This window comes from Rousettus aegyptiacus, unplaced genomic scaffold (assembly GCF_014176215.1).
Source record: "Rousettus aegyptiacus isolate mRouAeg1 unplaced genomic scaffold, mRouAeg1.p scaffold_m13_p_6, whole genome shotgun sequence".
Lineage (NCBI taxonomy): Eukaryota > Metazoa > Chordata > Mammalia > Chiroptera > Pteropodidae > Rousettus > Rousettus aegyptiacus.
Window position 1 is genome coordinate 38,991,665 of NW_023416309.1, and position 576,716 is coordinate 39,568,380.

At 39.8% G+C, this 576,716-nt stretch overlaps 13 protein-coding genes, 2 long non-coding RNA genes, 1 other non-coding gene and 6 pseudogenes across 40 annotated transcripts; 7 read left to right on the forward strand and 15 right to left on the reverse strand.

Moving 5' to 3' along the window:
* The first annotated feature begins 13,060 nt into the window (after positions 1 to 13,060).
* On the forward strand, positions 13,061 to 65,299 carry ABCC2 (ATP binding cassette subfamily C member 2). Of its 3 annotated transcripts, XM_016124245.2 has the most exons (32): positions 13,062 to 13,207; positions 14,807 to 14,980; positions 25,279 to 25,404; positions 26,964 to 27,098; positions 27,335 to 27,442; positions 27,845 to 27,900; positions 29,027 to 29,261; positions 29,730 to 29,893; positions 30,559 to 30,736; positions 33,487 to 33,741; positions 34,478 to 34,543; positions 34,792 to 34,929; positions 35,475 to 35,621; positions 37,152 to 37,236; positions 37,961 to 38,027; positions 39,499 to 39,625; positions 41,102 to 41,278; positions 42,771 to 42,938; positions 43,458 to 43,638; positions 48,242 to 48,362; positions 48,646 to 48,781; positions 49,455 to 49,674; positions 49,830 to 49,984; positions 52,493 to 52,648; positions 53,563 to 53,762; positions 55,327 to 55,453; positions 57,004 to 57,105; positions 57,644 to 57,787; positions 58,652 to 58,810; positions 59,835 to 60,001; positions 62,578 to 62,772; positions 63,469 to 65,298. In XM_016124245.2, exons 1-32 carry the CDS (start codon positions 13,178 to 13,180, stop codon positions 63,596 to 63,598), a joined length of 4,629 nt encoding a protein of 1,542 aa, XP_015979731.2. In that variant the 5' UTR covers positions 13,062 to 13,177; the 3' UTR covers positions 63,599 to 65,298. The 3 variants fall into 3 exon arrangements, with proteins under 3 accessions (XP_015979732.2, XP_015979731.2, XP_015979733.2); XM_016124246.2 differs by lacking the exon at positions 14,807 to 14,980 and having other exon boundaries at positions 13,061 to 13,207; positions 63,469 to 65,299; XM_016124247.2 differs by lacking the exons at positions 13,062 to 13,207; positions 14,807 to 14,980; positions 25,279 to 25,404; positions 27,845 to 27,900 and having other exon boundaries at positions 26,982 to 27,098; positions 63,469 to 65,299.
* A 5,324-nt stretch (positions 65,300 to 70,623) lies between these two features.
* On the reverse strand, positions 70,624 to 161,925 carry LOC107499760 (dynamin binding protein). 4 transcript variants are annotated; one of them, XM_016124243.2, is made up of 17 exons: positions 161,803 to 161,925; positions 132,804 to 132,958; positions 130,952 to 131,074; positions 122,352 to 124,361; positions 90,255 to 90,442; positions 89,332 to 89,431; positions 87,464 to 87,611; positions 86,849 to 86,866; positions 86,289 to 86,488; positions 84,732 to 84,862; positions 83,715 to 83,819; positions 79,685 to 79,813; positions 78,057 to 78,389; positions 77,451 to 77,630; positions 76,233 to 76,431; positions 73,620 to 74,149; positions 70,624 to 72,262 (listed from the first exon to the last, which is right to left on the reverse strand). In XM_016124243.2, exons 2-17 carry the CDS (start codon positions 132,946 to 132,948, stop codon positions 72,077 to 72,079), a joined length of 4,725 nt encoding a protein of 1,574 aa, XP_015979729.2. In that variant the 5' UTR covers positions 132,949 to 132,958; positions 161,803 to 161,925; the 3' UTR covers positions 70,624 to 72,076. The 4 variants fall into 4 exon arrangements, with proteins under 4 accessions (XP_015979729.2, XP_015979727.2, XP_015979728.2 ...); XM_016124241.2 differs by having other exon boundaries at positions 90,249 to 90,442; XM_016124242.2 differs by lacking the exon at positions 161,803 to 161,925 and adding an exon at positions 134,537 to 136,707 and having other exon boundaries at positions 90,249 to 90,442.
* On the reverse strand, positions 79,994 to 80,112 carry LOC118604707 (annotated as a pseudogene).
* Positions 161,926 to 172,886: 10,961 nt separating the features above from the next.
* CPN1 (carboxypeptidase N subunit 1) lies at positions 172,887 to 197,380 on the reverse strand. Its single transcript, XM_016124267.2, has 9 exons — positions 196,865 to 197,380; positions 192,652 to 192,848; positions 188,065 to 188,220; positions 185,604 to 185,786; positions 183,968 to 184,079; positions 181,702 to 181,841; positions 179,998 to 180,097; positions 177,676 to 177,794; positions 172,887 to 174,637 (listed from the first exon to the last, which is right to left on the reverse strand). Exons 1-9 carry the CDS (start codon positions 197,082 to 197,084, stop codon positions 174,521 to 174,523), a joined length of 1,344 nt encoding a protein of 447 aa, XP_015979753.2. The 5' UTR covers positions 197,085 to 197,380; the 3' UTR covers positions 172,887 to 174,520.
* A 12,031-nt stretch (positions 197,381 to 209,411) lies between these two features.
* Positions 209,412 to 221,931, reverse strand: LOC107499752 (annotated as a pseudogene).
* LOC118604179 lies at positions 213,211 to 213,329 on the forward strand (annotated as a pseudogene).
* A 4,991-nt stretch (positions 221,932 to 226,922) lies between the features above and the next one.
* On the reverse strand, positions 226,923 to 260,251 carry ERLIN1 (ER lipid raft associated 1). Of its 5 annotated transcripts, none has more exons than XM_016124237.2 (12): positions 259,217 to 260,251; positions 258,593 to 258,716; positions 256,756 to 256,837; positions 253,427 to 253,473; positions 251,649 to 251,710; positions 249,278 to 249,403; positions 247,579 to 247,652; positions 241,255 to 241,313; positions 239,326 to 239,417; positions 232,284 to 232,445; positions 231,369 to 231,448; positions 226,923 to 229,159 (listed from the first exon to the last, which is right to left on the reverse strand). In XM_016124237.2, the coding sequence occupies exons 2-12, from the start codon at positions 258,703 to 258,705 to the stop codon at positions 228,935 to 228,937; spliced, it is 1,122 nt and encodes a 373-aa protein (XP_015979723.2). In that variant the 5' UTR covers positions 258,706 to 258,716; positions 259,217 to 260,251; the 3' UTR covers positions 226,923 to 228,934. The 5 variants fall into 5 exon arrangements, with proteins under 5 accessions (XP_015979723.2, XP_015979725.1, XP_015979721.2 ...); XM_016124239.2 differs by lacking the exon at positions 259,217 to 260,251 and adding an exon at positions 259,030 to 259,118 and having other exon boundaries at positions 232,356 to 232,445; XM_016124235.2 differs by lacking the exon at positions 259,217 to 260,251 and adding an exon at positions 259,030 to 259,115.
* LOC118604007 lies at positions 259,144 to 273,507 on the forward strand. The gene is made up of 2 exons (XR_004951605.1): positions 259,144 to 259,235; positions 273,297 to 273,507. It is a non-coding gene; the product is annotated as an uncharacterized LOC118604007 (long non-coding RNA).
* Positions 261,452 to 294,170, reverse strand: CHUK (component of inhibitor of nuclear factor kappa B kinase complex). 5 transcript variants are annotated; one of them, XM_016124225.2, is made up of 21 exons: positions 293,973 to 294,170; positions 290,006 to 290,100; positions 288,019 to 288,133; positions 287,286 to 287,355; positions 286,399 to 286,487; positions 285,157 to 285,246; positions 284,899 to 285,023; positions 284,608 to 284,715; positions 283,869 to 284,004; positions 280,321 to 280,515; positions 279,248 to 279,350; positions 276,583 to 276,706; positions 276,029 to 276,180; positions 274,003 to 274,064; positions 272,969 to 273,078; positions 272,262 to 272,311; positions 266,620 to 266,716; positions 266,177 to 266,324; positions 265,482 to 265,618; positions 263,381 to 263,480; positions 261,452 to 262,637 (listed from the first exon to the last, which is right to left on the reverse strand). In XM_016124225.2, exons 1-21 carry the CDS (start codon positions 294,075 to 294,077, stop codon positions 262,608 to 262,610), a joined length of 2,241 nt encoding a protein of 746 aa, XP_015979711.2. In that variant the 5' UTR covers positions 294,078 to 294,170; the 3' UTR covers positions 261,452 to 262,607. The 5 variants fall into 5 exon arrangements, 3 of the variants coding, with proteins under 3 accessions (XP_015979711.2, XP_015979712.2, XP_015979713.2); XM_016124226.2 differs by having other exon boundaries at positions 265,499 to 265,618; positions 293,973 to 294,163; XM_016124227.2 differs by lacking the exon at positions 293,973 to 294,170 and adding an exon at positions 293,945 to 293,968.
* LOC118604796 lies at positions 275,632 to 275,750 on the reverse strand (annotated as a pseudogene).
* Positions 294,171 to 296,129: 1,959 nt separating the features above from the next.
* CWF19L1 (CWF19 like cell cycle control factor 1) lies at positions 296,130 to 321,587 on the reverse strand. 5 transcript variants are annotated; one of them, XM_016124228.2, is made up of 14 exons: positions 319,926 to 321,587; positions 317,164 to 317,248; positions 316,265 to 316,343; positions 315,680 to 315,781; positions 313,223 to 313,437; positions 311,225 to 311,343; positions 307,658 to 307,742; positions 305,794 to 305,934; positions 304,837 to 304,951; positions 304,025 to 304,104; positions 300,140 to 300,349; positions 299,215 to 299,334; positions 298,710 to 298,807; positions 296,130 to 296,800 (listed from the first exon to the last, which is right to left on the reverse strand). In XM_016124228.2, exons 1-14 carry the CDS (start codon positions 319,946 to 319,948, stop codon positions 296,656 to 296,658), a joined length of 1,617 nt encoding a protein of 538 aa, XP_015979714.2. In that variant the 5' UTR covers positions 319,949 to 321,587; the 3' UTR covers positions 296,130 to 296,655. The 5 variants fall into 5 exon arrangements, with proteins under 5 accessions (XP_015979714.2, XP_015979719.2, XP_036079554.1 ...); XM_016124233.2 differs by having other exon boundaries at positions 316,265 to 316,327; positions 319,926 to 321,586; XM_036223661.1 differs by having other exon boundaries at positions 316,265 to 316,327; positions 319,908 to 319,926.
* Positions 299,533 to 299,680, reverse strand: LOC118604459. The gene has a single exon (XR_004951762.1). It is a non-coding gene; the product is annotated as a small nucleolar RNA SNORA12 (small nucleolar RNA).
* On the reverse strand, positions 306,471 to 306,588 carry LOC118604836 (annotated as a pseudogene).
* Positions 321,588 to 321,871: 284 nt separating the features above from the next.
* Positions 321,872 to 329,051, reverse strand: BLOC1S2 (biogenesis of lysosomal organelles complex 1 subunit 2). The gene is made up of 4 exons (XM_016124266.2): positions 328,669 to 329,051; positions 325,426 to 325,545; positions 324,632 to 324,736; positions 321,872 to 323,308 (listed from the first exon to the last, which is right to left on the reverse strand). The coding sequence occupies exons 1-4, from the start codon at positions 328,910 to 328,912 to the stop codon at positions 323,277 to 323,279; spliced, it is 501 nt and encodes a 166-aa protein (XP_015979752.2). The 5' UTR covers positions 328,913 to 329,051; the 3' UTR covers positions 321,872 to 323,276.
* A 1,208-nt stretch (positions 329,052 to 330,259) lies between these two features.
* PKD2L1 (polycystin 2 like 1, transient receptor potential cation channel) lies at positions 330,260 to 361,164 on the reverse strand. Of its 3 annotated transcripts, XM_016124263.2 has the most exons (15): positions 360,534 to 361,164; positions 359,913 to 360,026; positions 338,940 to 339,067; positions 338,248 to 338,501; positions 337,075 to 337,299; positions 336,686 to 336,914; positions 335,862 to 336,032; positions 335,550 to 335,731; positions 335,124 to 335,244; positions 334,169 to 334,267; positions 333,838 to 333,959; positions 332,849 to 332,975; positions 331,946 to 332,064; positions 331,598 to 331,721; positions 330,260 to 331,288 (listed from the first exon to the last, which is right to left on the reverse strand). In XM_016124263.2, the coding sequence occupies exons 1-15, from the start codon at positions 360,766 to 360,768 to the stop codon at positions 331,115 to 331,117; spliced, it is 2,424 nt and encodes an 807-aa protein (XP_015979749.2). In that variant the 5' UTR covers positions 360,769 to 361,164; the 3' UTR covers positions 330,260 to 331,114. The 3 variants fall into 3 exon arrangements, with proteins under 3 accessions (XP_015979749.2, XP_015979751.2, XP_015979750.2); XM_016124265.2 differs by lacking the exons at positions 359,913 to 360,026; positions 360,534 to 361,164 and adding an exon at positions 351,913 to 352,009 and having other exon boundaries at positions 335,124 to 335,194; positions 335,491 to 335,731; positions 335,862 to 335,912; XM_016124264.2 differs by lacking the exons at positions 359,913 to 360,026; positions 360,534 to 361,164 and adding an exon at positions 351,913 to 352,009 and having other exon boundaries at positions 335,124 to 335,194; positions 335,491 to 335,731.
* LOC118604008 lies at positions 345,995 to 347,283 on the reverse strand (annotated as a pseudogene).
* A 20,949-nt stretch (positions 361,165 to 382,113) lies between the features above and the next one.
* SCD (stearoyl-CoA desaturase) lies at positions 382,114 to 396,473 on the forward strand. Its single transcript, XM_016124258.2, has 6 exons — positions 382,114 to 382,551; positions 383,057 to 383,339; positions 387,106 to 387,236; positions 388,344 to 388,549; positions 389,975 to 390,207; positions 392,683 to 396,473. Exons 1-6 carry the CDS (start codon positions 382,525 to 382,527, stop codon positions 392,880 to 392,882), a joined length of 1,080 nt encoding a protein of 359 aa, XP_015979744.2. The 5' UTR covers positions 382,114 to 382,524; the 3' UTR covers positions 392,883 to 396,473.
* A 33,295-nt stretch (positions 396,474 to 429,768) lies between these two features.
* Positions 429,769 to 445,077, forward strand: LOC107499778. Of its 2 annotated transcripts, none has more exons than XR_001594351.2 (3): positions 429,769 to 429,999; positions 443,390 to 443,479; positions 445,028 to 445,077. It is a non-coding gene; the product is annotated as an uncharacterized LOC107499778 (long non-coding RNA). The 2 variants fall into 2 exon arrangements; XR_001594350.2 differs by having other exon boundaries at positions 429,769 to 429,991.
* A 25,766-nt stretch (positions 445,078 to 470,843) lies between these two features.
* Positions 470,844 to 475,283, forward strand: WNT8B (Wnt family member 8B). Its single transcript, XM_016124260.2, has 5 exons — positions 470,844 to 470,873; positions 471,528 to 471,666; positions 472,517 to 472,642; positions 473,402 to 473,544; positions 473,754 to 475,283. The coding sequence occupies exons 1-5, from the start codon at positions 470,859 to 470,861 to the stop codon at positions 474,297 to 474,299; spliced, it is 969 nt and encodes a 322-aa protein (XP_015979746.2). The 5' UTR covers positions 470,844 to 470,858; the 3' UTR covers positions 474,300 to 475,283.
* Positions 475,284 to 475,448: 165 nt separating this feature from the next.
* On the reverse strand, positions 475,449 to 506,757 carry SEC31B (SEC31 homolog B, COPII coat complex component). 3 transcript variants are annotated; one of them, XM_036223302.1, is made up of 27 exons: positions 506,382 to 506,757; positions 504,165 to 504,251; positions 503,693 to 503,816; positions 497,597 to 497,792; positions 497,302 to 497,397; positions 496,203 to 496,346; positions 495,762 to 495,904; positions 495,085 to 495,184; positions 494,794 to 494,955; positions 494,133 to 494,267; positions 491,581 to 491,811; positions 489,597 to 489,671; positions 489,256 to 489,354; positions 488,810 to 488,909; positions 488,106 to 488,284; positions 487,713 to 487,839; positions 487,203 to 487,348; positions 486,333 to 486,506; positions 485,674 to 485,835; positions 482,148 to 482,328; positions 481,400 to 481,714; positions 481,083 to 481,141; positions 480,645 to 480,791; positions 480,272 to 480,382; positions 479,720 to 479,791; positions 479,411 to 479,586; positions 475,449 to 477,575 (listed from the first exon to the last, which is right to left on the reverse strand). In XM_036223302.1, the coding sequence occupies exons 1-27, from the start codon at positions 506,464 to 506,466 to the stop codon at positions 477,512 to 477,514; spliced, it is 3,690 nt and encodes a 1,229-aa protein (XP_036079195.1). In that variant the 5' UTR covers positions 506,467 to 506,757; the 3' UTR covers positions 475,449 to 477,511. The 3 variants fall into 3 exon arrangements, with proteins under 3 accessions (XP_036079195.1, XP_036079197.1, XP_036079196.1); XM_036223303.1 differs by lacking the exon at positions 475,449 to 477,575 and adding an exon at positions 477,582 to 478,954 and having other exon boundaries at positions 488,771 to 488,909; XM_036223304.1 differs by lacking the exon at positions 479,411 to 479,586 and having other exon boundaries at positions 488,771 to 488,909.
* A 2,663-nt stretch (positions 506,758 to 509,420) lies between these two features.
* On the reverse strand, positions 509,421 to 514,065 carry NDUFB8 (NADH:ubiquinone oxidoreductase subunit B8). Its single transcript, XM_016124257.2, has 5 exons — positions 513,932 to 514,065; positions 513,548 to 513,674; positions 512,181 to 512,280; positions 511,609 to 511,764; positions 509,421 to 509,603 (listed from the first exon to the last, which is right to left on the reverse strand). Exons 1-5 carry the CDS (start codon positions 514,014 to 514,016, stop codon positions 509,511 to 509,513), a joined length of 561 nt encoding a protein of 186 aa, XP_015979743.2. The 5' UTR covers positions 514,017 to 514,065; the 3' UTR covers positions 509,421 to 509,510.
* A 112-nt stretch (positions 514,066 to 514,177) lies between these two features.
* Positions 514,178 to 529,141, forward strand: HIF1AN (hypoxia inducible factor 1 subunit alpha inhibitor). 3 transcript variants are annotated; one of them, XM_016124254.2, is made up of 11 exons: positions 514,178 to 514,366; positions 517,595 to 517,657; positions 517,746 to 517,794; positions 517,985 to 518,203; positions 518,492 to 518,742; positions 520,658 to 520,806; positions 522,550 to 522,695; positions 523,477 to 523,583; positions 523,993 to 524,056; positions 524,292 to 524,402; positions 525,255 to 529,141. In XM_016124254.2, exons 4-11 carry the CDS (start codon positions 518,027 to 518,029, stop codon positions 525,297 to 525,299), a joined length of 1,050 nt encoding a protein of 349 aa, XP_015979740.1. In that variant the 5' UTR covers positions 514,178 to 514,366; positions 517,595 to 517,657; positions 517,746 to 517,794; positions 517,985 to 518,026; the 3' UTR covers positions 525,300 to 529,141. The 3 variants fall into 3 exon arrangements, with proteins under 3 accessions (XP_015979740.1, XP_015979741.1, XP_015979742.1); XM_016124255.2 differs by lacking the exon at positions 517,595 to 517,657; XM_016124256.2 differs by lacking the exons at positions 517,595 to 517,657; positions 517,746 to 517,794.
* The last annotated feature ends 47,575 nt before the right edge of the window (positions 529,142 to 576,716 follow it).

The window sequence follows — 576,716 nt, forward strand, 5'->3', positions numbered from 1 at the left end:
ATGATTCAGTATAATTTTCTTCCTAAATCATCGTAATCAAACATTCCTTCCTTCCTTCCTGGATGAAGTCCAGGTTAGTAGGAAAAACAGTCACAGGAACATAGAGTACAACATAGAAAACATAGTCAATATTACTGTGATGGCTGTGTGTAGAGCCAGATGGGTGCTAAAGTAATTCATAAATTATATAAATGTCTAGCTATTGTGCTGTATATCTGACACTGATATAAAATAAAAAATTTTTAAAAATTCTTCCTACTGAATTATTTCTATGCAATCAGTTATTTTTAGTACACACACATTGAGCCATTAAAAAGAGATTTTTGGAGACCTGCAGAACTAAGCCCAGAATCCAGTTTTCCTGACTTCTTTACATCTTGCATTCTTTCTTAGTGCACTTTTAAATATCAATGATAACACTTAAAGAGAATTCACAGAACACCTCATGTGATAGAATGAAGCATCTCTGAAAACTTGCATATATTCGACATATTCAGATCACAATTTCAGGGCACTAGAAGAGCTGTGACTTCAGGATATCCTATGGTGTATCCTTAGGTAAAGGGAATCATCACTCTCTTTTCTCTTTTGTATAAATATTATATATAATAAATCATAACAACTTCAAAGTCTTCTAATTAGACCCTCTCCCCAGAGCATATATTCTTTATCCAGTTTTCCCAACCATATAAGGGGTAAGAGAACATCTGTTGATGTTTCTGCCATACAGATATGGAGATTTATTCTTTGTAAATTGTTAGATTTAGGAAATTTTCTTAACCTTTCTGAACCAGTTTTCTTATTGGCAAAATTGGAATAAGAATACTTACCTCATAGGATTGTTGTGAGGATTAAGTGAGACAAAATTTTTAGAGCGCCTAACACGGAAATGTTTTCATTATTTAATAAACCTTATGATAGTACATGTAATAGATATCCATTAACCGTGAGTTCCCGTGATGCCTTTAAGTCATTGATAAAAACATTGAAAAAGCTGGAGCCATTACTGACCCTTTTGGAATGCCGTTAGAGATCTTCTTCATGCTACGTCATTCTTTTAATTTCTTTAGATATATAGAGTTGTTCAAACAACTGAAGGCCTTGCTGAGTTCAGGATATACTATACTAATATAATAATCATATCAAAAAAGAACAAACCAGGCAACCTAATTTAATTTCTGAGTTTTGGCGATTATGAATAAAGCTGCTATAAACATTCGTGTGCAGTTTTTTTTGCGTGAACCTAAGTTTTCAACTCCTCTAGGTAAACACCAAGAAGTGTGCTTTATCATTCATGTGGTAAGAATATGTTTAGTTTCTTAAGAAAGTGCCAAACTTTCTTCCAAAGTGTCTGTACCATTTTGCATTCCCATCAGCAATCAATGAGCATTTCTGTCATTCCACATCCTCACTGACATTTGGTGTTGTCAGTGTTGTGGATTTTGGCTATTCTAATAGGTGTGTAGTGGTATCTCCTTGTTTTAATTTGCATTGCCCTAATGACATATGAAGTGGAACAGCTTTTCATTTGCTTATTTGCCTTCTGTGTACTTTCTCTAGTGAGGTGTCCATTAAGGTCTTTGGCCCACTTTTTAATTGAGTAGTTCTTTTTCTTGTTGTTGGGTTTTAAGAGTCCTTTAACAGATATGTCTTTTGCAAATATTTTCTTCCCTTATGTAGTTTGAGTTTTCATTCTCTTGACAGAGTCTTTTGCAGAGCAGAAATTTTTAATTTTAATGAAGTCCAGCTTATCACTTCTTTTTTTCTTTCATAGATTGTGCCTTTGGTGTTATATCTAAAATGTCATTGCTAATCCTGAGTCCACTAAATTTTCTCCTTTGCTATCTTCTAGGAGTTGTATAGTTTTGTGTTTTACATTCAGGTCTATGATCCATTTTGAATTAATATTTGTGAAGGGTATAAGGTCTGTGTCTACATTCATTTTTTCACACATGAACATCCAGTTGTTCCAACACCATGTATTAAAAAGACTATATTTCCTCCATCATATTGCCTTTGTTCTTTTGTTAAAGATCAGTTAACTCTATTTATGTGCATCTATTTCCGGGTTCTCTGTTCTGTTCTATTGATCTGTTTGTCTATTCTTCCACCAATATCACACTATCTTAATTATTGTAGCTTTATAGTAAGTCTCAAAGTTAGGTAGTGTTAGTCATTCAAATGGATTCTTCTCCTTCAATAGTGTTAGCTATTCTGTGTCTTCTAGTCTCTCTGTATAAGTTTAGAATTTGTTGATATCCATAAAATAACATTTGGATTTTTATTGAGATTGCACTAAATCTATAGATCAAGTTGGGAAGAACTGACATTTGGACAATATTGAGTTTTCATGAACATGGACTACCTTTCCATTTATTTAATTCTTTGATTTCTTTCATGAGAGTTTGTAGTTTTCCTCATATAGATCATGTACATATGTTGTTTTGTCAAATATTCCTAAGTATTTCATTTTTGGGTGCTAATGTAAATGATATTGTGTTTTTAATTTCAAATTCACCTTGTTCATTGCTGATACAGGAAAGTGATTGACTTTCGTTTGTTAACTTTGGATCCTGATACTTTGCTATAATTGCTTATTAGTTCCAGGGTTGTTTTTTGTTTTGTTTTGTCTCGTTTTGTTTTGTCAATTCTTTTGAATTTTTTACATAGATAATTATGTCATCTGAGAACTAAGATGGTTTTATATCTTTCTTCCCAATCAGCATACCTTTTATTTCCTTTTCTTATCTTTTCGCATTATCTATGACTTTCGGTATGATTCAGAAAAGGAGTGGTGAGAGGGTACATCTTTGCCTTGTTCCCGATCTTAGAGGGAAAGCTTCTAGTTTCTCACCATAAGTTTAATGTCAACTACAGGCTTTTTGTAGATATATTCTTTATCAAGTGAGGAAGTTCCCCCTCTGTTCCTAGTTTACTGAGGGTTTTTATCATGAATGCATGTTGGATTTCGTCAAATGCTTTTTCTGCATCTGTTGATATAGTTATGCGACCTTTTTTCTTCTTTAGCCTGTTTCATTAATTGATTTTCAAATATTGAACCAGGCTTGCATACCTACGATAAATCCCACCTGGTTGTGATGTGTAATTCTTTTTATACATTGTTGGATTTGATTTGCTAATATTTTATTGAGAATTTCTGCATCTATGTTCATGAGAGATGTTGTTCTGTAGTTTCCTTGTAATGTCTGTCTGGTTTTCATATTAGGGTAATGCTAACTTCATAGAATGAGGAGAGACTATTCCTTCTGCTCCTATCTTCCAAAAGAGACTGTAGAAAATTGATATACTTTCTTCTTTAAATGTTTGGTAGAACACATTTTGGTGTGGTACTTTCTGTTTTGGAAAATTATTAATTATTGATTCAATTTCTTTAATATAGGCCTATGTATATTGTCTATTTATTCTTGCATGTTTCAGCAGGTTATGTCTTTCAAGGAATTGGTTTATTTCATCTAGGTTATCAAATTTATGGGCATAGAGTTATTCATATTATTCTTTTTATTATCCTTTTAATGTCCATGAGATCTCTAATAATGTCCCTGCTTTCATTTCTGATATTAGTAATTTATTTTTTAAATGTATTTATTTTAATTAGTTTCAAGTATACAGTACATTGGTTAGACATCTATATAGTTCATACAAAGATATCCCCAATTGCTCCCTCTCTCCCCTGACCTTCCACCTAGCCAACATATTAATGCTAACTGCATTCCCTATGCCATGCTCCCCATCCCTGTGACCATCCATCGGCTACTAATTTGTACTTCTTTAACCCTTCACCCCATTCTCCCCTCACCGTCCATTACCAAATTGTCCACTATATTTGTGAGTCTATTTTTAATTAGTCTGTATTTTATTCCTTAGATTCCTCATGTAAGTGAAATCATATTATGTCTATCTTTCTCTGTGTAACTTAAATACCTTCTAGGTCCATCAGAGCAATATCTTTTTCCATTCTCTTTCTTTTAGTCTGTGTGTGTCTTTTAATCTGAAGTGAATCTTTTGTAGGCAGCATGTGTAGGGGTCTTGTTTTCTTACCCTTTTAGCCATTCTATCTTTTGGTTGGAGCACTTAATTATTTTCCATTTAAGGTACTTATTGGTAGGAATGTAGTTGTTACCATTCTTTATTCCTGTTTTTGATACAAGTTTTTTCTTCCTAAAGAAGTCCCTCCAACATTTCCTGCAATTCTGGCTTGGTGGTGATAAATTTCTTTAGCTTATTTTTGTCTAAAAAGCTCTTTATCTGTCCTTCAACTCTAAAAGATAGCTTTGCTGGATAAATTATTCTTGGTTGAAGATTCTGGATCTTAATCCTGTCAAATATTTTTTTGCCAAACCCTTCTGTCCTGCATAGTTTCTTTTGAGAAATCAGCTGCCAGTCTTATGGATGTTCCCTTATATGTAATTATTTGTTTTTCTCTTGTTGCTTTTAATATTCTTTCTTTGTATTTAAACTTTGGCATTTTAATTATGAGGTGTCTTGGTGTGGGCCTCTTTGGATCTTTGATTTTTGGAATTCTCTGAGCTTCCTGGGGTTTTATGTCCATTTCCTTTACCAGGTTAGGGAAGTTTTCTCATTATTTTTTCGAACAGCTGTTTGACATCTTGATTTTCTTCAGTTACGCCAATGAGACAGATATTTGGACCCTTAGTGTGGCCCATATTCTCCTTAAATTATTTTTATAGTCTTGGCATCTTATCTCTTGCCATTCTGATCGCGTGTCTTTGGCTTTCCCGTCCTCTAGATAGGGCATTTGATCCTTTTTTAAATTCACTTTGCTTATTCTTTTGTTTATTCCATTTAATATATTTCTCATCTCAGATAATGTGTTCTTCATTTCAGACTGGTTCCCTTTTATAATTTCCATTTCCATTTTTATGGTTTTTTTTTATCTCTTTGCTGAATTTATGTATACTTCCCAAAAGTTCACCAAGCATCTTTATAATCAGTGTTTTGAACTCTGCATCTGTTTGATTACTGACTCCATTATATCTGGATTTATATTCTGTTCTCTCATATGGTTTCTGCTTCTTTGTCTTCCCATTCTGATCCTGCCTTTCCATGTCTGTTTCTATGTATTAAGCAAAGCTCCTAAGTTTCTCAGTCTTATTAGTGTGGATTTGTGAAGCAGGTGTCCAGTGGCACAGTCCTGCAAGAGGTTCAGCTTCAGGCCAAACTTAGTGCATGCCTCTTCCCCTCTGGGGCCACTTGTTAAGATTCAGCAAGCGATCCACAGATGCTGTGTTTATAGTTGCCTCAAAAGGCCACAGCAGAAACCGAGGCCAATTGCCTCCAGTGTGAGTCCAGGCTCTGCTCAGCAAGGAGCACCTGACTCTCACCAAGGATACATGTGGATGCGGCTTCGGTGGGGCCATGAGTTGGGGGAGGCGGGGTTTCAGGGAATCCTCTGATTCCCTGAGGAGCGACCTCTGTTATCCAGTTTGATGATGTCACAGCTATGGCGGTTCTGTGTCCAGCCCACTGGTATGGGAGAAGACTCCACAAGGAACAATGGATACCGTCTGTACTTCTGTACCCAGCGAGTCTCACCTTGGCCCTCACTCTGACAATGCCTCCCTGTAAGTGCCCGCTGGGTGCAGCCGAATCAGCACTGGTGCTCAGAGTGAGGAGGTCTGTCACTGCGGATGCGGCCCCTTTAAGTGGTGTCTGCTGCTGCCACAGCCTCCCTCTCACTCAGCCACTAGAGACCAGGCAGCCCTGCATCCTCCCCCCATCCCACCTTCTGCCATCACAGGGTGATTTCTTGTGTTTCTCCCTATTTGTATGGCTTGTTCCTCTAGATCTCAGGTGATTTTTCCTTGCTGTTCTTCCTTGTTTCTGTCACAACTTTGATTTGGTCACCAGAGGGATGGACAGAGCCTCTATCATCAACGTCATTTTTCCCCCTCTCTCTGATATTAGTAATTTTTGTTCTCTCTCATTTTTTCTTAATTAATGTGGTTGGAGGCTTGCTGATTTTAATATATATATATAAATAATATATATATATTAAAAGAACTAGCTTCAGTTTCATTGATTTTCTTATTGATTTTCTGATTTTTATTTCATTGACTTCTGCTCTAATATTTATTATTTATTTTTTCTACTTACTTTGGATTTAATTTGCTCTTCTTTATTCTAGTTTCCTAAGAGAGTAACTTAAGATGATTGATTTTAGATATTTCTTCCTTTTTAATATGCACATTCAATGATCTAAGCACTGTTTTTGAAAATTTCCATAAATTTTGTAATTTGTGATTTCATTTTCATTCATTTAAAAATATTTAAATATTTCTTTTGAGATTTCTTTTTTGACCCATATGTTATTTACAATTATATTGTTTAATATTTAAGTATCTGGGAATTTTCCAGCTATTTTTTTGTTATTGATTTCTGGTTTAATTCCATTGCCGCCTGAGAGCAGACATTGTGTGATTCCCATTCTTTTAGATTTGTTACGGTGTGTTTTATTACTCAGAATGTGATCTATCTTGGTGAATGTTCCTTGTGAGCTTGAGAAGAATCTGTTGTTGAATGAAGTAGTCTATAGATATCCATTATTTCTGGTTGTTGAGTTCGACTATGTCTTTACTGATTTTCTGTCTGCTGGATCTGTCCATTTCTGACAGGGGTATCAAAGTCTACAGCTATATAAGAGTGGATTCCTCTATTTCTCCTTGCAGTTCTATCGCTTTTTGCCTCATGTATTTTGATGTTCTATTATTAAGTACTTACATATTAAGGATTGTTATGTCTTCATGACCCTTTATCATTGTGTAATGTCCTCTTTATCTCTGATAACTTTCCTTAATCTGCTCTGTCTGAAATTAATACAACTATTTAAAAATCTTTTCTTTTCATAAATGTTAGCAGATCTATATCCAATCATTTACTCTTAATCTATATGTGTCTTTATATTTAAAATATAATCTGTATGTATCTTTATATTTAAAATGTGTCTTTATATTTAAAAATAAAATGAGTTTGTAGACATCATACAGTTGGGTCTCATTTTTTATCCACTCTGACAGTCTTTGTCTTTTACTGGTATGTTTAGACCACTGATGTTTAAAGTAATTATTGATATAATTGGATTGGTATCTACAATGTTTGGTACCATTTTACATTTGTTGCCCTTGTTCTTTGTTTCTACTATTGTATTCCACTCTTTTTTTCTGTTGTTGGTTTTTTTTTGTGGTTTTAATTAAGTATTTTATATGATTCCATTTTCACTCCTTTCTTAGCGTATCAATTATACTTTTTTTCACTTTTTTTAGTCGTTGCCCTAGAGTTTGCAATATACATTTACAACTAATTCAAGCCCACTTTCAAATAACACTCTAGTGCTTCACAGGTAGCGTGAGTACCTTATAATAACAAAAGAATCCTAATTTCTCCCTCCCATTCCTTGTATCTTTGCTGTCATTCATTTCACTTATGTATAAGTGATGCTGTTATTCCTTTGAACAAATTTTTTTAGCTCAATTAAGAATAAGAAAAAAGATTTTTATTTTACCTTCACTCTTTCCTTCTCCAGTGCTTTTCTTTATTTATGTAGATCCAAGTGTCCAGCATTTATAACTTTCCTGCTCTTTAAGGAACTTTTTAAAAACAATTATTACATGGCAAGTCTACTGGCAACAAATTCTTTCAATTTTTTTTTTTGTTGGAGAAGGTCTTTATTTTGCCCTCATGTTTCGAAGGAAAATTTTGCAGGATACTAAATTCTAAGTTTGTTTTTTTCTCTCTCTCTCTTAACAGCTTAAATATTTTACTCCACTTTCTTCTTGCTTGCATGGTCTCTGAGGAGAAATCAGATGTAATTCTTATCTTTGCTCTTGTATAGGTAAGACATTTTTCCCTCTGATTTCCTTCATAAATTTTTGATTTTCTGCAATTTAGATATGATATGTTTAGGTGTAAATATGATTTGATGTTTTGTTTTTGCATCTATCCTGCCTGGTGTTCTCTGAAGTTCCTGGAGCTGTGCTGTGGTGTCTGACATTAATCTAGGAAAGTTCTTAGTTGTTATCCATGTTGGTAAATATTCTATAACCCCAAACTTGTCTTGATGACTATTTACATCTTTTACCTGTTCCTTTTAAAGCTATTCAGAATGTTTTAAGCATAAACAAGTACAAACCTTGCTCATTTGAAAACATAATTATAATATCTCTCCATCACTTTTTGTTCTTCTTATTTGCAATAGACACCAGAGGGGGCTTATATCTTATTTTTAGAAAATGATCCCACTCACACCATGTCACTCTCAAGGTCCTTTTGTTAATCTCAGTGAACATTTCAAGCATAGCCAACTTGCTCTTACAGGTACTTACTTGATAGACAAGCCCAGTAGGTAGATCCTCTTCCATCTGCAACTAGAAAGGTAGAGGACCCACATCATTGCCAAAGAACAGCTCAGATATTTAGTTAGGTATCTGTATGTAAGTTCTTTCACACGTGAGGGAGATTGTCATTGCACCATTTTCAACAAACAAAGGTAAAGCCAGGATTTATAGAAGGGAGGAAAACATAGTTTAAGGAAAGTAAGGGTTTTTCTTGATTAAGCTGATTATCTGGAGGGCATTAAAGAGACAAGTATGGGAAGGCCAATGTAGAGTAGGCTGGCTGGGGCATCAGGGGAAACAATTCCAGATATTTGTGAAATTTCTAAAAAGTCTTTGGAATTTGGCTGTGAAGCGTGCATGACAAACTGTCTAATGTCTGCCAGTGTACCATGAGCATCACCAGGTAAGCCAGGTTTGTGCCATTAATTTCTCTCATCAGAATTTCTCATTTCCCCAATTTGGTCAAAATTAGCTCTTAAAGAAATGGATTCAGACATGAGGATTTCATTTTCCTTTGAGACAATATCATCAGTTGGATGTTGACTTGGGGTAATGGCCATATAAAATTTAATCATTCAAATATTTAACAGTGGAAGAAGGTAATAAGTACGAGAACAATCATAAATCCTTAATGAACGTTTGGCGCCCTGTTTTTATTCAGGTTTTATTTATGCATTTATACATTTATGTGGTAAGTATGGGAAGGTCATTTGATTACATAATAGTAGTTTAGAATGTGCATATTGAGAAACTAGGAAAAGTTGTTTATGGTAAACATAATGAATTTCTGTCCAAATTCAGTTGGCCTAGTTATGGAAAACAAATACCCTGAGTGTATCTAGACAAATCATAAAACATAATCACATAAAAAATAATTAGACCACTGCTTGCATCACGTTCCTGTTTTTATGTTCCTTGGGTTTATTTAAGACTTTAGTATGCTAATCAAAAAAAGTTAACCCCCGTATGTTAAAGATTTTTTTCCTGTCTGTTTTAAGGATCCCCTAAGATATTGTCCCTTATTAATGTCAAAAGTTCCTACAGAGATCTACTGTATATTTTTATCATCCTTGGTATAGAAATTCCTTTTTCTTGAATATTGACAGCTAATGTGTAAACATGAAAACAAATCTAGAGGTTTAGAGAGAGGAAGAAGGCTCTAATCCCTAGAATTACAGACACCTGTATCCGTGCACAAGCATAGCAAATATACACATTGCATCATATCTCTGATCAGAAGCATATGATATTAACATCTCAAACTTACAGTTATAATTTCCAGAAAATACCAAGATTGTCATGACAAACAAAAGCAAACAAATAAGACTAATAAACTTGTTTTCCCTGTTATCTACCACCTGCCACAGAATAGCTTGTAAGAGCTGAAAAGCTCAATCACCATCTGTACCACTCACCAGACAAGCCAGGAAAGGTGAGCTGTGGACTTAAAGGTGAGCATGGGATGTAAATGGGGACAAGGTGCATCTTCAGGGTGTGTACTTCTCTTGGTTCTGATGGTAGGACTCAGGTGAGAAAATCTTGGTAAAATTCTCTGGATTGTTGTGGAGATCTTTGTTGTCGGTACTGTCCCGTGCTTTCTATTTTCTTGGTAGATTTCATTCAGCCCTTCTGCCTGTTGCTTCCCTTGGCCATCCCAAGAATTATTAGGGCTTCCTTACTCTCTGTGGAAATGGAATTGCATTAGAGCGGTTTCTGTCAGCTCTTTTTAGTCTTCCACAGGTGAAAGCTTGGAGTATCTAGTGGTTTTCTCTCAGCTCTCCCAACTGCTCCCTCTCATTTTGTTGTACTAATCTCAGCAGGTGGTAAAGACCAGTGTGACAAAGAGTTGGGAGTAATGTAGTCTGATTGTTTCTCAGACTCTTCTAGATTCCAATCTATTATGCCAATTCCACACATGGCCTGAAAAAATTTGTTAGAAGTTAGGCTAGTTTCTCCTGAACCTTATCTATGGTAGATATCCCTCTCTGCTTTGTTTCAGGCAGAGATGAAAACTGCTTTGGCTCTCTTTTATCTTACAAGGGTCTTGTAGTTTCTGGAGTTTAGTTCAGAGGTGGGCAAACTTTTTCTTTAAAAGGTCAAATAGTAAATATTTGGGACTTTGTGTGCTGAGGCAAAATTTAATAATTCTTACAAGACCCTTACATATGCTTCCTGCGAAAGACTCACTTCAGATTGAAAGACACACACAAACTGAAAATAAAGGGATGGAAATGATGTTTCATGAAAATAGAAACAAATCAACAAAAGACTGGGGTAGCAATACTTATGCCAGATAAAATATACTTTAAAACAAAGGCTATAACAAGAGACAAAGAACCCAGTACTCTCACTTCTGAGTATTTATTCAAACAAACCAAAAATACTACGGACATGTGAATCCATATGTTCATTGTAGCATTATTCACAATAGCCAAGATATGGAGGCAACCTGGTTGTCTATCAATGGATAAATAAAGTTACACACACACACACACACACACACACACACACACACACTAATCTCAGCAGGTGGTAAAGACCAGGGTGACAGAGTTGGGAGTAGTGTAGTCTGATTGTTTCTGAGACTCCTCTAGATTCTAACCTATTATGCCAGTTCCACACATGGCTTGAAAAAGTTTGTTAGAAGTTAGGCTAAAATGAAATATTACTTAGCCATGAAAAGAAAAAAAATGAAATTTTGCCGTCTGCAACAACATGGACGGACATAGAGGGTGTTGTGCTGAGTGGAATAAGTCAGACAAAGAAAGACAAATGCCATATGATTTCACTCACATGTGGAATCTAAAGAACACAATAAACAAAACAGAAACAAATTCACGGATACAGAAAACATTTTGATGGTTGCCAGTTGGGAGGGGTTTAGGGGGTAGGTAAAAAAGGGGAAGGGATTGAGAATACAAATTGGTATTTTGAAATAGTTATGAGAATATAAAGTGTAGCATAAGGAATATAATAAAAAATGTTGTAATAATTATGTACAATGTCAGATGGGTGCTAGATTTATTAGTGTGATCCCTTTGTTGGTTATACAAATGTCTAATAACTATGTTGAATACCTGAAACTAATATAAGATCATATGCCAATCATAATTTAAAAATAAAAAATTATTTTTTTAAAATTGAACAGTTTTTATTGAAAGACTGTTCATGCTGACTAGTCTTTTTACACTTTATGGTTAAACCGGGGTCACACAAAAACAAGGTTCAGCTGGGTTTCGCCCACTGGTGAAACCAACCCCTGGTTTTGTTCCTTTAGGGTTCTCTGTGTCTTCACTAACAGATTTTTAAAAATCTATAATTATGTGGTCGTTTCAGCTTCTTTCTGTCAGTGTGGTCAGAGATCTGTACCAAAGCCAGAACACTGATATCACACTTTTTTATGACCCTGGGTCGATCTCTTCCCAAGGCCTAAATCATTTTAATACTGATACAGGCACGCAGAAAAGTGTGGAAGACCATCTAATGGTCATCTTCTCATAAGAGGTTAACTGAATGAATGTCCTAATAAAATTTATACATCTTTCAGATGCTGCTAATGCAGCACATATCCACTGGTACTTGTGGTAAATAGTCTTATTATTTGTGGTTTTAAGGTAACCAAAGTATAGTTAACCTTAGGCCAGGCATTAAAGTATACATTAGAATATATATGTATGTATATATTAAAATATACATTACTTTCTTGTTAATTTGTCTCAGTAGATACAGTCCATGTATGCTCACAGAACAAAGAAGTGGGTTTTTTTCTGTTTTGACAACCAAAATGGTTCCACGTGATCCTCTAAATGATGGTGTTTGCTCTTTAATATGTTGACAAGCGTGTCTGGCTGCTATTAATTTAGGGTGCCCTGGTTTTAAAAGAACATTTGCTTTACTAGGTGAAGGAATTACTGAGGAGTTGTTGTCTAATGGATATAGAGTTTTAGTTTTGCAAGATGACAAAGTCCCGGGGATTGGTTGCATAACAATGTGAATACACTTAGCACTACTGAACTGCACACTTAGGAATGGTTAGGATGATAAATTTTATAACACACATTTTTTTTTTTTTACCACAACACACAAAAATTTGCTTTAAAAATACTATTACATAAATAACACCTGATAATTATGGAGAAATCAGAAAATACATACAAGTAAAAAGGAAAATAAAAATTACCCAAAATCCTACAGCTAACATTTTGTTACACAAATGCTTAAATTATATATGTGTGGGTTCACATTAAATATACTATTTTAAAACCTGGGTTTTTCAAAGTTTACACTATTTTTAATCACATTTTTTAAGTTCTATGTTCTTATTAAAAATGCAGAGGAGTAGGATATTTCACATTTCTATGAACTGGAAGGCTTTAAACAGAGGTGAAATGTCACATTTAGGGGTGCCTGCCCCTGCACTAATGCTTTTTTCTTTAGGTCGTGGGTCCCCAGAAAGAAAGGCTCCTCCACTCAGCTGTCAGCCAGCTCTGCTGACATCTTTCAGTGGTTTCTTTTATGCTTACACCTACAAAGTCTTTGATATTTGTGAAAACTAACGAGTCTATTTGTCTCTAGGTTTTCTTAGTCACTTGTGTATCCACGAGGATCATAAAAATATGTATTCGAGCAAGGTTAACTATTAAATTGTTGGGATGAAAGGTCAGGATACTCGCCTTTAATTGGAACATCAGAATGGGAGACAACTCATTGCTAATGCTACTCACCTTCCACCTTCTCTGATGAAAAGAGTAAATAAAAAGTAACAGTCATACGAGAGTCTTCATTCCAGAAGCGCTCCGGGCATCATGGAGACGTTCTGCAACTCCACTTTTTGGGTGAGAAATAATACTTATTCTGTTCTCAAACTCAGAACAAGCAGTATATTAGCCTAGAATGGCCACCAGTAAGAACCAGAAAAGTTAGATGTGTAGTTGGTTGAAAGCTCAGGGTGTTTTGTTTTGTTTTGTTTTGCTTTGCTTTGCTTTGCTTGTTTTAGAAAAGAAAATCATAATATCTTCAGAAGATATTCTATGTGGGAGAGTAATAACTCTCTTTTATCACATGTTTATTGTATCTCAGACTCTTTTCTTGAACAAGGTAGGTACGAAATTGTCTCTCTAAAGAGGAATAGAAAAAGGCTTCCAATTTCAGTACTGTTAGGAGAGGGAATTGCAGTTTGTGGGGTGGGAGGAAGAAGCAAAGGTCTTGCTGAGTCTTGCTGAGATATGTTAATGTTGAAATGATAAGCTATGTTCTAGAGGAATTGGAAGTTAGTGATATGGACTGGAAGTTGAGGCCAGGGATACAAATCTGGGCATCTGAGCACTGAGACAGTGCACCACTGAGCAGAGAATTTCAAGATAAACAGGGTAAGTAACAAATAGTTTAGTGGAATAGAGAATGAGAAGGGACCTTGGATTTAGTGTTTTTGAGAAAGGGTGGTCTGCAAACTCCTAGCATCCTTATTGGAATCACCCAGAGCAATTGTTAAAGTAGTTTAACTATCTTAGATAAGTCTTCTTAATTCTAAAGTTAGATAACTTTATGGAGAGATAAGAAGAGCAAGAATGAGATAGCAGAGCACGTAAGCAGCATTTCCCATCTTAGAAAGCATCTGGGCCCCAGGACCCTAAAGGATAGGACAAGGATACCCCAAGAAGGTGGGGCTTAATAGGCCTACCTTGAGAATTCTCTCCGAGGATTATCTGACAGATCATCTCAGTCAGGCACCTCAACCTTTTCTTTAAAGAGTCTGTGCAAACAGCTACAAAACAATATAACAATATTTTTTGGGAGAGAAAAATTTGCTCTCACGTGACTCAGATATAAGAACTGGTACCTTCCACCCTCATCTGACAAGGACACTTTTTATTATTGCAGAGCGTAAAGACTAGTACAAATAAGCCCTCTGCCTGATAGTGTCATTGCCGCTCCCAGGCTGAAGGTCCACTCGGGTTCCCACATAAGCCTTTGGACTATAAAAGTCTAAATCATAGTGTGAGTAAGCATTCTGCCTGCCTGCCGCCTGCATGTTTGAATGTCTGCCAATGAGTCCAACAAATGCTAAAAGCTAGGATAAGAAGTTTTTATATCCCAGGGAACTATTCTCTTCTTCGAATTGGAGAATGGTCCCTTTTTTGTCCACAACTTGACAGATATAGTGATGAAATTTACTCAGATTAACTGGTGGATAAACTCTCTTAAAGTCACAGGAAGAAAAACTTTTAGAGGTTGAGTTGGCCAGAAAAGTCATTAAATGTCATTAATGGGGTTGAATAGAAAAATACAGCTAGTTAAAGGATCAGGATGAATGTAGATATAGAACTGAGTTAAAATTTTGGAAACAGGGGTTGGGGTGGAGGGTGCGAGCTAGGGCTGGGCTTCTGTCTTCAAAAATGCATGTAGCTAACAATCTTTGCATTTTGGTCCCCCAGAACTCCTCATTGCTAGATAGCCCGGAGGCAGACCTGCCACTTTGTTTTGAGCAAACTGTTCTGGTATGGATTCCTTTGGGCTTCCTTTGGCTTTTGGCCCCTTGGCAGCTTCTCCACATATATAGATCCAGAACCAAGAGATCTTCTATAACCAAACTCTACCTTGCTAAGCAGGTATGGAAATCCCACTATTTTCCAACTAATTCCTTGGCACACCATAGAGACATTTTCTTGGTGGTTAAAATGTCTTCTTCCCTGTCTTTAACCAGCTTTCCCAGGTGCTGCTGTCTCAGGTAGAGCCAGTGTCCCTCTCTCTGCCTGCCCTATGCCTCACTGGTCCCTTGCTGTATTTCTTAGTTCATGTGACTTTGATTTCTACAAAAGAATAATGACTCAAATCTTACGGATAGTAGACTTCCTAAATACCAATGATGGGTCCTCGGTCAGTCAAACACGTAGTTATCGTCTTTTCAGTATTTGAGAAGTGAACACTGGATTTCCTATAAGTTGTTCTAATAAATCAGGAGACTGTAATTCAGTTGGCACCTACTGTGAGGTGAAAAATGTACTATATAACATGTCCTCTGCACCATTCAAGCAGTCTAGCCGCCATTGCTCATCTCTCCAAACTTGGATCTGAAATAGGGCTTTCATTCTCCCAAAGTTTTCCAGAGGTCTAGATGATCATTTGCAGTACAGGAAAGAATGGGGAGTGCTTGCAGTGACTTGCCTGAGTAGAGAAATAATGGAAAGGACAAGAGCTGCAAGAAACTGCCCAGAAGGAATGAAAGGAGGAAGGAGTTCCTTAGCTGGCTGGAGTGGTTAATGCAGAAAAGACCTTGTGGGAAATGAAAGACCCTCAATTGAAGCTGTAAAGCTACTTTATAAAATCCACCATCTGCTTCTTTTCACTAGGTTTTCTCCCTACCCCCATCTGTCCTGATCTTTAAACAAGGTTTTGGAAAGGCAAATTAAACATGACATTCTATGAGCACACACTCCAATAACCTCAGGTTACTTGCACTCTAAAAAGTAGAAAGAACTTGGCCAAAGGAAGTGGTATTTACACTGACACTAGGAGGTAGGGGCCGGGGCTCGGTTTTGTCAGGCCCTGGATAGGAAAAGAACAGCCTCTGGGAGTCAAAGGCAGGATCACTCTCTCCCCTGTTGACCTAAGTGGCCAGGGCAGAGCCTACTACTCAGCAGGCATTTGTCAAATGTTAATATTAAATGTACTCTAAGAATAGGAGTTGAGTCAAGAGTGTGTAGGACTGTGAACATCAAGCAACATGCTTCATTACCCTTGGGGATGAGTCAGAGCCTTTGGTTAGAGTCAGTTAGTAGGCGGATTCTGCCATTTTCTGGAGTGTCCAAGAAAAGCCTGGGTAAATGAGAAATCATCATCCCATCCTAATCAGAGCTATTAATTAGCTTTTTTTTAAAAAAAAAAAAAAAAAAAAAAAAAAGATTTCTTGAGATATAATTCATGTACCATATAATTCTCTCATTTAAACACAATTCTATTTTTAGTATATTCACAGATATGAGTAACCATGATCACGATCAACTTTAAAACATTTTCATTCCCTCAAAAAAAAAAAGCTATCTCCCTGTTCCCCTTAGGTCTAAGCAAAGACTAATCTTTCTGTCTCTATTCTAAACATTTCTCTATTCTAAACATTTTATATGAATGGAATCATATAGTAATTTGTAGTCTTCTATAATTGGGTTATTTCATTTAGCATTAGGTTTCAAGTTTCATCTATGTTGTAGCATATATCAGAACTTCAATTATTTTTATGGATGAATAATATTTCACTCTTTGGATATATCACATTTTTTTAACCTTTATAAACACCAAGCTCTATGGAGAAAAAGAAAGGGAATGTATTAGATTTTCTTTTCTCTATAGTGAATAATTCATTCACCCTTGCTCATAGTCTCAGGAGCTCCATTTATAATTTATACTTCATTTGTTGTTCTCTATCCTGGGAGTGAGAGACACAGATTAGCTTCCTTTTAAAAATTTCAAAATAATTAGTCTCTTCTCTGAAAAAGTTGGAAGTATCATTCCTCACAAACTAAAACTTCACTTCTTCTATGATAACCTTCTTCTTAGCTCACTCCTCAACTTGATTTTCTTTCTCTGATTCCTCTTCTACTTGCCTTGGGATCGTTGGTTCCTCTCTGGCTCTCCTGAACTGTTGTTATTACTGTTCTTGTTTGGTCGCTAGTGTAGTGTTTACCTCATCTGAACTAAGTCGACTTGCTCAAGCAAGCTAGTGAGAGACTCTACAAGTTGTTAGTTTAGATGTGTATCCTTAACTGAAAGGACCTAATCCACAACAGGTAAATGAATAAATTAAATTGCACAATGATGAATGAATAAATGAGCTCACAGTCAGTCCTGGGGGAACAAAGAGAAATTTGATTCTGAAGGTTGTGGAAGTGCTGCAGTATAAGCAAGATACACAGCAAAAATGAATTTGGTGTTGAGCCAGTGAGATGTGGGAATCATCTTCAAGTATTTGCAGAAGTATGACATAGAAGATTGCCTAGCTTGTTCTGAAAAGTTTCAGGGAGCAAGATCAAGGTAAGTAGGTGGAGGTTGTTCCAGGGAAGTTGACTTTGGCTAAATATATAGAAGAGTTTTTTAATAATAACTGTCTGATAAGAGAATCGATTGTTGGGGGTTATGGTCTCTGAAAATATTGAAACTTAAGTTAGATATGTGTCTGCCATGGAAGTGGTGGAAGTGAACACTCTCTGCAACAGGTAGAAGATTCAACCAGAGTGACTTGACATTCAGAAATTGCTGGGAAAAGGAGGACTGTACAGAGATGGATAAATATTAAATGTGGCCAAACCACTCTCCTTTCTTTTTTTTAATATCAATGAGATTGTATCTCCTCAGGAAGTTGAGTTTAGTCAACTCTTAATGACTTGAAGCTCCTCCAATAAATCAGAGATCAAGGGCAATCACTATTAAGGACTTGGTAATCATTAAACAACAACAAGATTTCCCTGATCCTAGATAAGAAAACCTGTGTATGCTCCTGATTACCAAAATAATTCATGGTTATTACAGAAAGTTTGGAGGGCTCTAGAGAAATAGGAATAAAATTAAATCCATTGATAATTGTATCACTCTGATATACTCCTGTTAACATTTGCTGTGTTTCTTTCCACTCTCTTAAGAAAAAAAAAAAAGCAAAAAGAAAAAAAGTCTTTCTCACCTCCCTACCTTCCAGTCCCATTGTCCAGGCTTCCATTTAAAATTATTTTGATGGCTACTTTCATGCCTGCAAACAATATGTTTAAACCTATATTTCTTGATCAATCAACTTCAAAAAAAATCTATTTCTGCCCTCTCTAAAAGAAGAAATTTAGTTCATGACCTCCCAACTTCCTTTTCCTCTCCTCTTTTTCTCAGCCTTTTAATTTTGTATGAGTATTTTCATTTCTCCAGTTGGTTACCTTTAAACCTAAAAATAATCTGCCATCAATTGTAGACTCTACATCTTGATGCCTCTTTAAGATGAGAGAATTAGCGCCCCCAAATTTCTTGGATCTGGAGAATATCCTCAAACAAAGTTTTCAGAAAGAGCAACACTAAATAAACTGTCTGTCCTTATTTTCTGAAAATGTTCATCTAAATATGGGATGCTATGTTCAGAAATCATCTTTTTTTAAAACTCTGAAGATAACACGATATCGTTCTCCCACATCCTATCCTACCGAATTAGGATTTTTCTCACGCCTTATCCTCTCTAGAAGCTTTTTTCCTTTATTCTTGATGTCCTGAAATTTCATGAGATTCTATTTATGTGGATCTTTTTTCATTTAATGAGTTCAATACTTTCAACCTAAGAACTCATGTCTTTCTTATCTCTGAGAAATTTTTATATATTACTCCTTTCATTTTTTTCCTCCCATTTTGAAATTTCATTTCTCCAGAACTTCTTATAGATGAATGTTGGACTCTCTGAATTGACCCTCCTTCTCAACTTCTTTTAAAATTTCTTTTCCTCTGTGTTCTGAAAGATGTCCCAGTTTTATTTCCAGTTGTCCTAAAGAGCCTTTCTTTTAGCAATCATGAGTTTGAGTTTTAAGAATTCTTTTTAATGTCTAAATATACTTTTTTTTTAATAGCACCTATTTTCATATCTCTCTTAGGATATGAATTTTAAAATAATTTAAAATTCTCTCCTATACACTTAATAATGTCTGTTTGTTTCATCCCAGAAGCGATTATTGTGTTTAATTATCTTGGCTGTCTTCTTTGCTAGTATTGGTTTTTCTCAACTTTCTGGTGGCTATTAGTCTTCTCTTCGTTAATATATTAATGAACATATGTGGCTGAAATAGGTCCCTTTTCTACTATATGTCTGTTTCTCCAGCTGGCCTCTTGGTGGGAGGACTGCCTGTGAGCTATGAGTCCTGGGTGACTCTCTGGACTTACCAGCCTCTCCCAGGAGCAGGCACCTGGGCTGTACCTCTCCACCCATACTGTGTGCCAAATGTGCTTACTCCAGATGAAGTTACTCTGGGGCACCAAATGCCCACACTATCCACTGGGGCCTCTTCAGGGAAAGGATTCAATTTCTTTGGAGAATACTTCTGCTTTAGCCTGTTTGGGGGTAGTGGTGGCAAATATCATTACTGCCAGTGGATTTGCAATGATAAGTTGTCAGTGGGGGAGAGAAGAAAGTGACTGGCAGAACTGTACCAGTTCTGGACACAGAACTTCAATTAAGACTGATTTCTGTCCTGTTTCCCATTCTGATTCACTTCCAGGGCTGACTACAAAAAATAGATTTATATCAGTTAAGACTCTCTTACCTCCAAGTCATATCTGTTAGTCTGAACAATAAAGAGTTTATTATCTTACATAGCAAGAAGTTCAGAAGTAGTGCAGTTCCAGCATTTGTTAGTGCAGCAGCTCAACAACATCGACAGGTAGCTGAGTACTTTAATCTTTTTTCTGATACCTCAGCATATCAAGCCAGTTATCAAGCTAGCACATAATTACAGGATAGCTGCAGCAGCTCCAGGCATCACACCCTCAGGTCGGTGTCCAGAGACAGATTAAGAGACCATATGCCCTCATGTATCACTTTAAAAAATAGCTTTATTGTGATATAATCCACATGCCATAAAAGCCACTTGTTTAAAGTATATAATTTAGTGGTTTTTAGCATATTCACAGAATTGTCTGATCCCAGAATATTTTTATCACTCTAAAAAGAAACCTCGTGCCTTAAGCCGTAACACCCTATTCCACAGTCTTCAGCAGTACCCCCGACCCTGACGACTACTAATCTACTTTCTGCCTCTATGAATTTACCTGTTCAGGACATTTCACATATGGAATTATGCAATATGTAGCCTTTAGTGTCTGATTTATTTCATTTAGCATAAGATTTTCAAGGTTTGTAGGTGTCGTAGCATGAATCGGTACTTAATTTTTTTGAAAGTTTTTTTTTAATTGTAGTAAAATGCACATAAGATAAAATGTATTGTTTTAACTATTTTAAGGTATACAAGACAGTGGCATTAAATACATTCATCATGTTGTGGAATCATCACCACTATCAAGTTCCAGAACTTTTTCATCGCCCTAAATGGAGACCTTGTACCCCCCTTTAAATAGCCCTTCCCAGTCCCTCCTCCGCTATCCCCTGGCAACCACAGATCTGTTTTCCGTCTCTATATATGCCTAGTCTGGATATTTCACATACAAATGGAATCCTAAAATCAGTGGTCTGTGTGTCTGGCTCTTTTCATTTAGCACTATGTTTTCCAGGTTCTTCTATGTCGTAGCACATATTAATATTTCATTCCTTTTTATGGCTGAGTAACATACCATTGTGTGGATATCTCATATTTTGTTTATCCGCTCCTCATCAATCGATGGACATTTGGGTTGTTTCTTTTTTTTTTTTTTTTCTATTTTAAGTAATGATATTAGGAACATTTGTTTACAGGTTTTTGGGTGAACATTGGTTTTCTGTTTTCTTGGATATATACTTCAGAGTGGAACTGCTGAGTCAGAATGGTAACTCTATTGTAACTCTGTGTTTTGAGGAAGCGATAAACTATTTTCCAAAGTGGCGGCACCCTTTTATAATTATGCCAGCAATGTATGAGTTTCTAACATAGTAATTTGCCCTTATCTGTGGTTTCATTTTCCACAGTTTCCGTTACCTGCAGTCCACCATGGTCTGAAAATATTAAATGAAAATTTCAGAAGTAAACAATTTATAAGTTTTAAACTACATGCTGTTCTGAGTGACTAACATAGCATAATAAAATAACGTAGCATAATAAAATCCCTAGTCATCCAGCTCCGTCTCCATCCAGTATGTGAATCATCCCTTTGGCCAGCTATATCCACACTGTATAGGCTACCCACTCCGTTAGTCACTTAATAGCTACCTGGATTACTAGATTGAACTATGCTTCTGTAGAGTCACCCTTATTTTATTTAATAATGGCCCCAAAGTACAAGAGTAGTGATACTGGCAATTCAGGTATGACAAAGAGAAGCCATAAAGTTTATGAATGTATACCAAAAAAAGCAGTATATAAAGGTTTTAGTAGTATCTGCAGTTTTAAACATCCACTGGGGGTCTTGAAATATATCCCCCTGAGGATAAGTGGGGACTGCTGTACTCATCCTTGCCAATACTTGTTATTGTCCCTCTTTTGATTGTAGTTATCCCAGTAGGTGTGAAATAGTATCTTATTGTGGTTTTGATTTTCACTTCCCTAATGACTAATGGTGTCTAGCATCTTTTTGTTTACTTTTGGCCATTTGTATACCTTCTTTGAATGAATCCTTTACCCATTTTTAAATTGAGTTGTGTCCTTTTATTATTGACTTAAAAAGAGTTCTTTATCTTCTGGATCTATGTATCACTTTGATCAGGGAATTAAACTTCTCCCAGAAGGCCCCACAAGCTAGTTCCCACAAGCTGTCCCCCATTTCTCTTTGGTCAGAATTGTGTCACATGGCCATGGCTAAAGCAGTCACAGCTCAGGGGAATGGGACCATCATGACTGGTTTTAACTCACCTCATGGGGTTGCAGGTAGGTCCAGATTCCAACCAAGCATGTAGCTGAGCTGACTAGGGTAAATATTTTATGAAAGGAGGTTTGTTAGGAAGAAAAGACCGGTTTTGAGGAGGCAATTCTATCAGTCAGAGTTCCAATAGGAAACAGGCAAAACAGGATAGTGTAAAGAGGTTGTATTTACAAAGGGATCTGGGGCTTAGCAGCAAAGTGTTAGCACTGTAGGTCTGAAGGGACAAGAGTGAAGAGTGAACCTGGTGGGCAGACAGAAGATACCAGCACAGCAACCAGTAACCTCAGGCCCCTTTCACTGTCGCCTTTTCTTGTGTGTGTTTTGGGCCACGGTTTTCTCTGCTTTTGCCCATCACTGTTGGCACATTTGGCTTTTGTCTTCTAAAACTTATCTGGTCTACCGAGCTCACCCTTCTTCATTCATATTCTCAGTGCTATCATGGCTTTATTTCTCGGGTACTTTATCATCATTTCAATGGAATGGGGAAGGATGGGAGATAAACAAGTATATGAAACCTCACATCTTGGACTGAAAACACCTGTTCTTTTCTATGAATATTTTAAAAACATAATTGAACTTATTATGCATGCAATTTTGTATGCTACTTTTTTTTTTTACATGAACTGATATAAAAAGCATTTTCAGGGGTTAACATTATTTTTCAACATAATTTTTTATGACTAACAAAATTGTTCATCACATGAGTATACCATACTTATTTAAACAACTCTTGCAACATGAACTTCTCTCTACACCCTTCTACCACGTTTTGGATTATTTTAGGTTTTATAAATTCTCCAGTATTAAAAATGAGACTCCAGTTAACATTATTGTGCACAAATATTTGTCTGCAATTCAGATTATGTCCTCAGAATAGATTCCTAAAAGTTGAATTACTATATCAAGTATATGAGCAGTTTAAGGTTTTTGAAATGCAGTGGAAATTTTTTATAATTTAGCAAGGCTTTTGCCAACATATAGTCTCACCAAAAGTGTGTTAAACTGCATTTATCTGCACTCTTGCTAGCATTACATAATATTATGTTTCTTTAATTTTATATGCAAAAATAGCATCTTATTTTTTACTTTGCATTTCTACAAGTACTAAATGCAATTGATTTTTTAAAATTTGTTAAGAATATTTCTTCTTTGTGAATTGTCTGTTCACATTACTTCCTCATTTTTTTAAGTGGAGGTGTTTATCTTCTGAATAGATGATTGACAGAGGGCTGAAATTTTAAAAGGTACAAAAGGGTACATGCTAACCCTAGTTACTCGTTCTGTTGGAGTTGGCAGCCATCAATACGAGTTCTAGAGATAAACAACTCACATTTGTACAAATTCCTATTTACATATTTTTTTTCACACAAATGCTGGTGTCTCATTCTCTGTGTCTTAGAGATCTTCTATTTTTAGCATATAAAGATCTGCTTCTTTCTTTTTACTGACTTCTTAAGATGCTGTTATTTGGATGTGCCATAATTTATGTGCCCTAAACGATAGAAATTTAGGTAGTTTTTAACCTTCCGCCATCATAAGCCATGCTGCAATAAATAGCTTTGTATATATGAGTGTATCTGTAGGATAAATTTCTAAAAATGGAATTACTGGGATAAGAGTATGTGGACTTGAAATTTTTATAGATAGTATGCATTTCCCTCCATCAAGGAAATTTCCTCAGTCTCACCAAATTTTTATTATAAAACTTTTTGATATTTGCTAATCAATTAAATGAAAAACAGTAGATTATAATTTGAAATTGCACTCTCTTATTATTAGTGAGGTTAAACATCTTTTACAGTTTAGAAGCCCTTTGTGTTTCTTTTTCTTTAAATTATCTGTTTATATTCTATTTTTTGCATTGGTTGTTAGTTTGTTTTTTAAATATTGTTTTGTAGGAATTCTTTATAGCATAAATTGGTCCTTTTTGATATGGATTGCTCCATGTATTTCTAATCAATTTGTACAGAGTTTGGCCTGGGGAGTGGTCTGCTGGTTGGTATTCTCTTTATTTAGTCATCTTCAAGGATGCTTGCTCTATTTTATCTCTTAATTCGCCTAAAGGCTAACACAACTTACCACTTCAAAAGTCATTATTTATTTCCAAAAAAAAAAAAAAAATGCAGTCTCATGTGCGGTAAGCATAGTACTGTGTAGTATATTATATACTTGAGAAAAAAATGCATTCCCCTTATTAACATGTCTTTGACTCTATGCCTTGCTAAATAACAGCACTGATCCTATTGGTTAAGGGTGCAGTCATCTCTCTCCTTGGCTTGTTTTCATTATGAAGGGCCCAGTATCTTAGCAATTCTGGATGAATGAGACATGAGAATGAGTAAGGTTAGATGGATGGCAGTAGAAAGAGATGAGGATAGGTGGGATACTAAAAATCTTCATTTTCAGGGCTAAGATACTGGTGGACCTCCTCAGTGGAAGTAGTAATTTTCCATCTTAATGAGTGGAGATGATACTTTAGAATGATACAATATGTATTATGACTCATGAGCTTATAGGACAAATACTGATTGGCTTGGAGTCATTTTAGGATGACATAGTTGCAATCATTTGCAATATTTTCAAAGGTTATATAGTGAAAAGGCTGGGACTAATGACTAAAGACAGGTAATAGTGTCATTCCAGTTGGGGTGGGAGATCCTACTTTTAAAACTATTGTATTAATTATCTATTGCTGTGTAACAAATTGCGTCAAAATTTAGCAGCTTAAAAATAAACAGTTTTTATCTCATTGTTTCCTCACATCAAGAATTTGGGGGCAGCGTATCTGGGTTTTTTTTTTTTTCAAGATCTCTAATGAGGTTATAGTTAATATGCTGGGACTAAGGTCATCTGAAGTTTTGATTGTGACTAGAAGATCTGATTCTACAGTGACTCATTCAAATGGCCTTTGGCAGGAGGTCTCAGTGCCTTACCAAGTGGCCTCTCTGTAGAGCTGCTTGAGTGCCCTCACAATGGGGCTAGTAGCGTTCCTTGCAGTGAGTGATCTAAGAGAGCGAACAAGGAGGAAGCCACTTTGTTTTCCATCTTGGAAGTCACATATTCTCACTTTCACCATATTCTGTTCATTAGAAGCAAGTCACTAAGTTCAGTCCGCACTCAAGGGAATGGGAATAAAGTTCTGCTTTTTGAAAGGAGGAATGTCGAAAAATTTGTGGGCACGTTTAAAAATGATCACATTCAACATTCCTCAAAAACACTTAAACAGCATACTTTGACTTTCATTACATCATTTGAGTTACATGTATCCATTCATGCCAGAAATATTTATTGAGTTATCTGAATCATGAATACCATTTTTACCATCTATTACTGGGAACCATTTTATTGTGACATCCTCCTAACAGCGGTCTTTTTTCCTTCTCAGGTGCTTGTTGTGTTTCTTCTTATTCTAGCAGCCATAGAACTGGCTCTTGTATTGACAGAAGACTCTGGACAAGCCTCAGTCCCTGCCATTAGATATACCAATCCAAGCCTCTACCTGGGCACATGGGTAAGGGCTATGGCCACTTCTGCCTTGTCTATCTTCTCTCTGCTCATAGTCATCTCGCTGAAATGTACTCTTTTGGAATGAAATTAAGTCCAATTTTGGCTACCTTTTTCAAGGGACCTATGATGAAGCAAAGCTTGATTGTAATGGGGTCAAACAAAGTTTAGCTTTTCATCTTCTTTTGAACATTAATTCAGAGAGCCTTCTCTCTAGAGTAAGTTCTAACTTTAATGACTAAGATATATAGCTTATGCCCTCATATCTTGCCATCTAAGGACCATTTGTAGAATCCAAATTTCTTAACGTAAAATAATTTTCTTAAATGCTGTAAATATTGTTTTTTAAATTGATTGACTGTAGACTCTAATCAGTGGATCACTGAGTCTGGAGTTATTTGCATAAACTTGATGACAAAAGCTAATGTTCCTTCAACAAACATTTTTTTGAGGGGGATACTATATAGTTTTTTAAATTAAATTTATTGAGGTGACTTTGGTTAGTAAAATTATATCAGTTTCAAGTGTACAATTCAATAATACACTATATGTATAGAACATACTATATTGTGTGTTCACCACCCAAAGTTAAATTTCTTTCCGAGATGCCATCATTTCAAAAGAGGAAGATGCCTCATAATTATTTGGATTTCTAGTCTTTCTCAAAAAAATCAGAATATCTGACAACTATGGTCCCACGTTCCCAAAGGCCAATGGTCAGCTAGGGTTGAGTAGCAGTTGCCCCCATCCTGAGACGAGGTATGCGCTCACTACAGTCCCCCAGACTCACTGCACTCAGTACCATGGACTGCCTGACTCCCGTAGGCATTTTTGTTTTAACACTGTTATAACACAAAGGAAGGTGGCGGTGGCGCGGTGTGCTGCAGCCATGTCACAGAGCCGATTGTGCGCATCGCTTCCCAGCCCCGCATCTAGTGACATCATGTGGAATCCACCACGGTGGGAGTCTTGCTGCCACAGAAGTTGGCAAATGCTACAAATTATAGCTTCCCCCTCTCTTCCAGAATGCTGGTTTACTAATTAATTAATTAGTTAATTAATTTGCATTTAATTAATTACATATAGGCGAACTATTACAGGCAAGCTGTTTTTATTAATTGCTTTGTCTGCTCTTACTAGAAAATCATGATACAGACACCTTGCACCTATTCAGCAGAATCCGCCTCCTCCAGCAGACGATTGTAGGGCCAGAGATTAATTTCCTTGGGTCTTGGAAAGATTTTTCTGGCTCTCAAAACGACTCCATTAAAATGCAGATGGTAACCCTCTGTGTCCTTGGCTAACTCCCCACTCAAGTGTGGTAAATAGAGATGGAGTCAGTAAGAGGGTCCAAGGGGGAGCACGGAGGCCCTGAAAGAGAGAGTTGGATGGCATCAGGGAGGACATCTGCAGTCTGGCACTTCTGTTCTTTCTGCCTGGCCAGATTAGGTATAACAACCTCCTCCTTCAGCTCTCCTTTCTTCCTTTGTTTTCTGACATCCTTTTTGCCCCTTGTCCTTGACCAGTGACAACATTTATCAGAGCCTGATGTGAATTTCTCTCTAGCTCCTGGTTTTGCTGATCCAACACAGCAGGCGATGGTGTGTGCAGAAGGACTCTTGGTTCCTGTCCTTATTCTGGATTCTCTCAATACTCTGTGATACTTTCCAATTCCAGACTCTGATCCGGATGCTGTTACAGGTAAGGAGGAAAGAGAGGGTGATGTGAGGAGAAACTGCCAGGCAACTTCTGAGTCAGAGCGATTTGCATAAAGTAAGTTGAGCTGCAGGACAGAACTGTATTTAGGGGGTTCGATATAAGACTTAATCACAAGTATTGACATCTGTGGGCTATTTAGACTTAATCTGAATGAAAGGCTCATTTTCTCTGTTTTTTTTTTTTTTCTTTTTTCTGTTTTGTTTTTTGTTTTCCCATAGGGCGACAATTCCAATCTGGCCTACTCCTGCCTGTTCTTCATTTCTTATGCATTCCAGATCCTGATCTTGATCCTTTCAGCATTTTCAGAAAAAGATGAGCTATCAGATGTAAGACTCTATATATACCTACCTCGTAGATTATTTGATTGCATGGCACCTTGACAAATGAAACTTTGAGATGTGTAGGTCTCTTGGAAGTTCCCTGAGCCCAGAATACAATGGTATAGATCATTTTGTGACATAAGGAAACAGAAAGGGACTAGTGTGGAAATACTCACCTTTACATTGACCCGCTGATCTTCGGCACAGATAATTCATATATCTATGACAGAAGGTTTGATTACCCCTCTACTAGTAACTTTGGGGTCTCCAAATAAATATATGGTGACCAGCCTACTTCAGTATCATATCTAGTTTCTAACACAAAATTATATCAGTTTCTGATTTTAGAGTCCCATAAAATTCCTGTTTCCAATTGATTTACTTTCTCATTCTTTGTATGTCTTGCAGAATCCATCACTCACGGCTTCTTTTCTGAGTAACATTACCTTTAGTTGGTATGACAGGTAGGAAATACCTGGAGAGTGGGTTGTCACTATCCCTTCCCCCTCAGTCTTCTGAAAGTGATGGAAACCTTAATTTTTAAAAATGCCTTGTGCGGCCTCCATTTCTCCTCTACTTAGAGTCAGAGAATGTTAAAACTTACAGATCGATTTAGTTGAATCCCTTCATTGGAAGATTGGGGCTCTTGGTAACCTGGAGGTTCCAAGGAGAAAAGGTAGGGGAGTAAGAAAAGGAAGCAGTACAACAGGAAAAGGGAAATGTGAGGGCAGGCAGTGTGGCGCAGATTCGGAGGGTAAGGGATGAAATACCTGGCCCGGGCTCCCAGAGGATCTGGAGTATATGTTCTTGTCCTTTGTAGTTCCATGGACTCTTTTGATTATTAGCACCCATGAATCCCTTTTCAGATCGTGTTTTAAATGCATAAAAGACATATGATTATTAAGAAAAACAAATATATTGAAGTATAGCTACTTAAATCTATTTTTTAAAACCAAAATACAAGTGTTTCTGTATTAATGCATTAAATAACAAGATCTAGTCACGGGTCTAATAATGACCATAGTTTCAAAGTAGCGATGCATGTAAATAAGCCATGAAAACATCGTGATTTCTCCTGGTGACAAAGGCATAGGTATTCCTTTTTACAACTCTGGTTGGTTGCCTACACTTATATTAGAAGGAAAGGCCAAATATCAGTTAAAAGCTATTAAAAATCAAGATGTAATTTATTTTCCATCCGTGTTCTCAAATCCCAGGTTGAGGGGCTCTGACCTAGAGAGACAGTGCCGAGGTGTCCTCCAGATCTGCTCAGTTCTTTCAGGGTGTTCATCCCCTCAGGGAGATGCCAGAGCAGCAGAGAGGCAGCCAGTGTTTGAGGAGGAAAGAGCAGGGGGGAGGTGATGCTCTTCCCTTTCCCTTGTCGTCTACCACCTTCTGCCACCCCCACAATATCTCTTTCTTGCTCTCCTCCACTCTTCCATCAAGTTCAGAGGGTCAGGAGAGATGGGGTGGTGTGGCAAGGGAGAAGTCTGTTTCTTCTGTCCTCCATCCCGGAACTGGGAGGCAGGTTTTGATAGAGACACCAAGTAGACAGCCTCTGACTCAGCCTGTGGGTCCCTCTTGTCCTAGCATCATTCTGAAAGGCTATAAGCAACCTCTGACCCTGGAAGATGTCTGGGATGTTAACGAAGAGATTAAAACCAAGACGCTAGTCAGCAGATTTGAAAAGGTCATGGCGGAGGAGCTGCCAAAGGCTAGGCGGGCATTCCAGAGACGGCAGCAGAAGAAATCCCAGGGGAACTCTGGAGGCAACCTGAACGGCCTGAACAAGAACCTGAGCCAAACTCAAGAGTTTCTGGTCCTGGTAACTGTCCATGAGGGTCATGAGGGTCTGCATAAATGTTCTTTATGGCTCGGACAAGGGGACATTAGTGTCATGGTGATTTTGTCCTCATATTTTTATTGCACTTTATCCTTTGCAGTGCATATTTTATCATTAACAGTATTCACAATCCTAACGGTCCCTTAGTGATGAATACGTGGGGGCGGGGGTGTAACGTACTCTTCGCTCTCCTTTTGTGTATATTTGAAATTTTCTATAATAAAATGTTCTCAAAAATAGAAAAATAAAATAATACCTTAACATTACTAGAATTTGTACCTTGGTGGGAGTTAGCATTAGCAGCTAAATAATTCACTATTTCACTCGAAAATATGTATTGTGTGCCACTGTGAGTCACCAAACTCTGGACAAAGAAGGCACCAGGGTTCAGTGCAGGACGTGGTCTTATATTCCTCAGCTCTGGACACTGTCCTTTGGTTTTGTACCTAGGAAGAAGCTGAAAAGAAACAAAAGAAATCCGAGACCACAGATGACTTTCCCAAGTCCTGGTTGGTCAAGACCCTCTTCAAAACTTTCCAAGTCATAATCCTGCAATCATTCCTACTGAAGCTGGTGAACGACATCTTAACGTTTCTGAGTCCTCAGCTGCTGAAGTGAGTCCCTGGGCCTGAGGGTGTCTCAGGGCCTCCTCTGCCACTCTCCTTCTTGACCCTCTGTATGCAGGCAGGAGCTTATTATTAAATTCCCATTTTCAAAAAATGCTCACAATTTTCTCTCACCTTACAGCATTGTGTTCTTGAAAAGCCTATGGCAGCTTTTGAAATCTAAGATGATATGTCCTTTAGCCTCCTCTTTTCCACGCCCCTCTGCTCCCCCACCATAGGAAGCCAGACACTTGGTAGGGGCTCTTGTTTGTTAAACAGGACTATCATGGCCTGAGCCACATCCAAGAGGTGGGTAGCATACCCCAGGAGGGCCTTGTACCTGGTGTCGCTACCTCCTGGCTCCCGGTCACGGTCTTCAGTGAGCAGTTCAGGATAACCATGACAGGACATCTGTCTGCTGAGGTCTATGGAATGAACTATGCTCCAGTGGAAGCCCTATTAACACGTGCTGGACACATGTCCTAAGCTCTTGCCGCTCGTCTCCACACCAAAGCAAAAGTGCTAGCACACTGTGGCACTCGGCCTTCCAAAAACACCAGACAGATCTGGCCACTTTTGTTACTCACAGGGTGGGGTAGGGGCGCGGGCCATGCAAGAGGAGGTTGAGGACCCTGTAAAGGCTTGATGAGAATCACTTGGTTTTGCTCTGGCAGACTTCTGATCTCCTTCGCAAATGACCGTAACAGCTATGTGTGGATTGGATATGTCTATTCCATCCTCTTGTTCGCCGTGGCCTTTATCCAGTCTGTCTCCCTTCAGTACTATTTTCAACTGTGCTTTATGCTGGGCGTAAATGTACGGACGACCATTATCGCATCTGTATATAAAAAGGTAAGTGGACTATCAGGTATCGCCAAAGAAAATCCCCTTAGTAAACGTGAGCATTTATTTCAAGATTGAAGAAAATTTGATGGAAATGATCATCGACCTCAACACTTAGTTTTGGCTAACCATACAGCCTTCTTTAGATGTTTCTTTGGAAATTAAAATACAAAAAGTGTGTATGTAGACATAAGGTGTGGGGGTGGGGTAGGAGGGAGCATGCACTCCAGGGAAAAGCTAGCAAATCGATCTCCCCCCAGGGTTTGCCTTTTAGCCTCAAAAGCTTGCATATTTGTCCTCCTCTTCTACCTCTCTTGGCAAGGTGAAAAATGCCTTGGGAAAGAATGTGAAGTCAGAAAAGAAGCTGGCTAAGGGCAGATTCTTAAAACTGCCAACATTTAAACTAGATACTACATGAAACTGCGTTCGTAAGATCTGGTGCATTCATCTCAAATTACTATTTTGCCATAGTCTAGAATGCTCTATGGGCCCAGGGCTCCATCTCCCCAGACTCAATTCTTCCTAGAGACTTCTTTTCCTAAATCTTTAGTGGCTGACCGACCCCTCTTCTGCCTGACTCCTTTTTTGTTTTGTAAATATATTCACTCTGCTTACTGAGTTCTGCAGAGATGATTTTCTTCAGATGATTTTGCTCAGATTCCCTCTGATATGTTGCATAAATGTTTAACTTTCTCAGGGCATCTGTATTTTCTGTATCTCTTAGATACCAAGATGAAGTTTCATTTTGTGCCTTAAGAAATGAAAATAGAGTCAATTACATTTCAATTTAAAGGAAAGAAAGAAAGAGAGAGAGAGAGAGAGAGAGAGAGAGAGAGAGAGAGAGAGAGAGAGAGAGAGAGAGAGAGAGAGAGAGAAATGAAAATAGATTAGTTAGGATCAGTGACTACAAGCCTGAGGAGAAGTTTCATACATGAGGAGATAAGAGTTTTTATAGGTCAGAACATCAAGCGGTTGCCCTTTCTTCTTTTTCTTCTGCCACTAGAGAGTTCCATCACAGCGATTTCTCCACTACAGTTTCTGGTTTTCTCTTTTGCTTTCCTCTCTTAAAACAGTGATGTGTCTGTCTTCCCCGCATAGATGTTGACTCATCAAGAGACCAGACAGGTAACCCAAATGTATTCAGGTCAGAAATCTGGTCAAATCCTTTAAACTGTCAGAAACCCTTACACTGAAATTTGTCTTTCCTCAAATTAATTTTTTAATTACCTTATTTCTTTTGGAGACATTGAGTTTCTGTTGGTTTGCAGGATATGAGGTCACTAACCAGGCTGTCTCAGTCATTTCTAAAGAATGTACACTTTTTTAAATGTGATGTTTCGTTCCCACTATTTTGATACTTAACAGATTTTGCAACTGTTGCATATATAAGGAATTCGTAAAATGGAACCCTTAATGAGACCTTCATTTAAATAAATATTGCTACTAAAATAGAATCTAAAACTAATTCCATATGTTTAGACAATGCTGCATATATGAAATATTATTAAACATGTTCACACCTATTATCAATCCATAGCACTGTAAAGTTACTGCATTATCCCCATTTTACAGAGAAATAAGGCTTAGCTAGTTTTAGTGCCTACAATTACACAGCCAAGAGCTGCCCCTAGACGAAGCCTATTGGGACTAGATCAATTACTTTTCCACTTTACTGAGATTTATTAAGAAAAGAAAACTATAGCAATCACCTTGAAGATGTTACTTTGTTGTGTTTTGTTTTTCTACACCAAAAGGGAGGCAGAGAGGTGGACTGATTTTTCTAGAGTCTTAATGGCCTAACATTTTAGGAAATTTCTCTTTTTACTGTATGACCAAGAATCCTGGTATGTTCCAAAGAAAAAAATATATATCAGTTGATTACACCACACCAACAGTGCTTTGGTGAGCATAGTGCAAGCCAGTTTCAGTGGCCCCCCAACCCAAGTCCCTTAGTGGGGTGCTTTATTGCAAGGCACTGTTGATCAGCCTTCTGATCTTTTAAAAATGAGAATAGGAGGCCCATACATAACATTTAGGTATCTAGACATTGCTTGAAAATTCCTGACAATAACAAAGTCGTTTTGCTTCAAATGTGTGAACCTGCAGTTTTCCTCTCTACTCTAAGATCTCTGTCTTTCCTGGGAATGGTTGCAACCTCCTCATAAGAGTATGGCTCCAAATAACATTGCCAAATCAAAAGGCTGCAAGGCCAGAATCAATAGATGCTTCCTCTCTTTATCCTTCCATTCATTCTATCCTTTAGTACTTGATTCCCTACTGTGTGCTCTATGATACAGTAGTGAAATGGACAGATGTAGTCCTTGTCCTCACAGAGTCTACATCTGGCAGGAAAATAGAAAAACAAGACAAGTGCAGCCCAATGTGATGAATGTAATGGCTGAGATAAGCACAAGATGTTATGGGGGTGCACAGGAGGGGTATCTAAGATGGAGAGTCAGGGAAATCTTTTCAGAAGAAGTTTCATCTAAACTAACACTAAAGAATAAGTAGGAATTTTCTGAGCAAACAAGTGGGGGTGGGGTGCGTGGGATTGGAGAAGGTGGGAATAGCAAGAAAAAGTGGTCAGGATGAGAGGACAGTGTACGTAACATTTGGAGACAAGAAGGCACAGCCTCTTGAAAAAGTTGTGTCCATGCGGAGCCCATCCTTTGCTGTAGTCTCACTTCCTGAGTTTCCCCTGTTACTCCCCAGGATCCTTGTCTTTGTCCATGTATTCTAATCCCAGTCTTTATCTTTAGGCACTGGTCCTATCCAACCAGGACAGGAAGCAGTACACTATTGGAGAAACAGTGAACTTGATGTCTGTGGATGCCCAGAAGCTCATGGATGTGACTTCCTATATCCACATGCTGTGGTCAACTGTTCTACAGATTGCCTTAGCCATTTTCTTCCTATGGAGAGAGTTGGGACCCTCAATCTTAGCAGGTGTTGGGTTGATGATAATCCTAATCCCACTTAATGGGATACTCACCACCAAAAGTAGGACTATTCAGGTAAAGAAACAAAGTCACCCGGGGGGTATATAGACCTTCTTCAAAGTTTAAAGTCTTTTTCTTATTTTTTTCTAACTCTTGTGGGAGTGTGAGCAAGGCAAAGCTGATGGAAGTCCTTATCTTCATTCATGTTAGAGGGAAGAGCCTGTTTCGAACAAGAGGAGCTGTCTAGGCACCCTGCACATAACTCTTGCACTCTCTCCACTGGGCTGTTCTTAGAACAGTAATTATTACCCCTGTTTTTCTATTATAGCAATACAAACCAATACAAACCTTGCAGGGCAGTCACATGAGCGACCCAAACTTTAAGCCCAAGTCTTGATCATCGACCTTGCTACACAGAAAATTAAGCAGGCTGACATGACAGCGAGTTAACTGGGTGGCTGTTTTAGATTATGGGGTCAAGAAAAGCCTCTGTGAGAAGGGGACATTTGAGCTGAGCTCTGAACATCACGAGCCTGACCAGGAAGGAGCAGGCCTTGAGAAAAACAACCTGAGAAGAGTGCATAGTCAGGCCAAGACTGTAGGAGGCAGAAATGGGCTTGGCACATTCAAGGAGCAGAAAGAAGGTGGCTGTGGCAGAGGCAGAGTGAGCAAAGAGGAGCGTGGGAAAGACACTGGGCACCTCGAGTTCTTACCGAGTGGCAGCCATGAGTGCTGCCACGAGTGTCTCCGGCAAATCTGGACCTTCTCACGTAAAAGTGTGTTTTGTTTTTGTTTTACTTTTTCCTGGCAGGTAAAAAATATGAAGAATAAAGATAAACGTTTGAAGATCATGAATGAGATTCTCACTGGTATCAAGGTGAGACACCAAGCGTAGGTGGCCCTCTGCGTGCAATGACAGCAGCAGGCCTTCACGAGCCCTGACGGAGGCTGTGGACTCCTGCTGCTAGGCCCGCAGGGTGTCGCATGACTCTCGATTCATTTACCCACAAGTCTCCTGTTATTTCTCTTACTACCCCCCCTCTAAGGCCCTCATTTGGGGGATGAGAAAGACCTGGTGTCCTTTTGGGTCAACGGTGTGAACTGTGCTCTTTTCTATCCTACTAGATCCTGAAATATTTTGCATGGGAACCTTCATTCAAAAACCAAGTCCATGACATTCGGAAGAAAGAGCTTAAGAACCTGCTCACCTTTGGGCAGCTGCAGTCTGTGATAATGTTTGTCTTATACTCAACTCCAGTCCTGGTGAGTGACATGAGTCAGTGGGCTGGGTCAGCTTCCTGAAGAGAAAGGGTTGTCCTGACAGACTGCTCAGCACCTGTAGGCCTGACCCCCAAAATCTAGGGAACTCCACCCCACTTTTTAACTCTCCAGGCCATTCTTCCTACTCTATGCCCCCAACTCTAGTTACACCCTTGCACACAATTTGGTGGTCTGGGACCCCAGAGCAAGTTGCAGGATATTCAGCATGAATATGGTATCCATGCATGATTTGCAAAGAAGGGCTTCTCATCTTCTTGGGGAGACCATATGGGGCAACAGCAGAAGAAACACTGGTATAGGAGCCAGGAAACCGGAGCTCTGGTTCCAGCAATGCCATTAATTGACTTTGTGAATCAGGCAAGATATTTCCTTCTCTTCTGGCTCAAATTTTTCATCTGTAACATGGGAAGGTTGATATAATCCCTAAGACTCCTGCCACTCTGATATGCTATGTTTCTGAGACTTAGTACAAGGCTACTTCAGCCCTTCTTTGTAGGACTAAATTGCTCACGACCTTGCTTTTCCAGGTATCTGTGGTCACATTTTCAGTTTACGTCCTTGTGGATAGCAACAATATTTTGGATGCAGAAAAGGCTTTCACCTCCATCACCCTCTTCAATATCCTACGCTTTCCCATAACCATGCTCCCCATGGTGATCTCCTATCTACTCCAGGTACGTAGGACTTTCACTGCTGATTGTCTCTGATTAATTATCTCTGATTTCAGAATTACCAGCCTATCACATCTCATTTCTAGCTTCTGCTGGTGACTTTCAATTAGAAAGATTTGTTAGTCTCTGGAGAACAATGGTTTGATCTTAGTAAAATCACAAGCTCTCTCTGAGTCCATTTATATGATGATACTTGTAAAAGCATTTATGATTGACCCTGGTACCTGGAACATTTCTAAACCCTTTTCCGAGCCTAGTTTTCCCTACGTTTTCCCAAGGCTCTTGAAGGATGTGTATAGCATTAGGGAACTACAGCATGAAGAGAGAGAAAAGATCCTCTCTTTGCATTAGGCCATGTGGTGGTAAAACTGAAGGCAATTTGAAAGCCTCACGCTGTCAGAAAATGAGTTTGGAGTTCAAGAGGCTTTGGATGGGCGAGGGCGAGTATCCGGCTTCTAAAAACTGAGCTTGGTCACTGAGATGGACCAGGTCCCAGACCTCGGGGGGAAGATGACAGGGCAGGTGGCAGATTGGTGAGGTAGTCAGGACGACAGAGTGTGGTGATCGCCATTCATCTCAGAGGTGGCTCGCTTCAGACAGCTCAGGCTATGGGAAGGGCTGGTGTTTAGGAGAAGGCCTGCCTGTTCTGGAAGGTGTTGAGAAATTCAGTTTATTACATGGCAAAAGCAAGATCAGCAGAAGTGTCAGCTCCCTGCATTTCCTGTCCCTCAAGATGACACTAAAATAGAAGGGGCCAGATGATAATGCAACAGGGCAATGGGGCACTCTGTTTCTCAGGCACTGGTCCCTGCAGCAGCTAGGCTGTGTACAGTCTGCAGCTGCACTCTAAGGAGAGGCAGAAAGCCTTATACTCATCAGAACCCAGGCGGCGATGAGAAGTCATCTCATGACAGCCTTCCTGGAAGGCAGGGAGGCAGGTGATAAACATCCTTGTAAAAGCTCCTGTAAATCTTCCCAAGTTCCCATGTCTCAGGAGCAACCCAGGGTGTTCCGCCAACACTAAGATCAGCTGCAGTTTAAGCTTGGCCTGTGTGGAAGTGTGCCATGGCCAATTCCTCTACAGAGTCTCAGTTAGGACACTGAACAGGTCATCGAGGCATGAACTCAGTTAAAGAAGAGCATGCTTAGGGGCCTCGTTGCCAGAACCAGATAGAAGTTAGGGTTTGACCTTAGAGGAAGGCAGGAGACAGTTTCTGGAAATAGGTCCAAAGATCGGAAAGAGCAGTGGAGTTGCTCCTCCCGCCTCAAGTTTTCTGAAGGGCTGAAACAGAGCGTCTTAATTTGCCTCTGTCCAGAGGGATGGGATGGCTCTCTCATGGCTGAGATGTGCCTAAGTTCGTGGTGAATATTGGGAGGTTCCAGCTGTGGCAAGTGGCAAATTATGGGCAAGAAGCCTGGCAGGTTGACTGTCTTCTTCCACATTTAAGGCTAATGACAAAGTCAAAATCCTCTCCCTGCTTGTGCTGGTCATTGGATTTTTTTATTCTTGAGATCCTTTGTGTCCTTCTCTAGGCCAGTGTTTCCAAAGACAGGCTGGAGAAGTACTTAGGAGGGGAGGAGTTGGACACATCTGCCATTCAACGTGACTGCAATCTTGGTAAATGAACTTGGAAGTTTCTCCCCAAACTTCTTCACCGTGCTTGCACCAGAACTTTGATATATGGGGCTCAGCAGCAGCAAACTGATTGAAAGAGAGAGTTTGGGGACTTATCTCGAACCTACGTTTACGTATAAGCATACTGTGCTTACTTTAAATTATGTTTTCACTCAGAATAGATTGCTTAGCCAGATTGCTAGACAAAGCTAAGTCAGCCATTCTGAGAATAAGCAGGAAATCCTGCAAAAGGTCTCAAAAGCAGAAGTCAGGATGGAGCTGAGCATGCGGAGCTGGGAAGATAGGCTGGAGCAAAGGAAAACACAGGTTCCGGAGGTTTAAGTGTTTGGGGGCATTAATGGTCAGAGCATGCAGTTGGCCTGGACTCCGGGGTGAGCAGTGGCTGATTTTATACACAGAGGTGGGATTTATACCAGAGCACGAGGTGACGCAGGGCCTGAGAATGTACCCAGAGCATCTGCATGTCTAGAATCTGGGCTACCAACAGGCCTGGGACTCCTGAATTGAAAAGGATTTCATATGCAGGCAACTTCTAGTCTCACCCCAGGAGTTTTTGTTTTCCTCCTAGTATAGTAGGAGCCAGCACGGACAGAAGTCATCTCAGGATCTGCTGGAGGAAGCAGAGAGGGACACCTGAGGGCTGAGGAAGGGAGGGCAGACATGGGGAGACCTGCATCTGACTAAAAGAGAGGACTTTTCTCAACAGACACAGCTGTGCAGTTTTCTGAGGCCTCCTTTACATGGGACCTGAATTCGGAAGCCACAATTCGAGAGTGAGTTGCCCCTTTTCCATCCTGTTGTTCTTTAGAATTCTCCTCAATAGTCCCTTGACTGAAAATTTCCATGTAATAGAACAGATGGGGAGATGAGTTGTGTTCACATGTTCATTTAGATACTAGTGCAGGCTCAACCCCTGGAGGGATGAGCTGACAGGGAAGAGCCTAAACCTCTTTGCCTATGACTGCATCTGCCACCCTGCTTTCCTACTGCGGGACTATGTGAGTCCCGCTGAAAACCATGCAGACGTTTGTGTTCCAGATTTTGGATAGAGATAGCAGAGTGAGCAGGTGGCCTAGGTTTCTGAATGTGGCCGAGGATTCACGCAAGAACCTGAATTCAGTTTAAGTTTATTCATTCATTCATTTGAGAATCTAGAACATTGGAGTTCTTTCCTCAGAGTGGACAATGGGAGCTGCTTCTATAAGATTCACTTTCAGATCTGGAGTTTTATATCTAAACGACCCATTCCTACATCCTTCCCTGGAAGCTACCTCCTCTGCCCTAAGCTAACCCCTTCTTGCCACACTGTTGCATGTAATATATTACTTTTGCAAAACATGTAACAGCACACCCAGCTCATCCACTGAGCAGGGCACACAGTGTAGTCCAGGAGCCTGAGTACCCCTTATTGTCTTCCTATACACTCAGGACTTTCCACCCTTCTCTGCTGTTTCTATAACCTTGAACATGGACTCTGGAGCTTGCCCCAGGATGTGTCTGGACACAAAGCTCCTCCTCTGAACCCTCCCAACCTAAAAGCCTCTCTTTGCAACGAGAAGACTGGACATAGCTTTCACTTTGCTAGTACAAATCTAGAACAAGTTCACTTCAGTAGGCAAATTCAAAGACTGTGAACAAGTTCCTGATGTTCCTAATGCTCTAGGAACTCAAAAGATAAGGTCGCAACACAGAGTTTCTAGGAGTCTAGCCCATTGTGGGCCCCGCCTCAGCCAGACACAGCCAGATACACGGGAGAGGGGCCAGGGAATCTGTGCTTTCAGCAAGGGCTCCACTGAATGGCTATCCTCACGGAAGAGCCAAGTTTGGGAAACTGATCTAGTCCAACCCCCTTAGTTTAGAAATGAGAGTCCAGAGGATGTGACCTTCTGAGATCACACAGCTCAGCAGTGACAAAGCTGGTAGTTAAACTCAAGTCTCTAGGTACCAGCGTGTTCGATGGTACCATGTTGGTTCCAAGAGGATTTTTTTCAGTGGAAACCCGTGTTTGGCATAAACGGCATATAGACGAGTGAGATATGTTAGGGCTCACTCTCTAGGCTCTTAGAGCTAAACAACAAAAACAACAACATTAAGAAAGCATTTTGGAGTCTTGTATATCCAGGACAAATTCTCCAGTCTTGAAGGAAAATCTCCTAATACCAGACTTCCCATAGAGAGCCTGAGAAAGGGCTTGAACTCCTGAATAACTGCTTTTGTCTCCTTCAAGTACACTTTCTCTTTCAGCGTGAACCTGGACATTAGGCCAGGCCAGTTTGTGGCTGTGGTGGGCACCGTGGGCTCTGGAAAAAGCTCCTTGATTTCAGCCATGCTGGGAGAAATGGAAAATATCCACGGTCACATTGCCATCAAGGTGAGAGGGGATGCCAAGGAGAAGGTTCTGACGCTCTAATGTAGGCCACTTAGTGCCACTTTCTCATGTGGGAGAACGCACTGAGGACTACAGTCTGATCACTACTGCTATTGTTTTCCTATAGGTCAAAAGTCTTGGAGACATCTGGTAGAATTGTAACCTATAGATTCTTTGCCCCACCCCACATATGTTATCAGGCTCTGGTGGTAAATTCTAAGGATCTGAATTTTTAATGAGGTCCCCAGGTGATTCTCCTATGCATACTAAAATTTGAAAACTGTTGAACAGAGGTGTCTTCCTCTAAAGCGTAGGCAATTCTTCTATGTCTATATACGTGTTTTTGAAAGCCTCATGCACTGCAAAAGTATGCAATAAAAATAACAGAATATGAGGGAGAGAGTTGGAACAGATTATTAAACTTACATAACTAACTTTGTAACCAGGGTACCACCACCACCCACAACAAAAACAATAATGGTAAAAACAGTAGCACAGTAAAATCTCTGCTGGCAATTACATCCAGCATCACAGTGAGTCCTGGGCCTCCCACATCCCCCTTTGAGGAAACTTGCTTCCAATACAAAAATCTGATATAGGATGTAGACACCTTCATCGATTATTATTATTATTATTTTTAACAGAAAGTAAATATTTTCATGGTATCTTCATCAGCACTCTCAGCTTCATCAGAGAATTTAGGGGAAATTATAGGTACTTTGAATCATTTAACCAGCCAGTACTTGCATCATTTTTTCTAGCTTTTTTCCTTAAGATCTTCATACACTGTTAAACTTTCCTTTTAATTATGAGAAAGCTTGCCCCTGGCACACTCCAATCAGTTTAAAGAACTTCTTCCGCATTATACTGACGTTATTCCTTGATCTACCAATCACTAATGAGCTAATTTGCATTCAATCAACATGCACTTTAGAAGAGCAGACTCTACAGATTTAACTCTGTCTTTTTTTAGAAGCCTTTTTTCTCCCTGCCTTATAACTGAATTCTTTCTCAAACACGGGCATTTGTCAGATTCCTTCTGTCCTTAGACATGATCTGCTTCATGCATTGGCCTGCAACCTCATTCCAATCTCTTAGTTCTTGCTTTCTAAGATATCATCCATACCATTCCCCCCATCAGTGCTAGCCCTCTGTTGGTCCTAGGAAACTCATTGAGGTCTGATTGGAACTCTGTTCTAGAAGGAGCACATGCATTCATCCTCCAATATTCAGGATCATGGCTAGAAAGTGGTAGTCAAAGACAGGGGACTTTACATGGTGAGTAGGACATTGAATCTTTCTCCCTGGTTGATACAGTAAATACGTGTACATTTATAAATAGCAGATGCTTAGTCAGCCTGACATATCTTTTTTCAAATCTAAGTTCCACTTGTTCCTCCCTGCTCCTGCCACCTTCCCCTTCCACCCTGCAGTGCTTGGAGGTACAGCCATTATCTGGTCTGGTCTTTTCCCATCCAGGGCACTGTAGCCTATGTCCCACAGCAGTCCTGGATCCAGAATGGTACCATAAAGGACAACATCCTTTTTGGATTAGAGTTGGATGAAAAGAGATACCAGCAAGTTCTGGAGGCCTGTGCCCTTCTCCCAGACTTGGAAGTGCTGCCTGGAGGAGACTTGGCTGAGATTGGAGAGAAGGTACTTGAGACACCAAGGGACCGTGAAGGGTGAAGAAATATTGAAGGAAAAAAAGTGACAGTGGTGAAAAAGTACATGGGAGTAAAATAGTTGACCAATTTTGTTGGTCCTGTTTGGAACAAACATCAGAAAACACAAGTTTGCAGAGTATTTTGTGCAAATAATTCAGAAATTTCAAATTTCGTGCCTGGAGGCAAATACAGGAATTACGTAATCAAAAGGAAAGATAATATAGCTAGGATTAAGTAACCGGCCACAGGCCCAGTGTTGAAGTCCAAGGGGAGGGGCAGAGGCGGAACCAGAGCCTAGTCTCCTGATGCTACTTTTGTACCTTAGTGAGGGCCACGGTAAGGTTCTCATAATCTGCTCCCAACACTGAGATATTTCGTGTGGATTGTTTCCTCATGCTATTAAATTCCTTTCTTAAAAAATAGATTTTTAATGACTACTGTGTATTGTATCCATTCTATGGATATAGCATAATTTGTTTAGAAATCCCTGACTATTACATATTTAGGAGATTTTAATCCTTCCTGTTAAAAAACAAAATTCAGCTGAGTAAATTTGAAGATCTGATTGGCTTTCTTAAATGATTCATGAATGGGTCAGCATCCCATCCAGCAACTAGAAGGGTGCTCCAAGGGTTGTACAAAATGGAAGGTTTTTGTTTTATTTTTATTTATTTATTTAAAAAAAAAAAAAAGAGGAGAGGACGCTGTTAGCAAGAGGGAAAAAAGAATTATTTGGGGACCTGAACATTTTTTTTTTTTTTGAAGGGAAGAAAATGGAACGTTTTTATCCTGTAGCTTGTCTCTTCTTTCTATGAGGGACAGGAAATGGAGACGACCCACATGACAGACCGGTGTTGACCAGAAAATTTCACATTTTCACACTTTCACACTGCTTCATTAAAATTATGTTTCCAGGAGAGCTTGAAACAGCGATTAACTCAGGCGTTAGTTAAATCCGGGTTTGGTATCATGGGCTTTAGCACAAGCGATCCCATTTCGGGCCTGTGGTTTTCCCTTTAACAGACTCCATTACTAAAACCGCCTAGAGCAGCCTTTGGAGACAAGGGTCTTGAAATGTTAGAAGACTAGTGGAGATGTAGCTCTAGTGTGATTTTGTTAATTAATTCAGCATATATTTATTGAGTACCTATGTGTCAGACACTATTTTAAGTGCCGGAGTTACATCCATGTACAAAACAGAAAAATCTGCCCTAGTATAGCTCTACATTCTCAAGGGAGAGGAAGCAACAAAAAATAATAAATAAGTAAATTATGATAGAAAATGGTAAGTTGGGCTATCTGTAATTATCGGGGCTTAAGATGATTTACTTGAATCGAAGTTATTTATTTGTATAAAGGAACTCGTAAGATTTTTAAGCCCTCGATACCTTATTGTAGCAAATCTTTTTTACCCCTCTATAACAGCTGCTGTGAAGGAAGATGGTGGAGTAGTATTTAACAGAAATTATTTTCTTCTTCAGGGTATAAATCTCAGTGGGGGTCAGAAGCAGCGGATCAGCCTGGCCAGAGCTGTCTATCAAAATTCAGATGTCTATGTTTTGGATGACCCCCTGTCAGCTGTGGATGCTCATGTGGGAAAGCATATTTTCAATAAGGTCTTGGGTCCCAGCGGCCTATTGAAAGGCAAGGTGAGAAATTATTTAAGGTGATAAAGACATGAGGTGTGTTTGGGAGGTAGGATGGCACACATCTCCTGGGACAGCTGCTGTCCTGGAGCAGATTTCCTTATTTATCTGCTCCCTGGGCTTCTGGTTAGTGAAAGGAGCAGTTATTTAGCTAGCTATTTAATTAATTAGTTAGGTATGCATCCATTATATTGGTAGGCTTTGATCTCAAGTGACATTCCAAAGTCCAACTCCCGGCTCTGCGGAGAGCCGGAGGAACACATGTGTAGGGCAAACTTTATTGTTGCTACAAAACATAACCGTGAGTATATCCGCGATGACAGGAGTCTCATCTTACATGGGTCAGGTTGTAGGATGAGGTGCTGGGAAGGAAAAATGAAGTAAAAGAAGTCAAGTGGTCAGGACCACATTATGAAGCAAAGCCCCACAGTGAATTGAGGTATCTGTTTTCCCCTTTTTAGAGTAGGACAAGAAAGGTGGAGGACACAGAGTCATCAGCACAACTTACTGTTATTTTCACAGACTCGACTCTTGGTTACACATAGCATCCACTTCCTTCCCCAAGTGGATGAGATTGTGGTTCTGGAGAAGGGCGGCATCTTGGAGAAGGGATCCTACAGCACTCTACTGGCCAAGAAAGGATTGTTTGCTAAGAATCTGAAGACATTTATAAAACAGACAGATCCTGAAGGAGAAGCCACAGGTATGTAAGGAGGATTGGAATAAGGTAGAATTTGAGTATGGAAAGAGATGGGATACTGCTCAGTATCCACTAAACTAGACTTGAAAGAAACATATAGAAACTCTATGCCTGAGCCAAACTGGAGGCTTATTCTGCTCATCTGGTCTCTGACATAAAATCAAAGTGCACTTTTCAGAAGGACATGACTGGAGCTTTGGGATAATTAGCCCTTGCGGAAGAAATGCCAGTGGCATGAGGGACCCCTGCTTCTACTAATTTAGGTCACACATCCCACCCCTCCTACCCCAAATTCATTAAAACTACTTTCTGGACAGCTTCGTAGACTAGTACTCATAGTGTACTGCGAAATTCTTGATAAACCCTAACAAAGAGCTCTTGACTAAGATACCAAAAACCACAGTGTGTTTTGAACTAGAAAAAATCATGGCAGTTGTACAGTGTCACTATATACACAGGAATAGGCCCTAATACCACCACTGTTGGGGTCACCAATTAGCTCCGGTCAGCAATGGAGCCTTGTTCCCTGGGGTCCTTTCGCAAGAACCTTCGATATTCCTGTGCATAGTTCCGGGTATTCCCTTCAAGGAGCTGTCATCCGCAGCAGGTCAGGACTGAGAAAGCAAGCCCTGAAGGGTGCAGGGGCATTTCAGAATTCAGTCAGAAGAGGGAGGAGTAGCCGTAGAGCCTGCAAGTGGAAGCAGATTCAGGCCTCGAGGTCAGGACATGTGATGGTTTAAAACCACCCTTGGAGCAAAACAGAAGGAAAGGAAAGACCGTGAAGCCTATATAAAGGTTGGGGCCACAGGTCAGGAACAAAGAACAGGATGGCGTAGGTGACAGGGATCAGGAGCCGGCCCAGAAGAGTAGGGCAAAGGCACCAGGAGTCAGCAGAAAGAAAGGGGTCAGAGCTCTCCATCAGCCTTTATGTGGCCCAGGGACTGCCCTGGAGAAAACAAAAGGCACCCATTTGGGGAATGAAGGCCCACGCAAAGGCCCGTGTCCGCTGCTGGATCCCTCTGAATTACTGTTCGGCCAATCACATCACTGTGGCCTGGACAGTTTTATTACACTAATGCCAAACTTTTTTTTTTTTTTTGGCCTAAACCTGAGTTTCTGGATTCTGTTATTAAACCCCCATCGGTGGACAGCCCTTTGAAGAATCGTATCTTTCATGTACAAAGGACAGGCTGCAAAATAGATCGTTAAGCTCTCGTTCTGGTAAACACTCATAGGCTGTTTCTGAGCAGTTACACAAGCCCTAGTGCCTGGCATGCTGTTGTGTTGGTTCTGGAACTCGAGGTACTGACCATGAGATGGTAGAATGAGAGGACGGGCAGGAGGGCAAGGTGACTTATATCAATACTGGCTCTGGGTATCAGCTTCCTAATTAGCTGCTGTGACAAAGCACTACAAATTGGATGGCTTAAACGACAGAAATTTATTGTCTCACGGTTCTGGAGGCTAGAAGTCCGAAATCAAGATATTGGCAGGCTCAGTTCCTTTTGCGGGCTCTGCTCCAGGCCTCTCTCCTAGCTTCTGGTGGTTTGCTGGCAGTCTTTGGCGTGCTGGGCTAAAAGACACATGCCATTCATTGATCTCTGTCTTCATCTTCACATGGTGTTCTCCTTTGTCTGAATTTCTGTGTCCAAATTTTCTCTCTTTTATAAGGATATCAGATATACTGGATTAGGGTCCCATCTTACTCTAGTCTGACCTCATCTTAACTAATTATATTACTAATTACTAATGACCCTATTTCCAAATGAAGGCACATTTTGAGGCAGGGGGGATTAAGATTTCAAAATATAAATTTTGGAAGTATACAATTCAACCTATAACATCTATCCTCTGGCACTCCAAAATTCATATTCTTCTCACGTGCGAAATATATATTCACTCCATTCCAACATTTCCCAAAGTCTTAATCATTTCAATATCAATTCTAAGTCCAAAATCTTATCTAATTGTCAACTCAAAGACCCAAATTTCATGATCTAACTCACCCAAGTTAGTTGTGGGTGAGACTTGGAGCCTTGGGGCAAAATTCCTCTTCACCTGTAAACCTGTAAAACCGAATGAGTTACCTGTTTTTAAAATACAATGGTGAGACAGGCACAGGATGGACCTCTCCATCCCAAAAGGGAAAAATAAGAAGAAGAAAACGGGTCACAAATTCCAAGCTTGTCTAAAACCTAGCAGGGCAAGTTTCGTTAGATTTTAAGATTTGATAAACCTTTTTGGCTTGATGTTCTGTTATCGGGATCACCAGGGTAGTGGTTCTGCCTTCTCCTGCTTTGAGAAATGGTCCCGACTTCTGGAGCAGGGAAGCAGCCAGGGCCTGAATTGCCTTCGGGGTCATTTTTCTCTTTTCTTGAAGGATAATGCCTGCTCACAGCTGAATAGCTCTATTTAGCAATTTTGTTTATAAAATCCTTGAATTCTGACAGCATTCCTTCCTTTTGTCTTATCTCTGTCCCCTGCAGTACAAGCTGGCAGCATTTTGCTAAGATGTTTCATTGGATAAAGTCACCTGCCTAATCTTTTTAGCAAATCTGCTGCTGAGCCTTTCTAATGAATTTTTCATGTTCCTGTGCTTTTCAACTCCAGAATTTCTATTTTCTTTTTAAATAATTTGTATCTTTTTATTGATGTTCTCTATTTGGTGGTAACTCATTTTCATACTTTCCAGTAAATCTTAGATACAATTTCCTTTTGCTCATTGAACATATTTATAATAACTGATTTAAAGTCTTTGGGGGGAAGGGAGGAGGAGAGAGGTAGATAAGGTAAAAGGGGTCAAATACGTGGTAACAGAAAGAAATGTAACCATGGGAGGGGAACACACAATGTTATATTTATGCCTTACTGTTAAGTTGTTCACTTGAAGATTACAGGATTTCATTGACCAATGTCACCAAAAAATAAATAAATAATGAATAAATAGATAGATAGATAGATAGATAGATAGATAGATAGTTTTTAAAAAAGAATAAAAGTGAAATTTTTAAAAAATAAAACTACAGTCTTTGTCTGGTAAGTCCAATGTCTGTGCTTCCTCAGGTATAGTGTCTGTTGACGGCTTTTATTCTGTGTCTGGTCTCAATTTCCTGCTTCTTTATATGTCTCATAATTTTTTGTTGTAAACTGGCCATTTTAAATCATATAACCTTTCTGGAAATAAGATTTCTCTCTCCTCCCTTCTCTGCCAGGGTTTATTGTTGTTTATTGTTTTAGTTTCCTGAACGAATTCTGTTAAGTCTGTGTTTTGTGTCACATGTAGCCACTGAAGTCTCTGCTTGGTTGTCTTGGTGGTCAGCCATTGACTGGACACAATTTCCTTAAATGCCTGGAACCAATAAGTTACTCAGCCTTTGCTGAGAGGGTGCATGTGGAGTGGGGTGGGGCATAGCTTGGAAATTCTAGCAGACAACTTACAATTCTGCCTCAGCCTTTGTTTCCTGCTTGCACAGAGCCTGGAGGTTACGCAGAAGTAAGAGAGTAAGCCTTTTAAAGTTTTTCTTGGGTATGTGCACAGCCCTACACATGTGTGTGACATTCTAGATTGCCAGGAATATATTGAAGATATCAAAACTTCTTTGGGATATCTTGTTCCCCAGGTTTCCTTTTAAGTTTTTGGTCATCTTCTTATTTACCCCAACTGTAATCACCACCTCAGGCAGCTATAATTATGAACAATCGCTGCTGATTGTTTAAGCTAGCTTTAAGTCATGTCCAATAAAGAACAGCCTTGCAAATGGGGTTTTCGGGGAACTGCCAGACAAGTCAAATAACTTTTGAGGGCCTTCCAAACTCAATCCGTTTCCTCCAGCGACTGCTAGGCTGCTGATTTTCATGGTTACCAGGATTGCGAGGTTGGTTTTCTAAGCTACAGTAGCTCTGAGAAGGGGATGGGACTAGAGTAAATTAAACTATCACGAAGCGTACTGTTCTTAGTGAGATTTAGTTATTTTTCTTAAATAAATACTCCTTGGATAATTGACAGCCTTCGTTTAATTTCAGAGTTAAAAAAAAAAAAGTTGACTTTAACAATTTTTTGCCAGTATTCTCATGGCTTTTTTTAATTTCTGGAGGTCCTTATTCTACCATTCCCACTGGTGCCCAGGCTATGTGTGCGTTTTATTTTATTTTTATTTTATTTTATTTTATTTGCAGTGTATGTTTTTAAAATGCTTTAAATTCATAAAAGTTTGTCAAATTATTGGAATTTCAAGAAGTGCATTTTTAATTTACACTCATCGCTTTAGTCAGTTCTGGGTAATTATGACTCTTTTCTTTGCCCACGAAAACCCTTAAAAGTTCTTTCCTGCTCCAAAGAAATTTAGAACCTTCTGGGAATATTTTTTTTCCTTTTTGATCATTTTCTCTTCCAGTGGAATATTAACTCCTCTCTCCTTTATCCTGGTGTTTCTCAATGAGAAAATATACCAATAAGTAGTATTTCTGGAGTAAAAGATTCCAGATTCGTGTACATCCAGGATCTCTTGCTGAGGCCAGCAAGATCAGAAAAGCCTTCTCTCTCCTGGTTTAAAAAGCTGTGAGAGCTCTCTGCAACTATCTCCCTAACCTTTGATGTGTCTCCTAGTCAATGAGGACGGTGAAGAAGAAGACTATGAGCTGCCGCCCAGTGTGGAGGAAATCCCTGAGGATGTAGTCTCCTTTGCCATAAAAAGAGAGAACAGCCTTCATCAAACACTTAGCCACAGGTTGGTCATTTCTTCAGCTGGCAGCCGTCATCACTCCCATATTTCCTCTTGATCATTCTCTTTTTCTTTGTGGGCTTTTCTGAAGGTAGTGGACACGTTGAACACTCATTGTTCTTCTTTTGTTTCCTTATATGAGGAGGAGGGTTGGAGTGATGTGTTTACCCCCAGGGCCATCTGCTATGAAATGCACGTGGATGCAAGCAGAGCAACTGTGATATCTGCTTGCAAGAAGACCCTCAGGATCTACATACTCAGGAAAACTTTTCCCCTCTCAATCTCTCAGATCTAGATCCAGTAGCAGGCATATGAAGTCTCTAAAAGACTCCTTGAAGACTCGGAATGTGAATATCCCAAAGGAAGAGGAAGAACTAATGAAAGGACAAAAACTAATTAAGAAGGAATTTATGGAAACTGGAAAGGTGAATGCTACAATAAAAAGTACCACTAGAGGTGTTATAAGGCTTGGGATCCCAACATTTTAAAGTATGATGACTCGAATACATATTTACAGGAGGGCTGTGGCTCATGCTTTCTTCACAAATCTTTAAATTCATCATTGAAATCTTGGTAGAGCCTCTGGGCTTTCTATCAAATCATATATCCACAAAGAATGAAATGTTTCCTGTGAATATCTTCATAGCACACTTCATGAGTGTTTGATTCCATTCTGATATGTAGAGAAAACAACAAAACTTCTTTGAGATGAAATTCTGAGAACACTAATAGAGCAATCTCAGAGAACACAATTTAAATTTATAAAACTTAAAATGAAGGTCTTAAATTTAAAGTCTTAACTAAATTCCGAATTAATAAAACAAATTCCAAGGTCTGCAGTATAATACTATTTGTCTCATTCTATTTTTCTGTCTTCCCCTCTTCATTGCATTTATAAGCTCATTAATCATCTGATGATTATTTACCTTGCACTGTATTTCAGCATTGATTATTTTCCTGGCCCAATGCAGAAATGATAACAACAGACTACTAAATTTTGCTATCTGCGATCCCCTTTTCCAGGAGATTGGTATTCTAGGTAATTCCTCACCAAAAGCCATTAGGAATTCTACTTACATTGAGATTGGGGTTTTGTAGGTGAAGTTCTCCATCTACCTGAAATACCTACGAGCAGTAGGATGGTCTTCAGTTTTCATCATCACCTTTGCTCATATACTCAATGCTGCGGCTTCTATTGGATCCAACTTCTGGCTCAGTGCTTGGACCAGTGACTCTAAAACCTTCAATAGTACCAACTACCCAGCGTCTCTGAGGGACACGAGAATTGGTGTCTATGGGGCTCTGGGACTAGGACAAGGTACGTCTGTTGGCTGTGATAACTATTTTTTCAAAGAATCTGTCTGGTCCATGTACTTTTGCCTGGACTCAGGGAAAAAATTTGCCATTATATTCTTTGCAGAAGTTTTCAGGAACCCCTGTGCATGGTGCTGACTAAATTGGTTCCATTTCTAGGTATATTTGTGCTTGCAGCCAATCTCTGGGGCTCCCATAGTTTCACTCATGCATCAAACATCCTTCACAAGCAACTGCTGAACAAAATCCTTCGAGCACCCATGAGTTTTTTTGACACAACACCCTCAGGCCGGATTGTGAACAGGTTTGCTAGTGTAAGTATCTGAAGGGGTATAAGACATTGTGTTTATATGATGAAGATCTTTTTATTTCTGACAGGGAAAGAATTATCATGTCCCTCTGGGAAACACTGTGTAGTTCCAGTTTTCTTGTCCACTCAGTATGTGGATACAGGGATAAACAGTTCTGGCCCTTTAAGTAAATCACCATCTAGTGGGTGAAACAGCCAAGGGAATAAAGAATTGTAATAGAAATGGCAAAACCAAAATACAATGATGTGCGTGATGGTGTTCTGGGAGTACAAAAGGGGGACAGAGAAAAGAGGTACTATCTCAGCCCGGGTGACTGAGGGTGGGAAATGTCACGAACTGTGACACTCGATCTAAGGAATAGAAGTTAGCCAGGTAGATGGTGGGGGTAAGTGGCGGATGGTGGCAGTAGAAACAGGATGAGAAAAATTATTCTGCAGAGAGAAAAACACAAGTAACAGCACTACCACTGGCTGTGACAATGAGTGAAAGGGATAGCAGAATAACCCTTTGCTTGGTCTCTGCCTCTATTCCTGAAACCTCTATCGTTGATGCCTTAAGAATAAGAAAATTAGGTCTGGATTATGGAAGACAGAAACGCCTATGATTTTAATGAGGTTCTAAAACATTGTCTCCATCTACTGCAGATCCTAGAAAACTTAACATTCATTCATCTCTTCAGGCAGTTAGTCAGTGACATTTATTGAGTACCTTCTATGAGCCAAAGACTGTACTAGCCATTGGAATGCTCAATAAATGTTAAAATCATAGGTGGTTCTCTTTCATGGGCCAGACAAAACTCATTGATTCTTATTGCATATGAGATGGAAATTCAGGAATAGAGGCAGAAACCAGGCAATTCTGAGTAATCTTCAACCCTCATAAGTACAATTTTCAGTCCTCTGTATAAGAGGGAGCACATATTTTCAAATGTCTGAGTAGCTCTGCTCTGGTTGGTCTTGGAGCAGATACAGAAAGTCTAGCTCATAGCCCATAGCCAAGTTCTGGGGTCACAGTAACTGCTTTAATCGTGGGACATGACTGGTCCCATTTATCACCTTCCTCCAAAACAAAAACATTGGACATGATGTCATTAGAGACAACTTCAATGGCCTCTCTGGTCTTTAATAGAACCTAAGAAAGCATGCCATTTTGAATGGGGAGATTTCTTACAGAAATTTTACAAAGATTACAACTCTTTTCTGGTGTTGTAATATATAATTAATCTTCTCAAAAAGAGAACACAGAGATCTTACTGTGAGTTACTTAGGCAACAGTCCTATTTTGCCTAAGGAGACTGTCATTAATTATATAGTGAGTTTTGTGGGGGAGGTGTCTCAGGCCCATAAAGGACAGTTTGATCTAGGGTCCTCTATAACTGGTGACTGAGCCCTTAAGAGTAGATGAAGGAGGGGACGAAGGAAAGAAAGACGGAGACTCTGTACCAGGTAATGGTCAAAAGTAATGTACACGGAACTGATAGCTGGTGAGAATTTTTTTCTTCCAACCCTGAACATATTGTTATTTGCATTTTGATGTGACCTCGCAAAGAGCACTTTAGACTCAGGAGTTATCCATTCTTCAGGGCTCTCTTGAAAAACTATTATCCCTTACCCAGTTTGGGATACTCCAGAGATATTCACTTTGATATGCACATATTCCTAATCTCAGAATAAATACAATCTAAGAAATATAGGCAAGGGAAATTTGAAATATAAGCCAGTCTTCCTGTGTGCACTAAACCATCCATCATCCATCCTTCCAACCATCCATATATCTATCCATCCATCCATTCATCCATTCCTCCATCCATCCATCCATCCATTTGTTCATTTATTCAACATGATATGAAGGTGATATGGTAGTAAGACCTATCCATCATCTCTGGGTTCCCCTATCAGAACACATGCAGGGATCACATTTTATCTCCACTGCCCTCTCTCCTTGAAGCCTGTGCTCAGTGGAGGAAGCAAATTCCCAGGTAGAGGATGGTTGTTATGTCAAAGATGGGTGATAGGGCCTCTTGGCTGGAGTCTCCAAACAAATGTTTATTGAATGCATGTTATATGCCAGGCTCTGTTCTAGCTATTCAATAGAATTAGGACCTCTGTAAAGTTAGAATAATTGAATTGGCTCAGCTATAGAAGGATTTACCCTGTAAGGCTATATTTGCTTACAGTGGTTATATTTGCTTACAGTGGTTATAAATGGTTTAATAAATTTGACAAATGGGAATTTCACTGAAAAGAGTAAAAACCTTTGCTAAATCTACTTTTAAAAGGTGAAGGGTGACTGCTGTATTTTTAGAGAGATTTAGGAAGATAAAAATATTACAGAAATGAGATTGGTTTGGAGGTGAACAAAACAGTCTACCGCAAATGAATATTATGAAATGATTAAAAGAAGGATTCGCTAAGGACCAAGAATTGAATGAATTTCTTGTTGGAATCAGAAAAATGTAAAATGTTGTAGGAATTCATTAGTATACCGTCTCTCCTTATTATGTGTTTCTAGGATATTTCCACGATGGATGACACCCTCCCCACGTCCTTGCGCAGCTGGATTTTGTACTTCCTGACGATAATCAGCACCCTTATCATGATCTGCTCGGCCACTCCAATCTTCGTCGTCATCATCATTCCTCTTAGCATCATTTATGTGTCTGTTCTGGTAGGTTTGGAAACAGCTAGGTCTCCTTTCCTCTCTGTTTATAGACTCTCAGACTCCTTCCTGAGAATCTCTTTTGTTTATTGCTAGTCACTTGTTCCTCTCTAGCATCTTTGTGATTTAGTCATATATTGATATACCAAGGAGGCCGTAGGCCATTGTCTGAAGATGACACCAATTGGTATCAGCACCAATCGGTATACAGTTAACAACATATCTCACCTTAACAGCTGCCCCCCTAGAATCTTAAGTAGGGCATATTTATGTTTAGATACAAGACTACTTTGAGGATGGCTCTGGACAAAGTATTGAAGGTCTGTAAGCATCTCCCCCCACCCCCAAAACACACAATGGTTACTTCATTGGTTGCTTCTAGAAAAGTCATGCTAAGGCTGTTTCCTTGGTTAGCTTAGGCTTTTCTACTTGGACGTGTCTCTCAGTAGTAGCTAGATCTCATTTTACTTCAGGGAAGTTCTAGTTTCACTGGGGTGTCTTTGGATGGCTTAGACTCCATTGCAATGTGTTTTTGAGGGAACAGGTAGTTTGAGAACCAAGCCTCACAGAAATACTGGAGCAAGTGGAAGGGACTCCATAATAAAAACCAATGGGAGGGAAGCTGTTAAGAGATTCTCATCCCACCAATTACCTTTGGGATGGACTGTTCACCTCAGGGAAACAATCCTTCTCATTTTCATCCTCCTCAATTCCCCACCAACTTCAGACCTTCCCACCATCCTCTTATCCTGGACCTGTCTCATCATTCCTTTAGCCAGAGGTGAAACTGGACGCTTCTGTCCTATTCAGATGTAGGCTGTGTCCATCAAGTAGAAGAACTCTGGGTCATGGTCACAAAGGAAGAGGTATGACATATGTGACATGATTGTGTAACTATCTGACTTTTTACTTTTGGGGTCTAGATATTTTACGTGGCTACTTCCCGCCAGCTGAGACGCCTGGACTCTGTCACCAGATCCCCAATCTACTCTTTCTTCAGTGAGACTGCGTCAGGTTTGCCTGTCATCCGCGCCTTTCAGCACCAGCAGCGATTTCTAAAACACAATGAAGCATTGACTGACACTAATCAAAAATGTGTCTTTTCCTGGATTGTCTCCAACAGGTGAGGCTTCCTTGGGTATTTATCCAAAGGTGTGCTTTGAGGTTCTGTATGTTTGACTTTAGCTGTGGGAGAACAGGCATAGCCCGCAATGTGGAAGTCACTCTGGCCAAACGCACGTAAGTAGAGAGAAGAAAGCATATGCTTTGGAGTCAGAAACTGGAACCCAATTGGAGGGAAGCTGTTAAGAGATTCTCGTCCCATCAATCCTGTGCCTGCCTGTTCTGCCATGTACCAAACTGGGTACGTTGCCTTTACCTCTCTACGGAAAATCTCATTTTCTTTGTTTTTACAATGGCTAGACCATATCCTATCTCACAGGCTTATGGTGAAAGTCAAATGACACCTGTGAGCATTTTATAACCCAGGTACTGCATGAGGGTTGGGTGAACTGGACATTCTCTGTTTGCTTCCCTGACAGTGGGTATGAGATTCTCCGTAGGCAGGACAACACTTTGTAGGTTAGCAAACAAAGCAGGGATCGGAGGGAGGACAATTGGGAATTTTCAGGTAAAGCCAATGATGACAGAAATGGAAAGTTCACATCCTGTGAGGAGAATCCCTGAGAAGGGTGAGCATTCTTCATTTCTCTAGCATCATCAGATCCTGGCAAAGAAGTGGTGTGTCCTTGAAGGAGAAAGGTCTTATAGAGGAAGTGAGAATTCTTAACTGGCTTCTACATTATCTTGAGGTATTGAGGACAAACTAATGATACTCGGGATTATTTGGGACATGCAGAAGTCAGAAATCTGACTGTAAAAATATTTTATTTCTTAGGTACTTTGCAAGAAAGAAACAGGCATATAAGTCATTAACCTATTGGATCCCCATTGTAAATATGTACCGTATTTATTTGCACACATGCTAGAATTATCGGTGCAAATTTATTTAAATACGTTTTATTTATGTTTATAACTATGTCTATCCATATCTCATTCAGTTCTCTACAAACCCACAACACATCTCTCTGTGATTAGCTTGTACCTAACTTCCTCCACCTCCGTCTTCTTCTCTACCATTTTAAAATCACGAGAGCAGACAAGATACATTGAACTTTGCTGTGGTGCTTATTTTCTAACTTTACATATAGGTTCTCTATGGCATTATTTCCCCTTGTCTAATAGAAAGAAATCTCTTGGCACATTTGTTAAAAATGCAGGTTTCTGAACCCTATTCTAAGCTCCCTGAATCAAAATCCCCTGAGGAAGAGTCTAGATAGTGTGTGTGTGTGTGTGTGTGTGTATGTGTGTGTGTGTGTGTGTGAATTTGTATATTTAAACAATCACCTCAGATAATTCTTATGATTTGGCAAGTTTGGGAGACATTGAACCATAGATTTCCTTAGTTTAGTAAATGCCTCTGATATCTCTAAAATGCAATTTATTTTTAAGATGCAACTTAAAACACTTTAAGAATGCATGGTATAGTCGAATTGAGACACCTGCTAAGAATGCCCTACCAACTCAAGCCCTCTGTGAATGTTCTATAAACACGTAGTTTGCTGGGTAAGGTAAGGAAGTGGATACCTCTCAGTGACAGCTCTCTCTCTGGTTCTGTTACCCTGTAGGTGGCTTGCAATTCGTCTGGACCTGGTCGGGAACCTGGCTGTCTTCTTTGCTTCCTTGATGATGATTATTTATAGAGATACCCTAAGTGGAGACACGGTGGGCTTTGTTCTGTCCAATGCACTCAATGTAAGTCTGAAGGTTGGGAATTTGGATAAATCAATGAACTTATTCTTAAACTGAGTATAGAGTATACCATGCTCTTGATTCTTTTCTAGATCCAAGGCATAGGGGAGACTAAGCTTCAAACCCTGGCTCCATCTCTAACTGTGTAATCCATGGACATGCTCCTTACCCTTTCTAAATAGGTACCAGTGTCATCAGGAAAAATAGACATAAATTTTGTTGCCCTTGGAAGTTAAGAAACCAATTTATTATGATTCCATCTAATAGTTCCCTGCCTCTCTGCTTGATTCTAGTCCAAAGAATAAATTAGTTTCTTTTCCATAATACAACAGTAACCATAAAGTCTTTTGAACGAATAACTTCTCCTATGTTTGTTTTTCTTAGATCACAGAATAATTAGAGATAATTCTAGTAAAGGATATAGAGTCCATAAAACTCCCAGCTTGACTAGGGAATATATGTTAAACATTACTTCTTAGCACCTAAGACAGTGGCTGGCACTACAGTAAATGTTCCATAAATGATACTCATTTAATAAGCCATGTGGCCATCTTTCATGGTATCTTTTTAAATTAAAATATTGGAGGTTTGCATAGCCACCAGCACACTCTATATGATGCTATCTACAGTAAGAGTTAATAAAGGCCAAGGTGATCACTTTGGGCACCCAAAAGAACTCTGTTGCTCACCAGAGTCACTCAGTTCCTCATGTCACTGTTCTTTTATCCCTCCATTTTTAGGCTTATTAACCTAAACAGGGCAGATAGGGCAAAGAGAGAACTATTAGTCTGAACCCAAACAAAAACATCCAAATATCAACAATTTCATGTGACTCAAACTACACACAGTGGTTACTCTTAGTCCCCACGATCCTGTGCTGTCCTTCTCTCTAAACAGCATTTGCTCACCAAAAACTCCCTGTTCTGACTCTTTGCTTGAAAGAAGCTTGTGTATGAGTAATCCACAGATCTCGTGGACTCTAGACAAGCCTGGATCATGATGACCCTCTAACTGGTGATTAGATACATCTAATGGCAGGAAGGCCCCTGGAGTTTATTGGGGGTAAAGGAGGATGAGAGTTCGTGCGGATGTCCACCTTAAGAGCTGTTAATTAAGAGCAGAGAGAAGAGGCAGCTTTTTGGAAGGCTTTTTCCTACCTCGTATCTTTTCTTATGCTTTTCCCATTTGTAGAATGCTGCCTACCACCCTTTCCACAAAGAAAAAATAGGCTTAAAGGCAGGAGAGTTCTGGTCCCATTCCACCAACTTCCAGCCTCTCCAAGCCCAGCCTTAGCCCCAAGCCACCCCAAACTCATGTTGCTTTTCATGTGATCACCACAAAGTTGAGCACTTGGCTGTCCTCCAGGCATTCAATGTGCTGGTCTCATTTTCTCCCCCAAGTTAGTGAAGATTGTCACTTACACTTTCCTTGCTCTCTTGTAGAGTTCAGTGTAGTACCAAGTACAAAGTAGGCACTGGATTGACCTTGTGGTTTGACTAGTTGCACTGGTTTATGAGCCTGGGATGATCTTTAGTCTTCTGGTTTTTCTGTAGATCACACAAACCCTGAACTGGCTAGTGAGGTTGACATCAGATATTGAGACCAACATTGTGTCTATTGAGCGAATAAATGAATACATAAATGTGGAAAATGAGGTAAGGGGGAATTAGAAGAACCTAGGGACAAGAGAGGGGGTGTGGGGAGAGAGAAAGAGAGAGGGAGGGAGGAAGGGAGGGAGGGAGGGAGGGAGGGGAGAGGGGGGGGGAGAGAGAGAGAGAGAGAGAGAGAGAGAGAGAGAGAGAGATTACTCTTTTGAGAGAGAATCTTCACCTTGTCTAGAGAGTACGTGTGGGATTATAAAATTTCCCTTGCTCTAAAGTTTCCCTCGCTCTAGCTCAAAGCACCAAACTTCTTGAAACTTAGAATAGGAAACAGTTTGGGGGAGGTGAGGCCTTGGAATGCATTGGGTTAAATGGTGGCTCTGTTCTGCATATCCACAGGACAACCTCATGTGATGGGGTTTCTTTAATTGAATAAAGTAGGAACCTCTGAAAGTCTCAGTCTATTTCAATCCATTCGATGCAGATGCCCACAGGTAGCTGGGACACTGCTACCCTTCTGCTCTGCGAGTCCCATGCGGACTATGCAACGAATTGACTCCCCGTAAAGCACTTCTCCCTTTCTCCTTGCCAGGCACCCTGGGTGACTGATACGAGACCTCCAGTAGGTTGGCCCAGCAAAGGGGAGATCCAATTTAGAAACTACCAAGTACGGTACCGACCAGAGCTGGATCTGGTACTGAAAGGGATCACTTGTGACATCAGAAGCATGGAGAAGGTAGGTAGAACTGAAGAAGTTCCTGGATGTAAGTCCTTGTGATCAGAGGACTGTTGGACACAGAGGTGGTAAGCAGCTGGACTTTGTTTGGGTTTTCATCTTTTGGATGGAGTGAGTCAGGGCACTTCCTCTACAGAGAAGGTATAGAGACACACCGCCACGACCAGAGGGCAAGATATCGACACGGGATCAAACAGACTTACTGGGGCTGGAAGAGCTTTTCTGTTCAGCCCTTCCGTGCCTCCATGCTGGCATTGCTTCTCCAGTGGCTGACCCCAGGCTCATTTTCTGTAAGAACCAAGGCTTCTAGAGAGGAAGTCAAAAAGCACCTGGCCTGGGGAAGGAACTGGCGAGAACACTAGTGTGGAGATTTTGCCTGCAGAGAGAATGGCCTAGTTCTCCTTCTCGTCTGCAAAGTCCTGCATCCTCCTATGGTGTTCTCGTTCTATGAGGGCTTGGGGTCTGATGTAGGACCAGAAAATGTCCGGATAAGGTTGCAGAGGTCCATGACAGGATCTGCTTCTCAGTTGATGGCAGGTCTGGTCCTTCCTCTCTCCACACTTCTAAACAAGGATTTTTTTTTTAATCTATAATTTCCAATAATAAGTACAACAGCTGCTAACGGGTCCATTTCCAACAGTAACTGTCATTCACAGCAAGCAACAATTTAGGAGGTGGGATAGGAAGGCAGTCATTTTCTGATATCTGCCTCGGCCCCCTAAAAAAACAAAATCAGTTTAACATTTTAGAGATGTAGCAGCCAATCCCTGTCTCTTACCGCCTGTGATTATGACTGCCCCAGGCTCAATTTTTGTTCACCAAGAATGACATGGTGAACTAACCTGCAAAGGAATTTTTTTACAGATTGGTGTGGTTGGCAGGACAGGAGCTGGGAAGTCATCCCTGACAAACGGCCTCTTCAGAATCCTAGAGGCTGCAGGTGGCCAGATCACCATCGATGGGGTAGATATTGCTTCCATTGGGCTCCATGACCTCCGAGAGAAACTGACCATCATCCCCCAGGTGAGCTGTAGAACTTGCTCTGTCACACACAGCAGGGGACAGCTTGTTCTGCAGAAAAACATGTGCATCTTCTTCTTGCCTTAGATTCAATTAGCAGTGTCATTTCTGTAGCCTGCCCAGGATACCTAAGTTAGCTTCCTAAAACACATTGTTTTCAAACTCACACACAAAAAAAGTGTTACATTTTGGGGGATATACTTGTGTAGCTGCCAGTATTTAACCAGTGGGTGGCAGCAACACAACGTAAGTCAAATAGAGCAGATGACTATTGAGCATTTCTGTAGCCCATCATGGTTCACAAGACCTTTGCAACCAGCATTAGCAGTTTTGTTGCTGAAGCTTGAAACTGTTAAGCTTTATATTCCCCCATTTGACATGGTTAAAAGATAGGGGAGGAAATTTGCTGCAGGTTTCTGCCAACAAGCTGAATGCTTAGTACATCAGCAAGAAAGGCTTCCATGGGACTTTTTTGGACCCCTCCAAATAAGGACTGCCCTGGAGGCTTCTCGGTGGTACCTGGGGCTTCATTAGAACCATCCCTCCTCTGCTCACTGCTGCCAAGTCTCTGGGGGTGGTTCTGGTTTGTCTGGTGTTTGCTCAGTTTGATGCGCCCATTTCTCCAGCTTCCTCAAAGGCATAATAAATTCTTCTCCTGTGACCATACCACCCTTGATCGCTCCACTTCCACACCATGAGTTTTCATTTGGGAGTTTGGAACATTCCTCTTCCCTATTAAGAGATGCTGAAATAAATTTGGAAACCCATAAATAAATCTCAGAATGAAAAACAAGACAAAACAAACAAACAAACAAAACCCCCCCCAAAACAAAGACTCCTCTTAATCCTGTGCTTAGCTCCCCTATCCGGCAGCCGCTCTAAACCTTCAGCGGGGAAATTGCAAAAGTTTAACCACTCACCAGCTTTCCCTCTCAGGCCAGTCCTATTCACTTTCTCCTGGCCACAAAATACTGCTAGTCCCTTCTCTGTCATTAGCCTCGTAACCCCCTCGACCCTTGACTTGCAGGATCCTATCCTGTTCTCTGGAAGCCTGAGGATGAATCTGGACCCTTTCAGAAACTACTCAGATGAGGAGATATGGAAGGCCCTGGAGCTGGCTCACCTCAAACCTTTTGTGGCCAACCTGCAACTGGGGTTGTCTCATGAAGTGACAGAGGCTGGCGACAACCTTAGGTAATGCTTCATAACCCACCTACCACACAGGCAGTGAGAGGAACCTTCGTTCCTTGTGCTAGGTGGTACCTGGCATCATAGAATTTTCACTCTCCAGGTCTAACTCCGAATGTGTCATGTGAACCCATGGCGAAGATGATATGATATAATAGATGTGAACACATCAGAACTCTTGAAAACCTTTGTTAGTACATGTGCCTTCATAAGACATTACACAAAGTAAGCTTACAGATCCTGCCATTGTGGAGGTTTTTCACTTAGCTGCTCACTGCAATAAGGATGTAAACAATCCCAACGCCTGATCTAACCCTAGGGAGTCTGATTTCATTGCTATGAGGTGTAGGCTGGATGTAGGAGTTCTAAACGATCCTGAGTATTACTATGGGAATCCCAGTTTGAGCAGCACCCGTCTGAGGTGATGGGGACGTGGTGTCCGAAGTCCATGGGCACCTGAAACACCTTTTTAACCAGCCCAGAAACTCTCTTGGCTTCCCAGTTCTTTTTACCTTTCCAAAGCTTTTCTACGTATGTGGACTTCACACTTCTAGTCTTCAGTATGTGCTTACCTGTCGGCTTATAAGTTGACCTGGCATTTTCCCTGACAATTGGGTTTTTCCTTTCACACACTGAAATTCAGCCCTCAGCCAAAGCCCACTGCTCAGAGGTAGTTCTTGCTCCAGTCCCAGGTGCCTTCAGAGTGGTGGGCAGAGCATGGACCATTAGCAAGTGAAACTCAGAAAGGAAGGGAGGCTCAGTAACTCAGTGAATGGACCAGTAGCTCTGGCTTCACCTGGGAGCTTATTATAAATGCAAAAGCTCAGGTTCTTGACTTGAATCTGCATTTTAGTAAGATTCCCAGGTGACTTTTATGTATATTACAGTTTGAGAAGCACCATCTAGAGCGTTGATTCTTAACTAAGCTGTATGCTAGAATCACTCAGGAAAATGTTAAAAAAAAAAATGTCAGTGTCCAGGCGGCACCCCAGAACAGCTGAATCAGGGGTACAGGCAACTTCAGTATATAGCCCCAGGGAACACTTGTAAGCCTTGGTATAGAAAGAAGACCACCAAGTTTGTTTTTCCTCAGCAATGGATCTAGAAACTAGCAGAACTTAATGGGTCTTTAGACCTATGAAAAATGCTATTAAACATCCAGTCAACAAATGTGCATTGAGCACCTACTTACTATATTCAGGCACTGAGATAGAGAGGGAGAAGCCACAGACACAACTCCTGACCTCCCAGCATTTACAGCATGATAAAGACAGACCTTTTGAGAATAAATGCTGTGTAGTAAATGCTACAGACATGTGGGACCATGTGGAAGCCCTGGCAGGATGTGATGGGGTGCAGGTGTGGGGGGCTTGACACTTCCGGTTTGTAGGAACAGCCTTCTCTGTCCATGCTGGGAGACACTTAAGTGGAATTACACAGTGCCTTGATTTCAGACCTGGTTTGGGGTGTTGAAACTTAAATTTCTCTGGTGAGTGATCAGAGATTGGAGCTCAATCAGCTTGGGCAAGAGAGGAGAGGGAGAAGGCGAGGGAGGGGGAGGAGAAGGGAGAGAGAAAGCCAGCCAAGAGCCAAACTGGTGTTTAAGCAACAGCCTTTTGTATGAAACCCAGCTGAACCAGGCAGGAGTTTGTTACAAGCTAAGGAAGTAGTTCTGCAGTTGCCTCTCACAGAGAAAAACTGGAAGTTTATTTTGGGTGACTTCTCATCCCCTGCAGAAATTTTGTTACAGAGAATTACAGAACTTTCAGTCTAGCTACCTTCTGTTTAGTATGTTCCCTAATGGCCACAGCAGGAAGGAGCAATTAGTGAATTTTGGAGTATTTCTTCCACATCATTTCCCAAAACTTCTTTATTTAAGTAAGAGGTCTAGCCTGCATCACCAACCGGCGTTTAGCAAATTAAAGCAATTTGCATTTTACAAGCATATTGGAGTTCTGCATACATTGCATCTCAAACCAAGACATCATGTTCATCGGTTAGCTACATCTCTAATCAAGGCAGAAGGCCTCTAACCAATAATTAGCCTTGAGACTAGGCTAATTAAAATAATAAATAGATTTGCCAAGGCTACTGAGAAATGCCACTGGGGTGTTCTCGTGTGGCATCGCTCTATATTAATGATGTCAGGTCAAATACGGCCGAAGTGAACTTGGGGCATCCATCTCATTTTGGAATTGTCATTGGTGTATTGGGATATCACTGCAGCCAAATGCAAAGCACTAGTCCTGAGCTAGTCTTTTCCAAACTTGTTAAACATAAAAATTGCCTGAGGTGCTTATTAGAAAATACATGTTCCATAGCTCTTCCCATTCTGATTGAGCAGAGTGGGGCCCACAAACTTGAATATTTAAATTAAGTGCCTGTGGTGGGTCTTCTAATTGGGAAAGTTTGGAAAACATTGCACATGGTAATAGTGAGTAGTAGCTAGTGAGAGAGGCTAAGCCATTCTGGGAGAATTTAGGAGTGTGGGTTTTCCAAAGTCTGACCTGAAACATGAATACTGTCCCCACGTTCAATCTTGGTCCTTAGGGCTAACGCTTGGTCTCTTCCATTGGCTGCAGCATAGGGCAGAGGCAGCTACTGTGCCTGGCCAGGGCTCTGCTTCGGAAATCCAGGATTCTGATCATGGATGAGGCCACTGCTGCAGTGGATCTCGAGACAGATCATCTTATCCAGATGACCATCCGAAAGGAGTTCTCCCACTGCACAACTATCACCATTGCCCACAGGCTACACACCATCATGGACAGCAACAAGTGAGTGTGGAGGCGGGGAAGGGAGCCGAGCTTGATAGACGCAGCTTAAACACATCAGCCGAGTGATATCTTACAGCAGAAGGTTTACCAGTCATTTTACTGATCAAGAAACAGAGCCTGAGAGATTTCAAGTAATTTGCCCCAAATTATACGTATATCAAAGCTAATGGAAGCCAACAGGGTTAAGGGAACTAATTATCTTGACGGTAAAGTGGAAGTCTGTGTGGAACAATAACCAAGCATGGGGAGGTGAAGGCTCCAGACCTGAGTGGCAGATACTGACCACAGACCTCCCCAACCAAACTGGGTCTCTCTCGCCCACTGCTCCTGGAAACAGCTTCCTGTTCCTTCCAGCTCTGACGGATTACATTCAAAACGGAGTAACGTTAGTAATCTAAGAAACTCTTTGGAGAGGATAGGCTCCCTTAAACAATGTGTATCTTTTTTAAAAAAAAAAAAAAAAGCTTATGTAAATGGACTCATACTGGCTCTGTTCTCCTACTACTTGATTCTTTCGATCGACATTAGGTACGGAATTCATCCGCGTTGACGTGGTTCCTCCGTTCTCGCTGCTTGGTAGCCTCGTATGAATGAATACACCACACCTTAGTTCTGGTTATTCTTATAAGTGCCAAAATCTGAGATGCTGCTTTCTAAGACTTGTATTTCCTTCTTCTTCTTCTTTTTTTATTTTAGGGTAATGGTTCTAGACCATGGGAAGATTGTAGAGTACGGCAGCCCTGAAGAGCTGCTGAAAAAACATGGCCAGTTTTATTCCATGGCCAAAGAAGCTGGCATTGAAAACGCGAACAGCACGATGCTCTGAAAGCAGGTCCCATGGCTGAGAGAAGGACTATAGAATCATTCCTTAATTTTATTTTTGGGACGTATATCATACATAGAGAAGTGCTTGTAAATGTACATTTTAAGGGATCATAAGTGAACACCCATGGACTTACCACCCGGCTTAAAAAAATGAATATTACCAGCTACAGCAGAACCCCTAAGGATCCCACTTCGATCCTACATCCTTGCTCACTACCCCCCAGAAATAATCACTATTCTGAATTTCATGATAATTATCCCCTTGCTTTTCATTTTAGTTTTACAAAGTTCATATATATCCTTAAACGATGTGTACCTTTTTAAAACGTATGTAAATAGCTTGACTCATACTGCATGTGTTCTTCTATGACTTCTGTTCAATATCACTTTTGAGACTCATCCGCACTGATGCACTCAGTGAGGTTTGTTCCTTCTCACCGCTCTGCAGTATGGCAGTGTGTGAGTGCACCACAGTTTACCTTTTACATGATGGATAGCAATAGGGTTATTTCTACAGCTGTTGTTGTTGTTATTGTTTTCTATTATGAACAATACTGCTAAAAACATTCCGGTATATAATTCCTGAGTTACACATGCAAGACCGTCTTAGGCTATAATGCGGAGTATACATGTGTTCATATGCATATACTAGGTAACACCGAACTGGCAATGCCAATTTAAAACATTTTGTCAATCTGATGAGTATGAACTAGTACCTCAGTGAGGTTTTAATTTATATTCCTCTGGTTACTATTGAGGTTTCGATATAAGGTGTTTGCTGGTTCGGGGTTTTTTTTGTTTTGTTTTTTATCTGTGGTAATCTATTTTCTTGTAAGCCTTGTGAATTTTTACACTAAGCTACTCATTCTCCTTAGCATTTTATCTGTGAACATTCTATGAGGACTGCATTGAACCTGAGCTGTCCTAAGTGGAATTGTCCAAGTCTTTGGTGCCACGTTATTTTTGGTTCAGCGTATTCCTTACTTCCATTTCAATTATGCAATAATAAAAGATTTTTATTTATTCACCATTTTTGCTGTTTGATGGTGAGATGCTCAGAGATTTAAACTTCCTAATGGAAAGGTATAAATAACCTCAAGGCTGGAATGAGGAAGGGACGTGTTTCCTCCTCGTTGCTCTGTTCCCATCGGCATCACTCTGACCATGTTTTTCTGCAGTGGCAGTTCATACACGTAGCAGCACTGATTGCAGCCGGCAGTTTTTCCAGTATTCCCAGGACCGGTGACATTGTGCCCCTCAGAGACACCGGCACCAGCTGCGCAGCACCCCTTCTCAGAAGCCCCAGTTTCTGCCTTAGCGATGCCCACCTCTTCTCTTTACCCACCCCAGCCCTCACGGGGATGGTTCCTTCTTGTGGTGGCTGCTCTCTAAACCTTGTTTTCCCTCGGCTCTTCCTTCAATGCCTATCTAGCAGTGCTTTACATTGTCCTCTGTTAAAATAACCTATGGTTTCTGTCTCCTGACTAACCCAACTGATAGAAAAGCCCTTAGAGACAATCCAGTTCAAGTCTCTTATTTTTCAGATAAGCACCAGTCTGAGAAAGGTTAGAGGATATCCAAAATCAAAACAGGAGTGTTTCGGGGCAGAACCAGGACCAGAAACAAATTTCCTGATTTTCTCCAACAATTTCTTCTTTTCCTATCATGAGGATTTTTGATCTACCCACTCCTATGATACAGATGAAGAGAGGGGAAAGGTCATCCTTATCTCAATAGTGATGATTAAGCCACCCAGTGAATGTTGTGGAAACCGGAGCCAGCCCAGATCCCAAACTTCGGTGATGACTCCGCCTGCTTCAAATCTGGTTGGCCCAGGCCCTGGATAACCCACTCACAACATTATAGCTCTTTCCCACTTCTCCCCCCGAGGTCCCCTTTTTAACCTGTCCTTGAAGCATTAAGATGCCCCTATGCTTTTGTCTTTGACCCCACCCTAAGTTCCTCCGTATTTTCTCTGTAATTGATTTCATGCACTCTTGTGGTTTCAGTTTCTACTCGTATGATTCTCATTTCTAGCCCCTTCCTCTTCTCCAATTCTGAGATTCATATATTCAACTGCCGGTGGGTGTTATCACCTGGATATCCTTTAGGCCTCTGACATTCAACTTGCTTTACTTTGACATACCCTTCTCCTCCCTTCATCAGAATAAAAGAGACTTTTTCTCCTTGTACTTTCTATCTCAAGTAGTGACATCGTTTTCCACTCAGTCTTACAAAATAAAAACCTGGGCATTACTCCTAACTTTTCCTTTTTCAGACCACATCGGCCATGAGGCCCTTCCACTTTTCTTTCTTTATCCCCATCACTTTTGCCATCTTTCAGGTTATCACCACATCTAACCTGTACCAATGGCATAGGTATTGCTGCTTCCTGTATCGTTTTTCTCAGATAAATCCACCATGGCTACCAGTGGTCAAATATGCAAATATGTGGCTAGTTTTGTATAAATGCCTTTCAAAACATCCTCTGAAGAAACTTGTTCCATTGAAGTACTAGGATGAGAATATATTTAACTATAAATACACATTGGCCATGACTTTGTTTAAAAATTATCACGCAATATTATACAAACATTGACATTTAAATGTCTAAACTTCTGCAACTTAGATTTAGTTAGCAAATATCATATTTGACTGTAAGCATGGATTTAGTCTTCTAAATAGGTTAGATACTAAACTGTTTAAAAGGCTTCATATTGTTTTATTTAGGATATCAAGTAGAAGATTATAAAAGTGCATAAAAAAATTAGCTGTTAGAAGCACTCCAATTTCACAGTATTCCTTTTCACTTCATTTGCAAGCAATTGGTTATGCTGTAGAATTTAGCTGTTACCGTATAAAAAGCAACTACTTAGGGAAGATGTAGAATGAAGAGGGGGAAAGTTTACATATGGCAGTACTCTTTTAGGTAAAACAAGCACAAAAAATAAGTTTCAGGAAGAAAAATTACTTAACTAGTTTGGTTCTTACCGAGTTTAAAAAATGGACTAATACAGAACTCCTTTCTTCATCTATAACAATCAGGACCTTGGTTGCTGTACTGGTAACCTCTTGGATAGTCACCTTAGTCCTTGCCATGACAGCCATTTGGCTATTCTGTCTGATAACCACTATCGCTGATTTCAGATCTATTTGTCCTGTCCCCAAGCTTCCACTGTGAATGATGAGCTTTTCTGGAGCAGCAGTCTTGGAGACATTTATCTGCTGTTTAAACCATAGCCACTTGTTCCTGAGAACCACCTATAGCGATTGTTGAGCTGCCACTGGTACATCTCTGGACACAGATGTCTCTCCCCATACTTGGTGCTAACACCCTTGCCTGCTGGCTCCTTCGTCAGGATTAGCATTTGGCATCATAAAGACACCTCCTAGTTTCATAATTATCTGTCTGGCTGATATACTTATTAGTTTCAATCTGTAAAGCAATTATACTTTGGCTAGCTTTTCACTTTCCTTCATCAAGAGGCTTAATTTTTCTGCATATTTGACTCAGTGTTAATGGTTGAACAGAATCCTTTTCTTTTAGTTGAGCCTGCAGTAGGCTTAACACTCAAAGGCCAAATCTAGCCTGCTGTTTTGTAAATAAAGTTTTATTGGAATACAGACATGCTCACTTGTTTCTGTTACCTATGCCTGCTTTTGTGTTATAATGGCAGAGTTCTGACAGACTGAATGGCCTGTGAAGCCTAAAATATTTACTATCTGGCCTTCACATAATAAGCTTGCTGATCTCTGTTCCAGAATCACTAGTATAGTCTGTACTGGACCACGTTTCCATTCTCAAGAAGACAATTGGGCTCAAAAATGTGGTGTGACTTCATACCGTTGGTAAATAAAATGGTCCCCAAAGATGTCCACATCCTAATCCTCAAAACCCATGAGGATTTACCTTACATGGTAAAAGGGATTTTGCAGATGTGATTAAGGATACTGTAATGGGGAGATTATTCAGCTGGGCTCAGTGTCATCACAGGGGATCCTTGAGAGTCAGGAGGGTCAGAGTTAGAATGAAGACAATGTGATGAAAAAGAAACACTTGAAGATGCTACGCTGCTGGCTTTGAAGACTGAGGGAGGGATCACAAGCCAGGGAATGCAGGTAGCTTCTAGAAGCTGAAAAAGGGAACAGATTCTTCCCTAGAGCCTCCGGAAGGAACCAGCCCTACTGATACCTTGACTATAGCCCAATGAGACTAATTTTGAACTTCTGACCTCCAGAATGGTGCAAACTAGTTTCAGGCCACAAATATGTGGTAATTTGTCACAGTAGCAATAGGAAACAAATACCATACCATTAGCCGAAATAGCTTTGGTAAAATCCTCAATATTCTCCAATTAAAGTCAGTATAAAGACAATTCGTTAATTTCCACTGAATCCCACTACGGTTTGAACTTTTAGAAGATTATGCCATCTTTTAAGCCCCATTAAAAATGGATTTCAATGTTCATATCTGTCACCCTTCTACCAAATTGCAGATCTCATTGAGCTTGGCCATATTTAGAGGTAATCTTTTCTTGATCTCCATTGAGAGGCTCTAGAAAGGTCCCTGGTTAAAGTGAGTCATAGTGAGTCCTAGGATATGGGGAGGCCACGATAGATTGGGAGTCTGTCAGCTTCCCTGACTCTGGACATGAGTAGCTGCTGTGGGAAAAGCCTGGTGTCCTGGGGAGGCCCAGCCATGGCAGTGCACAGACAGTGCCTTGTGACATGGTCCTGCTGTCTGCTGCAGGGTCCCACAGGCCTGTCTGCTCCCAATGTTTCCTAAATGAAAACACTGCTGCTGCCCTAATCAGAGTGCTCACTCCCTCAGACCACCACACCACTGGAACTTACCTCTGGGAAAGCACTTCATCTGCTCCTGTCTTCTTGAGGGTCACCTCTGAGAGGTGGTAAGAAATGGATAGGCCTGCAGGGTAGCTAACGAAGTCTGCAACTTGTTGTGTCCCTTCTTCATACATGCAGAGAGCACTGATGTTGATCTTCACTAACAGTTGCAAGAAACTTCCATGGGCTTGGTGAAATAAAGCAGGGGGCTCAGATGGGGGATTATTATCCTGCTCCGTGGCACCGGGCATCTGCCACAAGCAGCAAAGGTGAAATAGTAAAATCTTCAACAGGTGGGAGGGTTTAAAAACCTGTGAGTAGTGTTTGGTGACTAGAGGGTTTAGAATGACGTATCAGTCTCAAGGTTTCTTAGTCCTCAAGCTTAAGGTTCTGCAAGTGAAACAGAATTCAGACGACAATGATGTTTTCCCAGGGCCTGTTTGCATTCTTGACCCTGAAGAAAAATCCATGTAAATAGAGTCTCAGCTTTGCAATTAATTAAAACAAGGTGTTACAAAATTTAGTCCTTACTAAAGCCATATATTTCTCAAGCTCACAGTGCGCGGACTTGCAGACTTTATTTATTCTCAGAGCTACCTTGAGGCCAGAAATCTACAATTTACAGATGACAATAGATTCCTACCCTGCACCGCAGTAATTCCTTCCCCGTTCTTCTAGGACTCTTGCATGAAAGCACAACAGAAGAGCTACTTCCAAACAGGAAAGGGATAAAATTCAAGGGAGGAAGTAAGCAGGCAAACCGGAATTAGAATTTTTCTTCAATAGTATTTCCTTCTGTTGTGTCTGAAATATCTGACACCCTTCTCCTTCCTTGGTTTTTGTAACTCCTACTTTTTTGACAGTAGAAAATTCCATTTAAAAAAACTCACCTGGACAGATACTTCTAAAATTTTAATGATACACAAAAAACTCGGGGACCTGGCTCAGTAGGCCTTGGCTGGGTCATTTCTAGCAAACTCCCTGGTCATCGTGATGGTGATGCTGCTCGTCTGAAGAGCACCCTTGTAGGACCGTGACCTAGCAGACATCCAATGTTTAAAACAAACCCATCTTCTTTCCATTCACTTACTCCCACACCAGTGGTCTCCTTTTTGCCAGGAATTCCATCATTTCTTCAATTTTATATTCTTTATAGGATGATTTTTTCCCCATTCTCAAGTAATCTTATCTCCAAATCAATTAACTTTTCCCCAATAATTAGGTTTTCTTGCCTTTTATCTTCCTCCCTCCGTATCATCCTGTTGCCATTTAGTTTTCCTAAAACCGGTGATTCACTGAAGAATCTAGTTTATTACCAGGCCCATAAAATCTAAATTCCTTGACTTGGACCTCAAGGCTCTCTAATTTGTTTACTATGTGCCAGGCGACGTTGTAGCCTCTCCATGCACTAACTAACTCATTCAATCCTTACCACTCACATGAGGTGGATAGTATTACTATCTCTACTTTAGATGAGGAAACTGAAGCATGTATTAGATAAATTGCCAAGGCTCTTCAGTGTCTGAAGTCAGACAGTCTGGCTCCAGAACAAGGTGTAAAGACTCAGCTGAAGAACCCAAGGCCCAAGTTTAAAATCAAGATCCATCAAAAATTTGATGTATGAGTTGAGTAAGTCACAACGTTGTTGGATCCCATTTTCTAAGTACATAAAATGAAAGAGTTAATCTGTTTCTGAGTCTACTTACACAACCATGTTTTCTACCCCAATATCAAATTGCTTCGCTGTCACCCACATTGTCCTCAATCCCACCTCTGCCAGGTGTCCTGCTATATCTCCCCGACCCAGCCCCAATCTTGCCCAAGGTGCTACTGTGACCTGGTTCATCTTTAGTGGATCGGTTTCTACCTCTGTAATATTAGGAAAATACTAACTTCTTAGGAATTCCAGATTAGAGAATTCGACTCTTCTGTTCTAGGATTTTATAGTATAAAATGATTTAAAAGAAAAAGAGGCAGTCACCTGCAGCACGAATATCTCTTAAGCATACAGTAATTCCATTGATATTATATTCGACAAATGAATTTTTTACTTGAATTTCTTCAGTTAGCCCCTTCCATCGCCTGGAATCTGGGCATCACTTAATTATCAGGAAGGTATCCTCAGAAATCCAAGAGAAAGGTTCAGGCTAAATGTGGAGGGAAATCAAGAAAACATACTCATTGGCCTTAGAAATATTTTTATTTATAAAATAACTACTTCGATATAAACATCTCTCTATATAAACACTACTCACAAGAGGCTCACACCACTGCCTTCCGACCGACCTGCAGACACACGAGGGCTCACGAGTCCACAGGCATCTCCCAATTCATCAGGATTTTTAGGCCAAAGGTGTGCTTGGAGGAGCAGGGGCTATAAGGCTGTTCTTAATTCCCTTTCTTAAGATAAAATTCATAGTTTTCTGTTCCAAGGTAGGCTTCATATCTGTGGCAGACCTTAAATAAGGACCTTCAGGAGGACAGTCTTCGTGTGAGGATTAGCAAATCTCTTCCTGAGGCCCAAGAAAGGTACGATGAGGCACTTTAGGGTCCAGAATGCTAAAGTGACACCACAGAACCTATTTGATCAGGCACTTTGGAATCTGTTTGGCTTATTTAAAAGTCCAGGATAAGCTACTTGGGGACTGCTTATCCTAATTTGAATGAGACACACTCATTATGTCTTCGGCACCTTGGATGAAGGAGAAAGGCATCCAGTCTTCCACTAGGCTGGAATGGTTTCAGCTCACTGTAGAGCGAATGTTTTCAATGAAATGGGTGTAGCTCTGACCCTGTTCTAGGAAGATCTATGTTATTGGGTGCAGGAGAGAGGGCCAAGACAGGTTATCCCGTGCAGACCATATAAAGCAGAGATGACTATCAGAAAGGTGTAGATGACTGTACCTAAAAGGAAAGAGAACCTTTCAGAGGAAGGTTGAAGGAAAATAAAGACCTTTCTCCTTTTTAAGGAGAAAGAAAATAGTTGAATTTTGCACAATCAATCTGGAAAAACAGTGAAATGAGGAAAAAGATTACAGATGGTAGCGTTTTAAGCACTTTTAGAAATTCGTGTGTGTGTGTGTGTGTGTGTGTGTGTGTGTGTCAATGTGTAGTAGACACTGAAACTTTGAAACACCAGAATTGTTACATCTCAACAAACTCCTTGCCACAGGCAGAAGCATGACCTAAAAGGGCTTCCGGAGAATTATCTTCATCCAAATCAGTTGGTGGTCAGGTGATCGTGGAGCACGGAGCCACCCCAAGCGCGCGCAGTATGGTACAACCTACACCAACATCTTCTAATGCTATTGCACAGCTCCAGCATACATAGGATACTGGTCTTCTAATTGAACATTTCTCATTTCCATAGAATTATCCCAGGACTTGCCTCTCAACTCATGGTCACTGAATTATTTTCAAGCCCAGGGTCCACTTCAAATTCTAGAAATTCTAGTGAGCATCAAGGTTGACAACCCAATCGAGGAGAACAAGACTGATCTTGTGCCCCACTCTGGCCTGGTTAAGCAATGCAAACAGGGCCTGTCTCCGGAGTAGGCGCCCTCCCAGTGGACCACTGAAGCCCTTCGGCAGAAGGAAGCGAGGGCAGCAAGGTTGAGTGGGAGGCAGAGCAGGTTCAGGTGTACTCAGTTTTGCGAATATAATTGGATGGAACATAGCCCTTCTTCCCATTAACTTCAGCTAACCACCACTCTGTATTTCCTGTAACATCTTTAAACTCCAGAATCTTGAGTCTCTGATTGGCTAACACACTCAGCTCATTTGGGTTCCGTGCCTTGAAGGTATAGACAGCAAAATAGACCTGTGTGATGGAGAAAAAAAATGAGTCAGGCCATGGGAACTTTCTTGGAGCAACAGAACTTCCTGATGGGGATGGTCTATATCTACATCATCCAATATGGCAGCCCCTGGCCACATGTGCCTATTGAACACTTGAGATATGTCTAATAAGACAGAGGAACTTAATTTTTAAATTTTATTTAATTTTAACTAATTTAAATTATATCTTTGTCAGCTACATATGGCTGGTAGCTACCATAACGAACCAAACAAATTAAAAAAAATTTTTTTCAATCTTTTTACACTTTCAGAGTTGCCTTAAAAAGTGAAAGAAGAAATGAACCTTCAGTCAAGAAGGAAGATGGATGAGATATAAGGATACCCTTCCATACCCCAAATATAGAAATTCTGAATTTTAAACCTGACATCTGGGGTTTTAGGACTTGGCCAGGGACAGGAGTCAATGAGGCTAGAATTGAGCTGCTGGAACCAGGTCAGAATTTAAGAAAGGGCTATCTTTCCTCAACATGTCTATGAAAACTGTCCACTGGTGGGTCCAGCACTGGGATGTCTGTCCTGGGCTGTGGGTAGTAACAGAATCACCAGAGAGAAACAGGCATGCACTCTGCTTATCTGTAGCACTCAGAGGAACGTGGTGTGGAAAGTCTGAGCTAAGAAACTAGTGTGAAAGTGTTATTTGGAATCCAGAGCATGGCAAAGGCAAGCTCTTCCACAATCCAGGGAATGTCTGAGTCTCTCAACAAAGGCAGCCCCCACGGATGATGAGCTCACAGACCAATATTGTAACATACACATGGAAACTCGCTGCTGCAAGAGTGAGCAAATGCGACAAGCAGGTGAGCCAGGGACTCCTCGGCTGTGAATCTGAAAGTGGCTTTAAAATGAGGGTTTAAATATTTAAGATGCAAATTCCCAAGGTAACAAACAGGTCATTATAAAACAAATAGGAAAAACTGAAATGGAGCCAGAATTTTATTTCTAAATTCTAGAACTAAAAATACAGTACTTGAATTAAATAATAAGTTAAATAACAGACTTTATACACCTGAGGAATTAGTGAATTAGAAGAATGGAAAAAGTTTTCATCATAACGCCTTGTAAATGCCCAATGACATAACAGAAGGGGCTCAGAAATAGCCTATGAGGAGTCAGACACAGAAGGTTCCCAGAAGGTGTGAGATGCTCGCTATTGCAGCAGTGCGTTTCCAATGTGGTTTCATAACACTTGTCCGTGAGCCCATATCCAGATCACCCCTAGGACCCAAGCAAGCCTCTGACTCACCCACTCCTAACAGAGCATTATCTGCACCCGTAGCAGACCTGTCACCTGTTCTGCAGGGCGAGCAGGGAGCACTCACCTGGTTGCCTTGTGCCTCCCTGCTTTCTGGCTCTTTGTTTTTGTCTTCCAGAGACTGGGCTGTTCTTGCACATCCTTTTACTAGGTCTTTACCCTGTCCATTTCGCCCTGGTACAGAGCAACCAGCCATTTCTGGATGTCTGGAGTTTCGGTAGCTCCTCAGGGTAGGGGTGGGCTGGTCAGTGTCCCGAGATGCATCCACGGAGTCCCAGGGCTTGGGCTCTGAAGGGCAGCTGGAAAGACTGCTCTCTGAACTGCCCAAGTGTAAAGAGGCACTGATAGTTCCTTGGTCAAGTTCCTTCAATGAAGATGCATCTTGAGGCTGTTTCTGGCAAGACCTCGAGGTAAAGGACACAGCCATGCTGCTGGGGTTGAAGGTCAAGGTGCTGTTGCTGTTCTGCCGTGAGAACCTGGGGGAGGAACCACTGTGCTCCGACTCGGTGGAGGAGTGGCTGCCGACAGAGACATCGGAGTGGCTGTGTCGGGGATTGTAGGGCTTCAGGAAGGAGCTGTACACAAAGCCTTTGGTGACTATGGGAAGAAAAAGTAGACATGAGGAGCTTGTAGTGGAAGGAGGAAAGTGACAGAGAAGAAACTATGGTTTAAAAGTTGGGTTAACAGTGAGAAGCACAGAATAAGTTAAGATGCCCAGTGACAAAACAGATTTAGACACTGAACCCCAGGACACAATGTGGGTGGGTAGAGATGAAACCCATGGCTGCCTGCCAGTTCCTTCTTGTTACCACCTCAAAACAGACGAGTGATAAGAGGCCTTGGGGGAAGTCAAGAGGACAGTACTAAAAAGGACAAGTTGGAGAATGAGCATTTGAAGATAATTTACAGGACATCTAGATCATGGAAACGAAGACTAACGGAAGACTCAGCAAAGGATGGGTTCAAATACACCAGTTTGGTAAAGAAGGATTTAAAAAACCATCCTCATAGTGACAGAGCCCTTCAGATATGCTTCCCTGCCCTCTTTCCATCCACAGCACTTGAATCTCGGCCTCTGGTTTAGAATGCGGTGGGAATACTGTGAGAATAGTCTAAGTAGAAAACTATTTATATTCGTTAGAACACACACACAATACATGTACAGCACATGTTCACTTTAATAAATTGCCTAATACGATGATGGAGAGGGCCCTCAGCTAAAACTTTTAAGTATAAATTAGGAATTGAGATCTTTAATCTATAGGAAAAAATTTTATAATATTAAGAAATATCTGTCAAGGCAGGGACCCAGAGTACAGAACCTCCATGCAAATGAAAGCCATCTGTGTCTTGGAACTTTGATGTGTTTCCTGCACACATGTGTTATATCTGCTGAATAATGGCAAGGGGTCTCCTGGGCAGGCGGTGAGGGGCAAAGTCTAACAGCTGATCCTAATAACGTGGGCTTCCTGCTAACAGTTAATTTCTCAGGGTTGAGTCGATGCGAACCCAAAGGATGACAAAGCCTTTCGAATGGCTTAAATCTTTACAAGGACTGCATCTGTCTCTGAGCCTATCAGGGGCTCATACCTGCCCATCACCCTGGGAGCCTTCGTCCTTTCTTTCCCACTATCATCTCTATTATTTTGGGTAAGCAGGAGTGGGGGAGGGAAAAAAAAATCCGCAAATGCTTTTAAAGAAACTGAGAAATGTTAAAATTTTCAATTCTGGGAAACGTGAACATAGGTGTTTATTATATTGGCCCACAACCCATATCTAAAATGCTTAGGCCAGATGTAATTTAAAATTTAGATGTTTGGATTTGGGAAAGGTACTCAAGTATACTCAAGTACATATACTATATATTTCCTAATATCCCCAGCAGCATCTGGGTCAAAGTCCCATAGTCAAATCAATTAATTTTCTGTAGCAAAATATATGACTCTTCACACCAAAAGGGATAAGTCATGATTATAAATAGTCTCACATCACTTTGTTTAGGTTTCGCCACCAAATTAGTTCACATTAGGCAGGTTTCGGCAAATGAGTTCTGAAAAAAACTCTTTGATTTTTTCAAAGCTTTTCTGATTTTGGAATTGTGGAAAAAGGACTCTGGATCAGGACCAGCACTTGTCTTTGTACTTTTCTTTAAATTCTGTACCCCTTTCCCAGGCTCCCCACCAGAAAAAAGAAAAAAAAAAAAAAGCCCACAGCTTTTTTAAACATCATCCATAAATAGTCATGAGATAAAATTGTTTGTGATGGAGGAAAGAACTCCAAAAGCAAACAAAACCCCCTTTCTTACAGGTTTAAAATCACACACTCACAAAACACATTTACAGAGCTCGGAAGAAGGTAGCTCATTGTGTGGTTTGCTCAGAATAGGCTATAAGGGCACAGGACCCAGCAGGCAGCATCCATTGCCTGTAAGAGCCATAAAACACGGCAAGTCTTGTAAGGTAAGTACTGGAATTTCCTCTGGAATTTATAAAAAACAAACAAACCAAAGACAGGTTTTGTTTCAGTAATGACTTGGGTATTACACTCTCCAGAGATGAACAGAACTTTTAAGAATATTTTTTCCTGAATTAAAGCCTTGGCCTACCCAGGATTCAGGAACAGTCCAAATCACTTCTTCATTTAGGGTTACAGTAAGCAATCTGACGTCCAACATTTTTACCTCCATTGTCAATCAGCCAGCGGTTCGGACTGCCCATGGGATCCTTTTGTTTGATCACACCCACCACATCACCTTCCAGAAGTGAGACATCCAGGTCTTGAGCAGCATTGAAGTTCCGTTCTGCTTGGAAGAGTTTTTCTGGGGGATACCTTGCCAGAAGGGAGGCCCGAAGTTCTTCTGATTGCAACATGTAACTTGGCTGAAAGGCAACGAGAAATACCATCGACAAAAGCCTTTCCTGGCCGTTACCCCAGCAGCCATATTTAATCCTGACACACTGTCAGAGTCTCAGAAATGAGGGCAATGAGAGCTGGCTAGCTGCTCACTACTGTCATTGGATGTTTCTGTGCCTGAGTCAGTCCCTGTGGCTGGGTAAAAATCATGGTGATGTTTTGGTGCCTCTGTAACTATTAAGAAAATTTAATACACATTTAGTTTCACTATCTCATCTTGTGACCAAAAAAATGTGATTAAAGTACCACCTTAAAGACTCAAAATACCTAATATTACTAGGTGTTCTTATCAGCTGTGAACTGTTTGACAGTAAGTCAGATAATTTACCTTTTCTAATACATGATCGAAAATAGGGAGTTCTGGCAGAATGAATGTATCCTTAAGTCAGTTCCCTTAATTAATTGATCAAAGTATTAATACTAATACTTTACTAACTCCTCTCACTGTATAGACTAAGATCCGAGAATGCTTTTCAGAGGGCACCTAGGAGTACATAGCAAGTGTGAGGGAACGACAGGTGGTCACTCTTAAGTATCAGCAGGCACACTGGTGATGCTTGTAATAGTAAATGACTGACTCCATGACGGATGAGAACTCAACAACCTTTATTCTCCATTCATTATAAAATACTTAAACTCCTATTAATTGCTAATCTGTAGAGACAGAGCTGGGTCCAACAATATTAAAAATAATAACGATGATGATGATGGCTTACTTGTATAGTGCTTACTAATTGCCAGGCAATTTCTAAGTGCTTTATATATACTGACTCCTTTAAACCTCACAATATTCTATTATCACAATATTATAAATAAGTATAATTATTATCTGTGTTTTAAAGCAAAGCACAGAAGTTAAGGTGCTTACTCAAGGACACACAGTGAGTTAAGTGTCAGTACTGGGATCTGAACCCAGAAGGTCTAGCTCTGGAGTTCACACTCTTAACCACTAAGCCACTCAACTCTTCCCTAGTTCTCTACTCACCAGGCCCAGGAGTGGCTTTTGGGCAGACTGGCGGTCTATGCTTTTCCTCTCAAATGGCTTCTTGGCAGCTGGCAGAGTCTCTGGGAAGAAAGTGAAAACCTGGAGTTGCTGCAGAACTCTGCTGTGCTCTTCATGGAAGATGGCAATAAGGTTCCCCTCTCTGCCGGAAACTTTAAGTAACTGGAGTCCACGGGAAGAGCAGAGAGAGAGGAAAGAAGAGAACATGAATGAAAGATCCCGGGACTGACAAAGTCTCACCGAAACGCACTAGAAGCCAAAGTTCAGCTGCAGTTCACGCTGCGTAAGCTGCCAACACTGCAGCCTGATGCAAGGGACAACGCTCTCTGCGGCACGGCCAGCGGGGCAAGTTGGCTCTTCTGGGGATTGCCCAGGGCGGAAAGAGAGCCACACAAAAGCTGCAGCTTTCACAGCGCCATCAAGAATTCCACTTCCCGATGGCCTGTTAATCCATGACACTGTTAATGTCATAGACACTGTTAATCTATCTATCTAGTTTGAATAATGTCTCTAACAACCCTACTGTGTGCTTCCAGAAAACACTAGAACTTCAGAGATGACTTCTCCATTGGGGAGTAAGGGACTCACCGAAAGCAGTGGCTTCAACTGCTCCAGAGCCTGGTGCACAAAGTCACAGTGGGCCTCAGCATAGCCATGGATGCAGTTGGTAAAGAGGCCCTGGGCGTACTGGTGGAACTTGGGCAGTTCATCCAGCAGCTGGGCATTCAGGGCCTCGTAGTTGTTCCGGGCTGACTGCAGCTCCTCCAGGGTCTTCCTGTCCTTTAGCTTCTCCGCCCGTTCTGTACAGTTATAGAAGTCCAGAAGCTTATCAAAGCGCTTCTGTACCAGCTTGTGCGGCCCCGTGAACATGCTCAGCAACTGATTGAGGGGAGAGATGACAAGCCGCTCTGTCCTTTCCTTCTGTAGAGATGAGAAAGGTATGTCACTCACCTGGTCAGTATCCCCTAGCTGTTATTCTCCAAAACACTCTTCGGGCTGACTTCATTATGTCCTGCACCATCTGCTTTGCTCTTAGAGCACAAGCTACACCCAGGGAGATCCAGCGGTGTCCTACATATCCAAAACCAAATGTATGTACATGCCCTACCAAACTTCTCAATTTATAACTCTCTGCCCAACAATCTGTACACACCAGAGTCTGCAAAATATGCTAACTCCCTCCTTAGCTCTGCAGTTGATAACAAAAGCTAAATGACACTCATTGATATGATGTTTGCATTACAACCCAGATGTGACAGTCTGCCTGGTATCACTTCTTATGTGTACATATCTAAATAACCTGAAGATTTAGTTATTACCTAAATCTAGGCTAAACTTACATACACACATAATACCTTTCGTGATTATAACTAATTGGTAATATCTGTTTTCACTTGTCAAAGGATTTTTCTTTAATTTTTTCTAGTGGGACAGACATTGAGGGCAGAATACTGACATATAAAAACATCAATAGGTACTTAGTATGTTATTTTTAATAAGATGCTACTGTTAAAATACCTTTAAGTTGCACGAATGTGCACATTTTCTTCAGCTTCAAGCCATCCTGACATCTCCACGACACTCTCAGCCCCCACCCATTTCTTTCTACCTGGGACCAAACATATACCATGTACAGTTGACCCTTGAACAATGCAAGGTTTAGGGGCGTCGACCCCCTGCACAGTTGAAAACCCACATATAACTTTTGACTCCTCCAAAACTTAACTACTAATAGCCTACAGTTGACCAAACAGTTGATTAACACATATTTTATATATGTATGCATTATAATCTATATTCTTATAATAGAGCAAAAAAGAAAATGTTATTATGAAAATCATAAGGAAGAGAAAACACGTTTACAGTATTTACTGAAAAAAGTCCACATAAAAGTGGACCCACGCAGTTCAGACCTGTTTTGTTGAAGGGCCAACTGTAAATTTAGAATTCCCAAGCAATTTTGCCTTTAGTGCTCTCTTTGCAGTTTGTACCATCTCAAAGGCCTATTTATTAACTTAACCATTCCCAAATATTCCTTTTTAAGTCATTGAAAGTCATGTTCTGAATATAAAATCCTGATACAAATATCCTAAAGGACAGGCTGGACTCCTGATGCACAGAGCACCTTTGTGGAATTAACTTCCACGAGCTGGATGTTACAGAGAACCCAGGAAGAGGGCCAACCCATGACACGTGGTGTGAAGACAGTCACTCACAAAGCTGGTGAAGAGCTGGTCACTGATGTAGCGATGCACCTTCTCGAACTGTTCCAAGTCTTTGTGCCCCTTCTCCATGCACACATCCCACATGCTCACGGCGGCCACCACTTTCACACATGCTGATTCCTGGAGCCAGTTAGAAGCAGACACAAATAAAACCAAACAGAACTTTTTCTTTTTTCTTTTTCTTAAAAATATTTAATGTAGGTTTTTATTACAAATGTTTAATCATGTGAAAAAAATTCCTTCTATTTTTAGTTTACAAAATGCTTTATCCTTTTTTTTTTTTTTTTTTTTTTTTTTTGATGCCTACAGTATCAGGGCTTCCGAAGTGGTCTCCCATCCAAATACTAACCAGGCCTGACCCTGCTTAGCTTCCAAGATCAGACAAGATCGGGCACGTTCAGGGTAGCATGGCCATAGACCAAACAGAACTTTCTAGCCTTCATCATTTATCCTAGAGAGCAGTTTGGGACAAAGCGGGTCCAGAATTAAAATTTTCTCTCTAGTGCATCATTTTAGCTTCCAAACAAACATACTCTCAGAACTATGATTTATGTGGCACACAGAAAAGCTTAAGACTTTTAATTATGGAAAAACTGGTAAGGGCTTTTTTCATCTCTTTAGCATTTCCCTATGTCCTTAATTTGAGAGTTTCTTAATGCACCAAAAAGTAAATTATTAAATTAAAGTCAAAATGATCCCTGCAGGATTATGATAATAACAATCATCTCTCCTTTGCAAGTCTTGGCTCATGCTGCCCCCCTGCCCTGTGAATAATTGCAACCTCGCTTCCTATACTTGGACTCTGGCACTGATTGCTCTTGCTCAGCTCTTTTCCTTTGTCATTGCAAAAATGCCTCTTTGCACATGATTTACTAAAGTTTGTTTATTGTTTCCAGCCCATAAAATGTAAGCTCCATAAAGGCAGAACTCAATTATAGTGATGTTGAATAAATGAATAAATAAGTGAATGTACAGTAAATGCCTCCTGACTGATCCTGACAGTTTTTAAATCCCAGGCTGATTTTTTCTGGCTACTTAAAACAGTGTCAGGCTTTCGCCTTCTTTAGTTTAAATGAAAGGAAAGCTTATTATTTTGATATTAACCCAAATAAAATCTAGATGTACTAAAAACTCCATTAATATATTTCAAGGGTAAATGAAGTCTTTAAGCCAAAAAACATCAGTGCCTCATACATTGGTTTGATATTTTATTTTACAACATTTTTAGACCTCTTGTCACTAAGTCCTATGTCTGTACATATAAATGAAGCCAGTGTTTGGTCAGAAAAATAAATTGGGGAATCTTCCTAATTCCAGCCGAATGGGAGAACTAATGTGAAACACAATTGTCCTATACGCTTTTAGAGAAATGTTGTGAAATCACAAACTATCAGTCCACATGCCAATGTGGACACCAAATTATACAGTCAATGACCCTTGGCTTATGTTCCTGATGGTTCTTCATAATTTTATTGTTGGCAAGACTTTTCCATTTTATGTCAGTGATGAAACTGTTTAACATTTTCTCCCTTAATTCCCACTGCTGGGAGACAGAACCAAATCGTTCCGCCCATAAAATGGCTATCAATGTCACATACGTCCCCCCTCAAAATGCCTCTTAAGAGTTAGGGGCTCAGGGGTATACTTATTACACATTTAGAAAATATGGGAGGGAAAACAGCCAAAGGAGGGTACCAAATAGAGGAATTATAGGGAAAAGTTCTCACGTAAGGGAGCACAGTTGGTAGTTGTCCCAATATTGTTTTGTCAAATCTCTCACTAAGCTCCTACTTCTATAAATCCTAGTTGCTGTTTTTTTTTTTTTTAAGTTTATTGGGATAACATTGGTTAATACAATTATATAATTTTCAGATGTACATTATAACTTGACATCTATATATTCTATTGTGTGAGTACCACCCAGAGTTCAGTTTCCTTCGGTTACCATATATTTGGTCCCCTTTACCCACTTCACCCTCCCCCAACTCCCCTATATTTGACCTCCTTTACCTTGTCTACCTCTTCTCTCCTCCCCGACCCCCTACCCTCTGGTAACCACTAGTCCATTGTCCATGTCCCTGAGTCTCCGTTTGTCCTGTTCATTTGTTGCTTTTAGGTATAAACCCTAGTTTTTATCTAATTACATTTCTAAAACATGAAGGGGGAGAGTTTGATATTTAAAGGAAATATAAGGGGCATTTCAAATTAGTGGGGGATTACTCAATAAATGATGATGACAATTGGGTAACCAGTTGGAAAAAAAACAAAGCTGGATCCCTACCTCAAATCTTTCATATGCTAAAGTAAATTCCTGCCAAATCAATAACTTCAATATTTAAAAAAATGAAATGATAAAAATACTAAACCATGGGAGAGAGATTTTTTTTTATTATCTTGGACTAGGATAGGCCTTTTTAAGTATGATACAGAACTAAGAAGCCATAAAAGAAAAGTCTAATTAGACTGCACAAAAATAAAACTTTTTACATGGATAAAGCAGTTTAAGCACACTTGAAAGTCAACACACTGGGGGGGAGATATTTGTAAACCATCACCTCAGACAAAGGGCTATTTTTTCTAATATATTCAGATTCTACAAATCAATAAAAAAAGACTAACAATTTAATAAATACATGCCTCAAAATATAAACAAATCACAGAAAAAGAAAGATAATGACTTAAACATGAAAATATCCTCAACTTCATTTAAAGAAATGTGAATTTAAACTATATTGAAACAGCATGTTTCTACCTATCTTGCAGACAAAGATAAGACATTTTGATTTTGATAAAACTGTGTGTTAGCAAGGGATGGGGAAACTGTTTCATACATTCATATATATTTCACACGTATTAACAATCTAGTACTCTGGCCTTTAGATATATTCACATAGATCAGAAAAGTATGTATCTACAACGATATCCCTATGCCAATGTTTCTAATCTTTTGCAACTACAAACAATTTAAAAGATTATCAATAAGGGACTAGTTAAATATATTATGGCATGTCCACAAATTACATATTCTGCAGTTATTGAAAAAAAAAAGAGTACAGAAGCTCTGTGTATATAGGTGTGAACTGCCTTCCAAAACAATGCCATTAAGTGCAAAACCCAAGATTCTCAACAGTGTCTCCCCACCTCCCTTACACACACACACACACACACACACACACACACCACTAATAAGAGAAAAGAAACCAATAAATGGTGCCTTTAGTATAGAAGATGACTAGGAGACAGGGATAAGAGAAATAATTATTTTTCCTTTTCATTTTTTTACTTATCCTTTTGGTATCTTTTAAATTTTGTACCATTTTACTTAGTTAAAAAAAAAGATTTTTTTTTTTTTTAAAGAAAGCAAAGGATCTCTTTTTAAGAAAATTATTTGTTTTATAAGATGAGATTTTCATGTGTGAGGGTCGGGGGTACACTGATTATGTTTATAAACATCCTTCTATTAAATCAATAGAGCAATCAGAGATACCAGCAGAAGGATTTGAGTCCTAATTCTGGCTCCGTGAAGGAAACGCTGCCCTGGCATAAGGCCAGGATGGCCCAGGCCTGATCACCTCTGCACACCAGACCCAGTCGCAGATCTAACGGCTTTCCAGGCCTTCTGGACAGCAACCAAAGGAGGTGAACATGAATCTTATCAGAAAGCACACCTCCGTAGGAACCATTATCTTACAATTCTATCTTTGAAACGATTTTGGCACAATGAACTGTGACAAGCGCTTCTTATATCATTGAATGTATGGGACAGTAAAAAGGTGGTGGGGTAAAAAGGGTGATGAAGATGGAAAGAGACGGAGGGAGGAGCTAGACCACTTTGGTGTTAACATAACGGTGCTGATCTCCTGTTACTTAGCTTTTAAGTAACCTATAGGGATCCTAATGAAAAGTATTTCATGGCATAATGGTCCGGATTATTCAACATTCATTCAATACGCTGGATGAAAAGGAAAGTGGACTGAATCATACTGTATGTGATTCTAAGAAGAGCAATGTCTCCACTCACCCGGATATGCTGGAGGTAAAGAGACAGGTCTCGGATAAAAGATTTGATCAATCTTTCTTGCATTCGAAAGTTCTTTTCTGTTTCTTCGAATACTTCATCTTTGATCTGTTCAAAATAAATAAGTGTTGTTAGGAAATTTGGACTCTCCCTCAATCTACCTTATGGGTAAAAGTGCCTTTCTTAAAAATGTCTTTTGTTTAAATATTACACCTTTGATGTTTTCCCTGAATGGCACTAAATTGAATTTAAACACCTCTCCATGGTTTTGAAAGATGTGCAAAATCCACAAGCCCTCCCCGCCCCCCCCCCCCTCCCCCTTCACAGCTGCCTTCCTCTGCTCCTGATGGCACGCCTTTGCTCTGGGCAGGCTGCTCTCCTCACCATTCCCGGCATCGACCACGTCTGTTGAGCTGGTGCCTTGGCCTGTGTTGTTGCCTCCCCTCCCATGCCAAACCTGCCCCCTTCCTTCAGGGCTCAGATTAAATCTCTTGCCAACATGTTCCTGCTCACTGAGCTCCTGTTTTCTTATGTACAGAGAACAAATGGTAAAACTTAGCAACTGATTATTTTCCAGACAATTTTCCACTACTGGTATCACGTACAGTGAATGAAGTCAGGAGACGTTGGATTGCTCTCAGCACTGTCGACAAACTGTTTTTCAAATCACTCCATCCCTCAGACTTTACATTTCCTTGTGTGTGACATATGGTGTTGAACTTAGGTGATCTCTTAAATTCTTTCTAGCTTAATAGGTCTACAATTTTATTGTTGTCTCCTTAAATAGATTTTAAGTTTCTTGTGGGTGCCTAAGACCATAATAATTATCGTATGGTGACCAATCTGTGGTAGATTCACATAAAGAATAGCTACAGGGTCCTGTATCCAGCAGCCAGCAAACACCAGGGGAGGTACCAAGGGAAGAATCATGCCAATGCCAATTGACACCATGCAGGCCACCCTGTGGAACCCTGAAAAGCTACCAAAGATGTGCTGAACCTTCAAGTGCAGGAACCTCACCTGCGGAGCAAAGCCAGTGAGGTGCTTCAGGTGACTGCTAACTCTATTGGATTTCTTGATGATGGAGTGAATGTTCAGTTTGGAAATTTTCTCCATGAGGCTATCTTCATCGCCCTTCCGGTACTTGAGGACTAGGGAGTGAGTCAAATTGGTGAGTTAAGAAAGCACTTTCCTGAGCATAAACAGCCTAGAACATGTGCTATAAAGTGATACTAACAACTTAAACTAGACCTAGTGCTTGTTTTCAATGAGCTTATAACTGAGTAGAGACAAATTATTAATTCAAATCACCATTTATGGACAGATAGAACACTCAATAGCAGAGAGACTGTGCACAGACTGGAGAAGGTCAGAGATGAGGAAAGATAGCAGAGATGTAAGGAAAAGAGCCTAAGAAAACCGCTGAGTTCAATACCTGGGTCTGTCATTTCATTAAAGTATAGCTTTATATAAGTCACTTAACTTCTCTGAGCCTCATTTTCCTCTCCAGTAAAATGGAGAAAGTAATAGTATTTGCCTTATGAGGTATTTATATCTCATCCTTTCGCACAGTAAATGCTATACAGGAGTTATTTGATTAACTTCTGTGTCATTTATTAGGCACAATCGGCAGAGAAGACCAGAGATGACTGTAGAAGGGTTGCCAGGGGAAGGATGGGTGGCAGCAAAGAGGCACGCTTCAGCATTGTGGAAGATGGAGATGGCATTACATTGGGAGATATGAACCAAGCAAAGGGCCAGATAGCCAGAGAGCGTTCACACAGCCACCGTCAACAATGGCATGTGAACATAGAGGACGTGGTTGAAGCAGAAGGCAGAGAAACCAGTTTTAGGGAGCGTGGGGAGAAGAGTAGAGAGGCAGGCAAAGATGTCATACTCTATTACAGATTCTCTGAGGATCTCAATCATGCATCAGTTTAACACAGTCACCACACTGTACTTATCGAGTGTTCAGATTAGAGCCTCGACAAGAGATTCGATGAAAGAGAAATGAAATGGTTCAGTTCGTCCCACATTATAAAGGAAGAGTGAGTGGCTTGGCATCTGAGTGCATAGCGTGGGGAGGGCCGAGGAGGGCCTCAGACCTGAGAGGCAGATTGTTGGGTGTAGGCAGGGCTGATGGGACCCAGAGATGTGGGCACATTTGGGTTTTCTGAAAGAAGACCGAAAGTCCTAACCTAAGTGAAGGCAGGAAAATACGTAGCCGGATGTGCAGTGCAAACAGTTTTAGGCGCATACCGAAAAGGGTTGCCTCCAAGGAGCTGGGAGGGCAGTCGCCACAGCCCGAAGGAACTCCTCCTGACGGGCCATTCTCTAAGCTGTCTTTGTGTCTCTCGAGACTCTAACTGCAATAAGCTTTATCAGAGATGTCCGTGACTGTGCTTTTACTATTACTGCTCTCTTTTTTCATATCACATTTCCCCCAGGTTCTACTACCATTTCATCACGGCTGTATTACCTACCACCTGCCTTGTCCATCTCTGGTGAAATAACTCTTGAGAAGGAGAGCATTGTCAAGGGCATAGCCCTCCCTTGAAGCAAGTATGCTTTTCTTACCCAGGTCCTTTCGGCGTTTATACTCGTTAATGTTAACGTTGATTTCCTTGACTGCAAGAACTGCACTGGTTAAAGGCGCTTTATCTGGGTGGGATTCTGGGGTGGAGTTTAGCAACTCCATCAGCAACAGTGGGTAACGCATTACTCTCTGCACTGGTTTGATGAGGAAGGAGCCCAAGTTAATATAATTTGTGCATCCCCTATAAGAAAACGAAAAACAGAGACTTTGGTCCACTGTCACTAAAGAATACTGGGCCTGCAGATAGTATTTGTTACTCCTAAATATAACTCTGTTCTTTCATCCTACTTTCCAATTCATTCATATTTACTGGGCACTTAATAAATACCAGATTTTGTTTTATGTGCTAGGGATTTAGTAGTGACCATAAAAAGTCCCTGCCCCGGTGGAAGGGGACTGGTGATAAATATCACATTGAGTGCATTTTGGTGGTAGTTGTCATGGAGAAAAATATAGCAAGGTAAATCTACTTCTGAGTTTCTGTCTATCAAGGAAGAAAATAAAGAAATGAGCTTGTTCATTAAGTGGCAAGGGAACTTACCATTCACTGTAGAGGCTCCTACAGGGCAGTGAGCATGGAAAGAAGAGACAGGTGATTAGAGATACTGTTGATGCTGATTTTCGCGTTCTTCTCAGAACACCCACTAGTTCGACTAATGCCTACTAGTTGGGCAGACAAAAGTTACAAGGGATAAAAGGGAGATTGTCTATGTGGCCTATCTAGTCTATTACAATAGTAAGCTCCTAACTTCACTTAGACCTACTCAGAGACATACATATTACATCATTCTTAAGATCAGGAGAATCTCACCTGATGGTCAAGAATAACTGAATCTGCTCTTCTTATCTATACTCTTGCTTATTTAGACCAAATGATCTTCCTGCCTGCTTCTTACTTGAAAACGCTAATGTTAATAGTTTGTATGTATAGATAAAAGTGACTTAAATGGATAAAAATATAAGCAGGAAGCTTTCCGTGATATAAAATGGGAAAAGGGCAGGTTACCTAATAGGACCTGTATACTACTACCTCATTTATGTTTAAAATAAGATAGATGGCTAGATAGCAGAAGAAGTCCAGACCTATATATGGGAGTGACTTCCATCAGGCAGAACTAAAGAGCTATGATGGAAGTGAAATGGTCAGAACTCCTACTTAAGGTCTGCCAAGGAGTCCTGAAGATGCTTCTGGATCTTCTCATCCTTCTCATAGATCTCCAGCAGTGAGATGGCTTCATCATGGTTCTGGCAGTAAACCTTGTATGTTCCCTCAAGCTCATCCCGGTGATCAAGAAACACAGGTCCTTTGAAATATACACAGACATACAATGTTTTTATAGTAATTTTCTTCTAAGTATCCTAAACATAAGTTATATACCCAAACTTTAATATCAATTAAACCCTATCATGAGAAATAACAGTAAGGCTATCCATTAAATTAATAAAACATTTCCGTGTATTGGCTTAAAATTCTACTTATTTAAAGCAAAATTTTAGAGAATCATGCCATCCATGTATTTTTCAGTGTGCATGTGCATGTGAGTACATGTACACACCCGTGCACACCTGGTCCCTGGAATAGCCACCAATCCCTTTTTAATCAGGCAGAGTAAGGTGTTTGAAAGTACTCCCCATATAGATATGTAATCAGAACGAGTAAGGACCCTTACTTTCTAAACTCCGGAAAATCTACACAGGGATAAAGCAGCAGTTCCCACCTATTTTCCGTGCATAAATTAAATACATAGGACTTTAAGTGAAATATATATTATCTATAATATAAAACCCCCAAATCTGTGACATATGTACTTCTTTATAAAGTATTAAATAGCAAAATGTAGCAATGAATCTAATAATCACCATAATTTCCAAGTATGATGAGTAACATAAGAAACTGGTAATCTTGGTTGCTTATGGTTGAGTGTTACTGAAATTTCAAGATATTTGCAACAACATAATTTGATAGAAACATGTAACTTCAGTTGGTAACAAAGTCACAGGTACTGCTAACTATGTGGTTTGCTCTCTATATTCATACTTTAAAGAAATACTAAATTTCAGAAAGAAAACACTGAAAATCAAGATGCAATTATTATTATTTTTTGATCCAGGTTCATAGACTCCTTGAAATCTATGCAAAGACCCCTGGACTATAGCCTGTTAGGCAAATGAATAGCTCCTAAGCAAACTTTAATGGAACAATTTCATTTAGAGCCGATTCTCTGACTTGTTAAACCTACTCTTCCTCTTGCCTTCTTTCCTCGGTCTTTCCTTCTTCAGCTTGTTCTGTAACAATCCCCTCCGCTCCCCAAAACAGTGTCCTCTCATCCTTGGAACTGGATGCCTAAGCCCCAGGTTGACAGCAGCCCAGGCCCACAGCTTGACTCATGACTCCAACCTCATGAGTGATGCTGAGCCAGAATCACCCAGTTACACCACCCCCAGATTCCTGACACACAGAAACTATGACATAATACACGTTTCTTGCCTTAAGCTGCTAAGTTTTGGTATAGTTTGTTATATAGCAATAGATAACTAACACAGTTCCCTTGTTTAAAAGAAGCAGGTGATTGTTTTTTAAACATTTTGAAAAAGACCCACGTGAATAAACATATTTTAAATCATGACTTGCCATACGAATTAAAATACAAGTTTCAAAAGACAGTTGGTATACTTATTATTTACAGTACATTCTGATATTTTCTATTTTATTAAAAAATGTATACCGGATGTGACACACAAAATTGACCTCATGACCCACTAACGTGCCACAACCGTCAGTCTGAAAAATATCATACTACACAATAGCGAAAATTTCTTCTATTGCTAACATCCTATATCACCTCAAAGCAGGTTGCAGATAAAAGGAGATGAAGACCGAATAATCTCTGAACTATGTAACTAAAATTTCATTTCCTAACATAACTACTCAGTACCAGCAAGGCCTCTCTCCTCTCCTGCCTCCTACCCATGAAGTTTAAAAAAAAAAAAAAAGCTGCTTCTGAAACAAGGCAAGTGTCATACCTACAACATCGCTGATTTCCAGATCAGCCAATAATTGCTTTGAGACCTTAATCACCATATGCATGTTTCCAAAAAGTCCCTCAAAATCAATGTTTGGTATCTGAGAAAGGAAAACAAAATGTTAAGATGCACAAAAATGAAATTAATAAGATACTATTCATATTAGGAACACCTCTTCAAGATGATACAAAAATTATTCCGGGTCATTTTCACTCACTCTCACAAAGTTTCTGGACTAGAAATATCCAACATTACCTTTAGTGTCACCTTTTATTTGACTATTCTTTGCGCCTCCACCCACACTACCTTAATAAAATGACTGTAAAAAAAAACTGATCTATAATTACACTGAGGTACGTATTTCCCACCCAGTACTCAAAATCTGATGGCGCTGCCCATTTCCTATGGACGTTCTTGGGATTGACTGCTCCAGGAATTCAAGCCCAAGCCCAGCCCAGGCGGTCAAGTAACAGCAATAAGGACTATAAATCCCCAGGAACTATCAACCTTTTCTTTCTTTCTCTAGCATCTAGAAAAGTACCTAGCAGATGTACATGGTAGTTAAAAGAGTTTTCTTAATAAACCTTGTACAATTAGGTGCTAGAGCCAGGTAAACCATCATCCCCAGACTCATTATATCATTGTACAGTGACAATCCAGACTCCATGGTACTATTTCCAGGAGCCAAAGAAACAGGAATGTCCTGGTAAGTTAACAGTAGACTTGATCAGTGGCAGGATGCTGAGGGCTTAAGTTAATGACACACGTATGTTGGGACCCTTGAATTAAGAGCAGCAGCAGTCACAGCCTTTATTTCAAACCCAGTAAATCTTTGTGGTGAAAGTTCCTATATCCTGACACTTCATGCTTGGTGAATTACATTCAAGGTAAAGCTAACGTACTTCCATACTTCCCACCTGTACCTGCTGCAGGGGTACCATGATCCGCTCAATACACATTTCCAGATCCCGAATGTAGTCTCGCTCCGTCTGATGAAGTTCTTCTACCACCTTGGCTCTCTTCTCCAGCATCCTCTGCTCTGGGTTTTCAGTGGACACAGACCCAGAAGGGGCCACTGGTGATGAAGACTGGGAGGAGAGGAGTGTCATTTCTGGAAGAGAAAGGGGAACTGGTCAGTTCCCTGTGTGCTAAAGCAGGACTCTTCAACAGTTTGAGTTGAAAAGAACACAGTCTTTGAGAAATAAAGGCCTCACAATTGTCAACAATCAGGAAATCTGATCCCACACGTCAGCTTTAATCAAGAACAGATGAAGAGCTTAGAAGGCCATCCCTGCAGAGAGAAGTTCTCCCATGTGCGTGATAACCATTTTTAGAATCTGTACTAAAAAAACTGATGAGTGTCCACAACTTTTCTTAGCAAAGAGGTTGAAAAAGCTGCTTTTCTTATTAAGACCTGCTTTCATTTAATTAGGTATAAAATCCATTCCATGATCTTAGCAGCAGAAAAACCAAGCTGGAAGTTAAAAACATTGATACGGTACACTAAAAAGAATATCATGGGGAACACAATAATGCCAAATAAGAGAAAACAAGAATTAGACAGGAATCATCTGTCTGAGATTTGGGTGACTGTAAGACCCAATGTGTTCTAGTCATTATAATGGTGGACTAACATTAATATATAATAAAATCTGTGAAAATTTAGATTCTTCCTAGTAAAACACTAATGTTAAGCCTCACAAGCAGTATTGTTACCTCAAGATGCCCTAGAAGATACAAATGTACTATAAACATAAAGTTCTTCAGTGACATTTTCAATTAAAAGAATCGCTATAGGAGCAAACTGTATGATCTAAAAATGAAAACAAATATCTTCTCATTGGCTTTTTTGTTTATCTGACTGTTACTCAGATACATATGAAAGTTATTTATATAGTTGGCATGGTATCTGTTCATTTAAAATGAATACTAAATACTAAAATAAACAACTGAAAAAACTTCCACAGTGAAGCGATCTTTGCTATTTATTTCAAATTTCTTAAGATCCACTTAAAACAACTACAGATTTGGTAAGTAATATACCAGTAAGTCTTAGTATGATTACAAGAATATTTTTTTCCAGATCTAAGATGCAAAATACAAGTGTTCAAACTACTTATGGAAAAGTAGGCTTAGTCTCCAAAAACCTTCTTTACTTCTCCTTCTTTAAAAATTTGGAAATTCTAACGTTTAAAAAGTACAATCCAGATTCTGGTTTCTAAAAACCATTCTTCACTAAAAGGAATCAGAGATCTATGGACAAATCCCTAATTCTAGGGCTGGGGCAGGGAAGATATAGATGAGCCTGAAACATATTACAGCAGAAAGTAAGACGTGCTCAGCAGTGTGAGCGGGGCGTGTCCAAAAGGCATGGAGTCAGCTTGGAGCGGGCTCCCACTGGCCAGATCTGGTCCGATCTGAGTACCAAAATAAATAAGCATAGTAATGGATTATAATCCGTCGAGTAAAATAAGAATCCATGAGCTCATATTGATAATATGTAAGCACATAAATAAATGGAAGTGAAGAGAAAACTCTTTCTTATGGTAGAATAAATATAGAAGAAACGATGGAATTAGAAAATCATCATCTTGCAACCATCAGAATAAAATTTGGTTCAGGCACAAATCATTAATGAATGATTCTGTGTTGGTGGTGGGGTGTGATGATAATCAGGATAATTGCATAGTTTTGAATTGGTTATTACAAATTACTTATTACTTAAAATGAAAAACAGTGACCATAATGTGGAGAAATAAGTAATACCATAACTAAGTAATCGAAATTCAAATCACCAACAAGGGACAAACAGACATGATGTGTTTCCACATGTCATATCTAGAAACAACACGACATCCCTGATGTAGTATCCCAGTCCAAATATACGTAACCTGAAAGGAACCTTGAGGAAACATCAGACAAACCTAAATTTGAGGATTTGTACCCTTCAAAATGTCAGGTCACAAAACATAAAGAAAGCCTGAGAGACAATTCCCAACCAAGACAATTGAGATGGCAAATAAATGCAACGTATGATTCTCAAATAGATCCTTATCTGGGGAAAAAATTGCTACAAAGGACCTTACTAGACAACTAATGAAACTGTAATATAGACTGTAGATTAGATAAGTGATTAAATCAATTTAAAATGCCCCGAAACAGCAAATCTATGAGGTCATGTATGAGAATATCCATGTTCATACAAAATACACACACTGAAGCTTACCATGGGATATGATACATGCCACATACTCTCAAACAGTTCAGGAAAAAGGCTGTGTGTATACACACATGAGGAGAGAGAATGAAAACATGGCAAAATGCTATCGAGTACTGGTGAATAAGAATACCCTTTGAATAAAGGATATATAAGAGCTCCTTTCCACTACTTTAATTTTCTGTAAATTTGATATTATTCAAAATAAAGTTTAAAAAGACATAATGGAAAAATATCTTCCTTTGACATATGTTTGGTAGAATAACAAAATTTCAAACATAAAACTTATTTTATCAGAGTGCTAAATTACAATTCTAAATTAACCGTAGTGTATATAAAATTTATTTTCAATAGCTTTGTTTTAAATTTTCTTTGTGATTTCAAAGCAGTAGAATCTCAGTCCCAAATATGGTTTCATAAGTGGAAAGTTAAGAAGAGAAAAACATTATTTATCTTTTTTGTTAATTTTATTTTTCTGAGGTATGACATAAAACATTATTAGTTTCAGGTATACAACATAATGATTCGATATTTGTAAAAAAAAACTCATTTTTAATACAGGACCAAAAAAGCCCTGGAAAGGAAGAACATTTATTGAATTCCTACCATGTGCCATGCACTTTGCATATTGTATCCCTGAACTCATCTAATATTTACGCCAAAACTTTAAAGTAGTGTTATTATTCTCACTTAACATGTAGGAAAACATAGGCTTTGAGAGGCTGACCAACTTGTCCCAGGTTATGCAAGGAGTAAATGGCAGTTCTGGAATTTAAATCTAAATATATTTAAATCCAAATCCTATGCACTTAATCCTGCACCATTTTGCCTCCCTGGCCTGGAATCTCAACTAGAAAAGGTCAGGGGCTTATTTGCTTCAAATCTTAAAATTCCTTGGAAACTATTCTCTACCAGAAATCAAAGTTCTATTAATTACAGTAGTTGAAAGCATAAACAAACAGCAGCAAGTAGTTATCAATCTGAAGCCAGCAACTTACACTGAGACTCAATCAGATCTTTATTTCTATTAAATGAGAGAGAAAGATGTGTTAACAACTCTTAAACTACCAGCATCCTTCCCTTCCCCCCTCCCCACTGGTAGATTTATAAATTCTTGAACTGCCATTAAAAAACATTACCCAAAACACATAAATTGCAGTTCCCTTGGGCACCACCTCTGAGATTCTGACTCAGCAAATCTGGGTGGGGCCTGAGTATCTGCAATTTTTAACAAAATTCTAGGTGTTTCTGAAGATAAGATGTAGGTGACCTTCGGGCTCCACATACATATTAAACTAAGACTTAAAGATTAAGTCAAACTAGAAATACCTGGCTTGAAATAACTCCAAATTTAAGATTATTTTTTCCATTATTCCAAATACAGTCTAAGAAAAAAGCGTAATCTACAATTTTAGCATCTGGGACAACCAAGTGAGAAGGCAGCCTCTACCCTCAGCCAGCTGCAGTGGAGACAAGAGGCTTTGGATCTTGCACTTCCCCACTCTTTAGCTGGGGAGACCTCCGGGAAAGTCCATTTCCACCTCTGGGCCTCAGTTCCCTCATCTGTAAAATAAGGAAAGTAATATCTGCTTTGCTGAGTGGTTGAGGGAATTAAACCAGGTAATAACACAAGTCAGTCCTTTTACCACCATGGGCCAGAAAATGCAGTCTGCACCAGGTTAAGGTAAAATGCACCAAGAAGAAAATGCTCTGTTCAGATCCCATACAATCCTACTTTTCTGTAAGAAAATCTGGAGACGAGGAAGCTGTGGCCCAGAACCAGCCTATCGATAAAACATGTGGCCCAGTCCCACCTCCTTACTGGTGGCTAGGTGTTCAGGAGCTGGGCCAGGCTGCACAAATTTACTTGCTGTGATAAAACAATTAGTACTGGCTTGGGATTTTCCTTCTTTTGTTCCACTTCCCATCCTCCCCATCCCCCCAGTCTCGACCCTCCTGACCCCCCACTACCCCTCCACCCCTGCCTTTTCAAGATACCCCCACCCTCTCAGGTTAGCCTTTTATCTCCGGGCTCATTCTCCAGCGTGCTAAGGAAGGGATTCGGTCAATCCGCAGCTTCCCACAGCTCTACCTACCACACTTTAAAGTACAATTAAAGAGAAAAGCCACTCACATCTCCCCCGCCTCTGAAAGTTGGCTCTGTCTTTGGTGAGGAAAATCTCTGAATTCTGGTTTGGTTCCAAACTGCACTTGAGTGAGAAGGAGGCTGACTCCGCCTCTGTGTGGGCTCCAGCAACCCAACCCGGAGGCACCTGCAGTGCCCAGTCTGGCGAGCGAGCGTGTGTGGGTCAGCGTGCAAGCCCGCAGAGTAGATTCTTCCCAGAGCTCAGGAATGCTCAGAGAGCCCCTAAAATTCCCCCAGTCTTTCCCATATTTACATATGAATCGTCCCAAGTCCCTCGGACTATCAGAACAGGGCCAGTTCTAAAGGATGGAGCTGGACTCCTCTGCTTTCCGGACTGACATGCAGAAGAGGGCCCTTGCTTTGCTCAGGCTTACCCTTTCCTGTCTTAGCTCTTCTTTCCTCATCCAAAACAATCACAATTACACTTCAGAAGCTTTCAATCCAAGAGTACTATCTCTTACTTCTCCTACCCCTGCTAAGCATTGTTTTTTTTGGACGCTCTTTTTTAGGGAAGAATTCTTAACGCCAATCCATCTCTTAAGGCAAGAGGCAAAGCTGGAAAGCAAACAGCTGTTGTCTACTTTTCAGCACCAGGGCCTCTCTCTCCTCAGTCCCTATGCCAGTACGTTGCCCTCACTTTGCCCAGGGCTTTGCCAAGAGAACCGACCCTACACTTTAGGTACCTTACCCTAAAGCCATCAGAATGCAAATCTCAGCTGGCTGGTCCCAGGGTAGCAAGAACAGCAGAGACTCCCAGGGACTGGGAGCCCGGCTCCCAGCTCACAAACACTTAGATTTTAAAAGAAATTGAAGAAAAGAAAGTTGCGTGTGTGTGTGTGTGTGTGTGTGTGCGCGCGCGCGTGCGCGAAAGAGAAAGAGAAAATCTGCAAAAAAAAAAAAAATAACCCTACATATTTCCATATATACATATAATATATAAGTGCACAGAAGGTCTGGAAGGAGTACACACCAAATTCGTCAGTTTGCCCCGAAGGGAACTGGGATTTGTGGTTGAAGGGTCAATGAGGTCTTGAGCTGAATCAGGACTTTTTAATCTCACAAGAATCTATTAATGTGTTGCCAGTAATTGAAAACAAACTGTCATGCTAAGATACATCTCTACTGGTGAAATTTTAAACAACCTGAGAGAGGACAACGTATGGTGAAGCGCTCTTCTGACTGCTTCTAAAATTGCACCATTAATTTGCGAGGCTTTACTCAGTGGTAAACCCCTATGTTTTTGCTTCCCTCCATCCTTTTAGTTTTAAATTTTAACAAATATTTATATGGCACTTTCCATGTGTGTCAAGCACAGTTCTAAGCACTTTACAAACATCAGCTTACTTAATCTTCATAGCTACCCTAGTTGTCCCCATTCTACTGATGAGGAATGAAGAGAAATTCAGTAACTGGACCAGTAAGTGGAAAACTGGGATTTGAGCCCTTACTATGCTCTTGACCAACAGCTATTCTACCTCTAGGCAAATCGTAAAAGTTGTGACCTGGAATTCTACCTGCGGGTTTTGGCGGCCACCTGGTAACTAATGATAAAACAGTGCGATACAAAAGCACGACTTAACCTCTGTAGAGCCACAGTTCACCTACCATTAAGACTGTGAATAATTATGTATTTAAGCATGTATGCATATGTTCATATGATTATAGCTATAAAATCCTACTCAGTATAATGTAAAAACCCCTTGGAGTTGAATCTGTGTAAGTGCCATACAAAGTAAATATTTAATAGTATTTCAGATCATTTATGACAGAAGTAATGTGAAATGAAGTGAAAAGCCTATTTTATCATGTCCTTTGATGGATCTTTCTGACTTATGCACTGATCATCTTCTCGAGAAAGCGGAGAGCCCCCTTCATGGAACCTCAGCTCCTTCCTGGTAACCCTGAGAAACTTGGCACCTAAAGAAATAGAGCAGGAAGGAAAAACCCTTAATACTTTCTCTACTTCTTAAAAAATAAAAGGTAAGCCTTTTAACCCAGGAGTCAATTTTTAGGAATTTATTCTATGTAGATAATTAGACAAGTGCACAAATATATACATGTAGGGATATTCTTCAATACATGAGAAAATTTGGAAGTCACCTAAACAGAAACAGCCAAAATTTCTCCCAAAAGGGGACTGGTTAAAGAAATTATAGCATATCTATGTAATAGATTACTACTATAGCCATTGAGGTATAGATTTGTATCTATTAATATGGAACATTATGAAAAAAGCAGATTACAAAATAGCTTATGAAAGAATTGCCATTTTGTTAAAAAAGAAAAATATTTTCAATGCATATATTTGAAAATGAAAAAGTCTTGGAGGTGGCAGAAATTCTGATGTTTTTTCTTTTTCCACTTACTGTATTTTCTAGTTCTCTATAGTGAACACGTAATACTGATGTGACAGAATAACAAGATAAAAAAAGAACATCTGCTATAAATGAAAATATTCTAATACAGTCAGCTCTCAATTACCCTGTTAATCCATTTCGAATTCTTTCTTCACTTTTTAATAATCTGAGGTTTCTTTCCTGACTTAATCTCTTTAAATTGCTGAAGAAAATGAGTAATAAAATGCTGTCGAAATGACACTTTGCTTGTCATATAAGAAAAGCAAAACACAGCTGCCCGTCTAGCAATCTGTCTAGAAAACCCTGAGAGGAAGCTATCTGTAAATGAGCTCGTCTTCTCCCCAGGCCCCACTGGAGGAATCACAGATCCTGGTTTTCCTTGTTACCACCGCAACACTCCAGCCAGCCCACCCAGCCCCCACCGCTTCTTTCCTTCAGCACCTACTGTATATCTGTTTGGAGAAAGTTTGCTCAAGGTAAAACTTAGAGCGCAGTGGTCACAGGCTCACAGACGCCTTTTCTTGGGTCACCAAACTTCAGGTCCCAAATCGCAAGAGCAACAGAAGAATCTTTCCCTGTGGCTTTAGCTCAGTAACTAACTGCCCTGCCTCTTTTGGCAAATAGCCTGGAGTAGGATCCCAGCTGGGAGGGTTTCTACCTCGGGAAACCTAACTTGAAGCTCCCCGCCCTTCTTTTCCCAGGCATTACCCAAAAGAGGAAACAAGAGTCAAGTGCCCAAAGCACGGAGTCTGCAACTTCTTATGCAGCCAGGACAGTGAGTTTAATACTAGGATCATTTTTGAACACTTAGCAAATATACATAAATCCTAGAAAGGTGGGCTGTTGGTGTGCTTCAGACTGTGAGGTTATCATTAGCTTTAGAAAGCAGAAGTGAAGTTAGTAAGAGAGTAAAGATAGTTTTTATAAATAATTAACTAGAAATAAATTACTACTATTAAAAATATTTGATCATAATCAGCCAAGAAAACTACACAAAAAGCTTTGTCTTCTAGACACACACACACACACACACACACACACACACACACACACACACACACCTGATGTTATATTTAACAAATCTCTTCAGGGAGAAGGTATTGTTGCTCTCATTTTACAAAAGAGGAACCAGGCACAAAGCAATGAAATGACTTGCCTGAGATCACATGGCTACTAAAGCTGCGTATTCAAAACGGCATTCCCAATCAGTGCTTTCCATTAAATGTCAAGGCCTGTTCTGGGTTACATGACTCCTCCATATGAGTGTGGCCATTTCCAGTATTATACTTTGATATTTAATAATAATACTGCAGTGATGTTTCAAACTCGGCTCACTTCCATGACCCTCTGGCTATTTTTTTCATCCTACTCTATAAAGCCAGACTTTCTTCGGCTTCTATTAGGTGGTTTACTTTTATTACTTCCACTTGCTCTCATAACATTTTATGTATCTTTTATAACTGTGCACCAAAAAAAAAAAAAAAATCAGTTCGATTTGCATTACAATCCTGTTCAAAGTTTTAATTGCAAAAATATATGAACACTGAAGGGAGAGCGACCCAGCAGAGTACCAGGAGGTGGGGCAGAGGCACAGAACATGGAAATGCCTCCCAAGCTTTCTTCAGCCTCAGGCAAGTCATTTTCACATCCGGTGTCCTAGAACAGCAAATCAGCTGGCGTTGAACTAGATGGTCTTTAAAGTTATGTCCAGTTGACTTAATAACTAGTTGAACAGGCAAGAAAAATAAATTCATGAAACAAAATAATAATATAAAATAGAGTGATCTTAAGCATTAGGTGTTTTGGATATACTTATTTAGAAGGGTAAACCCAATCTCTCAAAATATGGATTATTTCCAAATGTGATCCAATATTTTGATGGTAAAATATAATTAAATCTAGGATATGGGTTTCTAGCTGAAACACAGAATAAAAAACCCAGGACGAGAGAACATAAATTGTGTTTTCCCTGGACCTCCAATCATACATAATGTATAAATTTAAGTGTCTCTAGCATTTCCACAATTGCTCTACTCCCCTTTATCTCCTCAGGCTTCCACTTTTTGATGTGGAACTGCTTTTAGATCTTCAAAGGGCAGCAGGGGTAGGGAATAAAGCACTCAGACTACAAGTCAAAACACAGGAGTTCTAGAGGTGCCGCCCCTCCTACCCATGTGATCTTGGACATGCTACAAACCTCTCTGGGCCTGTGCTTCCTGTGTGTGTGTATACCAAAGTGGTTGGGCCTTTTTGGTCACTTCCAGGCCCTGAAATCTTACGTGCTATGCTACTCTGTTACATCACTTACTCTCACCACACTAGCCTCTAACTAGTTCCATAAGGAGTGTCACTAGCATGAGAGGTCTCTTTGGACTCCCCTGGCAGTTAGTCACTTCCACTCAGTGAGCCCAGAGGATGGGGCACTTGCTGCTATTATGGAAGTCAGCACAACGTCCTTCAAGTATTTGTCTCCTTATTCTCCCTTGAACATGGCAAGCCCAGCTTGACTCTGTGCCTTTCTGCTCACCTACTGTCGTCCTTGAAGCCCACGAGATGGACGCCCTGGATTACCCTTCTCTCTAAACTTCTGTTCTCAAGTAACAATGCAAAATGATACTATTTATCTTTTGATGCGAGTAGTCTGTGCCACAAAATAGAATATTTCATTTGATTACAGATGTTCGTTCAGCACCTATTAAATGCCAAGTACTTAAATCACCACCGTCATGGAGTTCAGACTGTCCTGGACTTCTCTGCACACCTCATGCATGCCTCATCGATAGTACTTAGCAGTGACTGGCACTTACATGGCAGCAATTATTATTCCTTAGAGCACCCTGAGCACTGCTCTGCTATGGTTGTGAGGAAAAACACTACCCAAAGATTTTTAAAAATCATTAAATATCCTAACTTTTGTTTGCCTTAGCTACTCAGCTACCACACCTAGTTAGAATTTAGAACCTGCAGCACTGGGGTAAATCAGGTTTCAAGCTTCCTCTGAGGAGAGTGGGGGGTGGAGAGCAGAGGAAACGGAATTCCTTACCTCCAAATCACAGAGGAGGGAACTAGAGGAATTCTACAATTTTTTTTTTGGTCTAAGTACTGCTATGAGATCGGCAGTAAGTGGAAGCATCTCCGCATTTAAATAGGTGAAGAGACGAACATTTCTTCACATTTTAACATCTCTGGAAGCAAGACGTGTTTTCCAATTAATAGCATGTTAACTGAAGTATTCTAGTTTAACTGGAAGTCTTCTTTCTTCCTAATGGTACATAAAATTATTCCGTGTCTTATGGTAGACGATGTTTTAGATTCAGTGAAATGCAATATATTTCATCTGTCTGTCTCCTCTTGATTTATGATTAGAAGGGTTTCTCGATAGCATTGGAATGAGACCTGCTGTGGAGTCACGTATACAAATGAGAACATTCCTATCAGAAATGACAGCATCAGCACTATCACACCCTTGTGACTTGACGGCCCGCCTGATGGTTGTGCACGGTGTGAGCACCTTCTGGTTTCTCAAGAAATAAAGATCAAACTGGGTGGTGTGTCACGTTTCTGAGCTCCCACCCTGACATTCCACTGAAGACTAAGCTGGCTCTGGTCCTGCAAGTGAGCTGCATTGATTCAACCCCTCCTCCCAACGAACCTGTGAACATCCTCAGGTCCACATGAAAGCAGAAGGTTGCCTCTTCCTATCCTAACTCAATTTCTTGCCTTTCCTTTCCTGCTTTTATAAAGAACTGGGATTTCCACCTACCCAGACCAATATTCCTTTATTATTGATGAAACATTATATAAAAATAATTTAAGTATTGGCTTGTGGAGAAAACAGACCACCTAGCTTCTTAAGACTATAACTCATGATCCCAATAGGCAATCTTTGAGTTAGGTGGGAGCCTGCCAGATTGGCTCATTCTAATCTCAGAAGAGGCATGTCTTATTTTCTCTAACGCTTCAATTATCTCCCAATTCTTAAAGAAATATGACCCTACATATATTTCCTTTTGCCTCCACATATTCACTTTTTCTCTCTCTCTCCTCTGCCTCCTATCTACCCATCTATCTTCAAACAAGCACTGATTTACTTTAAAAAGTAAGCACATGAAAACTCTGTTCAACTCTGTGACCCCCCTCAACTACAGTCACATCTCTGATTCTTTTCGTGAAAGGTCTTGAAAGGGTGGTCTTTGTGTCCTCCCATCATGACCTCACCCCTCGAACTAAATCCTCTGTGATTAATTCTGCCTGATCAGTATTCCAGCAAAATTGTCTTTTTCAGTCAACCAATAACCTCCTCAACAAATCCACGGGTGTCAGCCTTATCTCCCTGCGGCACTGAAAAGTACAGGCCATTCTCTCTTTAAATATTCTGGCTTTCTCCTGACACCCTCAAATGATCCTGCCCTATCCTTCTTTCTGGCTTTCTTCCTCCTCCTCCTGCCCCCAAGCGGTGGCCAAGTCCTAGGCTCAGTTCTTGGACCCCTGCTCTCTTCCCCAGTCCCTCCTTTCTTCAGAGACATCATTATCAGTTTCAGTGATTACATCGAGAAGATGACTCACAGGTGCAGGTCCACCTCTCACTTATTGCTCAGGCTCCCGCCTCGTTTCTAAGATTTCAATACCTTAGTTCTTCACCCCACTGTATTCTTCTTTGTCACCACAACTATGGTACCTTTGTTCATATAGTTTCCCCAACCAAGAGTGTTCTCCCTGTTTCTCTCTGCCTATTGCAACCCCAATACTCCTTTAAGCTTTAGCTCAAGTTCAAATATCTTCCTGAAGTCTTTTCTAATAATTCAAGTAAAAACTGAGCTTTCCTCCTATGACTGTCCATAGCATTTACTGTCTACGCTATATACTTGTGTACTTTATTTAATAATTCATATTTTTAAATTTTATCTCTTTAGTTGATATGTAGACTCCTGTGTGTGTGTGTGTGTGTGTGTGTGTGAAAGAGAGAGAGAGAGAGAGAGAGAGAGAGAGAGAGAGAGAGAGAGAGAGAGATAGGTAGGTAGGTAGGTACCCCCAATGCTTGGTACAGTGCTAAGTACAAATACTAGTTCATAAATAGCCACTGAACTGAATTCAGAGGGGATGTGGAATCTATGTGCTGGTCTATGATGATGACGGATGATGATGATGATGATGACAATGACATGATGTCAGGCCATGTTTATTTAGCATTTACCATGTGCCAGACTCTATTACACTATTCTAAGGACTTATATATCTATAAACTCACTTAATCCTTATAATACTATCACATAGGTACATTATCTGGTTTTACTGGTGAGGAAACTGCCATATAGAGAGATTAAACAATTTAAACAGGGTTACACAGGTAGTAGGGCCAAGGTGGGGAGAGAGATCTATTAGTTCCCTTTATAGCACTTATAAAATTATTTGTTTAAATGCTGATTTCTGTTCAAAACTATGAGTTCCTAAAGGCATGCACAAGTCTTGCTCTTCTCCAGTATCTCAATGGAGACACAAGTGGCATTTGGGGCAGGACAATTCTTCATTGTGTACGATGGTCCTAAGACATTTAGTGTCCTTGGTCCTTGCCTTCTAAACACAAGTAGTTCCCTGCACCCTGCCACTGTGACGACCAAAAGACCTTCACTCACTTCCAAATGCTGAGGCTGGTCCGGGCTAGCCAAGCCTCAGAATGCCTGCCCACTCCAAGGCCCACCACAAACCATATTCGTACCAGCAGCAGTCCCTAAGCTGTGATTTAAACTAGATGACCCACATCCCAAACTTTGTCACTGCCATTGGACCGTGGATGTGTACGTAATCAATGAACAGTCAATTCATATCACAAGGCCTAACTAAAAAATTCAAGCTGAGTCAATTATACTCACTCTCCTGGAAATTTAAATTGAAACCATCAGGCAGATCAGATAAGAAGAGAAGCAGAAACTATGAGAATTCCCCCAAGGTAATACTGGAACATCTATGGTCATGCATAATCTCAAGTGAAATTGGAATAGAAACTATGAGTCGATGGAAAATGTTGGTCTGCAGTAAGAGGGTACCAAAGTAGAAGTTCCGGGAAAAGCAAAAACATCAAGAGAAAGATGGCCCATGAAAGAGAGATACAGACTAAGTGAACAGCTAGTCTGTCTACAGGATGCCTGGTTTCAGTCCACGTGTCTTAGAACAATAGCCTTATCCCTCCTCAGGATCTTAAGGTAATCTTTGTCTAACTAGAACATAACAGCGTTTGGTACTCAAAAAGTTTCTGATAAAAATACATAATAACTCATGTTTATGATAACAGAATGATATCGGATAAGAGCTGCAAAAAGTGCTTTGAAACTGTGAAGTAAATTAAGTTGTTATCATTCACTACCACTAACAATAATAATGAAATTCCACGGTTGTTTTTGGCCATTTCTCACTGCACACTTAATGCCTATGAGGATGCCCCTGCTCTCTAGGGTGGCAGAGACTTCATGGCATCTGCCATACCCATGGCTTGTAATCAGCATATGAAATTAACCAGGGTAAAAAGCTAATGTCTTGGATTGACTGGCAGATATTTTATTCCAGTAGTTTAAATACACAATGCAACTATAGAGATATCATATTCACATACCTGTAATGAAAAGAAACCTTGACTATCAGATTCCTAAAAATGTGGAACTATCTATGTAACACTGGCAAAAAAAAAAAAAAATGCTTTCAAATCTATTCAGCTTTTTCTTATCTTGGGGAAAAAAACAAAACAGAAGATTTTCCTGGGTTTCACTGCTCCACTGCAATTACTGCTCAAACGTTTAAGGAATTGCTTTTACATTCTCAACACCACTTCCCTCCTAAATTCCTTGTAATATGCTTTGTGCCTCTGCTGCAGCTACCTCACACACACACACACACACACCCCGCCCCCTACTAAAAGCAAAGGTCCTTCCTCAGCCAGGGTCCTCTCTGTCTCTGCTGCCTGTAACGCAGTTGCTACCCCTCCATCTGAAGACCTTCTTCTGGCTCCCCCAACACAAGACTTACCAGCATTTCTAAGTTCATTTATGTGGAATAAAACCATAGCTGTGCTTCTAGCTTCAGCTGTGGGATGCAGGAAAAGCTCTGGTCTGGGCATCAAGAGACTCAGATTCTTTTTCTGATCTAAGGATTGGGACACACATTTCAATTTCTCTGAGCTCTGTGTCTCCATCGAGAAAACAAGTGGGCTGAATTTAAGTGTTTTTCAAACATTTTACTGTGACCTACACTTTACACTGTGACTTGGTATATGGATATACATAATACAGGTATGTGTGTATACGTACACACTCTCACACACAAAAGTATAACATGTTTAGTTTTACTACGTGAGATAGATTTGAAATTTTTCTATTCACTTCTTTTTTATTTTTCAAAAATGCTAGCTGTAACCTGCTAAATAGACATCAAGATCCAATCGTGGGTGGTTACCCATTATTTATAAAACACTGGACTTGTGGATATATAAGTTCCCTCTAGTAATATTATAAAAGGACTCTGTGAGGTAGCTATACAACCCTGAACCGTTACCCTTAACTCTCAACGGAATTCCAGTTTCATATTTCTTTCTGTAAGAGTTCTTCATTTAGATATCCTAATCCACTCAAACTAACCCAGTTAACCTGGAATTTGAAGCAGTAGGTCCCCTTCTGACCGTAACTGTTTAGGTTATTAGCAAGTGTAGAACCTTAGTGCCAACTTTTGGTCTAGTAATAGGAACGTAAGTGCTAGCTTACATAGTACTAACCTCTATTAGCAACTCTGGACAATAACTATATAAAGGCACTGGAAAACCACTAAAGGCAGGCAGAAACTGGAGGAGACTGGGGCTGGGAATTCAGAGTTTGCAATTTAAGTCCCTCCAACTTAGAAGGCTCAATAAACACTTCCAATTTTCCACTGTGACCTCAAAAGAGCTGCCCCTAGGAGTAAGGATCAGGGTCCAGGGTTAGGGGTCACACACCCTAGGTTCAGGGCAAAACACTACAAACCTGTCCTAACAAGTTCTAAGATGGTGGCCTCGACAGGAGAATGAACTGATAAAACAGGTGAGGGAAAGGGCAAATCTTGGTAGAACAGACTTGGTTTTAGCCTGGAGGCAGGCTGGGGGCAGCCATGAAATAGCTCTTTGTTTCTCGGATGGAGTAGGGGCAGGGTGGGGAAGAAAGAGAGAGGAGAAAGGGATGGGTGCTGTCCACTTGGATAATTACACCTGCAAATACAGGGTCTCAGGGCAGATGTCCAATGGGTGGTCAATGAGGACCTTGGGAGAAAGGGGACAACGCAGTGACAATCGGGTGCAGCAGCTTGTCAGTGGGAAGGAAGGTGGGTTATAAAAGACAAATCATAATTTATGAGTGCCTACTATGTTTCAGACATGTGATGAAGTGTTTTATTTATATTACCTCACTGTATGACAGGTATTATTTCTTCATTTTACAAATAAGGAATCCAAGGCTCAGAGACATTCAGTAATTCATCTAAAGTTACACTACTGGTAAGTGGTGGAACTGAGATTTGAACTCCAGACAGACAACTGACTCCAACACTCGTTTCCTCTCCGTAATTACACGTTGTGACTGTGTAATGTTCAGGAAGGGCAATGACAGTTAGCAAAGAATGTTAGAGAGCACAGGATTTCTGGTAAAAACGAGATTTGTTGTAGGTTAAAGAGGATACTAGAGGTATAAAAAGAGGTGTCGATTGAGTGAGACAGGAACACACTATCAAAAGCTAGGTTCTCAAATATATATATGGAGAGAGAGTCGTAAAAATGGAAATGATATAAGGGAGAACTGAGCTGGTTTCAAAGAGATCACAGGGCGTATTGCAACACCCGAGAGAGAAGGGTTTGACTCCTGCTAAGTCACACAGAATAAACACACTTTGATTACAGTTAGGAGGCTTAATACAATAAGGAACTAAAGATAGGAAACAAAGTTCAACTAAGGAATAGCCGTGGGGGAAGGGAATAGAAACAATACAAAAAAGAATTTAGAAGTCATCTAATCCCTATCATTTCAAAGCAAAAATGCACCTAGAAAAAAATGGCTAGCTGCTAAATACCTGGCCTCCCAACTAAAGCATGTTTGATTTCATTTTTATCTTCATAAATGCAGATAGAGACCCTGCTTTATCCACAATGGTGCCCTGGAAATTCAAGTTAAGTTAAGCCAGTGTTGGAAGACCAAGGGACAAACCACAGCAGTTCCAAGATTACATTAGGGACTTATCTTTTCAGTCTTTAATGCCCCAAGGCCCTCCCGCCCTCCTGCCCCCCCTTCCCCCCCACCCCCCCAGCCCCCATCTAACCAGTGAGCCTATTCTGCAGGAGACATAGAGGAAAAAATTTCCCCTTAGGATGAAGGGATGAATTGGATTTTCCAGATTGTTCTGCATTTTCTGACTCTAACCATTACCCTGTGGCCATAACCTGGACTCCCTCAAGTTGACCAGAACCAAGAAGTCTGCTTGGCATGAGCATAACATATATAATAAAAATAAAGGTTTAACAGGGAGTCCAGTAATTACAAAAACCAACAACAACAAAAATAAATTTAAAAATGAAAATAAACAGCTCATTTCAGAGAATTGAAAGGAAGAACAAAAACTGGCAAGGAAGAAATAACCTCTATACAATCAAAGACTCTTAATGTCCCCATTTGATAGACGACTTAGTTAAGATTCAGGGAGATGAAGTAATTTGAATATTTAACCTGCATAAAGCATCATGAAGAATAGAAATGTTATGAATTCAACAAGTTTTAGTGCTCATCATTCACTTAAGATTCCTGAACTCCAAGGAATAAACAATCTATAAAACAAGTTAAGACATCTTTTCCACTAATGTCTAAAGAAACGTAGGGACTGAGAGAAAGAACACGCCAGAAAATTTTCACTTGGTGCCCTGTTAATGAATTTGCCATCCCCATAAGACAAAAATCGTGAAGTTAAGAATGGAAAGATATTTGGGATGAGAGACGCCTGACAAAACCAAAACACGTAAAGTTCCCATGAGAACACTGATTTTGAAAGTTATGTTACATATTTAGAGCACTACATATATTCTTGCTCTGTAAAGTGCCTCCCAAAGGAATTAAATCTCGCTCAAGTCAATAAGAACCCTGGGAGCTGGGTTCCTTAAGTACACAAGGGTTCCTGGTGCCTGGTATAACCACCCCTTTTATCTATTTCCATGCTTTATACTTCTAAGGCTGATAGAGTTCATACCTTGTGTTCTCTTCCTGTTTTGCACAAATTCTGAGTGTCTCAGAGTACTGGGTGCTGTGCGGCGGAGACAGCTGTTCCTTTTCCAAGTATCTGGGCCACTTAATTTTCTCTCTTTCTCTAAGTGCCAAGTATTCTTCTCTAACGAGGGGCCCTGAGGAATGCCAGAATAATGTTCTCTTTGGTCTCCCCTAGTCCGCTGATTCCACAGCACATCCGGGGTGATCCCTCGGCTTCCAGGTGCCATCGTTCCTGGTTTGTCAATGCCACTATCTTCCAAATTCCTCATTCCATGGAGAGAATCTGTTCCTCTATGATTCTGAAGTTTATACTCACAATTTGCAAATAAAGCATCATAGACTTTATTTGCTCTGTCAAAATTATTCTGATCTACGGCATGAGTCCTTGCTTTGGAACAGATTCGATCATTTTGATAAATATTCCTGCCCTCTTCAGAGTATTTGAGAAATTCTTTACCTTCATTGACACCGTTAAAATCCACGGACTGACCATTAGTATAATTCCCAGGAACATGATATGAAGTGTTGAGGTCTCTATAATAAATATTAGTTTCTTTACAGTCCTCAATATTATAATTAAAATTCCTGTGGTTTATATGCCAGTTTTGAGGTTGACCAAAATTCCCCAAAGAATCATCCAAACCCCTGTAGCAAGTCCATTGTTTAATTTCTTTAGAGTCCTTGGGATTATAATTCAGATTCCTACAATCCACGTATCCACTCGTCTCCCCATATCCTCCAGCTTTCCAGGTTACATCTGGGCTTCCTGTAGGCCAATTATCCTTAGTCCCAGAACATGAGTTCCCATAACCTGTATTTTCTGAATTCCTATTACCATCACAGTCTTGAGTCCCACTTCTGTGGTACAAACGGTCCTTTCCACTTTCCTTCACTTCATCGTGGTCCATATCACTTGGTTCACTCTGCTCAAAATCCCAGTAACCACAATGCCTTTTTCTGAAGGGCCGATTCTGCCCTGTGGTCCGGGACCCGGAATCCAAGTCATCTCCGTAAAATCCATCCAGCATTGTAAGGTCCCTTTTCTGTAGACTCCTGCAATCTTCGTACTCCCAGCTGGAGCTTCAGTGCCCTTTCTTTTCCATTCCTCTTTTCTGATCTCGTAGGTTTCACACATGTTTCACAGTGTGCTCAAAGACACAAGGTTTACTTCTCTCTTCCATGGGCCTGGGCGGGGCTGAAATGTGGACAGGTACAGTTTCGCCTAAAGCTGTATCTGTCCTTAAAACGTCTCTCAAAGCATTTGAGTCACTTCTTGCTGCTCCGGTGAAAGCGTGGAGGGAGACCTGGGGAGTTATTTCAACCTCAGGATCCAATCAGTGAGCAGCTATATCTTTCCCCACAGAGGCCAGAAGATAATTAGTAACTAGTGTTCATGTGATTGGAGTTGGCAGTTCAGTGTTTCCCTCATGCTGGTCAAACTGGCTTGGCTGCTTCATGAGCTGAAGGTAGTTAGAAGCATTCTGCTGCGGCTCTAAAGTTTTTAGAGAAAAAGCAGTGGGGGAAACAGCCGCCTTTAAAAGCCTGAGGTAAGGTCACATTATCAGTCTCATCTGCCTCTTTAATCCTTTAGTAATCAACCAGGGGTATAAATAAATGCTTTCATGTGCAGCTCAAACTGGACTTCCATTCCCCCATCCCCCAGTTCAGCTTTCTAATCCTAGGACATCTGAAACTCTTTGGGACTCCCCCCCCCTTTAGTTAGAGGCAGAACCCTTCCTCCTTTGAGAGCCTGGCTTTTATGGGATTCAAGTTACCAGGTAGTGCACACTCAAACCACAAGCTGTTCAAGCTCTTCCCTATGGACATGTTGGATGTCTCACTGAAGGAAGAAAAAGTATTTCCTTTTATTCTGATCTGATGTATGGGTAATTTTACAGGGTAAAACTTTTCTCCAGAGGAATGTAGTTATATGTGCTCATGGTTTCTCTAAGGAAACTATGAGCACATATAACTACATTCCTCTGGAGAAAAGTTGATACTTGTCATGCCAGAGAAGCATCAAAATCATTTCTTAAACCTCTTTTCCATCTAATTCATAGAGCATATTTAAGAACTGGATGGAGAATGAGGCTAGAAATCAGAAAGGTGAGTATAAAAATATCTATTTGCATTCAACAAACACTAGATGCCTATTATGCATGAGGCACTGCAGAAGAGAAAAAGTTGACCACGTTAGTTCTTGCCTCTTACAGTGCAGGAGCAACATGTACTTTAGAGTAAGACCAAGTGTGATAAGTTATGGCAAAGGCAACAAAGCAAAGTCCTTGGTAGGCCAACTAGAAGGTTCCTGTAAGTAGTGGCATTTGACCAGTACCTTCAAGCACAAGCAGGATGTCCATAGTCTTTCTACATATGGAAAACTAGGACATGGGGAACAGTTTGAAGGATATAATATGTGGAAAAAGTAATATGAGATGAGGCTGCAGGAGGAGATTGGGACAGATCCCAAGGGATCTTTTTTTTTTTTTTTTTTTCATTCAGTGGATAATGAAATATCATTGAAGGCTTCTGAGTAGGGCAGTAACATGCTAAGAGACAGTCTTTAATAAACTCACTCTTTTAGCTCTCTGGTCATCTATCTGATGTCCAGGAATGATTCCTTGAACTTTTATCTAATCTCTATTCATAGAATAATAAAAAGAACCCTGAGGAGACCAGGGTTATATGCTTTGCCAATAATTAGATGTTTACTCTTGGGTAAACTAACTACATATTTTCGTTGGGCTTAAGCAACCCATCTATAAAATGAGGGAATTGGCTTCTGTGACATCCCTGAATTCCTTCTGTTTCAAGAACTCATTATGTTACTGTACACGCCTTTTGGATTCTTTACTAATAGTTACTAAGTGAGCCTCTAGATTGCCAAATCTTCTGATTTTCATTTCATTTTGTTTATTTGTTCTGTCCCCTCATACCTTCCAGACTAGCGGCAGTAGCAGCAACAACTTTCATGCTGTCAGCGTACATTATGTGCTGACATAAATTTTCTTGCATCTTCACTAGGCTGCAAGAAGGGTCTTGTATTATCCTTATTCTACCACAGAAAGAAATCTCTGAGGGTTTGAATAATCTGCCCAAGATCACCAAGGGTCGCAATTTGAACCCAGATCTGCTCGACTTCATGGCACTAGACTAGGAAGACTATCTAAAATGTAGTTAAAAAATTAATTTCCCTCAAATCAAGCAAACAAACTCTGTTATGGTCTAAGTCAGACGTGGACCATTACTGAGGCAGGTATGCCACACCCCCGCCATTCCCTCATTTTGCCTTACCACCGACCCACAACAAGCACCTGGACCAGCACAGTAACAGAAAGCCTGTCCAATACTGACTAACTCAATAATCTAGAACCTATTGCCTAAACCCAGTAAAGATTGTGATTTGGTTTACCAAACCAACAGGACGGCAACATCATTTGGGAGGACAGCTTTCACCATGAGTTATATAGAACAAGAGTATAATAAGAGAGCATATGAGATGAGGTTCTAGAAGTTCGATTTCTGCTAATAAACAGTTTGTAGCTACGTTTCACTTCTCTGGCTGTCAGTTTGCTTATGTGTGAGATGAAAAAGCTAATGGTTTCTCTGGCATTTTAAATCTAAAACTCTATGGTCTTTCTTAGTTATTTCTAAGTAAAGACTACATGTAAAGATGAATCTTTCTCTACCTGTTATGGAGAACAAAGTTCCCTTTAGCAACTTAATATCTTTGATAAAGCTAGCATGATAAAAGACACACCCAGAAATCAACCATGAGAAGAGATAAAAAAAAGAGAATAAATTACAGGTAAGAAGGACGCTAGTTATAAAATGATCCAGTAGAAGTTTGGGGAAGCTAAAAGAAATAATCTTTGGATAAGTGGAGAATGACTAGCTAGTTATAATATGGGGCTCCCCCTCTCAGCCCCTTCTCTTTTTCTAAATCCTGCTGCCTTTAGGGCATTAAAGATAGAGTTTACATAAAGATGTAAACTGCCTCAGCTTTATCCCCATTTTACTATAACCCAGAACTAATCAAAAGCTGTGAATGGGTTGCTGTTTTCATGTGATAAATCTGTGTGCAAAGAAATGTGGCTGGGGAGAAACTTCTGCTCCTCCCTTGACTACATGGAAGAACTTGAATTTGGGGCCGTACCCATAATGGGAGATTATTAGAGATAATCTCTTTTGACCTGTAGGTAGAGCAGGACAAACTTCTACTTACTAAACATCTGCTCTTCTTAATCATTCTTCAAGGACCCTTTGAAGCCCCCGAGGCACCTTATATCATCCCTAGCTCAGAATGTCATAGATATCCATGTTCCCTTTCTGTCTCTGACCCTCTCATGTATGCAGGGTTCCCATACATATGTATGTATTAAATTTGGTTACTTTCTCTAGCTAATCTGTCTCATGTCTATTTCATTATTAGACCAGCTGAAAGAACCTTGAGAGCAGAGGGAAGTTTCTCCTCCCCAACACGCCCATGTCCTTCCTCCAGTCTGATGATCGAGCCTCCTTACTAAGACTCTGCCCCATGACATTTTGTGATCCCTAGAGTTCCTGCTGTTTCCCAGAGCACTATGTAAATACTTCTCTTATCTTACCTCTGTTACTTCACAGTTATGTGCTGCTTAAGGACAGGGACACAGTCTGAGAAATGCGTCATTAGGTGATTTCAGCCTTGTGGTAACAGAGTGCACTTACACGCCTGGATGGAAAAGCCTACTGCTGTAATTACTGTAATTGTGTGCGCTATATTTTTGTATGACTGGCAGCGCATGTTTGTTTATACCGGCATCACCAGAAACACTCAGTAACTCATAGTGGCAGCCCAGGCAGTGGGCTATTCTTTTTTGTAATGCAAATGAGTGACTTAAGCTTTGATTGCTGAGGCATCCACTTCAAAGCAGCATCCTTCAAGGAAGGCTATCACCAATAAACACAGGGCCAGCCACATGACTAGATAAAGAGCCAGGCCGCCACCCCCACTGAGGCTGCTTTAGTTTAGGGATCTTGGTTGCTTTGATAAGTAACCATTTGGGCCACTTGTTTTTTTTTTTTCTCTTCTTGCACTTTAAATTCTCACTCCTAGGTTTTAAATTCACTAATAAAGAGTGAGCCCATAGAACCGTAAGGCCCCCACCCTCAACCTCAGGCCCATGCTCTTCTCCCCCGTGTACTACCCCCCCCCCCCACAACTTCTCTGTTACCCACTGGTGTGCTCTGTACCCTACAGGGCCTGCAAGTAATAACCCTTTTTTCTTCAAAGTTTCTAATGGTTATTGCTGAAGGGCATCTTGCAATCCTAAGAACCACAAAGGTTACTGCTGAAGGGCATCTTGCAATTCTAATAAAAACCACAAGGGTCTGTCCAGTCATGACACTGGTTTAGGAAGGGGTCATGTCTGTGGGAAGTTCACAAGGCCCAGGTTATAAACCCCGGGCATTTCTAAGCCAATAGCATTACTATCAATAGATCAGCACAAAACAGTAATGCTTGGTGCTACGGTGTTACCATGGCTACAATGGTCACTAGGTGATAGGAATTTTTCAGCTCCATTATAGTCTTATGGACCACCATCGGATATGTGGTCCATCATTGGCCGAAACGTTATGTGACACATGACTGCATTACCCTTGCTTATCTCCTTTTATTATACCAAAAGTTCCTTGAGGGCAAGGATAGTGTCTAACTCACCTTCCAGCCTCCAACACAGCTCTGTACATGGGGTACTTATATGTTCAATGAGTTGATGTTTATAGCATTTATTGGGCACATACTAGATACTAGGCAGAGGGCAGTTCAGCTTAGGAGTTCATCATCCTCTGGGTCATCCTTGACTCTTCTTTTTCATCGACATCTCATAGTTAACCCGCCAGCAAGTCTTACGGGCTCTAACTAAAAATATACTTAGGAGCACTTCTCATCATCTCTAGTCTACCATCTTGGTCCAAGCTGCCACCAACTTTTGCCCAGATCACTGCAGTAACCTCTTAATGGGTTTCTCTGCCTCTGCTCTTGTGTCTTTTCTGTCACAACACCAGAGTGACTCTGTAAAGCTGTAAGTCAGATCTTATCACCCCTGCTCAAAACCTTGCCATGGCTTCTTGTCATACCCTAAATGGTGTGCTACGAAGCCCATACCTTTGCTCTAGCTGACCTGGCCTCCCTGTTATTCCTAATACCAAGCACGCTCTTGTATTTGCTGTCCCATTTGCCTGGAACGATTTTCCAGAGCCCCCAAAATGGCTTGGCTGGCTCTCTGCAATCATTCAGATCTTCGCTCAAATGTCACTTTTCAGTGAGGTCTTCCCTGATTCCACAGATTCTTTTGCATTTTATAATGCCCATATTTTTACTGACTTCTTATTTCTCTCTTGCCATGAGGGCAGAGATCGCCGCCGTAACTCCAGAACACTGCCTGGAATACAGTAGGAGCTCAACAATATTTGTTGAATAAATGACTGACCCAGAGTTTTTAGTCTTTTGGGTCTTATTACATCTGGTGAGAGGCAGCACACTCAGAGGCGTGGTGGAATGAATGCTTGCGACCGAGCGGTCCCATGCTATGCTAGAAAGCTTTCACTTACATACAGCAAAGCCTCAGTGAAAACTGAAACCACTACTTGAAGTCCCTGGATCTATTCCAGTCTCTCCACCCCTTTGCCCGGAGCCTAGGGTAAAGAAATGTTTGCAAAGTCACACTACAAACTGTAAAGACTAGTGATTCACACAGGTTAACTATAACTAAGTGAACCATTCCAAGCTGCATTTCTTGACATACATTAAGCCATTGATCCTAAAAGGAATACTAGTTTCTGTCCTGAAACAACAGACTCCTAATGGCTTCTGACTATTGTTGCTGTTTTATACCAAGATAAAGTCCATCAGAAGTAACTGAGCTAATTTTTACTGAGGCAACACCCTGAACCAGATATTACACAGGATACTTGCTTTTTTCTTATGTACTGACAAACCAGAAAGATTATTATTTCTTTTATATGAACTTTTATCTTTTTTAATTTAATATTTAGTTTTTTATTTTTAAAAATCTTTTTTTAAAAGTTGCTAGGGAGAAAAAAATGACCTAATTCAATCAATACTCATTTCTTTATGCTTTCTACTTTTCAGTTGTCACAGAGCTGTCCTTTTCATTGTGACATAAACACTCTCTTCACGGTCAATAAGAAATTAAGAAAACCTCATTTATTTTTCCAGGGCCCATTATGAAGTCCATATTTTATTTGTCTTCCATCTTCATTTTCGGCTGTGTTTTGCTAATAAGAAAAAGCTAATATTTTTTTCTAGCAATCAAAATCCATTTGCAATGCTGATTTCCAATTACTTAAAGAATGAATTGCATTTTGCAATTCTGGCTGGTTTCAAAAGTGGATTCAGTAAATATCTTGACTGGAAAAAGACATAATAGGTTCATCATGGATGTTGTCTCTTAAGTTAAAGTTACACAACAGTGGTTTGTTTAATCCTTTCCTTTCCAAACTTGTGCCTGGTAATGACATTTCATTAACATTTGAACTTCTATGGAAAAAAATTACTTTGGCTTAGAGCTTTAATAACCTATCTAGGGTACATTTTATGTGAGCCTGCATTTTAAAAAAAGCAGCTTCTAACAGGTTCTAATATTGGTTTTTAAAATTTTTTTCATATTTATTTTATTAAGTTTATTGGAATGACATTGGTTAATAAAATGACATAGGTTTCAAGTGTAAAATTTTATACTACATCGTCTGTATTGTGTGTTCACCACCCAAAGTCAAATCTTCTTCTGTCGCCACATATTTTACCCTTTTCGACCTCTCCGCCCCCGCCCTTTCTCTCTGGTGACCACTATACTGTGTGTCTATGAGCTTTTGTTTGTCTTGTTCATTTGTTGCTTTCAATTGTATATATTACATGAGTGAAATCATACAGTTTTCAGCTTTTTTCTGACTTATTTTCAAAATTAATCCATGTTGTTGCAAATGGCAGTATTTTATCTTTTCTTATGTCTAATATTCCATTGTATATATGTTGCGCATCTTCTTTATCTAATTATCTATAAAGGACACTTTGGTTGCTTCCAAGTCTTGACCACTGTGAATAATGTTGCAATGAACACAGGGATGAATATATTTTTATGGATGTTTTCAGATTTGGGGGAGTAGATATGCAGAAGAGAGACTGCTGGGTCATATGGTAATTCTAGTTTTAATTTTTTGAGAACTCTCTAGACTATTGTTTGTTTGCTTGTTTGTTTGTTTGTTTATATTACTTTCAAGTATATAGTATGTTGGTTAGACATTTATATAATTTATAAAATGATCCCCCTAAATGCTCCTTCTGTCCTCCGGTTTTCTACGTAGCCGATACAGACTGTCTTCCATAGCGGCTGCACCAATCACCTTCCTACCAGCAGGGTATGAGGGTTCCCTTTTCCCCACAACCTCTCCAACACTTGTTATTGCTTGTCTTGTTGATAAAAGACATTTTAACAGGTGTGAGGTGGGATTTTATTGTGGTTCTGATTTGCATTTCCCTAATAGCTAGTGAAGTTGAGCATCTTTTCATGTATCATACACTTTTTTTCTTGAAAGACTAGAAAATGATTTGGCTGTTTAACTCTATTATCTTTTACTAGTTTCAGAAGAATCCTTATATCTGAAACATTCCATGAAGTCTTCAGAATAACAACTTGCTTCTGTATATAGAAAAACAACACTTTCAAATTTTAAAAATCTGTCTAGAATATTATGTATCACTTTAGTATAAAGGTTTTATTGCTTCATATCAGTAATTCTCCAACTTCCTAATCTCATGGCTCTCTTCAGTGGGCCTTAGATCTTACCCAAAATCTTGCTGGAAATGTTACTTTCCTGAAAAATATATTCTGATCTGATACGCAACAGTCATTTTAAATTAAAATTTAAAATTACCCTGAGAGTCTCTGTTCAACCTTCCTCTTGGCATTACCTTAAAGGGAAGAGGAAAGCTTAAGGGCAAGTTTCCTCATGCAGAAAAAGCTGACTCACTTATAGTTTATTATCCGCTGATTTAGAACAATGGAATTTTTCTGGCCCATACCAGAAGTAACCATGGCATGATTCAAAGGCAGCGTGGCAGACAACGTGATTAAATATAGAGATCAATATCAGTATGATCTCTAGAGTTTCAAATATACACATGTATGAATGATACCATGATTTTATGACTATGTCCTTTTTATCAATCGGTGTATAGCCAGTGCCTGGCTCATAGTATATACTCAAAAAATATTTGCTAAGAAATGAATGTATGACCCTATTTGTCAGATTCAGACATGTGAATCTCTCCTACAGATAGAAAAGGACTATGCTTTGTTAAAATTAGATTCTCTCAGTGCAATACACAGTCCTACTCAGGATTTCTAAAAGTAACTTATACTAGGAAATCTGAAAGTCTGTGGACCAATCCTGAAAGTTTCCACTGCTTCGGAAGTCAAACTGTTTAGCAGATTTGCAGGTGTGTTTTGGATATGGACCTTAACTTATTAAGCAACTCATTTGACCGTAAGCTCCTTGAGGGCAGAGAGCATACCTATGTTTTTGACCGTGGTATATACTCTGCCCTTAGCACAGTACCTGGCACATGGTAAAAACTCAATGATCATTTGCTGGATGAATGAGTGGTTGACCTGAGTACCATCCTGAAGCCCACAAAGTGACATTTCATTCCCCAACACACTATAATCATAAATGCCTCCTAATATTCTACCCTGACTCTATATAACAATTCCAAATTTAAAACTTATAATTCTCTGTCAAAGCCAAACCATGGCTCATTTAAAACTACTAGTACTGGGCTTTCTATTTCTATTAATTGAATTTTAGGTTATTTGGACTAACCTTCTCATAGAAAAAAAAAAAAAAGAAAAGAAAAAGCTTACAAAATATTAAAAATGTCTTAAAAGCAATAACACTAATAAGATGGTATCGTACAGGCCAAAACCAAAAGGAAAACTAGAATCCAAAGAAGTAAAAAAAACACAGAAACTGCACTGCCCCAGGGTGCCTGCCAGTCTCAGACAATGGAACTTTCATTTCAATGGCCATCTGGGGAGAAGGGGCCCAAAACTCAAAGCCAGAGTTGCAAGGTGAAGAGTCTAAATGGAGACCTTTAATGTAATAAGCTAAGGGTGAATCGAAATTGGACCAGCCCTCTTGCAAAATTATAGCCGGGGTCTTTGGTTGTTTGAGATTTGTTAAGCCTTGAAATCAGGTTAAGGTAGAACTGGACTGAGAATGACTAGTGTTTGCATGTGAGAATTCCTTCCCAGAATTTCTGGGAAAATGTATATGTCCTTCTGAATCCTAAGAAAAATCAGCTGAGAAATTTGGAAACCAGGAGAAAATATTATTAATACTCCTGAGAGAATAAAGCCTAACAGTAAATATAGACACATTACTAGTTTAAAGGAATCCTCCAATGTTAAGTTGAAAGCAAGAGCAGAAAAGACTGACAAAGTAAAAGATTAAGGTTCACCAGAACAAAAGTACATAGGAGAGAAGTAATCAAAAACTAATCAGTTAGTTTTGTTTATAGCTGTTGCTATGTTACGTGTGTTTGTGTCTGTGCTATTAACAGTGAGTCATTCTTGCAAATAAAATAAGTGTTAATAAATTACTTCCACAGTATATTTTATACAAATCTTATATAAATGATGGCCCAAGAAATGTCAAGCTTTAGAAGCAAAATAAGTCCTTAAATTGGCAGTTCTGACACATGATTTTGTGTAGTATTGTTAAATCTTGCTCAGAGAGGTTAATGTTCCATTATTTGAATTTTACTCGCAACTGTTTACCCAGTGTTTTCCAGTGTTTATTATTTGTTGTATGTTATCATTTTTTGGTAAATATTTTAGCAGAATGAATGCAAAGAGAAGATGTAAATATTGCCACAAATTTATTGTCTAAAACTTGAGTCAGCAAAAAACAATATCAATTTCAATGGCAAAGCCAAAATCAGAGCAAATACACAAAATATTTTCATTGTTAAAAAAAAAGAAAATGAACTCACATGAAGCAACATGCTTCCAAATTGCCTTACCTGAAATGCTTTTGGATACATTCTGAATAATTCGATCAACATCCATGCAAAATGGAAACCTTTTAACTATTATTTTGTGTTAATATTTCCTTCTTTTAAATGTTTCATATTATCAAATGTCTATTATGTTAATTTTCTGATTTTGATAAATATTTTATAGTTATGTAAGAAGTTAGGGTTGGGGAAACTGAATGAAGAGTATATGGGAACTCTACAATTTTTTGCAACTTTTCTATAAACCTTAAACTATTTTAAAATAAAAAGTAAAAAACATTTAAAAAGTCTATTATAAGGTAGAGCACATGTATATGTCATTAAAATGTATAATCCCTGTCATAATATTTTGATTCATAATAATAATAAACTATGCACTTATTCCATATATAATTCTCATATACATACATATATACATCCATACATAAAATCTCTATAACTTCTAGTATAATCCTAACAGGAAAATTATTCACTGTTGATTATTATGGTAACAACTATTATTATTTAAGAACATGTAAATAAAGGGTTTTTTAAAAATACAAAATAATTTATAATTTAGTAATTACTGGGAATTCTTATTTCTTATTCCTGAATCCCAAAGCTTACTATTCTTTGGGAATATGGAAGCTGACCACAAACAACTGACAGAAACAAATACAAATTCTCTCTGGAGTCAGGTGCATTCCTGCAGGTCTTAAAATTTTTCAAATACTATGACTAGCACACAGTAAAAGATAACCAGACACACAGGAGATCTAGACCATCCTAATAAGGACAATGTAACATCTAAAACAGTCACACTAAGACTTACTATCTTGGAGTTATCACATACAGACTATAAAACAACTACACTTACCATATGTAAAGAAAATTAAAAAAACAAGCTGAAAGATACTTGCAAGAAACAAGAAACTATAAAAGGTAATATCAGATTTGAAAAAAAATAGAGATTTTAGGAAATGAGTTCTCATTACTTCATAATTCAGAGTCTTAAGAAGGAGAAATATAAAAAACGGTATAAATGCTATTTATATTTAGGTGTGAACTACCGTGGAAATCTGTATATCATTTCATACTTAAATTTAACTAATTCGATATATCCCCTGTTGATGCAAATAGATTCACACTTAAGTCTCGAAATTAGACATGCCTCTTAACTGTGTTTTCTTCTAACTTCTCAAACTCCTATTAAATGCCTACACTGAGATAAACATAGCTAGGCATTTGCCCATACATGAAGAAGAAAACAAAGAATGAAGAATAAGGAATAGAAGTGGACTATTTTGCTACCCATTAACTGTTTCTCACTGTCATCTCTGCAGTGACAGTCCCCAGGCTCCCAGTAGTCCAAGTTCAAATTAACAATAGAGGTAGGATATCTTTGAAAGCTCAGGGATATAGGAAAGGCGACTTCAATTCAATTTCATTCAGTTAAACTAAATTCAATTCATCAAATACTTAATGAGTCTACTGTCTGCAGAACATGATAGCTGGCGTGTTCTACACCGAGAAATGATACACTGACTAATACACAGATCTATTTTCTCAGCAGGCTTGAAATTTTCATGGGGTGGCAAAGAAACAACTAAAAATAATATCAAACTGAATTAGGTAAGTCCTTTAAATCTCAGGCTTTAAATGTCAAGATTAGAGATTGTACAAGACTAGATTGGAGGAATAAAGCCTGTGCTTAAACTGATTAATTTCTTCCTCTTCCAAGGGACTGTTTGTATTGTTGGATATACCTTTTATGAAGACAGAAAAAGATGACCTTAAGAGGCATTGTCAGTGATCGAAAGGAATAAGTAATTTCACCATATTACCAATTCATATAAAAATACATCTACTTACAATCAATCAAGGCAACACTAACATAGCCAATGCTGTATATTTAAATAAAGCCTTCCTGATTAAAATGCTACCTACCGACTGTAGGTCTTAAACTTTTAGAATTAAGAAACACGTAGTAAGAACACTAAATCATTAAATTAGTCCTGAAATAAAAGATCAGTTGAATAAAAAATACCAATTTCATCACTTTGTACCAGTCCATTAATCCACACATCCATTTAAAAACATCACATGGTGGGAGCATTTGAGATTTTGCTCCCTTGCATATATATCATCAGTTTGGTTCAAATAAACTCTCATAAAAATTCAAAACAAACAAAAACACTGTATGATAGAAGATATAACATTTCCGTGGAACACTGTAATTCTAAAAAGCATCATTATCGAGAAATTCCTGCTACCTGGAATTTGGGAAACTTTTGTTCTGCCACTTGTATATCTAATGCAAGAAGAGTTTATAAGTATATCTCAAAACGTAAAGGTATGGAAGGAAATAGAGAATAGAGTTTGCTATGGCTTTGGGTATGTAGTGCTGAGACAAATTTCCCTTAGGATTCTTTTTTAGGCACTCTAAAATCATCAAGGTATCTGGCATTCTTCCAGAAGTTCAGGTACTCATAGGAAATGAACACCTTTTTGAGGCCATGTCTAAGCACTCATCCTTGGGGCTTTACCCTGAGGGCAAATGCTGCTGCTCCGGTTTAGCACAAGTGACCCAGGGGCCTAAGCAGCCTGGCTGTTCCCTAATTCATCACACTGAACTTGCTCTAGGACTCCCTCCTACTTCCATGCCTCTGAGTCTGGAGTTCCCTCAGAACTGTGCCCACACATACACAGCAGTCCTCTCCTGAGCATGTTTTAGATAGAGGCTTCCTGTCTTTTTTCTACACCATCTGCTTTCATCTTTAAGAAAATTACTCAATTTCCGGCTTTCTGATAATACTTTCTTTTTGGAATTTTATATTATGTTTTATATTGATAGATAGATAGATAGATAGATAGATAGATAGATAGATAGATAGATAGATGTGTGTGTGTGTGTGTGTGTGTGTGTGTGTGTGTGTGTGTATTCACTTTTACAGATCTAAAGGACAAAGGGAATGGGTATGTGTACTTGGTCTGCTATCTTGATCCAATCTTTCTGGGCCACCACTCTCCAGCTTTTGTGTCTTATTAGTATCCTGCAATTTCTAGATCCATTACTTTTTATTATTCACTTTGCTGATGACATGTAGGTTCAGAGCTCTCTGACACACGTGCTGAAGTGGCATGCAGTCATGTTCGCCTTGGGCCCTAGACCAAATGCTGCTGTTTCACTCTCTTTCTCTTCCTACTTTGTAAATTATTTCTCCTGGTAGCCTAGTGAATATGCAGGAAGTCTCCAGAGGCTGGTCGCCCCCAAATTAAGGGACAGCATTTGAATTTCTGAATGTGCAAAGTGGGAAGTAGTAAACCAGAGTAGTTAAAAACATGAACTCAAATCCTTGCTCCCTTGGCAAGTTACTTAATCTTTACGAGTTTTAGTTTCTTCATTGTAAAGTAGCCATATGAATGATCCAGTACCTTCGGGGTGGCTGTGAAGATTCTTTGTGTAAACAAATGATAACAAGTGGTTATTAAGAAGTTAATAATAAATGTTAGTTGTTATTGTTGTTATTATTACTACTACTACTACTACTATTATTATTATTATTATTATTATTATTATTATTAAGACCTGGTCCCTGGACCACAAAGACACAAGATGCAGTTTTCTCATGCATTTTAGCCTACACGTCTTCAGTCTTTAGCCTGGTTAAAGAAAGTTATATTTGGAGACTTCCCATCTGCACGACTGCTACGGATGTCATAGTAGTATAGGAAGTATGAATGTCATTAAGGTTTAAGATTCTTTACCTGAGCTGTAAACAAAGTCAGGAGGCCACAGTAGTCATAGGACACACTGAGACAGAGCAGTCTAATTGTGGTGACAGAATAAGAAATTAGGTAACAAAAAAGCAAACCATTCTCTAATTGTCAATCAAAGATGGTAACATATTCCTAAAAAACATAGGTAGTTACCTGGACTTATGGGTATCAAGAAACAAATAGATATTATTTCATCACTTACCTCTAAGTTGCTGGAGTTCCACATTCAAACTCTCGATGTTACTCTCGTAGAACTCAAGATTCTCAAGGGTCTCAGCCCTTAAGGATTCCTCTTGCTTCTCCTCTAGCATTAAGCTTAGCTCTTCTTGAGCTCTGCTATACATATCCAAGTCCTGTTCCATCTCCTGAATCCTCACCAATACTAAGGGACACTGGGAAGTTTGATCCAAAGTCTTGTCCACACTCTCAGGGGCCTCCTTTTCTAGGGTCTCACAGCTAGGATGGTTACTGGTTAGGAACTTAGAGGGTACCATGTTCATTCTCTGCTGTGCTGAGGGAGGCAGAGGGGCTGGGCGAGAGGGCCGTACTGCCAATGGGGGTTCGGGTTTCAGCTTCTGGTCCACGAGAAAGTGGGGAGAAGTGGATGCTGAAGGACAGGGACGGGGTGGCGGTGGCCTCAGGGCCTTTCTCCTCTCAGGCAGCTCCTGCTGGGTGATTAGTTTTGAGGAACCTCTGACGATATCCTTCTCGGAGCTGAAGTCCATGATTGAAAAGTGGCGCAAAATTTTATCTGGTTCTGTGCCAGGCCCTGACAAGCTCTTCTCAAACTCCATCAGCTGTTGTGTCAACTTCGAATCCAGGTCACTGTTGCCCTCTCCCTGTGGGAATGCCATTGCTTCCACGGCAGGCGCGTTGTCTTGCAGACCAGGCTTCACCTCTGATCTCTCTGATGCAGAACAAAAGCAGGCAGCATTTTTTTCTTTGGGCGTGTGGTGTTTTTTAGCATACCTTGCCCAGCCCTGGAGCTGAGGACTCAACTGGCTAGATCTGACCCCCTGAGAGGCTGAAAGAGAAAGGCTGCTGTGAAGAGGAGACATTGGCTTCTTAAGGGTTTTCGGCTGCGAGCACATTCTTCTGGAAGGTAGGCTAGAATAGTCTCTAGTCCTTGCTTCTAGAGGGACAAGGTCAGAGAACTGCTCTGAGCTTGGGTGGCTCCCTCCTGCTCTAGAATAATTCTGGTTTTTCTGCAATTGAGGATGAAAAAGTATGTGAGGTTGGGAGGAAACGCCACTGACCACTTCTGAAGGGTCCTTTGTGGAAGAGTCATTGGCAAGAGGCTGTTCGCAACCTACGTCTGGGCTTTGTGGGGACCCCGCGGGGGTGCCCTCAGCCAGATGAGAGGTTTTGTTCACTTCACTCTCAGAGGTCAGATGATCTCGGGGAGAAGCGAATGTTTCAGGAATAACACAGATGGACTTCTCTGCTGTGTACCCTGCAGATTCATGTCCTTTTTCCTCCGCTCCTAAGGAGTTCTCTGAGCCATTCAAAGATGTTTCAGGGACCATGGTAGGCCTGCTTTCCTGGGGCGGTTCCACAGTTTCTTCCACCCTTGTTGTAGGACATAACTTTACGAACCGGTAAGGAAAGATGCCTGTCCTGCCCTTCAGTGATCCTTCTAGCCAGCCATCTTCCAGGGTCCCCAGAATCCGGATTTTATCGCCAACCTCAAAATCCAGCTCATTTGGCTCCAGAGCTTGGAATCTGTAGAGGGCAATGCCATAGGTCCCTGGTTGCTCGTCCTCCTCTTCTGGCCCCCTCTCTTCCTCTCCTGTAGGGGTATCTACTTCACCATTAATAACACAGTCATCGCTATTTCCAGAACTTACCGACGCATCCACAGTCCTCAGGGGCCCCAAAAGCTCTACAAAACCTTCTGGAAAAATGCCTCTTCGACCCTCTAGTTCCCCTTCAAACCAGCCTGGTTCAGGAACTCCGATAATGGTAATTACATCCCCTTCTCTGAAGTCCAGCTCCTCATCCAGCTGGGCGGAAAGCCCCATCAGCGCCCGGGCTTGTCCCATTGAGTAGTCTGGGATCTGGAGCAGGGCACTCTGTGAGTGCCACTTCCGGCTTTGTGAGGAGAGGCAGAGCTCCCGAACACAGGAGGATGGGAAGAAGCCCCGGGCGCCCCAGCAGCTTCGGCCCTGCAGCCAGCCAGCAGTGGGAGCGCCATCGAGAATTACTAGGTCACCTAACGAAAGAGAAGCAAAGATAGTGACCTCAGTAGGCACCCCAGAAGAACATAACTATAACTGCTAGTGTAATTCATCATTTTAAACATCTATCAAATTCCAGAAAATATATGCCTAGGGTTTTAAGGGCACGAATACTTTTGACAATTTAGTGACAATATACTTAACATTCCGGTAAACTAGTGATTGTCAAAGTGTGGTCCACTGGACTCTAGTGAGGGGGGCTCTCCAAGGACCTTTCAGAGGGTCTGTTAGGTCAAAATTATCAGTTTTTTCTTCATATACTTTAGTCAAAACAACATGCTGCAGCAGACTAAAGATAGATACAAATATGAGAATCCAGTCTCCTCCTATTAAACCAAATATTAAAGAGATTTGCCAAAATATAAACCAGTGTTGTGAGAACCAAATGTTCTTTGTTAGGAAACTAGTTATTTTTCATAAAAATGCTCTATTTATTTTACTATGCCATGGGTTTTAAAAAATGAATCGATAAACATTTTTTAAACTTCTCAGTTTTTATAGCTAATATGGTAAATATTAGTAGACCCACATAAGCAAGAGCTCTTTAGGGTCTAAATATCTTTTAAGAGAATAAAGGAATCCCAAGATCAAAACGTTTGAGAAGTGTTAATATAAACAATATCCTCACAGTCTGTGCCACTAGATTACTTTATAAATGACAAACAGTATATTCATATTCGCTATAGTCCTTTGAATAGATGGATCTAATTTCTCATGCTAAATTACATTCAATATCAAATATAGACCAAAGAAAGCTCCAGGAAAAGGTTCTTTGTTGGAGACATGGGGTGTGGGCAATAAACTCCTCATTTATTTTCTCGAGGTCTTTTTGAACTATTCTTACCCTGAAAACACATCACAATGAAATCTTAAAGGAATATTCTAGCAATCAGTGCTTTTGTTTTTGAAAACAGCCTATAGTTCTAATACTGGTGTTTCAGGTTATCTTCATAAAATAGAAGCTAAACAGTTAGCATCTGTCTTACTGTTGAAGAAGTTAAGGTAAAGAAAGGATAAGAAGACAGTGTTTGTTTCTGGAAAAAATGAAATTAAAGTTCAGTCTTGAAGAATTCACTTTAATTTAAAAAATTATAGTTTTACAATACATTGTTTTATGACAAACTTTTAATGATCTGATTATGAACTATTCATTTTGTAGATTATCAGTTTTAATCTTATTTTAACTCAATTCTTACTTGACACCTAAGTCAACTTTACTTTTTTTTTTTAATGTCTACAGCATCTGGTAGTCCTAGGTGGTCTCCCATCCAAGTACTAACCAGGCCCGACCCTGCTTAGCTTCTGAGATCAGACAAGATCAGGCACACAACTTTACTTTCTTGAGTAGAAGTGATCAAGGAATGCAGTGCAACTGGTCCAAGTAAAATAAGAGAGAACAAAGCACCTAGTAAAATCATAAAAGTCATTTTTCAGTCAAGCATATTTGAAGACTGGATTATCTTTTAGAGTATCAACTTATATGCTTTTGTTTTTTTTAAAAAAAACTAAGTCTGTCCTATCTTCCCACCAAGTGGATAACAGATTCCTTACTGTAGGTGCCATTTCTCATTTGTACTTCAGGAGTCTGGTACAGTGCCTTTTACGTGGCAGGCATTCATTTTCCATCTGCTAATGACGATGATTCTTCAACTCCAACTCCCTAGTAAATGAATTTAATTTCCCTCCAAAACTAGCTCTATGCTACTAACTTTCTTTTTTCCTCTAATTTCTCCTTTCAAAATATTTATTCCACCTAGTACCTGCTCTTTGCAACCACCCTATTCTAACTCCCATCATCTCGCTCTTATAAACCTTGCCCACAGACACTGCCTCATCTAGTCTCCCAAATGATTCATGCCTAAAATTAAAACGATACCAATTTTATTATATCCTTCCCTGTTCGAACTTTTATCATGAGGCATGAAGGCTTCTTCCTAGTGCCAAAGGCTTCTTCTCTAATAATCCTATTTTGACTACCTAAAATATATGAAAAATAAGTTTGCTTTGGACGCTCTCTTAAGATGTTTAGTTGCTAAGCTACCTAAAGCCTATTTGTATGTTTTCACCTCAGTGCAATTTGGCATTCATATTCCATCATAATCTCCTCTGACCCAAACCCCAGCTATGCAATATTATCTCAAGTATGAGACCCTATTCCACACAAGGGAACTTTCATTGTCTCTTATTCAAGCCTCTCCACCTGAAACCTTAGCACGCTTTTCTAAAAAAAACTTCAGAAGCCCACATTCATCTGGGCCATCGGCTGACTATTAAAGAAATTATTGTTTACATCACTAATTTGGACACTTATATTTTTATATACTAAACAGCATCTAATGTAAAATTTTGCACTTTAGTGGTAGGCACCCAACATATTTTCACTGATTTAATACTGTTTTGCTTAGATGTTCCTGAAAAATAGGGTATTGGTCCTATATTTCTATTTTCTTACAAGTGATATTTTTTTTCCCCACTACATCTAAGGCAATTCCACCAGGACCACAGTGGGAACTCACTAGAGACACAGCTATTGTTCAAACACAAGAGACCTTTTGGTGAATCAGAAGAATAAAAGCGTGACATAACGCCAACACAACTGCCTCTGAAATGAACTGGACTTCTTAAAACTGTAGAATTACAATATTTTCCTTGTTTTGCCAGATCTCCATGAAATTCTTTAAATAGGCCTTATTTTCCTATTTTCAGCTGGCTGACTGTTTGAGAAGCTTGATTACCTGGCAGACTCATTCTGTTGGTTATTACTATATAATAAAATTGAATTTTTTTAAAAAAAATCACTATTTAAACCTTACAAAGTACTTTAGAGATAACTTTGTTCAACACCCTTATTTTATAGCTGTTACTATATATATATATATATATATATATATATATATTTTTTTTTTTTTTTTTTTTTTTTTTTTTTTGCATGAGTCTCTCATTTTCTTCAGAGTGTCATGCTATCATTCCCCTGGCATCCTAGGCGATTTCTTAGGCATGGAGGCTACTTAGTGGTCATTTCCAGACTTCTGAAACAACAACATGGGGAACTCCTGCAAGACAGTGACCAGATTTCAAGAACAGAAAAATAGGAAGTGCGATGACTCCTAGGCAGCCTGAGCCTTTCACTCATGCACGATTATTCCCAGTCACCACACTGCTTGTATCTTCTGGATAGATTTTTTTACTTTAACTAAGAAATTCATTAGGAATAAGATGATAAGAATAAATGCAAATCTTCTTAGAATCTGAATATAACTGACTGTGGGGGTTAGGTTTCTCACTGAACCCTAATGCCCAGAGGACTGTCTGCTTTACACAGACTGACCAGATATTGTACTTAGGTTTCCATATGAGCCATATCGGAACCTTAAGCCTGATATCTCACACAAGACATTGCAAATTTATGACACAAGTGCTTTGACTGATAAATATAATTTTTTATTGGTCTTTTTTGGTGGTTGGAGAGGTAGCCTAGAAACAGGTGGTTTTAGGCAAGGGATAAGTATTCTGTGTTATGTAGGCAATTATTAGTGATATATTATCACTCCTATTAATTCTTTTTTCTCTCCTCTTTCTGTCTTTTCCTTGTCAATATTCTCATTTTGTTGTTCTCGCTCTCTCTTTCTCTCTTGCTTTTTTCTTTTTTCCCTCTCTTTTATGTTTTAGGTCAGTCAGTGGCCCTGGCCACCTGCATCGATGCTTCTAAGAGATAACAATGCTTCTGAGAGATAACATTACAGCTGAGTTTAAATATAGCTCAAAATACAGGTAACAGTACAGAGCAGGTGGATAGCTTCAGGGGAAGGAGAAGGGTGACACCTGCTGGAAGAACCACTCGTGGTTCCGATTCCAGTTAGAATCTCCTTGGGAAAATGGACATGCACACAAAACTTCACACGATTATTGGGAACCAAGGTCCCCTAAAGCACATCTATGAACTCCAGGAATCCCGGGTTGAGAATAATAAAAGTAGCTAATCTTTATTAAGTGTTTACCTTATATCAGTTGCTTTACATGTATAACCTCATCTAATCTTCCCAACTGCCCCAGGATAGGAATTATTAGCCTCATTTTATAGATAGAAAACTAAGGCCAAAAGAACTTAAGTAACAAGCCTAAAGTCATAGCTATTAAGTTGTGGAGTTGGCTTTAAATCTAGGGACATCAGGATCCTTATCCCCTAAGCTATATGGCCTTATCTGAATACATATGTCTACATATTTTATAAAATAATTTTATAATTAAAAACACATCATTTTTTCTCTTATGAATCCCTATATTTCTGAAAGGCAAGTAAATAAATATTAATTAAAGTTAGCATAGTAAAATAAAACAGATCTCAAACATGATCTTGCATGCTTTTAAAATTTTCAAATTCCATCCTGACATATTAAATCACAAAAGTTTTACAGAGCAGGATTCACAGTACTAGAGCACAGGGAAAAAGGAATGTATATAACTCATGCTCGGAGTCACTGATACAGTAGGAAAAGATATTTTCAGTCTAAGAAGTAGAAGGGCCATTCTAAGCAGTACACCTGAAAATCAGGAAGCCTAGACTTGAGTCTTATAAACTCGAAGTGCTTTCATTTTTTAATAATGTTGTTTCCAATTAGTAAAATTAATACCTGTTACTGTGGACTGTCATGTATAGAAAATAAGAGAAATTAAAGTCATTTGTGTCTCCCACTCAACTTCCCAGAAAAAGGCAAATTGCATAGGTATGCCTAACTTCTCCATCCTCACACTGGAGGATACAGAGCCAAAAGAGATATGAAAAGCATACAAAGGAAGAGCTGAACAGTCAGTGCATTTACTGGGGAAGAGGATAAGATAAAACCACTGATGATTAGTACAGCTCTGTCTAGTCTCTTTTCCTGTGTCCCCCCTGGGCTGCACCCTCTTCCTCTGGGCTCCACTAACATCTATAAGCTCATTAGGCTTAATTGGTTAAAAGCCAGTCAAGATAAGATCTACAGACTCCAGGACCCAGCCAGACCTCCCATCAGCCTTGGTACAGGTGATTCACACCACGGTCTTCCTGAGAATCTTAAGTGGCCCTGGGATTCCTGAGGTAACTGCAAAGCACATTCAGGACACATTAGATTAGTCTTCCCAGGAAAGGCATTCGGCACGAAATTCTCTTTTTAGTACCTAATACTTGTGATTGATTACATGATACGTAAAAGCTACTTCCAGAAGCGACACCTTCAAATTCCTCCAATGTTGTAGACATACTGCATATTCCCATTTAGTATATTCCCACACCTACTATTTGCTCCAGGAACCAGGTCTAGGAAAGGACCAGCCCATGTCATCCACATCCTCTGCACAGCTCTGGGGGAAGCCCTTTCTCCACTCCCTCTGACCGGCCTGATGTGGAACACAGCCCTCCAATGGGAGAGCTCTGATAAAATCATGATCTAGTTCTATTTGCCTTTCTAACATGATTAGCAAGGAAGTACACAGAACAGAGCTAGAGGCTCGGTGTAAAGTCAAAGTGCAAGAAACTCTCAAACCTGATTTTGAGGTTAAGGTCAAAAGCTAATATTCCTTTCTTTTCACCGACTAAGGGTTAGGGAGGTTAGTGAGGTTCCCCCTCTACCCTCCCCTTGCATACACACTCACACGTGCACATGCTCACACTCGCTCTCTCACACACATATGTGCACGTTCTAAGAAATAAGCCTATCCCTTCAGTGCCACACTCAAAAGAGCAAGTACAATACTAATAACATACCCAATAAAATCTACCACTTTGATGACTATTCTGAGTCATCGCAAAATTGCCTTGATCATAAGCCAAGTTTGTGGAACACTACTGGTGTCTGTGTTTATGCAGAAATGTATGGACTTAATCAAGTACACGTGTTGAAGCGGTTTACAGTCCATCTTTAGAAATCCATGTGTCTATCAGAGTGCAAGAAGTGAGAAATACTTGGAATATCACTGAGACATGGCTATGACTACCTGTTTTAAACCGCTTCCTTTTAAACTGGTTCTGATAGGAACTTTAATCACAGTAACTAATGTAGAGTAGTAAAATGGGGCTATTTTACATGTTTCTTTCCGTACCACAATTTCTGCCCTACTATCATGCATTAATAGTAATACTGTTAGCAAATCAATATCAGTTTTTATGAGAAAAAGATAAATGTAGTCTGACATGTGGCCACTGCATGAGGCAGTGGAAAAAGGATACTGGATTTATAATCAGGTGATGTGACTTCACATTCTGAGGCCAAAACTTCTTATCTGCAGGTAACAATTCTTTAAATCTCATTTTCATTATTTATTACTGCAGTTAATAATACCCACGTTGCTACCTCCCAGGTCTGTGTTAAGGATCAAATGCTATAACTATAGTGGTGAGAAAACACTGTGGAAATTGTAAAATGCTGCTGAAGTATAAGGTATTGTCATTGTCAGCACTACCTTGGTATTGCCGAAGACTTTCCAGAGGTTAGCTACTTCTAAAAATTCCAAAAAAGATCTAGTTGTCAAAATGGTCCAACTCCACCAATCTAATTTTAAACAGTCTACTCTTAGACGGCCAACTTACCTCGATGGAGAGGAAGACTGTTCAATTCTTGGGATGTAAACTCACAGACGCAGACAAACAGTCTTTCTCCCTCTTTTAGACTGGGGATGGTCACAATTTCTACGAAACTACTGGGAAACTGTCCTGAAAATAAAAGCAAATATTTCCAATATTGAAATTTCTTTTTCTGTCTGTGTACCAGAACAAAAAACTTTTTTTTCCTGAGCCTGTTTATATGTTCTGAATTAAAAATTTGCCAAGTAAGAACACAGAGAATGCAATTCAATCCAATAAGCGTGTACTGGGTGTCACTCTATGCAAGAGAGAAAAATGAGTAAGACAGTCTTGGTCCTCAAAGATCTGAAAGTCTAGTGCAGACAAAATCTAGTTCAGACATAACCAATAATTCAATTCTGAAATCCAGCGTCACAATATAGATATACAAATGGCTATGGAAGTTCAGAGAAGGTAGAGAATGGGTTAGAAATTTTTTTTTTAATTTTATGGTAAAGATAGTATGAGTCTGAAGATAGGTAGAGTTTTAATAGGTAGTAGTAGAAAGACAGGGCCAGTACATTGGAAAGGATCAGAAAGTTTGATTAATTCCACCTTCTAAATATGTCTTCTATCTGTCCACTTACCTCCAGACCCACTACTTTGGTCCAAGCCATCAGCATCTCTCACCTGGATTACTGTAACAACCTCCTATGCCACTTCCCTGTCTTTAGTTTTGTCCCTTCCTATCATCCTTCAATCTGTAACCATAAGCTTTCTAAAAATCTGATACAAATCTTAAAGCACTTAGTGGTTTCCTATTTCCATAACTCCTTACCATGGCATACTCTGTCCTCCATGATCTAACTTCTGCTCATCTCCTGAGCACTATCTCCCCCTGCTCGACCTTCATAGTTCATGCCATATTGAACTTTTTCTCAGTCCCTCCATGTTCTCTTTTGTTCCAGGGCCTTTGGGCAAGCAATTCTCTCTGCCTATCCTCTTTGCCTTGCTAACTCCTACTCATCATTTCTGAGATATCATTTCTACTAGGAAATAATCAATTCTCTCCCAAATGTGGGTTAAGTGTGAATAGAATCTGTTCTAAGAACGGTATAACACACTCCAGCCCAGACGTACAGCCCAGACGTACACACTCCAGCCCAGACGTACATAAGCATATGTAAGTTAAGGACTGAATTTAACATAGGTGCACAGTGCAAACTTCCACTCTTCCCTAAGCTAATTAATGAAAGAAATTGGTGCTAAAGTATATTTAAAGAAATAGAAGAAAAGAAACCAAGTGCATAGAAAACAGAAGGTAGGTACATTTAGGGGAGAGGACAGCTTTAATAAACGTGAGCCAACCATGGATATATGAAGAAGTGAACAGGATGCATCATGCTCCCTTGAAAAGAATGAAAAAAAGGGTGGAAAAGTTAGAAAAAGCCAGTCAGAAAAAAAAATATGATAGAGAGCGCCTTACATTCCATAAATCAGAGATAAAAGTTAGCAAAAAGCAATGGTAAACAACAGGGGGTTCTAAAAAGAGGAGTAATGTGTATTTTCATAAGAAAAATAATGGTGCTGAATATAAAGAATACAGCTTGGGAATGGACAGTAAAGCAGTGAACAGAAAAATGGGCTGGGGACAGCTGGAATCTAACCATCCCAACCTTCTGAAAGAACGAGTGAGGAGCGACGAAATGGTAACAGACATTCTCTCCTTGCTGGTAGAAACCACAGTAAATACCTCCAGAAAACAAAAACAGATTCTGAAGTCTATTGACTCAGACTCCCATTTAAGCTTTATTTTTAATGTGGAAAGAAGAAAGGGCCTGTGGTCCGTTTTATACATAATGAATTATGAGGCTCTTACCTGTAACATCCTCTTTCTTTCCTAGAAGCCAAAATTCATCCACCACGGCCAACACCTCAATAATATCTCCCACAAAGAGAGGCAGTTCTTCTGATACGCTAGGGCAGAAGTCAAAGATAGCTCGAACCACTGAGCCAGGCTCCATGTTTGGTAATCTGGAAAGAAAGGTTAAAAGAAATGGGCAATCATAAATATTTAAGCTACTGTAATACAGACCTATTGTTCGAAAATAAAGCTTAAGCTATATTTATAATTAAGTCAAAACTAAGCAAATAAGAAGTTTATACTCTATACTTTAAAAAAAATCAAAGTACTGTCTCATTTATTTCATTTAAAACAATAATTTCCTCATATACTTTTCATTTGATTCTCAAAGTCATTATGGACTTATGGTATTTAAAAAGTAGGAATTTTAAATACGGCATTTCATTGATTCTCCATAACCATCTTTAAAATTAGGATATGGAGGCTCAGCAAGTTGGGAAACCTGATTTGTCCAACTTCACACAGTTCACAGCCACAGGGCCAGGATTCAGACAGAGGCCATTCTGGCTCCTACCTACTGAGATTGTGTTCGCAAAAAAAAAAAAAAAAAAAAAATGCAATGTGACATGAAGAACAGCAGTAGGATCATGCCTCAATGGCTGAGATTTCAAATGTACTGAAAAGTAAAAATCCATTAAAAAATGAGATGTGTTTAAGCAACAGAAAGGGAGAAAACACAGAGCATATGCTCACCTGTAAACAATCAGCTGAGTAGCTTCATTTCTCTCTAGGTCTTTTACAAGGAGCAGCTGAAGACCTCTAGAGTATCTGGGCCTCAAACCTATTTTTCTTTCTTTCTTTCTTTTCTTTATTTATCAAATATTCATTGGTGCTGGTAGATATGGGGGTTCTAACTTTTATCTCACATATAAATATAATTCTTTCAAAAGGCACTAAGTGCCTAATTACAAAAAAAAAAGAGATGATTATAACTCTGTTGAATTTAAAATCTAAGAAAACAATGATGTGGACAAACATGTTAGGCATATGATAAATATAGTTCAGTATATTAATGCAGAGTGACAATAAGATTTTAATGAATCTTGCATAATATGTATTTTGCATATTTTGCAACATAGTTAAATATTATGTATTAGATTTACACTGTTAAGTAAAAGGAGTATATCTTTGTGTTACGGGAACTTTTTTCTATAATGAGATGACTTGGGTGTACAAGTGGAAGAGAGAAGTGGCTGGTAACATTCCCCACATCCTCTGCCCTCTCCTACCACATATTTTCGTTAAGTATTAAAAATAACCTAATTATAATCATACATGTACTATGTAATTCCCTCATTGAGTCCTCACAACAACCCCATCGTATATTATGGGTACTCGTTTTTTAGGCGAGGACACAGGCTCAGAGAGGTGATGTAATCTGCCCAAGGTCACGCAGAAGTCAGAGATGAAACTGAGAAGCCAGATCTGTCTGTCTTCAGAGCCTTATCCAGGACACTGATGCTGTGAAAGCACGGGGGACAGGGCTGGTACGGTAGGTGCTCCATAAATGGCAGCAGTTACCACTAATCATCATTTTCACAATCAGCTACAAGCTCAAATCTGTGTCACTGGTACAGTATCACCAGAGGATGCGCTACTTCAAGTACACAAGCACTACGGAATTTACCATTTCAACCTTCAAAACTTGGTTAACTTGGACCATGTTTAAAAACAGACACATTATGTACCTCCCTGCCTTCTTCCACAGAAGAGAAGACACTGCACACGATTTACTCTTTGGCTGATGGATGTAAGCTCATTACGAAGACCATAGTGACTGTACTGTGTTGTATAATACATAATACCAGCACTGTTTAACTTCTAGGTCTTTCTCTTTTGATGTCGGCCTTCCTTCTGCTATCAGTTTGTCTCCTCTGTCAACTTTCCACCCTCTTTCTAGATCATTGTTTATAATCTGTAAGGGAAGAGAAACCACACATATACTGCCAAAAATATTAAAAATTCCCAGATAAATAAAAAGTAAACAAGCTCTAAATGAGAGGCTACAAAGTCTTCTGTGGTGGTAAAATACATGTGTTAGTGCTAGAGTTTTTCAACAGTTATTTTTTATGTGCTCTGAGGCCCCGTTCTCAGTTTCTGGCTGTCTTCCAAAAGGCTGAAGTTGCCAGATGTCAGATTTCCACATAAGGGTGGTGTCATAAATATATTTTTCCTAAAACAAATATAATATTTTGCAAACCTCTTTGCCATCTATACATTATTAGAACTCCTCAAGACTAAGCCCACGTGGATATTATTTTCTTTCTACTACATTTTCTCCAATTCCATTAGACTACATATATATCTCATCATCTAAAGTACCAAGTAAAGAATTCACATAAGCCCTGTAGGATGACTTAGAGAGCTAGCCTGTTATACTGAGAAGTAATCCCTGCCATCTGAAAGAGTTAAAGCTTCCCCCTGAGAACCTTTTTGCTCTACAGAAAATGACTCAGAAACAGAGGAGGGTCTGGCTCAATAAATACTTTTACTGACTGACCTCCTACCCTATTGGAATGAGTGTGTAATCGCCAAGGAATACACACCCTGGAAGGGCGCTGAAGTCAGAGCCTGGCTAGATTACAGGATTCATGCATGTAGACCAGGAAGGAGATCTTAATGTCTTCTGTTTAGAGTGGAATATCATAGATTTCATCTCAGTCTTCTCTGCTCATAGTATACACTATGAAAAGCAACTATATTTGTTCCTATCTGGCCCATTTTAGATGCCTGAACATATATTTTGAAACAATCCTAAACAGCTTATATAAGCTGTTCCACCAACTCCAGATGGGAGTAAAAAGAACTGCAGAGGAAATCAGAACACAGATGGGCTTGAAAGAAAGCAGGGGAAATAACTGCCTTTATGGCAAGATGTCAGGGACATCGGGAAAGTCTGCTGTGAAAACAACACCTTCTTCTCTTGCTGGTGAACGCCTACACTTTTACCTTTGGAGAGTCATTCTGCATTTGAAATATAAAGAGCCTTAATTCTTTGAACCCTTTTAACATGTAAAACTCTATAAGGAGAGAGATTTGGGGCTGTTTTGTTCACTGGTCTAGAGTAGTGCTCAACACATACAACACTCTCAAATATCTGGTGAGCAAATGATGTAGTGAACTTAAGGAAAATATATGAAACCGTTCATATCAAAATCTCCATTTGCACTTATCTAAAACTAAACTCTCTAGTCTCCGCAAATAGTTTACCTTCCAGCTTGCATAACAGTGTCATATGAATCTTCCAGATCAAACATTAAAATTTCAAACTTCATCCTCTGCTGCCCACAGACGGTACACTAATGGCAACAGCTACCATTCAAGAATCTATCCCATGCCAGACAGTGAGCTAGGAGCTTGTATCATCACTATACCACAAGGTTGAGACCCAGGCCCTAGTGCCATGGTGCCTGGTTCAAATCCCAGCACCACCACTGAGCAACATGCCTAACTCTCTAGCGAAAAGCGAAGCCGGAACCTCAGGTCAGGTCTGTTTGATTCCAATGCCCATGTTCTTTTTATTACCGACACTGCTTCTCTTATATCTCACTGATTACTCATTCAAAATCTTCTAGGCTTCCATTTTCCTCTCTGGTCCTCCAATATCTTATTACGAAAATTTTCAAACAGTGAAGTTGAAAGAATTTTATACCCGCAACCTATATTCTACCACTAGCATCTTCCTGTAGTTATTTTATCACTTATCTACCTCTTTTTCCATTTATCAATCCATGTTATTTTCTAGTGCATTTCAAATATTTATTTTTATTTTATTTTCGATACATTTCAAAATAAACTACAGACATTTCCTTTCAGTACTCCGGCATATAAATACATACATACACATACACACACACAAACACACACATGTATACACATACACATACATACACATACGTATATATATACACATACACACATGTGTGTGTATGTATATATATACCTTAACTAGAGTTTATTATTTGTTTATAGATTTTTTTGGAAGTTTCATTTCTCTCTCTTCTTGGTCAAAAATATAGTTCTTTTCTCCCCACTAACCTGTCAGTGAACTTGGTTAATCTTTTAGACTGTTGATTTTTACATATTACTCAGTTGCTTAAGAATTTACAAGGCCTTTCTATTTTCTATTATTCATTCACCTATTCAACAAATATTTATCAAGCCAGATGGAGTCAAATTGCTATACAAGCTAAAAATTTGGCTCTACTGAGTCAGCTAATCATTTGACGACCCTTTAACCCAGTATTCTTTAAATATTTATTCCCTAATCCTGTTGGTGGCTGATAGGAGCATTTACTCTCCTCTATTGTCCTAAGCAACTGGCCTCCTATCTCAGAGTATCTACCCTACATAGGGAAAAAGCAAAACCCTGCAGATAACCTGACCACTGACCACTAATCTTAGAAGGAGATTCTTAGGCTTATGTGAGGGAGGAAGGGTGGAAGGAGGAGAAGATATCAGGGAGAAGAGGGGAGAGGAAGGGAGGGAGGAGGGGGGAGGGAAGGGGCGAGGGAGGGAGACCGACATGTAGAAGCTGATTCTTAAATCTGCAGTGATTTTTTTAGTACCTCACTTCTATGGACTACCTCTTAATCCAACTTTACTCCCATGACATCCTAACGAATAGTCAAGATATTATGTGGGGGATAAGCTACAGTTCTTGTCCCCAGGAAGGTTAGCTTGGTTCCCATCAATTTCCCAAAACACATTCTGAGGACACTACTCCCTGTGCTCCAAAATATAAGCCTAAAAACTACATTTCCCACTTGGAGGATCATAAAATATACCAGTATATCAAAGACTGAAACAATCTAGCCAAGAATCCTTTTTAATCCACCTTTTCTAAACTTCTCTGGTACAGCACATTTTTTCAGGTCAAACTTCAATTTTTTTTTTTAACCATCTCTCATGCCACTTACTCATTAAGTAGTCCTCAGTGCCGTCCTATCCAATCAAAATGCTCTCTGCTCCCGTAAAGCACTTTCTGTCTAGAACTTGCTCCTGTGTTTATATGCTGTTTCTTTCACCCACGGTGGATTCTCCTGTCTTTCCACATATTTAAAACTCCTCACTCTCTGCTCCCTCCAAATGATGCCCCTCTCCCCTGCCACCCACCTTTCACGTCTCAGCCCCAACAGCTCCTGCTCTTATGTTATCTTGGAGATTTGTGAGACACCAGACTGGGCATGGAAAAGGTAAAGCCATGAGAGCAAATGTACTAATATTCAGAAATAAAAAATAACATTTAAAAATGTATTTCATGCAACCCAAGAGTCCATTGACAGATGAATGGATAAACAACATGTGGCATATACACACATACAGGACACTCTGACACATGCTGCACATAGGCGAACCTTGAAGACATTATGCTAAGTCATGAAAAGAAATACGGTTTGAGTTCATGTACATGAGGTATCAAGAGTAGTCAAGCTCATAGAAATAAAAAGTAGAATGGTGGTTACCAGGGGATGGGAGGAGGCAGAAATGGATACAGTTTCAGTTTGGAGAGAGAAAGAAGTTCCAATGACTATGGTGACTATGGTGGTGATGGTTGTACAACAATGTGAACATACCTAATGCCACAGAACTGTGCACTTAAAATGGTAAAATGGTAGACTCTACGTTATATATATTTACCAAATAAAAAGGGTTTTTAAATGTATGTCATAAAATGCAAGAGAATGTGAAAGGCCTGAGAAACTTCAGTAATTTTTAATAAGCAACACATCTGTAAGTCTGGACATAATTTACTAAAAAATCTTCTGACATCACAAACTATAAATTTTTAACCTCATAGGTACTGATAGTAAACAGTCTAATAAGTCATTTCCAATGCAGTCTTTTGGGAAAATATAACCTGGGACATGTGCTGTATCTTCCAGGTCCTCTCTAGGTCTGTCCTCCACCCTTCCTCACCCTGCTCTGTGCTACATGAGGCTGATCCACAAGAACTACACCCAGGAGGTCCCTTGCCTCTGGCTTCCAGTTGGGTTCAGCCAGTGGGTGGCACCAGTAGGAGATCTGAAGGTAAAGGGGCAGTGAGGCTGGGGTATTTATGCCCCTCACTGCCTCCCCACTGGACTGTGAGTGGCTGTGTTGTTCTACTAAAGGCCACAGCTACCATCAAAGGCCCCCTGTAAAACAGCTTTCTCTCGAGTCAGATAACCACTTGGTTCCCTGCCCTTTTGGGCCTGGGGTAGCTCCCCTGCCCATTCCATTCTAAGCAGAACATCCTCAAATTACTCAATTTGTGTGTGCCTTCTACATTCTGCTGGGCCCCTCATGGATACATCCCCAAAAGGATTTTTAGGATTTATGAAAACTATGCATGGAAAAATGGAGAGAATATAGGAAACTACAAAATTAGTTTCCTAAATCTACCATTCTAAATCCAGATGAGAGATAACAGCTAGAGATATAAATTTTGAAGGCTTTAAAAAATATTTAGAAATATATTGATGCCTGGGTTCCCCCATACCCACCCACTCCCAAATTAGCCCCACTTTTGATGAATTTGGTGCATAGGACTCAGACTCTGAATTCTTATTTTGAAATTCTAAGCAATGTTTCACTACTTGGAAAGTAGGATACAATGTGCTAGAGTTTTGAAAATCTACCATATTCTTTCAAAAAGCGATGGTGACGTCTTCTACCTTCTTCCTAATATTGCCGAGTTCATAGTATAAATCTAAGTTCTAGACTTCCAGAACAAAATTTCTGAAGGGGTTTCCTTGACTGAAAAGCAGCAGACTATGGTGTCTCCTTTCTTCTTCGCTCCTGCAAAGGGGGAGTGCTGGAGCAGCGCAGGTGTATCGCTGCCTGAGTAGAGCTTGAGGAAGAGGCTCTTCTTTGTGGGGACTCTCCAGTATAGGTTCCTTCAGCGAAATATGTATTCATGAGCATCTGGAAATTTTCTTATGTCCTGGAACTGAACTCTCCAGAAAATATATTACCGTTTGGGAATAGGAACACATTTTTAAAATTTCAAGTCCTAAAAATGAGAATATTTAAGCTCAAAAGCAATTGCACAGTTCTCTTATTCTTGACAATACGGGGCTAAAAAGAACAGTCTCTTTGTGAAAGGATAAGAGGTATCAGAAAATGAAGTCCAATCTGTTTCAGGAAGGAAATGAGAAAAGCTAGGAAAACAACATTTCCTCTTTTGGTTTATGTCACTGAAATTCATTTTAGAAGGTCAGCAGTCATTGCCAGGTGATTACTCAGTCAACTAGCAACAGATGAAGAGGAAAAGTAGAACCCCTCTTGATCATGGCGCTCCCCATAGGGCTGAGCAGCACAGCCTGGGCCCACTTGCCCTCCTTCAACAGCATTTTCTGCCTACCTGCCATGTTCTGATGGCAGCAGCCCGGACTCACACATTGCACTTTGGTTAAAAAGGTTATAGAATGCTGGACTGTAAGAAAAAATGAAAAGCCTGTCCTGACCTATGTGAGGTGATCAGAGAAACGAGGGTAGCAAAGGAATCTGCTATCACATACTGTCTTACAATTTATATTAGATTTTGCTTCATTCGAGCATTCCAAGTTGGAAGGCAACAACTTCAGCAGATGTAACAGGATATAGATGAGAATTTGTGCCAGTTGTGGAAGGGCCCGTCAGTACTTTTCAGGATTTAAACTGAACAACTCTCATCTAAAACATCCTAATACATATATTTATCTAAGCAAGTTTTAGAACTGACTCTTAAGATGTAGTATTTTAACTAACTTAAAGATTCTTCCCTCACCTCCCATCCACCCACCCATATTAAGCTAATGTTTTTCTCCCTTTTAAGCTACTTTTTAAAAATTTGCTTATAAATCTCTATATTGATTTTGTCTTTTCAACAAAGCTGCGCTAGTGGAGGGAGGTCCCAGGATTAAGGTCTCAGAACCTACCAAATTTGAGGATGTGTACATTAAAGAAACATTTTCAAACAGGTCAACCTAAGAGTTCCTTAAGTACTCTCTCAGGTTCACATTTTTTATGCATGAATCTCAATTATGGGAGGAAATTTAAGAATTGCTGACTCAAAACTAAATGCATTGGACATGTCTAAGCTAAGAAACTTAGTGACACATTAAAGCTGACAGCTCCACTATGCTGTGTATGTAATAAATGCCCAGATAATACATAAGATAGTAGTTGCAGAACTGCTGATAAAACCATAAAATGAAACTTCAGGGTGAGGCTGCAGATAACAAGAATAAACATGTGAAAACAGGCAGAGTTTAGGACAGTTTCCAGGAAAGGCCAAGAAAATTTATTAACCCAGTGTTAATAAATGCACAGAGATCTGCAAGGTAGACATCTTGTTTCTTTTCCTTATCTGTTTTAAGTACAAGCTAGCTTTTCTGCTAAAGAAGATTTTAAAAGACATGAGAAATTTTTCTACTCTTCAGACTATCTTAAAGTATTCCTGGTACTTTAGATAAATCTGGAAAGGAATTCAGAAAACTAAAGATTCAGAAGAAAAAAAAAATGAGGAAGAAAAACCTGTAATTGGAGTTTAAAATAGCTACATTCTCAGGGTGGGTGATTTAGATCATTTTAAGGAGCACCAACATCCAAGTACCATGGAAAAAAGGAACCAGCAGCTTTATACAAACAAATGCCAAAAATTAAAACTTGCCATGCATAGAACCAGAGGCCACTATACTTGGCAGAAAAATGTATATGGAATCTTCCTGTACTTTCTATTCAGAGTTATGCCAAGACAAAGCAAACCCAACAAACAGTGGATTCCTTAGATGGCATCAATGAAGATTTAATATCTTAAATCAGGATGTTCACATTTAAAATTCAACAGTGGAAAGGTTCCCTTGACATAAAAGAGATCTCTGACAAAAGAGGGGCAACCGTATGATGTAAAGGAAATAATATATCTATATGGAAACCTGTGTATCTGGGAGTGAAACGTTACAAATAGCAGCTAGGATAAGATAAAGGGAGAAGAAACAGGCAAGAGATTTGTATTACAGACTGCGACAATAGAGAACAGGGATGATATTTTAACAGGAGTACAAAATTGCTATAGAAACTAACTCATGTCTAGAAGTTGATATAAGCTGGAATACTAATTCCCTAACAAACAGCAGATGCATGTAATCATAGGCCAATTAATTGTGTCCTCGAGACTGCACAGAGTCTTCTGCTGGGCCATCTAGGCAGCTAGCACCTCTGATCACTGGGATTCCTGCCACGGCAACAGAGGTCATAGTTCAGGACTTTGCTCCAATTCCACATACTGTTTTGTTTTGATTTCTTTTTCTTTCTTTTTTTTTAAATCGTGAATAGGTGTTGAATGTTATGCTTTTTCTACATCTACGGAGATAATCGTGGGTTTTTTTCTCCTTTATTCTGTTAATGTGGCAAATTACATTGATTTTCAAATGTTAAATCAACCTTGCATTCTGGAACCCTACTTGCTTAAAATATGTTTTTCTTTTTATAGTGGACATTTTGATTTGCTACTACTTTGTTGAAGATTTTACACCTACTTTCCCAAGGGACACAAGTCCATAGTCTTTTCTTTAAATGTCCTTGTCAAATTTGTGTATAAGGATTAAACCAGCCTCATAAAATGAATTAGGAAGTGTTTCTTCCTCCTATTTTCTGAAAGTCTGTAAGACTAGTATTATTTTATCCTTAAATATTTGATAGAAATCATCAGTGAAATAATACAGGCCTGGAGAACTTTAAGAAAAGGTTGTTAATTAAAAATTCAATATTTTTATCAGCTATAGGGCTATCTATATTTTCTATTTTTCCCTCAGTTTTGGAAAATTGTATTTTTCAAGAAATTTGTCCATTTAATCCAAGCTTAAATTTTCCGGCATAAAGTTGTTAAAAATACTCCTTTATTAACCTTTTAATATCTGTATGATCTATAATAATATGGAAAATTCATGTTTTCTCTCCTATTTTTCTTAGTGCTAGGAGGTTATTAATTTTGTTGCTCTTTTCCAAGGACCAACTTTTGGCTTTATTAAATATGTCTACTGTTTGTCTGTGTTCTATTTCACTGATTTCTTCTATTCTTTTTGATATTTCCCTCCTTCAATTTTAGGTTTAATTTTTCTCCTTCCTGTGAATATTTAGATAACATATTTTAAAACCTTCTTCTTTTCTAATATTAGCATCTAAAGTTATAAATTTCCCTCTAAACAATGCTTTAGCTGCATCTCATAGATTCTGATGCAGTGCTTTCTTTAATTAAACTAAAAATATTCTCATTTCCCACATGATTTCCTTTTTTAATGTTGGTTTATTTAGAAATATGTTATTTACTATGCAAATATTCCAAATATTCAGAGATCTTCCTGTTATTAATTTCCAGTTTAATTCTGCTGTGGTCAGAAAACATATAACTTGTATTATTTTAATTATTTTAAATTTATTGAGATGTTTTATGGCTCAGCATCTGAACTATCTTAGTCTCTATGTGCACTTGAAAAGAATGTACATTCTGCAGGTGTTAGAGAACAGTGTTCCATAAATATTGGTTAGGTTAAGGTGATTGATGGCATCATTCAGATCATATGTCCTTGCTGACTTTTTAACCTATATCGATACTGAGAAAGGGGTGTCAAATCTCTAACTCTTAGAGGGATTTGTCTGTTTTTCCCTTTAATCTTGTCAGTTTTTGCTTCAGACATGTTGGAAGCTATGTTATTAGGTTAAACACACATGTATAATTTTTATGTCATCTTGATGAATTAACCCTTTTATCATAATAAATGTCCTTCTTTATCTCTAGTAAAGCTCCTTACCTTGAAGCCTACTTTTTCTGACATTAATACAGCCATAGTAGCTTTCTGGCTTACTGTTGGCATGATCTTTTTCTATTTTTGTTTTTACTTTCAACATATCAACATCTTCATAGTTACATCTCTTTTTTTATATAGTGGACATATAACGTGTAAATTGAAGGTGTACAACATGATGATTTGATACACTTCTTTCTCTACTGTGAAATGATTACCATGATAATGTTAGTTAACACATTCATACCTCACATAGTTATATATTTTTTGGTGGTAAGAACATTTAAAATCTAATTCTCTTAGCAACTTTCACATATATAATACTCTATTGTAACTATAGTCACCAAGCTGTACATCAGATCCCCAGAACTTATTTACCTTATAACTGAAAGTTTGTATCCTTTGACCAACATCTCCCCATTTCTCTTTATCTTTGGTTTTCAACAGGTGATTACAATGTGCTTACGTGTATTTTCCTTTTTTTTTTACCCTAAAAGAATTTCTTTAATTGCTCCCCCCCACCCTACCCAGCTTTACTGAAACATAAGACAATTAGTTGCTTATATTTACATTGTACAATTCAATAAGTTTTTTCAATTATAGTTGGCATACAATAATATACCAGTTTCAGTTGTACAGCAGTGATCAGAAATCCACGTAAATCACAAAGCGATCACCCCACTAAATCTAGTCCCCTTCTTCCCCCTTACATATTTATTACATTATTAACCATCTTCCCTATGCTATACTCTATATCTCCATGTCTATTCTGCAACTATCCATTTGTACCTCTTAATCCCTTTGCCTTTTTTTTCTGTCCCCCCAAATCCACTCCCTTCTAGCAGCCCTCAAAATATTCTCTGTATCTGGGACTTTATTTCTATTTTTGTTGTTGTTGATTTTGTTCTTTAGATTCACATGTACATGAATCATGTGATATTTGTCTTCTCTATCCAACTCATTTCATTCAGTGCAATACTCTCTAGATCCATCAAGGCAGTATCTTTTCCATCCTCTTCCTTTTAGTCTGTGTGTGTCTTTTAATCTGAAGTGAGTCTCTTGTAGGCAGCATATGTAGGGGTCTTGTTTTCTTATCCATTCAATCTCTCTCTCTTTTGGTTGGAACACTTCATTCTTTTCCACTTGAGGTAATTGTTAATAGGAATGTAGTTATTACCATTCTTTATTCATGTTTTTGATACATGTTTTTTCTTCTTAAAGAAGTCCCTTCAACATTTCCTGTAATACTGTCTTGGTGTTGATAAATTCCTTTAGCTTACTTTTGTCTGGGAAGTTCTTTATCTGTCCTTCGACTCTAAATGATAGCCTTGCTGGACAAAGTATTCTTGGTTGTAGATCCTGGATTTTCATCATGTCGAATATTTTGTGCCAAACCCTTCTGTCCTGAATAGTTTCTTCTGAGAAATCAGTTGCCAGTCTTATGGGTGCTCCCTTGTAGATAACCAACTGCTTTTCTCTTGCTGCTTTTAAAGTTCTCTTTGTTTTTAACCTTTGGCATTTTAATTATGATATGTCTTGGTGTGGACTTCTATGGGTTCATCTTTTTTGGGACTCTCTGAGCTTCCTGGGGTTGTATGTCTATTTCCTTCACCAGGTAAGAGAAATTTTCTGTCATTATTTCTTCAAATAGCTCTTCAACATCTTGTTTTCCTTCAGATACCCCTGTGACATGGATATTTTTATATTTAATAGTCTCTCATAGGCTCCTTAAATTATTATAGTCTTGGCATCTTTTTTCTTGCCATTCTGATTGAGTGTCCTTGGATTCCCCCTACTCTATATCAGTGGTTTGATCCTCTTCTTTATCCACTCTGTTTATTTCCTTTAACATACTCTTCATCTCAGATAATGTATTTTTCATTTCTGACTGGTTCCCTTTTTAAATTTCCATTTCCATTTTTATGTTTGTAATCTCTTTGTTAAAGTTCTCACTGAATTAAACTACACTTCCCCTAAGTTAATTGAGTATCTTTATAATCACTGTTTTGAACTCTGCATCTGTCAGATTACTTGACACCATTATTCCTTGATCTCTGTTCTGTTCTCTCATATGGTTTCTGCTTCTTTGTCTTCCCATTTTGGCTGCCTTTCTGTGTTTGTTTCTATGTACTAAGCAAAGCTCCTAAGTCTCCTGGTCTTATTAGTGCAGCTTTGTGTAGTAATTGTCCAGTAGCACAGTCCTGAGGGGTTCAGCTACAGACCAAATTTAGCACAAGCCTGTGCCCCTCTGAGGCCACCTGTTAAGATTCAGCAAGCAATCCACAGATGCTGTGCTTATAGCTGCCTCAAGAAACCACGCCAAAACCAAGGCCAGCTGCCATTAGTGAGAGTCTTGGTGCTGCTCAGCAAGGAACACTGACTTGCTGAGGACACACCTGGATGTGGCTTGGGTGAGGCCACGAGTTAGGGTAGGCAGAGTTTCAGGAATCCTCTGGGCTGAGTGACCTCTGTTATCCAGTTTGATGACGTTTCAGCTATGGCAGCTCTGAGTCTGCACATTGGGAGCGGGGAAGGGTCAACTGAAGAACAACTGATACCACTGGCACTACTGATCCTTGCCTTCGGCCCTCACTCCAACAACTCATTGTCCCCTTGTAAGTCCCTGGAGCCCCCTGAGCAGCTGACCCAGTGTTGATGCTCAGAGAGAGCAGGTCCATCACTGCAGAAGTATGTTTGTGGACACGGCCCCTTTAAGAGGTGTCTGCAGCTGCCACTGCTATGGCTTCTGCTCCACTCAGCTGCTAGGGACCAGGCAGCCTTGTGTCTTCACCCGCTACCTTCTACCGTTGCAGGATAATTAATTACTTCTCTCCCTAGATGTAGTGCTTCTGTTCATTTAGATCCCAGGCAACCTTCCTCACTGCTTGCTCTGCGTTTGTCACAACTTTGGTTTGGTCGCAAGGAGGATGAACAAAGCCTCTAATCATCTATGCCATTTTTTTTTTCCCCAATCTAGGTGCAGTTTTCTTCATATTTATACCCTGTTTGAGGTTCACTGAGTTTTCTGGATCTGTGGGCTGATGCTTTTTACTAAATTTGGGGGAGTTTTGGACATTATTTCTTCAAACACTATTTCTTCCTCTCTTTGCAGGACTCCAGTTAGACAAAAGTTAAACGACTTGATTTTTGTCTCACAGTTACTACAGCTTTGTTCTCCTCTGCCCCAAACTGTCTTTCAGTTTGGATAACTTTTATTTATCCGTCTTCTAGTTCATTGGCCCCTTTCTTTTGCAGTGTCTCGCCTACTCTGTTAAGGCCAGCTAGTTAACCTTTATTTCAGCTATGATACTTTTCAGCCCTAGAATTTCCATTTGGCTCTCTTTTTATTCCATTTCTCTGCTAACGTTCCCCATCTATTCATTCATTATGTTCATCTCTTCTTTTAAATATCTGAACACATTTACGTTAGCTGTTTTAAATCCCGTGTGTACTTAATCCATCACTTGGGCCATCACATCATATGTTGTATCTTTTCCCTTACAGTATGGGTTGTGTATCTGCTTATCTGTAGCATTTTCACTTCTAAGTATTCTAGTAATTTTTATGGTATGTTAACATGTGGAAAATGTGTTGTACACACTCTGAATTATATTAGTTCCTTTCATGAGTCTTGAATTTTGGTTTGACAAGCAATTAAATTACTGGAAGATCCTCTTGATCCTGTGAGGATTAGTTCTATGCCATTTAGGTGGGTCTATTTTGGCTTTGCCCTTAGTCTTGAGGTATGGCCTTCATTCTAAGATGTTATCCCTCCTAAAGTTGTCCTATCTGAGGTCTCAAATGAATGTCTCAAGTGCCCATCAAGTTCTCTCACTCCGGCTGGATTTGAACCCCAACACTTCTTAGCACTGTGCACCCTCAGGTGTCTTTGTTCTGCTCTTAGTCCCACAGCAGCCACTCCGCATCAGACCTCACAGTCTTGCCCTGTGCATGCTTGGCCCAACCCTTGGCCAAAGATTTGAAGTAATTCCCCAAGCAAATTCCTGTCCCTCTACACATTTACTATTCCTCTCTTCCTTACCCTGGCCTACAAATCTCTGCCATCTTAATAGCCCCAAACTCTGATCTCGACCTCCTCAATTTCAGTGAGACCATTGCTCTCATTTGAACTCCATCTCCCTAGGCTGTAGTTGGGAAAGTGCCTCCAGGCAAAGAGCCAGAGTGACTATGGGACTCACCCGGTGTTTCCTTTCTCTCAAGGATCACAGCCCTGTGCTGCCTGTTGTTCAGTGCCTGAAAACAGTTGCCTCCCATATTTTCCCCAGTTTTATAGTGGTTTACACTGAGAGTATAAGTCTGATACCAGTTACTCCATCAGAGACAGAAGCATTTCACAGCATTTCTTTTTAAATGTTTCATATTAAACTTCTTGGGTTCACAGATTAAAACTTAAAATTCTCTAAATCTAAGTTTGCATATGTGAATAATAGGTTTTTCTATTATAGTAGGAAGCAGCCACTGTAGCCTAAAGACACGGCCCCTCCTCCAGTTTTCTAGCACCATGTAGATCCAGGAATCTCTCTGGTACAATTGGGTGCAGGGAAGGAAGAAGAGCTCCTATACTGCCTAAAATTAAACTTTCCAACAGCAAGTGGAGGAAGGCTTAGAACAGGTAAAATATGATTTAGATAAATCAAGATATATTTAACGGTTTTACACCATAGTGCTGTGAATTAAAATTCAGACCAGAAACAATAAATTAAAACAAGTCAAGAATCAGTGAATCAACTGACAATTTGTCCCCAACCTTCTAACATCTTTGACACACTCTGACAACTTTTAGTCATTCCTAGTCCATTCACATCTCTGATTCTGCTACGTTCAGCTATTTCTTGTGCTTATATACTCTGTAGATCAAAACGCTATTCAAAATTTTCACTTCTTGTAATAGAATTATGTATTTATACCATTGCTGTGAAATCATGCACTGCTTCCCATTGTGGGCAGAGTATACTTTTCCCTGAAACATTTTTCTTGGACTTATTCATGTGACTTGATGAATGTCAGTGGAGATGACATGAGCAGAAGCACCACATTTTATGGTTCGGCCTGTCTCCTTATAACCTACCATGAGAAGCGTATGCCCTGGGAAGTCACTAACCCTTTAGCCTGGGCCCTAGATTGAAGACAAGGGAAAACAGACGTGAACCTAAATGGAAGCTTAGAGTTTTTCCTGGCCAAACCTAGATCAGCCAAACTATAGCCAGTCTTCGGACCTATGAGAATTAAAGCAAATGATTGTTATGATAAGCCATTGAGATTTTGAAGTTATTTGTTGCACAGCCAAAAAAAAAAAAAAAAAAAAAAAAAAAAAGAGAGAACACTATACATGTTGGATGTTTTGGCTGAGCGCCTTACTCTTCCATTAAAAATGCATATAACTCATCATCTGTATAAACTCCTATTATCTTTTAAGATCCAATTCAAATGATAGCTCCTCTCTGAAGCCTATAGAATTAGTCCTTAACCCATGTATGCCCTACAGGTGGGGATTCTTTTTGCCTATATTTGTATGTGCAGGTATATACACATATAATTCTCTTTTCAGATAAAGAAAAAGGTAGTCTAAGGAAAATCATTCTGATTGTTTCTCTTTATATCATTTTTTAAAAACAGGTTTCTTAAGTTATCATTAAGAATTATATATTGTACAATTCAATCACTGAAAATGTGAGACTCAATGGGTTTTAGCAGATTCACAGAGCTGTGAAACGTTTACCATGATTGATTTTAGAACATTTTCATCATCTCAAAAAGAAATTTCGTGTCCTCTCAAGAGTCACCCCTCCACCTCCAGCCCTAGGCAACCACTAATCTATTTTCTGCCTCTATAAATCTCTTTTCTGGACATGTCATATAAATGAAATCATACAACATGCAGTCTATTCTGATTGTCTTCTTTCACTTGGCATAATCTTTTCAAGGTCTTCATATCATTTTCAAATATAAACATGATCAGCTTAAAACATATGTAATAATTAAAAGCACAGACTACAAAGCCAGACTGCCCAGATTTATATTCTAGCTCTATCTCTTATTAAAGTTAGATGATATGAGGCAAGTTATTTAACTTCTCTGTGCCTTAATTTCCCCATCTGTAAAATAAGTTTAATAACAGAACCTGCCTCATGGGATCATAGTGAAATTTAATAAATATATATAAAGCACTTAGAATAGTCCCTCACACATAGTAAACTATATACCAGTGTTGTTGTTGTTATTATCTGCATTAAAGATAGAGGGATTCATAGCTTTGGGTTGTGTCTTGGTATTCAGTAAGTTTGAAAATAGTGTCTCAGGAGGGAGAAATAGAGGATGACTGCTAATGAGCACGGGTTTCTTTTTAGGGCAATGCAAATGTTCTAGAATTGGACAGTGGTGATGATTGCACTACTTCGTGATATACTTTTAAAAACCCATTCAATTATACATTTTAAAGGGCGAATTTTATTCTATATGAACTATATCTCAATTTAAAAAATGAGTGTCTCTCCTATTTCAGAAAATACTCTATTTCAAGCAAAATAGTGAAGGCATACATGAACCTTCTGCCTTGAAAAAAGCTATAAATTTAAATATCTTCCCTGTTCTACCCCTCCCCATGAAGATGTCCTGCACTTGTGTTTCATATCTGCTATGAGCTGGGAATAGGGGATAGGCAATAGTGTTTAATTACATGGATTGTAACTGAGTGGGGCTATATAAAAGAGTTCATTTAAAAAGAGAAATCATATTTGCTACTAAATCATAACAGTTAAGAGCTCAGACTCTAAAGTCAGAGAGAATTAGGTTCAGTTTCTGGCTCTGCCTCTTGTCTGGTAAATTATGTAAACCCCTCCGAACCTTAGTTTTCTCATCTGTAAACTGAAGAAAACATAGCAATTTACTTCATAGATAGTTGTGAGAATTAAATTTGATAATCTACGTGAAGCATTTAATGTGGTTCCTGGCAAACGATAAGCACTTGGTAAATGTCAGGTATGAGGCCCGTCCAATGTTAATGAAGAAAGCAGAGGAGGAGGAGGAAGAGGAGGAGGAGGAGGAAAACCGTCATCATCGCCCAGACTGACCGTAACATAAATAATACAGATGAGGCAGCAACTTCTGGGCGGAGCTAACTCCTCAAAACTATGACTGTCCTCTTCAGGGAAAGGGGGAGTAATGTGACTCTATGGTTACTGGACATGAGACAAAGCAAGTGACATTTCCCCCTACTCTAACCTCTAAATGAGCTGTGTATTCACAACAGACCCACAAGTATTTGGCAGCAGTTTACGAACGAGATCCCTCATATGGGTCCAAGAAAACCTTTGCCAAATGCCTTCCAGCGATAGAAGAGAGATATGAAATTAATTGATTTACTCTTCTAAAATATTACCTTGTTCTTCTAGGAAAACCATGGACACTACTGTTACATCCTTCAAATGCACTGATCTTTTAAAAATTGTTTTTGGGGGCTTGAAGTTTACAAATTTGAGATTGCTGTTGTTCTATTTTAGGTTCCCACCATCTTGTCTTTGGGACTACTGCAATACCTTCTGAAATGATTACCTACCAGTCTTATCGTCCTCTGTTCTATTTTCCGTGCTGAAACTAAGATTTTCTTTTTAAATACAAAAATCTCATAATTCTCTACTGCCTGAAGTTCCACAGGGCTTCCTACTCATCACTTGTAGGAAGTATCTAAAACTCCTTTGCAGATCGCACAAAGTTCGTCATGACATGGTCCCTGCCCATAAGAAGCTCAGCCTCATATTCCTAGCACCTACCACACACCCTAAGCCCTAGCCTCACCAAATTAATGGCAGTTCTCTGTAAGGCACAGCTTTACAATACAGCACAATTATATTTACAAATTGCTTTTCAAATACATTATCTCATGTGTCTGTTGTTACTACCTGTGATTTGGGTGTGAATATGACATGCTTACTTTTATTGTTATCTGATTACTGCAAGGAAGAATAATCAATAAACCAGCAAATCACCTCTGGTTAACATTTTTATTGGTAATAATTATATTTTAATTTTTAAGCATTTGGAGTCACCAAAATATTGACCGAGATCTGACTCCCACTTAACAGAATCTAAGAATGAACACACTGGTAAAATTCAACATGAAGATTTTCATTAATTTACTGTTATCAATGTTTTTAAGTAAAGCAAAACTTTACTTAAAATAACCAATTAGCCTCATAATAAAAGTATAAGTAGGGTTGTAATAAATTTATTAAATGTCTCATTCTGTGTTAGATTTTTAGTCTTGGTTTATTAACCATTTATTTGGCTTTAAAACTAGATGAAAATATCAACATTGAGATACTTTATTCTTACAACCTTCAAATCACTAAATAAGCAAATCTAAACATACCTTCGAATTTCAACCATTTTCTTTTTATTTTTCTTACTTAATATTGACTCGCTACCCTGCAGAACTATCACAGTCGATTAGCACATCAAGGCAGCAAGACTAAAAAACAAAAAATAAAAAAATTGGCTCTCTTCATGTCTATAGTGGTTCAGATATTACGATGACTGAACAACACCTAGACAGTGGCAGCAAAAAGAACAGGCCATGAAAATTATGGTTTTGAAAAACACATGTATTAGTATTATGCTCTACAGTCCAGTTAGCTGCTCAAGAATACAAGACCCCAACAGGCACTAATAAAAGTCTTGTTTTAATGTAAACTCATTCCCCTCTTACCTGACCCTCCAGGGATTCTGTTTCCTGATAAGCAGATCTAAACTGTAAGACAATAATATCCCAAGGAGGTTCTGGCACTGAGCCCCAGAAATCCTTAAAGCAACAAACACTGTCTAAAAGAAGAAAACCAGACTACTCACTTGCTTCTCAACTCTCTCCTAACCCTAGGGCACATGAAAATGCCTTGCCAAATAGGAGTTATAAAATTCCTCTGGAGGCAAAATGTTCTGAAGTAGAGATGGTCTGTTGTTGATAATGTCATTCCCTGACACCTGGGACATTTTGGAAGACTCCTCAGAAACGGCCTCTGGGCCAAGCTATGTGGGTCAGTACATACTTCCTATTTATGGAAGCTGAATAACTCAGAACATCCAGAATGACTGACAGATGAAAGGGTGACTTAACTCACTATAGGTCAATAAAGTTATGTCAAAAGCCATTTAAAAAATTCTAGAATGTGAGAAACTATAGGACAAAAGGCCAATTACTTCAACAAGCAAACTGTAATAAAAAAATTAAAATTAAAAAGAAAGAGGAACTTACCAACTAAAAGCCACTTAAGAAACACATTAACTAAAAAAAGAAAAAAAACTAAATGCGACATGTGCACATCTCTTGGATCCTGATTCAAACAAATCATAGTTTTAAAAATTTGAGACATAAATTTTGAACATCGACTACATTCTTCATTACATTAAGGAACTGCTGTTCCTTTTTTTAGGTGACAATCATGTTATTGTTGTTATATGTAAATAAAAGGAAATCTTTTCTTTTTTAAGTCATTAAACCAGAGGGTCTACAAAAATACAAAGGAAGATCGAATATGGAAACCAACTCAGCTTTATAGGTCTTAAATTGAGCGTTGGAAACATGGATATTTGTTTTACTATTCTTTATTCATTCTTGATGAAACCCTATGAAATGGGAAAAATAAATATTCATAATTATAATTAACAATATACTTATTGTTATCATTATTGCTGTAGGAAAGAAAAAGAGACCCATAGAAAGTGGAGACAAAGAAGCAAATTAGTATACACAGTAGATTCAGATCAGACTTGAAGGACAGGCAGCAGAGTTTAGGATTTGTTGGCAGAAGTGGTGGGAACAGTGTCTAGCAGTAGAGTAATAATGAAAGCAGTCCGATAATAGTCTATATGGAATAGACTGGGTGTGTGGCATTGGCCTCTAGGACAACATTATGGTGTATCTGTGGCAACTTTATTTTTTTAGCACCATGTATAGTGCTATTAATATAATTGAGGCCTTGCTATATAATAAAGTGACAGGGTACACGCAGCATGACTGTTCATCATGACAAACCTAGAACAGATCCAGAAATGACGGAAAAGCCTAAAGGTTTCTGCAGCGCTGGGAACGGGAGGAAAGAATAAGCTAGAAAGGGTGAGGACATGGGGTGTGAGGCTGGGGAGTTCAGCGCAACTCGGCACATCCATTGCAACTTTTTCTGCTGATCGGGCAGATCATTTATCCTAAGCAAATCACCTCATGAGAACAATGCAGAGCGTGTGCCGGGCCCAGAACCCATGGCTAGAACGTCAGCACTGATTATTTTCTCCCAGGCCCGAGTCCCACCATGTGCTTGTCAGCAACACAGACGCTCACACACCACTTTCAGAAACCATAGGCTCCACAGGAGGGGCTAAAATAGATGTACAGAAATTAGTTCTGTGGCTGAGTTGACAGTTACACTTACAAGGTCAAAGAGGAAATGAGGATTCCATTAGCTTATGTTTGTCAAGGCGGCTAAGATAACTTTATTTCCTCACCCCTCCCTTAGATTTCTCTTCTCTGTATCGCAGTGCTGCCTCTCGATGGATTGTTTTATGGATCCAGTTATTGAGGACACACTATGTGCCATTCACAGCTCACAGTACTTGGGATCTGTCAGGGAACAAAACAAAGATACCTGCCCTTGAAGAACTTTCTCCTTAAGGGATGGGGAAGACAGACAACAGTTTTAGAAAATGGCAGGTGTTACTGCAAAATGAAAAAAACAGCAAAGTGAAGGGGTGAGGAGGGGAGGGCAGTCGTATATTGAATCTACCAGCTGAAGGGAATGTTAATTTATAAATTCTGCCACTTTCCTCTATTTATTACCACTCCCTCACCACTCATCACACTAGCAAAAGGTGATTAGGGAAATAAGACAATTGCGTTGGGTTTATTTCAGAGTCCAAAGAAAAGAAATTTCTACTATTTTCTGCAAACTCTTTATTTCCTGAAAGATGAAAGCAACTGTGGCCTAAAGAAGAAAGACACTAACTTAACTGAAACAAACAGACTTCTCCTCCTCCAAGCTAGTCTTTAGTCTGTTGGCATTTGGCTATGACTGCTCCATGGTATGACAATGAGGCCAGGCTGTCATGCACAGTAGCTCCCTCAGGCATAGCCTGTTGGGAATTGCTAAATAATCAGCAAGTTATTACCCAATGCCTATAAACTAACCAAATCTTTCTTATTGCTTTTTTTTTTTTTCCCTTCCAGAGGATCAATGGAAGCAAGACAAACATGAGTTGACGGCCTAACCTTGAAAAAGGGGAGATGATACAAATCATACAGCCCAATTTTAAGTGTACGCTCCTTCTCCACAAACATGCTCCTCTCCCTGCCAAAAAAGAGTCAGAGAGAAAAAAATAACCAACAATTTTAACAGGAGTTGGGGCTCAAAGGCAGGATTAAAGAATTGCTTCCCTATATTTTGCAAATTTTCTACAATAAAAAGGTGTAATTTTTATAGTTAGGAAAAAAATAGCTAGTTTGAAAAAAAAAAAAACCCAACCATGCAGAGATGCTTGAGCAATGGCCACGAGAACCAGCACCCTAACAGTTATGGATGCTAAAGAATTAACTACCCGCTGAACTATATTTTGTAAGATATACTTAGGTAAGATTTATACCTGGAACAGAAACTGACCCACAGAGTAAGGAAACTATAATCTTACATATCTTATATTTATAGTCATGCTGACAACTACAATTATGATGCTGAATATGGCTTTCATTCTTCACACCAGCTATTTAAATTTTGACTCTTAACAGCAAGAGGGGAAAAGTTCACCTAATGGTGAAATAAATTGATATTGGAATCATGAGATGTTTACCATAAATTGATGTATTTAGAGTTCAGAAATATTAAAGACTCTTATTAATTGTCTTTTGCTTGCAACTTAACTTTAGTATAGGCTTATGATGTGGGGATGCGGCCTCCTAACACCATCTTATTTATTTGTAGACAAATTCTGAAAAGGTATTTGATGAGACTTAACACTCATGTATGACAAAAATGTTCAGTAAATTGGGAATAGAGGAGACTAACTTAACTCAACAAAGGTGCATCTAAAACCTAAAGCAAATATTATACGAAATGAGTAAACTTGAGACTCATTCCTTTTAAAATTGAGAACAAGTTGCCCACTAGTATAGCAACTGCTTTGAAAGTTCTGGCCAATGCTGTACGGAAAGACAAAGAAATAAGTATAAGGATGGGAAAGAAGCAAAAATTATCACTATTTTCAAAAGATGTAATTAACTAAGAGCAAAAACAAAAATCAACAGACTACTTGAATAAGATAGTGAAACAAGGCTGTCAGATGCAAAATCAGTTTATAATAATCAATACCATTTCCCTTAAACTACCAATAACCAACTACAAAATAATAAAAGGAGACATGATTTACAATAGCGAAAAAACTCTGAAATATTTAGGAATTAACTTAACCAAGAATGCCCTCCTAGACCTTTATGAAGAAAACTTTTAAGTTCTAATAAAAGACTTAAAAAGAAGCTGATGATGTTACAGTGCACAGCTGAAACTTACCGGATTTCGTTAACCAATGTCACTTTAAAAAAAATAAATTAAAAAATAAATAAATAAAATAAAATAAAAAGAAGCTGATGGAGAATTTCAGGATAAAGGGGCATGATGGCTGCAACTAACTAAAATGGGTCAGGAAAAAAATATGCATAGAAACGTAGAGAGGGAGTAATAAAGCAAACATGGCAAAATACTAACATTTGGTGAACCTAGGTGAAGGATATACAGAAGCTCTTTGTTCTAATCTTAGAACTCTTCTGTTAGTTTTAAATTCTCTCCAAATAAAGCAAAGAATTCTTTAAAAATACTGAGTTGAGTAAGTGGAGAGACACATTACATGCTCTTGGAGGAAATGAGTTAATATCAAAAAAAAAGACATCAAGTCTCTCCCAAATAATTTATAAACTCAATGTGATCCCAATTAAAATTCCTCAGAAATATAATTTTGATGAACGTAATAAACTCATTTTCTATAGAAAAAATAATGGTCCAGGAGTAGATAAGTAAACTTAAAAATGAAGAAGATAAGGCATTTGCTGTGCCAGTCATATTATAAAATCACTATAATAAAAACAAGGCAATAAAAAATGGAGCAAGTACTGACAAACTAATGGAATGGAACAGAGCCTTATAGACAGACCAGTGTATCCATGGAAACCATATGAGAAAGAGGGTACCACAATTCAGAGGAGGAAAGCATGGATGTTTTTGCAAATGTTATTTGAAAAAATGGCTCATTAAATGAATAATAGGGCTGGATCCTTATCTACCACATGTAATGTAGGCTCTAGATTAAAGATATAGCTGTGACCCAGGGATTTGAAAAGGGCATCTTAAAACTCCATAAACATCCAACATGTCATAAAATTCATTTATTTGATTACATCAAATTAAGAAGTTTTTCTTGATCAAAAGGAAAACAAAGCAAAAGTAATAGTTGACCAAATGAAATATTTGCAGTCGAAATGTGACGAGTGAATGTCTTATTACAAAATTACTTCCATAAGTCAATGGCAACAAAACAGATAGCAACTCCAACAGAAAATGGGCAAAGATACAAATAAGCAATTGATAGAAGAAGGTACATGTAAAAAGATGCTTAAAATCGTTAGTTATCAAAGAAATACAAATTAAAAGAACAAGATATATTGCTTTGCACCTATGAAAGTGGAAAAAGTGAAGAGCTGGATAAAGCTGAGTGTTGGTGGGACACAGAGACACAGGATCCCTTGAACACTTCTGGTGAGAGAGAGACTGGTGCGGCTGGAGAGGAATCCACATTATTTAGGCAGACTCTGTACACGCAAGCCTGTAACGCAGCGATCCCCTTCTAAGAATATACCCCACAGATATATTATGCAGGTTTATAAGGAAGCTTATTGCAGCATTATTTGTGGTGTTAGGGAGTACATACAACCTGAGTCTCTATCACACGGAGAGCAAATTAGTAAAATTATGGTGCATACGCAGCATGGTGTATAATGCAGCACTCAAAAGAATTGGATGTATCTATAGAAACATGAACGGATCTTAAAAAGAGTACCTAGAAAAAAAGTAAAATGAAATATAGCATTATAAAGCATGTACACACATATCAAACAAACATCCCCACTTTGCAAGATCCCATACAAAAAGAAACACATTAAATGCGTTAGAATGAGTACCTGTGAAGCATAAAGTGAATGGAAAGGGAGTAAAGGAATTAAAAACAAAAAAAAAACCTTTTAGACTTCTTGCAGGTTGAAAAAGAATTCAAAAGACCCATGATAAATATAAAATTAGAATTGTTTCCTTCCCCGAAGTTTCCAACTCTCCTAATAACAAAAGCTACTTTGGTTGCCAGCTCTGTTGATGAGTAACAGCTTTTCATCCTTTTTCAAGCAGGAAGGGGAAAATCAGGGATCAGCAGAGTACTAAAGGGATCAGCAAAGAATATTCACGAAACCGTGTTTTTGTTCTCATGACCTGACAACCTGACTGAAAAAACCTGATTACCTCTTAATTTGGAGTGATTCAGCTAAAGGCGTGTCGGGCATCAAGTTTTCAGGTCATTTAGAAGTTATCTGCTTTTAGAACCTCTTCACATGCAATCCTCTAGCCTCTCATGGAAATATTCCACACGACTTAGAATCTTAAAATTCTGGAGTACGATTCGGGGTCACACAGCCAGTATAAAAGAGAAGTCCCTTGTCTCCCTTCTGTCTGTCTATTCTCACCCAAAAGCTGGAGTGATTCTGTTAAAACATGTCATCATCGGCTCCTCTGTTCAAAACCCTCTAATGGCTTCCCCCTCACTCAGAGCTAAGGCCAAAGACCTTACAATGGCCTATACAATGATGTGCCCCTTTCCACACCCACCACCTCTCATCTAGTGCCACTTTCCCCTCGCCCACACGAACACAGCCTGGTCACCATGACCTCGCCATCCCTTAAACGTGCCAAACATAACCCTACATCAGGGCTTGAAACTTGCTTATCCCTCTGCCCTTGCTCCCTCATTCCTTTCAAGTCGTAGATGAAAAGTACCGTTAGCAGAGAGGCCTTCTCTGACCTCTGTGTATAAAAAGTAATCACCACTCCCCCACACGCTTACCTTTTTCCAGTTACACCTCTTCAAAGTTCTCCACAGTACTTATGATCATGTGCCTGTCTATCTGTTCACGTATTTATTTGCTGTCTGCCTCCACTCAACTAGAATGTCCACTGCATGAGGGCAGGGCTTTGTCTGTTTCAGTCACAACTGTATCCCTAGCATCTAGAACAGTAGCTGGCACGTACAGGTGCTCAATGAATATTTGGTGAATGAACGAATAAGTCAGGACCAAAACTCACACCTTCAAACTCAGACTCCTAGCACAACACCCTATTTGCTTTACTCTGCTGCCTCAGTGATCACATCCTTCACTATAAATCCAAAAAAAATAATATACCTTAGCTACTCTATGTCTATTTTACCTCCTATGGCTGACTTTTATAGCATCAAGGATAAAGCATTCAATCAAAAGTTAACACTTTAATTTGTTTAATGGCTCTTTCATTACAGAGCTGTTCTGTGATCTGATTTCATGGCTGCAACTTTACCTTTCTGCTCCAGGTGAGAAACTCCTGTCTCATAATTAACTCCTGACCAACAAGACTGTTATCCAGTCTTGAAAATTAGTCTATTCATATGTTTTCTGAGTTGGCTATAATAAGAAACTATTTAATATTAATTGAGTTGGTGTGAGTTTTTTGTTGCAAGTTTTTTTAAATGAATTTTAAGGTTGCTTTAGCTGAAGACCAAACACACTTGAGAATTTCAGAGCAGATAATCTTATAATAATGCTGTTGTAAGTAATACATTAACTGACTTCAGAAACAGCGGAAAAACAAACCTAGAAAATAATTCAAGCTTTATACCTGGCAATAGGTATGTAAGCTTCCATTTGCAGTCTATTTTAATTGTGTTTATCATTTTAAAAAAAGTCTCCATATAAATTTAAGTAACACTGAAGTATCTGTAATTTGAAAAATTACTCTTCTCTCATTTAGCCCACTGATAAAGTGACTGGGAGGGCTGAAAATAATAATGAATTTGAAGATTTACTATGCATCCTGAAAAAAAGGGTTTCCTTCTGAAGCAGAGATAAATGACTTTTTATTGGCCCTGGAGGATTTCTAGATTGTAGCCTCCAAGTACAAGAAGATAGAAATCTAAACACTGTTCACTTGTTCTAAAAATGAATAACTATCCTTAATTTTTAGATCTTAAATGGTGAGTCAAGAATTATGACATCATATTCTTTGAAAGGAGAAAAAGTAAAGTTCAATCAGTGCTAGAAGGCGGCTATCAATTACAATGTGGATGAAAGAAGAATGAGACAAGAATCTCTGTAGGTAAGAGGGGCCCTCAGAAGAGAGGAGCCATAATGAAGAAACAAGAGAACAGAAAGGCTCTGCTTCGAGGCTGCAAGACAAAATAAATAACTCATACATATTTGGACAGAATGTCTATGAAGATTATTATTATATCTCGGCTGAAAACACACACAATATGAGCCCTGCAGAAAAGATATCTTATCACAGTTTCTGAAGCAGAATGTTCTGTCTTATTGCAAAAGATATCTGTGCACCACACAGGCCTCATTCCCAGGTCAGATTTTAGCTATTTTCTATCACACACAAAGCACTCCATTCCAGCCTCTAAATTGGAGTGAATTTAACATTGAAGGATCTGTAACTTGAAAAACCACTTTTCACTTACACTAGCCCAACAGTGATAAAGTAACTGGGAGGGTTAAGAATAATAATGAATTTGAAGATTCGCTAGGCATTGCGCAGAATTTTTTTTTAAACTTGTTTTCATAAAACTTTTTGTCATTAATGAGTGACATATGTTTCAAATTAACATGTAAAATCAGGGAAATTTAGAGATGGAAGGGGACCTTAGAGATCCTTTAATTAAATAATTTAAAGATAATATGTACTAAAGGACGCTAACTTGCTAGTCACCTATAGTCTATTCATGTTGCAAGAGTAATAAATGCAGCACTAACTCTGAGAAACCACGCCTGTCTGCTGACAGGTACTTCAGTATTGCAACATACAACTATGGGTGATTCAGTCCTACTCTCCCCCGTAACCCAGGTATGCGAACAGTTGGAGCTAAACTATGCTCAAACCATAAATAGTAGTGCTACCAATGGCGTGCCATATATCACGGCATCCTAACTATGAAAAGAACGTGTTTCAACTAAATGATGCTCTTATTACTGAAAAAGAATTACTGTAAAACAGGCCTAAAGGCAAATTACTAATATTACAGAACAAGGCTGTGAGTGGCCTTCCTTAAGGATAAGGCCACTTTTAAGTAGTGCGAGTTTTTCTTGCAGTTTAAATTTTGCTCTATACCCCAGGTATTCTCCACAGCGCCTAATTTGCAGAAGGGTTGGCCTGTTTACAACCCAAATATTCCTTTATCCAACTGACAGCATAGGATCGTCAACCTATTCAAGATTAAGTGCTTTGAGAAATTGATGCCTAGTGGACATCAGTACCTGAGGCAGGAATGCTGGTATTCACGGGTAACTGCAAAACTCCACCATAACCAAACTAGCATCTCTAGCTAAACAGGTCTTATTCTTACTTCGGAGATCCAGCTTCCCTCCGGCTTCCCTGACACAGAATCATTAACTCCTAAGCCGACTGGATGGGACTCTGAGCATGCCAGCAGAATGTCTGCATCTGTGAAATAAGCAGACGAGCCTAACGCTGAATTCTTTTCCAGCTCTCGAAATCCGCCTCATTGCCGGGGTGGCGGGGCGGTGGAGTGAAGAGCGCCCGGGCTTGCTTGACACCATTTAAAAAGCCCCACGTCCGCATCCCTCTGACTGCGGAGCATCCGGCCCCTCCAGCTCTCCGGGACCTCACAGGACCCGACCGCACGGTGGACCGGAGGACCGCGCGGAGGGCCCAGCGCCTCGCCGCCCTTCGGGGGCTCCTGGCCGGGGCAGCGGCCCCCGCGGACAAGGGGCGGCGCAGGCCCCGCTGCGCGGCGCGTCCCTGGGGCGCGCGTCCCCTCCGCTCGCGGCCCCCAGGCAGCGAGCGCCCCAGGCTCCCCGCCGGCCCCGCCCGGCTCCTGACCTGCTCTCCGCCGGCCGGCGGTCCCTCGGCGCGGCGGGCGTTGCGGCCGCCTGTCCCGGGCCGCTGTCACCTCCGCCCCTGGAAGCGGCGGGCGGGTCGATCCGGTGTGACTCAGCGTGGCCGCCCCGCCTCCCGCCTCCCGCCCAGGCTTCCGCCTCGCGCGGCCGGGGGCGCCACACTCGGTCCCCGAGCCCACCTCCCGGCGTCCGTCCCGTGCTCGCGCCCCCTGGCGGCCCGCCCGGCCCTGCCAGCCCCACGACGTCAGAGGGGGCGGAGCTCCGAGGACCTCTGCCCGGGGAAACTGAGGCACCTGGGCCGCGCCGACCCGGGCGTTCGCAGCTCGCGGGGCCTTCAGTCCTGCGTGCAACTCCGGCTAATAGCGAGTTCCAGTCTTCCCTTGCTGCTCCCTCACCTCCACACCCCCCTCCAACCCAGAAAAAAGTCAAAATTCCATTTAGAGAGAAGGCCAACTCAATTCCTGTCTGTGGTGCTGTCCTGTATGCTACCCCGAAGCTGCTTCATTTATCACGGCTCACAACACTTGGCGTTCGTTTTTGTCTGTCTCATCTTTTTCTGAGGAAAGTGTCAGGACATCGTTGACATTTTAAAAGAAAGGAATAACAGAATGCAAGAACTGGGAAGGGCTAAGAGAAGGCTTTTTTAACTCGTTCTGAATCCTCACAGGGTTCCCTTGTGTATTGATGGCCACAGAGTCACACTGCTCGGTGTGTTGCTTTTCTAGGATCTACCTCGAAGATTCCGAAAAATGCAACAACTCTATCACTGTGTACGCGTAACAGATAAACTTCAAAAATTTCATCAGGCTATCTTTTCTTCTTTGCTTTTTTTTTAATTGTGATAAAATATACATAATATTAAATTTGTCATTTTAACCATTTTAAGTGTATGGCCCTGTGGCATTACGTACGTTCACACTGTTGTGCAACCGTCACCACCAGCCATCTCCAGAAGTTTTTCATCTTCCCAAGTCGAGACGTGTTCATTAGAGATTAATTCCTCATTCCTCTCTGGCAATCACCGTTCTGCTTACTGTCAGGTACCTCATATAAGTGGTATCACACAGTATTTGTCTTTTTATGGCTGACTTATTTCAATTAGCATAATGTCCTCAAGGTTAATCTATGTCATACATAGCATGTGTCAGAATGTCCTTTCTTTTAAAAGCAAAATATTCCATTATATGTATATACCACATTTGGTTTATCCATTCATCTGTTAATGGATGTTTCCCACCCAACATTCACTTCCACCTTTAGGCTATTATGAATAATGCTGCTATGAACTGAGTGTGCAAATATCAGTTTAAATCCTTGCTTTCAATTCTTTTGTGTATACCCAGAAGTGGAATGCCTGGATCACATGGTAATTCTGTTTCATTTTTTGAGGAGCCATTGTACTATTTTCCTACTTTGCTTTTTGATGCACTTGCACACTGTAGGCAGAAAACTTTCTAAGAAAATATTAATGTTCTGGTTTTGACAAAACTATTAGCAAATGCTTCATTTGCTAATCGTAATTAACATTGTAACTCTATTGCCTTTATTTTTGAAAGTATAGTTACTATTCAGCTAACCACAATTTTGTTTGTGTTCTAAGGCTGTATTTTTCTAGTATTGGGGGGCAAAAAGTCAATATGCCTTATGAAATCAAGATGAAATAAAAATCAAGCACTTTGTTTTAAAAAGAAAACAATTTTGGATGTCTTAACATACACCCAGCCCAATCTGAACTTTGAGTCAGGTTTAGAATGATCTGGTTATTGAATCTGAATCTCTGGAGGTGGGTTCTTTAATGAGTATGCTAAAGTTTAAGAACAACTGCCCTAGGGCATTGAAAAGATTCTAAATTATCTAAGACAAAATAATATTCTTTCTCTCATCCAGAGAGCTTTAGTGTACATTTGCAATGTAACTCGATGTTGTGCTATGTGTTTGGTATTCAGTCTTACCAAGACAACAAGTTCCTTTCCCTCATGGAGTTCACATTCTAGGGTGGAATGAGTTATGACAAATAAATGATCAATCAGATAATTACAGTGTGTGGTGAGTACGGCGAAGGAAATAAACCAGATGATATGATAGTTTAGATGATAAAGAATTAAACCCTAATGCCCTAGGCATCCATTGTATGTAATAAATTAACCTCCCTCCTAGGCAAGGAGAATGATACATGTTATACACAATCCTTGAGAGAACTGAGAAGGCAATCACTCAAAACATTTTTTGTGCTCTGTGGTTTAGCTGAGAATCTGTTCTGCTAAGGAACAAAGTAAGGAGTGGGAACCTTCTTTGAATATAGTGGTGGTCAGGGAAGTCTCTAGGAATGTAACATTTACTTGAGACCTAAGAGATGAGAAAGAATCAACCACTTGAAGAGCTGAGGAAGTGCCTTTCAGGTAGAAGAAACTAAAGATGCAAAGCCATGAAGTGGAAAACAATTTGGTTCATTTCAAAAACTGGAAAGAAGCCAGTATGAGCAAGGGCGCAAGTATGATGACATGAAATTGGAAAACAAACAGGGGCAAAAATTATCCTGGGCTTGGCGGGCCGTGGTAAGAAGGAGTTTGAATTTCCTTTTAAGTCAATGCGTTGATATATTATAAAATATTCTCAACTGAAGGGAGTGAAATGAAAAGTATCAAAAGAGAAAAATGTGCATAGAACTACTTTTTATTGATAATGATAATATCTATTTGTGTAATATTAAAATGAAAAAGGTGGATTTTTTTTTATAATCCTCAATAAACCAAAGCACAGAATGATTCAATTGCTGTTCATTTTGATTAATTTCATTGATCAAAACTATTTGGGTGTGTCGTCCTTTGATCTTATGTCTGAACCTAAATCCAACCTGTCAAGACTTACTGCATCCGAAATGTCCATTTCTGCTAAGATAGACTGTATGACTAACAATTTGCCATGGCTCGGCCCCAAATCAAAGTGGGCTTCCTCTAGGTTCCCTCTGGAATGTATCACACCCTAGCCTCAAGCTGTTGTTAACAATAGCAAGTTGATGACAGCAACAAACTGCTGAAACTAATCTAAGCTGGCCTTGCCCGTGGTGAAAGTCAACTAGTTATTAATCCTGAACTAGCCAGGGGTCCAGCTCTAGAAAAGGGAGGAGTGTAGATGAAATAATATATGCTTATTTTTATTATTAAAGATGTGGTCCAACAACTTAGTGGTAGAATATAGAAGGCATAACATCTTGCATTCTCAGATGTCAGAGAAGGAAGAGACATCGCTTGGAAATACTCTTAACTGTTCATCAAAAAATGATTCCAGAATGCACTGGGACAAGGAGGTGGGGGGGTCCAAGATGATTTCCAAAGGCAGGCATCTGACTTGTGCTAGAAGAAGAAAACAGAGGCCATTTGGTTCCATTTGTGAATAGACACCAGTTGGCAAGAGTAAAGCCAATTCCAGTTTGGCTTATCCTAAAAGACGAAGGATCCTATAAGGAAGCTTCCAAATTCTAAAATTAAAAAAACAAACAAACAACAACAACAAAAACTGTATCCTGTTTATCTTCAGGGCTGCTCTTACATATGGATATAGTTTCAACTATATCAACCTGTACATTGATTTCCCAGGGGCTCCTGCTCTTCCTACCTGCTTGCAGAAATTTGAAATTGGTTTAATGAGGAATAAGAAATTCTTTCAAAATTAGAAATAAAAATCAAACAGGCAAACAAACAAATCCACCTTAAAATGCAAATGCCTAGTTGAGGTAATATTTGTGGAAGCCATTTATTCTATTGTGTATCTCTCAAGATATATCAAACCGATACTATAAGATCTCTTCCTTATATCCATGAGGAGATAAGAAAGAGGAAGGTATTTGGGGGTCTGGAAGAGATAGGGGAAGGAAAGAAAAGAGAAGCTGAAATACTGAAGGCAATTTTATAGCAAATGTTCACTGGGAACTGGCCTTATATTAATGACCTACCATACATTATCTTATTTTTTTCTTTTATTCACTGGAAAAATACTTATTACTTGAAGAAACAGAATCAGAGTTCCCCCATTTGAATAAAATCAATCATTTTTTTAAAAAAATAACTTATAAATCATCTTTGTTTTCTTTTTCAAATTATCTACGTTCATGAAGCAAGATAATCGAGCTCATCTTTTCCTTCTCCAAAATATACTAGTTGTTTTTTTCTTAGTGCATATCATGACAACTGAGCAAGGCATTTGTTGTTTGCCTTACCTTATAAATGGGGAGCTGAGGCTTCATGAAGTCAACAACCTGCCTAGTGCTTCTCATACTTCCCACACTTTCGTCATTCTTATACCACTTTTTGCCATAATCTTGTACTCTCAGAATACCATTATAATACATAATAATTCTTGACTAAATGGCATACTACTTTTCTTTATTTTTTCTAAAAAAAAAAATATTTTTATTTAAATTTACTTACTTTCTCTTAAGGAAAATTTTGCACCACTCTCATAAATGCAAAACCAGTATAGATTGCAGTTCATAGGAGGCAATCTTTAAAGTAAATACAATGGAAACAAAACGGAATCAAATTCTAGTTGTGAGCCTGAGGCCTATTCTCATTTGTTAAAAAAAATAAAAATAAAAAATAAAAAGTGAAATTAGCCAGTGTTGGAAAGTTAAGACCAAATAGAATCCTTGACAAATTCAGAAGTATCGAAAGAAATTGATGAGATAACTCTTTCACTAAGTGATCTATTATTACCTGGTTGAAGTATCACCCAGAATTGGTTCTTGCACCACCAGAATTGTCCTGAAGAACATCTTGAGTACTCCTTGTGATTCTTTACCCATATTTTGGGAAATACCTCCTTTGCCCAAGATAACAGAGCTCATAAATGACAGAGCTAGGATTCAAACCACCGCCTGCCAATTTCAAAGTCTTCTCATCGTGCATTGCGTGCTTCCCACTCAGCTAGTATTAAAACTTTGCTCCGGATTGGCCATGCTTGTCTTCTCTTGGCAATATTTTATCCTGGTACCTCCACAAGGCTTAGTGGTTTTGAGACCTTCGACGTCCTTCCTGAAAATGCCAGGAGCTATATAGCACGCTCCAGAGAAAACCTGACTCCTTGTGGCCTGGTGTGCCTGTGTTGTTTTGATGTGATGCTGCGCTTCTCTAGCACAGTCTGGGAATGCATTGCCTACTTAAGCAGCTGGGCCACCCTGCTGTCTCTTGTTGAACTGTGGCCAAGTTCATGTCCCTCCTACCCCCACCCTCACATGATAATAATCTATTTGAAATTAGTGTATAGTGTTCACAGAAAGGAGTCATCCAACTTCCTACTGTATTAAGTCAGGTCTTCATTAGCCAGATAAACTGAATGATAACATGGATTATGACTCTTTGGCCTATGACAGGGCTGATTTCAATTGCTTCCCACACTATTGTAAAAACCTATCTACCTCTGAGGGACAAGTGAATTTATCTTTGTAACCCTACTGCCTATCAAAGTACCTGGCACATAGGTGGGCCTAATAAATGTTTGTTGAATGAATTCACTTGAGTGAAGAGTCACAGTAAAATTAAAATGGTGCTTGAATTTAATAAAATTGTAATACTCTTTTGTTGTTTTTGTCCATAACCGTTCACTCTTCTTTAGTTAGTAACAAGGTCTTGTTTTGTTTTGTTTTGTTTTGTTTTAATGATAATTAACTCTCTTCTAATATCAGTCTTCCATACCCACCTTCTGCTTTCCAGGAGTGGACATATAACCCCAGAATGACCAACTAGAGAGTCACTATGATAAGTTTAGAGACGGACACATAACCCCATTCGTGCTACTGAGTCGAGCCCAAGTATCAATAGTTCGTTGGTAGAACATGAGCTAGAAGCTGCCATTGGTCATCTTGTCCCCACATGGGGAGAGCATGTGTGAAACTGATGTCACTACCAAAGACAAGGAAATCCAGAAACGGAAAAAGATTCCAGACCACATAACTGGGGCACCTGGATCCAGCTGCGTCTGAAACCCCTCTAATACATTTTTATTTATTCACCTCATTAAAGGTCTCATCTTTAAAATACTGGTTTGCAAATGCCAGTCTGAAATTAAATATTTACTATTCCAGCAAAATGAGAAAAGTAACTTAAAAGTCTTTAACTTAAAGACTTTTTTATTCTGAGAGTATATCCTTTCTAATTTTTGGCGTGAAAGTGTTTATAAATTGATGTTGATTATAGATAGCAATTGTATTTTTCTAATTGTCCTTAACAGAGAATTAGAAAGCCCAAAAGAGAAAGTTTGTGGACCTTATATTTTTCTCTCCATCTTAGCCTGCTCTAGCTGCTATAACAAATTATCATAGACTGGATAGCTTAAGCAACAAACACTTATTTTTCACAGTTCTGGAAACTGGGACGTCTGAGATCAGGATGCCAGTGTGGTTGAGTTCTAGTGAAGACATGTTGCCTGGCTGGTAGAAAGTCTTCTTCTTGCTGCAGCCTCGCATGGCGGAGAAAAATGTCTAGCTCTCTTCTTCTTGTTGTAAGAATACTAATCCCATCATGGGGCTCCTCCCATGCACCCTGTGAACTCAATATCTCCCAAAGTCTTCATCTCCAAATACCACCATATTAGGGCTTCAACATATGAATTTGGCGGGAGTACAAATATGCAGTCCATAGCACTCTCACTTTAAAATTGTTTTATTAGTCTGTGAAATAAAAGTCTTCTATAAACTATAGTGTATGCAAACTACTTGGAGACACAAAAATAAGTAAATAAAATTAAACTGTGATCCTTTTCTTTGTTCGTTTATTTATAGTTCATCTGATTCTGGAAAGGATTTAAGGACATTCACTCGACTCCTTTGATCTAATGCCCAGGATGGACTCTTCATTCCAAAAACCTCACATGGGACAATTTAAAAGGAAGTCAAGGAGGCCTTTTCTTCCTCCTCTTGGGGGACAGACACGGATCCAAGTGATGATTTGATTTGCCTCCTCCCTGGGACTGTGCAATAGGAAGCAGTATGTCGGCAGAAACAAGCACCACCCCTGAGGGCTTCTCCTCGGCTGCTGACCATCTATTCTGTAATGAATCCAGGTTTCCTGCTTGTAGGTGATGCTCCATCCCACTTGTAGCAGGCAGGGCTTTGATCATGTGAGGGGTAGGGTGCAGGAGGCGTACGTAAAGCGAAGAGAATAGAGGGCGGAGAAGGAAAGACCTATGAGGAGACAGGGCATGAGGAAGAACATGAGTGGTGGGGGTGGAGGAATAAGAGAAACTGAGAGGGGAGAAAGCCTTTATAAATAGATCTAACTTTTGGGAGGAGGGAAAGAATCGATGTTTATTTAGGCATTTGCCCAGCAGGAATGTTTACTCATGGTTTATTAGTCAGAATGGAGTTAGTGTTAAAGTAGAAATGAAGTAATATTCCAGGCAAGGAGGTGGGCATGATGGAGTGTCAGTGCAGGGTGTGCATATCAGACAAATCATAGTACCACACATGTGAAAATGATGCTCCAGACACCTGAACTTTGACTTCTCCCGTTCTGGCAGCAGATTTGTTCCACGCCATGCTGTCCCACTTTCTCAGTCCTTGTTTTTGAGATGGCTGGTCGGCTTAGGGGTGTTTTCTGTGGCCATGGAAAAAGTGAATCTCATTGGCTCACTTATGACTAGACTCAATGTGGTTTGGATGTAGATGTTATCCTCTTTCTTGAACCCATGCTGGGTTAGGCTTCTAACATGTTAGATTATAGATCAGGAAGCTAAATACACACGCGCGCGCGCGCACACACACACACACACACCCTTATACCCAAGATATGCAGCTGCTGGAACCAGCTAAACTTTTTCCTGTCACAGTGTCCTTGCTTGGACTTGCTATTCTTTCTGCCTGGAACTTTTTTTCTCTCTCTTTGTAAGCCCCTTTTTCTTATACTTTACATCTCAGCCTGAATATCACTTCTTCAGAGAAATGTTCCCTAACCATCTTGTCTCAAATAGATCTCCCAGCAATTCTCTTCTCAGCACCGCTTCTCAGATACTAATTCTTTTTATGTATTTATTGATTGACTTGTTTTATTCCCTGTCCCTCCCTCCAAATCCTTCCACCTCCAAAAAGGTAGGAACCATGTCTCTCCAGTTTACCACTGTCTCCCCAGCTCTTAACACACAGTGCTAAACTATTTGTCAGATGAATGAATCAATATATGAGCTGCTCTGAATTTATATCTTAGATCTCTTAACAAATGATAACATGACACAGCTATATTGGGATCTTATTGTTTTAGAATAAAATTTCAACCTGTGGGAAACTACGTTTGTCTATTTAAGAGGGCTTCTATTTCTTCTTTTCCTTCAAAGTATCCTGAAGGTGGATAGAAGAAGTTGGGATGTTGCACACTGATTATTGATTTTCAGCCTTTGGAAAAGGAAGGAGAACCCCAGTCTCGGCACACTTTACATTTTCTCTTGTTATAGTATTTGTGCCAGTGGTATGTGTCCACAACCCTGTAACATGAAATTTGGTGCAAATAATGGGAATTAGTTGAGGCAAGATACTACAGTTCTCCAAAGGCTGAAGTTCCTGCTGTCAGAAATGTGTTCTTTAGAGAGCAAAAATGTTGTCACTGTCACCTTCTGGGTAAAGTTGACTATGCCAGCCCTCTTACTTAAAAAAGCGATATTTTTTTGTTGGTTTTTTTTCCTGTGCTTTGTTTTACATACACTTACTTGAGTTTGAGTATGAAATCTCTACAACTTAGTACAATGATTACAATTGGTTATTTGTTTTTATATATTTATATCCTACCTACTTTACAAAAAATTTTGAGATAGTTTATATATTAGTTTTCTATTACTATGTAACATATCAACACAAGATATTCATACTTCAAAGAGCAGGAATATATTATCTTGCAGTTTCTATTGGTCAGGAGTCTGGACATGGTTTAGCTGGATCCTCTGCTCTAGACTCACAGGCCACATTCAGGCATTGGCCCAAGCTTGTTCCGATTATAGGCACAATTCCTTTCCTTATGGTGTATGGCTACGGTCTCCATGTTCTTGCCAGCTGTTGGCTAAGAACATTCTCAGCTCTTAGGGGCTGCTCTTCTTCATAGGCAGTTCACAAGCTAGCTTAGCTGTCTGCTTGCTTCCTCTGTCGCTGCCAGAGAAACTCTTTCCTTCTTGAGAGCTTCATCCCAACCAGGATAACCTCTCTTTTGATTATCTCAAAATTGACTGATTCGAGGCCTTGATACATTTGCAACACAGTCATGGGAGGGATATTTCATCATAGTCCCAGGGTCCGTCTATATGCAAGGGAAGGAGTTATATAAGGCAAGGTGCATGGGGAGTCACCTTAGAATTCTGCTTACCATGTTTTATAGTTTTTAAAAAATAGATGCTTAAAACTATTTATATTAGATAAAAGAAAAATAGTGAAAGAGGAGAGAAGGGGAAAATATATTAAAATAATCCTCGAGATCATTCACTCGGCAAATATGTATGATGAGTTTATTTATATATGCCAGGCGGTGTTCTCAGTGCAGGGCATACCAAAATGCAAAGACATGGTGGTTACAGTTTACTAGAGCAGAAACCCCTAAAACTTCTTTGGGAAATAGAACCAGGTCCAAAAGTCATTAGGTATCATCCTGTCTGAAAATGAGAAATTCTCCTATCTAATCATGTGAGGAGGAAAATCGGTATGTCGTGAAATCTTTGACTCAGAAGGGAAAGTGCCAGGAAGAATAAGGAACTAATAAAAAACATTTTAATATGAAATTAAAAAAAAAAAGTGGAGGTAAGTGTAGGCTTGGTTCATTCCTTCATGAAACTCCCTTACATCCAAACTCCCCTTTGCAATCTTAAATTCCCTTGATGCCCTGTCGGACTCATTGGCCAGCCTGATGAGCCATTATCCTCTGAGAAGGTCTGGGGCAGGAGCCATGTTCCCCTGGTTACTGATTTACAAGAGGAGCACCTTTCCTCCCCACAAACTCCAACTGAGATAGATATTATCTTCATTTTTTTTCCAGGTGTAAGTAACTATGACTCAGAGAAGGTAAGTTATTTGTTCAAGGTTACACAGCAAATAAAGGGCAGAGCTAAGATTAAAATCCAGGTCTCTCAGAGTTCAAAACCCATGTCCTTAACTTCTACCCCTTTAGGAAACACCATCTATCTAGGCTGACATTCTGTATGGAGATTTTCTCTTTGAAATAAAATCCTATATATAAAATAAGAAGACTACCAGCCAGGAAAACACTGGATTCAAAGTTGGAGGACCTTCCTTCTTTTGATTTCACATCCTTCCTCAATACGCTGTGAGAAATTTTCATATGGTCATGGCCAAGCCCCTGTATTTTTCATATAATAGTCTGTCTATAAAATCATGTCCAGGTTGAGTGAATTTTACTCAGGAGAGTCTTTAGGATTTAGTTGAAAACCTACATCTCCTTTAGTGCTTCACATCTTCAACGTGGCAGGCAAGAAGCGTGTGAATGAGAAGACTGGAAGTCTTGAAGAGGACAGGAAAGCTGTAGGGGCTAATGGGAAGCTCTCTGGAAAACCAAGGTGGGCTCAGTAACGCATGAGTTGCCTGGTGTTTCTTCATCTGTGTTGCCCTGCCCAGGTTCAATCATCTCCTCAATGATTCAGTCTTGCCTCTGCTCCAACCAGCTCTTCAGGCTTCAGTCAAAGTGATGGTTCTAAAGCTGATTTTGCCACTCCCCTCAGTAGAACCTTTCAATGGTTCGTGTTCTTCTCGGGATGAAGTCCAAACTCTGTAATACGGTTCAAAGGTCCTTCGTGAGATGGTCTCTCCCTACCCCATTGGCCTCTGCTTTTGGCACCTCACTTAGCTCCCACCACCTCCCTCCCTCCCACCATAGTGAATTTCTTGCAGTTCCTTGTAGGCCTCACTCTTCCAGCCTCCAGACCTCTGCCCTTGCAGTCTCTTCAACCTAACTCTTGCTCTCCCATTTCTTTCCACCTGGCCAGAGTCTCTTATTCTGACCTCATATATCTCACCTTAGACTTTCCAAAGGCTCCCTGTTCCCCACCACCACCACCACCACCACCTGACCCCCAGCCCCGCTACTCCAGAATTTACATAATGCAGCGCAGTGACCTATTTGTCTCCCCAAATAGACTGTAGCTTGTAGCTCTCTTAAGATCATTGGCTGCATCTTCTTTCCTTTGTATCCTCTGCTTTTATTGAGAGCAAGGGCTCAATAAGTGTCCCACAAATGAATGAATGAATGAATGAATGAAAGAAATTATGTGGCTGTGTCGAGGAAAGCACTGTGACCATACTTTGCAGACATCATCTCTGTTAAGTGACCACGTATCAGGAAACTTGAAAACAATTAAATGATATTTAGATAATCTGGAAAAATCAAGTGCATATGGCAACTGCAGGCATAATATTTCACAGAATTAAAAAGAGCCCTCTCAAGTAGCTGCTTCTTTATAACAAGAAGGGGACCGAGAATTATGGGATTAAAATTGCGAAGGAAGAAAATATGTAGATGTAAAGAAAGTATTAATCACCCGAGGAGAGAATACCCTTTCTAAATTGGAAGATGTATTTACTTTTGCTTTCCTTTTGACCACAGATTGAGAGATTGCTCAAGTAACAGAAAAATAAAACCTGTGTCAATCCTAATTTTGGGTGGCCTCCTACAGAGGGTGGCTGTCACCGCCAAAACACCTCTGTTTTCTGATGTGTGTAAGGCTACTTGTTGAGAGGAGCGAAATTACTCGATGTTAAGAAAGGGCTGGGTTAGTTAGAAGCTGGGGGTGGGAAGTGGGGAGGCAGAGAGGGCGGGAGGAGAGGAAACAAATGGGGGAAACTGGAGATTGCGCTGTCTGAGGCTGAGCCCTGAAACTGGGTGCAGAGTAAAGAACCTCCACCAAGCCCTGGGGACAGGTAGCTTGGGAAGCTCGACATCCCCAATGGAGGATTATGAATGTGTGTGCTGTGTGATATGTGGTAAAAGACTACACATCCCTTCAAAATCTTTGGTAGCGTCTACCGTGCTCAATAACAGTTTTAGAATAAATGAGTTCATTCTGGGGAACTCAGCAAGGTGGAGAGTGCTGTGTGTCGCTGGCACAGAGGCGGGACAAAACCACTCCACAGGAGCATCCGCATCACACTTACGACCCAGAAAATGTTTTAAAAGATGCATATTATTTAAAATGGCCATGTAAGAAAATGGGTAGCTAGCTGTGGTATTAGGTGTCTGTGTGTGAAATCCTTTTGTTATCAAGAAGCTATTGGTTATTGAAATGGTCCTCTGGGATTTCAGAACTGGTCACTTGGTCTTGCTATGGAACGCTATCAATGATGAATCATCTCAGCACCTCAGGCATTCATTCAGAAATCTTAAGTACCTATGAAGTCGCAGTCTCTGTATAGACTCTGACGACAGAGGGGCCAGCTGACCAGAACCAGTCCCTGGATGCAGTGCAGACTGGCGTGGAGCCTTCAGGACCTAAACCACACCCCCAGAATTGGAAAAATCTTACCAAATCCTTGTACTACCACAGCAGAGAGGGCCTACCCCTGGAACAGATGGAGACCATTCTGAATTGTCCTGAATATGTTTGTATTTAAATATGTCCCAGATAATAAAATAGAAGGAATGCTTCGTGTGATTGGAGAACAGGGTCAGACTTTCCAAAGTGTTGCCTGGGGCACTGCGGATTTCAGAGACTCATCTCCTGCAGTTTTACTTGGCTGCCCGGGGCTGCACTTTCTTTGATGAGACTCTGCTTCCAGGCCCTGCACTGGGAACTCTCTTTGTAGGGGTTATTTGAGAGATGCTTCTCTTGAGATGGAAGTCAACCTGGAAGAAAAGAAGAAGCGAGGTGTGTGAAGGAGTCAGTTTTCTACTTCCTGGAACTGAAATCAGAGGACGACCTATTTGGATCCAGTTTCACCACAGTTCCAGGTTCTGAGGGCAGGGGACTAAGGAGATTATTACAGCAACAACCCGGAGCAACACTGGTGGTGTTATACAGGCTTGGCTAATATTCCTCCTCCCAAATGGTATGTAATCACTGGTGATACATTGGGAGTTTCTGGATGAACTTAATATTAATTTATTTTATGTGTATTAGAAAAAAAAAACTATACCTCAAACTATGATTTCGCCAATATTAATTCTTGTTGCCTAGGACAAGAATTAAGATTGATGATGCCATAATAACCCCCATTATGTTGACTGTATGAATCACAGGTGTTGTGCTCAGGCATGCCAGTGAATGCCTCAGACCTTTAGAACTATACTTTCTGCCATATTATTCAGAAATACAAATAGGAGATGATATAGATTGTTAGTATGGATTCTTAAATCCCATTTTTCCATGTGCATTAATGCATCATTTACAGCAATACATTGAAACGTCAGTCCCTTCTGGTCATGGCAAACAGATGTAAAGATGCTACTGACTGACAAGCTGGAATATATTAGCTGTGCAGAGACTGCAGAAAATCCCAGACAGCAAAGGGAGAGGGAGTGGCACAGTGTTTTAACTACGCTCCCCTGAGGCATCCTTGGCTTTCAAGCCTTTAAAACAGTTTGAGCTGCTGAAGCCAGCTGCCAGTTGAAAAACTTGGAAGGAAGAGGGCTATCATGGGGTTATTTCCTGCCCCTTCCACAAAAATCCACAGCCAGCTTTTCTTCTACTTCCCCAAAGTGGGGGAAATCAAAGCCAATTGCACTGTCATTATTATTTCCTACATAGTTATGCAGGAATCTAGGAAAGAAAAACAAACAAATAAAGAAATAGAAACAATAAAACAAAGACAGAGAAAATGAAAGGAACATGATATCTGGAAGGCTGTGGGAAAAGGCAAAGGGGAGAACACTGGACTCTGTGAGGTATCTGAGTCTTAATTATAACCCTCTAGTCAATGATCCTTTTCTTTTCTCTTCCTCAGTCAGATGGAGCGCTGCTTTAGAACTGGGACGAGAGATTCCACTGTGATCAATAAGTGGATTCTTAGTTGTTACTGTATCTGGGAATTGAATCCAAAAAAAAAAAAAAAAAAAAACCCACGGATTTTTTCCCCCTCTGAGTTATACATGGCACAATGATGGGTAATGTTAATTTATTTAAAGGCTATATGACAAAGGAGGTAAAGAGGTAGAGCATTTTACTCAAGAAGTTTTGCAATTATTTGCATCTGGCACTGCATAGACTCGCTTTAATGCAAAACTTAGGCATGAAGCTGCCAAAGATCATTTGATTTTAGGGTAAATGAGGCACAAGGGGCATAACAAGATAAAAAGAACGAGAACATGTTGTCCGGGAAATTGGAACCAGGTAACGGGCTGTAATAGAAGTACTCTTTGCTTCCTGCCTCTGCAAGAAGTCATTTATGATACGCAAGAGGTGGATGGGAGTGGAGGATCTGGGAGGAGAAAAAGGGAAACTCTAGAAATTTCAGAGGAATTTTCAAAGGATCTAAAAACTCTTAACCCTGAACCTTGTGCTAAGAAAGGGGTTACGAACACAGATTATGAGTTTAGCATGAGGCCCTATAACACCACGGTCCCTAAACTTGGCACCAGGGACTGGTGCTCCTATGGGAACCTAATGCCTGATGACCTGAAGAGGTGGTGGTGCTAGCACTGGGGAAAGGCTGCAAATACAGATGAAGCTTCTCACCTGCTCACCGCCCACCTCCTGCTGTGTGGCCCACAGAGCAGTACCAGTTTACAGCCTAGGGGTTGGGGACCCCTGCTGTAACACACTGGCTAACAAGGCAGCCCTGAAAAAGCCTGACAGATTTGAATCATGGCTCCCACCAATTACTCACTGTAATATTGGACAAATTTCTGACCTTCCCGAAATTTCAATTTCCTCATGCACAAATGGGGATGCTTATATCTACCTTGCAGGATTGTTATGAAGGTTACATGAGATAATTCTGAAAAGCTCTCATATAGTATCTGATACATAGTAACTTTAACAAATAGTACCTATAACTGTATTTAAAAAGACAAACTACTTGACTTGACTGTATTGAGTTAACAGAAAAAGGGGAGAGAGGGTCTAGGGTTATATAGAGAATAAACTGGACAGAATGAGGGGTCCTCAGGGAGGAGCTGACCTGGGGGGAAGCAGCCTTGTAGATGATCATTAAATAAGACAGTCTTAGTGTCCACAATCACTGAGCCTCTTCAGGTCTGAGATTCTAATCTAATATAACCAAAGCTCAAAAGGTCCAGGCTGTAGATGAAAAAAGTTCTTTGCTTCTTATTCTACCTATAAAAGAAAACCATGGAGGATTGAATATTGGAGAGCAGCAGGTTTTCCGCTGAGGCGAGTAGGAAACAAGGCTGTCTGGGCACCCGGGGAACCAGGAGGGGACAGAGTGCCATCTGGTGGTAGTCCTTGTGATGGCACAGAAGAATGTGACCCATGGGAACCCGTGTATCTGGTCAAGGTCTCTGGCATTTACGAATATTTGTTGGGCACTTTCTAGGTGTCAGTCACTGTACTACATGCTTTACACACACTTTCTCATTTCAATCTCTTGTGAAGGAGGTATATTATCACCAGTTTATAGAGGAAGAACTGAGGATGAGAGTAATTGGGTAATTTGTCCACAGTCTGTGGACAAATGAGCTGAATTTAGAACCAGACAGCACTTTTAATCACTATGCTATGTTAAACAGAAGAAAACAAAAAGTCAGAAGGAAATGAGGAAAGATATAATAGAAAAATGACGGAATAAAAATTAGCATATGAGAGCAATGAATTTTTTTTTTATGGTGAAAGGGAAGCTTAGCAAAGATTAGAACTATGCAATCGGTTGTTTGTGATTTTGTATAAGTGACCTTTACAACGTGCTGCCAAGGTCCATCTAACTCACCAGTTTTGGTTCTCCAGGACCCACGGTCACACTCACTGTCTCTGGGTCAAACCCGGGTGCTGTAGCAGTGACAGTGTAGGTACCTGGAAGCAACAGCCGGAAGTAATCGCCGTGATGACCTAAAAGTCAAGAATATAAGTCAGTCTGCTATTTAGAAATCTGCCCCAAATTGGGCCTTTCATGAAAAACAATCTGAGGGTCTTAGCTGATCACAAGCTTGATTTTTCTTAATAGCATGATGAAACTGGTTAAGATTTAAAAACAATCTTAAGCTATTGTACATAATGGGAGTGTGGGCCTCAGCTCCTGAGACGTCGGAGTTTCACTTTTCTTCTGCACTGAGAGTATTGTGTTTAATTCTGGACTCTCTCTTTTAAAACAGGCATGTCCAGGAAAGGGTTGCTGGGAGAAAGGTTGACTATCTCCTTTGCCTGGTAAAGGAGACTAAATGAGACCTCTTTTTCGATGTTCAAAAAGTCACCGTGAAGAAATGCCTACCAAAGGAAACAGGCATGAGAACTTTGAGTTTAAGTTGCAGGGAGGAAGATTTAGCTAGACAGAAGCAAGAACTATTGTGAGACACAGAGCTGCCGAGAAAGGACTCGACTGCTTTTTGAGACCATGAGCACTTAAGCAGAGAGTGAATGAGGGGCCCTGGGAAGGCTACAGTCGTTCAGTGCACAACTTGCCCTCGTGTTGCTGGGTTGACAACCAGTTGCTAGTGGTGTTGTATGTGTGTAATCTTATATTGAGCGGGAGGGCTGGACTAAATGACCACTGAAGTTCTGATTTTGAGAATTTTACATTTAATATATTTTTTCCCATCGCCTCCAAAAGGAGAAAATAAAATTCAAAAGAAAGCCTATTTCTCCGTGGCAGGGATATAGCCTTTGGGCTTATATCTCTTTAGAATCAATTGTGACTATGCCTGTAAATTTTCTTGTAGGTGTACGGCAATGAACGATTGAAATAATCAATGCAATTAAGAATCAGATAGACAATAAATAATGAGAAAGTCTCTTTTCTGTCCCTTACTAAATGTCTGTAATTTACTTTAAAACACTTTAGCAAAAGCAGGATGCCATTATGCATATGTTGGATAGTTTAAGTCATACCCCAAGGCTGTCATTTTCTTAACTGAGGGAGTGGTAACTAGCATTGTATAAGAAAGGCCCAATTCCAGACACAGGTATTAGGAGGGCTTCAGCTATCTTTACCTCTAATCAACACTTGGTGCTTTGCTAAGTGGTATAATGAATGTTATCAATGAGTTTATTTACTGGTGAAATTAGTAGTTTGTTAATTTAGCATAATGGGTGTTCCAAGTAGGCCCTTTTTGGCTAAATTAGTGGTATTCAATATACGTTGATTGGCTAGACTAGACATTCCCCACCCTTGTGTGAATAGGGTATAAGAACCTAACAAGCCCTGAAGCTCTAAGGGACGCCTGAGCTTTGATACCTAAACAGTGCTGGGTCTAGCCGCTGGGCTAGAAGATTCTGGTGATCTAGTGCTTGATTATTAGGCTACAGAAGTCTGCCTTTAGAATGTTGCTGACTTTGCCTCGAATGAGCCTTTCATGTAGGATGTGTTGGGATCATCTTAAAGAACACGTTACCTCCTTAGAGTTGAGATTTCATCAGCTTAAACAGACTGTCTAAACTGTAAGACACCTACTTGATAATAAACATATGTGTGGTAGAATGTGGCTAAGCCTCGCAAGTATGAAGGTTGTGGGATGCAGGCAGACCTCAGCTATCCCTAACCATTGGTAGCTACTGCTCTACTTCAAAACACAAAACAAACAGCAAAAAGTCCCTATGAGTTGTAAATGATCAAATTCAGTTAGGGCGGTTTACAACACTGTTGTGCCATGAGATATTCTGTACCATTCTAGGAGGTTCCATCCAATTTGCCCTGCAACAAGCCTATAGGATGCATCTTGCTAACTTTTTCCTGAATGGAGGTGTAGCGAGACACCTTTGTCAAGGACAAGAATAAACATCAGTTTTGTTGTCCTTTTCTTTTCTACCCATTTCACACCAGTATCTGAGATACTAATATCTTCAAACCCATAAACCAATCCTAACAAAATGGTATGAGGAAGTGACTCCTGATGCTAAGAGATCTTACATTTGCATCTTCCTGGTTCTTGCCTCTTATTTCGCTGTTCCCACTTCTATCATCCTTTCTTCCTCCAGTCCCCTACCCCCAATGGCCTTGATATCGCTGCTCATCTCACTGGTTTATTGGCCTCCTGATTATGCTGAAGAAGGAGGAGTAGAAGCTTCCTCCTCATCCTGCTAGGTAGAGGCCACCCACCTGAAGTGACATCATGGTTAATCCCACTGACAGAAATGACAGCCTTAGGGAGATTATTGTTATTCTCATCAAGCACCATTCCCTTGATGCCTTGGTGTACCTGTAGGAAAAAACTTACTGTAAAACTACGATCGTAAAACATTTGTATTTTAGAGTCCTCAAAGTTCTTCCGTCTCATCTTTTTTACGTTTGATCTTCACAAAGATTATCATAATAGCCCTTAACTACTCTCTCTTCTCTGTCTCTTTCCCTTCCCCAACCCTGTTCCAATAATCTCTTCTCAGTAGAGCAGTCAGAATGATCCTGTTAAAATCTAAATCAAATTGTGTCATAGGGTCTGCTCAAAACTCACCGTAGAGCAAAGCCCTTATGCTGGTCTATAAAGCCACAGCTATAGGGTATGAGATCAGTCTGCTCCCTGATCTCATACCCTACTACTCGCCCCCATATTCTCACGATTGTTTCAGTCTCACTAGTGTCCTGACCTCAGATTTTTTGTTTAAATAAAAGTTTTTTAGATTGTGATAAAATACACATAACATACAATTTACCATGTTAACTATTTTTAAGTGTACAGTTCAGTAGTGTTAAACATATTCACATTGTTTTGCAACCAATCTCCAGAACTTTCCCATCCTGCAAAACTGAAACTCTATACCCATGAAACAATTTCCCATTTCCTCCTCTCCCCAGACCCTGGTAACCACTATTTTACTTTCTGTCTCTATGAATTTGAGTATTTGTCTTTTTGTGATTGGCTTGTTTCACTTGGCATGATGTCCTCAGGGCTTATTTATGTCGTAGCATGTGGCAGAATTTCCTTCTTTTTTAAGGCTGGATATTTTGCTTTATGCATATACCATATTTTGTTTATCCATTCATCTCTTGTTGAACACTTGGGATGCTTCCACCTTTTGGCTAACGTGAATAATGCTGCTATAAACATAAGTGTATGAATATCTCTTTGAGACCTTGCTTTCAGTATTTTTTTTTTTTTAGTATATACCTAGAAATGGATTGTTGGCCCATATGGTAGTTCTATTTTTAATTTTTTGAAGAATTGCAGTACTGTTTTTCATAGTGACTGTACCATTTTACATCCCCACCAATAGTGTACAGGGTTCTAATTTCTCCAAATCTTTGCCAACATTTGCTATTTTCTGTCATTGTTGTTTAACAGCAGCCATCCTAACGGGTATGAGGTAGTGTCTGATTATGATTTGATGTTCATTTCCCTAATGACTAGTGATGTTGAGCATCTTTCACGTGCTTGTTGGCCTTGTATTTTCTGTTCTGCCCTCATTGAGGAATCCTTCTTTCTCTATACATCTGCATGGTTCTTCCCCATACCTCTTTTATAGCTGTTTAAATGTCACCTTCTCTGTAAGGTTTCCTTCGTAGCATTTTGCATTTAACACGTTATAAAATTTATGTTGTTTACTTATTGTCTGTGTGTCTCTTCCACTAGAATAGAAACTCCATATGAGTGGGAATATTTGTTTGTTTGTTTACTCAGACTCTCCAGCATTTAGTACAGTTTCTGCCAGATAATTATGCTCACTAATGTTGAATAGATAGATTTTATTGGTAGAAGTTCAGGTTGAATCAGAACAAAAAGGAGACCTGAGCCACACAGAAACCTTACCCACCATTGGAAAACTCTTCTCTTTCTGTAGCCACGAAGGTTAAATAATTCAACTTTACCTGTTCCAGGAACTGGATTAGGGCTTCCCGATTACCCAGCCACTCACGCTGCAATTCCTCTTGGCGAGGAAACTTGTCGCAACTCAGTTCCAGCGTGATCTCAAAACAGTTGGTGTGAAGATAATTAAAGTCTTGCATTCCTAGGGAAAAGAGGACAGTAGCAGATTTGCATAACCAGGTTCCCACCTGATGCCCCACCTCAACTTTCTTTAATCACGATTTCTCTGTATGCACCCCTTTGTCTTCCATTCTACTTCTTGATCTCCATTTATCCTTCTCCATAAAACCTTTCCCCAATTTCCCAATTCACGTGCCTTTCTATCATTCCAGTTTTCTCTCTTCATAAATGCTCATTTTGTCATCTCCACCCTCAACTCTTTTCCATTTCATGACTTAAATTCACTTCTTGTCCCTCTTAGCATCCCCAAAGTCCTCTTATTGGCCACATCTTAACATTGGTCTGTGCACATGTACTACTTTCCAGGGGACAGATTTCCCCTTTGAACTATGATGTTCTTCAGACCTGGAAGGATAGAGATGAGATAGATATCTTGTTTTCACATCCCTCTTCCTACCTGAGAACATAGCACTAACCTGAAAAAATAGTTATCCAAGATAAACAGACCCCAGAAAAAGCAGAAGGCAGCTAGATTTTTCTTCATCAAACACTTGTTCATTTCTATCTTCTATATTATTCAATGAGATCAATTATTTTAAAATATATTTCTGATGATTAGAATTGTGTTTATATCCCAAATTTACTTGGGTTATCTATCTAAAAAAATTATCCATTTAATCAACTTTCACCTGTTAGCTAAGCTGAAGCATGTAAACAGCCATTACAGAAAGAATGAGGAAAGTTGAAAAACAATTATAGCCTGTTACATTGGTTCTCTCTCTGCATCAGAATCACCTGGAAGTCTACACCTTCCAACCAAATACAGATTGCTGGGTCTTAGCCCCAGGATTTCTGACTCAGAAGGTATGGGGCGGGTCTCCCAAAGTTGCATTTCTAACAAATTCTAGATAATGCTGAGGATGCTGGTCCAGAGACCACACTGTTGGAATAATCATTTTGATGTACTTAATGACCTTGAAGTTGTCCCAGATTAACTTGGTGCAATGATTCTCAGTGAAGGCATGGGCCATGCTTTCACAGAGGATGGGAAGGGAGAGGGAGGAACAAGTATAATTTCAAAAAGTATAGTTGATATTTTATATTTTGGAGGGGAAAAAAGAACTATTGCTGTCCTGATGCAAACTAAAGAAAGTAAAGTTCAACAGTAGCTCCTTGCCTTTTGTTCAAGTGAATTTCCAGCTACCTTCTCAGTACACGGTGCCTCCCTAACCTTCTTCCTCTTCACTCTTTACAGGACCAGCCATCAGCTCAGTCCTCACCAGGGAGCTTTCTACTACATGGGCTCTGGGCAGGTCAGGTTTGAGAGGATGGGGAAAGACAAGTGCTAAAATGTGATTCCAAAAGATCCCAGCTTCCTGCTTCAGCCTCTTCCCTATCCTTAGCTTCCCTACCTACTGAAGGTTCATAAATAGAGGTTCTATCTCCACTCTCAGGGATGGCAAAGGCCCAAGGAGTAGAGAGAGAAGCCTCTTGCTGGAGATTTCTGCTACATTATCAATGGCCAATGCCCTGGCAAACTCCAGCTCATGAGAGATGGGCCGGCAGTGGACAGAGCATATACCAGAGGAACCGTTTGTATCTAGGCCAGCTCCTCTGCTCATCTGTCCTATGTGAGGCATAACTCCATGCTAGTGAGAAAACGCCTAACATTTATAAGCCAGGAATTTCTAAATGCCTCATGTGCATGATTTTATTTTAATACTTACATCAAAATTATGAGGCAAGTATTGTTATTCTTAATGTACAGATAAGGAAACCAACGCTCAGGAAGGTTAGGTAATTAGGCTGTCAAATAACGGGTAAATAAGCAAGCTGGGTTTCATTCCAACCCAACGTACCCTTGAAGCCCACACTTACCCACTTGACTACATATTTTCCCTCCTATGCCCTAATCTATTGTATAAACCACCAGTTTTAAAAGACCACAAGGTGTCCCTACCTTCATTTTAATGAACTACAGAATGGTTAAATGCTAACTTAAGACTTTGCCATTTTCGGATCTCTACTCGAATGCAAAATTCTATAGTAGTCCTGTTGTTTCCCTGAGGAAAAAAAATTTTTTAGAAAGAGAAACGAGCCCTACTCTACTTCAGCTCATGGCACTGTTGCACCCAGGCCTCTCCTCACCCTTGCTGAGAGAATACCAGGAAGCCCCATTGGTGATGCCGTCTGGGAAGTAGTCCCCACAGTTCCAGCCCTGGTGCATCCATCCATGTGCATAGGAGTAGACCTTGGCCAGCTGTAGGAAAAGTGGGCAGAAGTGACCTTGGGTGTTCCCAACCCATATGGCAATGCTCATACTCAGAAAAGTAGGGTGAAGCCAAGAAATCCCTCTAGGTATAAACAACCTAGTTGCTTTAGTGAAAGAAAATACCAGCAGACATAAAGATGGTGTGTGTGTGTGTGTGTGTGTGTGTGTGTGTGTGGTGAACTAGAGTTAGAAAACCTATGTTCTGATTTTTCCACTCTCTTGGGGCTAAATGTCTCCAAGTACAAATCAAAGGACGGCATAAGCTCCCTTCTAGGTATACTATTTTTGCTTCTTAAAATTTATTTTCCAATTATAGTTGACATATACAATATTATATTAGTTTTAGGTGCACAACGTAGTGTTCAGGTGTTGGGATACCTTATGAAGTGATCACCCCGGTAAGTCTAGTACCCATCTGACACCATACATAGTTCTTATGATACTAGCAACTATATTCCTTTTGCTGTACTTTACATCCCTGTGACTATCTTTGTAATTGGCCATTTGTTCTTCTTAATCCTTTTCTAGGTGTTCCATTTTCTAGCTGAGTTTTGTAAAAGAAAAGAACAAATAAGATTGTTCTGGGTTTTGTTTGTTTGTTTGTTTCTCCATTTTTAGGCAAAGCAACCCTTGGTTGATAGATTGCAAGGAACTCGTCATCTCTCAATCCCTTATTTTTTAATTTTTTTATGCTTACGGCACCCGATCTTCCTAGATGATCTTCCAGCCAAGGGCTAACAAGACCCGTCCCTGCTTAGCTTCTGAGATCAGACAGGACGGGTCTTGTTCAGGGAAGGATGGCCATAGACTAAGAGAACCATGTTTTATGGGTGAGAGATGTGTGTTGAAGGGAGAGGAATGTGTTTAAAATCTCTATTAATTCTTTTTCATTACTATTTTATAACAGCGAATGAAGAGAGATTATTGGAGAAGAATATTTAATAGTATACTTGCTTTGCCAAGAAACAACTGGTGTTATTCTCTCTGCAATTCATTAATTGATTAATTAATGATTAATGTTATTGTAATTATCATAATTAATGTTATTAATTTTATTTATATATTTATGTTCTTAATATATTAACTATAAAATAATTTAATTTTATTCTATTGCTGTTTTGAACTATTATATAAATCTTTTTTTATATACATGGTCTATTTTTCATTAATACAGCCACACTACCATAAAATTACAAGTTAGAGTCTCCCAAATTCACATTTAATGCCACTTGTTTATCACCACCACTATTAATCTTTTGGCATATTTCTTGCTTGTCATTAGCTTAAATACTTTTTTACACTGTGGTAATTGTACTACAAAGCTTTCCTATACATTTACTTTTTCTTGAATTTATGGCTTATACTCAAAACAAAATATAATTAACTAGATCATAAGCTCCTAATGAGCAAGTAGTGTTTTCAATTATTTTCTGTGGTCCTGTGTTACTGACTTGACCTGTGTTACTCTCCTAAGCCCCAAGTTCATGGCCGGACAACTACTGTTCTGCATACCTTCTGGAATAGCTTGTCATCCGGTGTGGGGGTATAGGCAGTGCGACGGAAACCTCGAACCCGATGCTCCAGGGACTTGTCATATGGGTAATTGGCCACCACTGCTCCTCCATGGAGATTGGCAGAAAGAACAAAGTTGAAGGAGCGTATCCACTGGATCACAGCCCGGGTCTCAGGTTCTACCTGAGGAGAGAGGAGAGCTTGGCGGAAAAGCTGCAACTGATGGTACCAAATGGTCGTTCAAATCAGTTTGCCAAGAAGTGGCCTGAGGCAGTAGCATGTCTGAATAAGACAGAGATGAGAAGTGTATGGAAAAATTTTGATCTTTCGCATGATAATTTTAAAATTAAGTGGATGAAACCATTTTTCAAAATGTCACCTTATGTAGAATCTTGACGTACAAAATAGATAAGAAGAGAGCATTTAGGGCACTGAAACCATGGTGAATGATACTATGATGGTGGATACGTGTCATGATACATTTGTCCAAACCCATAGAATGTACCACATGAAGACTGAACACTAATGTAAACTGTGGACTTTGTGTGATAAGGACGATTCAACATAGGTTCATCACTTGTGACAAATGCACTGCTCTGCTGCCCTTTCTGCTCAGTTTTGCTGTGAACCTTGAATAGCTCTAAAAGTAAAGTCTATGAGAGAGAAAAGGGAAGAGACAGAGAGAGGGTAAGACAGACAGACAGACAGACACCCTAGCTTGGCCTCTGGCCCCTAAGAAAGGGTTCTCCAATTTATCCTCTGTTCCAATGTTTCTGAGGTGCCTTTGCAGAAATTTAGGGCTCTGGTAAATAAATCTGAAAAATGCTGGTTTAAAGTAATCATTTTCAACCTCCTCCTTAACCCAATGCATTTGCTGTAATGTTGACGTGTGGAGCACACTTCTGTGATCATACCCAAATTTCATGGATTAGAAATAGTGTAATATGGGCCAGTCTTGGCTAAGTAGTGAAATTCCACCCTTCCCATTGCATATTATAGTGCTAGTGAGCGATGGTATCTAAGGAAAGTCTTGCATCCACCTGGACTTGCAGTCCTCGGTGTTCTTCCTCCTCTCAGGATGGATGTGCTTAGAGGTTATGTGGTGACAATGTGTTAATGGCTCTTCCTGGGCACAGGCCCCATCTTTCCTATCCCAGGGAGAAGTGGGTGAATAGAGATTGATTTCACCCAATCAGAATGGATAGAATACCAAGGGGGCCAGTCCTGCTCCATGATCAGCGCTCGGCCCTTTTGAAGCAGTCCTTTCTCTGTGTCCTCGGCCTCTATCCATTAGAAGAAAACCAGCCTCTCACTGTCCTCTCCCTCAAGGCTGTACCACCAGGAGGAAGAGAGACTTATTTCTCATTCTCTTTTTTCCTTCTAAGATTCAGAGAGTGGAGCAAGTGAGAATCTAATTAATTAGCTCAACTGCCGTATTTTGCTTCAACGAGCTGATAAATTAAAACACCCTTCTGGCTGGATATGCTGACGAGTACAAAGATATTTTTGATTTATTATTTACTTAAGTCAAGAGTATAACCGCTGTATAAAATCTAAACATGTCAATGTGACTTTTGTTTCATTTCCGACTGAGACTATTCTATCTAGAAAACTCCAAATAGAAAGCCTTACACCTGTTTTTATGTTTCTCTCCCCGGTCTCTAAATTTACATGTTCACAAATAGTGTAAAAACAGAGTAGCAGTGAAGCTCTGAAGATGACAGTAGTTATTCCTGGGAGCAGGTGGAAACCTTCACACTGCAGGGGTGGCTCTACAGGCCTCCTGGGGAGAAGGGCCTGGGAACATCGGGTGGGATCTTCTGACAGAGAGAGAAAGGGAAACGAGTGTGGTAAAGTGGTCAAGGGTCAAACAGAGAGGGAAGAGAAAAAACTATAAGGGTGAGACTCTCTGAACTTCTTTCTAAAGCTAATTGATGAGCATACAGTTCATCACATGTGAGAGAGATTTCTCTATAGAATGCTAGAGCTCTGTGTCAACAGTACAGTGTGGTAGAAAGAACATTGGATTAGGAGTTGGAAGACCTGGGTTTTAAACCTGATTCCATCAATTACTAGCTGTGTGGATTTAAGTTATTTTACCTGTAAGTGTAACACCTATAAAACAGGGATGGATAACACTGTTTGATGCGTTCGCCATACAATACTATAATAATCAACTGAAACACTAGCTAAAAATTGTGTAAGATTGTAAAATACTGTTTCACCTCCTTCACTACCCATGGCCATTAACGCCAAACATTGTGTGAGCAGGAGCTCCATGCAAGGCCCTATGCTAAGGGAGGGAATAAAGGTAAAGAGTCATAAGGCACAATTATTATTGCTTTGGACACATTAACATGGAGTTAATGCTTAATTCTTGCTTGTTTAGTGATACGAGGATTGCTAGAAGAAACTGCAGATGCTGATTTACCAGCTTCTGTATGCAAATTTCTTCTCATACCTGACTTTTCCAGTTGTCTGGAAGGGGCAAATGGTGGTTGGGGCCTCCATACTTCTCATTGTAGTAGATGTAGGTGTTGAGGTCGGGGAAGTCACGGTTCAGGTCCACTCCATTTGCATTGTTCCTGCCAACCAGATACCCAGAAATGTCTGGGCCCTAGGGGAAAATGGAGAGACAAAAACATGAAGTTTCGGAATGGATCCTATGTTTGAAGAACACTATATAGTTCTTTTTAGGTATTGGCTTAATCTAGCAAACGATATAAAATTTTCTTTTTTAACTTATCCAAAGTCTCAGTGGTGTGGTTCAGGTTTCCCTGTGGACCATATGTTAGAGGTAGAGATCTCAGAATAAGCTCTAACAAAAGTAGGATGTTTCAGGATGAAAACCCCTAGTTTTTAAAAAACGGCTTTATTGAGATATAACTTACATCCCATAAGATTCACTTGTTTTAAGTGTACAAGTCAATGAATTTTAGATGCCTACGGAGTTGTATAACTATCACCACAATCTAATTTATGAACGTTTTTATCACCCTAAAAAAAAAACTCATGCCCATTTGCAGTCACTCCTCATTTTTCCTCCAGACCTAGGTAATCACTTTTTATCTCTATAGATTTGCCTTTTCCAGACATTCACATATGTGGGATTGTACATTATCTTTTTTTTTCACTAGACAATGTTTTCGAGGCTCTTCTATGTTGTAGCATGTATCAGTACTTCATTCCCTTTTATAGATAAATAGTTCCATTATATGAATTTACCACATTTTGTTTACCCATTCATCAATTAATAGGCTATATTAGTTTCCTAGGGCTGCCAAAACCAATTACCACAAACTTGGAGGGTAATAACAATGGAAGTTTATTCTCCTACAGTTCTGGAGACTGGAAGTCTGAAATCAAGGTGTCAGCAGGGCCATGCTTGCTCAAGGCTCTAGGGGGCAATCCTTGTCTCTTCTAGCTTCTGGCAGTTGCCTCCAGTCCTTGGTGTTCCTTAGCTTACAGATGCTTCCAATTTCTGCTTCCATCTTCCCATGGCCTTCTCCCCCATCTGTTTGCGCCACTGTACAAATTTCTTTCTTCTTATAGGGATATCAGTCATATTTGGTTTAGGGTCCACCCTAATCCAGAATGACTTTATCTTAACCCAATTACATCTGCAAAAACCTTATTTCCAAACAAGGTCACATTTGTAGATTCAAGGTGGGCGTGAATTTGGGGGGACGTTATTCAACCCAGCACATGGACATTTGGGTGGTTTCCACTTTGGGGCTATTGTGAATAATGCTGTTATAAAAATTCATGTATAATTCTTTGTGTGGACATACGTCTTCCTTGTCCTTGGGCGGATACCTAGTAGTACAACCACTGAGTGGTAAGGTAAATCTATGTTTAACTTTTCCAGAAATGCCCAACTGTTTTCCAAAGTGGCTGCACCATGAAAATCCCCCTACTACTTTTTATAATTTAGTATACTTGCTTATCTTCCTTATGAGTAATATCAATCTCATGCTTACACTTCAAATTCTATCTTTTATTTGGTTATATATTCATTCATTCACTCATTTGATCAACCAACATTTATTCCAGTCCATCTTCCACACACCCTCTGATAGACATTGGAGAAAAAAACAATGATTGAGTATTATTCTAGCATTCTAAGAATTCATATTATATGTGGGGAGATAAATATTTACATAGATAACTAAAATATGTAAAGAAGTAGAAAATAGATATGTGCAAAGGCCTTTGCCAAATTGAAATTCCATTTAATGTTTTGGGTGGCATTGGGGAAGAGGAATAGTCCACTGGACTACGGGAACCCTGTGGACTGAGAGAGCAGAGCCTAGTTTGGTGGCTGTTCCTTGAAGAAGGGCAAATGGTTCAATGCCAGACAGCTAAAAACTCACATATGTACTACCAGTCTCATAGTTTTCTAAGAAATCTTAGTTTTCTCAGATTTCTTCATTTTTCATGGTATCTTGCTCATATTTTATTTTTAGATTTCACCAAAAACAATTTTTTTTAAGTCCTCTTACATTTCCTATATCAGTTCTGTCCAGTGAAAAACATTTATCTGATTTTTCTGTTTGGAGTTTGATTTTTCACTTCTATGAGATAATGATTTTTCTTATGCTTCTAGAGGTTTTTCACTCCTTGCTTATTCACATCAACATAGCTCTTACCTGTGTCCATATTAAGAGCTTTATTAATTTACCTGTTGGAATTACTGCTCACACTGGGTTAAGCAGACAAGTAAAGGATTCCTTTAACAGTGGGTTCACATGAACAGGGTTGGTGGTGTATTAGTTCCTATTATTGCTGCAACAAATTATCACAAACTTACTGGCTTAAAACAGCACAAGTTTATTATCTTTCAGAGTTTTGGAGATCAGAAGACTGAAATGGGTCTCACAGGACTAAAACTGAGGTGTCAGCAGGGCTGTGTTCCTTCCACAGGCTCTAGGGGAATCCGTTTCCTGACTTTCCAAGCTTCTAAAGGTCACCCACATTCCTTGGCTCATGAGCCCTTCTTTCATCTTCAAAGTCAGCAGCATAACATTGAAACCTCTGATTCTGACCTTCTGCTTCCTTATTCCACATCTAAAGGACTCTTGTGATTGGTTATACTGGGCCCACCCAAATAATGCAGTATATTTTAAGGTCAGTCGACTAGCAACCTTAATTCCTCCTTGCCATGTAACATGACATACTCTTAGGTCCAGGGATTAAGACTTGGACATCGTTGGGGGGAGGCGAGGGCATTATTCTGCCTTACCCACAGGTGGCTTTGAAGTTTGGTGACCACGCAGGTCTTCCCTGTGAAGGTTTCTTGTAGGTATGACAGGTAGCTCTGGGAGTTTTTAAACCTGATGGGTCTTTTCTTAGGTTTGGGCTCAAGATCTGCATCCTCTGAGCAAGTATACAACAGGTGAGTGGAGGTGACTGGCTCCCCAAAAATGACTATAGAATTTAGTGGGCTGGCAGAGGTTCTCCCCACTTCCTTCCATCCCACCTCATCCCACTAGAGATCTGAGAGTTTCTCTGGTTTTCTTACTGCAGTACAGAGATTGGCCAAGAGAAAGAGAGCAGCCAGGCTAGGGTTCTCCCCTGCACGTCTTTTAAATTTTTCTGCTGTTTTGGGGAATTTAAGTCTTGAGGCATGTTAGTATGCACCTGTCTGGTTTCCAGCGGAGGGTCAAAGTTGTCTTTTCTCATTTGTTAAGTCATGTCAGCAGAAAGTTGTGAGATGGCAAGGGTCAAATTTGTGTTTGGTTCAGCATCTTTGCTCCATTTCCCTCCCTGCCTCTACTACCCACAGCCTTAGGTAGGTTTAAAAATACTCTTGGGATGGGCTGGTCATGGAAGGACAGATACTGAGTGACTCTACTTATATAGGACACTGTGGTCAGAATCATGGAATTAGGAAGTGAAGGGTGGTTGCTAGGGGCTGTGGGGAGGGAGAAATGGGGACCACTAAACAATGGTTTATAAAATTGCAGTTGCACAGGGTGAGTAAGTTTTGGAGATCTGCTTATTGTCAATAATACTGCGTTGTACACTTAAAATTTTCTTAAAAAGATAGATCTCGTCTTGAATATTTTTACCACAATAAAATATTTTTTTTAATTTAAAGTAGTAAAGTCTAGTCTTAAAAATGAAAATTGTATCATCTATTCCAAATAAACATTTTTAAATTAAAAAAAATGCTTTAATTTACAACCCCTCTCTCTCAAAAAAGAAAAAAAAAACCCACATATCAAGAGATCGGGATTAAATATAGCTTTTGAAGGAATATATCATTGTGTGAGGCAGGTGCCTGGTTTTACCCCCTGAAAATACTAATTCAGTAGATTGAGAAGGGGCGTGGGGCGATCTGGGAATATGTATTTCGAAAATCTTCACTTAAGATTCTGATGCACAACCACAGAAGTATCACTGTTTTAAAGTTAGGCACACTGACATTTTGTATTTCTGTTAGGGAATAAAGTAAAAGCCTACAGACATTGTTTTTATTATCTCTCCCCAGCAAATATAACTCTAAAATGAAGAATTTAACAAGCTGAGTACTATACTAGTAAAGGAAAAAAACCTACAGAACATAACAAAGTATGGAGAATCTCGAATTAACCCCTTACTCTGCAATTCTGGGAAAAGCTCAATCTCCCTGATTCCCCATTCCCCAAATGCAAACGTGTCTTGTGGGAGCCAGGAGAGAGTATTTAGGGTTTGAAGCTAAAAGTGCAGGGAAGAAGGTCTATTTTGCAATATCCCTTCATGCCTGTATAGTATTTTCCAGTTTACAAAGTATTGTCACAAATATTGCCTCATTGATCCTCCCAGTAAAAGGGAGGTCAGCTGAAAAGGCGTTGAGGTCAGCTGGAAAGGAAACTCAGAGAGAGCCCACATTCATTGCGTAGGGTGCCAAAGGACTGAAGCCAAGTGTTCATACTCGATTATATTTCTATTGGTTTCTTCTCTATTACATAATGACATTAACAGTGGAACAGAGCAGATACATTGTCTACTGGCTTGTACTTTACCCCTTAAAATGGCTTTATTCTCCGCACGGCTCAGTACCTACCTGGGCGGCGGCCACCTCGTAGCCATCTGGGTTCATGGACGGCAGGATGTGAATGCGCGTGCCTTCCACCAGCCGGAGGATGCGCTGGTTCCCGTTACGAAACTCCTCACACAGGAACTCCGACAGCTGCAGAAGCAACTCGCGGCCCAGCACCTCGTTGCCATGCATGTTCCCCACGTACTTGACTTCTGGTTCCACTGCGAGTGTGAGAAAAAACAAGCAGGAAGATAAAAGATGGGGAAAGCTTGCTTGCTGATTCCTAACGTTGCAAAGGAACCTTTTCTGTCTTTGTCAGTAATGGATCAAAGAGAATCTCATGCTTCCGTTGGGTCTTTTCCAATAATAAATCAAACAAATTGCAATTGCAAATGCTACAAAACTTCATGCTACGAATAATAATAATTACTGTTTATTGAACCCCTACTGTGTACTAGGCATTTATGCTCACTATTGGTTATCTTCACAGAAAACCCCTCAAATGGACATTTTTAGCCTTAGGATGAGGGTACTGGAGAGGCATGAGGTTATACTTGTCTGAGGTCATCTAGCTAATTAATATGATGGAGGCCAAAGCCCAGTGAGTGGTTACAGTAGCTCCCTGCTGTTTAGAAACAAATCTTTTCAGGATAAAAGTGGTTTTTTCTCAAGATCTGATCGCATAAAGTACTCTAGGTTATAATATATAGTTCTTACTTATCTTAGTTGAAAACTTAATTTTCCTGGTAGAAAACTAAAATCTCTCCTTCGTATCTGAGAACATCGTGTTTTGAGGCACAGAGTAGGAAGGAGTGTACCTACGTCTCATTCCTTAATCTTCTCTTTGGCCTAGGTTCACTGTTCAACTGCAGTAAGAACTGAGGTCACGGAAAGAGCCTCTGGAACCATTTGAAGTAAATCGTTCTTGATCGCTTTTCAAAGGAAGGGGGAAAGCTCCGGCCAAGTGGTTTCCCTTCCTCCATCCCATCGGTGAGTTCCCTTCTACCCACCTTCCTGCCTCCATGACTTTTCTGATTCTTGACTTCTTCCTCATTGCTGTCTCACTTCCCTTTTATGATACATACCACTTTCTACTATTTCACCTAGTTTTGCACATGCCCTACTTTCTACATGGCCTTTGCAATGTATGCAATTTTTAATTTTCTTTAAGATGTGATTCATTGTTATTCATCTCAGTATACCTCCAGCCATCTTTCCTAAAGGAATGTCTAATACCCACAAGGATCATGTAGTGCATTCTCCATAATGCATAGCCTTTAATCTTAGTGCATTTTCTTAATCTTAGATTATGACTTTCTTACTTTTCCTTTTTTAAAAAAATTAGTTAATTTTTATGGTGACATTGGTTAACGAAATCCAGTAAGTTTCAGCTGAACACTTTAACAGTAAGGCATATATATTTACATTGTGCGTTCACCTCCCATAGTTAGATTTCTTTTTGTCACCACATATTTGACCCCTTTTACCTCATCTACCTCCCCTCTCCTCTCTTCCCCAGACTCTCTGGTTTTCTTACTTTGTGTAAAAAAAAAAAAAAAATCCCTTCTTTTAGGCAAGAATGATGATAATAGATGGCAGATAGTATTCTACATCCTTGATCAGTAAAATAAAATTTGGGGGAAAAAAACGATTTTAGTCCCCTTCAATCTCTCTTATTTATTAAAAAAATATTATTTTAACCTCTGTGAAATCCAAAAGTTGGCAACCACTGCCCTATAGAAATTAGCATAGAGTCTTGAACTTAGTAGGTGGTCAAATTATTTTGTGTCTACTTTCAATATATGCAAAATACAACCACTTCTTATAACAACCACTGCTATCATCTTGGTTCAAGCCCCCAGTCTAAAACCTGGGTTATTAAAATAAATTTCCTACTCGAACTCCTTGCATCTGCCCAGTCCCATTAAAGCATATTCTCCTGAGTCAGGGGTCTGCAAACTTTTTTTCTGTAAAGGGTCAGGTAGGAAATACTTTGGGCTTATGGGCTATATTGTCTTTGTCACAGCTGCTCAACTCTTACAGCGAAAGCAACCACAGACAATGCAAAAACAAATGGGCAGCACTGTGTTTCAAAGAAACTTCATTTACCAAAAAAGGTAACTAACTGGCCCTGTAGTCTGCCTAACCCTGTTCTGAGTGACCTTTAAAGTTTTTAAGTCAGATCATGTCACGCTTCTGCTTAAAATCCTTCAGTGGTTTCTTGCTTCACTCAAAGGAAAAGCCAAATCTTTACAAAACCTATAACACCGCACAGAATCTCCTCCTGCCCAGTTTCCCTGACCGTACTGTTCTCATCTAGTCTCTTGCTCTCGCATCGTTCACTCTGCTGGAGCTGCACGGGCCTCCGTGCTGTTCTTCATATATGCCAAGCATGTTCCTGCTTTTTTCTCTGCCTGCAGTGTTTTCCTCCCCGATATCAGTGTGGCATGCTCCAACACATGCTTAAAAATCACCTCAATAAAGATTTTCCTAACCCCATCCTCCACTCAATCCACGGTTCTCCATAGCATTCTCTGTCTTTCCTTCCTTATTTTCATCCAATATAATATATATTTACTTAGTTACCCATTTATTGCCAGTCTTACCCAGCTAGAATTAAGGCTCTGAGGGCAGGGTTTTTGCTTTATTTTCTGTTGCATATTCAGGGTCTACAAAAGTGCTTGTACATAGTAGATAATCAGTAATTTTTGTGGAATGACTAACAAATGAATGAAAGGAATGAGTTGATGAACAGCTAAATTACAGGCATCAGAGAAAAGAAGGATCAATGAGGGCTAAATAGTATGACAAAGTTTCAAGGAAGGCTTGGATACTAGAAAGTAGAGGGGGCACCAGGGAGTGAGGGGCTAACTCTATAATGCCCATTAGCACCTACGAGCTTCCACAATGAACAAACAACTTGAGTAAAAGCTGGTGCTTGCTATGCAGTAGAGCTTGAAAGCAAGGCCCTTGTCCTCACTTAATCGTAGTCTTCCTTTCCCCCTCTGTACTCTCCTCACTGACCTTGTAATATTCTGAAGTTGTCATGGACAGAATCCACTGGCTATGAGATTGTCAATGAAGGTTTTTAAGCAAGGGATCGAGAAGATTATATCAGTATTTAGGGAAATTATCCAGGCATTTCTGTGCTAAAAGCAAAGTTCCAAGAATGGTGGCAGTTAGGAGTTAGGAGGTCAGAAGGAGCCTGGGGCAATAATTTCAGCAGACTGTGGCAGAGTGTTGGCTAAGGTGGAGGGTGTGGAAGTTGAATGGAAAAGAGAGAAGATTTGAAGTTGACAGTTTGAAGGAGGAACTGACATAACTTGAATGTCACGATTGCTATAAGTGAAGCAATGAGAAATTAGAAACAGCTTAAAAGTCTATCAATAAATCAACAGTTAAATACAACCATCCAATGAAATATTATGCAGCCAAATGATGATGTAAATCTACATTTACAGACCTGGATGCTATTCACAAAAAAACTATAAAATGAGAAATGCAATTTATAGTATGATTCCAATTTTGTAAAAGGAATTATGTGCGTATGTAAGGGAGGTTCAATATGCATAGGAAAAATTCTAGAAGGGTGTACACGAAAATGTTAACAATAGTCTTCTGTGAGTGATGGGATTATGAGTGAGTTTTATTTCCTTCTCTAATTGCTCATTTTAATCCAAACATCAATTGCTTTTTATAAATGAAATAAACTAACAAAAAATAACCCAATGAATAAAACTAATACCTCAGACCTCAAACCCTCCCAAGGATACCCTTCTCTACTCCATTCTCATTCCCACCCGAAACATCCCTAAACCTTTCAGAGTTTCCTGACAGAACTAGAAGAGCGGGTTGTATCTGCTTATGTCTCCTGAGGCATTGGACAGGGAAAGACAGAATACTAGCAAGGGGAAAAGAGGGGCCATAGCAGGAATGGAAGGGGTAGGATGGGAGAAGGGAAAAGACTCATCTTTTACAATTAAAGTCTTGAGCATCTAGAACCCAAAGAAGAAGAATGAACTGGAGCCTGAACTGGAGTTGCAGCTCCCCAAAGGCAGGGGCTATTTGAGGGCTCAGTAGGGAAATACTTAGCACAGGTTGAGGAAGAGGTGATACTTTCTAGGTGGAGGGGTTCGCAGAATTCCCCAAGACTCCCCTCCCAACCTGCACCCCTGATCACTGCATTCGTAAAGGAAGGGTCCCGCCCTACACACTCCAAGAATTGCTTGAGGCTTACAAGGCTCGTGGATTCCAGGGTTGTCGCTGAATTCCAGCACGTAGAGGTGTCTCCCCTTCACACTGCGCCCAATGCTGTAAACCCGCGTGATGTAGGGGCACTCGTTGTGCACCTTGTACAGCGTCCGCACGAGGTCATCATAGTGGCTGTGGCGAAAGGTCACCGGGGCAACCAACTGGTAGAGGAGGAGGTGGAGGAAGACCGAGAGCAGGCCTGACATCTTGCTGGGCTTTTCCAAAGAGAATCGCTGAGATGAGCCCCACCTCTCCCAACAACCTGGCTTCTTCACCAATCAAAATCCAAGGGCTGGGAACCAGCTCTTCCTAGTTTCCCACCAGTAAACACCAGGGGGACAGCACCTGGGAAGGAAGTTCCCAACTGTCCTGTCCAAAGCTGGAAATTATTTATGTAGCTCTGGAATAGCCACTCATCTCTCCTCCCCCATTTCTCTGCTTCTTCTAATGCAGGAAAATCTTTTGAAAGGTTTTGCACTCCCCCAGATTGACTAGTTTCACTGATTCTGGTTTACCTATTAACTGGACTGTAAACAGGCTTCAATAAATAGCTACTTATAACCCTTTGATTCCCAGGGAATTTTGAGAAACTTGGCCTATGCTAGTTCCCTATATTACAATTTAAAGAGATGTATTAAAAGAGACCTCTCTGTCCCCTTCCATTCATCCCACATACTGCTGCCAGACTATCTTTCTGAAGCACAGCTTTGTCTTGTCCCTTTTCTCTTCAAAAATCTTTCAACAGATATCACTGAGAAAATGAGCTTTAAGTCATATATCTGATAACATATACAGAATACATCAAGAATTCTCACAACGCAACAATCAAACAAACAACCCACTATAAAAACAGGCAAGAGATTTGAATAGACATTTCATTAAAGTAGGTATATAAATGACAAATAAGCACATTTAAAGATGTTCAACATTACTGGTCATTAAGGAATTGCAACTTAAAACCACAGCGAAATATCCCGTTATGTCCACCAGAGCAGCTATAATACAAAAGACACAATAACAAGCGTGAGAATAGGGAGGAACTAGAAACCTCATGTAGTGCCAGTGGGACTGTAAATGGGGCGGCCGCTTTAGAAAACGGTTTCTTATAAGGTTAGATATATACTTACTATATGACCAGCGATTTCACTTCTAGGTATCTGCCCAAAAGGAATGAAAACGTATGTCCACACGACCACTCGTACGTGCATATTAGCAGAGGTATTATTCACAATAGATAAAAAGTGGAACCGATCCAGATATTCATTAACCGATGAATGGGTAAATGAAAGGTAGTATATCCATACAATGAAAAGGTGTGAAGAACTGATACGTTGTACAACATAAATGAACCTTTACTTTATTATGCTCAGTGAAAGAAGTCAGACACAAAAGACCAAATATTATATGATCCAGTTCATATGAAATGTTTAGAAAAGGCAAATACATAGAGACATAAAGTAAATTAGAGGTTGCATAGGGCTGGGAGTGGAAAGGGAAAGCAACCATAAATAAGCACAAGATTTCTTCTCAGGGTGATAGAAGTGTTCTGATATTAGATTGCGGTGATTGGACAACTCTGTAAATATACCAAAATTCATTGAATTGTATACTTAAAGCAGGTGAATATTATGGTAGACCAATTATATCTCAATAAACCCGTTTAAAAATAAATAAATAAGTACAGATACCCAAAAATTAACTATAAATTTACCTTACAACTCCTTACAACAATTCCATGTCCAAGTGCCTACTCAAAAGAATAAAGACTTCTATACAAGAATGCTCATAGCAGGATCATTCATAATAGCCCCAAAGTAGAAACCACTCAAATGTCCATCAACTGGTGGATAAATAAAATGTAATTTATTTGTACAATTGACCACTGTTCAGCTATAAAAAAGAATAAAATGCTAATACACATCACAACATGAATGGACTTTAAAAACACTACGCTAAGTGAAAGGAGTAAAAAATAAAACACCGTGTGATCTTATTTATACGAAATCGCCTGCAAAAATAATCTTACAGAGACGGAAAGTAGAATGGTGGTTGCCTGGGGCTGGGAACGGAAACAGGGATTCCCTGTAAATGGGCACGGGTGATCCTGGTGGAGGGAAGAAGATATCCTAAAACTGGATGGTGGCAATACGAATTTACTAAAAGTCATTGAACTGTACACTTTAAACGGGTAAATTTTATATGTAAGTTCTACCTCAATAAAGTTATTTTCAGAAAAATCCCGAAGTTCCAGTGTCTCTTCATGCACTACGCTATAAAATCGAAACGCCGCACTCGGGTGCAGCCCGGCCGCACCGCCTGGTCTTCTGAGCGTGCCCTCATCGCCTGCCGTCCTGCTACTGTTCCCGTGTCGCTTCCCCCGGATCCAAATCCTGGATCTTCCTCACGTCCTTTTGCAGTGGCTGCTGTAATCCATCTTGGTTTCTCCCATTCTTATCGCTTTGTCGATTACACACTTAGCCGCTGTGCTAGGCGGTAGGTGGGGGGAGATACAGTGCAGCCCGGCCGATGCACCGTTCCTGCCCTCCAGGATGATCACCAGCTTCCAGCACAGAGCCTGGCATCGGTGCACAACTGTTGAACGACTGAACAAACCCGTTATTGACTTTTCCTTCTGCATCATGCTGCTCTGCCTTCAGCAAACTTTCCCAAGGAAATCCTGAGTTTTTTTTAATCTGACAGCAGAGACAGCTATGTTCTCTTAGATATATTGGGTGAACACTCTATAACCAGGCCAGTCTGTCCCACAGATGGTCCAGAGAGTTGGCCCAAGGTAAGTACTAAATTGGCAGTACCACAGGGCTACTGTCTGAAAACCACTGCTAAAATCTCCTAATTTTCTGATGAGATCCTGACTCCCAGTTGATGAAGGCAGGGATCAAGAGAGAAGGCTGAGAAAGAATTACTAATGCTGTCGCAAATTAAATCTTCCGTCTAAGACAATATCTACTATCGTTGTAGAAGGCTTGGCTTAGTGGCCCCCAGAGAAACCCAAATTGTTCCTCTGCAGAAGATTTCCCATTTCTCTGGCAAATGTGCCTGTAATTTTTCTGGGGACCTTGCTCACACTTAATAGATGACTCCCATTCTCAGGAGAGAGATGCACTCTCCCTGCCTGTTTCAACTTTGGGTTGTCGTAAATAGGAAATACCCTCTATCGGGGCTGAGGTTGGCACTCTTTTCCTGGAATTCTGCATAGGACACCAGAGCATGTGCCCTGAAGCCAGAAGCCATACAATACTTCTCAATGCAACTAGAACTAGATGGAGCTCAAGTGTCAGAGAGATATGATATTTAAAAAACTTTTTTTCTAGCTTCATTGAGATGTAATTGACATATTGTATACATTTAAGGTGTACAAAGTGATGATTTGAAACATGTATATGTTGTAAAATGATTACCACAGCGGGGTTAGTTAACACCTCCATCCCCTCACGTAGTGGTGTGTATATGTGTGGTGAGAACATTTAAAATCCACTTTCTTAACAACTTTCATGTATACAACACAGTATCGTTGTAGAAGGCTTGGCTTCTACAGTATTGTTAACTATAGTCACCATGCTGTGTATTAGAGCCCCAGCAATTATTCATCTTATGGCTTGGAGTTTGTACTTTCTGGTCAATATCTTGTTTCCCCCAAACACCAGTCTACTCTGCTTCTATGAGGTCGACTTTTTAAATTCCACATGTAAGTGAGATTATACAGTATTTGTCTTTCTTCATCTAATGCATTTCACTTAGCATAATACAGAGGGATGTGCTTTTAAATACAAGTTCAACTCCCTCTTAGGCCTTCTGACTTAGGGTAAATTAACTTTTCTAAACCTCAGTTTCCTTCTGTATAGGATGGAGAAAAAGTAGTTCTTTCCTCATGAGTTGTGTAGATTGAATAAGATAATGTGTATAAAGGCTTTTTGCATAGTGCCTGGCACATACTTAAGGGTTCAATAAATACTATTAGCAGTATTAATAGTAGCAGCAGCAGCATTAAGCATCTACTCTGTGCTAGAGACCACGCAAGGTGTTGTGGATCTAATTCCTTCATTCAGCAAATACACACACACACACACACACACACACGTACACACCCACACACACACCTTTTACTACTAAAAGCTAAAGGCTTTACTTATATTATTTTCCATCGATAATAAAATCAACAAAGACCCCTGCCCATGTGGTGCTTACATTATCATGAAGAGACAATCAATAGTGAAAAAGACAGTTTCTATTCTCAAAGTTACTGATGAGTGAACAAGTATAACACTGGGGGAAGAGTGATGGATATAACCACATGGGACCACCAAGCGGTCTCTCCTAACTTAGTTTGAGAAGGTCAGGGAGGGCTGGGCTTGCTGGAGAATATGTGGGAGCTGAACTAGATCAGAGAGTCTGGTTCCCCTCTGTGGTAGGTGTAATAATGGTCCCCAAGAGATGCCCATATCCTACTCCCTATGATTATGGGATGCCACATGGCAAGGGAGAATGAAGTTTGCAGATGGAATTAAGATTGCTAAAGAGCAGATCTTGAGATGGAGGGATTATCCAGGTGGGCTCAGTGTAATTACAACTGAAAGAGGGAGACAGAGGGCCAGAATCAGAGTAATGAGATGTGAGAAAGACTTGAGTAGCCATTGCTGGCTTTGAAGATGGAGGAAGGGGACCGAGGCTAGGCAGCATCTAAAACTGCAAAAGGCAAGGAAACACACTCTCCCCTAGAGCTTCCAGAAAGGAATGCAGCCCTGCCAAAACCCTGAGTTCAGTTTAGTGGGACCCATTTCAGACTTCTTATCTCCAGAACTGTGAGTTAATGAATCTGGGTTGTTTGAAGCCACTATATTTGTGGTCATTTTTAATTACAGCAATAGGAAACCAATACATTCTCCAATACTTTACGTCTTGGGTAGAGTTGGGACTCTTGAGGGGAGGCTGGAGTCGAAAGCTTACTTGTCTGACATCCTTCCAGGCTCTTGACTCAAATCCTGGGAAGCCAGCCCTGCACATGATCATAGGCCAGGCCAAAAGGCATCTTCAGGCTTCTCTCATTTTCTTCTTCTCACCCTAATTGTAGGCACTTCCTTCTTTCTGGATTCTCTGTCTTTAAAGTTGCCCCTGCCTGGACCACCAAGTCTCTACTCTGCCTTAGGCAAACATGAATAACACTTTACAAGTCCTCATTGCCTCACAGGGTATCAAATAGTTACAGTTATTTACTGCCACAACAGCTAGCAGAGGAGGATAATGTAATTCCATATTAGAGGAGGGATTTGCCCAGAGGCACATAACTAGGAAGTGGTGGAGGAGAACCTGGAATCTACTCCCTCCAGTACAGTGAGCCCGCCATCCTACTCATCTAATTCTTATGAATCTTATGAATACAGGTATGCAGCAGGAGAAAGAACCCACCAGAGAAATGTGAGGAGCACATTAAAACTTGGAAAGGGTGAGGAGGTAGAAGGACACGTCACTCAAGTAGGGCGGTGGGGAGAAATCATCCTCTTTCCTTCTGTTGCCTCTCCCTAGATGAAGGAGGATAGTGGAGAGAGAGAGAGAGAGTGAGAGAGCGCATGCACATTCTTCCTTTAGGCAAATGAACCAACCTTCCAAATCCATACCTCCAGTTATCTTAATTTTAAAATTTCTTTCTATCCTCCAGCAGTAACTGAGCTTCTGCAGAGTAGTCTCAATGTAATTTAAGCCTGATTAATAAATATTAATTGACTGGACCTATAAATAAATTAAGGGTCCAGTTCAAGAGAGATTTGGATTTTAAGTGTCATGAGAGTGTAAGATAAAGAGAAACTGACCCAGCGCGGAAAGTAAGTAAAAAAACGTCAGTCCCCAGAACAGACCAAGCCCTTTCCAATTCTCTTCCCCTGGAATGTCTTCCTCTGAGCTCATCTTATACTTCTGGTTTTAGCGCAATGGTCAACCACACACGGAGACCTTCTCCTGATCATCTCATCTGAAGAGATCTCCCCTGGTTAGCCTCGCTCTTAGCTCCTGTTTATTTCAGAGTATTTGACTTATCGGTCCGTAATTATCTTGTCTATTTCTTTTCTAGTGTATTTGTTTACTGGCTGTCTCTCCCAGTGTGGCAGCCTGGCCCTGCCTGGCCATTTCCTGACTACCCCACTCCCCTTTCCCAGGACTCTGGGCTGATGTCAGTTTTCTCATAGCTTGGTAACCAATCAATGTTCCCCTTCCTTATATAAAATATCTGTAGCCGTGCAGGAATGCAGAAGTACAAGACTGTATAAAACTGCCCGCTATGTTACAATCGGGGATCGGCCTTTGGATAAGAATCAGCCGAATCATCAATAAACACTGCTTCCTGCTTATAGCCTCAGTGTCTTATTTCTCTGTTTGAGAATCACACAACACCAGTAGGAGATAAACTCAGTGAAGGCAAAGACTAATTTATCTTACTGTTCACCACTTAATTGCAGTACAATATGCTAAATAAAATATTTTTTTAATGAAGGAAGTAGCGTATGAGCTGAGATCCGGGATCTAAATGAGGAGACCTAAACCCGCTGGAAGAGGTGGAGGAATGAGTAGGGAGTGTGGGGATAGTTGTTGAGAGGAAAGAGCTCGATGGTTCCTCCTTACTACCCTGACCCCGATGGAGTCTGCCCTCCTATCCTTGAGTGTCTTCCCTCATCTGGGTGCTTACTCCCAGATGATCTCACCCACAAATCCCACTGTAAGCTGATGATCCTCAAATTTATATCTCTTGCTTCTACTTCTCTGTATTTCCTACTTTACATTAGGATTTCTAATCTAGGCACCCATATATAATGTCACCAGTACCCCTCCATTCCCTACAGCCAGAGCAGAGCCTTGCAGAAACAAACTGTGTTCACAATTGGCATCAAGTGACAATGAGTCGACTGGATGAGGAGAATCCAGTCCTGTCCCCGGCCTTCCCTTTTCACCTTGCCCTGCTTACTCTTTTACTAAAGCACTTATTACTATCTAACATAGTGCATGTTTAATTGTCCGTTTATTATCTTTTCTCCATATGAGAATATAGCATCTCATAGGCAGAGAATTAATCTCTTTTATTTTCTGATGTGTCTCCAGCAACTAGAGTAGGACCTGGCACGTAGTAAATTTCAATAATTCTTGTTGGGCATTAAATGATTAAATGATTAAATGCTTTTACCCACATAATCTCATTTGATCTTTACCTTAATCTTTCTTGAGACCATTATATCCCGTTTACATATATGAGAATCCCTAAAATGTAAATGAATTTCTCAGATCACATAACTTATATTTGGCAAGTCTGGAGAACAAATCAGCTTTCTGACCCCCAAGTCGGGAGCTCTGCACAAGGCCAGAACGCCTCTCACTTCGACCTGGTTAAATTGTGAAAATAGCCTGCCGCAGTCTGGCTTCTCGTCCTTAAGGCTACCTGAAAAATAATTCTTTTTAAAAGATGACTTTCTGTGCAATGTAGAAAAGAAATATGCTTGTTATAAAAATGCAGACAATTTACGAGATACAACTTACAAGAAAAATACAAGGATAAAAATTCCTCGTCAGCTAGGAATAAACACTGTTAATCAGTTGGTGACTATCAATCCTGTTCCTTTCTCTGTTTCCCCAAGTTGGCAGATGTTACCATGATGGACTCAATTTCTTAGGCCAGAACCTAGGATTCATCCACAACCCACCTCTTTATCTCACTCTCCATATCAGCAAGTTATACTTAGTCTGTTTGGAAATATACCTAGAAACTGACTACTTCTTTCACTCGACCTCTCTCATCCTAGTCCAGTCACTATAAATTTCTTGCTCGGATGAGGACAACGGCCTTCTTGAATATTCCTCATTTCCATTCCTTTTTTTTTTTGTCCTGCTAGTTTATTCCCTACATAGTTACCATGTGTTTTAAAAACATTAAATCAAATTATTTTCCCACTCAAACATTTCAGTGACTTCCTACCATAGAGTAACATTTAAAAAAAAATTGTTACAATGACCAAAGGCCTAGTAAGCAACAGTCACAAAGTCCTTTCTATTCATTGAACACACCAAGCTTATTTCTGCCCCCAGGGTCTTTGTACTTGCTATTTTCCTTGCCTGGAATGGTCTTCTTCTAGATCTTTACATGATTTTTTTGTCTCTATATCATTTAAGTCCATAATCAAACACCATCACCTTAGAGTGGTTGGCACTGACCTCCCTAAACCTACCTAAACCTGGCCCTAGCTACCCTTTATCATTCTCTAATGCTTTACTCCATTCTTCATAATACTTATTACCTACAGGTGTCCTATATAATTCCTATATGCTGTACTACATAGTTCCTGTATAATACTATATAGCACTTTTTTTTTTGTCTGTATCCTTTACTAAAATATAGATTGCATAAAGGCAATGGCTTTTTTTTCCACTGCTTTGTCCTCAATGCTTAGAATAATGCTTAGTGAATACCAGGTGCTCAATTAATGTTAAATAAATCAATTTGCAGATAGAAAGCTAGATAAATAATTTTACAGAAAAGTCTTTATGCTTTGAAAACTAAAAATTACTATATGGATTTTCTTTTTAAATTTAACAGGAAAAAAAAGAAAGCTGAAGTAATTACTTACCTTCAGAAAAGTGTCTCTTCACAAGATAAAATAATAGTTGCCAACTAATGGCCCTAAAAAAAAAAATCTATAGTTCATTAAGGGATAGTGATTGTTATGCTCCTATGTTTTTTTCGACCACGTTTTGTCTCTAAATAGTAATTATTAAATCCATGCTCAAAAACACAGCACTTAATTTTAAGTAAATGGATCACTTTCTTAGAGTCTGTGCAGGGTTGTGTATGTAGCCTCTGCATTCTCATAGATTTTAGGTCAAAATTCTCTTCATTTGACAGTCATTTTTCATAGTTTTGTTTTATAACTTTTTCCTTATTTACTGAAGGTGAAAGTTTCTTTTTCATTTTTTGATCTTTTATTTTACCCTAGATTGGTTTCAAGAGTTGGAAGTCAATTCAAAATGCCCATTCCCCATTATTTCCAACTGGAAGTTGCCAGAACAAATATTCTTGAATATACTTTCCTCTACATGCAGCCCTTCTGGAGTTTCCTCTACATGTTGAATCCAGCCCAACCTCTAGTGTTGGGTTTTCAATGTTCTTTATAAACAGGCTGTTCTTCCTATCCAGACAAACGCCCCTCGGGCCCCACCCCCTGCATTGTCTGTGCGAGTCATGCCTCACCTTTTAATAACAGTTTTGCATGCACTGTAGAGTGCTGTGTATGCTAGCTGTATTTATTATTTTCTTACCGCCTTAACCCGAATGCTTTTCCCCTTTTGGCTGCCTATTCCTCGGGGATCTCAAATGCAACCTGTTTGAATCAAAACGCAGCATCTCGTCCTCCATCTCAGCTCTTCTTAGGAAATGGCACCACCTGTTGCCCAAGTCAAGCGCCGTTCTAAATTCCCCCTTCTCACTCAATTCCCAAAGGTACTGTATTGGTTCTCCATTCTCCTTAGTTAATTCAAGCTTCTCTCCCTGGCAACAAGGCCCTCATGACCTGATGCTTCCTGCCATTCCCACGTCAGCTCGCCTCTCTTCCCCAACACCTTTCCTTCCTATTCCCCATGCCAACAATTTGCGATCTTTCAAAAGTCTGTATTTTTTCTGATGTTTAAAAATTACGGCAAAATACACCAACGTAACAGAGGTTTCGAATATATCCTCTCTCTATATATATATGAAAACTAACTCTTATTTGTGTTTCCAAATTAAGTTCAGGCATCATTTTCTCTAAACTCTTCCTTTCACTATCCCTGGTCTGATGTCAGCATCCCTCCTCTGTGTTTCCGTAAAACTGTGCATACTTCTTTACAAACATAGCATAATTGTTGGCTTAATTTTTTTGTTGTCTTTCGTAATTAAAAAATAGAGCCCTTAAGGCCCTATTTGTTTCTGAACTCCATGCCCCTCCTATACGTGATATATAACATGTGTTAAATACATGTTGAAAAGCTATAGCAAATATAATGAACTAGCTCTCCTCTGCATTAACATTTTGTTTACTTTTGACAGGGCAGAAAATGATTAAGTGGAATTTCAGAAACCCAGGCTCTTCCACACGCCCCCACTAACCCTACTTTCAAGAGGGCAATCCTTGGTTCCGTGACATGTTGGCTCAGTTTGCCCTCTAGCCAATGGAAAGCATGAATGGCATGGACTCTGAATCCATTCTGTGTACTGGTGTTGCCTAATTTGTAAATAGCTTGTACCTGCGTAATCCTCCTTGTTAGGAGTAAAGAAGTTCTTTCTGAGTTGAAAAAACTAAGGTAATGTGTATTTACTGATATGACATCATACTAGGTATAAGAATATCAGAGTATCAGGCAGAAGATTAACTGGAAAAGAGTTTGACTCAAAGTGATCTGGGCATCTGAAATGAAGGGACTAACATAATTCAGACTTCGAGCAGCTCTGTTAACTGGACCAGTTAGAGGTTATAAGTCCAAATGTAGTAGGGGGCAACTATATTTCATTGATACTAAGGTACTGTTTATTTTACATTTTAATTTCTCTGAAACTGGAATGTACTTTAAAATAGATTACATTTTAGATTCAGAGAAATATAATATTATAATAAAAAGTATTTAAAAATCCAACATATCACTTGTATCAGAGAGATATACAACGAATATTAATTGATTGAATAGTGACTAAGCCTAGAATTTTATACATTAAACCATGAAACAGAGTAGAATAAAGCAATGAATGGCTTAAAATTTAAAACTTGAACTTACATTGACTGCGATAGAATTTTCGATGGCTAAATAACAAAATACATCATTTATGCACCCCTCCTAACCCACACATTATTAGTGAACTTCAACTCCTTAATCCTAGAAGATAGGTGTTATTAATTTAATTTTTTAGATGAAGATCAGAGAAAGTCTGGACCTGCCCAAGATCACACAGCTAGAAAATGTCAGATATGATCAGATTTCAAAACCTATTAGCTTTATTCTGTTCTATGTTCCCTCCTGATACTGAAGATAAACATAATTGTTATCTAATATCAAAATGCTTTTTCAGTTTGAGCAACTGGATCATCACTGAAGATCGAACATATTCCTTATGTGTTAGAAAATAACAGAGAAGATAAATAAAAAAGAGAGAGACCTGAGTAAAATTCTTGAGCCTAGTCTATCAAAGCCTTGAGAATTGGAAATTTATGGGGCTTATTTCATCCCAAACAACCATAAATATGAAGTTGAATGCAGCTTCAGAGAACTAACCACTCTGAATATATTGTAACTTTTTATACTAGATTATGCAAAGGTCTTTGAGATTTAATATTTGACATCACTAGGTCAAAGATATTTTGTCCTAAATATGTCTTGCTGTAATTGCAAATTTGTAGAAATACCTACTATTTGCCAAACAGGACCTATGCATGAAATTCAGTCTATCTCTCCTGTCTTTTTTTCCTATCTCAACATCAGCCTCAGTCTAGCCTGAGTTTTCCCAGCCCCCTTGGAAACTCCAGATTGGATTGTTTACTCTCACGAGTGGCTCAAGTCCCTCTAGTTCTGGTCATGCCTGGTATTTCCATCTTTCCTTCCCTTTAACTGGCCTGTTCCAATTCCATACTTATGATGTTCCGGTTTGCGTTGAGCTGGGATATTGTCTTGAACCTGAGTTTTGACTGTTGCATACCCTGCAGCAGGGTTTAAAAGATCCCTGTGAATACAGAGGACAATTTGGTGACAGTCAGAGGGGAGGGGTTTGGAGGACTGGGAAATCGGGTGAAGGGTTAAAGAAGAACAAATTAGTAGTTGATAGACGGTCATGGGGATGGGGAGCACAGCATAGGGAATGTAGTTAGTATTAATATGATGGCTAGGTGGAGGGTCGGGGAGGGAGGGAGCAATTGGAGGGATCATTTTATGGACTATATAGATGTCTAACCAGTGTACTGTATACTTGAAACTAATTAAAATAAATTAATTAATTTGAAAAAAAGATCCCTATGAACCTTAAAGCACTTACTAGTTATCATGCTTCTACTTTATCAGGACAATTTGTGCTAATTATTAATGATTTTGTGCTTGTGTATATATTCATTTTTTAAAGACAGCTTTATTGAGATATAATTCACATACTATAAATTCACTCGTTTAAGTGTACGGTTCAGTGGTTTTTAGAATATACAGAGTTGTGCGATCATTACCGCAACCTAATTTTAGGATGTTTTCATCACCCCCCAAGAAAACTCTGTGCCCATTCGTAGTCGCATTATAGCCCTAAGCAACCACTAATTCACTTTCGATCTCTATAGATTCACCCATTCTGAATATCTCATATAAATAGAATCATATAATATGTGGGCTTCTGTGTCTGGCTTCTTTCACTTAGCATAGTGTTTTCAAGGTTTATCCATGTTGTAGCATGTGTCAGAATATATATCCTTCCTTTTTAAGGCTAATACCCCACTATGTGTGTGTGTGTGTGTGTGTGTGTGTGTGTGTGGTATGTTGCTTACCCATTTATCCATCAATGAACATCTGTGTTGTTTCTACTTTTTGGCTATTGTGAATAATGCTTATAGGAACATGGGTGTATAAATATCTGTTCAAGCCTTTGCTTTCAATTCTCCTGGGTATTTACCCAGAAGCTCAGCTCCACCTTCAGAGCTCCTTTCCCTCCTTGTGTCCATGGAGGCTGTGCTACCTGCTGATGTTCGAGCCATCCTTTTGTGGCAGTTGCCCGGGCCAGTTGTTGCAGCTGTTCCAGGAGGGAATGCTTAGTCTTTTCTTGTATCTTTCCCTCCTGCCCCACCTCTCAGCCCCACCTCTCACATCTTTCTGAATAGGATGCAGCTTGTCTGAATCCTAGCTGTGGACATGGTTTTTGAATCCTTATCCAAGGAGGCTCTTTGGACCCTATGCGAATCAATAGCTACAAATAGATAGGGGTAGGGCAGGGAGAGATTTGTGATTGGAGGTTATCATTTAATTTCATTTATAATATCCTAACTGTAGAATGTCCAAACTCAAGGAAAGGAATTTTTGAGTCTTGAAATAAAGTTAAACATACAAATAAAGTCTATTGTGGAAGGATTTATTTTGTATATGTGGCAGAACTCATATAGGTGCTTTCAACTGGAAATAGAAATATTATATATAAGCCATTATATTAATTTCTCTGTTTTGGAAAACTACAGAAAATTGGCATATCTCCAAAGCCACAGAAAGGGTGAACACTCCACTTTTTGCTGATTGTCCTTAACAAAGGCCTTCTGTGGGCCTGGTCTTCATTCTGCTGAAGCATGGCTTATAAAGAACTGTGTAGGGTATGATTATATTGTTTGTACCCTTTGATTTTTCAGGACCAAGCTCCTTTTTGTTAAGGGACTTGTAGATTTAAACAAATGTCCATCAAATTTTCGGTGAGTAGTGTTTCTGTCTTAGGCAGTATTTAAAATGAATAGAAAGGCTTTTGGGGTGGGGATAGGGTACAGGAAATGAGAGGAAAACGCAAGTACTTTGATTTAAATTGATAAAAGAGAAAAATTCCTTTATCTAGGAATAAAGCACAGTTTGAAAGGTACTGGGACACTGATAAGTTTAGTAACAAGGGATTTGGTTTCTTGTTCCTTGGGCTCTGCCACGGGCTTCTGGGAAAAGTTTTGCAGAATGGTGGTAAAGAAGAGAAATAGCTCTGTGAGGGCCAGGCCCATTTCCCAGGAAGGAAGAAACATTTCCATCAGCTTGCTCCAAATTCAAATACAGTAGCTCATATTCAAATACAATATGCCCCGAAGAGCCATTGAAAACACCGATCAGAAAAGGAAGGCCCATTGACTGCAGGAGGACCATAAATCAGTACAGGATTATTTGTCAGTACATATCAAAACTCCTAAAGAAATTTTCACTCTTTAATTGGGTAATTTTCCTTTTGGGGATTTATTTGTAGGAATTAGAGATTCACCTAGTAGGATGTCATCGTTATGTATGACATTGATGAGCTAGATGAAAACCGAACATCGATGATGGATTAATTAAATAAATCTTTGTGCATCTATCAAATTATGCAGCCTAAATATGTTTATGTGGAAGATTGTTTAATACCACAGTCTATCTTTTAAACAAAACACATAATTGTTAATTTTGAAAATACTAATTCAATGATTGAATGAAATGACAAGGAAAAAAAATGTGAGAGGACCAATCCTAAATTGTCTTTATGACCTTATGGGAAATAGTAACTGGGAGCCAACCAACTCTTGCAAAGAGGCAAGGGTATGTGGGGCTTGGGATTTCAGAAGAAAAGAAAGAATATGAAGTGGCCTCTGGCCTCTGACTCTAAGAATCAGAAAGTTAATCATCGTTAATAATTTAAGAAGAAAAAAACCTGTATATTTGTTTTGAAAAAAATCAATATTACAAAGAGAAGATCAATGGATAAGAGTTTGCAAAAGCAGGTCCCTTTGTCACCTGGTAATACGTGACATTTGAATTGGATTGACTGGCTTTGGTTTATTTAAAAACTGGCATTATACTAAATCACCCAACAAGAAAATAGTCCCTTGGTGACTTACCATATCCTACTGGTGCACATACTTAAATGGCTCCCTTCAGATGTGGGTGGTTTTAAGTTTCACCTGATTGATTTTGCTATCATCAGTGGATTACCTAGTTATGCCATAGATTCGGTAGAGCTAAAAGTTGTCCAAAATGTGCACGTGTACTGTTTGAATAGATGTATTTGTATTTACCAAGAGTAAAAGAAACAAAGTATTCTGTTTTCCTAAAGCTGCCATTTTAATCCAAAAAGTAGCCTGGGTCAAACTTCTCTGGATTGCAATCAAACAACATCGAAGAAAATAATGGCATTACAGTAATGCCCTGGAATCAGAAAGTGGAGAGAGGAGTGATATTTTACCACGGCTATTCTTGTTTCATAAATGAGGCTAACACTCTTAATTATAGTGGGGCTAATAGGACTGAGCACTCTTAAGCTTGCCTGGTGATTGTCTTGAGTTAGGGCTATTTTACAGACACTATCATATGATATGTTTTATGGAGTCATAGAATGGTTCTCTTTGAGAAGAGCAATGTTATGGTCCAAGTGCAATAAAGAGCTATTGTTGATAGACAGGGGTTTGCAACCCATATTGTCTAGATAATTCCAGCTTTCCTGGAATTGCTGCCTCAAATCGAAAGAGCCTACATTTTCACAATTTGTTCCTTTCTGAATTCAGGTGTTTATGGAAGAAAATGAGAGGCGAAAACTTGAATCTTTTAAATCAGACTCCATGGCCCTCGCTGGTAAAATGGGGTGAGATAACAAAAACATAGCCTGTCCTCTTCCTTCACAAAAGGTTTTTGCGAGACTTAAATGACAAAATTATATCAATAACTACCATTTAAATTGGATGCTTCACGTTTACCAGACACTGTGCTGACTTGTTTATAAATCATATTTAACTCTCACTTCCACTATATCCAGTAGGCTCTCTTTTTGTTCACATTGTGTGAGGAAATTGTGATTCAGAGAGGAAAAATAACTTACTTGAGGTTATACTTTCAGTAAGTGTCATGGTTAGAATTTGACACAAGTTCTAGCTGATCATAAAGCATCCCTGTTTAACTGAAAGCTTCCTTTTTTCATTTTTACTTTATTTTGTATTTCTTTAAATATAATTTTAGAATTATTGGAGTAGGCAATACAGGCACAGGGAATAAAATACAGAAAAAAATGTACAAAAGGGTATAAGTGAAAATAAGTCTCTCTTCATGATCATCCTTTGGAAGATACCTCATGGATTAAAAAGTAGGACATACATATATATCCTCCACTATTTTCACACAAATAGTAGAATCCTATTGTGTGCTCTTGCTTGCTTAGTATTCCACTTTATAGAAAGAGGAATTTTTAAAGTTTTTTTTTTTAAATTAACATTGGGGGTTTTTCCAGTCTTCAAATATTACAAATATTGCTTCAATGAATATTCTTATTTTGGGGAAAATACACACACAGGATAAATTCTTAGTAGTGAAACTACTCTTCAAATTGTATGTGCGTTTTGAATTTTGATAGATAATACCACTCGCTCTCCAGTTACACCAATTATATTACTAGCAAAAAATATGGTTTTTATATCCTGTCATCGTATTATAAGCATGTATCAAGAACATTTAAATTCTAATGTCCATGTATAGGAAGTAAACAGAAATACAAAGAAAAAAGAGCTTTAAACTATTTTTGAATTTCTATTATTACTGATAATAGTGTACCTCATTGGCATAAAAATAGATATATCAAGAGTTACCTACTACGACCATGCTACTCTGAACAAGCCCAGTCCTGTCTGATCTTGGAAGCTAAGCAGGGTTGGGTCTGGTTAGTACTTGGATGGGAGACCATCTAGGAAGACAAGGTGCTGTAGGCGTAAAAAATTTAAAAAATAAGAAATTGTAAGCTGACAAGGTCTTTGCAATCTGTGATGTCAACCAAGGGTTGCTTCACCTAAAGAAAAGAATTACCTACAAAGGGTGATTGTGCTTCCATGCATCCCACGGGATGATAAGACAGTATCGGGGAAAGACGGCACATATAGTGCCTGCTCCTCCTTGCCGAACAAACAGTCAGTGTAGCCTCAAGAGTTACTGTGATCCAGGAGCTCTCGATGCTCTCACTTTTCCCAGAATGAAATATTTATATCATTAAGCCTTTTCGTAAATTTTTTGTGTTCTCCAGGGAAATGGTTTATGAGTTCGGGCCATTTAGATTATAAATCTAAAAATGGGATGAGAGGGAATACACTGGAAATTAAATTCAGTTTGTGAAGAGGAATCAGCATTGCTGAGTGGAGTGCCTAACCCTCTGTGTGGTCCAGCCACGCAGAATCTCTCCCTTCAGCTCCTAAGCAGAAGAGAAGGGGGGCTGATCACCACATATGGGAGAGTGGCCCCTTCCCATCTCCTTGCTCACTGTGCGTGACCAGTTTTGGCCAACCCTGGAGTCATACTGGGGGAATTGGGTGCCGGGGCCTTAAAAGAAACATAGGCAACTGGGAACCTTTTGTATAAGTAAACCCATACAGGCAAGCAGAGGGCGACCTTCCAGTGATGCTGGGATAAGTGTCTCTGCACTCATTCACTTGACATATGTGAAGGTGACAATGAATGTTCACGTTGCATTTTATACCTGGAATAGGTCAGTGGAACTCATAGCCCTTCTCACTGCCTGCATGCTACCCGTTGACCGATGAGATCAACCACAAGTGTAGATGCAGTTTTGGCCTTACCTGGGTCCATGGAAAGTTGATTTTCTTGAAATTTGCAGTTAACACACCCATCAGAGAAATGAACGTCTCATTATTGTACTGGAAATGCTCATTGAAGAGGATGGAGCAGATAATTTTTCAGGGAGTACAGAAGAGGATGAAGGCAGGGTCAAAAGGATGAGCTGACGTGAGAAAAGAACCACTCATAACATTTAGAAGTTTCATCAGCGTGCATCAGGACTTCAAGAACAGGAACTCCCTCCTGCTCAGATTTATACATAGAAATTATTTCCTCTAAACTTCCCCTAGTTAAGTAAGCATCTTCTAATAATACTAATACTAATATTACACTCATAATATTATGTTGTTAAATGAATATTATGATAGTCATAAGAGCAATGAATGGTATGATGGACTGTTTACCACATGCTGGATATTGTATAAATGTTTCACAGACTATAATATTTAACTCTCATTCTGAGGTTTGATGTTTAGCCCACCTTTTCAGATGTGGAAACTGCATCGTAGAGAAGCTAAATAATGTGTCCAAGTTTACACACCCAGTAAGTGCTGAAGTAAGAAATGTGACCAAACTAAAGGATTTGAGAATCCTAACTCGTAGCTCTGGATCATTTTCTTCCCATCCCTTTTTTCTTAGCCAAATTCCTGATTAACAGAGCAGATTGTGGACCATAGAGTGACTTCCAAAGGAGGAGCTTTGACTGGGGGCCATGTGTGTAGGAAGCTCCTTTGCCCCCAGTGGGATGATTGATGGAATTCACTGTTTTTCTGAGCTCCTCCACTAGGCACTGGGCTTCCTTCTGGATCTTCTCCTTGGTGCTTCTCTTCCCCTCTCCAAAGTTCCTCAGGGTCATGAGGGAGAAGCATCACATTTGCATCCATGTCTCTCCATTACTGAAAAGGATTTCTAGGAAAAGAAGCAAGGAGCAGGAAAGTATTTTGCATCATGGAGTCAAATTTTCTCTAAAGCTGATCTCTTTTGTCTACCTTGAACCATATCCAGCCCCCCTTAGCAGGGATTCAGCAACTGGAAATTTAAGAGCACAACCTATTCTGTGGTTTGGATGAACTACTTGTCACAAAGGGAAAAAAAACCCAAGCCCTGGTCAACAGTGGGCAGAGATGATGGAATGGGGCAGGGGAAATCATCACAAGATAGAGAATATTCCCAAGCATAAGAAGGGTCCTCCATTGGGTTTTGTTTAAAAAAATGGTCAAAAATGGCATGTGTTGTCACAAGCCCCTTTCCTGAGTATCTGTTTTTATACTTCATATCCCTCCCTCTAAATTATGGTTTAGTTCTATCTGTGATTTCCTCTTTATGAGAGGATAAGCAACTTCAAAGCAGGTCAATATGAAATTTATGATTCTATTCTCCTCCAAATTTACTGAAGCTAATATTGGCCTCATCTGAGTAAGAAGAAACAAAGGAGAAAAGGAACCCAGTATGTTCCATACCAATGCTTTTTAATTTCTTCCTCTGTACAAAACCAGTTACTTATTCTGAAATTCCTATTTCTCTTAATATGCCAATAGTTTCATCGACGTGTTGTATCCTCTCAAAACTCACTACTGCTAACTGCCAAGACTGAAATGTCAAAAAGAGAACAAAGAAGAGACCGATTTAAGGATTCCGAACCTGAAGCTGTGTCCTGTGAGTATCGCAGGGGTTAAATAAAAACATCATGATCTGCAATTATCACACAGAGGATCAATAGAAGCCTCTAGAAGCTGAGAGTAGTGGTAATGCCTTAAATTTTGATCATAGCTCTCAGTTAGGCTGAGGGCTTGATCAAAAGTTGGCCATTTTTAATAAAAAAAACTACAGGTCAAAATGGAGTCACTTTTACTAAGCCACATCACCAACCAAAAACTTAGTAACTAACCTGATTGCAGTTTCAGCCTTTTCCAGGAGTGGAATTTTAAACTGATCAGTCTGGAACTTCTTGATCAATACTAGTGAGGTGATCTGCATGATAAAACCCTGCCATGCCCTTCCCCCCAAAAGTAGAGGACCTGGCCTACAAAATCCCTTCTTTCCTTTGCTAATAACTCCCCTTCTTAACTCACACTCTCTGCTTATTAAAACCTTCCATTTTGTACAACCCCTGAGTGTACCCTTCTAGTTGGAAGGTGAGATGCTGCATCATTCAAGAATCACTTAATAAATGAAGCCAAATGGATTTAATCGGTGAATTTTGTTCTTTAACAGAAGTAAATTTCTATTTCTCTGGGACTTGCAATTTTACAGTTTTGAGTGGCTTGGAGGAGGTTTTCAGGCTGTCCAAGGGTTTTTTATTGTGTAACACTTGGTATATGTAAAAGAATGTACGTAGCATATAGCTCAGTTTTGAAATGTAATAAAATAAATTATCCATAAGACAATATCTGTGAGCTTATTGTCCAACTGAAGACGTAGAGCATGACTAGTACCTTGGTCCCCTCCTGTGATCATCTCCCTGACTCACCTCCCAAACCAGGCTGTGATTGAAACACGGTAATTTCTATGCCTAGTCATTTGTTTATTGTTGCTTGTCACTGTGCTGCTGCAGCCTTTGTACCATGTGAAATGACACCCCAAGAATGACTTCTCCAGTTCCCTAAACCCTAAGACCTCTGGGGAACAACTTTTATTTCAAAAGCTTCCCAAATTGGTTTTTTTTTAATTTATTTTTTTATCACAATCATATTTGCAGACTTACATTACAGTGACCTTGGACTCTACTTTCGATGTTCATCTCAATAGAGCTACCAGGGTAGCTGTTATATAATAAAATAATGTGTCTGGTCTTTGTCTCTGGTTCCTGTGAGGAAACTTCTAATCCCTTGGAACTTCTCAAGTGTTAGGTGTCTTTGTTATTCATGATGAGCCTCTGAGACTGCATTTGAGTTTATAGTAATGAGGTGAGCCATGGTGGGCCTCTAGACAGTTTCAAGATGTAGCTGGCCATACCAGAAACATCAACTATGTATTTAGGAGGTTGGAGCTTTGAGCCAAAGGATACCAGTCTGACCTCTCAACTTCCAGAGAGTGAAGGGAGCTAGAGATTGAGTTCACTCATGTGGCCAATGACTCAATCAATCATATCCATGCAATGACACTCCAATAAAATCTCTGGACACCAAAGCTCAGGTGAGCTTCCTGGTTGGTGAACACATCAATCTACCAAGGGGCTAATGCATTCTGATTCCCAGGGAGAGGATACAGAAGCTCTGCATTTGGGTCCCTCCTACACCTTTCCTTATATGTCTCTTCATTTGCATCCTTTATACAATAAAACTGTAAGTGTGGCACCTTCCTGAGTTCTATGAGTAATTATTAAACCTGAGTAGGTCACAGGAACCCCTAAATTTTTAGCCTGTTGGTCAGAAGTATGGATGACCTGAAGGCCCCTCAACTTATGGCTAGCATCTGAAGTGAGGGCAGCCATGTTGGGGACAATGCCCTTAACCAAAGGGGCCTGCACTAACTGTAGGTAGTTAGCATTAGAATTGCATTGCAGGATTGTAGCATCTAATTAGTTGCTTGATGCAGGACAGACATTCATTAAGTTAATTAATCATTTTTTGCTTAAGAAAAAATTAATTTGTATTTTGATCTGAAACATACCATGCCCTTGTAAGGTATCAGAAATAACTAGAAGACATTGTCTGGCATGGAATTCATCGCCCTGGTTGATCAGAGCTTTCTTCACCACCTCCTATCCACGTGAGACCACACTGGGCTGGAATCCAAAGTGCAACGTGTAAACAGGGCTATATTTTTTGGCTAACCAGAAAAAGATTCAAGCAACTGTGTAAGTGCAATTGTGAAATCTCCCACTGGAGGCTTGGGTAGAAATTAAGTAATAATTTACATGTGACATAGCCTTTGCCCCCATAGATTCCATTTTAGAAATACAGTCTTGGATTCATTCTTTTTTCCTTCATTTATAATATGCAATCACTGAGCTATGTACTAAGCACTTATGCTGTGTCAGACACTGTGCACAGCCCAGGAACCCTCACAAAACTTAAGAGTCCAGTGAAAGCGACAGGCAGTAAACTGCTGAATGAACTACATTTACAGCACAAATTGAGCATGATTCTATGAAAGTGATAAAGAGTGTACTGTGTGGATGACAATGGGAGAACTTAATGAAATGGAGAGGTCAGGAATCTATGAGAAGGTAAGATTTAAAGTTAAACTAAAGATAAGTAGGAAACAGCCAGGACAAGGACGTGGGGGAGAGCTGGCTGAGCAGGTATAAAAAGGGATGAAATCTATATATATATAATCACCTTGTTCCAAGTGGAAAAATAGAGCGCTAAAACAGCCAACAATTGGGGAATGGTTTTTAAACACCATTCTACTCTCTACTTCACTAAGTGTGACTATTTTAGATTCTACATGTGAGATCATGCAGTATTTGTCTGTCTAACTTAAATTACTTAGGATAATGTCCTCCAGGTTCATCCATGTTGTAAATAGGATTTCCTTCTTTTTAAAGGCTAAATAATATTCCAGTGTGTGTATGAGGATATATAGATAATATCTCCCACATTTTTTTTTAATTTATCCGTTGATGAATATTTAGGTCGTTCTGGAGAATATACCCTTGCATAATGAACTCATGGTGATAATATCTTTTTTCATATTTCCAAAAGAATGAATGTCAGCCACATTAGCAGAGCTGGGCTGTGTCAAAGAAAGACATTAGGGAGGGGAGCAGGATCACAAAGGAGGATCACAAAGCGTCCCACAGGTCATTTAGTGTAAAAATTGTAGTAATAATAATATAAAAGGATATTTAATGCATGTTTACATCTTCTGGGCTTGCCTCTAATAAGTGTTATATGCTGAAGGGATTGGAAGCTTTTCAATTAAAATATTTTCTGATCCCAGAATTTTCTCATTTACTAAAATTCAACCTATATCTCAAGTCAAGTAAGTCAACATACCTCACTACCTGCTCTAAAGTGATCCAGTCCAGAAAGAAATAGAATATCTGTCTTGTAATACAGAGATGGACACCCCAAAGTGCCTCAGTGGTAAGTCAAAGTAAGAAAGATTCAAACAAGTCAGTCAGCCTGCGGTGGTCTCAGAGCCTAAAAACGAATTCCCCTACAACCTTCCCTGGAGATGACCAGCCCCAGAATGAAACCCTCTTACCTTGGCAAGAGAGGTAGGGATGTTCTTAAAGTTGAGATGCATCAGTTTCCCATTAATGGGAAGGGCAGTTGGGCTGAGGTGGGCGAGCTACTTCGTGACTTTCCTTTCACACAAAAAAAGAAAACCCGGCAAGTGACACATCACAAGACCAAGAGTAATGCTTTTCAGCAGCTCCATCTCAGCTACTCCGTGCCAGGAACTGTCTGGATTGCTCGTTAGAAAGCAAAGTCTTGTGCAGGGGGTGTGACCTGCCAGTTCCTGGACTTGGACAAAAAAAAAAAAAAAAGTTGGAATTGGTTTGGACTTTATTTACTTTGCTGAAGCTTGAGATTAGGAAGAACTCATGTTTCCTACCTCTCATTCACAGAATCTGCAACTTTTGATTTCCTAAGCAAAGAGGTCTACTGTAATTTCCTATATGTACTTCTTTCCTTTCAGCACTAATGATTCATTAACTATGAAGTTACATTTTATTTTTCATAACTTTCTGAAACTTTTCAAATAATTAAATTCACAAACTTGAAAAAAATAGATCATATATCCTGAGATATGATTTGGGAAAACACAGTTTCAGAGTAGTTTTCCTTAAACATCATTTTTTATCATATTTCTCATCAGTTAAATAAATGTTCATCAACAATGAATGGATAAACAAAAGGTAGTATATACACATACAATAGAATATTAGTCACCTTTAAAAAGGAATTAAATTCTAATATTTGCTACAACATGAACCTTGAAAACATTATGTTAAGTAGAATAAGCCAGACATAAAAGTACAAATATTGCATGATTCCACTTATAAGAAGTACCTAGAATAGTCAAATTCATTGACATTCAACGTAGATTAGAGAATCTCGGGGCCTGCGGGGAGGAAGGGATGGGGAATTAATGATTAATGAATAATGGGATGATGAAAAAAGTTCTGGAAATGGATAATGGTGATGACTGAACAAAACTATGAATGTACTTAATGCTACTGAACTGTACATTTTAAAACAGTTAAAATGGTAAATTGTATGTATATTTTACCATCATAAAGAAGAAGAACACAATTACTAAGTTGGTATTTGAAAAATGTTATCTCATTTGTATTTGTATTTAAGATATTTAAGTCATATTTATCCTTTGAGATAAATGTTACTAGTGATGTCTGTACATCATTTCGTGAGGAATTTTTACTATATTAAATGTTTTCCTAAAATCTAAAAAAAAGTATACTGTGATTTCCTATTATAGTAAACATTAAAAATGTATGAAGCACTAAAATTCTTCATTTAAATGGTTTTAACTTAACCATTTTTCACTTATTTCAGCACCATTTCTTTGTATTTCCCTCAACAGACTATTTACTTCCATTAAAATTGCTTATCAGCCTGCATTCATATATACATTAGCCTTGGGGGTTAAAAACTGGGAGGGAACAACTGTCCACGATGAGTTTGCACAGGAGAAGAATCCAGGTAGAGGTGATCAGTTTAAGAACCTCATGTACATTTCTGTATTCCTTCTAGCACCTTCTAGTGTCCGGTGATGCTTTTGCTGAGCTGTTTCTGAGTATTCATTTGCAGACACTTCGCAGTGAGGTAAATTATTGACTTTGAAATGTTTAAAAAGTTAGGACTTTAATGTTTTGGATGTTGAAAGCAAGTGAATAAATGGGACGTTGAAAGCATGTTGGGAAAGGGCAGTTTAAAAACTACCTAAACATATCATTTCTTTGCTTAAAAATCTTGAAAGGGGCTTTTTGTTTGTTTAATAGACTTTCTCTTTTATTATTAAAACTTTATGTTTTTAGTGTAGTTTTAGGTTCACAGTAAAACTGAGTAGATGACGATACAGAGAATTCTCATTTACCCCCTGCTCCCACCATCAAAATCCTGCACTAGAGTGCTTATTTGTTACAATCAGTGAACCAAAGTTCATAGCTGATGTTACGGTTCACGCTAGTGTTGTATATTCTATGGTTTTGACAAATGCATAATGACATGTATCCAGCATTATAGTATCATATAGAGTATTTTCACGGCCCTAAAAATCCCCCGTGCCCTGCTTATTCATTCCTTCCTTCCCCTAACCCCTGCAACCACTGATATTTTTATTGTCTCCATAGTTTTGCTTTTTTCCAGGTCATAGAGTTGGAATCATACAGCATATAGCCTTTTCGAATTGGCTTCTTTCACTTAGTAATCTGCATTTAAGGTTTCTCCGTGTTTTGTTTTGTTTTTATCCATTCACATACTGAAGGACATCTTGGTTGCTTCCAAGTTTGGGCAAATATGAATAAAGCTGCCATGTGCAAGTTTTTATGTGGACATAAGTTTTCAATTCATTTGAGCAAATACCAAGGGTTCCAATTGCTGGATCATATGTAAGAATATGTTTCGTTTGCAAGACAGAACTGTCTTGCAAAGCGGCTGTACCATGTTGCAATGAATGAGTTGCCTCACATCCTCACCAGCATTTAGTGTTGCCGATGTTCTGGATTTTGGTCAATCTAATAGATACGTGGCAGAATCTCATTGTTGTTTTAATTTGTATTGCCGCAATGGCATAAGACATGGAGCGTCTTTTCATATTCTTATTTGCCATCCGTGTATCTTCTTTCTTGAGGTGTCTGCCAAGGTCTCTAGCCCATTTTTCAACTGGGTTATTTTCTCACTGTTGAGTTTTAAGTCCTTCATATAGTTTGGTTAACAGTTCATTATCAGACGTATCTTTTGCAAATATTTTTTCCAGTCTGTGCTTGTCTTCTCATCCTCTGGACATTTTTTGCAGAGTTTTTGATTTTAATCAGTACAGTTTATTATTTTTTTCATAGATTGTGCTTTTGGTATAGTATCTAAAAAGTCATAGCCATACCAAAGGTCATCTAGATTTTCTCCTATCTCGTGGGGTTTTTTAGTTTTGTGTTTTATATTCAGGTCTATGATCTATTTTGAGTTAATATTTGAGAAGGGTGTAAGGTCCGTGTCTAGATTCATTTTTTTTGCATGTGGATATCCAGTTGTTCCACCACTATTGTTGGGAAGACTTTTTTCCATCGTATTGTCCTTGCTCTTTGTCAAAGATCAGTTGACTATATTTATGTGGGTCTATTTCTAAACTATCTATTCTGTACTACTGACCTACTTGTCTATTCTTTTGTCAAAATCACAGTGTCTTGATCATTGTTGCTTTATAGTAGATCTTGAAGTCAGGTTGCATCAGGCCTCCATCTTGTTCCTTCCATCACTACTATCGTGTTAGCTATTCTGGGTCTTTTGCCTCTCCATCGAAACTCTACAATCAGTTTGTTAGTATCCACAAAATAACTTATTGGGAGTTTGAGACTGCATGGAATCTATACATCAAATTGAGAAGTAACATCTTGACAATATTGAGTCTTCCTGTCCAGGAACTTGGATATGGAATATTTCTTTTACCTTTTTAAATTTTTTTAATCAAAATTTTGTACTTTTCCTCAAATAGATCTAATATTGTTACACTTATATCTAATATTTCATATTTTGGAGTGCTAATGTAAACTGTATTGTGTTCTTAATTAATTCTGAAAGGTATTGCTTGAAAGATTTGTTTCTAACTTTTGGAAAAAGTCACTGATACACTTCGAAGGCCCACCATTATCTACCTCTACCTTTCCCTCTTGACACCCACTTTGCCGGTCTCATCATTGGTGCTCTCATTCTGATGAATAATGGTGTGCCTATGTTAAACTTCATTCCATTCCTGGAAGGTTCTCGAACTGACGTCTTCACACTATCACCTGAGCCTTTTAATTTTTTTTTATAACAGCTTTATTGAGATAATGTACAAACCATACCAGTCACCCTTTTAAAGTATATAGTTCAGTTTGTGTGGATCTTTCGATCCTTTTAGGTGGATACCTAGAAGTGGAATTGCTGGGTTATATGGTAACACTGTTTAACATTTTGAGGAACTGTCAAAATATGTTCCAAAGTGATTGCACCATTTTATATTCCTACTATCAATGTATGAGGATCTAATTTTTTCATATCCTTTCCAACACTTGTTACTGTGCCTTTTATAGCCATCCTACTGGGTACGAAGTGGTCTCTCATTGTGGTTTTGATGGCATTTCTCTAATGACTAATGATGTTGAATAGTTTTCATGTTATTGGCCATTTACGTACCTTCTCTAAAGAAATGTTTATTGACATCCCTTGCCCATTTAAAAATAAGGTTGTCTTTTTATTATTGTTATCCCTATCTTTAACTGGCTAGCATACTTTCTCATTCTTAATCTTCCCCCTTCTCTTTTTCACATACCTCTAGCACTACATTCCTTTCATTTATATAATCTTATCATAGCTGGAATTGTTTGGTCTACCTTCCCATGAGACTGTTGATTATGAGAGAGTAGAGATGATATGTCTTATTCACTATTTTGTTGTTGGTACAGTTTATGCTTTTGGTCCAATACTTTGCACAGTTTAGGCTTCCTGGCACATACCAAGCACTCAACAAACATCTGTTGAATTATATTTAAATTTAATTTGATGTTCGCTCCTGTTGTGTCAAGGGGAGGGGGTGCTGTCTCCACTGAAAATGTTTTAGGGATCACTTTCTCACCATTTGCACCCCTGTCTCCCACTGGTTGAAGGGTTGTTCCTGGGGACATTAGTTCTCATGAATATCTGATGAATGGCTGCAGCTTCCAGTGTGGAAAGATGCCTGTGGTGAAATACATGTGAAGTGCATGTGTGGCTGTTGGGGGAAGGGGACCCAGTCAACTGAATTTGAAAATACAATAACATCTGGTGCTCCCATTGCTTGAACACATTCCTCTATCATGATCACTCTTCAGCTGGCTGGCTACCTCCTGTCCATCCTTAAAAATGTGGCTCAAACCTGATATTTCTTAGAAACTGTGAGGTGGGCTGACTCTCATTTGTACCCCTTGCATTCAGTGTCTACTCTGCTGTTACTTACCACACTGTATTTGTCTTTTCTTACCCTATACCCCCAAATATAAAGCTATAAGCCTTTTTGTTTTCTCAGCAACTAGCATATACTAGATGCCCAATAAATACTTACAGAAGAAAGGAAAGATAAAAAAAAGTTTTGAAAAAATAGAATTAGATGATTTAGTCTGCTTGGGCTGTTGTGATGAAATACTATAAATTGGGTAGCATAAATAACAATTTATTTCTCATAGTTCTGGTAGCTGGGAAGTCCAAGATCAAGGTGCTAACAAATTTTGTGTCTGGTGAGCCCTCTTCCTGGTTTGCAGATAGCCACCTTCTTGCTGTCTCCTCACATGGCCAAAAGAGAGGCCTTTCTTGTGTCTGTTCTTATAAGGGCACTAATTTCATTTATGAGGGATCTGCCCTCACAACCTAATTACCTCCCAGAGGCCCCACCTCCAAATACCATCGCATTGAGGATTGTGGCTTCGACATATCAATTTTAGGGAGACACAAATCCAGTCTGTAGCAGATGGAAAGTAGAAAGTGGGTGGGAAAAGATAACAGTAAAAAATAAAAGATGGAAAAACAGTATTAAGTCCAAAGAAACATGGTAAGGAAAACAAGTAAAATGTCATTCCGAGTTATGGTCTATGTAATAATGGGCACTTGAAGTGAGCAATGGATCAATAAATTAACAGTAAATTACAGTTGACCCTTGAAAAACATGGGTTGGAACGGCATGAGTCCACTTACACCTGACTTTTTTCTCAATAAATACTGTAAGTGTATTTTCCTCTTAATATCCTTAATAACATTTTCTTTCCTCTTACTGTAATAATATAGTATGTAATACATTTAACATATAAAACATGTTAATTGACTTATGTGTAAAGCTTTTTGGGGAGTCAGAAGTTACATGCAGATTTCTGACTGTGTTGGGGGTCGGTGCCTCTACCCGTGTTGTTCAAGGGTCAACTGTGGTTCTACATGCTTATTCTAAGGCAAGAGATCAGGAGAAAGCTGAGAAGCTGGGCCAGGTTGATTTTCCTGGAGGGCTATGGTTGATTTAAAATCCACTAGCTTAGCTCATAGCTGGTGAAGACACAATTCACAATTCTGATGCACTCATATGTATCAGACACTGTGCTCTCTCCACTACAGGAACTAACAGTTCACTCAGAGACAGAGACTATATTGACTCCTATAGGGTGAACTAACACAGCCAACAATTACCACATGCAAATCACTATGCTAGGTACATAAAAATACCTGGCTGAACCTACTGAAGAGCCAGCAGGGATGGTTAAACCGGTTCAGAGACATTAGGTAACTTCCCATGGTTCACATTAAGTCCTGACACGGACACTTAGCCTAACTTCTCTGTACTTTTTTCCCCACTACTCACTTAACCTGCATTTCACATTCATCCTTTTGTTCTGTGATGCAAAAAAAAACTAACTCATGTGGGCCAGGCATCCCATTAGGCACGGACAATAGATACTGCAGGGAAGCCACAGTTGCAGTCCATGCCCCCAGAGAGCTGAACATGTCTGAGAACAGACATTAGCAGATAATGTGCAGTGTGTGAAGTGTTAGAAAGGAGGATCTGTGGGGTGCTGACCTGGGCAAGCAGTTCATGGTGACCTCTCTGAAGAAGTGAGGACTCATTTGGGGTTAGCAAAGGAAAGTTAAAGCTGAAGGGGAGGAAAAATGGGCCAGGCAATGGAATATATGCCGAGACAGAGAAGGTACATTCGAGGATCTGGGCTGGAGAGGTCAGTGGGGGCCAATTCATGAAGAGCCTTGTACTCACATGTTTAGGACTTAACCCTAAAGCAATTAGAAGCCACAACTTCTAATTCACGAAATTCCTTCCCCACAGCAAAAGGAAGAAATCACTTAATTCTAAATCACTTCATAGGGATAATTGGTTTGAATTAAACTTCCCCTGTCTGCCACAGCAAATGCAGGATGCTATGGGATTGGATCCCACAGGCACCTGAGTAAAGGGCTGCTTTCCTCAAAACTCTCAATTACCGAGGCTTACTGCCTCAACATTACTGTGAACTGTCCCCAGGAAGGAATGTTGACAGCTTGGGAAGACAGGTCCAACTCTGGCTCTTGGGCAACAGCTGAATTGGTTAAGTCAGTTATACCACACCTTTGCCAGTTATAACTGATACAATGTATCCTTCCTTCGTCTCAAGATAACTGCCTCCTCCCTTCCTCCAGCTCTCAGGCAGTCTCCATGGGGCACACTGCTCCATCCTCCCTCTTCCCGAGCTGCTGATCCCACAAAGAATCAGAAGAACATCCCTTGTAAAATCCTGTAAGTCAGGAAAGAATGACAACCCTGCTTTCAAAACTCTTACACCAGGTACTAGATTTATTGGGGTGATCACTTCATAAGTCATATATATGTCTAATCACTATGTTATACACCTGAAATTAATATTATATTGTATGCCTACTGTAACTGAAAAACATTATTAAAAAATTCTTATACCAGGAAGGCAGTGTTCTGGGAAGAATATAGGAAAAGCCACTAAAGTAAAACTAGTAAATGAAGTAACGACCTAGTGAAATGGGCAGAACAGCCTTTGGAGCCTATTAAGAGAACAGAGGAGTATGGAAACATACGGAAAACACAAATCACTGATAATAAAATAATTTTATTTTACTTTTTTTTAAAAAGGTAGCATTTCACATATAAATTTAGACTCAAGATTACAGTGTATATTTGCCAAAAGGAACATCCCTGAAGGAGGGACAGACTTAGAGCTCGAGTGAGCACAGGGACACACACTCCATAGGGAGTTCAGGTGGAGTACTTTAAAACTTCACAATGCGATTCCCTGTTCCTCAACTCTGCCACCAGGGCTTGTGGCTTGTAAGATAACCCACATCCATCACTTTGGGGCAGCAGCTTTTAGCTCATGGGAATAGGAAATATCTTCTAGGAACGAAAACACAAAGGTCAATGATCCAGAGGTCCCACAACAATCATTTTTTATCTGTAGCAACAACATATGATAGGTGAAGAGTTCATTTTTATAGTTTAAAAGTTCTTTTAAGGAGGGCTAGAGAACACAAAATGCAGTCATAAATAGAATGTATACAATTAAATGAGCAAAAATGAAAAAATGATTCTCTCCATGTTACAAATACCTCTATGGGATAAGGCCCAGGGAAAAGACCCATTCCAGTCTGGGATTCCTCTCCCATATAGAGTTTGGCACAGCCCACGAGATGTCATGAGACTGACGGGAGTCAGCTGAAAGGTTGCTGGAAGTGGTCCCATGACTTTTCTGTCTGGCTTGAACACAGTCTACACAAAAGGTGGCTTAACAAGCTGCATACACTCGGGCCTAACTATTGGGCAAACAATTTCAGGAAAGTTAACCTTAAGGGAAAAAAGTCCAGATGAAATAGGTCGCTCAAAGCCACGGCCTAACTCTGTCAACCTCTCATGGAAGATTAAATCCACTGGCTGCCCAAGAAGACAGTGGTATTCTGATCTTAGTTGGAGAACTTTGATTTCAGCATCTCAGGGTCAAGAAGAAAAGAGACAAAGATGACCAAGGATGCTTTCTAAGTTACTCTGTTCCACACCATGTGGGCTCCCAATAAACAATAATGAGAAGGAGAATTGGTGTGCTGGTAACCATGATAGCCTAGAATTTGGCCTTTAAACAGAGGTACTAGAGCAATGAATGTACTGCAAATCCAGTTTTAAAAATAAAAACTTCCTGCAGTTATGATACAATACTGTGCAGTGAACAGCTAGAAATTGTATGCTGCTATTTCCGGTTAAAGTCCTGTTCTGCTCTTGGCCAGCCAGAGCTGAGAGGCGACATATAAGGAGTTGTCTGTGGCTAGAAACCAGGCACCTTAGTCACACATGGCCTGGGGCAGTGACACAGACAGTCATCACTCAAAGGAGAAGGACGCAATGCCCTAGAGCTTTGGTCTGAAGTAAAGGTTTCATCTCACTCCCAACTTCAAACTAAGCTCTATCTCTGAGCCTGCTAATAAACCAGTGATTAAGAATCTCTAGGAGGGATTTATGGTTGAGTGGCAAGGTACATGTCCCAGCAGGCCACCAACCTGACTGAAGGAAAACAAAAAGGTGCAAATCGTATCAAGTAAATGGTTGCTCAAGTGGAAGATCATTTCCTGGGAACTTCGGCAGACTAGATGCTAATCACATGATGAACGCTGGGAATGGACCAGGAAGACAGCCTGGGTCCCGGGTGTAATGAGTCTTTACACTTACCACATCCTGGCTGTCTTCTTGCTGGCCTGCTGAGCACACATTTCCCCAGGGACCAATGTAAACATTATTCAATAGATCTCAGTTTAGAAAACACAGCTTGTTATGTATTTAGTGTTTAACATTCCAGTGCAGGCAGTATCTTAGCATCAGACTTTTCCCTCATTCATGAGTACCAGTATGAAAAGAAATACACACAGCATACTTGATAAAACAGCGGCTGAAAAGACCATTTGGGGGCCAGAGAGCTGGCTTTATCCTGGAATCAGCTGATGAGCCAGGACTACCACAGGAGAGGCAGAACAGACAGCTTGGAGAGTCATATAACCAATGTTCCCAGTTAACCCCTTGGGCCGCATCTTGATATGGGAGAACATTTCCACCTCTTGCATCAACCTATGCTTTCCTTCTTTTGGATAGGGCTCTCTCCAGAGGGTTCAAGAGCCTCCTTAGAGAGGAGAGGAGAGCTTTTTCTTCCAGTCCTACCATCTGAATACTTCAAAGCACAAGAGGAGTCCACAAACATGCTAGGGATGTTGCTGCCAAAGTAGATCTTACTGTTAGAAGCAATGGCCTGGTACCTTCTGAGCTCCAGATACTCCGGGGTCAATTTGTGCTGTGTGGGGTCAAATAAGAGCAAAAACGTCAGGACACTGGTGCAGCTGTCATCTCTAACTTCCCTTACACACATTTTCCCTATTGCTCTCCTGAGTACCGTCACTCAACTCTGAATTGTTGCCGATGACCCTCTCTCACTCTGGTGTAGCTACCACATTAACAGCTATATTCCAGGCTTGAAATTATTCAGCAAGCTCCTGTCCTAAAGTAGCAGCTGTTCATTTCTTAATTAAAAAAAAATGGGTGGGGGGGGGAGTATAGGAAGGATTTTTAGAGAACAATGAATAACTCATAAAGTAATGATAAAAACAAACAGTTCTATAGTGATTGCAGCCAATAAAGGACTTTCATAAACACTTTCTCATTTCATTTAGCTGAATTGAACCTGGAATCAGTCTGGAATTTCTGCTAGCTCTCTTGAGAAGTGAACATGTCAATGGATGAGAGTGGCGGAGCTCCAAAGGAAGGGTCTGGGGCTCATAACCTAATTATCAACCATCTGTCATCATGCTTTTCTTGACCATGTTCCAGGACTGGAAACGATCTCAAGAAATCGCCTGATCTGGCCTCTTGCCTCTACCCAGAAGCTGTATGTTTAAACTGTCTGTGATGGTCAGATGCTCGTCAATCACCAGATCTCTCTCCCTGTCACAGTGTTTTGTTTTGTTTAAATTGTGCTGTCAAGATATATCCAACCAAAATCTCTCTGGAATTAAAACTCATTCATTTCCACCAATCCCTAAAACATACTCCTCCAAAAACCCCTGAGAACTCTCCCTAAGTGATCTACTCCTCGTCTCAAGTCCCAGCCCGTCCTCCAGCAAAATGTCAGCTTGTCCTTCACAGACCTCTAACGCCTTCCACTCACTGAATCTATACCTCCTCTGGTTGACTCACACCCTCTGTTGAAATACTGCCAACAAAACTGTTCACAGTGCATAACCAAATTGTTTCCTGAAGCCTTATTAACATAGGTCAATATCTGAAGAGCATTTTTCAAAGAGGCATAAAACTATTGCCCCTCTCAGCATAAGGCTGACCTCAATGACAAGGTCTTGATACTTGTGCCCAGCCGGCTTCTTCTATGACAGATTTGAATTGCTAGTTTTGTAAACTCAAGTTTCTCATCTTGCTTTCATCTCGACCAAACTCCATTCTGTTTCTATAGAGCTGTGTCCATCAATACATTGTTTACTTCTGATTTTACACTGGATTTCAAAGTACTGATACCTCTCATTCTGTTAACCTATCATGTCTTATCATTTCTTCTAAATACAGATTAAGTTGTTCCTTTCTCAATCAAAGGAGTTTAAGCCCCGTCTATACCTTAAACCTTGACTCTAATCTTTCAAATGTATCATACATCTTAGCAATCTCTTTCAGTTCCAATCTACTCTACAACTAATAACCTTATAAACATTGGTCATCTCCATCCCTTCTCAAAATACCACTGGGGTTCTAGCTGTCTCTTAAATAAATAATTCTTGCTAAGTAGGCTTGTACTCACTAGACCTAATCTTACCTCAGTCCCTACACAAAAATTGGTCACCTATACCTCACCCAAACTTTCTCAAGTTATTGCACATGACATTCCTCATGCCTAGAACATTTTTAAAATCCAGTAAATAAGGAGTACACAACTGAAGGCATTTGGAAACATGTGCGTGGGCTAGGGTTGGTGCTGTTAAAATAAGTGGTAAGCACTAATGACATTTAGTAGGCAAGGGCCAAGGATGCAAAATGTCCGGTAAAGCATGAGACATTCTTCAACAATGAAAAAGTATCTCACTCCAAAATGCCAGGAATGTCTATGATGAGAAACAGTGCTTTCAACAAGCTTAGCACCGACCCAAAAAAGCTACCTTATCTGGGAAACAATTCTAAGCAAACTTTACTGTTATCATTCTTGTTTTTTCACAAGTCCCTCAACTTTCCTGATTATTGAGCTCTTATTTAGCAATACACATGAATGGCTATATGGCATTACGTTTATACTGGTTCCCCACTTTTATGAGGAAATATACAAAATTCTCTATTCGATGAGTGTGCAATATGTCTGGCTAAGTGTTGGCTGGGTCTAGAGGGTATGATGGTAACTACCCTTCCTTGACACTGGATAAAATTGCCTCTATGACATTAAAACTCCCCCACAAGGGAAAACAAACCCAAGCTGTATTACTAGGAGGGTGGCATGGACAGCCAGTCACCTTATTTGAGGTGGCATATTTATGTGCAGCATAATACTCGGCATCTGCTTTTGTCTTCTCTCGGGCCAGGAATGCGGCATCTAGCAAAGAAAACAAGAGTCAGGGTGTTCAAAACAGGAAAGTTGTAATCCATTTCCTTAGCTGGGTACGAGTTCAAGCTCTACCTCAAGCAGGAGTCCCTTTCACCACTGCCTGACATTTGGATCACTTACTTTACTTTAAAAACATATAACAACACAAGCAGTTTTCAAACCCAAGTCCCCGAACAGCTTTCTCAAAGGGGAATACTCTTGTCAATGTTGAGTAACTCTCAGCTCATCTGGGCCCACTTTGTTTTCCACCTAAAGTTGCTTCTTCTTTCCTCTACTCCCTCATCCCCCAAAGCCTCACACCCAGGGCTCTCGGCTTCAGGTGAAATCACTGAGTCCAGACATGAAAGCTCTGCTCTATTTACTGTATTGCCTCCACTTTCTCCGAATCTGATCCAGAATCAGTTAATACAGAATGATAGGAAGCAGCACTACATAAGCAAAGGAGGTTGAATGTTTGGCCTTCAAGACTGTGAGCTAAGTAAGAACGGCAACGTCTCACTATGTGAAATCAAAGCATTTGAGAGCCTCTGTGAAAACCTGGGCTTCTTTATCTCAGCAATTTGTTGTTGCTGTTGGACAGGTAAAATAAATGGATGGGGTTTATCATCTTGTACATTCTTTACAATTGATTATGGGTAATTATCATACTGCCTGGGAACTAAGTGGGAGCTAACAGACCCCAATTTAAAGATGGAAAATGAAAGGCGGAGTTACCTATAGTCATAAATTAAACCAAGAGCTAGATATGTTATGGCAATTTTTAAAAACTTTGTTCAGACTATCAGGCCAGCCACTTTCTGCAGACTAGGGTCTTCCTACCTACCACTGTCAAGAACCCGATCTCTGAGGTAGGTGAGGATAAGGATAATCAGAACTTCTTTTTTCCCTGATGTACCTTCAATTTCAGAAATGCGCTTTTCGGTTTCCTTCTCCATCACTTTCTGCTGAAACCGAATTTTTGCCACTTGTGCAATCTTCTCTGCTTCTATGATTATATACAAAAGAAGACACACTCAAAAAAATTTCCCTAATTCCACTGGTACTTAGAATCAGCAGCATACAATGTAACATTTAATTAGTCTAACGTTTAATTACATAAGGTGTTATAGGCTAATGGTTTCATTAAGTTTTATCTATCCGGAATGTAAACAACTCAAAAGAAAATAAAAAGAGAATTTATTTCCTATTTCACTATTCCATTTTGACAGTGCTAATTTTTGGGAAGGGGAAGTATAAAAGGTAACAGTTCCAGTCCTTCAAGGGATTATTAAACAGCAATGGCCCATAAGCTAATGGAAAGAAAATACTTCATGAAAGTATTCAGAACAAAACAGAGCAATGTAAATGTACAGCAAGATAGGACAATTTTATAATGTGGCAGGTGGAAGAAAGAATAAGGAAGATAGGTTAAACTAGGAGAGGCCTTCCGGAAGAAATCTTAAAGAAAATAATGGACATGATCTAGGAGGACATGGCAGAAGGCGTAAACAAACACAGAAAGTACTAATGAGCAAGTCACAAGGAAGAAGCGATACCGAGCCAGGCGACGAAAAGACATGGAAAAAAAAAAAAAATAGAAAGAGCTACAAGACCCCTGTTTTGAGTAGCAGGCTAAGGAATTTAGCTTTAATATACTCCGGATCAACAGTTAAGTTCTCACCAGGGAAGTAACACAATAAAAATAGTATCAGAGGAAGAACATTCTGACTGCTGTGGAAGATGAAAGAGAAAGTAGGATAATCCATCTGTGAATGTGAAAACAAGTGTTGGGAGTGAATGCATTAGCTTCATCAGGCTATCATAGGCAACGAAAATGAGAAACACCTTTAGTAAACTTCTGTCCTAAACAAAGGAGCCAACACCAGAAAAGAAAGACTCTAACTATTACTTTCATTTCAATCACTGCAATTCTTGAAGAGCAATTCTTACTTCTTTTCAGCCAAAGAAGGTCGGTATTTCAACATATCTCTAGCCCCTAGGGGAAGTGTATAATGGGAAGAAAATTTCAAAGTGGTTTCTTCTTTCCAGAAGACATATCCTTTATTAACTACTCTAGAGCATACTTCCCTGTTAGCCTCATCAGCATAAAAATCGATCTATATCGTACCATCCTAAAAACAGACTATGTTCAACTGGGCTAGAAATTTATCTATAAGCAGAAACTCAAGATAAAACTGGAATAAAAGGTGAAGGATCTGGAGCCTACAGCTCGAACCCAGAGAATGATGTTTCAGCACAAGAGAACTGTTGCCAGAATCCCACTTAACACTGCTCTCTGATGTGTGGTGATAAACCCATTAAGAGCATGACTAAACTTCTAGCTCTAGAAAAATAGTGGAGTAGATTAATGATAAAACTCTTCAGCTAACACTTTAAAGTCCTAGATAAAACACAACAAATTTGTTTTCTAATGCAGAGCTGAGATTCTAAGAAAGAATGGGAGATCCTCAAGAGACATAAGCAAAGGGAGAGCTGAGAGCCTGTATGGCGGCATACCTAGGGGTGGTTATTAGACAATAAGGGAGAAGGACTTGGGTTATTGCCCAGGCAGGGCCAGGAGATGAGGCCTTGAGATGTTTGAACTGAGAGTCCTGTATAAAACTGAGACAGCTAAAGGACCACAGTTCCAGTGAGACTAAACAAACTACCCACCAACCCAGTGAGAAGCTTTTCTCTACCTAGACACATCACAGTGAAACTGGAGAACATCCAAAGACAGACAGAAAAATCTTAAAAGTGAGAAGAGAATAAGAGACCAAACAAAAGTGAAATATTGCCAAAGTAATAAAGACTAGTAAGTTTAGTTAAGCTTAGAACAATAGGTTAAACTACCACTCAAGAATACAACAAAAGCAATTCAGATCAAGGAAAACTAAGTTTTCCACTCCTTAGCCTTCACTGAAAAAAAATTAGCAGAAAAAAGGAATTGCCAGAAGTAGTGGGAGGAAAAATAATTATGTAACACACGTAAATCAAAATGAATATTTATTGTAAGATTCAACGATGATAATGATAATACGGAAATACAAACAACATGAACTCAAATACTAGGCAGCAATATGAAAAACTGAGAGAGTGATAAGAATTAAAGCATTCCAAGGTATTGTTCAAGAAATGGATGGAAAGAATGATTAACTGTAGACTTTGTCAAGTCAGATATGCTTAACATTTTACAGGTAATGACTAGTTATACATTCTAGAAATTGAATGTGAAACTTCCAATCAACTAAAGAAAAGAATAAAGAAAATCCAATCAATTTAATACCAATCAGAAAAGAGGAAAAAAAGAAGCAGAAAAAAAAAATGCATGGTCAATAGCACAAAATTTAAGGATATAAAAAAATCCAAACATAGCAGTAACCACAATAAATATAAAAAGACTAAACTCACCAGTCAAAAGACAGATTCTCACATTGGATAAGATAACAAAATCCAGCTATATGCTGTTTATAAGAGACATACCTAAAACATAATGACATAGAAAAGTTGAAAGTAAAAGGATGCAAAAAGATACATCAAGAAAATAACTAACCAAGAGAAATCTGGCATAGCTAAATTATCATCAGACAAAATAGATCTTAAGCCAAAAAAAGCATGTTTGAGATAAAGACAATTATTACATAACAGGCACAATTCTCCAGGGAGATGTAACATTCCTGAACCTAATGGTCTTAAGGATATAGCCCCAAAATACATAAAGAAAAAAACATGCAGGTCAAAATATCCATGGTCGTAGTGGGAGATTTTAAACATACCTCTCATTAACTGATAGCTCAAGGTGGCAAAAATTAGAAGAATACAAAAGATGTGAACAACACCATTAACAAGCCTGACCCAATGGATACACAGAGAAACCTGCATCCAACATATAGTAGATATACATTCAATCTTTTCAAGCACATATAGAACATTTGCCAAAAAAGGACCACATACTGACAAGGCCACAAAGCAAATTTTAACAAATACTTAAGAATCCATATAACAGATCCTATTTTCTGACTATAATGCAATAACATTGGAGAGCAACAAAAAGGTAGCCTTCTGAAAATTCATTCAACCGAAAGTTGAAAAACATATTTTTAATAATTCATGAGTCAAAAAAGAAATCATAATGAAAATGTTTTTAAATAGTTAAAATTGAACACTAATAATAAACTTGAGATATACCTAAAGCAGAACTTATCAGAAAATTAGAAGAAACCAGTAAGTAAACTCAAAAAGGTAGAAGGAAAGAAATAATAAGTGTAATAATAAAATTGAAAAGAAAATAACAATAGCACCAACTAAATTTATTTCTCTGAAAAGATGAATAAATAAGACAGACCTCTGGCAAAACTGATCTGGCAAAACAGAAGGCACAAATAAACAATATTAGAATTAAAAAGGGAGCATACAAATTTGGTAGAGAGGTTTAAAAAGTAAAAAAATTCTACAAATAAATTTATGCCCCCAAATCTGAAATATCAGATAAAATGGACAATTTTCTAGAAAAATATAACCATTGACATAAAAAGAAACAAATAATCTAAACAAACCTATAGCCAATATAGAAATTAAATCAGTAGGTTAATTATTACCAGAAAAACACAAATGAGCACACGAAAAAGCACAAATCCACTAGACCAAGACTGCTTTTACGAGTTCCGTCAAACCTACAAAGAGGAGATGATACATATTTTATACAAAATATTCCAGAACACAGAAAAAAAAAAATGTTATCCAACTCATTTTGAGGCTAATGTAACCATGATACAAAAAAACCTGAGCATAAAAGTACAAGGAAAAAAAATTGTAAGCTATCTTATTTATGAAAATAAAAGCAAAAATTTTAAAGAAATCAACAAACCATACACTGAAATGCTTTGGGGTGAACTGCCTATATTATGCTCCAGTGGGTTTATCCCAAGAAGACAAAATAAGTCAGTAATAGAAAATCTATTAATATAATTAACCAATTAACAACTTTAAAACGAAAAATAATATGGTCATCCCAATAGACAGATATCAAAAAAATTCTAAGTTTTCACAGCTATTCATGATAAAAACTCCTGGCAAGCAAGAAGCAGAAAGAAATTCGTTAACCTAATAACAGTTACGAACAAACAATATCATTGGGACTCTTTAAACCTAGAAACAAGCCAAGAATGCCTGTTAACATCTTTCTTTTCAACAAGACATAACCTAAAGAAGTAAAATAGAACTAAAAGGTGAGGGACTACCAAGAAAAAACGAGAACTGTCTAATCTGAAGATAATATGACTGCTCACATGGGAAATCCAAGAGACTATTAAAAATAGCACATTTTTGCGCAAGACTGCTACAAAACAAAACAGCATATCTATACAAAAGCAAAATCCAGTTAGAAAAAGTACCTACAAAAAAGAGTCTATTTATAATAGCAAACTTGAGGAATATATAGAAATAAATTTCTAACAAAGAATGTACAAAAACTTTAGGAAGAAAACTATAATTTTTTGAAAGACACTTCTCATAAATGGAGAAATATAACAGATTTATAAGACTCAATATCACATTTTGTAGTTCTCTCCAAAGTGATATATAGAGGTAATGTGATTTCAATCAAAATCCTAATATATTTTACAGAACTTGAGGAGCTGGTCCTAAAATTTATATGGAGGGGAAAAGGGCCTAAGGCAGTCTAAGACAATTTTAGGAATAGTTAGGAAACATTAAGAGGAATAGTTAAGGAGAAAGCGAGACTTAACATAAAAGTTACAATCATTAAAACAAGGTAATACTGGAGAAGGCCCCAGACCAAGAAATTGAAACAAAATAAAGACCCTAGCAACAGAACAAATCCTATATAGACTCTTGTTATATGATAGATGTGGCATTAGAAAAAAGTAGAGGAAATAATGAACTTTTCGATAAATAGTTGAAAGAAAATTGGCTTGCCATTTGAAAAAAATAAAACTGACTTCCTATGTCACACTAAAAACTAAAATAAATTCCCAATGGATTCAATACCTAAATATGAAAAGCAAAACTTTAATTAAAACTTTTAGAATAAAATTATTACTTTGAAGCTAAGAAATAATTCTTAAATAAGACAGGAAAAACACAAACCAGAAAGGAAAAGATTGATGAATTCGATTACATGAAAATTAAGTATGTGTGTAAAAAACATTATAAAGTTCAAAGACAAGCTACAAATTGAGAAGATATTTGGAATGCATAAACCTGAGAAGAGATTAATATCCAGAAGATATAAAGGCAATTCATATTACAAAAAAAAAATGATCAATAAACAACATTTAACACTACTAGTAATAAGAAATTTAATTGAAATTATGTGATACCATGTCCACCCTCAAACTGGCAGAAACTTTAAAAAGCCTGACAACTCTAAAGGGTGAGGAGGACTGCAGAAATGGGAATTCAATATGGCAGCATAGAAACTGGAACGTAAACAGTTCTGAAGAGAAGGTAGAATGGAGAACAATTTGGTAATATGTTGTAAATTTGCAAGTGTGTATATTCCATGACCCAGTAATTCTACTTCAAGATTTGTATTCTAGAGGACCCTGTAGGAAAGCACACTTTTTTTTTTTGTTATTTCAGTCTGTTATAAGCCAATATTTTTATAAATTATAATAAAAATGAATTACTAGGAAAAATATTTTCAAAAGAAAGCACAAGTTCTAGTTTTTTTTTTTAAATTAGAATCAACAGACATAAAATTACTGTGTAAAAATGCTGTAAGAACTTGTATATATCCATTCTCAATTTCTGTACTCATTTCACTGTGGAGCAAAACCAAAAAGCTGGTGGTGAGGCACTGACCCACACACGTGGAGTAGCACAACTCTAGGAAAACTCTTGTATGTGTGCAGAGAGACCTGGATAAGGGCATCACTGCAGCACTCTTTGTAATAAGGAAAAAACAGAAACCACCTAACTCTTCTAACTCTTCATTAATAATCAATCAGAATAAACTGAGGTTCACTCCTAGAATAAAATACACAGTAGTTAAAAATGAACTAGATCTACATATCTTCATATGACTAAAACTCAATGGTTTAAAAAGGCAAGTTATGAAATAAACGGTAGAGCTTAAAGTCATTTTTATAATTTAAAATAATTCTGTAAATTGTTTATTTTTTACATACTTATTGTGAAAGTGTAAAAACACGGGCAGAAAAGATATATATCAACCTCAGAATGGAAACTACACTAAGGTCAAAAAATAAGACCAGGAAAGGAAACAAAGGAGGCTTCAAAGGGATATATAAACTTATTCTTAAAAGAAAATATAATCTGAATATGGCAAAATGTTAATCCTTCATTATACTGTTTTCTGTACATTCCTGCATATCTGAAGTATTTAATGGAAAATTTCTTAAACTTTCAGCATCCCAAGGAAGAAACAACTGGGAGCCAAACACACAGTACCCTAGGGTTTTAGGGAAGTCACTGTGATTCAAAATCAGCTATAAGCGATCCTGCAGTACTTTCAGAGATAGCAATATCTATCCAGATAAAACTAGGTGCGTGTCAATAGCAAGGATGCATACTATAATCCTGAGCTTTGGCCAAAAACTTCCCTATTCTTAATCTGTATAAACAAAAACCTTACTCCAGAGGCTAGAGCAATCCTCCAACCCTACCTACTTTCTCCATCCTTGAGAAAGATAAAAGCAGCAGCCAAGGACATGGTGGAGTCTAAACAATTAAGTACTGGCCTTTAGGACATCTGACTATGCCAGAGTTTCCGGAATTCTCTACTATGTATGATGCAATCTTATTTGAGTCCCATCAATATCTAACATGAGGCCAACAAAGAACAGGACAAACTCATAACACACGACTTAAGAGACATCCACTTCAGAAAGAAAACCAAGTACCTATAATAGCCTTTTTCCTCTCTGTCTCAGCTTCTTTCTCCACCACCTTTTGTTTCTGGGTAGCTATTAGAAGTTTTGTCTTCTCAGCCTCCCTGTGGAGCAAAATATTATAAAAATTAGAAATGATGTGCAGTCACATTAACTCTGACCCTACAATAGGTCAGAAAACTGTTTTCAACAAGACCTTTCTGATTCATTAAGGTAGACAAGAGAGGTGTTACTTTTTTACATGTATGAATCTGAGATTGAAAGGTTTGATGATTTGCCCAAAGTCACCCAGAGGCAGAAATAAAATTTAGTACATTTCAACTTTAAACTGACCTTTTCCTCTAACTGTATTATAAAAAGGCACGAGATCTGGAAGTATCTGGAGTAGTATATAAATGCTTCTTTTGCTGTTAAGCCTCCAGCTAGCCTATATGGCACCTCTGGGCTAATAAGCAAAAGGCATCAACCTCTGAGCAGTTACAGTTCCTTAGGTGCATGGTTTGGCAAGAAGAATGGAGCTGGATTCCAGCCCTCCCTCAGGCAGACACACTTATTTGCTGTACAAAAGATATAACTAGGTGGCAGTCTATTAGGTGGTGAACTGGGACTCAAATGTAAGGAAATTTTTTCTAAGAATCTGAGCTTTCTAATAATGGAAATCACTGGCCTATCACTAAGCATGTGCACCACAAGGCAAGAATGGTATTAAAAAAATAATATTTGGTGGGAGGTTAGACTGGATGATCCCGAGGTGGTTTTCATTCTGGAATTCCCATAGTGTATAAAATCAAGAAATATCCAGAATTATCTGAAAAGTAACTCCAATGATTTTCCTAAAATATCTATCCCAAAGCATTCCTCCTGCCAACATTGATAAAGACATAAAATGACATTCTAGATACTATGAGGTATTTGAGGGCAGAGAACACAGAGTATTCATCTTTCTATCACCAGAACCCATCATATTTAAAGCCTAGACCATATTGAGCCTTTAATAAATATTTTTTTCTATAAATTGATCAGACCCATGATCTATCGAGTCTGGCACTCTGTGCTTTATAATTTTAAAAAAAGAGTTCCTTTTCTACAATGAAAAAAGGAAAAATAAAATTATATACAATAGAAGATATAGACTTGAGAACAATAAGGATTCAGAAGTATATCACTCCATAAAGAAGTATTATAATTACATTTTGGATCTCTGTATTTATATACGTTCTATTCTAGACTTTTGTAAGGTTACTGTTCCAGCATTTCATATTTTTCCTCTTAACTAATCACCAAATTTCCTAAAGGCTTTTTTACCTGTCATATGTGAGTAACATTGCCATTTCAACTGTCATAGGTCCTCTCCTAAAGGGGATCTTCTAAAACACTTAGAAACAAACTTCCTGTCAAGCAAGTAGCTTCTCATACCCAGTCAGGCCTGGACATAAAAGAGACTACTACCAGGAGTGAACTCAGGCAAAGCTTCCAAGGCGAATTATAAAGATCCGGGTCTAAATTTAGATACACGATCACATACAAACCAAACTTCATACCAATGTGGTGTCTATTCTTACCATAATAACACAGTAACAAGATACAGGCACTCTCTTCAACCTGAACGGCTAGGATTCTTTCTTTCCTCTATTAATATTTAATTCGAGGTATTATTCACAACCAAATTATAGTTCCTTAGGCTTCCAACAACAGTTCTACAGCAAAATGAACCCTTAGCCACTGAACCTACTCCTGAATTGTCCATATGTAAAGAGAAAACTAATAAGAATCTAGTGAGAATTAAGACACCAGAATAGGAATATTACTATAATTAAGTATGGAAGACAGACATATACTGCACCCCAGATTGTAATATCTCACACAAGTTTCGTCTAGACTGGTATATTAATATGTAGACAGCCCTATATAAAATATTGGGATCCCATGCATATTACTCACATTAACTCAAAATTTCTTCTTATGGCTTCTGGGATTTTGGGTTTTGTAACACGCACAGCCTAAAAAATAAAAGTGAAAAATCCAAAGTATATTTGAAAAATAAATCTTCAAACTAAATCTACATAAGAGCTCCTCAAATGAAACTAATAAAACAACTATGACAGAGCTGCCTACTAACACGTGGGGATCCCATTAGAAAATCTACTTTCCCTATCATCACACCAAGAACCAAGGATAAGATGCTGCTTATTAAAAAAAAAAAAAAAAAAAAAAGGCTGGTACAGGAAAAACAACTCTACCCCTTGAAGAAAGAAACTCCTTTAGGGAAAAACCTCTCCTTTAAAAGAACTTTCACAGCACTCTTTAGCTGGATACTTCCGTTTCCTTTTCAAACTTGCAAACCAAAGAAACAAAAGGAAGGCAAAATTCTAAGATTTAAATTGTAAAGTAGGAAACAGTCAAAAACAAAAAAACACATGCAACTTAATACAGTAGACAGTAAATGAATTTAGCACCTCCTGTAATCATTCAGTACTGGCTGTAAATAAACAGGCTGAAAAAAAACAAATACCAATTAACGGTTTATATTTTTTCTTTCTAGAATCTCATTTAGGACAGTCTACTTGCCTTTGTAGACACTGTTTACTAGACACTGTTTCTCTAGCCATAGTGTACTTTGACATAATTACCTTATCTACTTGGAAAGTGCAATTTTTTTGAAAGCTGACTTTTCTACATCAAGGATTTTGATCTCTCAAAACCTTTTGATTTTACTAAACATCCCTCACTTTCCATCTACATTCTGCAAACACACAAAAAATACTTTGCTGATCTGAAGAAGTTAATTTCCCTCTGAAAACTGGCTAAATGTTTAAGCAACAAAGCCTTTAAGCACATAGCCTCTTTGAAGGCTTTTAAAAAATGTTTAAACAACATAGCTTTCCCTACATGAAAGAGAACAAAGAAAGCTATATGGTAATTTTGAGGATTATCAAAACTAAATACAATAAGAGCAATTAGGGGAATTGTTTTATAACTATATAAATGTCTAACCAATGTCCTATGTAATTAAAACTAATAACAAAATACAATTTTTTAAAAAGATCAAGATAAAGAAAAAAAATACATTAATTAGAGTGAAATGGAGTAAGAATCTGGAGACTGTGGTGAAAAAACTCAATACATGCTAAAAGGTGAGGCATGTGAGGTCATAAGTAACAACAACTCATGGAGCTATCTAGACACAAATATTCAGAATCGGAATTTATGAGAGCTGTCAGATTTCACCATGTGACTATCACAAATACATACGGAGGAGTTCCAATATGTTTTAGTGTGATTCAGAGAGAAGCACTGTCATATTGCATTTAATTAAAAGACTAGCCATCTATCTTTTTAGCCTTATATAAGGCTGAGGAACATACTATGTGCTTGCAAATCTTAGAGAAATCTCATAACTTTCAAATGTAAAAATATAAACACCTACTGTAACAGATACCATGAGTTAAGCTGCATAAGAGATTTAAGAAATAAAATGACAACATATCCAAAACAATGGCCAAAATGAGCACGAGCGTATGTGTATGTACGTACGTACACATGTACACACGTACACACGTACACACACACACACACACACACAGAGTAAAGAAAGTGAAAAACAAGTTGATGAAATAAGTACATCTGTTGAAACTGACCCCTGGACTATAAACATATATTTTAAACCAAAAGCCAGCATATAATAATAGCCATTCCTCTAAATAACATAAAAAAAAAAAAATAACAAGGATGCCTATTTTCATCACTCTAACTTGCCATAGTAGTTTCTCAAGAAGAAAAATGGAGTATAAACACAGAGAAGGGAAAAATTAAAATAGTGACTGTGACAAGAATGTTCATTTAACAACGAATACTAATTGTGTGCCTAGTTAAGTCCTGTAAATCCTGTTTGTTCCAGGCGCTGTGATCCGTCAAAGAACAAGGCAAGACTGCTATCATGGAATTTAAAATTTTAAGGGGAAAAACCAACAACAGAAAACAAAAAGCAAATAAATGAACATCAAAATTTCAGGTAGTTATGAGTGTTACATGAAGAATTAAAATAGGATGATTTGGCAACTGGGAAATACCATGTTGTGGAGAGGGAAACCAAGATTTTTATTTTGGCATAATTCATAACTAAAAAAATCTATGGAAATTCATAAAGTTTCAGTCAAGCAAGATAAATAGCTCTAGAGACCTGCTGTATTAACATTGAACCAACAGTCAATAATAATGTATTGTACACGTAAACATTTGTTATGAGGGTAGATCTCATGTTAAGAATTTTAACACACACACACACACACACTCACGCACACACAAAAAATTAACCAAAAAATTGAGGAACAGTGAATTTGGCAAACTTGAGATATAAAACAAATTCACCAAAAATAATTTGCATGCCCCAAAGCTTAAAAGAAGACTATATATTTAACAGTATTAAAATTCATGAGTATTAATTTAATTTGGGATAGGAATTTCTCACCTAGGTTGGAAATTCTAAAAGAAACTAAAGTGAGAGGATTAAGTAAAGCCATAAACTATGTTTCCAATTTTAAAACTTATACACCAATTGAGATACCTGATATAGCATGAAAATATCAATAATGATTTGGAAGAATAAGGTGGCAGAAATGTCAAAGGCCATTATTTTGAAAAATTAATGTATCTTACCAGATTTTAAAAGTGAATAAAAAGTTGAATTATCATAACCATATGATGATGTGCTAAAAATAGGAAGGCTGAAAAATAGACTTGAATTCCAAAAAATGCATTCTAACTACCATAAGAAGCTACTTTATAACGAGACTAAAGCAGCCAAAGCAACGGAGAACTTGATCTACCAGTTTTAAAACATATTATAAAGTCACATTTTTTAATTCAATAACTGTTTATATAAATACAATATATATAACTGACTTTAGAAGATCCTTCTTGCTGCTATACAGAAAAGGATGTGGACGAGGATAAAAGTGAAAGAAAGGAACAAGATAGGAGACTACTGCAGAGGCCCAGGCAAGAGATTGTGGCTTGACTAAGGTGGTGGCAGTGAAGATGGAGGTGTGAATGGTTTTACATGGATATCTGTGGTAGAATCAGCAGAATATGTGGACTGATCAGATGTTAAGGGTAAGGGGGTCAAAGATGTCTCCCATTTATCGAGACTGATCTTAGAGGAAGAAGATGACATTTACTAACAGGAAAAAAACAGAAGAAACGTATATTTGATGGGAAAAGTCCAAGGTCTCAATAAGTAATGAAAGGATAGGAAATGGAAAGATCAACAGAACAGAACAAAGTCCGAAAAAGACTCTACTATATAATGGAATTTAGCATACAATATAAATGATAGTTCAACGAAGGGGGGAGACAGGGGCATAAATTATTCAGAAATTACTGTTGCTACCAAATTGGAGAGGACGGGGATTGGAGTCTTGCCTCACAACTCACTTCAAAATGGATTCCAGATGAATTAAGATCTAAATCTAAAATAATGATTGTAAAAGTAAAGGAAAATATTGTAATTTGATTTTATTTAAATTTCTATATTTAAAGTGGCGAAAGGGTCTTAAAGCATGCCAGCATGTTAAAACACCATAAAGAAAAAAAAAAACAACACTAAAATTACAACATAAAAGTTTAAAACTTCAAAAATGTCGAGGTGGGGGGGGAGTTAAATGGCAAAGTAAAAACTAGGAAAAATGTTTCTTATACATTTAAAAAAGAGTTGTGATAAATAACACTAAATAGCTTATTTAAATCAATGAAAAAAAAAAAAAGACCAACAACTAAAAAAATGAGCAAACACAACAAGCAATTCACACATAAAAAACAGCCAATAAATATCCTAGGCTTTCAACCTCAATTATTCAAAATATCAGATTAATTTTCTCAAAAAAGATTACAAGAACAGGCATACATCTACTATTTGGGTCCATTCACACAATCAAATGTGCAAACTACGGATGGGAGAATGTAAGCTGCTAAAATTTTTTCTGAAAGGCAATTTGGCAATATGTATCAAAAGGCCCCCAAATGGAGCATACACTTTGATTCATCAATCCTACATTTAGGAGTTTATCCTAAGGAAAGGATTTTTTTAAATGTATGTATAAGTTTGGTCACAATGTGTATATAATAGTAAAAATTGGAAGCCATTGAGATGAACGGAATAAAACCATTAAAAGTGATGATGCAGCAAATCTGTATTTTTGACTTGAAAGATACTTATATACTGTTAATGAAAACAGCAGGTATGGTAGGATTCCATTTAAGTTCAACATTACTTATACCTATAAACAAACGTGTTCCTCTACATTAAGAAGAGTCTTAAAAGACAGAACTGTTATCTCTGCATAGTAAGATTATGGTCAAGTTCACTTTGTTATTCATCTTTTCCATAATATTTAACTTTTTTTTTTTTTTTACAATATATACAACACATGTGTGTATAAAAACATCTAGAACATAAAAGTATTACTACACACCAGTGAGAAAAAAGAAAAAACAATCAACAAACCCAAAGATGCTCAACCTCATAAATAACTAAGGAAATGCAAATCGAAGACATAACTTGACATCTATTTAGCAAAAATTAGTATGTCTGACTGCTTCAAATGTTGGTGAGGCTATAGAAACAAATATTCACATATACTGCTAGTAAGAATGTGGATTTGTTCAGCCACTCTGAAAGATAATTTGTACACACAAGAAGATGTGTCAGGAATGTTCACCACACTTTGCTACTAATAGCAAAAAAAGTGGAAATAGGGAAATGGTTATGTAATAGAAGGCAAGGAATTCTAGGCAGCTGCTAAAAAGAATGAGCGAAGTCTCTAAATTAACCACCTGGACAGAATCTAAAAGTCTGTGACATTCACATTTATTATCTTTAAAACTGAAAAAGCTACTCCAGCCACAACTGAATTACAATCAAGAGATTTTACAAAATTAGCTCTGGACAGTTCAAATGACTGCTTAATTTTGGCAGCTCCCAGCTGCAGGTAGCCACCAGAGATAATGGCATAGTATGAATGAGGACAAGGAAGACCCCTCACCTTCTTTCAGGTCTTGTTTATAGATCACACATGATCACTCACAGTGAATACACACTCTCAGTACAGCATGACACTTGAGACATATGACACACAAAAGCTTTATCTTCAACTGTAGTAACGTTCACCACGACAATCAACTGATCTCCTAGAAACTCTGAGAAAGGAGACTAGAAGCTATATTACCATTTCTTAGGTAATCCAGAGTCCCGGCATTCAAACGTTACTGATCATGACCACAGTAAGAAACATTTTACAGTGACATCCAAAATAAACACTTACCCCACACACTTATGTAAAACAAACTAAAATTTCACAAAATGATCCTTAAAACGTACTAGAGGATCTGCACTCTGGTTTCTTTTCCCATTCAATTTCATTTTACTTAAAATGCTAGTCACAACCCACTAAAACTGATTCTAGAACCCACTAGTGGATTTCAATCCAATCTGAAAAAAAAAGTAACCCGAAAAATCAGGCATTTAACCTCTCACCATTCTATCTCCCAATGCCACCACCGTTAATCTGCTACCTTGCTTTTATTCAGGCCATCCCACCCACCTGAAATACCTTCCTTACACCTTTCCCCCATATAAATTTTTTTTTTTTTTTTTTACAGCAGAAAAGTTTTATTAGAAGGGAAAGTACACTTCCAGATGTGGAAGCAGGGCTGAGTAAGAAGAATGGCTCAAAAGGCCCAATATAAATCTTATTAATTCTTCCGAATCTACCTAAAATCCCAAATTAATCATAGTTATTTCCAGGCATAATCTCTTGAAATGTTCTCTAATTCTAAACTCTTAAAGTCATAATGATCCAATCAATTCATCTGTCAATTAATATTTTGTGACATTTACTTTGTCTAGAATTAGTGTTCGAATCTTATAACTGAAATCCTTTTTCATAATCTTACTAAGGACAAGGATTACTCTTACACTGATTTATAATCATTACTATACCTTAGTAATGCCTCACACATAGCAGTTTATGAATTTTATTTCCTTGTACGTGCTTTAGCTTATCTGTTACCTCTTAAGAGTTCAGAAGAAAATGTCATCCATTATAAGTACAAGAGTATTTTATTTTGGCACAGACCTAAAGTCGAACCAAGAAAAGTATTCTATAAATCACCATAGCACTTCGATGAAATAACTGCTGAATGTTAAACAGTCTCATGAAAGGACAATTAAATTCAAAGCTCTCAAATTTCCCTAGAAAAAAAGCTTACCTGTATGGTGAGGCCTGGGGCCAGGACGTTTAAATCCTTCTGCAGTGCTTGCTTCAGGTTTTCATCTATTTGATCTGTTTTTTTTGAAGCCAAAAACAACAGCTCTCATAACACTCAAAAAATTTTGTTTACATTGTGTTAATACTGAAACAAAACCAATCATTATTAGACCTAAAGTTTCCATGGTACCACCCTTTTATAGACTTTAGAGTACTTCACATATATATAAAAACAAACTATATATGTACATACATATATGAATATATACATACATATATATATTTAGTTTTCCTGTTGTGTAGGAGAAAAGTGTGAGGAATTATCGAACAAAGAAATTAAGATGACAAGTAGCTATTCTAAATTTATCCAATAAGTGGAGAATCTAGGTCTCTAATATCTCCAGTGTTGTTACTTAATATGTCTTGATTTTTTTTTAAAAAAAAAAACATGAATACCTATCTTTGATGCTACCCAAAAGCCCCAAATAACTAAATTTCATCTCCATAGAACACTGTCATTATTTTGGATTTAAAAATAGTGGGGGAAAAGGCTCATGGACAATAAAGATGTCACTTCAGTTGGCCTTCTAACTCATGAATTTTCAATCCACCTCAACAGTATTTTTACCATTATTAAAAAAACTGGAGAAGTGACAAATCAGGTCAGTTAAGTTTTCTCATATACCATCCAGTAGTTGTCAATTATCAATGAGGAATCAACTGGTGGATTTCTAAATTGATTAACCATCCCTATGCCTGCCTCTAAGAAATTCACTAAGAATTGCAGGAGGAAGAAGCGAGTAGCCAAGAGAAACAACTCAATCCCTGGTTAGAACTTTCACTTGTAACTTGTCCAGGAAAGAGTTAACAGCAGCCCAGAAGCTTGGTCCTTAGAAAAGCCTGTTGATCTTGGCTGTCACCTGGGAACTTAGATTCAAAGAGGATTCCCACTATTCCAAAACTGATAAGAATGACTCACTGTGCGTAGTTATCCAAACAATGTGGTTTATGCTCAATACCTGCTTTCCTTCTAGGAGTCTGAATGTGCTAAGCTGAGAGTGCCTATGTGATCAGCCTCCAGTAAAAAAACTTGGCTTGAGTGACCTTCCCATGTAGACAACATTTCATACCAGAGTAATTAAGTGCATTCTGTGTGACTCCACTAGGAGAACACTCTTGGAAGCTTGTGACCAGTTTCCTTCAGACTTCACCCATGTGCCTTTTCTTTTCACTGATTTTGCTTTGTATCCATTTGCTATAATACATCTTAGTTGTGAGTACACTATATACACTGAGTCCTGTCAGTCCTAGCAAATCATCAAACATGAAGGCGAGTCTTGGGAAACTGCAAGACACAGACTTCTTGATTTCCTCAAATTATCTACTAAAACAGCAACAAAGCTAATTTTTAGTAAGTTATAGTTAGAATATAGTCTGTAAGTAATGATCTTTTTTCAAATTCTACCAAGTTATATTTAATGCATTTCAGAAAATGGTTATCACCCTTAAAATATCTTGTCTGAGTAACTATTAATTTAATCATAGGAAATGTTAAACTTAACAAATATTTTAAAGAAAATTGCTCTGTTGTCAGAATTGCTCAAATAGCATGTTTACTAATATTATTATAGCATCCATAAACAAGTTGAAAAAGATTTCCAATTGGTTATTTATATATTTAAAACAAATAAGACACTTACCAAACAATTCAATGTAAACTTCTTGAAGTGTGTGGGCACTGCAAAACTGGTTCAATTCATGGTGGATTTTATTGAAGATTAAGGTCTTGTCATAATCTGCAGTGTAGTTCCTCACGATATCAAAAACTGAAGGAGAGGTACAATCCATGTTTACCCATTGATCTTCTAATTCAGCCAAGGTAAAAGTTATAGTGATATTTTACACATGCAGAAAGGTGACGACAAAAAACAGTGAAAACATGGAACACAACTCACAAAACTTGATGTGTTCTTCATGCTTGATTTTCCAGACATTATTTCATTTGTAATTCTAATGGTTGAACTATGAATTCTATGCTAAGGAGAATATACATATCTTGGAGGTAATAAGGGCAAGTGAGGGCATAACACAACCATATGTGTACTTTGGCAGCAGTATGAAGATGAATTATGAGGCACAAAAATCAGAGGTAGGAAAGTATAAGGCAATTACTGCTAAGCGAAAGTTTAGCGAAGAGGTAAAGAAGGCCTGAAGTAATTGAGGAACAGTAGGAATAAAATAAGGAAGTAGCTGCAAAAGACCATTTCAGAAAGACAAGTTTTTAAAGGTTATGAAAAAAAAACCACCACCACCAGGCTAGAAGGGAAAGAAGCTAACATTTAATGGGCCAGGCTTTGTGTCAGGTAATTTATATATGTTAGCATTTAATTTGCACACAAAAAATCCAACTGAGAAAACCAAGAATTTCAGAGATGTACCTAAGGACACATACTGGACCATACCAGAACCCATGCTCTGCTTATTAAAAAATGCTGCTTTCTCCCTTCAAACCCAAAGACTTGCTCCACTGGCTTTCCCTTGATGGAGAGGCCATCAGTAAATACTTGCTAACTAACTTGTTTGCTTGGTCATTTCCAAATAAATTGGTGATCCAACAGTTTCCTCTTTATCTCTGGCTAGAGAACCAGCGATCTTTTCTGTTTCTCTGAAAACCATAATCCATTCCACTGATTTATTACGAGAGAAAGCAAATGAAAAAAAGATAAGAAAGATACTTAATCACTGAAAAATATAATCCAAATCTACTTGACACTAACACAACACAACATGCTCTCTGCTCTGAAACCCTTTTGTTATTTGTGCCGGTTCCAGTGACATGAAATTTAGCATGACCTTACATTTTAATATATATTTGGTATCATGTCAAGTAAAATCAAAACTCCTTAGGGCAAAGAATCTAACTTCATCTTTTTAAATTGTTTTTGCTGAATACGGTTATCAAGTACAGTATCCTGTACATACTAAGCATGCCAATTTTAATAATAAAGATAAAATGGCAGATCTTTCCATTGAAAGCAGGGTCTTGAAGTGCCCCATGTACACTTATGTTCACAGCAGCATTATTCACAATAACTAAAACATGGAGGCAACCTAAGTGTACATTGATGAATGAATGGATAAACAAAATGCGCTGCATACATACAATGGAATATTATTCGGTCCTAAAAAGGAAAGCAATTCTGATATATGCTACAACATGGATGAACCTTAAGAATATTATGCTAAGTGAAATACACCTGTCTCAAAAGACAAATACTGTATGAGCAGTCAGAAGCATAGAGACAAAGTAAAATGGTAGTTGCCACAGTCTGGAGAAAAGGGGAAATGGGGGGTTACTGTTTAATGAATACAGAATTTCAGTTTTGTAAGATGAAAAGAAATATGGAGATGGATGCTGGTGATGGTTGCATAACAATCTGAATATACTTACTGCCTCAGAACTGCATACTTAAAAATGGTTAAGATGATAATTTTATGTCTTGTGTATTTTACTACAATAAAAAAACTGGGATAATAAAAATAGCCGATTTTCTTCAGAAGTTCTAATTAAGTCTTTGAACAGTACCAATTCCATCTCTCTGGGTTTTCATCTTTTACCAAGAAAATGTTTTTCCCACACTAAGGACTTTTATATTCCTTTTCAAGTTATAGTAAATCTCAACTAGAAAAACATTTTCCTATGGTCACAAATCAATGTGGCCCAGAAATGGATCTGTCATAGAGTTTCAGCATGCAAGAAAACTATGTCTCATTCTGACGGGATAAAATGTTACTGTCTGGAAATTCTAGAAATAATCAATGACTGTCTTGCTCTTTAAAAACAAAGACTAACCCACACAGTTGCAGAAAGTCAACTCTGTTCAGGACTTATGACCTATTTTTGCCATCATTCCCTAGAAATGAAGAAGACTCCAGTGATTCTTTTCATACATATCAGAAGTGAATAAGGTCATAAAACTTTAAAAGTTCCTTTCTATTCCTCAGGGGATCTCTCAGTTATAAATATTCTGATCATAACCATAAAAACAACAGAAGAGATCAGTACCATACCTGCACAAGGGGCCAACATATTAACCACTTCTATTCGGTCAATATAGATCATGACTCCACCACTAAAATCAAAGGAATGGAAAATATGTGAGCCGAACACTAATCTATTATAATCCAAGATCATCAGACATATCACACATGATAGAAATTTAAAAGGAAAATCTAAAGACATATACTGCTGACTCATTAAAATGACCCCACTAATTACTACTCAAATAACCCTATGCACATACTCACCTGCTCCTCTCATAACTAAAGGCTCACCTCTGTAACTGCTGTGATCAAATCAGCTCACATGAAGACTAAACCTATAACCTAGAATTACTTGGTACTTTGCCCTTATTAACTGAAAACAACAGCTAAAACAGTGTTCTTCTCAAACTCTTCCATCAAGGAACCAAGTAAAATGGTTCTCCAGGAAGTAAGGAGGCCAGCCACTGTCTGAAATTCTTTCAGTTTCCTGGCTTATCTGAATAATTCATCAAGAGTTTTAATCTAGTTTTTAATCTGTATTTATTCTAACATGAAAAAAAGAATTTCCCTCCCATACCTTCAAGTAAAATTGACACTCCTAAAAGACAGGTTTTGTTAATTAATGGCTTCCTATCCTGAGGGCATGTGAACCTCAATCTAAGGCATATGAAGTTAGAAATTTTGAAACTAAACAACTAAGCCTTCCTATCAATTTACAATGCCAGTTTTTTCCTCATAAAAATGGGTAATATCTGCTTACTGAAAATAATCTGAGAGCTATAGGAAAGCATGAAGATGAAAATAAAATTTACCCCAAATCTCACCAGCTTCCAATTTTGAGTCATCTCTAATGGGAATCCATAAAAGAGAGTTAAAGACAGACCTAGGAAGAACCTGGTATCAAATATCAAATACCTTAAAACAGGAAATTTGCTCCCTTTTAAAAAGCATTTCTATCTTTCCATAGATGTCAATGCCTCTTTTATATAGGCTTGTAATAGTGATACTTTTTAGTCATTTATAATAGTGCATTTAAAAAATACCTTCAACTTTTTATTCTTCTTTTGATATAATTCTATGTACTGATTATACTCTAGAAATAATTCAGGCTTTGATTGCCTATCTCTCCCTAAAATTCCTTAGGGCAGCAAGTGTTCAAAATAGGGTCCTCAGACCAGCAGCATTAGCATCACCTGGGAACTTGCCAGAAATGCAAATTCTCAGGCTTTGATCTAGACCTACTTAATCAGAAATTCTAAATTATGTGGCATGTAATACTATAGATGACAAGATGAGATGATTTCATTTTAAACTGTTACTGAGCCCTTACTCTGAGTCAAGTGCTTTATATATACTAATTCTAATTCTTATATAACTCTGCAAAGTACGTCTTATTACCTCATTTTTACAAATGAGGAAACTAAGCTTAGAAAAGTCAATAAAGGCACATGTAGTGGCAAGAAATATACGGAAACTCTACTTTTTGCTCAATGTAGCCATGAACCCAAAAGTGCTCTAAAAAATAAAGTCTGTTTTTAAAAAAATCAATAAAGCAGACGTGGCAGTGCTGATATTCGAAGTTAGGTCTGTTGGCTCTAACACTCGATTTTTTTCAATAGCACCCTAATAACTCCTAAGACGGAAAACTCCTATTTGGAGATAGGGTTTTCCTCAAATATTGCTTACAAGAGAAATCCCCCTAGGTTACTATCATGCCTATTTGGAAAATGTTTAAGTGATTACAATTTATCAACAGAAACTCCATCAGAACTAAAGGGAGGTTGTTAGGTGAAGGGAAAGCTTACCTTGTCCCGCAAGGCACATTTTTAACTTCATCGGTTTGTAATGTTGTCTAGGGAGGAAAAAATATCTCATCAGTACTCGGGATACATATGGTCAAAGAACTATTAGTCCCAGAGGAAAACCTCTGGAGAACTGCTGAGACGTAAATAAGGAGAGCGCCGTTACAATTTCAGTCCCCACAGATAAGCTACCATGGTAATTTCTTTCTGTATCCTATAGACATGAAAGCCTTGAGACAAAATATTTTATAGCTAATGTTTGAATCTGGATACACTAGAAAAGTTTCAATGTCTAATCTGAAAGTTTCAATTTCTAACCTTTCAGAGTCTCTTATTTGTCTGGAGTGGCTGGCCTGGGATTATAAATTACATGGCTTAACCACGAGGAATCTACTGCTAGGACTTGTTCTCTGAACTCTGATTCCATTATCATAATGAAGGTAAAAGATAACTATTATATGCATACAACTAGTCTACAACTCAAAAGTACCCTTGAATTCAAAGGCAACTTTTTTCTCTAAAGTTACAGTCAATATTTTAACTCGAGCCCTACTGATCTCTCCAATTATCTGTTGGATTTCCTTTTTAATAGATGTGCCACCACTAGCACTGCTTCCTTACAGGGAATCAATGATCTGGTACATAATTACTTTGCCCCTGTTATACCATTGTCAGATCCAGAATGACTTTCTACTTCACTCTAAGACCTCCAATAGGTGAGCACCTAATGAATTTGTTCTAGACATACTACACCTTATAAGCACACAGCAACATATGACTTCATGGAATACAAAGGAAAAAGGAAGTATGGTCCCTGTTGCCAAAGTGCTCACATTCCAACACAGGAAATAAAATTCTTATAAAGCAATCCATACCAGGTATAAAATAACAGGGCATAAACTGAATTGTTAGGCATTAAGTGGCAGAGAGTAAAACAATCATTTGAAAAGCTCTCTGAGCTAAAGTATTTATAAGCCAGGTCAAGAGGGAAAGAAATAAAAAGAGATAAGGCAGAGAAACATCTTAGGTTCAATGAATATCCTATTCAAATACTCAAAATTGAGGACGAACTGTGTGTATAAGTGACAGGAAGCAGACTAGCTTGTCTGAAGCAGAAGAGGGAATATAGATGAAAGTTGAAATTCTGAGAACATGGTGATTCAGGTCAAGTGCCCTGAATATTTGCTGGGGGGGGCTTGGGCTTTCCCTGGTCCCCCTCATATACAGCCTCAAAATGAGCCTTTCAAAAACATGTTTTTTCCTTAATTCCTATGCTTATATGTGGTACAGTTCTCATTATCCAGCACATCTAGAGGCAAGAAAAGCAGCCAGGAAGCTAAAGCATTAATTTATTTAGGTTGATTTAGTAAAAGCCATGGAAACTGAAAGCTGTCAATACAGAAGACATAACAGAGGAAGGATTTAGTAAGTGACTGCATACAATATTCCAGGAGGGAAAAGAATAGAATGTAACTCTAGGGTGGAGAGATTAGGGTGATGGTAAATACAGTGAGAGGTTCTCCGCAGAGTGGATGAAGGGATTAGTGAAGGCTACCTCTTCTAGTGTGTTCCAAAAGTTCCTAAAAATAAATTTATGTCTCATTCATGGAAGAATAATTTCTTAAAAGGGTTTGATTAATATAATTCTTTCCTAGATGTTACTGTTTCACATATAAAAAAGAAAACATTCCTATTTAGTCATACTGGCTCCAACATTTAATTTTTTTGTAAATGCTAAGTATATTAGTTTACACTGAAAATTTTTTTACTAATTTCATCTCCATTTCTTGTTCAGTATGACAGTTTAGTGTGTGTGTGTATATATGTATATATATACACATGTACTATATATACTGTACTTGTTACATACATCTCTTCATCAGTATAACTCAACGTACCAAGCTCCGAGAATGTAGAGACATATTTGCCTGGCTTTGAACATATTTAAAAAAGCCCATCATTTCTAAGGGTCTGATAATGCCATTGATAACATCATTATAGGTTGTTTGGGCTGTTGGTAACGTCATGTAATTAAAACCCCTTTTTTCATGGAGGAATAACTTGAAGTCTAAAGCAGTTAAGTGATTTTTGCAAAGTCATGTAACTAATTGGTGCCAGCGCCAGAACCTAAGTTGCCAAGTTTCTGGCCCCACACTCACTACACCATACTGCTTTCACAAGTAGAAAGGTCAGAAATATAAATGGGTTATGACCCTTGCCTTCTGGAGACTTTCTGGAAAGAAAATATACACAAAAACAGAGAACAATATAAGACGACATTATTAAAGGAAATAAGACCAAAGGCCAAATTTTACAATACAGACTTTAAGAGCTATTGATTAGAAGAGGGATTTGCAATGAGCCTTAAGAAGGCTGGCAAGATTTAGACAGGAGAAAATGAAAGAGAACTGGGGAGAGAAGAAGTGACAGCATGAACCTAGGTAAGAGTGAATAAAATAAAAATGGGAAAACAGTATGAAAATCAGTCTAACGGGAGAACATATTTCATTTAAACAGACACAATTCTTGCTCTAAGCCATCTAAAAGAGAATTGGAAGAAAACCTGGAGGATTTATGAATTCATAATAAAACTCTCATTTAACAGGAAGCCTGAACTTAAATTACAAGATGAAATATACAATTTTCCTGAATCCTGAAAAATTAGCAGCAGATAGTAAACACACTTCTGAATCCAAAGATTCATGATCACACTGAGCTTGCAAAAGTAGTCACAATTTAATCTTGTTTTGTCATCTTATGTCAAAAGATATTTACTAAGTGTCTCCCACAGACACTGTTCTCAATGATCAGAATGATTTCAAATATTCTGGAAGGCTAGCAAAATAAAATATTCACTAAAAACATTCACATAAAATTGTGTTCAATGTCCCAGACAAAAATGCGAGGCAAAAAAGCTGTGTATAAAAAATTCAGATCCACTACGTTAACAGTAGCCAGGAGCTTGCCTCTATGGAAACCAAACACTCTTGTAAACCAAGTAATCATTGGTTTGTATTTCTAATTGTGTTCTGAAGTCCTGCTTTTATCTTGATAGCATTAACAGAAAACCTGTTGCATATAACTATACAGATGGGAAAAGTGAGTTCTTCCAAGCTGCCTAGTTCTTACTTTTAATATACTTCAAGAGAGTGAGGTGATTCAAAATCATAACCTGTGCTGTGACAACGGTACTCTGAACTTTAACACCTGCATTTAAATAAATACCACCATTTGCTTAAGCAATAATGAAATCTATCTCCACCCACAAATGTGATAACTGTTCCTGCCACACTTGTCTATCCAGTGTAGAGGCTTCCCTAGGAATCACTCACCTGTACAGATCTGAACGTAGTAATGAAAGGCAACATGATATGATAGCCTGGTCCACTGGGGCTAGTTAGTAAAGCTCCTCCCCTGCAAAAAGATGTTTCAATTTGACAAGATTATAAAGAAAAATTATCTTTCCAAATTTAAAATGCTGCAATATTCACTCTTACTCATGCTATTGACTTATTAAAGCCTCACTAATATGAATTACTCATGATGGACAACAGCTGGTCCCTAAAATAAATGCCATAGCTAAGAAGGTGAAAAAAAAAAATCACATTAAACTGCCAGTGTTACACCTTGTTTCATAAGCCTGGCCAACCATACCTCTGGGTCTCCAGCACTGCTCTCAGGTACAGAGGATTCTCTTTGGTCTTTAACCATATGAGAAACAGCTTGAAAAAAAATTCTAATGGCTCTTAGTTGCTATACTTCAATTGTACACAACACAAGCCAGTTCAAAACAATACATTTAATCATGAGGTTGAAAAAGAAGGTAACACAAACTTTGAAGGAAGGAGAAAACTTCTGAGGCTCAAGATTCTTCTAATCTACCTACCAGGCAATTAAAGTACTGGGGACATAAAGTCTATAAAAAAACAACAAAAAATCAGCATGGACAGATAAAGGGTGAGGGAATAAGCCTATAAATAGATAGGATATAAGTATGGACTTGTTCACCAAATTCTGGAATGTGAGAACTATGAAAGCACATCTTGGAAATTACAAAAAGGAGGCATTTGGGGGCAAATATACAAAAGAAGTCCTATTTTACATAGTGAAGAGTAACTTCATAGTACTTCGCTTTCTATCTTGAAAATACAGTTTTGCAAAGAATTCATAATAAAAACTAAGAAATGGTGAACTGTTTGAAGTCTATCCCTAATGCTTTGAAAGCCATACCTTAAAAAGTCCGTTCCTTGGTTTTACTACCAGTAAGACAATTCTGAACTAGATGGAAATATGAACTAATCTGTCTTTTTTTAATGCTAGACCTCCATTTGTTAAAACATATCATTAAAATTGTTATTTGAAACTAGCACTTCACAGGGAAGGCAGTTTCTAAGACACAGGGTGGATCTAAAAGTAGAAATATTACTTTGGAGGGCGTGATGGAAACAAGCAAAAAGCTGAACCCCTTTCAAATACATCATTATCGAAATTTCTCCTGAAATTGTCCTCTGTCTGTATCAAAAGGGACTGGTGGTCCTATGTTGAAGGAAAAGCTTTTAGAGCTCAACTAGAAAGCAACACATTCCTTTCTTCAACTTTAATAGGGTAAGATGGGAGGACGGTGACCCATCAATATTCTGTTTGTATCTCTTTCGGTCCAGGGGAAAGATATAAACAATTGTCATGGTCATCATGTTTTGACCTTATAAGCCAAAACCAGACACTAAAGACTTTTAAAGGGAAAAAAATATCTAAAGAACCATCACAAACAGGACCAGAGTTTCTAAATAATACCTAAAGCTGCAAACTGAAAGCCTGTACAAGTTGTATGGAATACAATGATTTTTCCAACTCTTCCGTCAGAAGTAGAGTGACTGCTCCCTTCCTTAATTTTTTCTACAAGTAATTGAGCTTACCGTCTACTAGGAATAACTGTAGAGACTTTCAACCTCTGCACAAAATGTACATAGCATTGAAACTGTCCAACACCTTGAGGGTGCTCTGCAAAACCCTGCCTTGGCCCCCATGCGCTCCCTCGGGCTGGGACGAAAATCTCTTCCTACGACTGGAGCGGGCTCCCCCGGACGCGACAGAGGGAACAACTTCTAAGACGCTACTCCAGGAGTCCCCTTTCTACCTGTACCTTAACTGACTGCACATGCTGCTCACCTGTAGTACACAGCCAGGTGTCCTTCTTCGATCTTGTGGATCGAGGCGTAGAGGACGACAACTACGAGACCCACCACTGCAGCGACCAGAACCCGGGCTTGAGTCATATTCATCCTTGTTCCTCCTAAATAAGGGAGGAAAGGAACCCCCACCCCGTGAGTGACAGGCCTACCCCCTCTAGTTTCCACCCTCTGCGTTCAGACAACTGGCTCCCTCCCGCAGGCCGAGCCGGGGAGTCCTGTGCCCCTTTTCCCTCATTCTTTCCTCCTCGCAGAACCCGGTTTCCTTTCGCCAACTCCTCCGCCGGAGGCGGTCCATGGGCCGCCCCTGCTCGGTAAGCGTCGTGACACCCCCGTTCCCCGGGGCAGAAGGCACTAACTGAGAAGGGGGCCAGCCGTAGAGTTCGGAGGGACGCCCACCCTTCCGCAACGCCTCACCGATCAGTGACGCATCGCCCCCGCCCGCACGTGCAGCCAGCTCCCGGGCCGCGCCAACCGCCGCCAACAACCGGCCCCGCCCACTCGCCCGACACTGCGGCTGCGCAGGCACGCAAGCCGACGCAGGGATTACCCGGCGACTGAAGGGACGGGGAGCGAACAGGACAAAATTCTCCCATCTCCCTACCGCTCAATATCCCATGAAGGTACGTGTGCTCTTTTCCATGCACCGCTGGTTTCCCGCTCCGCAAGAGGAGAGAAGTAGGCAATATGGAGTATGCAGGGATGCCTAGAAAAGAGAGGGCCTCTGAGGACAGGGGACTGGCCAATTTGTTCTTGTGCGGAGAGCCACTCCCTCACTCAGTGTGGTAGCTGTTCCGTTTGTCATTTTGTGGTTTATACCGAACTCTATGTGGCAAGCACGTGTTTCAGCCATGAATTCTGCACTGAATTCAGGAGCGACCGGACTTGTTGCAAGGAAAGTGGAAGTTCAGAAGAGGAAGATATTCAGTCTAGCGCATATTCACAAATCACGTATTTTCCTGAGCACTTGTTGGACCAGATTTGCTGAACCAATGAGGGCTTTGTGAGGGCCATCCAAGCAATAGGAATGGGCGTCCTCCAGGAAAACGGAAAATAGGGAGGATTTGAGCTTACTTGAAGCAAGTATGATGGAAAGGAGTGGATGGTAGGCTAGGCCCAGATTCTGAAAGGCTCAAATATACTTTTTCTGCAGGGACCAGTGAATGGAAAGACAAACTTTTTCACTGTATATTCTTCTATTCTTTTAAAATATCATTATGTGCATATATTACCAAAAACAAAAAGGACACAGTTGAGTAGAGATGGAAGTCAGATGGATGAATACAAGGGAAATAAGGGCAGTGTGTTAGAGTAGGTTGGGCAGTATGCTTTCTGTAAGCCTTGAAAGGCTAGCAACAGGACCATAAGTGGATGAGTATACTAGGGTTGAAAGGTCCTGTAACCTCTTGGGCAGAGCAGTATGAGAAAACAGTGCTTTACAGCCAGTGAGTCTGCAAAATGGCTTAGAGACAGATTGGAGGCAGAGAACCAAGTGGTTAGGAAACTGCAGGCCCAAAGTTAAAATGGTTGTAACAGTGGAAATAACAAAGGGTAAATAGAATCAATTTGTCTTCATTAAAGCAAGCGCTCCCAGACCACTCTGCACTCTCTTCAATAAGTGCACTTACTAGGAGGAATGTCTGGGACCTTATCATTATCTAGATAAATGATATTTGCAGGGCTTAGCTATTTTAACTTGCCAAAAGCAAAAAAAAAATGAAAAACGACTCATTCCAGCCCCTCTTTCAGGATGGATTCTCTTAGTTTTTCATAATATTGTTTGAATTAGAGAATGAAATGTATATAATTCACTACTGCCATTCAACTCTGAAAAGTTGTCACCCAACAAAAAATAGTGGTCAGCTCATGCATCGAAAGCAAGTCTGAGGAGATCTCACTATAGTAATCTCTTCTGACTCACACCACCTCCCCATGTCATGTAGATCAGGCTGCCTTGATGTCCATCACCCTAACCACACACCATAAAAATGGCTCCCCACTACAGATCTTTTATCAGTTATTACAATGATAGTTAGAAAATACACAAACATTTAAAAACCACTTTAACAATAATTTCACTGCTTGGCTTGCAGTATTCAGACTCTTACTGTACTGTTAACTGTTTCTGAACTAGCCATCTAGCTCAGTATCTTCCAAACAACAAGTACCCAATAAATGTTTATTGATTAAAACCTAGAAGTAGAGAAGCAAGAGACTGCCTGTTTTACCAGCTGAATCAGAATTTCCATATTTAGAGAAACATTAGTATCAGAAGACTAAAAAGTTAGAAGACAATCCCAAGGTTTCAGACTTAGACATCAGTTTATAGGGCAAGACATGAGCATGGATTTTAGAAATGGATAGTGGTGATAGGACATCTTAGGTGAAAAGGCTATCATAAAGAAGCTACCTAATCTCTTTACTGTAAGTCCTGTATATTTCCTAAAGAAAATACAGTGGGAGCCCATTATGTTATTTTGTGCTCCAGTTCCATTTCATGGAACCTTCACATTTTCCCAAACCATATTCAACTATAGTTGACCCTTGAACAACACAGGTTTGAACTGTGTGGGTCCACTTATATGCGTTTTTTGTTTTTTGTTTTTTTCAATAAATACAGTCAGACCTTCTCATTCACGAGTTTCATGTCCAGATTCCATAGATCAAAAATGGTACTTTTGCATTCCCAGTCTTGGTTGATTAAATCCACAGATGCAAAAAGCCAACTGTAGTCAAAAGTTATATGTGGATTTTCCATTGCATGGGGGTCAACACCCCTAACCACCTCATTTTTCAAAGGTCAACTGTATTCATCTGATTTTAATGAAGAGTCAAAAAGTAATTTAAAAATCATTTAATACACAAAGTGAAAAACTGTCTATAATACAAAAGCATTTCACATTTTTTTAAAAAGCAGTATCTTCTAAATTACTTAACAGTTGATAGATCTGCATCCTTTATCTGAAATTATTAGGGCCAGATGTTTCAGAATTATGAAATTTTCAGATTTTAGAAAGGTAAGTCAGTGCATATACTATACTACAGAAAACCCCAACAGTCTGTGGCAGCACCCTTTCCACCAAATATTTCTGCAGCAAAATAAACAAATATTCACACTAAGTGGGATAACAAATGTCAGTTCAGGTTAGACTTGCAAGCAAATGAGTTTTGTCACCAAGCTTATGAAAAATCTTGTTTTCGGAGCTTTTTGGAATTACAGATAAGGGTGTGCAGACCTTTATAAATCTGTATGATAAGACATGAAAGGTTCCTGAAACAAATGACCCATTTTTACAAATGAAAAAACATAAGCTTTCAATACATTATAAATTAACAGGCATCTTCTTTTTGATATTACCAAATGTACATCTTAAATACATATACACATAGCACACTTACAATTTATGACAATCGATTGGTATTTAAGGCACAGATGCACAATCCCTTCTGTAGGAAAGGGATACTGTCAAATGTCAGTAAAATTGAAAATGGGATGACTCAACTCCTTATGATGCCAGGAAGAGCACTGATGAGTGCAACACAAGGAGGTAGGGCTTATTCTTCAAGAAGCACAATTTTACTTGTAAGCAGTCTCTTCCACAGAAACAGGTAGACAACTTCTACTTAGAACACACATTAGCTGAGGTTTCTTCTCTCTAACTTTTGGTCTTATGCCCAAAAGTTAAATTTTAAAAGATATTTTTAGTCAGTTAAATAAGTAATGTTTTACCAAGTTTTAAGACAAATGGATTGCAGTTGTGCTCCTAAGTAGCTATAGTATTTAAACAAGTCCACTAAGACAAAATTCTATCTGTTACAGAGGTTAAAATTACCCAAAGTCAAAACATTGCTCTTGTAAAATCATGCACAGTTTTTGATCGCAGCCATTTTTTCCACTGAATGGTATCTAAAGAACGGTTTCATAGGAGAAAATATATTTCCAATATGTGAAGCAACTTCCATAGGTCATCTGGGGACAGTGAATAAGTGGCAAGTCATTCTGTTAACCAACTCCAATCGAGATTCTAAAATCAGGCATGAAAAAGTTAAAATTAGATGTTGACTATAAGTGGTAGATTTACGGGTATTCATTTTTGTAAGTTTTCTATATGTTTGGATATTTTATAAACAAAAGTTGAAAAATCAAAAGTATAAATAAGTTACAATTAGAGAGTTTAGTTTACCTTATTTTCTGCTAAATAAAAATACATTTCAGAGTTTTCATAAATATTTTGAGCAAATAGAGGAAATACAAAGAGTTGACATTGAGACAAAATATAGTAAAAGTTAATTCTGTCAACATTTTATTGTAGTTTCTCCAAGTTTTAACAAATCGATAACTCATAGTAATTAAATTTTAACAGAAATACTTCTATTAATTACAACTATATTAACAGTATTCATCTTGTATACAGCAGTGAGTTTATTTGAATTATAATATAAATCCTGCCCCATCTTATTGAAGAAAATTGACTGCTTAAATAAAAAGACATAAACCATTCAATTTCTGTGGTCACATTTCAAAGAAAGCTCACCACTCTTTTAATTTGACCAAAAATGCCACTGTTGAAGATTATTGATGATACAATCCTAGTATACCCACGAGTAAGAGAAGATGGGAATTTGAGGTCAAGTATATTCCTCAAAAGCTCTCTCCTCTGAGTTCTTCTATTTCCCATATGCATCTCAAATACCAGGTAAGGCTAGCATGGGAAGTTTAAACTTTTGCACCCAACATACCTGGAACACATATGCATATAAAACTCACCATCATTCCACTGTTCTGTTCTTCATTTGCTTCATGAATAATAGTGCTTAAATGGCCAAGACAGTTCAAATTTTCTTCTATCATTTGTGCCAAAGTCTCTCTGTCGGTTGAAAAACAAAGCCTTTTCAAATTCAGCAAAGGGGCATATGAATTTCCTCTACTTTTTGGTCTTCAGGGTCACGATGATCACTGCCTTTCCTATAACCATGTGACCTAGCATTCCAATACAGCTGATTCCTGTAGTCTTCAGTTTCCTCATCCTTCCCACTCAGAGGCGCAGTCCTGCTTATTATTCCAAGTGTTGCCTCTGCCCAGTTCTAATGATAAGAAGTCCACTATAATTCCAATCTGATTTTTCTCTGAAACACAAGTGGCACTTAAATACAATCCTACTCCCACCCCCCCCCCCCCAAAAAAAAAAGATTCCTGTGGCACAGACAAGATCTCTTTTTGTTTTTGGAATATTTCCCTTTCCTTATAAGTAGTAAGAACATAAGCATGCTTGCTTCGGAGACACAAAGGTAGTGGAGGAAATACAAAAGTTTATCTGTCCTGTAAAGATCAGGGAAGGTGAACACTGGTTGGAAACTACAGATGAGAGCAACAAAAAAGGAAACAAGCAAGCTGATTTCCTGAGGACAGCAGAAGAAAACAGTATGACAAGGGAGCTGCCCAGAAATAAGAAGTGTCCCTGAAAGTTTATATTTGAAGTAAATCTTGATTCTGGTTTCTGCCTTCCATGCTTTCCTCTTCCATATGACCTCTGTCCTCACCTTTTACCAACTCTCAGAGTCCCTACCTACTAGAATCAGTTCTAGGCCATGAATGATAGCCACTATGAGCTTAGAACTAGATACTAATTCAGCTCTTATTCAACAGATGGAAAAATTGAGGCTAATAGTTCCAAATCCTTGGTGGTAAAGTACCACACATACAAAATAACTGAAATCAATTTCCTTTATAATGTGTTACTACTGAAATGTATTTAAAATTCTTGTTGGATACACTTGTGCCAACAACCACAACCTCAAATTGGAAATTATCTGTATAGAAGTGGCATTTGCAACCATTAGCATCCCCTAACAAACCTAAAGCCTTTAATGAAAGCAAAAAAGGTTAGTAATGTATTAAATTTTATTTAACTCTGATTAATGGAATATTTCCTAAAGTTTGTGTAATTAATTATAGCCTGTGCTGTAGCCGTGGTTGTATTACATTGGGCCAAATCTATAATGACCCCAAGATATACCCTGGAACTTGCTTTCTTTAAAAAATTAAAATACCTGATATCAGCCTGCCTTCCTGCATTGTGCTTTTCTTTCATAAAAGCAGAGTGCAGAATGTGCAACTGCATGACCTCCTGAGCAGTGATGTAACATGGCTGCACTTCTGCAAAACTAATTATGGCAAGAGCTTCGAGGAAATGCTGGTGCTGTAGAAGTCTCCATGAGTTGTGAGAAAAGCGACAATACACAAGCTAGCAAAGAGCCACTGGCTCTGGATACGGCACATCTTATGCTGAGAAAAATAACAGAAATGGATAGTCAGTCAGCTTTTAGCAGAAGAGTTAGGAATTAATAAAAGAAAATGTAGGGCTTTAAACTTCAGTTCTTATTTGCAAAACTGATTTAAGGCATTGAATATTTCTAATTTGATATTAGAAATATTAAGTTTTAAAATATATTAAACTCAACAATTTATTGGAGGACCACAAAATGATCAATGCAAAAAAATAGCATAATTTTTCAGAGATAAATGGTGAAGGAAGGAATAAAGTTTGGGTAAAAGAACTGACAAACCAATAACAGAACTTAGGACTTGGACTGAGCTAACAATAAGTAACATCTGCTGAATATTTACTTCCCAGCACTTTACATACATTGTCTAACTGAATTTTCACAGCAGTTCTCATTTTACGGTGAGGAAATGTGAACACTGAAAGTCATATTAGTTGCACAAGGTTATTTATTATAAAGGGACAGTTAGGACTCAACCCTGGTCTACACAGCACTGAAGACTGCCTTAACCACTATGTTCTACTGCCTCATTCCTACCACTGCTCTTGAAAACACAGCTATCTATTGTTACAAAGTGAACCCACCCATCTTGAGGAGTTACCACGCATGACAGAGGATTTTCACGTTCTGCTGAAGTTGGGGGCAGCCATGCTGATGCCTGAGGGGTAGTCACTGCACCTTCTAGACTGGATCCTACAAGGGAGCGGGCTGAACTCTGTGTCTGTAGGAAAAAAAAATAAGATTATAGGCTAGTACCTCCACTGATTCATATAATTTCCTACCATATTCCTAAGACTTACATTTCTATCATTACTTATATGCACAATCAGAGTCTTTCTGTACAAAACTATTGCAATCTTTGCATACAAATACTAACTATCCTGTCCCTGGCCCCTTTCTTCATTGACTAAAGCCAAATGTATATATCTATTTAATTCCACTTTAGTTGGAGGAAAAAGACACGTAGTTGAACAAAGTGTTGGTTTTATTAACTAGTCAGGCACATCTATCCCAAATTGGGTTGGGATACCACAGTGATGTCAGACTGGAAAGAGTATAAAAATAGGAGACTAGAAAAGAAAAAGATAATGGAGAATGACGGGTGATCATGAAGTCCTGCATCTGAACTGCTAGTCAGACACCAAGCAAACATGAGCATCAACCCAACACAAAATATACAGGTCTTCAGGAGGACACCGATCATGCTGATGAAAACCCCTTTCATAGGGAATGACAACAAATCAATGTCACATTAATTAATTCATTAAAAGTTACTTACACAGGCAATTTTAAGGAGATGCCATATTTCTTTCTGCCTCTTCCCCTGCATAAACATGACAGTGTTGTCGGCTTCCTTGATGTTACTGAGGGCCATTTCCACCATGGGCAGTAGATCGATAATCTTCTGCTTACAGCCCAACAACTTGCTAGAGAGAGGAAATCAGTGTCAGACACTTACACATCCCCCAAGACTGTGCACCATACCCCAAACCCAGCTGGGGAAATGAACCACAATCACATCAGATTTAATGACTGATCTTCAAAGCAAACTGCACAAAAAGACACCTAAATGCACACAGCTATGGTCAAGCCACCCAAGGTACCAGACCCAGCACTCTCACTGAGCCTAGTATATTTACCAAAAAGGGTATTACACTTTGAAAAGGAAGATGATAAAAGTGCCCTGGCTTTTCAGTAGGAAATAAAACAATTTTTTTCTACCTCAGATGACCAAACAGCTCCTTGAGAACTCGGTCCTGACTCTGCACAGTATGCACAATGATCTTCACCATCTCTGTGCTGTCACTGTAGGAGTGATCTAGAAAAGATCTCAGTCAGTGGGCATAACCTCTCTTCTGCATGGACATACCAGCCTCTAAACAACAAATTTCTAAAAATCTTAAACTACTTTTAATTAATAACATCTCCATTTAAATTCAAAACTAGATTAAGCCAAAAGATTTTAAGATTATCTATAAATACATATCTAAAAGCAAAGTATGTTTGTATGTGTATATGTGTGTATGTATGTGTGTGTGTGTGTGTGTGTGTATACACACACACACACACATTTATCACTATACCTTCAGAGACCTTAGTTGCCTATTTTGAGAATAGTCTTAGCTATTTCTAACTCATACTAACCCAAGCTCCAGACACATATGCACCCTTCTAGCCAAGAGATCGATTTTTCTCCAGTGATTAACATCACTAAATAAGAGACAGTAGACAATTCATCAAACTTTCATTGCCTCAAAGAAAGGAGGCCCTTGCCCCAACTAGGTTGCTTAGAATATCATGTTTATCCAATTGTTTGCCGTAAAAACTTAGAAAAAAACTGACCGACTTAGGCCGAATGTGATACATTACTAAAAGGACCTATACACCCTGAAAGTTCAGTTTGAGGGTAATATGACATCTTAAAGCAAACTGGCAGGTGACAAATGTCCTCAAATGGGATGGTTGTGTGGCCGCAGCGAGTTCTACAGTTTTTATGAGATGTTCCCTCAAGAACAAACGAACAAACAAAAAACTAGTATTGTTATATTTCAGAAAATGGCTAAGTTCTTAAGAATTGGAAGGCTGCTCATGGATCATGATGGTATATCCTTAGACAATAATCTCAAATACAAAAATATTATTATTTGCTATTACCTACTTACAATTTTGACATTTAACCCTCACAGGAGTCCTATGAGATGGCTACTGTTGTTACTCACATTTTACTATGAAAGGAGTACCAAAAGAAGTTTAAAAAAAGTTCAGTGTCCTTTTGTTATCACTGCAAAGACCTTCTCATTGTTCAACTTTATTCCCCACACATCTCTCTGTGTCTCCTTCACCAACAGCTAGACATGGAGGCTCCAAAAAGGCTCCTCTCTAAAGAGCACTCCCTCCTTAATCCCACAGACCAGGCTCAACAGCTTTCCCATATAACAAGCTCTTTCAGATGGTCAAAGACCTCAGAACATTAATCTTCTCCAACAGAGAATGAAGAAAGGTGGTTTTTACCATTTTCAGCTGAACATGAGTCTCAAGTCAACTCTAAGCTAGGAAAAACACCAGAGACCATATATCAAGTGTGATTATAAAAGCCCAACAGGAGACAAAACTTGTTACAACTAACTAGTTTTGTCACTCAAAGAAACTATCTGGATAGCATTTTTATTTCTGGGCCTTATGTATGCTGATATGATCACATGGTTACTGAAGATTTTATAAAAAATAATCCAAACAAATGCTATCACTGACTTTGGAAAGTTAATTTCACTGAGTCAATGGATGGAATTTTGTATATATTCATCTGCAACATCTAATTAATTGGCCAGAAGAGTGAAAGTAATGAATACCAATTAAAAGAAAAAAAAAAGATTTAAACATCTCTATTTGAAATCTTAAATTTTAATATTTTACTCTAATCACAACTCTATTGCTTCCACCTCTTTTTGCCAATATCTTCAACTTTTTTATCGTCTTATACTATCAGTAAAATTCTAATCCTAGATCAGTCTAACCATCTGCTTTATCAGTTCCTATATCTAAGCTACTAAATACTACCAACACTAACATTCCCTCTATTGTCAACAAATTCATAGGTTTTCACTTCTACTCTGGATTGTTCAATGTTCTGGGTCAGCAACATCTTCCATTGCACATACCAGCTTTTCAAAAATCTTTGACGTCATGACCTCTTCTGTTAACAGTTAACCTCACTTTAGGATAGGAGGCCATAAGGCATTAAGACCCTCACCTTCCAACCCCTACACCTACAAAAGTGTCTGTATCCAGACTCATCCTCACTCTAACATCAGTGGCAGCAAGCTTAATCCCTCCTACTGTTCCCTGGAGTCAGCCTCTCAAGTGTGTTCAGGAAGTAACTTCCTTCTTCACAGGCTTCTGGCCCAAGTCTTCCTTCTGAAAACTGACCTCCCTTGATTCTATGCCTCCTCTTAGCTGCTCACCTCTCTTCTTAACAGCCAAGCTTCTGAAAAGAACAGCTTAGATAAGAAGTTCTCAAACTTTTGGTCTCAGGACCCCTTTATCCTCAAAAATTCTTAGCACTCTGAAGTGTTTTTCAGGAATTAAACTGAGAAATTTTAAAACATTTATTCACTTAAAAAAAAAAAAAGACGAACTCATTACCTAATTACATTTTTATTAAAAATAACTATTTCCCAAAACAAAAAAAAAATTTAATAATAAAACTGGCAATTTTTACACTTTTGCAAATCATTTTAATACCACCACCAATCTCATCAGAAAAGTCTGAGTATTGACAAGCTGACAAATTTCAGTTGACGGATATATTTTACTAAACTCTAATTTTTTGCTTGACACATGGAATTTTATCATTGACAACTAACACTGTTTTCCCCCCTTAAAGTGACAGGCATGCTTCATTAATTTCTGAGAAATACCTGCTGCATACCCAAATCTGAATAACCATAGTTTGTCTGACGGTCATTTTTTCAGTAAAAATGGTGTTCCATTAAAGAAGCCAGTCAAAAAAGCAATGTAAACAATGGCTTAAGTGGTTTTTCTTAAGACACTCATCATACTTCAGTACGTAGCAGGAGCACTTGATGAGTATTTCCCATTTCTCACACATTATTAAAAAGATATGTACTCGAAGGTTGAGATTTAAATAAAATTTTTACCGCTTTATCAAAGACTTTTAAATGAAACTGGCATATTTTAAAAATTATTAACTGCATGGTGGTGAAAAGTATAATGATTTCTAGCGTAGTTTGGTGCTAGTGCCTTGATTCATGCTAAGTACAAGCTATTTACCCACCAATGTTTTTGCAGCATCAGTGAAAATGTCAACATTTTGAAAAAAGCAAATAACATCTTAGTATTATGAAGACAGTTTTGACCTCAATGACTCAAGGGTTCATGAGCCACACCTTGAGAACCTCTGGACTAGACTGACTTCCCCATTTCCTTCTGTCCTTCTGCCTCCTTAGCCACTACAATCTGGTTTCTGTTCTCAAAAGGCCATCATATTTTGTCAAGATCACCAATGATGCCCAAACTCCTTAGTCCAATGAATATTTTCATTTTCATTACCCACACTTCTCTGTAGCATTTCAATCAACTAATTACTTTCTTCTTGAAACTCTCTCTATTCTGTTCCTATAATATCATTCCCTCTACATATTCTGGCATTTCTCAATCTTCTTTGAAGGCTCTTCTGCTTCTGGTCATTTCTTGAATGTTAGTATTCCCTATGATTCCATCCTTGGCTTTCTTACTCAACCTACTTTTTCAGGATGATCACTTTATTCCTATAGCTAATTACTCTCAAAGGAGCTAAATATCTAGCCCAGACTACTCTGTTATATCCATATGCATATATATGTGTATTTATATATATACATGTATGTGTGTATATATGTGGTGTATTTATATATACATGTACACATATACACAGGTACTCTAATAATGTCATTTCATTATAATAATTATGAGATGCCGTAGGAACTTAACTCCTGTTTGTATCAATGTTTATGGTAAAATCGGTTTTGTTATACATTATTTTGCTTCAAGTAGCAGAATCCACCAATGACACTGAGAACTTCCTGTACATATATACATATCTATTAGATATTTCTACTTCAATGTTTCACTGACACCTAACATCAACATGGACAAAAATAAAAAAAAATAATTAATTAAGTACCAAAATGAACTCATCTTCTTTTCCCATTAAGTCTGTCATCTTCCTATAATTCCTATTATGGTGAGTGGTCTTACCAGGCACACAACTGCCCTAGCCAGCACCCAGCTGCTCCAACCACCCATATTCAGTCTATCACCCAACACTATCAATTCTACCTCCTAAATATTTCTCTTGCCCTAATGTTTCTCTTTACCCCACTGCCACAGTTCAGGCTCTCGGCTTTGGCTCATGCTCCTCCTCCGCCACACCCTCCACATATTGAGCTATGATTATTTCAAAAACTTCATAACTAATGCCCTTGTCTCTATCCTAGCCACAGTTTAACCATTGTCCACAATGTTACCAGAGCAGTATTTCTAAAATGCTAATCTGATCAAGCTATTCTCTTGCTTAAAACTTTTAAGGGTTTCTCTTTGCCATCAGGATGAAATTCAAACTTGTTACCATGATATACCAGATTCTTTATGATCCAACCACACTTCCCTCTCCTCTTAAAACTCTACAATCCAGTCATATTGCATTTCCTCAAACATGCTAAGTGCTATACATGCATGTCTTCACCTGTTATACTTGGATACACAAGAGCTCACCTCCTTTCACATAGCTATTGCTACTTATTCTTTAAGGCTCATCTCAGACGTCATCTACTACAGGACACCTCCTGTAACCATCCCTCATCCCCAGTTGGGGTCAGGTGCCTATCTTATATGTGCTTCCTAAATGTCTGTAGAAATTAAACAAATTCCACTACAATAAAAACTATGTAGAGGAGATCATATTATTTGTTAAATATAATTTCACATGTACATTTGAATATTTTTGTAAATTTTAAAGTATAAAAAGTCATGTTTTGTTTTGTTTTACAAATTAGGTATATAGCAAATTAGGGCACAAACTTCACTTTTTATTTCTTCTCTAACCCTTCAAAACAAATCGATTTTTTAACTGAAGAATAATACCCTGCAGGTACGTAATACTTTGTAGTTTCCAAAGCATTTTCACAAACATCCTCTCAAATACATTGCCACACTCATCGAGTTAGGAAAGCGAGGTTTCAACCCCATTTTGTAGAAGAGGGAAGGGAAATGGAGATTAAGTAATCTGCCTGAAGTCACTTAGTCAATAAAGTGCCCAATCTAGAATTTAAACCTTCCAATTGCCCTCCAGTGCTCTTTCCAGCAGACCATACTCCCTACTCAGCAGATGTTCAAAAGGAATTGTTTTGCCAGTGAAATAAGCAGTTAGTGACCAGGTGCAGATGAAGGCATTTTCAAGGTGAACTGCTTTGGCCTCGCGCATGGGCCTTCCCTCTGACCATTCCACACCTGAACCTGTAGCATTAACTACTTCCCAACCTCTCCGATCTTAAGCAGCACTTATTTTTTCCATCTTCCCACATATTTTCTTGCTTCCTCTTTCTCTCTCTTTTGAGTTCCCTTTTTCTCTTTTATTCCTTCTTTTCACTTCCTTTAAAAATTTTCCACCTCAATTTTCTTGTTACTTTGCCTTCTTAATCTCTTAAATTCTCACAAACTAAAAGCTATTGTACCAGAAACATCTCAATGGAAATACCAAAACTGGAATCTACTCTGCAGCTTATTTAAAATCCAATTCCCTAGATTTGTTAAGGTAGGGATCATTTCCAAACATTCCTTTGTGTACTGTGATAAAAGTGTCTTACCTGAAGGTCTATGCTTTAACTGCTTATATAGATTGATGGCACGTTGTTCCCTATGAAAGAGAAAACATGCTTCTGTATGTGAAGACCATTTAATGACTATGATAATACACAACTTGAAAGGAACGATATTATTTGAATAGAGTAATGATCCATTTTAAAGCAAGTGCATATTGCCAATGAATATTATAGAGAATTTCACTGAGTAATAAGCAAGATCTCACAATGCAAAACTTCATATACTTCTGATCTGCTGTGGTCTACCACCACATATACAATAACCTTGCACCAGAAACACTTAAATGGGCAAAAATTATGGCTTGTTATTAGAGAAAAAAATTTGAAGTTTTTAATCCAAACATTTAGAAACTTAATCTAGTTTAGGGCATTTAACAGACAGTACCTTGGACCAGAAGTATGGTAGGTAGGGAAATAGTTTATAACTTAGAATACTTACGAAAAAATTTTTAACACTCACATGAAAAAAAGTTGTGATTAATATAGCAAAGGTCAATGCAAAGAGTTATTCCTAAAATTTTTGTTGACTAAGAAAAAACTTCCTTTTTAAATATAATGCCAACATATTTGCAGAAAGGAAAACTATAGAACATAACCACATATAGGCTTAATTTGCTTACTTTGCCAGAAAGAGCAACCTGCTACAAAAAAAATTATAGACACCAATACCAACGACATGAACACATCCTTACAGAGATTCCATCGAGTCTCCCTGACGTCTTCCATAGGGGCTCTTCTGAAGCTCCATGATTTCAGTGTGCAGGGACATGATCTGATCCTCCAGGTATCCAATGACACCCACCTAAAATATGATGAAACACAAAAGAAATGACAGGCTCACCACCACACAACACAGAGAACTCAGACAAAGAATGACTTGTTGCTACCCTAAGCGAACTAAATAAGTTAATATGAAACACTGATTTCGTTCAAGCCTTTTTATCTCTCAGATTCTGACACTTTATCTTTTCCACAAGATCATACTTATTCTTATGCTTCTCTTTTCTCTCCTGACTACAGTAAGCTACTAGCATGTTTCTCCTCCTGAGAAGCAAAAAGATACAAGTGTCACTCATAAGACAGAGAAAAAGCAGCCATTAAAACCGTTGCATCTCAGTTCTTGTTCCTGACTGCCTTGAATAAGATACAGAAAGATAAGGACACTGGATTTCCCACCCTAGGATACCAACTGCCCTACCCATGTCCTCAGGGTAAGTACTGGCATCAAAAAGAACAACAGTTTAGTGGGACCATGGACAAATGCACCATTGGCGAGGAAGGAAATGTGCCACCTAGAGAATGATCTATACCAAGTGACCATATAATTTATTGTCCAAATCTGTATAATTTTAAGAGTAAAAGGGAGTACTATTGATAATTATGGCAAGACAGGTATAAGTGGACTGTCCCAGGTAAACCAGGATCTGCAGCCATCCTCTCTAAACCAGTCAAAAATAACAACAAAAACTACCACTTACTGTTTATTCCCATTTAATCTGTATAACCTTACTAATATAATGTGGAAACTGAAGCTCATTGAGGCTTGTTTAGTTTCATTTGCCCAAAGCCCTTGTTTTTATTCACTATGGTACTTCCCTCTACATACACAAAACATCTACTAGATATTTATCTGATATTCAGGAATGATGTGAAAAATATATACCCAAAGTTTCTAAAGGAGACCTCAAAAATTAATAAAAAGACAAAATAAACTCAGTAATTTTACCTCAGCATAATGGACAGCCTTTTCTTCCATTTCTTTCCATGCTTTTAACATTTTTTCTGAGGCTAAAAAAAAAGTCTTACTTGGTTATCTCAGAAATAATGATAGCTTTAATTACTAACCTACCCATATCAACATCAAGAGCCGTGTTATAGGTTGAGTTGTCCCCCCAAATGGTATGTTGAAGTCCTAACTCAGCCCCTTAGAATATGCCCTTATTTGGAAATGGGGTCACTGCACATATAATTAGCTAAATTAAGATGAAATCATCCTGGAGTAGGTGGACCTTTAATCCAGTATGACTATTGTCCTTGAAAGAAGAGAGAGACATCTACAAAAGGAGAGCTCCATTTGACCACAGAGCACATTTGACTAAAGTGCTATAGCTGCAAGTCAAGGAGTGCCAAGGACTGCTGGGTAAACCACCAAGAAGCCAGGAAAAAGCAAAAATGGATTATTCTCCACTGGTTTCAGAAGGAGCATGGCCCTACCAACACTTCGATTTTGGACTTTTAACCTCTGTACCTGTGAGATGATAAATTTCTGTTGCTTTAAGCCATTCAGCTTATAGTAATTTGTTACTATAACACTAATACGGATGATTTTCTCTTTGATAAAAAGATAAATTTAAAAATAATACATGAATAGGGTTTTTTTTTAAAAAAACAAACATTGTAAAAGGATATACAGACTCTTTCCTTCCTCCCCTTTCCTCCATCATAAAAGACATTATTTTTAGTCATTTATAGACACATACCCTTTTCCCTCACAAATGAGAACATCTATACATACTTTTCTTTCTTTGCTTTTTTCTCTAACTTAAAAACATCACTGCCTACTAGAATTGGGGAGATCACTTCATAAATTATATAATTGTCTAACCACTATGCTGTACACCTGAAACTAATATAATACTGAATGTCAACTATAATTGAAAAATAAAAATTATAAACAAAATTAAAAAAATCACTGCCATTAAAGATCCAAGTGATCTTTTAATAGCAGTATACATAGGTCTACCTCATTCTTTTTTAATAGTCATGTAAGATATACAACTGACAAGTCAAAGACAATTTGGTAAAATAATTATAATGTTCTGCCATGCACCAGAATACCCATAATACACAACTAAAAATAAAACATCAATCACAGAATCAGCTCTAGTAGGTAAACTTACCCAACCAGAGACTGTTGATCATTTATTGAGATACACCTACTTTATTCAAGACAAGTATACAAACAGGATTTGTTTCCCAAAAAAGAATTTGTCGCATGAAGAAAAACAAAACAAAGAACCAGAAATGCTGGTGGTGACCTCTTCAGTTTATTTGATTTTAACCCTGCTTTTTACATTTCCTTAGCACATCTGAAGGTAGATAAGCTTAAAGTCAAATACTGAAAATATGGAGGCTGTGTACAATAAAAAAGTGAGACTACAGAGTAGGTGGTTTGGAAAAAAACCTAGAATTATTTGTGTTATTATTTATAGAAAGATAAGTAGTTTAAGATTTCCTGGCTAAGAAGTCATACCAATTTGATTTTTTTTTTTTTTTTTAAGGCAAGGCAACCCTGATTGACCTCACAGATTGCAAGGACCTTGTCAGCTTACAATCCCTTATTTTTATTTTTTTACACCTACAGCACTTGGTCTTCCTACGTGGTCTCCCATCCAAGAACCAACCAGGCCTGATCCTGCTTAGCTTCCGAGATCAGACGGGATCGGGCTTGTTCAGGGTGGCATGGCCATAGACCCAATATAATTTTGTATCTATTTAAAAATGAGGTTTGAAAAACACAAGTTTTAAAATCATTTTTATATTTTTCTGGAGCTAAACAAACATAAAGCTACTCAATTAAAAGTTAAAAAAAAAGCTAACATTCAAAACACGACTTATAATGACTGAGGTACCTTTTTTCTTGTACTAATGTGAATGTAAGAGAAACAACTGGCTATGAAGCAAGAAGGCAAAATAGCATATGGCGTCAAGACACTAGACACTTCTTTCAAATACATTACCCAAACACTTACATATCCCATAAGTCATCTGCTCACTATATCTTTCCAAGTCAAGCTGAATGCTTTTGTGAAAAAACTCCAGTTTAGCTTTCAGTTGCTGAGATGCTGAGATCAGTGTGTTCTTCATTTTTGTCAAGTTAGTATTATATCTAAGAAGACTTAACCTAAACCATAACCAAAAAAAAAATAATCATCATCATAAACAATAGACAAAATTTAAAAACTTAAATTGCGATAAGCTCAAAGCTTAAGTTTCCATTATCAATCTATGAGAAATAGCTGATCTCTAGAATCTGGTCTCTAAAGACTTCCTGCTTATGACATTCTATGATAAAACAGTCTTCTTTATATTAGGACATTCTGCTCAAGAACAACTCTCAAGCTATTGAAATTAGAGGGTTTCAGACCATTAGTAAGAATTCTAATAGTTTGATCAGGACATTACATTTCGAATTGGCCCAATATTTTAGTATTATATGGAACACTGATTATTGATAACTGGCAAGATTAATTATTGAGCATTAAAGCACATGACATTGCCCCTATAAACAACAGAATCTGCTTACATTGCTGCTCTTTGTCCCTGAAAGAGCCTGCTGTAGTCTTCTTTTAGCCCAGATACATAGTGCACTGCTTCAGCCCATACTTTACGCAGCTGTATAATTGGAAGCTGTATTTTGCTATCCTGTACTACATGTAAGAAGACAGGAAAAAGGAGATGAGTTATTTTTTTTAATATTTTAAAGATTCTTTGTGATTTCCTATCCATACAAATGTAATTCCCATAGATGCTAGAAAACCACTTGTTACTATTTCCTTCAGTTCCACATACATTTACTGAACACCTGCAGTACACAAGCCCTGTTCCAGATAGGGAGAGAATAAAAATGGTAAGACATTATCACTACATAATCACAAAGCTTGCAATTATCCCGTTATCTTTCTCTTGTTTTTCTTCAACCTGGCATACTCTTTTTCCTCTCCATTAGTATAAATTCCAAAATTTTTTTAAGTTCTAAATCAGGTCCCGTCTCCTCCACAATCTGCCACAGTCTCCTGCCTCTGAATATAATAAATTTCATCTGCTGGACTACCAACACAGCTTCAGGAACACATACAGGGAAATTGCAGTTTGATAAGATATGCTTTCTTCAATGCCAGACTTATGAAATTATCTACTTTTGATTATCTCTTGCCCTTTTTTGGTAAAGGGAATGTTTCTAAAATAACAGCAGGTATGTTTGTTAAGTTCAATGAAATTCCGTGTTAATGTAATGAAATTCCATGTTAACATTATGAAATTCTCTAAGAGTAGAAGAATCATCCTATACTTTAAGATGGCAATTATATACTTATCTAATGAAAACCTTCAAAGAGAGGTTGCTACTAGGGTTCATATCGAGAATACATTATCTGAAGCAAACTTCAAAAAAAATCATGTATCTGGAAAAACTTTTGCCTCCCCTATAATTATTAATACCCTCATTAACCTTTCTTCTATTTTTATATACTTATATACCCACACTCCTGAGGCTTCCTACAATACACCAAAAAATGGAAGAAAAAAAAAAACCCTTTTAAAAGTCTGAGAAGGAAACCTGATCTAAATACATACACGCACACACAATTAAAGTCTGAAAGGGCCTAAGAAATGATACCCCAGTAGTAAGAAATACACACAGTGTCCAGATGTTGGTTTCTAATATTGTTCTCCAACTAAAGGAACCAGGGCTCTCTGGAAAAATAGCAGCTTCTAGGATTGGGACAGGAAATACACAAGACAGGCCTGAAGTGCACTGTAGTGCCAGGAAGTAAGAAAATGCTAAAAAATGAAAACCTTCATTGATGAGACAAGTAAAAGAGGCATAGGAAGCCAAATGAAAGAGCTCCTAATAGCCAAAGCTCCAACAATTTAAACAACAAAATAAATTAGTATTGAATTATAATCCAAAGTATAATATAATATCCATGAATCTATATTGATATAATAAGTCATTGAGTAAATTAATAAATAGGAAAGAAAAGACAAATCTAGCATGCAGAAGAATTCCTAATAAATTATGTAGATACTCTACCTTAAAGGAAGGGGAACATAACTCCCTACTCCTTAAGTGTGGGTTCTGCATAGTGACTTCCTTCCAAAGAATACAGTATGGAAAGGGGATTAAAAGACTAAACTTTATAGTGGAGAAACCTGACAAACACTACTTCAGCCAAGTGTCATGGTCAACACCAAAGGCCATAAATCATGTTGACAGTATGTACCCTTTAAATAATGTGATAAAAAGGCACTTTACTGTTGTGATCTTTCTCTAAAAAACCATTAATCCTAGTTTAATTATGAGGAGGAAAAAATCAGACAAATTGTAACAAAGGGCATTCTACAAAATACTTGACCAGTATTCCTCAAAACTGCCAAGGTCATCAAAAACAAGGAATGTCTGAGAAACTGTCACAGCCAAGAGGAGCCTAAGGAGACATGACAACTAAATGCAATGTGGTATCCTGGATAAGATCCTGGAACAGAAAAAAGGACACCTGATAAGGAAATCTGAATAAAGTATGGATGTTAGTTAAAACTGATATATTGGTTCATTACTTTTAACAAAATGTACCATACTAATAAAAGATCTTAACAACAGGGAAAACTATGTGTGAGGGAGGGGAATATTATGAGAATTCTGTACTATCTGCTCATTTTTTCTGTACATATAACACTGTTCTAAAAAAATAATAATAAAAATGAAAAGGAATAATTACATAATTTTACCCCTTATGCCCAATTTTGTTCTTGATTTTACAAATTTGTGCTTAATTTTGGTTTGGGGTAGACAGAAACTGACTTCTTCAAAAGAAAAAAGTAATTCTCACAGGATAAATGAAAGCATTTGAACATTAAGCCATATTCGTAGGATAAAATGAAATGTTTGAACATGCTTAAATAATGAAGGAACAAGTAAGAAGTAGGCTTAATTAATAATAAAGGTTCATGCTTCCATCTGTGAGAGGCCTATCTTTAGGAAAGTAAGTCTCCCAAATGAGGGATCTGGTGATGATTTAAAACCTACCTTTTCACCTTCCAAACTACAGAAATTCATTTTTCACCACAAATAGAAACCTAAGGTACAAGATACAGAACAAAAACACCAAAGGCCATTTCTACTAATCATGTTGAGTCAAACTTATATTATTTCAGGTTTAAAGCTCTGTCAATAAATGGACTAGACTTACCAATATAATTTACACAGTCTGATAAACTCCTGGAAGCGAATGGTCCTTCATATACAGTCTTACTTTTATCAAACAAATAAACCATATAGCTATCACAGCCTCTCTGAAAAAAGAAATGAACAATTAAAAAGAAAGATTGTTGAGCACCCTAAGTTCTCTAAGTATTTAAGCACTAGATTTCCTACTCCGAAATGCAAATGAACAAAGTCAATGTTCATTAGCAGATATCTTACAGATGTAGGGTCTAAACTTTTGTTTGGGAAAAATAAACTAAAAACTTCAGTATGGGCTAAAGTAAAAATCACCAAACCCAAAAGCACAAAAGCTAAAATTCATAACAACATATATACATACAATGGAAATACTATTCAGTCATCAAAAGGAATAAAATACAGATACATGCTATAACACAAATGAACCTCAAAAACATAATGCTAAGTACAAGAAGTCTGACATAGGTTATACAATTCATTTACATGATTCATTTATATGAAATGTTCAGAAAAGGTAAATTCAAAAAGAAAGAAATTAGTGATTGCATTGGGTGGGCAGAATGGAGATTAACAGTTAATGGATATGAAGACTCTCATTGAGATGCAAATGTTTTAAAACTGATTTATGGTAACAGCTGCACAGGTAAATTTACTAAAACAAAAAACAAAAAAATCCTAAATGGTACACTTGAAATGGGCAAATTATATTATATACAAAATATGCCTCAATAAAGTCAAATAAAATGAAAAAAGGGTCATGATCATAATCATTATACCATCCATTTATCCTCTGACAGGACCTATGAAACTGCTGGTCTAATTTCAAGGTTTTAGGCCTTAAGACAAAAAGGGAAAAAAAGAGGGAGGAGAGAACTAGCACCAAAGAGAAAATCATACAAAGTTCAAAACAACAAATGTTTCCCTTCTATCTTGTTTATCTTGCAAAGCAATAAAAGAGTAGGATTAAACTAAAAGAATTACAAGATGTGCACCACTCGCCCAGGGATTCCAAAATGCAGAGCATGCACTCTCTCTATGTGAATTTCTTATATTCCTATAGGTATATTAGAATTCCCTTACTACTCCATCTAGAACACATTGAGAGGCTGGTTTCCGAGGATCCAGAGAAATTCCCGTCTCTGAAAGAAGCTCTTGAGAACCAGTGTTTATTCCAGTTTCATGCTCAATACGAGACTGCAGTGAATGAAGACTTTCATCAGGTGGTAACAGAAAAGAAATTATCTTTGCAGAAGTCATATTTAGGATGTGTACTATCTGTATAAATAAGAAAAAAGAGAAATGATTATTGATCATCTGCTACATATTTTCTTAGTGCTAGAAACTAAGAAAATATGAGTGAAAGGTATTATCTCTATATTAAACAAGGTTCAATCATTTTCCAAAGTGAGAGATGTTCCAGAATTATAAAATGACATTCTGAAAAGTGAATAGTTTGCTTATCTCTTACAACAGATGTTAGTTCCAAAGAACAAAGTTTCAAAGTTCTAGGGATGAAAAAAAATCAAGAAATAAAAACCTCAATTTAAAAACACAACATTTATTTTGAGAAACAGTATCATAGACCTGGAAGGAAACATTCCTATTTATGAAATGCCTAATAGATGCCAACCACAGAGTTAAGTGCCTTATATTTAACATAACATCCTGTTAACTGGATCTTCTAATCTCCATTTTTTGCAAAGGGAAAAATCAGATCTCTGAGACCTTGTTAGGGATCACACGGCTAACAACTTAGAACTTAGATCTAAACTCATATCTGTCTGACCACCTTACAATGTCTCAAGAAATAATCATCTGATAGATGAGCTAGGTCTCTCTTTAAAAATAGGAAAAAGCACCGTTATCCTCATTTTTCAGATACGGCAACCAAATCCTGGAGCAGTGATCTGACTAAGGGCCCAAAGTTGGATAAGAAAAGTCTAATTACTCTCACCTAAAGCCCCACTGAAAGTAGGCAGCCTGATACAGGCCAAGTTAAGTGTGAGACTGAGTTAAGTATTATTCAGATAATCAAGGACAGCCACAGAATTAGAGGTCAGTTTTTTTTTCTTTTAACACAACGTGATTTTAAATCTTCCACTGTCCTTAGATAAGCCATACAAAATTAATACCTATGTTTCTCCAATGTCTTGCATTGATAGCATATGCAAATGATTAAAATTCTCTCTGCTGGAAATGCTTATTACAGACAAAGCATTGACTTTCCTTTTATGTTTAGAAAAGGTAAGGGGAAGAAAAGGGAATTTTCCAAGTTGACATATATGTACAACAAAAGTACACCAAGGGATTCCCAGCCTAGACAGATTGCACACTATGACAGCTGCTACTAAAAGCAACAGCAGAAACTTAGGACAAAAATCCTAAAGTGGACATTTACTTTTATATAGAGTATACGTCTAATTAGGGTAAGTGATTATGATATCTCACTATCAAAGCTGAGCCAGAGAGGGCAAAAGAAAGGGAAAGGAAATACAACTTAAAGTTATCCTTGTGCCCACTCAAATATTTAATGAGTGTCTACTATGGCACATACTATTAAGTGTGTTGTGGAATGGGTATGCAAATTGAGTAACATACCTGATGATCCTTAAAACCTCCACAGGATAATAGTCAAATGGAAGATACTAAGAAACATTAAGATAACTAAAATAGAAGACAAAATGCAGTTGGTACTATAACAAATGAAGAAATTGCCAAAGAAAAAGAAGAAAAATTAATACAGAAAGAGAACCAAGGAGAGACTCTTAGAGATATAGTTACACTTAAGGGCATGAAAGAAGAGACAAAGAAGGAATAATTAAATACCTCTATTTCACCATTATCATCGGTGGCAAGTTCACTACACTTTTTTCAGTTTTACATATATAAAGTTTTTCATAATAAATAGTTGGAAAAATATGCGATCAAACTCTGAAAACTTTTTTAAAGGAAAAAAAACTTCAGTAACTTCTTTGTTGATTTCCTTTTTATATACAAATCAACTACATGTTATTCCCTCGTTGAACAAGATAATAAACAAACACCTTAGAAAAATGTCCTACAATAATACCAAGCTGTTTTACAGCTCATGCTTCTGTGTTCATGATATTCCCCTGTCTGTAAATCTTTCTCCCTACCCATTCCCCTGATTAACTCTATTTATCTTTCAAAATTCAGTGTTATTAACATGTCTAAGAAGCATCCCTGAACTACTATGAATCCTATTCTATGCATATCTTATTCTGGACAACCTCACAGTAATATTGATCCTTTAAAGAAGATATTACTGAACCTGATCAATCAATCAATATTTGCCAGATTCACAGATAGGTAAATAGTGGTGCTGCAAGTTGAATTAAAATCCAGAGACCACAAAACACATAGGAAGGACTCTTTCCCCATACTCTATAACAAGCAGACGCTCACAGACCCCTTCAAAGTACAAATAATGCTATGATTACCATGACAAGTCTGAAAAACATCTGAGACAAAAATCAAAATTTACTGGAGGCAACAAAGAACTGAAGGGGTGTCACCAAGTCCTGCTTAGCTAACACACTGAGGGATGATTTATTTCTTGGCACAGAAGAAAACCAAATCAAGAAGCCTGATATCTTTTCACTGTTAGCCAACAATGACATCAATATGGGCTTAAGTTTCTATTTTAAAAAGTATGCCAAAATTAGAGTTAAACTTTATATGAAATACTTTTTATTCCAAGCAATCAACAAATATGGAAAGATTGCAGATAAGAGTTGTTTCTGGGTATATAGCATAAAAGAACTTCTCATTTATATCAATGAAAATTTACTGAGAACCTAGTACATGCCCTGCTTTATACAGAATGCCAAGGTAGGGATGGTGTGGTAGTAGGGTGCACGATTGTTAATGCAAGTAATAAAAGCAATTCCAGCATTGAAGAAAACAATTTCTATGGAGAGGCATGAGTGGAAGATGAGAAACAATTAGATATTGTGGCAGAAACTATTCAGAGAAAAGATCTCTCTGGGTAGAAGGACAGCATCTGTCAAAGCACAAAGATAGAGCTTGATGGCATAAGCAGTGACAAGCTGGTCCTGAGTGAAGTAAAGGATAAAAGAAGCAGGTATGAGGCAGGAACTTGGTTGGGGTGGACCTGCATTAGGAAAGGCCAAAAAAGCAAGGCAGATCAGTTTAGACTTGACTTGGTGGGCAAGAAAGAACTATGTTAGTTTCTTATAAAAAAAAAAAAGTATTTTCAGAAAATGAAATGGGCTGCATGGACTATAAGATGTTCATGCTACATGGACTACAAGATGGGAAAAAGTATAGAGGCATGTAAGCCAGGTAGGAACCTTCTTCACCAAACCAAATCCAGTATGATTAGACTTAAATGAACGAGGTGATATTGGCGCCAATGTGAAGAAGGGGAAAATTCAAAAGATGCTTCAAAGAAGTAATCAACAAAGACCACTTAAAAATAAAACTGAGAACGCTTATTAAAAACTAAAAATGCATCATCTCTAAAAATATAAATTTATTTTTCAAATAAGCATTAGGAAAAGATTATTAAAATATATTTATGCTAATTTTCCAAATAAACTTGTTAATTCAATGCACATTTCACAAAGTGGACCATTTAAACTAACCTTCAAATTCAGAATGTGATCCATTAATACAAAACAACTTGGCTGCTTCAAAGTAAGATCAACAGGTCCTCCTCTCTGCTGAGGATCCCAATTCAGCATCAACTGTAGCCAGTTTTCCATGGGTTCTACTATTAAACTAGAAAATGTACAAAAATAGGGTGAAAATCATTATGATCCAATTTTCCTTTAGCACTGTGAAAAAGGTAATTTTATAGGTTGTCCATTTCCTTTCTCATTACTTGTTTATACTATTTTGTATCTTACTATCAATTAATTCATGAAATGACAGGGAACAAACTTTTTTCCATAAAAAAGTAACCCAAAACTCACATATGTAAGATAGTTACTGGCAACTCCAACAAGCAAGTCCAGTTCCATTCTCCAAGGAACCCATTTACTTCAGTATCCCAGGAGTCTTCCTAGCACCTAAACCAATCAGTTGAATGGCAGCAGTTGTTTTCACTAGACTTGTGCTGTCCAATATGGTAGCCACTAGTCACAAGTGGCTATTTGCATTTACACTTAAGTTAATTAAAATTAAATAAAATTTAATATTCAGTTCAGTCACACTATTCACCTTTTAAGGGCTCAATGGCTTCATGTGGCTAGCACAGCTATAAAATATTTCCATCATCACAGAAAGTTCTACTGGATAATACTACTTGGAACAGACAACTCTACTTTTCTTTTACAATGTTGAAGAAACTGAAGTGAACTTCCTCAACTGAAATATACTTACCTACACAGGCTATTTGGTTGAGGTAAATGACTACTAAACCGAACTTCTCCTGTCATCTCTTCACATGCAAATATACACTTTGGATCCTTCTTCTTAATCTTCTCATGCCTATAAAAAAGTCACCTCAGTTGACAACCTGATTGTCACAAATACCCTAAGATTTTTGCCATTTAATTTTATTCAATTATGTGTTTAAAAGGCAATTATACTACGTAAAGAGAGGAGGAAAAAGCAGGCAACTAAAAAGTTCCATTCCCATTAAGCACAGCAAAGTTCTCATCCATTTCTTACCAGGTAAACGGCTGCAGATGATGCAAAAAAGGTCTATAGCCAGCAATACATTCAAACACCATGGTCCCAAAGCTCCAATAATCAACAGTGGCTGTATAAGGCTTATTTTCAAAGAGCTCTGGGGCCTTAAAAAGAAAAAATTCTTTAAATGTCACACTATAAGATAAAATCTACATTATTGTTGAACCACTATATTAATGACCTTCAGAAATAAAGAGAATCTTGTAAACTTATATTCAAAGAAACAACACGTCTTACCAGATACTGCAATGTTCCCACAAATGACGTACACAGACTTCCTTGATCAACGTCCTTGGCATATCCCAGATCAATTATTTTATGTATAATCTGCAAATTAATAAATATTAAATGGCTGAGAAATTTGAAAAGGAAAGGCAACAATGTCTTACAAGGGTCTGGAGAGGATGGTGGTAAAGAGCTTGGGCTCTAGGATAACATAAACATCTTTGGAGCCTGAGCTCTACCACTAAACTAGCCACATGCTCTTGATCAAGTTACTTAACTTCTCTTAATTTCCTATATGATATTATTACTAACAATCCCTCCTTTACAGAATTATTATGATTCAATGAAAAAGTGAAAGAAAATAATTTAACACAGTGCCTTGTACATGGTAAAAACCAAATACAGATTGGCTATTAATTTTTATTTAGTATACTCAGAATAAGCTTGATCCATTAAACTGAAAGGCAAAGGTAAGGGTGACTTTCAAACTTGAAGAAGATCATGCCATCTTATAGTAGTAGATCAATGTGAGTAAATGTAAATATCCACCTAACTTTAAGAATATCCTAGAGTCTTTGGATACAAAAAAAAAAAAAAGGCAGAGACTGCTGGTGCCAAGCATAGGTTTCATCACCTCCACCCGACCACCATCTTCACTAACTAAAAGACCACACAACTAAATTCAAAGTTCAGACTCTTGGCTTTATGTCTTTATCAGGATGAAACTTGGATGCCAACAGCAAGAAAACTGCTAAAATTATTCTGACAAAAACAAATATTTTGGTAATCAATTCACAATTTTTGGTTCTCAAGATGACTCATTTAAGAATCTGAGAAATCGAGGTTTTGAATTTTAATTAAATATAGAACTTAGGGCTTTTGAGTCAAATGAAGGTTTTTTTTTTTTAAATAAAAAATATACTTATGTAAATGTACTTTTAAAGAAAAGCAGACTCAAGATGTGTATGTTTTCTGGATGTGTTTCGTAAGGATTAAGAAATTATATACTAACTGCCTACTATCTCTGCTAGACACCATGCTAAAAAAACAAAAGTAAACAAGACAGGTGCAGTTCCTTCTCTAGTGGAGCTGTATTAGCAGAGGAGACAAACAGCTAAACACAAAACCACAGTGTACTGAGGGCTGGGTAGAAAAACTACAGAGTGCTATGGAAGGACATCAAACCTCAAAGACTAACCATATCAGGAAGACTGTATTCAAGGAGTACGAAACACTTCTTCAGTTTTCACCTACCTTTCCACCAACATCCTGAAGAACTATGTTTTCAGGTTTTAGATCGCGATGTATTATTTTGTTTTCATGCAAATATCGGATCCCAGACCCTAAAAAAAGTTTAGAGTTTATGTGAGGTAAGAGAAAACACTGAATTAAAAATAACTCATCTCACATTTTGTATTTCTCTGATGCTCAAATTTATATGGACCACCATAACTACATGATTAATGATATTACAGCAATTCAGATTTTCGCCACAGAAAATCCAGTAACATTTACAAATATGAAAATTATAATATATGCTCATTTAACTAATGAGAATTAACATTAAAAAGAAATGGGACAAGCAATTGAAAAAAATCCCTAAATTTATCCTTGTAGCTTTTCCCTCCCACCTAAATCACCCTCTTCAACTAGACTTTAGCCTCCATGACCTAGGAAAAGAAGTAAAATCAAAATATATAAACATATTCCTGGATTTTGAACTTGCTCCAAGGGTTATAGGGATTTTTCAGGATTCAATATGATTAACAAGAAATTTCACCCTAAGAGTTGTCTTGAGAACCTATTCCCATGAGACGCAATGCCACTGGTAAATAAAATTACTATGTTAATCAGGGAGGACGGGAGTGCAAAACTGAATAAGGCCATTTCACACCATTTTTTTTTTTTGATCAGTAGTTGGACATCTATGTGTCAAAAATGGACTCCTAGTCAAAAATAAAACAAAACAAAAAAAAACCCAAAATATCCTAGTTTTAATTTAGCATCAACAGTAATAGTTAAATTTTTGTGAGAATTTCTTATGCCTGTTAAAAATCTATGCTTTGTGGTAGCATATAGTATCTCTTTTATGGACCAAAGGGGCATTACATTATGGTAGCATTTTCATGTTGATTACATACCTATATCGTTCAGTAAAGAAAGTATCTGGCTTTCTTTAAGTCCACAGCAATTTTCTGGTTTATTGAGTAGCTAATGAAAAAAAAAAGAAGTCTAAAAATGTATACTGCCAATATTACTGGGCAGTAATAGTGACACATTAATTACTATACTCTAAAAGAATATTAAAATAAGAGAAGTCATGATTAATAAAATATCATATGGAAAATTACCAAATTCATACGAAGAACATGTAAATTTCATGACAAGGCTTACACAAGTAAAGATAAAGGGGGAAAGTATTTGAAATTGAAAAAGGTTGAAAAATCTCACATATATTAAAAAGTATCCACATGGCAAATTTAAAATAAGATGGGAAAGATTTGCAATAGAGAAAAAGCTTTTTTATAAACACCTTAAACATTGATATTTTTGATCTAAGATCACCAATACAGTCCCATCCTGCACACATCACCTCCAACAAAAAAGTACATGTTTAAAAATCAGGCGTCAGTTAATATTCCCTATCAAGGGCCAAACAGAAAATACTTTAGGCTTTGTAGGCCATATGGTCTCTGTCACAACTACTCCATGCTGTTGCTGTAGTAAAAAAGCAGTCATAAAAACAGGTAACAGGCCATAGTTTACTGACCCTTATTCTAAATTATCATATTGAATGTGATTTAAATACTGCTGATGTTTGTGATTTACTATCTCATCATTTACTACCTCACTATCTCAAAACATCCATACTACCTTTCGAAGATCTCCTCCAGAACAATATTCCATTGCTAGAAGAGGTACATCATTAATCAAAAAATTCAATTCCTCAGGAACATCACAAGCCTTTACAACATTGGAGTGGTTCAACCTAACAAGAAGAGGAAAATATAGTCAAAAGTGTTTTTCCAATGAAAAGGGACTGGCTTTGAAATGAAAGTTGAGGGGCACTGAGGGGAAAAAAAGGCTGGCATTATTTATAATGTTCTAATTTCTCATTTGAATAATTTAAAAAATATAGATAAAAATACTATCGGTGTTATATTTCTCCATGCCAAGAAGTAAGCACTTTACGTATGTTAACTCACTTGTCACAAGAATTTTGCTATAAGTAGATTTATTAATAGTCTCATCACATAGGAGAAAACTGAAGCACAAATTGATTAAGTAATATAAGATCATGAAGCAAGTAGGTGGTCAAGGGAGATTCAAATCTGGCAGCCTGGCTCCAAAGCCTTTGTCATTCAGCCTCTCCCATTCACTTACAATGTCATCCAGAGGTGAAATGAACACATTTAAAATTTTGTATAAATGATAATAAACAAGTAATAGAAGACAATAAAAAATAAAAATGAAAACAAAAAATAAAATTTGGCATATCACCTTCTAGTTTTTAATCTGTGCACAAATATATTTTCAAACCATATTGAATCATGCTATACATTGTTTTCTAACATCTTTTTTTAACTTAACAATATATCATCCCAGCCATCCTCCTCCTCCACCTCCTCCTCTTCATCATCATTATCATCATCATGATGCAGTGAATCTCAAAACTGAAATAGATCCCCAGGTCTTAAGAACCTAAGGAAAGAGAATCTCTACATGTAGGACCTGAGAATTTATATTTTTAACAAGAATTTTATTTCACATTTTTCCTGGTGATTCTGCCATATAGCCAAGTTTGAGAAGCATTAAAGTGAACTGAGAACAGACAAACAGTCAGAAAGTCCTTATTTCAAATCCAGACTCTTTTACCTACCAGTTTTATGACTCTATGAGCTTCAACTTCCTCGTCTATAAAACAGGAATAATACCTAAATACAGGGTTGCTGTGACAACTAAAAGAATTATTTGGAAAGAACTGAGCACACTACCTATGGAAGTTTTAAAATATATCCACTTCTCCCTTCAAGAGTTTAATTCTCCTCTCCTTATTTGTAGGCTGTACTTAGTGACTCATTTCTAACAAACAGAATATGGTAGAGAGGATGGAGTACAATTTCCAAGGAAAGACCATAAAAGGTATGTCGGCTTTCATCTCTTTCTCAGATCACGTGCTTTGGGGAAAACTAGCTGCCATGTCATAAAGACATTCAAGCTTTCCTATGGAGAGGCACAGATATGAGAAATTGATGCCTTTAGCCAAGAGGCATATAAATGAGCTTGGAAGTGAATACTCCAGCCCCACTCAAGCCTCTGGATGACTGCAGCTCCAGTCAACATTCTGGGATGTTTCAGGAGGGTTCTTCTGAGTTAGAACCACCCAGCTAAGTCATTTCCAAATTCCTAAACCACGGAAACTGTGAGAAACCAAATGCTTGTTATTTTAAGCCACTAAGTTTTGGGGTAAGTTTTTTACAAAGCAATAGATACACTATTTTTAAAAGTAGGTGAAAATAAAGAAGTTAGAGTAAAGAAATGAGAGTAATGATTATTATTTAACCAGAAAGGATAAGAGATGAGCACTGCCCAAGATCCAGAAGAAACAGATTCTGCCCTCACAGAGGTGAATCTAATAATACCTACTGTATTATTAGATTTTAGTTTAAAAAGTTGACTTTTTAAACTAAACCTAATCATAATGTGATATTATTATTTGAAATAGAACATATCTAATTAATGAAAAAGAAAAAAATATATTCCCAAAAGGATCCTAAGAAGAATAGATTCCTGCCCTCCTTCTCTATGAAGACATCAGCTGGGCTGCAGAACTCAGGAAATATAAGCCAAGTTCACTTACTTTTTCATGATCTGGATTTCATGGCACCACCGTTCTCTGTTTTTGGTACTTAGTTCTAGGCGACAAGACTTAATTGCTATTTTGAGATCAAGTTCCTGCCAAAATAAAAATCAACAGAAAAAAATATAAATTAGGTTCTTGTGCAGATTTACTTGCTATCAAAGAAAAGCCAACCTAGAGGAACAAAACTTTTTAGCTTTACTAATCGAACTTATTTATCTATAGCTCTCTTGAGCCAATGCTTTTACTAGGTAAGCCATGAAACTATTAAACCAATGCTTTAAAATTGACCAAATACACCAAAGCACACAAGCAAAAAGTGACTGATCCTGTTCCTATAACAGGTCTTCTCAGAACACTGTCTCATATATTCCCCTAGAAAAATACAAAAGACCCCGTCTCCCCAACAATCCCCATTTTGAGCTGACTGAGCAGACAGCTAACAAGGGCACCAGCCTTCAACATAACTAGAAGAGGATAATTCAGGGCTCCTGGCCTCAACAGCAAAAAAATTTTAATACGACAAAACCTAATACAAAACACTCCAAATCAGTTCTTAATCTTTGCATTTCAAATGACATTTAAAAATTCTTAACAATAATCGCACTTCTATTTCCATATTTACAAAATGAACCTAATGTCTCTTGCCTATGATTAGTAATTTAGCCAATTCTGACTGAAATTAAACCCCACCTGATGCACATTAGGGGAAAACAGCCAGACTTCATACATTTTGGCAATAGTAATAGTGCAGCCCAGGAACAGCAGTCAGGACCAAACAGGAGGAAAGAAAATATATGGAAAATATGCCCAGGAACAGCAGTCAGGACCAAACAGGAGGAAAGAAAATATATGCGATAGTCTAAAAGAGTGGCGGCGGTGGGAGGTAGAAACTAGAGATAAGAGAGTCAATGTATAGAAAAAGAAGGAAGAAATTAAGATAGACTACAAACTAGCTCGACCACAGTCCTCATGCTCTTCAACCTTTCTTTTGTTTTAAGCCGGTACCTGGTTGTAGCTAGGTCCCATTTAAGTTTTTACTATCAAGAAGACAATCTGGTCTAATCATAAACAACATTAATCCCTCAATTCTCATTCGAATGAGGCAGGAAACTATTTCAAAAAGATTCCATCCTGTAAGATCCTTCAATTTCTATTTCACATACTCTGTGAAGGTCTTCTGCATGCAACCTTTTCACAATGACTGCTCTGTGGAAAGTTTATAATGTCTAGCAAAAAAAAAAGGAATATTTCAGAGACGGAGAGTGGTGATGGTTGCACAACAATGTAAATGTACTTAATGCCACAGAACTGTACACTTAAAAATGGTTAAAATGGTAAATGTTACATTTTACCACAAAGAAATAATTGGAAAATCCTGTTAGTTTATTTACTATAGGATTTCTCAGAGCTTTTTGTATGCTAATGTGGGTTATAACCTTCCAAATGAAGGCATATTATATACGCATCTACCTAATGTATTTGACTGTAGTATCCTTTTTTCAAAGTGTTTCACAAGATTAGTTTTTCCAAAAAGTTTGAGAAGTGCTACCCTATTCCTAGGAAGAGTTCTTTGGGTATTTTGCCATGCTTCCATATTACTTTACAAATACCTTCATTATATAGGTTACAATACTGTACTTAAAAATGTTTCTGTGTCTACCTCTCCCACTAGACTTGAAATCTTCTTGAGGGCAAAAACTACTGTTTTTGTTGATTTGGGCACTACCATTTAGCACCCAGAACAGTAATCAGCTAAATAAACCATCTCACACCCTTTTCTCTTTCTCATTGTGATTTAGAGGTATAGATGAAATATTGGGACATGGCTTCCACCAAAACACAAGGATCTTGAAAGCTTGTAAATGCAAACCCTAAGTCAGGCTTGGAAAAGTAATGACGCTGTTTTCAAGTCTCTTGACAGAGTATTTTTTTCTCTTTTCACTACAGGACTAGTTGTCAAATGTCCCAGTTTTGGGGAAGTCCACTCTGGACACCGTGAAAGTTTCTGAGAGGTTTCTAAGATTCTAGAGGACCCAAATCTCTTCCACTGAAAAAAATGATAAATTCCATAGAGACAGAAAGTGGAATGGTGGTTGCCAGGGGCTCATAGCAGAGGAAATGGGAAGTTCTTATTCAATAAGTACAGTTTCAGTTTTAGAAGATAAAAAAGCTCTGTAAATGAATTATGGTGATGGTAGCACAACAATGTGAATGTATTAATGCCACTGCACTGTACACTTAAAAATGGATAAAAAGGTAAATTTTATGTTATATATTCTTTACCACAATTTTTAAAAGGTGATATTCATCTGTCCCCAACCAGGAACCAAGAAAAGCAGTCACAAACACATGCCAGCATGCATACTTTTTTTCCCTTATGACCAGGCTGATGGTCAGGCCACAATAAAAAGGCCACAGGCAACATCCGATGGAAGTACTTGGCTCTCTCTTTTCTCTTTGAGAATTATTAAATTTACTACTTGTCTGGCTCTCAAAGTCCTTAATGCTTTCACCTTTCATTCTCTCTCTCTCCAAGAGTTCCTCTACAGTCTATCTGGAAACCTACTTCACAAAATTTGTTCTATCAGTGACATTTATCATTGTAACTGTCACACAAACATGCCTATCCTTCCAGGTAGACTCTCATCTTTTCTACCTCACCCTATATTTTGGGCTCTCTACCCACACCTATATTCCTTAAGACAGCAAATCATGATTTCTACTCCTGAATTCACTTCTCCATTCACAGGCCACTTACAAGCATTTTAGTACTATCTTAACTGCTCATCTCGTCTCATATGTTTTTCCACTCAGATTTAGCTTTTACAAAGAGATCTTACAAGAACATCACTTTTACCCTGACATTTCCTTTTTAAAGGTTAATTAATGATGATTAACATGATGATAATAGCAACAACACAGCAACAGCTAGAGCTAATATTTGAAGGCTTACCATGGACCAGGTATTATATTTAGCTTTACACACATTACTTAACTCTCAAACAGACCCATGATGTATATACATCATTATGATCATTTTACAGCTAACAAAACAAAGGCTATACTGAAGGTATCATTAGTCTAGGGTCTATACATCTAAAAGGTCTGTGGATGTCCAGAAGAGCAAGAACTTCCTCAAATGGCAATGCATAATGCTGCATAGATGTACCTCTGTGCATTTTTCTGGGCAAAGGGTTCATAGCTTTTATAGGTTATCAAAAGATGAAGAGCTTAAACATGATTATTAACTGCTGCTACAATGGTTAAACAATTTCAATTAAATCAGTACAAAATTCCCGAGTCGGATGTTTGCTGACTTCCATCGACTAGATTAGAACACCTTACCCCCAATCTATCTCCTTCCCTTGTGAAGCCATGGTCATTTTCGGCAGCTAACCCTCATTGCCAATTTCAAAGCATACCTATTGCTTCCAAAAGCTTAACCCGTGGACCCACCAAGAAACTTTCCTTGTCTTCTCCAACCCCACTGATAACACAATAGCCTCAAAGCACATGCAAATACACACGTTCCAATAGATAGATCCCCTCCTCAGCCCTATTATCTCATCCACTTAATACAACACCCACTCTGATGTGCATTTGCCTCACACACCTTAACATTCCCTACGTTCACAAAAGCACACATGTACTGCCACACTCAGTAAACACCTTGTCACATCTTGACATTCAAGCCCAAAGTTCTCCCTAATAACTCTATCTCACACACGCTGACCCAGGACCTCAGATACAACCACTCAGTCACCAGGCTCACATGCACAATCAATCAATCAATCAATCAATCAATCAATCAATCTCTCTCTCTCTCTCTCTCTCACACACACACACTCACTGGCCCAAAATACTGCCCAAGGTCTCACCGACGATCTCACACACTGACATTCACTGTGTTCCACAGACGCTTTGATAAACACCCACCGCCGCTCCCTCGTGCGCCCTGCCTCACCCGATGCTGGTACAGGCATACGTTCCCGAAGCCGCCAGTGCCCAGCCGCTCTCGCATCTCCCAGGGCCCGCCCGCGCCCGGCCGCAGCCCCGGGGGCCGCTCCATGGGGCGGGAGGGCAAGCGGCCTCAGGTTCCACCACAGTACTGAGGCCGGTTCCGGGCCGCCGAGGCTCGCGCGTCTTTCTTCTCGCGGGATGATGCGTCACTTCCGTTAACGCCACAGGAACCCCGACCGGCGCCAACTTTTCCTAGGGCGCCACAGCAGCCGAGTAGGCGAAAGCATGGGGAGAGTGGAAGGCGCTTTCAATCTACTAAGTATTCTGGACATTTTCCTGGATGAAAGAACCCACTTGTTTTTTCCAGGCCCTACATTTCCTTCAAATCATTTTCCAAACCAGTCTGTCCCGTATTGGTCTTTTTTAAACTTCACATCTTTCCTATCTACACTTCACCTTTCTTAAGACCTCTGCCATCTATTCTCCAACCCCACCACCCGCTGAGCTGGCACTGACAAAGCCTCCACTGATTTAAATATTATGGAATCAGAATCCTGCGCTAACAAGCCCACTGATACATTAGCCTTCGGTTTTTTTTTTTTTCTCCCCCCCCCCCTCCTTTAATCATGTTCCACAGATGAGTTAGGATCAGCTCTTCTTTTCTTACATATTTGTCCCAGTATCTCCCCTGTAATCCCAAAGCACGCAGGGATGTGATGCTGTTCCGAAGAATGTTCTCTCAACCTAGGAAGTTTTCCCTATATGCTTTACAGAGCTTGCTGTCAGTCATCTAGGGTTTCCAGTGCTGTAGTTTCTCGTTGTGTGGATTGTTTTTTATGTGATGCAGGGCTGCAGAGGCAAGTTTCAAGAGTGCAGTTAGTGCAACAAGAAGTGCTTCCAAGTAGCAGATTGCCTTAGTATAGGGAAACCAGCTCCTTGTTTTCAGAGTTCGTCATAGCTTCACGGAACCTGGGGATCTTGCCAATCATTCCAGGTATAACAATCAGCATGGACTCAAATTCTCTTAAGAAATGTGTCAGTTTCGTTAAGCATGGTCATTTGAGCCTCTGTTGAGATGTGCACTTGGACCATCATTTGGATAGCCCTGCCTGTGAACTCAGAATTACAACTAACACAGTGACACATGGTTGTACACCATAGATGTTACATGTGGACACAGCATATGCATTGGCCAGGCTTTTGGCAAAGCAAATGTCTATTGTCACCAAAATTCCTGAATAGTACAATTAGATTGAACCCTGTATGCTACAAAGTAAGTCGTGTTGGTCATTAGTAACACATATGGTATTGGAAATTCTGGTTTCCCATACATGCTTGGTAGCCATGAAGCTGGAGCAACAGACTTGGAGGTGATCGCAAATGGTACCTCCAACACATCCCTTAGAGCTGGGCAGACTGCATAGATGATTGTGGTGGGTTGTCCTAACAGTATGAAGCCTTCATTTGCTAGGTGTATGGCATAGCCAGCATTGGAGTGTGTCCGACCTCCACAGGTGAGGCTGAAATCTCCTAAATCAGAGCCAGGGAGAGATGCTGAGGATTCTCATGATTGGGCTCACTGAGAACTGGCCGTCTTTGCTGGAACCTGGTTGTTTCCCATAGTTCACTGATCACTGGCATTCACAGGGACGCTGTATAGCTCTTTTATTAAAAATCCTGGGCTGGTTGACCTCAGGATCCATAAACTTCAAATTTGTCAGTCAGTCTTTTTTCATGTATAAAATGGAGGTAATAATATCTACCTCATAGATATTTCATGAGGATTAAGTGAAATAGTCTCTTTTGGCTTCCAAGATATAGTGTTCTCCTGTGATGTCTCTCTCTGCTCCTTTTACATATACTTGTTGGATCACTCTATTTTCAAGGTAGTCATCTTCATCTTAGGTCTGTACTACCACTTTCTTATTTTCATCCATCCTCATAATTTCACCTATACTCTGATGATCCCAAAGCCTTATCACAAATTCAGATCTTCATGAGTTTATAATATCCAAGCACACTAAAACTCAACATATCTAAAGCAGAACTCATCTTTTCTTAAACCTGCCCCTTCTCTTCCAAATTAGACTGTAAACTCTGGGACAACAGAGATCATGTTGGGAAAAAAACATGGCTATAGAAAATGCCTGGCACACAGGAGTTAAGTATTTGCTGAAGGACTGAATGAACTCTTTTATATCAATAAGATAAAGGCTATAAGAAAAATTGCAAAGGTCTTGGGTCCCTTCCCCATCCTGGGTTGCTCAGGGAGAAGCCACCTGTGAGATCCTGGGTTAAAAGTTGGACCTACAGCCCTCGCTCCTCCTGTTACACACAAATACTCCTTCATTTCAGTGGTTACAGGTAACATGAACATAAGGCACTTCCTAAATGTTCATGGGAAAGTATTTGGATTTAATTTGATAGTTTAAATGTTTTTGCAAATGTTGATAAACAAAAGATGTGCTTAGAGCTGGGTGACAGACATGCTTTTATAATACAGGGTTTTCATCCCAGAATGTGACTTTTTCCAAAAAGATTCCATTTTAGGCCTCTTGCTGCAGACAGGTTCCATGGGAATGCACAAAAAAAGAGGCAGGGAAACAGTCCCCATGGGAGACTGTATTTTCTTTAAAAACAGGCTGCTACTACTTCCTGTGAAGTGTATAAAGTGCCTTTCCCTTTGCTTAGTCATCCAGAGTGAAGTCAAAGGGCTCAAAGTCTTTCCGGAAACGGCGAGCCAGGGTCTCCTCCTCTTCCTTGCTAATCTGACATTGCCTCCAGTCAGACTTGTCAGGAATATTAAGGATGGCTTCACTGGCCAGGACCTCCCTGTAGAAAGACCACAAAGTCAAAATAAACAGTATCAATCTGAACCCTCCTATTACTCCCTAGCCAGGGCTCTCCTCAGCATCACCCAAAGAAGGCATACACATCCTCTAACTTTACTTTATACCATTTCTCTTGCCATGAGTGTCATATCTGCCAAGAATGGCACTATTATAATCAAAATCGTACCCATTTTAAGTGACTAGCTCACATCCTACCTCTTTCCTAACCCCTCAAATCCCATTTACTTCTCTGAACAACTTGGAACCACATTTATTGGCACTTACTTAGAGAAGCAACATGGTGCAGGAAAAAGAGGGCAGGCCTTGGTGTCAGAAATATCAAAGATAATTCCATTCCTAGCTCTGTCACTTGATATGACTCGATTTCATCCTTAAGTCCTGATTTTCTTAACTTATGAAATCCAAAATAAGGGTTTTGTGTGGTATGGAGATAACACAATCAAAAAAACAAACTAGCTGTGATTATATCTTGCTTTAAACTCTAGTTTTGTCATCCAAATTAGATCAAGAGTTTGCTAAGGGCATGGTACAAAGTCAGGCACCTAGCATCATACCCTACTCTTTCTGCCTTTCCTTTTAAGGCAGCAGTCCTATGAGAATCTAATGCCTCGTGATCTCAGGTGGAGCTAAGGCAGTGATACTAGCAGTGGAGAGGGGCTGCAAATACAGATGAAGCTTCACTTGCTCGCCTGCCGCTCGCCTCCTGCTGTGTGGCCCAGTTTGGGGACCCCCGTTTCAGGAGATTCAGGCCTACACAGGCACAATAGAACAGGCTCAATATCAACAACATTTATCTTGGTTCTTATGACTAAAAAGTAACTACATACAGACACACACACACAAGCTACCTTCTAATTGCCAGTGCTCTATATTTTTATTTATTTTTACTTTTTTTGATATATTAGAAATAACTATTTGCTCATCTATATGGTTCATTTTCCACTTTGAAGCTACAATAAATGGAACAGTTGAAAACAAATCATGAGTCTCCTAAAAGTCGAAGGCCCTGAGCCAAGTTCTAGCTGCCTAGGCAAACCTTGAGCCTACTTCATCTGTAAAATGAATAGAACTACATTTCTTATGCAGAAGGAAAAAAAAGTCTTTTCAAGTATTTTTTAACTATAAAATGCTATATAACTGTAAATTAATATTTTGAAAAATACTAAGTGTTGAAAATACAACTATCATGAGCATAAAATCAAGGAATCACTTATGTAGGCTATGTGCCTGTGTGTATCTGCTGTCATGTGCCTAAGTCGTCAATGCTCACATCTGCACCTGTTGCTGAGGCAACAACAAAAGGATAATGTCAAATGTTTGAAGCTCTGAACATACTTGCTCTCATTTGTCAATTATCTTTCTGAAAATGTAAACAGCTACATTTACTGGACTTATCCAATGGTGGCAATTTCTTGGAGGCTTTCCAAATTAGTCTAGGAAAGGACTCAAAGTTGACTCAAAACTCAGTTCTAAACAGGGAAAAAAACAGCTACACATCAGAGACACCAGCATCAGATAAACTGCTCTGTACATTTTGACTCTCTTCCATACAATATCACTTCTTGTCAGCAAATTCCTGTCTTCAGTCTTTGCCTAATTTATACCACTCCCTATGTGGTTTATAGTCATGTTCTCCCTAATATGAGCAAAAATAATGTCTCATCCAAACCTTTAGGACACTATAGAATAATGATATTAAGACCACACATTTTGGGGTCCAAAAGGCATAGGTTTGAACCTACCACTATGACCATGGATAAGCTACCTAAACACTTTAGAGCCAAGGACTGTTTCTTATTCGGCTTTTTATTTAACTGTCTATACAGCCCACTCCCTTGTACGAAGCAGGCCTAGTGAAAACACATTTAAAATAAGAAAAATATACAAACCTTCCAAACTGCAAAGGAAAATTCTTTTTAATTCTGTGGAAAAGTTTCTCTCCTGTGTCAAGTTCAACATAAAAATAGGCTGCTCCTGGCTGTGCAATCTAAAGTAAACAGAGCTACATAAGGATATACAATACTGTTTGAAAATCTAAAATCCTAGTTTATCTTTTACAAGTTTTAATTTGGCAAAGAATTCAGTCTAGAAGCACAAGAAAAAGGATGTGAGCAGCTATAGATCCCAAACCCTTACTGGAAATAGAGCTAAAAAGCCAGACTGGCGGATATTACAAAGATCCTCTCAGTGACAACATCTTTCGAAGTTCCTGCCTTAGGAAATTTCTAATTTCTTACTCATCCCAGGAAAGCATTGAGGCATTGCTATAATACCACTTTTGTCTACAATCTAATCAATACTTCATGTTATAGTTGCAAACTGTCACCTGCCTACTTAACATTTTTGGAATGCCTTACTAGTACCTCAGGTTTAACACGTCCCCTCCTGTTTTACCTGCTTGATGTCAGAGTGCTCTGGGATTTCCAGGAGCTCTATCTGTTGCTCCTGTGCCTGGGTAATGAAGGCATCTTTAATGTCATCAGTAGCACAGCGACTGAGTGGCACAGGAATGACCTGGGGTTTGGGAGTAAGGGGAGAAGGTAGAAGAAATTCTTTGTGCAGGTCCCAGAGAAGTCATGCCTTCTATAGTTCCTAAGAAGTAGCAAGTCCATCACAGGGGTAGAGAAACACCCCTCAGTAGAGATTCTCCTCAGGCCAGACAGGTTGGTGTCAGCCTGTCTGTAAGGACTTAAACTTATGAGGTAGCCTGCCATATGTGGGAGCCTATCTTTGATATGGGAAAGGCTAGAGAGTAATCTTTTTGTCATCAAACCTTTGCCAGCTCCCATATAATATATGTGGCAGAGTTAGGCCCATTTGAAAACTTAACAAATGAGCCAGAAAGAAAACCACCACAATTACAAAGTATCCGTAACAGTCTCCAAATATCTGAGCTGCTAGTCCCATGCAGGCTCTGTGACTATTTCTTACCTTTGAGCGGTCACTCGTGTTGCGCTTCACACGTAATACCCAATCTCTTCCAAACTCTACTTATCAAGGCCCAAATCTTTCCTGGAACCTTCCTCAACCACTCATTCCTTTTCTAAACAAGGGACTTACTGTCTGTGCAGTTCACTTATACTGACCAGGCACTTCCCCTGAAATCACCAAAGATCTCTTTAACATTTTAAATGAACATTATTTAAATATTATTGTGAAAATTCATTTTAAATATTTTTAATATTTAAAAATTTAGTTTTCTATTGAAACCAAATATTTCAATATCAGTCAAATTAATTATTCAAATTAATGTAGTTTAAATATTTATCAACGCCAGGTCCCGATAGGGCCCTTCCAAGTTCTTGGGCAAAGCTCCTACCTGTAGCTGGAGGTGATGGCTCTTGTAATTTCTCTCAAATAGAACACACCGTTTTCCTCGACTCTTAAAGAATCGCCTCAGTGTAGCTTTATACTTTTCCACCTCTTCCACCACCTCTGCTGAAAGCTCTACCACTGACTGGTAGTGTCCAATGGGCAGGATAAGGACATGGTCATCAGATAGGCCTCCTTTGGCCAGGGCAAGATAGCACTGAAGAGGAAGCACATAGAAGTGAGACATCAATATTGCATGTATGATTCTTCAGGGAGAAAAGCCTATACAAAGAATAATCCTAGGGGTGTGAAAAAAAAGTGCTCAAAGAGGCTATTAGTAGAAATTCTACAACTTAAAAAATTCTGATTTTAGAGGTTATAACAACAATATTCTCAAGTACCTGCTAAGGAATGAAATTAAATCCAACAAATAATCTGCAAGTATCAAAAGAACTGGGAGCATATGAGCAGCATATAAACAGGCTTTTGGCTTCAAACACATCAGAGCTGAAGAGGAGCAGATCAACACACAGTTGGTTGTCCCTCCTAGTCTCTGAACTTGAAACCAATTTTTCAGTTACTACCACCTTCAGCCACAGAAAGATAACACTGCTGATTTCCAAGTGACTACTCTTCCTACAGGAACATCCAACTCCACTCAAAATACAGCCCCCGGGCTCACAAATAGGACTAAGGTGACATGACTAGTATCCAATGTCCCTATAGCCTTAAGCTGCTGACTAACCTCTACAAAATGAAAGCAAACATATAACCTAGTAGAATGAAAGGAAGAAGAAACCTCAAAGTCAGGCACGTCCAAAGAGGTAGAAAACTGTGGTTCCAACGGTGGATTGTCAGCAGCTAGATAGCAACTAAAAATATTTCTATCAAATCGAAAACATGTGAGACTGCTATATATTAACACTCTTTGAAGGGAAAACACTGAGCAGAGAAAGACCGGTGAACATCAATGCTGGCAAATGAAGGTACCAGAGCTTTAGAAAAAACAATCCAAAGTATACTTTTAGTGTGGTGGGTTCAAAGTTAAGGCTGAAGGAAGGAGTTATTTATTTTTTATTTATTGACGTAGTCCAAGAGAATGACAAAAGAGGTTTCAGAAATAAACTAAAGTATGATCATCCTTGATTCAATTGGCACAGAGGGCTGAGCACATCTAAAAAGTTAATTTTCCAGATGACTCAAGTTCATAAAAACGTCATAAGCACTGAAACATTTTCTTAATGTTTACAATGTTTTAATGTTTACTCTAGAAGCCTGAGTCTTCTAGCCTTTTTACATCAGAGGGTCACCATCACTAACAGCAGCTTTTATATTGTGATGTGCAGTGAGGCTATTGAAACTTTCTAGTCTAAAGGGCAACCCCTAATCAGTACCTTCCAGCTCTTATGAATAATTTCATACTTGCCTAACATCCTCCCTCCCTTTCAAATTCTCACCTTCTAATCTGTTCTATACTTAAATTATCTCTACTTGTGTCTTGAATGTAGAAAACGTACCTGGATAAATGCTTCTCTCAGAGTAAAATGCATGGACTTTGCAGCAGTAATTTTACACACTTAGTGGGCTTCCTGTTGTTTTACCAATATGTGGCCATGGGCCATCAGCATAGTTCTATGTAAATCCCTTGAGGAAGGCATGGCAAAGACAGAGAAAGCCAGGGGGAAAAGTAATACAAGATTAAGAGGAATGGAGACACACAGGAGACTCTAATTCCTTTGCCAGATACCCAAATGTCACTGGACGTTCCCAAAAGGGTTCCATGGGACAAAGGACAGTGTATATTAAGTGTAGACTTGATTACTAGGTAGGCTCTAGGCTAAAATCCTCATGTAGCCTCCTATTTGGGGTGCTGGGCCACAATCACGACCTGAGATGCTTTTGCCCCACTAGCTTTAGGACAAGATGAGAAAAAAATGTGTTTCCTTGATTATCCCCTAGGGTCAAGCCCTGGGCAACAAAAAAGTGAATGGAAGAAAAAGGTCATTTCTCCCTGAGGCCTAGAGCAGCACTGAGCTAAATCACCAATTCCTAATCTCTTTTCCTCTACATGGCATTTTGAACCTACTGAAGCTTCTCAAACAGAAAGCAGTTCAAAGGCTGCCTTACCATACAAGGTGTGAGAGAAGACTGGCATAAACTAATCGAAAGAGGGAAAAAAGATCTAGAAGAGATAATCCAAAAAAGGAATTCTCAACAGCAAGAACTTTTCAAGTTTGCTCTTCTTCATACTGAAGAGTTCATCCACAGACTCCATGGCCCAATTGTACCACAGGTCTGCACCCCATTTAGTCCTCCCCCTAAAGCTAGGAAATGTGCTAATAATAAAAACATAAAAATTAAATTTAAAAGACTGGGACCACTCAGTCTCAAACAACAAAGGCAGGAGAGGGATTCACTTAAAGTGCAAGATGAAAGAGAGACTCTAATCAGTCATTCTATAGGAGGCCATGATAAAGAGCCCTCAGATTGTCAGGATAAGGTGCTCAGAAACAAAAGTTAGACTAAGCCAATGAAAAAGAGATGAAAGTATCTGTCAGAAGTGCCACATACTAAGAAATGGATTGTAAATTATCTTCCTCAGGAGCTCTGGCAAACTGTCAATTCTAGTCATAAGTATTAAGGATACAAATGTAACCCTGAAAATTAAGCTTTTTTCATTCACGGTAAATGAAAAGGATAATGGTCTATATGGATCCCAGTGAAATGAGGATCAAAGGTATTACTCAACACCTAATCGAACTCTGCCTAAGGAAAAGAACCTGAGAAAATCTGAAATAGGATGACCTTATTGTGAGACACACATACTTCATCAGAGGGTCCACAGTCTGAGTAAAATCATCCTCAAGATCATCCAGTTCTCATAGTTTGATTCAGTGCTCACCAAGCAACCTTATTATTTTATTACTTGGGTTCCCAGATACCCGATGTGGCTGTGGGGATTCCTGTCATCGGGAAGCTTTAGCCTCTACTACTAAGCAAGACTGAGAATTTATCACTTTTTACTAGTATGGAGTAAAAATAGAGTTCAAGAAGTATATGAAAGCATCACCCTAGAAGTTCCATACCTATTTGTCAGAGGGGGAGGAAGGGAAGAAGCAATTTTGTGAAACTGATACTACAAAACCACAGGAGAACTGCTATAATCAAAAAGAGACAATAAAAAAATGTTAGCAAGGATGTGGAAAAACAAGAGCTCTCATACATTACTGTTAGGAATATAAGATGGTACAGCCATTTTGGAAAATACTTTGGCAGTTTCTTAAAGAGTTAAACATAAATTTGCCAGCAATTCCATTCCTAGGTATCTATCCAAAAGAAATGAATACATATGTCCACACAAAGGCATACATGCAAACATTCAAAGCAACATTATTCCTAAAAACTATTAAGTGGAAACAACCCAAATGTCCATTTATTGAATATATAGACAAAATGTAGTATATGCGTACAATGGGATACTATATGACAATAAAAGGAATGGAATACTGATAGATGCTACAACATGGATGAGCCCTAAAAATATTATGCTAAGTAAAAGAGCCCAGACACAAAGACCATATATTCTATGATTCCATTTATATGAAATGTCCAGAAAAGGCAAACCCATGGAGACAGAAGGTAGATTAGTGGTTGCCTGGGGCTGAGGGTGGAATTGGAGAGTCACTGTAAATGGGCATGAGGAATCTTATTGGAGCAATGGACATGTTCTAAAACTGTATTATGTGACAGTTGCACAACTAGATAAGGGTTATTAAAAACTGCTGAATTGTACACTTAAGTGGGTAAATTTTATATGTAAATTATGATTCAATAAAGTGAAAAGAAAACAAACAGGTATCTCCTCTGTAAAAGATCCATAGAAATAACTCACATGTGTGCCAATGTTGACCACCAAATGCTTCTCCACTTCAGGGCTGGCAAGGCAAAACCAGCAGGGTCCTGGAGGCTGAGCTTCATGTGGAAGAAAGCCAAACATTACTATGGTATAGGAACTCCAGCAAATAATAACCATTGTCTGATCTTTATATCCTGCAAGACTGGTATACACACTGCCCCAATGAACTGGGCCTGTTCTCTTCCCACTATGACCACATATACACACACATCACCATTATCAATGAAACTAACTTCTATTAGAAAAATTCTGAATTTGTAATCATTCCACAGGTAGGAGATCCACAAGTAATAACCACATACTGACAAAAGTACATGTAACTGGCAATAGGGTGCAATGAAAGAAAACTGAACTGGGTGTCAGGAGCCCCAATTCCAGTCCCAGCTATCCAGCTAGCCAGCCACATGATCCTGGGCAGTAAGTTTATCTTCCCAAGGTGAGCTTCTTCATCTTTGAAATGAGAAGGTGGATAAAAAGGACCTCAATGAAATAGCCTTAAAGTCTTTTCTACCAGTTTGATTATTCTATTTTATGAATTTTTATTGGTTCTGTAGGCTCTTTACCTCACATGTTTTACAGACATGAATGAAAGGGACTGTTTTCATAGTTCTTACAGGAAAAGTCTCAGCCTCAAAGTCAGGCCATCTTTGTATTATTTCATTTTTATTATTGGTCCTAATGACTCATTGTACAATTTTCTTCTGACAGAAGAGGCTCTCTTACAATGCTGCTTGCCTAAAATAACAGTTACTGCTCACAAAGGAGATCTCTGGAACCAAGGTACTTACGAGGTTTGCGAGGCTGCTTTGGGTGAGAAGAGAACTTGCTATCTCGGCCTGTAGATGAACGCTTCCTTCCATGCTTTTCATTTATATCAAAGAAAAATTGACAGGCTGACTCTTCCTGGAATGGCCAAAAGTAGAAGAGTAAATGATATTACACTAACCTTTAGACAAGTAGCCAACTATTCACATACAAAGGAATATTCCTGCCATGTCATGTCTATCTTTCCTCCCAGCCCTTTCTGCCTATTCTAGAGAATATGACTGGACTCTTAGTCATACTTCTCAACACTTATCCAAGATATCACCAAATTCATCTCTTTGGAAAAGAAAATTAAAATGCAAGGTATAGAGTAATTCTTGCCTAAAGCAACAACATGAACCCATCTGAATTCCTTTCCCTTTCTCTCTCAATAGGGCCATACTGGAGTCTTTAATTAAAAAGATAAGAAGGTTGCTCATTAAAAAAGTTTTAGAAAGCAGACCATGTATGACAGAAAGTAAACTTGACATTCTTTGCTTTAGTAAGTAAAAAATTAATTTCAGAAAAGTCTGCTATTAGAAATTTCTTCAGAGTGAATCATTACCAACTAGCACTCATTATAAAAATCACAAATTGCTACCAAACAGTTGTTGGATACTTTCCTGAAAAGTTAAGAACAGAGAATTATCTTTAGACAAGAAAAGACTTAACATGTGTAACCCAAACATGAACCAAATTTAGAGAAAGACTTAAAGTATGACACTGTTAACCCTAAACTACAATTAAAAAAAAAAAAAAAAAAAAAAAGGAGCTTACTTGAAATCTAAGGCTTTCTAAACAACACCATGATTTCTCAAGAGAAAAAAAAATTAGATTCTAGGGATTAAACTTGTCTTATGAATTAAATTATAAACCAGCAAAAGTACACATGTAATGGGCAATCCTGCCCAGAAAAATGCCACCTCTCGATGAGAACATACCTCAGGGGAAGTAATTTGCTTTCCTATGGATACTTCCTTCCCAGATTTTCTGTAAGGGTTTTCAGTGACATCTGGAGGTTGTTTTACCAGTTCTGCTGCATCCATTAGTTTCATGGGAGTAATACTGAATGCATAAAGATACTTTAAAGAAAAATAATATAATAACATTAAAGGAAATACTATTTATCCAAATGTAATCCATCTATTTTATAGTGACGATTTCACAGAAGACTTCAAAACTGAGTAAAATTAAAAGGGCAACAACTGGCCCATCTGTGGCTCATGAAATACCTAGCAAATCAAATGCCAACTCAGTGACCTCTGCAGGGGCTAACAGAGCGTGCTGACAAGCAACATTCAAAGTCTCCACCTTTACAAAAAAAAAGCCACTACAAGGCCTAGAGGCACTTGCTCCATAATCCTTGAAGATAAACTGCTTCTGCCTCTGAGTCCTTTATCTTTCTTTGTATACTTCATCAACAGAATCATGGCACTGTCATTCTTTTTTCTAATGAAAAATAAATTGGACAACTTAGTGTTTCCCTCTGAAACTATATAATTTCTGTTGTATATGCTGATAAATTTTTTTAGGCACTAGTAGCAAAGAAATGAATATTCATTTGAATATCTAGAATTTCAGACTAATGGCACAGGTACTGGGAACTTTATTTTTTTCCCACCTACAGCACTTGTCTTCCTAGGTGGTCTCCCATTCAAGTACCTGCCAGCCCTGACCCTTCTTAGCTTCCGAGATCAGATGAGATCGGGCATGTTCAGGGTGGCATGGCTGTAGACAGTACTGGAAACTTTAGATGTAATATGAACAAATCCTTAACCTCACTACAGATCATGGAAATGCAACTAGTAATACACCATCTTCATCTATTAGAATGGCAAAAACTGTAATAAAAATTTGATACTATCTATCTACTAAGAATGAGAAAGTAGACAGAAAGCAAACAAACTCATACATGGCTGGTGGGGGGTGTAAACTGGAAGAAAATTTTGAGATTAATTTAAGAATGCCTGCCAAATTAAAAAATGTGCATACTCTTTGAATGAAGCATGAGTTGCTTAGGGCTGAGGCTAACTTCACAACTCTGAGTAGAGCAATAGACTAATAATACTATGAGTGATATTCATTCTTGAAAAAGCAGTAAAAAAAATATTACAAATCTAAGAATGAATGCATTGGGCTTAAAAGCTTAAGACATGGAAAAGAAAAAATGTGTATTTGCTTATTTTTCTTATATACACTGTTTATTGCATGTTATAGTGGAATAATCTCCACATTATTTATCTGTTCCCCCCCTTGACTGATCATTCTGATGTGAGCTGTCTCAATCCACAATATCCTGCTTTTGGCCCTACTGAATCAAAAATGCTCTCAGGGAATTAATAAAAATAATGTGCTTTTCCTGGTATATTCGCCTTCATTCACCTGCACTGTTTTCCAGTGCAAAGACAGATTCAAGGTATCATTAAGATTTCTCAAAGCCAAGAGGACTTATGGAAATCTTTGGGAGGACCTTATATTTCTGCTAAATGAAGATGCTAAAAGAAGCAAAGCCAGCATACCAAACTCATTAATACCCAAAGAGACAATCACACAGGAAGAAAGAAATACCGTTCATTTGAAATCTGCCTTTGTTTCACTGGGCCTGTTTTCCCAAACCTGGTTCTAAAATGTCCTACAAAGTACTCAAGGAAAGCTGACCCTTCATCCCCATATTTTTATAAACGAGTCACTGAGGTGCTGGGACACTGCGGTTGGAGAGAAGATCTGAATACTAAACTGGGCAAGAGAAACATTTACCAGGCAGAAAATGAATATTAACCTACTCACAAATACTCAAATCTTTACCTTTTTCTTCTCTGGATTTCCAACATTTGCCAGAGCTATAAACCTGGTGGCATGCTGTGCATTTTCCTGCAGAACGATGTGGTTTCTATAATATATTTGAGAGATAATGGGTTACCAACAAACTTTACTTTTGATTTACAATTATAAAATATGTAGACTCCGTCAGGCCATGAAAAGAGTTCTGAGTCCATCACTACCAGTAAGATGTTAACTGTCCGTCTAGTAAGATAAACATCCCTACCTTCCAGGGCTGTTGTTAGGGAAAAATAACATCATGTATCTGAAAAGCACAAAAACTCTAACTTTTAGTTTTAAAAGAGTTGTAAAACTGGCACAATGTTGATAAATGCTGAAGCTAGGTGATGAGTATAGGAAGGTTCATTATACTGTTCTCTCTTCTTTGGTGTAATAAAAAGCTATAATAATGAAAACCAAAAAGAAATGAGTTTTAAGTGGAAAAAAAATGCTTCAAATAGTAATATATAGAATTTCATTTTTTCTAGAAAAAACATAAATATACATGAATGTATTTCATAGAAAAAAAAATGGAAACTGCATATGCCAAAATATTTTTTGAGCTTTCTAATAAGTATTCCACATTGAGCGACTATTATTTGTAATTAAAAGAAAAAAGATACTGCATTACATATTATTTTTTTATTTTTAGTAAGTTGAACATTAATACAGATGCCAATCCCTAGAGTTCTTTATTTTCCTCATGCCTCATAAATTTTCAAAATCTGTTACAAAAATATAATTTTCCTTAAAAATCTAGCATACCATTTTATATAAAAAATACAAAATACACATTTTATAGTCACATTATTGAAGGGAAATAACCAAAATATAGTCTGTCTGCTACAACTTGTTTTTTAAAGGGAGAAAGTACATTCGTAGCTGGTAAATGGGACTGGTATCAGTCTAGGGTAGAAGTCATGCTGTTTCACATGCAACTGTCTCCAACTTTTAAAATGACTGGAACAGACAGACTCATAATTAAATGGAAGTTTTAGTAATACACGAAGACATTAAAGAATAGTCTGAGAAGTGTCTTTCTTCAGCACAAGTAGTGACTCGTGCAGTAACCTCAGGAATTGCTAAGACTTTCCACTATTAAGTTATCCAGGTATAATAGGCAAAAACAATGACCCCCCCCCACCACACACACACACAATGATGTCCATGTTTTAATCCCATAACCTGTCAATGTTCGCTTACACAGCAAAGGGAAATTAAGGTGACAGATGGATTTAATCGCTTGCTAATCAACTGACTTTAAGATAGGGAGATGATCCTGGACAACCTGGACAGACCCAACATAACCCAAGGTCCTTAAAAGTGAAAGAGGAAAGCAGAAGAGAGAGGAAAGTGACTATAGAAGAAGGTGAGAGTGGTAAGAAGGATTCATTCAACCAGAGTTGCTGGCTTTAAGATGGTGCAAGGGGGCCATGAGCCATGGAACATAGGCAGGTGGCCTCTAGAAGCTGAAAAAGACAAGGAAACTGTTTCTCCCCTACAGCCTCTAGGAACAAACACAACCTGGCCAACACTTTGATTTTAGCCCAGTGAGACCTGTGTCAAACATCTGACCTATGGAACTACATGATAATAAATTTGTATTGTTTTAAGCTACAAAGTTTGGGGTAATTTGTTATAGTAACAATAAAAAACTAATACCACAGGGAAACTGCAAGTACAGATAAAGAAGTTGGGAAGATGTCTCCCCCATTTAAAATAAAAATGACTGATGAAGAATGCTACCCCTGAATGGTATTTTTAATGATGATAAATTGCTCCTCAAGGAAAGACTTTAAGTCTCACAATACAGGGATGTAAAAGCATGGACTGACTGTAATTCTAGGTGTAAATGTTAGTAGAGAGTTAACTATACTAGTATTTTTTATTATGCTAGTTATGGGTTCTCGTTATAATTCTGGTTAAAAAGTTGCACAGGGTTTTTTTTCTCTTTTTTAAACAGCTTTAAGAGCTAATTCAAATACTATACAATTCACCCATTTAAAGTATACAACTCAATAGTTTTTAGTATATTCACAGATCTATGCAACTATCACAACAATTTAATTTTAGAACATTTTCAGCACTGGAAAGAGAAACCCTATACCTATTAGCAGTCACTTCCCCTTTCCCTCTAACTAGCCCCTGGCAACCACTTATCTACTATCTCTACTTTGTAGCCTAAAACAATACAAATTTGCCTATTCTGAACACTATATATTAATGGAATCATCTAATATGTGATCTTTTGTATCTGAATTCTTTCATTTAGAATAATGTTTTAAAAGTTCGCCCATGTTGTAGCATGTATCAGTATTCCATTCCTTTTTCTTCTTGAATGACATTCCATAGCATGAATATACCTCTTTTTTTTTTTTTTAATCCATTCGGCAGGTTGAGCACTCGAGTTCCTTCCACATTTTGGCTATTATGAGTAATTATGATTAATGCTGTTATGATAATTTGTGTATGAATTTTGTGTGGACCTATATTTTCATTTTGATTGGAACAGGAGTGGAATTGCTGGGTCATACGGCAACTCTATGTTTAACCTTTTAAGGAAATAACAGTTTTGCAAAGCAACTGCATCATTTTACATTCCCACCAGCAATGTATGAAGGTTCTAATTCCTCCAATATTTGTTATTGTTTATGTCTTCGAAGTGATAGCATATGGTGGTTTTGATTTGGATTACACTAATGGCTAATGATGTGAGCATCTTTTCACATGTCTACTGGCCATTGGTATATATTCTTCAGAGATATGTGTACTAAGATCCTTAAAAGTTGAAGAGGTTTTGAGTGGCTTGTTCTCATAACCTCTGTTTTTGGTGCATGGTTTTAAAGAACAAGAAGATTTTTGGAATGTTATACAGAGATATAATAGAAATATCTGTATCACCTATGGTTGTATCTTAGGCTGTGGTATTATGGAAAAAGGTGGGTTATTTTCCCCTTTTTGCTCTCCTATACTTTTTTAACTTTGAACAACACGCACGTTATTTTTGTGTAAAAAAGTTTTCATAAATTATTTCAGGGATTATCCATGCCCTTTACAGTAAAGATAATTCAGAGTTAACTTTACTTAACTCTTATCAGTTATAAATCACTGGTTTTATTTTCTCTACAATACATCCTTTAAAAACTCTACCTCTACTCAATTTTTAAAAAAAAAGAAGGAAAAAACTGATACGTGGTCTTGATTCCCAAACTGAAATACTTCTAGTGATTATATTGATATTAAGACTATACAAATAGTACTGTTTGACCTGATCAAAACAGGAGTTACTGTGCTATATCAAGCCATGATGATTAAACGATGTTGTTACCTCAGACCCTCAAACCTTTCAGGGGCTCTATATAGTGCGATCCCTTGTATTTCAAATTAGAGAACAAACTCATAGAAGCTGAATAACTTGAGAGTCATTCATTTCAGTGACTGAGTAACTAAAAGAAACCAAGACATCATATTGCTGAAATGAACATGAGTAGTTTACACAGAAAATCCAAGGCAAATTATTCAAAAAGCCAAAAATAATAAAATGCTACTCACCGATATGGAAGCCTCTCATAATAGGTCTTTTCCAAAGCAGCAAAATGGTATCTTGGTTTCAAGACTGTGGCAAGACTGGAGATGGATGCAGAGCCACATTTTTTGGTATCCACTTCTCCCTAGTAAACAGAAACTCAGTCATCCTTACAGACCTACGAGTTAACAAGAAATGCAAAGAAATAACAAGACATTTTGCAATGTCTTTGATATCTGCATGTGGATATAAATTTAGACAGTAGGGTTTGCGTAGTAAACTCCATACTTATGGCAATCAGAGAACTCTGAAACACAGAGGAGGAACTGAGCTATTTTAAATACAGAAATAAGAACAACTGTTAGAAGCTAGAGGTTAAAAGGTAATTCCTCCACATTAACACCTGGAACAGGGTTTATTAATTTTTGGAAAGTAAACTCTGAAGCCCACATGCCATATTCTTATAATTTGTTTTGTTGTGCACCTATAGTTCCGACAATGCAGATAGACAATGAAAAAAATAAAACTTAAGCTGGCTTTCAGGGCTCCAAGGATCCACAGAATATTTGGTACGGAATATAAAAGGACTTCATCACATAAGTATGCAAACCTTTATTTTATTTCAGTCAAGGAAGACATGGTTTGTAGAAGGCCACAACCATACCCTTATCGTAAAGTTTGTAACATAAAGTTTGTCAAAAGTTAGGCTCGTTCCCAGAGCATCCCTAGTTTCCATTAACAACAAATTATGTGACTTCTCATCCACACTATTACGTATAAACTCTAAGAGAAGTTAGTAGCTGGAAATAAAGAAATCACCAAAGTTGATTTTCCAGTAAGTAAAGAACTACCGAAAGGCAGGTAATTGGCCTTGAGCTAAGTTGTAGCATCTTAGGAACTGGTGAACTGTATTGTTTTCTCCCCTATACCTTGTATGGTTATTTATAAACTATAATTAAAATCCTTTTTTAGCGCCCCTAAAATGAAGGGGCCTCATTCTTCTCATCCTCCTTTACAGAACATCACATGTGTCTTTCTCACGTCCACCATCAGCTTAGTAATCCTCTGGATCTTTCCTAGCTTTGCTGCATCTTCTCCACAGTGCAATCAGCACTGCCCTTTGTATTCTAGGTGAAGAATAACCATGGCTTTGTGGAAAGGGAAGAGTATTGTCCCTTTTACTTTCAATATCCTTCCTGACAATGCCTGGTATCTTGCTGGCTTTTTGGTATAGCCATATTGTGCTGAAGTGACAGACTGCTCTACAGGACCCTTTCTGGACCCCTTCTGATAACTCTGCATCTATTAATTGACATTTGCCCCTAAATGCATTTTTATACTTCCCTTCACTGAAGCTCAGCTGATGCTTTCTACTACTTTCCAGATCTTCCTTAGGCCTATTTCCACCAATAGAGTATTTCCCGACCCATTATAGCTGTCACTCACCAACCTGGTGTACATGCACTTCTAGACTGCTTATAAAAATATTAAGATCAAATGCTAGGTAAGCTCCAATGCATCCCAACATTAAAGCTTTCACATTAGAGAAGTACGAAGTTTCCAACATCTCATTTCCCATCTTTAGATCTCTCAATCTTCGATCCCATAATGATTCCATTAAAAAAAAAAAAAACTGATAGGCAAAAAGCTATAATCTGTAATGGAAGGGGGAAAATATGACCTGCAGAGCTGCCACTAGCTATAAATCTTTTCATTAAAAATTAGTAAATACTCAAAACACACTAAGAGGAAGCCTAAAAGAGGGTACCTGAAGTAGACAATATAATTTAAAGAACGATTCAGTCATAATTGAGATTTCAGCAATCTCACCTCTGAATCGTGCTTTCATAGAATCAACTTTTGCTTTGGTCAGTTGATATAGCTTTAGGTATCCTGAAAAAACTCACAGAAGATTTCTACTGACAAGAGTTGAAATACTCAATATAAAAAGCAAAAAAAAAAAAAAAAAAAAAAAGCCCAAATTAAGCCAATGCAATTTGCTTTTAGAAACAAGCACTACTCACAGAAGAATTCCCAAAGTTCCCCACATACTTGGGCCATGGGGATGTGAGCAAGATATCGACACCTTTAAACTGGGATGTTGAACATAGCATTGTCCTCAGGAAAGACACATCTTTGGGACTAAAACTGTAACTTGGGACTGGCTCACTTAAGGACTCTGTCCCACTGAGGTACACAATCTGTAGTCCCGAGCTTCCGGTGAACACACCTTTACGACCTGGTTCAAAGAAAAATGGAAAAGTTTTAGTCAAAACTGCAAATAACATGTCACTATGGAGATGAATCTCAATCTCCCAACGCCACTGACTCTCAGATTTCCCTGCCTTCTACACATCTGAATGAGTGTAAACTCTCCTAAAGCCCCCTTCTGGTTGCTAGGCCTCAGTGCCGGATGGCTACAACAGTACTCCTGTTCAGTAAAAGCGGCCCGTATGTAGAGGCTGCTGGAGTCCCTGGCTAGTCCATTTACCCCAACTGCATTACAAATGAAAAAAGTTGGGAAGCACTAATTAAGAGAAAGGCTTTCTGCCTTCTAGAGGAAACTCTACATGGAGTGAAAGAAACCCAGACACCTGGACATGGGGTGAAGCAATGAGAAGAAAAAATAACTGCAGTTCTGAGGAAGGTACAGCCTAGATGTATTCTTCATCCAGGCAGCAGCTTCCAAGTGAAGGCAAACATTTCAAACGTGCAACTGTTTAAGAAAAATTAGAAACTCTACCTCTTCTAAATTTATTTTTCACATGTGCCTTCAAGACCTTGCTCCACCAGTTTTCACCGTCCTTTCACCTACTGAGTCTCTTCTCAACTGGCTCTTTCCATTCAGAAAATAGAATATTAAACATACTAATTAATATACATACTAAGAATCATATATAACTGACAAAGTTCTTCCTCTTCAGTTCCAAAGTTCTCAAGAGTAGTCTGTCCTAAGCGCTTTACCTCTTAATTAGTTTCTTAACACACTAGTTTCCTTCTCCCACCATTTTCTTAAACGTCACTAATCGCCAACGGTCTCTACTCCTAAAACTGTTCTCTCTTCATTTAGTTTCTGAATTTAACATCTTTACCTCTCTCAACACTCTTCTAATCCACTTTCGCCTCTCTTTGCCTACCCTCTAGATGAAGATATATGTCCCGACCATAAAGTACCATCATCTGCCTGCTTCCCTTCTCATTATATTTTTCTTAACAATTGTGATTTTCTTGAGCTTTATTTTTCATCTTTATGGGACTAACTCCCCAAAACCTATACTTTCAACATGGACCTTGTTTATAAACTCTAGAAAGATCATATCTAAATATATGTTGGATGTTTTGCCAGCACTTTAAGCTCAGTATCACATGTTTACTATCAAATTCATTTTTTGCTCCTCTTACTGGATCTCAAAAAATCTTTCAGAGAAATAACCCAAACACCTCAGCTGCTATTTCCACTCCTGGCACTAAATTCATATGGTAAAATAGCTGCCATAAATATCTCCAGTAGTGGTCTTAACTCAAATCTAATAACTACAATGAGAACTGCTATTAAGTCAGGCCCATGTTAGGAACTACAACAAAAGAATTTCAAAATGTATATCTCACACTGTGATTAAAAATAATAAACAAAAATCTGTCCCTCGATTTTATGCCTAAAGGAGACCCATATAATTGAAATAAGATGAGATTGCTTATAGGAGGGCCACAGTCAGATGTAGAGAATAAAGGCTATGGCAGACTATGGTGGGGAGGGACAGTAAGGACATTCACAGCAAAGAAAATGTATAAGCTTTCTAGAGAAATGAGGGATCAAGAAAGAGGAAATATGAAGAGCAGTGGAGCCATTTTAAGAAAAAAGAAAAAATGAGCTGAATGTTCCAAAAGGCTTCAGACTTGACAACAGGTAAAGAGAAAACAAAAGCAAAATCTGACAGTGCTTTTTAAAACAGCCAGACACTGAAAGAACCACTAGAAGAAATTCAGGAACTGAAGAGTGGACCTAGAACCAGAAAAAGGACAAACGGAGTGAAAAACCCAAAGATTAGAGCTAAAAGCTTGAGTTTCCAAAAATCCTTAGTGAAACCTCGAACTACAGCTAGTTAGGAATCTAACAAGCTGTACATATCCAGCAATGTTAAATGGTGAGACTACACACATGGAGTTTAAACATCATTTACACCTTAAGTACTCAATACACTGAAGTCAAGTAGTTTATTCTTCTATTTGACTGAAAGAGTGTATATTTGGTTGTGGGAACACAGGAGACTGGAGGGAGGTGGGAAAGACCATGAAGGGAATAAATGTCAGTTTTAAGGGTATAGACACAAACTTTGGGAATGAATCCCCCTGCCAAAATTCATTCTCTCAAGCAGTAATGTCAGATGAATCCAGTCACAAAAATCCAGATACTAATTCCTAAGGACACTTTATTATGTTGATTACAAATACACACACACACACACAAAATGTTAACTTACCCAGATAAGTAATGTTTTCAGCTAATTCACACCCATCAGCATCTTGGAAATATTTTACTGTTTCCTGGTTGTTGGCACCTAGCACATACGTCTGAATAGGAGCTAGTGACAGAAATAGATAGGAAACCATAGTTACCAGATCTGGTTTGAAACTTGAGAAATGCTTCCCCATAGAAAAAATCATCATAGCAAAAGTAAAGAGTCTGCAATCCTACATGTAAAATATACTCACCAACTATGATATCCTACACCCAACCTAGCGGCCTATTAAATGGTGTCACCAGGTTGATGAAGTGACATCTTAAAAAGGATAATAAATGTATAATTAGGAAAAAACACAAAAAATGGAAAAAGAAAAGGACAAATACGGTGTATTTATTCAATTCCTACGTACTTAGGTTTTTCTGGAACTACATCCAACCAAATTCAAAATGTGAACATTTAGATGCATTTGCATCCCACCCAGATCAATGCAGAGCTCAAAAGGAAATTTTTAAATAACACATGTAAAAAACAACCCAGCAAGAATTGTGTAGCCTTGAAGCTTTGTTAGAAATCATTTGTTAAAAAAAAATAATTCCATACCTTTCTTGATGCCAGTTTTATACTCCTCCCATTCAGCATTTGGAATGGAGCCAAAGAAATTTCCTACACACAACAGCAGCTAAAATGAGTATTTTAAACAGATATGAGATATTTTAACAGTACATAATTGACAGTAACCTTATTCAGCTAATTATCCTAAGTAATGATCACAAACCAAGTTTTTTCCTTAATCAATTTGCAGAATTTCAATAGATGAATTCCTTAGCAGCAATTGTAGTAGCTACTCTGATTCTATAAACTACTAAATTTTGGCTCACTGGCTATCAAGTTCAAGTTGGGGATGGGGAAGAGGGAGTCCAGGGAAAGATGGAGAAATTGACCTTGAAGAACCACTCTGTGAAACATAAACTATAAATATTAGGTACCCTGAGAAATACAGGGCATGTAAAATGCATTTCCTGCCTGTTGGCCTTTACTCAATCTTTAACCCAATGAACATACTGTCCCCATACCTGTAATAGAATTTACAGTCTAGTTGGTGACCACACATAACATTTATACATGGTTCTTTGATTTGTGAAGCATTTGCTCATATGTTATCTGACTTAATCTATACCAAACATTCATGAAATACATTTCTGCTTCCTAAACCCAGAGGTCAGAATCACTTAGGGATGTTCTGCTAGGCTTTTTTTCAGTTTCGTGTACAGTAATAAAGTAACAAGATTGAAATTCGAAAAATATAAGAAGGTAAACAGGTCTCCCTTCTTCCACCACTCTGCAGCTACTAAGTTCCTAGGCTCACAGAAGGAACTCAATCTAACAAAAAAAAGAGAGTATGTGTGTTCAACTGAGGAATGAATAAAGGAGCCCAAACTTTATTTTAGTATGTCTGACTACAACAGTAAAATTAAATTCAATAAAGAGAAACATCTTACATCAAAGTTTCCACTTTTCTTCTGAATTGTTCGAACTCTATTGAATAATACATCAAACTTTCCTTCAACATCTCCACAAGCCAAGCTGCAAACAAGAGATAAACGTTAAGGCAATTCAGGAAACATGAATAGGCCTGCTAGATTTGGTAAACACTCTTCCTGGATCAGGTAGAGATGTGACCCAGTCTCTTTGAGATTACCTGAGACATTCAGTGCACGTGAACTATTTCTGACCACTGAACAGCTCCATCTAAAGGTTTCACCAACACCTCCAACTCACCATATCTAAAATTTAGCATATCATTTCCTCCAAAATTGAACCAGCTTCTCCTCTCTTCTCAAGTTTCATGGATGGGTCTACCACCAGTTTGGTCACCGAGAGTCAAAAATCTCTCTTCCAGTCACCAAGTTCCATCAATCCCCTTTCTCAAACATCTTACACACATACTACCACCACCTACAATATGCTAAGTGCAATATGCCAAGCAATACTGTAAGAATATGTTAGGAGTAAAAAAGAGAAGAAATACTCAGTTCAAGCCTCAAACAGTTTTACAATCAGGGAAGGAGAGATACTCTGATAATTGTACATTTATATGAAAAGGGCTACAACAAGGAATTATGTGTAAAGTGTTATGGGGTAGGGAGGTAGGAAGTGGCAAGAGCTGAGGTTCTTAAGGCAGACTGGCCCTAAGTTGTGAAGTAACTTGTTCTATCATCTCATTTCTGAGTTTTTATAACTCTGATTTACATGTTTTTTCCACTTCTCATATTATTTCCTTAATGTCTTTTAACTCATCTTGAAATACAGTCCTTAATGATTTGTCATTGCTTTTCTGATTAGATTTTATTGTTCATATCACTGAACATTTTCAAGCTGAGATGACATGATTGTTATCTGTTTTAGAAAGATCATTTTAGTAACAGAGTCAAAGGTGGTCTGAAGACACAACTGACTGTAAGCAAAAATATCAGTAAAAAAGGTAATGCCAAATGAGGATGGGGGCGGGAGGGGGGGAACAGATGAGAAATCTAGAATTTTTAAGACCCAAACACAAACTGGAGAGAAACCGGATGGGAAGTGAAGGATGGAGGATAGCTGCAAGGTTGAGCAACTGAGAGTCTGTGATATGGCAGGGGCAAAATCAAGAGAGAAATACAATAAATCTGGTAATAGATACAAAATAAGCAAGCTTACATTTCCTCTGATGCCTTCTCCTCTTCCAATCTATCCTTCAGACACCCAAGAGTTTAAAACTCAAAAACATTAAGAAAATCAATTGTTTGCAGAACCACAGCCTTCTCCAAGTTTCCCTAACATAAACCTTCCCTGCTGCCAATGTGATTACTCTCTGCTCCTGCCATTCCCTGGGGTAGTTACTTCTAACATCTTGAGTGTAAGTTTTTCCCATCCTTCATGGCTTAGCACTTCTCTAAAGTCTTCCTGACCAGCTCAGAAAGTCACTCTCAAAATTCCAGAAATCCATACACCATCTCAGAGCAAGCTCTGTAATAATCTATTAAGCATTTTTATTTATCTCTGAGCACCACCTCTTTTAGGAGGCCCTTTACCCCCTATCAGTCATCAATTCCTGTTGTTCCCAAGGGATCCTGCACTTCCTCCATCATAGCAGTTGTCACATGTAATTATAATTGTTTCTTGGGGAGCCACGTCCAGATTGTACATCATAGGACACCTCAAAATTCATCATCTTCTCGCCTGGACCCTTTTCCAGTGTTTCCTCTCCCGCTGAAGAGAAATAGAAATCTAAGACCCCAAGAGTGCTGACTCTTCACTCACAATCAAACCTATCTTCAAGCCCTGTTGTTCATCTCCTTAATAAACCATGAATTCCCTGCATTTTTCCTTCTGCCATCACTAATCCTAGCTGTCCTCTACTTCGGCTCTAATTTGTTCTCCACATTGCAGCCAGAATTGCTTTCCAAAATGAAAACTTGATCGTGACAAGGCTTTCTTAAATATTACATGGTATTTTTAAAGATAAAAATATTAATCAAGGCTCGATTTTGACTCCCCTGAGTCCTCGCAATGAGGCAAATGCTCCAATTATACACCCTCTCAGAACTGTGAACCTTTTTTCTTGACACTTATCACTACCATAATCTTACATTTATATGGATTCTTTGATTAGTATCTGTTCCTCTGGACTACTGCCTACATTAAGACAGGAACGTCATCTGTGCAACGCCTAGCACAGTGCCTGGCACACAACAATTGTTCAATAAATATTTGCTGAATATTTGTTGAATTAATGGATAAATGAAGTCCTCTATTCATCGGCCCGGTAAACACCCCGCCACACACACACCTCCCTCAAAAAAGTGCGCCAGGGAAAAAGCACAATCTATCCTGCCCAAGGCGCATCAATGGGTTCCACGCCTAGAAATTTTGGTTAACAAATGGAGTGCGGGATAAACGAACGGGAATTGACGTGTTAAAAGGCCAGCACTTCCTAACACGGAGGCCTTATGCTGGGAGCTTCCGCTTCTCCCAGCGAATGTCGCCAAACGTCTCGCTTCGGAAGCGAAAACAATGGTGAAAGGAGGCCAGCCGCAGTGAAGCAAAGACCTGATAAGAGCTCACCAGCATGCCCCGCTCTCACTCTCCCCTTTTCATCCTCCCTTCGCTTCTCGTGAGACCCCGGCCGGGAGACACGGGCGCGCACGCACACAGAGACACACACACAGACGCACACAGGCACACAGACACACACAGCGGCTACCGATTCAGGGTCACTCACAGGCGCAGAGGTTTCTGAGCCATCGGTTCCTATAGCGTGGGTTGGGACGACTACCCAAAGTGGGGACACCGATCCAGCGCTCCTCGGGAAAAAGCAGCCGCGCTATAATATGACGTCAGCAAACTCCAACCAATGAGGGTTCAGTTATCTATGGCGAGCGCCGAGGGACAGAAGACCCTTTCGGGTTGTTTTGCTTTACTGAGGAATTGAGAGGCGAGCAAAGGAGGAAGGGAGGGAGGGGAAAATGAGAAAAAAGAATCTCATTATGATTTTTTATTTTGGAGAAGTTGAAATTATTGAACTGCTAGGAAGCTCCCAGCACAATAATGAGCCCTAACCTAGCTTCACCTAATCGTATCACTCCAGTGGGCAAGATAGATTTCCTCCACACACATTTTGTAGTGTTAACCTATTAAAGTTAGAATAATGGCCATTACCCCAATTCAATAAGTGTCAATATGTTGCCAAATTTTCTTCCTTTCTCTCCCTCCTCTCTCCATCTAGGTGTGCAAGCACTTTTATTCTCAATGAATCATTTAAAAGAAAATGGTAGACTTCAGGAATACTTCTGCATGCATTTCCTAAGAATAAGGGCATCCTCCTACATAATCATAACACCACTAACACACCTAAGAAAATAAACATTAATTCAATAATATCACCTAACACAAATCCATAAAGTTCCTTTGTCACTCCCAGATTTATTTTATACCTTTTGTTTTCATTCAGGATCCAGTCAAGTTTCACACTTGGATTCGGTTCCATCTCCAATCTCTTTTAATCTACAATAGCTCACCTACCTTCTTGGTTTTTTCATGATATTGACACTCTGGAAAGTTCAGGCCAATTGGTAAGAGACAATAGTATATAAGGAAATGGAAGCAAAGGTGAGCGTTCCTGACATCTGAAGGGCACGGAAGACTCCCCAAGGGCAGTCAAGCAGTTCAAAATTAACTAAAATTTAAATAAGTTTAAGGAAGAAGAACAAAGTTCTGGTTTTCCTCACAACTTCTCCAATGTTTTTGGGGGATATATCAAGTTCCCTGCCTCATAAATATCAATGCCCCTGCTTTTCTGGCACACAAAGCATGCATTTCTACTTTACAGGTAATACAGCACGGCCCAGGGAAAATGACAAAAAGGAATCTGTTATGATTTTTTTTTCAAGGCAGTTGAAGTTACTGAGCTACTAGGAAGTTCCCAGCATAATGTTGGGCCTTAACCTAGCCCAACCTAACTATATCACTCTAGTGAGGAAGACAGATATCAAATCTGAATCTTGAAGAATAGAAGTTTGTCAAACATGGATCGATAATAATTTCAGGAAGAGGAAATAACAGTAAGATATGAAAATTCATCTGTGGACTTCTGTATTATCTTTAAAACTTTCTTACAAATCTTAATTTATTGTAAAGTGGAAAGTTTATGGAAAAAAAACTCATTCACAGGAATTAAGGTATATCAAGATAGCTGAACACAATGTGTTAGAGAAACAAAAAAAAAATGAAATTGACAAAAAGGAAAAAATAGGAGCCTTGTATGCATATCAAGTCTGGCTTTAGAATACACATTCTTCTCAAGCATATATGGAACATTCTTCAGGATAAATAACATGTTAGGCCATAAAACAAGTACTCACAAATTCAAGAAAATAGAATTTATGTCAAGTATCTTTTCCAACCATACTGGAATGAAACTAGAATTCACTCACAGAAGGAAAACTGGAAAATTCACGAATACATGAAAATTAAACAACAAACTCCTGAATGACCAATGGACCAAAAAAAATTTTTAAGGAAAATAAAATATCTTGAGACAAACGAAAATGGAAACATAGCATACCTAAACTTATAGATGTACCAAAGCAGTTCTAACAGGAAAGTTTATAGCTATAATGTCTCTATTAAGAAAAAAGGAAGATCTCAAATAAACAACCTAACATTATATACATCATGGAACTGGAAAAAGGACAACCTAAGCCCAAAGTTAGAAGAATGCAGGAAATAATAAAGATTAGAGCAGAAATAAGTGATATAGTCCAGAGGAACAGACAATAAACAATGGTAGTCTGGAACAGAGATAGCTGGAAATAACAGCAACAGTTAAGAACTGTTTTGGAGATAGAATTGGGGACCTTGGTCACTTTCCTAGCTGCTAACACCCAATTCTGATAGTTGCCTGTTTTCCAAACCAGACTGGTCAGTCTACATCCTCTATCCACCGATATCTTTAGTCTCGGAAAAAAAAAAAAAAAAGATTAATAGGTCCCCAGGAGCCCCCCTGACCCTGCAGACAAAAATAGGAAGATCTTTTATAAAATGCTTTATTTTGTGAATGACAGCCCTACGTCCCCATCTTACACACACACACATATCCTGTCTTTGCCTTTATCACATTTCCAAAATAGAGAACATGTCAAGGTGTCTTCCATCCCCAGACATCTGACTCACACATAGAAGAGACAGGAGGGGCCTATCACATACACCAGACTATCTCAACACTCCTTTAACTGTTTCTGCTCATCTAGAAGACTTAGCCTGAAATTATTTTAAGATTTCCTGTTATTTGCAATGTTATGGAAAAGCAAATTACTGACATTCACAAAGCGATAAACTATAAAGACCAAGTTTGTTTCGTTTTTCTTTTTTAATTTAGAATCTTGTTAGCAATACATTAGCATCATTAACAGAAAAAACAACCATTTATCCAGTAACTCAAAATCCAGCCATTTAAGAAAATAATGTAGAGGGAGAGCTTCCACATTGGGGAACTAGAATGCTTTCATGTGCCCCCTTGTTGGGGCCCCAAGCTCCACAGGGACAGAAACACCTTTGTCCTGGACTTGGCCCTATGTACCTCTTCATCTGGCTGTTGATTCGCATCCTTTAATAGCCTTTTATAGTAAACTGGTAATCTAGTAAGGAAAAGAAAGGAAAGAAAGAGAAAGGACGGGAGGAAAGGAAAGGAAAGGGAAGGGAAGGGAAGGGAAGGGAAGGGAAGGGAAGGGAAGGGAAAAGGAAAAGGAAAAAGAAAGAAAGGAAATAATGTAGAATAAATAGGCCCTCTCATTTGATTCGACTGGCAAGCCCAGGTTTATCCTGAACTTTGAGAGGCTCTGTGTCCTGAATGGATAATGAAGCATTCAAGTAAAAAGTCAGGAGTTATAAGTGTAAGTTTCTGGGGATACAGGAGTAGCCACAGTCCTCTAGATTACTTGAATGGTGGGATGTTTCTGGGACGGCCAGCATGGCTTCCTTTTGAGGAGTTTTAATAATTCATCAGCCTCAGGATTCAGGTCTTATAAAACATTTTCCACATTAAAAAAGACTCTGCTGCGCAGGAATAAGTTTTTCATCGCTTCTCCAGCTTCTTGTACTTGGCTTCTGCCGAGGTAAGGAGAGAGAGAAAGCTGTATTTTAAAAACTGGCTCTTATAAAGATACTTTTTCATTAGCATTTCCAAGCAAATTCAAAAATGTCTATTACACTTTTTAAAAGTGTATTAGTTTCAATCTCATCAGCTGTCCAAACTGTACACAAACTGTAGGCACACCATAAATGTCATTTTAGCTAAGGACAGATTTTGGATATCTGTCTAAATATCATTGATGTGCACATCTTAAAGTAAGGAGTCAGACACACACACATAGAATAGAGAACACAATACAAGTTCACTATGTTCTAACCTTATCAACAGCACCTGCTCAGATGCTTCCACCAGAAATAAGCAGATTTACTGGCCCTCGAGCCACCGGGAGCCTTACTAAGCACTAGAAATTGCCACTAAGGCACTATCCCAGGCACCCTCTGGGAGACAGATTGGAAGTCTTAGGAAGTTAAATGCATGTTTCACTTTTTATTTTCTTATCCCTATCCCTCACTCTAGGAAAGCAATTTTTAAAGATACAAAAATTTAAAAGACCATTAAATAGGCCTCTTAATGTAATAGATTCACTTTTTCTTTAAAACTTTGAAAGCACTAGGTACAATGCCTTCTACAGAGTAAGGTTCACAGGCACCATTTAGCAAATTTAATTGTGAATAATGAAACTGTTAATCACCACCCATGTCAAACGTCAGTCTGCTACAAACTACTCTCTTGAAGTAGTCAACAACTGTTAATGGTGAAAAAAATAAATTATATCTAGGATAAAAACTTTGTTATTTTTAATCATGGTTATAGGAGCCATAGCCAGTTAGCAAGCCATCAGTTACCCCCTAAAAAAAAAAAAAAGGAAAAGCAAACCTTCAAGAAAACCCTAGAATGACTATGCTGTTTTTGAAGACATACGTATCTGCATTTTTAAAATCTGGTGCCAAACCACAATGAAGAGCTTGAAACTTATAATCAAACAGAGGTGATTTGGAACACAGCTCTTCCAGATACTAGCTTTGTATCCTCACAGTTACTTAGCCCCTTTAACCATAGTTTCCTCTTCTATAGAATGGAAATAAAAATCATGTACTTACCTCATGGATTAATGAGAGGATAAAAAACATAAACAGGTAAAGCACTAAGAACAGTGCCTGATATATCATTAAATACTCATAAAATGTTATTTTTATTACTATTATTTTTAAAAATTATTCTCACTAGGTTTTTGTGAAGATGAAGCAGATCATTGTAGGCACACCATAAATGTTAACTATAGTATTAGCTAAGGTCATACTGGCATTTATTAAATCAAAACAAGTAAAAATGGTTACCCAGTTTTTTTGAATACGCATCCAACTTGTAGGCTGCCTGCTCAAGAGCTGCTACCTGCTCCTCAATTACATTGATCTGATCCAGATAAGGCTGCAGTTCAGCATCTTTAAAAACAAGGACAGACCCCATGTTTCCATGGCCTCCACAAGTTGTATAGAAAAGAGTAGAAAAGTAAGAATGATAGTGTCTCTCTAGCTCTACATAAGACACACTAGGTAGGGTGACATGATTCTGATCACTAGCAGGACAAACACTTTAGAAGATAGTAGCTAGCTGATCATACATGACTATAACCTAGACAACACAAGTCTCTTTCATCGCCTGTCTCTTTTAAATTCCTTGCTCCTCAAGCAATCTTTCCGTAACTGATTCCATTTCTTGGGTACTCCCAGACCAAGAAAGGGTGCCCTAGAGACAAGGAACACAATAGAAGTTAATGGAAAAATATATTCTACCAGTCTAGATTAGGATTTTCCATTTATAGATGTCTGGTTTTCTGTTTATAAAGTAGTCCTTTATGGACTTCATCGTAAAATCAGTTCACGAGCATCTGGCCATCCTTCCTCTCCTCCACCCCTATCTAGAAATAAACTGATCAAATCAACATTCAAAAATAGAAATAACCATACCACCAAAACATGCTACTCCTCAAATGGAAGAAATTCACCTTAGCTTTGCAATTCACTTTCAGAGCTCCCTGAGGACAGGGCCCATTTCCATCTCCTTCTCCATAGCCCCAAGCACAAGAGAACATTTATTACAAACACGTTTAATTTTAAAAATTATTACTTACACTTCTGATTTAAGTCCTTTAAGTTTCTACTAATGTTTACAGCAATATCTTTCATTTCAAGATACTTCAAGCTGGTTAGTTTATTCATATTTTCCAGGAGCTTATAGTCTTCACTGGTGGCTTTAAAACAAACAGAATATGTGATGCCTTTAAGATTTGTCTTAAATCACTGGAATGTGGAATTATAAGCTAAATGGTAGTTCGAGGCATGACTTAGGGAATGTCAAAGGTGCAGGCCACTTTTGACCTATGACATTTATACTCAGCCTGTATACTCTGAATGTCTAAGCAGAAACTCAGGCAACAATCAGCAAACCATTTAAATCAAATAAGAGCCGCAAACTTCAGAATCTGGGTTAAAAAGGGAAATGCTAAACTTATGTCCTAAAAAAAGAAAATGAAATAAATAATGTTAGTATTTCTACAGTATGAAAACATGTAATTTGGGGTCTGCACCATAAATATATGTAAAATCAATTAGGAACTCACCACGTCTTAGTAACTTATTTATTACTGTGTGATTCTATATTGCATTTTATGCATTGACTTTTCCAAACTATCTGCCTGCTTCTCAATTCCCTTCCCCAGTCCTACTCAAAGCAAATGGCTTCTACTCCAATTTTCCTGAAAACCAAGCCCACTTACGTAACCTCAACTTTTTGACTCACTTTGAAACTTCTCTGTACCTTAGTATCTTCCCAAGAGGCAGAAGTGCCCCTGTTCTTGCCAAGACAACTCCTCCTCCTGTGCTCTTGATCTCAAACCCTCCTACCACTTCAGAGCCTCTCTTCCGAGCCTCTCTTTGATCCTTTCTCTTGCATTTCCAAATTCTCTCTCTATCCTGGACCTTCCTCTCTATCTATATATTCAGGTTTCCCCCAGCTCACTCTATTCTGCTACTTCTATCACCTCTTGGCCTTTTGGTTAAGATCTAATGTATTCTGCGACATCTACATCATTTTCTCAGAAAAGCAAAGAAGCTTCACTGCTAACCCTTTTGAAAGAGGAGCTTATATACTTTCTGCTTCCTCTTCCTCACCATTTACTCATGTGAACCCTTGCACTCTGGTCTGTGCCCCCACTATCCAATGAAATTACATGCTCCAAGGTCATCAGTATTCTCCCAAGCACTAAATTCATAGCTTTTTCTCAGTTACTATCCTCCTGAACCTCTCTATAGTACCTGACGCTATAATCTCTCTTCATGAAATTCTACCTTGTCCATTATAGCATTGTATACTACACTTCACTGATTTTCTAATCTCTTTCTAACTGCTCTTTTTTGGTTTCTATGCCAGATCTTTTTATCCAACCTCCTTAACTATCAGTTCTCAACTTTTCTCAACTGCGACATATGACTGATGTTTACATGGATGGCATATTCCCATGGCATTGCCAGGGTCATGCTAGCTTCCTTTCAAACTCAAAAAAAAACATTTATGCAAGTAAGAATGACAATCAGGAAGAAATTACAACCTGCTTAAAATTAATTTTTTAATAAATAAATCATTTGGAAACCTAGGTACTTACTGCAAGTATTGTTATTTTAAAAAAAAAAATTAATTGTCTATACTGGCATTCTCTGAGATTTTAGTCAAGGCCCTCCTATCTAGCCCAAAGTTCTCTTTTGCCAATTTCATTCTGCAAAGCCTCAGCTCACAGCACTCCTAAATCCGTTTCTCCTCCTCTGATCACTCTCTGAGCTCTATACTCATATATACAAGTCACCTGGGTGTTCTGGGAATAACTAAAATCAGTCGTGCCAAACTGAAAGTATTATTTTCACTCTAAACATTGTTCCTCTTTCCAACTTTCTATTTTGGTTGATGGCACCACCCAGGCTTAAAACCTCAAACACATCTTAGGCTGCTCCAGTCCCTCAATACCCACTTTAACATGTCCTATATATTCCACTTCTGTTTTGTTCTTGCACCCATGTCTTCCTTTTCATTCCTTTTACCATCACTCTGTCACAGACCATCACCGTTTTTCATCTGAAATGTCGCTCATCTGTCTCAGGTCTCTCTCCTCCATATCCATGCTCACTACTATTGAATTAGTCTCTTTAAAACAAGGGTAAAAGAGCCAAATGCCTAGGAGACAGCCAGATTATGTAAATGAGTGAAGCAAGACAGGTATTTGCATATTAAACATGCAAGATCATTCGCTTCCACAAAAAAATAAGCTCCTTCCCACTTCCTGGAATATGTGGTCATCGTAGTCTATTGTTTACTTTACAAATTTTGATAGAGACGTTGGTGCAGAAAATCATTTCTGTATCACTACTAAACACACAATATAAGAATAATGATAAATAGCAAATGACACCACGTCTCAGTAAAAGGGAGAAAACTGGGAGTGGTGGAGACAAACTATATAGCATTAGTCCATTTAAAGGGGACTAGTATTGCCAAATTTTTAGAATTTTTAAAAAGAAGCCAAATTTTTTGTTACTTCGTTTCTCTTGCTCAGAAATGATAGATAGATAGATAGATAGATAGATAATCAGACTGATAGAAACTCATAAGCCCTTCTATTCTGCATCAAGCCTATTCTCATAGAGTCTGACTCCTAAATTTAGCTCACAGCAATTTCCTGGGGAAGTGAAACAATATAACCACTTATGAGAGGCCACAGTGGACCAGACTTCATTTTTGGACTCTCCTCCAAATAGATCATGTGTTCACCTGAAAATACACCGTGGACCAAAAAATTAATCATGTCCTAAAGGGTGGGTCACCAAATCCTCAAACCAACCTAAAAGGTCCCTAAATCTGCAGGTCACTCCTCATTCCCCAATTCCATTTCTCTTTGTCCCAGTTAATACAGCTGTTTTAGCCAAACAAACTGCTTGCTGACACCACTTCGCTCACTAGTTGTATCCCCCTTTTTGGCCACTCATTTGCTCCACAACCTTGCTCAAAATACACCTCCTGCAAGGAAGCACTTCTTGATGAATTCTTTTGGTTTTGCCAGCCTTAGTCTACACTATAGAAGCCTGCAGAGTTGGATTAATTATTCTTATGTGTTTCTGAAAGTAGTTTGTGAATTTCTCCAGTGAAGGAATGGACCTCTTTCCTTCCCATTCATGACCTCCCCAAACTTCAGACATGTTTCACAGCAGGTGAGATTAAGGAGGAAGCTGCAGATTGATGCTGCTGAAGCACCTTCCAGGTTTCCCCAAGCCAAACCGTAACTCCAACAAGAGAGGCACGACCCGAATCTATCCAGGCCCCACCTCACCTGTCAGTTCCCCAGTCAGGTAAGTTGCCATTTTGGAGAACATGTCCCGGCAGAGCTCAGTGATGTCAGCCTCAGCTGGCTCCTTTGCTTCCTCAGCTGTCTCCACGGCGGCATCGTCTGGCTCAAAGGAGGATGAGTAAGTGTCCTGCCCCATACCTGGTCTTAATTCAGCCACAGCATTCTCTCCCCACGTCCTTCCACCTATACTTTTTCTATCAACTCGGCTCCATTCTCCATATGCCATAGTTTCATGTGCCTCACTTCGTCCTTGCCCCACCTGACACACCAATTCTGCTACCTTGCACCCGCCCCAGCTCACACTCGAATCCGCGGCCAACCATCTCAGCCGCCTTGACAGGACACTTTCTCACACACAGGCACGCCCCTCCCACCTGTCGGCTCCTGCCAGGTAAACCCCGTCATCTGGGACCCTTACCCGGAGCCCCAGGCCTCCCTCTGAACACTTCTTCCCCATCTATTCTGCGTACCTCGAACTGGCTCCTCTCGCTGGGTCGCGGGGACACTTTCGGCCGCCGTCACCGCCGCCATGCTCGTCCCCGCGCTGCTTCCGGTTCTAGGACGCATGCGCATGCGCACCTGGAGTACGCCCACCAGCCCTGGATTTACGGCTCTGTTCTCACGCTAAGTCATGCCGAACGGTAATGTGTGATAAAATGTAAGTAAGAAGCCGAAACTGAAGCTAAGAAAGGCTATTGGAGTTGATCCGCTGCCAAGAGTCGCGACGTCTGCACCTGAGGATGCGCTCAAATCTGTGGGCACTGCCTGGAGGGGTCTAGTAAGACTCATAACCTGTCTTGGGTTTGTTGAGTCGGGCCTGGCCGGCTGACCAAGTCACTGTAGACAGGTTGCCCAGGCTGATGTTTGTCACCAAAAACTGCTCAGCGAATCCAGACTTTGGGAAACCTTCAGGCATTGATTCCTGAGCCAAAATACTCTCCCTTCCAATGTCTTGGATTAATTTATTGGCCCCTTTTTCTTAAACTGCAGGCTGGCACCTACTTCTCTTCGGTTGATACAGCTTTTCTGTAAGAAAGCTTAGACTGTAACTGTTTTAGGGCTAAGGATACACTGGTTATCTTAACTATATTTAGCTGTTTCATAAGTCTCCTGGGTGTATAGAGTTTACTCGATGGAATGGGAAAACGGGTGAGTGAGGGAGTGGATGAGATAAATCAACTGGGAAGCAACGGATAATGAAAAATGAGAAAGAGATAAAGGTCGCAGGGGAGGGGAAAGGGGATTTATAGCAGGTTTTGGGATGCCGACCTGTACATCCAAAATCTTGGTATATAATTTTTGGTCTTATCTCTGGTTGTCTTTCATCTGCAGCTCCTCACACACCCACAGTACACACACACACACACATGCACACACACGCACATGCGCGCGCGCGCACACACACACACCAGCTATCCCCCACCACAGAGTAAGGGCTACCTTACTCTCTTTACCCTGAGAACCAGGTCATTGTCTCCAGTCTGTAATGGTACAATCATAGTGCCCACCAGATCAAGCCATTTCTCTGAGCCAGAAGTTCTTATTTTGGGACTCCTGGGGCAGCCTATCTCCTTCACATTGTCACTGCCTCCACTCTAGACCTCCCAGCAGGGATGAGCTTTCCCCAACCCAAGTACAAGGATGGCTCACAGTTCCACCTCTCTTCTTCCTCTGACAATCCCAGAAGCAAGTACAAAGTCACGATTTTCCTAAGGCTTTTTATTGATAGTCACCAGGAAAACCACACTGTCTTATGGAAGAACAGAGTCAGAGCCCAACACATATTAATCTAAAGATCTCTGAATGCTGAGTTCATTTCTTTGCCTAGGTCTCTTCAGGCCTCAACCTTATCCTGGTTTACAGCCCCCTCAGTTCCCAGTGTTCAGCAGGGTGTTGAGAGCAGATTCCTCCACTGAGCCTTCATGAACTTTGCCCCAAGAGATTGAGAAGATTGTCACTCTTAACTTCTCTGCAACACTGTAATCTCCCCAATGAGTAAGTCTCCTCTCCTATGGCTTCCTCATCTCTTTTACAGGGAAACTCTATGGGAAGACAAGAACCCCGTAGGTGCTAGCAGCAGATCTCTAAATGCATTAAAGGATATAGATTCATGGCAAGCAAGAAGACATCTAGATATTGCTATTCTCTTGGCTTCTGCTTTTTTCACAAATCATGGCTATCCAGGTGTTATTGTTTGTTATTGACTTTTTTTTTAAGTTGCTGCAGTAGATGTTAAAGCATAGGGAATGAGAGGCCCAGTGGGAAATGTTATTTCATAGAGCTACAAAGAGCTACATAGCTACACACAAAAACACTGAGTAAGAAGCCTAAGTATGATGCCCAGCTACACACAGAAACATTGGCTCAAAAGGCCAAACACAGGTGGGACTCAGCAGCAGCGGTGGTGGTGGTGGTGGGAACTGCTGGCTTAGATATGGAGGGCATGTGCAGAGTGGCCTTCTGGGGAGGCAGTGAGAGAGGGCCCTGCTGTCTGATGCTTTAGGACCCTTTCCCCACCACTCTTCTGCCCACCCTGGACTCCCCAGGGGGCTGGAGTCACAGCTGGAGCTGGCTGCAGGTGCTCCCAAATGCCTTGTTCCCCCTGTTGGAAGAAAATGGGACAGGTCATTAGAAAGGGGACTTTGCGTCCCACTTTCCTTTTTCTGGATCTGATTCTCCAATCCTAGACCATCTACTAGAGGCTAAAGCAGCCCTCAGGCCAAAGCAACCACTTTTAGGCTTTGTCCCTACCCCACCTCCCCTGATACATTGACTACTATAAAGAACATGTTGCCCCAAGAACCTGAAAAATAGGTCTCTCAAAAATTTTGTTGCCTCCATCAACTGAGTAGAACAGATGGTAGGGTTCAGCCGTGGGAAGCCAAGAGGACCCAGGTGAAGGGCCACTCACCATGCCAGGGGAGGAAGCCAGCTGCCCCTTCCTCTCCAGCATTTTTAGCTTTGAGCCCACAGCATCAACCTGGGACACGAGTCCTTCCAAGACAGTCTCCAGCTGCAGAACTCTCTTTGTGAGCCTGTGCAGGATTTGAGAGAGACAAAAGGAGCAGAAATATGTGTCTGGGGATCTAGATGTCAGAACAATGTGTCTGGATAGGTGCAAGCAAGGTAAGGCTCAGCCTTGTAGGGAGAATTAAAGGAGGACAGAGGTTCTCCTTGTGTTAGGACAGGAGATTAGAGGTTGTAGAAAGAAGTTCAAGGTATGATATAAACACAGCCCTGGGTCCCAGGCTGCACGTACATGTAGAATTCTTCTCCTGAAACCCAGCCATCTGTTCTGGCAGCCTCTGGATCCAACTTTTCTTGTGGATTCCTCACAGTGGACTGGTTCAAGTTCTCAATCTCAGTGTTGAGGGCCACCTGATCAGGAAGTCAGAGGTCAGAGAGAAGATGACTCTGGGAAGCCATCAGTTTCTGTTCCATCACCTGGCCTAATAGGCTCTCAGGACCAGGCCTTGGGCTCTAGTTCTTGCTATTCCGCTTTCCTCTAAAACTCTGGAGACAATGGAATCAGAGGGATAGTGCTAAACACAAAGCCCAGCCGCTGGGAGGGAATCACCTCCCAAAGAAACAAAACACGATCTCCTTGAGGCCTTGATTAATGTGTTCACTAGAAGCCAACGCAGTTTGGGAGAGGAGGGACAGTACCAGAATTTCTTGTGCTGTCCCTCCTGCCCTCGACTTTTTGGTCTTCTAGATAGGGATAAAGCAGGTTTAGTAGAGGCAGCTGAGGATCAGAGTTTGAAAATCCCAAGGAGAAGGCAAGTCCTCAAAAGGAATTGTCAGGGATTCTTGGGCAATTGGTCCTTTTCCCACTAAGACTATGTTTTAGGGCAATGGTTCTCAACCTTGGCTATGCATTGGAATCCCCTGGGTGGTTTTAAAGGGTACTGATGTCTGGACCCTGAACCTACCTCCACCCAAGAGATTCTGGTCTAGGGTGTGTGGCCTGAGTATGAGGATTTTTTAAAACTCCCAGAGTATTCTAAAGTGCAGCAATTTGAGAACCACTATCCTAGAGAATCCATCCTTTCCTGCTCATCTGTCAGGTTTTCAGTTAGGGTTTGTGTTCTGGGCATGTTGAGAGGGAGGAGAGGGTAAGCAATTTCCTTATTCTACCTCTCCACCAACCAGCTGGGCTTACCCTCTCCTCCTCCAGGTCCTGTCTCATTTGTTCCTGCTCCTTCTTATCCAGGACACGATTCCCATCTTGGTCAAACCTGGCAAAGGCAGCTGCAAGTTCAGTGATCTCATGTTCTGCATGCCCCAATCTGAGGAGAATAGGATGATGAAATGACTTCTGACATGCTGTGTCTGTGATCTCTCTATTATGGACTCCCTACTCTTTTTGCCAGACTCTGACAGGACTCTCTCTACAGAAGAACGGAACCACATGGGAAAGCCAGGATCTCCAAGGTTTAGAAGTTTACTCCAAAGAAATCTTTTTGCTTCTAAATAACGCCCCCACCACCACCACCCTCAGTTTCTGCTTTACTTCCTATCCCTGAAATCCATCCTCTATAATGCAACCAGAGTTCATTAATCTTTATAAATATACCCGTTACCTGCTTAAAATTCCTCACGCACCCTATTCCTTTGATGGCATAGTGGTGTTTGAGGATTCTCCAATGTAGTCCTTGCCCGTTTCTCTAGCCTCATCTCTTGCTATGCCCTACCTTTCACTGAGTACCTTAGCAAGGATCAACTGCTTCTTACTCTGTGGCTGGCCTACAGCTGATCTCATAGTATACTTGTTCAGTGTTTGTTAATATGTTTAACAGGGAAGCAGGGAGAAAATGACCAAGGGAATAGACCAGTATTTGTGGGGAAGCATGGAACCAAGATCAGAGTTATATAGGAGTGAGGAATAAATACAGTGATTACGGAATAATAATATTACATTAGTCCTAAAGAATTGGTTCAGTAATTCCAGAACATTATAGAACATGGTAAGAGACCTTTAAACCAAGGGCATAATTCTGAAGGCCAGGATCAGAAACCTATAAGCCAAGGACAGAGTCCTTTTAGCCAAGGTCAGAAATCCATAGACCAAGATCAGAAGCTTATAGGCAAAGGATATATGGTTGAGGGTATAGACCAATGTCAAAGAAAGTTAGATCTCTGATTGCTCACTCCCTCAAGGTGTTGGTGAAATCCTCAAACTGAATCTCCTGCTCCCCACCCTGCAGGACCTTCTGCACATCTGAAACCTGCTCCTTCCTCAGACGCAGCCTCAGTAAGGTCTTGTTATAGCCCTAGAAGAAGAAAGGAAACAGGCACCAGTTCTCACAACCTCCTCATCATCCCTTGCCCCTGCTCCTACCGACAGGATGTCAGGTTCCCAGGGATAAGTCAGAGGTACATAAGGGCACAAGCCCCTGTTCTGGTCAGAACAGACAAGGACACAGAGCCTTGGACCTGGGCCCTGCTACAAATGTGTAGCTCAAAGAGACTGAGTAGTTGCCTGTTTCAGGAGGTCAGAAAGCTGCAGCTCATCCTTCTGTCCAGCCAACTCTTCCTTGACTTCTGAATATGTGTCATTGATGATGGCCAGGAACATGTTCTAGAGGATAAAGCAAAGATGTATGTCCTCACCCCCAGACCCACCAACAGCATTGAGCCCACTGACCCTGTTAATTTCCTAGACACATATTCTAAAGGAGCCAGTGTTTTCGATCCCAGCTCTGTAGCCCACTAACCCCTGCATCCCAGGGTCCCCAGAGCCCAACCTTTCAGCACAGTTTTGATAGGGATAGATTATACTCCCTCATCAGTCAGGTGACCTCACTCAATTGCTGCAGTAATCTGGCCAGAAAGATACTACAACATATGCCACAAACCCCTTCTATATAACAGCCCACCAAGCACTGAAGCCAGAGACTTTTCAAGATGAGAATATAATTGTGCTCTTTTTATCATCTACTCCTAATCTATATCTGTATCCCTATGCATTGATCAAAAAAGAAACCTGCGGGCTTTGTTAATAAAAATAAAACCTAAACGTTTCAGGGTTGGTGGGGAGAAAGAACAAATACAAAGCAGTGGTAATAGAAAGAGCCAGAGATCCCTAGAGGAAGAGGAGTCTTGAAGAATAGAAGTAGAAACTTCCAGGTGCAGCCACTTCTCATGAGATGTTTTTCTCTCTCTTTTCATCCTTGGAGGATAGGGCTTTGATTTTAGTGAAGGATCGTGCAGATTCCCTTATACTGTGTGAACTCTGCTGACCACACTGACCAACCACATTAGCCAGCTCTCAGTAGATCCACCGCCCCCCCCCCACCGCCTCCCCATCCCTGATTTGAGAAACCCATCATAATCCTGAATGCAGAACATGGGAGGTATCAAAACCCCACCCTGCAGGCCTTCTACATCTCTATCCCTCAGGTTCCCAAATCCCCACCTCTCAGAGGGACCCTTACCAGGAGCACAAAGAAGACGAAGAAGACATAGGTGACAAAGTAGGCAGGCCCCATGATGCGGTTGGCATTGTCTATAGCATTGTAGTCAAAGTCCCCAAGGATGATCCGGAACTGAGTGAAACTGAGAGACCAGGTCTGGACTTCACCCAGAGCCTAAGCTAAACATATCCCTGACTCCAATCCACACCCCCATCTCACTTTCCTAACTACTGCTCTTTGGTGAACTCAGACCCCTCCCTGCACCTCCAACCCAATCTGACAGAGGCAGAGTGAGGTGCACAAATATTTGAGCACACACACCAGGGCCTGCAGAGACTTCACACAGATGCCTCAACCACACAGGTATACTCAGCTTCCCCAAGGATACACACACATGGAACTGGAGGGTGAGGGCCCAGGGAGGAGTGAATGGGGCAGGACACACACATGCACTTGATGAAAGTGCTAAAGTTTTCCACTTGGGTCCCAAAAAGCAGGTAGCCGAGCTGAGCGTAGGCGAAAAAAACGATGAAGAACATGACAGCGAAGCCCAGGATGTCCTTAGCACAGCGAGCCAGTGTGGAGGAGAGCTGGGTCATGGTTTTGTTGAAGCTGATGTACTTGAATATCTGGAAGGACCATGTTGAACCAAGTGATTAAGGAAGAAGAGAGAAAAACAGACAAGGAAAATGAGATGAGTATTGAGGAAAGGAGAATGAGTGCCCTGAGGGAGAGCAGAAGCAAGGAATCCCAGGGTACCTTGATCCAGGCAAAGAAGAGGTTGACAGCGTTCATATTGTTGTACTGTGTCTGCCAGAAGGCCAGAAACTCAAAGTCAGCATACATGTTTGGCTGCTGCAGGAGCTTCCCCATCAGCCGGTTCACCTCGAGGGTTCGGAATATGTGGAAGCCCACAGCCACAATGGAGAGCTGTTATCACAGAGGTAGGAGGTGGCAGAGAAGTCAGTGGGATCTCAAGGGAAGTTCAAAGATGAAGTCACAGGGGTAGGTAAGACAGGTGGGGGAAAAAAATCCTCTGCTGCTGAGTCGTTGATTATCTCAGGTTCAAATGGAACTGGATAGGATGATTGGAGAATGTCTTAAAGGCCAAGATAAGGCTCTGGGGCCAGCAACAAATTCATGGGTTGTAAAGGGCCATAAAGAACTAGAGCCAAGTAATTTTGTTTCTCCCATCACCTTCTAGCCTTGGGCAGGAAATTAATGTCCTATTAATAGAAAGGAGATGAAGATAAAGAGACAGAATATTTTAATAGAAGAGAAAAGGCAAAGAGTTTTAAGGGGACAGGTCGTAAAGGTAAGAAAGAGAAGAAGAACAGAATATCAAGTACATAAAGAGCAGGGCCTAGACCACAGACTAGAGGGAGTGGGGATGTAGGAGACGAGGCTCTCCCAGGGTGGGGACAGGGGAGCATCAACCTCTTGCTCAGGGAGCTGTTATACAGGGGTTTGATCAGAAAGTCAAAAGGAAAACTTAGGACTCCAAAAAGAACTTGAAGGCCCTGTCAGGGTAGATTTCCCTTCTCCTCCCAATACGTCCCAAGTCCAAGATATTTATCTCTCACCAAGATGACCACCAGGTCCAAAATGTTCCAGATGCTGCTGAGGTAGTGAAGCCGGTGGATGTAGAGCTCCAGGATCTCCTCCACCACATAGTAGAAGATGAAGATGCAGAAGATGATCTCACAGCCAACAATAAAGAAGTCCCAGTTGCTGACATAGCGGATCAGCTTAACTGTGCGGATTTGCCAGGATGGGATGGCACCTCCTGTGGCTGGAAACTCCACCACCAGTCTGGAGGAGATGACTGGTGGGGCCTGGGCTAGGATATTTCTTCCCATCCCTTCCTTTCCCCTCCCTACCACATGGTACACATTTAGGGAAGGGTCTCCAGCAGAGGAGAAGGAAACCAGGAAGCATGGATGGAGAGATGCAGTGGGGAAAGGGGACCTACCTCAGAACACAGAAAAGATTGATGTTGGCATTGTAGACTGAGAAGTCGATGAAGACCACTCGAGTGCCCCTGTCTAGCCACAGGCCCTCTTGAAGGTGCTGGAGTGCCTCTGCACTGCTTTGTCGGGTTCCTGGAAGGTCCAGGTAGTAGCCCCCTCCACTGTAGCTTGTGAGCTGACCCCAGTGGGAGGATCCCCCCAGTTCATCCTGTGAGTGGTATGTCCACCTGCCAAGGAAGAAGCCATCTGAGCAGAGGTCTGACCCAGGCTAAAGCTGATCTCCCAAGGCAATGGCAACACTTCAAGATTGTCTGGGCTTTACAGTTGCACATATATTATATATACATATCACATATATGTATATTTCATGTATATTATCTTGTTTGATACAACTTTTTGAGAACTGAGGATAAATATTATTCACATTTATAAATGAGGAAACTAAGACTCAGAAATGTCAGAGATTACTCAGCTAGTTAGTGGCAGAACTGAAACTCAAATGTAATTCTCCTAATTTTTCATGACGTTACCCAAGGCTATGGATGACAAACCCAAGCCCCACTTTTGACTCCAGCCTGAGTAGTCCCCGTATAACCCAGAAAAGACTATTTCTGCTCTTGAGGTTGTGCGTCCCATGATTTCCTGTTCTAATGACAAACTTTTCCCCCCTGGACCCTTATTTCTTCCTTCTTCTTTCCTGTCCCATCAATCCTTTTCCCCTTTCTTCCCTAATTCCCCAACCACACTTGACCCCTCGCTGCTCCCCCTACCAGTTCCAAGGGTCAGACTCTTCCAACCATGACTCATGTGGCAGTGTCAATGTTTCATTCATTCTTCATACCCCCGAGGGCCTTCTGGACAAGAAAGAATGCTTTCTCTGATAGGACCACCTACAGAGTAGGGCAGATGTGACTCTGACCACGTGTGGAAACAAGTCCAGAGGCTATGGTTCTGTCTGCTCATGTACCTTCTCTGTTCCTGAGTGATCCAGACCAAGGTCTCCAAACAGTCATAGCTGAAACTCAGAGAGATGCCCCCGCCCCATTTCCCCTGAGTGCTCCAAGGCTCTACCTCTACCTCTCCCCTTAAGGCTCAGAGGAAGTGGTTCCCAAACCTTGGTGGGATGGTGTCAGGCTCAGAGGGATAAGCCCTGTGACATTGGTGGGGGGACTCACGCTGTGCCATTGAGGAGCCCAAAGGGGAGCTGCTCTTCCTTGTCTGCAGAGTAGACGTCATAGCAGCTCAAAATGTCCTCACGGAAGTCCTCGTGCACCACACAGGAGTCATTGCGGACCCTCAGCTGTCGCAGCCTTGGAACCCCCAGCAGCAGATTCTCATAGTAGATGAAGGAGTGGGAGCCATGGCCCAGGCTCTGGTTGTTGTACCATTTGGTCCAATACAAACTGTCCAGTAGTGGGCCCTGGGCAAACTAGACCACAAGCTGGGTTGGTCCTATCCCAGCCTCATGCAGACCCCTACCCGTATAATGGCTTTTGCCCTCACTCCCTGACCCATAGCCTGTCTCCAGCCTACTTCTTTCTGTTGGACTCCTCAATTGACCTATAATGTGGCCTTACTCTTTACTCTAAATGCATTTAGAAATTCAGCCTTATCTCTGACTCCCAATACTGGCCTAATTAATGGCTTGATTCTATGATCATCACCCAGATTACTCACCTACCTCCACCTTAACTCTAGTCTGACTCATTAATTCTTGCTTTACCCTTTGACTTAGCCTGATCCTGGAATGATCCTGGTCTCAATATGGCATCATCCACTGTCTGATATCCCTGAACCCTGGCTTGTGACCTCAGCCGTTAGACCATTGAGAAGGAGAGGGGAGGGATAGAGGCAATCTCATACTCACATCCCAGAAGTCCTCCATGCTGCTGATGGCTTGGAAGGAGACTCCAGTGTTCGACGGGGTGTGTAAGAAGAGCTCAGACATCACTTTGGTGTAGTAATAGGCACTGGAGCTTGTCATTCCATAGGTCACTAAAAACCAACCCAAGAGGCTGTGTCCTGCTCACTTCCCATCTCCATTTATGCACGTGTGCGTACACACACACACACACACACACACACACACACACCACAGGAAATCTCATTGCCCTGGGACCAGAGATGCTACCTAGATGGGAGCTCATCAGATTCACCCCCTAGAATGGCACAGGGAGCCCGATGGTGGCATTGAGGAAACCAGGGACTGCATTAAGGAAGAGTTGTGCCTACAAGGTGTCTTCTTTTCTTCCCAACTCACCTCAGAAGGACTGAACTCCACTCAAAAATTGTCTCTTGATAGTTATTCTGAAAATTTTCTTTTCCTGAACTAGCTAATTTCCTAGTTCTTACTCCCCAGAGTCAAGAAATTTTCACCTTCTACATCATAAATATTATCATATTTATGCCCTCGCTCAAGTGCCTTCAAATTCTAGAGTACTCCAAAGCCCTGGCTAAACACCTTACAGTAAAGATGTGGTCTCCTGGACCCTGGAGTCAGTGAGTCTGCAGCCACAGAGTCTGCAGACTCTGTAGGAGGTAGGCATGGTAACTCTGGCCCTGGTGCATTCTGATGGGCACAGCTGTCTTCTGAGAGGACTCAGAGCATCCCCAGATCAAAAACCCTTGGCTGTTGCCCTGAAGAACTGGTTCTCCTTCAACCACCCTAACACTCAACATAAAGTAGAGCTGTCAAGGGAAGCTATAAGTTTTCTGGTTAAAGGCAGAATTTGAAGATTATAAGCCATTTTTTAACAGATGTCCCTTAGTTTAGATTTGTCTGATGTTCCCTTGTATTTAAATTCAAGTTATGCATTTGGCAAGGAATACCAAAGGTACATACGTAAGTTAACTTCGATCCCTGTTAAGACAGCATCTTCCAGCTTTCTTCAATGTAAAAGTATTAGTTTTATCTTTGTAATTATACATATTTTGTGGGGAAATACTTTGAAACTATGTAAATATCCTGCTACTGATCAATCTTTCATCTACTAGTTTTAGCATCTTTTGATGAATTTTGCCTGATTATTACTGTTATGGTTGTCAAGTTGTGATTTTCTCATTCCATCATCTTTTCTGCATATATTAGTTGGCACTCTCTTCATGAAGAGCTTTTGCTTCTTCCTTATTTACTTATTCATTTATGTATGTCAGTATAAATTCATGGATTCTTGGGGGTTTTTTATAGCTTGTAATTTGTTAATATGATTTATTTAATTTCTCAATATTTTATCTAGGTCATGAAAGACAAAGAAAGACTAAAAAGTTGTTCTAAATTAAAAGAGATCAAAGAAAAACAAAAATTAAATACACTATGTGCATTTAGTTAGGATTATATCCTGGACTATAATTTCTTTCTTTTTCTGTAAAGGGTATTAGTAGAATAATTAATGAAATTATTATAAGCTCTGCTCATTAGGTAATAAAACTGGATCAATGATAGTTTTCTAACTTTGATAAGAGAATGTCCTTTAGAAAATACACATTAAAGTATTTAAGAGTAATGGGCCATTTTACTCTCAACCAGTGTTTGTGTATGTGTAAAAAGCGGGGAGGGAGGGAGGAGAGAGAGAGAGAGAGAGAGAGGGAGAGAGAATATGAGAATAATAAAAGAAAGCAAGCATGGTAAAATGTTCATATTTGGGAAGTCTGGTTGAATGGGGTTGAATGTATATAAGAATTCTCTGTATTATTCTTGCAACTTTTCTTTAAGTCTATAGTTACACCAAAAAATTGTAAGTAGCGTTTGTCGGCCTCTCATGATCAATTCCCTTTAAGAATGGCTTGGGTGGACTGGAGCTTGTCCATAGTCTTGGAGGAAAGAGGGGCTGATGTGGTCCCAGATTACACAGAAGCAACATCATACTTTTCCCAGGGTGGGGGTCAGGGTTGGTGGGGAGGGCAGGAGTGGGAATCGACAAAGAAGGAAGCCTTATTCCTTCACACTTAGTTCCCTATTCCACTCTATTAAGTCCAATAAATGACTTTTCTCTAACTCAGATCTGTGATTATCTAACTTTAGTATCTGGAGTACTCAGGCTCAACTTTTCTGAATCTGGAAAATGGGCTGGAAATCCAACTTCTGTCTCCTGGGAGCCCATCGCCCAGTTGGAACTGATGGTCAGTGAGGGGAACTTTTCCTGATTAAATTCTTACACCTTCTGGATGGCCACTAGGTGGTACTCGTTGCTTTAGCATTGTCTCTTCTCTAATTCTCCAATTCTAAGTTACTCTTTAGAATTAACATTACTCTGAATTGGCTGTCAACCTTTTATCCAGGCATAACATCTCTGACTATCATCCAAGACAGTAAAGACTATGTGTTCTGAGAGAAATGGTTTCACCTGGTCAAATGCCCACTGATACACAGAATATCTATTATATGCCCTATGCCAAGTACTCTACGTGCTTATTTCATTTAATCCTACAACATCCCTATGTATTAGGTGTTATTATTATCCCCATTTTCCAGTCTCAGAGAGCTGAAATAACTTTCCCAAGGTAAAAAACTAATAGAACCAGGATTTAAATGCAAATCTGCCCGCCTCCATTGTAAACTAATTCTGTTCTGCTCCAATGACAGAAATGTATCTAAGGAGTAGAAATTACAGGAGGGAAAATTTGCCTCCCCAAAAGGCAAGACTTCCTAATTACTAGTGTTCTCAATTATGAAATAGACCACTTCACAAACATCCATTTCACCTCTGAGAGTGTCAGCAAAGGAGTTCCTGCTATGGGCAGTGGCTGGCCTTCCTGGTTCCTTCCTTTAAGATCCAGTGAAGGAGTGGAATTGCTCTGTGTATTTTAAAATGTGACATTGGATCAGAGAATGGGTGGGAGCTAGAAGGAGTCAGAATTTGAGTTAGGATATTAAAAATCAGTATGTCAGTACATTAACAGCATGAAAGTGCTATGAAGGGGATTTAGAGAGCAGGTGTTGGTTTCACTACCCAATAAAGAGTATCTGATTTTTTTTCTCTCTTGGACAGAAATCAAGTTCTAGACAAACTATATCATGCCTTTTAACCTCGGCCTCAGATTCAATTCATAGTTTCTGAATAACAATAACAATAACCACCATTTATGGACACTTATTATTCATTGGGCTTTGCATACTCTGTCTCTTGTAATCCTGAAAAACCTTCACAAAGTAGGAACTACCATTTGCATTTAATGCAGATAACTTAGATCCAAAATATTATTAAATAACTTGTCCAAAAATCATATAGCAAGCAAGTAGAACTTGGGTTCAAACTCAGGTCTGCCTTACTCCAAAGACTGTGAATTTAGCCACTGCTCCACATTACACTAATATATCTACCACTCAAAATCCTTCTGATTAGGGAGCCTGACTCTCAGTCTGAATGGTTAGGATTGTGCAAGATTATAAGGTTCCTTATAAGAAAACTCTATTTGAAGAGTTTAATATCTTAGTCAGGAGGTGAATTGCAAAAGCACTAGGTAAACTCAGAATATCATTATCTTAAAAGAAGCTTTAAATTTCTTCATTCTGGTTTGAATGGATAATTGTATAAAGATATCTGTCTCAAAAATCATATTCCGACATAGATGAGTTCCAAAGAATGAAAAATATCACACATGCAAAAATGTTACTTGGGTTATTTATAATATTAAAAAATTGCAAACATAAGTAAATTATGGTATCACTGAGTCACTTGATGGAATATAATACTGCCACTGAAATGGTAATAAAAAATGCAAAAGTATTTCCATGCTATCATTACAATTAAATACATTTTAAATGCCAAGAATATAAAAACTTGAAGGAAAAAATGATCTTTAAATATAATAAATAGTATAATAGGTAGATTTTATTTATTTTCATTCCCATGGCATTCAATTAATGCTACAGTAATGATAGAATATAAAAATAATAAAATCATTTTTTAAATCTACTTGTTTCCAAGTTATGGGATGAAATTTCCAGGTGCCGGATGCTGTACCGGACTTTGTGACTGCTTCTCTAACATCCATAATTTTATTTGAGGCATCACATCTCCGGATCATTTCACATGAATCCAACCCTGGCTTCAGGGCTCGACAGGAAGCTTAGACCTAAGCTAATCGTCTCCCTTGGCACCATTACAGGTTCAGGGATGAGCATGTAACCCATTTCAGACCAAGAATTCACTAAGAGAGATTTCTGGAACTTTTTAGGACCTTTTTTCTCATATTATATATAAATTAGAAAGCCCCAAGAGTTAGCCTTAGGATGAAAGAATGCAGGTGGCAGAACCAGACAACAAACAGAAAGAGTATTTGATGATCTACTTTGACCTTCATTACCTAGACAATAAATCCCATGATAGTTCAAGCCAAGTTTTATTGGGTTTTACTTGATTGTAACATGTTCCTTAACTATATGGCAACAGTGACATTTTCAAAAAGATTGCATCATTTCTTAGTAAAATGGAGCTAGAAAAGTTTCTGCTACTGTCCGAATATCCCTAGAGGTCAGTGGATGACTTTAGCATATCTGTACCAAAGTCCACATTAATTAAAATATTGCTACCCTATATTAAAAGGGGCGTGCTGACCAAGCCAACTGATGATGATATTATAGGAATGTACCTATCATTCATTCCCAAAGGCTCTCCAAGCTTTATTTCTGGGTAAAGCAGTTCTCTAAAATGTAATAAAAATGTATATACACACACATACATATATACATTGCAGCTGGGTATGTATATGTATGTGTGTATGTATGTTTATAAATATTTCTTTATGTATATATGTACATACACGTATATACATACACATGTATCCCTACTCCTAAAAATTGCCCTTATAGAATGAGGATTTAATATAAATTTTAAGGGAGGCAGGTATAAAAACAGTCGAAAGCAGGGTAGCTTCAATTTTTAACATGGCTTTCATCATTATAATATTCTATTGTCTCTTACATAAAATTTAACAAAGCCAATTCTTCCCAGAGTTAGCATTTCCTTATTAACTGGCATGTTTTTCTTACTCAATAAGAACTGTGCAATCTGTTTTCTTCTCTTCTTTGGCTGCCAGGAAACTCAGGCTGTGTTCCCATCTGCAATACTTCTGTTTATCTTCCTCCTCTATCTTTTCCAACTTCTTTTTTCTGTCTTCTTATTATAGTTCTAATGGGCTGTATCTTATTGTATCCATGCTTTTTAATGTAAGTAGGCTCAGCTCCCTTTTAGACATAGGTGGGGCATAAATATATTATTATTAAAGAAGTATGATTGTAATAATTATTATTAATCATGAGCTTGGATAATAACTTGATTTTATCCACTCCAATGTTTTGAAATGCCTTTTCTTTTGAAATGCTGGAAGAACTTCCCAGCTCAGAGCAATAACCGGAAGTTAGCAGTTGCGTTGTGCTCCTCCTTCCCAGGTGATTGCCATGTAGGCCATCCTATGCTACCGAGCTCCTTCCCTGTTCCAAATTACTATTTAATGGAACAAAGCTTTTCTTTTCTAACATCTCTCTCCTTTGGCAGGAATGAGATCCTTTCTTACGACTAATTGACAAAGAACCTTAAAGAGCTAAGGTGTTTGTACCAGCAAGAATATGGTTCCTTTATGTGTCTACACTATTCCTCTGTTGGAAATTCTGTGCCTTCAGATTTTGCCATTCAAAAGCCAGTTGCCCCTTCCTAAGCTGGACAGCACTGAGAAAAATCATTGAGGATGCATCTCTAGAAATCTGGGGGTCTCTTCAACCCCCAATCCCAGCCCTTAAAGTCATTATATGGATAGAACTTCACTGTTTCACCAATCCTCCAACTGATGAAGAATTGGAAGTTCCTCGGGCTTTACCAATTCTATAAATTTACCCTGGAGCTCTTCTGATGTCCTCTTCCTGAGCCCCTCTTATCACATGGCTTGCTGAGGAGCTCTCAGAAACATCTCTACCTATTTCTAGGCACGTGATCCAGTTTGGCTTTGGTCTAAATAATTTGGGAGGAAGGGAAGTTTTGTGGATATCTCTACAAGGCAATTATACTTTCTAGTGAAATAAAATGCAATGCTCTGAAACTGTCTTCATATGCCTCCCCAACCACCTCTGATAATAGGTTCACAACAGCTCAGCTAAACACTTTAAACACTCCTGGTGGAAATGAGTCAGGTCTCATCAGCTTCCATGTTGATTTTGTATCAGGGTGATTATAAATGCCTTGATTTCTCTGGGTTCCATTAATTGTTGCTGCTCCGATTGCAAACTATGGACGAGATTTCTTATCCCACTACCTAGCACAGGCTATTTGTTATCCCGCAACACTTTTCCTCCCCCTTTTACACAATAATGTACTTTTATCTATGGGCACATGTCTGCCCAACTGAAAATCACATTGCCCAGCCTCCTTTATAGCTAGGTATGGTGACCATTTGAGTAAATTCTGGCCAATGTAATGTGAGTGGGGTGCTATGCTTCCACTTACAACTTCCGGCTCATGTCCTTAAATGAAGGGGATATGCTTTCTCTTTCTACTTTCCTACTTCCTGATAGCTGGAGTATGGACATTAGACAAAGAGCTGGATCATGAGATAGGAGCCCTATGTTGAGGATGGCAAAGCACTAACATAGAAGAAGCCTGATTTTAGAGGCCCATGTTAGTCTGGGACTTTTTTTTCTCATTAAACTTTGTTTTAACGGGTCTCAAAATTCTGTGACAGGTTTTCAGTCAAGTTGTTTCCATTAAAAAGTACTGATTTTAAAAACTAATAACTTGAAAACTGCCACAGGCATGAAAAAAAACAAACAATCGACAAAGCATTCTGCTTTCCTTCTGAAAGTTTCACAATGCATTGTAATCATTAACCAGTCTTTTACTATTAAACTTAAATGGCCAGTTAGGACAAACAATTCTGAGCCCACTCTTCCACCATTGATTAGAACTGTGGTGGCAAGTATTGGGATAATATTTATTTAGCCTTCTGAGCTTTCTGAGCAGACTTGGTGATTTTGCCAGCTCCAGCTGACTTCTTGTCCATTGCTGTGATGACACTCACAGAAACTGTCTCATGTCACAAACAGCAAAACAGCCCAGAGGATGACAGTCAGAGAAGTTCTCAATACACATAGGCTTGCCAGAAACCACATTAACAATGGCAGCATTGGCAAACTTCAAAACATTTCAGCCATCTTCCAATTTTTTCCCAGAAAGACATTCTTCTTTAAGTCAGTGAATTTGCAAACAATATGAGCTTTGTAGCAGCCCAGCACAGATGCATATCAGGCACTGATTTGGCCGGAATGGTTCAAAATAATCACCTGAGCTGTGAAGCCAGCTGCTTCCATTGGTGGGTCATTTTTGCTGTCACCAACCACATTGCCATAATAAACATTTTTAACAGACACATTCTTGACACTGAAACCCACTTTGCCCCCAGCAAGAACTTCACTCAAAACTTCATGGTGTATTTCACAGACTTTACTTCAGTTGTGATACTGACTGGAGGAAAGGTGGCCACTGGGCCAGGTTTGAGAACACGAGTCTCCACATGACCCGCAGAGGTAGTAGAAACACCATAGAGTTTGCAAACATCCTGGAGAGGCACACACAAAGGCTTGTCAGTTGGATGAGGTGGTGGCAGGACGCAAACTGTCATTCCACTGCCATTGCTACCTTTATAGGTGGCTTTCCAAGTCATGTTAGCCCTTGGCTCCAGCATGGTATCACCATTTCAACCAGAAATTGGCACAAATGCTACTGTGCCGGGGTTGTAGTTAACTGACTTCACTACTGATTGTTTCATACCTCTTCTGGCTATAGGATGGTTCAATGGAATCTATTTTGTTAGCCTCATCAATTAGTTGTTTCACATCCAGTATATAAACCCAAAAGGCACACTCATAGGTGTGTCCATTCTTAGAAACACCTGCTTCAAATTCACCAACAGCAACAATCAGGACAGCACAGTGGGCCTGAGATGTACCTGTAATTATATTTTTGATAAAATTTGCATCCTGGGGCATCAATGATGGTCACATAATATTTGCTGGTCTTGAATTTCCATAGAGAGTTATCAATGGTGATAACAAGCTCACTTCAGCTTTCAGTTCATTCAAGACCCAGGCATCTTGGCAGGTTCCTTCTCAAATTTTACAATGGTTCTTTCAATCTTATCACATTTGTAGAATAAGTGATCAGCAGTGGTGGATCTACCTGTCCAATGACAACGATGTTGATATGAGTCTTTTCCTTTCCCATTTTGGCTTAGATTTAGCAGTGGTTTTCTTGACACCTGTGTTCTGGTGTCAAACCTATTGTGAAAAATTTCAGGACTTCTTATACCTCAGATTGTTATGCGAGAGAGAAATAAAATTCTACCTTATTTAAGCCACTGTTCTTGCAGCTAAATCAATATCCCAACTAAAGTATTTCATATGAATACATCTGTGTGAAATGAGTTTGCAAAAGGAACTTTTCTAAGAAAATTAAAATAGGCATAGAGAAAAAAAGAGTTAAAACAACAAACTGATAGCACAAAATTCCGATCTTGAAATAAAGAGAAGTCCAATGTAATTGTAGATCTATTAGTTAAAATCATTTACTAGGCACAAAGAACCCTTTTCTTTTTCTCAGTAGGAAGTTCCCTGCTAAGAAACATGTTGTTGATCTCGTGCAATCCCTCCTTCTAATCTCATCTTTTCTCTCTATTCCCCCTACACATTCTGATTGATGCTATTAGGTCATTCGAGGTTGCATTGTAAATGCCTCATGTTTCTTAAGGTGGACAGTAGGCAAAAGAAAGTTGGTGCCTGTAAGTAAGGAAAGGTTTAATTCTCAGTGTAGTCACTGGAGCATTATAGAAAACCAGTGCATTTCACATCAGTGTAATGACAGAGAATGCAGGCAGGGCAACTATATCACTTACATCTGCCTTAGTAATAGTCTTTAAGCATTATCAAGCTGTTTAGGATTTAGGTTCAGAAGATTATAGTTCTAGAGAACCTATGACTGTTCATGGCTAGTCTGTGCTTAGGAAACTAGATTCAGGGCCAAAGAATTTTGAGGAAATTCAATCAGGCTGAAGGTGATCATTCTGAAAAATGGAAAATGAATTCAGGAAATGATTAGTGATCTCCCTAAAGTTTCTGGTAGTTCTGAGATTTTAGGAGAAGACTAATAAAAGACTCATAAATACTTGTCCATGCTGAATTAATGTAACAGATTATCTCAGGTGAGGAAATACTAAAATCAGTATCTACATGATTGGAGATGGACTAAGGAACAGGCCATAAGGATATACTTGATTAGCTGCTGGAACTTCTCCAATATATTCAATCTTTAGTTCAGATGCAAGAGAGAGCAAAGTAATTGATTCCTATGGATTTATTATAACTTTAGTTGATGGTTTATAAACTATTATATGGTTTCAGAACAGCTTGCAGAGTCTATTAAGACAGCAGTCAAATCAGGAGGTCAAAGGTCCTGATGAAGATGAATAGTATTCTTTAGAGCCAACCTAGAAATAACATAGTCTTTATGTTGTCCAGAAACCCCAAGACACAGCATGAACTTAAGTCAATGCCATGAGAGAGATATAAGACATATATAGCTTTGGTCTCTAAGAGAAAGGTCATGCAGTTTCAAGAGCTGAAGTTCCTAACTGGAGTATAACATAAGTGACCTGCTTTAGTATGGGGTTTTTTCTGGCTGATGAGCCAGAATACATATTGCCATAGAAGGTTACAGAAGAATACTGCTTGCTCTTATTTGTGTTTCCTTGAATAATTTCACCTGAGATCTCCCAGAAACTGATCATCTTGAAAAAACCAAGGCCATGGAGAGTAGTATAGGCCTGAGGTTTAAAGACTTTTGCCACCTACATCCAGCTGCAGCAAAGAGATTTTTATACTAGAAACTGAGGTAGTATTAGAAGAGGAGCCCTTGATATTAAAGAGTACCATAGGTAGAGTCCTTGAAAATGTGGACCCAAGTAAAAATGGGAAACTAGGCAAGACAGATCTAAAAACACATATACATAGGGGTTACCCCAATTATGATACTACCACTTCAGGCACTGTCTTAACAAACAATCAGAGAATAGTGCCTAAAATAGTAGAGTCGGTAGGTAATGAGTGACTTCACTACATAGAAGCCCTGGACTTTACCTGGACTTTAATTTTGTAGTTCAAGGTACATGCATCGAAGAATCTATAAAGATTATAGAATAATGACTACCATGACCAAACCATATTTGCATCCAATGCCAAGAGTTGATTCTTTCTGTTAAGGGTAGCCTCATCAATGATTAGCTCATGAGATATATAGCAAAAAAAATTTTTAAGACAATCCAGGAAGAATATATGAGGACAGCTTTAGTCATTGCTGATAAATATATCACCTTTTTTACTATATGGCGTGCTCACTCAATACACAACAAGGATGCTCTCAAGTGGTTTTATATAAAAGGAAGACATATTTAAGAAATTAATAAATTGATTTTTAAATAATTTAAATAGAAACAATGTCTTTGCCACTTTGAATGGCATGAACTCCTTGAAACACATTATCAGACTTTCCCTGGGGTTCAAGAACCAACACTAGAAAATGTTTCCTTGGAATTTCCAGTAGGGAGACCCCTTTAAAAAGTCTCAAGAAGCCATAGGCTGTGTCAGGGACAGGAGGACAGGCAAAGGCTATGAGACCATGGACAGAAAGGAAGAAGAAGTTCAAAGCAGTGGGCAGATTTAGGTAAGAAGAAAACAAAGTGGACTAGTGCTTGAGGAGAGAGAAGAAAAGAAAGGAGGTACTTGGAGAAGCAGTTCAGGATGCAGAAGTAAGTATCCAGCAAGAAACATTGTTCCTGAGCCTGACTTTTGCTGCAAACTGTCAGTTCCTTGCAGCTATTTCAAAAATATGGGTTATTTCCCACAAACTGCATCAAGACATCCTCCTATACTGCCTTTATGCTTTGGCCATTAACAGCTTAAGAGAGCCTCCTACACTGACTTTATCACCACCAGAGAACATTTCATCTCATAGACAACATTCATGTAACTTCACGCAGCCTTCTAGTGCAGAACAACCAAAGCCTCTTCCCTAAAATTCACATATTTATATGTGCTTAGAAAATGGCTGAAATGGTATACACCCAACATATTAGCAGTGGTTTACAACAATGATCTTTAACAGTCTCCAAATTATTTGGTGTATTTTTTTAAAAAGGACAATGTATTAATTAAAATTTTAATAAATATATTTTCAAACAATAATTCATAAAGATCTATGCATCCCTATGTTCATGACAGCACTGTTTACAATAGCCAAGATATGGAAGCAACCTAAATGACCATCAACAGATGACTGGATAAAGAAGTTATGGTTCATATATATAATGGAATATTACTCAGCCATAAAAAAAAATGAAATCTTACCATTCCCAGTGACATGGATGGATTAGAGGGTATTATGCTGAGTGAAATAAGTCAGACAGAGAAAGGTAAATATCATATGACTTCCCTTACATGTGGAATCTAAGGAATAGAAAGAACAAACTAATTGAAAACAGACTCACAAATATAGAGGACAATCTGGTGACAGCCAGAGGGGAGGAGGTATGGGGGGCTGGGAGAAAAGGGTGAAGAGTTAAAGAAGTACAAATCAGTAGTTGATTAGATGGTCATGTGGAAGGGTAGAATTTTTTGTTATGGAATTTAGAGAAATACTGTTTTACATTTTTCTCTCGTATTTGACCTTTGAAACTCTGACTATGGCAAAGGCCTGAGATCTGCTAATTCCACTAACCCTTGCCCCCTCCAGGCTGAGAGCCAATAATGTTAAAATAAGCAAACAAATGGCAATGATTTTAGGCTTCCCTGGCAATGACTTTGGGTCTCATACTGAACAGTTGTCTGCCTCTGAGATTTGCAAGATTTCTCAGCTCTCCATGACTATTTTGTCCCCCACATCTTGCCCTTGGTCCCAGAACACCCCTCCACTAAACATTCAGCACACTATTGGTTTATATATTGGCCTCCTTTGCTCCTTGAAGGCAGGGGATGTGTCTCATGTATTTTAAAGTTTTTAACAGTTGGCCTAGGGCTTGACACAGTAGGACTTCATAAATATTTGAAAGATGAATGACCCTGATTCTTTAATCTTGTCCTTAGTTTGAACCTTTTGCTAATAAGCTCTTATGGTCTCATCTGTCTTTTTCCTCCATGTTGTGAAATAATTTGATTTGACACGCTCAGACTCATTCTTGAAGCCAGTAGTTCTCGAACATTTTGTTCTCAGGACTGCTTTGAAACTCTTAAAAATTATTGATGACCCTAAAAAGTTTTTGTTTATTTGGGTTACATCTACCAATAATTACCTTATAGAAATTAAAATAGAGGAAAAATTTAAATATTTATTAATTCATTCATTTAAAAATACTAATGATAACAAACCTAATTCATGTAAACATAAATAACATTTTTATGAAAAACAACTATATTTTCTAAAGCAAAGTAAAAGAATTTAGTGGGAAAAGTAGCAGTGTTTAACATTGTTGCAAGTCTTTTTAATGTCTGCCTTAATAGAAGACAGCAAAATTTTCATATCCACTTCAGCATTCAATCTGTTGTAATATGTCATTTTGGTTAAAGTCTATGAAAAAAAATGACCTGTTGCAAATATGTAGTCGGGTAAGGGAGGACCTCACGAACACCCTAAAAGGGTCTCAGTAGGCTCTGGGGGCCCTTAGAGTACACCTTTGAGTCCTACGCCTTATTTCTGTGACTAGAAACTTCACAGTCCTGAGGGTCTGTTTAAACTTAAAACCCTAGCCTTCCCGCTGCCACCACCTGATTGCATAAAGAGATTATTAATATTATTATAACCTCTTACCTGTGTACCACATTTCATAGTGTTCAAAGAGCTTTCCCATGCAATGTCTCCTCGTAGCTTGTCAGATATTACCTAATTAATTCGCCTTACCCATGAGCAGTCTCTTGTGAACCATGAAGTTCAGAGTTTACATGATTTGTTCAGGGCATTCAACTGGCACGAGGCAGAGTCAGTCAGTACTCAGACTCCCGCCTTTCTCTGGCCACGTACACTGGCAGTGCCCTAGACTAATCTCATCTATAAAAATCTAGACTATCTAAATTTCATCAGCTAGTACAGCCTGTTCTTCTGTACTTGATCAAAGCAGAGTTTTGATAAAAACTTTTTCTGACACTTAAATATACTGCTGTATTCTTAGAAACCAGTGACAGCCCAGCAAAGGAGAAAACTAAATGTTAGGCTGTCACTCAGCATTGGACGATAGGATATGTCCAGGCCCACCAGTTTTGTAACAGTAATTCCGGCCCTGGGAATTCTGGGACACCAGGGGATTCAGCTATGAAAAACACAGGCCAAAGCCTGCTGGCGAGGCCTAAATTCTTATTATTAAGATTAAGCTGGCTCAGATGACTTCACCCTGGTACTAAAAGGACTTTGTAACTCTCTGTGTCTAGATGGGCCACAGATAACTGAGGATGCTAGGAAAGGCATGAAATCATCATCATCCCATGGCCATTTTTAATCTCTGGCAACCACTCCTAGAAGGCCAGGTCTTTCTGATTCTTGGTAAGCATGAGGGTGCTTTTGAACAGTTCTCAGTCTTCCAGTGGGTTAAGCTTTACATTTTAATATTTCCTTAATTTATACCTTGATGTGGAATGAAAACTGATATTTACTGAAATCTTACTATATGCCAGGCACTATAGTAAGTACCCTATTTGTTTCCCACCAATCTCAAAAAGGCAGACATTATCCTCATTTAATATATAAGGAAATTAAGGCTTAAGTCTCTTGACTTGTCTTGCCAAAGGCACGTGGCCAATAACTGGTTGTGCCATCATATGAACCAAGTCATCTTATTTCAAGTCCTATATTGTCTCCATCACCATTAGGCCTTCATTAATATCATAGTTCTATGTAATCAATTATTTTCTGCCATCATTACAGCCATATAAGAAATAGAAACTCACTCACAGATAATTTCCTAAACCTCCAATATATTTCTACTCCTTTCCTTGTCAATTCTAGGAAGACATCTTCTATGGAGGCTCCTAAAAAATTAAAAATAGAACAACCATATAATCTAGTAATTCTATTTCTGGGTATTTATCCAAAAAAAAAGGAAATCACTATCTTGGAAAGATCTCTTCACCCTATGTTCATTGCAGCATTATTTACGATAGCCAAGATATGGAAACAACCTATGTATCTATCAACAGATGAATGGATAAAGAAAATGTGATCTTTATATGTGTAATGGAATATTATTCAGCCATCAGAAAAGGAAATCCTGCCATTTCAACAACGTGGATGGACCTCAAGGGCTTTACACTAGGTGAAATAAATCAGACAAAGACAAATATTGTATGCTTTTGCTTATGTGTAAAATCTAAAGGAAAAAAAAAAGGCATCAAACTCAGATACAGAGAACAAGTTGATGGTTGCCAGAGATGGGGTGAGGGTGGGTGGGTGAAATAACGAAGGTGGTCAAGGTACACACTTCTAGTTATAAAATAACTAAGTTCTGAGGGTGCATGTGCAGCATGGCACTTATAGTTAATAATACTGTATTGTATATTGAAGTTGCTGAGAGAGTAAATCTTAAAAGTTCTCGTATGAGAAAAAAAATTATAACCATGTGTGCTGATGAATGTTAAGTTATTGTGGTCATCATTTTACATATATATGTATATAAAATCATGTTGTACACCTAAAATTAATACAATATTACATGACAATTATATCTCAATAAAAAAGAAAGACATATCCTTCCCAATCTCCAGGCTTGCTTCAGCATCTCCTTTTAAGGCAAGATTCTATCAAACTATGGACAGAAACTTAAAATCACAAAAGAACAGAGGCAGGCATTTCCTTACAACCAGCAATGGATAAAGAGCATCCAGTTGATAGTAACTGGCATGTAGACAAAAGTTATCAAAGGCCAAGGATCTTTGCCCTCTTCCTCAACTCCATGGTGACCAGGCCCAGGCTTGTCCTAGCTCAGAGCCTCTCCTATACAGGGCCAGTCCCAGGTGCACCTTTGAGATAACAATAATGTCTCCTAAAACAAACAGCCATTGTTTCCACACAAAGACTCTCAATGTTTCCTCCATCAACAAAAGGCTACAGCCATCCTGCCAAGAAGACAAAGTGCTGGAAGCCCTTTCATAAATATCAGGATGGTGAGAGGGGTGGGATAGAGGCAGGAAGATCATTCTCTAGCACTTTCTCTGCCTAGAAATAGGACCAATCAACCCATTGGGGACCATTCTGAATTACTGATCATTCCTCAACTATTCATAATGACAGTAATAACAGCTTCCTAATCTGTAGAACAGAAATAATAATATCTATCCCCTTACAGGACTGCTGTCAGGATCAATTGAGATAAAAGGTGAGGAAGCTCTTTGTACGATTTTAAAGGGTTGCAAAATTGATATGGTCATTATGAGGAGATTGATAGTTTACCCACATTGCTTGCATTAAAAAGATAACTCTGTTTAAGCCAAATGACACTCCAAATAGCCCTAGTGTCCAGGTCCACCCAGTTCCTAGAATAAAGTATAAGGGAGGAAAAAATGTGGTGAGTGAGACTGACAACAATCGTTTACTAGAGCCCACCCCAGGCCAAATTGCTGCACAAGTGATTTTCAACCTCGTTAGCTGTTCTTTTCTCCCCTAAGAACCCAGATCATGAGGATGAGCTCCCTGGTGCTTGGTCCCTCACCTAGGGTCTAATTCTCCAAACTTCACCCTGTAACCTCTCCCTTGCCCCTCTTATAACATGTTTCTTATGCAATTTACACAAAAATAACTACATAATACATAAAAACATGAGAAAAGTGTCCATCCTTGCTAGTGATCATGACAAATAAATTAAAGCAAATTGTAACACTTTGTGCTAATGTGAGAATATTCAGTGTTGGTGAGGTTGTGACAAAATTGGTGTGATCTTACAGTACTGGCAGCATAATAAATTTAATAAGTCCAATACGTTACAGAGGTAAAATGACAACAAATAGAAAGTACTGAGAAGATGTTCCTATCTTTTTCCTAGTAATCTCTCTCCCTGGAAATTCCCAAGTAAATAATTCAACAAAAGTGGGAGGAAAGCAGCAAGAATAGACATATTTACCTTTAATAGGTAAATATTGAAATAACAAGAGAAATGTTTTAGTCAATTGTGGTGTGACAGTAATCATTAAATGAAAATATAAAAACTACTTACAAACATGAGGAAATGTTTATGTAAGTGAAAGTGTACAACATGATACAACTAAGTAAAATATTGGATAACAACTGGTAATATGAATAAGTGAAAATATCTTTGGTGTTGTGCTGGCGAATTACATGTGAATTATATTTCAAGTGTTCTTTAAGGATTTTTATGTTATCTTTTAAATATGGCAACACAACACAAGAAAAGCAATCAGCTGGTAGAATTCTCTCAAGATTCTGCTTCTACTATGGTAGGGCAGGGAGTTATCCTTGCTAAGATGTTGATGGGTATTAACAAATTAATGTGTAACACACATTTGTATGCAGAGATGCGGTAGTAGACTTTAGCAGATAAAAGCCTAAGAATTTGAGTCAACCCAAAAGTCACTGAATTGGATTTCTGCTTTTGTCACTTACTGATGTGTGGTCTTGAGCAAGCTATTTGACATACCTAAACCTTTTCTGATTTATAAAATGGGAGTGATAACAGAATCAATTTCATGGAATCATTGGGAATAATCAATGAGATAATGTAGATAGCGCAGTGATAGGCACATTGAAAGAGTATTCGATAAAGATTTGTTGTTTGTGCTGTTAATGATAAAGATGATGGTGGTGGTGGTAGTGATAAACTGAGTCTTCTGGAGAAAACGCCTTAATTTAAAGGTCTAATGGCAGAAGTGGACGCTGCTCAGTTGACACTGTCCCTATATGTGGAGCTAACTACAAACCTTTAAAGGTATTTTCTAACAATAAACTACTTTTAAGAGTAGTTTTACATTAAAAGCAAAATTGAGTGGAAGGTACAGAGATTTTTCCATGCACCTCTTGCCTCTATATATGCATAGCCTTCTCCAATATCAAAACCCCACAGCAGAGTGGCACATTTGTTATAATCGATGAACCTACTCTGGCACATCATTACCACCTGAAGTCCATAGTTTACATTAGGTTTCACTCTTACTGTTGCACATTCTATGGGCTTTTACAAAAGTCTGACATGTATCTGTCATTACAGTATCATACAAGTGGTCTCACTTCCCTAAAAATCCTCTGTGATTCACCTATTCATCTCCTGCTCCCCTTGAACCTTGGCAAAGGTTGATCATTTCACTATTTCCAAAGCTTTACCTTTTCCAGAATGTTTTATAGTTAGAATAATACAGTGTGTAGCCTTTTCAGATTGGCTTCTTTCTTGAAAAATATTTTTTACAACCAGTCTAGAATACCAAGTGAGTGTTTTGAAATTCCACTAGATAATACAAAGATAATTACTACCAGTCATTCTGTTAGATTCTTATGTCATTTCCACAAGATAAGTGATTTTCCTTGTTCTATCAAGTGATTTTCCTTGTTCTATCAAAAAAGAAGTACCTAAGGTCACAAAACCAGTAAGTGGCAGAGCTGGTATCTGAATTCAGTTTGTCTCCAGTGATCATATCTCTTCATGATGCCATAGTGCTTACCCTAATAATGAACATGGGTCCTAGAACATCTGAACCTGGTCACAGGAGCTGACATGGAAAAGCACGTAAAGATGCATATCCAACCACATGTCACTACAGCTCTTAAAAGACTGTACACTACAGAATGACACAACAGCCACCCTGCTTTGTGCCAGACTTGCATCCGTATTCTTAGACAGAAGAGCTTAATCAGCATACTTAGTCAGCCTACTATTAGCAAAATTAAGTGGGTCTAGTTTACTGCTTCTCAATCTTTTTTGCATTATCCCCAAACCAAGGAGCCTCATTAGACGTTTTTTTAAGTAACCCCTTACCCCAATTGAATTTTAATACTATACATATACCCTATATTCACTTATTTACTGTGCCTCTTTGAAGGGCCAAAATCTATTGTAATACCCAAGAGTTTTTTTTTCTCCCTTCAAGAAACTATTTCCACCCCCTTAGGGGTTATATCATCCTCACTAGAATGCAGCCTAGTTGCATATGGCCAGAGTCCAGGGAAATCGACAGGGTGTTTGGATGCCTGGAAGGTAAGGTCAGGACCTTGGAGAGTGCCAAAATAGTCCTACTGAAACCATGCCCAAGGCTCAAGGTTGCCTGAAGAGTTGCCTGAAAGAAGATGCCTAGAGAGGACGGGTGCTAGGAAACTAATATAAGTACTCTTTTACCATGTAGTTGTAGGAACATCAGAATGTGAAGGCCTCCAAATTTTCTATTGTAAGAAAGTTCCTGAGGGGGCCGGAATTTTGTAGAGAGGGACTTCAATTTGCGAAGTCAAAGGCACTTAATGGCACATCTTCAAGTAGTTTAATGGTTTCAAGGTCTTTCTTGAGAGCCCAACTCCATAAGAGTTGGAGATTTTCAGAAATTTAAAGGTATCAGGTTAATTCTCTCTTACCCTCCATTGCTAGTTGAGTTCATGACACTGCAGTATGGTTTTAGCTGAAAATAATAATAGACATTATTTATCATGTGCTAGGCCCTGCACTATGCATATTAGTGGAACATTTTATTTAAGCTTCACAACAATCTTGTCAGGTGGGTATAATCATTATCCAAAGCTAAGAGAGGTTAGCAAACTTGCTCTGGATCACACAGCTGATAATTGGAAGTGCCAGGCCTTGAACCCACTAGGGCTTTAGAGAGTAACACAGAATTAAATGGCTCAAGAGAAGAAAGTTTTAAAAAGTAGAAGGTGAACCCCTAAAAGGCATTGGAATCAATCATCTCTGTATCCCTCAGTCCAAAATCTGGCACGGAGAATGGGGCTTCACAGATGGAAGGAAGCAGAGCTGCCCAACAGTAGAATGGGTTTGCCATGAAACAGCAAAATTCTCATGAATACTCTCCAGGATGGTCATGTGACAAAACATCACAGAAGGGATCTTCGAGAAGGAATTTCTTCATCCTTGAACTAGATGACCTCTAAAGCTCATTGTTTATTGGATTGAGTCTATAACTCAGACTTTGTGAAATCACAGACCATCTAGCATTCAGCAGTGGATTGAAATCTCAAAAAGTGAAGAACATGGGTGGATGGGACTTTCGGGCTATCAGAACCCATGCTTCCACCCCTTCCAGCCCTAAACAGAGGAGTTAGAAATTTTTCGCCATAACTCTGGGGAGCTAGAAACTTCGTAATTTTGCTCCAAAGGCTAATCTGGAAATATAGACATTTGAGTCATTTATAAAGAAAGGATCTGCCTGTGGGTTTCAGCTGCTGTCATGGGATCTGAAAAAGGAGAAGAGCTCCTTTCCAGCAGATGGCGAAGACAAAAAATCAGTATGTCAACAAATGAATTCCTGACAGCCGTTTGCTGAAAGAAATCAAATGGGCCCCACAATGTGCACACTGGGCCAACCATTGTTCTCTACATGCAATGTCTCCCTTCAGTTCATGCTGATGGCCCATGGTAAACACTCAGAACTTCTCCCTCTGTCCCTACAGAGTGAGTCTCAACAGAAGACAGCCAGAAGCAAGTGTTTTCTGCTCAGCTTTCCTAGAGGGTTCGCACAAATGCGGGTGGCTCACAAAGATGATAAAATTTTCCATCCACACTGATGTTATCAGGCCTTCAAATTCCACTTTCAAAAGTGGAGACTGACAAGTACTGCCTCCCTACCAGACTCAGACAATGATGTCTGAGGTTCCTTTAATGTCTCACCTTGAGCTGTCCCCTAGTGGAATGGAGAAGAGGGGCTCCCCTCCCTATCAAAGAGTCATGCATTCTAAAAATAATAGCACCCTCTGTGGTATATAAGGCCACCTAGTAACAGAGGCACTTTAGTTGTACTATTCAAGCTGCAGCTTTAATCAGCACACACATGTACACACAACTCAATGAAACTAGCCAAACTTCACTTGTTATGCAGGTTTTAAAGAAGTAATTCACTGAGTACAAAGCACCCTTATCTATAGGCCTAACAGATATGTTGAGTCCAACTTTATTATTATCTATGGTTCTTTGACTCTATCCTTTCATGGTTCGCTATTCTATCTTGTTTCTCTCAACTTAAAGACCAAATCTTCCCAGTTTTTGTCTATAACCAGAGCTTCAGAGTAGCTTCTCTCAGTGCCTACAGCATGGTGGTCTCTCACAAGGGTGAACCTTAACTGTATTTACTACCACCACACCGTTTGCATCTTTAACCCTTTAATTACAGATCTGAGCTCTAAGAGTTGCTGAATCTTTTTCTTCCTGCATCTAAAGAGATATGGATCAAACATAGTATAATAACTATGTGAAACCCACCAAACTATTTTGTTTCCAAACAGAAAGAAGTGGTTTTCCACTCTTTAAAGAAGGGTAAAAACTTCTACCTACCAATAGAAAACAGTGGCTGCTGAGTAAGCATCAGGATTTGAACTTAAATCCTATAGCTCTTGACAAAACAACTTCTATTAAAAGCTTTATAACAACCTGCCTTCTTCTCTCGAACTCAGTGATAAGTTCCTTTTAGACAAAAGATCTTAAGCAAAAGGTAATAAATAGAATTTTGTTAATTGATATCAAAATTTCAGGACACAACTTGCTCACACAGATGGATGCTGTCCCCACAGATATTGCCCAAAGAAGCATGTGGAAAGATGTTGTACACATAGATGCTTCTCACAGACAGATGTTACTCTACACAAAGACAGATGTTACTCACAGAGACAGATGTCCACCAGGAATACGATGTACACCAAAAGCTCCCGCAGGGTGGTCTTAACGTAAAGTTCCCGGTTCTCAGCGGTGTTCTCAGTCAGGGTTGTTCCCCAAAGTCCTAAGGGGTAGTGGAGAGGTGCCCAGGACCTCCAACAGCAGGGTTCCTCTTAGTTATCCGTGGACTTTACTCCTATTTCCACCCAGCTCTTTTCCTCACCTATTATCGTATCCCTTGGCAGAATCTGGCTACTCTAACCATGGCTGCCATCCTCCATCAAAGTCCCGGAGGTAGACAGGGGTGAAGACGCTAGGTCAGAAAGAATGAAGGCATGGAAAGGAGGCATTTGTTCCAGGCAGGAACAATCTAGAGTATCTACATCCATGCCCTCCCTCAAACTATCTCCCATATATATACCCTTTCTGTGCCCCTAAGTGATGACAAGTGCCAGGTTCTACCTCTGGAAGACCACTAGACTGGGCTTTGTGTTCTGGGGCATGCAGCTCAAACATAATTTACAAACCCAAAGAGACACTGAGATTTTTACCTTTTCTTCAGATAACATTCCCCACCGTAAAAGCTTTTGGTGACCCCTTCTTCTGACTCTATGATCCCTATACTAGCTACCTCTGATTCCACGACAGATCTGAAGGCAGCAGCTGGACACCAGGATCCTGTGTGTGTTCTCCTGAGGTTCATCTTCAGGCTTCTTAGGTTGGGGGTGGGGGGGCACTGCACTAGAGATGGTGCAGATCCTCAGTGTCCCAGGGGGGGAAGAGGGACCACTGTACGCAGGGTTGTCCCAGGCTCCACTCCCCAGATTTTGCAGCTCCTGCCCCTCAGAACTTTCCATAGAATTCATGGGGAATGAGGTGGGAGACCTGACACTTCGGGTACCCACTTCCACCTGGAGGAAGAGGGAGCAAAGGCCCAGCCCAGCCTAGCCAGCAGAGGGCAAAGGGATTCTTAGAGCAGCTGGTCTAATACAGCATCTGCCTCCTGCCTTTTGTAGGGGGATATCTGTGCCTGCTTAGGGGAGGGAGCAGATGAGGGGGAGGGGCGAGGGATGACCATCAATCTTGGCAGGGGCTTTCTCTCTCTTCCTCTTGCTACCAGTCCCAGGGGACAAGAAGAAAGGGGTGGGAGGGAACAGTGGTGGGGGAGAGGCAGAGGTTTGACAAGGGGAGAGAGAGGAGGAATATGAGGAAGTCGTGGAGACTGAGAGTTGGAGGAAGGAGGGGTGAAAGAGGTGAATGCTGGAGGCAGAGGAGGGCTGCTTGCAGATGGGCCTGATAGAGGGATGGTCCGGAGTTCATTTGGACATAAGAGGCGATAAAAGAGAAATGGGAGGAGCTGGGAGAAGAGGGAGGCTGGCATACTCCATTGTGGGTCTGATCTCATTTCCACTAAAAGCTTCTGAAAGGGCCGACATGGATTGAGGTGGGGATCAAGGCCAAGGACTGGAGACTGACAAGTACTGCCTCCCTACCAGACTCAGACAATGATGTCTGAGGTTCCTTTAATGTCTCACCTTGAGCTGTCCCCTAGTGGAATGGAGAAGAGGGGCTCCCCTCCCTATTCCACCCCATAGCTCAAGGAAAAGGAGAACCCTCTATTTCAGATACTTAACAGACAGGGTCTCTAACCACTGATGAGGAAGGGGAAAGGTCCTCAGAGTTCCAGATTGTATCCTTTTTTCTGAGGTCTATCTTCTCATGGCCTAGGGGTAAACTAGACTGATAGAAAGGTGCTTCTTAAGGGTATGGGGCTTAGCCTAGTGAAAAGGCTAAGCCCTGATAAATTAGAGAGCAAAGGGCAAGGACACTGTGACTTGGGACCCCTTAAGGCGAGTGGATATCTGGACCCAGTTCAGCTGACAACCTTATTTTATAGCTCTGCTTAGTAGTGGACCTATAACTATAAGCGTGAGCGCAAAATGGAAATATGAGAGATCAGGACTAATCTGCTTTCTTTTTAATCTCAGGTCTCTGAATTAAATCCCTTATATAAGCCCCCAAGCACACCCTGACTATGCCCAGCTCCAGCCTCTGTTCACCTGCCCTGGCTCTCCTACAGGTATGTACTGTGGCCCAGAATAGGGCTGCCCCCACAAGTGTGGGTAGTTACATCCTCCTTGATGGCTGGAGTAGTGGCTGCCCTCTCTCCAACTCCTGGCTTTCCATCTGGGCTATTCTATTGCTGGATAGGCCCGAAGCCAACATCAGCCTAAGTGGAAGTCACCAGTCTTGAATATCCTCATAAAGAGAATCAGACCCCAAACCAACCCAAGGCTGGGCTCAGCTCCTTGATAAATCCAAGACCAAGCTGAAAAAGCAGTGGCTGTTCTACCACTGGTCTGCTCTGTGGATCTCCCGCCCCAGCCCAGATATTACCAAGGAAATTAACTCTGTCTGGGCTGGAGCTAAGACTTATCTGTGAGCCTCCCTGGATGGAGGAGTCCCCATCTTTCTATTTTATTGACTAGTGAGGCACATTCTAAGGTGCTTGTTTTCTTTGGGAAGATAAAAAATAAGGAACTGTGCCAGTATTGACCATTTTGTATAAAATCAGCTGATTTTTTATCTCTCACCCACAAGCCTTCAAATAATTGCAAAAGGAACCCTGGCTTGCAAAACTAAGCACTGGGACAGGGGTGATGAACAGGAAGCTAGCAGTATAGTCCAGCAAAGTGGGGAGAGGAACAGGAGATGATTTCTGATTCATTTGGGATAATTTTGTATCTTAGAAAGGTCTGTGATCAGTGGGGCTTTGGATAAACTCAAGGAGGTTCATCATGTGACAGGTTCCACACTCCTGAGAGCTTATGGCCAGAGCTAAACTGCTTTATTCATGGTCACCTACCTAGGTAACATTCCTTTTCTCTGTCAGTCCTGAGCACTCACCATGGGTGTAGATCAACCTATAATAACCCTGGGAGCACAGGTTATGCAACATAACTTGAGGAGGTTTTTCAAAAGGTGCTCTTCATTCCTAGGATGTTTAATCTTACTCAAGAAGTTGCAGATGTTGTAATCAGGTGGGATCTCCTGATGATTTTGTGTCCATCAGTTCTCTATGTTCTCAAGCTTCTAATAGCACTTAACTTTTCTTAAGTAACCATACCCTATTGAAGAGGGCAATCAATTTCAGGGGAGTCCCATGGCTCAGGTTGCCTTTTATCAGTTCGGCAAAATCTAAGAGGCTTGAACCCGAAACCAAAACTCCTAGGTTTAACTCTTGGTGCAGCAATTTACTGACTGAATGGTTCTGGCCAAGTCCCTTTTGGTACTCAGTTAACCTATCTGCCCTGCTGACCTTAAGGACTATTTTAGGATTAAAATAATAGAATATCTAATGTTTTTATAAGCACTATACTATAAAGCACAGAATACATTTAATTATCTTACCATAGCATCCACCCTTGTGCACTTCCTCATGCACAGCAGTCCATGTTTAAGGTAGATACCTTAAGCCAGGACCCCGTTGTTATTTTCTCAGAGGCACAAGAGTCTCATAACTCTCTCTTTTGTTCCCATTCCATTCCAGCTGATGCCAATGGAATGGAATGATGTCATTTCGGCTGGAGAGTATTATAAAAGTCCTGGAATGAAAGCACCTCTTAGATGAGTTTTATAAACACATAACAAGACCAAAAGTCATCTTTCTCATGATGCCTCTCAGCCCACTTATTAAATTGGTCCCATTGCTTCACTGGGATAAATTTTTTGGTCACATGCTAACCTAGTGCCAACATCAAGACAAAGATTACCCCACTTCCTCCACTAGAGAATTCCCTTTTCACATTATGCCCACCCCAGCCAAATTCTTCAGTGCTACTCAGATCTACTAGGCCCTGACAAAGAACCCAGAGATATCACAGTCTATAAGATGAAAACTGGTGGTCCATTTCCCTATAAGCTCTTTACATATGTTCTCCTGGGATAAGCTACCTCTCATATTCTAGAGGAAGGAACCTGGGGTGATTTACAGTCTAGATTCTACAGGGAGAAGCAAGCTGCAAACCACTCTCTGTATTCCACATAGTGATTCTCAACATTTTTCACCCCAATAATCATAAATAATAGGACACACTCCGTAAATGTGGCCCACTACACCAATGATTCTCAATGTAAGACATTGAAAATAACTTATCTATAAGAAAGAACCCTGCATACATAGAAGAGCTTAACCTTCACCAATATACAACCAGAGTGATCCGCATAGCAAAAATTCTGGACTTTTGAGTAGCCCAAGTTTAAAGCAATGAACATGGTGGACCAAGCAAGCAGACCTGAGTAAGTCTAAAGGAGTCCTCTCCTACCTTTCTTTGTGTAACAAACACCACCACAGTACCCCAGGGGCCTCCAAAAGCCCAAATCTCAATACATCAGAATGACTGAGCCAGATACATTGGAAGGTTTGGGTGTGCAAAATCCTGTTGCAGCTGTCCCAGCCCAGGAAGCCAAGAAAATGATGGCATCATCTGCTTTGTTCTATTTCATCAAGGATCTCACAGAGAGGCCATAGGTGGTCTACCTACCTCATCCAAATGACTCACTTTAACTTTTACTTCCTTCTTAGCCCCTCCTCAGTTTCACAAATCCTGCTGGAATACATTTTGCTTTTTCCATCTCTCCCAAGAGAACCTTTTGAATGAGACCCCCTAATTTTTCTCTCATTTCCAGAGGACTCTCCTGGATACCTGTGTCCATTTGTCTATGCCTTCTACAGAAGATTAGACAAGTGGAAGGATCCAATCAAATCCAGGTGATAGGAGACAGATGATGCCATCAACAGAAATAAGAAGTCAGTCTTCGGTTGCCTGAAAATTTGGGTCTGAGGCCATAATCATGTGCCCTTGCTGAGTGTAGTCCAGACATGCAGTGTTCACGTGGTCCTGAAGTAATGCATCAGCATTACCACTTCTAGACAGAATTCCAGCTGTGGCAAGCAGGGTTCTGTCACTGATGTTAAGTGTTAGGCTACCTGCTGGAGTGAACAGAGTGGAGAAGAAAGAGCTCCATGTGAGTTTGAGACACCAGGCTAGAAAGAAAAGGGAGGGAAGGAGAAAAAAGGCACAAGAGAGAAAGAGGGTATATGACAGAGAGGACAAAGAGGCTTGGAGAAGAGGACCTGAGAGAATGTAATTCTTCTTTCCCTCAAAACCATTCACCAAATGTCTAAATGTCCCAAGCTTGTAAAGAGGGGAGATGGAGGCACCAGGGCAGATTCCCCTGGTGCTCACTTCCAGCATCATGTCAGGGTCTCAGGGCAATCACCCAGGACACCTCCTTGTTCCAGCCTCTGAGGACTCCATTACAGGAGACACATATTTTTCCATCCTGAGTCCTCATTCCAGTCATAATTTATTCCACATGCCTACATAATTTATTACTACATGCCTACTCTATGGTAGGGACTATGCTTAACTCTAGGGATGAAGCAGCAAATAAAACCATCAGAAACTTACATTCTGGTAAAGAAGATAAGTACTAAATAAATACACAAATAATTTATAATTTATAATCATAAAAAGTTCTGCAAGGGAGAAGTACAGAGTGTTATAAGGATATACGGCAGGAGACCCAAATTTCTGGGGCTAATGAGAAACAAAATATTGATTTCTACCTCTCCTTCCCCTTCTTGTTCCTGCAACGAACAAGTTTTTCTGAGATTCAAAAATATTTTATTGCTAATATGCACAAGGAAACAGACCAAGTTAAGGGACCAAACAAGGAGGAATTTATGTTACTGCAAGAAATATTGACTTTCAGTAATCTTTGTCCCTCATGGCCATTGGAATGTGAGTTAAGCTAAACTTGAACTCTTGCATTAGATCCTTTCGTAAGACATGGAATCCAACCACATTTTCACTCCTGAAATTGATTATTTCCTCAACACCTGGAAAAGAGACAGAAATTAATAAGCAAGCTAGAGGATCCGGTGAAACTACAAATTGATTAAAAATTTCCTGAGGTGATGGCTTTATATATAGATGTATACTCATCTCCAAACTCATCAAGTTGTACACATTAAATACGTACAGCTTTTTGTGTATCAGTCACACCTCAATAAAGTTCTCAAAAACTTTTTTTAAATTTCCTGAACAGGAATTCAGAACCAAGAGCTATATTTTCTTTCATTTCATTGGCCCTGTAATCCCAAATCTAGAGATTCTATCAGCATAATTGATAACAGTTTTTAAAAAGCTGAAAAAGAGAAAGACCAAATATACAATAATAGGAAAAAAGATTAAATACATTAGGATCGATTCAAATGATGGGTTATTGTGCAGAAATTAACATTTTTGAATAATATTTAATGTCATGAGAAGATGCCCATCACATGTTATGTGGAAAATTCTGGCAGATACATCTACAGAACCCAAATTTATGTGCATATTATACTTAGATAGATGCATAGAAAAAAGACTAAAAGAATGTAAAATTTAGTAGTGGGATCTCTGGATAGTGTGATTACAGATGTTTTTTATCTTATTGGTCTTTTTCTTTGATTACGAATACTTTTATATTCAGGAAAAAATAATTATAAAATAAAAAAATTTTTTAAGCCAGTAGTCAGTAGTTATATTCATAAAAACAAGGTTCTTTTTCATCTCAGGCTCAGAGAACCTCTTGGCTGATTGCCTTCACCACATTAGCTCTCCATGTCAGCAAAAAATCTTTACAGTTCATTTCTTGACATGGGAGTCATCCCTGCAATAGATTTACTTATCACCTGCTTACTCCAAGACTTCATATTAATTGCTTCCTTAGAGATTACAGTTGGGGAATAATATGGGTGAAATGCGTGACAAGTATAAAAATGGCTACAACGAGAAGTAATGTAATGAGAAATACAGCATCTAACAGAGAGGTTCAGAGGAAGGAAGGTGATTGGGTTTAAAAATTGGAAGGTCAAAAGAGGAATTCTGAAGGGAACGGCATTGAGACTTTGAAAGATGGATGATATTTTAAGAGACAGAAATAAGGTATAGCTGCCATTTATTAACTACCTCATGCCAGACACTTTACAGTGCATTCTCAGTTAATTCTCAAACTATCCTATGGGATAGAGTTTTATTATCTCCATTCACAGGTGGAGAAATTAAGAATCAGAGAGATCATTTATGTTGGAATCAGGCTTCTGACTCGGGTCTGTCTGACTACAATAATAATGACTTCCTGGGTGTTGTCCATTCAGGGACAGCAGTATGTACGAAGGCAGGAAGGTAGGAACACAGCGTGCTGCTTTAAAAGAACAATTCCGCTTTGGCTAGAGAATAGGAATTAAGAGTGGAAAGAGGGTTGGGAGCAAATATGGAAGGCCTCAAATGCCAGATTTCTAATTCATTAGGCAATAGAAAAACAAAGAAAGCTTCTGAATGGAGTAATCAAATCAAAACAATATTTTATGAAAAATAGTCCGACAATAGGATGGGTGAAATTGGAAGCAAGGAACTCTGTTGGCAGTTTGCTGTGTTAGTTTAGGGACAGATAACGAATGACTGAAAAAAGAGTAGAAAGGGATATAAAGATATACGAGATGCCTCATAGGCAGAACCTTCTGGGATGAGCACCTGATTGGATGTACAGTGCAAGGGAGAGAGAAATCAAAGGTAGATCTAAGGTCTCAAACTTGGACAACTGGAAGGACAATGATGCTATTAAAAGAGGGTGGGGGAGAAAGATCAAAAGGAGTAGGTTTCGGCATGAAGGTGATAAATTTAGCTTTAAGTACGTTTGAGTCTAAAGTGTTAATGGGACATTCAGATGATGAAATCTGAGTTGTTGGGCAATCTGAGCTGAAGTTTGAGAGAGTAATAAAGACTAGGAAGTGTGAGGTGGGATCATGTAGCTAGAAGTGTTTTTTGGAACCACAGGAACAGTTGAGATTGCTAAAGGATTGAATAAAGAAAAAAGAGCTTAAGGAGTTGGGGGAAAGAAGAAGAGCCGAAAAGGGGAAAAATCATCATAGGAGGAGAACAAAGGATTTTCAAGACACAAAAGTCAGAGGAGTGTTTTAAGGAGTTGGCAATTGACAGTATCAAATGGTGCTGAAAGGTCAAGAATTCTGATAAAATCCTTCGGATGTTTAGACTAGAATCCCTCAGGTGACCTTGGAAAGTGAGAAGGCTATAAATGCCTGATTAGGAGAAGTGGGGGTATAGAAGTTAAAGGGTGGGTAGTGCGACAATGAAAGAAGTGGCTCCATTAACTGCACAAGTTATTTATTAAGTATTTATTGAACATTTACTGTGTGACCTTCTTGCATATCTGTTTAAAGATGTCCAAAGAAACTGAAACCACTGTCCTCATCTTCATGTTCTAAAAGCCTCTCAGTTCATTCCAACTCCTCTTATGGTGCTAATTTTTTAAGACAGCTTTATTAAGATATAATTCATGTACCACATAATTCATCAATTTAAGGTGCACATTCAATGGTGTTTAGTATGTTCACAGATATACTAAAATATATGGTGCTGAGTTTATGCTGTAAATGAGAGATACGGAGGACCCCAAACACCAGAACAGATTTTCCACTCGTATTCTTTTGAACAGAATTACAGAACAGAGTGGAAGCCACAGTGGTGCTTTGCCCACAGTGGCCACCAGGTGACAGCAGGACCCTTGCCCTGTCTCTCTCTAAAAAAGCAGAAAAACCAGTTTGGAGGGCGGTGCTCTCAGAGGGTCCCTAACCAGAAGCTCTGTTCTCTCTTCAGCTCCTTCCTGTGACTCATTTTGTTCTTTTAGGTAACTCTAAAGGTTCATCTCTGGCCCTGCTAACAGGTCCATAGTCCCTGGGATTTATCATTCTGAAGGCCTAGCAGCCTTCTGCGTTGATCTGGGTCCTCTGAGAAGCAGATGCCAGGATTGGATAAGGGTGTGAGGGTTTTAGTGAGAGAAACACCTGTGAGGGGAAATGAGGAAGCCAAGGAAGGCAGGAAGTGCTGTCAGACCGTGATATAGGTCTGACCCTGAGTGAAGGAGAGAGAGTAGGAAGGTTGGGTGGATTTCTGCAGTGCAGTTAGTCTAAGAAAGATTTGCCATGATCTTCAAAGAACCAAAATAAATCATCATGGAGTTCTGTGTCTCCCAGGAAAGTGCCTACTTTATCCCTGCAGAGCTCAATTATTGGCTGGGCCGCTCCTAGGAAGTAAAAGTTCCCAGGCTGCTTGCTTGCCTGGAAGTGTGGCCCAGGTGAATGCTCTTGGCCAATTATTCTACTGATAATTGGACATCTGTGGGGTCCATTCTTGTGGCCTCCACACCTTCCAGTAGAGAAGGGACACCCTCAGCCATCAGGAGTCTCTACCAAGTGCCATCTGTGTTCCCCACCTCTAAGGGGGACATCTCAAACTCCACCTCTCACCACATGTGCTTATTTCACTCCCCTCTCCCACCCCTCCCCCAGTGACCAAAGAATAGGCTCCTCCCATCCCCTGCATCTCACTCTGTTCCTGCTCTCCTGGATGAACCCAGGAGCCTGCATCTTTCCAAGCAAACCCTATCTTTTCCATAACTCTGCTTTTGGCTCCTTCTTGCTTATAAGCCCTGAAACCGTGAAAGAGGTAATGGGATTACCCGGATGTTGTCTTCAGCCCTGACCCATAGGCCCAGGTGACAGCCTGTCCTAGCAGGAAACTGGCTAGCACCAGGCCCCATCCCTTTCCTGGAATCCCACTATCTCAGGTGACCCTCCCTTGGCACCAAGTTCTGACCTCAGCCAAAGCCAAGTACATAATAGGGCCCACATAGCTTCACCAGGTGGTCCAGAGGGCCAGGTAGCTCTTGGGGTTCAGGAAGAAGTTGGCATTTGTCCAGGGAAAGCAGTGGCTTGGTAAGGAGTTTGCTAGGGGAAAAGACTCCTGAGTGTCCAGCATGACTGGGTCAATAGCAGCTAATGGGCTTTCCTGATGTTCTTTGGGCTGATGGCCCTACTGTGTCTCCTCTTTTCTCCTAGCCGGTTTACAGCTGAAAGATAGACTTGAGAAAGATGGAATAAATATAGTTGTCTCTCTAGGCTGCTGCTTGAAAGGAGGACATAGGGAAACCAAGGGTTCTGCAAGAGCATGTCTGGGCCAGATGACATTGCAAACTCAGAATCTCCTGGGGAAACAGAAGGAAACAACTCCAGGCTTTAAAAAGAAATCCAGCTAACCTCTGGTTTGGGGGCAGCAGAGAAATCGCTTGGAAATCTACCACGATGATATCAGTTTACATCTTAGACATAATTATTTTACATCTTAGATGAAGTCGAGGGCAAGTGTGAGATTTCCCCCTTCTCCTCTTGGGGAAGGGAGACATGGAGAAGAAAGGTGATGGTGGGGAGTAAAGTAGAAGGGTGATGCCTCTAGGTGATCCAGGGGACCTTTCAGGCTATAACTTGCCCAGGAGCCAGGACCTTAGGTTCCAGGCTTTACAGAGGCTGGATGGGACCATGGGGGCAGTGATGGATGGTGGGAGAATGGAGAAGCCGGACGCTGCAAGTCTCCTTCCCACTCTCTGCTTAGCATGTGTTTGGAAAGAACTACTTTGCTAGATAAAATCTATGACATACCTACTACACACCTAGCAGATGTACCTGATAAATCCCCATCACATCATCCCTCTCTCCAATACCCCAAGCTTCCGCAACTTCTCTTGGCCTTGAAAAAGAGGGCTAAATATGTGGGTAAATAATAATAGAATCTCAAAGCACATTCTCTTCCCTTAATTCTAGGTGTCCCTCTATAAGGAAGGGCCCTACTCCCTTCCCTGAACCTGTACCCCACTTAATATGGTATGTTTATACTCTGCCGTCATCAGGTACTATCCTGCCCAATTGGCTGTGGTGCTTTGTCCTATTTCTCTTAGAAATCTGTGAGTTCCCTGGGGGCAGACCCAGAACTCTGGCTCCATTCTCCCTCCCACAGAGCGCGAAGGGAATTGACCTGCCCCTAGGCACAGGGAGGGCCCAGTCAACACTCACCCCCCAGGTGGATACTTTGACTCAGAGAGACAGAATGGGAGTGCACCAGACTCTTGGCCAGGAAGGCTAAAGGGTTGGGGGCAGGGGAGGGAAGGGGAGGCCACTGAAGCTTGGCTCTAGACAGAGCCAGCTGCCCTCTGGATCTTGCAACCCTGCTGAGCCTGACTCAGCTGCAGTGTTAGTGCAAAGCAGGAGTAACATCAGCTGTGGGAGAGGTTACTGTCAGGCAAAGGGAAGGCTGGAGGAGAGTAAGCTGATTGCTCTCCCAGTGCTCAAAGCTAGGTGGACTGGGGAAAGGTTGCAATGGTGGACTGGGGAAAGGTTGCCTTGTGGTCAGCGGAGAGTTCCTGCAGGGGCCTGCTGGTAGGGAGGGAAAGAGGGGAGGAAAGAAACAAGGGTAAGGGAGTGAAGGGCTAGGATTAACTAAGATCTAATACCTTTCACATATGGGAGAGAGGGAGGCCCTGGTTTGGACTTCTGGAAGACAGTTGTGACCTCCTTCAGGGCACTACAGAAAGCAAATGGGGATATACCTCTCCCTGACCACAAAGGCAAGGTTGGGGCCAGTCCCTCTCTTCTTCCCACTTTGGCTCCAAAATAGTCATAGCAGGAAAGACTTCCCTTTCAGCTCATTTATTGTTATAGGCCCTGGGACTGTATCTGCTTGTCTACTCTGTGTGTCCATCCTGGATGGGATTCTCTGGTGTGGGGCTGGCTTCCCAAGGCTGGAGAAAGATTCCCTGTGGGAAGTCAGGCGACCACAAAACTCTCTGTCCTAGCCCTGGTTTTAAGACTTTTGTCTCCAGGTCTTGTCTGTCTAGTCAGTCCCCGAAGTCATACACTCTGCCCCAAGATGTTAACTGTTTCCAGTCACACTCACTACCTGACCAGCAGACATATCTCTAGTTCCCAGATATAGGTAGAAATAACCTGGTAGAAGCCCCTCCCCGGTACATACAGCAACATGTTCAAGCGTGCACACACATGCACACATGCACACACTTGTTCTGTGTTTGACAGGGGATAATCTGGGGGGAAAGGGCTGGAGAGGTATGCAGGTCATGGCTTTACGGACAGTGTGGTAACACAGGGAACTAGACAAGTGCATTTCCCTCTTCTGGATCAAAGTCACTCAGCAGGTGACCTGCTGCACCATCTCTCTGGCCTGGGGCTCAGGAAGAAAGCCATGTTTGAGGGTCCTAGTCAGTGACATAACAGTTTAGAGTTTCTTTTCTTCTTCTGGGCCTCTAAACTTTTCAACTTCTCCACATCTACATCCTAATGGCCCCTGGGGATTTAGCATTGCCATTTCCTCCAGGAAGTCTTCCCTGATCCTTCTAAGCTGGTCTTGTGCACCTCTCCTCTGGAGTCTATAGCACCCTGCACTAAGCTCCATTATCCAGCATCATAAGGATCTCCTCTACGAGGCTGAACTGCCCAAGGTCAGGGCCCTCTTAGCATTACCACTGTGCCTGCAGGGGTCCACGTGGTTCTACATAAACACTTGCTGAATGAATAAACCAAGGGCTCCATCCCATTTCACTCGAAATTCTCCAGAAACCAGTGGTGTCCAGACGGGCTCCAGAAAGGCAGACCCCTCCCCATTCCCCAGTCCCCTCTCCTCTGGGCAGGATGAGAGGAGTCCAACCACACTAACTCTCCTGGCTGTTGCCGCCTGAGACTCAGCTTGGACTACGGTATAGGGACAAGCCCACAGCCCAGGAGCGTCCTGCCCCCTTGTCTCAGCACAGAGATCTGGCTGGAACAAATGCTGGCCCCGACTTGGGAGATGATTTCCAAACCTTGTTCACATCGGCCTCTGTCCCATGGGAAGCCCTGAGATTAGGGTTGCGAGGACAGTTTGTACAGCTCTGGTCTTTTGCCCTGACAGCATGATGCCATGGACAATGTGGATAGACAGTTATGTGGGATTGGTTCGATCACAATTTATCTCAGTGCACTTGTTTGTTTGATTGAGGTAACACTTTAAGCTCAAGATCTGGAGAGACTGAAGTGACAGCACCTGGGAGAAGGTTTGGTCCAATACTGTCAGTCATGGGGGAGGAAATAGGCAGTTTCTGTCACTCATAGGTAGTTCGAAGGTATGTATTACCTTTACTTATCTTTACCAATCCAAAGTTTGGCTTAGCTCTGTGTGGAAAAGTGTAAGAGAATGAGGAAAGAGTCTAGGTAATGAAGGACAGAGCTTAGAAGGCAGCTGTGGCAGGAGATAGTCCTGAGGTCCCTGGGGCTCTCAGCTCCTCCTTCTGTAAACCATACTTCCCCAGGCTTGAATTCTTATGGTTGTTGCTGGTCTCTCCTTGCAGTCATCCCAGAGGGCAAAAGGTAGGGCATGTCAAGTGAGCTAGCCAGGTTCCATAAAGATCTGTAAAAATCCTACTCCTCTTTTGACATCTGGCTGGAGACATGACAGACTTCAAGGTAGGTATTACAGAAAGAGTAGCCTCCATCACTGAACTGCAACTCCATCTCCCCCTTTCTTTCTGCTGCCTAATGTCCCAGAATCCCAGGCATGTGCCTCCATGCTCCCTCTCCCTAAATGTGTCAGGAGGAGAGAAAAGAGAGGCCCAAACGCTGCCCAGTGCCAGGGCTTGAATGTCGTAAAAAGGCATCTGTGAGAAGCACATGATTTCCTGAGATAAAGGTCACTTACGTGCAGAAAGCCTATCACAGGGGGCCTCATCCTTTCCCCAAACCTCTGGGAGATCAGAGCTAGGTAGATTGACTTCTCACCTGTGAGAGAAGTACATGATAATTGAAGTCAGTTTGCCCCATTTCACAGAAGGGAAACTAAAGGACAAAGCATTGAACGAGCAAGTCAGGGATGAAGCTGGGACAAGAATTAGGAAAGAAACAGGCTCTTGTTATTTTCCATCCTCCCAAGTGTCAGCTTATTTCTCAAACATGGTCAGCTACTATGTCACCCCCTTGCCTACTGTGACACAGGGAAAGAAACCAAAACCTACAAAGGATGCGATTTTTTATTTTTCTTAGGTCACAAAACAATGCAGCAGCAGTATCATAAGTCCCAGTATTCTAGAGTCTTTAACATGAATCCAGGAAGCAGAGAGACGTTAATCAACTGAATATGCCCATACATTTCAAAACTCTTGCTCTGACAAGGTCAGAGTCAATAAGAAGGAACATCTTCACAGACATGGCAGCCGATTTTGCAGGCAAGAGTGACTCACAGCAATAGAAGGTAAGAAAGGGAGAAGCAACAGCTGCCCCCACAAGTCTGCTTCCATCTGAAAGCTCTGGGAGTGGGACATTCTCCCCACACCTCACACCTGGACGACTCCTCTTCAGAGAGATCATGGCTTTTTAGGGAAGTCTACTGCACTTTCTCTGGGGTGCTTAAAGTGGGAAGCCCAAACCATGCTTGTAGAAGTGACCTCACTAAAGAGAGGCCACCATACAAGGGATGGGAAGGGTTGATACCATTCTGAGACTGCCACCACATTCAATAGGCATAGCACTCTCTCTTACCCATTTGGCAGTGGCCCACTTAGGATCATATCCTTTCTTTGTGGATAGAAGAAAATTTTGACAGGACAGTCAATATCTTTGTCTTCTTAGCAGTTGGAAGAAACAGAGAATTTCTCTAACTGTCCTCCCTCCTGTCTGGTGTCTCTGTGAGTCAGGTCAGACCAATGCCAACAGCACAGGTGCTGGAGGTAGTTCAGCTGTCAGGACACTGAGCAGAAGCAAAATCAAATGAGAGCTAGGCCACAGAATTCCTCAGAAAGACTCTTACTCCTTACAAAGGTCAGGATGGGATGAGAAGCTAGGTGAAGAAACTTGGCTCCTCTGGTGAGCTCTGCCTTAAGCTTGTCCTCCGCAAGCAAACTACCTGCACTCTATGAATTGACCTCACTTGATGGAGGCACTGAACCCAGGAAATACCTGGGCAAGTCCCGACAACCATATCTATGCCCCAAAGGGGCTCTCAGAAAAGTCATAGCCAAGTGGAAACTCAGCTAGGAAAATTATTAGGCATAAACACTGAAGCACCAAGCTTACAGGGCAAGTAGGAGACAAAAAAAAAAAAAAAAAAAAAGAACTTTGAGTTCCTCTTGAGCAAAGACAATGCCCAGAATCACCATTATCCTTTTTTTCCCTGCACCTTACATTGTATATGTTTATTTTGTTCGTGAAGCTACCAGAATGTAAGCTCCATAAAGGAGAGAACATGGGACTTATTCACCGGTGTTCCCAGCTGCCAGAACAGTGCTTAATAAATATTTATTGCATTTCAAATGAATGAATGAATGAATGAATGAATGAAGCAGCAAATTTTAGGACCCCTTCTTCTGGGCTCATACTCTGGTTCCTAACATTTCTTAGTCAAGTTAAGGTATAATTACCATACAATAAAATGTGCAGATCATAAGTGTTCAGTCTGATTAATCTTGACAATTGTATATATTCAGATAAACAGAACCCAAAACAAAATATAAAACATTTCAATCACCAAAATCTTCCTGCAGGTCCCTATCCAAATCAAATCGCACTACTATCCTGGGCAACCATGTTCTACTTCTCTTGTTACAGAAGTGTTTCCTGTTATTAGATTTCATACAAAGAGAATCAGTCCGTATGAAATTTAGGTGTCTAACTTCTTTGGTGAGCATGTTTCTGAGAATCATCCATTTTGTTGCATGTACTTGTAGCTCATTCTCTTTGATTTTGAGTGTCCATTATTTGACTACTCCATCAATTATTTACTTGTTCTCCTATTGGCGAACTTTGGGAATGTTTCTCATTTGAGGCTATAATGAATGAGGCTGCAATGAATTTTCTTGTACAAGTCTATTTGGACATACATTTTTATTTCACTTGAAGAAATTGCTTGGAGTGGAATCACTGGATCTTAGTTCAGATGGGTGTTTAATGCTATAAGAAACTGTCAAGCTATTTCCAAAGTAATTGTACTATCTTATGCTTCTACCAGCAATGTATTAGAGTTTCAGTTGTTCCACATGCTCACAAATACTTAGTGTTCTGTCTTTTTAAACTTAATTATCCTAGTGCGTAGTGGTATCTCATTGTAGTTTTTGTTTTAATAGCTTTATTGAGATAAGTTTACTTATCATACAATTTATCCATTTAAATTTTATGATTCAGTGGCCTTTAGTAAGTATATTCACAAAGTTGTGCATCCAACACCATCAATTTTAGAACACTTTCATTACCCTACAAAGAAACCTTGCCCTCCTTAGCCATCACCACTTCTCTTGCCTCCCCCATTGCCCTCTTCAAGCTTTAGGCAACTACTAATCTACTTTCCATTTCTATCAATTTCCCTATTCTGGACATTTCATATAAATGAAGTCATATGAGGTCCTTTATAACTGGTTTCCTTTACTTAGCATTATATTGTCAAGGTTCATTTATGTCGTGGCATGTACCAGCACTTCATTCTTTTTCATTGCTAGGTAATATTCCTTTGTAAAAATATGCCACATCTTATTTATTCACTAGTTAGTTGATGGACATTTTGTTTTCTACTTTTTGGCTATTATGAATAATGCTGCTATAAATATTTGTGCACAAGTTTTTGTGTGAACATATATTTTCATTTCTCTTGGGTAAATACCTGGTGTGGAATTGTTGAATCAGTTGGCAACTCAATATTTAATCTTTTGAGAGCTGCCAAACTGTTTTCAAAAGTGGCTGCACCATTTTACATTCCCACCAGCAATGTAAGAGGATTCCAATTTCTCCACATCTTCACTAACACTTGTTATTATCTATCTTTTTTTTTAATGTAGCTATCCTAATGTGTATGAAGTATCTTATTTTGGTTTTGACTTGCTTTTCCCCAATGACTAACAATATTAAGCATCTTTTCATGTGCTTGTAGGCCATTTGTGAATCTTTGGGGAAATGTCTATTCAATTTTTAATTGGATTATTTGTCTTTTTATTATTGAGCTGTAAGAGTTCTTTGTATGTTCTAGATATAAGTCCTTATCAGATATGTGATATATAAACATTTTCTCCCATTCTGTGGGTTGTCTTTTCACTTTCTTGATGACCTTCGAAGCACAAATTTTTTAATTTTGATGACGTCCAATTTACATATTTTTTCTTTTGTTGCTTATGCTTTGCGTATCACATCTAAGACTAGTGATGTTGAGCAATTTTTCATGTATTTTGCAATTTTTATATCTTTTTTGTGTGAAATGTCTGTTCAAACTTGTGCCACTTTTTATTGTTATTTATCTTTTTGTGTGCTGTGATATATGTTCCTGTCTCTGGCTTGTCTATTTGTTATATAATAGTTCCTTTTGATAGCAGAAAACATGAACTTTCAAGAAATCTAATTTATCCATTTTTTTCCCTTAGGTTATTGCTTTTATGGCCTATCCAAAGTCTTCAAGATCACAAAGAATTTTCATGTGGTTCTACATAAAGCTTTATGGTTATAGGTTTTACATTTATCTCTATGACCCCTCTCAAATTAATTTTAGCATACAGAGTGAGCTGGAGGTTTAGGTTTGTTTACAGGTATCAATTGTTCCAGAAATATTTGTTTAGGAAACTTCTCCTTCACATTGTATTGACCTGGGACCATTGTAAAAAATTAGTTAACCATATATGTGTTGTTGTATTTCTGATATTTCTAATTTAATTAATCTATTTGTCCACTTTTGCTAGCACCATACTGTCTTAACTATTCTACTTTAATAGTAAGTCCTGAGGTAAAATAGTTTAATCCTTCCAACTTTCTTCTTTTAAAAGATTGTTTTGGCTATTCTAGACCCTTTGCATTTCCACTTCAGTTTTATAATCAGCTTGTCCATTTCCTCAGAGAAACCTATTTTTGTAGGGATTAAATTAATCTATAGATTAACATTGAGTCCTCCTATCCATGAATATGGAATGTCTCCAATTCTTTAAGAATTTTTAAATTTCTCTCAGTAATGTTTTATAGTTTTCACTGTAGATATCCTGCATGTTTTGTTAGATATATTCTTTTGTATTTGCTTGATGTTTTTGATGCTATTGCAAACAGTATATTTTAAATTTCATTCTCTAATTGTTCCTTAATAGTATATAGGATAGAATAATTTTTTATATTGACTTTGTATCTTTGGTCTTTCTAAATTTATTTACCAGTTTTGGCAGCAAGGACCCTGTCTGTCCCAAGGAGCTTGAAGTTTGATAGGAGAAATAAAATACAGGTAGGTAATTATTTTTAAGTCTACATAAGAAGTGCCATAAATGATTGAGTAAACTCTCTGGAGGCCCCAGATGAGAGAGAGCATATTCCAGCAGTGGTGAAAATCAGGGGAGGCTTAAAGAAAGAGACAGAGCTTAAATTTGTCCTTGAAGAATGAGTAATATTTTGACAGGCAGAGTGGAGGGGGAGGAAAAGTTGGAGGATTGAGCATCCATCTTAGAAATAGGTAAAAGTACAGTTTGACAAAGGTGTCAGTTATAACAAGCAAGTAGTAAGAATTAAAGCTGAAACAGGAAGTTTAGGGTCAAACTATGGAGCATTTCAAATACTGTCATTCCAACTTGCTATGTGTCCAACAGCATATTAATCACCTTAACAAATTATTTAATATTTGCAACAATTTTGTTTTTTTTCCTAAGGTGATCTTCAAAAACATTTTTTTAACTTGCCATTACAGTTGACGTGCAATAGTATATTAGTTTCAGGTGTACAACATAGTGATTATACATTTATATAACTTACAAACTGATCATCCCAATAAGTCTAGTACCCATCTGACACCATATTAGTTATTAGAATATTATAATATTAGTAACTATATTCTCTATGCTGGACTTTACCTCCCCATGACTGTCACACAATTTAACAAAACAAATATTATCTCCATATTACAAATGAGGAAATTGAGGTTAACAGAACAAAGTAAATTGCACAAGGTTAGCGGATATTTCAGTAATTTCAGAACCAGGATCTCAGCCTAGCTCTTTTTGTTCTCTCTTTTGCAATACTGTTTTACTACTTTGTTCAGATTATAGCATGAACATTTTCCCATGTCATTGGAGATGCTTCTTATACAATATTTTTATTGGTGTGGGCTACATAAAGCTGTATCAAAGTTTACAGTTTTTCATAATATTATGTATTGTAACATTTTTAATATAAATAATGCTATGGTAAGTATATTTGTGAATCAATTTATCTTCCTACCAAAGACTTGATTTAAGATAGTTTTTTTTTTTCTTTTTCTAGCATAAGCACCTCTAAATTTTTTAGGCTAATAAAGGAAAAGGGACACAAACACTGTATCATTTAATACTAAGTTATGTTTTCATCAGGTTCATGTCAAAAGTTGTGATGATTTCCCAAGGGTATGGTTGAGGAATGTTGTACTGAAATACTCTCTGGGTCCATTACGTTACCTGGCTGTGCTGGATAAGAGGGCACCAGGATTTCCAGGCTCAAAGCAGCAGGACACCCAGAGAAATGGGAGTGAACCAGAGAACTTTTCCAAGCATATATTTGAATTCCTGACCCTGTCCTGAATATGGACAATTCTTTGCCTATGAAATCTAGTAACATGAGTCAGGTTGAATGAACAGGGAGACCATTTTCTGTGACTTCTTGCTATTGATACCTTATTTATGTAAGATGGCTAAAGGGGGTCTGTTTCTTCTTGCTCTCTTGAGCTGAAGAATCAAAATGAAGTTTAAAAACTGTGATGGTACCTTGTGCCTCTTTTCATAGAGGAAAGTTTATAGCTCTAATCCTCATCTCCCAAGCATACCTTGTACTTTCCTCTTATATACTAAAATATCGATTATCTTAGTTAATATGTAAACTCGATTATATACAAATATTGATCCTATACTTATTTATTAGGTGAGGCAACCCTTGGTTGACCTCACAGATTACAAGGACCTCGTCAGCTTACAATCTCTCTCTTATTTTTTTTTACAGCACTGGTCTTCCTAGGTGGTCCCCCATCCAAGTACTAACCAGACCTGACCCTGCTTAGCTTCCAAGATCAGACAGATCCCATACTTATTTATAAACTCTAACTCATTACTGACCCGATATTTTTTGATTAAAGCTCATGCTTTCCCCATAAAATCCCTCCTAACATGCGGCCATATTTTGTGGGCAGTAGCAAGCTACTAAGAGTTTTAATGTAACAGTGACACACTTATAGCCATGTGATATGCCCTGAATGCACTTCAGGGAATAAGTCTAAGCTATGGAACCAGTCACCTTTCTATTGCAGCTATCAACAATGAGATGGGCTCTGGCCATTTCTCCCTGAAACTCTCTCTCTAATCCAGACCTTCCCTAGACAACCAAAGGTTGCCCCACAGGGTAGCATCTGGTCTTTAGAGAGGGATAAAATACTCCACTTCGACATTTTTGTCTTGGCAGGCCTCCCCTTTCTCTGACAGAAAATGAATGATCTAGCACCTGACCTAAATAATAATGCCAGTACTAAGTAATACCAGCAGTAATATCTATCAGAGTTTAAATGGTGAAGAGGGCAGTTTCCAGGAAATCTTGACTTTTCAGATTGTTCCTTGATGAACTCCAGGGTCTAGAAGAAACGAGGTCAAATATATGTAGGCCGTTAAAGAGAAAGAAAGCTGATCTCAATGGTAAAGCACTTTCAGCCACAATTAAAAGTACACCCCAAAAGAAACCCTGAATCTTCTCCCTTAAAGAGTAATGCTGAGGTTGGTGGAGGAATTAGGCAAATCAGACATTGCAGAGAGGGCCTGAAAAGGAGTAGCATGTGTGTGGACTTCTCTCCCACGTGCCAAGCATTTCTGAAAACACGTAGTCTCATCCAAAGCTTATGCACTAGACAGGGATCCAGGACTGGAATGGAGGTGCCTGGTGACTAGCCAGAGAGTTGGCAGGACCCTGAGACTAGTAGCCAGCAAGGAGCTCCTTAGTCCTTCTCCCAGGGAATCCCAGGTGCCTCTCTTCCTGAGAAGCCAATCATTGGCACAAAAATTCTTATTTTTCTCCTCTTTCCAGAGAAAGGATTCTGGAATAGTGTTTGGGGAGGTATGTGTGCAGAAGGAGGCTGAGAGGATGCATAGCCTGCTTGGTTCTCAGCTTATTTTCATGGTAAGGCTCCCACAGGCTCGGAAAAGACAGGGGGCGTGAGGGACAGGTCAGTGAGGTCAGAGCATCGCAAGGACCCACGGTTCTGAGCAGGGATGAAGAGTCTGGGCTCTAGCATCACGTTCCTGTGTTCGATTCCTAGCTCCACCACTTACTAGCTGCTGTTAATCTCTCCATATCTCACTTTCCTCATCTTTAAAACGGAATAATGGACTACCCACCTCATAGGGTCACATAAAGGATGAAATAAAATGATTCTTGTGAATTGGGCTGCAGTAACAATTCCATACCTGTTAGCTATTTTTGCTCCCCATAGCCCTTTCTCCTGCTTCTGGGTGAAAGCACGTCTGTTCTTCCCGCCTTTTCTCCAGAGGTTTCAGAATTACACACTGACAATCTAAAGAATCTCCAGAACATCCCGCACACGTTCTGGAGGCGTGGGCATAAGGATGGGGTCTCCCACTGGTGCCTGGCGGTGAACGACCCTGCCGGGCGTGCCTAGCGGCTGAACATCTGCGCGCGTGCAGGTCCACACATATGTGGATGGACGTGCACCGCCCGCCTGCGAGACCCGTAGAGTTCAGCGGTCTCTGGTTAGCTTCGCGCAGCTGGTGGGCGGGGCAGAGCCATTGTTCCGCAGCCAACCGAGCCCCTCGCGCTCTCTAGAGAGGCCCCCTATGATCCCAATCCCGCAGGGTTTAAAGCCACGTCCCCACTCCCAAGGGTCTCTGGGAACTGGAAGGCAGGATGGAGTTATGCATACTGGTCGCCCCCGTGGCTTCTCTACTTTTTTCCGTGAAACTTCCCCTGTGCTCGTCTATTCGCGTAGTGCTTGGGGGTCAGTCCTGGGCTGGTACCCACTTCCCATTCCCGGACAGGGTTCTCTCCCTATTCCGGAGAGGAAGCTCCCGACTGCCTCCGAGGCAGCAGGGTGCCGGGCAGAGGCCCAGCAGCCGGTGGAAGAGAAGCCGAGGAGAAAGGGATGGGAGGGGGAGCGAGTAGCTCGCGGCAGAGGGAACAGCAGATTGCGCTGAGCCAATGAGAACTGCAGAACGAGGTGGCACCAAATTCCCTTCGGCCAATGACGCGCCAGAGTCTACAGAAGCCCATTAGCATGTCCCCAGGGGCAGGAGGTGCGGCGGCTTAGCCGCGGCAAGTCTGCGGCGTCCGGTTTTTGCGTGGCCATCTCCCAGTACTCCTAGGCTCTTTCTCCTCCCCCCTCCGCCCATGCGGGGCTCGCAGGGCAAGCCAACTCTTCGTACTTTGCCCCGGTAGGCAGCGAATAAAAAGCGTCTGAGGAAATACGGGCTACGGTCTCCCGCTGCCAGTTCTAGCCTTTAAATCCCCAGCCTGGAGAGATCTACGCACAGCGGGTCGGATCCAGACACCGATCCAGCGCACACAGCGCCAGAAGGGTTCCGAGCGCAGCGCCGCCCATCGTCGCGCAAAGGCGGTCTCGGCCACCGAAGTCTCCCCGCTGTTGAGGCTGTCCCGAACTCCACAGTCAGCCCAGAGAAAGTGACCTCAGCATCAGAAAGTCCAGATGCCGGCCCACTTGCTGCAAGAGGAGGTGAGCTTCCCAGCATTGGCCCCCAGACCGCGTGGGTTCTCCGGCGCTGGCTGGGCTTCTAGGTGACTCGTCGGAGGAGTTGAGATCTCTGCGGAGGACATAGCCATCTTTTGCTAGTTGTACTGCCTTCATTTGTTGGGAATGTGGATTGTAATTCGGGACTTGGTTCTCCAACTTTTGTTTCTTAAGCTTTAAAGAAAAATTGGGTCGTGCCGGTACCTATACGTATGTATGCCTGCGGGTTTTCCTTTGTGTGTTCGTAGGGATGCGAGTGTTTTACTCCTTGTTGCCCCTTCTTGAGGTTTCATGGCCCTCCGCAATCTATCTGCACAGTTCCCGGGGACTTACTTTTTCTTCCATCGGGGTAGATCCAGCCCTCAGTTAACCTGGGTACTGGAGCAGAGTCTGTTCCAATACATCGCACTTCCCCCAGCTTCATGAGAGAGTTCGTGGCCCCTGCTGCCTCCACGTGTAGTCTTCTCCTGACTCTCCCTTCCTCTCCTAGGTCTCTAGCTCCTACACCACCACCACCACCATCACAGCGCCTCCTTCCAGGATCCTGCAGAATGAAGAAAGCAAGTTGGAAAAGACTCTCCTACACTTGGAAGAAGACATCCGCCCTGAAATGAAAGATGACATTTATGACCCAAGCTACAAAGATAAGGAGGGCCCAAGGCCCAAGCTTGAATATGTTTGGAAGAATATCATCCTTATGTCTCTGCTACACTTGGCAGGCCTGTATGGGATCACATTGGTCCCCACCTGCCATGTCTACACCTGTCTCTGGGGTAAGAGTTTTTCTTGTCCTCCTGACTCAGTACTGCAGGTTCTCTCCACTCTTTAATAAACTAGGAGCTTACATGGAACAGAGGCACCAGCCCTTTCAGGCTCAGCCATTTCTCTTCGATGGCCTGAGAGGACAAGTGGGCTGGGAACAGAGCCTCGGGGAAGTGAGAGGAAGGAGTGTCAGTGCTGGGGGTCCTTTCATATGAGTGTTGGGGAGGGAGCCCTGAGACCAAGTGCTTTGGGCTTTAAAGTGAGTAGACTTGTGCAAGAGTTAGCTTTTCCTGAAAGAGCTTTTCTGTTTCAAGCCATTTGCTTGGCTGCTTGTCCCAACCCTGCAAGCCACAAAAGAATCAAGGCCCCTACCTGGGAGTCATGGGAACATGCGACAAGACCAGCAGTTTCAAGGGATGGAGTATAAGCTCAGCAGAGTCATGGGATAGCAAGAGAAATTGCTCAGGAGGAGAGTTAATAGAAGAGAGAGAAACAGATATGGTTATCCACAAGATTATTTTGCCCTGACTCTTGGCCCAACCAGGCTCATTTGTTAGAGAAAAAAATGAAAAAGGCTCCTATATGACCCAAGTTAAATAGTTGTGGTGCTCTGTGACTCCATGTAGGTCTCCAGGGAAATGTATGCACCTCTCAGCGAAATGTCCTTAGAATGAAATAAGGTTGAAGTACTGTTTTATGTCCCATTCCCCATCTATCCTGCTCCGGCCCCTCCCTCCTGATCCCATGCAGTCTCTCTTTCCCAGGACAGCCAGATGAAGCCAGAAAAGAGAGCCCTAAGCATCCCCAGCCTTGAGGCTGCTGCTATGAGTTCCCAATTCTGTCCCTGACCTGCCATTAGGTCAGCCTTTTCAGGGATCCATGGGTATGGGCTGATAATAGGGTCCTGCCCCCTGGATACACACATGCGCTTTCCAGGCATTTTCATCTCTGCCACCATAAGCCTGAGTTGGGGAGAGGAGACCAGAGAAATCTAAAAACCCAGGGGCCCTGCATCACCACTTTCTGAGAGTGGTGAGCCAGCTCTCTCTCTCTCAAGGAAACTTTAGGGTTTTTAGAGCAGTCTCAGGTGCCACTGCACTCTTGGAGAGGAGGTATGTTGAAAGGCTAGTAAACCAAGTTTTAGCTGATTCTCCCAGGACCTCTTAGGTTTAAAGATGGTGGGATCTACTCCATAGAGCTTTGTCTTGGGAAATCTTCTCAGTGCCACAGACAGTGAAATGCATCTGGGTGATCCCCTCTCTCAAGATCTGTCTTTCCAGGTACAAACTGGGGACAGCAGTACTTTTGGTACTTTTTTAGGATTAGGAAGGTGGTGCTCCTAGCTTTTTTGTGTATCATTGCTGGAGCTGGCTAGGTACAGGAAATCAGTTCATCTGCAGACCAGAAGGGTTCCTCTTTTTTGAGAGGGGAGGGAGACATCTGTTTAGCCCCTCTGAAAACCCAGCCCAACTTCAGTTACAGCATGAGGAATCAAAAGCCAGGATAAGGATTCCCCAGGGAGACTGTGGACTCCTCTCTCCACTCTTTCTCCCCAAGAGAGAAGTTTTCACAAGTAGATTTGTTGCCTGCAAGCCCCTTCCAGCCTCAGCACTCCCTATAGGCCTGGTTAAGTCCAGAGTTTGGCCAGACTGCTTCTGCTTGCACCCCACCCTTCGTTGCTGGTGTAGGTGGCAGAATGCTATCCCTAAACCAAGGCCATGCCTGCCACATTTTTGTGCCCTGCCCCTGGGTGTGTGTTGTACCTTTGGACAGAGAAACATGGCACACGGGCTGGATGGTGGCCTTTTTAACTCCTGCCCCTAGGCCCTATGGTGGATGGACTAACTGATGGAATGACCATCTCAGTATGGGGATATCAGAACTCCTCTGTCTTAAAGAACAAGAAAGGGCGGGGAGAGTCAGAGTTCCCACCTTCAGAATTTTAGGAGCTTGGCCTCACCTTTCCTTTAATCCCTAAGGACAGTGTTAAATTAAGGACTGGTTGTGATTACAGCATTTCTCAGACTCAGGGCAGTTCAGAAAGCCTCTGAGATGGGCCCTGAGGACGCCGAGGGCCAAGGGCCAAGGGGCAAAACTTATCTCTTTCTTAGGACCAAAGCTACAAGATTTTGCTTAACCATCTATTTGGACTTTAGCAGAGCATGAGTTGCCAACTGACTGACATAAGGCTTTCTATTTGACAAGCTCAGAGGTGTTCACAGAAAAGGTACCAGAGTGCCTGGGTTCTTTGCTCAGTTCCCCTGTTAATAACAAGATCTTACTTGCTTTCTGGGCCAACATGCCAGGGTCGCATGTGGCATAAACAACTCCAGTAGCTTCCTTGGTTCTGAGCTGAGTGCTTCTGCTTTCATGTCCAAAGCCTCGCCCCCCCCCCCTTTCTTGGCGATTCATTGGCTATGGCTCAGCTGTCCTTGTAGGCAGATACTGCATTTGGGAAGATAATTGCCACATAGCTTGAGGCCAGCAAACTACCTGAGGCCCTAATCTTAGCGCAGAGGAATTAAGAGACAGAATTTTCACTGAGATTGACTCCAGATTCTGAAGGAGGAATAGGATAGGGTAGAGGAAAATCGAGTAGGGGAGGGGATGAGGGCTGTTTAGGAAACTGCTAACTATGGTTGGAGAACACAGGACAATTTGTTACAATGTGTGGTGTCTCCAACTGCGGCTAGGTTCTATGGCTACTGAGGATCCATTGTCTCTAGCTGTTTCCCTAGGAATGAAACATTGTCAACAGTCACTGATCTACCAAGGCCTTAGCCCCTGCCTACTAGAGCTATGGGACAGAGGAAGATGGGTATATCCAGCAAACTGCTTCCCAGTTAGAGATTATAGCTGGCACCTTGTGAGTTGGCAGGCCTCCAGGAAGGTGAAGGAGGACAGCATTGGGGTGCTTCACTGACAGCTTTGAGTGTATCCCACCATTGTCTAGAATTAGCCTTGCCAAAGAGAGTATAGGCTGAAAGGAGGGACACAGAAACTGTGTGTAGATCTTGGGGAGGTGGATAGTATAGTTAGAATATGAACTGCTTGTTGACAGAAAACCTAGTTTCAAACTGTGGCTCTATTTCTTACTGGCCTTGTGACTATAGATAAACACAACCTCTCTGAACATCTTTTTCTTCTACTGCAAGTGAAGATATGCAAGCCCATTCAAGGTATCCATTAAATCAGAGAATGTAAAGTTCTTAGCTAAGCTTAAGACATTGTGCAGATAAGACTTATGTACAGGGTGGATTGTCCCCTAACGTGGCCTCACTACCTGCTAAAATATTGAAATGCCTTGTACCAGTTGGTAAATAGCCATAGTTCTGAGCTCCCCAAGTGTCCCCTAGAACCCAGAGGCCCTCGAATTGGTGAATGCCCAGACTGTACTGGCTCTTAAATATTTTAAGACCACCCTAGGTCCTAAGCTCTGTGGAAGTAGTCTGTGGTCCTTAACCCCTTAGAGAAAGACCCAAAGGAGATGGGACCCAGGATAATGTCCCTCATAACTGAGAATGACAACTGGCTGTCCTGCCTTTCTGATGTTCCTGGAATTCCTTAGCTTATTCCAATTCCTAGTTCAAGGGGATGAGACTGATGACATTTTCCGATTAGTAAAATCGAAGAGACCTAAGAGACCAAGGTGTCCCTGAAGTTCAGAGAAAAGCAGAACCTCACCCGAAGTCTCAGAAGACACAGACTCGGCCATACAGAGAACATCATGTTTGCCAGATTGGTCACCCCTCCCCCCCAACTGTTTACTCCTGACAGGAATTTTCTACTATCTGATGAGTGCCCTGGGCATAACTGCAGGAGCCCATCGCCTATGGAGTCACCGAACTTACAAAGCTCGGCTGCCCCTACGGGTCTTCTTGATCATTGCCAACACCATGGCATTCCAGGTAAGAATTTGGCTCTGCTCAGCTCTCTTCTCCACTCTGTTGGTGATCCGGGAGCAGATGGAGGAGATTAGCACCTGAAGAGAAGCAACACATGGACAAAGCATTTCACTTTCCTCTCTCCTCAGGGGCCATAGTGCCAGGAACAGACACTGGTTTCCTGGGCAGACATTGGGCAATAGAGTCACCATTTTAGGTGAATATTTTAGGACTCCACCATGATGAGATTGAAGTGGCTGTTTCACAGACTCATGAACTCTGCTGTTTTCAGGTCATGAGCAAACACTTTTATAGCACTAGTCTAGGCACTTGACATAGATTTCTTCATTAAATCCACACAACAATCTTAGGCGGTAGGTACTGTTATTATCCCCATTTTATAGATGAGTAAATTGTGTCACTGAGAGGTTAGAGAGACCAACATTATGGTCCTATCTTGGGCTGCCAGGCTGGCTAAGTCAAGTTTTGAGGTTTGTTAAGGCAGAAAGTTTATAGCAGAGATAGAATGAAGGAAATAGGGGAAAGCAAACTCCTCGCTATTAAAAGGTAGCAATAGGCCAAGCTAAGCCCCATAGCCCAAGCTTGTGCTATGGGGCTTAGCTTGGAGCAAAGGGGGAAAAAGCAACCAAATCTGTCCCCTGTCTTCATGGCAATATCCCAGGTACTTAACAGATCGCATAATCATCTGTGCCACAAAACTTTGTACCTTGAGGGCTCCTGATGTTGGGGCTGTGAGAAGGAAGTTATTGGCACATTCTTTAAGGGATACAGAGAGTCTCGTCTCAGAGGTCATTTGGGAATGTGACCATGCTCATGACTTATACGCCTAGACACATCGAGTTGTATAAGCTGTGTCTTGCCAGGAATCAGAACGGAGCTTCTTGCAGCTTTACCCACTGACCAGGACCCTAGAACACAAGGCTGCCTGTCTCATGTTGTCCCTGCCTAGGGCTTAGGCACCCCACAAAGATCTTTTCCAACATTTGTTGAAGAATTGCACCATTCTCTCATAATGAAACTGTCTGATCTACCTCCATTCTGCCTATCGTATAACTTTCATGAAGCATCCAGTCCTATTCATGTGGTCCTTCCTCTTCTCTGTCCCTCCAGAATGATGTTTATGAATGGGCCCGAGATCACCGTGTCCACCATAAGTTTTCAGAAACAGACGCTGATCCCCACAATGCCCGACGTGGCTTTTTCTTCTCTCACGTGGGTTGGCTGCTTGTGCGCAAACATCCAGCCGTCAAAGAGAAGGGTGCTTTGCTAGATTTGTCTGACCTAAAAGCCGAGAAGCTGGTGATGTTCCAGAGGAGGTGAGTGAAGTAGCGATGGAGCTGGTCACCTGGTGTTTGGGACCCCCCCCCCCTTTTTTCTCTAGGACTTAACACGAGCTGAGAAAATGGTCTGAATGTTCAAAGTCATAATTTACAACCCTAATTTTTAACAGCCCAAGGTTCACAGCCATAGACTGTTGTCCTTTCTGAGCTATCTTAATTAAACCAGTTAAATTCAACAAATGTTTATTGACCTAGAAAGTCATAGAAACAAAAATGACTGTGTCATAGGCCTTACCTTCAAGGAGTTTGTATCCTGTAAGTCAAGTGTCTGCATGACTATGATGCATGACAAAATATTTTCTGTACCAATAAAAGGCACAAAGGGGAGGAAGATTTCACAGTACTAGAGAACATCAGGGAAGGGTTTATGAAGAAAGTAGCTTTGGAATCCATTGATGGATGGGGATTTTCACAGGTGCAAGAGGGGACGGGACAGTACAAACAATAGAATGAGCTAAAGTGGAAAGCATGTTCTGGCGACAGAGTCCTTTTGCTTGAAGTACAGGGTGTGGTCAGATTAAGACTAGAGAGGGGGATTGGTGCTATTCTTATAGCATCTTAAAAGCAAACGGGATTTAATTCGATTGGCAATTGGAAACCGTTAAAATTTTTTTGAGCAGGAATGTGACATGGTTGGAGGTATGCTTTAGAAATGTCACTCTCGTGACATGTGGAGAAAACCATTGAGCCAAAGAGTGAGAACCTGGGCCACAAGTTGGGAGATCGTGGGGATCCATTTTAAGGGAGCAGCGGCAGGAATGGAAAGGAGTCGGATGCAGGGAATACCAATGATGTAAGAGTATAAGGCCTGACTGCTGAAGAGATGTAAGAAATCAAGTCAGTGGCCTTCATTGAGACAATGAAGAATGGGACAGAGCCTCCGGAAGGACAGAGACACGCAGGCATCAAGGACACTGAGGGTGCCTCTCTGAGAGACAAGAAGAGGAAGGATTAGAGGATGGCTGGCCGGAAATGGAGGCAAGACACTAAACAGGGACTGTAAAGAACACTGGCAGGAAAGAGAAAGGAGCCCAAAGGCAGAGTGAAAAAACAGCCTAAGCAGGAAAACTTTGTGATTTGTACCTCATCTGTTTTACCCACATGATGTTATGCTACCATAACAAAGAGCAATGGATTTAGAGTCTGGAGAGCAGCATTATAGTCCTCACTCCACAGCTTCCTAGTGGCGCAGTCTCAGAAAAGTCATTTAACCCCTCATTGCCTCATTTAAAAAGTGAGGTAATAACACTACATACCCACTCCATTTCCTCTTGCTTTTTTTCCTGCCACACTGTACTCACAACGTAAAAGGAAAGAGACAGTTCAACCCAGCAATAATAGAAACCAGGTAGGTCTAAGAGTCCTCTCTCTACTGACTCTGTATGTGATCTCTCAACGTAGGTATTACAAGCCTGCCATCCTGCTGATGTGCTTCATCCTGCCTACGATCGTGCCCTGTTATTTCTGGGGTGAAACGCTTCTACATAGCTTTCACGTTGCCGTTGCATTGCGTTATGTCATCGTGCTCAATGCCACCTGGTTGGTGAACAGTGCTGCCCACCTTTACGGATATCGCCCTTATGACAAGACCATTAACCCCCGAGAGAATATCTTGGTTTCACTGGGAGCTGCGGGTAAGTCAACAGTCCACAGCTAGACCACATCTAGTGGTTTCCTGGTTGGGGTATTAGGCGAGGCCAGGAGCCAGAAAGACCAGATTAATCTGTTTATGACCTCTTTCTTTCTGTTTTTCTGCCCTAAAACTAAGGGGCAATATCTTAGAACACTCTCGGGAGTCAGGCAACAAGTCTTATATAAAAAGGAAAGGGTAAAAAATAATGATGCCTTTGATTCCAGGTTCTAAAACAATCTCCAGATGCTATGTATAATGAGCCCCTTTGGGTTTTCCTTTTTCCAGTCACTTCCAGGCTACACTACAGTCTTATTCGGGGCAGGGAATGCATAAAAAGAACAAGAGTGTCAGTGGCAGTAAGCCTAGTGGTTCATAGTTAAATATGCTCTATAAAATACAGACTAAATACTTATTTAATTCAGTAAACTTGTCTTTTATCTCCTTCCTATGTTCAGATAGGCCGTACTTGAAGTGTTTGCCATGCCTTATCGTTTGGTGATGCCAAGATGCACATCGAAGCAACTATTGGTGACCCTTTCACCACCTACCTTTCTTGTTTTCTGTCCTTTATTTTTTTCTCTTCTGCTTTATCGTGTTCTAAGAATATCCCCCCCCCCCCAATATGGCTTAAGGACCTCCCAATAAAGCAGTTACTTTGATCACAAGTGCCTGCTTGCTGATCTAATGCTAGCTCTTCATGAATTTATTTCCCTCTAATATGGGTCCCATAGCCAGTCAAGCACAACAGGGTTCTACCATCTGTCTCCATTTTTTTGTCACTCTTTTCAACTAAATGTAGATCTTAACTAAGGCCCAAAATGAGCTTGCCTTAAGCAAACCCAGGGGCCTTTCTTCCTCCCCAGTGATTAGTGCTATTGGTCATCCAGTTTAGGCAACCTCACTGTTCACCATGTTTATACACACCATGGCCTAACATTCACTTTTTTCTCTTTAAAATCTTCCTTTATATTCTCAGCCCTGACCATCTTTACTATCTGTACTAAAAAATGTCTTTTTCCATCTCTTTTTAACTTTTATGCCTTTCTTCCCTCTTTTCAGGCATCTTCTATCATGAGGCATGTTTTTACTCTGAACCGTGTGTGAAATAAATCATCTAGGCCCTATAAGTCTAAGATTTTCATAGAAATGGAAGTTTCTGAAATGAGATTTATCCTGTACTTTAAATGGATCTAGAGCCAGCTTCCCCAACTTCGACCTCTTTCTCTCAGTTCGTAGTGGCTCCCAATATCTTATTTTGCCTCAGTTATCATTTATTTCTCCATACCTGCTGCTCCCCTCCCTCATCACTTCACCCTTTGTTCTCCTGTAGCTCCCTTTCCTGCCTTTTTAATCTTTTCTTCTTGAATTACCTCCGCACAGTCACATGTTCATCTCTCTGCCAAACCTGACCTCCCTTGAGCCTTTCTTGGCCTGTTTCTTGCTGCCCCACTTGCAAGTCTTTTTCTTCTTCTACCCAATGACCCCTCTTCTCCGCCCCCCCCCCCTCAGTAACCTCCTTTGGCTATTTGTGTCTGATTGAGTTTTAAATCTGATAAGTATAGGCCTGGTTAGTACTTTATATAGAGCTTAGCTGCAAAGTTGTTTATGGAAATTTTAGGAATCCTCTGTCAGTACCTTTAGCCTTGGGATCATTCCACCCTCCTACTCAGTTCATACTGTGGATACTTAGGTGTCACAGAGGATGCACCTGGAGATGCCTTGGATGGTGTCATTTACTTTGCAGGACTTCCTTCACTGGGTCATTATTAATATTATCATTACTACTCTACTGAGGTTCTTTGATCTTCAACGGGCTCAATGTGCTCTTTTACTATCCTTTACCCGGCTTTACCCCGGCCTCAGAAGGGTCAGTATTGTTATTGTTGAATGCGATTCAGAAAGAAGAGTGCTAAAGGGTGAAGAACTCTCTGTGGAGTTTCCAAAGTTTTACCCATTACAGAAATTATCCTGAATCTTTGGTTTTTCCTCTATCCAGCAAAGTGAACTGCTCATCTCAGACTCTCAGAGGTTAGAGGGAATATCTAAGCATTTTGGTTCTGATTCCCTAAGAGAGCTTATGTTTTATCAGCATCGCCGTGCAAAGCTCAAAGAATTCAAAGTCAGAGCAGCCTATTGAACCAGTAGTGGCTGAGGAATCTTGGGCTCCTGGGCTGAGATTCCTTTCTTCTGACTTGTAGCTGTTGCTGCCCAATTCTGTTGGTCTCTTGTACCCTTGGGGTAATACCCTTAGGCTCCCAGACATCCATGGCCGAACAGGGTCTCCCCATTCCTTTCTTAAGATGCCTATGAGGGGATCTATTTGGTTCAGAGTAGAGGAGACTGGTTTTATTTGTTGATTGGACAACAGCAAGTTTCTGCTAGGTTTAAAGTACCCTGCTAAGTAACCATTGTGCCAAGATCGGGAAGACAAATCCACAGTAGAACTCCATAACTTTTCTCCTTGTTTTTGTTCTAGGTGAGGGCTTCCACAATTACCACCACACCTTTCCCTATGACTACTCCACCAGTGAATATCGCTGGCACGTCAACTTCACCACATTCTTCATCGATTGCATGGCTGCCCTCGGTCTGGCTTATGACCGGAAGACGGTATCCAAGGCAGCCATCTTGGCTAGGGTTAAAAGAACTGGAGATGGAAGCTATAAGAGTGGTTGAGTTTTGGGTCTCTCGGGTTCCTTTTCCAAAAGCCAGCCAGGCAGAGGTTTAATGTTCTGTTTATTAACTACTGAATATGCTAAAAGGATGCTAAAGATAATGATGTTAACCCATTCCAGTACAGTATTCTTTTAAAATGCAAAAGTATTGAAAGCCAACAACTCTGCCTTCATGATGCAAGCTAATAGACTTATTTTTTCTCTTCTCTGTCTTCTAGACATGTTGCTCCTTTCTTTGCTTTGTTCTTACCACCTTCCTTTCTCTTCCCCCTCATTGCCTCCCAAGCGAGCAGCTGGTGAGTCATTGGTGGGTGTTCAGCTTCTGAAGCCCAGACAACCTTTCTGTCATCCAAAGCTAGTGGTTTTTACCCTAGGTAACTTTCCTTGAGCTGTCCTGAGCTTCAAGGTAGGTGGCTCAAGCTAGAGACATGATAAAATCTCCTGGGAAATCATCTGTTAATTATCTTCAGACTAGGCATTTGCTAGATGGAATGGAAAAGTGTGTTTGGCATGAAGCTTCTAAAGCAGGTAAATTGTTAGAGGGGAGAGTTAGCATGCATGGTATGATCGATAAGTAAGTAAGCAAGAAGTTTCTGCTGCAATCAGACATCTTTCGTCTTTCCGTTCTGCCAATTCGCCATCAGGATATTGGTCAGCTCCCCTTGTAGAAATAAAGTGGCGGCAGCATTTCCAGACATCCAAAAAAGGAATGCATTGTGGTGTAGTGGTGAGCATTCCAAAAAAGGAAAGCTTTTAGGAGGTAGAGTTGGGTCCCACGTAAATACGCGCGCGCACATGTGTGGATGTGTGTGTGTGTATACAGATTTACTTTGGTTGGAATATTAGAGTCCCTCTGAAAGAGGGATGCTTGAATAAGAGGAGGAATTAGGTGGATTGTTGACTTTCCCTCACTGCTGGACAGGAGATGGAGAGGTTGAGGAACAAGGTCTTAGGCAGTTCCTGAGAGATGACTTTACAGAAGAAGGACTTTGAGAACATCCTGCCTGGGGATTTGGATTCGGAAGTTTACTAAGCAAGTTATTGGGTATCCTAATATTAAAGCTGGTTATTCAAACAAGTTAGATGTTAACTCTCTTATAGTTCTCCTTGGAATGAGTAAAAACTAAAAGGCTTCTTCCCACAGGGTCAGACCTTTTCACTCATTCCTAATCTATTAACAACTAGCCTAAAGTCTAGGACTGCCTGGGGGCAGATAGGAGTCTTAACTATCCTGATTATCCATCCATTCCTGGCTCTATCCTTTCTGTCAGATGTCTCCTATTGGTTCTGTCTCTTCTTTGATGTTTTTATTCCCCACCCTAGACAGGCAGCCTCCTTTGTGTGTATTCAGAAGCAGTGATAGCTATTGCTGTCCAGTCAGCTCCCTCTCCTGCAGACAGAATGCTCAGAGTCACTGAACCACTGTTTCTTTTTATAAAGTTAAGCTAGCTGCCACTTTCACTTGGCCTCCAGAGTCTCTCCACCTACAGCCCTATGCTTTCCTGCCATGTTGATGACTCAAGACAAGGCTGGAAAGCCCTACTAGAAACATCCTTGGCTCAAGAGCTCTCTCACAATGCACAGCCAAGCCAAGTACTTGTGTCATGCTGGTGAGCCAGCCACAGAGTAAAGAGAGTTTGTTTTTAGTCTCCTCTGTCTGGGTCAGAACCACAGAGAATGCTAGATGCTCCCTCTTTGCTCATTCACCCTGCCCAGATTTAGTCTGTGCTCCTAGCTGACAGTGCAATGCTGGTAGAAGTAAGAGGGAGCTTAGTCTTTTCTGGGAAGCACAAGAATCAAAAGCAAGTTCCAAAGTCCCTCACTCAAAAGGAGGCTCTGTTTGTTCCCTGGAGCCGGGGTACACTGCAAAGCTTTGGCTGAGACTTGGCATCTAAGATGCTATGAACTTTGCTGAACAGCGTCTCTGTTCAGCAAACTAACCAGCATTCCCCACCACTCAACCTAGGGCAGACAATAGTATAGAAAAGGTCTGGAAAAAAACAACGTAAATATTTTTAGAACCTTGGACCACTCCTGTCCCTGTATCTCAGTCATCAATGCAGAAGCCTGGCTTTACTCTATCAAGATTGGAAATGTACAATACCAAATGCTCTGTCTACTGCTGAGCCAAAACAGTGAAAGGGAAGAGGGCCTTTCTTTCTGTATTAACTGAATAGATAGAGGCTACAGGGACTAAAAGTATCTTTGTCTTTCGAGCTGTTCCTCAGTAGAAAAGAATCTAATGAAAGAGCACTATAGTTTCAATCTGTTGACCTGTGTACCTACCCCCTAGAAGTGTCTTGTATAGTTTTAATTTCACAGATCATCAGTTGCCTGCTTTATAATTTATGATCAAAAACAACTTTATCTTTCTATTCTAATCATGTTCTATCGATCTGATCCACACCGTGTCCCTACACAAGGCTGGACAGGGTCTTCAGGCTGAGAACCCTAGTGTATGTATAGATGTGTGTGTGTGTGTGGTAGGAGGTGTCTGCTGAGTAAGGAACACTTTTAAGATTCTAAAGTTGAATTCAGATGATGCATTAATGATCCAGAAACTCAGATCTGATCAAGTCTGAATTTCTAACTATCTTTGCTTTGTGGGTATGCTGACAACTTCTTTGGGTGCCTTACATCTTTTCTAATCAGTGTTGCATATGAGCCTTCTCTCACTCCCTCCTTACTCCCTCTATGGAGTTCCTTTGTACCTGACAGCCTACAGAAGTGGCTGGTATAAAAGGGGGCCTGGCTGGAGAATTATTAGTACAACTATTTGCAGGATTCCCTTCTGGGCTTCATTTCGGAAACTTTTCTTAAGGCTGTGTTTATTAAAGTGCTCACATTTGATGGAGGGTGGAAGTAATTTGAATGTATTTGATTTATAAACTTTTTAGATTAAAAGGTGGTTATAGCATTTTAAAATGGAAACTTTTTTTCCTTGGTTTGCTAGTATCCTGAGTGTATTCTCTATAAGTGTAGCTCAAATGGGTCAGCATGAAAAGTTAAAGAAAGCAGGATGTCAATGTTATGCAGGTGGTTAAGGCCAAGGCCTCTTGTACCACTGTGCCACTGACTTGCTTTGTGACCTGGGGCAAGTCACTTAACTATAATGTGCCTCAGTTTTCCTTCTGTTAAAATGGGGATAATAATACTGACCTACCTCAAAGGGCAGTTTTGAGGCGTGACTAATGCTTTTTATAAAGCATTTTGGGATCTTTCAGCGGAGGGATTCTCTTAAGTCCTGAGTATTTTTATAGTAGCAGTATCCACCATGAACTTGTGTCCACCTTGAACCATGTGTCCCAGATACTATCATTAATCTATAGGGTTCTCTCTGAGAGATTGAATAAATCCAATGGATAAGTGGTGGCTATCTAGCCAGACAAAATTTGAGAATGCATAAACTCATTGCCATGGAAACATACACAGGATACCTTTTCCTTGATTAGGTGGGATTTTTTCTTTTTAATGTGGGATAGTAGTTATTTGTGACCCAAGAATAATTTTGGAATAATTTCTATTAATAACTCTGAAGCTAGTCATACTGATGAGATTGTGTTTGTTCATAATAAAAGTGAAGTGAATCCGATTGCACTGTGTCTGGTAGTTTTTTGGCTGTGATTCAAACTCTCCTGGGACTTATCTCTATGGTCCACCTTACTATCTAGGTCCTGTTCCTGTACCTTTAAGAGTAAAGAAGTAAAAGCTATGATGGTTGACTCATACCCTAGTAACCCATCTTGTCCTCCCTAAGGGTAACTTTAGGTTAAACTCAGCCTTGGCAGCAGGAAACCAGGAGTCTGCTGCCATTAAACCAAGCACATTAACACCAGCTGACACTTTGGCCTTGGGGAAATGCCAGGTCTCTTGTGTCACATGGTCACATGGACTCAAGAGGAAGTAAGTTAGAAGGAGGAAAAGCACTGTCTGGGAAAGCAGTCTTTTACCTTGCAACTTAGGCTGGGCTTTCCAGGTCATTGCTCCAAAATGCGGTCCCTCCTCAGAATAAAGTGGCTTCCTGGAAATGCTAATAACAGGAAGAAAAGAAAAATAATCCAAGGGAAAGTTTGTCAATTGCCAGAATACAGAGGGCTTCATGATCATAAGATGGAAAAGGCTTTAGCTTTTACCACTTCACCTGGGAATCCTCATATGGAAAAGAGAAGGTGGGCTTTTTACAGTTTGAAGAAGCACCATCTTCCAACAGGAATCACTTTAATAACACCTAGGCTTCTAAGGATGTCCTAGAACCATCCCCCCTCACCTTCTAAATGTTAGGTTGCCCTTGCCTTGGACAAGAAGCAAGATTCTCAGAGTAATTCTGCATATCCAAAATTAAGTGCTAAGTGTACTCACTGAGGCCTTGCCGGACCTTAATAACTAAATAGTGGTATTTTCTTAATTAATATCTGGCTTTCTACCCCTTACCCTCTTTTGTTTAAAATGTTCAGACTGTGCTTTTTTTTTAACTTCTATAAGTGCACCGTTCTTTCTAAATCTCTGTTTCTCATTAACTGGCATCTAAGTTCATTTATCCTTACTAAGCTCTGCTACTTTCTTTGCATTTCCTCCTGTTTTACACCTGGCTATTTTCCCTCGGATTATTCACTTCTGTGCTTTCTCCAAGTAATCTGTGTTTATTATTTGATCCTAGGCTGTTTTTTATTTTTTTTAATTTTTATTCCTATCTGCAAAATTTCCAAGAAAGAAGAGAAAAGGGGAGAGTTCTTAGGATTCGATTAATATGTTCAGTCAGTTGAATTCAAGATTGAGAGGGACAGGAAAGGAGTATGAGTTTATCTGTGAGGGTGAGTTGTAAAATAAGAGCACGTAGGGGCGAAACGAGGAACCCTTGTTTTGGATAAGTTTTGTATAGGAAAATATTAAAAAGTTAAGGCTCTGTTTAATCAAGATTTAACTATGGGACAAAAGATAAAAAGTAATTTAAGAAAAGAATGAGGAAGATCACAAAAATAAAATTCCTGATGCCCGGTGGCCACCAGTTTTCTCCTTCCTCAGAGGAAAGACCACGACAGACCCTAAAAAAAAAAAAATCTGCCAGAGCATAGAAAGAAATAAAATCTATCCATATTGAAAGAGGGAAAAGGAAGAAGTAAAACTATATATGCAGATCTTGATCTTGTATATTAAAAAAATCCTAAAGAATCCACACCAAAAAATATTTTAGAACCAATACGTTCAGCCAGATTGCAGGATACAAAATAAATATACAAAAATCAATTGCATTTATATAAACTAATAATGAATAATATGCAAATTAAGTTAAAAAGATTTCATTTAAAGCAGCATCGAAAAGAAAAATAGGAATCAATCTAACAAAAGAAGTGCATAAGAATAATAGATTATAAACCACAAAGTATTGAAATAAAGAAGACCTGGGTAATAGAAAGAAATCTCATGTTCACGTAAGTTGGTAATACTACTCAAAGATCTACAGACTGGAGGTAATCCTTATCAAAATTCCAACTGCTTTTTTTAAATAGAAATTGACAGCTGTATTAAAAGTCATACGGAAATTCAAGGGAACCAGGCTTGCTAAAACAAACTTTTGAAAGAGCACAAAGTTGGAGGACATGTTTCCTGATTTCAAAATTACTTCTAAGAGTAAGTAATCAAGATAGTGCAGTGTTGACATACACATCAATGGAATAGATTGAGAGTATAAAAATAAACCCATACATTTTTAGTCAATTGATTTTGACAAAGGTGCCTAGACAATTCAGACAATTGAGACACCTGAAATCCACAGGCAAAAGAATAAAATTGGCCCACTACCTTACATCACAAATAAATATTAACTCAGAATAGATAAGCCAACTTAAGGGAAAGCAAAGGTATAAACCTCTATAACCTTGGGTTAGGCAATCCTTTCTTAGATATGACGTTAAAAACATAACAAAAGAAAAAAAATAGGACTTCATCAAAATTTAAAAATTTGTGCTTCAAAAGATACTACCAAGAATGTAAAAAGACAACCCACAGTATAAGAGAATATATTTGCATATCACATATCTGATAAGAGACTAGAACCCAAAATATAAAAGAAACTCCTACAAATGAATGATTAGAAAGACAACCCAATTTAAAAATAGGCAAAGTAAAATAAAAAGTTCTAAAACAGTATTGATAAGCTTGAAACGACATAGTACATTCAAAGGTTTAGTTTCTAAGCTACTAAAGTAAATTAAAAATGAAAATAAAAACATGAATCTGATATGTATATATTTTATATCATAAATTATGATGTTATTGAAATATGTTATTTTGTTGCTTTTTCTGTTATTTCAATAAAAAATTTTTGTTAGAGAAAAAATAATAATTCAGGATTCTTACTGATTTTAAATGTCAGTGCTGACATTATTAACTTGTGGGAGACAGAAAATATAGCTGTCTTCCTTTAATAAAGTATTACATGTGACAAGCAAATGTAAGAATAAAGATCCATAAAATCTGTAAAAATAAATAAAAATAGGCAAAGTATTTGAATAGACACTTTGCCAAAGAAAATACATACATGACCAATAAGCACATGAAAAGATCTCAACATGATTAGTTCTCAAGGAAATGCCAATCAGAACAGTGAGATACCACCTCAAGCTCGCTAGAGTAGCTATAAAAAAAAAAATAGAGTTAATAACGAGTGTGGGTGAGGATGTAGGGAATTTGGAACCCTAATGCATTGCTGGCGGAATCTAAAATTATACGGCTACTTTGGAAAAAAGTTTGGCAGTTCCCCAAAAGGTTAAAACATAGTTACCTTATGATCCAGCAATTCTCCTAGGTATATATACCCAAGAGAATTGAAAACGTGTTTTCACAAAAACTTGTACATTCAAGTGCATAAACAACCCAAATGTCCCTGAAGAGATGAATAAACACAATTTAATAGCCATATAATGGAATATTATTTAGCCAGAAAAAATAAAGTACTGATACCTCTACAACATAGAAGAATTTCAGTATTATTATTTTAAGGGAAAAAAAGCCAGACACAAAAGACCACATGTCGTGTGCTTTCCTTTAAATGAGATGTCTAGAATAGAAAGCAGATTGCTAGTTGCCAGGGGCTGGGGCCAGGGAATGAGTAGTGACTGCTGGTGGACATGATTTTTTTTTTTTGTGGGGATGATGAAAATATTTTAAAGTTATATTTTAGTGATGGTTGCACAACTCTAAATATACAAAGACTGCTGAATCATATACTTTAAAGGGTAATTTTATGGAAGATGAAATACATCTCAATAAAAAAGTGTGAGAAAAAATTCCTTGTTTTAATACTTTTACCATTAATTGTAAATAGCTGAAATTCCCAATATAATCAAAAGAAACACTCCATATTCTCTTAATTATATAGTGATGTACTCTCTATTCTCAAACTACAAAGGGACAAAGACACCAGCCACATGAGAAAGGGCAAACTGCTATAAACTAGAGTCTAGGATGATATTCTTGCTATAGCAAATTCTTCAGAAAAAATCATATACCACATTCTACATTAGTTCAAGGGGTTGAGGCCCCCTGCATAAATACCATTTTAACAACCTTTTGACGCAGGAAATCCAAGTTTTGAGTGCACCAGACCTGTGGATGCAATAACAACAACATTTAAGATAGCCAAGCACGGTACTGAGTGTGTGCAGTGCTTATCACACTGTATTGAAATCAGGTGATATGATTGCCCCAATTTTATTTCCTTGGGAGAGAAAGTAAGCTGTGAGTAATGGTCTTGTGATCCAGCTCTAGAACTACTCTCTTTCTTGGTTGTGAAGTAGATGACAAACTAGATAAGCCCTGAATGCATAAATCTCTCATATATTCAAGTAGATGCTGGAGATATTCAATTATACTCAGAGGCGAAGCTTATTTATGCAAAGTCAAATTCCAGATGCATCCTTTGTTCCTGGAAGAACCCGACTCCTCCTGATGATCCATTTTTAACATTTAACTGCACCTGAGTTTTGCACTTTCCTTTTAGACTGTGAAGCATACCTGACATTTCCTCTCTACCAAACAATACTCCACCCTATTACCAGATTTTGAGGTTCTTAAGGGCATCTTTTTTTTTTTTTTTTTTTTTTTTTAGAAAAGTCTCCTGCACCTAAACAATCAGTGCTTGTTATATTATTGAAAGATCTCATGTCTTGTTTTAAATTCTGTCCCTGGAACAAACTGTGTGAAATGTCACAGGCAGTGGGAGTGGTGACCTATGCTACAGGCGAAGAGCTGATTCTTGTACACTGACTTAGGGGCAAATGCCACAGGCCTTAATTGCAGGCTCCAAGGAGCTGAGATTCTATACTGGGGTTGCTGGAGGCAGAGCCTTCCCTTTTCAGGACCCAGGCCTATCCCTCCCCCACCCAGTCCTGCCCAGCCTGCTACACCCAGGCCACAGAGAGCTCACAAAGGCAGGAGTGTCTGCTGTGCTGACTCACTGATTCCTGGCCTAGGCTGGGATGGTCTCAGAGGGGCCAAAGGGGCCATTTCCCATCAGAGCAGTTAAGTAGCCAGGGCCTTGCCAGGTTTAAAAAATTTTTGTACCCAAAGAGAAAATGAGCAACGAGAAGAAAGTGAAAGTGAAAGGCAGCGGAGGGCACAGAATTGCTCATTACCATGGTCCTATTTCTTTCTTAGAGAGTTCTGGACACCAGTGAAGATTTATACCCTTCAGTGGTTTTGTTTCATATACACGCACAAAAATGGAAGTAAAATTTACATATAAAAGTAACCATTTTCAAGTGACATTTAGTCCATTCACAATGTACAACCACCACCTCTATCTAGTTCCAAAACCTTTCCGTTGCCCCAAAACATTTTACTTGTTAAAGAGTCACTTCCCATTGTCTCCTTTTCACCCAGGCCCTGGCAACTACCACTCTGTGTTCTGTCTCTGTGGATTTGCCTATTCATGATATTTCATATAAATGAATCTTCTGTGACCTTCTGGGTCTGGCTTCCATCTCTAGCATAATGCTTTAGAGGTCCATTCACATTTTAGCATGTATCGGTGCTTCATTCCTTTTTATTGCTAAATAGTATTCCATTCTATGTATATACCACAATTGGTTTCTCTATTGTCTGTTCATGGGTTGTTCCCACCTTTTGGCTATTATGTGTAGTGTTGCTATGAACAATTGTGTATAAATATTTGAATACTTGTTTTCAATTCATTTGAATATATACCTAGGGGTGGAGTTTTTGGATTATACGGCAATTCTATGTTTAAATCTTTGTTGAAACACCAAACTATTTTCAGCAGTGGCTGCAGCATTTATATTCCCACCAGCAATGTGTAAAGGTCACCCTCTATTGTTAACATGTACCCACTTGTTCCTTTCCTCCTCCCTATCTCCAACCCCACAGTCTTCCTTTTTCTCCTGGAGCAGAGGGTGACAGAATTTGCACCTCTAGCAAAAAGACTATCATCAGACAAAGCTGAGGAGTAAGAACCTCTCTGGCCTTACACTATCTCCACTCTTGCCTTTTTGACAAATAAGATTCTGTTACCAGGAACAAGCGAAGACAGGCTCCCCTCTCCCTGTGACGCACCCACAACAGCCATAAATGTTACCCCATAAAACTACCCTCCTAAAGACCTCCAACACTTCAATCCTAGCACAGAACATGCCATTAAACCCTCTTAAATAGCCAAAACTGAACACAGAAAGGAAGCAGTTGTGTGTGGAAGCTGCCAACCCTAGCTCAGACAGGCGGGTAGGGGTTTAACTTTCAGCTCAACCTTAAGACGTGCGCGAAGACAGAACCTCTAGCCTTGTCCTGCCCAGCCCCCTCTAGTAACGGGCCCGCCTATCTGGGCTTGGCGGGTAGCAAACATGTACGGAAAGGAAGAGCCTCCCTCTCCAGCCCCTCTCACCAGGGTTACTGTCGGTCACAGAGCTATTTACATTTACAACAGGCCAAAAGCGCCTGACCCGGCCAGAGCCAATCAGCAGCCCCCAGGCTTGTATGACTCTATCTGCTCCAATCAGGAGGTGCTATCCTTACAGCCTCTCTCTCTTTGAATCAAAGGTGAGCTGTCGCCTCTTTTGGGGAGGAGAACCTGACTCAGAGCTCTGCTCTCCTAGTTCTATCTGTGTGCTATTCCCTGGAGTGGGGAAAATACTGAAATATCTACGGTTCAGTTGGGGAGACATCTGCTCCATAGAACTATAGAAGAGTTTTACGTCGGAATAGAGAACACTGTTCCTTCCCAGCACAAATCCAATGCTTCTTTGCTATGAAAAAATGTAGAGACTTTAGCTTCCTCCCCTGCCGAGCCTCTCCCTAGCTCGGGATTATCCATACACCAGCAATTAATCCATAATTACCTTGAGATGGTGTGAGACCTCGCTAACCAGGACGGGCTAGTAGGCAAGAGCAGTTTTGTTTTGTTTTTTAAATTGTCTCAACCGTGCAAACACGTATCATGTAAGAGGCCGATGCCAAGGAAACAGCTAGACAGACTCAAGATCAGATGGATAGTCACGGGGTAAAGCAGAAGCAGGAACGTGTGTTCAGGAAGGTTCCTGGTGATATAAACGGAGCAGGAAGGTGGAGTGGCAGAGTGGGAGGGAAAAGTAAAAAGTAAGCCTTGAAAGGCGGCCTGGAAAGTTTAGACTTGCTTCTGTAAGCCATAGGGAGCCATCAGGTATTTTTCAAGCAGGAGAGGAAAATAATCTCCATGTGTCAGAAAGTTAATTCTGGTGGCAATTTAAAGAGCAGATCAAAGGAGGACCAGAATAGGGGGCTGGAAGAGATCAGTTAGGTCCTGAGACCTAAAACCGTGGATGATAGTGGTGAAAATGGAAAGGAAGCACACCCGCTGTGAGGCGTTTTAGAGTAAAATCAATAGTACTTAATTGATTAGGTGTGTGATATGAGGGAGGAGAAGAGTCAGATGACTTTGAGGTTTCTAGCCAGAGTGACTGGAAAGGGGTAGCACCTCTACTTACTAAATAGGTTACTACCTATTTACTAAATAAGTAGTAAATTTTTTTAAAAAAAAGTTTGGAAAGGGAATAGGAGTTCAATTTTTGACATAGAGTTTGAGTTGCAAGAATATCCATGTGGAAATAATACCCAGTAGACTGTAGGGAATAAGGATCTTGGTGTTCGGAAGAGAAATAGAGATGAAATCCAAAGAGTTTATAGTGAAACCAGGGAGAAAATCAATCACTTAGAAAGGAGTTACAGAAGTAAGAAGATTCAAGAACAAAATCTTTGGATGTACCAATACTTCATAGGTAGAAAGAGGGCAGAATTAGCAAACAGACTAAGAAGGATCAGATATGAAAAAAAAAAAAAAAACTAGTATAATAGAAGTAGAAAAATAGTTCCAGGAAGAGCGAGCAGGACGTTGTAAAAAGTAGATCTCTGACAAAAAGACTTTGGTTAAATATATTATGAAAACTTCATTTAATGGACTACTATGTTGACATTAAAATTATGTTATAAAACTATATTAACTGCTATCAAGAGATGTTCAATATGTATTGTTAAGAGAAACACCAGGGTCAAAAAATTGTATACACAAAGTTGTTTTATGTTAAAAAAAAATCACATATGTGACTGCAAAAAGGCATAAGGGAACTTTAAGGGTGAAAAAACTATTATTCTCTGTCTTCACTGGGGTGGTAGTTAATACAGCTGAATATAGTTACCAAAAATCTTCAAATTAGAATGCCTTAAAAAGGGTGGGGGCGGGGTGGTGTTGAGGGTACCTGCTTCATAGGGATGTTCTGGGAATTAAAGACACTAGATAGCACAGTGCCTGGAACACAGAAGGGCTCAATCAGTAGAGAAAGGAACAGTGACCAAGGACCACTGCATAGAGGAGGTGAGACTGGTAGCTAGACCTGGAAAGGTAAGGAAAAACCACACCTGGCCTTCCAAATCAAAACCAAAAACAAATAACCCTGGAGTGGGTCCAGACAAAAAAAGAAAGTTGAGAAACTGAATGTTTTTAGACTGATAAAGGGGAAAGTTTATGAGGGGACTGGGAAGCTGATTAAAATATGCCACAGAAGAAGAAATAGACCCATTCCTTATTGCTCCTAAATAAAGGAGTGAAAGTGTGGGAATTTGAGAATGTGCTGGATAGGGGAGGAGGGCCGATTTTAAGTCAAGTCAAAGTAACTTGAGCTTTTATAATGTCTTGGGAAGGTAAGCCACTCCTCACCAGAATTGTTCAACCTGTCCCAGATGTTCTGAGGAGGTTCCTGTGTGGTGAGGTAATGGACGAGATTACCTCTTAGGTTCCACCTAGTTTTAATACTCTATAATTTCAAGTACATGAAAGCCCTTTAACCAAAGGTGATAGGAGTTAAGTTTTATTTTGTCTATGAAATGGATGTATCCCATCTAGCTATATCCTATCTCTTCATGGTTTCAAAACATCCATTTAAGCTATCTTTATGACGAGGGTTAAGCGAGGTTAAAATGATCATATTTGGCTGATAACCACTAACTGAATTTCTTACTCGTAGGCCTCTAGTAGAATTATATTTCTAGTAGAAATTTAATTATTTGGTTTTAATAAGAGTTCACATTATACTTCATATCTATAACACTCATTTTGGCACTCTGTGGTACAATGGAGAAACTGTTAGACTAGGAGTCAATAGGACCTATTTTCAAGTAGTAGTTCTATTACTTTTTAGAGGTGTGATTTTGAAAGAAGCATTTAATGCAGAAGTTTTCAACATGTGATCCATGGACCCCTAAAAATCCCCCAAGAACCATTCAGAGGACCTGTGAGGCCAAAATGAGCCTCTTAATATTAAGCCATTAAGCTGTTAAGCATTTTTTCATCATCATATTGACATTTGTACCAAAGTCATGGTGGGTAAACTCTGCCCTTTGACAGGAATCAAGGCAGACATGACCCTTGAGAACATGTCTTTTTTAAATTCTGTGTTATGAAACAGGAAGTATGCATAAAGCACTTCTGCTATATATCAAAAAATAACGGATGTCTTGAGGAAAAGCATTAGTGAGATCATTTCAGTTGAATTGAATTAATCATTTTTTTCATATAACATCATTTTGACTTGAAAGAATGACTGACAGGCAAACTATAAATATTCAGACTTGAATATTTGGCAGACATTTTCAAGAACATTCGATCATTACTTCCAGGAAACAACTCTCAATATTTGTTTCAATGATAAAATTTGTGCTTTCAAGCAAAAATTAGAATTTTGGAAATCTTGCATGTGACACCAAGTTTGACAGCTTTCCAATAATTAAAGACTCATCCGTTGGAATCAGTGATAATATTATGAATGTGATGCTTTGCTATTATAGAATGAAATGTGTCAGCATTTTGGAAGATTTACATAACAGTGAACCAATTTTTCCAAATTGCCAAAGTGCAATGTTACAGAATCTTGCATGAATGGAAGGTACATTCAATATACAAGAGACCAATGGATTCCAATGTGAAAGAAGAGGAAAAGTTCATTGATCGGGTTTCAGATTACACATTGCAACTAAACTTTAAGAAACTACCACTTGCTGAGTTTCAGTATAGTATCAAAGAATATCCACAATGATCTTTCAAAAGGCTATTAAAATACTCTTCCCTTTTCCTACTGTATGCCTGTGTAAGATTAGATTTTCTTCATTTACTTCAACCAAACAATATATGGCAACAGATATGAAAATTCAGCTATCTTCTATTAAGTCAGACTTTAAAGATATTAGTAAAAATGTAGCACAATAACATTACTCTCACTAAATGATTTTTATTATGAAAAATATGGGGTTTTAAAATATCGTTATTTGTTTATGTTAACATGAATAGATTTATTATCTCAAACAAATAAATATTTAAAACATTTATGTTTTTAATTTCTAATATGCTTAATGTTTAATAGATATAATCCATATAAACGAAAACTCTTCAGAGTCCTCAATTTTTTATAACATCTTTATTGAGATATAATTCACACGCCATAAAGTTCACTCGCTTGAAGATCAACCATCATCACAATCAATTTTAGAACATTTCATCACTCCAAAAAGAAGCCCCTACCCCTAGCAATCACTCCTCATATCCTTCCAGTGACACCCCCCCAACCCAGTCCTAGGCAACCACTCACTATTTTACCTTCTGCCTCTATAGATTTCCCTATTCATATAAATGGAATCAGGCGATATGCAGTCCTTTGTGACTGGCTTCTTTTACTTAGCACAGTGTTTTCAAGATTCCTTTGTGTTATAGCATATATTAATATTTCATTCTAATTGTTGAATACTATTTCATTATATGGATATACTACATTTTATTGATTCATTCATCGGTTGATGAATATTTGGGTTGGTTATATTTTTTTGACTGTTGTGAATAATACTGCTATTAACATTCATGAATCGGTTTTTGCGTGTACATCTATTTTCAATTCTCTTGTGTACAGCAATTTAGGGGAATTGCTGGGTCATATGGTAATTCTATGTTTACCATTTCAAAAACCACCAAACGGTTATCCAAAGCAGCACCATTTTACATTTTTACTAGCAGTTTATGAGGGTCCCAATTTCTCTACATCCTTATGAACATTTGTTACTATCTGTCTTTTTTATTATAACAACCCCAATAAGTGTGAAGTGGTATCTCATTACGGTTTTGATTGGCGCAGGGGTTCAGAGCAGGCCTTCCCGAGATATGTTACTTGGCCTGTGAATTATTTTGAGCTGAAGACAGTTGAGACCCTGCGAGCTCAAGAGATTTTTACCTCTCCCTTAACAAATTTGAATTTGAGGCCTTGCCCATAATGAGAGTTATTACCAGAAAGTAACTTTTTTTGACCTCTCTATAGGTCATGTAAAATATCTAATTACTGAACATTTGCTCTTTTCATCATCCTGTGAATGACCTTTCTCCCCTCTAAAGCCCCAGCCTCTCCTGACCTCATTCCTTATCAACGGATATATATATATGTGTGTGTGTATATATACACACATACATACATATATATACATATATATATATCCATTTCATCTTTCTATCTTGAAACATATCATGTAGGTGGGGTCTCTGACTCTCATATATGTGGGATTCCCACATGGACATGAATAATTAAACTTGTTTATTTTCTCTTGTTAATCTGTCTCATAGCAATTTAATTACTAGACCAGCAAGAAAAATTTAGAAGGGTAGAGGAAAATGTCTTCCTCCCATTCACTGGCATTTCCCTAATGACTAATGATGTGGGCCATCTTTTTATTTGCTAATGTCCAGTTGCATATTTTCTTTGGAGAAATGTCTTTTAAATTCTTTTAAATTCTTTTTGTAAAAATTAGATTTTTTTTTTTTTTTTTGATGTTAGATTCTTTCTTTTTTCCCCCCGGCTTTATCGAAAAATAATAGACAATTAGTTGCTCACATTTACATTGTATAATTCAATTAGTTTTTTTTTCCAATTATAGTTGGCATACAATAATATGTTGTTTCAGTTGTACAGCATAGTGATTAGCGATCTATATAACTCACAAAATGATCATTCCACTAAATCTAGTACCCCTCATCCCCCTTACATGTTTATTACAACATTGTTAACGATTTCCTTATGCTACACTTTATGTCTCCATGTCTATTTTGTGACTATCCATTTGTACTTCTTAACCCTTTGCCTTTTTTTGCTGTCCTTCCCAAACACCCTCCCATTTAGTAGCCCTCAAAATATTCTCCGTATCTATGAGTTTATTTCCATTTTTGTTGTTAGTGTTTATTTTGTTCTTTAGATTCCATGTGTACATGAAATCATGAGATATTTATCTTTTTCTATCTTACCCATTATATTCAATGCAATATCCTCTGGGTCCATCAAGGTGATATCTTTTTCCATCCCCTTCCTTTTAGTCTGTGTGTATCTTTTAATCTGAAGTGAGCATATGTAGGGGTCTTGTTTTCTTATCCATTCAGCCACTCTATCTTTTGATTGGAGCACTTACTTCTTTTCCATTTGAGGTACTTGTTAATAGGAATGTAGTTATTACCATTCTTTATTCCTGTTTTTGATACATGTTTTTTCTTCTTAAAAAAATCCCTCCAACATTTCCTATAATATTGGCTTGGTGTTGATAAATTCCTGTAGCTTATTTTTGTCTGGGAAGCTCTTTATCTGTCCTTTGACTCTGAATGATAGTTTTACTGGATAACGTATTCTTGGTTGTAGAGCCTGGGTTTTCATCACATTTAATATTTTGTGCCAAGCCCTGTCCTGCATAGTTTCTTTTCAGAGATCAGCTACCAGTCTTATGGGTGCTCTCTTGTAGGTAACTAACTGCTTTTCTCTTGCTACTTTAAGATTTTCTCTTTATATTTAACCTTTGGCATTTGAATTATGATGTGTATTGTTGTGGGCCTCTTTGAGTTATCTTTTTTGGGACTCTCTGAGCTTCCTGAAGTTGTATGTCCATTTCCTTCACCAGGTTAGGGAAGTTTTCCATCATTATTTCTTCAAATAGCTCTTCAACATCTTGTTTTACTTCAGGTACCCCTGTGATATGGATATTTTTACATTTAATAGTGTCCCATATGCTTCTTAAATTATTATAGTCTTGGCTTCTTTTCTCTTGGTGTCTGATTAAGTGTCTGTCCTTGGCTTCCCCATCCTCTATATCAGTGGTTTGAAACTCTATCCACTCCGTTGATTCCATCTAATATACTCATCTCAGATAATGTGTTCCTCATTTCTGTCTGATTCCTTTTTATACTTTCCATTTCTATTTTTATGCTTTTTTAATCTCTTTGTTACAGTTCTCACTGAATTCATCTGCATTTCCCCTAAGTTCATTGAACATCTTTATAACCAGTATTTTGAATTTTGCATCTGTTAGATTGCTTGACTCCATTATTCCTGGATCTCTGTTCTGTTCTCTCATATGGTTTCTGCTTCTTTGTCTGCTTTTCTGTGTCTGTTTCTATGTACTAGGCAAAGATCCTAAGTCTCCCAGTCTTATTAGCGTAGCTTTGTGTAGTTTGTGTAGTAGGTGTCCAGTGGCACAGTCCTCAGGTGTTCAGCTGCAGGTCAAATTTAGCCCAAGCCTGTGCCCCTCCAGGGCCACCTGTTAAGATTCAGCAAGCAATCCACAGATGCTGCGCTTATAGTTGCCTCAAGAGGCCACACCAGAAGCCAAGGACAGCTGTCACCAGTGTGAGTCTTAGCACTGCTCAGCAAGGCACACCAGATTCCCCAGGACACAACTGGATGTGGCTCAGGAGGGGCCACGAGTTGCAGGAGGCAAAGATTCAGGGAATCCTCTAGGTGGAGCAACCTCTGTTATCCAGTTTGAAGTTTGATGATGTCTCAGCTATGGTGGCGCTGCATCCACACACTGGAGTGGGGAGTAGGGGCTCAACAGAGGAACAATGGATACTGCCGGCACCTCTGCCCAGGAGAGATCCTCGCCTCTGGCCCTCATTCCGACAATTCAGTGTCCCCTTGTAAGTCCTTGGTGCCCCCTGTGGAGCTCATTCAGTGCTGGTGCTCAGTGAGAGCAGGTCCATCACCACGAAAGTCTCGTGGACCCGGCCCCTCTAAGAGGCAGCTGCAGCTGCCTTTTGCTGCCGCAGTCTCTGAACCACTCAGCTGCTCGGGACGGGGCAGCCTCACGTCTTCGCCCTGTTCTACCTTCTACCATTGCAGGTGGATTAATTATTTCTCTCCCTAATTGTAGTGCTTCTGTTTGTCTAGATCCCCGGCTACTTCGCTTGCTGTTTATTCTGTGTTTCTGTCACAACCTTGATTTGGTCATAAGAGGAACAAACAAAGCCTCTATCATATACACCATTTTTTCCCAGAACTGGATTATTATTTTTTTAATTATTGAATTGTGAGAATTCTTTATATATTCTGGAAACTAGTTCCTTAGCAGATATGTAATTTGCAAATATTTTTCTTATTATGTGGATTGTTTTTTCACTTTCTTGATAGTATCTTTAGAAGCACAAATTTTCAAAATTTAACAAAATCTAATTTATCTATGTTTCTACTGTTGCTTATGTTTTTGATCATTCGATCATTGCCTGATCCAAGGTCAGTCACTAAAACTTACACTTTTGTTTTCTTCTGAGTTCTATATTTTAGCTCTTACAATCAGGTCTTTGATTCATTTTGATTTAATCTTTGTATATGGTGTGATGTCCCTCAATTTTAAGAGTGTAAAAGGCATCCTTAGAGCAAAAAAATGAGAATCAGTAATTTATTACCCTGAGCCTTATTTTTTCATATTTAAAATGGTGACTGTATTTGTTTGACTTATCACCTCATAGGGCAGTTAAAAGAGATGATAAAAAGAATTGGACATTGTTAGGTTCACCGAAGGAGGAATGCACAAGGCCGAAGGGGTTAAGCGAGGTTTATTGTAGCAGAGTGACAGCCAGGCTGAGCTGAAGGTAGTGTGAGCCCCAAATATGAGGGGACCTCAAACTTATATGAGACTTGAGGTAGGTATTTTTAGTGGGAATATTTCGGGCAGGTAAATTGGCAAGGAAGGGAGCAAAGTCCAGTGAAACAAGAGGTGAGCATGTGGAATTGTCAACCCATCATTGCAAGCTCTGGTTCCCACACAAATGTAAGAGAGGAGTCTAGTTCCCACACTATGGGGGTAGGGATAGGGCCCTCCTGGACCTAACAGACATGCTAAATTAAAATACTATTCAAGTATAAGTTATCGTTATTGTCATCATTTCCTATGTATACATTGTTAACCTGTTAAAAGTTTCTTGAATTTTTCCTCTTGTTCTCTACCTGTCACCGCACTTTCCTCATGCCAGACACATAGCAGATCCTCGGTAAATATTTATTGCTGAACTGATTGATCCATAAACAATTTCGCCTATATCCTCCAGGAGATAGGAAAAAAGCATTTACTATTTTGTCAGTGACTCCCCAGACGCTCCCCAGACAACAACAAAGTTGCTGTCAACTTCCTAAGCTTACAGTTACCCAAGACTCATAGCCTTTTTTACTTGAACTGTTAAGTTAAATCTTCCCTGTGCTAGGTTTGTGAAATTAGTATTTTGAACATAAGCATGGGACTTTAAAAGTACCCCCTGGTAAATTTCATTTATATGTTAATCCCAATTTTGGAAGCTATTGAGAGCTTTTTGAATACCAATTCTTTCCTAAAAGATATTAAAGATCTCTTCCAGTTTTGTTTAACTGAAAATAGGACAAGCACACCTTCCCTATCACAAATAAGAGTGTCCGAGTGTCAGAACCAAGGACAGTGTGAAAGGTTTTGTTTTGTTTTCAACTTATCTAAAATGAGACATTCTTCTCCTATGAGTACTGTGCAATGAATGAATGAGAAAACCTGATATGCCAGGGTCATTCTAACTTTGTCCTCCAAATAGTTTTCTTATTTATGTCATGGACCAGCCGTAAAATCAGAGCTAGTAGAATAGCCAATGAAAGAGAAAGGGAAAATATTCTAGAATTTGGTAGGATTAGGTAATATTCTATACAAAAAAAAAAAAAAACCATAGCTAATAGTACCTCTGCTTTTTATCCCAGGTAAAGGCAATCCAGTGAGGTGAAAGGGGAATGAGATAGTTTGTTATTCGAGTGTTAAATACTTGCCAAGTGGAGTACCTGCCAAAAGCAGATAGACCCCAAGGTGATTCCTGCTTCTAAGGGAGGAGAAACTAGAGAAAGAAGGAATAGAAGGTACATCTAAAATCAAGGGTTTTGAAATCAAGGTATTAAATAGAATGTAAGTAAGAGAAAATGCATTAGGGGAGACAGTCTACTTTTGATATTTATAACTTCAGTAGATAGTTCTTAAATTGCCTAGGAAGAAGTCATCCAGTGATAATGGACTGAAAATGGCTCAGGGCTCCTAACAAAATTCTGCAGAGCAGATCCCAGACTCAACCAGTGTCTCTCTTTCCTCTCTTACTAATCTGGTTTGAGAGCTGAGGTGATAGTGGTATTCAGGGGATGTTGGTGAAATATGAGCCAAGACAATGTTTGGGTGGGTGGGAGAGTGTTCCAATGGGCTCTGTTCCTGTCAAAAGTGTCTTATAATTCACAGTTTTTCATTTTATACTTAAAATTATACTTGTACATAGTTTAAAGAGTCAAATAGTTTTGTAAAGCTTGTTTCGAAAACAGCGGTACCTCATCCACCCGTTGTCACTATTTTCCGCTCTTCAGAGGTAACCATTTTCAACTATCTTTAGCTGACTCTTTTGGCATTTACATCTGTATCTTTAAATGATATGCTTATATGGCTCCTTAGTTATTTTTATAATTTCTATGCATTTTTTATTGACTTTCCACCATGAAAGATGAGAATTTCACCCTGTTCACCATCAATACCACTACCACCACCACCGCCATCCTCGTTCACATGGGCATGGCATGCTTCACTTTCCCTGATCTCCCAATACAGTTGTGTTGTAATTTTTAGTTATATCGATATTCAGTGTTTACACTACTATCACTGTGTAAATATTGTTTGCACATAGCTTTTTGTTTTCTCTGGATCTAATATGTGTCTAATATGTCTTTTTTTTTTTCTAGTTTAGTTTTCTAGGTACTTACCATTAATTCAACCCAACCTCTCAACTTATTTCCTATATTTCTTCTCAATATATTTGGTCAAAATTCTATCAATTTCATCTTCTTGAAGAATTCTCTCTTGGAGCCTTCTCATCTGCTCCAGCCTGGAATGGTTGCTCTCTAAGGCTGCTGCACAGCTCTTGTTCTGGGAATTATCTTCAGCATCATTCTAGGGACTCTGTTTCTTCTCTCTTAGGTTGGATTCCCTGATCTGTGTTCTTTATTTTAGAGAAGCCTATTCTGTGTTTCATGAAAAAGAGTGTTCTTAAGATAATCTCTTTGTCCTCATTTTTCCAAAATTTCATGACAATATGCCTTGCTATAGATCCATTTTCATCCAGTATCAAGGACATTTGGCGGACTCTTTTAATCTAGGAATGCTTGTCCTTCAATTCTAAAATTTGGGAAGGGATTAATAATTACTTCTTCCTCATCCATTTTCTTTGTTCTCTCTCTCTATCATACTTTAATTTCCAAAAATTCTTTTGGAATTTTCCTTTTTTATTGTATCTTGTCTTGTTCCATGGATACAATATTTTCTCTTATTCTTTTAAGACTATTAATGATGGTTCGAGGGAAGGTTTTTCTTCTCCCTGCCTTGTCTCCTATTCTTCAGTTGTTTCCCCACCATGCCTTTTTTTTTTGTATTGGCAAATCTATTTCCACAGACAACTAAGACCGTTATTACTCATTGTTTACCAGCTTACAAAATTTTATTGTGGTGTCTTCACCCATTCTTTATGCCCTTGTGGAATTATGCTTCCTTTTTAATGAGACCAGAGTGTCTAACCTAGATCTGACAGGACAGCCTACATTTGCTTCCCACTTTGGGGGTGTCCTTATTGACACAGAGAGGCAGGTTGATGAGGTGGGTGGGATTAAGTGTATGGGCTCTAGAGCCAGACTGCCTGAGTTTGACTCTAAGCTCTAGCATTTACTTCTGGCAGGGTATTCTCCAGCAAGTTTTATTTGACTTAATTTCTTCATCTGTAAAATGAGAATGATAATAACACACATCCCATGGGTTTGTTATGAGGATTAAATGAGTGTTTACATGTAACATTTTCCATGACATTTTAAAATAATGCTTAGAACATATAATAAGCATTCAATGAGTATTAGCAATTAGTTAACTATTACTGTAGGACAAATGTTCTTTGTTTTAGATGGTGTTGCAAACACATTTATCTTGGAAATTTTTAATAGAAAATTTTTATTTAATCAAAGAAATCCTCATAGCAAAGGTAAATTTAGGGAAAATTTAAAGTCTGGAAATGAGATATCCCAAAACAAGAAATAACATAATCAATGGTCAGGAGGCAAGAATAGGAAACCTGGACAGAGTAAGTGTTCAGGGGATGTTGTAAGAACAGATGAAATAAGAAAGGAATATCAAGATTTGACAGAGGAACCCGGAATCAACTGATAACAAAAGACTTAGACTTTTTTTTTTTTTTTTTAAAGCGGGCTTTTAAAGATTTAAAGGAATAGTGTACAGTCAGAAAAGCAGAGAGGGAAAAAATCCATCTTGTATCTAGTGACATTGCATTAACACCTTTGTAATTCTGCCCATTATCTTATATAACACTAGTTTAAGCTGACTTGAAACATATCTATGATAATATCTTACCTGCTCAAGAGCCTGCAACAGTTCTCTGTTAACTACCAAACACTGTCTAAACTCTTCAGCATGCCATTCCAGCCCTGTCATAGTATGAATCCAAATAACTTTTTAAAAAAATTTTTTATTCAATATTTATGACATACAGACTATAGTAAAAATAACACAACAAAACAACCATATATGCTGCATCGAATTTAAGAAATGGAACAAGGTCAACAGAGTTGAGGCCCTTATATAAATTTCCCTGATCATACCTCCTTTCCTACTATCCTGAGTTTGGTATTCATTGTTCTCAAGCATTATATAGATATACCCCTAAATAATTCATAATACTTTTTTTTTACAGTATTTTAATCTTTATATAAAAGATAACATAAGAATTCTCCTGCAGCCTTGGTTTTTCCTCTAATCAATATTATATCTATAATATTCACCCATGTTGATATATTTATAGTTATTGTTATTCATTATATATAATATTAATATAATTATAGCATATATAACTAATATTATAGTTATTCATTAGTCATTATTAATACATTGATAGTTATTCATCCATTCTCCTGCTGATGGACACTGAGTTTGCTTCCAATTTTTTGCTATGAATATTCTATATCTCCTTGTATACATGAGAAAGAGTTTCACTAGAATTAGCATATCCGGGTCTCAGGATGAGAGCATCTTTGACTTTATCATATGTTGATAAGTTGTTCTATAAAATGGTTGCACCAACATACGGTCTCACCAGCAGCACAGAAGTGTTTTCATGGCCCCACTTACTCACCACCATTCGTCAGAGCTGGACCTACTTTCCAACTTACTTTTGTAGCTTTAATTCCCACTGCTCTCCTTGAGGAATCTTTGATTCTAGTCAAATTGTAGTACTCACTGATTCAAGAACATACACTGTAATTAATTTCCCTTCTCCCTCAAGTATTTATTGAGTAGATACCCGATGTCAGAAACTCTGCTAAATGTTAGGAAAGCAAACATAAAAAGACATGACTCCTCTCCTAAAAAACTTTATAGTTTCCTGGAAAGACAGACTTGCAAACAACAATCAGAATATAATTGTCGAGATGAAAATCCGTTCATATTGCGGCATGCAGAAAGGCACAAGGAGCACACAAATCTACCTCTATTGGGGACAGAAAGAGAAAGGGAAGGGAGAGTGGGTCAGAGAAGGCTTCACACAAAGGTAATTTGGCCATGTTTTCACCTGAAGAGTTACATCTGTTTAAATGATCTCACATTATTCATGGCCAGCTTAAAGGCCAACTCCCCACAAAATATCCCAATCGTCCTAAGAAAGTACTGTACTTTGTACTTTTCTTATAGTCTATATTATATTGTCTTGCATTGTAGATATTTATACATGTAATTCTTACCTCCTCTAATAAATTTTAAACTCACTAGTAGAAGGTATTGCCCTCTTAGATATCTTTACATTTCCCATACAGCCTAGAATGCTGCTGACACACACTGTGTATTCAGTAAATGCTTACTGAATGAAAGCCTAAAACAAAAGAGTAGGAACTACATCATTTGACTCCCAATCTCCCAGATGCTCGACACTTCAAAAATTTTAAGTAATTGCTAAATCAGACTGCCTTTTGTTTTTCTTTTTTATTTCTTTTTTCTTTTTCTTTTTCTATTGTCAAAATAACAGAAAGACTTAAAAAAATTTTAAAGTTATCTGCTCTATTTTGGGTGCATTAAAAAACATGTTATGTAGCATTATAAAAGCTAGCCAATCAGGAGAGCTTTCTCCGGTTTTTTGTTTCCTGCTCCTTCAATAAACTCTACACTGTCATTTCAAAAGATCTTGACAACATTAATTCATTACCACTGTACCCATCAGCACAATGAGAACTATTTGCATATCTCTTTGGTATAGCAATAGGGAAATGAAGTTAGAAGCAGTTCAGTCCTTGGAAGGGGATGGCTATTATATTCTCTATATAATGAGTCTTCCTCCTTCTTTCCCAAACTAAGCTCCCACTCCATATTGAAATAGGGAGTTTAATTCCATTCCAGAATTTTGTGAAAAATATATACTAGCTATTAACTAACAGACCAATATGAAATAGTTTTTTACTTATAACTTGTTATATATATTGACTTAATGATACTACCTCTATAGGGGAAATCAGAAAGCTATGTAAATTTAGTTGAAAATATGTCCAAACTGGATTATAAATCCTCTATGTTAAAAACTAACCTCCCCGCCCCACCCCACCCTACTCCCCCAAAAATAACTAACCTGCAATCTTACAGGTTTAGGTTGGCGGAGAGATAAAACAGACACCAAAAATATCCCTTACATTCTTTGTCGCCATCTGAGTCACATTAGTCACTTGGACATGTCTGTGGAAACTGGGTTTGGAATCAAAATTTACTAACAGGTCTACCCTAGGAGCTTTCACAAATAATCACAATGGGAAACAGTGATCTTTCATCAAGGAAGATAAGAAGCAAGAATCCTTTGTAAGAATCATAATAAGAATCTTTAGATTTCCTTCATGAGGGAAATCTATTTGCATCTAGTCTTAGAACCAAGATGGGAGATTTTGGGGGGAAAGATTCTTTTCACAAAGACACTTGAAATAACAACTGCAGTATTTTTTACTTTCTTTAAACATTTCACAGAAAAAGGCTATTTTTGCAATGATTTAGTTATCACAAGAATCAGGAAGAAATACACAAGAATTCATTCACTCTGGTGAGGACCCATATACACAATCTACGAATAATTTTTCAAGCTTCAAGATAAGTATAACAATTCCATCAGTTCCTGCACTTATTAGAAGAAAGTGAACCTCTTCACTACATTTTATTCAATAGGGACTTTGCAAGGATGTAGCATGGGATAAAGAGGATATAGGTGAGTCTCTCCAGCCAGGTGTGTGCTCTAAGATATAGTGGTGATAGGGTGGTGCCAGCCAGAGGGCGGAATGACTACTTAGAACAAGAATAAATGGAGCTGCCTCTGTTCCAATGGTCAGTGAGTCTTGCTTTCTATTTTGTGAGACATAAACTTCTCTGTCAGTGCTCAGTATATTATCCCACTGGGAGGAAATGGACACTGGCTGGACCCCTCATAGCTGGACCCCTCATAGCCCTGTTCTTGTTATACCACTGAATGGCCTACCTTCAATTACCTTTAGTTTTGGCCAAGCTCTTTTTAAATGCCAGTAAAAGGTATATCTTCCTATATCTTATCTTGTATTCATCCAACAAAACTGATACACATTTGAAAATCCTTTATTTGTAATCCTGTGAGGCCACAATGGACTTAAACCCAGAATAAGATAAAGTGTCAAATTTAATCTCAGGCAGACTGCGCTAGGCCAGAATTTTGGCACTAACATAGAGTTCTGTTCAGCTGTGCATCTTCACTCTCAAACTATCCCCAAAATTAAAATTCTAGAATCTTAGAACTGGGAGGGACCTTTGTCCTCATGACTACCCCCTCAGTCTTGCTCCCCATGAGTCTCGCTTCCAAAAATGTCCCTTTTATGTGAAATGAAACTCTGGTGCAGCCAGAATTTTTCATCTGTTACCTCTTTGTAATCAGAGAAAACACAACTGCCTGAAATTGTTGTCAGCAGGTGGGTGTGGCTGAAAATAAAAATACCCTCTATGACCAATAGTTCTTTCTTCACTGTACTCTGCCTTCATACTGTTTCTCATGAATAAAACATATTCACATGACATTTTGTACTTTTCTGTCCTTATTCATTTTATGCAAATAGCCACTTCCTTTGGGCAGTAGGAGAGAAGGGTCAGTTCTATGTAGTTAGAGATTAAGAAGAAGTATGAAGAAGCTACAGAGTTTGTGTAAGATCACATGATGGGATCCTCTTAGAAATGTGAGGAAAAGTCAAAGTCCTGGGCTCTGGGTCCATAGGTTAGTCTGCTTTCTTCCCCGTAAAAATCTTGTTCCTTTTCCAGGACCAAAGAAATTCCCAGTAACTGTTTTTTTCTTTTTCTGGTAACAAATGTCTGTGTACCTTGCCTTCAGGAAGAAAAGAGGGAAGAAAGGAGAGAAGAAAAAGAGAATGAAAGGAGAGAGAGAGAGAATCAGAGTAGTTTCAAATTCAAACTTTTTACAGAAAATGTACACTTGGGCCAGTTTGAGAATACAAACCTTCAGTAGAGTGAACATGATATCTTTGTTTTGTAAAACAAGGTAAATCACTTGGAAGGTCACATACGACAAGAGCATTTCGGTTCAATCGGAGTAAAAGTAAGACAACAACATCCTTATTCTGAAACATGAGACATTCTGAAATGTGAGAGGGAGCTGGGCTCATCCAACGGGGTCAGGTCATCTCCAGTCACTGACCTTTGGGTTCTCTAAAGCAGCCGCTTGACGCATGGTTTTTCCCTGTAGCTGAATAGCTGAATCTCCTGCGTTAACTCGGCTTTTGAAATGTTTACAAGCAGTTAAAACACTGTGATGATAGGTACAGACAGATCCAGAGGGCTTTGAAACCATATTTTCCTAATGCATTTTTTTTTTTTTTTAATGATAAGGAAGACACGAAGGTTACCAGGAAAAAGGTTTGCCCCTAACCTTTCCAGAGCTATAGCAGGGGCACAAATGAAAACCCACACACTGTGTTTAAATGTTTCAAATTTATAAACCAAGCTAACAAACTCTTAAATACGATGAAGATATGTTCCTTCATTTTGCCTTGACACATATATCTTCACATTCTAGAAGGCTAGATTTGGATTTGAGATTCTCGAATGCCTGAGTTCCACACAAGAAAGTATGGGAAGAGCTGGCTCCCAGCCCCCAGGCTTTAGCACCCTCCTCTCCCTATTCCAGCTCTCTTCCGCACTGGGAGGAGAGTCCTCATGCTCATCTAGGTGTACTCTCAGCGGTCCCCAACCTTTTTGGCACCAGGAACTGGTGCTCCTATGAGAATCTAATGCCTGCTGACCTGAGGTGGAGCTGAGGCGGTGATGCTAGCGCTGAGGAGTGACTGCAAATACAGAGGAAGCTTCACGCTGGCCTGCCGCTCACCTCTGCAGTGTAGCCAGGTTCCTAACAGGCCAGCCAGGGGAAGGCACCATCCATGGCCCTGGGGTTGGGAACCCCTTTTCTAACTCACATATTTCAGTTCCAGTCACACGCCCTTCAAACAGCTACCCCTGGATCTGGTGATGTGTGCACAAGTGACACAATTCACCTTTGGAGGACAGACTCGGAGAAGACGCCCACACAGGCTCCGGAAGTGAGCTTGGGGGCCATTTGGGAAAGAAATACTAGGGTTCCAGGCCCCCAGAGCTTAGTCTAGTTGGGGTGAACACAGATTCAGGGTGAACATATCCCCTTGGTCTCATGGATGCTTTCACAGGTCAAAAGAAGGATCAAAGGGGGCCCTAAAACCTGGTAGCTTCCCAGTTTTCCCAGCACCATTTATTGAAGAGGCTTTCCTTTCTCCACTGTATGTTTTTGGCTTCTTTGTTGAAAATTATTTGCCCATATAAATATGGGTTTACTTCTAGACTCTCGATTCTGATCCACTGGTCTGCGTGTCTGTTTTGCTGCCGATACCATGCCATTTTGATTACTATTGCTTTGTAGTATAATTTGAAGTTGGGCAGAATGATGCCTCCAGCCTCATTCTTTTTTCTCAGGATGGCTTTGGCAATTTGGGGTCTTTTGTGCTTCCATACAAATCTGATGATTTTTCGTTCTATTATTTTTAAAAAATGCCAATGAGATTTTGATGGGGGTTGCATTAAATCTATATAATGCTTTAGGTAATATGATCATTTTAACTATGTTGATTCTTCCAATCCAAGAACACAGAATATCTTTCCATTTCTTGTATCTTCTTTGATTTTTTTTAATAGGGTCTTACAGTGTTTATTATACAGGTCCTTTACTTGTTTCATTAAATTTATTCCTAGGTATTTTATTCTTTTTGTTGCAATTGCAAAAGGAATTATTTTTCTACTTCTTTTTCTGATGCTTCATTATTAGGGTATAAGAATGCTATGGATTTTTCAACATTGATTTTGTATCCAGAGACTTTACTGTATTTGCTTATTGTTTCTAGTAGTGTTCTTGTGGTGTCTTTAAGGTTTTCTATATAGAGAATCATGTCATTTTCAAACAGTGACAGTTTGATTTCTTCATTTCCTATTCAGATGGCTTTTATATCTTTCTCTTGTGTGATTGCACTTGCTAGGACCTCCAATGCTATATTGAATAACCATGGCAATAGTGGACAGCCTTATCTTGTTCCTGATCTTAGAGGGAAGATTTTTAGTCTTTCACCATGAAGTATAATGTTGGCTGAGAGTTTGTCATAAATGGCCTTTATTATGTTAAGTTACTTTCCTTCTATACCAATTTTGTTAAGTGTTTTGGTCATAAATGGATGCTGAGTCTTGTTGAAGGCTTTTCTGCATCTATTGATATGATCATACGATTCTTATTTTTTAATTTATTTATGTGGTGTATAATATTAATCAATTTGCATATGTTGAACCATCCTTGTGTCTCTGGAATGAAGCCCAGTTGATCATGGTGTATAATCTTTTTAATATGTTGGTGTATTCAATTTGCTATTATCTTATTTAGGATTTTTGCATCTGTGTTCATGAAAGATATTGGTCTGTAGTTTTCTTTTTTGTATGTTAGCTTTATCAGGTTTTGGTATCAGAGCAATATTGGCCTCATAAAATGTGTTGGGAAGTATTGCCTCTTCTTCAATTTTTTGAAAGAGTTTGAGGAGAATAGGTATTAATCTTTTTGAATGTTTGGTAAAATTCACTGGTGAAGCCATCTGGTCCTGGACTTTTACTTTTGATATGTTTTTTAATTGTTTCAATTTCCATACTGCTTATTGGTCTATTTAGATTTTATGGTTCTTCTTGATTCAGTCTAGGAAGGTTGTATTTTTCTAAATACTTGTCCATCTCTTCTAGGTTATTAAATATGGTGTTATATGCTTTTTCATAGTATTCTTGTATGATCCTCTGTATTTCTGCAATGTCAGTAGTAATTTCCCTTCTTTCATCCATGATTTTGTTTATTGGTGTCCTTTCTCTTTTTTCTAGCCAAGAGTTTGTCAATTTTATTAACCTTCTCAAAGAACCAGGTCTTTGTTGCATTTATTTTTTCTATCTCTTTTTTCTTTTCAATTTCATTTATTTCCACTCTAATTTTGATTATTTCTTTCCTTCTGCTGACTTTAGGCTTCATTTCTTCTACTTTTTCTAGTTTTTTAAGATGAAATATTAGGTTTTTTGGGCTCATTCTTGTTTTGGAGGTAGGCCTATAAAGATATAAACTTTTCTCTTATGATTGCTTTTGCCATGTCCCAAAAGTGTTGATATGTTGTACTATCATTATCATTTGTTTCTATATATCTCTTGATCTCTCTTTTCATTTCTTCTCTGACCCAATTATTCTTCAGTAGCATGTTGTTCAACCTCCATGTATTTGTGGTTCTTCCTGATTTCTTTCTGCAGCTGATCTCTAGTTTCAAAGCATTATGATCAAAGAATATGACTGGTATGATTTCAACCCTCTTATATTTGTTGAGGCTATCTCTGTGTCCCAGTATCTGGCTGATTCTTGAGAATGTTCCATGTGCACTAGAGAAGAATGTATAAGCAGCTGTTTTGGGATGGAAGGCTCTATAAATATCACTTATGTCCAGTTGGTCTAATGTGTTATTTAAGGATATTATTTCCTTATTGATTTTCTGTTTGGATAATCTGTCCATATCCGACAATGGGATATTTAGGTCCCCTATTGTGATAGTGTTTTGGTCTGTTTCTCCCTTTAGTTCTGTTAGTAATTGTTTTACACGTTTCGGGGCTCCCTGATTAGAAGCATAGATATTAATAAGTATTATGTTTTCTCGGTGCATGATTCCCTTTATCGTTATGAAGTGCCCCTCGGTATCTTTCTTTACCTTTTTTATTTGGAAATCTATTTTGTCTGATATTAGTACCACTACTCCTGCTTTTCTCTGAATGACATTTGCTTGAAATGTCATTTTCAACCCTTTCACTTTGAGTCTATATTTGTCTTTGGAGCTGAGATGTGTCTCCTGAAGGCAGCAAATAGTTAGGTTTTGCTTTTTGATCCATTCTGCAACTCTGTGCCTTTTTATTGGTGAGTTCAGTCCATTTACATTTATGGTGATTCTTAAAATATGAGGTCTTCTTATAGCCATTTTATCTTTTGCCTTCTGGTAGCTCAGTGTTTCCGTTGCTTCCTTGTCCTTGTGCTTCTGTTTTCTTTATTTTGGTTGGCTTTTGTGGGTTTTCCCTCTAGTCCTTATTATTTTATGTTATATACAATGGTTCTGAATCTTTGGTGTGTGGTTACCATTATGAATATGTAAAGGATAGTTACATATATACAGTTGTCCATTTTCTTCTGCACACGCCTTATCTCCATTCCCCTTTGCCAACTGAGATCTTTGAATCTCCCCTTTTTCAGTCATTGTTATCTCAGTTTGTTCCTATGTATGCTGAACGTTCATTACTATCTTATTATAATAATTCTCTTCTTATTATTTAAGCTTATAATGCCCTGTTCTTAGTAAGGGTTGCACTCCTCTAGGTTTTTTTTTTTTTTTTTTGTCATTTTGTTTTAGGTGAACTGACTCCTTTCAGTATTTTCTGTAATGCAGTCCTCATAGTGAAGAATGACCTCAATTTTTGTATGTCTGGAAAAGTCTTAATTTCTCCTTCATATCTAAAGGAGAGCTTCGCTGGATACATTATTCTAAGCTGGTAGTTCCTTTCACTTAATAGTTTAAATATTTGATTCCGTTCCTTTCTAGCTTGTAAGGTTTGTTTTGAGAAGTCTGAGGATAATCTAATAGGTTTTCCTTTATACATTGCCATTTTTTTCTCCCTGGCTGCCTTGAGAATTCTTTCTTTGTCATCGATTTTTGATAATTTTAATACAATATGTCTTGTTAAAGGCCTTTTGGGGTTGAGATAATTGGGTGTCCTGTTGACTTCTTGAATTCCAAGCTCCAGCTCATTTTTTAGCTTTGAAAAATTCTTGTCAACTATTTGTCTGAAAATGATTTCTAGTCCCTGCTCCTTTTCCTCGCCTTCAGGAATGCCCATTATTCTTATGTTTCCTCTCCTGATGGTATCAGCTAGTTCTTGTATTTCTCTCTCACTATTTTTCATTCTTCAGTTTCTCTTTCTTCCTTCTGATTTATTTCTAGATTTCTGTCTTTGATATCACTGATCTTTTCCTCCATTTGGTCGACTCTATTTCCCAAGTTTGTTATTCCATTTTTTCAACTCTTGCAGTGTGTTCTTCATCTCCAAAAGTTCTATTTGGTTCTTTTTTGAGGGTTTCAATCTCCTTGCTCTGCTCATCTAGTTGTTTTTTCAATTCCTGAAATTGTCAATTTGCGTTGTTTTGGATCTCATTGATTTTTTTCAGAAGTACCACCCTGAATTCTCTGTCATTTAAGTGGCATATTTCTATGTCTGTAAGCTTATTTTCCGGGGATTTTTCTCTTTCTTTCTGAGATGTCTTGTCACCTTGTTTGTTCATGGTGTTTAATGGACTATTTCTCCTCTGGGGCATTAATGGAAGTGTATTCTGCTGTTTTTCCAGAAAGAAGATTTATTATATAAAAGTCTCTCTTTAGCCTGTTCCAAAGAAGGCGCTTTTCTTTTGGTTTTCAGTAGGTGGTCTCTACGCCTCTTGGATCCCTGCTTTATATAAAGTCTTAATAACGCTTTTAAACTTTTCTCGTAGATATTTAATCACGCTCACTACCCTCAGTTTCAGTCCCTGTCAGCGTCAGTGACAGTCTCAGCAGCATTTGCTCAGATTCACCTGGGGTTCCACGGTGATCAGTCTTGGAGGGTATTGGGTGGGGGGATGAGGGCCCCTCTGGGTTGGGGGTTGGGGGCTGCAGCTCAGCCTCGTTTTTGCAACCACTGCCAGCAAAAATCAGCTATTATTCCTCTGCAGTCCCGTCATACTTCTCTGCTTTCTGCTCTGATGACTGGGCCCTGCAGCCACAGCTATCCCAGGCAAGAATGTTCAGGGAACTCACTGCACGGACTCACTGCTCCTTCTTCCCTCCCCCTCCTCCTGCAAGGAGTTCCCAAGGCCGCTGAATGCCGATTCTTTATTACTCCCAGTCTGCCCCTCGATACCGATACCGGGGTTCTGACCTGTGGTAGCTCCTATGCTCAGATCTCATGCTCAGACGTCCAGTTTGGGTGTTTTTTTGTTGAGTTCTATATGTTCAACTTATTGTTGTTTCAAGGGGAGAGATCTGGGGAAATCTCTTACTCTGTCATGTTTCTAAAGATCCTTGTACACAGTTATCTTGTCTCTTTAGTTCTTTTCAATCTAGAACAGCCTTTTCTTGACTTTTGTCATCTTGACACCTTTGAAAATTAAAGGTCACCTCTTTTGGGGATATCCTTCGATTTAGGATCCTCTAATATTTGCTCATGAGTAAATTCATGTTATGCACCCTTACCAGGAGTATCACAAAAGTGCTGATGCTGTGATTTCATTGCATCCTTTCAAGTGGCATATGATTTAGATTTGTCCTACTATTAAGAATATTAATTTTGTTCACTTGATGAAGGTGGTGAAGGAAGGTTGGCGCTTAATCATTATTCTGTGGAGAGTTACTCTGAGAGTATTTGACTATCCCATTCCTCAGTAAATGAACGCCTTCCTCACTGTGCTTGGGACCCAACACTCAGTGTTCAGGCAGCACCTTGAATGGATATCCCCTCACCTTCTTAACAACACCCCACTCTAGGTGCCACGGCCTCCCCTAACCACTCCCGCCATGGAGAGACCTACTTTGCTTACTTAATGGCTTTTGGATTAAAATTGTTCATAAAGGGAGAGTAGGAAAGGCAGGGAAACAAAAGTGAAAAGGGGAAGGGAAGGGGAGAAGAGGGGAGGGGAGGAAAAAAGTAGAAGAAAGGGAGAGAAAGAGCAATTCTGATTTAATTCATTATGGAGAATATGGGAATAATCTGAATTAATGTTAATTCAGCATTAAAAGACATCTTTTTTTTTTTTGCATCTGAAAACAATAAAGGTTTACTCCTTACACTAACATTTAATTATTATTCTTTTTCTTCATTGACAAGATTAGCTCATACTGTGATATTCATTTAATTTAGAAAATCTAAAAAAGATTTCTCTAGATCATATGGCAAATTATTTGCTGATCTAGGATTAAAAGAAATTGCAGGGTCAAGTTTATCCCATCTCGTCTCTATCTCCTCCACTGGCTAGCTCCTGCCTTTTGTTTAGAAATTATATGTAGAGTTGGTGCCTCTCCAGTGCAACTTGAGGGCCACCTACTGTGAGTTCCCAAATATCAGCTAGAGAACATATTCCCCGTTGATCCGTCATATCTTCACTTTCCCTTTTATGTACCCTGAAGTTCACCTGATTTGTCACACATGGCAGAAGTTTAAAAAAAAAAAAAAAAAACCAGTCTGAGATACAGCTTTCCAGAAGACTATTTAAATGCTAATTTATGGCCTGTGAAAGACAGCAGGCTTTAAAGAAGGAGTCCTTTAAGTATCTCCTATTTGTGATTTATGCAACAAGTTCAGCTCAAAGACTAACTATTGAATATATCCTTTGGGCCAGTTACCACTAGAGAGCTGGCAGGGAGTGAGACAGACATGATTCCTTGCCCTCATGGGGCATCACAGTACAAACATGATGAATATAATAAAAGCAGAAGCCACAGGGGGCTTGGAGAGGGTATAATATGGAGAACTAACCTGGATCAACTTTCCGAAGACATGAAAAGAGTAAGAATTAGTAAATTGAAAGATTAGTGGTAGAAGAGAGTGGAGGCAGCAGAGTGCTCTAGACAGAGAGAAAGAAATGTGCTAAGGTTCAAAGAGTAGAGAATTCTGTGAGTAGAGACCAAGGAGGAAGGTGGCCAGAGATAAAGTAAATGTTTAAGCAGGGAAGGGCCAGGCACAGAGGACCGTGCAGGCCATTGTAAGATGAGCACTTGGACCTCCATATCCATGGGTTCCACAGTTACAGATTCAACTAACCACAGATCAAAAACATTGGGGAAAAAAATGTTATGTTGTTGCTGATGTGTACTATGTAGTTAGGCCTACAATGGTTGCTTCTGTTTTAAGCAGGTTCAGACTTTTTTTTCTTGTTATTATTCCCTAAAAAAACATTATAACAACTATTTACATAGCATTTCATTGTATAAGGTATTATAAGTAATCTAGAGATGATTTAAAATATACAGGAGGATGTGTGTAGGTTATATGCAAATATAACACCATTTTATTTATTTTTTTTCATCAGGCATGAGGATTTTTAAAAAACATATATATTTTCTTATGTGCATCCAAGACTGAGATCCAGAGATATAACAAGAGGAGAAGTATTAATTAAGCAAACTTTATTATCTGTCAGGCAAAAAGATATTTGAAGGTTGGCAGGTTTCCCCAGCAATAGAATCCTAAAACCTTATGTTCTGTGGCTGGTACTGTTATCAGACAAAAGATGAAGCCATTTGAAAACCATCTATGCACACATTTCGAACTCCAGATGTTTTCAAGCAAGACTCCACACAAAGCGGCACAGAGTAAATTGGTAAGTGACAGGGTGACATGGAGAGATATGACATGGAGATTGTACATTAAAGAAATTTCTAGCAAGTCCAGGATGTTGACAAAGGTACATGCGGTTAGCCAAAGAGCATGTAAGGATTTTAATACCACATTTTCAGTTATGACTAGAATACTACACTATTTTATGTAAGGGATTTGGCATCTGTGGATTTCATTTGGGGAAGGGAGTCCTGGAACCAATCCCCTGCAGATACCGAGAAATGACTGCACAAACGTTATGACTGAATGAACTTTGTTCCACTGAAGGGCTTTAAACAGGGAAGCGACATGAGGGTTTGGTTTGCCTTTTTAAGAAATCACTATGGATATAGTGCGGTGAATAGACTGCAGGCACGAGAGTAGATGGAGGTAGAACTGTCAGAAAGCTATTTCGATAGTCCAAGCGAGAGGTATTGGTGGCAGGGGCATGAAGTGAAGAGGACAAACTGAAGAGATGTTTAGGAATTAGAATGGATAGGGTAGATAGAATTGATAGGTGATACAATGTGGGAAGGAGGAAGAGTCAAAGATGATTCCTTGTCTTTTCCTTGCTGGTGCTTATTACGACTATGATCAATTAGTCATTTGCGTGATTATTTACTTAGCGTCTGCTTTCCCCACAAAATTATATGCAGCACAAGGGCAGGGGCCAATTTTACTTAACACGTTCTCCCCGTGTACATGCTCTAGCCTAATGTGTGGCACATAACTATGCTTAAAAACTACATTTTTGGTTGTAAGCAGATGGGCTAATGGTGGTATCATTTACTGAGTTGGGAACATGGAGGAGGAAGATGTTTGCAGGATGTGTTTTGACAATGCTGAGTTGCAGGTACCTGTGAAACATCCAAGGGGAAATAAATGTCCCTGGAAGCAACTAAAAAAACAAATCTTAAACTCAAGGGAGAAGAGGTGAGCTGGACAGATGTGTGAATCACAATTAAAGAAAAGACAAGCAAAACCATGGAGTATGTGAGATAGCCTAATTAGAAAGTTTAGAATAAGAAAAGAGAACCTGGGAGAGCACTTTGAGGAAGTAATACTTAAGGGTTGTGCAGAGGCACTGAGAAGTGGCCAGAGTGGTCTGGGTAGGAGGGAATCCAGGAAAAACTGGAGTAAGGTTTAAGGGAAGAATGCTTAAGAGAGGAGTCAACAATGTCTCATGCTTTTAAAAACTCAAACAGAGGGCAATCAATAACCAGTTTCAACACAGTGGTGAGCAAAAGCCAGAGTGAATTAAGGTAAAAGCAGAAAAAGAGAATGAATTTAGCAAATGTAAGCAGCTCATTAATCAATTGATTAGATTGTGCTCTAGAGAGGATAAAATGAAGAGCTAGAATCATTAAAAAAAAAAAAAGTGAGAGAGAGAGAGCTTAGCATGAGAATTTCAGTCAAACCCTTGAGGAGGTGACAACATACAGGTTGACAGATAAGAAGAGAGCCCCAGGTGAGTGGGAGAAGAAAAATGTAGACTATCCTGATTATTTTATCATTTTGCTTTAGTTCAGTCCTAAGCCTCAATTTCAAAAAAAGTCAAAGGAGTTTCTGTCAGGACTTAGTTAAGCAATGGAACTTCACCTCTTACAAATTTCGTTATGGTCGTCACTAAAATAACAGGAAGACAAAGCTCTGGTGAGAAATTTTAGGATATTGCTCTATGCCTCTTAACCTCCCTTTTGCAAAGAAGCTATCCAGTGGAAAGAGCAAAGACTATTTAAAAAACAACAATGAAACCTCTCATAGCTGAGAGATTGAAATTAATAGTTAGCTAACCTCTTCTTATTTCTTTGTTTTTGTGCGTGTTTTGCTTCAGGGATTTGATATGTTGTGTATCATTGTTCTTGCCCCTTACCTAGTTAGGAGAACTGATAAAACTATTTGTGTGAAATGCTTAAAACCTTTAAAATCAATGATAAAAATCCAAGGTGACACTTCCTTTCCTAAAGGTTAATAAATTAAACATTAACCTGAAGTGCCATTTACTACTGAAAGTTTATATATTCAATCCACTAGCTAGCTAGAAAAATGGAAAGATAAACTACAGATTTCATCCTTCGCCTTAAAATTTCTAGCATTATAAGATTAGGAAAAACTAGCACGAAAAATCTCATTCCAAGCCCTAAGGACAGAAAAGCAGATCCTCATAACAGCCCTGACCTCTGAGGTCTCACACTGACCTGCCAGGGACCTTGAATTCTAACAGCACTTCAGTGAGGAGGCTGCACGTTCCATCTGCTTTGCCCGGTGAGCTGGTCAGTGCCTTTGCTTCTCAGAGGCCACATCTTCCTAACTTAAGGGGATGGGGAAGAGTCTCCTTTTGTTATGGGTGGACAATTTTCCAGTAAGCCGGTATTAAATATTTACTTCTGATTCTGTTAACTAGGGTGTGGTAATCTGATCAAGGATTCTGTTAACCAGGTATGGTACTCTGGTCAAGGAGATGCTGTTAACCAGGGTAATCTGATCAAGGATATGCTAACGGCCAAATGTTAACCAGGGTGTGGTGATCTGCTCAGACTTGTGCTGGTGGCTATATAAACTGCCTCTTCTGGGAGCTCGGGGCTGATCTCTTCTAACCCTGCGTGGTAGAGAGTCAGTTGCCGGCCGGCTAATAAAGGCTCACAATCCATCTCAGTTGGCTCCGTGGGTCTTCGATTTGACCGCACCGCAACACTTTACTCTACGTTCTCTATGTCCAATCATTTTCACAACGTTGTGATCACTCCTACCATACAACTTATTCAGAAGAGGTTAAAGTTGATTTGAACAGAGATCTAAATGCAGAGAGAGCAGAAAGTTACATTTCTGTCCAGAAAGCAACATTTCATGGTATATATTAGACTCTTATTAATCGGGCATGTTAATTCAGAAAATAGGCAAAATTAGGAATAAAGAAGTTTTACAGAAGCTGTCTCTTCAATACACTTTGGCAACAGCAAACAATTTTTTGTGCGTGTATTCCTCACAAAGCTCTGCTCTCAGTGGACACTCATGCTAATGAGGATCAAGGGGCTTACAGGAAAACTTAAAAATACCCAGGATTGGAGCTCCAAAAAGGCAAGTTTTTATTTCCTTTAATCTTTACCTATCTCTTCTTCTCCAGTTAAAAAATTTCTAGATACAATTAACTCCTTTCCATGAATGTTTCTATCTATCATTATAATTTAGAAGAGAGCCCTTAAGTCTGTACCTATATTTTATTCATTTAACAAATACTTACAAAGTTCCTTTTATTTTTCGCCATCGTGCCAAGCCCTGCAGTTACAAATGTGAATTAGATTTGATGCTTGATTTCAAGGAACTTATGGTTTAGTGGTGAGTCAAGAAAGAAAGAAAGAGAGAGAGAGAGAGAAAGTTAGTTTAAAGAATTCTGGCAACCTAAAGCATTTCCTGAAATATTAAGGTAATAACACATTAGGTCTGCTTTTGTAGATATGTACCATCTTCTGATTTTGTCTTATTGAAGCTATGATTCCAAGTCTAAATATACCTGTGTGTGTATACCCTTTGATATTTACACTGTTAAATTTTAAACTGGTCCTTAAGTAGAGGGCTTTTGCAATTCATTTATTCTTGGGTTTGTTTCAGAGATATTTCTTAATATTGAAGCACTTACCAGAGGATTTAAGCAAACCTCCCAATTTTGAGAGCCAAAGAGCATATGTGATAAGAAGTACAGGGTACAGTGTCCAAGAATTTTTTGTTCTTCCTAGTTGTTATGGTTTTGTTTGCCTTGTTTAAAGAGGTGTGTTTAAATATTACATAAAAATCATATTTAACAAACAGCTTTGCAAAGCTAAGTTGTGACATTCTATTTTGTTGATTCATTTGACTGACCATTTGCTTTTATAATTTCATCTCTGATCATCACTTGGTAATTGAAACTGAAATATATAGTCAAAGTGAGACAAAAGTTCATAATGTTTTACCAGAACAATTATTTAATATCTAGCCTTTTCCTTTCATTTTCTAACTATGAATCAAAGTTTTGACCATAATGATTCTTACCTGTAATCTCTTTACTTAATGAATGATGAGTAGATTAATGTAGAGCTATATGTAGCCCATGAGCTCGAAATCAAGTTATCTCATGTATAGTAAATATTACAATTTCATTTCATTTTTTCATTCAACAAATATTTACTGAGGGCCTTCTAAGAGAGAGGCACAGTTCTAGGTGTTGAGAATACATCGGTGAACAAAACAGATAAAATACCCTCCCCTTGGAAGGCTTACATTTTAGTGGAGCTTACATTCATTTAACCAAAAATTCCAAATAACGAGTTTTGAGAATGTACTCCATTTTTATGGAGGAAGAGAAACAAATGACAAGAATCCCAAATCATTTGAATGATGTAGCATGGCAGAGTCAAAGGGCCACGGGATTTTCATTCAGGAGACATTGATTACAGTGGAGCTGTACTAATTCTTGTCATTTTCTGAGTCTTAGTTTTCTAAGTTTTCTGTTAAACAATGGCATTGAATTTGAATTTCATAATCTCAAAAGTCTCTTCTAGATTGAAAGGTCTATTACTCTATGATATGTAATAGGCATTTACTTACTTATTCAATTAATTAAGATCAACTTACATAGAGTGAAATGAACAGATCACAGAGATTTATTTTTTAAAAGTACTGAAATGTTCAGGGGTCATCTTAAACTCCTACACCTTCTGTAGCTACAGTACAGTGTAGAATTACGTGTTATGTTCAGAGTAATGATCTTAAGGCATTATAAAATGCTGAATCAGTGAGAGAAGATTTAATTATGTTCATTAGAATACTTATTAAAAAAATGTACTGAGGCAATTTAGAGATTTCAAACAAAAACTATCTTCTCATCAGCCCATAGTTAATCAGAAACCTAATTAACCAGTATGTTCTTTTCCAAGATTTTACTGTTTATAGGTTTATTTATTCTTCTTTACAACCATGACTAAATCACTGATCAAGATCCCAGCCATTTCACGTTTATCCCACTAAAATCAATGGATTATTTCTCTCTCAAGTAATATGAAATGCTTCTACCAAAACAATCACTTCAGAAACAGGAAAGCAATTATTTAAATAAGAAATAGACATCAGCAAAGTGATAAAATTCTGAGTTTTATTTTCAACAAATAAACTGGTCAAGGCCCAGGATAAGGTAGATATTTAAAGGGACAGGTGCCATAAAGAGAAGAGATTTAAAGATCTAGATGCCCAAGACAGAGCGGACATTAGAGAAGATGAGCTCTGCAGACTGAAGACTTTTAAAGTCGTAGGTGCCTAGGAGAGCAGGACATTTTAAGGAGACTAGAGCCACGCTTAGAAGATATTTAAAGAGTCATGGTCTGTAGTTTGAGAACTTCATTAGAGGCAGGGATAAAGGAGCCACTTGTCAACGACCTGGTTAGGAAGACCCTGAAATGATCTTCCTCAAGGAAAGAACATGCACTCCTGTCATCTGCCATTATAAAAAAATTAAAAAGTAAAATAAAAAAATAAAGACATGAATGAAGTAATAAAATTCTGAGTTTTGCTTTAAAACACTCCAGATGTATTCTATCGAGTATGTGTGCAATTAAAAACCAAGTAAAAAATAAGAAATAAAATATCCAAATGTACTATTATTTGAATAAATATTAATCCTTTTTAAAATCTAAATATTCATAAGCATTAAAAATGCTAACTGATATACCTGGAAAATGTACCTCATTGATGAGATTGAGTGTTGGAATTGCTCCCTTTTATTCACTATATCCAAGAAGCTATAGCTAAGACAGAATTCTTTGAAATCTTAGTGGACACTAAAACTGGCTCAAGTCTGCAGAATAATAAAGGAAGATTTAAAAATGGTTTGGGTATTCAATTTTTGATTGAAGCATTCAGGGAGGATTTTAAGCTTGGCCTACTGTATTAAATCTGTAGACTCATTCATCAATCTGAACTTATTCCAAAATTACAAATTTCTTTTACAGTATATTTCTTGTAGCATTTATTTTTTAATTTAATTGTTGAAGAAATTTTAGTTCTTCTTATTTTGACCATGAATATCTCCTCAGAAGTTATTATTGTCCACAATAGCATTTCCAGTTTTTGGAAAAAAACTAAGCTCTAATTCCCTTTCTTCACGTTGCCTTCAATTAGACTTTTTCTTCCATTTTCCTTTTCTCAACTACTTCCTCTTGCTGGTCAGTTAAGTCAGTCTTTTGGAAACATTATTTTTAAATTTCTTTCTCTCTCCTGGTTCTCCTTTACTACTCACTCTTTTAAAAAGACCTCTTCTCGACCTGTCAACCTAAATGTACGTATTGAGCATGTAGTGCATCTCTAACAACACGGGAGGTGAATGTGCAAGGGATGTAAGAGATCTAGGTATGGAGCCTGCAGTCAAAGGGTTTACAGCTTAGTGAGGGAAATAGCAAACATATCAGAGCTATCGAAGCCATGAGGAAACCATTACATTAAACCATGTGATCTGGCTATCAGTGTAACTCTAATTCAGAAAACCAGGTAGCTAGAAGAGAAACAAAGCCACACTGTCATCTTCCAGGAAATCTTATGCAAACCTGCAGAAGTGCACTTCCTTCTTGGTGTTTCCTTCCAACTTTGGGGCCTATGTGCAGCCATCGGAAAACAAGAAGAGAATACAGCCAGATGGACTGGTGGATTTATGTGCACTTTAATATGTTCTCTTTCTAATTGTTTTAATTTAGCTGGATTAATTTAATTTAATTAATTTCATTAATCATGATTAGGCCGTTGAAAAAGTGTCCAGGTACGAATATCATAAAAGTGTGAGTGTGTATGCATGTGTGCATGTGTGTGTGTGTGTGTGTGTGAGAGAGAGAGAGAGAGAGAGAGAGAAGAGAGAGAGAGAGAGAGAGAGAGAGAGAGAGAGAAACAAGGAGACAGAGAGACAGAGAGAGAAACAGAGAGAAACTTAACTAGGTGGGACTCAATCAGAACGACACTATAGAAACCCAACTGCTCCACCAACATAAACCAGTGTGTCATTGGGTAGAATATCACCAGGCAAGAGGCCTGATCTATTAATTAACACCTGACTCATGTATACCATATAAAAAAATAAGTCTTTTAAAAACATATCTGAGTCTACGGCCACCCTGAACAAGCCCAATCCTGTCTGATCTCAGAAGCTAAGCAGGATCAGGTCTGGTTAGTACTTGAATGGAGACCACCTAGGAAGACAAGGTGCTATAGGTGTAAAAAATAATTTTAAAAAATAAGGGATTGTAAACTGACAAGGCCCTTGCAATCTATGAGGTCAACCAAGAGTTGCTGCACCTAAAACAAACAAACAAACAAACAAACAAATTAAATTGAATTAAAAAAATAAAAGCATATCTGACAGCAGGTACTACCCTAGACAGATATGTCTTTATAAAGTCACACCCTGACTTGAGAACCACCTGCATAGTTTTACCCTGACCAAGACTGTCTCAGAGGTTGGCTTTTAACCTCAGCAGGCTTGTGTCTGCCTACACACTTGGTCTTTTCTCTAGTTTATTCTAGTTTTACAACGTGGAGGTTTTTGATTTCTGATCTGGCAGGGATGTTCTACCCCATGCCTTCTCCCCTGAGATGTTTACTGAAATCTTCCATAAAGGTAAGGAAAACTTCCTCACCTAAAAATGTAAGGAAGTGGTGCACCCTGCAGGACAAAATGGCAACTGCAGCCCCCGTGATCTATTAGGACAGTGTCCTATGCTTTTTATACCACTGTATTGTTTCTGTCCACAATGTGGCACTGCTGTCCTAAGTGTCATTTACAGCTAGCTGGCTTAGTGTGGGTGACAGTGAGGAGAAGGTCTGGGGTAAGAGCCCAAAAGAATTAGGAGGTGGGTGTAAAGTAAAGCATAAGAAATATAGTCAATAATATTATAATAACTATGTATGGTGTTACATGGGTACTAGACTTATGGGGATGATCACTTAGTAAGTTATAGAAATGGCTAATCACTATGTTGTACACTGAAAACTAATATAATATTTAATATCAACTGTAAGCGAAAAATAAAAAAATAAAGAATTAGAAGGAGGGCGAGGTTAAGGAAGAAAACAGGTTATATTTGCCAGATAGGGCTTCTCTAGCACCCCAAATCAGGCCCACTACAATAAAGTTATCCCCTAGCCCATGTAGTCCATTTTGGAATCATTTAATCCAATAATTCCCAAACTAGGCCGACCAACAGAATCATCAGGAGAACTCTTTTAAAGATACAGATTCATAAATTTGGGGAAGGGCTCTATCATCTGTCTTTTTAAGAAAGCTCTCCCAAAGATCAATGATGTCTCATTTATACAAGATTTGGAAGGGAAAAAATAATTTCAGGGGACTCAGTCCTTGCAGGATTCTGCAAACTCAGCTTCCATTTCTCAATTCAATAACAAAATGTTGTGAGACTCTATTGTGAGTCAGTGAGTTCTTTAGGAAATCAAAGCACAATTTATTAAGTAAGCTCATCTGTACCTTAAGGAGCTTACTAGTCACACCTCTGTTCAGTGTTTTCTCCTGTCCATTTGGGCAAAGGATTTATGACCTAACATATTCATAATTCCATAGTATCAGACCCCAGTCTTCTTTCTATGTACTGATCATCTCAGTTAGGGAACAGGGGTGATCTGGCTATCTTCGGCATCATTTGGAACTGAATTTAAATCTTAACTCATCAACTATGGAACATTGAAAAAAAAGTTACCTAAGCTTTCTGAACCTTTATTTATAATAGAAGATGGCCATACTTGCCTCTGAAGGCTGTTATAAGTCCTTAGCACCCTGCTCGGCACATAGTGTTCAGCAAATGTTATTTATTAATAATAGTAGTAATATTAGCTTGCTACCTTGACCTCTAGAACTTCTCTCCAACACCTGTGCCATCTAATGATTCTCGAATGCCCTGCATTGAGAACTACTTGGCCTTGCTGCCAATAACCTGTAAAGAGAGCAAATTAAAGAAAGGATCCTTTCCTCCCCAGAATGATAGCAGGCAGATAAAATAAATATATTTATCAATCCTTAATTCCTTTCCCCACTCCTCTCTATCTATAATGTTAGAATGACACATTTGGAACTTACCTTAGCAAGAGTTGTCAGACTTTGGCGAGCAATAGGATCATCAGGCACACATGTGAAAAGTGGTTTCCGAGGCTGCTCTATGGGACCATGATGGAGTAAAGCTGGTGTAGAGCCCAGGAATCTTCACTTTAGCAAACTCCTAGATCTCATTTTGAAAACCATGGCCTTAAAAATTACCTAATTTCAGGGTATCAACCTCAAAAGCTTTCAGAGGCCAAGTAGATCATGCGCATTCACAAAGGGGCAGGGCATAAAATATAAACAGGAATGAATGATGCCTACCAAGGGGAGCTGGAAAGTGCATGCCCTACATATTTTCTTTTTTTTTTTTTTTTAATTAAGTTACAATGCATTTTTGCAACATTCTTGTAGACAAACAAAATTCTTCTTTGAGCACAGAAAGATCAAATGACTTGCTCACTGTTAGTCCAGCCGTGGTAGAGCTGAACCGAGAACCTCACTTTGTGAATGTTCCTGGTCATTATGTCATGTTAGAGCCTTACAAGTGGAATTCCAAAGTCTCCTTCTTCTTTGGCCCAAGGCTAAATCTATACTCAGATGGAGAAAAAGAAAAATAGCACTAATAAAGCCCAACTCGGAGGGTTACTCTAGCCTGGACTATCCTCAAAACAGAATTTTCTTGGAGCAAAGTAGCCTAGAGTTCATGGAGGAAGTCTTTGCCCAGTAATCCTGAGTGCCAAGATCGCTCAAACTGTAGACAAGTATCATCAATTATTTTGTGACAAAACTTAACACTATTTAAATGCCTAGTCTCAAAGCAACCACAAGTAGTTTGTACCCTTCCTGAGAGAACTATCCACCTGGTAATGGTGATCAATAACAAGAATTATCAGACCGATTTAGTCCTTAGAGGTGGCCCCAATGTAGCATGAAGTAGAAAAACTAAATTGCAATAAAAATGTAGATAATAAAGTGGTAGAAAAACGTGTGTACACACACACATGTGCACACACAGTGAAAGAATAGAAAAATGTTTGGAAGGATATATTACTAACTCTTAACAATAAATACCTCTGGGGAATGGGACTGAGGAGAGAAGAGCATTCTCTTTATTTTATATATATGATATTTAAAAAAAAATAGCTATAATGTATTATTTTTATACATTTTTAAAAATCAAATATAGATGTTAGAAAGATGGCAGTGATAACAGTATAGGTATTTAATCTCCCAAATCCCCACATAAAACCTGAGAAAGCAACAGATAGCAAAACCAAAATCCATGAACCACATTTTGCAAAACTAGATGAGACAGTATCTCCGTGAATCCCATATACAGGCAGGTGAGAGCAAATCACCAACAGCCACAACATCTGCATAATTTCAGCATCTGTGTGAAAGAAAGCAGAGGAAGCAACAGAACATCTGACAGACCCCCAAACATAAAAACCCCAAAATAATCAATAGAAACTGAGGCGAGTCAATCTGAGAACAAGAGATTAAACTGGAGGAGTTTGGCCTAATCCTATTAGTGGATGAATGCATGGGGCCCATGCTAAAATCTGAAGTGGCTAGAGCAATCTAGCCCCTAGAAACTCTTGAAACTGACCAGCCAGGGCTCCATTCCAGGACATGGCCACACACTGAGGGGAAACTTCTAAATGTAGAGTCAAAATTGAGCAGAATTAAGATAATAAAGCCAAGGAAAGAGAAGCTCTGGATCAAGTGCAGGACAGGAACAATATCAGGAATTTGCAGAAAGCAAGCCATCATATTTTTAAATGCTAAACTCATATCTCCTAAAATTTGAGAAAAGCAAAGAGCAGATTAAAAATAAACAACAGGGAAGTATTAAAGTTAAATTTAATAAAAGTTATTTTACAGAAAAGGAATATAAAAGGCAGAATAATATTCTATAGGCAGTGAAAGCACATCAGAAATGGATTTAAACTGTTATACTCTGCTTCAAAACAAACAAAAGATTTTTTTAAATGATATGAGACAAAAAAATTATTATAAATCAGATATCAAAAAATCAGAAATAAAGTGACAGAACTTGTGAATTAGAAATAAACTGAAATTTTAAAAATTCAGAAATAAAGACTAAATGACCAGAGTGAATAAGCAAAACAGATAATGACATAAAAACAATAGAAGGTGAAAAAGGGAGAAATTTAAAAACCAAAAAGAAATAAAACATTTAAAAAGAAAGTGACGAATATTGAAGATAAAATAAGGACCTCAAATACAGATAATGAAAGATTTATAGTCATTTTGTTGGGCGAGATCCAAACTATATCAGGAATATAAACATTTAAAAGTTTTAACTAGAACCCAAATACCACTTTCCTAATAAAGGTATTCTTTAGCTAGTTAGGAAAAGAACACTCAGGATGAAGAGGGTCACGTGAGTCAGGAAGCCTCCATATCTTGTACTGGATTTATGGGTCTTGTAGCTAATACTATTTGAGGTGCCCTCGTTGAGATAAAGAATACAAAAATGTCTTATTTCTGGAAATTTTACAAAAACATATTGCAGCAGTTCGAGGGGCCTTAATTTAGCCCTATTGGAAACCCACCTCTGCCCAAGCTACTTCTAATATCAGTATAACCTGTTTTCTAGCTATTTTTTTATATGATTTTTTAAATAAAGGCTTTATTTTTTTTAGGACAGTTTCAGGTTCACAACAAAATTACAAGGAAGGTATAGGGATTTCCCACGTACCCCCTGTCCCAATATGTGTATAGCCTCTCCTGTTATCAACATCTCCACCAGAGTGGTACATTTGCTTAAACTGATGAACCTACATTGACACATCATAATCACCCGAAGCCCATAATTTACATTGGTGTCCACTCTGGGGGTTTGGCATTCTATGGAACTGTTTGGACAAATGTATTATGACATATATCCATCATTACAGTATCATGCAGAGTAGTTTCACTGCCCTAAAAATCCTCCGTGCTCTGGCTAGTCATCTCTCCACTCAAGCCCAGGCAACCACCGATCTTAATTTTCATAGTTTTGCCTTTTCCAGAATGTCATATAGTTGGAAACAGTATGTAAACTTTTCAGATTGGCTTTTTTTCCACTTAGTAATATGTATTTAAGTTTCCTCCATGGCTTTTCAAGGCTCGATAGCTCATTTCATTTTAACACTGAATAATATTCCATTGTCTGAACTTACTACAGCTTATTTAACCATTCGCGTGCTGAAGGACATCTTGCTTGCTCCCAAGTTTCGGCACTTACGAATTAAGCTGCTGTAAACATTCACGGGCAGGTTTTTGGATGGACATACGTTTTCATTTCCTTTGGGTAAATACCGAGGAGTATGATTACTGGATTGGATAGTGAGAGTATGTTTAGCTGTATAAGAAACTGCCAAACTGTCTTCCAAGCGGCTGTGCCATTTGCGTTCCCATTAGCACCAGCATTTGGTGTTGTCAGTGTCCCAGACACCCGGTAGAAATGTAAAATAGTATAACTGCTTTGGAAAAGTTTGGCGGTTTCTTAAAACGTTGAGTATACACCTACTGTATGAACCAGACATTGTACTTCTAAGTATTTACTCCAAATAAATGACAGTATATGTCAATACAAAGACTCACACCAAATGTTCATAGCAGCTTTCCTTGTAATAGCTAAAAACTAGAAGCAATCCATATGGCCATCAACAGGGGAATGTGTAAACAAGATGTAATATAGCCATACAATGGAATACCACTCAGCAATACAAATAAATAGACTATTGATAAATGAACAACAGGGAGGAATCTCAAAAACGTTATTCTGAGTGAAATAACTCAGAGAAAAAAGTACATACTATACAATTCCATTTATATGAAAATTCATATAAATGGAATTGTACAGTATGTACTTTTGACAGAGAGTAGATCAGTGGTTGTTTGGGAAATGTTTTGGGAAGCTGGGGAGGGGTAGAAGTTGATAATACTGTATTGTATAATTGAAATTTACTAAGAGAGTAAAACTTAAATGTTCTCCACCCACCCTCCAAAAAAATAAGATAAATATGCGACATGATGGATGTGTTAATTAACTCAACGGGAGAAATCTTTTCACAAGGATATATATTTTTTAAATATCTTGTAATTATATTTATCAATGACAATTCAAAAAAGTGGGGGGGGGGAAAAGAGACTAGGGAATGACTGATGAGGAAAGATAACCATGACTGTTGAGAAACTGTAATAAAACACCCTCACAGGGATCCCTCCAGGCTTGTGTTCAGGAAATCTAGGTGGCTAAACAATAAAGACAATGGTCAGCCAAGAAGCTATTTATAGCCAGAGGTGAGGAGTCCTCTAGCTCATCAGCAGAGGTATGAGTAGTTGGGTGAGAACAACTCTGTGTATTACTCTTATAAAAATTTAAAACCTATTTCTTCAAGAGTCTAGAGTGAAATAAAATCCTGGAGGGTTACCCAGAGGGCTGGCTTGTGGACAGGCTCCTGTGGTTGCTAGATATCACATTTCACTCTTGTTGGACTTAAGTTGAATTGTTACCGTCTTTCTCCTTGACTTGCTCTACAATTCACAAAATTAAGGCATTCTTCTCTCTCTCCATCCTGTCCCTTAGCAGATTTCTATTGCGAACACAGAGTAGATGCCTTCATTATTCTTTCCTTTATCTTATTTCTTTTGTTTAAAAAAATTGTGGTAAAATAATAACATGAAATTTACCATCTTAACCATTTTTAAGTGTAGGTTCAAAGGTGTTAAGTATAATTTACCTCATTGTGAAACAGATCTATCCTATTTCCTCTTGTCCTAAACCAACTCCTTCTCTGTTCTACTTTCTCTTAACGGTACCCTTGTCATCCAGATTCAAAATCTCAGAGACAACCTTTGACTACTTCTTTTATTCCACTTACTAATTTCGGTTTCACCTATAAATTCTGTTGATTGAGTCAGCCTCCAAAATGTTTCTCATCTCATTGGTCCCTGTCTTTCTAATCCCTCTATCTTAATCCTATTCTAATTTCATGTTACTTCTTGCCTGGATAATTGTAATAGCTTTATAAGTGATTCTCTTATCTCCAGAATCTCCCCTTTTAGATCCATTCTTAACCAAATTAACATTTTTGATAAAAGTTTTTAATCATGTTATTCCTCTGTTCAAAAAACCTTCAATGATCCCACCTACGAAATAAAATATGGTGCCTTCAGCCTAGCGTACAAAGTTATGTGGTATCTGCTGTAACTTATCTTTCTAGCCTTATCTCTAACAAGCATGGTGTGACTTCAGGGCATAGACAAGCAGGAAAGAGCCATTGTCAATGTACAAAGCAGAGAATGCAACTCCTTCAGACCATTCCATCACATCAATATGACACGAATTTCATTAGTGCTTTCATATCAAAGAATGCCTTTCCTATATCATGAAACAATGTAAGTGTACAAGTCATTGTGAAATCGCAAGCACTATAGGTGAAAGTTTTATGCTTCTTGCATGTCTACATTATTTTTCTTTTGGAAATAATAGAAATACAATTCATTTGGAAAACCACATAACCAAAGTACTGGAAAAAACCTTCTGATCTGTCCACTTCTCTTTATGTCCACTGCAACCGCTCTTGGCCAAACCACTGTCATCTCTCACTCGGACTACCACAATAACCTCCCAAGTGGTTCTCCTGCTTCTGTTCTATCACCCCTCTAATCTATTTTTCACATAGCATCCAGAATACATTTTTCTAAAATATAAAGCATGTACTTCCTTGCTTAAAACACTCCTATACTTTTCCATTGCCCTGAGACTAAAATCCAAATATTTAGAAGACTCTTTCTAATCTAATTCATTCTACCTCTTTGACCTTATCTCCAGCTATTCTCCCCTCTTCACCTACTGTGCTTCAGACATACAGGTCTCTTTGCTCCATGAATCTGCCTAACTTGTTCCTACTTCTGGGCCTTTGCATTTACTATTCCATTCACCTGGAATGCTTTTCCCTAGATCTATGCCAGATGGCTCCTTCTCGTCTTTCAGTTCTCACCTCATGTATTACTTTGTCGGTAATATATGCCTTACATGACCACACAACCTATAATAGGTCTCTAGTCATCTCCTATTATTTTGTTTCTTAGTACACAGTATCCAAAAGTTTTAAATTATTTGTTCATTATCTATCTCCCTTGCCACCACCATCTCTGTATTGTAGACTCCATGGCAACAAAAGTTAGCTCCTGTCTGCTTCGCAGATGTCTCCCTTGTGCATAGAATGGCATCTAACATATCACAGGTGCTCATTAGACATGCGTTAAATGAATAAATGAATTTCCTTTAAGCAATCTAGAAGGAGGCAGCCTGTTCTCCCCTTAAACATCTCCAGAGAAGTTTCCACCATTCTTATGAAAATGAATTGCAGTATCCAATAACTTTTAGTTGTCAGAAAGGCCCTCCCAATATCCAGTCTAAACCCTTCCTCAAGCAATTGCTGCTGTTTCTTCTCACTTGGTCCTCAAGGGAATCATTAAACTGCCTTTTTATAGTCAGTAATAAATTCGCTATTAGGGCCTCTTAACACCAGCTCTACTCCTCACACCTCCTAACACTGTTCTTTTCTGGTCCTTGTCAGAGTTCTCTGTCTCAAGCTTCATGTGTGAGCCCAATAGTGAACACAAATATTCCTGCTTGAAATAATGCCTACATGAGAAAACCTCAGTGTGTAAGTACCTGCCTAAAAAAAAAAAAAAAAAAAGCAGTCTTTACATCATCCTGCTTCTTTCTTTTCTGTAGGTTACACATGTTCTTTCACAAGAGTCTTTTCTGAAAATGCTTGAATCCTCTCAAAAATCTGTAGGTTCAAATGAGAAGTTGTGAAATAAATAGCTAAAGTATCCAGATCCTAGAAAAGATTCTCACTATGACTGACTTACCTGTGTTTTGGTCACTCCACACTATGCAGGTTACAGGCATAAGGTCTAAAATTCCAACACCCCAGGGAATGTATATATTCTTTTAGAATTAAAATATACTTAGAACTGAATGACATAAATATGTGATACAGCTAAAGCAGTACTTGAATGGAAATTTATGACTGAAATGCTTTTGAAAAGAAGATGGTCACAACAAGGCGGCTTGAGTGTGCCCCCAAACGTGTCGGTTGGGCTTCCCCGAGAGCAAGTGATCCACGAGTGAAAACAAATTGGCATACAACTTAAGAAGTTAGGAAAAGGAAAACATAATAAATTCAAAGAAGTTAAGTAAAAGGAAGGATACAATAAAGATAAAATCAGAAAATGATATTTTACATAGGACTTTCTATGAGCTGGGCACTGTTCTAAATTCTTAGCACTTAAGAAAATCTTAAAACGGAGGAAATTAATAAAGCCGAAATTTTATTTTTAGAAAAAACTATTAAAATTTGAAAACTTCTGACAAGATTGATCAAGAAAAGAGATTGGGGGGATCCAAATAGTAATAGGTATAAAAATGAGACCATTATAAATATGACAGAGATTAAGTAGACACTGAGTATATTATGAAAAATGTGTATCGACAAATTTGAAAACTTGCATGAAATGAGCCAGTTTTCAGAAAAAATTATAACTTACTAAAACTTACTCAAGGATAAATAAAAACCCTGAATAATCCTATAACCACAGTCATTGAAACAACGGTTTAAAATCTTGCCACAAAGAAATCAGGTACAGATGGTTTGTCAGTGAGTTCTAACATATATTCAAGAGCCAAACATTCAAGTTCCACCTTATATAAATGAATCCAGAGTATAGAAAAAGATAATTCACTCCCCAATTTATTCTGTGAAGCTAGCAAAATCCAAATACCAAAATTTGACAAGGATTTTACAAGAAAGGAAAATTACAGGTCATACTCAAAAACATAAATGCAAAAATCCTAATGCAGCAGTGTTAGAAAACTAAATTAAAAATGATGATATGATATGACCAAGTTGGATGTATCCTAGGAATATAGACTTGGTTTAACATTAAAAAATCAACCAACATAATTTATCATATTTGCATATTAAAGAAAGATAATATGTTCATTCACTAGATAAAATGCATAGGATAAAATTCAATATCAATTTGTAATTTTTAAAAGTCCCTTATAAAACTAGGAATAGTTGAGAACTTCCTTAATCTAATAAAACCTTTCTAAAAACTCCCTATATTAGTGATTCGTTATTGCATAACAAATCACCCAAATGCTTAATGACTTAACAAAACAATATTTATGTTCTTGTTTATAGGTGCCAAGACATGGAAATAACCCAAGTATCCTTTGAAGGATGATTGGATAAAGAAGATGTACATATATACCATAAAATACTACTCAGCCATAAAAAAAGATGAAATATTGCCATTTGCAACAACATGGATGGACCTTGAGAGTATTATGCTAAGTGAAATAAGTCAGATGGAAATAGACAAGATCAGTATGATTTCACTCAATCTGTGGGATATAAAACAAAAAGCAACCAACAAACAAACAAACACCTCACACATACAGACAATAGAATGGTGGTTCCAGAGGGAAAGGAGGATGGGAAGAGGATGAAGCGGATAAAGGGAGTCCAATAGGTGGTGCCGGAAGGAGATTAGACTTCGGGTGGTGAGCAACAATAGAGTATACAGATGTCGTATTATAAAGTTGAACACCTGAAATTTATATAATGTTCTTGACCAGTGCTACCCCAATAAATGTGATAAAAAATATTCATGTTCTCACAGTTTCTGTGGGTCATAAATTGGAGCAGCTTAGTTGGATGGTTCTAGCTTAGGGTTTTTCATAAGATTGCAATCAAGGAAGGCTAGTACTGCAGTCAGCTAAAGGCCCGGCTGGGGCTGGAGGAGACTCTTTAAAGGTGGCTCACTCAGAGAGCTGGAAAATTGATCCTGGCTGCTAGCAGGAGGCCTCTTTGCCACATTGACCCTCCTAAAGGGCTGCTTCAGTATGCTCCCAATATTGCATCTGGCTTCCGGAAAAGAGTAGCAGAAATATTAGGAAAATTTCTCAGTCGCATAAAGCAGCAGTCCCCAAACTTTTTGGCACCAGGGACCAGTGCTCCTATGAGAATCTAATGCCTGATGATCTGAGATGGAGCTGATGCTCACGCTGGGGAAATGCTGCAAATACAAATGAAGCTTTGCTCGCTCGCCTCCTGCTATGCTGCCTGGCTCCTAATAGGCCACACACTGCTGCTGGTCCACTGCCCTGGGGGATGGGGTCCCTTGGTGTAAAGGATACTTACCTACAAAAAAATCATATTTAATGGTGAAAAGTTAGAAGCATTTCCACTAAAATAGAGTAAGATAACGAAGCCCACTACTACTACTTACACTGTATTCAAGTTTAGCCAGTGTAATAAAATAATGAAAAGAATCGAGCAGTGTAAATATTGGAGAGGAAAAGCAATTTGGTGATTTCTATCAAAATGTCAATTACGTATATCCACAAGTTTTAGATGGCCAATCAAACACATACAGTTTTTCTTTTTTCCTACCAGGACTGCTCCTCACGAAAATAATGGCAATGAAATGACATATAAATAAATAAAACGCAGTGGTGAAAATTATGAGGGAGCCCACAAGCAAATGGAAGATTTCAACCACAATTTGGAAGTTAGACAATGGGTATAGAAGAGGAAGCTACTGCCAAAAATACATGTAGAAGGCGATACAACCAAGGACGCCAATCGGTCTGACCGGATCCTGAAAAAGCTTTTAACTGGCAAATGCCAGGTACAGAGGGAGTAAAGGAGATGTGGTGCTTATTAATTTTAAGGTCTGAATGCAGAATAGTTGACCCGTCAACTCCACTCTTCTCTCAACAACCAAGGATCTACCCCTTTGGAAAATAATTGAAAATTTTAAAAAATAGATCAAATGGCTCAATGAGAAAAGGATCAATATGCAAAATGCGGGCTCTAGAACTTTATATATATATATATATATATATATATATATATATATATATATATATATATATAAAACATCTGATGCGTGGGATTTTACCACCCAAATGAAAGGGTCCAAAGTGTTAAAATCTGAGATTATGCAACATCTGAATAAGAGTGCAAGATTTGTTGGAATTACATGTTTACAACTAAATATACCATGCATCATGAGTTCTATTGGAACCTCAAAAAGATATGTTGAAGCCCCAACCCCCTGTACCTTAAAATGTGACCTTATTTGGAAATAAGCTCATTGCAGATTTAATTAGTTTAGATGATGTCATACTGGAGTAGGATAGGCTATTAATTCAGTATGACTGGTGTCCATATAAGAAGAGAAGAGACACAGAGACACAGATAAACAGGGAGCACACCATGGGAGGACAGAGATGGAGATTAGAGAGACGCCTCTACGAGCTAAGAAACACCAAGGATTGCTGACAACCCCAGAAACTAAAACAAACAAACAAACAAACAAAAAGCTTGAAACAGATTCTTCCTATGAGCCCCCAATAAGGAACCAAACCTACTGACACCTTAATTTTGGACTTCTGCCTCCTAAACTATGAGAGAATGCATTTCTGTTGTTTCAAGCCTCCTAGTTTATGTTATTTTGTTAAAGCAGCCCTAGGAAACTAATACACCCTACACATTAGTTTTGTATCAACTTTTCTTTCTTAGTCTTGCATATTTCTTTTCCTCTTAGCATCTTTGAAAAACCTATGGCAAAGGAACAGTAAAGTAAAAAGAAATGAGTTAACCAGGACCCCTGGGTTACCGATTATTTGCTGTCTGGACTTTCCCTACAAAGAGACAGAATTCTGAATAGAGGCCATGTGCTGTGATAAAGGATTGTAGCCACAAGTTGTCATTCAGCATTAAACTATCTGAGCCAGGTGTCACTTATTTAAGTTGATGTAGTTCTTTTGGTACAAATAGTTTGACCCCTTCCACCCACCATTATAGGACTTCTAGATTCTCTAAGTCCCCTATTTTAGAAAGCATTTTGCTATCCCATGCTGCTTCTTTCTGCTCTCAGCATTCTTCTTTTGAAAAACAAAACAGAACAAAACAAAACAAAACATGGAATATTCAGGATACACTAAGAAGCTCCACTTGACAGAGTTACTATTTCCTCTCTCATTCTCTCTCTCATCCAAATTCCCAGGGAAGGAAACCTGATTGGCTCAGCCCGGGTGAGTACCAGCTTAGTCATTACCATTCGTGGGGAAAGATGTTGCTACCTGGTACAAAATTGCTGCTGTAGGGCTCCCATTGGAGGTAAGGAAACCCATAAAAATAGTCATTATGAGCTGAGTAGACACCCCTAAAGTGTTCTGCTAAAGTTATTATTTGAATATGAATCTCTTTATACATACATCCTGATAAACATTATCTGATTAATTCTTTACGATAAATTCCTAACAGTAGAGTTTTTATTGGGTCAAAACGTATTAATATGATTAAAGTTATAAATTCGTGTTGTCAAATTGTTCTCCAAAGCATTGGATTAGTTCACATTCCTACCAGCAGTATATAAAATGACATTTTGACAAAACACAACACATTTATTAGTATTGAATTTCATTTCTTAGTATCTTTGCTAATTTGATGAATAAAGATGGTAGGTATCTCACTGTTTTAACCTATCTTTTCTCTTATAATCAGTAAAGCCAAATATTTTCATCTGCTTTTTGGATATTTATTTCGTCACTTTTGAAGAGCTAATTCATACAAAGTAGCTGTTTGTTTATCCTAATGGTTTGTAATAGCTTTTTATATATTAAAGAAATTTACTTTTTAACATATACACAGAAAATATTTCTATTAGTATTTTTATTTTGTTTATAGAATGGATTCTTTTTTGGGAGGAGGGGTGCCTGGTTAAATCTGACAGGATGCTTTTACTTAATATTAATTGTCCTCAGATTAACTAATAATAGATTTTTAAAAAATACTCTGGGGACAATGGATTAAATATTAACAAATGAATCTTGAGTACTAAATGAGTATGAAGTGCCAAGCAAATATTCAACCATAGCAGCCTCTGTGATACTAAACAGCCATCCAAGTCCATCCACTTTTATTCAATGCTGTAGTTGAGCCTTCGTCTCTTCCCACCTGGATTTCTGCAACTGGCCTTAAATTGTCTCTGCCTCCAGACTCATCTTAGCCATCTTTCATCATTGCCAAAAAATAATTCTTCTGATATACAAATTTTATGTGACACATCCACTTAACTTCCCATGATGGTTTCCAACTGCCTTCATGATAAAATCCAGACTCCCTAGTGCAAGGCCCTTCCTCACCTGTATCCTACCTGATTTCTTTGGCCTTCCTTTGGTCTCCATGTCACACACACTCCAGCCACAACGGACTAGTTATAGTTCTCCAAAGGTACCCTATTGTGTCACAGATTTTGTAAAACCTTGTTATTCCTTCTTTGTGGACCCTCCTTCTACTCTGTCATTTTGGGGAATTCTTATTCAGTTTTTAGACTTAATCTTGTTTTCCCATATTCTAGGAAGCCTTTCTGCCTTTCTCCACTGTTCCTTTAGGTGTATGGCCTTATGCTTTCATAGTGCTCCATGCATTTCTCTCTTTTAACACTTTTAAGTGTTGACTAGTCTGTCTTCCAGAAGACTCTAAATGTGGTGACAGTCTCCTCTATCACTAAAATTCAGGGTCTTACACAGGGCTTGACACCTCACAGGCCATTAAGTTATTGCCAATTAAATATATAGACAAATTAACATTTCCATGTTTCTCAGGAAAGTGTACAACAAAATAAATGTGCCACTATCAGAGTTTTAACTAGGAATCAAACATCACAGAGTGAGTGTGAGGACATTAATCATAATTTAAGAGTAGTATCACTGAGAGTAATCAGTATACTGCTTTTCTGCTCTGTGCCTTAACTGACACATTTTTAGGTCTAAAAGAATATTACCAAGCAAATATCTTCAGAAGATAAACTAGGGCAGAAGAAGATTAAGATATTTGGTTGTAATTGCTTTCATATATGTTACTGGTATAAAATTCCTGAAGTCCTAAGAACATCTTATTTTCAAACACATATAATATTAAAAGTTATTGAAAATATAATATAATTTATTTTTAGAGGAATAATGCAAATGTAGCTCATTTTTACCTAGAACCCTTGATTTGAGGATACTGAGAAGAAACTCCAGAGCTAAGATCTGGAAAAGATGAGAGGAACCTAAAAAGGTTAGATAAACTTCAAAGTTGCTAAGAGACTGGATATTAATTGTTCTTGCAACATAGTCGCACATCTTGAATATATACAATTTTTATTTGTCAATTATACCTCAACAAAATTGGGGGAGGGAGAGGAAAGAGAGAGTGAAGGACCTAAAGTTGTTTGTGTGAGAGTCAAAACTGACCAAGCACATTTCACAATAAATAATCTCAAATAAAAACCTGGTCTAGAAAATTCTAGGTGGACAACAAAATTACCTGGTCAAAATATTCAGGTGAAGACCCCTAAATCATTTGGCCTGAATAATAGTGAATTAATAATTCTTTATTTTACAGTTTAGTTTGCCAGTGTAGATGTGGCTAGAGAGGGTTCTGAAGCAAGAGAAATAAGGATAAAGCAAAGAAAACAAAGAGAGACCGTTGTTTCTGGGGAGCCCTAAGCTAAAGCAGAAGATGTGGCCGGGTAGAAGTAAGTTGGGGGCCCTCTGAGGATCCCCCTGCATGGCAACTAAGACAACCTTCCCTTTCTAGTGGGACAGAAGGAACAGCAACTCAGATGTGTGAGCAGGAGGCTTGGGTGCCTTACTGGCTTAGCCACCCAAGTTTAAGAGGGTAGGAATTTGGCTGCCTATTGAAATTTCATCCCTTCTTTGAAGGTCAAATTCTATCTTCTTCAGAAAACGTTCCCTAAATTAACCTATATGATTTATAATCAGTTTGTAGTAATTTAATACCTCATTAAATTGCATTCTTATATTATCACTTCACTAGGTTATAAATGTCTTTGGGGCAGAAATCATGTTTTGGTTTTAAAAAATGTCCACAATACCTAGTGTAGGGTTGAGAACGTAATACATGTTCAACAAGTCTAGGTGTCTGATGGAAAGGACGAGAGGAAGAAACCATCGAGCTCCCTATAGTTTCTTGGGCTTCTTTCTTAGAGAAAGGGTACCAGAGATGGTTTGGGCTATATCTCTGTATTCTCAAATCACAGGCTGAGGTTCACCCAGTACATGGTACATTTTTCTCTGAAGAGAGCTATCCTAAATGCAAATTCAGTCTCAAAGCCCTACAAAAGACAACCAGGAAAGCACAGTCCTTCCTAAATCCCCCTGGGGACCAGGCTCTCTGTGTCTGTGTCTGCGAGTGAGTGTGCATGGGTGGGGGAGGTCGTGGTGGGGTGGGAGGCATAGGCAAGAGGGAGGAGAGAGACTCCACGCAGTAATTATGTGGAGGGGATTTGCCCTGTCTCTTTTCCTCCCCCCACCCCTCTTTCTTTGTCCTCTTTCTCCGTGTTCCTCTCTTTGTCCCCTTTTTCTCGTCCCCTTCTTCTGCATTTGTCCGGGAGGATCCTGGAGTGTTCTTTTGATCGACTCAATCTTTCTCTGGCACTTGAGTTCTGATTGGCTGAAGGACTTAGAGGGGAAAAAAAAAAAAACTTTAATTAAGTAGATAATCTCTTCTTTGGAAGTTTGGCAGCTCCATTTCACCTCCCCTTAACTCTGTTTGGGATCGCTTACACACCAAGGAAGTTGGGGTTTGAGGAGAACTCCATCCCACTACCACAAGGAGAATACTTCCCCATCTTACCTCTCTATCTCCTAAGTTTTTAGAATTCCCTATCTCTGTTACTCCAGAGGATTATGTTGCTTATGAAGCCTTCTGTGTGCATCTTTCTTTTCACCTGTGTCCTCCAACTCAGCCACACCTGGTAAGTAAGCCGGGCTCCTACCTGGAACTTAGAATTAGGTAAATGCATATAATATATGAGAGAGAGCTCATTTTTATTTCCAGAAATGTAGGACGCCTTGGGATCTCTCCTAGGAAAAATTGTTCAATGGTGTGGGGCTTTTCCTCTATTTACAGCTGATTTCAGTAAATCTTTAGACTTTTACTAATAAAGAAGTGGATTAAAAGATGGAGGGGTTTCTATTTTTCTAAACTGCTATACCATAAATATCCTAAGTGGTTTTGGAGAAAAGACATTAGCCCTTTTTACCAAATCCTGATGTCAGCATTGCAAAAAAGAGGAAGGTGGTCGAAAGCAAGTCCTACTCTGTTGAACATGATCTTTGAGGTGAAGGCTGGAGACAAAAATTCAACAGTATCTTATTTTGCACTTTTGACTTAAGTTTAATTTTTTCAGAATACACTAAGTAACCACTCATATCATCACTTCCTTGAGATTAAAAATTACCTTGAGCTACTCAGTTAGTCCTGGGTTAACAAATATGTTTGAAATAAAACATTTTAGAAATCTAAACTTTTCTACAAATTTATTCAATTTACTCAATTTATGAATATTTCTAAATTTCTCAGAAAATGAGGTAATGTGTATAAAAGTGCTTTGTATGCCATAAACCACCGCACAAATGATAGATGATGTTATCATCATTTCCACTTAGCTCTTAGAAATCACATAAAGTATCTATATATGGAAATCTTAATAAGCGAGTATGCAATAACATACAGATATAAGATTTAGGAAATGCATGTTGCGAGGGTGCTTGGAGCTTCTCCCCAACTGAGACTTGAGTTCAGTCTCTCGCTTTATTAGTTCTCATTTTGACCATCTATCTAACCAAGATATGAATCTAATTGCTACTAAACTGTTGAGGAGGAAGCAAGAATAGGAATTGCTTTGCTGAAATCAGCTTCCCATGTTAATTGAGAGTATATTCTTATCCTAAATAATTATAGCCATCTTTATTAGAGAGTTGATAAGAAGTATGCCAAAATCAATAGAATGATTTGCCCGTTAAGGCAATATTTTGCAACATTTCTGATTACAAACCGAACCACCAAATAATTGGTCAGTTTTAATTGGCATTTTAATTAAATATTTTATGTTTAAAAAAAATCTCTCTTCTCTCCCCTCATGAGAACAAAAACACAAAAGGGAGAGACTATTTCAGAGCATTTCTACTGATGTTCATGGTGTTCTTCAGCTGATTCAGTATCAGCAAAAGAGAAACACGAGATTCCTTTTCCCAGTCACCAGGGCAGTGTGAAGAATTGTTCTATTAAAAATACCTTTACTGTGTGTTCCTTCCCTGCTGGAGGGGTCATGTTCATTTCATTCCGATACTGACACAGCCACACTGAAAGGTGGCTGGGTTGCTTGTCTGTCCAAATTCAAATGTCTGGATTCAAAAAGAGAAAAGAAAAAAGAGATGTGAAAGAAAGTTCTAATTTAAAAACAGGGTTTAAGAACCTCTTCTTGCCTCGCTTGACTTTGAGGATAAAAATGTACAAATCTCCTGTATAATGCAATTAGATTTTAATTGCTTTCCCCCTATAAGCCCTAATTTGAATTAAACATTTATACTTTGCCAAGAGTCTGTTTTTGGTAGCATTTGAAATGCGATTTTTAAATTTAACATTAAATTTTGATTATTTTTATAGTGGAAACATCAGGGTTTTTCATGAGGTCATCTTTCCCTTTGTGTCATGCAAAGAAATTTGACCAACCATGCCTTTAGATGTTTCTCTTAGTATTTCATTATTAACCTTTTATATGAGGATATCAAAGGCATTTAAGAAATAGAGAACCACAATTTCTGTTTGGCTGTTCAATTATAGGCTTGCCTGAAATTACTGTCTAAAAGAGTCCATCAACATAAATTCCTGGGCTTGAAAAAGAGAGAATAAAAATGACATGTACCTACAATATGCAGTTTTACTAGGTATCTCCATGCAAAATACTTATGGGGCGGGGCGGGGGGAGCATTCTCCACAGTTTCCTCTTATTGAGACCCTTCTGAGAGAATAATCCTTTAGCAACTTGAGAAAAATCTTTTCTTTGAATTTGTTTTTCTTAATCCTAATGACTCCAGAAAAAAATAAAAGAGAGAAAGAGAAAGAGAGAGAATGGGAAAGCATGATACATACAGCCAAGCAGATGGCTATGGTTGTAATGGTGGTCAAAGATACACCATTTGACTTTCCATTTCCAATACATTTACTCATCTGGAATGAATGAACCTAAACCATATTTTTCCTTAAATATTGCCTTCATTTTACTCCAAATGATGTCTCATAACTGGGTCTTGCCCAGTTCTGATCATTTCTCACATGCACACTCTCTCTCTTTGCTCAACTCAATCACCAAATCAGAAAGATGCCCTGGGACACAGAGGTTAACTACAGCTCTGCTGGCATTCTTTAAGAGAGATCACTACCTTTCCTCCTTTCCAAAGAATTTAAACAGAATTGATTTCTTTTCTGCAGTAGAGCAAGAATTTATCTGAACACTCTGGGTTTTAAAGCAGTTTTGAAATACATCATCCCTTGGTTCTCTACACTTATACTTTTAGAATAACTTTTCTATGGCTCTTGAAATTTCATCTGATAATGACACACAGAACCCTGATTAGAAAAGGCTTCAGTTATTGGAGGGAGATCTTCAAATCCATATTCTCACTAGGCATCACTGATAACTAAAATGATTGTTCTCTGTATATATGTGCTACAACTTTTCAAATGTACATTATGACCAGCAAAATACACACTCACCTAAAAATTATTGAATTCATGGTATTTTGTTCTCATATTAAGTTTTTGTTGTGTTTTCCCCACTAACAGTTACAAAAAGAACAAGTGCAATCAAGTGAGGAGCCACTAATCTGTCACACCAGAAAGGGATTCTCATTCTCCCAGAGATTGGGAAGCTCTCAAATTCAGGAAATAAAGTCAAGTATGAAAATTCCTTTGGAATCTGGAAAATGATATACCAATAAAATATTTACATACCCGATAGTTTCCCTCGTTATTAAAAATCCATTGCCCATTAAAAAAAAAAAAAAAAAAAGCTTGGGATTTGGCAGGTAACTCTGAGAAGAATTAGGTTAGCAGCTGCACTGTAGGAAGTTCTTTTAAGGGCTTGAGACAGGATCAGAGAAACTTAGTTCCCAATTTTGACATTGATTTCCTCAACAACTTGAGCCCTGTGTTTTTCCCTTCACAGTCTCTATTTCTCCTGACATGAATAATAATAATTATTATTATTACTATTATTATTATTATTATTTACAAAGGCTATGCTGTCCTGGCAGAAGACACTTTATTACAGCTTTTCTTAGAAAACCAATTTTTATAAGTGGTAAGGAGGATGCTCTGCAGTGCATCTTTATTTGTGTGTGTATGCATGTGTGTGTGTATGTGCACCTGTGCGTGTGTATGATAATATGACACAAAGAAGGGTCTCCTTTTTGTGATATTATATAGATGTAAGTGAGGTATAAAAAAAGGACCAGAAAAAAAAGAGTTTCAATCCAAACCCTCTCTCTTCCATGAAAGCAGTTTACTTTTTTTTCCTTTACCCAGCTGGGACAATCAGTTTAATATTGCTCTCAATTGGGTAATACTAGTCTTTCTACAAACTATCATAAAATCCCCCTTTCCTGGGCTCCATTTACTCTTTTCTATTTCTATCGGAGAGGCAGAGGAGAACTCAAGAGAGCTTAGAAAGAGAGATCAATACAGTTTTACTTAGGATAAACTCTCATTTTTCAGAAAGCAGATTTTTTTCTGAGGTGACTAGGTTAAAAGTTGGGGGAAACTCTGAGCTTGATTCACATAAATAACATTCCTTATTGTCTCTCATTCGAAATATACTTACACTCCAAGGGCCTCTTGAAAGAAACTGCCATCCACTCTGGACAGACTCACTAATCTCATTATAAGCCAAACTTTTATGGTTTGTTTTTCTCAATCTTTATTGTAGGCCTTTGTTATTGATCATATCATTTCCCTGTATGCTTCTTAGGTCAGAGTTTTTCCAGGCCAAGAGAAATCATATCATAAGGGGATCATTTAAATTCCCCATTATCTGACTTGTCCAAATTCTTAATAGGTTTTTTTTTTCCCAACTTCAGTATCTTCCAGTAGCAGCACAGTATGAGGCTATGTTCCAGTAGTCTCAATAGTTCCTGTAAGTAGACCAATAGTTCAATATTCTTATGCAGCTCTAAAGATGAAAATCATGTGTTTTCTAGGCCAAGCTAAAACCATCCTGCATAAGGAAGAATTTCTCCTTCATTTAAAACTATAATTCTATAATTCTCCTATATATACAACTGGATATGGATAACAACTGTAATTTTTAATAAATATTTCTAACAATAAAAAAAACTCTGTAATTCTCTTTGCTTGCATGAATCTCAGTCCTTTTCCTTTACTCAGGCTCTTCAGGTTTACCTTATCAGACTTTGAAGTTTCCATTCCATACCAATATCCAGAATAATAAATAGCAAACCAAAAGATTGGCCATATTATCCTGTCTGGCATTTCTTCATGTCAATCCAAGGTGTCTGGTAAAACCCAGCTTGCATAAATTATTGCTTAAGGAGAACTCTGTTGTTTAATTTTATATTACAGAAAATTTTTTTTTGCAGAGAACACCATAAATAATGAACTCCCATAATTCAGCTTCAACAGGTATCACCCCTTGGCTAACCTTGCTTCATCTATACTTTCTGTAGCATTTTCAACTGCATGTATTTATTTCTCTTAGTCTAAATCTTCTAAATACTACCACAGTTCAAAACAGGAGAAAGAAAGATAGGAAAAGGAATTCCCTATCTTGTGTCCAAGAATTCTAGACCCAGTAATTAGAGTGAATTTTGGGAAACAGCAAACCTGTATGACTGGGGGAAAATCAAGAACACAAATTAGTAAAAAGAGAAAATTCATTCAAACATATAATTGAATTTATTTAAGTTTGACCTGTGGCTGGTTAGAAAAAGCAACAGAAATTGATAGTTGGATGAGATTGAGGAGAAAACACTTTACCACCCATTGTATTTAGTTCCATTAAGTAGTGAAAATGGTACCACAGTGCCAAAGCCTGTCAATTTCCCCACCCTGAACTGTTCACCTAGTTGTTTTATAGAACAATTCTTAGAGTTACCATGTACACCGACTTTCTTTATCCTGCATAAACTAGCATTGCATCTATCAGTGCAACTGAGAACATGAATCTTTTCTAAAGTTTATACTACAAGGACCAAAGTAACAAAATCTGAAAACAAAGCAAAATGCTCTGGTCCCATAATGATCCTGGACGAGAGTCCCGCGATCCCGGGCTTTTTCTGGGAACAGCGGCTGGAGCTGTTCCTTAGCAGCTTTCACTTAGAAACCACGGAACAGAAAATGAGTACAGCTTATTCCCAGTTAGAGTCCTCATTTAAATGCTAAGTGCTGAAGTGCCTTTTTTTTTTTTTTTTTTTTTTTTTTTTTTTTTTTTTTTTTTTTTTTTTTTTTTGTAGCTCGGTGTTTCTCAGCAGAGTTTGCTACAATACAAAGAGAAGGAAGGAAATGAGGACAGGGAAAGACAGTGTATCGCTCTATAAAATATCCTGGAATACAAATGACATTCCAGTTTCAGGGGAGCAGATTATCCCTTGAAAATCTGTGATTTGCTTGGGAAAGAATCTGCCCGAGATTGTTTTGCAGAGACCCACAATACAAAGTTGTCCTGTGAGCTATTACAGGGTCTTTGCCAGTAGTTATTTCTCAAGGACTGGATTTGAGATAATGCGAGATTTTAATATAAATTTTAATATGAGGACTACTATTAAAACTGACACATCTACTTAACTATTTTTAGCCAACTGGTTTACAAGACTGTTTATAATATATTTTAGGGTATTGTATTATAACATAGAAAATTCACATTTATAAAAAATGTTGAGAATTATTTATGGGGCTAAAGTCCCTTTGAGGAAACAGATGGAGTTTAAATCAGTGAAATGGCTACGAGAATATGACCCAAAGCTACACATACCTTAATTTTTCCTTGTATATGCATCTTGAAAAAAGACTTCATTTAGCCCCAATCTTTACTGCATTTCTTTCTCTCTTTCCTTTCAATGTCACACTCTTTCAGCGAGGCTATACTAGCTGTTGTCATTTCATAACTCACTATAATCTGGCATCTGTCCCATTGTCATCACCTTTGTTCCTTCTTGACAAATTCTTAAAAAGGAGAAAATTTGTCTTTGTAATTCTGAATACTTCTGTTTTCTTCAAGACTGTAAGTATCTCGTGCCTTCTACTTCCTAATCCTTCCCCTAGCTAAATAGAAAAGAGCTTTTTTCCAATTAGTTATATGTTACAGTGGATAAGAATCAATCACACTGTTCACCTATGGGAAAAAAAATTTGCATTTTAAACTTAACTCTTTCTAATTGCAGGGTGAATTGTTCCTGGATTAAATATCCTTGAGTATTGTCAGAGGGGGTGTTGAAAAATTTTGGACCAATGGGATATTATTTCACAGTTATTAGTAAGGCCTGCCTTCTCTGTAATTGTGTGTGTGTGTGGACATATCTGTATGTATGTGTTAGTTCATGTGTTCTATGGGTCATTTGCTGTAGCAGATAGAGAGAATCACGAGGAAACTTGCTCAGAAAGAGTTCTTTGGTCTGTCCCTGGCCCAAGGCATCTTGCTAGTTCCATGAGGTAGAAAGCTGGCTGTCAGACATTAATTCTAAGAGAAAGTTGGTTCACTGGAACAACTTCTAGCTACAGCTCCAGACAGCTCCCCTGCTGTGGACCCTCCTCTTAACCTTTTACTCCTTTTCCCCTGTACTCTTTCTGCGCCAAATCTCCAGAGGGAGATCTGTATCTACATTCATTCACTACCATTTCTCCTTTCCCCTGGGCGTTCATCCCAAATTACAGTAATTACATGGTCTCTTCTGAAGTAGGCCAACTAGAGCTTCATGACTCAGAGACTTTTTATGGACTTCGAGAGGTAAGATTAAAGGGTAGGGAGACACCAAACCTATTATTCAAACTTGTGGGAAAAGTGAAGAGAGTAGGAACAAAATGGAGTATCAGAGGGCATTGAGATGAAAGTACTGGGCATTAAGAAAAAACACCAAACTCTGCAGATTCATTTTCAGAAACTTCACTTTTAAAAATATGTGTGGGGAAGGGAAAAGGGTAATCCTAACTTAAATTTAAACTACATCAGCCTCTGGGGCTCGAATGTATCCAGGCACACTTGGCGAACTAGTTAGGCTGGTCTGTAAGAAGCTTGCTTCATGAAACTGAGTGCTTCCCCGGGAAGGAATTCTTAGACTGAGGGGAGAGGGAGTCTGGCACACAAACTGGGCCTAGGGACAAGGTCCTAGTCATGCAAAAGAAGAGAAGTCTAAAGATAGATAGCATAGTGCTTGGCACTACTTGGTCCAGTGCCCATTTGTGTCATAGGCTATATAGAATCAGGCATGTGTTCTCATCATGATGGCTAAACTGATAACAATGTGGTGTGTCACAGACCACCTTGTAGGTGGTGTTTGTTTGGAAAAACACCTCCAAAATAGAAAAAAAATGGTTGAAACATTGGATAGTGATTTAAATCCTTCATCCATCATTAGACATAACTGACAGAGAACGGGAATTTGAAATTTTCTGTGAACTTCCAAAGTTGGTAAAATAATAATAAATAATAAAAATGACTAAAAGTTTCTTCAAATGGTATTAAGTGAAGAGAAGCTTTAAAAATTAGAGTGTATGGATTTAAAATGTTAGGTTGAAAAAAGACAAACAAAAGAAACTTGGAGGTTTTCCAAGAGCTAAAAGAGAAGCTGTGGCATTTGTATTTGGGTTGATCCAAAGTCCCTCCCCTCCTGTACCAGTTCCCTGGGAAAAAAAATTTACTGGTGACCAGGCTGATTATAGAATAGGCAATTTGGGGGACAGTATAGCCCATAAAAGAAGCTACATGCTGAAAGATGTGGCATTTGCAGAGTTATAGAACCCTAGATCAAGAAATTTTACACTATGGTTCAATTATAGCCACATTATAGTCACCGAGTTGCTGCAAGGTCGAAGTTTCCTAGAGCAGAGACACAATGGGAAAATAACAGAAAGTGCACAGGGCTCTGCTTTAGTGGTTACCCACAGCCTCAAAACTACTAATGCATCTGTACCTGTTGTTTAAAAATAGTTGGAAAGATATTTAGTAATGAAGAGAATAGGAAGGATTTAGACACACATTAAAAGGAAGGAGAAAGAAGTTATAAATGTTGATATTAGAGGAATTGTGCCAGAAAGTAGCGAAGACAAGGACAAAAGGACACGATTTGGCTAACCGACATAGATGGGAGTGACTTACAGTGAAATGTTATTGTGAGATCTCTGAATAAATGATGGAGATGGGGGGGGTGGAGAGAGAGTCGATTGCTCTTCCGAATTCTTGCTATTCATGGATTAATTTGGGAGAAGGATAAGATGGCATTAGAAGCTTGTAGGAAAAAGAATAAATCAAAAAATGAATTAAAGACTCATTTCAGGATTAATGACAAAACTGTGCAGGTGGTCTGAGAATGGAAAATAATAGCTATGGTATTAAAGGCTTCCACAAGTGGAGGTAGTTAGAATTTTTCCTAGAGGATAGATGGCCCTTAGACAACACCTAGAATCTTTGCAGGTATATTCTACTCCTCCCCTCCAAACATTTTATTCTTGGTATAGGTAAGATGGGCATAAATGGGTCAGCTGTAATTGCCAGGAAGACAGTCTATGATACCGAGAAAAACTTCAGGGAAGAAAAGAGATCCACAATTTTAGTGCCCAGCACAGAGACCCAGCCCCTCAGAGTAGTGACCAGTGAAAGCTTTGAGAGATACAAAACCAGAGGCACTATATCCAGACACAAGAGAAGAGAATATCCACCAGTTTGTTACTGTTGCAGTTGGACCAGTCATTTTCCACAAGACCGAAGCAATAATTTGAATCTCTGGAATTGGGGCCCAGGGATCTTCTTATTTAATAAACTCTCCAGAGAATTCAGGTAATTCATTTTGATTAATTTTCAAATGAGCTTAGCATGTAAGGGCAGGTCAGGAGAACTGCGGGCTCCAGAAGTTTATCTAAATGAGTGACTAAATGAGTGAGTCTTCGCAAGAGAGCGCTCGCTCCAAAGAAGAGATTAGAGAAGATCCAGGAATGAAGCTTGTCACTTGACTTTGTTAGCAAGCCCCCAGGTTTCAGTCCACTGAAGGGAGCTGGAGGGTGACTAAGAGGATATTATAAGCAATAACTGAAATAACTTTTTACTAAAACTCTTTAAGACTTTTGCACACAAATGGCAAGTAGAAAAGCAAAACTCTCAAGGAGGTTAAAGGACATTTGTCTCATATTTTAAAAAAATTAATAGACAATTTTTATTAGAAAAGTTTTGGGTTTACAGAAAACTTGAGCAGAAGATAAGAGAGTTCCCATATGTCCCCTCCCTCTCCCTCTTGTCATTAACATCTTGCATTAGTGTGGTACATTCATTTGTCCTCACTTTTTCAATGCATAGAATCTAGTGTGAGCAGCAACAGTCTCCAAAATCACGCCCAGGAATGTGGTGTTCCTCAGACGGAGCAGAGCCTATCCCTGGCAGATATGAGTGCCTGGTGGACATGGAGCAATGGAAGAATAGAAAAGCAGCAGAGACAATGTGGTAGTTACCTGGGCTTGTTTATGAGTCAGACCTCCAAAAAACACTTAGCGAGAACTTTTCAGGGATCAAGATTCCTGGATTAGCAGATGGGAATAAGAGCAAGGGAAATATGGTTGTAGAAAAGCACAGCACCGAAGGAGCAGATGCTCCAGAATAGACCGACTCGGTTCCAGTTCCGGCTTTACCACGCAGCTAGCTGTGTGTTGCTAGCTATAACCACTCCATGTTATGGTTTCTGTGTGTGTAAAATGGAAGATGGGCAGTATCTACCTCATATAATTGTTGTGATAATTATGTGAGCTTAAAACATGTAAAGTACTTGAAACAGTATTTGGTGTACACAAAACAAATGCTCAGTGAATAGTACAGTAACTACCCTATGGGGTTGTTATATAAATTGAAAACAATGATACAGGTAAAGCACTCAGAAGAGTTCCTGACACACTCAATAAATGTTAGCTATTATTGTGTGATAGAAATTAAATTCTATATGGTGTCAGTATATATATTGGAAGACTAACAAAAGGAGAAGAGACAAAAAAATTTATTTGGCAGTGTAAAAGTAAAACTACAGTTATTTATGTAAATTGCTTGCCACTTATGCCTAATTACTATAAAGGACAATAACAATTATACCTAGTATTAAGTATGTCAAGTAGACTTGCTAAAAGTTGTGATTATAATACCATCCTCTGTGCACATGTACTCAATGCTCATTGTTGCTCTTGTATGATCATCTGCTAAAGCAGCTCGGTCATCCGCTCACAGTGTTAAAAAATTAGTGGGAACACTGGCTCGCCACAGACTTCCTTTGTTTAATCCTCCCAAGTCTTTTTTCAGGACTCATTACTCTTAAATTTTCTATTGCATCCTATGATGCTTCAATCCTTTTTTCAAAACTCTTTAATTCAATGTTTTTATAGAGTACTTACTATGTTCAGGTGCTATAGTAGGAGTTGGAGGGGATACAAAGGTAATTAAGCCAGCCTCACTTATAGTCACAAAAAAAGGAATATAGGGAAACCTTGATATAAGGCAGAAAAAAGTTGCTGTGAGGCTTCAGGAATGCTGACTCCACCTTTGAACTAGATATTTATTTGAGAATATGTAGGATTTTTACATTATAGCTTTATTCAGATATAATTCATGTACTGTAAAATTCACCCTTTTGAAGTGTATAAATCAATGTGTTTTAGTGTATTCACAAATTTGTGCAACCCTTACCACAAGCAATTTTAGAATATTTTCATCACTCTAAAAAGAAACCCCATATCCATAAGCAGTCACTTCTCATTTCCCTCCCCTCAGTCCCTGGAAGCTGCTAATCTACTTTCAGTTTCTATAGAATTGTTAATTCTGGAAATTTTCATAAATAGAATTACACAATTTGTGGCCTTTCGTGTCTGGCTTCTTTCATTTAGAATGATATTTTCAAGATTCATCTATGTGGTAGCACATATCAGTGCTTCGTTCATTTTTTTATTGGCCAAATAATATTTCATTGTACAGATATACCAGATTTTATTTATCTGCTCATGAGTTGATAAATATTTGGGTTATTTTTATTTTGGGCTATTATGAATAATTCTGCTATGGACACTTATGTAAAAGTTTTTGTTGGACATGTGTTTTTAATTCTCTAGGTGTAGAATTGCTGAGCCATATGGTAACTCCAGGTGTAACCTTTTGAAGAATTGCCAAACTATTTTCCAAAGTAGCTGTACTGTTTCACAATCCCACCAGCAATGTATGAAGGTTCTGATTTCTCCACATCCTTATCAACAGCCGTTATTATCTTTCTTTTTTATTTTTGCTTAATGGGTATGAATTCCCATCATAATGACTTATGATGTTGAACATCTTATTATGCACTTATTAGCCATTTGTATATTAATAATATACAAATAATATCTTTGGATATTCAGATCCTTTGACCACTTTTTATTTGGGCTATAATTGCTCTTTACATGTTCTAAAAATAAGTGTCTAAACAAATATATAATTTACAAATACTTTCTCCCATTCTGTAAGTTGTGTTTTTACTTTCTTGAAGTATGAAAGTTTTTAATTTTGATGAAGTCCAATTTATCAATGTTTTCTTTGGTCACTTATGTTTTTGGTATATGTACAAAAACCACTCCCTGACCCCAGATCATGAAAACTTAACACCTATATTTTCTTCTAAGAGTTTTATAGTTTTAGCTCTTACATTTAGATCTATGATTGATTTTGAGTTAATTTTTGTATATGGTATGAGGTGTGGGTCTGACTCCATTCTTTTGCATGTAGATATCCAGTTGTTCCAGTATCATAGATTGAGAATACTAATAAGCAAGTTTTGACAGAACAAAAGCATAGAGGCATGAGTGTGTTGTTGTCCATGAATAGCAATTGGTTCAGCTGGACCAGAGGGTTGGACAAGGAGTGATAGCTGGAAAAGGATGTAGGATCAGATTACAGAGGATCCAACTTCATTCTTTTGCATGTGGCTATCCAGTTGCCTTGAGTGGCAAGAGTTGAAGAACTACTACGAAAGATCCTTGAGCAGGATCATGTAATTGGGCCTTCAGAGGACTGATATAGCTGCAGACTATACGCTGGATTGGAACAGGGTAAAAATTATAAGTAGAGAGGTTAGTTACTAGAGCTTCTGCAGTAGTCTAAGTCAGAGACCACAGCTGTGACAGTGAGAGTAATTGAGACAGTGAGAGAAGAAGGAGAGAACTGGTATGTGAAAAATATAATAGAGATTAAAATACACACAGGTCTTAATAACTGACTGGATGGTGAGAGTGGATTGAGAGAGATCTGGGGAAATAGTGGTTCCACTAACAAAAATAGAGTAGTCAGGAGAAGTGACCAGTTTGGCATGGAAGATGAGTTAGCTTTTAGAGATACCGTCTTTACAATTTGAAACATTACCAGTCTAACATTCATTTGGAAATGCAGCCCTGGATCTCAAGATAGACGTCAGGGCTGGAGGTAAAGACATGGGAGACATTTTATAATCATGGTAGTTATGACCATGGGCATGAATGAGGAATTCTCTCCTATTCTCCCATCTCTCTAGATACCTGCTCCTTTTCCTCAAATGATACTTCTTCCTGCTCCCACCCCTAAATGTGAGTTCCTTTGTTCTTTCATTCAACAAATTTTTATTAACTGCTTACTATCCCCAGGCACTGTTCAAAGCACTAGTAACACTTGAGGAACAAAACAGACCTCCCCCCCCCAAAAAAAATATCTGCCATAATGAAGCTTACAGTCTAGTGGGCGAAGGCAAAGAATAATAATAATGAAAAAAAGATGCAGAACATGGTGTTCTGATGATAGAAGTGCCACAGAGAAAAATGATGAAAAACAGAAAGAGGATGAAAGGTGTTGCAATTTAAAATAGGATGATTAAGGACAGCCTCAAGGAGAATGACATACTTGATTAAGAGGCTCCATGCAGGTGAAGGAACAGGATGTGTAAATATCTGAGTAAAAAGCATTTCAGGCAAAGAGGACAGCTAGTGTAATGGCCTGGAGGCTGAAGAGTATCTGGTAGGTAGAGGAACAACAAAGAGACCATGAGGCTAGAAGAGAGTCGGGAGAGGAGAGTAGTAGATTAGGCCAGAGGTATAGCTGGAGGCCACATTGTGTAGGGTTTTATAAACCAGGATAAGAATTTGGCTTCTGCTCTATGTGAGATAGGAAATTACTGGAGGATTTTGAACAGAGAATGGAAAATTCTGATTTATATTTTAAAGGGATCGGTCTTTAAAGGGATCAATCATTTTGAGACTAAAATGTGGAATAATAAAGGTGAGAGCAAGTAGATTACTTAGTAGGCTTAACAGTAAACCAGGCAAGAGCAAATGATAGCTTGAACCAGGGTAACAGCAGAGAAGGTATTGAGAACTGGTTAGAGCCTGGATATATTTTGAGCTGAAGCTGGCAGGTTTGATGACAGAATGAATACAGGTTGTGAGATATAGAAAGTAATCAAAGATGACTAAGATTTTTGCCTAACAACTAAAAGGAACTGTCCTTTACTTAGACACAGAAGACTGCAGAAGGAGTCGGTTTGAGATGGTGGCAGTCAAGATCAGGACTTCAGTTTTGGATGTATTAAGTTTGAGGTGCCTATTAAACAAAATGAGATACAAAGAATATAGCTGGATATGCAGATCTGGAATTCAAGAAAAGGTCTGAGAATAGTTGGGTGGGTTCAGGAAGGCATAAACCCTTTGAATGACACCCAATATGGGTAGTATCATCAGCAACTGTGCATCTGGGGAATGGGAAGCTTGCTCCTCCGTCTAGGAGTGCGCTGCATGTACCAAGCTCTACAGAGCTGTCTCCATTTGCTAAACAAATTTTGTATCTTCTATTGTTAGCACCTTTCTTTCAATTGTATAATTGTCCCTAGATGGTACTCATACAAACACTTGAATTCCTTCTTCTTTGGCTCTCTTTTTACCTTCTAATATCACACATTCGCTATGCTTTCTGTGACCCATATTATATTTTACCCCCAAAAGAAAATCTTGCCATTGCCTCATGAATCAAGAACAAAATCCTCTTCCTTGGGTACTCACCACAAGGGCACACAGGTTTTTTTTTTTCATTGAGATAAATCGACATATAACATTATATTAGTTTCAAGTATACGACATAATAAATATATATATGTACACACACACACACACATATAGTGAAAAGATAGTTGCAATAAGACTAGCAAACATCTGTTGCAAGTCTTTTCTCAATCTTTTGAGAAAAAGAATTGGTATGAATGAGTAAGACAGCCATAAAACCTTCGATCTTGTCCCATAACGGGTGACCAATTAAATATTACTGATTAATCAATTGAACTAGATAAATATATCATACAAACCTTCGAGGAAAGAAGAATCCTCTAGTATCTCTGCTCATCACTCCTTGTGATTCTAACTTAGTATCCTGTCACAGCAAGTTTCTTTACCCCAGGCTTATGACAAAGCTTTCTCTTCTCTGCCATTCAATTTTTGTTTCATTGCTTTGTCCTCTTTCATGATACTACCTGTCCTATGAAATGAGAACTGTCTGGCCTACTAATGTCCGAAAGACTTTGAAAGTTATTCCTAACATAAAGATTGTCCTTCTAAGACAAAGGGCCTACCTGATTTTTCTGACACCGGCCTTTCAGGATCAGAAATTTATTTGCAAACCTAGAATTGCTTTGATGACTGTGAATTCATTTAAATAGTGTTGAATGTATTTTTGTACTTTGCTGGTGCTACCACCCCCAAGAGAGCAGTGCTTTTTAGTTGACTTAATTTTGCCTGCCACGCAAAATTAAGTGAAAAGTTGGCTTTAGTTTTGTTAGACTCTGTAGTCTCTAATGATTTTCTAAAATTCTATTACATTTCTTTCCAAATCTTCATTATCGTCTCTTATATGGCAGCCCCCTCCCCCAGTTTATTAATATTGTTTTTCAAAAACTACACACATTTTAGATGTTGTGTGTGTTTTGTGGGAAGAGTCCCCCAAGCTCTTTTAGCCTCTGACAGGAGACTGAACTTTCTCAGTCTATTTCATTTCCAATCCACTTTCTGATAATGGCTGGCATCTTATTGGCCTTTAGCATTGTGGGGTACACTAACTTTCATGGAACAATACAAAATGATCCCATGTTACTTTCTTCCATTATAATAGAAAAAGAAAGATAATAGGTAATATGCTTGGATTAATTTTTAAATGCCTATATTGAAGTCCATTTGCCAAATCTTCAGTATTGAATTTTTATTTTTATGTATTTATAGACTCACAGAAGTTTGCAAAGAAATGTCCAGGGAAGTCCCACACAAGCCTCCTCCAGTGTTAACATCTTGCAACTATAGTACAATATTCATAAAGCTTACTCAAACCACCAGTTTTGCATACACTCATTTGCGTGTGTATATGTAGATATATGTATGGTTTGATGCAATTTAGCCACATGTACAGCTTTGCATAATCATACCACAATCAAGACACTTAACTCTACCAACACCGCAAAACTCTCTGGTGTTATCCCTTTATAGCTACACCCATCTCCCATCCCTAACCCCTGGCAACTACCAATCTATTCTCCAGCTCTGTAATTACCTATTCCACAACTGCTACTTAAATGAAACCAAGCATTATGTATCCTTTTGAGATTGGCTTTGATCACTCAGTATAATTTCCTTGAAGTTCACCCAAGTTGTTGTGTAGTTCATTCCTTTTTTTTTTTTTTTTTTTGGTAAAAAATTTTTAATTTTTTAATAATTTTTTAAAAATTTTAGTTTCAAGTATACAGTACATTGGTTAGGCATCTATATAGTTAGTAAAATGATCCCACCAGCTGCTCCCTCCCTCCCAACCCTCTACCTAGCCATTACATTAATGCTAACTGCATTCCCTATGCCATGCTCCCCATCCCTGTCACCATCCATCGGCTCTAATTTGTACTTCTTTAACCTGTCACGACATTCTCCCATTCTCCCAGCCTCCCAAACCCCCGTTCCTTCTGCCCATCATCAAATTGTCCACTATATTTGTGAGTCTGTTTTTGATTCATTTGTTTTTACTCCTTAAATTCTACATATAAGTGAAATCATATAGTATTCATCTTTCCCTGTCTGACTTAAATACCTTCTAGGTCCATCAAAGCAATATATTTTTCTATCCCCTTCCTTTTCATATATAGGGGTCTTGTTTTCTTATCCTTTCAGTCACTCTGTCTTTTGGTTGGAACACTTAATTCTTTTCCATTTAAGGTACTTATTGATAGAAATGTAGTTGTTACCATTCTTTATTCTTTTTTTTTTTTGATACATGTTTCTTCTTCTTAAATAAGTCCCTCCAACATTTTCTGTAATTATGGCTTGGTGGTGATAAATTCCTTTAGTTTACTTTTGTCTGAGAAGTTCTTTATCTGTCCTTCAGCTCTAAAAGATAGCTTTGCTGGATAAATTATTCTTGGTTGTATATCCTAGGTCTTCATCCTATTGAATATATTTTGCCAAGCCCTTCTGTCCTGCATAGTTTCTTTTGAGAAATCAGCTGTCAGTCATATGGGTGTTCCTTTATGTATAGTTATTTGTATTTCTCTTGCTGCTTTTAATACTCTTTCTTTGTATTTAAACTTTGGCATTTTAATTATGATGTGTCTTAGTGTGAATCTCTTTGGATCCTTGATTTTTGGAATTCTCTGAGCTTCCTGGGGCTTTATGTCCATTTCCTTCACCAGGTTAGGGAAGTTTTTCATCATTATTTCTTCAAATAGCTGCTCAACATCTTGATTTTCTTCAGTTACACCGATCAGACGAGTATTTGGAGCCTTAATAGTGTCCTATATCCTCCTAAAATTATTTTTATAGTCTTGCCATCTTTTTTCTTGCCATTCTGATTGAGTGTCCTGATTGGCTTTCCTGTCCTCTAGAAGAGCATGTGATCCTCTTCTTTATTCACTTTATTTGTTCCTTTGTTTATTCCATTGACTATACTTCTCATCTCAGATATGTGTTCTTCATTTCAGACTGGTTCCCTTTTATAATTCCCATTTCCACTTTTATGTTTTTTATCTCTTTGTCGAAGCTCTCACTGAATTTATCTACACATCCCAAAAGTTCATTGAGCATCGTTATAACCAGTGTTTTGAACTCTGCATCTGTTAGATTACTTAACTCCATTATAACTGGATCTCTGTTCTGTTCTCTCATATGGTTTCTGCTTCTTTGTCTTCCCATTTTGACTACCTTTCTGTGTCTGTTTTCTATGTACTAAGCAAAGCTCCTAAGTCTCCTGGTCTTATTAGTGTGGATTTGTGAAGTAGGTGTCCAGTGGCACAGTCCTAAGAGGGGATCAGCTGCAGGCCAAATTTAGCCCAAGCCTCTACCCCTCCAGGGCCACCTGTTAAGATTCGGCAATCCATAGATGCTATGTTTAAAAGCCACACCAGAGATTGAGGCCAGCTGCCTCCCCCAGTGTGAGTCTCAGCAAGGAGCACTTGACTCACTGAGGATACACCTGGGTGGGGCTCGAGTTGGGGGAGGTGGGGTTTCAGAGAATCCTCTCGGCGGAGTGACCTTTGTTATTCAGTTTGATGACGTCACAGCTATGGTGGCTCTGTGTCTGGTGCACTGGTAAGGGGGAGGGCTCAACAGGAAACAATGGATACCACCAGCACTTCTGTACTGAGCAATTCTCGCCTCAGTCTTCACTCCAACAATGTCTCCCTGTAAGTCCCTGGTGTTCCCTGCACACAGCCAAATCAGCACTGGTGCTCAGAGCAAGCAGGTCCATCGTCTTGGAAGTCCACTCCCGAATGTGGCCCCTTTAAGAGGCGTCTGCCACTGCCGCATCCTCCATCTCACTCAGCCACTTGGGACCAGGCAGCCCCGCATCCTCACCTCATCCTACCTTCTGCCATTCAGTATGCTTTCTTGGATTTCTCCATAGTTGTATGGCTTGTTCATCTAGATCCAAGGCGATTTTTCCTTGCTGCTGTCCCTTGTTTCCTTCACAAGTTTGATTTGGTCACCAGAGGGACGAACAGAGCCTCTATCATCTACGCTATTCCCCCACCCTAGGTCATTCCTTTTTATTGCTGAGTAGTACTCCATGGTGTGGAGCACCATAGTTTTTTTTAACTACTCACTCTTTGAGGGACATTTAATAGTTTCCAATTTTGAGTTATTATAAATAAAGTTGCTATGAGCATATGAGTACAAGTTCCCGAGTAAAAATAAGCTTTCATTTCTCTGGGATAAACGCCCAAGAGTAGAACCGCTAAGTCATCTGGCAAGTCCATTTTTAATTTTGAAAGGAACTGGCAAACTATTTTCCAGAGTCAAAGTGTTTTTGGAATTTAATTATGACTCGATCCCTAGAAAGATATTTCACTGTTTACCTCTTTCTGGTTAGAGAACTATCCTTCTCAGAGTCCAGTGGACTCAGAAGGACCTGGATTCAAATCCTGCTTCAATTACTTATTAGCTGGATGAGCTTGAACAATATATTTAACTTTTTCGAGTCTCAGATTCCCTATTTGAAAAATAGGGATAATAATGCCCAAGATAGTAAGGCTTTGACAAGGTCAACATGTAAAATATTGAGAGTAGAGCACCTGGTACACATTAGTGAGTTAATAATAGCTCTTTCACCCAGGCAAAATGATGGTAAAACATTACCATTAACATTTTTGGTATTTTAAATTTTAAAAATCCAAAGGAAGCATATTAGCTCCTTTGTCCATATTCTTCTTTACTAAACGAATTATCTATTGCAGATTCCTTATGCATAATTTTTCCTTGGCAAATTCATTTTCCCTTTCTTCCTATTGATTATATTTTCTGAAGTAATATTTACAACTCTTGGCAGCAGAAATGAGTTGGCGCATCTCCGTTATGCTCTGTGGTTTTCCTCTCTTCTAGGTCAGTGAACAATTTCCTGATGACTGGTCCAAAGGTAAGAAAAAAGTTCCTTTGATTTATTTGGATTTCACTAACCTTAGCTTCTTGATGAAGGCCAACAGACAGAAAAAAAATGATGGCACAGAGAGGGTTAGGGGCATACTCCGAACCATACAGTAAACTAGTATCAGAGCCAAGACAAGAACTCAGGACTGTTGATTCTGAATTTACGGCCAGAATTTCCAGAGCCAGAAAAGTCAACAGCCTTTCACAGTGTCAGGCTACAGTCATACAGCCTTCTCAGTGCAGTGGTGGGATGCAGTTTTCCATCTTCAAAATGCTGGCATTTTACTATATTGTCTCTAACAACATTTCCAGTTCCAAAATGTTTTTTTCTAAGACAGTAATGAGATGAGAACAGCTGAAAATTCATGAATTATGTAACCTGGGATAATTTCGAATAGTATAGTGAATAAAAAAGCTAGTGAGGTCTATTGTTTGATAAAGTGAATTTCATTCCTACTTCTACCATTTGCTAGCTGTGGGACCTTGGGCAAGTCAAATGAGACAGCAAATTTAAAGCGCGTACTCTGTTGTTATTTTGGAGGGATGGGAGAGTGAGCAGGAAGAGCAAGGCTGGGCATTTTAAGGGCAAATGTCTCCAAGTCCAGCTACTGAAGTCAGAATTTTGACTCCTGTATCTTTGCAGGCTTACCTAATCTACTCCAGCAGCGTGGCAGCTGGTGCCCAGAGTGGTATTGAAGAATGCAAATACCAGTTTGCCTGGGACCGCTGGAACTGCCCCGAGAGAGCCCTGCAGCTGTCCAGCCATGGCGGCCTTCGCAGTGGTAAGGAAAGCCTCGGCCACAGCTCCCTGGACCCCCTGGCCACAGGTTAGAGCCCCACTCTCCAGGGATGGCCCCCTGCCTTCCCTAAACCCTTATTCCTCACCTGGTCTCTATTCTCAGGTCCTTTCTCTCTCTGGGATCTTCTCTGTTCCTCTTCCCTACCTATAGAGCTTTTTACTTTTTTCCCCAACACCTTCATTGCTCAATGAATGGACCTTGCCTTATCCCCAATCCTATACCATCCCTGGCCTCCTGGTTGGCTAAAGCCTTTTCCACAATATAGATAACATCAAGAGGTCGGTAGGGGCCATAATTCTTCGTGCCTCTTAGCCCCTTCCTTCAGCAGGCTCAGCAGAGAGGTACAAGGCAAGTAAGAACTGACTTGGAGACCAGATTCCCGGGGAGAAGATAAAGAGTGGCCATGCCAGTAAATGAAACAGCTGCCAATCAGAAGTTCTTCTCAGAACTAGCTGGCACATGCCTTAGTCTTCAGTGTCCCAGGAGGAAGTGGGCATGGGTTCTTTACAACCTAACTTTAGATTCATCTCCTCCTCCATTTCTTCCTCAGGCTCTTTCCCCTCTCAATCCTTTCCAATCGTGCATGTCAACGAAAATCTAGTCACCTAATCATAAAATGTGTGACCTGAAAAGATAGGATGGGAAAGAGTAAGGCTGAGACCAGAGCTGGCATAGACCCTGGAAGAGAGTGAGATAAATTATAAAGGTGGGGAAATAGGATAGAGCTGGGAAAGGAAAATATACTGATTATATTAAAGGAAGATAGCATGCCTGATATTTCTTTGGGTTGCAATCCCTCCCTCTAACACATCCAGTTTTTGTTTCCTGCCAGCTAATCGGGAGACAGCATTCGTACATGCCATCAGTTCTGCCGGGGTCATGTACACTCTGACTAGAAACTGCAGCCTTGGGGATTTTGACAACTGTGGCTGTGATGACTCCCGCAATGGACAACTGGGTAAGTAGTGATATTGGGGGTGGGTAGGGCAGTCCCACCCTTAAAGAATGAAAAGCTTGGTGGGTAGCTGGGTGGGATAAAGAAGAGTTGTATTCTTTCAAATCTGAAGAACAGGGCAAACCAGTTTAAGGCCAAACCCTACAGGGACAAACCCTACAGGGACAAACCTCCCACGGGGTGGTTTCCTTAATTTAAACACAATAATGATAAAAGAACAACGCTCCCTGAGGACAATCTCTCAGACGCAGGGGAGGAGGACTCCTTCTACTTGTCTATCTCTGTCTCCTTTCCACTATCTCCATTGTCCTCTCCAATACTCTCTGCCCTCTGGCTCAACTTCCAACTTAGTTGTTAAATATTATTTAAAGTGCTCCTCTCTGTCCCTCTCAATGCTCGCGCTTTCCTCTCTCATCTTTTTCACGCCATTCTGTCCCTTCCGCGAGGCAATCTCTGGCCGAGCACGTGCACACTCTGCCCGAAGGCCAGAAACTCTGCAAGCAAAACGGTGCACCGGCACCTTGTAGAGAATCCACTAGGCAACTACTTACGCCATGGAGCCCTGAGCAGCGGATTGGCTGAAGATGGACGTGGGCGCGCAAAAAGGCAAAAACAAATCTAGGCTGAAACTAATCTGGAGAGAAGGCACTCGCTCAAACTTAATCCTTCCCCATCCCAGATCCCCTAAACCCAATTAGAAACAGCAGCCCAGGTGGGTCCGCTAGTCTGCTCAACGCCCTTTCCTCCCCTACTTTTTTCAAGGAGGGCAAGGCTGGCTGTGGGGAGGCTGCAGTGACAACGTGGGCTTCGGAGAGGCAATATCCAAGCAGTTCGTCGACGCCCTGGAGACAGGACAGGATGCCCGGGCTGCCATGAACCTGCACAACAACGAGGCCGGCCGCAAGGTGAGATCTGCAGGTCCTGGGGTTAGGCAGATGGCTCCATCCATTACCAGCCCTGGGTACCGACAGCTCTTTACTTCATTTAAATTTGGTAAAATGAAGTACTACAGCGGCTGGCCTCGCAGACAGGCTAGATACCTGGCAACCCCCCAGAGGCAGAGACTCCCCACGTGCTTAATCCCTTGCCCGCTCATTCCCGGCTCTCCCCTCAGGCGGTGAAGGGCACCATGAAACGCACGTGTAAGTGCCACGGCGTGTCTGGCAGCTGCACCACGCAGACTTGCTGGTTGCAGCTCCCCGAGTTCCGTGAGGTGGGTGCGCACCTGAAGGAAAAGTATCACGCAGCTCTCAAAGTGGACCTGCTGCAAGGTGCTGGCAACAGCGCGGCGGGCCGCGGCGCCATCGCCGACACTTTCCGCTCCATCTCCACTCGGGAGCTGGTGCACTTGGAGGACTCCCCGGACTACTGCCTGGAGAACAAAACGCTGGGACTGCTGGGCACCGAAGGCCGAGAGTGCTTGCGACGCGGGCGGGCCCTGGGCCGCTGGGAGCGCCGCAGCTGCCGCCGGCTCTGCGGGGACTGTGGGCTGGCAGTGGAGGAGCGCCGCGCCGAGACCGTGTCCAGCTGCAACTGCAAGTTCCACTGGTGCTGCGCCGTCCGCTGCGAGCAGTGCCGCCGGCGAGTCACCAAGTACTTCTGTAGTCGTGCGGAGCGGCCGCGTGGGGGCGCGGCACACAAACCCGCGAGGAAACCCTAAGGGTCTCCTTTCCCCACTCCTTTCCGCATTTATCATTGGCTTCTTTTAGAGACTCCAGTAATAGAGGAACCAAGGGAATGGGGATCCTGCACTCCCAAGCCAAGGGATTCCGAGAGAGCCGCTGCAGTCTTTGGAATTTGTCACCCAGTTCCCCTGCGCTCCCCTGGAGCCGTCTGTCCGATCCTCACTACCCATTATTAGGTCTGAGAACAGTTTTAAGCTATTGATCTTCCCCGGACGAGGATGAGAATAGACATTTTCCTCTTCTTTTCTTAGCTTCCCTAACGCAGGACCTAGCCTATGGAGCTGTAGAAACAAGAAGACCCCTTTTCAAATATTCAAGGCGCGCGGGTAAAGCCATGGCTTTTTTTTTTTTTTCTTACCCCCAGCCCGTTGTCTGCTGCCAGATCTCTACCACAGCCGCGTCTTCTACAGAGCTACCCCTGTGCTTATTCCCTGCCAACTGTTGGTACAGACTCCCTGGCAAACTCTAATGCCTCCTCTCCCCTCTCCCTTTCCTTCTTTCCCTAAAGAGAAACGCAGAATACTGATCCAGGAAGAAAGCATGTTTGGGGGGCCTAGAGGCAGATGTTGAAGATGGGGGTAGCTTGAGTGCTGTCTTGCTGAAAACCAAGGATGCTACTCATCTTTGTCCCACATCTCTAATGGACTTTACCAGTAGGGCAATGACCTTCCTAGACAATCATCCAAGGTGCTTCACATACCCACAGTGTCTAGGAACTATATAAGGTCAGATTACCAGTCATTTCCTACCCTGTAAAGTAACCTTCTCCCTCTCCTAACCTATTTCCTCCTAGCAATCAATTTTACCTCTTCTCCTTCCACAAGGGACCCTACCTAGCTCCTCTGAGCCAAGATTGAACTCAGTAAAGCCAATTTTCCATTCATACCTTGGTTTGTACCTCTAAAGGCAGGCCATAAGGAAAGAGGAGATGGGACCCCTTCCTGTTCACTAACCTGGTTCTCAGGCAGAATTTAGGAGCCTGGATGCTTTCCTTCAATTAGTAAACTTCCTGCAATGAAACTTGCTAATAGGAAGTTCAGTACCTTGAATCTTTAATGTATTGCAGTCACTGTGATATGTACCTTTTTCCATATCACGGGGGAACGCAGGTAGGAGATAGAACTTTTAGACCCCTCCCCTTCCTCCTACCTTGCCAGAATACCATCCTCCCTAGAGCCTCACTTCCCTGATGGCCTTAGTTGTCCTGGCCTTGCTGAGACTAATCTGCCAAGGATTAGTAAACCATATAAATCTTGCACTAATACATTCACTCAATAGCTTAGAGCTTGCTGTTTGTGGTGCTTGAGTCTCCTGGTTCTCTTAGAGAGATGCAGTACAGCAGAGACTTGCTTTTGAAAGAGGGCTCTGGGAGGGGAGAGCAAATTCCTGAATGATCTTCTGCAGCCCAAGGAGCTTCCCAGCCATTTCCTTTCCCCTTGGCCCATCCTGGGTCTGCTCTTCAGGAGCACAACTGGTCAGATGCTAGACCTCATCCCACCTCTCCCAGAGCAGGAGAGAACACAGAGGAGGTGTGGCTCCAAGTAGGTAACAAGGGTTTGAGGCTCTAGGGGCCAGCCTGTGAGAGTGGAAGGGCTGGTATATTCCAAATTGGTACAGTGACCAGATCAGACTCCAAAGCCCTGGCCTCATTCTTATACCTCTTCTGGTCCCACTAATACTTATGGAGGGAGGTTCCCCTTCCTTCCTTACAGGGGACTTACTTCCTTTCAGGGTCTGTGGAGGGTGGATTGTAAAATGACAAGGTCCTTGCAATCTGTGAGGGCAACCAAGGGTTACCTTGCCATTGCAAACTCCTTCTGAGAACAAGATAGTACAAATGTAGCCACAGGAAGATAAATAAGCTGAGAAAATGAGACCCTGGAGAAGTAGAAGAAACAGTGTTGCTATGCTTTAGAGAAACTGCTTATGCCAGCAGCAATTGTATGTTCTTGTATAAAAGCAGCTTGCAAAAATAAAACTGCCATTGCTCCACCATCAGTGGGCAGTGGACCTCCTGATCCTAGCTGTCTGTCTTCTTTCTTTTCTCAATCTCTCACCGTTCCCACTCAGGTTTATTTTTCAGGGTCGTGCTGAACAAGGCAAGGGTCTCCTAGTGCTTCATTTCCAGCTCTATCAGTAAAAGGCCTTTGCTTCTTCCCCCAGCTTTGATCTGGGCTTCTTGAGTCTCCCAACTTGCCCTTCTTCTCTCATGAAGCTAACAGCATATACCAACCTGGCTGCCCTGCTTGGCAGAATTATTTGATGATGTACTGTAAGAAAACCTGGCAAGGCAGCTAGAAAATATACAAGTACAGTGTTGTAAAGGAAAGTTGCATTCTCCAGGAGGTCTCTCAGCATAAAAGGAGAACTATTGTGCTTCATATTTGGTAACTCCAGATTAGTACTTGAAACATGTCCTACTGCCAGAATGTTCCTTCGCAGGTTATTTTGTATTCCCAAATGGATATATTGATAGCAGATTCATTTGAATTCTATAAAGAAGACATTACTGAGCTACCTTATATCTGTATTGCTTCCTCCCACCCTGCTCCTTGCATTATTCATTCATTCATTTGTTCATTCAACAAACACCGGAGTGGAAAGAGAGTGGTGAACAACGCGCTGCTCTCCCTGCATTCACAAAGTTTTAGGTTCTCTCTTAGACTCAGTCACCGGGGCTGTGTTTGCCTTTGCAAATGCGGACAATTCCAGAACAGCTGCTTGGGAAGACACTTCAGGTCAGCTAGTCAAACCTTTATTGTTTTACAGATTTAAACTGATGCTGAGAAAGATGTCTGGCTTCCACCAGCTTGTAAGTTACTGTGGGGTGCATACTGGAATCCAGGCCCCTTCTCTCCTCTTGTGTGCTCTTTAAGGAGCCCATCTGTCTCAACCAGAGGACAGAAACAGAGGGAGGACCTGAGAAGTGACAAGGACACTGGCTGGGGGGAGGGATTGCAAAACACTGTCTCCTTCCTGTCCCTGGCCTGTAAGCCTACACACAGGCAGGGCTTTCTTTTCTTGAAAAGAATCCCAGCCTCAACTGGCCTTAGCAGCAGGTTAGGGCAAAGACAGAGACAGGGTCGTGCTCAGCGCTGGTGGTGCTGGTGCTGGTGGGAGAGAGGGCAGGCCAGGGCACTCGCCTATTGTGGGTCTGGATTGGATGCTTCCACTCATTCATTTCCTTTTAATTAACCCACATTCCTGGAGGAGAAATATTTATGTTGGCTCCCATAGAGGCAATCTGCAGACTGGAAAGAAGAGGGAAGAAAGCATGCCTTAGCAAAACAATATCTCTAAAGAGCTCAAGAAGAGAAAATAAGAGAACAAAATGCCATTAAAATAGCCTTCTACCCCCATTGGAGTCAATGAAAACTTCATTTCACATGCTAATCCCCCACTCCGCCCCCTTCTCTTCTCATAACACCTTTTCCGAAGTGTTTGGGAAAAGTGTTCGCAGTCAGTACACAGCTCCCTGCAGCTCAGACTTCTCCTTGTGTTAGTTCAGGGCCCCAAGTGGGGCTCTCACTCCAACAGCGGCTTTTTTCTCCCCCCCTTTAATTTAAACAAAGACTTCGGAGTTCATCAACCTCCCACTGAAATTCACAGCTGCTGAACAAACTAATCCCCTCTCCCAGCCTTTCTTCCCTTCAATGGGCTCTTGGCTTCAAAGACACTTTGGGAAAGGACTTTGCTGGGGCTCACACTGCTTCATCAATAGAAGTTAGTGCAAGTATTATCTGAAGAGCAAGTGGCTTTATAAACAAATACTGCCTAACAATCCCTTCCTCCCAAACACACACATCTAGCCCGCAGACATGATGGGATCTACAACAGGATTAGAGATAGTACCCCCTGGCTTCACAGCCAGCCCCTTTGTGCAGCTGAGCTCAGTCCTGAAGTGGTATGGGGAAAACCCTGGAGCTGACTGTCAGGCACGGATGGATAGAGAAACACACACACACACACACACACACACACACACACACACACACACACACAGCAGAATGGCCACAAATGCCGCAAGGAGTCTATTTCGGTGACAATCTCTTTTCTTCAACTCTCTTGACTCCCCATCTGTCTCCAAGCCTCTCCCTTGCTTTATTAGGGTGCAAGAAACAAGAACAAAGAGAGGAAGAGGGGTAAATACAAAAATAAGACCCAGGAGACAATTACTGCAAGATAACTGAAGAAACCAAAGCAGCTTTATTGCACATTAAATAGAACAGTGCCTCAAATGTAGCACCCAAGCATGAAAGTGCAGCCAGAGAACAGGGCCCTGAGACATGTGGGGGCTGAAGGGAAGGGCCTCCAACCCTGGAGCAGTGCTGGAAGAGTCTTTCACTAATATGGCTCCTATTCTAAAACTGGGCTTATATGCACAGAATGAAAGGTCTAGGGCCTTGGTCAAGTCAGAGGCCACAGGCTCCCAGCAAAGGTAGTGCACCTCTCCCACCTTCCGCCTAACCTTGCCCACCCTTACTAATGCTGGCAGATGAGAAGTTCCTTTTGAAAGGGGCCAAAGTTCCTTCTCTTGGTCTGCTCAGCACTCATCCCTCATGTCCATGACTTGTTCAAAGGAAGAACAGTCAACTCTACCCCAGCCTCTGGGGCTCAGAGAAATATGGACCTGGAAATATGAAAGCAGAGGCAAGGAGAAGGTAAAGTCAGGCTCATTACCCACAGAAGGGGAAAAACAAAAGACCTACAAGATGGGTAGAACAGAGGTAGACTTAGAAGTAATGATCCTGCTCACCCTGTCAGAAGCCCCCTAAATAGAATATCCTTGGGGGGGAGAGAATACACCCTGCCCCGGGTCTTGCCGGAGTACAGTACTAGAGAAAGTGCAGAACTGGCTCTGCTGGCCTCGAAGGCTGGGCATGCCTTGGGCAGATCCTAGAAGGCCAGGCACACAGGGGTAGAAAGCAGGCACTCTGCTAGTTTGGAGCCAAGACTACAGCGTCGTATAGCTGGCAGCTAGAAAGAGGGTTGAGAAAAACAATCTGTTCTGAAATTCCCTGCTCTTCAGGGACGAGTTAAGTAACAGCAGAAGTGACCTCCCTGTGAGAGAGGCTGCCTGGCTTACACGTGCAGCTTTTGAGCAATGGTGAGGACAGCCTTCAGGACAGGCATGAAGCTGGAGACCTCACTGAAGCGGCTGCAGCCCACCACCTGGGCATGCACTGCGAGGCCCTGCTCAAAGTTTCCCGCATCCACACATCGGGCCACCTCGTGAAGCCCAGCCAGGACATGAGGCGAGAGCTGTGGAGGGATGGACCCTTAGGTTAGTGAGCCCAACCCAGCCCCAGACCCAAGGGGAGGGCCACTTGGCTCCCTTTGGGCGTGGGTGATGGTGGAAGAGCAAGAGGCAGAGGAGCACTACGAATGTACTTACTGTCCCCTCGCAGAGCTTCTCATATAAACTTTCGAGACGTTTTGCTGCCTCCTCCAGCTTCCGTTTTGTCTTCTACAAGGAGGGAAATGGATTCTAACTCCAGCTCTTAAGCCTAACACTATATAGGACTATAAAGAATCACAGTAAATTAGAACTAGAATGGCTTAATGCTGCTTCTTGCTGCTGTTTTCATTTCACAGAGGAGGAAATGGAGCCCTGAAGAGGATAAGGGACTTGCTCGGGCTGACACAGCCAGTGAATACATGGAAGGTTTCCTTACCCCTGGTTTCACCCTCCTCCCAGTATTCTCTGCAGCCTTTTCAAAAGTTAAGTCTCAATGCTGCTGGGTCCTGCTACCAAGGTGCTAGACTTCAGACCAGACAAGTTCCTCCCCCTTCCCACCCCTGCATGGACATGAAATAAGCATAAGATACAGATGGCACGTCCAAGGACAGTGAAAAAAGAGTCACACAGGAACTGATCTATAGCTAAGGGGTCCTGGAACCAGCTATAGGGTGTGAGGCAGGCATCATGGGGAAGGTTCAGACATACTAAGTCGGTAGCAGACTGGGAGCAGCGTTGTAGAAGCACCTCAAAACTGGTCTTCAAGGGCTGATGCTCTGGGGGCAGCTCCTTCCTGCCCATCTTCTCTGGTGGCCTTTGCTGAGGAAAGAAAAGGGAGATAGGACAGACACACAAACCATCCTTCTCATAGCTTCCCTAAGGACTAGTCCTCAGTGACTCAGGATCACAGTGCCCCCACTAGAGCATAGCAGAGCTGCAACAGAGACATCAGGCATCTGGCCCTCCCTATTCCCCTGCCTCCACCTTGAGGAATGAGGCCCATCTACCATGCTCCAGGGTTTTCTATACCCAAGAAGGGCTAAAGGTTTCCAAGGGAAGGGGAACACATTGTTGTTGTCACCTGCAGGCTGAGTTCTCCTGGTGCTCCAGGGGGAGCATGACCCACACTGAGGACATGGGGCTGTGAGGAAAGAATCCCTCGTGGCTCAGAAGTGACGCTCATAATTGGAGTGGTAATTGGTGCTGGGGACATAAATGTCGCTGGCAACTAAAGAGAGAGAAAGAGAGGTATATGAGTCTAAGCTGAGAGATTCCCTAGGCCCTGATTTGAGAGAGAGGCAGAAATTATGAGTGAATAGGAGAGAGAATAGTGAGTAGGGAACCAGAAAGTGGGAAAACTGGTGTATGTATGTAAGAAGGAAAGAAGAGAGGGCTGAGGGGAGAAGAGTGAGTGGGAAAAGAAAGGGAAGAGTAGGTGCCTGAGGATGGGAAGCACTGGGGTGAATTCCGTAAGGAAGTAGGATGTGGGTATGAAGGGTGGGCAGGGAGGTGCACTGACCTTTCTCCCCTGGAGGTTTGCCCTGGGAGCTGGAACATTTTTCAAGGAATCTTGAGTTCCTATAAAGTACAAAGATAAAGGTATTTAGGGAAATAGTCAGGTACAATTGGAAATTTTTAGTCTGAAGGCCATCAAAATTATTTTAGTTGGAGTCTACCACACCTCCCTCTGCAGACCAGCTATACTTTCAGTTGGCATTCTCCAACCCAAGGGGCCTCACTTCATTGGCTTGAGGAAAAGACTCTCAAGTTGGTAGTGGGAGGGGAGGAGAGGAAGGCAATGACCCAGAAGAGAGAAGCCATGGAAGGAAGACTGACCTGGATGAGGAGTCAGGACATCAGTGGTGGAGAGGGCACTAGAGCATGAAGCACCTGGTCCTCCTGGAGGGTGTGCCGCAGGGAAGCTGACAGGAGGGGTTGGAGGCTGGGAGCTCATAGGGCCGAGACCTGGTGGTCTCACAGGATGCAAAGGGAGCAGTCGAGCAGACTCAGGCAGGGAGGCAGAGCCAGGCTGCATGATGTCTGATGGTGCCATGAGTGGAGGGTGACCAGGAGGAGGCCATGTTCCAGGGAATCCCACAGGGTTAGGGGCTTGTACCCTTTGCCCTCTTAACAGCTGTGGCTGAGATAAAGCTGAAGTGGAACAAAAGCAGGTCATTTAGCACCAAATTGCAATTTAGGAGAGACTCTCAGCATACGAGGGAGGAATAAGGCAGTAATAATAATAATAATAATAACAACAACAACAACAAACAATAATAAATAGTAATAATAAATAATACATGTGTATGGAAATATACCATTTACAAAGTACTTTTAACTGTACTACTTATTTGACCTTCAAAGCAATCCTATAGGGTTGAAATGACCAACATAACAACTATTGTTACTTTTCAAAAGAAACTGAGTAGCTAAGTGTATTGCCCACTGGTACAAAGCCAGTAAGTGACAGTATCGGGAATTCTGACTTCACTCATTACATAGAAACACTGCCTCTCAAATCCATACTGGCCATATCAATTGTTTTCCTCTGTCCTCTGCCCACACAGATCACTCGCTCACTCACCAGGCCTTTCCCCAGGGCCCAGAGGCAAAGGCTGGGTTAACTGGGGCTCAAGTACCCTATAGTCATTTATATTCTGCATTCTGGAACCTTGATAAGAGCTAGAGTGGGAAAGTTTGGTCAAGGGCCTCACTAGTGATGACTGAGATGTGAAAATTCTTGGCCTTGGAGATGGAGTTGGAATCTGTGAAGAGAAAAGTAGAGTTAGTACTTGGAAAAGGGAGGAAAAGGTAAGTAATTGAAAATGGAAAAACTATAGGAAAAAACTGAAACAAAAATTTCTTCCCCCCAAAAATCAACGAAATTGATAAATCTCTGTAACAACTGACAAAGATAAAGAGAGAAGACAGAAGCTTCAAGATTACAGATGAAACAGGGACTGTAATAACAGACTCTGTAGCCATTAAAAAGCTAATAAAGGAATACTACAAAAAAACTTTACATATATAAATTTGACTATTTAGAAAAAATGGGCCAATTCCTCTAGAACTACAAACTACTAAAACTCAGCCAAAATTAAATAGATGACTTAAATAGTCCTGTACCTATTAAAGGAATTAAATTTGTCATTAAAAAGCTCCCCCCAAAATAAATGCCTAGGCCTAGAGAGTTTCACTGGAGAATTTTACCAAATATCAAAGAATTAACACAAAGTTTATACAATCTCTTCCAGAAAATAGAAGAGACATTTCCTAAGTTATTTTATGGGTCAGTACTTCTCTGATACAAATGCCAGCCAAAGACAGCACAAAATAAAACTACGGACCAATATTTCTTATAAACTTAGACTCAAAAATCCTCAGCAAAATTTTAGCAAATGAAATCAAACAATGTATATTAAAAAATAATATACCACAACCAAGTGGGATTTATTCCCAGTCACTCAAGACTACTTCAATATATTTAAAAATCAACTATACCAACAGGCTAAAGAATAAAAAACGTTATACAAAATGATCCATTATAACAAAATCTGACAAAATTCAATACTGATTTACAATTCAGTATACTAAGAATAGAGGAAAACTTCCTCAGACTCATAAAGAGTATATACAAAAAACCTACAGCTAACATCATACATTGTGGTAAAAGGTTGAATATTTTCTTTTTAAGATTAGAAACAAGGCAAGGATGTTCACTCTCATCATTCTTATTTTAGTACCACAATTAGGCAAGAGAAAGAAATTAAAGGCATACGGCTGGGGGGATGGGGAGAAATAAAGCTGTCTTTATTTGCAGACAATATGACTGTCTACATTGAAGATCCCAAGGAAGCCACAAAAATGAAATAAACAAACAAAAAACTCCTAGAACTAATAAATGAGTACAGGAAACTCATTACTGACATTGAAAAGTCATAAGACACAAGATTAACACACATGCAAAAAATCAATTACATCTGTATATACTGACAATGAATAAGTGGACACCAAAATTTAAAATGCAATACCATTGGATTTTAATTGCTCAGATGAAAATCAAATACTTAGGTTTTAATTGAATAAAACATATCAGGATCTGTATTACAAAAATTATAAAATGCTGGAGACAGCATTGAAGAGACATACCATGTTCATGGATGAGAAGACTCAACAATTCTCCTTACATTATTCTCTAGTTTTAATGAAATTCCTGTCAAAATTTTAGCAAGTTTCTTTGTAGACATAAACAAGGTTATTCTAAAATTTATGTGGAAAGGGCAAGGTCTTAGAACACCCAAAGTAATTTTGAAAAAGAAAAATAAAGTAGAGGGATTACTCTTCCTCATGTCAAGACATTATATAAGGTAGTAATCAAGATAGAGGGGTACTGGCAGAGGGACAGACACATATATCAGTGGAAAAGAATCAAGAACTGAGAAATAAATCTATACAAATATGCCCAATTAATTTTTTACAAAGGAGCAAAATCAATTAAATGGAAGTGGGACAGCCTTTTCAATAAATGATTTTGGACATCCATTGGTAAAAATATGAAGCTTGACCTAAACTTCATACTTTATATAAAAATTAACTCAAAATGGAACATGGACTTAAATGTAAAACAAAAAATTATAGAACTTCTAGAAAGAACTGAGAATTTCTGAGGGACCTTGGACTAGGCAAAGAGTTCTTAGATTTGACACAAAAAGCAAGATTCATAGAGAAAAACTATAAATTGGACCCTATAATTTAAAATTTTTTGCTTTGGGAAGGACCTTTTAAAAAGATGAAAAAACAAATTCTTACATAATCACACACACACACACACACACGCACATACACATACACACAAACACAAGACGCAAGTATATGTAAAACTGTGGAAATATGAAATCTGACTCTGGATTGTATTAATATCACTTTCTTGGGTTTGATATTGCACTGTGGTTGTGTGAGATGTTGGCATGGGGTGGAGTGGGGTTGGGATTCATGAGACTTCCCAGTACATTTCTTTGTGACCTCTTATGACTCTATAATTATTTCAAAATAGAAAAGACAGAGAAGGAAAGGAGAAGGGAGAGAAGAAAGAAACTTAGGGTTGGAACTGAAGGTGGCACAGGATGAATCAATTATCAGAACTCCTGCTTGATGCCTCTATTTACAATCTCACTGATTTTGTCCCCAGCCCCTCCTGGTATCATTAAGTTAACAACAATGGCACTCTACTACCCAGGAACTGTCACCAGGAACCTAGGGACCAGTTCCCCTACTTTGCATATTCCTCTAAACCATCACCGATTTCTGTCAATTCTACCTACTAAATACCTCAAATCCAACCTCACTCTCCAACTTCCGGTTATTTCATGTCCTCATCATCTCTCACTATAGCCTCCTAACTGTCTCCAATCTTGTCCTTCCTAAACACATAGCTAGTCATTCCCCTGCCTAAGACCATTTAATGGCTCCTGACTGCTATCACGTCTAAGCTCTTTAGCTCAGAATGCCAGGTCCTTCCTGTTACTCCAGCTCAATCTAAGCCCATTCCACTACCACAAATACCTATTTTGCAGCCTCATTAAAATGTCAGTAGTTCTTCAAATGGGCTTTGCTCACTCTCCCTTCAATGCTTTTATACATGCTGTTCCCACTGCTTAAAATAGCGTTTATCTACCCATTCCTTTGTCTAAATAATTTTTAATCTTCAAGACAGATCAAACATATTCATTCTGAAATATTACCTAAACTTTCCCACTCCCCAGAGTAAATTATTTTCTTCTGTGTCATTCTGTAGCACCTTATCATACTTCGATCATGGCATTTATGAATTTCACTGTTGTTATTTTTTACGTATCTATCTTTCCACAAGACTATAAGCTAATTAAGGACAAGGATCATGGTCTGTGACTTTTTCCGTTCTAAGAGTTGAGCAGTTGTTCAATAAACAGTTACTGGAAAAATAACTGAATCTATGCTCTATGAAGTTAGGAATTTTCATCATTATTGTTCACTAATATATTCCAAGTGCCTAGAACTATGGCTGGTACTTGACAGACACTTAATGAGTATTTTGAGAGAATGAACAAATCAATGAACAAACAAGGTCTTACCTGCTGAGAAGGCTGGAATCCCAATCTGAAAGATGATGTCTCTTTAGAGTGGGGGGTAGCTCCCACAAGGACTCGGGGAAAGGGGAAAGGAGGAGACTGTTGGCCCAAGACACCAGAGCCCTGGGCATGAAAAAGCCTATCTCTCAGCTGCTGAACTTGTGGCTACAAAAGTTACAATAATAAAGAGCTGTGTTAAAATTAAAACAGGCAAACATCCTCTCTTACAAGCCTAGCCCCATACAGCATTCAAACTTCAGCTGACCCTCTACACTTTAGCCACCTTAGATAACTCAAAGATCGCTAATCTCTGCCAAGCTTCCTTCCTTGCTGTTCTTTCTGCCTAGATTGCCCTACATCTGTTGATAAGCTACTTCTTTTTGGAGATCGGCTCAATAATTTTAACCACTGAGAAGCCTTCCTTGACCTCTGCAGGCAAAACCAGTTTCTTCCCCGGAGTCTCATAGTGCTCAGTATAAGCTTCTGTTATGGCACTATAAGATATCTGATTTCTCCCCAAAAGACTGTGAGCTTCCTGAGGGACTAGATCTTATTTACCCTGGGAGCTTCAGCATTTGACATAGTGCCTGGAACATGCGAGCAGTGAGCCAGTGTTAGATGATTCAATGAAATGGTTTGCTCTCTCACATAGCTCCACTTACCTGAGCACAGTCACTGGGTAGGTAGCTCATGGCAGTGGCCAGGCTGCCCTGGGCTGCCAGGAGGTTGGCATACTGAGTGATTCTGTAGGTTGTGGCAGGGCCTGGGCTTACCCCATCAGGACCCTGCAGTAGCTCCAAGCTCCTGTTGAGGACCATGACCTTCTCCATCAAGTCCTAGAGGAACAAGGATAGAGGCAGGCAACCTTCTTCAAAGTACATTCTGCTCTTTAAGCCCAGGCACCTCACTCAGGGACTTCCTGCTATGGGTAAAAGGGCACCTGGCCATAGACAGGTAAAGATAGCAGGAGATGATATCTGAGACATGACAGTTAAAGAAGGGTCACTTGGCCTCACCTTCCAAGCTGTTAGCATTTGGCTCCACTGGTGACATTTGGGTCTTAGATTCTTGAATATCTCTGCCTCTTTTGTGCTTTCTTTACCCTTTCTGCTAGTATATAAACAATTTTGGACTCAGTTATACTTTGTGTGACTTTGCCTCCTGATGAGTCTGTGACTCTCACCTTCTCTGGTCACCCACAGAGTGTCTGGTACAATTTAGATCCACAGAGCTTCTCATAGCAGCTAATCAAAGGCCCAGGCTCACAATTAGTCAAAAATAAAATAAATGTGTATAATCAAATCTGAAGAGGGAAAACACTATGAAGGTTAATACTTAAGTAGCTGCTGCTCAGTGTCCCCTGACTCATCCTTGGGAGAAGATCCCAAATATTAGGGCTCTTCTCTCTTCCCTAATATCCTGACTCTGGCCTGGGTACCCAGAAGGCTTGCCTCTGATGTCCCTGTACAACTCTGCCACTAGTCTCTCCCGAAGCCCTGGTATGGAGGGACCAGTGTCCTGCAGAGGAGTACCTGAAGAGCTATGGGGGACGAAGTCTGGTGGCATTTTGCCCAGCACTCGACCAGCCGCTCCACACTCCCTGAGCACACATAACAGAGTCTGGCTTCAGAGGTGAGTGCCCCACCGCCCTCCTGCTCCATGCGAGCACCCAGCATGTCTGCAGAGAGACAGAAATTTCTTTAATGGCAGTTTCCCTTTGCTCCTCCTCCTCTTCCTGTTTGGAAATAGGAAGAAGACCATGAGCTATGGGACAAGTAGCCACAGTGGCTTTGGACAACACAGGCTAATCCTGCTCTACAATGAAGGGTAAAGCTCTTGCTTCAAGATGTGACAAGGAAAAGTGAAACAGGTCAACAAATGAAAGTAGGGGCATGCACTGTAGTGCTTGCTGCCCAGCTGAACCTGACCTTGGCCCTGACAACATAGCCTGACCTCCCAGATCTCGGGCTGCTCTTCTGCCTCCTCTCTCAAAGTGTCCACTGGAATCACACCACTCCATCCTGACGCCTAGGGCCACCTACCACAGAACTCAGGGAATTTCTCTGGCCCTGAGTATGTCAGGAGCAAGGCCAGGGCCTCTCTCCAGTTCTGCAGACTACAGGCACACACCATATCCTTCCAATTCTTCTGTACAACGCAGGCTAGCAGCTGTAATGGACAGAAAGGGAAGGAGGCCATCAACCACCTATCCAGCACAGACAGCAGGAGTCTCACTCAGGAATGTGCTAGAAAAGCCACTCATGAGCAGGCTTCCCAGTAGACCATTGACTAGGGGCTTGGGATGAGGTCAGGATGGTTCGAGTGGGAAGGGAGAGACTGGCAGATCCTCTAAACACCAGTGCCAAATTGCAGGAATCCACCTGACAAGGTCCAAGTGATCCCCTCTTCTCCTGACCTGCATGGTGGGCAATTACCGAGGAGATTCTGGTTTTCTTCTTGGCCAAGTAGCGCTCTTGTGTTTGCTTCAGCAGATCTGCGCCCTCAGCATGGGCCAGGATGATAGCATCAGCAAAGCGCTCTTCCTTCAGACACAGCTCCACAGCAGGGCGCAGTTCACCAAGCAGGAGAGCCTGGCTCAGGAGTCCATCTATGTCTGTGGGCAGAGGCATCACCTCCAAGTTAGCCAGCCCTCAGACCCTGACTTCCTGTCCCCTGCAGGGCCCACAGGACACCTCTTATATCTCTGTATCACTCAGCCTCCATTGCCCCCAAACAAAACTTCCAAGTTCATTTTTCAACAACAAAATGTATTGGGTTATCCTGGGGTCCCCAGGTCTAGTGGTAACTCTCTAAGGAGAGGGCCCGAGATGAGGCAGAGACTTGTATGGCAGTATCACAGGTGTGACATGTGATTGCTCAGCAAGAACAAGGTCACAGACCCTTAAGCAAGAAGACAGAAAGACAGAAAAAAATATCTTGGTAGAAGGCCTTCTATAGCAAAGACTCATCTAAGAAAATCTATAGCCAAAGAGAGCTCTAATCCATAACAGAACTACCCAGCATTTATGATGCTGGGAGGGAGGTGGGAGGCAAGGGACAAGAAGAAAAATGACGTCGAGTCTGAAAACTGTGAGCCCACCTACTTCCAGAGGGTTTCTCTCCCTCAGGGTCAGGGTACCTTCTGTGATGGGGATCTCCCATGGAGTCATGTCCTGAGGGACCAGCTCATCAAAGAAGGTTGAGGAAGCAGAAGCTTCCTCTGTGATATATTTGGAGGCCTGTAAGGAAGGACAGAGGTGGCTACTTAGGAAATGAAGCCCAAAGACAAAGAACTGACTTAGTAGTTCTCTCTGGGAGCTCTAATATTTGTCCCTTAATGGGTGAAGCTAAAAGAATAACCAGGTAAGGTTTGGGAAGGGCTCTAGTTAAAACACAGCTCTACTCCCAGCCCAAAAGCATATTGGCTCTGTGTCCACAGTGGTTCTAAAAGAGGGAGGAGTCCAACAACTTCTACTGAAGCTGAGCACTTCATGAAAGCAAAGCAAAGGGCCACAAAGGGGAAGATCCCTTAAAGGCAGGTCTCCTGTGCTACCAAAGGTCGGGCTGGCTGGGCTCCTACCACACCTGGCTGCAGAAGGCCTGTTGTCTGTTACTGTTGAGGTCATCTCCCTTGGGCTGAGAACTCTCACCTACCCCCAAGTCACTCTTCAACCATGTGGCCACCTATAGGGAGAGACCTATGAGTACCACTCTGCCGCACATAAGGTCAAACAAGCATTAGGCTTTCTTCCCACCTCCAAACCCCACCAACTAGACTATTTTCCTGTGAAAAAGCCCAACTCCAGGAGTTCAAATGTTCATATATGCATTAGTCAAGCCCAAGAAGAGGTATTCTGAGATGGTTTCCATTGACAGGATTCTCTTCTCTGCATCAAGTACATATTTCTCATGTGAGAGTAGCTTACCTTCTTCTGAAGCTCATCTTTATTGTATCCTAATAGCTCTAGGAATTTCATCCGGGAGTCTTGTTCTAAGGTCACCTAAGGAACCACAGAACACAGAAGTCTCCATTAAATGAACGTGAATGACCCTCTCCTGCACGAGCTGGACATCTATGCCAGGGTACCCTCATATATAGTTCTTTGTACTACCAGAAGTACCCTACTGAAGCCAACACCATCTCTACCTTTTTCTCCCCAGATCTGATTTCTCCTGGGCTGTGGGCATAGTGTTAACAAAATCCATTCCCTGTTCTACATGAGAATTGGAACTTCCATTGACTTTCTAGATCTGTTACCCTGGTACCCTGATAAGGGTAAAATGTTAGTTATGTTTCTAGGCAACATTACTTGTGATTGGTAAATTGTATTTGGAATGGAATGATATGAACTGTAAATAACTGATGTGGACACCATGCTCTGGGCTTCCATGATTGCAAGGACTCTTGCAATTGAACAGATCCCTTGCAGGGACTCTAGACATTGGCTCTTGTGGGCATGAGGCTTCTAAGTCAGGGCAGCTTACGCACCTGCCTTCCTGATGTACATCTCACCTCCTTGCACCTGAGCTGTCTTCTGGGGATCTGAAGAAGAGAACTCTGCACTGCTACGAGGACTGCCACAGAAGGGGAACACCTGACGCTGCCCTGCTGACAGGTTGTGCTTCCCGTCGCACTTCCTTCTAAGGACACTATGCTAAGTGAGACTACGGTATTCTTCTGAGTCTAAGTGTCTAGTTGAGAAGATGCCTGGTGCACAGATACAGTAAACAAAGTCAGCTCACCCACTTAGTATACTAGGTACTGAGAGGCCAAGCCTTCCTGAAGCCCTGCCCTAACTTGGGTCTGCTGGTCTGGGCCATTCATTTATCCTACACTAAACCATAAATTCTGACTACCATCTTTCCCATAGTTTCTCAGGGTCCTTCTTCCATGTTCTTCCCTTGGAAATGTTCCTCCACACTCAGCTTCAGGACCATCACGTTGTAAGCTCACGGGGAGCTTTTCAACTGTCTTATGGGCATCACTGTGTGAGTAAAGTCTGAACTCCTGATCACTCCATTCTATTCCCACCATTCCCATGCTATAGGAATAGCTACAGGAGCTATTACTTGTATCCTGTTTATAAGAAAAGCATCATTTCTTACTCTTTTCTTCCCACATCTTTTTCTATCTTCACTCTACAGTTGATGACCTTTCTCAAATCTTTTTCTTCTTCCCAGACTCCTGGTGTCAACTTTCAAAAAGTTCTACTACGTCTAAAGCACAGACTTTAAGTCCTTATCAGACAACCTGGGACAAGGCCCTGTCCTTCTTTTTGCATTTTTCTCTACAATCCCAAAGATATGAATGACCCTCTCACTGTCTCTTCAGTCAGTTATTTCTCTTTCTTCCTTCAGCCCTCTCCTCTCATTTACTCATTTCCTTTGACAGCTATAGTACTCCCCCTGTGATCATAAGCAACTTGAAATTAAATCAGCACTATAACTGAGGTCATGCCTCCAGAGTAGAGTGGAACTTGAGCCCTGAGTCCTACCACAATGACTTACTTTGGGTTACTTTAAACAAACGCGAAGCCCTCTCATGGTGATATGTTCTTCCAGCTAATCTTCTTCCCTTCCTTTCCATTCCTCTTCTCCCTTCCCATCCCCTTATCTGCCCATCTGCATGGCACTGTGAAAGCCTTCAGCTTGGCTCTGGTAAAGTACCCAGAACATCAGCAATAGTAGAAAAAATGGTAAATGTCACATGTACTCAGCTTCTTTAGCTGCAAAGGGCCTCTGATGAAGATTGTGTCCAGAGGGTGGGTGTTGTACAGGAAAAACCTAACATGGGTTAGGACCTCTGAAATCTGGGTCATAGTGTGGTTGTGCATCTCCTGGAGATGACAGAGGTTGGAGTACCCAGCTTTGGGGAAACACTTCTGAACCGTAAGCCTTCAGGCTTCCTACCTTCAGGAACTGCCAGAGCATCTTTTCGCTTTGCAGTGATGCACGCTGGATCTTGTTCTGACAATAATTCAGGAGATTCCCTGATCTCAAGGCCTCTTGCAGCTCAGCTGACTGCATCAGGAATTTGGATTCTGTGGTGACTTGACTGATGAAGACTTGGCGGAGGCAAGGCTGTGGTTCCTGATGGGCAGAGGTACTGGGGAGGCCAAAAGTAACCAGCTTCCCTCCAAACTGGTGAGGAAAAACAAGAAGAGTAAAGGTCATGCCTTCGAGCTTAAAATTCACATCACATCAGGATCGTAGGAAAGGCTATATGTTGGTTAACTTAGGACAGGAGATCAATAATAAGAGAACTCCCGAGGGTAGAATAGGATCAGAAATTGAGTAGCAAATGTGTTTCCTATACCAAAACCATCTCTGCATTTTTAGCACCATCAGCTTAGAACTTTAGCACATGGTAGTCATTCTCCTCATCCGTCCTGGTACCACCCTTCTCCCAGTTACCTGGACCAAATGCCTTGACATTATCACAGTCTTTATACCCACTACAGCCAAGCAGCAACAAAGTCTTACCTCTTCTTGTTCAATGTCTCTCATGCAGGGTCCTCTGTTCCATTCCCAGTGCTATCACACCTAGATTGCTGGAATAGGTGGCTAGCTTCTAGGTTTTTCCCTCCTCCAATCCAAGTAGTAGACTACCACCCTGTACCTGTTGCTACTCAGGATCTTGGAATGGTTTCACAAGGGCACAGGAGAGAGCTAAAGCTCTTCTGCCTGCTGTGCTTCAAATCCTCCAAAATCAGGACCAGACCTGCCACTCCAGCACCTCTCTCCCTGCTCATTTATGTGATAGCTTCACACCCTCGCCTCCACCGAGGGCCCAGTTCATTCACTTTATCTAAAGCACCTGGCACAAAGGCAGAGCTTAATAAAGGTCCCCTACTCCAACAGTTCTCCACCTTGGCTACACATTAAAACTACCCGGGGAGTTGTCCAGAGTTGCTGGGCTGTACCCCAGACAATAAAATCAGAATCTCTGGGAGTGGGACCAGGCATCAGAATTTTTAAAGTTCTTCAAATTATTCCAATTACAGCCAAGGTTGACAACTCCTGCTTTACTCCCCAGCCATTCATTATTTCTCTTCCTAACACCCACCTCCTTAATAAACTTTCCCAGGTAGAATTCTTCTCTTGACCCCACAACACAAAATCTATACTACCAATTAGTGCTCAACAAAACCAGCTTACCTTTGGATTGGTATAGTACTTGATAGTTTGACAAAGTGTTTACATATGTTTTTATCTGAGGTTCATGTCACTTTACTATCATAAGCTGAGCAGGTATTACCATTGTGTTTCACAGATAGGAACACTGAAGTCCTGAGTGATTTGCTCAAGGCTACCCAACTGCTAAGTGACAGAGCAATGAAAAGAATTTAAGCCTCCTGACCTCAGAATTCTTCACCTCACTCCTCTTGAATGTATTGATCTTACCTCCTTAACAGAACTGTTGGTTCTGAAAACAAGAACCTCTACTTTTATTCATCTGTTTTTAATTCAAATCTAATATTTAAAGCATTGAGCCAGGTGCTTTAGGGCCTTGCTACTCCTCAAAAAGAAGCCAGGGCATTGCCTGGGAACTTGTTGAAAAATCAGAATTTGGGGCCTTACCCCAGACTAAATGAACCCAAATCTGAATTTTAATAAAATTCTCGGGTGATTTGTATGCACATTAAAATTTGAGAAGCACTGCTTTAGGGATAAAAATTAACAAGATGTGATCCTAAAGGAGTCTATTACTTAATAGGGCTTCCAGACATGTACATAAATAACTTCAGTACAGTTAGAATGTATCTGAGATTACAGAAGTGAGGTTAAGCTTCACTAGACTTAAAGATGGGCCTCATGAACGGGGTGGCATTGAAATGAGGGACCTTGGAAGGCTGCAGCAGGATTCAATGGCCTAGGAGAGAAGTTAAAGACTGGGGTACGGGTGGAGGTAGCAGACTGGGGAGTTATTCATGGAACAGAAAGGAGTCATATTTAACTGGAGCAAAGAAAACACGTGAAAATAAAGTGTGAATAAAAACTGGAAAGGTAAGTGGAGCTCTGTGTACCTTTGGCCTTGAGCCTAATAAGGCAATGGGGATCAAAGGTTTTGAGCAGAGGAGTTAACAAGATAAAACCATTTTCTTTTCTTTCTTTCTTTGTACTCCAACCTTTACATAGCTGGACTAACTCCCAGTCCTGATACAAAAGGGTTAGTGAGAAACAAAGTGGAATTTCAGGTGGTTCTCCATAACCAGGAGGTCTAAAGCAAACAATTCCTTTTAGACAGGATTGGCACAGTGAGCAGATGAAAGGGTAGACAGGGAAGCTATAGTAACTCTCTACTTGAGCAGTGAAGTGGGACCTGATCTGAGGCACAGAGAGTGAGAACAAACCTCTTACAGAACACAGCTGCATGTTGGGCACATGGTAGGCTTCACAAAGGAGTGTGCGCATGCATGCACACACACACAAAACCATACACACACACACACTACACTTACAGCAAATGAAACACCTGCTGGCCTTCTCATCCATTTGGGGGGTTTTTTCAGGGGAGGTATCAATGATGCTTGGGCTGCTTGCTCTGGCACCTGCAAAGGTGGGAGAGGCTGGCCTTGGCTAAAGGAAGAAGAGATCTAGGGGCAAAAGGACAACTGTATCACTGGCCTGACATGGTGGCTTAGCTAGGAACTCTACCTACAAATTCCATTTTGGGAGGAATCCCTGAGATGCCCAATTTGGCCCACAAAGGCTGGAATTCCATATTCTAGGAGAATAATAGTGAAGGTGGGATTCCCATGCAGTAGCCTTCCAAAAAAGTCTACAGTGGAGTGTGACACAAAATGAATCAACAGGAGAGAGGAAAGTAAGACAGTTCATACTTCCAAAATAATGGTCCCAGCATGGAGGTCCAATGTCCCTGAAATACCACTAGGAACATCCAAGAACAAAAATCAAGGCGAAGGCCTCCTTTGCATTGTAGCAGGAACTTACATCCTCCCAGGAAGGTGGGCACTGGAGCAAAGGTGCGGCCCTCCCAAACCCAGGGCCCTGGCTTCCCACTCTTCAAGAGTCCCCACCTCTTCCCAGCCCATACGTCCTCTCTCCCTGCAAATTGAGATAGCCCCTTCCCTCCAACATTCTCCACCAAGCCCTTCAAACCTTGTCAACTTGTCTCATCTGCTGGACTTCCCAGCTCCTACCCATCACAGAGTACAAACTGATCCAGCCATCAAAGGAGGCAGCAGAGAACACTGGAGGGTCCCGAGGACACCACTGCACATCAAAGCACCAGCTGCTCTGTGTGGGTAGCTTATATACCACCTAATATGAGGGAACACACCATTGGGGAGCCTCTGTCATAGGTAAGGCAGCCCAGAACACACAGCTGAAGCTGGATTCACCTGCCCTCTCATCTCCCATTCCAGCATGCTCACACAAGGACCAGCCTACCTCACTGCTCGCCAGGTCCCAACATAAGACCTGGTTGTCCTTGGCACTACTGAGCAGCAGCTCAGCATCAGCCTGGCTCCACGACACTGACAAGATCCCCCTAAAAAGGAAAGAGAAACTAGCATTTACTGAATGTCTACTATGAGTAGAGTACCTTATATATCTCAAATAAACCTCATCCCTATAAAATGAGCAGCCTGATTCCATTTTACAAATGAGGAAAATGAGGTCATAGAAAATTAAGGAACTTTCAGTAGTCAAGCAGCCCGAACCCAAGTCGATCCCAGAGCCTGTGCTCTACTCACTGTACCACTCTGCAACCCACAGGTCACTGCAGGATGGCCTGTTTCATCACCCAAAGAAATGAGCATTATCCTCATATTGGAGCCTGAGGACTCTCCCAGGGAGACTAAACACTGGCTCCAAATTTCTCATGACCCTTTCATCCCCTACTCTCACCTCTGGAAGTCAGATAGAATCTTAGGCTCTTCGCCATAACTTCTGAGTCTAAAGAAACTCTTCTTGATTGAGACTAGGACTGGGTGACTGTGTGTTCACTGGGATGGCTTGAAGCTAGAGAGGATGTTTGGTAGCTAGTGAGGCATTCATTGCCTCCTACGTAGGTCAGTTATGTTCCCACTCTCCACCAAGGACATAGATGGGGTTTGAAATGCTACCTGCTGTGACTCTCTAGCACCTTCAGGGGTGAGGAGGCAAAGCGCAAGTCCCACAGCTGAATCACTGGGAGACGATCATCTTCCGAGCATAGCACCAACTGAGTGGCTATGTCTGGGTGCCAGGCCAGCCCTGAGCAGTGCATCTGTGAACAAAGCAGACCCCAGTGGGTGATGTGACCTGCCTCTTCTAGTTGTAAGCCTTTTCTGTCCACTTGGAATGAGACTACTCTGAGGGCAGGTTTTGTGTCTCTTCTAGGTGACTGGGAATATCACGGCCATGAATAAATAAGGGGCATTAGAGGTCTCCAGGTCAGCTCTGTTTAGCTCACCTAAGCTTTCACTCTCATAGGAAATCTGCTGAACCTACATGTCCAACAGCTACAAGGACTGGGATGAGAGAGAAGCCAGGGCCCAGGCCTGTATTCTGCCTCCATGACTCACCCTGTTGCTGTGATCACTGACTTTGATGATGGATTCATTCTTCCTGAGATCCCACACAACTGCCTTACCACTGGGGTGAGCAGAAGACAGAATGTGTTGAACTTGCCGGTTCCAGGCGAGTGCCTTGATGTCTTCTGGGGGCTGCTGAGGAAGGTTGAGGGGAGAGAGTAAAGGACAACCTGTCACCCCCTTATCCAAGAGACATCTGCCATTACATTGCTCACAACCACCCACAGAAAGCCCAAGAGTAGACATGGATGGGACAACCCAAACCAAGAGTCTCAGGGAGCTGGGAGTTGAATTTTCCAGAGAGGATCCTTTAGGGAACTGGTGTAGAAGCTGACAATGGCAGGCACACTTGGGTTTTATTCCTATCCCAAGGTGCTCCTGAGAGGACAGAGTCAAGATTTAAAAACAGCCATCACATCTATGACAAAAGAGAGAGGGAAAGAGGAAAGTGAAGGAGGGAAGGAAACAAAGACACCCAAGATCCCCAGAGAGAGTGAAGCAGAAAGACAAGCCACTGCTACTTTCAGGGAACAAGGTGCTATCAAATTCATTTTTAACTTACTGCATGATAATATAAGCATAAGACAGAGAAAGTAAGGAAATGAAATGATAGGCCCAGTTATAGACTGACACGTATACTCAAAGACAGAGAGACACAAGACCATGGACTGCACGGGAGAACCAGACAGAGTCAAGGCTGACCCTCCCCACAAAAAGGACAGGGTATATCTGAGAATCGTACCTTGCTCCCTCTCCACTGAGCCCAGGGCCCTACCTAAGTCTGCTGATGATAAACAGTACCCTCATTCCTTCTCTCAATGTCTTTTACTGCCCCTCCTTCCTTTCATTTTCCTTCCAGAAATCTCTAGGATAGTTAATGGCCACAAACTGCCTCACCACCTGACACACACCCTCCCCTACTCTCCACTCATGATATCATCTGGCTGGTAGCATATTAGTCTGTGGAGCTTTATTGCCCTCCAGTGGTAAAGGCTGAAATCTCCTATGCTCTGGCAGCCTCCGGACTTCAAGACTTTCCCCGGGAAAGTCAGCTGGACACTCTAAGCAGCAGCCCCAGGAGCCTCCTCACCTGTGACTTGGATCCTGGGGTCATTGGTACACTCAGGTTATTCAAATCCCAAATGAATATTTCAGAATCATTAGCTCCTGAAGCCAGGAGGTTGCCCTGTATGAAGAACACACCAACCCAGGAAAATATGAGAGCAGGAGAGGGGGAAAGAGACCCATATACAGGGCTGCCAAAGCCCACCCTGTAACAGCCTGGGAAGGGCTCAGAGTTATAGACTGGAGGTCATGAGTGAATGCTTCCATTCAGATCTCCTGCTCTATGGCTTGGCTATGTCTGACCAACTGAAATGTAGTACCTGGAAAGGATTAAAGTCGAGGGCTCTGACAGCCCCTGTGTGCTTCTGCCTCTGGGCAATCACAGGCTCTTTTCCCGAAGACAGGATGTGGGTCACATTGTATAAAGTAAGCATGCCATTGTCCCCGCCGCCTGCAATAACCCCGGAGCCTTCCAGAAGCCCATTGCCAAAGTTCCCCCAGATCAGCTTGTGAAACCTACAAAGAGGAGGAACTAGTATCAGCACCAACTCAGGTCAATGTCAGTAAGCAGAGGGTGGGCATCTTTGTCAGCCTCTGCCATTATGCAGGCAGGCATCCCCACCCCTAGCTGGGGCCTATCTCCCTCATTTCCCAGACACAGATATCTTCTGTCTGGTCCTGTCCTTCCTCTGAAAAAAAATATTCCATCTATGTTATACTAGAAACCAGGAGGCTACTGACACAGAGTTATGTGGGGATGCCTTTTTTTAAAGTTAATCTTATTGGGGCTATATAGGCCTAGTGATAAAGATTATTTCATCCAATCGTCACGACTCAAATAACATCAACTAACACTTACTGAATATTTATGTACCAGGCACTGTTTTAAGTGCTTTACATGTATCAGCTGATTTACTATTCAACAACCCCATAAGGTATTACTATTAATTCCCCTTTCAGTTGAGGAAACTGAGGCATAGAGAAATTATGAAACTTCTGTATATATAGCTAGTAATTTTATCACCATTTGACAACTAGGAAATGGCAGAATCAAGGTTCAAAGTCAGGCCCATCTTATTTTAGAGCCTGACCTCAACCATCATTGAATACTTTCCTCTGTTTACAGGAAGATCCAAACTTTTCTGTACCTGACTAGAAGCAGGTTCTCTAGACAAACAATTGCTGTCCCCTCTTCCCTCGCAAACTAAAAGTGAAAAAAGACCCAAGGACCTCTCTACCTCATGCCTCTCTCACGTGGCTGGCCCATTGGCACTGCTATGTGGCTGTAATGGGCCATCCCTAGAGACAAAGAAGCATGAATACACACTGCTTGAGAAAAACTTGTCTGGCTTTCTTAGAATGCTTATAACAAGACAATGCCAATGTCCTATGCATAAAGGAAAAAGATGGACCCCGGGCCCCCTGCAGGGAAGTATGGGTCCTCTGCAAAGCCTATAGAGAAGGCATGTGAAATCCCCAAAGCTTCATAGGTGGTCTGTCCTCCATTTCATAGCTGCTAGCCAAGAATATTTCCACAGCCCTTCAGAGAAGCCAGATTTCACATCAAATGATGTCCTAAGATTCCCCAACTGAAATGAAATGTTCCCACACCCTAGGAACAATCACCAAAGAAACTGAGTGGGGTGACCAGGCAGGAACCTGTCTGACTGGTCAGCAGAGCAAAGCCAGTCTGTCAGAAGTAAAGAGCTGAGCACCAGTTCAGACCAGGTCAGCATCTGAAGCAAACCAGCAGAGCTGACACAAATGGTGACTCTAGAACTACTATCAGAAAGGCTATGTTTTCTGAAGTTGTGCTAATCTTAATAGAGCAGAAGAATGTACACCATATTGGCTAAGAGGCTGCCATAGCATCCTGGGGCTAGAGGTCAGTGTGGGCAGAGGGCAGGTCAACAGAGTGGCTACAGAAGTCCATAATAGGTTGCACAGGAAGCAGAGGGAGGTATGGCCAGTGAAAAACTCACATGGAAATGGTAGAATAGGTGCAGCGATCTCAGTATGGACAGAACACATGACATAAAGACCAGAGTAAAAGGTACCTGAGACCTCAAGGCGGCGGGCAGGGCACGGGGGGAGATCACTAGAGGGTTTGAGAAGAGGGCCCAGTTACTTTAGAGTTGCCTAAATGCAGAACACAGAGTGTGACGAAATGGTTTTCTTTCTGTACGCATGTAGAAAGTACATTTTTATTGTTAGCTACTCATGAGGGTGAAGCTGGAGCCTGAATAGGATGAGATACAGAATATCCGGGAGAGTGGGAATACCTGAGACAAGTCAAGCAAGGTCAGAGGGACTTGATTATTCAGTGAACTCAAGGTGTGTGGATCATTTCTGCTCTGCAAATAGATAGGGGACAAGAGATAGGGGTGTGTGTATGTAAGTACGTGTGTAGAGAAGAGAGCACACATGAGCATGTGAGCAAATATGACAAAATGTTAACAACTGATGAATCTAAGTGAAGGTATATGATTGTTCATTGTACTATTCTGCAACTTTTCTGTTTGAATAGTTTAAAGACAAAGAGTTTTTTAAAGGTGGCCTTTGGCCTGAAAATACAAACAAAGAGATTTAAGGGGAAGGTACAGGGAGAAGCATTTGTATGAGAAGGTGGAAACTTTCAAAACATAAGAATATGGACGAAGTTCTCCGCTAAGAAGTTCCCAGGATAATAATGACAACGAATGGAGACCATATGGCATCACAGAATGATGGGTGGCACCTAAATAAAAAACAAGTTCTTTGAGTCCTATCTTGACCTTGTAAAACAATATTCCAGAGACAGGTCCTCAGAATCTACATTTTTAATTCGACTCTCCAGGTAACTCTTAATAAGCAGGCCAGGTTGAGAACCACTGTACTAGATACATCAGACTGCACACCAGCCTAAACAATCAGAGATGTTGAATTCATAAAGAAGGAACCAGCCCAAACAACCAGCTATGCTTCTGGCAAAAAGCAAAAGGCAAGGCTAAAGAGAATAAACTGAGGCCTATGAGATCAAATGGTCATACCAGCTAAGATCGTGAGGCCAAGCTTTAGCTACCTTATGTGCTGTATAAATTCTTGTTCCTGTAATTTATGTACTGCTCTTATATTTTGCTTTCATTTGCTTAGAAAGGTTCCCTTTGAAAAATCCCAGCCTTCTGTTGGTGAACTAAAGTGGAATAAGTTTGTCCACCTCCAGTGCAAAATAGCTGAGGAACTCCAAGTTTCCTGAAGCCACAGAGCAGTGAAGGCAGTGCCCCAAACTGAAGAATGAAGACAGTGGAGTAGAGCAATGTCTGTTTGAGAGAGCTACTTTTCTAAAGCATAGTAGGCACCTGACCACTATGTACCTACTATATATCTCAGATTTACAGCAGAGAAAACAGGGCCAGAGAAGTTAAATAACATGCCCAAGAGGACAGTAGATGTCCAACAGCAAAGTCCATGTTCCCTCTATCTCACATCTAGATGTCTTCTAGAGAAGGCAAGTCTTGGAAACAGGAAAACTAAGAGAAATACACAAAGTGATCTTTTTCTGTTTGGTGTTGTCCCTTACACAGGCACCCAAAGAGAGGTCAAAGGGCTCCCAAAGCAGCTAGAACTGAGATAAAGATACTGGAAGATAGATCATCTACTTTCTCCATACTGTTAGAAAATGAGTCAGATAGATTACAGAGGTCACTCAGAGATCTAGAACCTCCATGTAGAAAGAGGTGGAGAAGCAAGTCACGTACTGGCCTCTGACATCATTCAGCTACAGCAGCTATGGCCTCAATTCAAAAGTCAATACATAAACAATGTATTATGCTCCCAGAAATCTTTCTTCTTGAGTGAGATTCATCTAACAAAGCAAACATTGCTTGCTTCAGTGCACATGCTAATCCATATTGATTCTGATTGCATCCAGGGACATTTATCCATGTACTCTGTTCAGTCTATTCACAGATTTAGTCTGTCCTTTATACCTATTCCAGTGTTTCAGAATATTTCTCTTTCAGTCAGGTATTTCTAAATAGATATTTCTCTGAAGCATCATGGATTGAGATCTTCAGGATTCAAATGTGGCTGAGGCATGGGTCCAGTGAAAATGTTAGGCAAAGGAAAGGGGCAGATTTTGAAAAGTATATGTTTAGTTAATAATGAAGAGACACAGGAAGGAGTTTTTTAAAAATAAAGAGAAAGGAAGGAGACTGAGCTACAAAATGACAGGGAAGGAGAGATGGAAGATATCTGAATTCAAGCTCAGCAGGATCTCAGAAATTGTCTGGTACAACCTCTTCCTTATACATAAGTGAGGAAACCTAAGACCACTGACAGAACCCGATATGCACAGTCAGATAGCTGAGTCAAGGCTGCAATCTGACATAACTGTGCTTTCCAGTAAACCATGCAGTAGATGACACGGAAAAGAAAGAAAAAGAAAAGAGGAAAGCATAAAGTAAAAAATGAGCAGCGCTCTTACTACTCTGATCTTCTTGGTCAATAGATACTGACTTTTGAGTAAGTGACCTAACCTAGAATGGAACAGAAAGAAGTGGATATCTTAGACCCTGGGGTGTTTAAGATGATTTCTTCATAAAGACATCAACAGGACTGTGAAAAAGGTAATCCCTTAGATCTTTAGGAATAAGAACCAATACTTTGAAACAATTACAGAAGTGGAAAAAGAAAGTAGATACGAACGCTATCAACAGCATCAACTGTGCATTTATTTTGGTTATAGCCCTTAAATCCCTGCAAGGTAAGCAGGGTATGAGGTAAAGAGGTGAAGTTCCTGACTCCCACATTCAGCACCAATATTTCAAAAAGGTTCCCTTCAGCCAGTTGGCTGCAAAACAAACAGACCATCATCTTTTAAAAGCTCTTAAGGCACCAAGACTAACTGAAGACTATAACTGACTGAAGTGGTAGATAGAATACTCAGTTTGGTAACCCACAAGTTCCTGATATCATTCATTCATTCAACTAATATTTATTAAGCACCCAATGTCAGGCATTGTTCTAGGTGCTAGATAAAGCAGTGAATAAATCAGGCAAAAATCTCTGCCCACGTGGAGCTCGGGATTCAGTTTCAAGGTTTCTTAAGCAATTATATTGCCTCATTTTTAGAAACTCAGCCCTAAGGAGTCACTACTGTGCTGAAGCTGCTGCTTAGCTGGTCAAGTATAAGAGCCATTGCCCACTGCCCCTTTTCTTATCTCCAGGAGTATAAACACTATTGAATTAGCTCACCCCTTTCAGGGGCCTTTTCTGAAATGCTTCTTTAGAGGCTAAAACTATCTCATCATTATTGGTAAACCCTCAAGTGCCTGCTCTTCAAAAGGTGCAGGTACTAAAAATGCAAAGAGATGTAAAAAACTGCAAAATAAGGGTACTGTCATAAAGTAATATATGGCTCAAGAAAAAGACAACAATAACTAATCTTTCATTATTAGATTAAACCATGGAAAGAAAGAAGAGGTACTTCTATAAAACTATCTTAACTAATCTCTCAGATGGACCCAAAAATGCACAAGAAGAGAGAACATTCTAAACCAGTAATCTCTAAAGTGAGATAGGCAAGACAATTCTCTGGGCTGTAAGATTTACATTTTTAATTTAAAAAAAGACATAAATTGTACTTTATGAATAAATGTAATAAATGTATATTATTTATGATGAATCTATAACTTGAGTATAGCTAGTCACATTTTTCATGATGGTAAAAAAAATCTGGAGACCACTGCTTCAGACTGTAAGCCTCATCTTTACAAAACTTATAAAAGAGAAGCCGAATAATAGAAAGAAGGTAGGCTTTGGAGTTAGGCTGAGACTTAAATCCTAGCTTCTCGGAGTTTTGGTTCCCTCTTATATGAAATAGAAATAATGGTATTTATTGCTTAGGCTCATTTTGAGGAATGAATGAGATATAAAGAGCCCCTGAGATAGTTTATGGCATGTTTATGTGTGCTCGGTGAATGCTAGTAAGTGAATGCCAGCCCTGTAAGCCTGCCAGAACCACGAAATCCAGGAGTACCCAATCGGCCCCTGAGGGGAGTGAGGGATCATTCATTCTCCTCTTGCTGGCAGCAGAGGGGGATATTGTGCAAGGTTCTTATCTTTGCAAGAGACATGGGAAAAGGTGTCAACATATCCGAGTTCAGAGAGATCGTTTAGTCATGGGTCCAGGCTTATGTGAGGCAACTCTCTCACATGATTCCATCTGCTGCTGCTGCCCACCAGAAGAGAAAGGGTGCTTCTAAAATCCTTTTGCAAAACAAACCCAGAGTTAACTTTTCTCCAACTTGGTGAAGGGCATTCTCCCCTCACTCGTCTCCTCATGAGCCCTGAGAGGCACACACTACTACAGGATCCCCACCAGGGTCTGTATCAGGATCTGCCCTGCATACCCATCAGCAATTCAGATATAGTACCTGGTTGAGGCAGAAAGGACTCCTTTGCGTTTCAAGTTCAAAGAGGGGTCCCCGAAATCAACCTCGAAGATTTCCAATGTGCCATTTGTGCTAAAGGAGGCATCTAGCTGCTGGGCAGATGTTCCTAGGCACAAGAAAAGTCAAGAAGAGGCAGCAAATGAGCAATAACATATGCATGGATTTGGGGTATAAATGGTTAGGGAGTGGAGAAAAGGAGGAACAGGAGAGGACTGGGTATACCCTTCTTCAAATGGTAACTGCAAAGAAGCATGAGTTGCCTAGCCTTGAACCATAGCCCAAGACCTCCCCCAGGTAGCAAAAACACTTAACATTCCCTCATTTATGCTGTGAGCTAGTCCCACCTTTCCATGATTCTAAAGCTTTCTCTGATGCTCAATAAAACATTCTGGATATTAAGTCTCCCCTCGATCTATGTACTTCCACTGTAATCTAGTCCACAGAATCGCCATACCTGTAGCCAGATACACAGGGTGCTGACTGGCTGGGCTCCACACTTGAACTGCTGGCCTCTCAAGTTCCTTCAGCTTCATGGTCTGCCCTGTAGGTGGCAGAAAACTGACATGGCCCTCAACTCACTGAAAATAGAAACAGCAAGCTTAAGGGCCTGATCCAGGGAGCACCTGCAGACACGAGATCTTGTTTCTCTGTTCCCATTACAGGATAGGGCATCTCAGGGCAACATAGGGTAACAAATACATGACCATCTGCAAATCTGTAAAGACAGTTCATTTACCCAGTTACTGAAATCTAATGCTTTAAATCCAAAAAGATACTCAACCACAAGGGATACCACAGACCCCATGGTTATGATAACCATCAAATCAGTTAATCTTTCAGTGACCTCATCAATTCCCTTGGCTTTAAATATTGCCAATAAGCTGATGACTCCCAAATTTATATAACCATACAAATCTCCCCTCTGAGCTCTGAGTTCTTATACAGAACTGCTAATCAAATGCTTCCACTTAGATATAGCAAAGATACCTAAAAGTTAGTCTATCTAAAATGAAATTATTCTACAACTCCTCTCCCCAAATCTGTTCTTCCTCAAGTTTTTGTCTCAATAAATGGTACCACTAGTAACCCAACTACTCAGCTGAGAAACCTGAAAATCACTTTTGTTCCTTCCTTCTCTCTTACTCCCTTCTCATCTATCATTAAGTCTTCCGGATTTTATCTCCAAAATGTATCTGAATCTGTCTACTTTTCTCTACCACCACTGCTATTCCAGCATCTCTCACCTGGATTACTACAATAATCTTCCAACTGGTCATCTCCCTGCTACTTATACCACCACCCAATTCATTCTCTACACAGCAGCAGGAGTGAACTTTTAAAATCAAAAATAGATTTTTGGCATTCCATGCTTAAAATCTCTCAATGGCTTCTATCATACTCAAAATTCAAACCCTTTATTATGGCCTTGCTCCAAGGCTCCAGTCTACGACTTCAAGTTCATCTCCTGCTACTTTCCCCTTTATTCACAGTGCTTCAGCTGCATGAGACTTTTTGTATTTCCTGCTTTTCCCTACCTTACAGCTTTTATAAATTGTGTCTTATACTTTGAATGTTCTTCCTTTCAATCTCTATATGACTGATTCCCTATCACAGCTTTCTGGGCTCAGCTTCTCACCTCGGGTGAGCCACCTAATCAAAAACAGCCTCAATTTGTTTCTTCATAGCAATTCATAATTACATGTTTATTTATATTTACATTGTTAGTCTCATACACAAAGTAAACACCATGAGAGCCAGCATCGTGTCTTTGTTCACCGTATTATAACTGGTGCCAGAACAATGTCTGGCATAGTGCTTGATAACATTTGCTGAATAAATGCAGACATCCCTTTTAACTCCATAGTTTCCAACCCAATTCTAACACATATTCAAGGTTTGCTAGACCATATCCCAACGGGCTAGCAAAGTGGCAAAAAAAAAAAAAGAAAGAAAGAAAGAAAGTTTTTTAAAAAGGAAGTAACATTGAACTTGAGGGAAGAAACTTGAAACCCACTAAGACCTGCCTGAGCAAGCCACAGGCAGGTTACTTTCAATCTACGAAAACAAGAGATAAGTATTAACCTCTAATGTACTTTTCAGCTTGAAGAAAGCTTAAAACTGCCAATTTAGCCAAGATTTCCAGGAAAGCCTCTAAATACTGGAGGCTCCATAAGGTGACTTCTGACAGTATCATACTAATCATACCATACAGTTACCAGTGCCACCTGCTGGTCAAAGCCATTTTCACATTTCTGTGGAAAGAGGCCTTAAAATTAGGAGTTGTGATTAGCACTGTGCACTACCATGCATATCTCATTTAATTCTCACGATGGTTCTATGCGGTAAATACTATTATCATGGTCATTTTACAAAAAAGAAAACTGGCTAGGTCAAGATGCGAGCCCCTATCAGCCTCCAGGGCCCAGGGCTTTTAAGCATTATACTAAGTCTAAACTAGACTAAACTAGACTCCATAAAGCGTTTAAATCCGCACAGTCTAGCCTCTGGGAAGATGGACTTTTAATCTACTTTGTTCAGAGACTACTGTTCCTATAAACAGCCCCCGCTTGAGGTCAGAATGGGCAGAAGCCAGGTTGTTGAAGGTGGGAAAGCAATGACCATTGAAGAGCTGGCTGAGCGGACTCTTGCAGTGATGGAGGGCACCAGTTACCCTTAGCAGTCCGGTCCCTGTGGGCAGAGGTCAGCAGAGCTTCTCTCCGGCTTTCACCGGAGCGCTGCGCGCAAGGGTCAGTCATGACAAGCCTTCTCGCTCTGGCAGGGGGCAGGGAGCACACACTTGGAGCGAACTACCAGGCCAGGACATGTCAGGGCCCAGGGCGGGCAGTAAGGCACGATGGCAGTGCTGAAGAGGGAGCCGGCGCGGCAGGGGGAGTACAGCCAGGTACAATTTGAGGGCGGGCGCAATATGGACCCTGAGCCGGAGCCCGGGGCGGGCTGGGGTCTCGGCGGAGGGCGAGCCCCGCCGAGGCGCTCTCCCAAGGAAGGAGCGGCGTTCCGGCTCCCCAGCACGGTCTCCGCCATCAAGGGCCCCAGACAGGCAGGGAAAAACCAACCTCCCGAGAGAGCCTAGGCCAGGCCAGAGGTCAGGCGGAGCGAGCTAGGGCCAGTCTTCACAAAGGGCTTCTGAGCATAGCTGGGTGCTGAGGACGGCGGCTGTGGAGGACCAAAAGTAGTGCTGGCCGGCAGGGCATCGCCGCTCACACGTACCCCAAAGCGCGGAGCGGAGGATGCAGCTGCCCCACGAAGAGGATATAATAGGATTATATTTAATGGGTCTCCCTCCCCTGTCCCGTCATCGCACAGTTCTGCCACAGCAGGTCAGATCCTGCCACCAGTAAATCTGGTTTATTCAATTTGTGCTAGGCTCCAGGGCACCCTCTGAAAAGGGAAAATACTAATTCATTATCTACTTATTGAAGCGGAGAAAACCCAGCCCCAGCTCCAGGAGCTCTCAGTAGAACCCTAATTGCAATCCAGGCCATTAATAGCGATGAGTGACACACTGCAGCCCAGCGAGTGGTGCCCAAAACTATTGGTTGAACTAATTAAGGGCTATAGGTGTGCGGATGGTGAGGTACCAAGGGCTTCCTGAAAGGTTTTGGGGTATACGAGACTGGTGTTATATCTTGGAGCTGCAAGATAGCTGATGTCCCAGCAAGAGGAAGGGCCCAACCGGCTTATAGCCACCCTGCCCCTTCTCATACGGATAGGGCTTGATACAGATTGTAGAATACCAATTCAACTCTGAGGTAATTGGGAGTTACTGAACATTATGAGTAGGGATACAATAAAATGTTATATTTTGATAGTAGCTCTATGGATCCCCTTAGTGAGAAAACAGCTGGAGGCAAGGACTCAGATTAGGAGACTAATAGAACAATCCAGGTGCCATGTGACGAAAGCCTGGATTAATATAGCGGCAATGTTTATAAAAGAAAACTGGACAGGCTTTTGTGACTGATAAAGGAGTTGGAGGGAATGTGACAGATCATACATATTTATGTCGAGGGAATTATGGTATTTCCAAATAAAAATGGCCTGTAGGAAGCTGCAGATCTTAAAGTTATTTGATTCAACTTTCACGTAATCCATGAATTCTACTGTATTCCTGATATCTTCCAAAGATGGTGAGCTGTTACCTTATGACAAGGTCCCAAGTCACTGGGACAATTCCTTTCAGGTGGACTTAGGAGTTTCCAAGTACCGCCAGAAGACAATTTAGGGCATTGTCTGTGCCTGCCTACTTTGCACTAAGTCCTCACTAAGTATTTCTCAGACTTCTTAGCACAAGTGGATGAGACCTGAAAGAAAGTAAACAGGGTTGAAAACTGAACCTTTGGCATCACCTCAAATAAGAGAATAAGGCAGAAGTGTCACTGATCGAGTGACAGCTCTGAAAGAAATTTGAACCGAAGGCATAAGGTCACTTTCAAGCAGGACTTTTTTTTTTTTAAGTGCACTCTTCTCTCAATTTATACTTCTCATGAAATTCTTTTCACCTTGTTTTATAACTGCCAATCTCTTCTTCTAGGTAACTACTTGAAGGCAATTATTTTGTCTTGTTCAACTTTACATCCCCAGGGCCTTTCAGTGTCTGATATATATAAGGCACACAGATGTTTGTTAAATGATAACCAAATGCTCTAAAGGACAGAGAATGAAGACATATAAAAAGCTAGTGGAGATTTTCAGAGAGGCATTTCAGAAGTTCTCACTCCCTGATCTTATAAGTCTTTTACGGCCTGGACAACCACTAAAGGACCCCTTAGCTCAGGGATCCCTGACCCCCAGGCTACGGACCAGTACCAGTCTGTGGTCTGTTAGGAACTGGGCTACATAGCAGGAGGTGAGCGGTGAGCAAGCAAGTGAAGCATCATCTGTATTTTCAGCCACTCCCCAGCGCTAGTATCACTGCCTCAGCTCTACCTAAGATCATCAGGCATTAGATTCTCATAGGAAGCACTTGTCCCTAGTGCTAAAAAGGTTGGGAACCACTGCCTTATTTAACTTGAATGGACTTGCTTCTATAGATCACATTGAATGTATGCTTTATGGGTCAGGTTTTCAGGAAATATTGATTGTAATTTAAGAAAATGTCTGCAAAGGGAAGAAGAGAATATAAGTTGGTTCACTTAAAAACAAATGCATTGAAATAGGATCCTCCAATATATGAATTTCTTCTAAGGTTGTTATTATAGGAGCTCAGATGAATCATTAAGGTAACATAAGCCATGCATAGGTTGAGTAATAACTCAATGAACTGTCCTCTAACTCATAAAGGTTATATTGGCTTATAAGAAGCTAGGATTCAGAAGTTGCTTTGAAATGATACATATTCTTATGAGAGAAATAGGATGAGGCAGTCACAGCCCTAGGCCAGTCCAAAACACACTTGAAACATGTTAGAATACGATTTTTTGTCCAATTTTTTTCTTTATTTTCAAGTTTTTTTATAAAGTTAACTATTATTAAAGCTTTTTATGGGAAATAAATCTTGTTCCAACTTGGGAAGTCAGGAACAGCTTCCTCCTTCCTCAACCCTGTAAGTGGGAAAAGGAGCTAAACTCACCCACCTGCTGCACAAATGGAACCCTTAACTCCCTTCATAGTCCCAGCAAACTAACAAATTAACATCTTTCTGGGCTTAACTCCCCCCACCCTGGCTATTCCCAGGGAAATGAGGCACAGACACCAAAGCACTAGGTTTTATTAGGGATTTCATTAATGTTAAATCTGTAGGAATTAGGAAGTCAGTTAGGAGCACAAAGCCCATGAAGCCTCAGATTTCATAGTGAACCACCGGCTCAGGCTCTTTGGTGGGATCGCCGCCTCGTTCCAGGTACAGATTATTATAAGGATACTGCTTTGGCCCCTAAGGAAAAAACACAGGTCAGCAACAACATACATCCAGCCAATACCTAGCTACATCCCCACTCCAAGTTAAAAGTCACGCATAGTAAATGGGTATGCAGTAGCCTCTAACCAGCACTCCTTTACCCAAGGCTGAAAGAAAGCCTGGATTTTAAGAGAAGTGGCGCGCCCGTGCGCGCGTGTCTGTGTGTGTGTGTGTGTGTGTGTGTGTGTGTGTGTGTGTGTGTGTGTGTCAGAGAGAGACAGACAGAGAGACAGAGAGAGAGACAGAGAGAGAGGGGAGGGGCGCGGTGGTAAGGAAGGGAGAGGGAGAGAGCAAGCGTGCGCATGCATGAGGAAGAGCTTTCTAAATGAGATGATGCATCCATCCATCCCACTCTCTCTCGGGGTCGAGACAGACTCAATCTCCTTTAAGTCACTCAGCCTCTAATGGTTCCACCACTAAAGTGGCCTAGCAAATGAGGCGTGCAGGAGCAGCAGTGGGGGAAAGCACAGAGGAGACACGGCTGGGACATGCTTTAGGGGCTGCTGGCTTTACCAACAAACAGCTGTCAGAGAACACAGCTCAAGGGGAGGAGAAAAGGGTGATGTGCTTACAGAACTGAAAAATGGAAGAGCCACACTGTGTTTCTTGCTCTCCTGAAGTGAAGTTAGTGCTCACACCAGCCCTCCATGCACTCTCCAGCCTGGGGCCCCTGGGGCTTGCAGGAAGGCTCGTGTCAGTGCACACAGACATACCAGCTACCATCAGGACATTGATTATCTCTGCAGAGGTAGCACTGAGCAGCCAACTGCAAACACAGCAGCCTCCCTGCTTTCAGTTCCCTTCTTTACAATCTATCCTGTAGACTACTCCTAGATTAATCTTTCTAAAAACCTAGCTTTCATTATGCTGTTCTTCAGTTCAAAAATCCAGCATGGCTCCCAGCTCCCTATAGGCAGACTAAGTCATCACTGTATCCCCAACCCTTAGCATGGTCTGTACCTAGTACACGTAGGGGCTTCATAAATATTTGTTGAATTAATTCATTACTATACTAAGTCCAAATCCAACAGCCATTGAACAAAAGCTGCCCAACCTAACTGATCAATGCACCTCACAATAATTTTTAATACAGCAATCCACACCTGATTTTCCAGGACACCGGAATTACCTGGGAATATTCACTCTAGAACACCACTGTGGAGCTACTGAATTAGGCTATCCAGGAAGTGGAGCCCAAGAATCTAAATCTTTAGCAGCTCTCCAGGTAACCAGTGTATTTGGTTATCTAGGATCTCTTTTATATGCTTGTTCTGCTCCAGCTAACTCACTCTTCTTTTCCTTCCTTTATTGTTTTCTCTTGCCCTAAATGTTCTCTCCAACTTCTCCCCACCATCCAAAGTCTATATATATTTTTAGCGTCTAGCATAGCATAACCCTTAACAGCACTTCATATCCCTTAGCACATGCATTCACCACACAAATACACAAAAACTGTGCTAAATTCCTATATATCTATTCATATATTGCTCATCATGTCATTTATCTAAATTTTCTTCTTATCTAAATTCAATTTCCTTCTGACATTTACATCCTCCAAATTATAATTGTCTATATTTACTACAGTAAACACTTAATTGCTTTCAGTACCCCGCAGAAAGCACACTTCACTCCTCCAAAAAGGATAAGGCTTCAGCTCTAGGTTCCATGACTCTACCTTGAAAGATCACTTGCTGAAATATAGTTGCTAAGTACAGTCCCCTAATGGCAACTCTGAGAGACTAGCTGGCTTCCACATTCTCATTCCTCACCGAGTCCTAAACTGTTTCTTCTCACTCAGACTGATCCAAGATGTAGGCATGAAGCAGTGCTCTGGTTCTTGTGCCAGGCCAATGTGTAAGGCCCTCTATAGGCCTTACCAGAAGCCAAGTTTGGCATTGGCTGGATCTCTTCTCGAGACTGCATTTCCCCAGGAGACGGGGCTAAGTAAATACACCTAAGGGAGCACTTCTCAGATACTCACCACAGGCTGGTAGGAGGGGAAAGCCTCCCCGACCCAACACATGAACAGCATGAAGGCCACGAAGCCGAAGAGGTGCTTACACATAACACTCCAAGAAACAGGTGTGGGGGAGGTGTCTACACGGTTCCTGATATACATGTCTAGGTCCCAATGAATCTGAAGCAGAAAGGCAGATAACTGTTACATACAGTTCTTCCTGCAAAAGGCAGGCAATCCAGAATGATCAGAGCCTGATAGAAGGTTTGACAAAGGCATTCTACTGCCCTGGGCAACATTCTGAGAGCCAAGCTTGAGATACTCCGACCCAAGGACTAGATGCTGGCTTATGTCTAGGTTCTGCTGACCAGAGATAACTCAATCATGGATGTTTACAACATTCACTGTACAGAGCTTGTTTAGTCTCAGAAGTCTCATTTCACAGGCCACACATGGAACCTCATATTCAGATCACTGGATTCTTCCTTAGGCAGAAAACCTTAGTATTACTTGGATAGAGAGGTGCTATTTAAGCTAAAGAATTCCCAGGAAGACATTAGGGAGAAGGAAGGTTAGACGGGATATGGTTCTCTCACCGGTTCACCCCAGTTCAATCTCAGATCTGGATGGTCCCAGTCATACCATGGATCCCTCTCATGCTGTGAGCGGGCTGGGAGCTTCGGATAGTCACCGTACCTAAGAGACAGCAAGAACTTCTAAAAGGGGCTCTAAGCATCATTCAGACAATTCAGAACCTCCACATCTCAAAGATAAGAAACCAAATGACAAAGATAACTGCCTCACCTAAGGACAGAGGAACTTTCAAATCAAGATCTCAATTTGTAGTCACTAAGCATAGAACTAACCACAGAAGTCCAAATTATAATTCAAAGTTCATGTCAAACTCTGAAACATAACATATAAGCTTTTACCTTTTTTCCAAAAAGAAACAAAAGTCACTTTGTTATACTGTGAATGTTAGAAGGGAATTTAGCTACCAATCACACTGATTCCTTCATTAGACAGAAAATGAAACGGAAGTTTAGTATCTGAACACAAGGTCACTAGCTAACTGGAATACAAACAAAAAAGGTACAGATTAGAAAAGCATTCTTTTCACAGCATGTGTTCCTCAACCACCCAGTTGGCCTACATCTCGGAGTCTCAAACCTCATGGAACTTCTTGTTAAGCTGGGTTTTCCCCCAACAAATCCAGGTTTAACTTATAGAGACTGCTCCTGAGGCTGCTCTGGTCCACAACACAATAAAAGACAGGAAATGATTACAACTAGACACATGTCACAGAAACTGATTGGAAAACGAGACAAATAGGAGCTGCTGAAACCACAACTGAAAGAATGATGTTAGGATAGAAAATGAGGGTGATGGTAATCACTTCATAGAGTTAACTACAGAGATGTTATGTGGCTGGGGTGAGAGGTACATAACATCAATAGGAGTAAGGGAGTTGGCTGTTTAATCTGCTTTACAATTGCTATGATTTCTACAGCCTTAATAGTAAAGACGCTTTTTAAAAGAGAAATAGACACACAAATATAGAGTACTCCATCTACAAATCGGGTTCTCATGACAGGAGTTCAGCTCTAGCCTGGTCACGTGCCTGGATAGCAGCACCTGAGCCCAGCAGATGCTCAATCCAAATGAAACCTTGCGCTCTGGATGGAGCCAAGGAAGGTTCCTGCGATTCCGGGGTCCTCGAGGGAACTATTAAAACCTCGCTTCCTCATTTGAGGAAACAGCTTGAGCCAAGGAGAAAATTGAAGTACTCTGCTGCAGCTGCTCACCCATCCCCTCCCCCTTCCCTCCACCGAGAAAAGCACCCACACTATTGACTATGAGGGGTCACGGGAAGGTTCGGGGGAAAAGGTTCAGAAGCAAGCCAGCTAACCCAGCCGTTTTCTCCCATCACTGCCAAGGTGTGAGCCGACCCGCTGTATCTCACCCCATGCCATCATCCGGATACGGCTCGTAGTCTTCCACCCGCATATTATATTTCTTGGCGGCGGCGGCCCTTTCTTCTGGGGTCTTGGGATAGGGCCCCGGGAGCATGTCCTTGGTAATGTGGGAGGCTGGAGGGCAAATACGACAGGTCAGGAGGGACCCCGTTTCTCTTGCAGCCGCGAAGGTATCAAGCTGCAGTGCCTGCGGAGACTGGAGGCCGAGAATTCCAAGAACCCAGCAAGATCCTCCACGCGCTTTTCTGGACATACCAACTCCACCTCCGCCCCAGCCTGGGCACGGCCGCCGCAGTATCCCACCCTCCTCCCGACGCACCAACTCTCAGGCATCCCCTTCCTACACTGAGGCCTCGCCTGTTCTCACGGACCTGTCCGTGCACCCAGCGGCACCACGTTCAGGGATGCCCTTTGCAGCCATCGGACTCCCAGGACTCCAGCCCTGGCCGCCGCCATCTTCACCTTCTTCCCGTTTCACCCCGCACATGCGCAAAGGCCTCCCACGGCGGCTGAGCCGGACCAAACGCGTCGGAGAAGGCAGGTAGTGAAGAAAAGTCTTAAGGGTTCAACAGAGCAAGACTTCAACGGTGCTGGGAAGCCAGAGGAGAGATGAGCGGATGGTTTGAGGCAGAGAAGGAAAGGAAGAAAGGGAGTAAACCAAGCATGGTCGCTGCTTTGATATTTCAGATTGCTGTGCCTCTTTTAACTCTCAGTTGACTTAGACTCATAGGGGATAATGAAGACTCGGAACCTGAGCTGCTTAGGTGGACAGCCGACCCACCTCCTGCTGGAGCAGTACAGATAAAGTGAGCCTGCGTTTATCTTTTACTGCTTGCCTTTTCTCTCTCCTTCATTAGCACTTACTCCTTTCATCTCCCAATGTGATCATTCTTCAGATTCAGCCCTGGTCTTGCTTATTCTTGTTCTGTTTTCCAAATTCGTTGATCTCTTTCACTTAGACGCGCCGTGCAACACATAAAACGACCTCGAATTGTCTCCTTAGTTTCAGTCTGTGTTTACATACCAATGTCACCTCAAACCAACAAATGTAAAATCAATCCTATCACAAAAGGCAGGTTTCTGAAGTCTCTGATTTGCTAACACTCGGATAAATACATTAAAACCAGAACACAGTTAACAAACACTAGCTAACAGAAGAATGGGGAATATTATTATATTTGCATATGAATATGTTTTCCTCTTATTCACACAAGTGGGATTTGCACATATTTCCAGGAACTTTTAGGATAATGACTGTTTTGGAGCAGAATCCATTATTATAGACAATTCTCAAATGTACATCAGAGCAATAAAAAGTGATATATACAATTCCATATATAAATTTTAGGGAGAACTACTTCATAACAACTTGCCCTCTTGTAAATGACCGTCGCTAGTTGATGTTCAGCATAATTGGACATTCCGGATTCAATTGATAACAAACCCTGATCTAATTTGGATAAAAAACAATTGAGGTATTATTTTAAGAGATAATTCACATACCAGAAAATTCACCACTTTAAAGTGTAAAATACAGTCATTTTTTAGTATATTTACAAAGTTGTACAGTTATCACCACTATCTAATTCTAAAAATTTTCATCACTCTCAAAAGAAACCCCTATTTTCTGTCTCTCTGGATTTGCCCATTCTGGACATTTTATATAAATGGAATCACAATATGTGGTATTTTGTGTCTGATTTCACTTACCATAATGTTTTCAAGATTTGTCCATGTTGTAGCATGTATCAGTTCTTCATTCCTTTTTATGGCCAAATAATATTTCATTATATGGATATATGACATCCTGATAGACATTTGGGTTATGTCCACTTTTGGCTATTATGAATAATGCTTCTGTAAATACGCTTGCATAAAATAGGGTAATTCTATGTTTCACTTTCTGTGGAACTACAAAACTGTTTTTCAAAGTATAGCTGCACCATTTTACATTTCTGCTAGCAGTGTGTGAGGCATCCAATTTCTCTGCATTCTCAACAAGACTCGTTATTGCCTGTCTTTTTTATTATAGCCATCCTAGTGAATAGGAATGTTATCTCATTGTGGTTTTGATTTCCATTACGCTTATGACAAAATGTTGAGCATCTTTTAATGTGCTTATTGATCATTTGTGTATCTTCTTTGGAGAAATGTCCTTTGTTCATTTCTTAATTGGGTTGTCTTTTTTTTCGTTGAGGTGTAAGAGTTTATGTATTCTAGGTGTAAGTCCTCTATCAGATACATGATTTATAAATATTTTCTCCCATTATGAAAAGGGATTGCCTTTTCACTTTCTTGATGGTGTCCTGTGGGACTTCATTTTAATCCTGAAAGGTGTTGGGGTTTATCAAAAGCTTTCTCTGTGTCTATTGAGATGAGCATGTGTTTTTTTTTTTTTCTTCTCTTAATATTTTTAAGTTTTTGGACATTGAACCAACCTTGCATTCCTATAATAAGTCCCACTTTGTTGTGGTACATAATCCTTTTATATGGTGCTGGATTTGGTTTGCTAGTATTTTGTTGAGAATTTTTGCATCTATAGTTAGAAGGGATATTGGTCTGTAATTTCCTTTTCTTGTGATGTCTTTGTCTCATTTTGCTATCAGGGTAATGCTGGATTCATAGAATGAATTGTGAAGTGTTCCCTCCTCTTCTATTTTTTGGAAGAGTTTGTGAAGGATTGGTGTCAATACTTTTCATCAGTGAATCCATCTGAGTCTGGGCTTTTCTTTGTGGAACATTTTTAATTCCTAATTCAATCTTTTCACTTGTTATAAGTCTATTAAGATTTCCTATTTATTGTTAAATCAGTTATGATAGTTTGTGCTTTTCTAGGAATTTGTCCATTTCAGCTAGGTTATCTAATTTTTTAGCATGCAGATGTGTGTATGTAGTGTTCTTTTATACGCCTTTTCATTTATACAAAATCAGTAGCAACGTCCCTTTCTTCATTTCTGATGTTAGTCATATGAGTCTTCTCAGTATAATTTTTAAATTCCCAATGTTGCATATTAATATAGTCTTGTAAAAATTCAAACATTGAAGATAAAACTAAAGCTTCAATTGCTACTCCCAGCCCCAAGCCCTCCACAGAGGTAACCCCACTATCAGTTCGGTATAGCATAGTTATTACGTAGCATAATTACATAGGTAAGCCAGTGTATTAGTTTTCTATTGCTGCATAACAAATTACCATAAATTTAACAGCCCCAAATAACACCAATTGATTACCTCATATTTTCCATTAGTCAGGAGTCCAGGCATGGGTTAGCTGAGTCTCAGCTCAGAGTCTCACCAGGCTGAAATCAAGGTATTGGTTGGGACTGCTATTTCAACTGAGACTTTGTGTCTTTTCCCAAGCTAAGTGGTTGTTGGCAAAATTCAGTTCCTTGTAGTTGTAGGACTAAGGTCCCTGTTTTCTTGCTGGCTGTCAACCAGGAGACTTTCTTAGTTTTTAGAGCCTACTTGTTATTCTCTCCCACATAGCAGTTAGCTCCTTAAAGGCCAGTAGGAGAGCTTTTATGGTTTCGGTTCTCTCTGACTTCTGTCTCTGACCTCTAGACCCAGATTTAAAGAGCTAGGTCATGCCTATCCAGAGTAAATCTCCCTTTTGATGAACTCAAAGTGAACTGATTGGGGACCTTAATTACATTTTTGTCATATAATACAATCTCATTGCATAAGTAATACCCTATCACATTCATAAGTCCTGCTCTCATTCAAGGGAAGAGACTTATACAGGTCATGCACACCATGGGATGGAAATCTTTGGATCTATCTTAGAATTTGGCCTTCAACAGCCAGCCATAAGAACTGTGTAAGTAAACAATAGTGGTAGTTGATAGGGCCTTTTATAACCAATATAAATTGTTTGAAAATGTGGTATGTTCATGGTTGACAAGTAATAATGACATTAGTCCCATGGCAAAAGTATCTTCAAGTAGGAAAGAGGCAGAAAAATCAAATGATGCTAAACAAAAGAAAACCATCTTTATTTTTAAAAGAATTCAATTTGCCATATATCTTTTGCCTAGGCCGTCAGAGCAACCTTTGCCCAACATCAGTCTGACAATTGCTTTTCCTTCTAACTTCCTTAGGTAGGTCAAGAATTTGCTTCTCTCCCCATCCATTAGTGTAAAGTTTAATTTTTCACTAAACATGCCCCTTTCTTTGCTTTTTGTGTAGGTCTGGGCAGAATGAGGCGGCAGTAATATTTGGTGACTTGGTTAACCAGGTGATTACCCCTTTTTTTTAGTGGGACTAATGTCTGGCCTAGGTCTTCGTGGGTGGAGCCCAGGGTGTAGAGTTGTAGGTCACCATTAGGAGGAGCTCCCACAAACCTCCGCTCTGTGTTTTTAGTGTTTCTGGACCGCTCTTTCTCGCAGCTCATCTCTATGGTTTGTGTTGTGTTTTATTTGGAATAGGCGGAGCTTCCGGTTCCGGTGGGGCCGTCCCTAGCGGCGGTGATGGAAGCTACGGCGGTGGAGGCCGCGGCCTCAGGCTCTGGAGAACCCCGGGGAGAGGCTGAAGCCCCCCTCCCCGCTTGGGATGAGTCTCAACTGCGCAGTTATAGCTTCCCGACTCGGCCTATCCCGCGTCTGAGTCAGAGCGACCCCCGGGCAGAGGAGCTCATCGAGAATGAGGTAGGGGGCGGGGCCGCGTCCGAAGCGGGTGGGGGAGGGAGCAGGTTGAGCGGAGAGGTCAAAGGCAAACGGTTGTAAAAGTAGGGGACTGGCAAGGCCGTGGACTAGGATTTGAGGCTAGCTGGAGAGGGAAGCGATTAATTACCTTAAATCGATAAATGGGACTAGGGAGGCTCGTGTTGGTTAACAGAAATTATTCTCAAGTTGTGTAGTGGTTGGAATCATGGGACAGAAATCCACCAGCTTCTTGGGACTACTTCATTTGTTTACACCGGTGTTTTTGCTTAGGAGCCTGTGGTGCTAACAGACACAAATCTTGTGTATCCTGCCCTGAAATGGGACCTTGAATACCTGCAAGAGAATATTGGCAACGGAGACTTTTCTGTGTACAGTGCCAGTACCCACAAGTTCTTGTACTATGATGAGAAGAAGATGGCTAATTTTCAGAACTTTAAGCCAAGGTCCAACAGGGAGGAAATGAAATTCTATGAGTTTGTTGAGAAACTGCAGGATATACAGCAGCGAGGAGGGGAAGAGAGGTAAGTTTCCAGATGTTGGTTTTACATTGGCTCTCAAGCGCTATTTTCCTTTCCTTGTGCTTGTTCAAGAACATAGAATAGTTGGATGAGTTCTCTAGATTGAGGGAGGAGAGAATGACGAGACTTGAACTGTTCTTTGCCGTTTTCATAAAGTGAGAGCCACAGTTGCCTAGAAGGATCGGTCAGGTAGGTGAATGAAGTGAAATGAGTGAAGCTGGGTAAAAACTATGATGAGGCTGAGTGCATACACCCTGTTCAAAGTGGTAAGTCATTACTTAATTTGCTTCCATTTGGAGTGCAGTCTCAGGGTAGCCATATATTACGATTTTTCAAGAAAAGCCAGAAATTAGGATATTTAAGTAAAATCTTTCAGATTTTTAAATGTGAGCAGTAAATTCAGATTTTTTAAAATGCTGGAGGCTGGCAAACAAAAATGTCTCATTTGATTTATCCCTGAGACTGCCAGTTGCAGCCTGTGTCTTAAGATATTAGGCTGGCTGGGGACAGTTCAAGCTGAAAAGTTTTGTAAATTGTTGTGATCCTGGGGTGAAGGATATCAGGATCTTCTAGTTTAGGGAAGACAAGATTAGATTGGTGCGGGGGGGGGGGGGCGGGGGGGGTTGTCGGGTAGGGAGGGAGAAAGGGCAGGGGAAGGATTTTGATGTTCTATGTTGTACTAGTGCTAGGAAACACAAGACACACACACATGGGAGTGATTCTTCCTCTCTGCTTTTTTATCCCTGTTTACGAGGACAGCCTCTTAGGTAGGTCCCAGACAGTATTCTGTCTCACACTAGAACATTGCATCTGGGGAATTGCTTTCACTAAATACTTCATGGTGAATGACCATCTCCATCTCAAATTTGGTACCCATCCCTGGACTTCTCTCTAGTCTCCTGCCTCAGTTCTCTTCCCGACTCCCTATTATCAGTATATAGCTAAGTTAATGCATTTGAAATATCTTTTTTTATCTTTCTGACACTTAGTTGTCATAATGATAGAACTTTGACTAAAAGTTTCTAAAATCTGAACTATGATTGATTTGTTATTTATATCTTATAAAGACTGGTTTACTTCAGTCATCTCATACATTAATTTCCTCAAAATTAACACAGCATGCATATATGCTCATGCACACATACACACATCCAGTGTTCAGACTGAGGTTGATTTAAGCAGTACTGGTGGAGTATATAATTCCATTCAGTGAACATATGTGGGTCACCTGGAGGAGGCTGTGCTCTGACATCATCATTTTCACTTTGGGACCCAGATTGCCCTAGCAGCTACTATCTGAAACTTTGCAGTTGCTGTGGCAGAGGGAAAAGATGCAGTGGTAGTGTGTACTGATTCTTAAAATTATAGTTTGGAAGCAACACAAGTCATTTTTGTAGACATTTCATTGGCCAAAACAAGTTAAATAAGCAATCCTGGTTTCAAAGGGATACAGAAGAAAAATTTCCCACAATGAAGGGACCTAGGTCTGGGTGAACAGTAATACAATCTATCACAGTGTCCATTAAAAGCCATTGGGGATGTCTTGGGGCTTGAGACTCTGCAACAAGGCGGATTCATCATTCTGAGGTCTGTGACAGGCTTTGAGGAATCAATAATTGTGTGAAAGTTCTGTGTATACCTGCATTTTTATGGGGAACCTTCCTTGAATTCTTAAAGGATTTATGTTTATGCCGTGACCAGAAAAGGTTAAGAATTACTTCTTTAAAATAAAAAAATTTGATATCGAACAGAGCTCAAAGAAGAAGTAAGGATTCAGTTTTGTGAGAACCTGTGTTGTTTAAGATTCTTCTCTGTGGGACATGCTGTTGTGGGTTTGGGCTTAAATTTCCAGATGTGGGGAGGCCCTGCTAAGGGACCATGTGTACATGCACTAATGGGGTCTTCTTGGGGAACATAGGTTGTATCTGCAGCAAACACTCAATGACACTGTGGGCAGGAAGATTGTCATGGATTTCTTGGGTTTTAACTGGAACTGGATTAATAAGCAACAGGGAAAGCGTGGCTGGGGACAGCTGACCTCCAATCTGCTGCTCATCGGCATGGAAGGTAAGAAATTTTTCAGAAAGCAGCATAGCTTGGAGTCATACAAACCTGGTTCCTAATCCTGTGCCCACCATTTATTCACTCCATGACTTAGAGCAGTCACTTTCTTAAGCCTCAGCCTCCTCATCTGCAAAAGGAACATAGTATTCTACCATTATGAAAATTAAATGAGATAATGTATGTTAAGTCTTTAAGCTAGTTTCATGTATTCCAAAAAAGAAAGTTTTTTCCTTTCTTCATTTGCTGTGTGTGTATACTTAGATATCTTTGAAATACTGCTCTCTATTAGATCTGTCTGTATTCACATTTTTATCTCAGTTAAAGAAGGAAAATTATTTTTTCAATATAAATTGAACCTTGTCTTCTGAATAGATAATACATGTATGGGGTTAAAGTCAAAAGATGTAAATAGGTATATAATGATAAATCTTCCACTCCTGTTTTCCATTCTCCTAGTTCCCCGCACTGAAGGTACTTCATGTTATTCATTGTTTGTGTCTCTAGAGAATTTTATGCATACACAAACAAATATGTGAATATGTTCTTTTTTTTTTTTCCTTTCGAATAAAAGAAGCCTTTAAATTCAAATCAGGAGGAGGAGCTTACTTAACAGCCAGGAACTTTGTTTCAGTTTTATTTTTATTTCCACGAGTAGCTCAGTGCCAGGCCCATACTTAGTAAGTGGTGAGTAAATTGGGTTGAAAAGAAAGCAGAGTAATTATTCATTGTCATTCACCACTGGGCTCTGAAATACCTTTTTCCCCCTTTGATTGTTCTTTCTTCAGCTTCAGCCTAAACCTACCCCTTTGAAGCCAGCTCCTGGTTTACCTGCCAGGTGCCAGTTCTGGTTTACTTGACTGCATTTTTTCTGTTGCCTTTTTATCCTGTGGTGGAGTGCAGGGAAGCGAATCTGTCAGGTAGAGATTAAAGAGCAAATCCCCTTTGAGGATGCACAGGAACTCTCAGCACTTAAGGCAGCTGTTTTGGCTCACTTTGGTGGACCTGCGGAATTTTTTCTAAATGCCATGGCCTACAGAGGGCCCTTCAGCTCTCAAGGATAATGCAAAGGATAAATAACAGACGTGGCCTCAGTTATAAAGAGTAGATGGAGCATACACACACAAGGGCAGAACTAATTCAGGATGGCATTTAAAATAATTTGTCTTATCCAAATTACACAGCACTCTTTAGAAGTTTGATATGCTTCCACCAATGAGAATCAACAGCTCCAGTGTTGCTCTAAGAAGTGTTGCATCCCATAGGTGTGTTGAAGTGAGAGGAAAGGTTGAGAATCTTGAGCTCCAAAAGAGCTACCCAAAGCGAGCACATACTTAGGCAACTTAAACGACAATTTATCCTTGTTAAATAAGATCACGCATGCATTGTTGATACCATTTATTTCAGTTGTTTTTAACTCTTCTTTTGCTGCCATTGAATTCTTGCCATAGTCAACAAGAGTATAGTTATATATTACTTTGCTAGACTTGTGGGTATAATTTTGATGTGCCGTTGCTTCCAGAAAGGACAGCATTTAAGCCATCAGTTAAGAAAGTCTACTAATTGATTTTAAGTCCTTATCACGAGACTTATTACTGATTAAAAGTATAACACCTAACTTCCTTAGTCGTAATTGCCATCTCCTTGATTCTACTTGAAATTTTGATTAGGAACCCTGAACTGAGAGGGCAGGATGGGTTTCTTTCTAGCACTGGGCTCTGTTCTAAGAAAATGTCTTTCTTCCTACAGGAAATGTGACACCTGCTCATTATGACGAGCAACAGAACTTCTTTGCTCAGATAAAGGGCTACAAGCGATGCATTTTATTCCCTCCAGATCAGTTTGAGTGCCTCTACCCATATCCTGTTCATCACCCATGTGACAGACAGAGCCAGGTGAGCTTGTGTGATCTGAGGAGGGCATAGAACTCCTTGGGGAGCCAAAGCTGGAATGTCTTCCCCCTTTCCCTGTGATGGTATGCCAGGTTTGGACAAACTTAGAAGATAATTTCACAATGTAGCTCATTTATTCCAGGCCCCTGTTGTAGCCCCCAGATGTTTATGAGTACCACCATAGAGCTGATTCTAGAGATGATGCTGATAGAATTTGATTGGGTTACAAGTTCATGGAACTAAATGTGTATGTCTCCATTGGATTAAATAATTGTTTTCTTTTGTTGTGGATGCAACTTTTTGATGAAAAGAAGGGCAAATAGAATTGAGATATGTTACTTAATGTCTTCTCTGGATCCAAGTGAGGTGTATGGTTGACTTTGTGGCCAACCATAGAGTTCTTTTTCTTTTTTGAGGTGAAAGCTGCCTAGCTACTACATGTAGGAGTGTTGGCTGGTTTGAATATATCTTTAGGAAAAAGTTTCTGATGGTTAGGTGAAGGATGAGTCCTCATTCCTCATCTGCTGGCCATGAGTAAGGTTTCTAACCTGAAAGCTGTGATGATTGGCTTCTAACCTCAGGAGCACTGAGGCCTCAGATTCTTTTTCACTCAACATTTATATATGGTTTGTCTTACATCTTCTCAGAGAGTGTATGTATGTTTAATATGTGTTGTGTCTTCTGCTGGATATAAACTCTGAAGACATTTTTGACACATCTTCTTTTGACTACTAACTAGCACATAAAAATTTGGTAATTTTTTTCTTTCTCTTGGACCTCTCAGGTGGACTTTGACAATCCTGACTACGAGAGGTTCCCCAATTTCCAGAATGTGGTTGGTTATGAAACAGTGGTTGGCCCTGGCGATGTTCTTTACATCCCAATGTACTGGTGAGGAGGGGGCTGGGGCTGGGGTTCTTGGGAGCTTTCTTTTTCAGTTTCCGGAAAGCCTTATTTGTGTCTATTCTGAGTTGTGGCAGGATTGGCCTTATGTTATCTACAGAAAGGTTGGCATATCCGGATGTGAGCATACTGAACATGGGGGAAATGACAGCCCTGTCTCTAGGACAAGATGACAATTCCTCAGGTCCAAACTGGTCCCAGAGGTTTGAGGCTGGAGAAACTGTTCTTGGCTCTTTGGTATTTAGAGATCAAATACCATCGCCTCAAGCCTCAGGGTGTGTTTGACTGGATGAGCAGAGATACTGTCTTTATTGTTTCCCTTAGCTGGGCTCTAGTTATTCATTCTTCTTTTTGAAGAGTATTGGTGGCAAATAGTAGCTTATTTTTTTTCTTGCAGGTGGCATCACATAGAGTCATTACTAAATGGGGGGATTACCATCACTGTGAACTTCTGGTATAAGGTGAATATGTTTGTTTTTTTCCTAAATGGGACTGGGGTGAGGTAGGTGTAATAAATTATTTGGAGGTAGGGTAGGGAGGTTGGCTATCTTTGGGAGTGATTCCCAGGTCTTTGGGGGAGGCGAAGAGGGATGAGCTTGAACTATATTTCTAAGAAGGGAGGATGGTACTCAGAATAGTGGGTGACACTGAAGCCTTCCGTTAAAGGCATTTCCTGAACTGCTGCTTCCTTTGCAGGGGGCCCCCACCCCTAAGAGAATTGAATATCCTCTCAAAGCCCATCAGAAAGTGGCCATAATGAGAAACATTGAGAAGATGCTTGGAGAGGCCTTGGGGAATCCACAAGAGGTATGTGGCTGCCCCAAGGTGGCACTCTTATAGTTCATTGGGCAGTGACCAGGGAAAGTCAGGATTGGTGTCACATTTTCCATAGCACCTGTGAGTCAGTATCTGGTGTCTTCATAGAGGTTATGGGTATGTTCAGAAAATCCTTGTTTTCTGGTGAGTGCTGGGTTTGACTGGCGGATCAATTATAATCTGTTCCATGCTAGTGGTAATGTCCCCCATGGGACTTATGTGCCAGCTAGGGACCCCTGAGGGGATTATTCTGGAATGGGACATGAGCAATAAAGCATCTCCTCACACTCTCCTAGCTGTGCCAGTGCTGCTCTAGGTAATATTGAGGCCTCGCTTCCCACACAGGTATACCAATGACCCATCAGGTAAATGGGGAAAGTTTGTATTTATAACATCCTCGCCTCCATCCTGTGGATAGCATCAGCATCCAGAGGACCTGTGGGGTTTGGAGATGGCATTAGCCCCAGTTGCAGGTGACCTTTTCAGGATATAGAGGCATGTAACATTCTTAAGACACATTTATGAAACATGCAGACAAACACTTTCGGGTGTTTGGGGATAATTAATTATTAGCTTCACTGACCTGTCTTTCAATTTGGTGCTATTTACAGATACAGGATATTGTGAGAGGGAAAGTAATACAAGGTGGACCCAGAGGAGAGGGCAATGTCCCAAAATATTGGGTTCATCTCCAGGAAGAGAGTTGGTTAGAGGGTTTACAAGGTTGGATGAAAGCCTAATCTCTGCCTATGGCTGAATATCGAATGTCTCCAGACACACCCCCGTCCGGCTCCAGGGTCAGGGAATTGGCAGTTCTGACTGGCTCCTCATGTCTCTTCACAGGTGGGGCCCTTGTTGAACACAATGATCAAGGGCCGCTACAACTAGCCTGCCAGGAGTCGAGGCCTCCTGCCAGGTGACTGCTAGCCCGTCCACACCGCTTCATTGATGAGGACAGGAGACTCCAAGCACTAGTATTGCACGCAGCACTTAATGGACTGGACTCTTGCCATGGCCCTGGAGGCAGGTGTTTAGGGCAAGGCAGGGTGGTTGGCACTCCACTCCCATTTGGAGGGACTTCTTACCCTTGCCTCTGTGCCCCAACACCTTCCCTCTCTGCCCCCCTAAAGTCCTGCATTCAGTGTGTGGAGTCCCAGCTTTTGGTTGTCATCACATCTGTGTGTGTCAGTCTGTCAACCTCAAGATGTGTGTGCATGTTATATGCATGCACACGCATGTGTGTATCTTTATTGCACCCTCCTGGGTCAGGATGCCACTTCTGGCTCTCAGCCCTGTCTCCTGCAACTGCTCAGTGCCTCAGTCAGAGAGGAGACACTCTTGGATGCCCACTACATCTGGGCTGCAGGGCCAGAGCTCTCCTGACCCTTAGGCCTTAGGTCAGTCAGCCTCCTTTCAGGTTTCACAGAGTCAAGTTCTAGGCTGGGGTGGGGATGGCTCCTGGGACTGTAATAGAAGAGTGAGAGGGAGGCTTCCCTTTGAGAGCCTGGAGAGCATCCTATGAAAGAGAATTAGACAGGGTTCCAACTTGGACCTTTTTGCTCAAGCCATATATAGAAAAGAGCCTTGGGACCCAAGAACCAAGGATTGTGCATAAATTCCAAATTGCAGACACACATAGCTTCTCTCTTTCAGCACCAGCTCTTGATCCCTGTGCCGAGTACTAAGGGAGTCCTAGCAGTGGCTTCCCTGGGTTCTAGAGGTGCAAGCTTCTGTGTGGATGTGTGTGTGCGTGCGTGTGTTCATACTCGCCTGCCTCTGCTTACCAAGTTTCTCTACTGCTTAATGTTGTCCAGTGGGACATACAGTAGAAACCCCAAGGCAGTACTGCCTGATCCAACCTAAAGCTTTTAAACTCAGTTTTAGCCATTGGATGTTGGTCAGGTTTCACTGCAACCTGCCTGAGGCTGATGGTAGAGCCTCCAGGTCCTGTGACCCTCCTGCCCAGGGCACATTCTCTACGCCTGTGGAGCTTTCCAGCTGAGTAGACAAAATGGGGTCAAGCTTAGGTGGCTAACTCGCCATGTGTCGTCAACCTCACAGCAAGGACAAAAATGTTGCCTTGTTTCTCAAAGCCAGCGCTTCTGTCAGACCCCATGCTAATGTTCCACAAATACCCTCAAAAGCTGGGGCAACAGGTGGAGCAGAAGTGGAATTACCTTTTCTGTTCATAGCTACTCATGGAAACCCCACTTAGGGCTGCAGCTTACAGCTGGGCAGCTGTGCACTGCACATCTTCAAGGGCCATCGTTCACATTTATTCAGTAGAAGTGGGCCCCTAGAATTGCGCATTGTGGCCCTGTGTTTTGTCACCTCCACTCCTATCTCCATGCCCCTTCTCTGGAAGGAAAGAGGAGTTGGAGTCTCTGGGTTGGTTTTTTTCTTTTTTTCTTTTTTTCTTTTTTTCTTTTTTTTCTTTTATTTTTATTTTTATTTTTTTTTATTTTTTTTTATTTTTTGGCCAAAGGTTTACTTAAAGTGTCTGAGCTATGGCTCCTACCTCCAGAGCTCAGTTTACAGTTACAGTGCACTGATGAGAGGACATGCGTGGTGTAGATGTGTGTGCACCTGTATGTGTGTTTTGGGGAGGGGTGTTTATTTGTGTACCCTCTTCTGGAGTTCTCTGATGCAGTGCGGGTGTGCAAACACGGTACCTTCTCAAGTGTAGTTCTTTCAAATATAGCCAGTGCTGGAAATGTGATTGCAGTGATGTTCATCCCTCCATCTCTTTTGGGAAAAAGGAGCACACAAAGAGAAAAGGCAGATGGAGGATAAACTTGACCACAGCCACACTTCGAAAGATAGTAGATTGTTTTCATTCTCAGCAGGCCTGCATTCCTGGCTTAGTCCACAAAAGATACGGGTGATGTGCAGCAGGGAGGTGTGTACTTCTTAGCTGGTCCTTGCTGGGTGCTGTGCTGACACAGGTCTGACCTAAGGTGGCCAAGGGGCAGACACCTTCACAGGATTGGTTCTGATGCTTGAGTAGTATAATAGTGACCCCTGATTATTAGACACACCTAATATGGGTCTAATGTTTTTATCTTTGTCCTCACTATCCTATAAGGTAGGTATTCTCATTTTATAGCTGAAGAAATTGGCTCAGAGAGATTGATTAATGGCAGTTAGGATTTGAATCTAGTACTGTTTAGCTACAAACCCCCTGCTGCTCCTTTACCACCAAAGTTTGTTGACTCTTACCTCCTTCCTTATATGTCTATCCTCAGATCTCACCCTTCTGGGCAGTGTTTAATGTTGGCAGGCTTAACCCAAGAAGGTTCAGTGCAGAGTGAAAGCTCTTAGTTCCAGCCAAAGACAACTGGGGAAAACTGCCAGGAAGCCATATTATGAGTTAAGAGTTCTGGAAGGGGCTATGGGGAGACCTAGTTCTGGATCCCATTGTTACTAGTATGTCCTTGAATAGGTCCCATAACTTTTCCCACCATGCTTCTGCATTGATAGAATTGAAGATGTAGTTCTAGATGATCACCAAGAAGCTTGATTCATGTTCTGCTGCCTCCTTTTCCCCCAATGAAGAGATCATGGCTCTTCACTTACCTGAATTAGGGCCATTCAGGTTCAAATTCTACTTGGGGTGGAGGAAACATTTCTGCATTGGTACTTACCCCTGTCATGGAAGCAGGCATCAAGGGAAGGTAGGGGTCGGGGCCTGTATGGAGGTCAACCGTGTTGCAGGATCCTATTTTTTACACCAGCAGGTACAGAGAAAACTACTCTTTTGTGAAGTCAAATATTTGTTGGGGGGCTGGAGTTGGGGGGGGTGGAGGAGGGGCTGTTTTGGGCATCAGTTGAGCAGATGCCCAGGATGCCTGGGGGAGACCAGCTTCCCCTACAAATCAGAGCTCTAAATTACAAGGTTTTTACCAACGTGAACAGTTGGGGGAAGTCGTCTGCTCTCATTTGCGTAATGGTTTCTGTCACTGGTGATTAGACACAGGATGAAGGAAAAGAAATTTGACAATTAGGAATGAGCGATCATTAATCTGAATCTGTTAGGAGACTGAGAGAGGAAGGATCCTTATCAATGGCCAAGTTCAGTGTTGGGAGACCCTCTCTCTGCCCCCTAGAGACTCAGGTTATCTACACTTTCATTGTTCCCACAAACAGGCTGAGCTGGTCTTTCTTAAGAAAGACTAGGTGGGCCCACTCCCCACCCTTAGGTGGATACAGGAACAGACTGCTACAGGCAGAAGCCAACAAAGAGAGGGTGAGAGAGATGGGTGTCAAATAGAAGCCTGGGGCAAAGAATAACAATGGAATAGTTTGGACACTGTTTCCTGTTTGCAAAAAAAATGTTTTTAGATACCCCACCTGTGACAAGTATTTGTTACTTTCCAACACTGCAGGATGTGGAGAAAACCTGGAGAAATCCTTCAGGAGCTTCTTAGTTGGAGAGTAAACTACATAAAATAACCAGACGTTATGAAGCCATGTATTGTGTACCCTGTGTGAGGATAAGATTAGATACTCAAGGGAGGAAGTAGAGAGCTCTTGCTCCAGGATCCACCCAGCCCCTGGGCTCCCAATGGAGGAACTCTTCACTCTGGGGCTCTGAGCATCCCCCCACAGTGCAGCTGTAGTTATGTGGAGGACACTGAGGCCCCTGTTCGAGCAGATATTAAGAGGCTGAGAAGCCCAACTTAAAACTTCTCCAGGTCTCTGTTCCTCTCTTCTCATTCCTCCTCTGTCTCTTCAAACTTCAAGGACAATATTAATTTGAACTAGTATTCCCCAGTTTTGTGACTCGTATTTGGTGGGTTTCTTAGACTAGAGGTTCCCCACAAGTATTGGTGGGGGAGGGGGTGGGGGGGGGAGGGAGCAGCATGGCATTGTGCTGGTTCTTTATCTTCTCTCAGAATGTGAACTTTCTGGATGGAGCTGTCTCACTCCCTTTGGTAAGTTTCCTATCTCCGGGTCTTCGACCCTTCAAAATTTAGTGCAGAGTTTGGTAGGGAAATGGCCTTCAGTGATCAGTTTTACCCAAATGGTGGATGCTGAGATGCACCTGTAAGTGTCTCGTGGGGTTCCAGAAGCTCTGGCCTGATTTCAGCCCTTGTCCTAGAGTCCCTGCCCACATCTTTGGTGTCTTTGCAAATTGCCTGTCCTAAAGAAATGTCCCAACTTCCCTTTCCAGAGCTCCTCATTTCTCCTGCTCAGCCTACCCCTGCCGAGGCTCTCTAGCAGCCCTTTCACCAGGGTCTTTTTTCCTAGTTACCCTTTTGTCAGAGTCTCCAGACTGCTAGTGTTTCTATGGACTTTATAAGCTCCCTCTCCCTGGGTTCATTGCTGTTACTCTTAATTCCTTTTCTTTTTTGACTTGTGATAGTTTATTAATTGAAGGTTAGTCCATTTGTTCTATGTGTGCTCTGTTCTCTTGTCATTTTTTAGTCTGTTCTGTACATCGTGGTTTAGCTTTTCTAACCCTGGGTAGCCCTTTCCACTAGTCTGCAGCCAACTTTGTTTAATCCTCACCAGTCTTGGGATCCTCAGCAGAACCCTGCTGAACACTTTTTGTGCATTTCTAGGGGAAGAAGCTGCAGGTGTTAGCAGCCTTGAGGCCCAGGGGCCTAGGGAGGCCTCCAGAGATGTGTGAGGGGAGGGTATCTAGAGAGGTGTGAACATTGGAGAACCAGTGAGGGGAGATTGGGCAGGAGACTCCCCAGGAGTGGCGCCTGGCAAGCCAGAGTGGAAGAACTGAAGTTCGTTTTCATCTAAATGCATCTGTGTGCCTTAGGGTCCAGCAGTTCGGGGATGGTAGGCATTTTATAAATGTCTCCTAATTACTCTCAGGTGTTTTTGGCTATGCTCCAAGTCACCAAGTTGAGTTTACCTCTGCATTTCCGCATTTGCTAGAAGGAAACAGCTTATCGAATAGTCATATCAGGAGTGGAGACCTACAATGAGCGAGGCCCTAGAAGCCTGGGCAGCAGGAGAAAGGGACCCAGTGGTCATCTTGTACCCAGGCTGTCTCTTCACTCCTCCAAGTGTTTAAAGTACAATATCTGATTATGGGCCGCCTTCCCCACCTAAAGTCTTGTCTTTAGGTAATATTTTGGGAAGGAGAATTTCATTTTAACTTCCAATGAGAAACATTCTAGCATAGTATTTAAGAGCATGGATTTTGGAGTCAAATGCCTTTGGTTCAGATTTCTAGCATTGCTGCTTACCAGCTGGGTTTGACATAATTGACTTAACCTGTCAGCCTCAGTTTCCTCAAGGGTAATGATATGTGTGGGAGGAAAGGGGTTGTTGAAAATATCTACCTCAGGGTGGTTGGCATAACTGAAACAATGTAAAGCTTTAGCACAGTGCCTGGCAAGCACTTAATAAATGGCCTGCTGCTGGTGGCGGTTATATTTTTTATGTGACTTATTCAGAAACTTGATTTCAGTGATTTCTAAGCACATCTCCAGTGACTCTTTCTCTCTCAAGAAAACCATGGGGAAGAATAAGGAAAATACCCTGGAGAAACCCATACTGAGCTGGGGGCAAATAGAAGCAAGCGCCTTGGTACCTAAACCTGTCCTAGAGGGAAGGAAACAAATGTCGGGGCTCTTCTGCCTGATCAGCCAGACTTTACTGCTCTTCACACCAGCCTGGAGCCAGGGCAAGAAGCTCGCTTTACACGGTCAGGGGTGAGGGCAGCTGAATGAATTCCCACTACACCTGGAGAAGCTGTTGCCAACAACCTCACACCGTGAGACACTGCAGCAGTCAAATCGGGCCCCCTTCGTACAGTTTGATTCTCTGCCTGTCAGTGTATTTATATGTATTTTAAGATTGTTCTAGGACAGAGGGGCATTCAGAAAAATATGAGACTGGGATCTTAATAACTACCATTTGTGGAGTGCCCCGGAGCATTTTTGGAAGACCCTGTGCTCTGCTATGTTCCTACTCATGTGCTCTCAGTTCAGTGGGGGCAGTAAGCACGCAGGTAGCATTATATAGGCACAAAGGAAAGCACCTGACAAGCTCAGGTGTTCACTGTAGGCTTCCTGCAGGGAATAACATACTCTAAGCTGAACCTGGAAGATAACCAGGGATTGGGGAGTGGTAAAAGGCATAAATTTCTCCCCTAAGTTCTCTGTCAGTCCCAAAACAAACACTCTCCTCCGTGTTTAAGGGTTTTGTTAATCATTCCTGGGAAATAGCTAGGTGATGGACCTCAAAAAGAAGAAAGCCCTTTGGTTAGTCACAGAATCTTTGAAAATCATTTTGGTTGCTGGGCCAGGTTTGTCCTGGAGTAGATGGATTGGACTTGCTCATTTGTGGTGCCTCCACCGCCCCCTTCCTCAGAAGACTGGCCTCTGGGACCATCCTGATACCCGCCTTGGAAGAGCTGCTGGACCCATTTAACTCGGACCTCAGCCCAAGGTATATTCTGGCTAGCTTGAATTCTCAGCCTCTTCCATACTGAGATCTCCCTCATCTCTTTAGGTTCTGCCCTAATCTCTGCTACTTCCCTCTTCCCCACAATGAACCAAGCATTTCTGTAGTCCCCCTCTAGCCATATACATCCTCTTTTCTCTGACTATGGTCCCTAGTCCCATGAGTGAAGAAGACCCCTCTTTAGCTTGTGCTAAGCCATTTCTGGACTGCAGGCCATTCTATAATTACCTTGCATTTACCTCTTTGCTTCTAGATTTCTTTGGTCCTAGAAAATTTTGCTGTGTTTTATTTAATTTGCTTAAAACCTATTCACTTGGTGTTGAGGTCAATCCTGCCCTTCAAGGAAGTTGTGCTCCTTAACCCAAAATCTAAGCTACATCTAGCTTAGGTTTTTTACCTCGAGTATATAGCATAGAATGCAATATAGGTAGTAGTTGAGAACAAGGGCTTTATATACCTGCCTTTGCATTCTAGATCTGTCATTCTATGTGACCTTGGGCAAATGGCTACTGAAACTCAACTTCACATGTATGGGTGTAATAATACCTACCTTTTCAGGGTTACATGAAATAAGGAATGTTAAGAAAGGCTTAGCAGAGTAACTCCCATATCAGTCATCACTAGCTTCCAGTGGTCCCAGCCCTTGTCTCATTCAAAGCCTTTACCTCTCTCCTATAGCTTTCTGACTTAAGTTCCTGTTTCTAGTCTCAGGGCGAGTCTAGTTGTCATAAGCAGGGGAAATGGTGTTCTATAATTTCTATAATATTAAAAATCCCCGAAACAGGTCTTGAGCAGAAGCAGAGCCCTAGGCTCTAGGTTACCACCTAATCCCCAGAACAAAGGGTGTCTGTGGAGGACACAGTGTGGCTGAGTGGAAAGAACACAAGGTTCAGGGGCAGTGAACCTACATGTGAACCTCAGATGTATTTTTCATAGGCTGGGTGATTAGGGCCATATTCATCTGTCTATGCTTCAGTCCCTTCATCTTTAAAATTGGCTAATAGTACTGCTACCTTCCATACAGGATTAATGGGATAAGATATGTGAAAATGCTGTCTAAAATGAGCATCATATATTGGATGGGGGTTTAGGAGAACTTTTCCAGAGTGGGTGGGTCACAGAGTTGCAGGAGTTCACAGATTTGATCCTTCTGTATTTTTAACAGGAAATAGTAAAGCAGCATTTCCCACCAAAGCCCTGTTCTTTCACTCTGCCAACATTTGACTAGTACGATTTTGTTTCGATTTAAGAAGGAAAAGCAGTGTGGCGAGAAAAGGCATATGTTTTGGAGTTATGTGGACTAGGTTTGAATCTTGGTTAACTGGTAAGATTACTAATCTCTGAGCTTTGATTTCTCAACAGATCCCCATGTGGCTATTGGGGATGAATGAGACATCAAATGAAACAACCCAGTGTCTAGGGCCTACCTAGTAAGTGTCCAATAAATGTTAATTCCCTTTCATTTCTGTTCCCCCTAGAAAGCATTCAGTTTACCCAGTATAAGGGGGACTCAGTTGTCCACATCTTATTGTAAACAGGTAAGATCAGATTTCCCTTTTGTAAGGTGAGATCAGTTGCCCTAAAATAATTGGAGTGTGAGGATGATGAAAAGAATCTTGGAGAAGGAGGCAGAAGTTTGCAAGATTGGAGAGGAAGTAGGGATCCTGTGGTCAACTAGTTGACAAGGGGTGGGTGAAAAAAGGATGAAGAAGAAAGAAAAAAAAGGTGGGTGCTGCGTGCTAGAGGGTGAAACCAGTCAGGCGGAAGGGGCAGTGTGGAATGGAGGACAGGACAGTGAACTAAGGGTGAGGAGACCAGAGTTCTGCAGGAGAACCTTAGGAATTGTGACTATAAATCAAGAGTTGTGAGAGAAGTCCTGCCCTCAACTAGCTGTCATTTTAATACCTGTAAGGGTATGACCCTCTCAGAAAGGAAGAATATAAAAAGAAGACAGAAATCATTAAGACAGAAAGACATCTAAGTGTTTTCAAGGCCAAGGCAATGTACCTCCCAATCAAGGTATATGGCAGCCTAGGTAAGGTTCTAGACTTCTGTGAGAAAATGCAATTAGGTACTGAAGGGCATTAAACCCAGGCATATGAGCAGGGTGACCACCTCTTTAAGTAATGGAGGCCCTGTGATTGGGCTTTCACAGGCCGCAAGTAGGACTTTCTGGGTCCCTTCTTGGAACCCAGTCTATGGCCCAAACCTTCTTTCTGGTTGCATTGCAACCTCAACCATCTGAGAAGGCAACCTCCAAAATAATATGGGACAGCATCACTCATTTCCTTGATAAGTAAGCATCTTTTAATGCCAGAGGACTTAGACTGAGGGATCGACATGTTTAAGAACATTAAACCTATAGCGTTGCTGTGTGTACTTTGTAGTTTGTATCTTAAGTCCTTGACGTGGAAGAGAATTTGCCTCTAAGTTTGACAGGTTGACCTTGTAATACCAACTAAAAAGTGCTAAGTATTTCAACTTGAATTTTAAGTTGAAATCTTGCTAAGTTTCTGTATAGTTTTGGAGTACTTAAATGATTTAAGATGCGCTGTATTTATAAACAATTTATTGGAGACATAGTAATTAAGTACTTGGGAAGGTTTGTTTTAGATAAATGAAGTCCTTAAGGAAATAAAACATTAACCTTATATTAAATCAAACTCCTTTGTTTTATAAGCAAAATAATAAGGTTTGTAGAAATTGAACTTAAAAGCTTAGACAAGAACTAGGATTTTGAATATGTAACTTTAAAAATTGAATATAACTTTTAAAACCATTGTAATTTCTGGGTAATTATTTTCAAACAGAAAACCCTCATGGATAGCAAAAAAATCTCAGGGAGACTCCAAATGTAGTGTTACCAAAAACCCAGGTGTCTTAGCTCTCAAAGTATCAGGCAACTGGCAGCAGTTAATATGGCAGCCTACAGACATGTTTTTGAAAGCTTTTTAATTAGTTGGCAACATTTAAGATAAACTTTCATCTAAAAAACAACAACCAGATTTTTGGCTTATCTGGAAAATCAAAAGATCTGGCAACAATAAAATCACATTTCCCATATGACTACAGTTGGCTGGAGGCAAACAGCTACTATCCCTGTGGTCATATTCCTTCCAGCTTGCCATAGTCACCACTCCTCATTTTGGTACTTTATACCTGGTTTGGATCACTTCTGTGACCTCTCTGGCCTACATAGATTTTTGAGTGTGCTACCCCTGAACTAGAAGTTCTCTGGGTTCCTAATGGCTGGTTTATAGTCTGGGATTAGAGGTCAGGAAAAGTGTAGGCCCTGCCTTTCTATTCTTCTTGTCCCTACTTTAGCCAGGCTGTCTTTTTCCATCTGACCTGAGCCCAGGACTGGTTTCAGCCCTTACAGAAGATACGTAAGAAATTTCCAGACTCACACTTATCTGTTTGCTCCTCTTGTCTGTGACCAGACCTTTCTAAGTCTTCTCTTGCCCAGTTTGCCTCAGCTCTAACTTCATGTCTCAGTTCCCGTGAACTTCCTGAGCACCTTGTAATTTGACCACAGCTTCACTTTGGTGCATCAGGGCTCCTAGGCTCTCTCTTTATTAAGCTTCCATACCTGAATATACCTGATTTCTCAGGCTTGGTTGTGAATCTTCTGACTGACTCCCAAACCCCGACCCCATCTCTACTATCACTGCTCACTGTCTGGGCAGTGTAGTTACTCAGCTGAGGGATGGAAGATTGCTGAAGGTTCAGGAGACATGGGAGGTGAGGTTGGAAGTATTTGGATTTTTGGAGATAGAAACCAACCACAGTTTAAGGAGGGAGCTAGTAGAAGGTGATTTAGGTGAGGGAGACCACCACACATATTTGTAGGCAGAGGAGAAGGCTACAAGAGAGAATTTTAAGTGTAAGAATAAGGTCTCAGTGGAGGCACTGGGGTGATGGGATAGGAAATAGTAAAGTTGATTACACCCAGGGAGGTCCTAAAATTCAGAAACATCTTACACTTCAAGAGATGCAGGAGGGGGCACCGTTGGGAGTGTATAATCCCCTGAAGGTATGGTTAAATAATGATGCTTGAGGTTTAGAGAGTTAAAAGGGGGCATGGCCTTGATGTTGGGGCTACAGCCCAGGGCAGGAGAAATTTCTGGCAATGCAGCTGACAGCCTCTCACAGTATCTGTAGATGTAGCAGAAATATCTGAACCAAATGCTCACGAAGCTTGGTGAAGAGCCAGACTCAGTGAGGGTTGATAAATGGATCCATGTCAGCCTAGACTAGAGGGAAGTCTCCAGAAGTATGACTTAGGGCTCAGTCTGGGCCTGTGTCCTGTCTGACATTTTTATTGACAACTGACCAAGACAGCAGGCTCATCAAGTTTGCAGGTAATAGAGCTAGGAGGGGCAGCCAGTACTTTGCATGAAAGAATCAGGATTCAAAACGATTTCAACAGGCTGGAACCAACAAGATTAAATTTAACAGGGATGAATGTAGAGTCCTGCACTCAGGTTAAAACAAAATCAATGACATAAGTACTAGATGAGGGGCAGGCCCAGCTTGACATCAGTTCATGATGAAAAGACCTGGGGGTTTAGTTGACTGCAAGCTCAATATGAGTCAACGGTGTGATGTGACTGCTAAAACCTCTAATACAGCCACAAATTGCATTAACCAAAAAAGAGCAACCAGGTCAAGGGAGGTGCTTACCCCACTGCTTTCTGGAATTATCAGGCCACCTGGAATACTGGGTCCAATTCTGAGGTCTTTGTTTTAAGGAGGTTGGAGACAAATGAGAAAATGTTTTGAACAAGCAGCCAGCCAGCATGGCAATGGTTCTGAATACTACCAGACTTTCCCAGAAATTCTATGGTGGCTGAGGTTCTAGAATGAAGGGCAGGGGTGTATAATCTGACCTGGGCAAAGACCATTGTACCTGGAGCAATTTTCTGGGATTTGAAAGAAAATATGGGGGCTGCTTTTCCTCACGTCTGTTTGAGTACCCAGAGACATTGGCCTGTGACTCTCATTCCAAGCCTTCCTGAAGTCCAGGGATTAGGAGTTACTTTGAATGTCTAGGATGGGGATTAGCGTAGGAATGTGTTGAAAACTGGTCTGCGAAGTGGGAAATTTGGACCTCAAGTACCACCCTTCCAGCACCCTCCCTCAGGACGTGCAGTCCCTACTTCAGGCACAGAGTGGCGCCCTCGCTCCACGTGGGGATATCGAGCCAATGACCAGAGGATTGGGCGGCATGGTCTCAGCTGCGCTTCCCGCACTCCCCAGTGCAGGGAGCTCGCAGGGCCGCTCTGCTTAGGCACGTCTGGCCTGGTACTCTTGTGTGACAAGAAAGTGACTGCGGTGTAGGAAAGTTTGTGGCACAAACATGTGAACTCCAGATTTGGGCCTGTTAGGGCCACACATTCTGGCCTTAGCTACACTGCGCGGGCCTGTTGTCTGCCTAACACTGAGCCCACAGTGCAGAGGGCTGTTCCTATGGCAGAAGGGTTCCTAGGCACCAAAGAGCTCCATCTCCCTGTGGGGTCATGAACTAGCGTGAATCCCCTGCCACTGGCAGCGTGTATGACTGTCACCAACTTATCTAAGCTTTGTCTGGGGTTCCTCCTACCTGTTTTGAGGTAGAATGACACTGGCAAGTTCATAGAATTATAAGGCATCTAAGGCAATGATTCTGGACTGGTAGGGGAATCACCACAGTAGTTCTTGGTGGAACTCAGGAATCTCATTTTAACGAATTTCCCTAGGCGATTCTGATGTCCATGGTCTTCTGACCACATTTTGAGAAACCGACCTAGGACATACAAGGCTACTTAGTATACATTTCTTTTTCTCAGAGCCCACAGGAGGGACAATGGCAATCATGGTGCTGAGCTGACAATACACAAGCTTGTTCTCCAGATGACTATAGCCAAGGTGGTGGGAGAGGGAGGACAAGTCTGGAGGTGGGACCCAATATATAAGCTCAGAATGGATTTTGAGACCTGAGAAGATTGGATGTACAGAAGGCATAGAAGAGTTGGGGTGCTCGCACCAGGGATGGGGGACCTTTAGTGGTGGGGCAGTGAGGGTGTGTCACTGTATTGGAGTGTTGAGTGTAATGTGATGTTGAAGGGCATGGGGTCAGAACACACTGGGACGGGAAGGAGCTGAGATGATGGAGTGGAGTACGTTAGTGTTTTCTTGGGGAGCTGGAGGTAGAGGTTTGTTACATCATGATGGGGCCAAGAAGTGATGGAGACTGCAATGCTCAATGAAACCCCATGGGGGCAGCCATGCTTTGTGATTTGTGGTGAGGCCTTGAGCCCAGGCCTCTGACTGTTCTTTTTTGGAGAAAGGGGAGGAGGATGTTCCTTAGGAGCTTCTGGGGGACTCTCTGCCCCCAGGAGATAGAGGTGAAGTATGTGCGTGCGCATGTGCGTGTGCATGTGGGTGGGTGGCGGGGGGGGGGGGGAAGGTTAGCTTAATGCAATGAGATTTTCAAAAGCCCCTTTCTGGATTTCCTGACTGACTTGAGGAGAGGGAGTCAATCTTCAGGACACTCTCCTCTCCTCTACCTCCACACACAGAATCTTTGACCTGCCTGGTTTCTCCTCAGCTCCCCAAAGGGGGCACTCTTATTAGCAGCTCCTGAGCATGTGGATGTCTGCTAACTGAAAACACCTTCCAGAAATTCTGAAGGCCTCCCCAGAGGAACAGTCTAGAAAGAATCCTTAAATTCCAAATTCTTGGACACCAGAGCTGGAGAGAAGTTAGATACCATCTGATGCGGTCTCCCTCAGATTGTCCTGGGGAATAGACACCTTGTGTGAACACTCCACTTTCTAAGCCTCTTGGGATCCCAGAGCCTGGTGTGGGAGACAAGACTCACACATTACCTAGAGAAAAGGGAGATTCAGTAGAGTCAACAGTACGTTGTTGGCTCTGCCAGTAAACACCTAGGAGGTCAGAGGTGGGTGAGTACCTACACAGGAAGGCTCCCTAGAAGATGGCAGCTGGAGCTGCACCTTAAAATGGGTAGGATTTATTTTTAGTTCTTTTTTCTATGATTTTATGGAAAATGAAGAAAAAAATATTGAGAGTGTGGAGCATGTTGGTCTGTCTGTAGGATAGCAAAACTATGGAGGAGTGAATCCATCAAGATTTGGAGGACAGTAAAGAGACTAGCTTGGTTAGGGGGGCTGGGATCATTGTAGGGCAGAGTGTAAGAGGGCAAGGAGGTCTGGCTGCAGCAGATGGTACAAGGCTGGAAGCCAGAGGAAAGACACTCAGGGTTAGGCTCATAGTAGGTACGGTGAGGACTGAGGCTAGAGGAAAAGATGAGAGCACCCAAGGAGACGGGGAAAGAGAAAAGAAGAGGGTTGCAGGGACAGGCGCAAACATGCCAAAGAAGTACTTCCCAGGTAAATAGAAGTGGAAGCAAGGGCATAGAGGTCACTTAGATAGGGACACAGGAAGGAGGTCACAGGTTCAAACTCTGAAGAATTTGTTGCAGGAGGGTGGGGGTGATGACCTAGTGAAGGTCATTACAGTTGGTGACTAAGAGGTCAACAGAATGATAGGAGTTAAAGAATGAGTTGGTGGAGAGGAAATAGGGGCAGCAAGTGTAGACAACTAGGTTATTCTTTGAGAAATACACAGAAGACAGGCCCATATTTTGAAAAGCTGTAGCAAAGCTTTGTTAATCGGTTAAAGGAGCAAATTTGTAGACAGGATGAAGGAGAAAGAGCTATGGGAGAAGAAAAGATTGAAGCTACTAGAAAGAGCAGATACTGGAAAGACCCAGGTTCTAGAAGGGAAAAAGGAAGGACAGGAAACCAGGGCCTGGAAGAGGTCAAAAGCCTTAGGTGGGAAGAAAGGGGTAAAGGGGACTCCTGTTGGGCCCAGGCTTTGCCATAAGTGTAGGAATCAAAGTTGAGGTCAGTTCCTTCAAGTAAGTGTGGCCAGAGTGGGACTGAGCTGCAAGGACACAGAGGAATGGGTGGGTAGTCTGGACATCTGATACATGGCCCAGTAGGCCCAGGTCTCAGTGAAGCTGGGCTGGGCTTTGCCTTGCGTCAGGTCTGATGTTCCGTATTCTGAGAGCAGCATGGAGCAAGCAAGCCAGGTGCAACCAGCTCACAGCAGTCTCAGGGGCCTAGAGGCCAGGACACTGTGAAGACAGTGAGAGGCCTCACTGGTGGAAAGGAAGGACAGCTGTCAGAGCATGGCCTTGGAGGGCTTAATGGAATAGTGTGGGCAGCCGTGTAGTGTGGCGGTCGAAAGCCTGAGTTCAAATGTGAGGCATTACCATTATCACAATTTTTAAGTGTCTGAAGTGGGCTCTGAGTAGAGAACATAAGATGCAGAAAGGGAAAGTTGCTTTGTGTCAAACACTATTGTATATTAACTGAGTTCATCTCACAAGACCACCCTCCCATGAATTATTATTATTACCACTTTACAAATGAGGACATCGAGGTTCAGAGAGGTGAAGTAATTTGGCCAAGGTCACACAACCAGTTGGTAGCAGGTTGGTATTCAAAAGTCTGTGCTTCCTGCTGTGCTGTTTTACCAACGACTTACTACACAGGTGACCTTGGGCAAATTACTTAATTTCTCCCTCACTTTCTTCATCTAAAAAGTGGGGATAATAGTAATACTATTTCATAGATTTTTGTGAGGATTAAATGAATTAATATATATAAAGAACTTAAAACAGTATCTAGTATCTAGATAGTGGTACTTAAGGGATGTCATTTATTATTGTTATTGTAATTTTTGTCGTTTTTCCTCACAGACTCTAGCCAGAAACTAAGGACTTTGAGGAAAGTGAAGAAAAGGTTCTGGGGTATATTGGTAATGTATAGAGAAAATCAGGAAGTGGGGGAAAGGTAAGAGAACAGCATCCAACCAGTGGTTCTCAACCAGGGACATTTTTATTGTCACAGTGGCCTACAGGAACTAGTGGGTTTCCGTGAGCAGGTGCCAGGAGTGTAAACAGTGGTCGGTCACTTTTCTCAGTTGAGAAAGTACAGGAAAAACTCAATGGGAAAGGCTGCTTGGAATTTAACTCCTCAGAAGAGTAGCAGTTCCAGAGATTGGAACGGGTTGAGCAAGAGTCAGGCATTTGAAATGAGCTTGGAGGTCTGTACGGGGCTGGGAAGAGATCTGTAAGAGTTGTGAAAGTAGACTGGGACCAAACTTTAGAAGGCCAGGCTGAGGGGTCTGGACAGGGAGCTGATATGGAGAGCTATGGGGTTCTGGATGAGGGGCATGACATACTTAGGAAGATCACTCCTGGAGCCAGAGAAGAGGTTGAATGGGAGAGGGGGAAGCTGAGGACCCATTAAGGGAGTGGGGCCAAAACCTGGCAGGAAAGGCACATGAGCTGGGCAGAGTTTGGGGTTGGAGTGTGCAGGTAAGTGACAATACTGCGGGCCATTCGAAGGAAAACCCAGTGTAAACATGTGTAAATGGAGTGTGGGCTGGGCCAAATCTAGCAAGCACATGACCTGGGAGGGGTGGGCTGGTTGGGGACTCAAGGTGATCACAGTGACTTTTAGGTGATGATGGGAGTTTGGAAGGAGATCTCTAGTGAGGAGCTGGAAATGCCCGTTGGAAGTCAGGACTGAAGTATCAACTTGGGAGCCATTAATCTACATCTACTGAGGACCCATGACAATCAGTACACATAAAATAGGGCCCTTTGAGGGTCATTTCTATGGAGTTGCTGGTTGAAATTGAAGTCTTGCTTATGGTCATGGGAAGAGAGTGGGGAGATGGAAGCGCTGAAAACCTTCAGACTGAGCCTGGGCTCTTTTTGCAGATAAGGGAGGAGGAGAGTTGCTGGGAGAGAATCAGTGAGGTCAGAGAAGTAGAGAGGGCAGACACCTTCCAGAAAGGTATCACCAGCACAAGGTACACACAGAAGAGGCCTAGGCATTGGCTGCTTCCAAAGCAAGTGACTTTAGGACAGTGGTAAGGTAGAGGCCAGAGACAGGCAGTGGAGCCACAGAAGGAAGTGGTGGGTAAAGATGGCCAGTAAGCTGGAGAAGTTTGAGAGTTCAAGGAGAGAAGGCTGTGGTTCTGAAGGCAGGCTGAAGAGGATGTATTTGAGAGGAAGCATTGAGGCTGATAGAGGAGAAGGAGCAGGAGAAGGTAGTATTCTCTGAGTGAGGAGTTCCCAAGGAATCAGGTACAAAGTAGTATATTTCTCCAGGCTCAATTCTCTGGCCTTTCTCTGTCCCCAGTTAAGGCGATTTCCTCTGCTCCGGCCTCAAGGAACACAGAGGAAAACAGCCACGTCCTGTACTTATCCTGATTTATCTGGCTTTCCTACCCTGCCCGCCAGACTCAGTGATTCCAACTTCTGCTCCCTCAGCCTTTGCTTCCCCAGGAGAAAGTTTAGTTCCCATAAAGTGACATGAATAGAGTTTTTTCCTGTTTGCCATCCCTAGTGCATGTGGGCTTTTCAGAAAGCTTGTAGACCACCCTACATCACTCTCCCCCTCCACCACCCCTTGTCTTCTGCTACTCCTATTCAGGCTTGACTTGCTTTTTTTTGGCCCTTGCTTTGATCACAGTCCTTTCTAGGAAGTGATGCCCTGATCCCGCCTCTACCAGTTCCCTGGTCTCTTGGAGTCTGTCACCAGAGTTAGAAATCAGCAGAGGATGTTGAAAATTCCTCTCCTCTAGGAATACTCCCCCAATTGGGCTCATTCAATTCTTATTGCTCCTTTCCTCTTCGATCCTGCAGATGGCGGGGGGCGGGGGGCGGGGGGGGGGAGCGGTGTCCACTTAGATAACTTCGCAGATAAAAAGCAGCAAGTGCGCCAGTATCATAGTGTTTAAGAACGCTTTTGCTTCTGTTGAATTGTTATATGCTGGAAGAGGACTAGTGATCACCCAGCAGAAGAATTTCAAAGAGTATTTTAAACTTTAGAACCTTTTTATTCAATTCTGGAAACAGAGGGGGAGGGAGGAAGAGAGGGAGGGAGAGAAGCAGAAGTACAGTGGCTGAAGTTTGCTCACCTTTGCTCCAGCTCTTGTCCTTAGCAGCTCCAGATGCTCCTGAGAACCCCTAGAGTACCACAGAGCACATCCTGAAAGTCTGCTGCCTTTATTTACAGGTGAGAAAATGAGGCCCAGAGAGATGAAGGGACTCACCTAAGTTCAAATAGCAAGAGCAGAACCTCAGGATTTTCCCCAAATTCCTTAGTTCTAGCATTCTAGGACTTATTAACTTCTAGCTGAGCTGTACCTCTAGTATTCTTTTATGTTAGTTATTTATTCACTTAACAGGTGTTTATTGAGTACCTACTATGCTCTGGGTACACAGTAGGCCCTCAGAACTAGTAGGTACCAGTTCTGGGAGTTAATAGAAGCAAAAGCTAACATGCCCTCAATAGGGCTTTCAGTCTAGTAGTGGGGCCAGAAAAACTTCACTTGTGAAAAGTGCCGTAAAGGAAAGATAAACAATATGAAAAGAAAGGCTTGTAAGTTAGGTGTCAATTTGGTCAGGCTGCTGTGGCGTAGGGGAGGACATAGACTATTTGGCTTATAAACAGCAGAAGTTTATTTTTCACAGCTCTGGAGGCTGGTAAGTCCCAGATCAAGGCACTAGTAGATTTGATTCGGTATCTATTGAGGGCCTATGTCTTCCTTCATAGATGACCATAGCACTGTGTCCCCACATGGTGGAAGGGGCAAGGGAGTGCTTTGGAGTCCCTTTTATAAGGACATTAATCCCATTCATGAGGTCTCTGCCCTCATGACCTAGTCACCTCTCAAAGGCCCCACCTCCTAATGCTATCACATTAGGCATTAGGTTTCAACATATGGATTTTGGGGGACACAGTCTAGCCTGGGGAATTTAACCTAGTTAGAAAGTGGCCTGGAACCAAGAGCTAAAGGAAACTAGGAGAATAGAGAGAAAAGTGTTCCAGGTAGAAGGAGCAGCATATGCAAAGCTCTGTGGCAGGAGGGAGCAAAGTGGCATGAGGGAATAAGAGTAGGCCACTGTGGCTGGAGCGCAGGAAGTGGAGTCATGGCTAGACAGACCAGGCAGGGCTGCACAGGCTGGGAAGGAGTGCCGGGGCCTTAGTCTAGGATTAGATTTGTGTTCTGAAAAGATGTCTCCGGTTGCAAAAGGTAACTGGATGCCCTGTCCCCAACCCTGTCCCAGCTGGGTTCCTTCTATTCCATCTCCTCTCTGCTTTTCTGACATCAGTCACTTGTGGCTTGGGGCATTCTACGCAGGGCTTGTTTCCACTTTTTGTGGCATATGCATTTCAGCTCCAAGGTATATGTGTGCAGTGTAGTGTGTGAATATGCTGTTACTATATCATTTATTCATTCGATAAATATTAAGTTATTAAATGCCACTATGAGCCCGGTAACGGTTTGATTATTGTTATAGTCAACCCACATGATGGGTGATAGTGTGTTCTAGTGTGTGGTGGTGGTGTATTGTGTCATTATGTATGAGTGCTTATGTGTGAATGTGTTGACTGTGTGCTCTAAATGATGGCCACTGATGGATAACTGTGTTATCTATTATATGGCTGTTGTGCGAGTCTCCTCTAGGTGTCATTGTGTGTGACTGTCATTGTGTATAACTTGTAACAACAGTGGGTGTGGCCGAGGTTGTAGATGGGAGGTTGTGTGTCACTGTGCAGTGCGGATATAGGACTGTCAGTGTGTGGTACCCATGCCTTGACCGGGTGAGGCTCAGTTGGTGTGATGTGTGTCTGTGTGAGGCGTGGGAGACCCCCAGTCCCTGCCATAAATCCACAGGGGAATGAGCTTTCCAGGACTGTTGGAGGCGCTCTCCGTGGCCCCTGGGATGATTGATGTGGGGAGTGGAGCCTCCGCCTGGCGCTGCCCCGGGGTGTTGGGGAACAGGAGCCTCCCCCTCAGGCCCTGGAGGGGAGAAAGGTGATGGGGCGACTGGGAGGGTTTTGGGATGGCCAGACAGGGCCAGATTAATAAAGAGAGACCTGGGGGAGGGAAGGCCAGGGCGGGTGGCTGTGGCAGGAGGCGGCTGAGATGAAAGTGGCCTGACTGGCGGGCGGGCAGGTGGCCTCTCCCCTGCCCTGTCAGCACTTTTTAATGTCCCCTTGGTTAGAATGTGTGGGAGGAGTGGAGTGAGGGAAGCTGGAGCTCACCTTTCCCAGGCCCTGAAGGAAGGGGCTGGGGCAGCCACCAGGCGGGGTTTCTTTAGGAGGTGGGAGGAATGTGGCTTATAGGTGTAACTGAGAGGAATTGCCTGGCTCTTGCCCCCTCTCTGTCCACTAAGAAATTACCTCAGCTCAGTCTACCAAGGGGAGGCAGGATTAGGAAGCAACTGGAGATAACCAGAAAGGGAGGTAGAAGGGGATGACTATGCGTGAGATTGTGTGAGATTGTAAGCATGCCATGTGCAGGTTACTGTTGGGGGCATGAATTTGAAACTGCATAAATAAATGAGGGTGAGGCTGAGTTCATGAGACCATGTGAGCAAGACTTGGTGTGTTTGTGTTTCTTCAGCTCTCTGAGTGTGGGAATTTAAATTTTAAAATTGGGGACTTACGTCCTGTCTCGGCCTGTCGCTGGTGTGTGGTTTGGGGCCAGTCACTGAACCTCCCTGAGCTTCGTGGATGCATCTCCAAAGTAGAGATAAGGGTATCTATTTCACAGGATGATTATGGGGCTTAAATAGACTGAAATAAATGTTTAACTGTAAACATGCAGTATCATTGTTAATAATCACATGGGGCCTGTTGGGTGACTGCGTGCGATGGTGTGGGTGTGTCTGGGGGCCTGGGTGTCTTTGTACATTGCTCATAGTGGGTGCCTGGGTGAGAGAACATGTTTATGTTAGTGAGTGGGAACTCTTTTTGCAATGAAGTTTGTTGTGAGATTGAGTGTACAGGTATTAGATGTGTATTTGATAGCTATAGTAAGACATGAAAATATCTGTGTGGATCCAAGAGTGGTAAGTGTATCTTTTTTGTGACTGTGAATGTGTGTGTTTGTCTTTGGGTGTCTGCCTCATTGTGTGCATCTGTTTACAATAGATGATTTTGTGTTTCTCAGGGTGTATGTGAGTTGCTCTGGCACCTGAGACATGTGTGTGTCTTGGAGTGTGTGCTGGCTGTGGACGGTGTGTGTGGGGGTGAGTTTTGTGTGTCTTTGGGTGTGTGTCTCAAAACAAGTGTGGTTGAATGTGCCTTTGTCTTGGTGGTGTGAGTGTGATGGCAGTATATGGTGCCTTGGTGTGGCTGTGTGTGTGTGTGAGTGTGTGTTTGGTGAGCGGCTCTGCTGCCTTAAGCACCTTTCGAATACATTGGCCACAGCTCATTGAATCCTTTAACAATCTGACTCTGCTCTTCCTTCCCCGTTTTTTCTAATTCAGTTCCTCTTATTACAAAAATAAAAAATAAAGCGCTGCCCCTTTCCAGTGACTGGCCCCGCGGAGCCCCCGCCTCGGGACCAGCCTCGTTTCACTCCATTTCGGAGAAAACGGGAAGTCGGTAATTTTAAAAAATATTTTCTACTTTATTTGGGATTTAATGTTCTTACAGAATCCTGCTGCCTCTCTCTCTTCCTCCTCCCCATCTACCCCCAGCCCCACATGCAAGAGGTGTAATGGCCCGTTCAGCATATTAGGGGAGCCAAGCGCGCACCCGTGTGTGTGTGTGTGTGTGTGTGTGTGTGTACACGTGCACACGCGCACACACGCATAAAAATACAGAGACCCACAGCAGACGCACATAGGAATACACAGCAGATCAACCATATATTCAGACATGAATTCAGACACTCTATGCTAATATTCAAACACCACACAAAGACAGAGCACCATCTCCAGACAGTCATACTCTGAAGGGAAACACAAAAGCAGGAGCACTGTCAGGGGTGAGCCTCTGGAGAAATGAAGGGAATCAGAGAGGCCGAGAGTGGAGGATGGAGAGAGACATGTTCCCATTGAGAAATCAAAAGCAACTTTTATGCATAAAGGAACGTGAATAGAGCAGTTCAAGTGAATCAGAGGGGGTCAATCATCCCTGGGCCAGGCGTTGTCCCTTTTGTACATGGAGACACTGCATAGTCAAGAAGTGATTACTGAAGGTCATGTAGGGAGTCAAGACTAGATGCAGAGACAGAAACAATCCTGTATCACTTTCCTGTGCCCTGCTGTCAGAGTCCTAGAGCGGTAAACTGTGTAAGTGTAGGTAATTATGTGTATGCGTGTGTAAGATGTGCTTTTGAACAGCACTCACTTAAAAGCCATATACATATTAGGCTCAACAAATGCTTGCAGAGGCTGGCAGGGCCTGAATGTGACTGTGCGTGTCTATATATATTTGAGAACCTGTGTCTGCACACACATGGGAACATCCATATAAGCCTATATAAGTGTGGCTGTGTATGGATATGTCTGTGCATAGAATGTAAGCCCCAGAGGGACAGGAGCTATGTATCCGCTCTGTGCCCCTATCACTTAAGAAAGGACTGGGCACATAGAGCGGTAAACTGTGTAAGTGTATAAATACTCATTCAAGAATAAATCAATGAACAAAATCACTCTAGGGGCTCAGATAGCTTGGGGCGTGGGGCAGGGGGATGGTGCCTGACTACCATTGGTAAAGACCATGAGCAGCCCAGCCTCAGGGCAGGACCTAGGAAGAGGGGAGATGATACACCATGATGTGGTGGGGTGGAAACTCCGGTGATCTTTCCCTGCTGCCATCTCTCTTGCTGGGAGATGTGGGTCTTATGGTCTGTGGTTTGTCCAGAGTGATGAGCTTCAAGAGTTATTTCAGACTATTCTGTAGTGGAAAAAAAGGAAATGAGCTATCCATTTGTTGAATATGGGACAGGTCAGGGAGAGAAGGGCAGTAGTGGACAGAAACTCAAGATAGATGGACAGAGACAGATAGACATATTGACTAAACATAAACTGATGAATAGATTTATTTATAGACAGACCAAAAGACAAATAGAGACACAGATAAATAGATGTACAGGTAGACATAGACTGACATGAATAGTCAAGCAGGCAATCTCTAGTAGTAACTGACAGACCAACAGACCAGCAGGCCAATCGATAGACAGATAGATGGACAGCTGATTGTATAGAAAAGATAGATGTATAGCTCAGCATACAGAATAGGCGTACCCAACAGTCATGCCCTACAGTCTGTCTTCTTGCTAATGGAACCAACTCTTGTTTGGTGTTTGGAGACGAAGTGCTTTGGGGAAGACAGAATCTCTCCCTTGTCCAGGGGTTAATCTTAGCCAATCCAGGAAAATCATGGTCATTTCACTTCCCTTGCTGGGGATTGATTTAGGAATGTACATATGATACAGTTCTGACCACTGAAATGTGGGGAGAAGTCTGTTAGGGAGACTTTGGGGGAAATTTCATCTCATACTTATGAAAGGACTCGTGGAAGAGATGTGCCTTCTCTCCTTCTGGGTTTTTGACTTTCCTATGTGAATATGTAATGTACTAAGGTGCTGCAGCCTTTCTGAAACCCTAAGTTTCTTCCTGAGTCAAAAGGCAACATGCTATGGATGGCAGAGGGGGGATGTAAAAAGACCCGAATGCTGAGTGATGTCACTGAGCCACATTAACCAATTTGAGAATCTTCCTGCCCCCAAACTTCTTGTTATATGAGGTAATAGTTTTCTTAGCATCTTAGCCACTTTTAGAAGGGTCATCTGTTACTTGCAGTCAAAAGCATCTTAATTGTTACATGAATTGACTTACAAATTGGCAGACAAATAGTGGAGATTCGAGGAGATACATGAGAAGAGAGATCAGCCAGTAGACAGAAAGACATACAGATAGATGACCAATAGATCAACAGATAATAAACAGATTCTTCAACTGACAAAGAGGCAGATGGTTTGTAGGTGGATATTAGGTAAGCGACAGATGGCCAAAGGTAGATTAGACAAATGGAAATATGGATTGGAGCATGGGGGGATAAATGGAAGGACTGACAGATGGAGACGTGCAGACAAACAGGCCACTGACACCTCCAGAAAACTTTCCCTGACCCAAGTCTGATTTGGATTCTTTCTCAATGTTCCCATGGCCACCTCCACACACCACCATGTCAGCCCTCGCCTGTTGTGTGGTGAAAATTGGTTTCCTTATCACTCTTCTTCATGGTAAGTTCCAGGTCACAAGTTCCTTGAGGATAGGAATAAAATCTTACCCACCTTTAATAGTCACAGACCAGCACAGAGCACACTGTAAGTTGTGAATAAATATCTATCAAATGAACAGCTGTAGATTGATAATGGAAAAAAGGGAGAGGGGGAGAGAAGAAAGAAGGAAGGAAAGAAAAATAATATGGAGAAAAAGTTGTACAGGTAAATGGAAATGGACAGACAGAATTTGGCAAGCAGGTTGACAGACCATCAGAGACATAAATAAATAGTATGTTTATGTATGTACCAACAGCAGACAGATGAACATAAAAACAGAATGATTCATAAATATACAAATAGACAAGAGAGAGAATGAGAATATGAATGAGTATGGATGAACAGATCACAAACAAGAAGGCAGGTGTGTTATGGATGAGTGGGTAAATGGATGGTCAACCAGATCATTAGAGCAAAAACAGGTAGAAAAATAATAAATGGGCAGGGGGACAAAGACAGGGCATGGAGATATCTGGCTCATTAGACAAAAAAAAAAAAGAAAAAAAGAAAAATGATTACATGAATGGATAGATGGACAGAGAGAGAAACTGATAAACTGGAGAGCAGACAGGTAGAAAGACATCAGACTCAGTGACCCTGATGTTTATCCCCCATTAGATACTTGTTTCTATTATGTAATATTCTTGTTTGGGAAAAATTCATTCTCTCTTCTCCCCCTCTTTCCTCACACTCTATCCTACCTCCTCCCTCTCTTCCTCTGTCTTTCCCTCTCTCTTTTTCCTCTCCTCCCATGTCCTCCCTCTCTGCCTTCTCTCTGCCTCTTACCTGCTTGTCTCTAAGAGTCCCTGTACCCATAACTGACCCTCTTGCCTCCTTAATAAGGCATGCCATTTGTGTGACAGAGGCTGCCTCTGAGCAGGGCCTGGATTTGGGATGGCAGAGGAGCGTGGGAACCATGGGAAGGCAGAGAACCTCCTCTTACCCCACCTTTACCCTCGGCAATCCCAGGTGGTGTAAGTCCTGGCCTAGGGTTCTTTTCCTGACCACCCCACTGCTCACACTCCCAGCCAGAGATTCCAGGAAACTGGGGTTGGGCATTGGAAATCTTCCTTTGAGATCTGTTTGCTTTCCAGACTCAAGAGGGAGCAGACTCAGGACTTGCTCTTTTGTTAAAGGGCAGGGAAATGGTGGCAAATATAGTTGACAGCAAGGGAAGGGAGGTCCACCAAGCTCCTTAACCCCGAATATGGGTTCTTTCTATCTTTTGTGTCCACTTCAGTTACTGGCCACTGTCTGAATCTCCTCTGACTTTCTCAATTTAACAAATAAATCTTGAGTTGCTCTGGTGTATGACCTACTGCCTGGTGATATGGGAGACAAATAGGAACTAGGACAAGTCTCTCTCTTGGAGGTATCTCTTTCTTCTTCCTTTTACGCGTATCTCTCTTTGGGGGTCCCGTCTTAGTTAATGGATCAAGAAGTACAGTAGCCATTATATACTTTGCATCTGGGCTCTCTTCTGCAGCTCTGCCCTCTTTTCCATACCACTCCCACCTGCATTCACAGTCTTCAGTTCCCACTTAGGCTGCAGCAAATGTCGTAGGCACTTTCCAAGAACACACAACCCAGGACATCGAGGACTCTGGCAGTCCCCTTCTCCTTTCCACGAGGATAATGAATCTGTCAGAGGACCATGGGGTTGGGAGAGAGGACTTCACAGGATGCAGGCAGTGGGTGGCTGCCGGGGTCTTCCTGCAGGCTGTTACAGCCCTCCCTCCTCGTCCTTGCCTTTTGTCTTCTGCTGCTTGATTATTCTTTCTAAAGCATTACTATGAGCAATGGCTCCACTGACGAAGATGATTCAATGTGGTATTCGGAGCTCACCATGATAGGCCTCAACTTACCCCTCCCAACTCCCTACTCTCACCCCCACCCACAGGCCCTTCAGAACTGGCCACCTTCCTTGACAGACCTGCAGTTTCCTGCTTCTCCATCAACCACATTCCACATCTTTTCAAGCCACATTCAAATGTCACTTGCTCTAGGAAGCCTTCCCTGATTGTCCCTGTAAGATGCCCTAGCTCACACCAAATACACCTTTATATACATGCGTACTAACCTACAAACAACAAATGTTGATGCCAACACAAAACAGTTTCACAGCCCTATCTTGTGCTTTCTACCCTGCTCTGGTCAGTCAGGGCTCCTCATTAACAAGCTTTCTTAAGAGCCTACTGTGTGCAGAGTTTCTTCCTCCCACACCCCGAGGGTATAGATCTGGAGCCAGACTGCCTAGGTTCTAATTCAGGCTCTACCTCTTCCTAGCTGTGTGACCTTAAGCAAATTACTTAACTTTTCTGAGTCCCATTTCCTCATCTTCAAAATGAATTTCATAATGGTACTTACCTCTCACGATTGTTGAGAGAATTGGTTTGGTATAAGTAGAGTGCTTAGAACAGTCCCTGACACATAGTACCATAAAAGTTATTATTCTGTTATGCTTCTGGCTCTGGGGTTTTGGGATTCTCAACTTTTAGAGCAAGAGGACTATCAGCTACTTAGCAGCCTCCATGGGCTGAGGGTCTTACATGTGGTATCTAAAAAACAAACAAACAAACAAACAAACAAACACCCTTATGAAAAGATATTGTCACCACATTTGTTCCACAGAGGAGCAAGTGAGGTTTTAGGTAGCTGAAGTGACTCACACTGAGATCTTGATTCCAAATCTGCGCCTTTTCCAAGACACTGCACTGTTTCTTCGATTTGAGGATCTAATTAGGATTTGGACTTTGTAATTCAAGGTGTGAGAGTGCTGGTGCTTTAGGGGTCCACGTTATCTTGGCTGGAAGTAACTTGTTTGCAGAGTGGTCACAGTGTGTGGCAACCTTGTTTCCAAACATCCTTACCCTCTGCCTTCCAAAATCAATGCTTTGGCCTCACAGTATGGTTTGGAGGTTTCTGGGAGGTGGAGGTCAGGTGAATACTGGAGAACAGCAAGAGTCACCAAATTAATGACACCTGGAGTCAGGAAGTCTTCCTGACCAGATGAATTATCTGGTTAAAAAGCCATGACCAGGTGGATCAGTGGAGACAGGGTTTTGTCACTTACTGCCCCACATTTAAAGAGCTGCACCCTTGGGGCTGGGGCTCATGGCAACTGCTGCCTTTCTCCAGTAGTATCCGCAGCTAGATTGCTGCATCTCAGGGAGCTCAGAGCCACGTTGGAGAGACATAAGCATGGTGGAGCAGGGGGCTTCCCTAGGAAGTAGATTCTGAGACAGATTAATGTGCAAGGATTATCAGGAAGCTCTTCAGATCAAAAACTGTGGAAGAAGAGGGAGGAATCAGGATTGGGCAAATGCTGATCCCTTGGTGCACTCTGGGGCTAGAATGGCCCTTCAGCATTTTCCCAAATTCGGGCCAGAGGGCTCAGCTTTTATAATCCCACATTGATGGTCTCTAGGAAACAGGTGTGAACGTGGGCTGGGCCGCTGTCTTCAGCTGAGGCCATTCTCCAGCAGGGCCTGATCATAGCTGAGGACTGTCTGCTAAGCACTCCCCGCAACTGGGGTAAGTCCCTCATTGAGGGAATTTGGGCAGCACATTACAGTGTTCATCACAGGCACTTAACCCGAGGCACCTACCCAAGCCAGAGAGGGCAGGGCACTCAAGGAAGGCTTTGTATGGGACAATACCTGAGCTTTAGAAGAATATGAGTAGCAAAAAAAGAGTCAGGAGTTGGGGCATGTAGGGAAAGGGAGTTTCTGGTGGAAAGGACAGCATTTTCTAAAACCCAGAGGCAAAATCGACAAAGGAGAAATAGGCAGGGCTCAGATCTGAAAGTCTGCACTACCATACTAAAGAATTTGAGTGTTTTTGTTAAGGGGATGGGGAGAACTTAAGGATTTAGGCCAGTGTGTGACATAATTAAGATTGGCATTTTAGAGTAATCTTGGCGCTGCCACTTACTAGCTGTGTTACTAGCAATGACTTAACCTCTCTGTGCCTCAATTCCTTCATTTGTAAAATGGGGGTAATAATAGTGCCTGCCTCTCAGAGTTGTTGTAAGAATAGAGTGAGATAGTAGTATGGGTAAGGGTGGCATGTGGCAATGCTTGGTGAAGATTGATTATTGTTATTGGCTATTAACAGGCTGGACTAGGGTGGGAGGAGGCCAGTGAAAGAAGCAACAAGATCGCTACTGTAGGTATTCAAGACGGATAAGGTAAGAGCCTGACAACAACAGAGGCAGCGGAGGTGGCAGGAAGAGGCTCTTTTAAAAGCTTTTAAGAGGTAAAATTCGCAGGACTTAGTGACTGCTTGGATGAAAGCGATGACGAAAAAGATGACATTCACAATAACTCCTAAGTTTTTGCTTTGGATGACTAATTCTGCGAAACCACATACAGATTCGGAACAGGGGGAGGTGGTAAGTTCATTGTGGGTGAGTCGAAATTGAGATTCTTGAGGAATCCAGCTGGAGATGCTGGTCAGTTGTTCAGAGCTGAGCTCTCAGAAAAGCTGGATGGGAAAAAAGTGGGAATCATGATTCCCATATGATTTCAGAAGTTTCACAGACCCTGAGGCCTTTCTACGGACCTGCCCAGTGGTCCATGGGTTCCAAGTCAAGAATGTGCTTCCAAATGGGGTATTTACCAGTCCTGTGACCGGGGTCCATCACTCCCCCATTCTGGGCCTCAAGTTCTTTACTTGTAAGATGAGGAATATAAGGTGAACGTGGAGAGCATAAAGAAACTCATGACTTTGTGAGTCATCTGTGCAGGTATTTTACATACCACAAATATTCTACCCTGTTATTAGGTAGAATTATCTCCCTCTGAAAAATAAGGAACTGAATTTTATGAACTATATAGATGTCTAACCAATATACTTGAAATGAATTTAAATAAATTGATTTTAAAAAATAGAGAACTAGAGACAGTTCAAGAAACTTGACCAAATGTACACAGGAGTAAGTAAAGGAGTTCGATTCTACCCAGGTCTGTCCAACTCTGGATCCTGGGCTCTCTCCTACAGGCTGTGCTGCCTATAGGTTATAACATTATCGATGTCTGTCTGCCCACCCTTGGCATGGTTAACGCACTAATGTACGTGAAAACCATTTGGAAACTAGACAGCACTTATGCTAATATAAGGTACCACCTTGGTATCACCATTATTGATCACCCGTATCTTAAAATCCCTTCTTGGCATCTGTTACATCCTCAGGCCACTTATTCCTTGCTTCTGTCACCTGCTCTTCTTTTTCCTCGTGTCTCCTGAGGAAAGGTTTTCTCCCCATCTCTTGCTTTTTGTTCTTTACTCTCTAAATCCTCTCATTCCACAACTTCAGCTTTGACCCCCAAACAGGTGACTCTCAAATCTGTACTCCAGTCCAGAGCCTCATTTCAACTACCTGCTGGGAGTTTATCACCTAAATCAGAGGTCCCCAACCCCTGGGCCGTGGACGGTACCAGTCCGTGGTCTGCTATGAACTGGGCCTCACAGCAGGTGAGTGGCAGGCTGAGTGAGGCTTCATCGCATTTGTAGACTCTCCCCAGCGCTAGTATCACCGCCTCAGCTCCACTTCAGATCAGCAAGCTTTAGATGCTCATAGGAGAACCAGCCCCTGGTGCCAAAAAGGTTGGGGATCACTGACCTAAGTCAGTGGTCTCAGATTTTGTTGTGTATCAAAATCACCCTAGAGTGTTTGTTAAAACAGATTGCTGGGTTCCACTCCCACAGTTTCTTATTCAGTAGGCCTGGGGTTGGGCCAAAGAATATTTTTCACAGCATTATACAAGGTACTTTTTTTTTAATGGCATTATATAAGGAATAATTGACATACAAGAAACTGCACATACTTAAAATGAACAATTTGATAGGTTTCTACTTATGAATACAATCATGAAACAAAAACGACAATCAAGATGATGAACATATTCATATCCTCCAAAGTCTCCTTGTGTCCCTTAATAATATCTCTTATCTTCCCTCAACCTCCACCCCCATCCCTAGGCAATATTTAACCTGTTTGTGTCACCATAGATTAGTTTGCATTTTTCTAGAATCTTATGTAAATAGAATCATAAAACACGTACTTCTTGTTGTTTCTGGCTTTTTCATTCAGCCTAATTATTTTTAGATTCATCCATGTTGTTGCATGTATAATAGTTCACTTCTTTTGTTTCTCCATTCACGAGTTGGTGGACATTTGGGTTTCCAATTTGGGGCTATTCCAAATAAGCTGCCAAAAACATTCACGTAAAAATCTTTGTACTTTTATTTCTCTTTGAAGTAGAATGGCTGGGTCATATGGTTTAAGTGTATGTGTAACTTTTAAATAACTTCCAGTTGTTTTTCAAATTGGTTGTACTATTTTACACAGCTATACAGAATTCCAGTTCTACGTCTTTGCGAATATCTGGTATGATCAGTCTTTTTAATCTTAGCCATTCCAGTGGGTATGCAGTGGTATGTCAGTGGTTTTAACTTACATTTCCTTAATAACTGATGTTGTTGGGCAGTTTTTTAGGTGCTTGTTTACCACTCCTATATCTTCTTGGGTTAAATGTTCAAATCTTTTGCTTATTTTAAAAATTGGATTGTTGTCTTCTTACTATTGATCTGTAAGTGTTGTTTATATACCCTGGAACATATGTGCTTTGTTGGATATATGCTTACTTTTTCATTTTTTAAAACAACAACATCTTTTGATGAGCAAACATTTTTAATTTGATGATGTCCAATTTATTGATTTTTTATAGTCTGACTTTCGGGGTCATATTTAAGAAATCTTTGCCAAACCCAAGATCATGAAGATTTTCTTCTAGATTTTCTCATAGAAGTTTTATGGTTTTAGTACATATGTTAGGTCTATGATCCTCTTCAAGTTAATTTTTCTACTTGGTGTGAGGTAAGGTCCTTTTTTGGGGGGGGGGATATGACTATACTTTTGTCAAAAATCAATTGACTATTCATGTGTGGGTTTATTTCTGATTCATATTTTGCTCCATTGATCTGTTTGCCTATCTTTATAAGTCTTGAAATCAGGTAGTGTAAGCTTTCTCCACCTTTTTTTTTTAAGTTGTTTTAGCTATTCTATGATCTTTGTATTTTCATATGCATTTTAGAATCCATTTGTCAATGTCTACAAACAAAAAGCCTACTGGAATTTTGAGATTGTATTGAATCTATAGATCAGTTTGGGGAGTGTTGACATCTTAAGAATATTGAGTCTTCTAATGCATGGACATAATATTTCTCTATTAACCTGGGTTTTCTGGGTTTTCTTTAATTTCTCTCAGCACAGTTTTATGGTTTTCAGAGTACAGGTCTTACATGTCCTCAAATTAATCCCTAAGTATTTAATATTTTTTGATACTATTGTAAATGTAACATATTTTTTAAATTTATATTTCCTATTGTTTATTGCTAGCATATAGAAATACAATATGTGTTTGTTTTAAAAAAAAAAAAAAAAGATTATTAGGCTTCAACCCCACAGTTTCTGATTCAGTAGGTCTGGCATTTGGTCCTAGAATTTGTAATTCTAACAAGTTCCCAGGTGAGGCTGATGCTGTTTCTCTGGAACAACACTGAGAGAACCACTGATATAAGTGTTTTGCCTGACACTCTTGTTCCAAACCAAGCTCATCAACTGGCCCCAAATAAGCTCTTCTTCTGATTTCTCTCTTTCCGGACATGGTCCAACTATCCAATTTCATGTCCATTGATCAGCTCTCTGAGTTTCCCATGGCAAAGTCAATCTGGGGGTTATTTTAACACCATTGCATCTAATCAGCTGCCACCCTAATAATATACTCCTGAAATATGTCTCCCCTATGTTCCCTTCACTTTCTGTCTCATATCTTTATCGCTTCCCTGCCTCAACCAGTGAAATTGCCTCCTAACTGATCTCTCTGCCTCTAGTCTCTTTCTACTACAATCTATTTTCCACACTCCCAGACTAATTTTTCTAGTCAGCAACTTGGATTGTGCCAGTCTCCTGCTAAACAATCTCCCACAGGGCTCCCATGCCAGATGAATTAAGTCTAACTTACTCTGATGCTGCAGAGACTTCCAGTTGCCTACTTGGTATTCATTCTCCTTTCATCTTTAGAAACAGGACTCATATCTTATCCAAGGAAGCAGCATGCCCCAGGTTTTTAACAATTATATTTCTCAGCATCTTTTGCAGATAAATAGCCATATGATGAAGTTCTGGCCATTAAGATGTAAATATAGTTGTTTCTGGAAAGTTCCACAAGTGTTCCATAAATAGGCAGATAGATGGTCAGATTGCCTGTCTTCCCTTTCTTTTTCCTCCATGTCTGGAATGCTGGAGCTCCAGCAGCCATCTTGGACCATGAGGCAACTTTAAAGATGGAAGCACTTGCTAAGGACATGAGGAGCCTGGGTCCCTGATGACAGTAGAGCTGCTATACAAATCCCAGATCATCAAACTTTGATGTTATTTTAGAGAAAAATAAGCCTTTATCTGTTTAAGTTACTGTAATTTGGCTGCTGCAGTCACCCTAATCCTAACTATTAAACTGGATGTTCAGAGCTCTCCAAATATTAGTCCAACATACTTTCCAGTCACCTCTGATTCTACTGCTTTACAAATACGCTATGTTCTGGCCAAACCATACTACTTTCCGTTTTCTAAGGACAATTTGTAACTTTCTTTCTCTTTTTCTTTGCTCATCTCATGCTCTTCTTCCATGTCTGCCTATTGAAGTCAAGCTCAGATGTTCCTTCCTCCTTGAATCCCTCCCTAATTCTACTATCCAAATATGATTTCTCTCTCTTCTGAATTCTCAGAATATTCTACTTGTATCCTTCTTGGCACTTAAAGTCTGCCTTGAATTATCATTACTTAGATGCCTATCCTGCTAGATTGTAAATTCCCTGCATGGTGCCGAGCACAGGGTTATTGTTCAACAAAGATTTGCTGAAGGAATTCATGAATAAAAAAAGACATGAAAGAATGAAAACAAAAAGGAAACATTCTGTTCCTCCCCTCTTCCTGCATCCATCTCAACCCTTTCAAAGAAACCACTTGAGGTTAAAAATGTTCCCACAATAGATAAGGAGAAGACAGGCAGTGGGCACAAAGTAAGCCAAAAGACTTCCTCTGTTTGGAGAGGACAAGGCTAAGGGAAAATTATTATACTTGGCCCAGCCTTCATTGTAACAATGACTACAACAATAACAAATATTTACTAAGCATTTGCTATATGCTGACACCACACAAAGTTATTTACATGTATTATTTCATTTAATCCACCAACAACCTATGAGATAGGTGGTAATCTTTCCTCTATTTTACAAGTGAAGAGACTGAGATTCAGAGAGATTAACTCACTAATCCAGAGTCACAGAGCTTGGAACTGGCAGGGCTGGAATTGGGACTCGGTTCCATTTGATCCAAGCCATGCTCTTAATTATGTGCCAGACCATATGAGACACAGCTGTCTATCCCACTAAGTGGTGAAGTACTGCCATACAGGAGCCATAATCTATATTATGCTTGCCCTGTAGTACCTACACAGTGCCTGTTCTAAAGGTTGATTGGTATTAAAATGATCAAAAAGAAGTTTCTATCCTAAGAAGGTAAAATAGACATACCGTTCCCTATTCCTTCCATTAAGCACAACTTAAAACCCTGGATGTCATAATTAAAGCAAATCTAAGAAGACTGAAATGTAGAAAGAAGAAGGCAGACTAGAAAGGGGCCTTGGAACCCAAGGAATGATATGGCAAGTTCCCTGAGTTTTCTGTTTTGTCTTACCTCATATGTATCAGATCTGGAACTGAAGAAGCCAGCAATCCAGAAATACCAATAAGTGCAGACAAAAAAAAAAAAAAAAATCTCAAGGAAGCCTTGTTCTCTCTAGTCCAAGGACTAGGGACAGCCCAGCAAGACAGCTTTAAGACAATAATTACCCTACTCTTGCCAACTACCACAGAAAAACCTATGGTCTGACTTCTACTTATGGCAGCAAGGATGAATGCTAAGCCTAGACTTAGACCCTTTACCTGGCTGTATTGAAGCATCCCAACCCCTCTGCAGGATGGTGTCAGAGAAGGCCAAGTAGGAAGCCTGGACATCCATACTTGCCAGTGATAACAAGTTCCCCACCCCCACCCAGCCATAATGAGGCAACCCTTCCCTTCCACATTGTGGTTATATTGGAGGAGGCCTAGTAGAAATTAAGTACTTTCATTCCCCTTATAGTGCCGATGGAAACTATGTGGGTAGCAGTAACAAAGCACTTCCTACCCTCTCATAGCTGAGAAGGCATCAGAGGAGACCTAGTAGTTACCTGTTACTTTCACCTCCATCCAGCAGTAATGAGAGAGGCCAAGTGGGGGGCTAGGACTTCTACTATGCCTTGCAAGTCAGCTAAAACAGTTTAAATAAAATCAAGAGTCATAACAATACCCAAAATGTCCAAACTTCGATTAAAAAAAATCATCATACCAAGAACCAGGAAGATCCTGAGCTAAATGAAAAAAAAAAAAAAAAAAAAAGATAATAAATAGATGCCAACGATGGGATGACAAAAATGTTAGAATTATCTGACAAAGTTGTTAAAGTAATCATCACAAAAAGACCTTAACAATTATGAGCTCACTTGAAACAAATGAAAAAATAAAAGTCTCAGCAAAGACAGAAAATCTTAGCAAAGAAATAGAAAATATAAAGAAAAACCTAATGGAAGTTTTAGAATTCAAAAATACAGTAATAGAACTAAGGACTTCAAATGATAGGCTCAAAAGCAAAATGGAGAGAACAAAGAATTAGTGAACTGGGAGAAAGAATAATAGAAATGACAATCTGAACAACAAAGAAAAAACACTGAAAATAGACTGCAGGACTATAACAAAAGAGCTAACATTTTTGTTTTTGGAGTCCCAGAAGGAGAAGAGAAAGAATGGGGCTAAAAAGTACTCAAAATGGCAGAAGCTCTCCCAAATTTGAAAAAAGATATCAACCTACAGACTCAAAAAGTTGAATGAATTCAAACAGGATAAACCCCAAAAAATCTACACCAAGACACATGACGGTCAAACTTGTAAACACTGAAGACAAACTCTTGAAAATCATAAGAGACATTAACTACTATCACCATAAAAAATTTAATTAAAAAAAAAAGTCATAAGAGAGAAATAACACCTTACATACAGGGGAAAACCAATTCAAATGCAGTGGATTTCTCATCCGAAACTATAAGGTAAGAAAGAAGTGGCACAACATTTTTCAAGTGCTGAAAGAAAACTGTCAACCCAGAATATCCAGTGAAAATATCCTTTGGATATGAAGGGGAAATCAAGATATACTCAGATGCAGGAAAACTAAGAGAATGTGTCACTAACAGACCTGCCCTAGAAGAATGGCTAAAGGAAATTCTTAAATTGGAAATGAATTTATAAAAGGAGAAACCTTGAAACATTAAGAAGGAAGAAAGAACATGGTAAGCAAAAATATAGGTAAATACAATAGATTTTCCTTCTCCTCTGGAGTTTTCTAAATTGTGTTTGACTGTTGAAGCAAACATTATAACACTGATGATATGTAAAGGAAACATTTAAGATAATGATATAAATGGAGGAGGATAAAGGAATGTCAAGTGAGGTAAGGTATCTCCATTGGAACTGGTAAAATGACAACAGCAGACTGTGGTAAGTTATATATATGTAATGTAATACCTAAAGAAACCACTAAAAAATAGCTATACAAGGTGATAAACTCAAAACACCATAAAAAAGTCAGAATTCTAAAAAAAAATGTTTAAATAATCCACAGAAAGGAAGGGAAAAAAAATAAAAGAAAAATAGAACAATCAGAAAACAAAAAATAAAAGGGCAGACTTTGGCTCTAATATATCAATAATTACCACAATAATTAAATATAAATTATATGAATATATAAATTAAAAGAAATTGGCAGAACGATTTAAAATTATAACCTAAGTATATGCTGTCTATAAGAAACTCGCTTCAAATATAATATGCATATATACAGGCCGAAAGCAAAAGGATGGAAAAGATATATCATGAAAACATTAATTGATGGAAAGCAGAAGTCTATATATATATCAGTTTATATGCCATATTAATATCAGGTAAAGTACACTTCAGGGACAAAGAGGGATATGATATATTGATAAAAAGGTTGATCCATAAGGAAGATTTACAGTCCTGAGTATGTATGCACCAAGCAATGGAGCTACAAAATCTGTGAACCAAAAACTGATAGAACTAAAAGGAAAAACACAAATATACAGTTAGAGTTGAAGACTTCAACACTTCTCAATAACTGATAAAACAACTAGACATAAAATCAGAATTCAACAACACTATCAACCAACAAGATCTGATTGAAATTTCCAGAACACTCTATCCAACAACATCAGAATACACATGATTTTCAAGTGTGCATGGGACATATATCAGGACAGACCATATCGTAGGCCATGAAACAAACCTTAACAAATTTAAAAGAATTGAAATCATACATGGTATGTTGGAATTTTTTTAAACTGGAATTGATAACATAAAGATGATGTTCAGACATTTGGAAACAAAACAACACACTTATAAATAATCCATGGGTCAACATTAAATCTCAGGGGAAAATTTAAAAATATATTGAACTGAATAAAAATGAAAATACAACATATCAAAATTTGTGGGCCATAGCTAAAGCAGTGCTAACAGGAAAATTTACTATAGTTATGCATTGGAAAAGAGTAAAAGTCATAATATTACAAGCTCCTACTTCAAGAATCTAGAAAAAGAAAAGCAAAATATATACAAAGCAAGCAGAAAAATAATAAAGACAAGAACAGAAATCGATGATATTGAAAACAGAAAAAAAAATGAGTAAAATAAAAATCTAATTCTTCAAAAACATCAATAAAATCAACAAGCCTTTAGCAAAACTAACAAAGAAAAAAGGACACAAAATACCAGTACTGAGGATGAAACACGAGGTATCACTACAGACTCTGCAGACATTAACTGGATAAGGGAATAGTGTGAACAACTCTGCATACATTGAAAAACACAAACTACCACAACTTGCCAAATGAAACAGATAATTTTAATAGCCACCTAACTATTAAGGAAATTGAATTAACAATTTTAAAACTTCCATAAAGGAAATATCCAGGTCCAGATAGTTTTACTGGAGAACTCTACCAAATGTTTAAAGAAGAATGAACAACAGCGCTACACAATCTCTTCCAGAAAATAAAAGAGGAGGGAACTCTTACCAAGTAATTGTATGAAACTAATATTACCTGGATACCATCAGACAAAGACAGTACCAAAATAAGAGAAAGCCACAGAACAATATCTCTCATCAATATAGGAGTAAAAATTCTCAGTGAAATACTAGAAAAACAAATCTAGCAATATATAAAAATAATTATATGTCATGACCAATTGGAGTTTATTGCAGGTATGAAAGGCTTGTTCAATATTAAATCAATGTATTCTACCCTATTCATAGTTAAATAAGAACAATTCCATAAACATATTAACTGACACAGAAAAAGCTTTTGATAAAAGTTAATATTCATGATACAAACTCTCTGAAAAATAGGAATAGAGAGGAAATTCCTCAATTTTATAGAATGCATTGAAGAATCCTGGAACTAATATTATGCTTCATGGTGAAAGACTGAATGTTTTTCCTGTTAAGAGTGGGAACAAGGCAAAAATGTCCACTTTCACCACTCTAATTCAACATAGTACTTGAAGTTCTAGCCCGGGCAATAAGGCAAGAAAAGGAAATAAAAGCTATAATGATGAGAAAGAAAGACACTATTGTCTACTTAGGAAATCCCAAGGAATCTACAAAAAAAATTAAAAAACAACCTCCTAGAACTAATGAGCAAGTTCAGCAAGGTTGCAGGATATAAGATAAATATACAAAAAATCAATTGTATTTATATATATTAGTAATGAACATATGAACACTTAAAATATTATTTATAATTGCTCAAAAATAAAATACTCAGGTATTAATCTAACATAATATGGCCAGTACTTGCGTGCTAAAAACTACAAAATTCTGATGAGAGAAATCAAAAAAGATTTTTTTTAAGTAATGGAGAAACACACCATATTCACAAATTGGAAGACTTAATATAGTAAAAATGTCAATTCTTCTAAAATTTACATATAGGTTTAACACAATTCCTATGAAAATCCCAAAAAGACCTTTTTTTAATATAAATGTAGACAAGATTATTCTAAAATTTATATATAAAGGCAGAGGAGCAAGAATAGCTAAAACATTTGAAAAAGAAGAATAAAGTGGGAAGAATCAGTCTAAACAATTTCAAGTCTTATTACATAGCTACAGTAACCAAAACTGTGTGGTATTTGTAGAGGTATAGACACATAGATTAATGGAACAAAATAGAGAATCCAGAAATAGACCATATAAATATACCCAACTATTTTTTGACAAAGGTGCAAAAGCAGTTCAATGGAGAAAAGATAGTCTTTTCAACAAATAGTGCTAGAACAAGTGGATATACATAAACAAAGAAACAAGCAAAAACAAAATAACCTTCAACCTAAGTCTCACATTTTATACAAAGATGACTCAAATGAATCATAGATTCAAGTTTAAAATATAAACCTATAAAGCATTTAGAAAATAACATAAAATTGTCAAGATCTAGGACTAGGCAAAGAGTTCTAAGACTTGACGTCAAAAGTATGATCCATACAAGAAAAAACTGATAAATTATACTTTATCAAAATTCAAGAGGTTAGCTCTGTGAAAGACCTTGTTAAGAGAAAGAACTACAGACTGAGATAAAATATTTTCAAACCACATATTTAACAAATGATTAGTATCTGGAGTATATACTCTTAAAACTCAACAATAAAGAAATATACAAACAAAAAAAAAGATACATACATTCAAGCAATGTAACTAGAAAATGGGCTAAGGACTTGAAGAGAGACATTTTACCAAAGAGGATATACATATGGCAAACAATCACAAAAGACATTCAGGGTAATGCAAAAGCAAAAACAAGACCACAATGAGAGATCATTAAACACCTGTCAAAATGGCTTTAAAAAATAGTGACAACACCAAATGCTGGCAAGGATGCAGTGAAATGATCACTCATATATTGCTGGTTAGAATGTAAAATAGTATAGTCACTCTGGAAAATAGTTTGACAGTTTCTTTTGAAAAATCAATTATGTGTTTATCATATGACCCAGCAATTGTACACCTAAGCATTTATCCCAGAAAAATAACTTATGTTCACACAAAACCTGTACGTGATTGCTCCTAGCAGCTTTATTCATAATAACCAAAAACTGGAAACAACCCAAATGTCTTTCAATCAGTCAGTGTTCTTTAATGGGAGAATAAACTGCGATACATCTACATTATAGTATATAAAAAAAGGAGTGAACTATTGATACACACTGCAACCTAGATGACTCTCTAGAGAATTATGCAGTTAAAAAATCTCCGAAAGTGGTATACTGTTTGATTCTACTTATATAACATTCTTGAAATGACAAAATTGTAAAATTGGAGAACAAATTAATGATTGTCAGAGGTTAAGGAAAGAGTGAAGGCTGAAGGAACGTGGGTGTGGCTATAAAAGAGCAACTTGAGAGAGCCTTGTGGTAATGAAAATGTTCTGTATGTTGCTTGTATCAATATCCTGGTTGTGATATTGTACTATAGCTTTGTAAGATTACCACTGGACAAAAATAGGTACAGAATATTATATATTTTTTTACAACTGCATGTGAATTATCTGAAAAGTTTAATTTTTAAGAATGATCAAAGAAAATTAGCACTGCTTTACACAAGTTCTTCATAGACCTTACCCAGGAGATCTGGCACAGCTAAAAATATATACAAAATTACAGAAGGTCTAAATAAATGCATGTATGATAGGTCCCCAAGGCAGTGATCCTTGGGGCTCCTCAATGCCAGGGAGGGCAGCCATGTCCCCTGTAACACTCTTTGGGATTTCGTCAGTGCCAGAACCTGAAATTAAGAGAACCATAGAGCAAACATGGAGGGTAAGTGTCGGATTTTTGTGATGGAAGAAGATTTGAAAGGAGTGGAGGGACAAATGTGAGGGAGGACAGAGCCAGCTCAGGAGCCACCTCTCTCAGGAATCCTCTGCATAGTTGCCCAAATTAGGTTTCCATTCCCCTCTGCTCCATAACCTGCATTCTAATCTACTATGATCAATAACTTGTTTTTCTGTCTTCCCCTCTGACTGTACATTTCTTGAGGTCTGGGATCACCTCTCAATTTGCCTCTGCATATCTTAAACATTTTATTTTTAGGTTAAAACTAATAAAAGATTATTTACTCTCCTCCAGTATTTAGATGTAGGGCCAAGACTTTCTTTGTGTGTGGGGTGTGCTGATGGATGTTCCACCCTCATTTTTCTTGCATGAGTTACAACGAGAATGCATTGACTGCCATTTTCAATTTTGATTTGTTTAACATGGATTGGAAACTGAAAAGTATTTGAGAAACAATCTGAATGCAGAGGCATAGTTTTTTTTTTAATGATTTTCCCCCTTCTTTTTCAGTTGTTTCACCAATACATAATTTGACAACAATTTTTTTAGCAACTTACTGTTATGGAATCTTTCCAAACTGCAACATTAGTTTCGCGCTCATATTTTACTGGCTTATGTAACATTTAGTTAAATTATAGAATAAGAATAGCTGGTATAAACAGACTGAGTTAAAAACAAATGACTCTTGGTAAGCATGCAATTCAACCAAATGGAGGAACACAAGTGCATGGCATCCTAGCCATGAAGGTTTGATGAGCTATCAGTGTAAGTCAGTATGTTTTACAAAAGAATTGATGGTGTCACTTAAGCCAGTGAGCCAGGTAAGTGCAGGTTGTTTAAGGTTCTATTTTAATAACATCGATAATAATAACTAACACTTATTTACTGCTTACTTTGTGCCAGGCATCATACTAAGTGCTTCTACCCATATCTCAATTAATCATTACTTGGAGAAAGTATTATTATCCCCATTTTATAGATAAGGAAACTGAAGTTCAGCGAAGTTCAGTAACTCTCCCAAGTTCTCATAGCTATTAGGTGGTAGAGCTGAGTTTCTGTCCAATTCCCAAATCTGTGCTTTTATGCACAATATATTATTTCTAGTATTTGTCTTATGGATGAATGAATGGATACAGGCAATTATACAGAGGACAGGGAAAGACTGGAAGTTGGGAGACATTTTTCTATAGTTGGGAAAGTTCCTTGAAGAACAAATGGCTTATTATTGGCAGCTTCTTGAGGTGAGAGAGGTTCACAAGGAGAAGGTCAGGTGTTCTTAGAGGAACGAGAATGGGAGGAGGCCCGCACCTAGTGCTGGGGCATGTCGGTCCCATTTCCCATGTCTATTTCAGACTTCTGACCACCATCACCATTGGCCTCCCTTTAGTTCAATTCTGCATTCTTTTATTTCAATTGAATCTGGCTTGGATTTTTAAATCTTAATTACAAAATAAAGAAGGAACAACAAAACTACACTCTCAATGTCTGGACTCATGACTCAAACATACTAGCAGTTAAACCAAGACTAGCTGAACCACAGATCATAAGACTTGGCTACCATGTCTTATGGGCTAAACACCGTCCAATTTCAATTTCTCATCTTAGCCCTGGGTGGATCAAGCAAGGATTCAGGCTGGCACTGTGGCCAGACCTGGGGTGGGGGTGTTCGTTTTTCCCCACACCTGCTTCTTAGCTGCCTTCTGTGAGCATCTGTCCTCAGGCCAGCTGCATACTTCTGTACCTCAAAGCCACCCAACCCTAGGAGTCCTGGTCTCCTGGTGAGGAAGAACAGTCAGGATCCAGCTCATCCTATGTTGGATTTCAGTCCCTGCCCACATTCACCCCTATTTCTCCTGCTTCCTGTGTCACTCATCCGTAGAAGAAGAGTCCTGCTCTCATCCTCAGGCCCATTTCTCACTGCCCTCTTAAATCTTGTTTCCTGAGACACACCTACTAGCTGAAGTTTAAGCTAGGTTTCTTCCTCATTCAAGTTCCCAGCTGATATTTGGGTCTGCTTTCTCCTCTACCTTGTAATTTGGAGAAGGCACTGTGCTCCCTGGCATCTCACTGTCTTCTACTGGATCCTCCCATGGCCTGAAGCAGATTCCTCACCTCCTGCAAGTTGTTCCTTCTGCCTGGAACTACCTTCCCTCCTTTCTTACCTAGCTACTTTTTAATTATCCTCTGGATCACAGCTCAGACGTTATCTTCTCCAAGAAGCTCCTCTAATCCCACATCTGTCTTGGATACCTTTCCTCTTTGTTGGGTGCCTTTTTAGCTCTTAAAACAGTATGCTGAAATTGACTCATCATTTGTATGTCTGCACCTCTGGGCTCTGAGCCCTGAGAACCTATGTATCGTTCACTGGTGTGTCCCAGTGCTTAACAGTGTTTATCATGTAGTAGGTGCTCAGCAATGTTGCTTATTGAATGTATTAATCAACGATTAAAGCCCTTGTGCTTTGCAAGTCTAACCTACTGCCCATCAGCTTTCATCTATGTAAAGATGTTTTTTGTCTCTCTGGTCATGTGTGAGACAGAATGCCTCTCATCCCCTGACTCTAGTGAATGAGCAAGTGCAGGTCACCCAGCCACTTACCTCCTTAATGGACTTATTCTTCACCAATTCTCAGAAATCTGGCTTCCTATTTCTATGGATTTTCCACTATCAAAAATACTGCATATAGATGGCATATTAGTCAGGATAAGCTGGATTATGTGGCTGTAACAACCCCCAGTCTCAGTAATTTAAGGCAAGGAAGGTTTGTTTCTCATGTCATGTGTACACCATGCTTGGCCTGGGGGCTCTGCTTTGCATTGTCATCTCTCAGGGACCTAAGCATGGCTCTAAGAAGTTCTATGGTTTAAAAAGAGAGTTGAAATCTTGTTTACATTTGCTCAACCTCTGTTTCCCAAAGTATTTGACTACAGAACATGTTTTCTTACGTAATACCTATTTATATCCTATGGGCTTCATGCTCAGAAATACCAGTCTAAAGGGGTTGTAGCATAACGAACTTTGTGGCACATCTAATAGGTGACAAAATATGAGTAAAGTAGTCTCTACTCCATTTATTGATTTTTAAAATGTGCTCAATAAATATCTGTAGAGTTCTTTGTGCCAAATGCTCTTTTGGGTACAGGACTTGCTGAAATATATATGCTCCTTGCTGTCGTGACACTACCCTTCCAATAGGGAAGACACTTAAACCACAAACAACATTATGCATACAAAGTAAATACATTCCAAAGCGCTGTGGAAGAAAGGCACGGATATGCTATGAGTGTACATAATAGGGTGACCTTATTTAGTCATGTAAGACTTCCCCAAAGAAGCTAATCTACTATTTACAAGACGAGCAGTTAGTCAGGCAAAATAGGGGTTGAGAGTAGAAGTTGTAAATAGAGGTAGGAAATGTACCAGGCAGAGAAAACAACATGTGTGAAGGCCCTGAGGCAGAAATCAAGGGGCCGTTAAAGTTGTAATACATTGAGAAAGGGCCAGTGAACAAAGAGCCATATTATGTAGGCCTCACAGGTCAAGTTGGCATTTTTGAGTTTTTTCTAAGAACAGTGGGAGCCCATGAAAGAGCTCCAAATCCAACAGGGAAAATGCAGATACATTCAGTTAATTAATTATATGCTTTTTTACAATAAGATATTATTTTTTTTATTAAGTTTATTGGGGTAACATTGGTTATAATAAGATATTTAATTGGCATAGCACTCTGCTTTACAAAGTACTTTCATGTCATTATCTCATGTCTTCCTTGCAGCAGCCTTCTGAGGTTCAAATATTTATATAAATGGGGAATCTGAAGTTCAGAGAGGTAAGTGACTCACCCAAGGACAAACAATGACCTAGCTGAGGAGAAAGCATCCACATCCTGAACATTTTACTTCTTAGCCCATTCAGAGAAAGCACTGGCTTTGCATGAGCTGGTTCTTGCGTCTATGTCCTTATTGGCAGGAAGGCCCCTTTATTGAAGGGTCATATAGAATAGTTGTTAAGTGCTCAGACCAAGAGTCTGCCAAACTGAAGTTCAAATTCAAGTTGAGCGACCACTTACTAGCTAGGTGACCTCTAGCAAGTTACATAACCTCTCTCTGAGCCTCATAATCCTTATTTGTAAAATGAGGATAATCATACTAACCTAATAGGATTGCTATAAAGATTAAATGAGATAATTCAGGTGGAAATGTCTGACACACAGTAGGAGCTCAATGAATATCAATTTGATTTTTTAGAGAGAGAATTGTTTATTTGGGAACCTTGGGATATACTAAATGTGGAAGTTAAGTGAGGCTCAAATCCCTTATACCAGGGTTCATTGTATATGAAATGAGTAGAGTCCTGTGATTTGCAGATGTTCAAAATGGTACAGAGGAACAAGTACTGGGGCCCTTCTCGATAACAATTCTAATGCTCAAAGTGAAGTGTTTACAGCCGAACTTCTACCTTCTAGACTATGTAGGGGAGTTATGCAGACGATAAATACCCTGGGAGCTAAGTATAGGGAAGCAATTGTCCAGGTGTCCTCCCAGGTGAATAGTGTAAGACAGCCTTGAGAACCACATTCAAGGAGCTGTCTAGGGGTCAAGACTCCTGAGAAGCAGCATTTAAGGGTCTTAGAGGCCTGCAAAATCAGTCGAAAGGCTTGAGAGTTGCCAAGAGAGTTGATGGGGATCTTAGGGCGAATCTTAGGGGCCTAGGGCGAATCTTAGGGGCCTAGAGCACAGGAATGTCTGTGATTCACAGGATTCAATGGGTATCCTTGACCACTTATGGGGCTTCTAATTCAGGGCAGTGTGGACCTTTGTGGGACCTGCCTTCTTCCCTGGGGCATTAAGTACTACTCTGAGAACTTTATATGGAAAAGATAGGCCATGAATTTTTCTAGCTTTGCAATTATTCTTTGCTCTTAAAGATGGGCCTGCTAGGAAGGGGTGGTCAGATGAGTGGGGTCTTAGGAAAAAGTCTAATCAGTGACCCTCAAATATTTTACTCTGACTTACAGCCTGCAACATATATTTTGCATGGTGACCCAGCACACACACACACACACTTGAAACAAAGTTTCAGTAAGCAGTACCTACACTTATATATGTGACACACCTTGGTATTTTATTTTCTATTTTATTCTATTTCATTAAATTGATTTCATGGCCCGCTAATGGATTGCAACCTGTACTTTGAGAAACATTGGTCTAATAGATGATGACTTGTCCTTGAAGGTGATTGAGGAAGATGTTGTTCATGAATAATGAAATTCAGATGAGCAATGCCAAAGGCTGAACAGACTGGCTGTATACTTTAAATGCTCATAGCACATCCAGAATCTAGTTTTCTGTCACCTCTGAACACTGAAGTTGGAGGTAGTAAAAATAATAACAATAAGATAAATGACAACATTTTCTGAGGACCTACTCGGTGCAGAGAAGTGGGCTGGGTACTTGAGTGGGATAAAAATGCAAATAGTAAATACCTTCTGTCCTTAAAAGCATTCATAACCTAGTGGGAGAGATGGACTGGATCATAAACACAAGACTATAAGGGAATTTCAGACCAGTGTGGCAGACTGAGATGATGTAGGAAGATGTCCTCCACTAGAAATATAAACTTTATAATTATATATGATAAATTAAAAATATATAAAATATAACAATTGAAAAGTACATAACCACATTCTAAAGCAATAAATGGAAGTCCTTATGTGCTAGTAATGAAAAGAAAACTCAGGTCTAAAGTGGCTAGTGGAAGCTCACAGAGGCCTTAGAGCTAGTAATATGTCATGAGATTAAAGTTTAACAGCAATGAGGATAGAAGGATGAACCCCAGTCTTCTGCATATTTGGGAGCTAGAACCGAGCTCCCTGAGAAAGTAAGGACCCATGAAAGGTTACTTATTCATGTAACAGGAACAAGAAAACTCCACTTACTGATGAAAAATTTAGTAGAGAAACTCGTCATCTTTCCGGAGCTGAGGGTGGAATGAGAGTCATCTGTGAGATATTATAACCCCGAGTCTATATCAAACATGGATGTGCAATGCAAATTTGCATTACTTAAAAGGTATAGAAAACTCGATTCAAGAAAATAATAAACTAGTACAGAAATGGTGAAACCCATAGAGTCCCAGTAGGGGAAAAACTGTTTGACATGATGCCTCCTCCATGACCAAGGACATGTAAGCCTCTCATAGAAACTAAGTCCTTCTGGAGATGAGTTCACAATAAAAAATACAAACTACAAGAAGAAATGAACCACCATGAGAAAGAGAATCAGCAAAGATAATACAGCGGAGAATTCAAATAACTGTATATGTAACAAAACAATATGGAAAATACTTAAAATATATTTAAAATGCCCCCCCCCCAAAAAAGAATAGAATTAAATTCAAAAAGATAAAATCCATTGAATAAGACACAATGGAAAAGAAAAATAGAGTTAAAAAAATAGAATTTCTAAAAACTCAATTGAGGGGTTAAACAGTTGGTGATAATACTGCTGAAGAGAAAATTAGTGAAATGGAAGACAAATTGGAAAGTATTCAAAATGCAGCTCACTGAGTTAAAGTCATGGAAAATATAAAGAAGTTAAGAGACATGAGAAATAAAGTGTGAAGTTTCAGGAGAATGGAGAGAGAAGAAAGAGAAGACACATGAAGATACAATGGTGGACAACTGACCAGTATCGAATGCGAAGATGAATTCTCAGTAAGAAGAAACACAGCTAAGTTTCTGAGCAAAATAAATGGAAATAGGTTTTCACCTAAACATGTAGTGATACTAGGGACCATCAAGGGCAATAGTCTTAAAAGCTACGAGCATAATGACAATAAGACAGGTAGCAGACTTCTCATTAGGAGCAATAGAAACCGGAAGATAAATCATTACAGCCTCAAAATGGTAAAGAAAAATAACTGTCAACTTAGGACTATAACCCAGATAATTATCATTCAACACAGAAAGGGTGAAATAATGACAATTTCAGATAAAAACAAAAGAGAGTTTACTATTTACAGATCCTTGCTAAAGGAATTTCTTAAAGACTTCAGCAAGAAGGAAAATGAACCCAAAAGGAAGAATTGGGCTAATAGATGCAATAGTGAGCAAAGAAAATGATAAATATGTAAGAAAATCCAAATAATAACAATAATAACTATTTTTAAAAGAATATAAAATATGGTAGAACTAAAATGCTAATTGATCAATAACATGAAAGAGTTGGTTTGCATTCTAAGATCCTTCTATTAAGAGGAGAACAGAAATGTAGATTAACTTGTCTTTGTTAAGTAAAATATGCATGTTAAAAAAATTAAGAGTAACTCTGTTTCCCTAGAAATAAAATGTTTAACTTCCAAACCAGTAGAAAAGAAAAAAGAAAACTTTATTAATACTATAGAAGGCATGAAAGTGGGAAAAACAAAGAAGAAAAAGCAGAAAAGCAACAACAACAACTTGGAAAATATCAAATATAAAGTAAGATGACAGAAGTAAATCAAAATGCATTAACCATAATAAAAGTAAATATATCAAATTCACCCATTGAAAGAGACTTTCAATTTGTTTTTGTTTTTTTTTTTTAAATCCAGGTATAGGCTGTTCACAAAAGGTGTGCCAAAAACATAAAGTCACAGAAAGATTGAAAATGAAGATATAGAAGAAAATATGCTAGGTAAATATTAACCAAAAGGAAGCTGGGCTAGCAATATTAATATCAGACAAGAATTTAAGAGCCAAAAGCATTAATAGAGATAAAACAGAACATCAGCAAACTGGGCCAAGGAAGGTACACCAAGACAGGGCACTGCTGGGAAAAGACATGCTACTTTTCTTGGATACAGCTTATAATTGTTGCATGGTCTAGGTACATGTTTATTGTAAACTTTTAGTATTTGGATTTTGCAAAGTTTAGGGATAGGAAAAGAACTGAATCCTCCATGGGGCTCAAAAATATCAAATACCACTGATGCGTTATTGGTGTGTCTCTCAAACTCACTTCTGTGAGTGAGAGGGATTTAAGGAGCCCTGGGCTTTGAGGCCAAAGTAGAGGGTTTGGTATATGTCCTTTAGTAGATCCAGTGACAGAGAAATAAGGTGACAGGAAGGTAACAGGAAGGTGGGTGATGCTTACCATCCGAAGACCCAGAGTCCTGTCCCTATTTCAGAAGCTTGATCAGCATTTGGTGTTCCAGCCTCAACCTGGCCACACTTCTATAGACATTCAGAACTGCACCTTCTAGGCATACTTCCCCTTGTGTGTCATGTCCCTCCAGACCTATTACAGTGTGATTTGTCCATGGGACTGAGCAATGTGGCCTTGTTGGCCCTATCTTTCGACTCTGGCCAGTACACTCCCTGGGGCCAAGGCCTTGCCCTTCATGATGGAGTCGTTCTTCTCAAGAGTTTTTATCTTCCCATCCTTTGGAAAGTTTGTGAGTTTATTTCTGTGACATACACCTCTTGGAATGTTTGCCCAGCATCTTTGGGAACTACTCTCTCCACCCACAGGAGTAGAGTCCCAGGAACCACATTTGGCCACAGTTGATTGAGGCAAGGTCAGATACCTCATACATACAAAGTGAGCCAATCAGATTCCTGCTCTTAAGAGCTGGGAATTTGAATGGATAGGGCCAAAGACTGGGATGCCTACAAGCAGTGTCACATTGCTAGCAGCACTAAAGGGAATACTGAGGGGCTTCAGCTTCTAGAGGTACAGAGCTGCCTTGGCTTCTTCCCTTCCCAAGCCTGGGAAGATGTGGGTATTCTCAGCAAACATTCTTTACGCTTAAGCTAGCTCAGATCACTTTCTGCCATTTGCAGCATTATAAGCATGACTTAGTTAAAGAAGTCTCCCCATTCAGTAGAAAGGGTCTTCTAGCACTTCATACAACTGCCAACCTCAGGTTTCTTGTGATCTAAGGGCTCCAATATGGTAGCAGGTCAGCCCACTTCAGAACAAGTAGAGTCTGCCTGTCATCCATTGAGTAAGACTGTCTTGTCTCATCCCAGAAGTGGTAGATAGAAGGCTCTGACCTGGGTATTCCCCACCCAGCGTGCACCCTGCCCTTCCATTACACCAGAGGCAATCGGTTCACCAAGGTGTCCCATTAACAGTGTTGGGCCAGGCAACAAGTAAACTACTCCAGGATTTAAAGGGTATTGAAAGAACTAAGCAGGGAATCAGGGCAAGAAGCCATAATAAGTTATTGTATATTCTGCAGCTGCATTCAGAGGGAAGGGTTCTCTAAAGAAAATGGCTATACTTGATCCTGTGGAGTGCTATTCCTCGTAGACTTTGGGGTTACATGATCCTGCATTCTATCTGTATTCTCCATGTAGCCTGGGTTACCTGTTCCTGTGGGTGGCATTCTCAGAGACCATGAATATATCTGATATTGTAGATAGTTTTCTAGGAAACCATGGCCATTATAGACCATAGGGATACCTGGTTCTGTGGGAAGGTGTACCTGGCCCCACAGGTGTACCTAGGCTGCTGGTTAGCGGCACTACTTCTTTGGGCATGGTATCTTCAGAGACCGTAATTATACCTAGTCCTGAGAAGCACAGCTTCTCCATTCTTCTCAAGAATATATGGGAATGATGTCCCTTATTAAAAATAAATGCCACTACAGAAGAGTACCAACTAAAGGTAAAATGAATTATAGAATTAGAACATTCACCATTTTGTAACCACTGTAGTCATACTTTATTCAGGCAAAATCAATTGTTGCTAAAACCACTGGTTACAAGATGCTTAGAGAATAGGATATTTACCCAGTCTGAAATCCTGCCCTCCCCCAATAATGTATTACTCATAAAGGGCAAAAGATACCTTTACAATGGAGAAATTTGGGTGATCAAACTTACCATCACCAATAATTGGAGAAACCAATGTCTTGTGCCTCCTGATATAATGTACTGAGAAGAAAACATCACTTATATGGTATTCCTGCCCAAAATGTTTAGCTTGAATTTAATCATGAGGGAACAATCAGACAAATTCAAATCGAGGGATATTCACATTCTGCTGCCTGGACTTTCCAAAACTACAAAAATCATGAAAAACCAAAAAAAAAAAAAATCAGAGAACTTCTCCAGAATAAAGGAAATAAAAAAGATAAAATAACTAAATGCAAATGGAAGATCTTGGATAGGGGAAGGGGTTGTAAGAACATCCCTGGGACAATTGAGGGGTTTTGAATATGTATTCATAGATCAGGCAAATATTAAATTTCCTGAAATACAGATGAATGTCCTCCTTCTTAAGAGATCAATAACAAAGTATGAGGGGATAAGTGTCATTCATGTTAGTGACGAAGACACAAGTGTTTCAAAAAGAGAAAGCGAGAGAAAAACCAAATGTGGGAAATAGTTACAAACTTGTTCATCTATGTCAGGGTATATGAGTGTTTGTTGCAGCAATAAACATTTCTGTAGATTTAACATTTTTTCAAAATAAAAATTTGGAGAAAAGAAACAATTTTAAAACAAATACAACCCCTAATATATTATAGATCTAGTCAATGGTAGTAAATAGCTGTTAAAACCATTAAAGTGAAAAGCTTATGGAGGAGAAAAAAAAGTTGAAGGGGAACTTTAATAATGGATAGATCTGGCGGGCAGCTATTGAACCCACTGATTAATCTAAATATTATAAAAAGAAAAAGTTAAGAAATTATGTGGACTCAATATGATGCAACAAAGTTAAAACCACCTGTAAAATATTCTTGCCAAAAAAAAAAAAAAATCAAACCTAAAGGCAAGCATTCTAGAATTTACCAATTTAAAGGAACAGAAAAACATGTTAAATGATACCGCAGGAGTGCTATCAGCAAGATCCAGAATGATGGAAATTCCATAGGACAACTGGTCTACAGTTTCTTTGATTAAAAAATAAGGGAAAAAAAAGAAAGTGTAACTTATGGAATAAAAGAAACTTAAGAGCCACACTGACCACATGCAGTGTGTGGACCTGGATTAAAAACTGATTCAGGAAAATTTGAATACTGAATAGATATTTGATGAGAGTAAGAAATTATAGTTAATTTTTATTTAAATGAGATAATGGTACTGTGGTTATGTAACAGAGTCTTTAACTTTAGATTGAAATATTTATGGGTGAAATGATTTGATGTCTATAATTTGCTTCCAGATAATCTTGGGGAAGGGAGTAGGGGGTATAGATGAAATAAGATCAGCTACGTGCTGACAGTTGTTGAAACTAGGTGATAGATGCATGGGTTTTACATATATATATATATATAAAAGTTGTAACAAATAAACCCAAGTCACTCCAATATTTTCCCAATATATTCTCCTGAAGGAAGCTCCTCAGTGTTAGAAAGAATGGCTGTCCTCTCACAAGGAGGCAGAAGTGAGGTCAGGGAAGAACTTCTAAGGGAGGGTGACACCCAGGGCCACCTTGAGGATGTTAATCCTCTTTCAAGTGGAGCACTGCCTACTCTGGGAGGCTCTGTCTTGTGTTTTTTAAACCAAACTGTTACCTGTTGGGTGAGAGAAGCAAGATACTATATCTGGGCAACTCCCTGTCCCAACCTGGGGTTTGCAAAGCCTTGTGGGTTGGACCCAGAGTGAGCAGAGGAGGTGAAATTAGGTGTCTCTTTTTGCGAGGG

Excerpts from the sequence above, each read along its gene's own strand:
- ABCC2 (XM_016124245.2), top strand. The coding sequence starts at position 13,178 with ATGGAGACGTTCTGCAACTCCACTTTTTGG. Across the intron at positions 53,763-55,326 it reads TCCTGGATTGTCTCCAACAG|GTGGCTTGCAATTCGTCTGG; the intron begins GTGAGGCTTCCT and ends GTTACCCTGTAG. Across the intron at positions 62,773-63,468 it reads ACCATCATGGACAGCAACAA|GGTAATGGTTCTAGACCATG; the intron begins GTGAGTGTGGAG and ends TTTTTATTTTAG.
- LOC107499760 (XM_016124241.2), bottom strand. The coding sequence starts at position 132,948 with ATGGAGCCTGGCTCAGTGGTTCGAGCTATCTTTGACTTCTGCCCTAGC. Across the intron at positions 84,863-86,288 it reads TAAACGCCGAAAGGACCTGG|TCCTCAAGTACCGGAAGGGC; the intron begins GTAAGAAAAGCA and ends CTCACTCCCTAG. Across the intron at positions 79,814-83,714 it reads TTTACCTCCAGCATATCCGG|GAATCAGCATGTGTGAAAGT; the intron begins GTGAGTGGAGAC and ends AACTGGCTCCAG.
- CPN1 (XM_016124267.2), bottom strand. The coding sequence starts at position 197,084 with ATGTCAGGCCTGCTCTCGGTCTTCCTCCACCTCCTCCTCTACCAGTTG. Across the intron at positions 192,849-196,864 it reads CCCTGGAATCCACGAGCCTT|TGGAACCAGAAGTCAAGTAC; the intron begins GTAAGCCTCAAG and ends TCACACTCGCAG. Across the intron at positions 185,787-188,064 it reads CAGACAACTGGAAAAGTCAG|GTAGAACCTGAGACCCGGGC; the intron begins GTATGAGAAGAA and ends CTCTCTCCTCAG.
- ERLIN1 (XM_016124237.2), bottom strand. The coding sequence starts at position 258,705 with ATGAATATGACTCAAGCCCGGGTTCTGGTCGCTGCAGTGGTGGGTCTC. Across the intron at positions 249,404-251,648 it reads TATGTTGGCCCCTTGTGCAG|TTTTTGATATCGTGAGGAAC; the intron begins GTATGGTACTGA and ends CCTCTCCTTCAG. Across the intron at positions 229,160-231,368 it reads AATATGCCACCTCAAATAAG|CACAAATTGACCCCGGAGTA; the intron begins GTGACTGGCTGT and ends GACCCCACACAG.
- CHUK (XM_016124225.2), bottom strand. The coding sequence starts at position 294,077 with ATGGAGCGGCCCCCGGGGCTGCGGCCGGGCGCGGGCGGGCCCTGGGAG. Across the intron at positions 273,079-274,002 it reads AGGCTGTCCATTATGCTGAG|GTGGGTGTCATTGGATACCT; the intron begins GTAAAATTACTG and ends ATCATATTTTAG. Across the intron at positions 263,481-265,481 it reads GTGGTAACTCCTCAAGATGG|AGAGACTTTGGCACAAATGA; the intron begins GTGGGTTCACTT and ends TTCAACCGACAG.
- CWF19L1 (XM_016124228.2), bottom strand. The coding sequence starts at position 319,948 with ATGGCTCAGAAACCTCTGCGCCT. Across the intron at positions 299,335-300,139 it reads GCCATCACCTCCAGCTACAG|GTCATTCCTGTGCCACTCAG; the intron begins GTAGGAGCTTTG and ends CCCAAACCCCAG. Across the intron at positions 296,801-298,709 it reads TTTCCTTTGCAGTTTGGAAG|GGAGGTCCTGGCCAGTGAAG; the intron begins GTTTGTATATTT and ends GTCTTTCTACAG.
- BLOC1S2 (XM_016124266.2), bottom strand. The coding sequence starts at position 328,912 with ATGGCATATGGAGAATGGAGCCGAGTTGATAGAAAAAGTATAGGTGGA. Across the intron at positions 325,546-328,668 it reads CCTGACTGGGGAACTGACAG|CCACCAGTGAAGACTATAAG; the intron begins GTGAGGTGGGGC and ends TTTGTTTTAAAG. Across the intron at positions 324,737-325,425 it reads AAAGGACTTAAATCAGAAGT|ATGCTGAACTGCAGCCTTAT; the intron begins GTAAGTAATAAT and ends TTGTTTTTAAAG.
- PKD2L1 (XM_016124263.2), bottom strand. The coding sequence starts at position 360,768 with ATGAATTCTATGGAAAGTTCTGAGGGGCAGGAGCTGCAAAATCTGGGG. Across the intron at positions 336,033-336,685 it reads TGGACCTGGTGGTCATCTTG|CTCTCCATTGTGGCTGTGGG; the intron begins GTGAGAGATAAA and ends CTGTGATAACAG. Across the intron at positions 335,732-335,861 it reads TCTTCTTTGCCTGGATCAAG|ATATTCAAGTACATCAGCTT; the intron begins GTACCCTGGGAT and ends TGGTCCTTCCAG.
- SCD (XM_016124258.2), top strand. The coding sequence starts at position 382,525 with ATGCCGGCCCACTTGCTGCAAGAGGAG. Across the intron at positions 383,340-387,105 it reads TGTCTACACCTGTCTCTGGG|GAATTTTCTACTATCTGATG; the intron begins GTAAGAGTTTTT and ends TACTCCTGACAG. Across the intron at positions 387,237-388,343 it reads CCAACACCATGGCATTCCAG|AATGATGTTTATGAATGGGC; the intron begins GTAAGAATTTGG and ends CTGTCCCTCCAG.
- WNT8B (XM_016124260.2), top strand. Across the intron at positions 471,667-472,516 it reads CCATGGCGGCCTTCGCAGTG|CTAATCGGGAGACAGCATTC; the intron begins GTAAGGAAAGCC and ends GTTTCCTGCCAG. Across the intron at positions 473,545-473,753 it reads ACAACGAGGCCGGCCGCAAG|GCGGTGAAGGGCACCATGAA; the intron begins GTGAGATCTGCA and ends CTCTCCCCTCAG.
- SEC31B (XM_036223302.1), bottom strand. The coding sequence starts at position 506,466 with ATGACTGACCCTTGCGCGCAGCGCTCCGGTGAAAGCCGGAGAGAAGCT. Across the intron at positions 481,142-481,399 it reads TGTCCTGACTCCTCATCCAG|GAACTCAAGATTCCTTGAAA; the intron begins GTCAGTCTTCCT and ends TGTACTTTATAG. Across the intron at positions 477,576-479,410 it reads ATTGCTCAAAAGCTGCACGT|TCTGCAGATTGCCTCTATGG; the intron begins GTAAGCCAGGCA and ends TCTTCTTTCCAG.
- NDUFB8 (XM_016124257.2), bottom strand. The coding sequence starts at position 514,016 with ATGGCGGCGGCCAGGGCTGGAGTCCTGGGAGTCCGATGGCTGCAAAGG. Across the intron at positions 511,765-512,180 it reads GATTGAACTGGGGTGAACCG|ATTCATTGGGACCTAGACAT; the intron begins GTGAGAGAACCA and ends TTTCTGCTTCAG. Across the intron at positions 509,604-511,608 it reads TCCCCTCCTACCAGCCTGTG|GGGCCAAAGCAGTATCCTTA; the intron begins GTGAGTATCTGA and ends TTTTTTCCTTAG.
- HIF1AN (XM_016124254.2), top strand. The coding sequence starts at position 518,027 with ATGGAAGCTACGGCGGTGGAGGCCGCGGCCTCAGGCTCTGGAGAACCC. Across the intron at positions 518,743-520,657 it reads CAGCGAGGAGGGGAAGAGAG|GTTGTATCTGCAGCAAACAC; the intron begins GTAAGTTTCCAG and ends TGGGGAACATAG. Across the intron at positions 522,696-523,476 it reads CATGTGACAGACAGAGCCAG|GTGGACTTTGACAATCCTGA; the intron begins GTGAGCTTGTGT and ends TGGACCTCTCAG.